The 551292-nt window shown below is 39.1% G+C and overlaps 2 protein-coding genes and 1 long non-coding RNA gene across 5 annotated transcripts in view; 1 reads left to right on the top strand and 2 right to left on the bottom strand.

Moving 5' to 3' along the window:
• The window catches only part of LOC104152844 (uncharacterized), a 47321-nt gene extending 32850 nt beyond the window's left edge, over positions 1-14471 (bottom strand). The window contains exon 1 of the long non-coding RNA XR_011141424.1: positions 14372-14471. This is a non-coding gene — a long non-coding RNA (uncharacterized lncRNA). The remainder of the gene's footprint in view (positions 1-14371) is intronic.
• A 37083-nt stretch (positions 14472-51554) lies between these two features.
• DBX1 (developing brain homeobox 1) lies at positions 51555-57649 on the top strand. The gene is made up of 4 exons (XM_068944063.1): positions 51555-52040; positions 52603-52704; positions 54609-54811; positions 55158-57649. Exons 1-4 carry the CDS (start codon positions 51680-51682, stop codon positions 55527-55529), a joined length of 1038 nt encoding a protein of 345 aa, XP_068800164.1. The 5' UTR covers positions 51555-51679; the 3' UTR covers positions 55530-57649.
• Positions 57650-67857: 10208 nt separating this feature from the next.
• NAV2 (neuron navigator 2) lies at positions 67858-313281 on the bottom strand. 3 transcript variants are annotated; one of them, XM_068945364.1, is made up of 39 exons: positions 312921-313281; positions 242055-242172; positions 237440-237492; positions 221424-221496; positions 213139-213406; positions 211491-211559; positions 207766-207923; positions 184375-185467; positions 181336-181448; positions 177419-177527; positions 175368-175757; positions 159743-159865; positions 125266-125404; positions 120111-120402; positions 118502-119204; positions 114111-114578; positions 113002-113067; positions 111682-111726; positions 109330-109490; positions 106514-106702; positions 101313-101365; positions 99238-99261; positions 99044-99118; positions 93804-93887; positions 92845-92956; positions 92022-92167; positions 89320-89492; positions 86416-86569; positions 85735-85894; positions 85131-85231; positions 83294-83389; positions 82704-82872; positions 80449-80684; positions 79087-79241; positions 78528-78599; positions 77846-78042; positions 77307-77425; positions 71977-72180; positions 67858-70850 (listed from the first exon to the last, which is right to left on the bottom strand). In XM_068945364.1, the coding sequence occupies exons 1-39, from the start codon at positions 313176-313178 to the stop codon at positions 70725-70727; spliced, it is 7344 nt and encodes a 2447-aa protein (XP_068801465.1). In that variant the 5' UTR covers positions 313179-313281; the 3' UTR covers positions 67858-70724. The 3 variants fall into 3 exon arrangements, with proteins under 3 accessions (XP_068801465.1, XP_068801466.1, XP_068801467.1); XM_068945365.1 differs by lacking the exon at positions 211491-211559; XM_068945366.1 differs by lacking the exons at positions 111682-111726; positions 113002-113067; positions 211491-211559.
• Between the last annotated feature and the right edge of the window lie 238011 nt (positions 313282-551292).

Genomic DNA, 551292 nt, shown 5'->3' on the forward strand with positions numbered 1-551292 from the left:
AAAATTGTTGACAGAAAAATTTCACCAGTCTCTGCAAGACAGCAGCAAACTAGATACCATTAACAGCTGGTTACCCATGGGCAGTGTTGGAATGAGCCAGTGCGAAATGCCTAACATGATAGATGACATGATACTTGGAGTTACAGATGTACGGTCTTAAGTGAAATGAAATATGGCCTCCTCTTGATTCAACACCACTTTAATGCCCTACTTCTTCACTGCAGCACTGTCTGCAGCATTTACACTATACTGATATTTGTATTGTCAAATACTTTTACTTCTCAGCTCCCTGCCTTGTCATAAGAGTGCATGACTGGCTGTATTATCTCAGCCTATCCAACCCAGTATCTGGTCTCTAACAGCAGCAAAGAGTGGATGCCTTCAGAAGAATGAAAAAAACAAAAGAGAAAAAAAATCCAGCATTCCTCTATTTTTAACCCCTATACTTTTCAAAATAATTGCACTTCTTGCAGAATCATGTCCTTGGAGAGCAGATGACATGTTTCCTTTAAAATAGAGACTGAATGCACTGGCAGTCTTCAGTGCGAAACAAAGCAGCAGTCATCAAATATGCCACCATCTGCTAGAGACAAGACAATTCAAAAGAAATAGGCAAGAAATGCAGAAGGAGCTGAAACAGTTACTGACACGGGGTACTGGTTGTAATTTTGCTTCATAAAATTATGAACTTCTAAGAACTTTTTGAAATTTTAGATTTGGCTATCAAATCCATCAGTCTTACAATGATCCTAGTGAGGAAAGCACATAGGCTTCTGTTCTTGATTCTGTATGCTATTTAGACCCCAAAAAGAGTATTTATGGGAAAGACAATAAGAAATATTATTTTGGTCTAGCCATGTAGTACAACAACTTGAGTTTGCTGCTAAACTATCCCTTATATGATACATAACGACCAGTGAAGAAAGCACAGCTTATTTGTCTGAGGATCAGTAAGATCTATACCTGCGCTTTAACGTGGTTTCTGTGAGCGAGTCAGCGGCTGAGAATAAAGCTGGGATCAGCTGTCTCCCAGAGCTGAACTTTTTTTTTCACAAATACTTAGAGCTACAAGCAGAGATCGTACAAACAATGCATCCACTCCCATCAGCTTCTGGATTCCTGACATGAGTCTACAAACTCATCCGAAGAAGTGACATGCCAAGAAAGCTGATGCCAGACAAAAACTCTGTATGTGGAAAGGCCTTCACAATCAAAGTTTTAAACTGTGCAAGTTTTCTCATCCTTTGCTAGAAATTACTCTAGCCACTCTTTATTCACTACTACTTTCACAGCTCTTCTTTTTACCTGAGATGGAGGGAGCTGTAGAAACAGGTTATATTTCTGAATAGAAACTCACAGATTTTCAAGATACCTTCATTGCTGCATTTCTCTCCAGTTATATGGAAAGGATGAAAGAAAGGATGAGTGTGCGTGTCAGTGTCTGAGACAGACAGACAAATTTAACATGTAAAGCATTTTTCAGGTGCTTTTTCCAATCTAATGAAAGGTCTTGTTTCCCTCTCTCATGCCCACACCCACCTCTGTTCTCCACCCTAACTCCTGTGCCTCTCTGCGCTTGCTGCACAGGTGCTGGACAGGGCACCTGGCCCCTCACAGCTTCTCCTCACAGCAAATCTCAGTCCCGGCACGCTGACCCTTGAAATATGGCACCACTAGCAATCGGCTTCATCAAGCATGCTTTGAAAGCCAGCAATACTACTTAGAAACATTTCTTTAAATAAGTGTGGCCATTAGGAAATACACAGCTAAGTTAAAAAACATATCACTTTTCTGAGTCCAGCTACTCATATTTTAATTTTTGCAACAGAACAACTGGTCTGCTTTACACCGCCATGAAATATTTTAATTTTCAGTGCCATTATGCTGTTTGCAAGTCCTGCATACAGGATATCAGCAAAAGATTCTTAACTCTCCAAACCTGATATAGGCCCTTAGAAAGCATGACCTAGATTACACGTCTGCAGAAATGATATCACAGTACTGCCTCCCAACGTACCCTGTAACTCACTTGTCTTCAAACTATCCACCATCTATTGTGCTTTATTTGAAACCGCTACTCACTCTGGGTGGAGCTTATGCCTAAAATAGACCAGATAAACTCCAGTCATCGCCTCACAATACTTTTTTTTAATTTAATCTTTAAAAGGACAGGCTGCTAGTTAACTGAGAGTCCCCTGCTTGATTGACAGTATCTGTCAGAGGCAATGAACTCCACTTGAACATTGCCTTTATGTTCCTGTGTAAAGTTGTTCAACTGTGACCCTTCCATCTGTTCCAGCTAATCTGAAAGTCATTTAGGCCCGCTTCTCCATTCATCCTAAACACAGCGCATTCTCCTGTTAACACACATATGCAAAGTTGTCAGGCTGTCAGCTACGTAAGGGCTTTTTTTTCTCTCTCTCTTTTTTTTTTTGGAAACTCTCACGACATCTGTGTAAACATTCCCTCATAGCAATTATAATTAAAAAAAAGTTATCAGAAACTACTTCAGATCTTGCTAATTCCTTTTTATGAAGATGCAAGTAATTCTCGTACATCACTTCAGAAAAGATTCAAAATCATCCTTTAAGGACAGGCCAGGTAGCTAACTTCAGTATCCCAATGTGCATGTGCCAGCCTCCATATTTTAAAGATTGAGACAAATGATTGCCTAGACAACAGTATAAGAGCTTTACCAAAAAGCGTTCTGAAGACAGCTATTGAACTTTTAAGGCTTTGGAAGACTACTATTCAGAAATGACTGATCAGGATTCAAGCCAACTTCAAATATCTAAGACTATCGTCACTCATTTGCTATGTAACTTGAAAATTCATATTGACTTCCCCTAAAAATCTAAAAACTCCTAACAATTTGATACTCTTAATTAATTTGATCTTTTAAATTCATCTTGCACAACAGGTCAGAAACTATTCCGCTAACAAAGTCAGCACAGTTGGTATTTATCTTCAGAATGACAGGTAAATCATCTGTCCCTTGCACAAAAAGTTAATATTGACAATAACTTTAACAGCAGGGATCTGACTTTAAACTCAGAGAAATAAGTGTTCCTTATGGTCCTGGTCTACTCAGATACTGCTGCAAAACTATCTATTACATCTGACAAAACTGAGAGAAATCCACCAAATCATTTCTGAGGTATCCAAGGAAACAGAGTTTGCTACTCAAATAATTTGTTATTGTGACACAAGAAAATAATACTATTAATATACTTTTTGTCACTCATTTTTCATTTCTGGAACATCCACACGCACCAGAATCTTTACACAAGACTGATTCACTAAAAAAAATGAAAACTGTAATGTCATCTCTGCTAAATGATTTGTAAAATAATGAGAGAACACCTCAAAATTGTTTCATATCATAAAAACAAAACACCAATCATATATGAAAAAAACAGTGTTGATATTATTATGGAATTTGTCGTGCATCTAGAGGGAACCTGAGTGACATGCTGTACACATTCTCACTGTTTTTCAAACATTTATGTTTGTGTCTGTATTACATGTGATGTACGCACCTGGTAGAACCTTGACTTCTTGGTAAATGTTAGCACAAAATGAATGACACTTTTAGCAAATCTTTGTTTTCCAGAGTGATTTCTCTGACAGAAAAGTTATATAACAGAATATAATCCCCCCCCCAAAAAAAAACAGCAAAAAAGGAACAAAAATTCCCAAAACTCCCCAGCCTGGAATTGAATTCAGTAAGGAAACTAGACTTCCTATTCTTGTGTTACCCGCTCTGCTTGTCACGAAACCATTCTGGCCTTTCCTGCAGTACTTGTTCAAGTGTAAAGGCAATGGAATGAACTTCAGCATTGACCTTACTTAAATTTGAGAGAAGTAGCGGTCTTGACTCCTCTTATGTTCTGGGAGCTAATCAGCAAACCTAATAGCTCATGAGGCTCAGCAGTAAGCTCTCTCAGCTTCACAGTGAACACTCAACAGTACTGGTTGATACTTACAATTCATGTTACGAAGATTTTGTGGGTAATCTTTTAATAAATGAGTATTGATTTTACACAAATTGTCAACAATAACTAATAAAGTCAAATAACACTTACCATTTTCTATATGCTCTCCTACTATTTTCACAGGAAAACCATCTGTGAAAGCTGTATGCAACAAAATACACTGGGGTTTCACAGTTAATTGCAAAATGCTTAGAAATGCAAGCATGTCTTTTCATGCATACAGTCTCTGCATACAGTGCAGATTTTCTCTGTGTGCCTCCGCTGGCAAAAAACAGTTTAGGGTGAGATGCGTTTCACCTAAATTTAGAGGTGTGCAGCACAAACAGCTGTATCTGAACTAGCCATTTGAACATCCTGCCTAGTCAGTGGAAAGAAATATGTTCTTTTGGGGTATGACTCATCTGTTTTAAATGTTAATCTTGGGAAGATATGAGTCATATCTTAGTCATAAGTCATACCTTAGCTCTGTTTTTTTTTTTCCTACTATTATAAAGGCAGTTGAGACAACTAGCTCAGACATCTACCCTGTTGTTGCTTAGACTGATGAATCGTCTTTAATTTGCTATTACACTTAAAATCATGTTATATGCAAAGGGGAACGCTCCATATATATGGAGCTGAGAAAGTACTGTTAGTCTAACAGTCCAAATTATCTAATTAATACAAAAAGGCCTCATTAATAACACAGTTAAAATAGCTTCCTAGTATATACCCTTCTTCTTTGGCATTATGCTCACTCTGCCAGCATCCCTCCAGATGCTAAGATTTACACTTTAGTCTCCCTCAGGCAGAATGGGGGTGTGGGGAGGGCTTATCTCGACTCATCAGCATCCTCACTCCTTCGCTGAGAGAAGTGTGATGTGACGTTTAGGGGAGTGGGTGGGAAGGGTTTCTTCCTTTTCAATATTAGGTGTACTTGGAGTTATTTTGAAAAAAAATTTCACAAAACTTAAGTGAAAAAAGATTAGGCAATAGTCACTTGACAACCACACAACTGTTTAAGCAAGCTAAGTCCAGCTCTAGCCAAGGCAAACTCAGACTAAGTCTTGAGACCCCACACGGTCTTGTCAGTACAAACCCTACTATGCACTACTAATGGTGAAAATCATACTGGACTACAAGCACAGGCCTGGCAGAGTTAGTTAGGCTGGGTTCTGAGCCCTACCTGATGCCTACTGGGCTCGTACTTTATCAGCTGGGAAACACTGCTGCCAAGCTTTCCTTTCACATCTGCCATGTGACAATACTTGACTGATGAAGCCTTGTCACTCTTCCTGCTACCTTGCTTGACATGCCCATATCTGCTGATGCCCTACAGAGGTGCACAATTTGCCAAAAACCTGAATAAATATATAACTGCACATGTATGCAGTTCCCCACTCCAGAGTTTGAAAGTCAATAATCAACCAGCTTGCAGGTAAATACTACATATGTGGGAGATGTAATGGCTCCCTGTGGGAGAAATACAGCCTCTGCTCTCTTTACATCAGCTTTCTTTCTAGTGCTGCCCTCTAAGATAATCTGGTGCAACATCACTGACACAACAGAGTCATGAGACCAGCCTTAAGTTTCCATAGTCAGTGAGACTGAAGGTGAAAAGAGGCTGATGGCCTCATTTAAGCACAGAGGGGATGGGGCTAAGCAAGGTCTGGGACCCAGAAAACCAAATTGTTGGTCATACCCCTTGTGCCTAAACTGATAGAGAAACCCTCGCTATTGCCCTTTCTCTCAATTCCAATGTTTGGAGTAAGGACATTTTAACTCACCTGATTAAGCTGACTAGTTTGAAAAATTATTAATGAGTTATCCTGAATCCCAAGAGACAGCATGATGACTGTGTCTGTACTTTTGTCTGTCTCGGCTCCAGGAAAGGCAGCTGTGGGCAGTTCAGCATGACAGCACACATGTCCCAAGCACTGAGCAGAGCCCTAGGAATCATTATAAACTGTATGGAATAGCAGGGCAACTTATAGGAAATCTTTATTCCGTCTACCTCTGTCTGATAATTTATCAGATGAAACTGCTCTCCACTTATATTTCTAACAAACACCTAGCATTTGCTAAACTGATGTAATCTCCACAGCGCATGTTTTGCTTTCAGCCGGTAAAAAAGTTCTGTTACCAGCACTCCCACCCACTGCTCATTGATCACCTACATTCACTATTCCCACATCCCACAGGCTTTTTTTCATCACAGGAAAAACGGTTTCTGTTCTTTTCTAGGAAGGAAATACACTATAACTTCATTAAATTGCTTTTGCTAACTTTTATAAAAACAACTCTTTTAACAGCTATGAGTTATGCTGAATATCTCAAGGATCTTCTAATATTCAGTGATTTCTCCGCAGCGATAGATGAGCACTGAATGTGGTGTACCTCACAAGGTGCAACTCACTGTTTGACTTCCTTTCACTATTCACGTTTGAATCAAATCTTTGTCCAGCCCTCACTACAGAAGAAAATATTATTTTAATTCTTTTTAGTAACTAGGGAAGCTTGTAGAGAACCTGCCAAAACCCTTCTCCCATACTGTGCTGCCTTCATCTGAGAACAGAAATGATTAAATAGTGCAAAAAGCTATTTGCAAAAAGTAGCATGTCATCTAATTTGTACAATCAAAAAATATAAAAATATAGAGATTGGCCTAAAAATTGTGAGATTTTTAAAAATAATGCAGAAGTTCTTATTAGTTGCCTTTTGATCTTTACCCTTAAAGACGCCTTCAGTAAATCTTCTTCAGATTTATTTGACGTTCAAGAGGGCCAAAAGCATAAATTTAAAAGAAAAAAGAAAGAAGGCTGTGACTTCTTTGTAATTATATGACTCCAAGCGCTGGGGACTAGAAAAACACTAATAAAAATACAGGTTTCTGAGCTGGAGCAAGGGAGCTTGAAAGGTCAATTACTCCACTCCTTTGCCTCAAAGCTCAATACGGCAACTGATGGAAGGACGTAAAATCATGCAACCCTTTGCATGATACTGCAGTACATATAATGGGGAAGTTTTCTATTAACTTATGACTTATTTTAACAACTAATTCTACATGTCAGAAGTTTTAGAAATAGAAACACAAAAGCCTATCCACCTACGAAGACAAACCAGAAAGCACTTTCTTCACTTTTCATTATTAATCATGCTGTTTTAAAAACGGCAAACAGTGACAGTACAGAACATTATCTGTGATGCACACTTACAAAAATCTGCTGAGCATACTCAAATTTAGGCATCTAATCTCAGCGCTCTGAATTCCCCTTTACACTCTTTTTGCAATGACCATCAAGGTCACTTACATCTCATCTGCATGCCTGTAGCAAACACTGTGAATATCCCTAACAAGGGATATCTCTACATCTGCATTTGTCTGCATTAATGCCTCGTGTGTGTGTGTGTGTGTGTGTGTGTGTGTGTGTGTACGTATGTATATATAAATATATATATATATATAATTTTTTTTAGAAATTGGTTCAGTTAGTTCAATGCACAGTAATTTGCACATAAAAAAAAGTACATAAGCTGCCCAAATTTGCCTGGGAATTTACAAAATCAACAGATTCACCCACAGTGCTATTTTTGCTATGTATAAACTGAACTCCAGGGCACTTCCTGAATAGCTGAACATTAAGGCAAAATCATTTTTTTCCTTTCATTAGTCATATTCAGCTCAAAATTGGAAAACAAAACTGGTACTGTAAGAACGTTACACTCTGAATCTGATAGCTTCACACTAATAACTGCTCTGTATTTCTGACATAAAGAATTTTAAATGAAGACTTAATGTGCACGCACCACACACTTCAGAAATAATTATCCTATCAAAAAAAGTCTAATCTAAAGTCCTAAGTTAAGTTTATTAAAAAAATTATTAGTTGCTCTCAGACTGCTAAGCTACAAAACAAATATGGAGGCAAGTGCATAATCTATAGGTCAAGTGCTTTTTTGCAATGAGAGAGCTGAGGATCTCAAAGCAAATATTACCAAAAATCTAAGGAAGTGGAAACTGTGACTAAAATGGAATGTAGGAAAATTAGCTGCATTACTTACATCTACCACGATCTAGCAATACTATCTTCAAAGTCTTTCCTCTTTAAACCTTTACTTTTGCTACAGATGACAAGTTATTTACAATGATTTGTAAGACAACTTTGGGAACTTGGAAAAATATATGCTAGATATAAAACAAGCATACATTAATGGTATCACTAACTGCAAGCATTCAGGTATCATATGCCAAGCATTTCCTTAAAATCTGCTTTTAAATTTAAATTTGATTTCTTATTTGATGTTCATGTTTTAAATCTTTCTAGTGTATTTAAGCCATTCTTCATCTTTTTTCTTGGCTTCTACGGCAGACTGGTTTTCTTTTTTTTTTTTTTAAATGAAATCTGATATTTTTATGTAATGATAGGACCCCAGTAGCTGTGGGTCTGAAAAAAACCCCACCACTTAAAATAAATTGTTGAGTCCATGAGAATAGCTGGTTATACTGTGTAATAACTGCTAACACTATCTGTTGCTTTAAACACAAGTATTTGTAAGCTTCAAGGGACTGTTTTAAAAACTGGATACAAGGTACAGTTTACATCTGCAGAGACAGAAGTCAGGTAAATAGATTTTAGATAGAAGCTAACATTATTGAAATTTGGATCTTGTAGAACTGCTGCCAGATCCCTACTTTACCAAACTAATATGTAAGCGTTATATACTGAATTGCTACATCGATGAAGTAGGTCAGCACAACAGCCTATGTCACATGTTCGTATGCCATTTGCTATTTAGAAGTACTATGTCTGCATATGTAACACAAGGGATTCTTTCTAAACAGACTGTTCTGTTTTTGTAGGGTGACTTTTTCTCTTCTGCATAAAATACCTTTCTCCACAAATTTGGTGGGCAGAAAGAAATGACAGATAAATATGCAATTATTTTTTAAAAAAGCTGTGTTGTAATACCACAATGCTGCCTGTGAATTTATGAAAACATTCCCAGTTTGTGCAAATGTGTTGACATTATGGTCTGGTCTTGTATTTCTAGCTTTCCTTACTTGAGTTTGTGTTGCTGCTTGTTTAAGGAGCATTCCTCACAGTTACACATAACAAGTGGGCAAAAGTCTCCTGTTTCCTTTCCCTGAGCACGGTGCCGAAGCCCTCCAGGGAGCACTGTGTTAAGCCAGATACAACTTGTTCACCTCAGGTCATGGGAAACAGAATTGATTTCTGAAAATAAGGCAGAAACTGCCAGAGCAGTAGAGAAGTTTAGGAGGGAATTTGTATGTAGATGGTAAACGTGGTAGAAATCCCAAATTCCAATAAAGGAATAATTCTAGGAAAAGTGTGTTTATAGGTGTGTTTTGGAGCTCATGGAGAAAGCTGTTCCAGAGCAGCACGAGATCTTTGTGTGGCTGAAATGTCAAACCCTGCTCAGGCAGGTTTATAAGGGTGGCCTCATAACTCCCATCCACAGCACATAGCACGGTGCATGCTGCGCCCCACATGAGTAGCGTCTCACCGGCTGGAAGCCTCTCCATTAACGTTGCAGCTGCTTGCAGCCCTCTCTTAGTCTCCACGTGAGAATACTGCCTTTCATTTTTCCCTGACACACTTTAATGCCTCCTAAGTAATAATAAATACTAACAACGTGGCACCTATGTACTTTCACTGGGCCTGCACAGCAAGCAGGTAGGGCGTTAGACACTGCTTGTCATAAAACCGCTGCCTGTTCAGTTAGACAGGCTCAAACCAAGGTACAGAGGGAGCTATTGCTTTTCACAAACCCTGGAAAACTAGCACCAGCTTTGATTTGCTAGACAGGCTACAATCCAGATCTCTGCAAAGTATGTCACTGGACTCATTCAAAACGTTACCACCTCTTCCCAGGTGGAAGGAAAAAATAAAATGTTATCACTGCTACCTTTTGGGGAAAAGATACAGCAGATGTACAGCAGCTATACAACAGACTGCGGAATAGTTAGTAGTCCACTTCTTTGGTAGAACAAAAAGGACCAAGGAAAAGGATTAATATGTTCCTTCACTGCTGGACCTCCTCCATTCACTGCTCCTCAATGGGATCCCTACTGGAGTCTAATGGGAGTCCATTAAATGGGGTTTTGTTCACTTAAGCCCTAGGCTCCCCCAATACTCTTCATTCATGAGACCTTCATTTTCCAGGGCTTCCCCTGAAGACCCTCTATTCTTTCATGCAGGCTAAGCAATTAATTCTCATACTAATCCTCTGACATTATTACATACATTTATTGCTACCTTTTACCTGTGAGGTAGCTGAAGAGTCGTTAAGTGCCTAAGAGCGAGGCAAAGTCCCTGCGAGCGCCAGCGCCGTGCCTCGCTGGGGCTGGGATCGCGCGTTCCCCGACCACCACCCATAGGCAGAGCCTCACAGTTGAGCTCACCCACCGATACAATGCCCCTGCCCCTCCCCATGAACATGACCACAGGCTCACCAAACCAAACTAAGATAACCTAGTCTCATAGAAATATAGAGGAAACAATTTTAGAGTAATAGTAATGCAAAAATAATAATCTCATACACAGGAACATTCTATATAGCCCTTCCTTCAGCACTGAGACAAAAAAAAAGGCAGTAAATTTGATTTTATATTACCAGAAATTCTTAGGCTTTTTTTATCCATTCATTTTAGCTACCCTCAGATCTGATCCAACATTGATAGAGAGGTCAGCCTTCCATCAGTTTCAGTGCAAACCACAACTAATTTTTAACTTCCACCAAATCCTTCTACCCCATATATAGCTCACAGCCATCTGAATGCTGTTTTTCCTTTAACTGTAAGACTTTATTTTCTCCATCACTGCCTTCTCTACTTTCTGAAAATTCATTTTGGATAGCATCCCTCTTCCCTGAGGAAGAAACCAAATCCTTTTGGTACTTCCTTTATGTAAGTTCAATTATCATTACAGAATTGATTTCTGAGGCATACTGATCCAAGAATCTCAGTAGGTACAAAGAGTATAGCCGTATTAGAACCATTTTTTTTACCAGCTGAGTAGCTGACGTTATTCAAAAGCTACAGTTTTGGTGATTTTTGCATTACCTACCCAATTAATGCAATAAGAGAAGGTCTCACAGACTCTTAGTATAAACTACAGCTCAGAACAAAAAGCCTCAACAAAAAGGAAGATGGAACAGAACTATCTGGAAGAAAAATAGCACACATGTTTACATTTTTTCTTTTATTTTCAGCTCATGCGTGCAGCACTCAGAAGTAATGGGTGTGTAAACCGAAGGACACCTGTACAGTGACAGCAGGAGAGGCTCGCAGAATCACAGCATAGCCCCAGATTTGTTCAGCTTTTCTGGGCTACGCTTTCTCCTGTTTGACTTTTAATCAGGTTTCTCTATCTAAATAAACTGCAGCTTGCCTAACCTGATATCAGTTAGGAAAAAAAAATCTAATTTATAAAGCTCCATTTATCACATTTTCTTAGAACTACTCAGTTCAGTGCAGTGATTACCAGGACTTCTCCTTTTCCAGGCATAATTCAGCCTAAGGAAAGGAGCTGGTCAGGTCCTGTGACATCAGTTCTGGGTGGCGTGCAGAGCAGACATGCACCAGGGTGGGAAACATTGAACTTCATCCTTAAAAAGTATCAAAAGGCGACTTCATTAAACCTAAAGATTTTTTGCAGTGAGGTAACAGCTTATAGTGTATTGCAAGGAGATATGAGAAAGGGCAGATTTTTCTTATCTTTTGTTATTGGAATTGACCCTCAGGGTCCTTAGGCCTTGGTGAGAGCTTAAGCAAGCTTAGATCAAGGAAGGATTTTGAAATTGAATTTATTCAGATTAGCAAAACCTTCCCTGAGAGGATTTACTCTCAACAAGCTGTTGCCAGCTCGGAGCTTAGAAAGCCCAGCACATTTTGCTGATTTACAATCAACTTTTTTTTCTTTTAAAATAAGGCCGGCATCATTAAAATGTTTGCAACCAAAGTTCACACAGTATCAAACATTCTCTGCCAAATGCTTATTTATAAATACTTTCCTTGGTAGTCCAGACCATTTCCATTCAGATGACGTTTCAGGGTATTAGGCAAAAACCATTGCAAATAACGATAAAGGAGAAAATGCAAGAGGATGAATACAGTTGCAGCAATGCACAAGTGTGCTGTTAAAATGAAAGCCACCTCTCAGTACCTACTTTGAATTATAACAAATAACAAATCTAGACCTCATATAAATATACATTTCTACTCTGGCATTTCACACATTTATATCTTTGGAAAGAGTGAGAAATATGTTCTCATTTGTGTATTGCAAATTGTTAATGTATATACAGCTCCCAAACCAATCGTTCTAACTCAGCTGGGAGCAGAGAATAATTTTACCAGTGAAATCCAAACATCATTTCAGTCACTCAGCATTTTGCCATCCACTTCACTGGGTCAGGAATTTACCTTACAGCTCCAGAACAAAAATAATATGCTTGAAAATATTTATCTGCTTGCACTGGAAACCTTCTGCCTGGATCTAGGCAGTTGAAGGGAATGTGACTTGGGATGACCTTCTCAAAGACAATTTCTTTGTTGACTTCTGCCAACTCAGGTGCACAAGTACATCCGGTAGAAATGCTTATTTTAGCAGAAAAGGTATTTTGTGCAAATACCTAATGCCATCCCCAATCAGGCATCTGCCCTGGGGTTTTGGTGAGAGGAGCCAGGCCGCCTTGCCCTGTCCCCCACCGCAGCTCCCCTCGCACAGAGCGGCTGGCAGGACGCCCCTCTCCGTTCGGCCTGCCTCGCTCCAAGGAGCCGCGGGCCCTGCACAGACCCTGCGTTCGGGCCGCAAACTCCACCCACACTCTGTATGAATTCCTGTCTTCTTCACTGAGGTGAAAATGTAAACTACAACTACTGCCATCGCGAGCAATCAAAATGCAGAAACCTCCGGTCCTCTGAGGAGTTTCAAGGATGCACACCCTGGGAACCGGCCTCTCCAGGAGCTCTAGTAGCTATTTTGGGGCCTCAGACAATTAGTGAACTGTACCAGTCTATCTCTCCCAAAGTCCTCTCCTATTCTGTACAACTTGGGCTAAACAGTAAATGTCAATTTTTTAATTAAAGAGTAAAAAAACACACGAGATTAACTGCAGGTACTGAATCAGTTGTTCACTACTAACTCCCAGCTCCACAATCTTAGTTTCTTTCTCAGTCGAACCCTAAAAGTATATTTTGTACTTTCATTCTAGCAATGAAAATCTAACAATGAAAAGCCAGAAAAGAAATAAAACATCAAAATAGTATACTAATCTAAGATGAAGAGGTGGGAGCAACCAAACATTGCAGCACTCACTAAGGATTATTATATAGAGAGAATCAATGCAGTAACTATTTTACACAGTCTATTTCATTTCTCCAGCTAAACCTGTTTTCTTACTCAGACTTTTATGATTTATTGGCATAAAAGGAAAAATTAAACTGGGAGTCTGTACTTTTCTTACAGTGGAAGACTTTGCACAATATTTATCCTAAAGAATCTCACAATCAGTTTTAAAATTTAGTAAGTATTGCTTTACAAAACATCCTCAGAAAAGGCCTTTAATTTCATGCCATAAAACCTTATACCTTGGAGAGCTGTTTTAATTGAAACAATTTTCACTCTGGCAGAATCACCCTAACACTTTTCTTTTTCCTGAAAAAGGCACAATTCTCATGAAAAAAAATGTTATGGGAGAAATCTACTCATCAAGGAACCTTTAAACCTAAAAAGAGCCTCAGAAAATTTGCAGCAAATTTTAAATCTGTTTGATTTTCTTTAATGACACATTATTTCACGCATTTCTAATTTTGATTGAGTTTTGTGCCTTTAAAATGAAATAATTATCAAGTTTTCTCAAATAATTATTAAAGATCTAGATCAGGGTTTTTTTTTTAATGGAATATGCTAAGAGAAACTACTATGAAAGTCTCAGAAGGAAGATTTCCATGTAATTCCCATATAACCAGCCTGATAAAGACATCTCTGAACCACAAATTAGTAAGATGAGCTCTTAGCCACTACACTCTAGTGTCTGGCATACTCATGTTGCACAAGAACTTTCTTACTGTGAGTGAAAAGCAAGAGATATTTCAGTTAAAATTATATACAGCATTTTTGGCATTACAGAACTAACTGTATAAAAATGAATGCAATGAATTTTCCCCACAGACAAACAGGATTTTTTTATAGAGGCTATATATTTGGCACTAGTAGCAATTTCTGAAAAATCATCTTCACTGTTGCGTGATATGCGCCACATCTGCTTTAGGTACATGGGATTCCCCTTTATCCTCTTCCAAAGCATACACATGCATACATTATCACAACCAGGTTTGGTAACCAGTGCAAATTCTCATTTTGTATACTTGCCCAGCTGTAAGTCCATTGTATGTGGCATTAGGCTTGTTTCTTGTAAGAAAGATCACTGTTGTATGTATACTATCTTAAATGGTCTTTCTGTGACCTCGATCTGTAGCCTGAAACAAATGAAGCAGGTTTTTGGTTTTTTCTCCTGATGGGCATACAAAGAGTGGGGGGGGGGGGGAATCATCATTACACATGCGGTGCACCAAGGCACACAGACTTCCTTGTGACCGTATTTAAAGAAACGGGCACAAAGAAATAGTCATTGCAGCTACAATAGGGGAAATCTAGTATGCATTTCCAAGGAATCACATTTTGGGGAGAATTACAGAATAATTACACATATGCTTAGATCACGAGCATTCAATGAAGCGGACAATATTTTGAGGATTTAAGATGTTGGTGTTGTGGTCGTCTCTAAGAAACCAGGATAATTCAGACATTCAAATGCAAAAATGCACCATTTGGAGAGTGTAATGCGGTCTGTTCTGGTCAGTGTTACAAATTCGGAAAGGATTCCCTGGCTGCAGACATTAGCCACTTAATACTTAAATCTGTTTCCAAATGTAAAGCATGCAACAAAAGTGTTTTGCATTAATGAAATGTATCCTAACACTAGTGAAGTGACACATTTCATTAATGTGTCACATTACTGATGTAAAATATAATTACAACAGATATGCCTGTCTTCTAGCTTGATAAGACCCTTAGATGAAATACTGCTTAACTAATTATGCAATAAACCTCCATCTCAGTACTGTCATTTTCTAGCGGTAGCCAGAGTTAATTTCATGCCAGCGAATGCAATGAACTTTGGAGCCTCGCAGCTATGATTACAGATGGCTCACTCGTGTTCATCCGATTTCCGTGAGTACAACAAGCGTATCAGGCCACTGTCGTTCTCAGTTGCTACGAAATTGTTAGGAAACGCAAGATGATGAGTACAAATAGGTTTTGTTTTTCCCCAGCAAAGTATCACAGCATAAACCATTGCCATTCATGCTGGCTGTAGTTGTCAAGGCATAGGGATGCTATCACATATAAATTTAAGGAACTTTACACTGTTCTGTCTAACATCTTAGTGAAGTTAAACTACTATCATCTAGATAACTATGAGGTATATTTGGGATAAGGGAATTACAGAGGCACTATTTAGAGGACAGTAGAGAACAAGCATCTAGCTATATTTTCCACCCATCTTCTACTATCTTAGAGTATATTTCAATACCCTTTAAGAGATAAGCAGGGTTTTGCTTCTCTGCATTTGGTTTCATTATAACTGAGAGCAAAAAAATAGCATCATCAGTATGCATACTGATTATTATAGCATTACTCATGCAACCCAGAGTATTCTGTAGTGATCAAAGGAAAAATGAATGTATTATCATAGCATCTACAGTATGCTACAGCTTTTACAAATAAGCCTTATCCTGAAAACTTCTACTCAGATGATCATGCTATAGTAATTACTGGGACTATATAACTGTTGATTCTGCAAATATCTATTTCTAGAAAGCCTTGGTCCAATGCTCATCTATGTCAAGAACAGCATTTAGACCAAGACACAGCATGCTCACTACCAGAAAACAGAGCAACAATTTGCAGCAGCACATGCTATATTTACTGTTACAGAGACAGCAGTCAGTTGGCTCAAAGTTTGAAGGCTCAGGTGCCACAAATTGCCATGCAAGCAGAACAGTCACCACGAGTTCAGAGCCCTCTACCCTGTCTATACAATGAACTGGAGACAATTCCTCCTGTCCTCCTCCCTTTCCCCAAATCACAAGACTGACATAAAATAACAACATCTTTTTAAAACAATTAAATGGAGTTCCCTTAGCTTATATTATGGTTTGATGAATCTCTTTGGTGCCTTTTAACAGTGGGCTTTAGCCCTTCACTGTAGCCCTGAGTTTTAGATTTTCTGTTTTAAATGAATCTAACTAAATTAATGTATCTAAATGAAATAAAATTTATTTAAAACTACACACACATTGTCAGAACTGTTTGTCTCATACTAAGTAAGTCACAGGATTTAAGAATCTGAAGAGTCTGATAAAAATCTACTATTCTGATAACTTTTAGTTTGAGTTTTGTAGTACCTTTATGTGGATTTTTTACATCTAAGTGCTTCTTGAGAGAAGAGAAAAAAAGAATAGACTTCATGTAGCTATTTTCAATGAAAAACTTAATGTTTCTCAAACACTGCTGCTGTAATGCTGCCTATCAGGAGGTAAAGGACTGATCATGAAACTTTACAGCAATGAGCGGTCTTCTTCGTAGCTTTCATGTAGTACAGGCATTATACACAAAATGAAAGGAAAAAGAAACAAGGAAGACAAAGAGGAAGCCAATAATCAAAACCAAAGTCTCTAAATCTATGCAACAGAATTTGGAATGGTCAACATTTAAAGTTTATTTTAAATCCAGTTCGTATTTTAAAACATCATAAATGCTGAAATAAATAAGGAATAAAATAAGTTTATTGCCGAATAACAATTGCTGAAGTAAAATAAGGAATAATTATAAACAGAGATTAAAAATTTAGCACTCTAGGTTCCAAATAAGGTATGAAATTCAAGTGGAGCTCACAAAATATAAGCACATCAACAACCTATGGAAAGGTAACGAGATCATCTGATGATTTAGCTGCAGAAATTGTAAACATCCTTTAAAAATAATAAACCAGCATCTCTCCATAACAGAACATACAGAAAAACAAAGTATAGTATGTCTTCAGCCCTTACAACAGAAAGAGAGAGAGAGAGAGAGAGAGAGAGAGAGAGAGAGAAAGTTACTAAGTAAAACATAAAACTCTGACAGAGTAAGCTTCACAATTAAATGGAAAGAAATTTCTAAACACACAGTTATGTCTTTAAAGTTCTAGTACATTATAATATAAATTAAATAGAATTCACCCCACATAAATATTTGAATTAAAAAGATATCTATATTGAATATGGGAAGTGGGATAGACAGTTCCTCTAGTAAAGCAGCAACTTGCTAGCACTGTGATTCCCCGCTGATCAGAATATGCCAAGATTTCACTCATACAGCTTCCTAATGGATGGAACTTGGTTTCCCATAAAGTTTCCATTTTTATATCTGAAATAAAAATTCACTGATTTCCTGGTGGATACATTTTTGGTTTTGTTGCTTTTTGCTGGCAGCTTTTCTTCGCATATGTGAAACTTCGGAATGTGATTTTGTTGCTTAAATCCCTCTATGTCTCAACTTTCCTATCTACAACAAGTGTACAGTAATTGCTAACCATAACTCACAAGAGTATTATGAGCCAATTACTTTCCGAAAGTACTTTGATATCCTTGTATTTCTTTGGCACTGTCATCCAAAATACTCAAACTGTATGTTTTTCTGTACTTTATACTACATTACAATGACATTTGTGCAGCACTTTGTAGGCTTTCACAGGTGCTACTAGAGAGGTAAGAAAGATTAATAAAACCTTAATTACTGGGAGACAGTTTTTTAGGGAGCTATAAGGATTTTTTTTAGCTTATGTCTTATCAATTCAAGTCTACCCCGTTATAGAAGTTTTCAGGTTAGACTGAAACTTTTGTTACCTTCTGTTCATTGCCTTTGTGAAATGAGTTGTATCATTTTAGCCTAGTTTCATATCACCTGGTTTCTACAGCTTAAAACCTGGGGAGTTCGGCATGCCTCCTGCCTCGCTGCCTTCCTTGGAGTGGCAGGGATTAGTAGGGGTGGGTCATGGGTCCCACTCCATTCATACCACAAAGATCTTGCTGGTGGTGCTACAACTCTTGCACGTATATAAGCCTACTTCATTCCCAGAAGCCACAAATACCAGTTTTCCCAAGTACTGAGAATACCTCAAACTCATATCAAGCCCGATTGATGATAAAATGTCATGGTTATATAGCAAACAAAGCAGTTACATGAATGTTCCCACTTACTGACCTTAGACACCTTCCTTTGGATCCATTAAGTCCAATAGGCAAACAGAAGCAATCACAAGCAATTATACAAACCAAAGATAAGCCTGGTTATATTACCCTAAGTGGACATTACATACATACAGACATACATTACCCTAAGTGGAAACAGCAGTCATTTAAATTGAAAGACATAGCACTAAATCCTTCCTGTAGTACCTCCATACCTTGGAAGTGAAAGATGGAAACAGCAAATGGAGGTCTACACAATCATCTGTAACAGTTTATTCTTCAGAGCTTACGTAATAGCATTTTGGTGACATTATTATTAGCAAAGCACAAGCATAGTTTTCTGGGCAGTTTATGCTTTTCATTAGCATTTTTGCAGTGTATGAAAGGATATTGAAAGGGAGGAAGTAGTATATGAATCAAAGCCTGACTGTCAAGCCAGAGGAATGAATATGGGAGTCTGATTTAACTTCATTTTCATGGAGAGTAAAACTGCTATGTAATTTGCTAGCTCAAGCCTTCCTTTAGGAGACATCTGTTAGGTCCCGTGCTGCTTTTGCTTATGCCAGCTTTATGCTTTAGTAACTGCTGACTTGAGTGAAGTTACTCCTGATGTACACCATACATAGAAATGCCATAGAAATCCCAGATGCCATTCCTTCTTCTCTTATTCAGAAATGTCCATCCTTACAATTAACAGCTAAAAGAATTATACAGATCAACCTCAAACTCATTAACTAAGTAAAACTACTGCTAGGAACACCTGATGTTCTGATGGGTCGTTCAGCCCGTTAAGTGGAAGGGACAGAACAAGTGAGGACACTTGTGCAGCAATTGCAGTATCAACCGGCACTTGATCTCACAGACTTTGAGTCACATCTACAGACTCCCCAGCTTACAGCTGTTCATATTATTTTGACTGACATTTCTCATAGCCAAAAAACATAAAATATGAAACTTGAAGAACAAAACAGTGTTCAGCAAAGAAAAACTGCAACTTTTTCTAAAAAGGATTTATTGAGATCTTAATTTGGCTAGGCCATCATTTGGTATAAAAGAGCTGGTAGCTTCAGAAAGTGACATTGCATCTACGCTGGCAAATTAGGTACAAGCAGGCTCTACTTTGACTTCCATGTTCTCCATAAAAATAGACAGGAAAGGGCTCCAGGCTTGGCCCTGCTCATTAAGTGTGTTAGGTACAAATGAAATGTAATTTACTCCCTTCACAGAGCCATAGGGAAATGCAGTGACAACTGTGTCTGAATCATCACAGAATCACAGAATGGTTGAGGTTGGAAGGGACCTCTGGAGATCATCTAGTCCAACCCTCGTGCTCAAGCAGGGTCACCTAGAGCATATTTCCCAGGACCACGTCCAGACAGGTTTTGAATATCTCCAGCGAAGGAGACTCCACAGCCTCTCTGGGCAACCTGTTCCAATGCTCCGTCACCCTCACAGGAAAGAAGTTTGTCCTCATGTTCAGATGGAACTGCCTGTGGTTCAATTTGTGCCCATTGTCTCTAGTCCTGTCGCTAGGCACCACAGAGAAGAGTCTGGCTCCATCCTCTCCACAGCCCCCCTTCAGATACTTGTACACATTGATCAGATCGCCTCTCAGTCTTCTCTTCTCCAGGCTAAAGAGGCCCAGTTCTCTCAGCCTTTCTTCATAGTAGAGATCATCACTTCTTCTATGTCATAAATCAGCAAAGAAGAAAACTATAGGCTTTTTATTTGGTTACAAGTTTTCTAAGGCCTCTCAAAAACATCCTGCTACTTATCCTGGGCTTCAGTCATGACAACATCTACCTGGAGTAAGAAATCAACATTTTGAAGGAAAGGATGTCAAAATTGTTCTAGCTTGCAAGCCTGCTTGTTAGGATTACATTTGCAAACAGTCCCAGGACTATACTGGAAAAGACTGTAACCCAGAAATACTTGGAGTTAAATCTCTACCTAGTACAAACCAACAGAACTGAACACTCATTCAAAATGGCTGAAGATCTAGCCCTGCAAATATTTATATGCCTTCCAAATACTCAAAGGCTCAAAGACTGCATTCAATTTACACTTCATTCCATTAATACCCTGCAATCTAATAAACTGCCACTTAGATGCATACCAGTGCACAGTTAAAATAGAAGAAAGCTGCAAAAGTTCAAATGTTATAAACATATAATTAATAAACAAACCAAAACATACAATGTAGATTTCTCCACAAGAAAATCTTGCTGTTCAACAAAGGAAACTGTAACACTCTGTATTTTGGCAGGCTTTTCACGCTTTCTCTATTCTTCTAGTGAAAACTTAAGCCATGAAATTTCTTTTTTGTTAACGCAAAGACATGGTAATGTCAAGCATTCATGACCATAAGCATGGAAAATTGATGAAATTACAGTGTGTTCAGGAAAATAATACGGTGATGAGAGAAAGAATCTTTGCTTGTATCTTCGTCCTGGTGGCAGCTTTTTGAACAGGTGAACATTTTTTCCTCCCTCTGTGCCAAACATCTCTGTGCATGAATACATCAAATAGATGCCCATGGAGAAAGGTCAACGGGAAAGTCACACAAATAATTAAGATATGAAAAGACCGTTTATTAAGTTCATTAATGTTTTTCACTCTCTTGTTTGGCTGAGGTACATCTTTAAACTTGATGCAAGATAGTGTATTCAAGGCTTTACGAAAACAGAGGATGATTGTCCTTGCTCTCCTCTCTGAATCAAATGCAAAGCCCTGAAATGTGCAATACATAGATTAAAGGCAAGTCTTGGAGTTGCGTGCATTTAAGGAAGACATTAATTTCAGCATGGAAGGGTGGCCTAGCTGGCACTGCTTAAGGCCAGCTGTGAAGGTTCATGCAGGGCAGCAGTCATGCACAGGACTGGTACTAACTGGAACTACATCTATGCTACCAAATAATACACATCAGACAGGGGTTGTACTCCAGTGAGGAGTGCCAAGTTTGAAGCTGGGCTTCTTATTGCCAAAAAAAAGAGGAAAGGCAGAATACGGCTAACACGTTTTGTCATGTTATGGTCTTCCAGAGCTTGCTCTCCCATGACCCAGTAGGGGTCATCTGGAAGCCTCCAAACCCATGTTCCTTATATCCTGGGTGCTCCTGTCAGGTTCCAGCTTTGGTCCTGCAGCTACAACTGGGACTTTATACACATTGCTCCCACCTAGTGGTCACGTGAATAAATAAATACACAAAGTCCAGAGGTCGTATGTAATGTGACCTTTCCCAATTCCCAAAGGAATTTGTATGCAAAATGCAGCCAGCGTTTTCCTCAGGAGAGGAAATTATTTTATGGATTTCATCTGGAAAATGGTAAGCTAAAATTAAAACAGTAAAATTAGGCAAAAAATCAAGGTTAAATGAAACAGGAAAGCCAGCTGGAGAGAATGAATGCAGGTGAACAGCCTAGAAATCTGCAAACGCTTTCTCTCTCCCTTTAAATAATTCTGTGGAATTTATCAACTGATCTAGTAAAATCCAGATACTTCACACCAACTAGAATGAAAGAGCAGGGCTGAGCTCAAAGCCTGCCAGAAAGTCCTAGTTTGTTAGCATAGGTACACTTCCCCTTGGGCGGCAACCTTCTAGCACTAAAGCCAACGCTGTAGTAATTATAACAAGCCTCTCAGTAGCTTCATGGATCAGGGAGAGCACTTGGTTAAGTCCCTCAAACCCAGTCCTCCTGTCAACAAGAGCTCTCCCCTAAGAATGAGCGAGTGAATAAAGAGTGCACATTTCATTTATGTATGAGTATATATGTATTAGTCCCTTGCAGTGTACTCTCACTATAAACTAGAGATCCTCTGATGAAGAGTAAGTTCCACTATTGTTTCAAGGTCTGGCCTTCACTGAGCTTTCAGTACAGAATAAACACAGGCCGGTACTGCCACCCCGGCATTTTTAACGGGGGGAAAAAAAAAGAGTGTAAGATTTAGCCCAAAACGCACAGCAATTTTTGGAAAACAGAGCTGTTGGTCTTTGGTTTGTCCATCCTTTATGTTTATGCAGTAGCCACAGCACCACTAATGCTTGCCAGTGTGTCAGGAGATGTGAGGACTGCAGTCCCCAGAAAGGATCTCGCACTCGACAGCCCAGCTGAGACCAGCTCACTGCAGCACTCCATAAGAACTCTGCAGCAGCACAGCAGGAAGCAAGCTGAACACCAGAACTGAAGCCTGGTGCAGAGGATAATGGTAAATTCACACATACATAGGAGCTGATTGACATTTAATCTCTGTTAAACCAAGCCAGGTACAAACTGATGGTCTATGGCACTCAGTCATAAATACAATAAATATTACCCTTCGAGAATGAGGTTTATTTTTGGAAAGGTATCTTTGTCAAACTAATTTCTGATGCGCTTACATAGACAGAATGGTCAGGAAAAAATCTGCTCTCTTTATTTTCTTTCTTAAATATTCTTTCTGCTAAAGTTGCACCATGTTTTTAAAGAAATAGCTCCAAAGAATCAAATTGGCTGTTCTGTAAATGTAAAAGCAATTAGATACTAAGGCAATTTCCAAACTGTCTTCTAAACCAAACTTACCATGATAGAAAATGTTCCCAACTATTACTTTGAAACCCTAATAATAATCTGTAGTTGCTTAAATAATTTTTCAAGCTTACATGAATTTTACGCTTTCAGATCTTCTACAAACATCTCTTTTGTTACAGGTACACAGAATGTACTGTTATCTTTTATGTGTCCTGTACATGTAGTAGGTGTACAAGTATTTAGAAAGGAGCAGCACAGTAATAGACCTCTCTCCCAGATCCTAGACAGTTCACCTACAGCTACTGAAAACAGTGAAATGTAAACCTGACACTGTCTGGCTTGTATGGGATTTTACAGTAGGTCTTTCTATCACTGGAGACCTCAAGACCTCATTTACTAACATGAAAGTAAATGCATGATTACAAACTACTGTAGCTGCAGTTCAGCTACTGTAGCCTGACACAAGCTTAATATTCACCCTGCTTTAAGGAAGCACCTAGTTTGCTACACTCCTTTTCATAAGTTTTATAGCCCAGGAGGGAGACCAGCACAAACAGAACCTGTGATTCTGTGCAAAACACTCTGTCAGGTATCAATACTTTTTCCTCATCTCTGCAAGTTCAGTCCTGACAGCGGCAACCCAAGACATAGGCACGTAACAAAATCATCAGCCAACAGAAAAAGCCAAGAGTTGGAGGCAGCTCAGGATGCCTTCACTTAGCCTAGGGCATGGTATACAGAAGTCTATCATTGGTTTTGTGTCTCCAAACTTATTACTACAACAACTTCTCACATATTCCCAGACTTCCTGTATCATTATCAAAAATGGCATCAGAGACCCACAACACTGCTAACCGGTGATGCTGAAAATAAGTCTTTGATGAATGCAGAATGGAACGGCATCTTTGGACTTCTCTTTTCTTCCCACACCTAGCCCCTCTCATTCTCCTTTCTCTTTAACAGCTCCAGACAATGGCCAGACAATTTGGGGGGAAGGAAAAGAAAAGAGATAACAAGATATTTGAATTCTCACTCTGGCTGGTTCCTTCTGCTAGCTGAGTTGGTCTGTGGCACAATCTGCTCCTAAACGTATCCTAAAATAACGGAAATGCTAAGACTGCATCTAGCTCCTCTTCCTTCACACAGTGTTCAGTCCGCATGCATTGTTCTTGCATCAGAAGCTCCTTTTTCCTGGCCTGGCTTTTATCAGCTCTCCAGACGCAGGCACCCATGTCACATACATCACTCAGGGTTCCTCACTGGAGATAATTTCCTGAACTCTCTTGCTGAGCAAACATGTGCCTAAAGGGCTCATTTTCTAGCAGCTGTTGTCATAGCACCTTCTGAGCTGCTTCCCTTCAATCACCAGTGTACACTATAGTATTAAACTTAAATGGATTTGCACTTAAATCATTCATCAGCTTAGGGCCAGACACTGAACAAAATGCTCTTTTAAAATCATAAAACTTTTTTATTTACTTTTTAGTTTCTGCGATTCTTTCTTTTACTACTTTTCTCCACAGGTCTAAGGACAGGAGTCTTTTCTTTAAAAGCTGAGATTGATATATATTTACATTGCTGCAGAAGCTGACGCATCTCATATCTCAAGAGCTGCAATAAAACCGGTAGCAACACCATTCCAGATCCCCAAGACCGGTGCAGTCTATACACTTGCACAAAGTAGATGTAAAACATACCCCCACCAGCATTCATACTACCTAACTCCACACAGCGCAAGGCAAAGGCCAAACAGGAAGAAGTCATGTTCTAACGTCCCAATAGGCAAGTTAAAGCTGAGCTGATTCACACAAATACTGCAGGAATCACAAGTTCTGTTTTCCATCACTGACTTTCTTAACACCGCTTCTTTGTTGTGCTCATGCTCATGTTGCCCTCTTGTGGTTATTCTGATGAAAAATGCAGGACCCACTACAAGCAAGTTAGGACTGCTCAGTTTAGCCTATGTGATTAAAAACGTATTTTTTGGAAGTCTGAGACCAGTGTTTTATCCTTAACAGTGAAACATGATAAAGAGAGTATGCCAGCATCTTTATACATTTAACCTTAAAGTCCTAATCACAATAAAATCCCATGACACAGAAGGAGGTGCTAACAAGCTCCCAATCTAAACCAGCAAAGTCCAACTTGCACCCTGCAGGCTCCTCTGTGAGGTTTGAACCTTGGTCTGCTGCCTCCCCCTCTTTCCAGATGGGGATAGGGGGATGGGAGGAGGAGGAGGAGAAGCTGAAGGCCAGATTAATTGTTCAGGCTGTCATTATCCACTCTAGGATCCGTCTCTCCGCTACCCAACAAGCACCACTAAAGCAACGCATCCAGCAGCAAGTCTTGCCCATTCCATTCACAGCAAGGAAGGGTTTCCCTCGCTTCGCCTTTATCCAGTATACCTCACCAGTCAATGTGTTTTCTTAGCACCTCTCCCCATACCAGCCCTCCTCTTCTTGCACTTGAATATGCATATGCACATACACAGACAGCTGTCATTCTTAAATATATAGCATATTAAACACACTTGTATATATTTTGCTGTTTTAGTCCACTGCTATATTTCAGGAGGAGAAGTTAACGGCTTCTCTTACTGATGTTAACAGGTTTTTGGATCAAGTCCAAACACTAAAAGACCAACAAATTATTAAATAAAATTCCTCTTTGTTGTAGAAGTGCGAAGTCATTTAAGATACAGTCAGATTTAAGACACTGTCAGTGATGTCTACTGAAGTCAGAAGAATTACTTCTGATCTGTAATGGTACAAAGAGTAAATGACTGTTCCTAGCAATCAGGGTACACAGGACGTAGACTTAGGCAGTGAGTGCCACTCTCACACGTGCCCGCATGACTTGGAGACAAGCCATTTAAGCCTAGACCCTCTAAGCCTATAGCTATCCCTAGTGCCTGCTGATTTCACTGGAAGTCCGACTACCAAATACTGCTGAGATGAGCCTTATCCTCTTGGTGATTCACTGATTAAGCTATAAAATGTGGGTAAGCTTTTATAACCAGAAGGTGTTGTAAGAAGGAGCACTTAAATATACATGAGACACAGACACTGTATTCAAGAAGAAAAGCCAGTAAAATAAATAAAATAAACTTCATTTCACCAATAAAAAGCAAAGTAGGATATGGTGCTACATGTATCATAAAAAGATGGAATTTCATTTGTGAGGGTTTTACTTATTATCAAAAGCTACATCTATGAGCTTTATGTTAATACAGGAAGACTGAGAATTGCTGTAAACTGATGGAGTGCAAGAAAAGTGGAGAAGAAAAAGAAATACAACATTATTCAAACTAGACAGAAACACTCTCCATCTGTCCTGTAATCTCAGAATGGACTGAAACTATTTTCACCCCACTGTTTCTAGAGCAGATGTTGTTAAATTTCTCTCTGACCATACACACAAGCAAAGGAACAAAATAAGTAAAGATAAACACTGTTCACAAATAAGCATCCAATCCCCCTGTACCATGTGACACAAGCAAGAAAAAAAGCACACAGAAAACAGGCACTGATTTATTCCCATGCAAAGCTTACACATAACATGGAGAACCTTCAGGTAGTTGCTAAGGCAATATAACAGCTTCTACATATTAGGCCATTAGGTAAAGGTCATTTCCATTTTGATTCCACCATTACTTAAGTTAGCCACCATCCACTTAAGTTTCCACAGAAGAGTTCCACTTCAAGATGCCCTTTTAAATTCTTTGCTCCGTAGAGTTTGTCGTATCTCAGAGTTCCCACTTTTGCAAAGGCATGAGAAAACATATAATAAATGTCGGGGGCCAGAAAACTTCATGAAGTCTCCTTGGCCTAGCAACATGCAAGAATTTAAAATTGGAAGTGTCTAAATTCCTCCCAGTCTGTTTCAAAAGCAGTTTGTAAATTTTCGTGGGGGAAGTGAATCTCACTAATTTGTAGGCCATAGCATTGTCAAATGGTTCGGATTAAAACTCCACGGCTACATCAACTTCATCCAAATTCATTGGGAGGTGAAATAGAATCCGTAACAACAAAACTGTTCTCTGGAAAATAAGCTTTCCGTTTTGATCCTGTGTTGTTATTCTGTGAGCCGATGGATGTTTTCCCTCGTGTATTACCAAATAAAACCTGAATTAAGTTTACTAAGAGCAACAAGGTAATTCAGCTGGAGGAGGACCAGACTGAAGAAACGAGGGTCAACAGCAGCATTAAAGCAATCATAAGCATGGAGCACTTTGGTGAGCTATTGTTGGCTGAAGATGACAATGCTACCAATAATAAATCACACAAAGTAGAGATGTGGTCTTTCTGCTCCTCTTAAGCATGAGGAGAAAATTGGTGAGCTGAGAGTGAACATGTGGATGTCTTTCATATCATATATCATCATCATCACAGTAGAATTATTTTCTCCACCACCGCCAAAACATATGAAATGTGATATCATAATCTGAAGCAGTCATTAGTGGAGAAGCACTGGAGTGTTCACAAAATATATAGGCCAGTTCCTAAACAATGGATTTTATTGATAGACACTGGAAATGGGATCTTGTTTCAGAAGCCAAATCCTCCCCCCAGAAGGAAACATTCCTTTCTTATGTGCTTTGGCAAAAGTTACTGTGCCTAGTAACACTGCTGAGAAACTGGGCAGATTTTGAAGATTCATGAGGACTGAGAACCACCGTGCACCTTTTTGTCCCTCTAGTGGTAGCTCTCTCTACCTAAGTCATTTGTGGTTAAGAGCACCTTGTATCTTGCTTTGATTTTGATTTAAAGCTGTCCTCAAAAAACAATTTCAAATACAATATGAACAACCTCCAGAATGCAGTAGTCAGTCCTAGTAACTCTGTAGCACTTCAGCTGAACTACAGCAAAGACAATTTGTCACAGCAACAGCTGAAACAAAATGTGTCAGCAAGATGAATGTCTTGTTCATCCACGCTGCAATGCTGATCAGGACTGGAGAAAAAAAAATCAGTCACTTTCCAGCATGTGTTAGGTGACAAGCAATACTAGTAATTTAACTTCAGTGAAGATGGATAAATGTCTGCATCTCATCAGGTTCCTTAGAATAATCCCTCGCTAAGTAGAGCATGAAACCCCTGACTCAAGACAAGACTACTCATTCATAGTCTCAGGGCGATTAAGTAATATTTAGGCATGCATTATCCAAATATCCAAGTGGCTCCATTAGGGGTGGCTCCTTCTTGCTAACATAAACGATTAGAGGAACTTAACTCTCCAGAGGGTCTGCATTGTGAATTTATTCTCAGGTTCCTTATTTATTGCCTTGTAGCTTTTTCATATCTATTTTACTTGCTAACTAATAGCCCTACGTAGTTCTGCAAGCTGATCCTGGGTCTCAACAGTCAAATTAGGCTGTTTTCATCTTTTGTATCACCCTAAGTAACAGGCTTTTAAGTTAAAACTTTACCCATCATCCTTAAAGTAACTAGAGTTCTATAAAAGCAGAAGACATGGCATATCTTCCACTTCATGGAAATAAATGTGTTCCTGTATTTGCCTCCAAGTATTAGATAAAATCAGAACCAGCTCCCACAGCTTTTGACTCTGTTCACTCAAAACACACTCACTGAATTCCAGCAAAAGGTTTTGGACTAGCACCAAACATCTTGCAGCCAAATGTGAGTGCAAGTAAGTTTTGCTTGGTTTAAAGTTTTGTTTTGAAACATTTGGTCTGGTTTTCTGCAATCCTTAAATTTGCTATACAGATCTCCTGTTTTCTACCCCCGACCCTTCGCACCAATATTTAGACTGGATATCTGATAAATTTACAATTTATGTATATTCAACTTCATAACTTTACTCTTTTCTTTGCTCCATCTATGTTCCTATCCAGCCACAAACCTAAGACTGGTCCAGGCTGCTGCTTTCAAAACAGAGGAAATTTAGACTTGTCTTACCTAGAAAAGTGGGTAAGGCATACTTCTAGTTTGAAGAGATAATAGATAAGGCAGATATGCCGCAGCCGACCTTTGCCATGACAAGGAGAAGAAACTATTGCCATTTCTTGTCCTTGACCCTGAGTTTGTTGCAGAAGAAATTTGGGGGTTGCCTGGGACAAACATAGGAATATAGGAGAGACACCTGCCACTCCAATTAGGTTTGTTATTACTTCTAGATTAATTTGTTCACTGGGATTCTTTTCACCCTCCTTTTTCATGTTCTTTCTGCCTTTTTTTTCTCTTTCCTTCAACAACCAGTTTTTTTCCCTTACAAATCTGAAACATACGAAACAGAAAAAAGCAAATTAAAATTGTCTTAAGCAAGTCAGTCATGTTCCAGTGCTAGTCCTTACACCTAATCCATCCATCCATTTCTTACTAAATGTCTGTACAAAGTTGTGTACAATGAAGCTTTAATCCTATTCTTCATTTAGCACCACTATGATATAAATTTACCATTGAATGTCTTTCCATTAGCTTACCCCAACCCACATATATCACAACCCTAAGATTTTTTTCTAGCGTCTTAATCCTCCACCTTGTGTGTCAGATTCAGCAGGAGACTAGATGATAAGGGTGCTTCATGTGCTTCTGTGTCATATGATCTGCAATATTGTAAAGAGTGTAAACACACACAGGCAGGTTTGCTCCCATGTTTTGCCTGTTTAAAACTTAGGCAGTATGTTTTGCAAGCCTTACGCAGCATACAAAATATCACCCTTCTAGTCCAGTCTTTTTGCATTATTACTATTTTCTTAATAAGTTTTTTCAGTTGCATACATGTGGTAAGGATGCTGTAGCTGGTTACCTAGTTAGGACTCTGCTGCTCCCACTCCCCAGAGCTGCAGAGGACAGGGTGAGGGGGGTGCCCTCTCAGACTATCTCAATGTTACAGATTTGAAGGAAGTTTTTTGGGATCAAAAGACATCTGACTAAACTAGCATTATTATTATTTTTATATAAAGTCTAAGAACTCTTCCAAAACAAGGAAAATTTTCCTTGAAATTTTGAGTTTTAGGAATATTCAGGCCCTAAAATTTCCAAAATCCTTCTCAGAGACATAATTGCTTCAATCATATATACGACATTAAAAACCACCATTAGCGCATCCGACTGAAACAAGAGATAGAAAATTCCAACTTTTTGCCCTTTTTGACAAAAATCATTCCATTTTGACCACCTGATGGGCCCTTGGGGTTAATTAGAAAATCCCCATCAAGAGCTCAGAGGCTAATATCAGCTGTCAAAATCCCACATTCCCCTCTTTCACCTCTTTCAAGTGCAAAACAACCTGTGTCTGAAGATGTGCCAGAGAATAAAAGGGCACACCACAACCACTGTGGGCTCTGACTTAGACCTATTCATGGCCTCACTACTATGAATACAGCAAAATCTCAAATGAAAGTTTTAATCTCCCCATTGCATTCAATCCAAAGAGAAAAGGGCTTCCCTTTTAACAATTTCCCCCCTTAAATCTTTTGTGTTGCTGTGCTCCTGAAAAAGCTGAGATTTTGCTCAGACCCAGCAAGGGCTTTTTGCCATAGAAAGCACTGCACCTAAACCCTTTGTGCCGACATAAGAGTAAAGGTCTGCCCAGACCAAAAGTAACTAATGCAAAAGGGCTTCTGAAGGTCTAAATACAAACTGAACAAGATCAGAGTTAAAAGTGCAGGCATCTGATCTCAACCAACTTCTCTTGCTTGCTCTCACTTTATGTTCCTGAAGGTAAATATTAAATACTGAGATGAGTGGTGCAAAGCAAACCTTTATAAAAGGAGAGGCCAAATGTAATAATGCTAGAAGCTGAAGATGGAAAAGCCCTATTACACCATCTCATGTGTGCGTGTGTGTGTGTGTGTGTGTGTGTGTGTGTGTGTGTGTGTGCACGCATGTGATTTTCTCTCTCTCCACCAGGTCAAATGAGACCTCTGTCATACAGACAGGTACACACACACACACACACACACACACACACACACACACACACACACACACATATGCTCTTGAAAATCATGGAAGCTTTGCTGTCTCTCTAACCACTAGTTGTTTTTTCTGTCTGTATAAACAAAAGTCACTTACAGGAAAGTCTCTAACAACTGAATTCTTCATTCAACTTTTTGAATGAAGGAAAATGGCAAAGCCTATGATTTCACTAACGAATTGCAAGGCCATGTGTAGAGATGCTAATGGCGTAGGTTGGTGCAGAGAGCCAGAGGAAGAAACTGGTTATTAAAATGTGCGTAGAACAGTATGTATCTTCAGATGTGCTACTCCACTGTTTTAATGGTTATTCCAATGCAAAACATGGCTTTTATCCCCACTCATTTAGAACAGAATGTTTCTTTCCAAGTGCCCCAAACCTCTGAAAGTACCGTTCTGTGCCACCTTTTGTGCCTGGTCCCTCTTACCGACACGAGAAGGCATGATTTTATGACTGAGTGAGAGTGCTTTTCTCCCCTCCCCAGGACTGTGCTCTCTCCTCTTCAAGTGATTATTGTTTTGTTTTTTTTCCCTGTGAGCAGTAACACCTACATTGTATGGGGAGAGACAGAGAGCATTCATACCCCTCAGAAAGCCATTCACTTAAAGGCAGCTGGAGGGGCTAAGTGTTCGGCTTGCCCTCTTCACTCTTGGATGAGTTTTGTGCAAAGCTCAGGCTTGAAGTCCTTTCCCTCACAGATCCAAGCAATTAATGAGAGTGTGATGAAAAAGGAAAGAAAATGTTTCAGTGTTTCATCTCTCTTCACAGTTTGTTCATTTTTGTTTGTAATTAAATTATACTAGCTGGTTCCCTGTAAGAATAGAAAAACTCCCATCTTCCTTGCATAAGAAAAAGGGAACAATATTTATTTAATTAATTTGTACTTGTGCTTTTTCTTTTATATGAGAGTGCAACTAAGTGTCTGGAAATAGCACCTACTATTCGTCCAGCAGCAACTGGAATTAATACTAGAAGAGAGAATCTTAGCCAAACAAGACTCTGAGTGTTTTAATTTAGTATTGCCCTACTTCTGACAGGCCAGGGGCTCGCATCTTTTCAGAGGATGTTTTTGCAGAGCAGACAGAGTTCAAAAGGTCCTAACGGGCTGCTAACGACCTTTTTGCCCTGAGATTTGTGCGATACTGACCAGGATCAAATTCCAAAGCAGCAGTATGGCCCTCTACGCCTTAAAGACTAGGGGGGGGAAAAAAAAAAAGATTAACTAAACCCCCTTAGGGCTTCACTCATCTTCCTGTCTCCTGCTTTATTTGCTCTTACTGCAAAGCCATTAGATTTTCAATACCATTTTATCACTAGGTTTTTATTTATAATAGATATGCATCAGACATTTCCCCCTCATTTTACATGGGCCACCTTTCACTAGAAAATTCTAATGTTAATGTTTCTTTCAGTGAGCAGGGTCGTTTTAACAATGTGAATTGTATATTTTGGTTGTTTCTAGCAAGCCAAGCACTGAGATCACTGCATCGGTTTTATTGCATTGTTGATGATGTTATATCATTTGTTTTTAAGAAAATGCAAATGTAATGTAAAGAATACTGTTGAAAGTGAAAAATGAAAATAAACACTGGGGATGATTTCATTCTTTGATTTAGCTTAAGAAATGCTGATTGTGTCAAGACACTGAAATAGCATGGCTATAATCATATTGTAAATACTCCAGTTAGGATAATTTAATGCAAGTATCTGTTAATGCAAGTTGCTGTCATATTCTGCTGGTGAGCAAGGCAATGTACTTTATACTAGAAATAATCACTGCAAATGCAGTTGTGTTCTATGTAATACTAATTGAAGTGATTTTCTTCTTTCCTTTTCATATAATAAAGAATATTTTATTGACATAAAAAAGAATTACTACTATGATCACTTTGTCATGTTATTTTGCGCAGTTACAACAATGCAACGTTTTAGTATTTCATCCTCAAAACCAGGTAACCAAGGGCACTTGCTTCTAGCTGATTTAGCAACCTAAGCAGCATTGGACTGGTTAGCATCGGATGGATCCTAAGTATCAGTACCAGTCAAAAGTAACTGTCAAATTTCTAGTAAACACCAGATGACAGAAATCAAATGAGTTAGAAAACTCTATTCACTCCCGCTGCCGACTCAAATGGGGGGAAAAAGAAAAAAAGAAAAGAAAGAGGAGTCTGGAGGCCTCAATTAGATAATGGTTCACTGTGTCGTGTGCTGTGTAAATATATTCTAAATGGGAGTTGCAGGAGTTTTTAAAAGACGAATTAATTGCACATGTGAGTCTAGACTTCCACCACATGTTAAAGGAATAGCCACACAGAAACAAGACCTACAGTCAATTAACTTGTGTTTAACAATGAACTATAGCAGACAGATAAATCAGAAAGTATCAGCCTGTTTTCAAGCCAGGCAGGTAAGTGTATTTTGGTAAATAATAGATTTCAGCACAGAATGAAACAGACCAATCTCCAAGCTTGTGTTAAACATGGATTCCTTTCTCCTTGCAGTTATTCCTATTGACTCAAATTCACAGCTCTATTCACCTGAGCTAGAGTTGCCCAGTTAACATAATGCACCAAATTCTGTTTTGAAATTTACCCTGTGAATGGCAGCTCTGATTAGTGGGATTCGATGTGGCAGAAACCAGTGCAGAACTTAGCCTCAAGCATTTAGTTCTGTGACTAGTTCTTGCTCTTGCAAGTAATCACAATTGACTTCAGCGCAATACTATCCAAGAAAGGCTTTAATGGACCGTTTGCTCACAGGAGAAACTGGAGCACAGGGATAAGTTAAAATTGTTTTATGCATATTGCTAGATGGGGACCCTCATTCATTTTTGTTTGAGCATTTGCACTTGGTCAAGGCTGTTCTCTACTGTTCTATAGAGGGTTTTCTTACAATGTCCTTGTTAATCGTGGCCAAGTACTCCTATTGAAATGGGAGTACTGTAACAACATCTAAAGCCCGCAGTTGAGTGCTGCACTGTGTACTGCATGGGCCGTCACATACTCCTTGCATAGCAGAGCAGATGGTCATACTAAGATATTTGAGCTGAGGAAGGATAAAATCATGTCAGTCTAGAACAAGCATACGCACTGCATTTGCCTTGGTAGTCAGCCAAGGCTGGTGGCCTGCAGAGGTCATGGACAGAATACCACTTTACCATTTGTATGGCAAAGAGCAATCAAGAGGGAGAACGCTTCTTTTGTTTCCTCTTTCTTCATATCTTTTATAACTTTATAAGAATCAAATAGAAACTTTTGTGTTCAGTTTGGAGATATGATTTTAGCTGCTCTTTCCACCTCATCTCTTTTCTAGAACCTCCTGAATTTCTCAGGCATCATTAAAAAATCAACAATTATTTTTCACAGCATCAACCTATAAGCAGTCACAGGGAATGAAGCTGTGTATTGTGTCCCTGTTTTCACTTGCTGTCCTATATCAGCAAGTTTCTAATTGTATAACATAGATGGACTAACCAACCCGAGAATAAAAAAAGATCCTGAAGCCTATGTTTATTCACAAGGTTTTTTCAGATCTTGGTTTGACAAGGAAGTTGCTAACTAATGGCTTTGAAGGTTCCAGTGGAGATAGGACAGTTGTAATGCATCACTACAGCTAAGTCAAAACCTAGACCTCCAAATAGGTCATGGCTACTCTAGGAGGAAAAGCATAGTTTCAACACGTTGGGATTAGTTGAGAGAAGCCCTAGCAAAGGAACTGCCACTGATTGGCATGTCTTAAATTACAGCTCACCTGTCCTGTAATAGGATTTTAACAGGAGCTCTCTTATGTTAAAACACAGCTTTCATCCTGCCAAGAAAAAAAAAAATCCATAGGCCCTCTCCACATGAACTCATTTTTACCCAATATAAATAGATGATTTTGATCTCAGCATAAAAATCACACACCTACATAATTTTACTATCAACTTTCTCCAAATGATTTTGACCCATAGAAAACTGGAATTAGCTAACTAACATGCTATGAAGATCAGATTCTGCAGTAGTTTTCTAAGTATTGCTTCTGTAAGGTTTTTTTCTGAAGCTTTCGAGTGCCTCTCTCCATAAGATAAGAAGTTTCTCATGTGGGACCAAACCCAGAAGCTTCATAAGTCTGTGCCTAGAGAGCCATACACTGGCATTGATTAAGGCAAACAGAAAGGGAGCGCTGAGCTGACAGGAATCCCTAGCAACCAACATAAAATCTATGAGATAGCATTACATTCTGAATATATATTAACACCACAGGAGAAATGTCCTCTTCTCTTTAAAACATGTCTTCTCAGGCTATCAAGGAAACCCTGAGAAAACTTGAAAAAGCTTGGAAGTTAACAGATTGGGCAGATGATCCCACGTAGTAGCAAATCCAGATATCCATTCACATTTCTGGTGGTACAAGTGTGTACACACGTTCTGTATGTGTAAGGAGAAGAGTCTAGCTCCACAACACAACACAAAAATACAGCAGGGCATCAGAGAGGGGCACTGCAGCCCTGTTTCCCCTCGTATACTATCTCAGAGCTTCTTATTGCTGGACCTATCCAGCTCACAAGCCATGAATATACCATACATTAAGTTTAGGCATATATCCAACTGTTGACCTTTCAACTATCAGAGGAAACAACAAAGTATCTGTTCAACTACACTGGTGCACAATGCCTGTGTGCTACACAGATGCAAACTGTGAGTTGCATTTACCCCGTCTCAAAAATGCACCTTCAAAATGGATTCAAATAATTGCCAGCAGATGTTTATCAGGATGGTAACACAGAATATGTTAGCAACATAACTATGCCCCTTGGGTAGAAGGTAGAGCAGGGAAGATACCTAGAAAACAATGATTACGGATAATCTTCTTTCTGTCAATTGGAAAAAAAACACACTGAAAAACAATCAAAATGAGTTACTATCCACTGAATAGAAAAGTTTGCATGCTGTTTCTTGAAACACTGCACAGTCGTCTGTGATAAGTGAGTTTCATCAGCTGTGGCTGTTTTACTGAAGGAAGGCAGAGAAACAAGAGAATCTTTGATTTCATCAGAGCTACATAAGAGTCTGAAAGTAGTGTCATGGAATAGTTGTCAATCTGCCATAGAAGGGAGAAAGAAAAGATGGAAAGTATTAGTACTGTGTGTTTATACAAGATGGTTCAACAGAGAAACTTATAATCCACATAGAACTCAGATAATTACCTGTAACTAAGTGAATAATTAGTAATCAGGCTATGACTTTACATTCCCCTTCAGGAACAATTTAAAAAAAAAAAACAACACACTTTCAAAACTCCCTCTTTGGCTCTGACAAGTACAACTCTTACATTTGTTTTTCTAGTTTCCACATCCTTAAGTGGTGAATGGCTCTTTTCTCTTCTGTGCATGCAAAATAGTTCAGATAAGATTCTACTCCCTTCCAAAAAGATCCTCTGTTAAATAAAGGCATTCTGCAAAAACCCTAAAACTCTCTTTGTCAGCCATGGGGATAAGTGCAGTATAAAAATGATAGATAAAGACAAATAGTGAAACACGCCTGATCTCAAAGGCAGTACTGGGATATCTGCCTATTTGCAAAATGTCTCATGTTTCCATGTGAACATTGCTGAGTGAGCTGATGCCCTTGCTTAGGAATGACTTAATTTATATGCCCTGAGATTGAGGTCATACCAATATCATGCATGATCTCTATCAGCTTTACAGATGCCTTAACCTGAGAACGTTCAAGCTCATTGAGAGCTATTCATACTTGGCAGATTGATATAGTAACTGACAATTCACTGCCATCCAAGTGTATCTGAGAACACAAAGCTCACATAAATATTGTTGAGCATATCCCATTGTTAGTTATTTACTTCTGCCATTCAACTTTCTACAGCTCTGTGTGGAAGATCATTTCTCCCAGTGTCATATATCTGACTTACTAGCAGACACGAAAAGCTCCTTGTTTCCTTTTTACCAGTAATGAACTGTGCTAGAAATGTCAAACACAGGTTTGTTCAACCCTGACCAACAAACAATGTGAAACATAAAAGTACGGGTGGACAGAGACCAGAGGAAGCCTGGCTACAAGCCTGACTTTGTAATTGGCACTGAAACAGCTTGTAATGATGTTTCTACATTTAGAAAGCTCCAGAAGGAACTATGATAACCTACCTAATTCCTTTTCTTCTATTGTTTCATAAGCTGACCTGCCTGCTTACCTAGCCTAAGTCCTTCCTGAAGGCAACCATGAGCAAACAGCGTCTACAGAATATAAACAGGATTTTCACCCAAACTGTACTCATGGCTTTCCATTCCAGAAATGCCCAGTTAGCCCTCAGCTTTGGATTTACTACATTTATCTTAGCCTAATTCTCTCTCTGTGACATCTCTGGGATAGAAAGACATGAACAGAAGAAAAAAGGATGAGAGAAGTAGAAAAAGCATGTGCAAAACTCATCACTCTCAAACTTATCCTGGACAAAACATTTCTGATTGGTAAATCTAGTTGAAGAAGGTCAGAAGCATCCATTCTCACTTTGGAGAGGGGTTCTTTCTTTTCAGTAGGCAGGGTCAAAAGGGGAGAGCTGGGAAGGATCCTGTCCACCTTGCAATGATCCTACTCACCCAGCAATGTACACTAATCTGAGAAAAACCCGTCCACTACTGAGGTGTTGTTTATTAGACATCAGGCATGTGTTTTGCTAGTGAATAGACATAACCAACCTTGCAGAATGTATCTCAGACCAATTATGAGCTGATGTAGTACCCTTGAGAAAGAAACTTACTTTCCTGACGTTCATCTCTCTGACAGCATAGTTTAAACGGAAACGACGAATCAAATTAGATATATACATCTCTTGCTGGACTAATTTATTTGGACCAACTCTAAAACCCAACAAAAAAGTATTTTTTTTCCTGATGAATTTCCTATGTTAGTGAAGTAACTAGCTCCCAAAGAGGCCAAATGAGTGCCAGAGCTGGCACAAGCAAAACCATAGGCTCATATGCTCAAAACAGAGCAGAGCAGATCCTCCTTTGAGCACCTGCAAGCTGCTAGGCAGAGCTCGGCCTCTTTGTCTAACTGCACCCTCAAGCCTCAATTTCACCATCAGTCACCCAACCTGGGCAGCTAGCTTTATTGTAAACCTATGAAACAAGTTTGACAAATCAGCAATGCCCATCCAACAGCTTTTCTTATGGACTTATTATTTTCAAATGTAATCTTATTTCACCGTTTTGACATGGCAGTAGGGAAAGAAAGAAAAGATGCCTTTTTTCTTTTCTGCTACTCTTCCTTACCACAATGATACTTACTTGAAGTAAAGTCAGGTAATATCTAAACTGCAAAAATGATAAAGCAAGCACCAAGGATAGAATGGATAAATAAGAAATATTCAAAGATAAATGTTTCCTTTAAGCAGCAAAACACAAGTAATTTAGTGCTTATTTTTGCTAAAGTATGGAGAAAACAAGTTGATCAACATCTTATTCCAGCCTCAAAACAACTTCATGAAGTAAAAACTATGAATATTACTGCTGGATCTGATGGCTGAGATAAGAGAGGATCAAGAAGTTAAATCATTTACATTACTTTACTCAGCAGATAGGACCAAACTGAACCCAGAAGCCTCGGTGCCTTGTACTGTCTTCTTCCTTCTACTGAGTCAAGGTAGAAAGAAGTATCGTATTTTAATTGTCTTATTGTCTTTATTTGTATACTTTAATACACAAAGTATTGTCTTTGTGTTTGTATTAGCACAGCTAACACAAACGGGTATGTAGTTTGGGTCAGTGAGAGAAGCAGAGGCTCCATTTCATTTAACTTCCATCAGACTAAACGATCACCCTTACATCAAACGTTTGGTGTAAAAGACATGGAGTAATTGGACTAGAAGGTTGTCCACAAATTGAGGGCTTCTGTTTAGAAAGCAGATGCCTTGGCTTTTTCTTAGTCTTGTTTATTCTTCATAAATACCAAAGCAAGACAGCAGAATCACTATTATCTTGTAACAACATTCTGTTAATCAGGCATGTCATTTGCTTGTATGGTCCAACCTTCTGCAGATCCCAGACATTCCCCTTCCACAAGAATTAACCACAAAAATACTGCAACGTAGCTGCTTTATGACCATGGCTTAGATCAATTTGTTTCGTGCTTTCAGACACTGATCTTGCAACAGTGAACATAAAGACCCTATGGCATTTTTTTACATAAATAAGTTTTTTTTTTTAAACCAACATCTTCCCTTTTTCAATGGCTGTTTGTCAGGTTCTTTTGCCTAATTCCCAGCTCCAAAAAAGGCAGCATTCAACTAAGGAGCAGTGCACCCTTTCCAAATTTCTCTGAAAAAAATGAAAATATTATATGAACATAATCAACAGGGTGAATGGCAGGTCAAAATAATAATTACACCAGAAGTGTGCTCTTGGTGGGCCTAAACTCCCAGGTGTGGGCTACAGTTCCCAGGTGTGGATATATAACTTATATGTGACCTACAAATTACTTGGACTTAGGATGTGGATAGTTTTTACAGTGTCATTTCTTTAGCTTCATTAAAATCTGCAACATAGATCTGACTCTTCCTGAATATCCGGATATGAAGATTTCATCACGGATCTTGAGTAAATCTACTATGAGCTTTCTCAGCCCTTAGCTGAAGAGGGTAGGTGGCACATCTTCTCTCTCCACTTCTGTGTTTGAGGTCAGTAGATATTAGCAGAAACAATAAAACTCAGAGTGCAATACTTGTAGTCTGCAGTAGGTGCATATTCATTATAGAGTCTGTTTTCATTCACTAAGCATCCCCTCTTCCCAGACACTCGTACTATTCACTAACAAAACCCAGATGTCTTTAATCGGAGTGGATAGTTTAAAACTCAAGTGATTCCAAGTAACTGCCCAGCTTTTCAGTAAGTATTCAACTAACTCTCTATTCCAGAGAATAAGGAGCTGGAGGTCCCCAGGACATATGCACACTTACCCCACTATTACTGTATCCTAAAATTCTTCCTAGAAGGTTTACACTTGCTTAATTAGAGCATTGGTTTTTTCTCATTGGCAAAACATCTACAGGCTTCAATGTGAGCAGGATTTGGATCATTTTTCAGACTTCTCATTGCTGTGTTTTGTGAATTTTACGTGATTCTGTCCAGTTAATGGATCCAAATATGCTTTACAAAATGGTCTAATATGTGTGCACACATGCAATTACTTTGCCAATTAGTGAAATACTGCAGCCATGTGGCTAGTGAAAAGAAACATAATATTTTATACACAAAATAGAAAAACACAGTATTTCACCTGAAATTTTAGGCAAAAATGGGATATGACAGAATAATACTCTACCCCCACAAGATGTCTGTGTGACATGTTAGTGCATGTTAGTGCATACATCTGCATATTGATCTCGGTGACAAGGGTGCGCTTTAGATGTCATCTAAAAAAGTGAAAGAAGTATACATGCTGGAGAAGCTTGTTAGGGGAAAAAAACCCACCATATTTCCTCTTAAGAGTTTCTGTTCAGCAACAGCACCAAGTTCCACTCGCTCTTCTTCCCCTTGTTGCTACTGTAAAACGTGTGCTGTCTGGTCAGCAGAACCATGATCTATCTTTTATTCCTCTATTGCAAATTATAACTAGCCTTAGATACAAATAGCATTTACATTTCAAGGGAACTTGGCTCTCCTAGTTCATTATCTCACCATATAGCTTTACTGGAATTCACTATTTACTCCACATACACATAGTGTCTTTTTCTTTAGTCCTCACTTTTCTTAAATATCAAAATGGATAAAGTATACCATGGTTCTAACTAGTGAAAGCAACACTGTTTATATCAAGTACAAGGAAATAAATGTAAATAGATATTAGAACATAATTGTCTTTCAGGAGAGTGTAAGACTTCTGTGTGAACAAATTTAGCCTTGAGTTTTGCACATCAGGGTCTGGAAAAAATGGCTTCAGGATCCCTATAGAGGTGCTTTTGCTTCCCTGACTTCTCACACACTATTCTTTCAAATGAATTTAAGGCTTTTCTTGTCCAAATCCCCGCAAAAGTAACCACACTGCAGTTTTTCTACTATTATGCAAATAGATTAATCAGCCAACGGTCCAGTGAGAATTAATTTATATTTGAATCAAATGAGGCCTAGATTCTTTATAACTGAACCCCCAGGCCAAGGCCTAGGCTAGGTAGCAACCTCATATTATTCATTTGACGAAATGTGAACTGACATAAATACCATGGCTAACTTTCAATCCGATTACCCCGTTACCTCACATCAATGCTATCCCAGCCATCAGACTCTAGCGTCCCTCCTTTCACCAGCACAGCTAACAACTGACAACTCCTCCCTGATAAACAAGCACCCACGCTGCCACCTCGTACCCCCACTCTTAACCCATCATCCCTGCTCAATGGCCCTTATTCGACAAGGTACTTTATTTTGTTTGTAGGAATCAAGGACTAAACAGTTCAAAAATACTGTTTGCTGGGGCTGCAATTCAAAGCTGCCCTTTCAGCGCTGCAGAATCACTAACAATAAACATCAAAAATATGTGAGTGTTATGTCTGTACAGATACATGCACGCACACATTTAATTTAATACCGTCACTGACATCTGTTATCTTTCATACTCTCCTTAACTCTTGGAAAAAAAAAAAAAAAAGTGAAACAATGTTTTGGGCTACTATGACCAAAGGTCAATGTAAAGTGAACCCACATTTTACACAGCACCCTTATACTAAACTCATGTTGACAACCACTAAATTCTTTCTATTGCACAGCACAGGAACTTGTTTTTTAAAAAGATTTTTTTTTCTTTAAAACTGTAAGCATTTAAAAAGCTTGGCTAAACAATCCACCAGGTGTGAGAAAAGCCTTTTCTATACAGGCAGCTCTGTGTCAGGAGACCTACACTTTGTAATTAGATTAGCAAGCAAGAACTGAATAGCTCAAATCAAAACATCTCCCCCCGCATATTGTTTATAGTGCATAACTGATAACTAAGCTTCTCTAGTCATGGTTAAAATCTACTTAAAAATGTGAGTCCTGTGCACTCTGGAATTTAAATGAAGAGGAAAATAAAACAAAGTGCACATTCTTAAAAAGCTCTAAGTAATTACTTGTCTCTCTCACTTAAAAAAAAGCATTTGAAAATATAAGTCATAAAACAAACCCTATGATTTAATGGCAGCTCTTCAGGTAAGCAATTCTTAAAACATATCTAACCTGGAGAGTTATATATTTAACTTATATGCTTAAGGACGACATACCTCACTATGAACTGGCAGGACCCTTCCAAGAAAAATGTCTTCTTACTGTGACTGAAAAGGACAGCGTGTATTAGAGAGTAAGAAATTAATACAGTCAAAGGCCCCCCTCCTACTGACAACGTTCAAAATGTAGATTCAAAAGCACAGGCAGTTCTTGATTTCACCTGTTTCTCATGGCATGCAGTAATTCTGCTTCACTGAGGGCTTTGCAGGCAGCCACTAGACACCGTGTGTGCTGCACATACAGACAGCTTAAGCTGCATAGCTGATGTTTCTCTCACGGGTGCATAGTTTGCCAAGGGAGGTATTACCCACCTGCAGATCAATGGTAATAAGTGTTTTCACTGTGCCCTTCATCCTTTGTTCTCCTGGCCCCCAAAAAGGCAAGTAGGGCTAGTGAGTTAGTTTTCTGATGACTTATTCTGAGACTCAGAACAAGGCAGTTGCCATACCTTCTCCACAGTAGATCCATGGCCTTGAACATGATCTGGGGAGTGATTTAGGCCAGACATACAGAAGGAAACACTGCTCAGACATTCAGAAGAGGCAGCCACAATACTGTTTCTTCTCTGCTATAGCAGAGCTGTAACAAATGTCTCCTGGTGCTGCTCAGTGAGCAGGGAGGGGGTAGGACAGTCCTGGTGAGCACCCAGTGCCCAGCTCCAGGTGAGACTCTGGATCCCTGGCATGGCTGCTTCTCAGCTGAAAAGTCCCCAGAGGATGACTGAAGTTTTTTTTCTTCATGGCTTTTTCCACACGGCCAAATAGTCTAGCTGTGTACTGGGGTTTTCCAACATAAGTAAATTTGAAATTACTAGCCGCATGGAAACACTAAAAATTGGGCAAAAAGGAGCTACAGTATGTGAGTGCACCTCATCCCTATATGCTCATTTTAAAGAAATGCGTACTTTCATGTAGGCATGATGACAGATGTAAAATAAGCCAAGGTAAGGTTCTTCCCAAAGTTTTCATATGAAGCCCATACATTTTTCTTGGAAACACTGAGACTGTTTCATAGTCTGATCCATCTGCTAGGAATGCAAATACCCCAGTTTTGAATTTTGATCCCAAACCAGTCCAGTCCAGAGTTAGTCTCTTTTAGTACTCTTGCAACTGAGACCAGATGCAAACCCTTGTGTGAAACAGTTTATACAAAGAAAGATACTGGATCCAATTACTAGATCATCTTGCTCATATCAGTACATCTTCCAAAGCCTTGGGCTATTTTATCGTATTTCAAAGGTCTTTTAAATAGCAAGGCTGGAGCATCAGAACTGAGATCAAAAAGCCTTCTATTTGGCTGAGGGATACCGTAGCAACTGCAGAAGATAGCAAGAGGACATCCTTCTGTTCTTCCTTTCACAAATCACAGGACACTTGCAGTCTCAGTCTGCATCCTGGTCAGACTTTCACTCCCAACCCTGAGAAGAGCCTAGGTAGCATTGCTGGCCACAGCACCGGGAACACAGAGCTTTCACAGGCAGTAGCAGTTGAAAACATTGCCTTTCTTCAGTGCCTGTACTAGCCCTCTCCTGCTTCTGCTATGAACTCTTCTGCTATGAACTCTGCAGGAGACAAGGCCTACCTTAACTGCTCCAGGGCAAGAGCTCACTCTTTTTGCTTAAACTGTCAGTCAAAAGAGGATTTGACCCAAGAAAGCAGTTTAACTCTGCCTATATACACTCCCCTGTGCTGTTTTTTCAGTAGAAGCAATAAGCTTTCAGCAAAAAAGGAGGATAGGCAATTTTTTGGTATGATACCATTAAGGAAAACTTGATAAAGGTTGGCAGTTGAGGTCACAGATTTTTATTTAAAACCTAAGCTAGGACTACCTAAAATACATGAGAGCTACTACTTCTCCCAAAACATCCCAGAATCAGGAGGATGCAAATATAACTTAAAGCTATATTAACATCTTCTCTCCTGACCTTTCTATGCCTGATGAGTAGCAGCCCAGAATACGGCTGCTTAAAAAGAGCATATTTCATCCCTTGTTCACAGCCAAATTGAAGCTAAATTGTTATGTTTGACTAACCAAGATGCACCATGTTTAAGTAACATTGCTATTTGAAAAATAAACCAGTACAATCTATTTTCAAAGACATTTGCAGCTGAATAAATTGAATTGTAATATAGTGCTCCATCAGCACCAGGGGCGCAACACTTCTACTTTCTAGCACTGTGACGATTTAGTCAGTAGCCTGTAGTTCAGGCCTGTGCAGTTCACAGTCGTGACGTCCTTGCACCCTGCCATAACAGCGATGCTTTACACTGCCAGAACAATCTGACCTTACCAGATTTCCTCAAGTCAAATTTAAAATCTCCTAAATCCCATCCAGCATCCCTAAAGACCTTACTAGAAACAAAAGCTTGGATGCTCTCTAGCCTCTTCCATTTTTTAAGGCAAAAGGAAAAGCAAAGAGAAAAAAGACACAAAAGTCACGATGAAAGCTCAAAATGTGGAAGTAACCATCAAGATATGATTTTCCTACAGTTATTCTCATTTCTACAGGCATGACCAGAAATTTGAGAAAGTGTGTTTCAGACCGTGAAGATCCAATTTAGACATCTTGGCTGTCTAACTAAACTAAATCTAAATTTCAGTGTCCTTTGATTATTTCCCCTGCAGTATCAAAACACTCCTGACAAAGTACCGAAAAGAGATAAGTACATTAATGCTCTTTTAGAGCTTAACCCTACTGCACTGAAATTAGCATGAGTTTTGCTCCGACTTCAGCTCTGACAGAACGAGTTTTTTACACACCTACATGCCACTTATTCCTAGAGATTCCCATTTGCTTTTAAAAAACTGAAGGTACAAGCAAGAAATTCAGACACACTCCACCACCTATCTATCCATTCTCATGGCTGGTTGAAAACAAGTAAGCCTTTTTTTCTGCTTGTCAGAAAGAAACAGAATCCTTTAAGAAGGAAAGTACTTCCTGCAGGTTGGTTAAACTCCCATCAGAAAGATGCTGGTCTTTGTTACTTCAAGGAATTTTGGCAACCATAAGTGAAATCAGAACCTCATCAGCTTTTCCTGGCGACAAAATGAAAGAGACCTTCAGCTCTGAACACAGTGAAATTACCCTGCATGCAAAGCAAAGGCTCAGCCGAATGTGTGCCTGGTTCTAGCCTCTGTAGTGAGGCAAATACTTTCGAAGGAGAACAACTCTTTCTTAAGAGTTGAGCTCCAGGGCAAAAGCTATTAGCTCTGCTAGGAATTAACGGTCCTGAATCCAGAGACTTAAACCCGAGAAACTTGGAGTGATGTCCATGGTACAGAGGACTATGACGCTATCCATTCCTCTGTTATTATTACTCCATTCACCTCAGTTTTCTCTCCCTGAAGCATCTCTCTTGGGAAAAAGTACCCTAGAAAGACAAACAGAAATGCAGTTGCCTTCTTTCATTTTACCTTCTAATTTTCACAAAGTAACCAGGAGCAGAACACACGGACCACTGTTTGCTCTCTCCTTTCTCACTGGCTTTATAAAGGCAGACCTTGAGGAACAAAGTTTGTCAGCCCTCTCCTTCAGTCAGAGCTCCAGAAATCAAGTACATTCCACCTCCTTGTTCATATCAACACCCATAAAAATAGCTCCCTCTTTCTGGAAATATCAAGTGTTGCATCTTCTCTGAAGAGGCCTGTATGGCTAGTCTCTTCTATGGATGCGCTTCAGTTCGCCAGCTACATACACATTTGGGGCTTAAGCCTCAAGGAAGCACAAGATCAGTTGTCTGGCACGGTAAAAGTCAAGAAATTTTAAGGGGTCATGGTCTGGCCTTTTTCAAAACAGGGTAGAAGTAAAACAAGGTCCTGGTTTAATCCTACAAGGTGCTTAAAAGCAGCAGCTTCAGCCCTCCTCCTTCCCTGTGAGGCAGAGCTCTACATTCTCCTGCAGCAGGCCAAGGGATGGGGTGCAGCCTCTGAAAGATTGTGCCCAATCTTGCTGCAGGCATCAAAGGGGTGTGTGGGCTCAGGGCCCTACGCCTGTCACTCTGCTGAAAGGGCGGGGCCTTTTCTCTGAAAGGAAGGTGATCGCTTCCCTTCTCACACGGCAGCCCACTGCTGCCCTTTCTCCATCACACACCACTTCACCATACACAAACAAGGTCAGGAAACCAATTTAAACCATCAGTTTAAGGTGACAGCAACCTGAACGTTTGCTGTCGCCAATCCCCAGAATCCCCCCAGGACACATTCATTCTCCTGCTGAATTATTCCTCAGGCAAGATCCTGACAGAGTCGTTTTTGTTTTTCATGTCATAACCTGGAAAATGGAGAGTAGAACTGAGGCTGAAAGAGTGAAAAAATAATGGGATCCTAAACTCCTAGCACTCACCAGATAAAATTGCCCAGCAACTAGAGATGTCAGTAAGTCCATTTGAGCTAATAAGTTTGCCAATGAGCTAAGCAAAGGGTTACTTTGGCTTAGACTAATTAAGTAAGAGTAGATTTAGGACCTGATTAAAAAAACAGGGGGAGGGAGCTTTTAATTAGTCATAACGTCTTTAGGAGAACATTAAAAATAGGCAGTGGAAAAACTGGATAGTAGTCTGTTCTCTAATCCTCCATGCTTCATATGTAGTCTTGGAAACTCTTGAGGCAGAGACCATAATTCAAACAAGCACGACTGCTCCCTCTAGGATCTGAGACTCTCAGTAATCACTGCCCAATCCCCAGCTCATTTCTGCCATGATAAATGCTCATGAAATTAAGCCAAAGAGTAAAACACCATATTGCGTTTTGCAAATCCTACCTCTCCACAATGTGCAAATCTTAGCTCATGAAAGGAGTTGTTTTTTGGGAAGCTGTGTGTTTGTTTGTTGATATTAGACAGATCAGTGGAGAAGAAAGAAGAGGGATTGTTTGACCCCAGATTATTTTTTTTAAACAAAGGTAGAGGTTGAGGAAAAGATAAAAGGACCAAGTGGACAAAAATAATCAAATTGGGAAGAAAGGATGCAAATTAAACAGGCTTGGAAGGAGTTAGTAAAGCGCAAGCAAGACACAGAGACTAAACTAAAGTTAATTACTTCTGACATGATCAGATCATCTGGTTGCATTTCAGACTGTGTGCACTCTGGGCTGGCCAGAATGAATGGCGAGGGAAAAGAAAGTAACTCTCCCCTCCAGGTCCCTTTGCCAAGTCTGGGCTGTGCTCTCTGTCCAAGATCCCTCTTTCTTTGCGCAGAGAGAGAGAGAGGGGGAGAGGAGAGAGAAACACAGTTAACCACCTGTCAGGGCTGAGGACACAATAAGGCAGCCCCCAAAAGAGCTTTTCATGCATGCGTAATATATTTGTTCAGCTATTCACTTAATGAAGCTGATAAATGTGATGCGAAACAATAGTCAAGTTAATCTATTTAGTAAAATGTTTTGAGACTCTCAGGCGATGTTAAGGAGGGTAGTGTGTTCGGGGACATTTTCATTTCAATACGCTCATCTCTCCCCTCTTAGGGGGGTTCAAGCAACCTATGTGAATATAATTTCTTATAAATGTGTCTTTAATGGGTTTAATTCACCCTTGCCAGCTGTTTTTTTAGCTATTTTGTAAGAGCAAAACAAACGTGCCAGGCTTGGAAAGCTAGTTAAAATTAGTTTCGGTCACTGGGGCCAAGCTATATTTCCTGCAAACCATCTGCTTGATTGGCACAATAGAAGGATTTTCAAGAAAAGGGGGGATCTAGAAAAGCTTTGAACGAACCAACAGTTACTGTTCCTTGTGCTGAATTCTAAAGGTGAAGCCTTAGGTGTCTTAATATAGCTTTGCCCCTGCAGCCTCCATTCAAGCTCTCAACGAGGTCGAGAAGCATCATTAGGGAGCCTGGTAACGCAGCCGCCCCCGGGGACGGAGCTCCCCTCTGGGCCACCGCTCCCCTCCCCAGCCGACAGGCAGGCGCCCGCACCCGCTCGCCCCGCGGGCCGCCAGCGAGAAGCCGCGGCGCCCCGGGGGGCCCTGCCGGCCCCGGGGGGCCCCGGGCGGGGCCCGGCCCGGCGCTCCGGCCGCGCCGCGGCGGCGGAGCGCGGGGACCGCGGGAGGCGGAGCGGCCGCGGGCGCGGGGCAGCGCCGCGGGCACACGGCATGGGCCGCGCCTCGCCCTGCGACCGCTGGCGGAGGAGCAGCGCTTCCTGGCGAAGAGGGACCGCGTCTTCGGGGCTAGTTTTGCTTTTTCCCGGCTAAAATGCAGCAGAAGAGCCCGCGTCACCCCGCTTCAGCCGGTCCCTCAAAGCCCCGCAGGGCCGTAAGAGCTTCCCGGGAAAGGCTCGTGTCCGCTGGGCTTGCTCTTTGCGGGAGCCGGCCTTCGTCCGCGAGCCGGGTGGCTCCGCAGCCCCGCAGAGCATCGGCCTTGCCCTGCCTGCGCCCCCGCGGAGCCATGCGCGCCCCGGCGCTGCCTGCGCGCAGCCCGGCGGCGCCCGGAGGCGACTCCGCCCGGGCGGCCGGGCCGGGGGCCCCGGCGGTGATTGAGACGTCCGGGCCCCGGCCCGGGCCCCGGCTGACAGGAGCCGCGGGCCGGCGGCGACGCGGGGCTACGGGCCCGCGCTCGCAACCACCGTCCTGGCTATTCGGGAAGCGCTCTTAGAGCCGCGGCGCACTGCTTGGTCGCCGGATTTAAAGCGCTGGCTCTCCCAATTTCATGCAGATTACCCTCCTTGGACTGGGACACACGCAGGCTTCAAACCTTACCCCCCTCCCCGCTCCCAACGTTTTTCTTTTTTTAGCCTAAGTGGGGCCGACAAAGAAAGTGAGTGACTTTTAAGAAATAAATTTGAAGATAACGACATTAAAATGAATGGCAGGAAGCACAAAAACACGTGAGCATAGGTCAAACGGCATTAGTCACAGGTTTTATCTGCAGACATTAGCATTCCCTTCTCTTAAATGATCACTGCCTTTGAAAAGAAACTTCCAAAGGAGATCACTTAAAATAAGATCCTTTCGTCTGATTTCTTGGTTTCTTATGCTCTATCCTCCCTTTCAATAGATGTCTAGTCCCTTTTGCCTTGGTGCTTAAAGAATTCTTTATGAGTGTGCTAAGACGTATCACAAGGAACTGGGTCCACGTGTGCCCCAGCATGCGTTTGACCCAACCTTCCAGAAAATGTCAGACCCTTTTTTTTTAACCAGAGAAATTAGCAGCAGTTGGTCTATAGTGAGGCAAAATGCCCCCAATGTATATGTAAAGAAAGGAGTAAATCATCTCAAAGGAACGTATAATGACTGTAAAAACTAAGTGTTCTCAGATCCGCCTGGGCTGCTCCGAGACGCCGGGGTTGTGTTGGGAAACGCAGAGCCGGGGGGAGCGCAGGAGCGTGGCTGTGCGTGTGTGTGTGCGAGACGGGGAACGGGGGAGAAAGAGAGACGGGGCAGAGATGGTGCGTGTGTGAGTGCGTACACGTAGGGGGGTGTCAGCCTATTATTTTTATTGAGAAAGCCCTGTTTGTTTTCTTTTTCATTTGCCGCTGTTCCACTCGCTTGATAAATAACACCTTGAGAGCAGCTATGCATATAAATGGGCTTGAGATAACCCCAGAGAAGGGGGGGGGGGAGGAGAAAAAGCTAAATCGGGACAGGATGGGGCAGCCCCCCCGAGAGCCGCAGCGGTGCCCAGGCGGCGCCGCCGGGGAGGGCAGGTGCCGGGGGCCGCCCCCGCCTCCCTTCCCTTTTCCCTTACCTGCTAAACGTCAAGAGTAATAAAACTCTTAGAGGAATAGAGGAAAGTCCGGCAAGGTGTTTTTTTTTTTTAAGTGATGCTTTCGCACAGCAGATCTGCCAAATTAGCCTTCTGCGGACGCTAGCGTGTAAAACTGGGAAAACTTGTCAACATCGTGTAATTTCGAGGGCTGATTCCGTCCTCTCTAATAAATAACTTTTTGATTTGAATCAAGGGAGAGGTTTAACAGACTTTCTTTCTTCCCTAATGTGATATAAATCGCAGATGCACTTTTATTGAATGGTTAAAGCATCGACATGGAGATAATCAACACAAAACGTCCAGACAAAAACCATCGAGAGAAATAAAGCTGGTTAATAAGATTTTTGAGAAAGCTTTGTGTTAAAAAGTAAAAAGGGAAAACAGCTGAAGGTGACAGTTAGTTCATGGTTAATAGGATAAAGGCTGCATGGTTGAGCTGCACACTTCTGCTTGCAAAGGTTCAGCCACACCAAAGAACTGAATAGGGTGCTTTTAAAACATAGGACATTTAACACATCTGTTATATTCTTTAACAGAGAAATCAGGTAAAACCAGTCTCAGTAGTTGCTTTCATCACCCAGCTCCAAAGGAAATTAACTCCACTTTCACGTATTTTGATATTTGCCACCAAAACCAAAAACTATCTGCCAGAAAATCCTTGTTTTCTACTTTTCCGTTAGACAACGTTACTTGTCTCTCGTAGCAATGTAATGGACTCCCAGCTCTGAGGCACCAAATTGAATACACTTCCAGGAATTCTGCACACACACTTCTACAGAAAGTCACTTCAGGTGAATTTCTCGGAGTTGAGAAGACTTCGAGCTGTATTTTTAAGAACTGATATTGAGAAAACAGTACTAGGTCAGAATAATTTTACTGTAGCCATACGGATCAAAATGTCACAAAGTTACCTTCATTTTCATGGCCAAAGAGTAGTTATTTCCACTATTTTTTAACGTAGATGAAGTTAAGTGGATCAACAGATTGAGAACCTGAGGGGGTTGGTCTGTTACTAAAAAGCTGTTTCGGTCGTTTATATTTCAACGTTCAGATTTTTCTGAGTGAGTACTTATCAGCTACACCAAGGCTTACATTTCAGTTTGATATTTGCAAGTCTCTTGCCTGAGCACAAGTACCTAAAACTCTTACGATTCTCGAATCCTGAAAGTAGAGGTGGATGCTTCACACTCCCTTTACACCAGACGCTTGGTGTGTGGATAGAAAAAAAAAATAACGCCTACTGTACATACAGAGTCTTTGCAAATTGTGCTGCACGCTAACAGTACGGAACAGAATTCGCTCAAACCACAATCGGATCCGATCTCAGATTCTTTTTTAATTCATCAGCAGAGTTTAATTCCATGTTTTCTAATTTGTATTTTCCATTATACAAAAAATGGTGCTTTTTTGACAGCCCGTAGATAAGTTTATATGAATATTTATTGATTTATTTCCTAAACTCAGCAGGGGAGCAGCAAATAAATTTAGTGCTTTCTTTAAATAATTCCCTTTCTATGAGGCAAGATGTCATTTGAAACTTTTAAATAGGCATTTAATTAGCCTGTGTGTGTTGCTTCTGAACAAAACCCTGCTGGGAGCCTTTGGAGCAATGTATTCCAAAGAGGCGGTCAATATGCAAAATTGATGACTACACTGTCTTTGTTGCGGGGCCATTGTGCATTGCTTGCTTATGAAGTCTAATCCAATCATAAATTGCACCCCTGCACCAATCAGCGAGGCCGGAGCTCGCGATGAATGAAGCTCAAGTGGAGAACTTTGTTGAACCCCATTGTTCGGGCTGTCACTTTTGAAAGAGCTTTAGCGGGGCTGACCACTATAAAACCCATCATCCAGGAGGAAGGGCAGAGAGAGCCCTACCAGACTTGCTAGTTGGATCTTTACTAACGAGGTTTGCAAAGCAGAAAAACAAACAAACAAACAAACCAACCAACCAGCGGCCCCAGCCCGGTTTCGCGGACAGCCTCTGCGATGATGTTCCCAAGCCTCATAGCTCCTCCGGCTGTCTACCCCAACCTGCTGCGGCCGACTCCTACCCTGACCTTGCCTCAGTCGCTGCAGTCAGCTTTTTCCAGCCACTCCAGCTTCCTGGTGGAAGATCTGATCCGGATCAGCAGGCCCGCCAGCTACCTGCCCAGGACTGCCCCTCCGCCTAGCATGTCCCCGCCGAGCTCGGCGGCCCGGACAGACGGGGGGACGCCGGAGCTCGCCAGCTCCAGCCCCGCGGGCGCCAGGAGGATCTGTTCGCCGCAGACTTCCGTCTCTTCCAGCAGCGACTCCACTTTTCTCAAGTTTGGGGTCAACGCCATCCTGTCCTCCACCCCCCGAGCCGGTAAGAGCCCGCTCCCCGCTGCCCGGCGCCGCCGGCCGAGCCCGCGTGTGCCGCTGCCGGCGCCGCAGCAACGAGAGTGCCGGTGGGAGGCGGACGGGGAGGGAGGAGAGGAGGGAGACGCTTTAGCAGGGGGAGGGAGCACCCAGGACCGCGCTGCAGAGCCCCTCTGCGGCGCTCGTATTTAAGGGTGAGGGGGGAATCACCGGCGGGCTGCTAGTGCCGCTACGGCGCCCCCGGAGAGGCTGCGAGAAGGACGAGAGGAGCAGGCACCTGGCCGGCGGCGTGAGCGGCAGCGTCGGCGGGCTGCTCCCGCAGACCAGCTCACTGGACAGTTCTGGCCTCCCGGGTACCGGTTTGCCAGTAAAATCCATCCCAGCAAAAGTACTGCTCTTCCAAGCAGGTTCCGAGCTCCGTCTGCCTCTCTTTTGGGAAAGAAGCTCTCTATTGCCCGGCAGACCAATTGAAATACCAAACTTTGTTGTTTCTACCGCTTCCGCCTTGCCATTGGTCGGATCCAATCGATAGTAACTCTCTCCTTAATTTAATCTTATTTATTTACTAGAAACATCCCCTGCGTTGCTTCAGAGCGTCCCTCCAAAGAATTTCTCCTTTCCCTACTTTGAAGGATCCTTCCAGCCTTTTATCAGATCTTCCTATTTTCCAGGTAGGTCTTTAAAAGTCTCTCTCTCCCTCCCTCTCTTGCATTCTAGCGGATGTCTCTCCTCCCACCCCCTCCTGCCCTGCTCCAAGCATACCCCAGTGCTACTTCTCCGTCCACCCCGGGGGTTATGCTCTAGTTCAGAGGTTGGACAGAGTACAACATTAAAGAATCAGTCGCGCCAATTTGATGCCCTATTTAGCACAAGCAGTGACTGCTTGACATCTCGTGCCCGTTCCCCCCCGACCGGCAAATTAGCCGGAACTGTCACGGTGCGGAGGCGAAGCGGCTCCCCCTCGCAGCGCAGCGCGGGCAGCCCCGCCGCCGCCCGCGCGCCTTTCAGCACCACCACCCGGGTGGCCAGCTCCCTCCGCCGCGCCGCGCCTCGCCCGCGGGCCCGGAGGCAACGAGCGGCGGGAGCGGGGGAACCACCTCAAACCCCGCGCTCCAGCCCCCCCCCCCCCCCGCCCAAATCCGCCCCCGCCCGGAGCTCTGCGCAGCTACACGGAGCAAATCCACTGCGCGCCTTCACTTCGAACTTGGGGTCCGCCACATATCCGCCCCCAATAAAGTTAGTCGCTTTTATATGCAAATCGAAAGCGCCCAAGGAATGGACAGCTGACAAGTCCGGGACCTGGACCTTCCTCCTCCACCTTCGACACGTATTATTAACTCCTTCTCTGTCCACCTTGGGTCTCTAACTTCATCTCTTGACACTGACCGCAAACGGTGATCCGGATGGCAGATTTGTCCCTATTGACAGAGTTAAAGCAAATAGGCGGGTGGGGGAGGGGGGGTGAAGCTATCAAGATGCGATTCTTGTAGCAGTAAAGCGTTATGATGTGGAGACAACAATTAAAAAAATCTAATTACACAAACAAGCTATTAATTTAAAAAGAAAACAGGGAAGGAAAGAGAGGAAAAAATAACCCAAGCTCTTCCATTCATGCTGCTGATAATGGAATTTGCTTCTTTTCTCCAGCATGTGAATAGCCTAACAAAAACAACTTGAGCTTTATAAATAGCTTTTCATGTCCATTTAATGAAAATGATTTGGGGAAAGAGACGATTGTGCTATCAGTATTCTCCCGAGGAGCCTGGCATGCCGTTGTGTTTAGTTTAAAAGTGTAAATCTCTTTTGTTCCAGTAATATATGGCGTTAGCTGCTTGTCCTCAGTCTTTTTCTGTTAGTTCATTACTACACAATTACCATTCACGCTTCATTAGCATCTCTGTCTCTCTTGGGGAGGTTCCCCCCCCCCCTTTTTTTTTTTTTAAGGCGAAACTCTGCCCTTTTTATCATACCAATGCCATTGGGAACCAGGCAATGTGCTAATTAGCTGTTACTTTTCATGTCTTTGGATTGAATTCTCCAAGTTTGGGGGGAGGAAGATTAATATAAAAACATGAATACTGATTGATCAAAACTGCATCTGTAGAGGACTGGTTTTGTTCAAATCAGAAAAGTCCTCATTTTCATCTCAAGCATAATAAAGTGTCTGAAATGATAAAAGCTTCTGAAAAAAATCAAATACTTTTGAGCGGGAGAGAAGGCTTTTTTATTATATCTCTATCTTAGTCGGTACCCCTCGCTTTGCCTTTTCAGACTGCCGACCTTTGAATCTCCTAACAAAACAGGCCACTATTGATACATTTTACACGTTTCAGTTGATATATCTAATCCCTGCTATCACTTGCTGAAAAGGGACAGTTATTTAAGCGTCAAGCTCTTTTCAGTGCTGCAGGTTGATAGGTGCTGGCTCATTCACTGGGAGGCACAGAGGGAGTGTAAGGCCAGATGAGATGGGAGTGGGGGAAGAAAACATAGCATGAAGGAGGAATTAGGCACCAAGAGCAAGGGTGTGTGGGTGTGTGTGGGCCTGGCTCACTGCTGTCCTGCTCTCTCCCAGCTGCCTCCTCCGTGGTGCCCATCCCAGGCACCTTCTCGTGGCCACTGGCGGCCCGTGGCAAGCCCCGCCGTGGCATGCTGCGCCGCGCTGTCTTCTCCGACGTGCAGCGCAAGGCGCTGGAGAAGATGTTCCAGAAGCAGAAGTACATCAGCAAGCCTGACAGGAAAAAGCTGGCAGCCAAACTGGGCCTCAAAGACTCGCAGGTGAGCAGGGCCAGGCTGGGCCAGGGCAGGGGGAGAGGGAGCAGCTCAACAGCAGGAGGGGAAAGGCAGATGGTAGTGCAGAGAGTTGCCCATCACCAGGAGAAAGTCCAGAGTGAGCTGCAGGGCTGTGAATATCAGGCAACAGAGCGGTGTGACTCCTGGCTGGGTAGGCAGGCCAGGTCAGACCACTTGCCGTGTCCCCTCTCTGAGGGACCCCAGGGGTCAGGGTTGTGTTTCCTGTCAGCCTCAGTAAGGACATGAGCAGGGCTCAAGGGTGCTGCCAAAAAGCAGTTCCTGACTCCTTGTTTTACTGAACCATATCATTTATGGGTTGCTTCCCATCCAGGTGAAGATCTGGTTCCAGAACAGAAGGATGAAGTGGAGGAACTCCAAAGAAAGAGAGCTCCTCTCTTCCGGTGGCTGCAGAGAACAAACCTTACCCACCAAATTCAACCCACACCCAGATCTCAGTGACGTGGGCAAGAAGTGTTCAGGAGAGGAAGAGGAGGAAGTTCCCATCATATGCCCACCCAGCCCCCAGCATCCCTTAACCTACCACCAGTCCCCAGAGCACCTACACTTGAGGGACAGACTGGAGTCTCAGCGGTCTCCTTCTCCATCCCATTCTAGCAGCCCCAGCAAACCTTCAGACTTCTCAGACTCAGAGGAAGATGATGATGAGGGGGAAGAGGAAGAGGAGGAGATAACAGTCTCTTAGATCACCTGCCGGCCCCTACCATCCTATGGGGACATTGCAAAGATGTAAATAACACAAGTGCTATAAATTGAAGAGGCACTGTCCCTCCTGAATGTCCACATGGTTCTCCAGAGCAGGTTATTTGTCACATAGCCACAAGCCTTCCTCCTCTTAGGTATTCTGTATTTCCCCATGTGGTGGTTTTTGTACTCACAGTGTCTGTTAACCTTGTCATAACTATCTTTGCTTAGCAACTAACATTTGCTCAATTAGCTACACACTCCTGAAAGCAAGCAATAGACAGTCCGTGCTTTGCAGCAAGGAGGAGAGTACTCTACTGAGAGTGAAATGCTTTTTCCAGACCAAAAAAAAAGTGCCCATTTTTCCTACATTTCAAGTAAACTTTGAGCTACTATTAAGACTTCAAAAACCTGAAGACCAGTCTGATCTAGCAAGCCTTTCCTCCAAAATTAAATGATGTTAGTGAGGCACCGAGACCAAGTACTGCCTCCTCCTTTACTCAAAACAGGATAGCATGATACTTCAGGAACAGACCCACTGAAATTATTGACATGACTTTTCAAGTAACAGTATGCCCTGCGTAATGGAGACCTTATATGTTTATATATTTTTCATTTTAATTTATGCATCAATATTGTATATCAAGCACTGTCTAAGTCACATTTTTGCTCACAGGCCTGTACTCATTTTCCGCTTTGCTTCTGCTACCGGTTATGTGGACAGAGGAAAGTGGATATGCCTCTTTGATTTTGACTGAACTTTGCTGTCTTTGCACAGCTTATATGAACTGTACGCTATTTTGTACACTTACTCGGTATGGATGTTTTATACCAAGGTTATTGTGAATAAGTATAAAGATGGCTCAACAAGTTTTCTCCCTTTTTTGATTTTTTTAATTAAATGATGGCTAAACTAAAAAACAAATGTAGCTGTTTAATTGCATAACTTATAAAAAACACTTTTATTTTGTATTTTACTGTGTACAGACTCTAAATATGTGTATATATAATAAATTGAATGAATACCAAATAAAAATGTAGATTTCCAAGTTTGGTCATTCAGTAGTTCTTGCCTCCTCTTTATGGGTTGTTGTCAGTCATGTCTGAGGCCAAGCCCTCTTTGACAACTGTCAAAGAGGAAAGGAAAACACCACCCTTTATCAACATTAATGTAATTCAACAAGAAATTATCATCTTCAAATAAATAACCTTAACAGAATATGGACCTATCTTTTAACTAGGGAGCGACCTGACTAAAGGACTAAAGCTTCTGCACAGCTAGAAAGAACACAATTCATGTCTCCCTCTGCAACCAATCACCCCTAAACCTTTAACTGCAACTTAATTTCTGCTGATGCTATACTATGATCCTCCTCAGAGCTCTCCTGACTCTCCTCTCTCCTTCTTGCTTGCAGTAACTGACTGGTTAGGTCAGGGGAGACACCAGAGCCTGAATCACAGTGCTAAGAAACCACAGTCTGTAGAATGGGAGCATTTAGTTAGAAATTATTATGGGGCAGAGAGAAACTGAGAAACAACGGCAGTTCAGAAGGGCTGGATTTACTGCAGATTATCAGATCTGTTACCTCACTACCACCAGCAGGTCAAGGGAGTGGAGGGCAGGAAAGAACAAAATTTTTTAATCTAATCTGTTGCAGAGCTATTATTTGTTGGTCTTCTGCTACTGAAAGAAAACATTGGGCTGTCTGATAATCTTTCATAAGTACTTAAACACAAAGAGCAGATTGAAACTGACGGCAAAAAATCTCTTAGGTAGAATGGAACAGAACTGCATTCTTAAAAAAAAAAAATCTTATTTTGGTAAGATTTAAAGGTAAAAGAAACGAAATAAGTCTGAATATTTCTTTGCTTAATTTTATCAGACACTGTAGTAAAATCTATACCACTTGAAGAATTTATGAGAACTCCTGTACTTGGGATTCAAATTAAGTAAGAGATTGTACTACAAAAAGTAGTGCAGGAATGGATCCAGCTATCTACTAGGGCTCTGTCATTTCTAACTTTTCTGACTCTGTGGGTACCTGTAAAGTTTCAAAAGAAAAGGGTATTCATGTTTATAGAAGCACTTTTTTCCACATCTGGAGAGGTTGTAAACTCTTTAATAAAAAAAAAAAAAAGTACTTAACCACACATCCCAGGATTTTTTTTTTTTTAAATGAACTAACATACTTGAATCAGGATGAGTTTATGCTCTTCAAAAGTTAAGAATGAAAGAGTCCATTGGGGTCTTTTCTCTCGGTATTCTAACACTCCCTGGCACTTTATTTAAACTGTAAAAAGCTATAGCTAAAGAGGAAAGACTCCAGAGACTGTTGTCAGCTCACAGGAATTTTTGGTGTCCAGTCTGTGATGCCTCCCAGGTTCTAGTTTACAGAAAATACTCCCTCTTCTCTTTGGCCATCTATCATCTGTACATTATCTTTAAAGTTGGATACCCTCCCCTCAAAAAATACAGTTAACAATTATTTATTCTGGTTCTTTCTGAATATGCAGGAGAAAAAATGACCATTGTAACTTCAACAACAGAAGCTGTGTGTGTTTTTTTTTTTTTTAAAACCATTTCAGGAAAAAAAATTACTCCTTTTTTAGAAGCTTTTAAAAGAGAAAGATTACAGTCCAGTGTCAGTATCTGATAGCACCTCTGAACATGTTACATCATATCTACAATCCGTGCTTGAAAACAAATTATGGAATGGAAATTAGTCTTTCTTCAGAAGGCTGTCATATAACTTCTGCAACATTATCCAGGGTGGAGACTTTTTTTGCCCAATACTTAAAACTGGGCTTGAAATAACTCTTGAAATCAAGATATTAGTAAGGCTTCAAAAACAGTACAGTATGTGAAAAACTGGTACAGCAAAAGTTGACGGTAGAACTCCAGAGATTTTTCTCTCAAGGTTATTGATATAACAGTCACACCAACTATAACAAGAACACGCACACACACAGGCAAAAGGGGGGATCAAGAAGGGCAAGCAAAAGACAGATACTACACGGTAGAAGTTAGAGAAACCACCTGCAGGAGAGGTTTTGTCCTGTTAAGTGTTCATTAAGATGCTTGTCTTAGTCAGAGAGAGCATATCAAGCTGATTAGTCTGTTCTGGTTTTACAGCTGACAGATCTTCATTTCAGCATTGCAAAATCCAGACTTGCAGCCAGGAATACGCTATTAAGTCAGGTCTTATATTCAGAAGCAATAATTCGATTCATCTAAGGAGCTAACATTTACATAGATTCTTGGCAAGTTGCTTATCCTGAATGCTAGTCGTATTTGAGTTTGAAGTAAGTTATCAGCACTTTGAGGTTCTCTTAGCCAGAACTTTTTGTCTATAAATATGAAGTGAGAGTGCTTTTTTTTTTTTGGTTAAAATAAGCAAAAATCAAAAATACCCCCTTGCCCCAAAAAACCCAATCCGACTTTTGCGGGGGACCACATACGCTAAGATCATGGTCAGTTTCAGCCATCTAGGTAAAAACCCAAACACATTTTCATGAATAGCAGAAGTTACAATCTTTCTTTGTCTTTTCCTGGGGTGAGGGAGAAGGCACGTCAAGCTTTTCCTTCATAACATTATTTTCTCAACTACAATTTTGGAAGAGCCTTATAACTACTGCACTTGGGAAGTTTTCTCTGCCTGTAAGAGACACACAAATTGATTCTGCAACACCTTGCAACCTTTTCTGTAAGATTTTAAAACACACTAACTTTCTATAGGACTTCTAATCAAAGATTTTGATTTTTAGCAATAACAAGGCACTGCAAAAAAAATTGTTCCAAAGGATATAATTTTAAATGAGAGGCAAGACCGCTAGCAACTAGATTTTTTTAAAACATTTGTTGAAAATGGAACTAAAGGCAAAAAAGGGTTACTTTTGGACTGCTTTTGTAGTAGGTTGATGAAACCAGTACATTAAGAACAGAACACATACTAAAATTCAAGAATCATAGCAAGGTCTTAGTTGTATCCAGTGCTAACTTAATGGGTTCATGACTGGCTTGAGTAACTGTAGTTCTTGTTTGCCACCGATAGCTAGCCCTGGTCTCTGTCCTCCCTGAACGTGCGTTTCCCAACTGCTCTCTCATGCTAGCACTAGGGATCATGTTCCCATATGCCAGCCTGGTGGAAAGTCTGTTCATTTTTTCCTCGCAAACTAATTCACCTCATCTCTTGGCAGACAATATAAGAAAGGAAAAGCACAAAGCTAACAGTCACTATCTTCACCACCCACGTAGTCTATGGTTGTCTTAATATTTTACTAAATGACAGCCTGAAGGGGAATTTCACAAGTATGTCAGAGATGCTCTGATCCTTTCTTTCCACTATTTCCTCCATCTCCACCTGTAAATTCCCATATACCAGCAGTGATGTCTCTTCTGTAGCTGTTAACGCCCACGTGTCCAGTTTTTCGTTCTCAGAAAAGCACTAAATATTTTCCATTGAGCTATAGCAAAACAATTTTTCTGGTCCAGCTATCTACGTAAGAATGTCACCATCTTCTCCAAAACTACAAGTATCTGTATTTGTATTCCATAGGTTACTGCTCTTACTGGGTAGAAGCAAAGCAACAACTGATGTCTTCTGCCATTTGAAATCCAGGTAATGATTTTCACCTATGATACAGTGGCTGTGAGATCATATATTTATATTTGGACAAATGGTGCATGCCTCCAGCTCAATTATCAGACTCCCTTTCTTAAGATACAGATCAAGAAATGCTGTTAAGTTTTGGATTCCATAATTTTACTCTGTATTCTTCTGTCACATTCAGTACCTGGAAGTGACCTTTCTTTTTTCAGACTCTGAACATACAGTATTAAAATAGCAATGGTTGGAGAAAGGATAGAGTGCCAGATAAAAGGAGGAATTTTAAGACCTGTAAGATCAAACTTGCTACAAAATACGCTACATGTATCTTCTAACAGTACTGTTCAAATTAGGAAAAGTTGCCTCAAATAGGACCTGTTGTATGGGCATTATATTGCTGCAAAATGATGAGATTTAATAAAAACTTGTACCTTATGCCACTGAAATAGGTCAACACCTAATAGACATCTTCTATAGAAAGCTGCAGATTATTTTTTATTTTTTTTATTTTTTAAACAAGGGGGACTGCACCTTACACTCTGCCAGACTAGCCAAGTTCAAACCGGCCACCTACAGGGAAGCGGCTCCAGAAGTATCAGACCATTCATCCTCCCTAAAAACTAAAGTCACGAGCTCAGGAACACTTTCCGGAATGACAAGCTTGTCGGGAACTGTCATTATTGACTGAAAGGAGGTATACGAGTCCCAGATGGAAAGTAAGGCAGACCTCTCCCATCCTTGCTTTGGATTTCAGAGTCTTTAACACCACCAGTCCATTCTTTTCCTAAAGGGACAGGTCATTTACCAAAACAAATCCATAAAATGATAGGAGCACAAACACCATTTCATTGAATTCCACATTAATGTATTTTACAGTATAAAACTCTAACAATTTCTACAATTTTCCTTCTAACTTTGATTACTGTATTTTTTTTGGCCGTAGAGTGTATTGGTTTTTTTGACCAAAAACAGGCTTTGAAACTCCAGCTGTCAAATCTTCAACACAGATCTTTTTGGTTATCGGACAAGAGGAAAGGAAAGTACCATAGTATTCTCCAAAAGCAGTAGCTCATAAATGGAGGCCCAAACTCATATTTAGTGAATGAAATACACAATTTGTGATACCTCTCTGATAAATGCAGTATTGGGTTTTGCACTAACCTTTATGGAACCTTCTCTTTTTATAGGTATAGGATTGCATTGCTAGGCGGCTAGACTCCATCTTCATTGCCTCCTCTACTAGAAGCTTATATGGCTAGGACCAATACCTGCTTGCTTGCAATATTTCAGCAAAAGTAACACATTTCCCTTTGTAGGTAAAGGAACTTAAAGAGCCAGAAGAAGCTGCAGCCAAGAAAAAAGATTTGCTTTGTGGTCTAATATTACAAGTTTGGAATTGCCAATAGTCAAAAAATACAGTCTCATCTGGTAAACACAAAGTTAATTTCAGTTCATTTTTTCTTCTCCCTTTTCACAGCTCCTCAATAAGAAAAGACCACAATCACATTTGTTATGAACCAACACAAAGGAAGGAGCAGGACGCTGTAAGAGATAAGGGAGTAAGGTAGAGAACGTTTTCTGGAGAAAATGAAGAAGAGGTTGAAAAGAAGTCATTCAAAGCAAGCCATATTCAGTATTGGAGTCCTACTGACAGGAACATGTATTCAGACTCAGCGCATAGGAATACTACCCTTACGAGTGAAGTGAGAAAGACACTAGTATGATACTACACACAAAAGGAGGAACAGAAAGTCCACTTCACATGGACTCACTGGAAAAGACAAGACTTAAAATGACTTCTCAGCCTAAGTTTGGTCAGGGAAAACACTTACAAGGCAAAGAAAAATCCATGATAACTACCTGCATATTTTTAGACACAAACACACGCTAACAGATAATTCAGTCTTTCCCCCTTACATACAGGTAGCAGAACTCTGCTAAGACAAAAAATTCACTAAGAAATTAGCTTATTTTCCTTCTGGTTGACTCTGAATTTTGCCCAGTATTCCTCACACACCAAAGCAAAAGAAATAAATGCAACCAACATCATCTGAACGCAACTATCACTGTATGTTTCACATCACTGTGGTACAACAGCCTGTTTCAGGAGGCTTTTTCACTCTAATCATCTTCTACCGCTCCAGTACCTTACAGCCATTAGTAAGTGATAACATACACTTAACTTAGAGCAGATTGCTACAGAGAAAATGAATGAAATACATACAGAACTTATCCTACAAAAAGTAAAAGACAGTGAAACACCATAAGTTTTTTTGCTTATCCAAAAAAAGTGTACCTCCCAACCATACCTGAAAGGTCACACAGACATACATTAAACAGCAACTGGCAGGATGTATGTCAGCACTCATCAAGGTTCAAATAAAAAAGCTGTTATTCATCTTATCAGTAACACAGTCACTGAAGAATGTATTGTCATCCATGCAGCAACTCTGTAAAAGACACAGTACCCTATGATAGTTTTTTTTATGTCTACTAATCGCCTAAGCAAATCTGCTAAGCATAAAACTTAACTCAAAGCACTTTTTTTTGTTTTAAAATTCACCCCAGAGACTACAGGTGCTATCATACATATCATAATACTCAAGAAAAGAGCATGCCATTTATGTGAAAATACAAAACAGTACTATTTACACATAGTTCATTTTGATTTGGTGTTCTACAGAAGTTACCAGTCCTCTTACGCCATCTGCTCTTTACAGCATGTCTTCATTTGCAACATAACCAATAATATTCCAGACTATTTGCAGAGTAAACGTTGCTAAATCTTACTCTGCCACACAAATCAATTTACGGGGGGCTAGATATCCTGGAATTGCCATTTAACATGGAAAACCCAATCACTGAAAGGTGAAATTTAAGGACCTTACTCTTTTTCCCTTATCGGGATTTTTTTTTTTCCATGGTGAAAGGAACACTGTATGATCACTAAGCATAACCACCTGAGATTCAGGCATACCTTAACGTGGAACGAGAGAGCTGGTGTTTTTTTTACTTACCAATAGCTGCCAGACTACTTCTGCAGGCTGCAGAAAGGCAGTAATGCCCTCCAAGACTTCCGCTCCACATTCTTGACTGTTGAGAACTGCTTTCCTCAGGAAGCCACAGTTCACAGGTGCAAGGCGGTGACTGACGCAGCACACCTGTGCCCTGGGAGCCCTGCCGTGGTACAGCTGTGCTTCTGTCTCCTGTTGCAGACATCAACTTAACTCAGTTACCGCGAGCGCGGAGAGAGTCTAGCTGCTTCGGAAGGGCCTGCTGACAACCCGACCAGTTCCTGGTGCCCGTGGCATTGGGGATTTGGCTTGGGTGTTATTTCTGGGAGGAAAAGGCACTGTTAACACAAGGAGTGCCATCTTCCCCCATCCCCTAGCCCCCAGAGCTAGGAAATTGCAGGGAGGCTAACGCAAAACAGCTGGCCCTGCAAAAAAAATGCTTGTTGTTTTTCCCTTTTCCTTTTTTTTTTTTTTTTTTCCTTCCCCTTCCTTAAATCCAACTCTCTGTACAGGCGAGGGAAGGGAAGGCGGGCGATAAGAGGCCCTTCCTGCCTCAGCGGAGAGGAAACGATTTCCTGTATTGACCAGCAGGGATCAGCAGCTTTCGACGCCAGGCACCGCCCGAGCAACGGCCGCCTGACGCCGCTGGGGGCCGCGAGACGGGCGGGGCGGGGCGGGGCGGGGCGGGGCCGGCAGGGCGCGGCCGTTAGGCTCAGCGAGGGCGGGCTGCGGGCAGCGCCTCCTCTTCAGTTATTTCCACCCCCTCAGAAACCAGCTGCGTCAACATCTGCGCTTGCTCTAACTCCTCCTCCCCCCCCCCCCCGCAGCCTGTGGGAGTGGCCGCGGGGGGGGGGGGGAGGCTCTTTTTCGGGGAGCGCCCGGCCTCGCCGCCGTTACCTGCCACGGTCTCGCGGCGGCCGGGCGGGGGGTCGCGGCCTCACGGCCCTGCCCCCGCCGCCGTTTCGACGGTTGCAACAGCGCGCGGGGAGGGGGGCGGGCGGGGCGGTGCTGCCCCCTGGCGGCCGGGGGCGGGGGGACAGTGCTGCCAGTGTCATTTTTGTCATAAAGCAAAATCCAAGCTGACTTTGGAGCCCAGGGGAGCGGCGGCCCCAGCAGCTCCTCTAGGGCTGAGTCCTTCAGACCGAAGGAGGGAGGCTGCCTGCCGGCACGGGGCTGGGCTGGGAGCATAATGCAAGGTTAAACTCGGGGTTAGTGCTAAACGTCCAGCATCCGTTCCAGCCTGCGCTCCCGCCATCCTGCGTTTCAGTACCAGGGAGTCTGAAAATGCCACAGTTAAGCAGGAAACAAAAAAAATTTTCTTTAATCGTCTCTCAGTGCACCCTTGTCCTTCAGTACTGGTTTACAGTGACAATCATCTTAAAGAAAAAGAGCCCCTGCGGCAAGGCCGTAGTTCGCAGAAGCAGTCCGTGAGGTCTGCGGCCCATGAGAGGCAAGCAGCTTTCCCAAGGAAAGAGGTATGGAAGATGGTCCCTTCCAACAACCCTTGATATCAAAATGCTCTTGGTTGTACCCTGCTGGGATTGAAACCGATCTAAACAAATAAAATCCCTCAAAGCTCCCCAAAAATGTGTCAGCATCACTGTCCCACCCCAACCGATGGGGGTGTTATTGCTGACGAAGCCCAGCAGAGTAGCCAGGCCCCCACAGGAGCACGTTTTTCTGCATTTGCGTGTGTGCTCTGTGTGATGTTTTAGCTCCCTTATAATTGACAGAGGGTTAAAATACTTCAGAAATAGACTGACTGAAAATCAGCTGAGGGGACACCGTGAAGCAGAAAGCAATGGGATAGCTTTGGCAGAAATACTGATGTGGGTGCGAGTCAGTGGCTCGCACAGTGCTGAGCTGATGGGACTGTTTCTCCCTAAGCCCATCAACTGCGCTTGCACCTTCCAGCCTACGACCTCACTGGAAGCATGATCGGCTCTCCTCTGCCTGTGACCCCCTTCCTAAGTTTAGGTCCTACTGAGCTCCTAACCACACAACTCCACCTATGTGAATGTTTTACAGGAGTAATAGGAGGAACTGGATATGCACGGTCGCCATCCCTTGTAGGTGGCTCAGCCTCCTTTGCTCTTCAGCAAAGGAGCAAATGAAAAGTGCATGATCTGTGCATCAAGGAAGGAGAAAGGGAACAGAATACTAATTCCTTTCTGTGGCTAAGGAAACTGAGATGCAAAGGGGACGTAACTTGCCTGCTGTCAGTTCCCTCACCATTGGCAGAGATAGGTGTAGTCCTCAGCTGCTGTTCTTGGTCTAACCCTCAAAAATCTTCCTGCTGAACAGGGAGGAAAGCGTGGGCTTATAGGGTCCATCGGCAGCTCCTCCTCTCCTGCCGACATACTGGAAAAGCGCGTTGTGAACAGGAATCTCCTATGGCTCTTCCCTCTGCTAAGTGGGGGGACTAAGAGCTCCAGGACAAAAACAAACAGCCTGATTGTCCACATTAAAAACTAGTAGTTGGTAAGGAGAGCTAGATGTCTCTCCACCACTAACACCTGAACATCACACTTAGTACAGAGGTTAATGTGGGGATCAACAGCATCAGGAAAGTGGTAAAATGAGGCCATATGCAGAAAGTACGGAAGAGAGGATAGAAGCCTTAAGAGTACCAGGATATATTTCTGCTCTGTTCTTGAAGTGACGACTTCAAGAAGCCAGTGGGAAAGATCAGAGGAAAGAGAAGGATGCAACTGTGTGCCCCAGGCTGCAGACTTATTTCATAAAAATGACTCCAGGGAAATTCCCCTTTGATTGCAAGAAGGAAGTCAGCACTGATCCTATGGCACTGAGAAATTACGAGGTGGATCCAGGAAAGATATAAAATAAGAATAACATGAGATGTTGGAAACACAACAGCAGGGCAATAAAGATTAAAGAGAAGGTGAGGTAAAGGAAAAATCATGTGAAGATGAGTATACAAGATAGTGCGTACAGAACAAATAGAGAAGGACAAGAAAATGGGGCCAAAAAAATAGAAGAAAGGAAAAAAAAAAGAGTTCCTGAAAGGTATTAAGCATTTTGGTGCCAGTCCACTATTGATTCAAGTGCTTTTCGAGATCAGGGCTACAGCATCTTTCAGAGCCAATTCTAAAATATGCACTTCTGTGAATCAAAAGAAGTATACAGAACATGGAAAAATTGGCTAAAGCACATTCAAAATCTGCCTAAGCATGTCCAAAACTCTGGAAAATTGCTCCTAAGGGATAGATGAAACACACATTACTGAAGATGAACTTACACTGCTGCATTATTGAAGAAAAGTGAAGAGGATGTTTGTAACTCAGAAGGAATAAGTGTAAGAAAATGAAAAAAAGAAGAACAAGGCAACCTACAAAAGATATTTCCTCAGAAAGACTGCAAAGACTACCAATTAGCACCAAAGAAATTTTCTTCTATGTGATGTAGGTAATGCCTAGCCAACATCATTCCCTAGCTTGTCATAGGCTGCAAAGACAAACCCTAATATTTAGTAGATGAATCATCCTGTTGAGTATCCCTGCAGCAACCGCAGCCCTGGTGATCAACAGGGACGTCTCTTGCAAAGGAAGCTGGCACCAGCTGATATCAGGATCTGCGTCCAACCTGACGGCCATGTGTGACTTACCCTCAGCGTTGTGCAGTGGTTCTCCAAACGGGTAGACGGTCCTGAGCTGATCGCAATGGACGCTGTGTGCAAACTTTAGCTATATGAGAGAATCATAGTGGTACAGTTCCCCTGCTAAATTTCCTCATACAGAGAAGGCCTATATACAGATCATGGTGTCTGTATACCCTCATTGCCTTAGAATGATTTTCCTCCCATTTCTCCTAGCTGAATTCTGAGGGTACACAGCCTTCAGGGTTGCTGCCATCTTTTCACAAGTACCTATGAGAAACCAACAAAAATAAGAGCTCAAACCCACAAACTTCAAATACGAAATAGAAAATTTTGACTGAGAAGGGACAAAACGTGCAGGGAAGCCACAAATCTGAATAAATAAGCATCAATTTTATTGAATCATGAATAATTTAAGACTGGTACAATCATCAGCTTTATTCTCCATGACACAGGGGCGGGGAAGGGGGAGAAACAGGGAGGGTGAGAAAGGGGAGCATGATCTCAAACAGACCATTCACAAATTCCAATCCTAAATGAGAACTGAAAATTAAATAGGGAGAAGAGCAAATGGAAAACATCATAAACGTACACAAAATACTCAATTCCTAGTTTTTCTCTTTAAAAATGGCTAGAAAAAATTCATCAAAATGCAGCACTTTTAATCAAATATTTACATTTCTATGTTACAATGAAAAAATGTACATCTTATAGAACATATTTCATAAACTGTTCCACTGGAAACGACTAGATCAAAACAGCAACCTTCCATTTAATATCCACAAAGAGATTTTTTTTGTTTTGTTTTTGTATTTTTTCTTGAAAGAAAATTGCCACATTTAGACAAGATTTAATACACATAATACCGAAGTTAAGCATCAACAATGAAATATCAGCTTGCTTTTTCCAAAATGTACAAAAAGGCTAACCAACCCCCTCCCTCCCCTTCCCCAAATAAACCACATCTCATTTATGGCCTGTATAATTCTTGGCAGTTCTGACAGAAAGAAAACTGTTCATACTTTCAATTTATAACTCAACATGAATGTTGCATAGAATTTTGCTTTTTTCGTTTTTTTTTGTTTTTTTTTAACAAGCCAACTTTGTAGGAAAAAAAGGCAAAAAAGGAAGCATTTTGAAAAAGCCTTAAATGAGAACAAAGCCACTTAAAGAAAGACTTAAGTTATGAAAAGTCTTGATTTAAAAAAAAAAGTAAGAAACGTGCACAACAGGTAACCCTGCTTCCCGAAGTTTCAGAAAAGACACTGAATATTGTGATGCTTAAAATGACTAGCCTACTCAAAATTGCTTCTCCTACTTACTGTAATCCAAACTAGTGTCAATACAAAAGTAATAGATCAACAGTTTTTTTTTCCTGAGCTTAAGCACAGGATTAAAAATGAGAAAAAAAAAAAAAAACCATTCGCCACAAATAAAACACCATTTTAGACATGTCTTATAGGACTCAGTTAAAGGTTAGCTTAGAAATTTTCTAGGATATTAAGTCCATTTAAAGCCCTAGCCCTGCAACTGGATTTTTTACAGGCACATGCTCTGTCTGCATGGATTCAGTTGGAGGATTAGGTACCCAGATTCACAGTAGTAGCAGGTAAAGTCAGTGCTGGGAAGCAGAATTGTCAAGACTGCTGAAAAAAATTAACCTCTCTTTAAATCATCATCAGCATGCTGTGTATTTGATTCCATACAGATTTATCCCATTTTTTACAGTACCAAGAACTGGAACTGGACTAGGAACATCGGCTGAGTAATCCTCGGTATTTCATTCAATGAAATAATTGAATAGTGTTCATAAGCTTATAACAGTAACTACACCAAGCTCTTCCCCCCCACCCCCATCATTAAAATACTTTAATTTTTCTTTTACAATATTTTTCTTTAAAAAAAAAGTAATCAGCACTTAAAAGTTGTAACAGGAGCAGATTCAAGACCAGCTCAGTAAGACAAAATAAGTACAGTCATGTCACCGAAAGCCATGAGGTATAATAAAACTATCCTCTCACTGAGTCACAGAAGCATGAACTTGTCTGTTACATTACTTTAAACCCACAAGGATTAACAAGCTCTTAAAAAAAGTGTTTGTAGTAAGTTTTCTTTCTGTACATTGAAAAAACCTAGCATATTCCTGTAATTTGTTAATGTCGGCATTTATTGTTGTTGAAAAGCTTTTTCTCCCCTGCATGGATAAAATAGCTCTTCAGTGATCTATTAGCTGCGGATTGATATGAACCTGAAAAGTTTTCTCATTTCCCTCCTTTTTTTGTCACATTTAAACAAATTCTAGTATCTCATATAAACAATATTCACAGCAACTTACGATATTCCAAGAGATGACTTTAGCCCTGTTTGTTTATTTAAATAAAATCCCATAATATACAGCACTAATTTAATCAACACAATTAGTACAAAATAAGGCATCGCTTTAAAATTCAGCACCAAAAGATAGCTGGAAAGGCTAGTACAAATTAATATTGAGGACTGAAATTCTTGCTGAGGTACAGCCTGAGACAGCTGACTTTGTGGTGATGGGGTTGTGAGTATCTGCTTCCATAAAAAAGGAAAGTGCAAATTTTGTGAGGTGTTCTTGTTCCTCAACAGAAGTACAAGCCTTAACACTGATAGTGTAGGTGTGTGCGTTCAGAGAGGAGGAGAAACAAAAGCAGGTTCACAGCTCTGCCAAAACTCAAGAGCATGGCCCAGCTAAGACTTTTACAGACACAGTACCTTCCCTCCTTTTTTTCAGACCTAGATACTGTTAAAATACTATTTTCTGCAGTTAAGAAGAAGAGTCATGGAAGTAAGTGTTGTCACCAGTGTAGCACTGGAACTGTCACAGAGCTGAGTTATAATTAACCCATTTATAGTTGTGCTGATCAGAACAAAAACTCTGACCTCCAAAAAAAAGTTTTCTGAAAACAGCTGTAACATTTCATGGCAAGAATTTAAAAACTGAAAGTCTGACTAATCCCTCCGTGAGCAGGGCCTATCGTGCCTGCACGCTGCCTCAGCTCCATCTCAGCTGTAGGACTGCAGGGCCACGGCCCTTCCACTGACTCCGGCGGAGGTGTCAAAGTCACTCTCATCACTGCAAATCACGCATTAACACCACTGAAGTCAATTGAGTTACATGGATGCAAATGGGAGGAGAATTAGGCCCAGAATATCAAAGGGCTACCTGATCTTTAACGTTTAGAAGGATTGTTTGTTACACAGTGTTTGAAAAAACCTGATTTGTTCAGACTGTAAATATATTTATATATATTCCTATTTATATATATGTATATCTTTATAAACACATAATGAAAGCAAGCCAAGGTCTCAGACTGGCAAGGAGAGCAGCGCTTTTTCTTTTCACCTCTTTTTTATATTTTTTCAAACTTCCCTGTTTTGCAGCTTTGCCTTTCATGGAATATTATTACCAAGGCAAGTAATATTGTTATAGCACCAGAACTATAAAAAGCTGAGTTTAATCTACAAAGCTGATCGGTAAAAGTCCAGCCCTCACCTAAATGCGTTTGGTCAGAAGCAGCATAGGCAAAAACTTCCTCTCCCTTCTCTGCCTGAACAGTACATGGCACAAAGCTATTTGCTTCATAGCTGTGAAGTTCCCCCCTCCTTTTACTTTTTTTCTTTTAAAATGATGATTATTTTTACTGTCTTCAGTATCTTAGGCATGAGAGCTTACAGCAACTAAACAGAAAAAAACCAAAGGAATAGTGCAGTTCTTATTGTAAAAAGAAAAACAATACAAAGGTTGTTTGGGTTGCCTGCACCCAGGTTCAAGACTGACTCAAAAAAGTGTCTTGTTGTTCTTGCAGCTCTAATACTGAGATACCAGCCCAGCCCAGCCCAGGAACATGTTCTTTTCATGAGTTTGTTATTAGGATTCTTGCAAAGTGGGACAGCAATAATAGAAACAACTTATTTCTATCTGATGAAGATCACAATGTTGACTCCAGAGATGAATCAAGGATGTCATCATGATGGCTGTTGCTGTTAGAGTCACTGTCGTAACTCTGGGGACTTGAGTAGTTGGCTGCTTCTTGCAGTCTCATTAGCATGTTCATCTACAAAAGCACAGAAGTTCAGGATTATTTGTATTCTGAGGCGGAAGGGATATCCACTCCATATAAAAGTCACAGTGGCACTCACATTGCCACTGTGTAACCAAGGTAAGGGAGAAGATAGCTGGGGTAATTACTACTGATTATATGAAATGAGGTATTACATGTAAAACATGTCACAGCAGCATGCAAGTTAGCCATCAATTGTTTGTTATTCCAGTGAAGGTGAAAGTGAGAAGATCGATGCTGTCCACAGCTGTACTCCACAGGACCCTGCAAGCATCTTTCCACTATCTTGCTCTGACTTACGGAAATAGGTACACAACAGTTAAAGGAGGCCTATGTGAATGTGCTATCACATAGCTTGATATTTGTGTATATATACATGAGCTAGTGAAACCTGTAACACACTTATACAGTACTCCCAATTGTCCAGAAAAATGTACACCTCAAAATAACAGTTTCAGGGCATTCATTCATAGCTTGCACAACAGTTTCAGTAACTGCCTCCCATTCAGAAGTGCTACCTTCTAGCTCCAAGTATATATTCTATACAAATACCTGTTAATATTTCTTTATACATACTTTCTGATTTATAAATTAGACCCCAGTCACGGAGAGCACTACTTCATCTATGCAATGGAAATCTAATTTTCATTTGAGAAGAACGAAAACAGTTCAAAGAATCATTTGAAGCAATATGTCTATTTTGCAACTGTGGCAAAACAAGCTAAATCAAATGGGTCCACTATGTTATTCAAGTATGTGTAGTTAAATCATCCATTTCGCAAACTGCATTATGCACACATACAGCAGAGAGGTGCAGATGTACCTATCGAATTCCACAATGTAGAAATTAAGTTTATTATACACTTTGCCAGTCACTCAGCTCATATCCTTAAAAATGAATCTGTAAAGCTTCTGCCACTGTTTCTTACAAAACTTTATGGGCTTTCTGTGCCAACACACATTCCATGGGCTGACTTTATGACTTCCTGAGAAAGGTTTCCTTCTCATTCTAAAACTCTGAAATGCTTCTCAGCTTGTACTTTACTATTTTATTCCTGTTTTTAATCCCTACTAACAAGGAAAACTAATCAGTTCTACTGTTTAAAAAATGAGAACTTACCAAAGGATCTCCCTCAGCATCACTCACTGGAACTTGTTTGCTGGTTGAGCCTTCCCTTGACATTGAGTAGCCATCAAACCCCACATCTTCAGGCCTCAGCTGTAGTAGAGGAGGCCACTCATGGTGCTGTGGGGTGGCTGCCCAGGGATAAGTGTCCATTACCCATTTGGCAGGATCCTCCCAGGGAGCTCTCCTCCCATACAGCTAGAAAAGTACAAAGGCATCTTTTAAATCATTGCTGTTAGTCTACCATTTCATTCAGTGTTTATGTAACCAAATGAAGGTGCCATGATTCTTCCATTGCAGAAAAAGCTTTCAAGCAGGCTTGAAGAAAAGTGAATGAGATTTTCACTATCCAAATGACACACAGAGTTCCAGCTATTTTTAACGGCAAGTGACTTGGAAGAGGCTGACCACCTCCTTCGCAAATACAGTGCCCTTGACAACACTTAAAGAAAAAGAAACCTGAAAATAACCTCACTTCAGAAAGTTTTGGGCTTTTTTCCTAATTAAACAAGGTAAACACACACTAGAGGCCATTAACATTCCTATCTGCTTTGCAACAGCAGCTGGCTTACCTAATTTTGCTATCACTGTGAAATTACATAGGAGGAAAGGTGATACCTGTCATCAAGCAATAATGATGAATGTCATAGCAAAGGTTTTTCAACACAGGGGAATTTCTTCGTACTCAACCAAGAAAAGTGCCAGAAGAATTTGGCTATGTTCATGTTCCTATTTTAAGTAGGTATGCCCTACTTCAAAGACATTTTCTGTTTTGAAGACTGAGTTGCTGAGTCCCGACTCATTCTACTCCTTGGTCTATTCAGATAGGTTTGCCATAATTAGGTAAAAAAAATTCCTTTTAATGCCCCATGACGTTCAAAAGTAGAAGCACAACTTCAAGCAATTTTCAAGTTTTCACTTCTGCTTTGCGAATTTCTGAGCCAAACAACTTTCAGGAATTGGACTTCCTCACTGGCATTTTATCACCTGCATTCAGAGAACTCTCACTTTCCTGCACAACGCACAGTGGGAAAAAGCAGGGGTACAACAAGGAAACTTTCAGCTCTTTGAAGGATCTAAGACTACCTCACCTTCTTCATCATTTTTTCCTTTTTTCTTTTGGCACCCATTTTATTATCCTCCCCGCTGCCAAACAGGGAAAGCTAGCGCAAACTTTTGAGCTTACCAGTGCTGTTCTTTACATTGGCATATATCATTGGAACATTCTTGCACCTCAGAGGCTAACTACTTTTTCCAGTCCAAACAAGCCCCCAGAACGCTGCATCTGAACAGCATGCAAAGGACTGACTTCAGTGAGATGCGTGGTTCAAGAATCCAAAGCTGATTTTTCCGCACAGCAGCAGAGAGTTTCCACAGATATGCATCTGGCAAGTGCTGTCAGAACGGCACTGTGACAAAGATTCCTAAGCAGTATTACACAATAGTAATACCTTTCACTATGAATTTTTTCATGCAGTTCACAGCCTAACCCTTTGAAAACTAATGATTGTGTTAAAATACACAGGCTAAATGCAGTCTTTTATTTATGCTCTGCTAGAGCTTTTCTGTAAGAGTTGCATGAAACTTAAGTTTAAGTAAAAATTGGATAGTGGATGTGAATGCAAACTCTGTAGTCAAATGCCACGCAGAAATCACGAAGCATTACATTTCCCTAAATACCAGCATCTGCTTTATTCTGAAACAGAACCCCAGCAGTCATAGCACAGAGCACGTTTGTCCAGCAGGTGGTGCTAGGCAACCTGAAACAGCTTCTCTCACAAAGGAAATATTCTTCATAACCCTTGAGCTGCAGTGTATTATTTCCCCAACATAATGTCTTCTGGCAGTGGTAATCCGGATCTTCTTAATCTTCTTAATCTTGTTCCCGAATTTATGAACAATACATGACAGTTGTTAACCAGAGATAATTTTATATTTTTCACACAGTCCTTGCTACCTAGAAGGTCCATGTGTTCCTACCTCACTTCTGAAAATTAGCTAATCAGTAGAATTCCCACTTCAATATACGAAAGAATCACGTAACTTCAGCAGCTGAAAAACTGAATTACTAACTTACTATTCCCTTCCGCAGCAACCACTTCTGTGTATCCCTTTCACAGGCATGTTTTCTAGAGCAAAAAGGCGTATAATACTAGGAGGTAAGAATCCCCCAGGTTGGTTCTCCAAGCACCAAAGAAAAAGCATGAGAGTGTGAGTGAAGGTGGCAGGAAGCCACAGGGACCCTGGGTCCCCTTTTTGCTGGTGCTGCATTCTCGATCCATACAAGTGCGAAGAACAAGGGTTTTATATAACCTTGTAATTTTTACATCCCTGTTTTGAAGAACAGAAAACTCAGCAGCTCCAACGGGAGCAATTATTGTAAGGATCCATTTGGCTCACTTGTCTTTGACCCAAAATCATTCTCTGAATGAGAAACAGAAATATAAAAATAGTACAGTTTAGATCCACAGAGATCAGAGTGAAATCAGCAGTCCACCCTTCCTTTCTGGCAGGCAGTTTCATATGGGAAGATACATTCTCAAAGGGGCCTTTGTGGGTGTGGGGGACAGGAAAAACCCAAAATGAAACACACATTTCTAGCACAGCTTGTTAATTAGCAGAACCCTGGCTACTCTTTGAGGACTGAAGACATATTCTTATCCACAGACTCAGCAAAAGAAGAGTTCTGGAGTAAACTGAGGAATTATTTAAATGCAACTTATTAGTGATATTTGGGGAAACAGGATCAGAGTAGAAAGAGAATCAAAAGCAAAAATTGAGAAGCTGAAATCCTTAGACTTAGAATGCACACCATTCAAGTAATCAAAAGAAAGATGCAGATAGTAGGCAAAATACGGAAGCAAGCAGATGGTTTTAATAATTGCTATTCTTTCTCTTCATTTTTAATGTTTCAGTGCTTTCTACACCTACTGATGTGAGAGCCTCAAAGCACAATGTCAAGAGCTCCAGCATCACTGTGAATATCAGCTTTCTTCGTTTCAGAAGGAAACAAAGTCACAATCTGTCTGTTCCCTCGTTTTAGGGCAAAGAGATTACTGGCTCCCATTACCTTCCTTTAAAGGTGCCCCATAAAGAAGTTTTAAGTAAAGTGGTTCTACTTTGCATTTTCCCTCTTCTGGATGTTAAAAAAAAGGTCCAAGCAGTTTTCTGTTCTATTTTAGTGAAGTTCTTTTATCCGTGTTCTACTTTAGGACCTATCACGTTCTTTATGTCTAAGTGCCTACCACAATCATCTCAAAGAAAATGAGGCCTCAAGGCACTGATGAAATTCAAATGGTTAATATGGTTTCCAGAAAATTGGGTCAAAACTTGAAGAATTCACCTATTCAGTAGAGTTCTGAGGAGCCACTAGTAAAAGCTCAGTTTGCTGTGAAAGGGCTGTCCTCTCTCACTCTCTGTTAAATTGTATAAATTCCCGCTGTAGAATTAGCAAGCAAAACATAAGGTTCTTCTTAACCAGACAACATAAAATCCTTCCCTTTTCAAGTACGCAGACTGCTGTGTCTTCATTCCTTCTCCATTTTCTGCCAACTACTCTGATGCAGACAAGAGCAGAATCTCTAATACAGAGCGAGTACTGCACAGAAAGAAACACAACAAAAAAGGCAAAGCCAACCAAAATCCCAGTATTTTTTAACAGAAAAGGATACTTTAATACTTTTTCACATATCATAACGGTAAGTTATTCTGAAGAATACTGTAACGCTGAGTTCCTAAGAAGTATCAAAACAGAAAGGACTATTCTTCATAAAGATGAAGGAACTATTCTATCCAATAATCTTTCCATATAGCCCATAACTTCTTTGACTTATTTCTGTTTCAGAAAGACCTCAGACAGAAATGTATTTGAGGGAAAACAGTTAATTATTCTTACTAATAAAAACTCCAACACTACAGCAGAATCTCCTGTAAGACCAAGTCACATTTTAGTTTCCTTTTGAATAAACTGAATAGTTTGATCTTCTCATCTTTCTCAAACAATGTTTTCTGTATCTTAGACAATACTTATTGCTTTTTTCTGAACACTTTTCACTTTTTCAACAACCTTTCTGAAATGCTGACATTATAAGTTTTAATTCCACTCTCTAGTGAGTCTTTTCACATACAGAAGTACTATCCTCTTCCTATCTTTATGAGATATAATCATAGATTATGCCCTCAGAATGGAATTTGTCCCTTACCAAAACACAAGCTTCCAATGCATTGCCAAAATTAACTATTTATTCTCCATTCGTTTTTTAGCCCTTTTCCAGACTTTTTTTTTTTTTCCAGACTCTCAGCTGTGATTTACCTTTTGTTTCTGTGTGTGTGACCTTGCATTCAGCTCTACTAAAAAAAATAACTTTAAAATGAGCCCATCTTACTAACAGATGCTGCAAGGGGAAAGCTTCAGATTGCCCTCTGTCCTGGCTGTCCATGTTATGAAAATAGAGGGAGTTGAGTTTTTTCGCAGAAAAAGCTTTATTAAAAATAATTTCATGTATACAATTCCCAGAATTTACTGATTTTTGATTGTGCTGTCTCCAAACTACCTTTAAAATATGTGCTGCCATGCTTATTCTGCGAACAGAGAACTGAAGCATGAGTGACCTTTGGTCATTTTTTCCACAGTTGCCTAGCAAGTCAGTAACAGTCTCATGTTGAACCCTCGTCCTAATTCCAACATGTATTTTTTATAGTCACACAGACACACTAAGTACAGGCAATTAATGATGTCGTCACTACAGGCTCCGAAAGAATTATGAAGGAATCCAATCAAAAATTCATCCTATAAATTGAGAAATAATCAAAGCGTCACTGATATTGATCCTATCACTCATTAATATGTTTCCTTTCATAAACGGCTTTGTTCTCCCTCTGTTGGAAGACCTGATCTATGTTGAAAAATCATACATAACGCAAGTTAATGACTGCAAGCGTTTTTCAGATGCTCAGCACAATTTTCAGGTGTACTTCTGGAACAGATTATTGCAAGATATTCATATGCCTACCTCCCACTAAAAACATCAATAGTTTGGCATCTAAGCACATTTCAGAAATCTAACCTGGACATTTTGTGCTTCCAGTCCATATTTCAAAATGGCTTACATATTGAAGAGAATAATTCCCCCTGAAATTTTTGACTCTTTAGGCTAAATTTCAACCGATATTTAAGTATTTAGTGGGCCAAGTTATATCCACAGAAAAAGTTGTCATTGTTCAGTTTTATCCAGTGCTATGTTGCCTTTTGGATAGATACCAGTCAAGATGCCTTTTGGATAGATACCAGATAGATCTATGATTTTTCATGTTTGTCTGCTCACCTGTAGCCCTTCTCTAACTGCCTCCAGGAGATATGGGATGATGGAGTAGTTCCACAAGTCGGTAAACCAAACTCTAGAACCATCAACATCTATTGGACAAGAGAGGAAGAGCCGTGGACCTAGAAAGGGGAATTCACACATTACATTCAAATCATGATCATGATATGCATCAAAATAGGCTCAAACAACAACTTCCAAATCTCTAGAGAAAGGAGCCCACAATGAGAGAATAAACGTTGCTATCTGGTGCATTGCTCTTCCTGAGTGTTTAAAAATTTTTTCAATCAACTTGTAAAAGTATAGCTTTTCAGAAGAAAACAGTTAATCAGATCTCATAACGCGGTGTGTATCAAGGACTTAACGCGGTCTATTAAAAAGAGTTTAGAAACTTCTCATACAATTTTCTTGAGAGGACATTGCAACCTAAATGTAGGGTTTTAAAGAAACCATTTTTACCTGATGCAGTACAAGGAAAGAGAATATACCCGTTTATATTGGTCCAGAAATGTATTTGTTGTCAAAACGGGCAAAACACTTACCAATAGTAACATCAGAGGAGCTGTGAGCCTCCAGGAACTTGTTCAGATGTTGCCAGACCTTGGGAATCCAATCAATGATTTTAACCAGCTCTGCATTTCTCATCCTGCCACTGATTTCTGTTTCAATTAGCTTTCTTCTCAGGAAACGACCAAGAAAGCCCTTGACTGGCTCAGTGTGGTTAGCACATAGCACCCATCTACAGTAGGACAGCGGGAATGTCTGTCATTTATCTTTCATACTAGAGAACATAACCATTCTGGCTAAATTATGCTTATTATTTCTAGCTGATTATCACGATCAAAATGGGTTATCCCAGGTATATAGTTTTCCTAGCAAAAAATATTCTGAGTTCACAAGATTAAACATTTCATGTTTTGATTTGCTTCTTTTTATTTTTCATCCAATATCTGCTTCACCTATTATCATATTATCATATTTTAAATTTGTTTGAGGATATAGTATCTTGAACAACCTCTGAAAAGTAAAAGTTTTATGAACTCTAGTTATTTTAATAACAGAATCATAATGTAAAGCTGCACATGTTAGGGCAACAACTAGTACAGAATGGTATTTCTCCTTCAGCTTGCCATTTCAGCTGATAAGAACAACTTCAGACGACTCAGTAGCCCTTACACTCTTGCCACTTCAAAAACATAAATGAGAAACATGAATAAACAGTACCTGAAATTATGGTGAAGTTGAAGATTAGGTGTTGAGGAGGTGGCTTGGTTCATTGTGCCAATAATATATGGACTGTTAAAGAAAAGAAAACAGGCAAATCAAACCTGGAAACTTTGCAGAAAACCCCCCACATTTTAATAAGATTATAACATTAAATAAGGACTATTCAACCCTCTTTTACCTAAGTAGGTGTTTACAGTTATACTAAACCAGATTTTCTGAGAATCCAAATTACAAGAACATTAAATTATGAAAGCAGAATGAAAGTCTCAAAACAGAATCTTTCATTAAAAACAGGCTTTTAGTACGGAAGATCTCTTGCATGAAAAGAATGCAGTTTACCCATACCCTCTACTACTTTTTTATTATAGAAGAATTGACAGTTTGATGAAGTAAAAGCTCTGAGGCGTTTATGAAGTGCTGTCCATAACATTTTTTCTGGCCATCTCAGTTCACTTTATCAAATTAATCCAGAGTTCATTTTGTGATTATATTTTGGACTGTGGTTGTCTGACTGCAGTGTACAGGGATTAGGAATGTGGTTCTAATATTTCTTTACCATTTGTGGTACTTGCAGTTTAGAAGCCCATTAAAGATCTCTCCTAGGGAGCTAACATGATGCAAATTATCCAAAATGATTACAAGAGGCATATCCACAGCATTATTTTCACTATTACACTGGTCTGCTAGGTTCGACAGGTATTGACGGAGTTCCTGCAAAGCATACACAAAAAAGAGTTTTCATCATATTCTTTGTAAAGCCAGTTAAGACAGAGGAAGATGAACTACTGTATTTGTCATGAAATCTAAAGCAAGAGAACCTGCCATCTTACCAGTGTCCGCATTCTCCTCATAGAAATACAAAAATATGGTTCTCCTTCTCTTCTGTATATTAAAGATTGGAAGACTACATTAGAAATCCTGCATGGGATAAGGCCCTCGAGGAGGTAAGATTTTGTGTTTTGGTTTATGTTTTTTCATTTGTGCTGTTCTAATCTGAAGCTTAGAGGTCTGAAACATATTTTTCCTTCTTTTCAGGAACTTGTTCAAATCTCTATATCCTAAACCAGACAGTTGCTTTATATTCCAGCTAGGTTTGTTATAGGTTCTTGCAACTGTATTTCTATCTAAGTAAAGCACACAGAATTAATCTAGAATAAAACACTCCTCAACAGAAGCCAAATTTAGATGCCTTCAGTAACAACATAAAAGAATGATGAGCTCACAGTGCTACTGCTGGGTGACTGGGTGTGGTTGAAATGCTCTCACCATCTTTAAAGCATTTATTACATAGCATGTCTCAAATTATACCAGTGGGCTACAACCACACTTTTAACCAGCTCTTTTCTCCAGAGCAAAATTTGCCTAAGGCCATCAAATATACCTTTTTTTTTTTTTTTAACCTAGAAATTCACTGGAGGTATATTCAGCAAAACCAGAAGTACATAAAAAGCAGAGACATGCCTTACCAGCTCAGGAATGTGTCTGGACAACAGTAACTACAGAAACCGCATATGCAGATTACTATTACTGACACTTGCAGCTGCAGAAACTCTGACAGCCTAGGATGCATTTGATGGTTTTTGGAAAAAAGCCCACATGCAACAGGGATCACTGAGGTTGCTGGGAATTTTATGCAGGTGTTAAGTTCCTCAGGAATTCTCAGGCTCCTAGCCACTTGAAAATCATGACACCTTTAGGTGCTTAAATACACACCTGGAAGCCTACTATTTCAGGCCAATAAGTAGGTGAAACTGCAGATTTGAAAACCTTATTCCCTTCAAGACCCATACACTGCTTGTAAAAGGAAGGTAAATTTAAAATAACATTAGCCTATTTTTGATGAACTAAAACAGAAGTAGGCTCTCATCTCTTATATACAGTAACATTCATTGGGCAAGGATGATTTCTGTTTCCTCACCTTACTAGATTTATGGTCCACATTGAACGTTGCAATAATTCCATCCGCCAACTCCCTGCCCTCTCTGAGGACCATATACTCAGAAAGACGATTTGCCAGGTACGTTTTACCAGTGCCGCTAGGGCCAGACAAGATAATCCGCCTATGCTCCATCAACAGAGAGACGTAGCGCTGCAGTATAGGCTTTGGGATCAGCGATTCAAACACCAGGCAGTCCAAACTGTTCTCACAGATACCTGCAAAAGTAAAAGATTCCTCACTTACGGGGATTCCTAACTTTTTCTAAATTACTTACATTTTAAAAAGTTTTTTTTACTATGTAGTTGTAATGCTGAAAAGTATCCTATTACTGAAGTCTGAACAAAATCAAAGTTAGCTGAAACAACTGATCAGGCACCACAGAGAAGTGAAAAATGTGATTTTTCTGCATGTACCTGGACCCAGTAATAGCACGAGAAACCCTCAAAATGTAACTCTGAAACAGTGGATTTAGACCTAATGTAACCAAGCTGTTTCTTATTCTAGACATAAATCCTCTCCCTGCCTCTGGCACCTCTCACGATGGAGCGGGGCAGATACATAAAGCAATTACAAGGAGAGCAGAAGTGGCTGTGAGCTTAGTGTGCAACTTGTAGTATTTCAGCTTTCCCAGTTTCCAAACTACTCAACTACAATCTGTTGTGTCCAAGCCCTTTTCTGGCTAAAAGTTATCACAAAAATGATTCAATTATCCACACACGAACCATCTGTTTCACTGTTATTTTGTCATGTGCAGTACGTTTATCCAGAATTTACCTGTTTACTTTTGATTCTGTAGATGAAAAAACAGCTGTCATCAACTCCCCCTACTTTCCCAAACACTTGTAATTAAACTCCTCCTCTGTATGCTGATAGTTATCTCTCCTAACATAAAACTCCTACTGATAAGCATTTACGCAATATCAGCAGTCACTTTAGGCAGAATCGGCTTGGGGAAACGCACAACGCTTGAAAATAAACAAAAGAAAAGGAAGTTGGCAGATCACACACAGACAGAAAGATTTGCACCCAATGGTTGGAATATTAAATATTTATATAGGCAGCTTTATATCTCAAAGGTATAAGTGAATAACTGATTCCCATAAATTGATTCAATACATTTATTTTTTATTGAAAAATGTTATCGCATATGAACCTTCAAAGTACAAGTCAAGCCACTGCAAGTTAAATATAAGGTGAGATTGCAGCTTTATAGATACGGCTAGGCCTTAAGTAATATTCTGATTGAGATTATACTATTAAATAATGTATTCTGATTAAGCAGAAAGCTCTGGGTTTGCATCAAGCCTCAGTAAACTGAGGTACTTCCTGGCTTATTTTGTCTTTCTCCTTGCTGCACAAGGTAATTGATTTCTTACACTAATACTCAGAAATCAAAATACTTTCAGTTAAATGCCACAGCCACACTCTGACCTTGAGCTGCAGAGTCTGGCATAGCTCACAAGTATTGTGCTACTCTATAGCTCTGTGTGGGTCTATGCTAGGTACGTCACTGGCATAACTTGGGGCAAGCTGATGTACATTCAAAATACAGTGGCTGAGGATTTGCCCTCAAACCTAGTTTCATTACGGTCCCGTAAAAATGGTTCCCTGAGAAACCAAATGGGCTTAATGGAGAAATATAAACATTACATTCTCATCAGCATCACATAATGAAACTGATGCAAATTTTGAAAACCATACATTTCGAAAAAGCTTATTTCAAAGAAGATCCAGATCTTAAGACATCATGGATTCTGGATCCTTCCTTACCTAAGGAGAGACTCTTAAGTAAGTTAAATCAAGCCTAATCTTTTTTATTCTGCATAAAGGAAAGAGCAAATATAGCTGTTACATAGAGGTGAATGAGATTCTGAGGATTTTATTTATTTGGAATAGTACTGTCCCAATTCTACGGTGTCGCTTGCAGTGTGAGGCGTTTCCAGCATGATTCGAGGCATCAGTTTAAGACCTCTGGAGAAAACTGCTATGTATATAATTATTTCTAGTGCTACAGGTTGAAAATTTGCTGAATTTATAAACAGACACTAAATCTCCGCAGTGCCTAGCGCTGTCTTTATCAAACGGCAGACAAGGGCTACAATGCCAGTAAATTCAACAGAGGCAGCAAAAAGAAACACAATAAAAAGGTGTCACTCCTCTGAGTTTCTTGGTGCAGGAGATTTTGATAAAATTGTAACTACTGAGAACTGTGACAGAGGGATCAAGTATATTACCTTTGATAGTAACTGAAATGGTGTTGTTTTCTCCAACTAGGTAGCCGCAGGGCAGGAGCTCAGGTGTCTCTGCACTATTTGTGCGTTTGATTTCTCCAATGCTATAGCCCAGAACGCTGTCTGAATTCAGTCCCAGCTGACTCACTGGATCCACATGAATGATATACTCCTATGGTGAAAAAGGGGTAGGAAAATTTAGGCAACATTGTAATCTTTGTGCCTGTTCTATGCTATAACAGCAATAAAACCTTCCAAGCTAAGTATTGCTTGGTACTGTCAAAATCCTGTACAAATGCTACCAAGTTAATCCTCACAAAGACCATATGGAGTAGGCAAGTAACTGCTATGTACAGATGGGGAACCTAAGGAAAGCAGAGTTAGCTGACTTGTCCAAAGTTACGCACTGAGTTTTTGTCAGAGACAAGGCTGTCAGAGAGGAACAACATTCAGTTCTTCTTGGATGTAAACCCAAATTCCAATCAGGATGCATATGATGTATATCTGAGCCCCTGTATAGGCCTCCTGTTGTCAAATATGTTGTGAACACTGAATGGGAGAGTTCAAATTCACAGCACATTGTACTCACTTACCTTAAACAACCGCCTAACAACACCATCTAGAACATCCCATTTGGTCTTGCCACTGACTCCGATGCAGCCAATGAGGAAGGTGCGGGGCCTGGAATCCTGAATGCACACAAGCATCAATTTAAGTTAATAAATCCTAATAATGTCAGACAAGCCTGCATAAGGTAATTAAAATACTGTTTGTTTTTTTTTAAATTGTCGTGTGTCTTTACCACTTTATGTGGTGAGCTCTGAATGCTATATAAAATTGTATTTGCTACTAAACATGTTCTACAGTGCTGGAGTAACAAATTGAAAGGATACTTTAGCGGCACCTAAATGTTAAATAAAATGTATTTAATAGTCAATCTATGAAGAATTCAAAAGCTTCTAGGAGAATTACAGCTTATCGAAAAGGAAGAAATACTCTTAACAAGATTCTAGTGAGAAATGTTCATGGCACATTCAGTTTTCTGTGACTTCTCAGTCAAATGTGTTACACTACAGAGTTTTGTCCTATTTATTTCTAGAAATGCTGCTGCAGACAGAATCCAATGAAATTATTAAAAAGTCTATAATTTATGCATTATATCTGGTATATTACAGCATTTTAGTTGAACATTTTGTTTCTGATTTCTCAGGCAGAGAAATAAAACTGGAATCCAACTCATTCTTCTATAGTTGCACTTGCTACGAAACAGTCACTGAAGAAAAATTGATTTCCATCGTAAGACTTCACATGCAATGCCACATCAGGAATCATTTTCACATGGTAACTTTACTGACTGTGAACATACAGTGGAGTCCAACAGAATTAGCAAAATAGTCATACTGTTAATTTACTTATTCCAGGCTGTAATTTATTAATGCAAAACTGGTATGTAATGGAAAGAAGATCTATTGAAACAATTTTATTTCTGATTTTCAAGTTTTTGACACCCCTTTACTACACGCATATACAAGGGATATCAAATTATTTCTTAAATGCACCTTTACTTTGGAAGAGGTACTCACAATGCGAGATAGCAAGGTCAGTGCTTGGCAAAGACTGTGTAGTAGACAGATGCATGCATTACACATATGGAGTGGGCTGCAGTATACAATACTTGAAATGTATTCGAGTGTCTAGGATTCTTTAAATTACTGGGTAATGGAAAACATCTGAAAGAAGACCGATTCAGAACATGATGCTTGTACCTCTGAGGACAACCTGAACTACAATGATAAGGTACAGATCTCCCAGTTTGGATCCATCAGTTCCTGCGGAAGACAGGTGCTCCTAACGTTTCCAGTGCACCTTATCTACATTTCGGATTATTTCCATTATTAGTTAAAATCGTATTAAAGCTTCAATAACAGAAGGGTCCAAGGGCTTTCTGCAACATTTAACATACCAATCCTAAGCATACACTATTCTGAGGTGAAGGTTAGTTTGTTAATTTCCTTGAAGCTGAAGAGGGGGCCTGGCTTTCAGAGATACCAAAATGCTTAAACTGCAACGTATCACCTACACCACTGACACATGGTTTAGACTAGCAATCCTACGTTACTGACACTGGTTAGTGCCAGTGCTGAGGGCACCAGTGAGAAATTGTAAAACACAAAACAAAACAAAACAAAAAAACCCCTATTGCAGACTAGTCCCATAAGGCAACCTGAGGCAGAGTTGCTGGCATTCAGCAGTTCTAAGGGACTGAGAGCTTAGTGAGCGCTTTGTCTATCAGTAGTGGTACACTGGCGAATTATTTTGCTGAGAAAATTTTAAAAACGTTTTGCAAATAAAAGTCTGCAAAATAGATTGGAACATGGCAGAGAATTCAAATCCAAAGTCACTTATATTTCAAAGCTCAGGACAACTCACCTCCTTCCATTTCATTTCATCCTGGAAGTTGACAACTATTTTAACATGCCTGCCTCCTTCTTTTCGAGCAGAGCCATCACCAGTGTCATCTAACAGCATGTCTGTGAACACAAAACATTAACAGCTGCACAGCTGTATCTTGACAACAAGGTTTGGTTTACACTCATGCTTCTAACTGTAGTCAAACAAAACACATCTGGGCGTCCTATGCCCAGAGGTAAAATGTGAGAACCAGGTTTACTGACTTCCCTACCAAAAATGAAGATCACTCTTAAAAAGGGAAGGTCACTGAAAATTATTAGTCAGTTACTCTGTATCTTCCTTCCTACAATGTTGCACATTTCCCCCAGGGAAATGTACACCATTAAATGGCTCTGAACACAGCTCTCTGTAGCTGAGCTCATAATTGGACAAACCATGCTCTGGGGTGTAGCAGACCTACGATGACATTCGAAGAGAAGGCTTTTTGCCAGCTTCTGACATATTTCCACACCTTAGCTGTTAATAATTCTCATGCTTTCATTTTCATGCTTTCATGGCTAACCAAACCGAATCTTCCAAGTACAGGATAAAACCTGCCCACCGCCTTTCTCATTAAACTCACCGAGACTGGTTGACTCCGTGAGGTTCAAACTGTGTTGAGAGAGACCGACCGAATGTCTTGGGGAGGATGAAATGGAAACCTGAGACTGAGCCCTGCTACAGCTGCCGTGGTTTTCAGATTTCAGCCGATCATTTTCTGCTTTTAATTTTTCAATCTCACTCTTCAAAAGACAAGTCAGTAGTTAGGAGGCAAGTGAAAACATACACTTAAAAAAGAGTAACAAAAGTAACTGAAAATTAAACATTAGTTTAGTAGAAATGCAATTTTCATAATATTTTAATTTATTTTAATAAAGTCATGATCTTAAAATATTTTAACATCCCTTCCATAAAAGTTTTCAAAGTATCCTACAAAACATGAATACATGGGAATTTACTAAACACTGAAATGCAGCCACTTTAAGGTAGAGCACGGCAACTGTTTAAGAGACTGCTGTTAGTCAATGAAACGGTCTCCCCACAGGTATCTAAGGTTGAAATTATTACAGTTGCAGAGTTCAGGAAGGCAAAATTCATTCAGTTTGATTTTTAACTAAGCACTGGGCATAACACTGTTAGAAAGCAAAATGGGACTTCTAACAAGCAAGACTTCAGATTTACTTTAAAATCTGTACAGGGTGCGGGATGACCAGTCTTCAACACATGAACACACACTGTAATATTTGGGGTGGTTATTTCCTACCTGCATTCTGTTCATCGCCTCCCGAAGCTGGTCAAGCTGATGAGCAGAGCTAAGGGCTTCCAGACGAATATCAGTCAACTTCATCTCCTTGTCTCTTAGCTCATTGCGTAGCTGCATGACTGTTTCAGCTTCACTGTCAGTGCATTCAGAAATACTGCAGAAGATTGAAAAACAGGGGTTAAACTAGACCACTTGTTAATTTTCATATAGTATTTCACTGGCATTTATTGGTAAAAGGAAAAAAAATTATCTTATTCTGCAGAAGAAGGCAACAGTTTTGGTTTATTGCATCAGTGATAAGATAAATCAGGTGTCCAAGAAGTCATGGAAAAATTAGAGACTAGTCAAACAGATAAGTCTGAAGGTAATTTTTCTTTAATTAGTATATCAAATAGAATTCTGGAAATCACCCACTATTGGATTGTGTTCATTTTTTTTCATGGTAGTTGCCATAAAGGAGATATTTTAAAGCCAAAATCTAAGTAAGTTAAGGGTGTGCAGGCAGTAGCAGCAGTCAGTTGGAGATTGATGAGTTTACAGAAAGATTTAAAGCTCACCAGGTGTGCACAGCTGGGTTTCCCTGAAATGTTCTGGAGGGCTTTGGAACTCTACACCTACTCAAGCATGATAAATTCCTGTTCACTTTAAGGCACTCATGCTTAAAAAATTTTTCGTGGCGTTCTTCTTCCCTCCTCCCCCGGAAAGATTCTGGATGAGTAACATTTCAACACACATGTAAGTGTATCTACATAAAGATCAACTACACAGCTGCATGCTTTGAGGGAGACTTCATTTAAAATGTCTCTGCCTAAGACAGGTTAGTGAGAGATGTTTTCCCCACCAAAAAGCCCATAAGCCAAAATACACACACAGTCTTTCCCTCAGTTCATGTTTTTGCTCTTTTCTTAGTCTATGTTTAGCCTTTTGGCTTTCAAGAGTCTTGTCAAGATGAGATGTATGCACATAATATTTTGACTGACGATAGACGGGACCATCATTTGACAATTTCCTGGCACTAGAGCTCTAAAATATGATTTGCTGCAGTCACCAGAAATTCATCAAGTTAGGGTCGAGAGACTAGAGAACCTTTATAAAATTCACAGGAGATTATCCTCTGATACTAGCATTTCACCACCATTATTTGGCTGAAAACTATTGCTATTGTTTTCACCTCTTCACAGGAAAACAAGTGATGGACAAAAATTCAGGTTTGGATACTTATTCAAATACATTTGATTTGAAATCAGGCTAGAAGTTTTTTATGACATCTACAAGCTCGTAAGGCCGTCTGATAATTACATGTTTGACAGTGCGATCTCTGACAACTTTCTGCATTTATCCTACTCAAGTGAAGAAGCAACTGACAAAACTGACAGAAAATCTGTTTTACAAAGTTTTCCAAGCATGCTGTAAATGTGAATTTAGACTCAATAGTGCTCTAAGGCAATTGTTTAACTTCATTTCATAGGTGGCCAAAATGAAACATCACAATTGTGTGCGACTTTCCCATGAATGGAAAGGGAGTTAAGCAACAAACCAAGAGTCCTGACTTTAAAGCCTATATTTCATTCTCATACAAACACAAGCAGACGGGTATGGTTTGGTCATACAGATAAGCCCATCTAATAACTTGCTACTACATAAAGCAGCAATTTTTTTTGTTCTCATTCCTCATCCCCTAGCCTGCTCCTGGCTGTGCTGTCATGCTGCCACGTCAACTCTGGAACTCATCAGATTCTTCACTGAGCCAATTCAATTCACTAACCCAGGAGAAAAATATTCACATTTTTGTCATATTATTTTTCATATAATTTATCATGTTCAACTGGCTCAGTGGAACTGCTTGATAAGTAGCAGAACCAGTGCAAGGGAAGCATCAGGCACAGGTGTGGGGAGCTACAGAAGGAAGGAGGAATAGATCATCTCCATTTATCAGATGCAAGATGTTAGATCAGTTCAGCTGTGTCACTGAACTGTGATGTTTGATTCCCAGTAAATTCTTACCTTTATCTGAATCTGTCTACTTAATTAGGAACTCATCACTGCAGATTAGTACAGTATGTGCTGTCTTTAGCCAACCCAGAAAACGAAATCCCAGACTTAACCTGGTTTGACCCATTAACCGCATGAGATCCAATTAGTACTGCACTCCAAGGTATAAATATTACTGCACCCTGGTTATAAATATTCTTCATACACAAAATGTTCTGCTGAGAGAATACCTTAATAATATATTAAGTTATACTATGGTAAAGGCACAGTGATTTTTGGCTTCCTAGCAATGCTAAGGCACTGGGTTGGGGATCAACTTACCTTTAAATTCAACTTTCCTATCTGCTGCGTGTAATCTACGCAGACTACAGAAAAGTCAAAGTAGAGAGTAGTATCTTTGCTCATTGTTATGCCACCAAGACAAGGTTAAGGATTTTACCAGATACAATGCACTTGGCAAAACAGGGCTTCTGTCTGGGAGATAATAAAAACATCCCTTGGGAGCAGGAGCAAGCCATTGGCAATAGACCAGCTCTGATCTGCAGGACAATCTTTTCTGGGCCACTGTGTCGTCGACTGTGGCCTCATGGGTGAGAAACTGCTTTTAGTAATGTGTGTAATTCAACAGTTGTCAAACTCTTGTAGTGCTTATACAGATTTTCAGATTTTTAGACAGAGGAACCAACTGGGACGGGATGGAGTAGCGTACATTCTGCCACTGCTTGATTCTGGAAAGTGGCCTAGAGGTGTCCTGGAAAACTAGGAACTTTCCTAAACATGGTATTTCTCTACTGCTCTGCCACTGCAGTGAGATTCCTTTCACTCCGTTTTCCAAATTTGGCATTTCCAAATCACTTACTACAAAAGCAAAAAAACAAAACAAAAAAAACACAAAAAAACAAACCCACTTACAGAGAATTGGAATGAGAAGCTCTCAGCAATGGTGTTGAAACAGTTGAGTTTTGGTGTGGCAGCTTTGGTGATGAAGGTAACGAAGAATCGGTCATCTCCTCAATATCTGAATGAGAAGATGCTGACTTGGGAGATTTTTTTTTACCAAAAGCTTGCTTGAAGGAGCTGCGTAACTGAAAAAACACCACCACAACAGTAGAGACATCATTAACAAGGAAACCAGACAGCAAAGCCACAGAGTAAAAACTTCAACATGCAAATATTCCAAACAATACAGCCATACTCGCATGTATTTTTAATAGAGGTAAAAGAAAATCAAAACAAAAGCTTTTTTCCTAAACTATTTTATGAGATTAATCAGGTAAATTCTTGATAGGACTGGATATCAATGCCTCCTATCTTATCTTTAAGATAACTATTGTATAACAAACACAAAATTCTGTTCAGTGCAGTGTGTTTTATAGCAATGTTGCAACTTGCAGCTATAACATAACATGGCTCAGACAAGGTTAATGATGCTGAAATGGTTAGTTATGTAAATGGGTGGGTTAGCTTTGTATTTCATAATTTAAAGTAGGTCTTCCTTACCTCATTGACCTGCCAGAAGAAGCGCAAACAAAAGGGGGGTGGGGAAGGGAAGGAAAAAAGACATGTTTTAACAGATAAAGCCAGTGACAAGGCAAGCTTTGGATTTCTAAGACAAACGTGACCTGTAATCAACAAAGACCAACAGATACTCCAGATAAAACTGGAGCCCTACATTTTCTAGAAATGGATGCTTCAAACAACCACTCATTTTTGCACTACTGGAGAAAGACAAGATCCAGATGTCTTAACTATTTAAATTATATTTTCTCCATGGTTCAGAAGGAATCTTTGGCTAACAATCAAGTTAATATTTTGTTCTTTGCAGCAACAGGCATTCCACCAGTGGAAGACATTGAATCTTCTCCACCTACCTGCAACTAAAAAGTCCTTTTTAATGGGACTGCCCTTTACCAAACAAGCAGAAAACTGAATATCAATGTGACTAAATTGATGTTATCCTAAAGCTGCAGTTAAACACTGCTTAACGGTATCACAAACTACATATTGCAGAGAGTCTGGTTTAATTATGAGCTGAAATTCATTTTTAACTAGACTAAGGTTTCTATGGTTGAAAATCTTTGGTTTTAACCCTGAATGGACAGCTGCATTTTTTCTATATATATAATAAAAAGATCTTGGCTGAGGATATCACCAGTGCTTGTGAAATAAACAATGTGCAAGTCAAACTCAACTTATATATTTTCTCAATAAAATTCTGATTTAACTTCTTCATTTTACAACAATGTGCTTGTTTTCAAAAACCAACAAACTACTATCCAGTTTCATCCACTTTTTATCTATTCGTCTTCATAACTTATTTGTTCCGCTTTATAATAAAGAGATGTTTCCTTAACCTTCCTTAAAGATAGTCATATGTTGAATGAGAAATACAGACTGATGTAGGACGAGATCTGCTAGATTACAATAACAAAGAACATAAGCTAGAGTAAAAAATAAAAAAAAGCATATTTATCTTAACTAAGGCTTAATGATCACAAAAAATTTATCTCATGGAAATTGAGTGAGTCACTATCAATTTACAAGTTACAGCAATTTACCTTGTCTATAAATAACATATCAATCAACATGACGAGGACTTGGGGATGACATCGTTTCCATTTAACCAATTATTTTAGGGGCAGAGAAGAAATACTACTGATATGAAGGAGCTAGCAAGATATTAAAATGGAACCACTGGGATAAGAATGACATTAAAACAAGATTCTACTCAGACTGTTTCTTATTGTACAGGAGTTTCATAAAACCTAAGAGGATCACGTACAAATACAGATCAAACTTCTCCCAGTTCAAATAACATTTTGTAGCAATACAGATTTATCTGTATACCCAAAAGATCTAGGAAGATTTAAATTCAGTGGGAAGGAAGGGGTAGATTGCTTTGCTGGCTACATTATAGGAACTAGGGACTTTAGTCCAAACTACAATCAGACTAAGGTCACTAAGGCAGTTATGGTCTAATTCAAAATGGAGTTTTAATAGGATGTACCTTTCCTCCAGTACAGGGTACCTTGTACACAGTAAATGATGAGCAAAGAAGGAAAAATTGGAAATAAAAGGTAAGTATTGCAAAACCTTGTGAAATAAATGTCTATCACAATAAACTCTTAAAAAAAATTTTTTTTCTTTTCTTGTAGAACTCCATGGTTAACTTTCAAAACAGAGAGCTCAAAGTGTAACATGTTCACTTGAAAGATGAAAGCGCTATAAGCCAAAAAGGGGGAAAAAAAAAAAGTAAAAATGTTCTTATTATGGATTTGTTTTACTTTAATGACAGATGTGGAGTTTTCCCTCAGGGGTTGGACACCGTATTACTTTTAGCCAAAATTGATATTTAACAGCTATTTCTGCTTTAAGACTGGCCTTTTGGCTGCTAAGGTAAAATTCATTCCTACATAGAGTCAGCACAAGCATATACATCACTTACGACTCAATTAAGTCTTCAAAAGAGAGTTTACACAAGATTTAAACAGTGCACAGTCCTTGTGCTGACCTGTTGCATGAAGGGAGGAAGGAGGAGTTGATCTGCTAGATTTCACTGTGCGTGTTCTGACAATTTCATATAAACCTAAAGCAATCTGTTAAAATACACTCACCCAGTTCTTCCTCTTCTTTTTCTTTGAATCACTTTCTATGTTGCTTCCCACGCTGGAGTGACTGGTAGCACTGTTAATACTAGAGACACTATCCGAAGAGTGCTGCCTTCGGATTCGCAGGTCTGTGGGTTGAGCAGCTCCAGTACCTGAACATTAATGGGAGGCAGTGCCAAAATTATTTAAGAAAGTTGATATTCTGTGTTAATCATTCAATCCCAAAGAAATGCTTAGGGAAATAAACACGCGTACAATCATTTGCACCACGTAGTTCAAACCAGTGCTACTAATCCTTGTTTCTCATGATGAGACTAAAATTTTAGACACAGCTCCTTCCAACCTTTTCTTCAGCAATCTTTCTTAGCATAAATCTGGGAGTAATAAAAATGAGATATTACAAGACTGCATTCAGTCAAATTCAGGACAATTACATTCATGAAATTATAGAAAACGCTGAAGAAAATAAGGCCATTACACAGCGTGCCATAGCACGGAGAAGGGCTTCTTTGCTCCCTTTTCATGTAGAATCTAGAGGGGTGAATTACTAAATGCTGACAATAAATTCAGAGAGATCATACTGAGTGTAGGAAAACCTTTGTTAAAATGCGTTCTCAGTCATTTAACACATTCATTTACTTCTGTAGAATTTACTATCCTTTTACATAGACACCCATTTAAAAATCCCACATTATACCAAAACAAGTAACTAGAGCGTGGTCACAAGACAAAATAGATGTCTGACAGGTACAGTTACATCAGATACTACCAAGAGGACTCATGTCTCATGAGCACTGCATAGTTGCTAAATGTAGTGCTTGCTTCTCACCTTTACAGTTGAGCTCAGGTGTGTTGATGACTCCATTAATGGCAGCCTGGGCAGCAGCATTTTGCTTCTTCAGTAGTTCGATAGTCTTCCGTAATTCATTCAGTTCTGAATCCTTGAACATGAAACAAAACTGGTGATATGTCTGAAAATCTAGCGTCTCCCAAGAAGCCACCTTTCAAGCTGAGCCCTGGTACCTTCGTAGGGCATTTATGGAGTGTGTGTGTATATACATACATACATACATACATGTACATACATGTACATGAAAAGACAAGAAAATGAGGTTTGACCTACCTGGGTCACACCCTCAACAGACTAAAAAAGAGCTTGGTTATTGCAACACCCAGTTGCAAAAATGCACATGCTCTCTAATACAAAAATAATGTGTATTCAGGTATACTGTTTAAAAATCCAGTGTTGTTTGTTCTGTAATGACTTGTACAGATATTATTTGTACAGGTATTTCTTTTGGACATGCATATGTGTGGAAGCACCAGGAAGAAATATATTATAAAAAGACATAATACTGAAGGCTAGAATCCAAAGCAACTATTTGTTGGAATAACCTGATTGGCTGTCATAACTTATCAGTGAAGCAAACAAGTATTTTCTGCCAAGTTTTAATTACATTTTTCTACTTCACTACAATTGAGAAAAATAAGGCAAACAGCGTACGTGATCTTTTCCACAGCTACTGAAGGAGCAAGAGCAACAAAGCTGGAAACAGAACTTCAGATTTGCATACTGACAGCGCCCTTCCCCTCACCTTAAAGACTTCACCAATAAATTGGTGCAAATCACATACACATTTTACTTCAAATGTGAAAGAAAAGTTCAGCCTCCCTCTAAATCTGTCAAAGCACCATGGCTGTGACAATCCTTAGAAGTCCTCTTGGATCTGGCCATCTAGGATACTTATCGTTATAACTATATCTTCCACAAATACTTCTCAGACTTGCCTTTTGTTCAGCTGTCATTGTCAGGCTCTGCAGTCTAATGGTCATGTTTCCTAGACTCTGCTCAAATGCTGCCACAAGGTGAGCCTGAAAGTTAAAGGGCACAGAAGAGTGAGTATTCTGCTCTCTCCTGCAAACAAGAATATTTATGCAAGTGTTTAAATGTACTACTTAGTGTATTTCAGTTCCTTGTTGTGTAAATGATACAGAGAAAATAGGAGAGATGAGAAAAGGTCACACAAGTTGAGCATACATTGCCAAAATGTTTATAAACAAATTACCAGGAACAATTTAACTGTAGAAAATTAGGAGTGGCAAAGGTAACAGAGCAATTGCAAAACTGTAGAATATGACAGCCCACTCCTGTAAAATGACTGCCAGCAGCACGCTGAAAGCATGAAACCATGCCTGGCTGGGCTGCAGCTGACACCAAGCACTTTGGAAAACAGATCTCCTATCATGAAACGTAGGAAGGAAAAAGAGACAAAACAAACCATGCCCAAACATTTCCTGTGATTAAGTTTTTGAACTGAGACTTAATCTCTGACTTTTTGTATGGGCCTTTATTAGCACCTGCAGAGTCGCTTCATGATAGTCTTCAAGTACTCTCTTGCACTGTTAAGGTAACTGCTGCCACACAGCTTTTTGCCAAAATTTTAAAGCTCTTCCAGATAGTTTAAAAACAAACAAACAAAAAAAAAACAAAGGTAGCTGCACATAAGTTTTAAGCGGATGTTCTGAAAAGTAAAATAAAATAGAAAGAAAGTCTAGAAAAACAGAAACAAACATACAAAAACAGACTTTTAGAGATAGAAAAAAAACTATAAACAAATAGAAAACAAACTTTTAGAGATAGAAGATGACCAAGAAACTTTGCTCCAACTAGATAAATACTTCCTTTACGAATATTTCCCCCTGAACTCCAGACTTCTATAGTGGCCTTGATACAGTGGAAAACTGAATAGAAACTTAACACAGAAAAAGAAAGGCAAGCGTACACGCTTGCATCAGAGAATTTTCAAGATTCTCTCAATGATACCTCTAATTTTTTAATTAAAAAGCCAAGATTTACATAATCTGTACTAAACTAGATGATGAGAATTCAAAAACATACCTAAGAAGTTGCTACGAGAAGGTCTATACACCAAGGACATTTCTGTAACACTGTTCATATTCAATTGTTTTGTGTCAAGTAAAGAAAGGAGAAGTAGCTTTGTTTCTTAACAGTACTGTCATTCAAATCAATTGAAAAATCACATAACAATCAAGTAAAAGAGTATAAAATACCCTATAAAACCTTAAAAGTGTTTCAATTTAAAGATATTGCAAGGCAATTTAAGCGTGCATTTTAGATGAATAGAGAGAGCTTGAAAATGCACCATCTTCATTTTCTCATAAGCAATGATTAGGTATGAGATGATCAAAGAGAGAATTAAATGCTGCTAAAGGCAAAGAAAAATGGTTGTTTTCATCGTCAAATGCTAGAGACTACATAGGAAACTTCTGTTCTCTGGAACCACAATTAGGTTTAAAAGTTTGTTAAAATGTTTGAGGATCTGGTATTTAGAAGAAGTTTTAATTGCAAATATTTTTAAATGAAGTCATAAAAATGTTATCACACACTCATATGTTGACTTTCCATTAAAAGAAACACAGACTAGAGATAGCTGTCATACTGCTTATAGACTAAGAATTTAGAGATCTGGAAAAACTGGCAACCCAGACAGCCAGTAGACTTTGCACGAGACAGCCTCAACACTGGAATTTTGCAAGCAAAGGGAAGAGTGAAGGAGACTAATACATCCCTACCAAGGTTTTTTTCCCTCTACTTACTAAGCTATGATCCTAAATACGTACCATCTTCAAATCACGACATGAAGATTAATATTTTTAGATTTTTAAGTTGTATGTTTACTAGGAAACATAGAAAGTTAACTTAAAAATTCATACTAAGTAATTTAACTGATTTAACAAATCATGCTTAGTAACCCATGCCCAGCCCAAGTTAGTCAATCATCCTTTCCCTGTAATGGACAGCAGATAAATACGTCAGCAAAATTAGTAATATCAAGGTCAGTTTCTTAAGATAAAGATTTGTTTTAAGGTAGACAGACCATGGGAGTCACAGAGGTAGAGTTCACATCGTGCTATCCAACAGGTGAACTCGGGAAGCCAGAGAAGTCGGCAGAGTCCTAAGATGCCTCCTCTGCAGGGAGGGATAATGAGGGAGACTGGACTACTGCAATTCTGCAGCCAGCCTGCTGGATGCCTGCTCAGCAGATATACTTGCATTCAGCTAAAAGGCCTCTCCAAAATTTGAGTGCATCCCACTCACAGTGAAAGTCCATTTGCCAAATATCATCTAGAACTTCCTGGTGCTTGGGCTAGTTATCCTTTTTTGTTTTCCCCCAAAATACTGAGAACCCAATGCTGATTATATTAAGAATATTAGCTAAGAATTGAAATGAATGAAAAGTAAAGAAGAGAAAAGGCAGAACGAGAAGATGGAGGAACCTGACAAAAAAGAACTATGTTTCTAGTGCCATGACATAGATGTACATGAATATATATATGCATATGAATAAATAACATAGGCTTAATTCAATATAAAATTTGCTTAATTACACATGATGATCTACAATAACCATATCAAATAATAACATTTTATTTTTTCATATATCACTACAAGTAAAATTGTGTAAAAACTCTCCAAGCAGAAAAGGACATTCGCTCAACCTAAGTGTTTACAGAATGGCAAAACCTTTCACAGAGCCATTCCAGACTTATTCATCAGCAGCACACAGATGACTTATCCTAAACAACTGTTCTCACATTCGCAATGAAAACAAACATGAGCAGTACAATAACACGGGGACATGCATCTCGTGTTCCCACCAGCCCCTGCAAAAACAAGCAGAGCTGAGACTGTGAGAAAAATAGCAAAAAATAAGTTAAACCCTCACTACATGTGTTTGAAAATGTAAATATTTATTTAAAGAACAGACTGAAAAGTTTCTGTTGGACGGGCAGGGAACAAAAAAACCAATATTCAGTAATACTCAAGAATCTCAATTCCCACTTTTACAAAAGTAAAAAAAAAAAAAAAAGAGAGAGACACAAATGGATAAGTGAGCTATAGAATAAAGGTAATTTTACTTTCTAGTTTGCAGGAACTCTTTTCACAAATTCTTGCCCTAGATAGCCCCAGAATAACATCAAAGCTGCAGAGTGCATAGAGGAAAACTCAGAAAAGATTTGATACATCAAATAAAGATAGGAATTCAAACTGCTTATGTTAAAAGCATTAACAAAATATATTCTGTAAAGGAAATGTCATAAAGTATTTTTTTTTACAAACAGAATTGATTTGCCTAAAATGTGCTGGGTACAGACCTGGCCTTTTACACGGAAAAAAAGTACATTCTCCAAAGAGAGATGCCTATCCCAGAATGAGACTGAAACGTGTTAGTAGGACAGTTTCAGAGACATCTCTGCAGCAACCTGTAGCTGATTCATGAGCAAATGAGGGATAGGTTCAGATCTAGGAAGCTTAAAAAGAATGAACAAAAATTTTAGCCAAGTAAATGAAGCAAGAGTGAAGCAAAAATGAAGCAGAAAAATAGAACATTAGCAAAGCAATAAATGATGCTAACTTAAAAAAAAAGTACAGTAGCAGTATGCATAAAAAAATGATTCCTCCAACAACAGCACTAGCAACCATGCACAAACTTATTGAGCAAATTAATGGAACCTGGGGTAGGCAAACAAAGGCAGAATCACTATACATGCCCTCATCCTTCTACTCTTTCCCTAAGCATGTGCTACTTACTGCTCTTTAAGACTGGCTACTAATTCCTGTGTTGAATAACAGCTTACTGAATCCAAACACTGCATAAAGAAGGATTCAGCAAAACTGAGCCAGAGTTACATGAGCTGCACAGCTGACAAAGTTCTTTATTTTTTCTCATATTGTTAATTAACCCTAGCTCTTGCCCTTCACACAAATGCAGGAGAATTTGGTCTGTATTTAAAAGAGAATAAAGCTCACACGTGAAAGAAGCATCTGGATAGAAAGCAACTAATGCACCCAATCCTCACACAGTTGCAGTGCAAACAAGAATTTAATTTTTGAAAGATTTCTTCCTCCTCTTAGGAAAACCACAGAACAGCTACACGGAGCCGCAACACTTTTATTTGGCTTATACATTTACTCTGCTGTTGGTTTTCCTCGTCTGTTTTGCAAGCTGGATGAAGCACTGTGATGCCTGCAGCAAACATTACAGTACATTTCCCCCTTGAATCCATGCTGTGGTAGGTGTCACTGCTCAGATGAAACCTGTCCTTTACTGTGCCAAGTTTAGTATTCCACTTATTTGAAGAGCTGAGGGACAGAAATGTCCTCTTCAGTAAGCATGTGTTCTCATGTTTACCCTTTCCCATAGGCTTAGGATACAAGGACGACTGGATTTGATGACTATTCAAGTGTAGCTTATCTATTCTAGGATTGCTTATTTTTCTAGAAAGCTTCTGTTTTTCAGATTTCTGCTATCTGCGACTACAGGACGAAAATACAAATACACTTGTTCAGGGTCATACATAGTGTTGCCTCAACACCTCCTGGCTTCAAAATCTTTTTCTCCAAGTGTCACCTAAAATATTCAGCATCTTACATTACTCCTTCATCAAATTCAAATTCCTCAGAGGAAACAAGTAAGACTACTGACCATGCTAGCAAAAATCAGATATGTTCATTCATCAAACACAACTGTAAATCAGTTCTCAGTGCCCCTTGTGCCACTGTTACCTAACCATTCCATTAGCCCACTTTTTAAGCAATGAGAAAATGTAAGTTCCTATAAATACATTTCAATGCAAGTTCCTATACAATTTTATTCTCACCAGTTATAACCCTCATCTGTATCTCATCCCACCTAAAAAATCAAAACAAGACATACATTTTTAAAAATAGATTGACTATTTCAAGATCCTAAGATGGTTTATAAAGCCAATTAAATATTACAATTCAGTATTTAAATACATGCATAAGACAATTCAGTAGGACAGAGGATCTCATTTTTGGAAAGGTCCCAAATGTATATAATTTTTTTTTTTTTTTAGACACATAGGCAATACGAACCGAATGTTAAACACTTTGAATCTTTTTGTCACTCAGAAAAACTGGGGTGGTAATTGGTACATCAAATTCATTCCCTGTTAGTGTTTGTTCTCTGAATTGTACTCACATTGGCAGTTAACTGAGTTGTCAGAGCTGACACTTTTTCTTGGGATGCATCCAACTCTCTTCGTAGCTTGCGAATCTGTATATTTAAAAAAATCACTTTACTGCACCTTAATATGGAGAATTAAAATAGCAAGACACAAAATGCAGAGTGTCTTGACAGAACATTTATGCCTGTCAAACACAATGTGCTCTTACCTCTGACTGGCACTTCTCTTCAGGCTGTAAAATGAAAACAGGAAAATATATGAGGACATTGCAACAATTCATAACCCGCATGTCAAGTTTCCTGTATGTAAAACTCAAATAAGAACTTAATTTTTTAGGATTTCAACATCCATATTCAATCGAGAATTTATTAACTCCTCAGGAGGAAGCAAGCAGCCTGCTTGCACAATAATTTTTCCTGCAGGAAGAATGCAGAATTTTGGTTTCACTTCCCAGCCTGCCAAACAGTGAGTCTCCGAGTTTGAACTGTGGATGGGTCAAGTCCTGGCTCAGTGCATAAGGGACTGCACGAGGCTCAGGAGAGCCAGTAGCGACACACAGCATGTGTGGTCCTGGGCAAATCCCTTATTCCCAGCCTCAGCTGGCTGAGGATGGAGACCACACTTTTGCATTCCACAATGACACCACGAAAAAACTGACTACCAATTGGGTGCTGCCTAGGCACTGTGGTGACGAAAAACTGAGGACACAGCTAGTTAACTGAGCATGCAAAGTGAAATGCACTGACTTCCCGTTGTGGCCTGCGTGATGAAACTCTGGTTACCATGGCTAGCTTCTAACCAAAGTTATCAGCGAAGCAGAAGTACATGGCAGGAAGCTACATGCACCACTATCCTTATGTAAACATGTCCAGTACCAGCCACCATGAAAATTTGAAAATTATACCCATCAAATCACACTATTAAGAGCCACTCCAGCTGGGCAGCAAGCACATAAGGCAGGAACTTAGTCACTGTAGACCGCTCCATGCGGCTCTCGTGACTGTAAACGATAGCCCAGAGGAAAGGTCCATCTTCCATCCTTCAATACGATATCGGTTTTGGCTTCCTAGATACCTTGCTTGAGGCAAGGTTAATGAAAGGTGGTATTCTCAATCATTTATTATCACAGTCTTAAGGCTGTGTTACACATACAGCCTGCTTATAGTTAAATAAGTAGGTGAAATAATATACTATGTTGGCCTGACAGACCTTTCTTCATAAGCAGTTACGCATGCTCTTCCAAGAGCAAGCCCTTCAATGTACTATTGTATGATGCAGGCTTGTTTCAGCTGTGAATGTGTGGTAAGCTTGAGGTTGCATCATACTTGCATAACAATTTGAAATTAAAGACTCTCTTCAATTAACACATAGTTCAGAAGTTAATTATTACCCACTGTTTGCTTTTTAAAAAGGCTGTGCTTTAAGAACACCCCAAAAGCGTGATTGCAACTTGCCAGAAATACATGATTCAGCTTTATTTGAGCAGCGAAGCCATAGAGTTGAAACATCTGCTGATGTTAAACAACAGCTGCTGAATACTTCTGTACAGTCCTGTGTGCACTAGAACCTGGTCTGGTGCCAGGTCACTGCAGCTAACACCCTAACAAGCTAGATAAAAGCTACACAAGGTATGGTTTACATGTCGCAGTTTCACTTCCCCATTACAGCGTAAGTGTAGTCTTAATTTAGTAAGTCTTTGGTATTACATGTTCTAAATGGGAAATCCTTCATGAGACTATTAAAAGAAAATAAGCAAATGCAATACATATTTTAAAAAATTGTATTTTCAAACTCTAGTAAATCTTATTTCAGGATCAGATAACCTAACATATTACTGAAATATTTTCTGAGAAAATATTACTGCCATAATGAACAGCAATGGCTTCTTTACAATTATTAAGATCTATGCTATTAAAAAAATCTATTTAAACTATGCAAATCATTAACATAAGGCTGGAATGACTTTACTCAGAAAATTTGGGGTACTGTAATTATTAAAGTTCAAATCTCCTCAGATCCACTGAGGTCCTTCGCAGCAAAACATATTTAGAGTAGCTATAAAACACCGATCCAAAAAATGAATTGCTGTCTAATGAGGGTACTGCTAAACCTCCACAACTTTGTAAAGAACATAAATATTTCTCTAAGAGCTAGTATACAAAACACAATGAAATGAAAAGCACATTTTTCTCCTTTTTGGATGACAAAGGTACTTGCACAACAAGACCAGTCAGTTCAATAATTTGATTGACAAACCCAGACTGCTCATTTCATTATACTCACTGTTGAATAAATAGAAGATGTACTGGACACCAAAGAGAGAGAAGAACCGTGCACTAAAGGAAAGGAAATAAACAAACTGGATATAAATACAATAATCACATAGCAGAATCATCACAGATCATCTATTGCCAACTAACAGCCTACTGAGGAAATATTTTCATAAATGTCATCATCCATCATAAAGTTAATTATATTATTGTTCTAATAACACTCAATTTGCAGAAAATATGGCCAGCTAACACAATCCACAAACTTTGATTTGGTAGAGCTGTTTTAACAATGCAATACGAATAGTTTTGGGGGGGAATGGAGGGTCGTCAACAAGGTTAAAAAGAAAAGCTTTTGATGAAAAAAATTTTCAGAAATACTTATTTCCCTGGACTGTTTATCTTAAGATTGGTGCAAAAGGGCATATTCAGGGCAAGAAGAAGCAAATTCATTGAAACGAAGGAGTGATAACAGAAGTAAATCTACCTACTTCAGCTTTGTTTGGTCTCTTTTAAAGTAATAACATTTCTTTAGCAAGACAAAGTTCTTTTTCTTCTACAAAACCAATCTGAGTGAAAACATGGCTATAAAAGCTTTTCTGGAAAAGAATTAGCTTCAAACAGTTTTTGCATTTAAATATACGTTCGGTAAAAACCATACATATACATGGATTCTTCAGGTTATTACCGTCACCCTGATGTTAGGATTTACATACAACAACATTTTCTTTTCGATTATGCTGTTAAAAAGACAACTACCTGAAGCTATTATTTCTGCTAATGAAACATGCAAAATTACCTTTCTTTTTTATTTTTAGAAACAAAATACTTCTACTGCAGCTTTCATTCAAAGTAGATGAATTTCATACAAATCATACGAAATCATAAGTGTTAATCACTTTTACTTTCATCTACATTCTGCGGCCAAAAAAAATTTAGAAAAGCTGCCATTTTGCTCTAATTACCTACTGAAATTCTTCTACATTCATAATAAATGGGTTCTGCTTTCCCATTGACATTATATCCTAAGGCAAGGCTGGAAAGAGAAGTAAATAAAGTCTAAGTTGGCTTCTGGAACAATTTAAGACAATTTAAAAACCCACAATAAAGCAAGAAACTCACATTCATTAGCTTTTGTGGTTTGGTAACATTTTCAATTGAAGTGATGCTTACAGTTAGATGCTAAGGCCTGGACTGCATTAAGAACATAAAAATAACTAGAATGAGTCAGACCTAAGGTCTGCCCAATCGCATAGTCCATCTCTAGCTGAACCACAGCAAACGCGTAGGGAAAGGAATGTAAGAATAAGGTAGATACTCAGAGATTTTTCCCCAAGTACACCTTTGCATCTTCTGGGAAGCGGCAGAGATGGAAATTCCTGAGACGGAAATTGTGTTCAGATTACTATTTTTCATAGTCACTGTGACCTACCTGCCATTAATTTGCTTAATAAGTTTTGAATTCGTTGATACTTTTTGTCTGTAACAAAAAGGTTGTCTTTGGCTAAAAAGAATAGTTCTTTGCAGTTGTTTTAGACCTACTGCCAAATCAGTTCCTTGAGTGCCTCCTCATACTTGTGACATGAGGTGTAATGAATAACTGTCCTCTTTAGGATGCACTGAATTATATATTATCACCTCCTTCAATCATCATTTTTCCAAGCTAAAGATTCCTAATCTATTCAGACTCAAACTCTTATGCACTTAAGGCCACCTTGTCACTTTTCTTTGCACTTGTATTTTATCCTTACGATAACCTTTTCTTTTTTTTTTTTTTTAAAGCTGGAATGACCCAAGTGTGGGCAATATTCCACAAGACAAACAATAGACTCTTATAAAGAATATATTGTTATTTTCTGGTTTGCTTCTCTGTATCATTCCTCTGTGCAGTTTTCACCAACAGAATAGCAGTGAATTCAATAAAGCAACCACATCAAATGCCCAGGCAAGAAACAGATCTTCTCACACGGGAAGAGGACACAGGCATTTTTAACTTAGCATCATCAACTGGAATACTTAAAGGAGAAAAGAAGAATCAAAGTGAAAAGGGGAAAGAAATGTAACTCTGCTTGGGAACCAGACTCCTGCCTTGCAAAACACCACCACTGCATCACTTGAACGTGTATACAATTTGAAAATTTATAGTTTCAAGGACAACCAAGGAGTTAAAATTCTTCTGCAATTTCTTTTTAAAGTATCTGCAGATGGCTACTTTAAGGCCATTTAACTAGGAGCCTGAAGGCAGCTATGCTCTTGACATGATTCCTGCCTTCTGCAGTTAACATGCATCTGCACGCAGCCTACAAACCCAAATTGTTTTGGAGCTATTATTCTAAAGCACTATACCTGCACATGCAACCATGTATTGTTTGTAACGTTAGGAAAAAACAGTGCAGCCATGATCAGCCAAACAGCAGAAAGAAGAACAGGTATGTTGGTCAGTAACATGGAAGGGAATGAAAATCAACAAATTATATCCCCAAAACAATTTCTTTCATTCCTCTTTCTCAAGCAGGTTAAAACATCAGGCTGGAGGCAGTAGCAGCACAGGTCGTGGGGAAGACTTACTTCCCTGGAAGCAGGGAAACTGGGTAGCCAAGATATTGATTAAGTATTAGGTTGTGCTTTTTCCTTGAAGTTCTGGAGGCTGTTCCTGCTGGCATCTCCCCAGTCCTGAAACCCTTCATGTTGAAAGAATCAGAAAGACTAACATTTCCACCTAAATGCTGTCTTGTAAGAAAATATGACAGTACTGCACACTACGGAGACAAAAGTTTAAAAAAAAGGCTTTTAAGAATAAAATCCCGGCTCTCCTGAAGCTAACGAGAATCAAATGTCTTGTAATTCTATGTGTCAATAAATAATTCAGAGGTAGGTTGGTAAGCATTATTTAAGATGTCAATTTACCCTCCACTGATGCTAGCTGGTTGTTTTCACAGCCATATATGTATAAAATGAATTCAGCCATTAATCGCAAACTGAATTTCTGTAATATTTTTTTACCTGTTCTCTCAAGGGGTGCTTGCTCTTTGAAGGTGAATTAGATTCACAGGTTTGAAAGCAAAGGAGAACATACACACCATATTCAACACCACGTGCTCACTTGGAACTTTTCATTAGCTTAGAAACAAGTGGGAGCTACAGGGCTACCTCTGCTTTCAGTAAGGCTATAGGCTATAGAAGTGACAGAAGGCCTTTAATCTGAAGGTGAAAAACGAGACTGCACAAAAACTTTCGTCCCATCTGATAAAATATTATTATCCTTTTAGGTGCCAAAAATTTAGGGACATCTGAATTTGACTACTTCATCAGCATGTTCACTGCAGGGTCAAATTATTTCCTCATATAAAAGTAGTATTTTTCCACTGGCTTCAGGTCCATGACTTGGTAGGGTGTTCTTAGACTTAACTTTCTGGTTTAAAAAGGTGAATGAAAAGTGCTTGGCAGCACATTTGGCCTGGATAACTCTACTCTTTTTCTTTTATTTTTTTAAATGATTCCTCCCACAAACATGTAATATTTTTTAAATTTTTCTTCTAAACTAGTCTCTCTCCTGTACAAGAATTTCTGAATTATAAAATATAGTTTATCCTTCCATATGCCAAAATGGATTAGCTGCAATCTTATCCATATTTAAAATAATAAAAGAACAAGGTTACAATTTTTTGGAGGATGTCTTGGATAACAGTTGAATAAGTTTTGCTATGGCAGCTCTTTCAAATCATCTAAACGTAATAAAGAAGCAGTGATTTAAATTCATTCACCGATAATATTAAAGGACACTTTAGTAAGAGAGGGACTACTCCTCACAGAATGGAATTCAACTGACCTCCTCTTCGAAGTATCAGCTAATCTTTGACTATTTATGATCATCGGGCTTCCTGTGAGCACGGCACAAAAATGGGTCAGTTCCTGCAAGGACATAGTTTTCAGTCCTGCAGGGTTATTCTAATCATTTTCAGCTCCTAATGAAGATCCTCAGCTGTGAGCCTCTAAAACACAATTATATCTAATGGAGTTAGACTGGCAGAATTCAATAAAGAATTAGCCCTGAATCTTCATGAAGCTATATCCAATATACACGGTTCCCCATCCCCAATGGCTTTTGCTCAATAGAAAACTGATGGGGTAACTGGTATCTTCAGGAAGACACCCTGTGGCTCTCTTACAGACCTCTGTAAGCATTTCAGGAGTGGTTCCCAAGCACAGCCAACTCTACACGAGTGGCAACAGTGGTGTGCTGGTTTTGACATGCTAAGTAAACGCAAACCTTTCATGGTGGTGGAAGCAAAGACTTCTGTGACCCATATCAGTAAAGCACCTGAGTCTCAGCCAAACTCCCCATCCTTGCCAAAACAGAGATTGGAGAGCCAATGACATCACCTTCCCATGAACCACTCCCAGAGCTTGCCTTGTCCTTGACTTCCCACAAGTACGTGTCACGTATTTTGTGACATGTAAGCATATGGGGTTTTAACAGGTACTCATAGTTCAGGCAGGTTGGACGCTCCTGCTACAGCTATAATGTTGCTAGCTCAGTAGCAATCAAACTAAATAATCATATACAGGTAAATGACCGTTTCTTCTTATATTTACTTGGGCCTCTCTTTTTAGGTATGACTACATAACTGAAAAGAAGACAAAAGAGAAAAAAGAAGAGTCTATATGTTTTGAAGAACTACTTAGGTCCCCTCTGTGAAAACAACGTGGATATAAATGCATAACATTCAGCAGAAAGAGCAAGCAAAGCCATTTTGAATTCAGATTAAATACTTAAAAATTAGCTGGGATAAAAACAACTGTCTGGCTGATGTCAATTATTTATGCTACAAACAGAAGTGTGGAGGCCCAGGTTCAGGAGAATATTCCTATTCAAGAAAACACCTTAACTTGCTAACTGTAAACATGCACTTGAGTCCTGAGATCGCTAAAAATTAAACATAGGATGTCTTCAATTCATTTCTTCAGTAGTGATGGATGAGGTACAATACTTATACGCTTGCTTAAGTCCGTCCAGAAGGATCACCGAACACAGCGAATATCACCAGAACAAAGATGACTAAGGCTAAAGATCTATATAACACTGAGAACGCTACACAGAGACCTTCGCGCTAAAATGACTCCTCTACTGAATTAAAAAGCACTACATTAACAGTTGGTTTAACTGAGAATGCTCTTTTGCTCATTCCAAGCACTTTCACACACTTTACTGACCTTCTTCAAAGCCATCACGGAATGAGCCAGAGCGGCTCATTGTCCTGCTTTTCTCATCCAGGGACATTGAGCTGTTCCTGAAGCGCGTGTCACTGTAGGGGTCGTACGGACTGTCTGCATTGGAAAGGCTGTGAGTCCGCAGCATGGTTGGGTTTGACAAGCTCATCTGGGCAGCAGTGGTTGGGCTAGCTACAAGGTCAAGAATAAAGACCAATTTAATTGTGAGATTACAAATTCTCAAGCCTGTTTTTTGTGCAACTACCAAAAAAGTTCTTTTTTCTTTATTGTAAGATACAAATTTTTGATGTCTTCCTCTCCAGATTTCATGATCTTTCTAAAATCAACAGATTTATGTCAAGAGGTATGTAAAGCAAGCTAATGAATATGAAAACACAAGTAAATAAGGTCAGTTTAAACACTGGGTGATAAGTCTATGCTTCTACAGACAAGCTCAATGAACTATATAACACCTTGTAGGCACGAGTTAATTAATCCTCATTTAATTTGGAATAGTCCTTCCTCAAAAAGGAGTCAAATGCCCAAAGGAATATAAAGTAATCTTATGCCTACATAGAACAAGCCCTGTGAAATATCTGCTTTAAAGCTTTCAAGCTCTAAGAAAGTGACATCTTATGTGTATTTAAGAGAAGTCACAAATTTTAAGAGGTTCAGTCTCCTAATGATTTGTATTTCAGAAGTACATCTCAGAATTTTCTTTACACGATGAGGTCCTAAGGATTATTAGAAGTACACAGGTTAAAAGACACTCTACAAACATTAATATTGCCTCAAAAGCCAGCACTCTTCAATTCAATGTGGTTTAGAATACAAAACTTCCACTTCAGTTCCATATTTTTTAAAGAATTTTTGTGCTAAATTATATCCAATGTTTACTAAGAACCGTTTTTATGGAAACAACTTTGTTTCTTTTTATGTTTTTGTTGAAAAAATTTGAACAAAGAATTGCCATTGAACAGGTTCCTTTATCCGTATTGTCACTGCCTGCTTCTATACACTCCATCAACTGATACAGAATTCTGTCAATTGCCTCCTGATCTCCTGATTCATGACATACTTTCCTCCTCCAGGCACTAGTTACATGACTATTTGAGGCACTGATTACATGATTAATCTGCTCTTTTAAAGATTTACTTCTTTTTATGTAGAAAATACAGTAATTCTGTCTGAAGGTGCTCAACTTTTGTATCAACATTTGCTATTAAAGTAAATGCAGTGGTATCTCTTGACTTCAGTATCTCCAAACTCTTTTATTAAGACTACAGTTAAATATCTTTTTTTTTCCTGTTAATTGCTTGAGGCCAAACAGCTTTCGAAACATATTAATGTCACTGATCTTCAATTTTCTCCATAAAGAGTTAACTTTCCGAGCCTAAAGAGACTACAGCTTTTTGTTTGACCACTAATGTACTTTCATGAGCTTGACAGTTTGTTAGCTGTTGGCAACGTAATGACACTGTCTGTATATTTAGCTGAAATTTTGCTAAGTGTTAGTTTATTTAGAGCTGTTTATTTAATCTTTTTTTTTTTCTTCTCAGTACACTCAAAGAGATGCTTTAAAATGTCACTGCTACTACTCAAAACTACACTAGAAAGAGGTAACCATGTTGCAAATTCATATAATATGAGAAGTTTACAAATATAAGCTCAACTGTTTTGCATATAATTTTTTCTCTTTTTAGAATAGATGGAGAGGCTTTTGAGAGTCAGAAAGAAACAGAAGAAAACTGTTCAACATAATGCTTTACAAATTTCACTTGAAGACAATATATGCTGTTAGGATTGATTTTCATATCTAAGCACATTGCAAAGGCACCAAAATAATACTAAATTGCCATACCAGAGACAAGCATGTATTTTTGATAACTGGATCTTTCTAAACAGGTGCCCATAGTGTGCTGACTGCTGAACTTACCAGAAAAGGAAATATACACTGTTTAAAAAGGTTTTGTGTGAGATTTCAGGTGGCCTTCAGCGTCTGCAAGGCTCAATATCTGAGCAGACTTTTATCTTGCAAATAGTCGTTGCACATTTCACAATAAAATAAATACTTGTTTCTTATACAAAATATTTTGACTGTTTCAACTTGAATGCCAAATTACAGATCAATGAAGAATGAGACTTCTGTCTTTCAAGATGAAAGCACGCAAAGTATTTCCAGATATATTCTCTAGCCTATGAACACTGTAAATCAGTTTATTTTACCTGCTGATATCATCAACTAATATCTGCAAAGCATTATGGATCCTGTTAAGCAACTTTTATTGTTTCCTTCATTTAAAAAAGTCTTACATGTATCTACGTCATTAAGTGAAGAAATGGCAAATTTTCTAGCTTAGAATTCTCCTGATTTTTATATGATTATTTCAGATTGAGCTTTGTTTGATTTTTGAACAAGCCAACTGAAAAACATATACAAAGATTAAAATATCTTAGAACGATTAGACTGACACATATGCTAAGAAACGTGCTTGGATTTTAAAGCAATATTACTAAGCAGGCAGGCAACTTTTTAATTCCTTTAAAAACAGCAATGTGTGATATTAACACATAGCTCTATGGAATAGCTCACAATTTATATAAAGGCATCTGATTACTCATAGAAAAGAGGTACTGCATGAATGCGACCTTTGGGCACCCGAGATAACAATGCTGATTAGTTGCAGTCATTTCAAAGAAAAGTGCTTCCTGATGGCCAGGGTGGTACTTGGAGCTACTCACAGAGTACTGTATTGGGTAATACTCTGTTTTCAAGGCACAACCTACTGCTATGATTACCAAAACAGATAATTATTCACCAAGCTGGGAGAAGTTAAATCTAGTTCCAGAAGGTGATGTTATGCTGGATCCAGATGAAAATGGAGAATTGCCAGCAGTTTCCTGAAGGCCTCCTGCTGAATGTGACCGTAGCCACTCTTTTGCATCTTCTTGATTACGAACTTGGGATGAAGGAGTATACCTGTAAAAACATTTTTTTCAAAATGAACTTTGACTCTTATTAGGGGGAAAAAAAAACAAAAGAGACATGTCACAAGACTTGGGGAGGGGAAGAGAAGGAGAAAGACAGAAAAATTTCCATATATAATTTAAGTGTTAAAATGATACATACAACACAATTCTGAGTAAAGGAGCTGTTCCAAGCTTAAACCATTTCCTTTGGGTTTGGAAAAAACAACCCCTTTCTTATGGCTTCAATAGTAAACCAACCAGTAGTAAACAAGAAGTTACAGATAGAAGTAGTGCAGTGTGGAAGTGTAGCGTGTGTGTATATGCATGTGTGACTGAAAAATAAAACCACAATTTGGAAATCCTTTCCTTTCCTTAGGTTATGCCAAAATTGTATCATTATTTTAATATCTTGGTCTGTCTCAAAGTTTAGCTGGTTTTTTTGACACTATAATCAAATTCAAGTCAACAAAGCCATTATCAGATTTTTAAACAAGCTGTGTCACAGTAATTCATATTATGGAGATGTTCGTATAAAAGTCTTTGGAAGAATATCCCATTTAGTTCAAAACTAACAGTATTAGATCACCATAAAGGGTCCCATGCTTAGCTTTTCTGAAGCCAAAGAAAATAGTGGAAATCCCAACTATGCTGACACGAATGGCAAAACACCAACTAGCCTCACCTTAGCCAGAGTTTTAATCATGCTTTTGTATCTGCCTGAAAAGTAAGCAGGTTATCACAGGAGTTATGTGAAATATGCGGTAGGATATAGGTATCAACAGAAAGAGCGTAACAAAAGTGCCTGCTTTGAAACAGCGAGACGATGAGCACATGCTAAGTGACACAGCACCTCTCTGCTGACGGATGTCAGCATCAGTGGTGTTACACTGCACCGTCTGGTTTTGAGAAATATTTATGAACTACTAAGCTCTTCTTTCAAAAATTAAACAACTGGAGCCTATTATTTAAAAGGCAGTCAGTTATCTATTTAATTAATTAGATTCCATTTGATTGGATACTCTATAGAAAGACACAACTAACACTGCAAAAACTCAAACTATTTTCAAAACATATATTCATTCTTCTTTCTCACCACTCAAGCAACAGTCCCTGACTGAAGTCTATCTGCATCTCTTAAGTTTTGCACATATATATCAGTTTTATTAAGAAAAGGGCTTTAAACAGTCATTTTATGTTAACACACTAAGGGTTTTTTTACAGCATCAATACCCACCTCTTCAGCACTCGAATGTTTCAGTCTTAAAGGAGAGTCTTTATTTATTAGAGACACACTTGACAACCACAGAAACATCTTAAACAAAAATTCCATTTTAAGAAATGCTTTTAGCACTCAGCTTCATGTGATAAAGCTGCTGTGAAGAATAACGTGTAGAGCACAGAATAAACTGCAGCTGCAATTTCAAGGCATCAGCTTAGTGATCCTAAAAGCAGCACACAGCAATTCTGAAGTTGCAATTTTATAAATAGTCCAAGGCATTTTCTGTAAATTCCATAGCACTTAAAGCATTTAATTAATAGACCTCAGGTTGAAAATCTTGCTAGAATTGCTTGTATCAATAGAAAAATCTTTTTTGGTGCAATTTTTTAATGTTAAAAAAATCACAACCTTACAGATGCATAAAACGTATTAGAAGACATTTGCCAAATATCTGTCAGCTTGGAGTTTTTTTTTTTTTTTCTTTTACTTTCTTCTAGAAGGGTAGAAATTATCTCTACAGACCTATATATACGTATCCCGAAGCATATAGCATTTTAAGTCCAATATTTCCAATCTCATCCTAAAGGATGGATTTTACATCAACATCAAGATTCCCGGGGCTGCATTGTGAAAATGATTTCATGTCATTTCACATAATAGCCATAAAAGCTGCTAAATTATTGTTTTCAAATCAAGCCCAGTGATGGATTATGAGATGCTTTTCAGCAATTCAGCCAGCAAAAGCCACAGTTCTTGCTCAAGCGGAGAAGCCACTGGATGGAAAAAAGCACAGTGGTAAATGGCCTTCTTTAAGGATTAGGGAAAGGAACAAAGAAAGAAAGGAACAAAGAAAGAAAGGAACAAAGAAAGAAAGGAACAGAGACTGTTGCAACCTCTTGCTTTCACCAACAGTCACAACAGAAACACAAAGCAAACTCCAAAGCCACGACAAAGCTGTTATACTGTGTGGAAACACCAATACCTGAGTCCCTTCTTAGGCAAAGTGTTCCTATCAAGATGGGGGTCGCTGCAGAAAAGTTAAAAGAAAAGAACTTCAGAGAAGAACAAAAGGGAAGGATTAAGATCAGGCTGCAGAAGGAAGTACAAACATCTGCATCCCCTTTTCAGAGGAAAAAGCGCAGTGCTCTTCCTAAAGGAACATGCAGAAACCTCCTTACCCATGTGCGGATTTTCATGAACATGCATCTGACGATACCATGCGAATGAATCTAATCTGCTCACAGGGTGGTTTTGCCATTTCTCCTATCCACAGTGAATAAAAATGGCTCTTTAAACATAAAAACACTGTGCATCAAATGAATGCTTAAAAATATGTATTTCGGCAGGCATGAAGTTTATTTGTGAAAACTGATGAGAATCTCCACGTGAACAATGCCTTCCCGTTGAGTTTTTTTCAGTAGCCACCAGTTAGGGAGTGCAGCTAGTTAGTGTTAGGTAGCTGCAATATATTGCAGTACAAGTACTAAGCACAGGCTGTTTAAACTTCCAAATTTTAGCTTAAATTCCATTACCAAAGTAAAGTGAATCTATTAGCCTTCCAAACCCCAAATACTTAATAGCGCGTGTTTTTATAGTTGATGAACTTGTAACTGAACAGAGTCTGTTAATTTGTTTTTAAAGGAAATATGCACATGCTTAAACATATTCATTTAACGACAATCCTGACAGCTAAACTATAGCGGACACCCAGCGTGGGAGTCACTAAATTGCAACAGAGAGCAAAGGCGAGCTGGAATGGTTAGATTCAGGTCATCTTTTCCCGACTTTTGCATTCATTTTAACAAGGATGGATATACACAAGTCCCCGCAAAACACTCACGAACCAAACTGGAATAAAGGACTGACAACATTGAATGACACTGGGACTTCATGACAAAAGTGACAGGCCTGCAACGCAGTGGAAGGAAAGCAGCATGCCAGAGGAATGCTGAAATGCTAGTGAGAGTTTAGACTGGTAGAAAAAAAAATTGCAAGATTTTCAAATGCCTTTGGCAAAGAAACGAACAAACAAAAAACCCCACAAACCAAAAAATGCTCCCCGTAACAACAGCAACAACAAAAACATGCCAACTCTGCCATATGCCATTCTCCAGATTGAAGTAGATAAATGAGGTATTTGAGTGGACTCTCACTGGCATGTCTCTGTGTCAGCTCACACCTGAACAACACACACAGCAAAGGACTCAACTGAGCACAGTTTTTCACAAAACAATTTGCTTCACTGAGATGGGCAACAAAACCTACAGCCTTTGTGCATTCTCCTGTCCTGAGACAGCGTTACCTGTCCTGTCTCCTGGGCAAAGTATTTCTGCAGAATTTGGGACTAGCAGCAGGGGAAGAAAGAGGGCTGGAAGAATCAGTCCAATAAGATAGAAAACAAGAGAAGGAATATTAGAACGAAAAGAGCAGAGAACAGAAAGGAGTTGTTATTAAAAAACAAAAAACAAAAAAAACCCAAACTGTCAGAACACCACTTTCAGCAGTAATTTTCTTTCATAAAGATGCAATTACAAAACTGTTGCGACCTGACTAAATAATCAGGATAGAGCTGATTTCCAACACTTCCAGGGGTACTGCTTTCTACAAAAGGTCAGTCACGGAACGTGTGTTGCAAATTAATGTCTGTTTTATCGAGATGGTAGCCTAATGTGCTTTTAATACAGCTCTGATGCTGAAAAAGCAGTTCCGCTCCTGCCTCCCTGGTCAGTCTGAAAAATAATTCAGATGATCCTTTTTCAGTTGGCTCAATCTCCCAATCCAGTTCAGTATGCATTCACACAAATGCTTGTACAAAAACACTAGGGAGCAGCTAGGGTGGAGGAGGCAGCCAGGAGAGGCAAAGGAGGGATCAAGTGCCTAGGGAGGCAGGGACTTCTCTTTTCAGCATGACCTCCACTTTAAAATTTTGCCAAATGGTAGTCTTCTGTTCAGAAACCATTCCCATCATGACAGCACTCACACACCTGTAGTCCAGATTCTAACCTTATGAAACGTTACAAACATGAAGTTTAATAAGAAATAGTTGACTTCACAAATTAACATTATAACAACGAGGGAGATTTTTTTTTGGAATACCACTATCGGTCAACTAACAGTTGATCTTTGGAAGGATAATGTACAATTGTACCAGAAATTAGGTATAATAGGGTAGCAAAAAAAGTTATTGCACAGGCTACGGCAGCAAATGAAAAATCTCACCTGAACCAATCCTCTTGCTCTGAACTGGGCTCCTTGCCTAAAACGGTTTCTTTGTATATTTTAGTAATATCATTCAATATTATCTTGTAGGAATGATAACTTGAACTGCAATTGCAGTGTCAGTTACTGCCAAGCCTTCACTCCTATTGAGATAAATACAAGCTTACAGAAACAAGAGAAAAACCTACTAACCTTTCAGACAATGTAGTCTTAACACTGTTGGTTCGGACAAAGGGAGTCAAGGAATCATCTTTGGAGGATGGAATCAAGCCACTGGAGGAGTTATGGCTCAGCCCACCTCCACTGCTCAGAGAGATATCAATGGATTCACAGCTAGTATGAAGACTGCTGACAGACTGATATCCAATGCCATCCTTGCTAACAGCAGAAGAGCTACTTGCGTTGGTACCCCACGTTAAACTGTTGGAGGGAGCTGAATGTGCTGAACTGGGACTAGAAGCTAGCGGAGATTGGTTCATGTCTGTGTTTTTACTGTACAGAGGACTGCTGCCCCCGCTGCTCAGCACACCACTGCCAGATGGTGAATCGAGATTACCCTGTTGGTTCATAGTAGCATGAGGATTGGAGATGACCACTGAATTTTTCATATTTTCCGCTGTTGTGATGGGAACTTGTTTACTAGGCTTTCCACCAAAAAGTCTGTAGAAAAAGACAACATGAAAAATATATAAAATGGAATATTAAATGACTAATGCAAAGATATTTTATACCTAGATCATTTATCTTCTTAGCCTCAGAAAACCACCACTAAGAAAACGATCTTAGATCGGACATAGACACAGACAACTATAAATTTATGAATCTTCTTGTGTTCGCTTGTGCTTTCAGTCAAGTCCAGAGACAACTACTATAACTGCAAATCTATCTTAGGTGTTTTCTTCTCTGAACCATCAGGCAATACCTTCACAAAGCTAAAACATAGCTTCACGGAACTAAAATATAGCCATATTATCTTCTGCTCCTTAATGAAAAAGTGTATCAGAGAAATATTGCACTGATTAATCTGAAGCACAGAATACTAGAGGCGACAAGTTTGTTGTCTGGGTAAATTCTATACAAATCACTGAACACTGCACAGCTAGGGGGATGCAAAAGTATTTACTGACATCGAGTGTAGGCTTGTCTCATTTCAGAAGCTAAACTGGCTGAAAACTAACTTTTTGGGTGTAGGATTAGATTTTATCTGGTTTAGCACCTTGAACTGGCTCAATAAAGATGAGATGAGGGCCAGAACCTCCCTGCTGGCGACTGTCACGCCACCGCACCCGCAGTGAGGACAGCACACTTCAGGTCCCTCATAACAGCCCCAGGGAAAAGTTCTCAAAAGTGTGAGTGTCCTAGATGTACATGTGTTTAACATTAGAGTCTCAAATATTTCATAGGTGACCCTCAAAACTGAGAGATGTGTCGCTTTTGACTCTAGCTTCAAACATCCTACAGGAAAAAAAGTGCTTCCGTTTCTGCCTTTTCACCCCTTTAACTCCATACAGAACCTTAGTTTTCCTCAAACATATCTACATGGATTTGCTATTTTCATATCAATAGTATGCAACATTAGGAGTGAAATCTTTCAAAGCTGGTATCTGTGTGACTGTAGCGCTCAGCACAGAAGACTAGGGCACTCCTAGCCAAGAGCTCCCACAGACACACAGGTGGCTTTGCAGTGAGTGGAATTTTCTCTTCTTTGAGTATGCACAAGTTGTCTGCACAACACATGCACACAAAGCCTGTCCAACACTTCCCAGAAACACAGGCTGTATAATATAGCTAGGCCCTTCAGAACACATGTGCAGTAAGTCCAGCGATGTCCAAAAGCACATGTGCCATCTGCAGCTTCAATGTGTAAGTGCAACGTCTGGGACATTTCCACTGGATTATCGCTGTTGTATTCTCACCACAAAGCCCTAGAACAACACTGCGGGCTCAGGCTGAGATGCCCAACTGCATATATCTGATACCCAGCATTGCTCTAGTAGCTGTGCCCTGATCCCCACAGCACCTGATTTAGAGCGCGCCATGCGGAAATTCACAAACCAGCACAGATCTGGCCAACCTGATTCACCTAGGCTCAACATGGCACCTCACTGCTGAGGAGACTCCGACTTCGACAAGCAAAAGGCTTTAAATGGTAAGACCCGTTCTTACAGGGATTTAGAGACATTTAGAGTCTAAGTTTTATTTGAGATAATGCTACTTGAGCAAACATGAAGAAAAATATCAAACTATACTGCTATGATATATGGTCTTCAGTAACAACGGCAATTTGCAGTATTCCTAACTCCTGTGCCACAGCATGCCCCCTCTTCAGCTGTACTGCAGGACTAAGACTCAGAAATAGGTGGGGGGAGAAAAAAAATCAAACACAACATTATTGAAAGCTTTTTTTAAGCTCTCCAGTCTTCCCCAATCTGTTTTACAGCACCTCTGAGACAACCGGAAGTATGATACACTGTGGCACAGGCAGAAACACTTTGCTGCCAAAGGCAGTGGATTGCTCAACCACAGCCTTATAACAAATGCAGTCAAAAGAGGATGCGGTCTGAAGAGCATTCCTTTCAGTTCAGAGAAAATCCAACCCAGCAAGTCAGTCACATCAACCCAGAGATTAACCCTGGAAGGAAAAATTCTGCAGGGAACGACACTCTCTACTCCTGCTCCTCTCTACCAGTACTGACAAGAAGCAGACATATTTGAGCTGATTCTTGGACCACGCTTATCTCCCATTGAGAGAAAAGAGGTATGTTACGTACCGCAAAACATTAAGCCAATTTAATAATAAAACATATCAAGATAGACAGTGGTTCCATTTAAGGGAAATGCCAGGTACATAATACTAGTGTTACTGAGAGAACAGAGATAGTGATGACTCTCACAGCATAATGGCAGAATTTCACTGTTTATGACAACATGGAAAGTATGTATGTTTGCAGACTTACAGGTTAAGTTATACCATTTCTCCTAATTTGCTCTTTAATATTCAATAATTACATGGCAAATAGGTAATAAACACAATGTGTACAACTCAACTGAGTATGAAAATTAAGCTCAAAATCTTAATTGACGTTCTAGATATCAGTAAAAAACTGGAAAAGCCCAGATTCAACCCTGATGCATTTCCATACATGACTATTCATTTAGACAGTACGGAGAAAATTCAGGAATGAAACTGGAAATCAAAAGAGGAACAGTTAAATTAAGTCTCACAAATCCCTTGTAATAAGAAGCCTATATTGCCTGCTATTCTCCCAGTATCTTCTCTTAAAAGCTGCATGTATTTTTAGTGTAATATTTCAATTCCATGGCTAGCAACATGGTTTTCTAGTAATTAAAAGAAATCTGCAATCAGATTTCAATATGTATGTGCTTGAGGCATGCAGCACTGAAAATCTGCATGTGTCATGGGATATGCTACAGATGTGAAAGGCCTATTTGAGTTTTTCATTTTAAGTAGTCATGGTTGAAAATTAAATGTTCTGAAAGACATGCCTTATCTAATAACAACTAGTAATAAAATAAATGAAGTATCTTGAATTATCCACGCAAAGGCTCTTCCAAACAAAACCACCCATTCAAAAAGGAACAGTCTTCAACCCTTTACAACTTTAGCCTAAGCTGCCATCACAGTCGTTACGCTTGCAGTGGTGCCTCAGATGGAATGGGGCTTTATCACATCACTGGAAGCAGGATGAGGTAGCGTAATTGTATGGGTATTATGGTGTCAAGACAAAATGAAATGCAACACACTGCACTTTGAAACAGACAAGTTACTCATAATGCCAAATTAAAATGAGAAATAATATTAACGGAACTTTTCACCAATATCAAGATTTTGATGCACATTGCATCAACAAATTAATTCCTGCATAACTCAGTATTAGTGTTAAAATCACATGTGGGCCAGAAGTGGAGAAACAGAAGTCAAATATGCTTTTTGTTTAAAAAATTGTTAAAATAAGAACATTCAACCAAACTGAGATAGAAACTTTACTTAGGGTTCCTCTACATGTTGAATAATCTGATGTTATGAGTCTCTCAAACACTAAGCTAATCCACACAACTGAAATATCTGTTTGGGTCAGGCATATGAGTCTAAGTATGTTAGGTCAAATTATGCTGTCATTATGATGAAAATCTGAAATTACTCTACGGCTGTCAACTTGTAATTCGATTCAGCGCTGGAGTATTTCCAGACTTGTTATATATACTTTGGTGCAAGAATTCTTCAGTAATATTAATGTAAGAAAATCCTTATTTCTGAGATATCTGTATGGATAATGCTTTTACATATGATTTTTGTAATAAACGAACTTGTATCATGAATTACAAACTTTCTGCCCAACTGCTTTTTTCAAAGGTTAAATTTTTGCCTCTGTCTCATAACATACTGAGTATTTACAACACTGGCCGACCTGTTTATGTGAAATTAAATTTAAATACAAAGACCTTGATGGAGGACACTAAATGGTAAGTGTTCCACAAAACACAGCCAGGCCTGGCTGGAAGAGTCCTGATCATTCAGCTCCAGCTAACATCATTTCACAATCAATGAATTTATTGCCTACCTGCGCAAAGTGGGAGAGGCCACATCAGGGTACTTGGCTCCTTGCTGGTGAGTACTTTGAGCTCCACTAGAAGCAGTCTGTGATGCAGGGTTCACTTTAACAGAATTACATGAGGCCACGCTTTCGTTGTCGGACGAAATCCCTTTCTCTTTATCAGTCTGATTGACTAATCCTGGCAGAGAGTTTCCAAGAATTACCTTGGCCGGCTCTCTCATTTTAGGGACAGGCAACCCGGCTGACTTGCTGCTTATGTTGGAGTCTATGCTACTTGTACTAGATCTATTCCCAGCTCCACTTCTGCTACTGGATTTACTGGGTCGGGGTAAACTACGATACTGAAGATTAGTTCGGGCACTAAGTGCTAAGTAGCCATCATCCTGGTTCTGTGAGCCATCAACACTAGTCTTCCGACCAGTGGTCCTACCCATGAGTCCAGATGACTTTGGGATTTTTCCCAGGGTAGCCGATCTACTGGTGATAGTTGCCCCACTGGCAGTAATTATAGTCATGCCTACAGCTGACCCACTCTGTTTCTTAAATCCAAATGTATTAGCATTAGCAGCAGTTGTTCTAGAGTTACTTGTGGGAAGCTTTTTGGATTCATCACCACTGCTGCGTCCTGCATCTGATGGGGAACGTTTAACATGTCCAGCTTTAGGAGATAGTCTACCCTTTTCTGATACCTTGGCGTCATCAGTTTTCCCTACAAAAATAGAAAAAGAATTCTAATATTTAATGACTTGAAAACATCAAGCAAATGATGAAACTCAAAGCAGCATGAAAAGCCAAAGCATGTTTAGCCACAAGAGTGCAGTTAAAAATTATGATCTAGTCTGCACTGAACTTAAATGCCACTCTAATGAGTTATACATGCAGACTAGCCAGAGAAAGTATGTGGTGTGTTTGCCCTTGAGAATATGAAAAACAAAGTCTTATGTAATAGTGATAGCTAAGAAAAAAAATGTTTCCCTTTGTAGTTACCATAGATTGATCCCTTTCTATCATCAGAAAGAAGCTGTGTTAGGACATTAGTATAGTTTTTCTAAAATGCATTTTTACAGAAAGTAAGTGTTTGACTTCAACTTTTTCCACACACAATTGTGTACGCAATCAAGAGAAGAGAAGAGATATTAACTTACATTGTTTCATTATACAAATTCAATCAATTTTCATCCACACATCTGAAACTGCTACACTAATACAGTCACAAGAAAACGGGGAACCGCAGTGTGTTTAGGTATAAATTAGCATGCTGTTTTAGTACTGAGAAAAATGTCCTCAACCACATACAATCTATGTTCTCAAACTTAATCACAAATTCAGAAGCTAAAATTGTTATTATTGTTCTTCAAATGGCAATACTATGCCCAACAGGTAGCTTGGCTTAAGATTAGGGTTGTCATGAAAACAACTTCCAAGGTGTTCTAATATATATTTTAAAATGAGCAGAGATAGAAATGTGGAGATACAAGATGCTGTACACCTTTAAAACTATGCCTAAAAATAAAGACAGCATTACTTGAAGTTCAGGTTCTGCCTCTGGAAAGTATTTAAACAGTTTTCCTACTGAACACACTCTTGGCCGCTTATGTCTTATACTTTTTCTCACCTGTTCCAGGTGTCTTTAACGTGCCTGAGGTGGTTGAAGGTTTAGTCCTTGGTGTGGTAATGCCAACCTGAGCTGACATGCCCCGTCGCCAGGAACCCGTCTGGGAAATAACAGTGTTCTTCCTACCAGAAGTGCTCTTATCAGATTCATCAGACACATCAGAGGGATTCCGCCTCCATTTAGATCCTGACTCCATTTTTATGCCACTATCTGATCCTCCGTCTGATTTCTTGACTTCATCACCAGACCATAAGGAATTCCGCTCAACCTGGGAATGTTTTTCTGCATCAGTCTAGGATAGATAATAAATTATAATAGAACCTTCATAACAAATCCTTCTTTTATTAAGCTTCACAAATAAGAACCATCAAATTGATAACTAAACTCAGGAGTCAGCTCCAATTACCAACAGATATCATATGCCTTTGATAAAGAAATGTCACAGTAGGAAACAAACCCTAGCAATGACATTTATTTTCTAATGTACTACAGAAAATAACAAAAAACATGCAAGCACCTCCCTCAGTAAAACAGAACATAACCCCCAGTAAAGCAGTAAATAAAGAAAAATAAATACTTGATGTATAAAGGATATGCTCAGCGCCATGACATTTATAATCCTCCATCTCAAATTTCATGCGAACCCTTTCACTGCAACGCCTAAAAATGATTTCAAGCTTGTGCAGCCAGCTTTTCTTTGTTCTTGCTGTTTCCTATCTCTTGTCTGGCGATCTGATCTCCAGAGCATGATCAGGCAGCTTTTTGCACAGACTTCAAGAAATGGAATGCTGTTAATTCTAATCTAACATAAAAGGAAGACACCCAGGAACTGAAGAAAAATGAAACCCCAACAACTTTCTAACAGTATTGATTTCAGACTTAAATACATAAATTGAGTCAGTTGTTAATTTATATTCAGCTCTTACAAACTGTTTTTCCCTATCCTTCGCCCAGACTGATTGTGCTGCCAGTCTCTTCCACAGAATACTGCGAAAATCAATACCAAATACAGAATTTTCTCATTACCAAGACTTTGCCAAACTCTGAGCAACTCTATCCGAATCTGTTATCCTAAATATATCCCTCATGCATTTTTCTTTGTAGCTGCTAATGATTACTATTAAAATTTTCTTGCAGAATTTTATGGCTCCTCTCAAATGCTGTTGATTAATTGGGCAAATTTTATAACACCACAACCAACTATTACATGACCATGCATGTCCAACGTCCATGTTTGATCTAGATCTGGATAAAAATTTCTTCATCCACAGAGAGCAACTCAGCATAGTCTTGAATAAAACACTGCTTTCTAACCTCCTTCTTTTCCTACGGTTGCAAGATTTTGGGTTTGCTACCCATTTATTTATGAACATGAGCAGGTTTGTAATAAATTCATAATGTGATGATTTCTCCCTCGTCTGTTTCTCTAAAATTATCATTTCATGGAAACATCTCCCACGTTCATGCATCTTGGAAGACAGCTCAAGCCAAAAAGAACAAATAACCAACGAACAAAATCACACTATCATCATCCTTCATGTGATTTCATTAGTATCTTGCCTCAAGTCCCTTGTCTGGAATTCTCTATTTGCACTGCAAGTGTTCCAGAGCAGCAAATACGCCTACCTAGTGCTTATTCCCGTTTTCGTTGCTTATAAAATGTTCCCGTACTTTCTATTTTTCTCCTTTACGTCTGTAAGAACAGTAAAACCTCAACAAAGAACTGCATTATAACAAGGCCTCTATCTCTGGTTTCTTCAGTTTTATTTCATTCAGCTACTACACCCATGGCTAAATACTTTACCCAAGACTTTAAAACGTTGCGCAGCCACCCTTGAAGCACTTGGCCCAGAGATGCTTCTGTTTAATGGTAAACAACGAGAACAGCCTAGAAACATGACTAAGGAATCAAAATCAAAACATAGTGAAACTTGGCTTTGCCATTTCAGCTGAAACTCCACCCACCTGAAAGACCTGGATTAGGTGAAAGTGGAAATACTGTTTGCTGGAAGTCATTGCAAGACAAATACAATATAAAATGTGAAAAAAGGCTGCCATTGGATTGAGGTGGGAATAAAGGTAACTAGTAGGATTCTGCAACCTACTCATACAGCTTTCAAAGTTTATTCATGAAGATGTGAACAGGCTGGGTCCCAGTCTGCTCCAGTGGTATTGAGAAGTCATCTTGATCGAACAGGTTGAAGATGCTGCTATTTTCCTCTTAAAGGAATTGTTTTTCTTCTTCTGGTCCTTTTAGGAGTATGCAAACAAGTTTATTACATTGTATCTTCCATTCCTATTTCAGTTATATAAGTTGTTTTCAAACGCCCCCTTGGTCTTAGCCTCCTAATACAATCTGTGTACAATACGACCTTAAAAGCATCCCATATGCAGTACTATGTTAAAATCTAACTTAGCTAACCTTAAGTGTGTGCGATACAACAGAAAAACATTAGGGTCCCAAAAGCAGTAGAGCTACATTAAGTGGTTTGATACTTGGCATAACAAGGCAAGACACAGTGCCATGGTAAGGCAAATTCTGGTTCCCACACTAGCTTACTCAGAACCAACTTGGGGACATCTTCACAGTATTGCTACAGAAAAGGCATGTCTATGAGGATGTAGTCATTATCATATTTTTGGTATGCTTTTCAGAGATGTAGAACCTGCATCTTTTTCTGGAGTTGTGGGTACTCAGCTGCTCTGAAAATCAATTTCTTAGTCTTCTACTTAGCACAGGCTCTTTTTCTCTTCTGTAACTATGCCTTCTTTGTAGAGATGATTCTGAGTCAGTCTTACTGATTGTATCAACAGACACTAACATGTCAGGGCCCTCTCCCTTTGATGTGCTACATTATTTGTCTGGACTCTCAGTTGCACATGCATTAGCTTCAAGCTTTAATTATCTGAAGCCCCAATTCTGTACCACCTCAAAAAGATGTGGTACAATCATAGCAGCTTGAAAGTTAAATGCCTGCTATGAAGGAACAACCAAAGCAGTGGATACCCTGAGAAGAAAAATCCACATCCCTGTGCAGATCTCTGCCCGTCTTTTGTGGCTCAGTGCACAGGCTAGCATACAACAGTCCAGGCAGGACAGAAAAGGTATACATGCAGTGCTATGTCATGAGCTGGGAGGGCTACTTTGGGATGCTAAAAATCAACACTCCATACTAAACACGGCTCCATCACTCCTAGCCACTCTTCATTTCCTTGAGTGACAGGATTAGGATTTGATGTTTAAAGGAAAACAAAATATTTTATGAAAATTGATTTGCAGTTAATAGTAATACCTGGAATAAATATTGTCAGCCGTGAAAACTAAAGGGAGAAGCAGGTCACAGACAAAAATGGAACAACTGTAAATATCAGTTGCATGTCTTGGCTCCCAGCTCCCTCTTCTAATACATATGCTCTACTGTCTGTACAAGCTTTAGGTCCTTTTCTTCTACTGTATGTCTGCACTCTCTTGGATGCTATAATAATTGTGGAGGAGGAAGAGGAGTTCATCAACACAGATTTTGATCTCTTAAAGGTGTTTCCAAGAATATGATCCATCAGAAGATAGAAGTCAAATGAGTTTCTATTTTTTTTCCTTAGGTTAATATTTAGTCATGTATCCTTTTTCTTCTTTTCTTTTTTTTCCAACAGTATTACAATGTTCAGATACTAGCAATTGTCAAAAAATCTTCTAGTTGTCTATGTCACTCTTTCTGTTACATACTGTAGAACATACTCGATTGATCTTAACTCCACTCAGTTTGTAAGGGACATGTATGAGCAGTTTCAAGCACACATGAAATCACTGATACACAACCGGAGGCTAACTCTGGAAATCTTTAATGTAGGCTCAAATATGCACTTCACAGCAAGGGAACAGAGAGTAATACATGCTTACATCACCGACCTGTAGGCATATTAACACTTCACAGCAACCACACTTCTACATTAGAATTGATATTAAAAATAGATTTAGGGTCCAGTCATGAAAAGAAAAAATAAAAAGAATAAAGGAGAGGAAAGAAATAGAAGAGAAAGTCAAATATACATCTCCTTCCTTTCTTTGCTGCAATGCCAAGTTTTACTCTGCATTTGCTTTGACACAGGACACTTGACTCCCCTAGAACAGGTGGGTATATAAAGAACAAAACTAGACTGCTTAGACCAGCACTTTGCCAAACAAAATTCCATACTATTAGGGAAAAGAAAATGTTACACATCTCTATACAGCACAATCTAATTGATGAATAAAAAAACTGCTTGATATCTTCACTGGTTTACACTACTTGGATGTATAGTATCTGAGCACAAAAAAACTACACATAGGCTGCCGATGGACATAAAATTTATCTTCATATGAAATGCAGCCAAAAATAGAAAGCCTACAGTAACATGCAGCCCTGGAAGTTTAAGATAATATGTTTCACTTGCTTAGTACATTTACATTTACGATTAAAGTGTAAATAATTAAATAATCTTTAAACTTTTATGTTGACTTAAATACATTCTGGTCTTTAACAAAAAACATAACAGCTTTTCTAGAACTAAAAAACAATCCCATCTATTAATGCATGTTTTCTATATAGCAGTCCTATTAAGAAGTCAAACTCATTTGTTGCCATACCACTGCAGCAGAGATTCCATGGATTCCACACATAGAAGAAATATCCCTGTACGCCACATATGATAAGGTGGTTACGACTGCTTAATATTGCCTTTTCAGTGATATCCACTGTATTGAAGGTTAAATGTGCACACACATGTTCAAGTGTATAAGAAAAGGGGAGCTAGCAAAGGTGCATATAAAATATTAGTGTCAACTAACTCAGGAACCTGTAGCCTAGTTTTGATAGTCTGGAAAGTAATATGCTATTAAACATTAGTCAAGGCAATAACAATCATTCTTTGCACTCTTACTTTTTTTCTGGACCAGTTTCCAAGTTTTTCAGCCTGAGTTGCTGAAAGCTGTAAAGATAGCTGCAAACTAGAGCAAGGTTACTGTTTAAAATACTCATGCATGTAATTATTATTACGGCAAGAAACACTATCTGTCCAAAGATGAATAAGCAGATTCATCCAACTTAAAACAATTATGCCCATTGCACAAAGAAAATAATAAATATCCAAGTTACTGTAACTGAAGTAGAAATCTTACCTGTGCATCTAAGTTTTTGCGAGAAGAGGCAGGTGTGTTGGCATAAGAGCTGATAGAGGAACTAGTGTTAATGTCGTCAGTACTGAGATTATCTATGGTGTCACTGATCCCACTGCTGACAGAGCTGCTGTCATCCCAGCTGGAGGAGGAAAAGCACACCAAAGGAAGACAACAAGGGTCAAAAGACAAAACATAATTGAAAACAAAAATTATTATTTCTACAAGCCTTATCCTATTTGCGGTTACCAAACAAAAAAGGTCTGCTTTTTTTCATGACTTATCTTCATTGGACATCAAGGGTGAATCCATACAGCTCATCAACCTGCATGACTGCCATAAAGCCCTCTCTATATCACCGCTAGGCTTGTAGCACCAATGGTGTAATTCTTTTTACTGGCTCAACAGAAAGCTTATATCAATAAACAAACATTAAAGCGACCCTTAACCTTTGTGCCTCCGTCCTGGAACAGGCTAAGGAGGCGTTGGAAAGAAAGCATATCTTGCTAGATGTAGCACTAACTTGCTAAGCCATAAAGCAGAGGTGGAATTTAAATGCAAGGAATTTAAATCAAGTTAATCTTGATGGCAAACTTTTGTACTTTCTATCTTGTTTAGGTATTCCTAGTCAACAACATGGATCTGCCATTAGCAGCATCACCATCAGGCATTTTTAGAAAACAGACAGCTGTTCGTAGTACTTGCAAGTTTAGTCCAAGAATGCCCCTGTTTAGATGGCACGTAACCCTCCTGCTCTGCACAATACATCCTTTTCAAGTAGATAAAATAATGGTTTACTAGTTAGGAGTACCTTCTTCCAGTGTGTGACAGCTTCAACGTTTTCTAGTGCATAGGAAACACATACCTGGAAGTTTAGGACACAAAAACCACCAACAAAAAATACCCATGTCTGAAGTGATTTAAATGTTATAACAGACAAAATCAAAATAACCTAAAAGTCAAGGTGGGGGCTCCAAACATGCCCTTAAAAATAAGCTGCTTACAACCATCCAGCAATTGATACACTGGATATTTAATATATGCATTCAAAACTGAATTTTCTAAGTATGTAAACAAAGGCAATGGTTACCAATGATCAGAGCTTGAGGAATCTAAGTTTGGTTTCTTGAATTCTCTTCTCAGCTCTGCCATGGACTTAATATACAACCTTTGGCAACCCACAAACGAAAAACATTTCATTTTTCTCATTCGCATTTACAAAACAGCTACCTGTATGGGTTTTAATGAAGCTTCAGTAATGTTTAATTCCTTTATGCTTACTTGTGAATATTTTATTCATCCACATCTACACAAGGCCATTCAGGACATTTTGCACAGATTAACTAGCAGCAGGACTGGTTAAAGCACCCGACCGCTGGTGGCAACGGACACATGCTCCGTTCCGCATCCGCAGGAAGGGTTATTGCTTGCAGCTGCTCTTGCCTACTACTGTTTCAGGTTATGGCCCCATCAATCTGCCAGCACAGTAATTTGTGCGCATTCTCTCTCCCCTTATTGTTGCAGATGAGAGCGGCTGGGTAGCTCCGATGGACAACAGTCTCAGCTGTCAGCTGGCTTTGCCTCGCGGAGGTGAGGGAGTCCTCCCCCAAGGCGCTTCGCTTGTCCACGCAGGAGGCCGCCATGCACTGCCGGCGGTGGGCAGAAGGAGGCTGCGCGGGACCGGCACCAGGACCCATCAGCTCACCTCGGCCACAGCCACCCTGCCAGCTCTGCTGGGAGGCCAAGCAGTGCTGCGTGTGCTGCACTTCTACTAACCTAGACACATGCTGGCCATTTGGGATTGACATGCACCACTGTGCAAGTTACGGGGAGGCCCTAGGTTTGCAGGAGGATTGTCCAAACACTATTTGCGCAGAAGCTCCAGCTCTCCTGATCTGAAAGAACAGTTGTAGTCTACATTATTAGCAGTGTTATAATTTAAAGGAAGGTTACCATTTTTTCTTTATCTGAATATTTTTTACGAGAAACCACTGGAACACAAAATAAAGTTATATGTTAAAATAAAACTCCAAGTGCAATTTGAGACTCCTTGTATCCGACAAAGCCAGCCAGAAAGATTCTACAACAACTTTTACTGTTTTTTCCAGTATCTTTTTCAGCATAACTCACTGCATGATGTGCCGACTATACAAAGAAATCCAGGAAACTGAAGGGAAAAAAATCCTAATTTTTCCTCCAGTATGGAAAAATTGAAAACTTGGAAAAGAACAGAAACTCTTTTTTTGAGGTACCTTTCTTTAGAACAGGCAATTAAATACTCGTATTATAATATATTGAAAGTTATATTACCTCTGCATTTCAAATTTTAAAAACAGGTCCTATAACCAATGCTTATTTTTATTTGAAGACCTATAACAAAAAGCAATTACACTTCCTAGATGTTATAAGCCTATAAATAAGTTTATAAAACTGATATTAAAATAACTATATATGTAAACATACTAGTCATTTTCCAAGTTTCCTGTAGCAATCAACAGTTTATTTTTTATTTCTGAACCTACAAAAAAATCTTCCTCCTGTTGCAAAATGAGCAATGATGATGATTTCCACATTCCACAGCTTAATCTCCTTCCTATAGAGATATGGCACTGGGGAAAAAAAATACAATACTGTTCTTTTGTGTGGATCATAGTTCCATCTTTAACAAACATCAGTTCTTTGAACAGTAATTTTTTTCTGATAAAATGAATAAACTTACTAGTGTCCTCTTATCTGCTGACAAGACATAATTCACTTCTCATTCCCAGAAAATGACTTTTCATTTCAACGACCAAATATGCATTTCAGGTGTAGTGAACTAAGTCTTCCAATGGGGGAAAAACATTTTTCTTAATCTTCAAAATTTACAGCAACATTACATTTCTAACCATTCACCATTCTTAAACTGCCACAGGCCCCAGTTTAACAATATCTAAAGAATGTTTCTAATTGTAATTCCAAGTAGTTTTACTGGTATCAGTCAGTCCTATTGACTTTCGTGCGGCAACTTAAGGCATTATGGAAATATTTAAGTGCCCTTCTGAACTGGGACATGTGCCTCTGGGCAAAGGTAGAAACATGCATCTGAATACATTGACTGTTGTGGCCTCCTCTTAAATATATCCTGCTCATTAAACCTGTTATGTTCTGCTGGAAACTATGAACAACTCAAACTTAGTATTTTCAAGTTTACTAATCTGCTACCAAACTAAAAATAAAAATCATTAGTCATTCTATGAGGTCCAAAGATAGATATCTAGCATTTTGTTTGCCAGGAGTTAAGCAATGCAGTTCCTGTAGGCATACTGATGACACCAAAAAAAGATACTGATGAACAAAGCTGTTTTGACAAGACAAGATGCTGTGTCAGCAAAAACCAACTATGTCCTTATGAAAAATCACTTCAGCATAGGGGAGGGAGGGCTCAGAGAAGAACAATAAAGGTGAGAGAAGAAGGGGAAAAAATAAGCTCTTAAGAAATTTGAAATAGTTTTAAAGCCTATATAAACTAACTAACTATCTATATATGTGCATATAACACTAGAGAAGTTATTTTAATGTAACAGTAAGATGCATGTAGAATTCATTGAACCTGGTAAATAAGATCACAGTGAAAGCAGCTTTATGAGCAACTCTGCTCTTTCAGAAGCAAATTCTACAAAATGCATACTGATAAAAAAAATTTAATTAAAGCGCATAAATAGTTTAACCTGTTATTAATGATGCCTTATATTAAAAGCTGTTCACACCAAGAAGCCCATCGCACCATAAGGGAATACCACGTTTGGTTGATATGCTACAGTACAGAACAGGCAGAGCGTTGTGGGCACCTGCGTGCAGTTGAAGACTACAGCTTCCTGAAAGGACAGCGTCTGTTAACACACTGATATATCTCTATCGCACATTGCTCTTGAAACAATCCCAAGCCCTCCACATAAATTAGTTCACTTTTACCTTGGTTCAGTGTCTTTATAGTTAAAGTCAAAAGAAAGGCAGCAGAATGGGGAATCTAAAACAGCCCTGGTAATTACAGCATTCTTGGCTCCCAGAGCCATGATAACATCTTTGTAATTTAGCTGCTGCAATTAATAATTTCTGATGTCAGCAAAAGTCTACTCAGCCATAACCTGGAGCTGGGATGTTTGGGCTTTCCTTCCTCTATTTGATCAATCAACTGAAGCTTTACTTTGATTACTGAAAATTACATAAATTCTTGAAAGTCTATTTCACACTCTCGTCTAATATATAGGGAAATTGTACAGCCACCCACTTGAAAAACATCAGCACTACTGAAACTATGCCAGGTTGTAAACGGGGTCAAACAGCTTAGCTAATGTTAGATTTTCTCAGTTGAGATGCATCTAAGGGTGTAGCAAAGCTTTAAACAGTACTAAATACTGGGGGGCTGGAGTATCTGCTACTCTCATCATGTCTTAAGTACAAAGTACCTGCCCCCATCCACTATGAAATCAGCCATGTCCACCTAGGAGCAGTCTGCAGGGTATGCCTCTAGGTCATCTTTGGTCAGCCGTAACTTTTAAAAAATCTTCTCTAAGGACCTCAGTCACTCTCTGATAGCTCAAATTTTAAAAGTGAAGAAGAGTATTTGGTGAGCAGTACTTAGGGTTTTTTGAAATCCTGACAGTTACAGCCTAATATCAACTTGAAGGTTTTCCAACACTGCCTAACACAGTAACTTCTACTTTCCTATGGAAGATGGAGCCTCATCCTTCTCATGCAGTTCTCTATTTTGTGGCAGAAGTGGTTTTTCATTAAATCAGAGTTAGTTACTCAAAATACACCACTTCTTACCCAAGTGCTCTCTATTGAGCAATGCACACTCGCAGCAGGCCACCCTTCCAGAAGACTGAGAGGCGATTTCATCAATGTGTACCAGTATCTGAAGGGGGGCTGTCGAGAGGATGGAGCCAGACTCTTCTCTGTGGTGCCTAGCGACAGGACTAGAGACAATGGGCACAAATTGAACCACAGGCAGTTCCATCTGAACATGAGGACAAACTTCTTTCCTGTGAGGGTGATGGAGCATTGGAACAGGTTGCCCAGAGAGGCTGTGGAGTCTCCTTCGCTGGAGATATTCAAAACCTGTCTGGACGTGGTCCTGGGAAATATGCTCTAGGTGACCCTGCTTGAGCACGAGGGTTGGACTAGATGATCTCCAGAGGTCCCTTCCAACCTCAACCATTCTGTGATTCTGTGATTCCAGAGTTGCCATCTCTCCAGAGGGAGAGGGGTGCCTCAGGTACTGCGAATGCAACCTCCCCCTTCCCCTTCTCTCATCCCAGCCTTCTCATCCTAATGTGACTATGAACACTGCTGATAAAGCAATACATACATCTCCCACGCACAGCACCAGGTCAGCTTCTCAAAGCTGCTTTTTGAAACTGGTTTACAAAGTAGTTATGCTCAGACTTGTATTTTTCTACAGTCTCTCAGCATTTTGCCATCTGGCACAATAATCATCCCCAGAGTTGGCTCTTCTTTGTCAACTTGGATGGCACATGAAACCATCTCACAATCCTCAGGACACCCCCTCACTGCAGAAATCTCCCACATTTGCAAGTCTAAAGCAGAAGTGTCATTAAAATATCACTAAATAACGCTATTGTTGAGGGCTGAAAATGCACCTTTCTCTACTAATGGGTGTGTATTTTAACTTTGCTGGATCTTCAGTCAAAACCAAAATTACAATGAGCTGCTGAAAAATATATTCGTGAAAGACAGGGCCTTGGGGCTCTACAATATTTCAACTGGAAACATGGTAATTATCCTCTTCTACCTAAAAATTTAACTATTTATTAGTTGATAGGAGAACACAAAAAGGTCAAGGTGTAAAATGACTGAAAATTTAACAACATATTCAAAGGATTAAAAGGAAAAATAAAAAAGCCAGAAAAATGTAATTGTGCTATAAAGCAAATACCAAATACTGCAGTTTCCACTGCTTTCATCTGAGATTTCCTATAATACTGACACCACTGTATCAGGATTTCAAAAATCATATACAGTTCCTTGCATGGTTTTCCTTTCAAATTGTTATGAAAGGTGATAAATAACTGTTTGCAAAAAAATAGATGAAGAACCTACTTTCAAGAGAATTGATTTAATTAATGCATCTTAAATGGATATTAACCATCCACCTTCTCCATATGTTCAGTAAATCTCTTCTACTACAACTGGTTATAGGTACTTTAAGGTAAAACATTTTGTTTTTAAGAGAGTGGAGCTCAGAGACATCCCTTTGAAACACTTTGAAAAGTGCAACTGTCAAAAGTGAAAAGCAAAACAAGTTCAATGGATATAGTCCATTTCCAGCTATTCTTGCTGAGGCAGAATCTAACTCTTCTAACGACATTTCTGGTGCACAGTTTACGTTCTGTAAACATGCTGAGAGCTATTCAGATCATTTTAATTTTTAGCGACTACAAGCCAAAATGCAGTTCTCTGTCAAATTCTGTTTAGAATTCATCTAAGATAACATTTCAGGATTTGCATTTAAGAAACACTTGTAAAAGAGAATAATCATCAGAACAAAACTATCCATTAATCTCAAAAGAGTTGGGAAAGAAAAGATTTGTACAAGCTGGAGAATGCACATGCTCTTTTTCACTTTCACTTTTAATGCTTTTATATCAGCACTAATAACCTTATAAAAATAACAGTGGATTCTATTTTGGCTCTTAAAATTTGATCAGGAATTTGCCCAAGCCATTGTCAAACTCCCAGTGAACACAGCCAAGCGCGCGCGCACACACAGGAGCTGCTGAAACCATCTAATCTCAGGAAGTTTACCATATGAAACACTCTAAAGCATCATGAAAACAATCTGACTTTCTACTGAAAGCAATCATCTCATGCTATAAAGCAGAAAACTCCAGTGGCAACTTCCTTGTTTACCTGCACAGATTTTGCTCAAAGACTCTTCTCCTATTCACTGTCTAAAATCAGCAGCCACACAACCGCATTAAGTTGCAACTGTGTTAAGGTGACTGGTGGAACTTGTTTTTTGGCCATTGTTCAAAACAACTGTTCCTCTGGCGTTACATAGCCTCCGGGGTTAGGTGACAAATCAATGCAAAGTCCTGCCTTTGACCCCAAGGCTGGAGGAACACTAAGGCATAGCCAAGTGAAAAGGATCTTGCACAAATACTTCAACCAGCTACTAACCCTTGTCTCCTGGACTCATGGTCCACAAACCATAATTTCTGTATTTTTCCTCTTTCACTGCTGATGTCCCCCACTTACTGTCCTCTCTGAAGACCTCTTGGATGTATACACCAATGACTAATCCTACAGCGAGCGCACAGAGGATCCTTGCACTGCTACGAAATTCACCTTGCAGTCAGCGACAGGGTCGCTTCCCTAATTTGAAGGCCTAGGGATTGGTTCTTATCCCTGGTAGTTTCTGTGCAACTCCATTGACTCCAGCTGATTTACACCACTGCAAGCTGGAATGAGAATCAGGGACTCCATATCACAACAAGATCAATGTTAAGTCTTACTAGTTATTATGTAAAAATTATCCTAGCAGCCTTTGTTTCCAAGACAGTAAAAAGTCTCGAGAGAAGTCTTCTGATGAAAGTCTCAAATCCTTGTTTATGCACTACATTCTCCAGCAAATAAATCCCCGTACTGTATGCAGCTGGTATGCAAGAGTGAGGAATGCAGCAAATCCCTGGCAGTAAAGTGTCCGTGCTCCTGAGGCCCTGCAGTCGCCCCTGCCGGCTCCCTCTATCCTGCCCCTCCAGCAGGGAGCAAGGAGGAACTCAAGGGTGGGTATCCGAGACAACTCCAGCTGCCGATCGATCGCAGCTGGAACATGCCTTTTGGGCCCAGCCCAACACTCCCCCTTGGCGGGGCAAAGGCACTGGCTGGGCACGCGGCCCTGCCTCGGGTAGGTGGGGTCACAGCCACGCTGGGAGACCAGCGAGCACAGCGATTCCCACAGCTCTGAGAGCTGTGATAACAAAACACCAGCTTGTGAACGTTGCTCTCTCTTGCCTTACTTAACAGTTCATACATTCTTCTCACCCAAAAGCAGATACCTTTGGGTCACATCCCCTCCTAATATGAAAGCGCTACTTAAGTTACGACTTAAAGAAGAGTGGCACTCACTGAAAACACAAGCATACTGACACAAATCTCCCATCATGAATACTCCTGCTGAACTTTATTTAGCTGGGGAGAGCGAAGCAGCTCACGAGCAGTCACTGCTTCCGGGCAGGCTGCTTTGTGAAACAAAGGAAAGATCGTGGCTCCTTAACAAAAAAACTGGCTTAAGTGCAAAGACCAAAAAAAAAAAAGATTAGCTAAATTCTTAGAGTACTGACGTAACTAAAAAGTGGAAGGAAAGGAATGAAGGATAGTATGGAAACAAAAATATGCAAGAGGCATTTAAATTCCACTGTGCCGAGTGGGCGTTTGCAGGACTCCCCTGGGCAGACCCCAGTGCTCAGGGGAACCATCACGAACCCCCTGGCTGGCCGGGGCTGTTCACTGCCCCAGCACCCAGCACTGGTGCCCGTGCAGCAACCCAAAGAAAGGGGGCTCCTAAACACACCCACAGGACCAAAGCCTCCAGCAGTGGCCAGGCATGATACAGCTCCATCGCTGCCAGTCTTGTTCTGCTTCCTCCTGACTTTGTACTCCAGTAGCAACAGTAAGGCAAAAGTTTTAAGGTGTGCACGTGCTATCCTGAGCAAGAAATTTCAAGGCATAAAATGAAGAATCGGTATGTATGAAGAGTAATTCACAATCACTGTTGAAGTTCTTTATTATTCATAATAGAGTCTAAATACTCCACAGGAATTGAACACGGCAACAGATTTTGCACCTGAGAACTGCTCCTCTCTCACAGAGTAACCATCAGCTGCGGCTGAGCACATGGGTACGGAGACTACGCCTTCACTTGTTCACTATTCTCCCATCAGCAAAAGGAGAGACACACAACACTTGGCTTTCCTCAAGGATTACAGTCTGCTGACATATGTTCTAAGTAAAGCTGAACTTGGCAATAAAAGGTGTTAATTTGATCACTGGGCACAGCATCGTCCCGCAGGAAGCTGAACCACTAAAAAATGACTAGTGTTATCATGCCAGTGATTTAAAGAACAAACACATGCACATAATCAAGTGAAATATGTTATTCTTAGTAATACGGAGATGTGTGCGCTGAAGACATCAGCTACTAATTCTGGAAGCAGTTTTGTTTTCTCACAGCACTGCAACATCCTAACCAGCACCGATAAATCCGGGTTCATGTCAGACTTTAAAATTAGGCTTACTTGAAAGAAGTTGCAGAAGGAAAAATATCCAATAATCTTACCCAGACAAAGGGTTTATCAGGAAGCCAATGGAAATTTGCACAGGAGCGAGAGTAAGAACTGCATATCATGCCCTAAACTGCAAGTGCACCCTGCGCCGAGGCAGCCTCTCACCGCCTTTGTTGCAGTGACGGGTGAGCTCATGGCTCATAAAAGACTCTTCTTTTGCACACAAAGCAAACAAACTACCCAACTATAACAAAGCCCCAGAATTTTCTGAGACTTAAAGTCTATAACACTAGTGGGAAAGACACCTAGTTAGACTGCAACCTATTAAACACTTATAATGAGTCAATAAACCTTACAGAAGAGACTGAAGCAAAGCCAGAAAAACAAATACAGTAATAGCTATCATTTCTGGTATATGTAGTCTCCTATTATTTTATTCAAAGACACATAACCTAACAAAAATATATTGATTTGATGTAGCAGTCAACAATTCAAATGAAATATGTAAGGCAGGGAGAAAACTTCTATTCACTGCATAATCTATCTGTTCCCACTGCTGCTAGAATTTGAAAAGCTAAATCTGTTTGCACAAAGGTGTAGCACAACATACAGACCATGCTTTCAAAAGTGTAGAAGACTTCTTACCTTGCAATATTCCTAGGCCAAAGCATTTCTCCACCTTGCTGCCCATGAAGAACTCCAGAGAAAGGGCTTAGATTTATTTTACAGGTTGATACCTTCATTAGGCTACCATCCAACACTCCACCAAATAAAATAGCTTGGAACTTAACTGTCTAGAAAGAGACTTTAAAAAGTTGGAGCAAGGTTGTTTTTCAACAGAGCACTGAACATTCAGCAGCCCCGAAAGACACTGGAAAGTGAAGCCTAGCTCGAAGGTGATCATCAGAAACTTCCCCTGGAAAGAAATCTGATCCCTCAACAAAATTAACCTCTGAAGTGCTGAAGAAGGGCGAGGTCAAGACTTTCTGCTGCTACTAGGTCATCTGTGAAAAGCTGTAACCTGATGGCAGTAAAACAGGCAGACTGGGGGCCTCCGGATCACATACCGTAACATATGAAGTAAAAGCTCGTGTCAGCCACCCTGTACTTTAAGGTACTAAATGACAATATTTGATCTCAACTAAAAGCCTACAGTCCTAAAAAGCGCATTTCCTGCTCTGTTTTTATACAGTCTCACAGACAGATTATACAATTTGACTGCTGAAATAACTATAATTCATATAGTTTCCTGAGAATATAGCAGCATAAAAAGAGAAGCAATACCCTAACTGTTTTACCATAAAATATTTGGAATATTGGTAAAATACTGAATTTCCTTTTTGTCATAAAAACATTTTCAATACAAATCCACTGGTGTCTCCATAAAGACCTTCTGATACTGGGAAAAGATATGTTCAATGTCTCTGAGCAGGTATTAAATATACTAATCCTTATTTACAGCTGTAAAATAAAGGGCTCATTACTTTCCTTCACTTCAAGTAAAACAGAGAGAGGAACTTATACATTATTTGGTTGATAAAAATTTACAGTTATTTAAATTCAAAACTCTTATTTTAGCCTAATGAATTCCTGACAGAAATCTTGCCAAGTGTCTGCTATCTGCCGCACCTGTGGGATTTTTTATTCTAATAAAGATATAGAGGCACTAATTAGTTTCATGCTAGATGGTGCAAAAACAAACTGTAAACCTCAGATATCCCATAAAACAGTGAGAACTGTTTTATAAGGCTCCTCACTTCCAGTCCATGTAGGCACATCATTCACAGAGCCCATGCTGATGGGCTCAGTGCAGGTGTTGGGATCTTCAGGCACAAAACAAAATATGATACATGTACCTCAATAAAGAGAAATACTAGAAACACAAGAGGAATGGTACTAGCAACCTAGATTATGTAAAACGTAAGAGGCATGGCACTAGTGGTGACTAGCTGGGCACTGAAGCTGGCACTGGGACTCAAAACTAGAAGAATACCGTAAGAGATCAAGGAACCGAAGGGTAGACTAAGAGCCAAGGGGCTGATTCAAGATCACTGGGAGCAGAGGAAAAGCTGCTCTAGACTGAAGAACAAGGCTGGAAGGTGAAACGCTGGAAGAAGACTTGTGACAAGACCGGGGACAGAGCTGGAATGGGGAAATGGAGCTTAGATGTGAGGTCTGGGAAGGCAGTTCGGAGACGAAAAGAGATCAATCAGACACAAAGCCAGGGAGAGGTAGTAAGACTAACTGGACAGTGAGTTGAAGGACAGGGAATCAGAGTGCAAAATAGAGAGAAGAGAGTAGAGAAAAAAAAGGTTTGCGCTCATGAAATTAGGGAGTGTGTCACAATACACATGCACAAGGAGAAGGGATTAAATTCCGGTTAGAACCTACAGTTTTTATCATATTTGGTTATTTAAACTGGGAACACACAAACATTGCTGCAGTCTTGCTGCAGTTTATACAGCTACTAACATCAACCACCACACTGACTTCTAGCCATACAGAAAAAGACAGGTCTATTTACATTATTAGAGGAAGACTTGTTCACTAAGCAAGAAACTACATTACTAATATAACCAGGCTAGATCTCCGTTGTTCAGGTTACTGATGAGCAATTGTGCCATGAAAAGGAGATGGGCAGCCTTTCAGATGGAGGAAGTGGAGAAGACAATGCTGTCCTTATATTCTTATTTCTTACCTCAAGAAAACCATCAATCGTTCAGCCAGGAGCCAAAGAGACCAGAAGGAAAGAGTAGTCAGAAGACAACCATACCAGTGTGTTAATTCTGTACAGCTCTGGTACCCTATCTTAAACAAAACACATCTTTTAGCATAATGCCATATTTTTGATTGAAAGAGTTAAAATACAACTATTCAAAGGTTATAAAATAAGGACTTTGTGGAGAAATTCTTCTGCCAAAACCTTCAAATAAATGATTGAAGTCTAAGCTTGCCTTTCTATTCTGGAGTCTATATTTTAGTGGCCACTGTGTTGCTATAGCAACAAAGACGACTGGCAATTTAGAAACCGGTGGATGCGACAACTTGCTATTTAGAACAATACGACTAATAAAAGTGACTTGGGAAAAGCATCATTTAACACAAATGTTTGTGTTTTCAAGTGAAAAAGGCTGTTCATTTATTTCTGTTTTGCAGCTGGACAATTATCTGTATTAAGTTAGTCTAGTGATGAATAAAAGATAGAAACATGACTCCCCTGCTTTTTGGGTTGTCTGTATCCTGGAGTGCAGTCGTCCCACCCCCTTCGCAATGCATATGTGTATAAATACAAAAGCTTCAGATCTTCTAAGCTTTGCTGAAGATTAGATAAGGGTGATGTAGCCTTTTAAAACAACAGCATGTCTTAGCCATAATACAAGTGAGAATAAAGATACTGATGGACTACTATTAATCCATTCTTCAACTCTTCATCCATTCAAACCCTCTGCTGAGTTTAACTGGACATGAAGGTACCCTGTATGAACAAATCCCATAAACTGCTCCTCATTCATTAATTTAATCACATAATAGCTACTAGAGAAAACTTTTAAATATTACAGATACATAAAAGAATCAGCAAATAAAACAGTAAAGCTTTCTTCTCATCTGCAAAACTTTTCCTGCCTTCGTCCAAAAGCCCCCACAAACATGATGTTTCTTAATTAGCTGCTGGGAGTTGTATAGGAAATTGTAAATTTGGTTTAGTTTTCCAGATATAGCAACAAAAATTAGCAACTGGTCTGTGCTACTTGTAAATAAGAGCAGCAAGAAATATTCCAATTCCAGAAATGATCACATCTGAAATTGTAATCTAGGGAAAAAAGAATCAGAACATCCCATCTGTTAAATCACCAGCTCCAAATAAAAGCAAAATCACAATATGAAGGTACAATGCTACCCTCTGTACACTAATCTACAGCCTCATTGTCCTTCGTTTTCCTGGCAGCCCTTACACTGCGAAGGAGGAGGAGGGATTTTGCAACATAATATCCGTAACACTAAATACAGAGGGATATTTCCAGATGAATTTTACATGTAGTAATAATCATAGTTTTATGGGTCAGGAAGTTCAGAAGATTAGTGTGTTATGGCTGCAGTTTATAAAAGCGTTTGTGTTAGAACTTTCACATAGCAATCCGGTGAGATAAGCTGCAAACAGCTTTACATTAAGGTCTTTTATGGCAGTTAAAGTTTGAGAGAAGTAAAGAGACCCCAGGTATTAATTTACCTAGAAAGCAGCTGCTTAGAAAAGGTTGCAAAGTGTCCTAATACTCAAAGTAATAAAACCACTGCACCTCCAATTGCTAGCTCTTTCTCACCACGCTTCTGTGCTGTTGCCATTAACATTAACAAGAACTGTGTCCACGGTCTGAATTTAGCTAAAAATGATGCAGCAAAAAAGCATATCAAAGAAAATCTGTGTTTTGATTCTCTTTTGAAAAGGCCTAAAGTCGTGATTAAATGTTCACTTTCTAGATGAAAGCAGCATTTCACACTCTCCCTTACGGAACGCTATAACGCCTGAAAATTCGTTTTTATTGCAATATGTTAATTTCCTTTAAATTTTTTTTCTTGTTGGCTGAGATATAGCAGTTAGGTGCTTAAAAAATGCCTGCTCTTGATGACTGCAATGATTATAAAAGTAATGTGAGCAGTGTAGACTGTAAAGACATTACACTTCACAGCTTTTGTAAGCTGTTTTAAAATGCGCGGTATCGAGTGTCTGCTACGTTCTACCTTGGAAGTGACTGCATTACAATACTCAGTAAGCGGATGTCTTAAAATAATCTGGAAAGTAACTTGTTAAGACTTCTTTTTCTTTCTTCCTTTCTAAAGAACACTGAGATGCTTAGAATGAGGAAAAAATACATTTGTAAAGCCAAAACATATTCTGAAGAGACATACTTTTGAACACTCTTCTGTTCTGTTAATTTTAGCACATTACACAAAAATATACATTTTAAAAGCATTTTTATTGATTAAAGATATCCATGAGACAATAGAAGCAAGAACACAGCAACACTGCTGCACTCACAACTATCATGCATCAGATATTAGGGCTAAAATTCTGCATATCAACAGAAACAACCTATGTACTCTATTAAAGTAAAATTTAAAACCAAATCTGTTGTACTCATACAAAATGAGCAATCATGGGGAAGGTATTTCTAATTAAATCCAGAGGAACAATGGAATCACATAATTCCACAATAAAAAAAAAAGGTAGCAAATATACCCTAACTGCTACAGTCCTGTGAAGCTGTGGTTTTTCACTGCAGTTTTAAAGGGAGCTTGGGAGCCTGGAGAAGTGGATCTGGAAAAATGAAGATCCGTTTCTGAATTCCTCTCATTCTGCTGAATGGAAGAGGAACTAAATTTGCAGACTGATGAAGGGCATACACTATGCAATACTCTTTTTTTGCATTCGTAAGCCTCAAGGGTCAGATTCCTCTCTTGCCTTAGAGAAATCCTCGAAAGTAGACAATTATACTACGGAGGGTACTGTCTGAATTTCATTTTTATAAGGAAAAATATGAAGTCTGGAATCATTTAGAAATTAGTTAAGACTATTTGTATAGGTTGTATTGTACAGAACAAAGACAAGGAACCATCAGGGTGCACTGTGGTATGCATAGGAACTGGTCAATCATACATTTAGGGAAAGATGGTGAGAGTTTTCTAGTCTACATCCAGATTTCCTAGTAACTGATCTAGCACTAAATTTACCAGTTAAATTTTTTACAGGTGAGGTTTCATGCTGCACAACCAACCTAACAGTAAATTACTTTGTCTTTTCTTAATAAGACCTGCTAGACACGGTGCCACTTTTTTCTCTAAAAATGCTGCTCATACAGACTCTTCCATTGGTGTTGGTGCCCTTAAATAGAGGATTATCTAATGGAAGAACAGCAGAATTTCAGGTGTACGCTGCCAGTGATTGCTGGTATTTTTACAGTTATGGATTCCTGAAATTAAATGATGTTTCTGTTTAAGTCAATGACAAAATTTCCATAGACTTGAAGAGTCAGGATTTCAGCCCTGAAGAGAATGTGCACACAGGAAGGCTGAACATGTCTGAAATAAAATTAATCATTATTGTATCAGTAATGTGTTACGAAGATAGCATAAGACAGGCTTAGGATCTGTTTCCTAAGAATTTCCTTCCACTGACCAACAGTTCAAGAAAATTACAACTTCACCCAACAAGGTGGCATGCATGCCTGATGGAAAAAAGACTATTTGCATAAAATACAGGATAAAAATGGTTTTATAACATTTTATATTTACTTAAAAGACTGTCTAAAAAATTCTAGTAGCCCACACTGAGCACTTGTGTTGACAGAAGTGTTAGGTATACTTTTCACTGTACCTTTTTCAAATAAATCAGCACAATAGAGTAAATAAGCATAAATAGCTACTTTCTAGTGGCAGCAGAGATAAAGGCAGACAACTGGAGATAATCCAATAAAAACCGAAGATGTTGAGCAGTGATGCAGCTTGCATGCTATTATCTGAGAGGAATTCCAAGTGAACTCCAGCGGTTATGGTCATTTGATCCAGGGACAAGCATTTGTTTCTAAATTTAAACCACACCATCAAGTCAAACTTCTTGAGTGAGAAATTTTATCAGTGTTCTTACTATATATACATGTATACGCATTTATATGTAAAATTTTTTGCAAGTATGGCAAATAAATTACATGAAAAATCAATTAAATATAACAATAAAATTAATAGATATGTTCTATAGTGTTTTATATATAAAACATGGTTCTACGATACGAGTAAAAAGAGTATATATAAAATGACAAGAAATTTCATCTTAAAATGCAAAGTCAACATAAAAAAGCAAAAGAGTGAAATTTCATTAACTTTGTTTTAAATGCAGTTTTCTATGCTTCCTTCTCCAAGCCATAAAAATTAGTCCTCTAATACAACATTGCAAATCACAGATTTTAACATACATGTCATTGACTAAGGAGAAGAACTCTATTCCTCCAGTCTAAACTACTGAATAGAATATAATTTTACTTTTACAATTTTACAAGACTTCCTTGTCTTCTGCAGCCATTAAGATTTTAAGCTTGATCCCTAACATAGAAGAGTTCTGAAAATAGCGTAGCTGTAAAGGCTGTTCTCTTCTCAGAAACCTGAAACAAGACTTTGGGATGGATATATGACATGTATGTCCATATATATTTACAGTTTGTTTTCTGAGCTCACTAACATAATGCCTTCATCAACAAGGAACACAGCACAGAACAGAAACGCCAGATATGAAAGAAGTTATACAAATCTATACTCCAGGAGCAATATTCTTTGTGGCCAATGAGGTGAAAAACAGCCCAGAAAGAGATACAATTTGAGTTACAGCTTCTTTTCTGTTTCAGCCAGCAGAACCTGGCAACTGTATAAGATGATGTGTTCAGGAACAAGACAGATACGCCATGAATGACACTTAGAGGCTGCAATTTGCATAAGCAGCCCTCAAAGTAGCTGCAGCATGGCATTAATTTCCCCCCACCCCAGCAAAATACTGCAACCCTTAATCAATAGCAGTCATTAAACTTCTCATGGCATCCACTGTAAAAGTACTGTTGTCAACTATATACATCTTAGTCAAATCCAATTCAGTTATGATCAATACAGTTCTCCTTCTGTCTTAATTGCTTTGTCCTCCCTCATTAGATATATCTCTACATTTACACTTGTTTATTGTTGCTGTGGCTCTTAAAAGCTAATACATCCTGTCAGAAAAGTAAACTCATTTATCCTAATTAAATAAAGCATAACTATTATATCAAGCTAACACCATTATAGCTTGATCTTTAGTGTTTGCAAGTCCTCTGTATTACTCAGTCTATAAACAGCCAAGCTGTATAATCACTTTAACTGAGTAATGAGCAAAGAACAAGATACAAACTCTCAACTTCAGCAAAAAGTGATTATGCTTTATTTTGAAGTCTATCTGCATTTTTCTAATAAAACAAAGGGATTTATCTCACCTGCACAATAGAAGGATGTCCCGAAATCTGCACCTAAGCCAAAAGACATGCCTCTTGTTCAGATTATCTTGTAAAATCTTTCTACTCTGAGTTGTGAGCATGCTTTCTCATGTGAATTTTATTACTTTTTTATTTATTCTTGCTACTACTGCCTGTATTAACCTGCTATTTCCAAATTCACAACAGAACATTAATGCAAGAGAGAATTTCAGATATTTCCTATCCCTGGCACTGTTGTCTATTTCTGCACATGAAAAACACTGAGTTTTCTTTCAATTTAATCTCCCTAACATAAAAGGTGACTTAATCAAACCACCTAGCTACAAGATAGTAGCTCTAACTAGTGAGTACTTTAAATGAAAGCCTTGCCTAGCTTTGCATTTTGTGAATAAGGCAGATAGCTCTATGGACTCAGTATTTTTGCTCATTTGAAGATAGAAATTCTTAATGAAGCAGTAAGAGAACTCCAGATAAAGCACTGAATTTGAAATGATACTTGATCAGAAATATGCCCTACATGAAACTCCTTTATTATCTCTGAAACATCTGTTGCAATCAGAACTTTCACACATGAACTTCTGACCCTTACTAAACCCTAATAAAATCGTAACTATAGATCACTTGAGCTATATTATAGGTCCTACAGTCTTGCAGGATAAGTTTCAGGTAGCAAATATATCAGCTTTATGGGAGCTTGTTTGGAAGAAATTTCAGCCTGTAGAACTACTCTCATCAAAAGGTCAACATTTTAGCTGCAGTGTCAGTAAACTGAAAACTTATTTTCCAGTGCTCAAAATTATTCCTGCAGAGGGCAAACACTCTTCCCCTTGGGAACACAGAAAGCCTCCATGGGTGACATATTCTGCTTTTATCTATTAGGAGGACAGGAAAATGGTCAACGTTTTGTTTCGACTCTGCAGTGTGCCAGTCAGCTTTGCCGAGGTTGCCTGTGCTCCCAACAATGACGACTCAGACAGCACACTGCTACATTCATCTCTGCCCTTTCACAGAGGCTCAGCAGAAACTACCTCAAGAGAGAGGTAGTGACCATGATCTTGGCGAGGGATGCAAGATTCCCTTCGCATGGCGAGCTACTCAGATTACAACCCAGTACACGACTGGGCAAATTCAGTTCATGGTTTTCATTCCAGGGATGAAGGTCAATGTAGACACAAACGGGCTACTGCAGTTACAGCGCAGCAGAGTACAGGATTTGGGAAGGAGACGATTTGCAGAAGGACCTGCAAAGTTTAGGGGACATATAATTGGGCTGGTACAGCAACAGTTCCAGTAAGGGTGTGAGCAACCACATGCCCCCTGCACTTAAGCTTGATGAAACTTTTTGCAGGGCATAGTGAACTGTGGCTAGGTACACCATCCCCTAGCTATTCCAGCGCACTGGTGAGAAAATCAGAAGCTGCAAAATATCTCCAGGTGTGCTGCCAGGTTTTTGAAAGGGAGCATTTCTTCACCTACTTCACCTGTTCTTCTCAAGCACACGCTGGCTAGGCTGAGAGAACTTGAGCAAGCCCTCCTCCTTCAAAATTACTAAAATCATAACTTTTTCCCTGGAAGAATAAAACATTTTAATTGCTACAGGTACTACAATAGCTATAAAACATGCAGAATGAGCTGCAACAGGACTTGAGAACATCAACAGCAATAATGACAAAATATGGATATGGTAAGCTATTGCATTGAACAATAATTTTCTCTTAAAACTGAGCTACTTAACATCTGTACCTTACAGGGCACAGATTATCTGACATCTGATATTGTTATCTGATACCTGAATAACTCATCTGATAATAAGATGTAAACTATATTCTTTCAGTTGCTTAACAGTAAATATTTCTATCATATACCTTATGAACTATGTTAAGTATTCAGCCTGGATTGATAGATGACAATTCTTGACAAATCTTTTCCCAAAATACCTTTTACATTTATTTCATTGTAAGTAATAAGCTGAAAGCAGAGCTCAGTGGCATCAAAGTAATATCAGAAAAATCTGTACAGCTATAAACACAGGAGGCACAGCTACATTTTGTTAGGAAGCATGGTTCTGAGATCCCTGAAATGGTGCTGCTTTACGCTTTGCAGATGAATACCTGAAGATACTGAAGTGGGTCTGGATGCAGTACAGATTCAGCGTGACAGTCAACTTCAGCTGTTGCATTACTACATATTATAGGGCATCTTTTGTTTCTAAGCTTTTTTTTTTTTTTTTTTTTGGTAAAAATGAGTTTTTACCACTTGGGCCTCTCAATCCATGGGCCAATTTCTACTTGTCTTAATCATGTAAGTTAGTCAGTTAGTCAGTCAGGAAGACAAATGGCAACTGCCTTTCAATTAGACATGATAAAATGAGAAATGCTAGGCATCCAGATGTGTGGGAAAGGAAGGAAGAGTAGACAGACATGCAGAGCTGCCCTTAAGCCACAAGACAAAAGTCCAGTGTTCCTAATGGATCAGAAATGCCATAGTCACAAAATGCAAAGCACTGATCTAATATAAACACAGCTCTGATTCAAACATGCTCAAAAACTTCTGAGGGGGTAACTTTTTTCTGGAAGACTTTACACTCGTTCAGGTATAGTCCGTCCACACTATTCTACCTTTATGCAGAGCTGGGTATCATCTGTCATCCCACAGCTGGCATAAAGTCAGTATAAAATCACTGAACTTTGTGCTCCAGTAAAAAACGCAATCATAAACCTATTCTTGACTTGGATGAAATTTGTTCAGCTGACACTATCCAGCTCTGGCTGCAGAAGCATGCACCAAGTAATTACCTAACACTGGGTTAATTATTATCATGCATCATTGCATTATCATGCATTCATGCACTCTTTTGTTTCATTTTATTTTCATTACAATCAGGTGCAACAACAGATGCTGTCAGTGCCAGAGGTGACACTCATCCTGGGCTTCTTCCATAAACATTTCTGGTGTGTGTGTTTATCTTCAGTGTGTATCTAGCTTAGTACACCATTATTCATTGTATTATCCATGTATTTGCACTCAAACTTTGCAATATTCTTTAATACTATGAATCATTGTATAAATGAAAAAGCTAAGAACAAAAACTAAAATCTGCATTATTGGCTATGTGCACCCTGTAATTAACATGCATATAATCTGTATGCAAATCATGTTATTGAAAATAGTGACCATTAGCATAACAAGTCCTTATTATTTACTGAGATGCAGCTCAAGCAGGCATCCCGCTGGGGTCTAACATCCTTCCTTTAAACAGCATCATCTTTTGTTTCTTCTTTTACTCATTCTTTTCTCCTCTTGATGATTAACAGCACAGAAAACAGGGAAACTCCCCTCTGTGCCTTTGTTTAAAGTTGAAAATCTTGTGTGTTTAATTGCCCTCAAGCATCTGATCCTGCCCAAAGCTCAGTGGAGTCTCTCTCAGGGTGCTACCGTCACCACCACTGAATTGCAGGCTGCTTAAATGATTGGTTAATATATGAAACATCATCTAAACTATTTCTCCCTAATTCCCAACTGATACCAAGTTATAAGCAGCTTGGCTTCTTTCTCTTTCTTCTCTTTTTTTCAGAGGAGGGACAAAGTGGGAAGGTGGGTGAAAACAGAATTCAGCTGTGTAAGGTTATAAACCTTTTTAAGTTGTGCCACCCTCTCATGCTGTACTTCTGATGAATTTATTTTAATCACTCCAGCAATGAAAAGTAACAGAGAGGCACAATTTTATTTTTTTCACTAGGTCTGAACAAAGCTTTCTTGCTCAATCAGTTTTGTTAGCCATCTGTCTGCTGAAAGCTCCTGTATCACTGATGCTGACACTGTTTCCCTGCTCCACTCCCTATCCTGTAAAAGTCCTGAGTTTCCAGGATCTCTGCATGATCCCGTAATCTTTAATAGCATTTCTGTAAGAGCAGAAATTTGCAAAACTGTTCCTCGCCCAGCAATTCCTTCCCCAGCCCCAGCCCTTTTGAGTTTTGCGCTGTGCGTTTGTTCTGTGAGGCTACACCCTCGGCTTCAGAGATGGCTGTGTTACAGTAATGAAATAATTATCAGGGGGAATGATTTCAATTATTTATCATTTTGCCAAAATTGGCCTGACGTTTTCCAAGCTGTATGCCCACCAAAGGATGGACTTTGGTTTCAGTAAAAATAACACAACTATTCCTGAGTATTATTAGGAAAAAAACCAGATGATTTTACTATTAAATTATATAGATCTTCCCCAAGAAACCCTGCATTGCAATATACATTTGACATTTGGTTCAGGAGGGTCCTGGAGAACGGGGCAGTAAGACAAGAAGTGGAGCTGAGACAGCATGTGAAAAGTGAGTGGAAACCAGAAAAGGAAAGGGAGAACAGATTTAGATGGAAACGCTAAAGCAGAAGGCTGGGACCAGCTGCACAAAAGCAACAGAACGGTGACAAGAAGCCTCAGCTACGACTGCAGAACCTAGGATCATTTCTTAGACGGAAAAAAATAGGACTGGGACAAACCGGAAGGAAAATATCAGAACTGAAATTGCCTGTGAATACATACTTTGATATCTCCTTTCATTATAGGATTTTTTTTTTTTTGGTTAATGATTTCTGTTTCACTAGCAGGAAACATCTGCTGATGAGGTGGATCACAGCTTCGCACTGAAGGTAGCTGTTACTTGGGGAGCCCCTGCCACTTGGTTGTGGGAGATGGACTCTGCACAGTCAAAATTTTGTGTTAATGCAATTTTTCATATGTAATACCTACACAGGCTCAAACCGTTCCCTACAATATACTTTTTCTTTTGGACCCCGAGAACTTTGTGAGCCTACGTTCTAACCAACAAAGCACCTTTACACCACTGAAGCAACATAGAAGGAATTTAAAGCAGTACTTGTAACCCACTCAGGAATTTATTCTGTTAAAATGAAACTTTCTCTCCCTATACTTCAGCTTAGATACTACAACTCTCAGAAAACAGGAGCTCTACTAAAGTTTTTTTTTTTAATTTTTTGATTAAATGTATTTTCTTAGAAATGTTCGGTTTATAAAAACGTAACTCTTTAAAAAATTAGGATGACTCCCTTGGACGCTTCGTTAATTTTAGTAGTTAAATAATCCAGTGGGATATGGAAGTCCAAGGACTTCAGTCTCATTTCTTTCCATCCTGCTTTTGTGACCTGATAGCTCCACAATAGCCAAGAGTTCAACATAAATCTTTCAGTCTCTTGTGCTGAAACTGTTCCATTTCCAGCAAATAATTTGGTGGGACATAGAGAAAATTAAATATTTTTAAAGAATCCACTCAAATGCAGGAGGCCAAAATTGAGATTCCTGCTCCAATCGAGCATGGCAGAGACCTCGACTTGACTTTTCACATTGGAACCTTAAGCACTGTATTACTACTCTGTAATACTCTTGGCAATTTTCTAAGGGAAAAAAAGAAAAACAAAAAGTCTTGAATATTTTCTGTTGATCCCAGTGCAATAATAAAACAAAATTAATTTTACACAAGCCCCTCATGTCTATCCTATTTAGTATTAGCAGAATGAGGCTGTCTTGTTACAGCTGAGCTGCAAAATGGTGTTTCACATTGCTATTAGCATGTTAACATAACCTAATATTGATAAAGACAGTTTTTCTCAGTGAATTCCTCTAGAATTAAAGGGCGGCCATTGGATATTTTTGTTGAGCGATTTCAATGAGGTGAACCGCACAAAGGATGGTGAAAGGATAAAAATCATGACATGAAACCAAAAAATGAAAAAAAAAATTGAAGAAATGTCCTTTTGTCGATTTTACTAGTTGGATTACTGCAAACATTTGTATTTTGCATAACATGCACACCAGCACACAGCTAACAAACGACAAGGAAAATCCTTGCCTTCAATATTAATAATTAAATATCTGAAGATGTATTTGGAAAACTCTGGTTAATCATACCACTTTCCCATTACTGTGTGATTGTGCTTGGGTTCATATAGATTTAAAAGACCCAAAGGAGAGACTTCCCAGAGACTAGTTCACAGGTCAGTAAGTGCCAGAGAGTTTTTCCTTACAATCAATCTATATTTTCCCTGTGTCAATTGAATCCATTGTACTTAGTTATACCTACAACATACTACTATTCCTGAAAATATCTGAAGAAAATTTTATTTTCCTCCCATAATTGCACCCAGCCGTGCTTATACCAGTCATAAGCCACCATAGGCTCCCATTTATTTCTTTCTACAATAAACCTTTGTTCCTAAATCATTTTGATAACATACATATTGCCATAATAAACTTAACTGTATCACCATATATTGCAAGTTCACTCATTTCAACAGTTGTAAAATATAAAAGTGGAATCAGAGACTGATATTATTTAATTAGAGAAGAATCTATCCAAAGTGGGGAGCAACTTCAAGATTCCAGTGCTTCGTGGACAAAGTTGGATTTCAGTAATTCACTGAGGACAAAGGCAGACACTTATCACGAAAGCCATGTGTTGAAAGCGCTGTGCATTGCTTGGAAAGAGATAAACGACTGTAAGAGAAAGCAATTTGGTGGTATAGAGGGGATAATGTAGGAAAGGTAAAATAATTCATTCAAATACAACTGGAATTATGCTGGTAGGGAGAGATGAAAACATATGGTATGACTCACAGGAAAGAATGATCAGTTTATCAGTCACATGTTTAGTTCATTATTACCAATGTAGGGTCCGTTCACAAAACACAGTAAGAGAGAGAAGCAGACTGTTGCTAAATTGGGAAATGGTCAGAAGCTATTGCAGAAATAGAACCAACTTCTAAGCCCCAACACAGAAGACATCTCTGCTTCTACCCTCTGGATATTGGTGTTAGAGACAAAAAACACCCTAGCATTCTTTGACCAAAGAGAATGACAAGCAATTTCAGGTTGCATATATAAATACATAAAAATACAAATATGGCATATTTGTTTTTAATCTGTATTTAATAAAGAAGTGGCTCAGAAGACACCATTAGAAGTCAGGTTGCACAAAATAACTTTAACAGAAATTAGAGTACCATATTTCATTTCCTGACTCCAATTTGAAATCACAGTCTTCTTATATCAGAAAAATATGTCTTTTTCCATGCATATTTGAGATACTAGATATGTATAAATGCAGATTTCTTGCCACTTCTAATGCATCTCATGAGTCCTTCTGTTCAGAAATACTCTCACTGCACAAACAGACGCACACTCTCTAGATAAATTTTCTGTCTAGGATATCCATATAGTCCCAAAATATGGATCAAGTGGAGTATAAGGCTTTCCTGGATGACTATAACCTCTGTGAACTTCAGTTGACACTAAATACTCCTATATTTCTCCTAGAGGCTCATGTTGGTCATTTTTCCTAATCTTCTCTCTATTTTCTCTCCATAGAGATACATATTTGTCTATGGATACGTTTCTAGCTATTTTGTGATAATGTTCTATTCATTCCTTCGGCTTTCAAATGCTCAGTTCCAATTCTGCAAATGCAACATTGTGGTTCAGTCATCTCTGAAAATAAAAATGAAACTTTTGCATAAAAAGAAGAAACTTAAAACTACGCATGTGCATATCAGATAGCATCAAATAGCACCAATAGTTTCAAAGAGCTGTTTAAGGCATTAAGTCATGTTATGAAGAGTATGCCTAGATGAAAGTTCCATAATAAGAGTAAATCAATCTTAACAATGAACATGAAAGGGGGAATAAAGCCTTTTTGAACACTCAAGGTGGTTTGCTCACTTCCACTAAACCAAAACGAATGAATTAGTTGATATATATGAAAATGAACTTAAACTAACAACATAATCAGAGGAGATAAACTTAAAAGTTAAAATTAGATTAAAAGATAACAATATTACTTGGGGTTGATGACAGCACACGGCAACTCCATACTAACTGCTGAGCTGAGCCCTTGTCAGTTAAGAAACAGAGCTAAAAAGAGCTGATCTCAACCCTTGGACTTTGCTCAGGCACTAGGTTGACTTCTAATGTTCAGCACCGATCCTCTGGCTACTTATTGACCATTTATAACTGGACACACATAAACCTAGCGTCTAGCAATTCAGTAGTTCCTTAAGGCTCCCTGTGCTAACTCTGCACATAGGTTTTGCACTGTTCCAATGCCACTTACATCAAATCAGTCAGTCTCAAATTGCAGAATTCAGTGAAATTAAAATTGGATGTTGCATTTTTAGTGAGAATAGCAAAAGCTTTTACTAATAAAAAACAAGTTACACACATACTTACAATATCGCTGTAATAGGGCAACAAAGCTCAAAGAGTTTCCAGTGTAGAGCATGTAAGTATTTATCTTGGCCTAATGTATATTTAACTGTACATTTAAGCAACATAAGACTGTTGTGTGAAAACATTAATGTCTGTTTTTACGATAGCGGAGAGCATTTAAGCCCCATGCAGCTGCCTTAATACCTATGCCTCAGGATGCTGGGGCTCAGCTCAGAGCAGGAGCAAAGTTACTACTTGTTCTGTGGAGTTTCAACTTCACTGTGAATCCTATAGCTGTAATAAAAAGGTCACAAAGTCAGCTTATCACACGGCTGGAAAATCCCTAAACTATGAGGAAGCTGAGGAATGGAGAAGAGGAGAATAGGACTCAGTGGCAAAAACAGTGGAGACCCCAAGACAGATAAGTTTGCCACCACAGACAGTTATCATGACACCAAAGGAGGGCCTGATTTAAATGCAGTAGCTCCCAGAATCCCAGGGCAGCAAAAATAAAATTATGCCATTTTGTCCCTGCCACTCCCACTGCATTCCTACTGCAAAACGCAGTACAGCTGCTCTCCAGAACTGAAATGTCATTCACATGAGGATGGATTTTCATTTTGCATGGTCTGCACTTCTGGATTTCTGCACTTTTGTCTGCTCTTTTTTTCCTTCTGGCTTCCAGGAGTCACTCTATAGCAGAGGAAAAACAAATGCTGTGTAGGGACATACATGAGACACAAGAATCTCTGCTCGTTGTGAAAATGCAGTTATAATTGGGGGATAAGATTTGTGCAGGGATGGAAGAACGTGGACCTCTTTCTTAAGTGACACAAAAATTTTCTGCCTCAATGAGTGCTAGGTCAGGAACACTTCAGTTTCTCTTGACATCAGTCAGATAGACTAAAAGTATCACGTTTACTTCATTACTTCATTAGTGGAGCAGTTCCCCAGACAGGACAGTTGAAAGAAATGGTTGCTTATAAAATATGTAGCATTTCGAGTATGAGTTCAAAGTTGTGGACACCTTATAGCTTCTCCTGCTAGGCTGCAGATGCGGATGTGTACTGAATACACAAGGGTATTACTACCATCCAACTGTAACCATTTTAGTTAGACGCCCAGATCTTATTTTCTCTATATAGGCTATGGATCTTTCAAAGCATCTGGACATACTGAATTCCTTGGAGGCTTCTTACTGACTACACAGAGGGCCTCCCCCCACAACGCCACTCCCAATATCACGTTTTAGAGCTCTTCACTGGAGGACAAAAGATCTGACATAAATGACTGAATATTCAATAAACCTAACGAATGAGAAGTAAAGACAAAGAAACAAAAAGGCCAAGGAAAGCTAAGAAGCGCATGCAGGAAGACACGCTCATCATAGATTTGGACTGAAGGCTGATTTCATTTTCCCAACAATGCAATTAAAGTAAACATTCAGCCATTAAACAGAGCAACTATATCCTGGCTATTTACATTAATATTTTTATTAACATGTAAGTTAATAGTAATAGAATATGATAATAATCACAAAAGAACTTATACAGAAATACAGCTGTAGAATAGAGGTAAAAAAAATAATCTTCCCATTCTAAGAAAACGCAGTAATGACAACTGCAAAGCCCAAACAAAGAATGGCAAAGACCAAACAGAGACTCTTCAGCAGATATTCATGCAATGAGATGTTTAATAACGCATGTAACATTTTTTAAAAGATCTTCTTTCTTGAAATTTGCTTTACAACCACAACGACGTTCCACACTGGTCAAATAGTCCAAAACTAGGAATGTCCCTTTGGAGTCTGACAGCTGCCTGTTATTAGTTTTATCCATTCAATCTTTAAATCCCAAACTCAGAGGTTACTGGTGTAGGTCAGCTGTGAGACTATGTTGACTCTCTTGCCATTCGACATGGAAAACTAAATAACAAAGTCTGCACTATGTCAGCAAGCATTTCACATTCTTCGGTTTGTCATGCAAAACACAAAGACCCTGATACAGTTCAAAATGGTCTTTGTATCTACAATCTTGTTTACCCTTGGAATACAAGCTTAATTTCCCACATGCCTAGAGTATTTTAAAAGCCACTTCATACAACAGAAAAGACGGTGCTAATCTCTGGCAATGGAACAAGAAGTATCAAGGGTTTCAGCAGAGACTCTAAATCAGCAGACAGATCAACTTTACACTTGCACACAGAATGTGGGTGTGCATGAAAGGAAATGTAACTGCAGGAATAACTATTTCCAGTGATACAGGATCATGATTTTACCATCCCCAGGTGCAAACTATTGAGTAGCTTAAATTATGCAGCTTTTCTATTTCTATAGAATCAGTATCTGTAATTCTGAAAAAGATAAGGTTCTTTCACCTGTATACAGGTAGCAGTGCAAATTTCTAGAAGGGACAAACTGTCCACAGTGGAATATATGGAACATATGGGCAAAAGGAGGGTCCCAACTCAGACTTTTTGAGTTGTTCTTTTGAGGCACTAGCCATCTTCCACTAGAGTTGTAGTGAACTTCAGCTCCTGACTTAAGCATTTTAATTAGAAGCAGAGATAGAAATAGCCCCTAAAATATAAAGTAATGCAGAATCAGAACCACAGTAACTAAAGCAGGAAACTACACATAGGGAAGGAAGTTACAACATTAAATGCACTTCCTAAAGCCTAGATCCTGCCTGTCTTTGGCATTTATACCTAAACACAAAACAATTTCAAAGATGGGTTTTAAAACTGCTGTGGCAGGCTAGCAAGTAAAAATTGTCTAATTGTCTAGTCTGCTAACTCTGGAGGAAGTAGGTTGCAGTTGCAGGTTTGTGGGTTTTTTTTTTTTTTTTTTTTTTTAAACAGAGCTGAGTGGCAGAACTGCACCTCCTCAATGGAAGAAAGTTCTTGAGAAAGGTGAGGAACTGCTCTCAATTGTTTTGTCAGTCTGTGAGGCTCCTAAACCAGGTATTAACTAAAAGAGAACAGAATAATTCTTTGCTTACTCTGCTGGCACAGGGATGCACATAGGTCCTATATGCAGTAAAATTTGCTTTTGTTTGGCCATGTATAAATGGAAAGCGGACTTTTCCATAGGAAATCAAACTGCATTTTTATGAAAAGTTAGTTAAATACAGTGCACAAAACTGCTCCAATAACAAAACCCCTCGAATCAATTATGCAGCCATTATTGTTACATGACATGATAATCTAGAGCCAGGACAGAAGAAACAAATACAACCTCTGCTAAAAAATGACCTCCCCCCTTAACTCCTCCCCTCCTCAAAACTCCTTCTAGCCTTCAAACAGCCCCAGACCTCCCTAAGATCACTGTTAGAAGCAAACTCTTTGCAGACATCACCTAATGAGCAAAATCAGACCAAGCCCAAGAAACAAATGTAAAACTTCCCAACATATCTCCATAGCCTCATACCTCTCATAACAGAATTGACATACTCACCGAAACCTATTTATGTACTTCCCATGAATTAGCTTACGTCATCCAACGTACCATATATGTCCCAAAAAGTATGAGAGTGAAAAAAAAATCATCATTACCGTGCCCACTAAATGAATTCACATGCAGGCCACAAAGCTGAAAAGAGCCTAATTACCAGAGAGCACATTTCTCACACAGCAACCTCCTCTCTGACCTCTAAAGTTCTCTTCTTCAAGGGAGGACTATGAGCATTTTCAAAGAATAAGCCAGAGAAATAAAATAACAACTTTGGCGGATATTAAAAGCATGGATTCAATAGAGAGACACACTTTCCAGCCTGTAATAATTTGCTCTCTCTCCCCAGTAAACCCCTCCAATGTTACACAGACGATAAATTATCCATCTCTTTCTCTTTTCTACAGCACATAAACATGATATCGTTTCTTTCCTTCCCAACTCCTTCTCCTCTGCTTCTTAGGTATTGAGTGCCTTTCTTTCACAGCTACCCTAAACTACTAACCCAGGCAAATTTAGAGCAACTGTTCTCTTACTTCTATTTCAGACCTGAAGGAGAGCTTGTGTGCCCAAAAGCTTGTCTAGTTTCACCCACTAAAACTTATCCAACAAAAGACATACTTTCCTTGACTAACTTTGCCTTGTTTTAAATAAAATGTCGTCTTTCCTTTTGGTGCTGCTAATTTGAGCCTTCAGGTATAGCTAACTCTGCCTTTGCTTTCAACTATTATTTGTTGCTTAACTTTGGAATTACTTTATGTAACCCAAAACCGCTTTGGACTGCAGCTTGTAAAAAGATCTTTTGCAAAATAAAAGTATATGGTATTGTGATTCTAATCAGCAGATCCTAAGGCCATAAACTTCAAAGAAACTTTGCAATGCAAATTTCCTTGCTTCTGCTAGCCAGTTTTCAAGATAAATGTGTGATCTTTCAAAGACAGAGAGAGAGAGGTATCTGAAGGTACCAAGGTACAACTTGCATATTTAGGCAGAGTAGTACTTTTTAAACTCACTGACAAAATCCAAACAGATCATCCAGCACAGCAGATCTGTTAGGCATGAATAATCTTATCGCTCCTATGACTTTGCTGTTAAGTAACTATATAAGAACTTACATTTACAATGACTCACGGCACAAACATAGTGAGCAATGAATGATGAGACATTGGCACTTATTTATTTTAACTTACAAAATTTAGAGACTTTTAAGTCATGCTCATTTAGTATCTAGGATTCTTATGTTGGGGTGTTCCACTATCCTACTGAAGGAAAAATGGGAAAAGTAGAACTTATAAATGATCTCAGTTATAGCAGCTATATGCAAGTGCAACCATTAGGGCTTTCGGGAAATGAAGGAACTGTGGATTGATGGTATGAAATGTGCCTGGTAAAGTTGTAACAGCTTAGCAGCATCTTTCCTAGCTGAGACCTCCTGAAGTCTGTAGATGACTCCAAGGGGTACAGGTATCCCTCTTCCTGACAGGGAGGACATCCTCCCTCCATGCTCCGATTCACATAATACACTACATAAATTCCTCCACAAGTTCATTTACTGTGAAACTCCACAAACACTGATGTCAGCACTCCTGAGGGAGCCTCAGAGGAGTAGGTGATGCTTTGGGGGAAAGAGATGATGGGAATACCACTGTCACTGAGAAAAAATTTACAATGCAGAAATATCTATTTATTTTTACAACAGTGCTGTCCATCTGAAGATCAAAATTTAACCCAGGTATGTTTTAACATTTTAGGATAAGGACTAGATTAAACTCCAGGCACCTTTTCTGCTTTTCTTATGCATCATGCTGCCCTTGCTACAGTAATAAAACTACAGTCATCACGTATGACTGATGGGAAGTAATGAGATACTATTCTTGATGGATATACTCCCTGAATGGAGGACTTTACTCCTCACCTGCAAAGCCAGGAACTACACAGACACCTTCATTTAGCTATAGCTGCATTTTGTCAGTTAAGACGTAAAACTGCAAACACACACATGAGGACTTAAAGGTTGTCTTACCTTACTATACAAGTACTTAGCATAATAAAGATCTTAACAAAATTATGTTTTCTCTTACATGGTAATATTTTTCCATTGTCTACTATAAAATAGTGCCTAAAAAGAAGAAAATTTAATGCATCTTCTAATGCTATACCCATCAGCACCGTGTCTGTAATAGTATTCTCTTTTCAGTGGAATTTGCCTCCTTCCACAAGCAATGACATCTCCATCTCTCCCCCCTTTCAGAATACGACAATGTTATCTCCAACTTGATGACATGCTTCGACTTGCTTTTCAGCTCTTCTCAAGTGTAATCCTGCTTCCCATGGTTATCAAGGTAGTCCAACAAACTCCCTCCAGCATCGAACGCTAATGCATTTTTTTAATAATCTCATCACTTTAACAGGAGTCAGTAAGTTAACTTGCAGTTAGTGAATCTAAATGTACTGCAGTCTAAGGATTTTCTGCCATGAACTTGAAGCGTTGTCTATTACCAAGAGTCAAGAAACGTATAAATATTCTTCACATGTTTTTATAAAATGGAAAATAAGAGTAAAATATTACTCTTACCTATTTTTGAAAGTCATAATTTTTACCATTTTTATAAATTACTATAAATAATAGCATTTGAAAACAAATCTTTATTCAGTGGCGCTCTAACTAATAGTGATAGGTTTGTGCTTTGAATGTCCTCTGCCTTTTTGCTCTGCTACTGTTTCACTTTCAGTTTTTCCTTCCTGTTTCCTTTCCTGTTCCTCCCCTGATACCACATGCTGATCTGAGATTATCCAAGCCTCTTGCCAAAAGCACAAAATGCTTCTGACTACCAGGAGCCAGTTTCAGTTGTGAGTTCCTCTGACAGCTAAACTCAATGCAGTCTTGTTTTAACTGCAGAGTAACAAGAGTATGCTCCTAATTGGTAAAGATCTGAACTATGGTACAGAAACACTCTGAAAAAACAGTTCAATCCTATCAGTGCTTGACATGCGAGCCGTGTTTTACCTACAGTCCACAAATGCTGTAGCTGTTCAAAGTACAAAGACAATGTAATCTGATATCTGATGAGACGGCGCCTTGTTACAGTCAGAAGAATGCTTTCCAAAGGACAAGCTGGAAATAACTTTTTATGCCTTATACTCTTCCGCAAAGAGTTGTAATTTACATAGCCTCAAATTAAATTATAAATGTGCAAGAACTCACACAATAACCAATTAAATTCTAACACTGAAACAATTCAAGTTAATCAAGTATGAAGTAGTTATTTAAGCGCTCCATCACTGAGCCTTTAAGAGAGAGTCATACAGACATTTCCTTAACAGCAGCCTTAAAGTTACTCTTGACAAACTCACATTCATTAACAATCTCCTGACCTATTCAGGTAGATATAAGTCAACACAGGTCTGAGTTACCTTATCTAAACAAAAGGTTATATAAATAAGCAACTATAGAAAGATTTATTCAAATCTGTATTTCAAATTTTGACCCTCTATGGATTCATAAATGTGCATACAGGAATGTAAGGGCAAAAATAAGTCTCAGAATCAAGCAGCTGTGCCTCATGATGTAAAATGAATGTAAATAACCAGATGGCGAACACCAGGCTCATACACATAGAAGAGACAAAACCATAGGTGGCTAATTTACAACCTTTCAAAAAAATCACAAACTAAATAAAAAGGCATTAAAAATGCTCTTTGTTCCATACAAACACAAATTGTCTTGAAGTGAATAAATAAGCTCAGCTGTGTTGTGCAATGATTCCATTAACCTTGCAATCAAGCATTAAATTAAACTGCCTAGTTGGATTTCCCTGCTGCAGGGGAAAACGTACCTTGTAAGGTCTGCGCTCTGTGTTAATAGAGCTAACGTGTAAAAGCATCACAACTAGACTTCTACAATTAATAACACAAGAAACTAAACAAGTGAGCAAATTGCAAAAATTCCCCTGATAACTTTTTAATGATTAACCTAATGCTTACAGGTTCACAGCCTTTCATACTAGTTCTCCCATGCATCCCTTAACATCTGCTCTGAACAAGCTAAATTTGAACTTCATACATGTTTTCTAGGTATACCTATAAAGCAGCTCAGAACTCCTGCTTGTCTCTGTTCACAGAAGCAAGCAATTCATTACTGCACCATGTGATTAAACTCCTTTTCCGTATGCCAATTTTAATCTGGCAAAAATGCAGCTGAAACCAAGATTAATTTTTTATTTAAACTGTGTATTTTGAGCAGCAGCAACCAAAGAAGAGATATTTTTAAACTGCTGCCACTATTATCAGAAAGTTTTGACCGTCTAAGGTAAAAAGGGCTGCATTCTAAACAGAAAAGACTGAGTCGAAACAACGCATAACAACATCACCAAACCTGGGACCAGGTTAATTTATCCATGATACTGTGTCGCAGCTAAATTACCAGCCATACATAATCTTTATCATGTGTAAAGTCACCCCCTCTCATCTGAACTAAAAGAATTAGTTTCAAAGCTATCTCCATTCTCTCTTTATTTTTTCTTCTTTCATGCTCTTTAATGTTTTTCTTCCAGTGAGTATATTCTTTGATTTCGCTGAAATAATTGGTATAAACTAGGGCTGCATTTTCTCTTCAGTGTGTCACAAACCTATTCTAAATGGAATCTATTTACACAGCAATAATATCTTTTGTGGAACATAAGAAATCGCCCCTCTTGTGTTGTGTTTTCAGTAAAGCAGCTTAGCAAATATTACGTGAGATTAATTTACATATCAAGAGAAAATGTTACAAGTACAGATAATATTATAGGGGAAAGAATCAATAACTCATATATCACTAGCTCTCCAGAAGGCTGACTGTTAATTAAATATCATTTATATTAGAAGAATTCTGCATTGTAAACATATTGCTACAGTTAACGTGGCACTGTTCAGATGCCACAGTAACAGACGAGGATGATAGTTTGCTTACGATCACTCACTACCTCAGCATAACGTTCCTCAGGCATTCAGTTTGGAAGGAGAAGCAGCAGCAACAGGTTGATGCCATTAAAATCAAAAGTACTCTTTTAACCCTTTTATCTCAACTCTAGCAGAATATAGGTCTCATTATTATCCATCTCCTTGTCTTCCTGTATGATCACACTCCCATAAATTATGGGATTTTAGTCACCTGACTAACACCTGATCTTTGGACTTGACTGTTCACACTGAAATCGCTGGACTCAGAAGAATCAGCGCAAGTGAGAAGAGAATTAGGCCTTTTATAGTCCAAATACTATTAAAATAGAATTTTACAGTTTTCTTGTGTTATGCCCTGTGCACAAAAGCCCAGATGAGAAGTCAATAAAACAAGCATAAGACAAAGTCAGTGTTTATTCTGGCACCTCTGTGAATGTATAACCTGATATACCCTGGAGAAGCTTACAGGCTTGTATGCAGTATCTGAAATCCCAAAGCTATTGAATTGAGTTCCAGTGTACATTAGATATAACTGAAACCAAATGCAAAATCATATCCAAGCATTTGCTGGATTAGAGCTTACCTATCAGCATCTCCCAGGCCCAGTGAAGTATTACGCTGCATCGTCTCCCGCACTGCAGCCATCCCATCAGGCAGCCGGTTTAATCTTCGAGTATAAAGGCCCAGACCACCATCAGTCATATACCTTTAAAACAAAAACCCAAAATGTCATGGTTAGTAAATCAGTAAACCTTTTAGATATTCCTGTACCTTGTACCTTCGCCGTGATTTTAATCATATATTGCATTTTTCCTACTTTGGGTTGAGGATATTACGCAGATAATGAAGCAAGGAAAGCTTTACTCTTGATTGCACAGGAGTTCTTTGTGGAGTCTGGACTTAAACATTGCCTTTCTCTCATTGTTCTCAACTGTATTTTGCAGCCTCTCCCATCAGTAAGAACTGCATTTGAACATACTGGTGACAAAGAAAGAATTAAGGATGCCTAGATGCAAGTAATTTAATATTTATGAATGATGCTATTAGTCACTCCTTACTGTCCAACAAACGTGCAAGATGTATCATCCTGAACCATTTTGCATGGACTAAAACAACATCACGGAAATCTCAAACCTGTTGAAGTTAACTGCAAAAATCCCATTGACTTCACCCTAGATTTTGTCCATGGTCCATGAACAATGAATATCCTAAGACATATCATCAGAAATCTAACTTGCCACATGAAGCAAAAATTTTTTTCAACCTTGTTTTGGTCTCTACATTGTGCTCTGTCTTCAGCCGTGATCTGTATTCCTAGAGATAGCTGCAATTAAATAGCGTTGTTATCCTCAGATATCAAGAAGCACCAGGTGAATATATGGTACTTCACAAATTGCTATGATGGCACATTTCTCACATTCTGGTTTAGACAAATAAAAACTGAATTTTAAAGAGAACAGAGATTGCACTTCTTGGACAAGAATTAATAAGTGTTGTGATCACAACACAATATCCTCATAATAATGCAGGCTGTGTGTTATGTATCTAGCATTTTTGCTGAAGTCCGTACCTATGCAGACAGCAATAATCATAACGCAATGTGACCTGAGGATCTCAAAAGCCTTCTAAAATCTAGTAGACAAACACCTAATATATTTCCACATGGAAGACAAAAGCTCACATTTATACACGAAGAAACAAAATCATATAGGTTAGCTGCTCAGCTTAACACAGTTAAGTCAATATGATAAAATTAATAAAAGACTGATATTTGGACAAACCACAGAAGGCCTCGTTTAACAGCAATTGTGACACGCTTAAGAAGAGATTTCCAGACTCACAACTTGAGTGGTAATCAAGAAAAAGACAGTTTAAAAGACGCAGAACCACACAGCACTTTGGTGTAGTACGTTAATAAAACACTGTGGTATATTAATAAAACACTGAACTGAAGAAGTTACTCCAGCCTTTTCTTCCTGAATAGCTTTGCAACAAGCTGCACTACATCAATCTCTCAACGATATTTTCAACGTTTTTCTGGCCTTTCATGAAAGTAAAATGCAAACAAGTTCAAAGCGTCAAAATAAAACAAGAGGATTTTGCTCTTGTTTTAGTTTCATTCCTAAAAGTATTTCTGATCACAACACATACAGATATACTGAAGCTAGCTTTAAACTTGAGAAGCAAGTCCCGCTCGGCTCGAGATGTTTGTATGCACCGAGCTCCCTGCTACCGCAACCAGCCTGCCAGCCCAGCTACTTTTACATGAGCAGTACAGGTAGTTGTGTACACGCACCATAAAATTTTTCGCACAACCGTTTGAGAGTTAGGTACATGCAACAGCTCTAGCAGTACAGTGCTATCTCTGGCATACAGCTGCACCTGTGACCTACCTCGCTGAGTACGGCGTGGCAAAGCTTGTCCCCTTTGCATTCTTTAGCCGCTCTTAGTGCAACAACAGCAGCTCACAGAACGGCAGCCAGACACACAAGACATCTTCCTCTTCCTTAAAAAGGCACATAGCTTTTTCCCTTGCAGCAAGACTTCCTCATTCACAGCAAGAAGGGAAAGACACTCCTGGCTTCAGGCAACAACCCCTCTACCCTTGAGAGGGAACGCAGTAAAGCAGATAGCACACGCTTTGTTCCCGCATTTTTTCCACTACTTTCTTCACAGATGTTACTGCAACAGATGTGGTTGACCGCGAAGTCAAATTCAATCACTACACTTATAAAAATGGGATGGTAAACAGGCAATAAACCTTGCACAATCTGCTGTTTAGCATTTGAGTTAGCTGTATGACTCTGTAGAGGGCCTTCCCAGGAACAACCGAGGAGTTTCTCCAGGGAGTTTAACAAAGAGGTTGCTAAGCTAGTGAAGTCGGACGCAAGACTATTCTGCGCTCAGCAACGTCTGTGGGGACAAGATTCTCTAAACTCATAAACAAAGGCTGTAAAAAGCAAGGCGAGCGGCTCCACTGTAACTTGTGTGGAATTTGCCTTAGGTGTTGTATTCTAACGTTTGTTTGACGCAGTTTATAAAAATTTTATCATGGAAGAACATTCCTTTCCTTAAGCTACTAAAAGAAAAGTGGAACTTAAGACCATACTGTTCTACAAACACGCAAAAAGCATTTTGCAAAAACACCTAATGTACATAGGCTAATTGGTTTATTGCAGTTACTTGTCTGCACACGCAACGTGCTTCTGTATGAATGCCTATTATATACATTTGAAAACGCAGCTTTTAGCTCTGCTGTCAGACTTTACCATTCTCTGGCATACGACTAGTCCTGTGATTAAAAAAAAAAAAAAATCAACTAAAGTTAAAAGAGACTGTTCTCCATATTTATTATACAGAATGTGTTACATGAAACATATTACTCTTAAGAGTTAGTCATACTGAAGGCATTGGAAAACCTCTTTACTAATATAAGATTTCATCCTCTACATAAAAGCTCAGCCATCTGATGGATTAGAATAATTCTGCAGTTGCATCAAATGAAAAAAATAAGTCAGATTTTCCGTGCTGCTAAGCATTCATGAATCCTACATAGGCCAACGGAAGCTACATGACTTTTGCATCTTTGACAATTATATTATGAGTTTTTTGAAGTAAGACACAGTAAAAAAAGCAGATAATAAAATAGGACTTTTACCAGCTATACCAATAGGACAGGTTTCTTACATGTAGGAACAACAAGATATAAATTTTTGTATTTTGAAAGAGATTTGTGGAATCACAGATTTAAAGCTTTATGTCTGTATTTCTACTACACACAATGTCTTATGCCCAGAAACGTTTAATTCCAAAAAGATGCCCAAAGCAACGATGCCTTAAGTCCTATATGAAACGGTGATGTTTCATCATGGTAGCATGGGGAAATATTATCTTCTGAACGCTATATAGAGAAATGCATTCAAAATACAGGATTCTCTACTATCCACAGGCTAATCAGGAGAAAAGACAGTAAAAGATATTGGTATCACCAACCTCCAGTCATTGCTCTCTCCTCCTTCCCCTACCTCCCTTCAAACTTAAAATCACTTCGGCTCTCAGAAGTCATCTTGCCTTTATGAATACAACATTATTATTGCTGCAGAATTTCGTCTTATGACAAAGGAGATATTAACAAAGGAGATATATAACAAAGAGATATTTTTCTAAAGACCGTCTTAAAAGGTTTTAGTCAGGGAGCAACAAAACCAAGAAACATTATCCTACATATACACATAAACACCTTTATCATTTCCTATCTAATTCTCTGCCTCTATATACTGAGAAAAATAGTCAGTGATGTAAAACTATATTTTAAATACATTTGAACTTTTGAAGGTTCCAGTTACTCAATGTGGTTTGCCATCAAATTGTATCTGTAGCAGAAGAGTACAATGGTCAATGAGTTTATTTTAAACACACTTTTAACTGTCACTAAGAAAAAGATGGAGGGAAATTAAAGAGGAAGGCATAACTGATCTTATGAAGTATAAATATGTTGATGGGCCTAATTCTAAAGGTACTTAATGCTATCTAAATTTATTGCCCCACTGTACACCTATATGATAAGTAATGCTACTACATTGTTTGTTCAGCAGTGTTAGTTGGTACCTGTTCACTTCTGTAGAGAAGTCGAAACTACCCTTGGTGACCTGGCACATGTCGCTTCATTTAGCTCTCAAATGGAAGCTTCTAAATCAACCTCATATATTCTGAATAAAGATGAAAAGGAAGACCTTCTTCACTGTCTTGCCTTCACAAAGTTCAAAGCTTGTAAAAAGTTACATTCTAATCCAACTTAGACTGATGTATCACACGCATAGCTTCCACATCCAATTACACAAATATGATCCTTCCTACAAGTGCAGCAGTAGTCAGTGCTATGGCTGTGTCAGAACATATCCGTGCACTGTGAGCTGTAGCGAGGCAGAGGGTAATTCTAATAATTTTTTTTTTCCAACACCTGCCACAACCTCTCCAGCTCCTGAATACAGGCAAAATTTTCTTTGATATAACTTTGTCTCCTGTACAGTGGCCCACTGCAGTCTAACCACTGTTATTAAGCCAATTATTTATTAGTTTTATTTCTTTAACTTTTCTTATTAAAAAATATGACAAATTTGTACTAAATTGCTAGATTTGTGAATTATCAGAACACTGCAAGCACATTCAGTGCTAAAACAAGTACTTTGAAATATTTTTCTACCTGCACCAACATAAGGAAAAGTTTAAATACATGATATGGGAAAATGTGTAGTATCCAGACTCTGTAACTTTTATACAGATGGGTAAATTCTAGACGCTCAAAAAATCTAATAGCTCAGGTTCTTTTAGGGATGGTACCAATGGACAATGGGGATGACTACCTTTACTGAAGTCAAATATAGTAATACATATGGATTAGGCAGTGATGACATCAGTTAAAAAGTGCTTCTAATTTCTAATCTTCTCAGAGATTAGTGAATGATTAATACCCATCTCCAAAGCTTTACTCTTAATCAATATGAAAATAAAATTAACTAACCCTCTTTCTTTTAATGTAAAAAGACTTTGGTTAAACAAGAGCGGTATTATGCACTTCTAACACACAACTGGAACTTCCACAACACTTTCTAGGTGATACTTTTTTCTAAAAAAATTGGCCTCCTGCCCTGTTTTACAGGCATAAAAGAATCTGCTGTGGAGTTCCCAGGACAACCCGGACCTTTAAACTTCTCTTTTTTTTTCCCAATACACCCTTTCTGTGCCTCTGAAATTTTGAGTGGCATAATAAGTCCTTCCAAGTGCAATATTTTTAGGCTATTTCTGATGCTGAAGTGATTTATTTCCCTTTCATGAAAAGCACACACAGGAAACAGGACCAGGTTATGCCAGGGATCAGTAAAATCTAGCAGGTTGAGCCACTTGACTTCTGCCTGCGCTCTGTGCTTGCCCTTGCACCTAGACAGCCAACAGATGTCTATAGGTCAACAGCCAACAGCTTGTTTTCACGGTCTAACAACTCTACCACTTTGTATACATTCATTCCACCATTTAATCTAGGAATGGGATTTTTCCAGTTTGCAAAACAGATAGCCAAGGGATAGGAATTCTTCACTTAAGCATCAGGGAGAGGAGGAGCAGCGGGCACACCCACGCCAGTGACGCGCTGGGCAAGCCTTCCCTCGGCAGCCCAGCTTCGCCAAGCTGTGCAGCGCCGGGCCCGTGAGCAGGAGAGCAGCCACACGCAGCCACCAAACATGGCTGGCTCTGGCCGCCCCAGGCACCTGCCTCCCGTCTGGCACCGCTCCTGGTGCGAGGGGAGCTGGGGCAGAGCTGGCCCGGGTGCCTCCGCAGCCGCACCAGAGAATCGCCCCGCAGCACAGCTACGTGGAACCCAACGCTTTGGGGAATTACAGCTTTTGGATTATTGTAGGCAACCACATATGCTTTAACACTCAAAAATATTCTCGTTCAGCCTCAGTAATAGCACCGTTACGCTGAATGTTTTCCTGCAAACGTTTATCTTGATTAGGCTTCAGTTGCTGCGTCCTAGCGATCACTAACCGCTGGAAACACTGGTCATTACAGTCAGTTAAATAAGATCAAGAGGTTCAACAAGCTTTGAATATTAGAGAAGGAGTCCAACTTTGCCAGTCACATCCCCAAAAAAGTCTCCATTGCTCTTTCTGAAGTATGATAAATGTGATCAAAACATTCCTGTTAGTGTAACCAGGCATTTGTTTTAAGTACGGCTTTAAAAGAACCTATGCTGTGCTCTTAGCCTAACTGAAGAATCATGACAACCCCAAAGGTCTCCAATTAGTATAAATTTGGTATGCCTTTTTTGTTATGGCTTTGATATTGGAGCAGATGCTCTTCCCCTACTTTTCCCCCCCGAGTTCTTCCAAACATGATTCTTGCCTGACCAGTCTCCACTCCAATGACCACCATCAGCACAGTAGTCATCTTTCTAACCAAAGAGTTGAACATATATCCTGTCCACAAACCTGCCTTAAATTAAAAAAAAATAACACAAGGAACAACCAGCCTGGGATTCGGTGTTGTGTTGAAATATCAGTTTTTGATCCAATGAATTTCAACGTTTCAAAGGCATTCAGGAATAGGATCATGTCCTGAACTTTCAGCTTGGTACTGCTAACACAATGTCCAAATCTTTATTGTTCAATCCAAATACTACCTTTCAGGTTCACAGAAACCCAAATCTAGTGCTCTTTCCATTCAAATTTTCATTTTATATTTAAGGTAGCTGGATTTTATGGAGATGGTGTGAGTCTAAATTATAAATTAATAGACTTTTATTAATAATCAGTAACTATTTCTAATTAATGATCCATCATTAAGAATATAAATTAATAAGCTAACTAATAAAACATGCTTTGAACATGCTCAAACACAAATCTGGAATAAGCCAGAAAAAACAATCTATGACTGTCACTCTCAAAAACGATAGTCATTGCGGGGAAGGAGGAGAGCCCTGTTCCACTAACAGGTAAGAAAGAAGAAATGAGTTTATGCAAAACTTCAATAAATTACGTTTTAATTTCACAGTTTACTTGGAGAAACCTCCCAACTATAAAGAACAAATAATAGTCGCTTTTTTCACACTGTCCAAAAGTAGTCTAGAAGCAAAAAAAAATTCACCTCCCTAACTTTGTCCTCAGACCTTTTTCTGGGAAAAATCAAGTGTCAGAAAGAAGTAGTTTCTGTGAAATCAATACTTTTCTACCTGGAGATGAAGTAAGACTGCCTGGCACATAAGCCATTCAACAGCCATCAGATGGTAACAATTTTTGGTCACTGATGCCCAGGGCTACACTTATTTCTACATGTCTCCTCACCTGGATCTGACTTTTTAAAAGTCTACAGGTCAGTTGCTATAAAACTTCCATTTGCTGAAGGAAGGAATACGAAGAGATGTCAGTGATTGCTGCCACTGTAGGTGAAATCTTAGATTTGCCCTATCACCTATTTGCCTCAGGACACTGGCTTCTTATTAAGCTTCTGAAGAAACTGGTTTCCTGTGGAGTGAGCAGTCCTATTAGATGTAGTTTCAGAAAAGCTGGTAGAATATGAGAAAAAAATATTACATTGCAAGAAAGCATCTCTCAAACTACTGGGTCCATTCCTGTTTTAGAGCAAAGGTCTCTTCTAGTGTATAATCCTCCTTCCAGCACTGACTCAATCTTTCTTTGTCAAATTCAACTTAAGCTATACGCTCCTCAGGGAAGAGGCTTGCCCCATCAGCATTTTTGAAACTCTTTACAAATGTAAATCAGCACATCCAAAAAAAAGACACAGATTAGGCACTGAAAAGCCTCCATTTAAGATAACTAGACATTCAAAAGTTAGAGTTCGTAGAGTAAGATATTACATTATAATGTATTTTTATATTATATTAAGTACAATATAAATACTGTATTCACTGGATTTTATGTTCTCTATGTGCGCCTCAATTCCTCCACCTTTCTGCAGGCTGTTTATGAAAAGAAAGAATGGGTTAAAACTTTACTTATTCCTCTTGTCTATCTTGGAGTTGAACGCACCCTCAGAAATGAATGGAGCACTGTATCTTGAAGAAAACCTCTTGGCTATGGCAGTGAGAAATTTCAAATGCCAATATTAACTATTAACAGCCCCTTGAAGGGCTTCAAAGAAACCAGGTGTTTAAAATGTGTTTAAGAACATAGCAAGACCTGAGAAAACTCATGGGAAGAGAGTGGGACAGACCCTCCTCAGACTTTACAGAGGATTTGGGGCAGCTCTCTACTCTTTGACTACTTTGCTAAGATACATTAGGATTGAAGAATTTCTGCTGTTGTAACCACATGACCAATACAAGCATAATTATTTATAAGAAGCAATCCTGCTTACTTATATTTATTGCAGTTTCCCACATTTTTCCTAAAAGATTGTGTCTTTAATTCTGAGCAGGTTCAGTTCACTCTGATGAGGCACTGAGTTAATCCTAAGTTACCTTGTCTCAGAGTTGGGAAGGCTGCCATGCCCGCAGAAGTTAGGCCATGGGAGATGGTAAGTCTGAGGTCTACAGCAAAGCCTCTCTAGCACAAATCTATGTCCAGGATACACAGATTAAAGGTGAGCAGCTCCAAAGGGTAATTCAAAAAACTTCCTATAGAGTGAACACAGAGTGGCTTCGAGTGTCTGGAGTCCCACTTCTCTCCAGAGCTTAAGAGCCTGAATCAAGATAACCAAAGGCTGGTAGCTCCAGCTATTGAGGGCCCAGGCAGGAACCTAGTCCTAATGGAAAGCACATAAGCACTGCTTGAAGGAAAACAGCAGTGCTCTCTTGCTTACCGCAATGGTTGTGACGTCCCTTTCTTTTACATAATACTTTAGTTCTTGATGGATGCTGGACTTAGTTTCCTTCTCTGCCTGAAGAGATTAAAAAGCACATTTCTCAGCTCACAGAAGAATTTATCTAACAGCCAGACAACCTAACGCTACCACCAGACTAAAAGCTTTTCAGAGGATGGGAAAGTTGCCATCAGTCATCCACCTTATCAAAGCTGGGCCAGTCGGCATGAAACCCAAAAGATTCAGTAAGCTGGAAGGTTTACCCATACGAAGGAGAGTAAATCACAGCCCAGGTGTTATAGCACTTGGAAGGAGGAAGTACTGAGTCCTGGGGTTCTGTTCTCCAGATGCTCTCTGAAATTTATCCAGAGATTTATTAACATAAAGTGAATGACCCACTCTGGAAAAGGAGGCCAGAAACTGTAGCATTTTGCTTCCACTTGAGTGCCTCGTGCAGCAGTGACTGCTTCCTCCTGCAGCCCCCTTTTAAAAAGAAAGCAGTCTTAATTGCATGATGTGAGGGCCCAAACCCTGAGTTTGCCCTGAGTTTGAATGAGGCTGCCGAGACCGGAAAACACGCAAGAGGTCAGACCCTTCACGTGCATAACTATCACTGTGGATCCTAGTGAAACATGGGTGGAAAATCATTACTTCAGGTGTGGCAATGATCACACACACAGCGCACAGATTGCCGCAAGTTGAAGTTACACCTCAATTGGGCAGCTGTTGAATAGGGTTTTGCATATGCCAGTTTTGATTTAGATGCCTAAATCCTTCTCATGATCTATTTCAATGAAAATCATAGAAATAAATCAAGTGATCCATTTCCTATCATCCCCTTTAATTTTGTTAGCTAGAGGAGCTCCTTTTGACCAAAGGAAAACAATGCAGGAATGCTGCTTCTTAATAGATTCTTAGAAGGGAATCGGGAGTGCCGACAGCTACTCCACACTGCAGTTCGACTCAATCGAGCCGAATCCTTCTGCGCAGATAATTCACACTGGCAGAGTGCATATGATTGCATCTCCCTCTACTGGCTAGCCCCAGAGTCGGACCACATTTTGTCCTTTAGAAATAGTCCTTCTGCTCAAATTTTAAAAACCTGTTGGCACTAAAGCAGCAGTTCAAACACTACTGTGGTGTTTATTATAGAAGCAAACACATAAAGCGAGATAATCACTGTAGCTGGATACTTTGGTAGCCATTAATGTTAAGCCTGCATGTACAAGGAAACATCAAACACCACATGAAACAAATGGTGAGTTAGACTTATTGATGGATAGCCTATATGACCTTACACGACCCAAGCACTGTACAGTTGACTGTACAGCAATTTGGGGGAAGAATATAAGGGAATATCTGAATGTCACCAGTTAAACGTTCCCACTCCTAATTGCTGTAAATACTGGGTTTGGCTTTCCAACCAAGTTACTAAATTGTATGAGGTGAAATGATTAAAATGCACAGTCCCAACCGATCTCTAAGGATATGTTTATGACTTACAGATCTATGACGCCTTACTGTTTTGAACTCTAAATAGCAAGAAAAGTTTTATAATAGCGCATTATCTGAGATACTGTTTATGACAAACAATTAAACGCTGTTATAGGCAAGAGATGGAGCTGAAACTGGAACAATTCTTGAATTGAGTGCAATATTTAAGATTATTTAAAAAATATTATACAACATTAATAATATTGAAAATGCCAGTATAATATTCTAGTCATGTCCCTTATAAAGATTTTTTTAAAGTACAGTTCTTGGGATATGGTTTACTGTATATTTAAACACTGCCCTAATTTTTTCTTTTCTTTCTCACAATACTAGGACGTCAGCTCTCTAAATCCAAAAGCTCGTTCTGAACTAGCTTCAGCATAGTTTACTAAAAAGTCGGAAATCAAGGTATCCTAATACCATCTCATGAAGGTCAACATTTTGAGTTTGCTTGGCTACCTTCTTTATTATTATTTGTGCTAACTGTCTATTTACCGCTTAGAGCTACCACTCTACAATGGCAAAAGGATCAAAATGCAAGAAGCCAGTTCCAGCCCAGACATAGCACAGTTCAAATAAACACTACAGCTCACAGGGAGAAAAAGTTAAAATAAACAGCCCCTAATGATTCTTAGTCATGTTGATGTGGTTATATATATAACTTATATGGTTATAGCCATATAAGGAATGCATATGCAGCTTCACCCATTATTTGTACTTGGATGAAATCTTATCACTCACCAAAGGCACACCACTTAAAATGCAATGCCCAATAAAATGACTAACGCACTGTAACTCAAAGCATACTGAAAAAATATTGAGGTAGTCACCATGACAAAAAATAATTCAGTAAAGACTATAGCTAACATTCAGTCAATGTACAGGCTGAAAAGGTTCTTATTCATACCATGATTATCACTCTTGACTTCTAGTTAGCCACACATTACCTGGAGCAGCAACCATTTCTGTTGCAGAGCGCTTAGAGGGAAACAGCGACTCTTAACTACTGTTATCAAGAACAATTTTTCATTAGCAGCAAGATGCATAGTCCTTTTCTTTCTATAAAACCTTAACCCAAATGAAGGCCTGATATGCCACACATGAGCATGACTTCTGTAAAAGATGTATCGCTGTCTGACCGATAAATAGTGCAAACTCAAGCAACTGAAGCACAGGAATCCTATAAATATTGATTATATTATTCAACATTCAGTGAAATCAATCCTCAACTTCAGCTCTTCATATTGTACTCTTATTTGCTTTCTAATACGCATAACCATTAAAATTCAGCCTACAACAGAACTCCGCTTCAACAATGGTTTTGCGCGACGTAGCTGCAGGGTACACAGACCTCTGAATCCCAAAGGTGATTTCTCACTAGAGCACAATTCCCTTATGTGGTGGTTTGACCAGAGCAGCAGCAGGTCATAAAGCCTGATTTCCCATCCCAGAGTGGCCTGCTCTTCCCTCTAATTTCCCTTCATCTAAGTTCAGAATTCACAGCGCTTGAGAAAAAATCCCCATGGAGCATAAAGGCTTGAATAAGCAAGAAGAAATCAGAATCCCATGATGATTATGCACACACACGCATTAAGAGGTTGTGGCAATAGGGATATGGAATGGGAATGTATCAGCCCTACAGCATCAAGCAAATTGGGAGACTAACCAAATGGTACAAAGCGTGGGCCAAAATGTTCTCTCACCCCTAACAGCAGCTTCACCTGTAGGAGGTCAGTGCTGGAAGAGTTTTATTACAGTTTGTTGGAAGGTGGCTGGAACAGATACATTTCTGCAAGAAATTGTTTTGACTAATGGTGTTTGCAGACCAAAAACCATTTCCTGAGAAAATCTGTGACCAACACTAATCAACATACCCACTCTGTTAACTCTGCATAGAAAGTTGCACAAGGGTAACGAAAACAGGGTCAGAGGGTTAATCAAATCAAAGGAAAAGAATTTTAAAGGGCCTTTTTGACCAACAGCTCTGTTTTTCCATTCCAAGGAAAGACAAAAGGGAAATTAACTCTACATCTCATTAGAGAGAAAAGAAGGGGCAAAAGAAGAGTACGGAAAGAACATGAAAGTTAGAAGCTAAAGGGAGACTTAAGTAGACAAAACCTTCTGAACAAATCCAAAAAAGTAATGAGCTAACCTCCTCATCTGGAATGACTGCTTAACTCTTTGAAGTGGACAGGTGAAATGATTCTAGATTTTGAGTTGTCACTTTCTGACAAGGCCTATAAAGCCCCAAGGTCACCCAGCTGTGGGACGAGGTAAATGGCAGAACACAACATCCTGGGATCTTCCTTGCATACTTCCCTCCTTGGACAAATCCTAGTGCTGTTGCTTTGTCATTCTGTCGACATTTGAGCTTCCGTATTAAGAGCAGTTCTTCCCTTTGATCCACACCTGAAGACTTTCTTAGTTTAACAGATATTTTCTGCTTGTTTGGAAAAGATATTCTTTCTAACCCTATGAAATCAATCCTAATTTCTGCCGGAGCTATGCTTGAGCAGACTTAGAAAGGGAGGCCAAATGATACTTCCCATGACCCAGTACATTTCAGAGAAAGCATCAGAAACATAGGGCTAAAATAGCTTATCTTGGCTATTGGATTTATTTTAGCTGTAACAAACATTTTGGCTTCCTTCCCTATCAGTTTGCCAATAAAAACACAGATCCACAGTTTGCAGACTACAGCATTGTAGCCATTTTGAAAATGAAAAAGTGAAACATACACCAGCTAATAAGGAACTATTCATGTTATAAATGCCCTCTTGTGCTGTTTTCCGCATTCAGCTTATGAAAATATTGGGCCTGTTCATCCTAAAGCTGATCTTAGAGATTCATTCTGCAGCAAGTTAACGCTGACACTTTCTTTACAAGCAACCTCTCTAATTTCCAAGTAGTATATTATCCCTCTCCCACAGGGAGGCAATGCTATTCTACTTTCTACTACTGAGCATGAACTGACATTGGGGAAGATAACTCAGGATATGGAGGCTACCAAACCAAAACATCTGGCTATACTGAAGATGACAATTCAGCATTATTAGGTGTCTGTGAGATTCACCAAAGGTAACACCCTCATTTCTTAGACAGAAGGTTTAAATCTCTCAATTCATAGTGGGATTATAGCCAGTGTTGTTATTTCAGCTCAGTACTAAGGACTCCCTTCCAATGGAATCTGCACTTACGGTTAGTCTCCATAGACTATTTAGACCCAGCATTGTGAGGCTGCTTTTAGGAAAGTTCCCTTCAAATGTACACAAATACAGAAGGATAAGCCCTCCAAACTACCAAAATTCGAACTCCGTTAATAATCTGAGAATTAAACTGGGTCTTTCTGACTATGGATTGACCTGTAATACAGATTCTGCCCTTGAAACCTGGCCAATGGTTAAAATAATGATATATAAATCAATAAAACAACCCACGTTAGCTACAAAAGCCTATTTTGCTAAATAAAGGCAACAGACACGGAAGAGAACAACATTTATACACACAACAACTGTTCTTGTCATAACAATTTTAAACTGATACCTCTCTTACCAATCCATTGATACCACTTTTACCAATCTATGGCTGACTACATGAGTAAAAACTGAAAATTATCTCTCCTGTTTAAAGACTAATGGGAAATAAGAGCCAAGTACTCTGTCTCATACTCTACCTCTCGTTAAAAATGTTGTAATGATCAAGATTAGGGGTGAGCTGTAGTGGAGCATATGACTGTTCTGCTAAATGTTATATTCACCAACTGTTGGTTTTTAACTCACTGCTTTGATACACTTTTAGTGACAGAGGTATCAACCAGCAAAAACATGTGTTACTTTATGAGTCCCTTAGATCTAGAATCTAAAGACCAGACTTGTATTTTTGGACTCTGGAGACTTCCGTTTTATACTCTACAGGATGACAGTCACAGAATAGGAAATGATACATGGAGATGAAGCCACAGATTTCTCTGGAAACATCATTCATGAACTTAACAGCTTTATTATTATTTCCTTTTTCTCAATGTGGAAGCTGAATGTTATCCACTGACTAAAGTTCAGTCTTCACTGAATCTGCAAGGCCTGGGGCTCCTCTAGGGTACGAACAACAGAAGCTGGAAATGACAGTTCTGCCAGGGACACTGCTTAGTTTTTACTACAGGCACTCTACGGAAACCATGGCACTACTCAGAATTTATTTTTCCTCACTTCTAGACCAATATTACACATGCAAGTTTGAGTGAAGGCCATAGTCCTGAGGAAAAGCAATAACTGTTACTACAACAAACATGACAAGACTCAGATATAAGCTGATTTATTTTGCAAAAGCACAGGCAATTTTAGTGATATGATGCATTACTAATGTAGTAAAAGCTAAAGGTGCTTTCATGTGAAGTAGAATTTTACTTTTTTTTTTTGCATTGGTTTCTTTACTATATGCTCCCCAAAGAAGGAAATCTAAATAAAGTCCAACTTTTCAAGAGAGAGTGAAAACATCCATCTACTGAGAAAGGACAGCATGAACAGTGGTTTCCAGATTGCTTCCCGGTTAAATTACTGGCAAAGCAGCAGCTGGATTCCAGCTTTCTGCTTCAAGAACAGACACTAAATATCCCAGCTAAGCCAATGGTACAACAAACACTACTATAAACATTGTGGAAAAGTAAAGGATGTAAGGTAGTCAAATAGGCTAAAAGGCTGTTATAAAAATAAATAAGTAAAGAGATAAATATGTCATTTTCAGCTCAGTAATCATTTTTAATATCAGTCTAAGACTGATATATTTGAGCAAAGAAAAATGACTATGCTTTCTGGAAGGAAATGAGCACTGACATACTGGAGCAAAGAACAAATGCTTTTTCCAGTCAAGGCAAAAGCAAAATGTTGATGTAAAACCTTCTTAATAATTGTCTATCAGTTCGTATTTTTGCACATTAACTTGTTCTTTAGACTATATTTTGCATGTGCAACTATTTCACCCTATACACTGCAGTGCAAACTCATTTCCTTTCAGTGAACTTTCTCCTAAAAGTTCAGATAGTAAGAGGGTTCAGTAACAGTACAGAAAATGCCTCACTCTCTCCATCTTGTGGGAATAAATGAATGCTGCAGTACGTGCTTGACTTTCCACCATGACCCTGAATCAAGAAAACTTTTAATCATATGCATGAGTAGTGTTCCTATCTAGGAACATTTTTTTAACCTATCCGTAAGCTTAAACCACAGGCTTAAATTCCATTGAGTAAGTTAACCATGAGCTGTCCCTCCAAGTTCTTATTAAAATGGATTTAATAACTTTATTTTTTTTAACAGTCAAGATGAATGCTGCCTCATTTAAAGCAATGCAAAAATTATAGAATTCCAGGAAGTGTGGTACTTAAGAACAAAACTAAAGGTGCTTACCCGCTCGTGATATCATCAGTTCTGATATTCTTGCCCAGCACATCTCCATCACTCATGTAGCCGGTGGCATCCAGGGTGATGCCTTCCATATCTATTTCATCACTTCCCTTGTCAGAGATGTCCACGTGGCAGACATTACTACTGCGGGATGCTAGTTGTCTCCGCAAAGGTGCTGAATACATATAACGTCCTGACTCAGCATTAATGAAGCGGCTGGCATTCCCTCTTGGGGGATACCCGTTTCCCATTGATGGAGCATCACCTGCTTGAAGGCGGGGGCTGGACTGTCCCAGTCTCCACGATAAAGGTGTTGGCCTTCCCGTCAAGCTGAGAATGCTGCGACCGCTTATTTCGGTAGTGACATTGGTGTCAAATGTAGTTTCCAGTGTGCTAAAATAAATAAATGCTCTTTACTAAATGTATACTGATATCATACAGAACACCATCAGATTTCAGGTGATGTCACTTCATGAGTTCTAATACCCTTACGTTCTGAACACTCAGGTTACAAAATGTAAGTAACAACACTGACAGAATTTACCTGCTACAAAGCTCTGACAGTTAGATTCATTCTTCCAACACTGTTCTTAAATAATGATACTCTTGCACCCAGGCCATCAAGTGTTTAACATATACGAGAGCAGATTCAAGCAGAGACTTTTTAATGGATTATCCACAGTAAAAAAGTGTAATTTTTTTGCCTTCAATCACATATAATCCTATTGTAAAATGTTCTTGCCCTTCTAGGCAAGTGAGTAGCATATTAAGCTCACTAAAAGGACATCAACCCAAGTGCTATTTTTCTGACACCTTTTCTTCTTTTTTTGGCTGCATTCATGAAACAGTCCTAATAATCTGGAGATGCGTGCAGCATCAAGATGGTAGCTATATCTACACTAAGGAAAGGATAAAATCAAGAGTAAGAAAGGTAAAACTGTTTCTCACAATATATTTTACATATCCATGAAATAAAAGTATATTTCAAAATATTTGGTAATATTTATATAGAGCTCTGGTTACAAAAGCATTTCAGGTCATAGCCTCTAAATACAGCTTCGGACAAGCATCAAGCATATTAAATCTTCCACTATCCATGTCTGAGTGACTGGACTCTCTTCCTTTCTTAGTTAACTAACATACTCTTACCTTTGTTTACAGTGAATAATCATTAATATAAGCAGCACTGCACTATTTGCAGTATAATGTAAGTATACACTGTAAAAAAAAAAAGGTATCCTGTGATTGTAGTAATTAAATCATAATGAGTTGTCACATTAATTGAAATTTCAAAGAAAAATAGATCCACTGTGTGTTCATCTTTGCAAGCTCTTGCTCAGTTCTGGATACAAAGCGAAGGCACAAAAAGTTTATCCAATGAACTCATTTAGGACCAGAGTCCACTAGGAATTGATGTAGGACCACAACCTCATTAGGGGCCACACATCATATTCTCCCAAGCTTCCTGTTGAACATTGAAAAGATCTGAGTCACCAAATGTTTAAATGTAGTGACAGCCTGTGTTTATTTAGAGCATTTTTTAAATATTGCTAGAGATTTCCAGATAGTGCTTTACTAAAAAAATTACATACATGGGTAACCAATAGTATTAGAAAAATTTGTTTGTCCAAAGACTGGTCAGGAATTCAAGTTATGCACTTTATCAAGTGGGTCAAGCACAGTTCACCTGCTTGTTTAAACAAAAAATTACACATTGGGGGAGACAGGCATAATGCACTGAAGTTGTTCAAGAATAAAATGAAGTAACATTTTAAACGGTAACCTATATTCAAACATCACCTAATGCATTTAACAAGCACTGCTTACTCTCCAACTTTATTTCTATATACAATCTGCCACCTTCAGTTACTCATCATAAATCTTGATACACACCAAACACAGTTCAAAATCTGTGCTTTAAAGAGAAAACAGAAGATCAGTTTCTTCCACTGTGAGTGTTAATCATTTTTCAAGGATGCAACCCAGCCAGATCGAAGAGATGTGAAGTAAGAACAGTTATTTCAATGGTTTCATAAAGTCAGTCATGCTATTACCTGTGAGTGACCTGGGTTCCCCGTAAACTGGACATGGTTTCCTCCAAGTTCTGTCGAAGATCGGCAATGTTCTTCACAGTTCGTAATCGCCGAGTTTCTGGATCCTCTCCTAGAGGAAAAATAAATCATTAGAAAGAATAAGCAGGAAATAGCACAGAATTGAGCTGTTATCTCTGCCTGGATCTGTTTCAAACACAGTTTTCTGACTTTCCATTATTTGACACTCTAATGGATAATGATGCAGATACCATTCCCCTAGAACAGGCACCTGTCATTGCCCCAGTCAGACTGGGGAACAGCTCCGTATTGTTAACTTTATTTAACAGGTTTCCTTTGTAGCAGGAGATGTTTCTGTATTGTCATTTCCCCACATAACCCAGTTTAAATCGTAGTTAACTTTCAATCTCATTAGAACATATACTCTGTCAATACCATCGTTTCCATCTCCTATTGACACAATAAACATTGACGTGGCACGGTCAGTCTCTCCAATACTATGTTCTAACCAAACCTCCTTTTCCCATTTTAAATAGACCTCATTCTACAACAATAGCTTTCTAATAAAGTAAATTCTGTTGACTGGGTACTCCATGCTGAGTGATATTTTAGGTAAAATAGCAAAAGTTTTTGCTTGTCCACATCACAACACAGGTATCATTACTTGAGTGGGCTATTACAGAAAGTTAAGGGGCTTCTTTTACTTTCCTTGGCATTACAGAATTACAGAATCACAGAATCGTTTAGGTTGGAAGGGACCTCTGGAGATCATCTCGTCCAACCTCCCTGCCCAAGCAAGGTCACCTAGAGCATATTGCCCAGGATCACATCCAGACGGCTTTTGAATATCTCCAGCGAAGGAGACTCCACCACCTCTCTGGGCAACCTGTTCCAATGCTCTGTCACCCTCACAGTGAAGAAGTTTTTTCTCAGGTTCAGAAAGAGACCTTGTTCTTTAAATAGTCCGTTCTAAAACAAATCTTCCTCCTGTTCTTTACCTCCAGAAGAAGAGTTTTTTCTATACCTTAAAAAAGTCCTCTTAGTGCCTCAGCAAAATTTATTTTGTTTACTTGCTCTCAGCAATCAATTACGAAATGCTTTAGTTGATAACTCAGCTGAACTTTACCTATAGTCAAACCTTCTCAGCAGTTGAAAAGAAATGACTTCTCATATCTAGTGGTGCCAAGATATTCTTTGTAAGCTGAATGCTGAAATGGACAACCTCCAAAAAGCCACCCTAAACCCTCTGTCAGACACAGGAGGGAATGGTTTCATCCTAAAGGCTTTGCAACTTATGACTGAAGAAAATACTTACTACACCAAATCTAAAACTTTTCAAACTTTGTAACAGCCTTCTCTGCACAAGTGATGCATTCTTAAGCTGCAAGGATACTGGTGATCCATACAACTGGGAGTTTAGATCGGTCTACAGATTACATAAATCATAAGTGTTAAGGAATAGATAAATTAATCTTTAATTTTCCATTGTTGTTGGACTTCCTACATTCTTTGCTTTAGTCTTCATGTTTCTGAAAGACGCTAGATTAACGGCACAGAAAAACCAAGTCACATACTCCTACTTGCAAAGCAGCATTAGCATAGACTTCCTACTCTACTGGTGCTCACCAAAGCGATGGAGCCCTGACCACAAAGAACTATCTGGGGAATGGAAGATAGATTTGTATGCTTATACAATCATTGGCCTTACTGAGACAAACATCAATGGTTCAGTTAGTATCCATGACAACATTTTTTTCATACAGGCCTCTACTCCCTGGGATATAAACTAACGACGACACATTTCACTTAGGCTAAATGATCAAATAATTATGATCTGGTTGTATCGGAAAGAGCAGCCTAACAAGCTTGATTGCTTTAGCCACTGGGTCTCTGGGACAGAAAACATTTTTCTACACTCATGGATCTACAAATTATTGCAGCAAAGATCATAAAATATTTATATGCCGTTAGCCAAACAAAGGTCAGAGTGCTCTTTCACAGATCATTTCTCTCAAAGATAAGAAGGCAAGTACTAGATAAGTTCTTAAAAGAACATACAAGAGACTTAGCTGAGGTAAAACTGAAGTTATTTCTAGTGAGATCACTCTCAAACCCATATTGATACAAATTTTTTACTTAAATGACATTCAGATATGAATTACAAAGGTTTTTAAAAGACAGATATTGAATAGTGTTACTAAAAATTAATTATTAAATCATTTAGCTTGTCATCAATATGCAGTATCATTATACTACCCAGCTTCCAATTTTCCCTGTCTAGACTCTCCCTCTTTTTTCACATGTGCTTTTAAATTAAAAGCATCAATAGCTGCTATGTCCATATATGGAAAGAAGAAATCTGTTACTTATTTCTTCTTATTTATTTGGGTTGAGGAATTGTTTTGTTTTGTTTGTTCATCTTCCCCTAAGACTCCTTTATTGACTACTGCCGACTGTGGAGTTTGGCTATGCACAGCTGGTTCTTGCCTCTTCATTGTCTGAGGTTGTCATGCTCTCTTGCATTTTTGGATCCCAAACTTACATATTCCACTTAAATAACAGTTTGTATTTACACAACATCTGTCATTAAAGACTAAAGACTTTGTGTGATCTATAAACACTTCCCAGTTCACAGCCTGAAGTACATCTAGGCTAAGCAATCAAATGATTAAGAGGTCATACTGAAAAAGCATAAGAAGCTGGACGCTCTGTGTCTCTTACGTTGAACTGGCTCTCATATTTGAGTATGAACCCAAAATTGTATTCAAGGATTTTATTCCTTGTGCATTTTATTCCCATTTTTAATATTTAATCCAGTTGTATGTAAATCATATGTGCAGGTATACACATTTATGCATTCCTGCAGCCCTTTTCCTCACCAACGACTCTGCTGCTTGCCTTTGCCATCAGCATATGCATATACAGGTGTAAATGTGGCACTGACAGAATATGTAATGAAATATGAAATTAATCCAATTGTGAAACCTCTAGCCGTGTGACTTTCCAAGCAGGATAATCAGTTTCAAAACTCACATTAAACTGGAGGATGCCAGGACTAACTAGATGGAAAAAAATTGAGGCAATCTATTGATGGCATATACTGTAATATAATATAATACTGTCCAATAAGCATAAACACAGACATTGCTAAAATCAGAAGGGAAGGCGGAAGAGATACTTGATTGTGACTTAAAAACACTTTTTATACCTTTACTAGAATACTCTTGCTAAAAATTGCTTTGTTATCATGGGTAAGCTTAAAACTTATTGTTAATTATCAAACATTTCTTATAGTAGCAGGAAGTCTAGATAAACATGCAAAGTACTTCGTAATTTAGACTACATATATCCTAATCCCAATCAATTTAGGCTTGTGTATGCTGGACACAGCAAACTGAAGTTGGATTTTGGTCTCTTATTGCTGCAAAACTGCTTCTCAAATTGATCAGATTAATGAGAGCGAACGCGGAGATTCCTCCAAACATGCAAACTAATCAAAACATCAAGGATATTAATTTAATCTCTTCTATAACCTACGAAGTCTTAAGCAAAGTTTAAAAGTAAAAAATTAATATCATGTGTTTGCGGCTAATTAGGACCTTCATAATATCTTAATCTTAAAAGTTGTTGTACATCTCCCAGAAGACACTACACACCCACAACTTCTAATGATTTTCAGAAATTTGAGGGGCATAGGGTTTTGTAGAACTTGAGCCTCCAGTATTCAAAATATTAATAGCCAGTTTCCATTGCTGAACAGCCAAAAGAAATATCTTAACTAACAGAAAGCAAAGCACTCCAAATAAATACAAATTAGATTCCCCACAAAGATGGAGCTCCTGATTTGCAACCTGTTTCAGACTTTTAGCCTATTCTTATTTAACCAGATTCCATTTAGGAAGTTATGCTGCCAGACATACCTGAGAGGTCTTCAAGGCCAGGCTGTCCAGTTTTGACGTAAAGCGCAGAATCCATGCTGACCCCTCCCGTGCTGGCCTCAGCTGTTACATTCCCTTCGTTGTCTGTCTGTGATCTAAAAGGCAAAACAAAACAGAGATGCACAGTCACTCACCATCAAAAGTATCTCAACTAGAGCAACTAGACAACTGTGCCAGCCATCAGCCACTCTGTCTTTTTCTCCAGAACAGACCAGACCGGCAGACTGACTTTACATAATTCATTAGTCCCATGTTGGACTATGTCCTAGAAATGGAAACAAGCACTCAGCTGTAAAAAATAAAAAATTCATAGCCAAATGTAGGCTTCACAGCTCTTCAGAAGACCCCTAAGAAGCTTGGATTTTCAGCTAAATTTTCATTCTCAGTAACGTGACATGTCTGATTCTCTCTAATAAAGCCTGTATTACACAAACACAAAGCAGGTAATGTATGATGCTGTGCTACGCTTCTCCAGATTTTCCTTCCTTAACTAGCACTGTCACTCATTTTTATCTTAAAACAAATGAATGGATAAAATTAACTTCAAACTCCAATTTGTGGTCTGACATTGTGGCTGTCATGAAGTAAAGGTCCATAAGAATCTTTTCTCGGATCTAAGATATCTGGACTCATTTCATCTTACAAGTTGCTGCATGTTTTGCTCTTAGAGTCACATCAACAAACAGCCGGATGTTTTCCTGTCAAAAGCAGGAGCTCTCCATAAAAGAGAGGATACAGCAGACAAGCACTTGACTAATCTTGCTTTCAGGTGACACTATATGAAATAGAAAAATTTCTCTCTTTTTTTACATAACCCCCTCCACGAAAAGTAAGTCTACAGGCAGCAGAGATGTTTAGTCTAAAGTAACCTTAATTCATATCAGAGAAAACCTGAGATTGCTGCTGCAACCCATTAACTTTGGCACTCTGCAGTCACTTCCCTTCCCTGCAAATAGTGCTTGAGCCCTAGATCCACACTGGGAAATTTACCATACCTGCGAATAACAGGGGGAGGAGGTAGCTGAGACAGCAAAGACCTGATCACAGAGCAGAATCTCAGAGAACCCAAGAATATGCAGCTATCCCCTACAAGTGCATTTTGCAGATAAGAAAAAGCACCTGAAGAGTAAATTTACAATACTACTACACATTTGCCTTGTGAATTAACATAATTTGAGTTTCCTCTTTCTTTTCAAGTCAGCAAGATTATGCCAATTGGCCTTTTTCTTCCACTTCTTCCAAAGTAAAGACTTTTCAAGTTCTCAGCTTTTTCCTCCAGTTGCCAACAGGTAGCTATATAACTGTTCTTCATAGAGGGTCGAAAAAAATACTACCTAGAGTTTATCAGTGTGTTTGGATTACAGAAAATATATGGTTTGCACCTGCTTTTACACTCCAGATGTTATTTATATTCAAACTACTTGAGATCAACATCAAATAGAGTGCTTTTTACTTTAGCTATTGACAGGACACTGGTAGTCATAAACATATAACAATCCAACACGTCATGAACACGTTTGCACGTTGTGAGGGATAAACAAAGCAATTGGAAATTTCTATTTGACTTATGGATTAAAACAGTACAAACTACATTGGTGATTTCCACCTTAAAACAAACTTTTAAAAACGAGTACTGGTAGAACCCACCATTAGCCAAAGATGTGACAATAACGCTGATATAAATGGACATGAGAACAACAGATATCCAGAACGTGTAATATTAATACAGATTTTTGCCAATTTGATTTTTCCCGACTGGCACATTTTCATGTCATTCACTGTATACCAGAAGGAAACCTAACATTTTATTCCATACATACAAGGAGAAATAATCTCCCTTTGCCTGCAGCTCAGCACTGAAAGGCTCAGAGGACAAAAGGTTACCCTTCCCATTTCGCATTCCTACACAGGCCTGAGCAATCCTTCCGCATCCTCCTGCATCAGGTTCATCACATTTACATTCATTTTTATTTTAAAAAATGGACTGTGGCCAGCCATCTCTTACACTACACCTTCTAACAGGTCAAAGGCAAAAAAGCATATAGTAAAACTGAAAAATGATAGAAAAGGGTGACAAAGATGACCAAAGCATATGAACACCAGCTATACAAGAAGTAACTAAATAGGCTAGGACACTTTAGCCTATATAAAGTACACTCCTTTAGGGAAGGAGGGGTATGATAATGGTCTATAAAATCATGAGCAATGCGAAGATGATGAAGAGAGAACAACTGTTTGCAGTCTCTCCCTATGTCAGAATTAAGGGTCATCAAAGGAAATTGGCAGGTGGCTGTGAAAAACAAAAACCCCACCACCTGACTCAAGAATTTATTGAGCCATGGTCAAGCTCAGGAGTATGTCCTCAGGAAACACATTACTGTTTTCCCTCTTCTTCTACTCTTCCCTAGGTATCCTCCGCTGCTATTGTCAAACAGAAGATGCTGGACTAGATGGAGGTGAGGTGTGACCCCATATGCATTTTCCTCTGCTTACCTCATTCAGAGTAAATGATGCAAGCACAGAAGAACAGACATGCTCTTGTGTTCTGTCTTACCTATAGTTTTTTTAATTTATTTATTTTTAAAAGATTTCCCATCACTGCTTATCCTGAGGCAGCTTCACCACTGTTAGCCACGCTTAGGAGAATGAGTGTGTGCACGTCATAAACTGGTACTGCTATAACTTTTAAGACCATGATGTATAAAACACACCTAAACCACACAGTATGAGAAAAAAGGCAAAGAAGGCAGTAGACACCAAGGAGGCAGCATTCTGATGTGGGCTGTTAGTAGTGTCAGATACAATTATTCACCTTTCTGTCTACCAGAACTTCTTACACGTCTCAGTCTGATTGCCTTTAACAAGAATTCTTATGTGAATGTATAAATTGTCCTTTCTCAAGGCACAAAACCTTTCAATGATGCGGCATCCATATTACTTTCTTCCTTCACCCTCAACAAATAATCCTCACCCTATACAAATATCACTTTCAAAACAGTGTGCTTGAAGATGTATCCATACCTGTACATAAATGGAGCTACTGTGGCAGTGTTCGGGTGGTTATATTGCTGTTGGGGATGAGGTAGCTGAACACTCACAGTATTGCTTCCTGTATTGTGTGTCGTAGTCACTGGTCCGTTGACAGCTTGGCTGCTGTTGCTACTGTTGAGACCTATACTTTTTCCTTCTGAAGAGGCTAAACTTGAAGAGGAACTGGAATTCCTGCTGTCTAGCTGCGTCTTCTGATGAGAGAGCCCTGAGCCAGGTTTCCCACTGCGGTTTCTCTCACTTTCTTTTGCAGAAACTGGGGCACTTGAGGATTTCCCTGTGGTGTTTTTCATTCCTGGTTTTGGTATTCCACTGTGCGAAGGGGCAGAGGCCTCCTTCTTGGCACTATTCAGCTTTCCTCCTTTAGGGATAAAGCTTGCAATCTTTGAGGACTTTTTTGGCATCTCTGTTGTTGCTAGTGCTGTCTGTTCTTCTTTTGGCTCCTCTTTTATGTCCAGCTTTTCCGTGATGGATGTTCTTTTTGCAATGTCTTTACTTTTATCCTTTTCCTTCTCTTTCTGTTTCTCTTTATCCTTCTCATTACCCTTTGGAGAACTTTTCTTATTAGTCAGTGCCCGGCTAAAAGTTCTTTGTGCAATTCCCTTGAGCGCAATTTTGGGACTGCTGGACATTGGTCCGGAACTGTTCACATTCTGATTTGTGGCATCAATTTCTTCACTTTCCTCGAAGCTGGGAAGCGTCTCTAGCTTTTCACAACTATTGTCCCGAGACCCCGAACACTCAAGCATCCCTCCTGCTTTGGAGCCTCCTTTACTATTGAAGAGTTTTAATTTTTCAAGCATGGATTTTTGACCATTTGGAGCTGTTTTGACCATTTCTGAAGGTGGCTTTGGAGGCTCTGATACTGGCTGCTTTATAGATAACATGGAAGACGTAGCTGTGTGCTTAGCACTAAGGGATTTGCTTCGCCAAGGTTTAACAGCAGAGCTGGGCTGAGGGATGGCTGATGAGTTATTGCAACCAACAGTACTGCTGCAGCTTTGAACTGAAGATGATACATTTTCATTCATTCCTGTGGGCTGGGAAGCTGCACTGTCTGCAGGCTCTGGAAAAAAAAAGAAATAGAAAATACAGTAGTATCTGGTATTAAAGCTAGTCTAACATTTCTTTCTGTAATGAAAGGTCAGGAACTTTACACTAAAAACATTAAAAAAGACACACATATCACTACTTTAAACATCAGTATTACTTAAACAAAATAAAACCCAGCTATTTTTCTCCTACCTAGCAGAACAAACAGCAGCAAGCTCCCACTATGTAATTTTAATTTACTTACTTGCTGTTTAAAAAAAAAAAAAGGGAAAAAAAAATCTTTCTCCAATTCAAACTAAAAATGTGTTTTGCAGTCTTTCCCTTATTAAGTCCACAATATGCTTTCATTAGTGAAAACACAGCACTATTTTCTAAGGCTTCCTTCTGCTTTGGCAAAATTTTGTCCAAGTTCAATTCTTAGAAAAACCTCAAACATATAAAAAATGCAGGAGTAAGGAAGAAAAATAAAACTGAAGTTGCTTCACTTGGGGGTGGAGGGCGTTCAGATCTTCATATGTACAAAGATAGAAGCAAAATCCATATACAAACAAAACCAATTGTGCCCCTATGCAATGAACCTAAATGATATATTAGCACATAACTTAATCCAGCTGTAAGAGAAACTAGTGGCAGTAACTGTAAGCCCTCCCCCTCAATGAGAGCAAATCCGTCGTTTATTTTGTCCTTTGAACATTATTTGTTCTTCCTAAGAAATTAGTTCAGAGCCTAAAGAGAGCTTGAAAAATCGCACTCACCTACCAGTGGCCACTTCTCCTCTGAAGTTTCTCTTTGCAAAGTTTCCTTTCTGGAGACGTTGCTCTCTCAATTGTCACAAATATGTTTTCTGTTAAACTGCTCATGTTTCCAATTAACTTTTGTCATCTACGTCTGTTCGCCTGCCCAGCAGCCTGCTGGGGATTAACGGCTCTTACCTATATTTCCCTGCCCTCTAGTAATAAAGTAAACTGTGTATAAAGCTGCTTTTTTTTAATTTAAAAATCAACAGCAGTTGAGAGCGTACATTTTCAGCAGTGTGAGCAGCCCTGTGAATTCAGTCCTGTAAATCATGAACCACTGCAACCACACAGGGACTGTTTTACCTCACTTTCAGCTGCTCACTGAAGATACAGCTCTGTTAACCTCTCATCTCTGATCCAAACCAGATCTACCAAAGATTTAAAGCACATACATCTTCATGACTTAGCAGAGAATCGGATTTCTAAGAATATTAGAGATTCTTTAATAATAAACTCAGTCATTTTACATGGTTACGTACTAAGTAGGATAGCAGGAATTAATGATACTTTCAAAAAACATTACTGAAATTGGAAGACTTCCAGGACTCTGGTATTAACCAGTAACTGTATTGGCTTGTCTTGCTAGTCCTTTTCCTACGGAAAACTATGCACGTGGAGATGGAAGGAAGCAATCGCCAGTTTACAGGCGCATAAGGGAGGTGTATTTCTTTCACGTTAGCAATAGTCTGCTGACTTCAAGGGCCTTACTACTCCTGTTTTACTCTAGTACAGAAGGAAAATCAAGCCACCGAATGTCCCAAACAGTAATGCCACCTGGTCCTCTAGTTGCTCTGCTGCAGCCTGTTAACCTGATGCATTAAGAAGGGCTGAAGAAGTGGTGGTGTAGGAGGTGCACCAACTCCAGCGGGAAGGAAAGCAATGACCCCCTCCTATCACAGTGACCTGCCTGCTGGCAGGAGAAAGGAAGGAAGGAAGGTCAGAAGCACTTTACAAGCCTTTGAAAATGTTACTCCCTCTGCTTTCAAAAGCTGTGCACCATTGCTTTTTCCTGCATGCTTCTTACAGTACACTGCTATTTTTAAAATTATTTTGATCTCCAGAAGTCCTTCTACCTAACAAAATCTACTCCCAATTGCAACATTGCCCCGTTGTCCTTTTGTAAACTCTGAACAAGCAAGCCTTTGTCTCATTCTGTATTCAACAAAAGACACCCAGCAAGGTAATGAAAGCTACTTGAAACTCCCCAAAATACGTCCCTTAGGATTAATTTGTTTAGCTACACTTGAAAAACAACAAGTAACTGCCCATCTGAGGGTCTTGATCCTTCTAGAGATACTGAAAAGTCTAAGTCCAAATGTATTCTGGTCTTATAGTATAAACAAATCTTAACACAAAGCGTACCCATTCCCATAAATCAGCAGAGCTGCCTTTGATTCATGAACATACATGAGATGAGTTTAGAGTTGGGTCTAGGGATGAAGTGTAACGTATTAATCATATGCTATCATCATATTAAACACATTAATCATAATACATTAATTATACCAACATAAGGAGTAACTGGGAAACGGACTGGGAAAATATAAGGGTGACAGACTGAAATCTAATGGTAAGGAGGCCATTTGCAAAGTAGTGCTTATTGTTCTACATATACAAGGCAGCAAGAAGTGGAGGAAGACCTGTTTGCAGAGTCAGGTAGCACAACATATGCATCATCTGCCTACAGCGTAAATCCAGTTTGGGGTGAGATGGCATTCAGCCTGAGAACACAGCCAATTGAACATATTTGTAAGAGATCTGTGTACTTTTCAAAAAGCTTCTTAAACAAAAGTTTGAAAAAAATACAGGCAAAGTAAGTTGTATTTGTGTAAATAAAACCATTCTGCATTCAGTGGATCTCAGAGCTCACTTCAAGAGCCCCAACTTGAGCGGCAACCTGCAGGCTAAGGTCCACGCCTGAGAAAAGAGTTACCTGAGTATCAGATTCTGCTCCAAAACCTAGCTATGAGGTCTTCCTCTACTTGAAACACCTGCAGCTTGACTATAGAAGCAGAAACTGAAGGCAGTCCACACCAAAACAGCCTTTCATATGACCATTAAAATGTTTTCTTGAAAGTGAGTGGAAGATGTCGGTTTACTTGGGAAGTGAACTTCATCCTAATAGCCTAGGCGAATGCTTTAATCCTTGGACTTTTGGGGAAAAGGTTTTCTTTGGATCAAAGGAAACAGTGCACTTTTTTTTTCCCTCAATCCAAAAGCATTTCTCAAAATTTCTTTCTAAGAGAAAAAAAAATCAAGAATTTCTCCATTTCTCCCTTCTCAGAATGTTTTCAGATTTTTTTTTTTAATTTCGTTTGGTCACTGAACAAAACGCATCTTTTTTTCTTAATAGCATTCACCAACCTCTACACAGACACGCCAGTGGTGTAGAATGAGTATAATGCAATTCCTTTTAGCGAGTTACTCCTGATTTACACACACCAGAGAAATCAGAGTACGGACTACAGTATTATGACTGCAACAAACGGAAAAAATGAACATCAGTGTTTGTAAGTAACATTTTTCAGAAATGATCTCCATAAATGTTGGATTCTACATGTCTGATATCAATGAAAAATATTTAGGAACTCTTAATTATAAATATATGTCAAGTGGCTACACTTCAGGAAAGAAAAGAAGATATTTTCTTACATAAATATGGTGGATTTTGATTTATACTAAGGTCAACTACAGTGAAACTGGAAATTCAAAGTCCTCGAGTCCTTGTTACTTTGTAACATACAAAGTTCATACAAAAAAAGAGGTTGACAGTAAAACACTCATGAAAAATGACTTCAACTTGAGCAAACTTTTATCTTTTAAGATTCTCTATTTATTTCTCACAAAAAAAAGTCTGCTCGCTCTTTTACTCCTAAGACCAATGTCTTCCCTTGGTAAACGAAAGGGGTTCTGCTGCCAGAACGTAGATTCAAATGCTAGGTTTCCTAATGAAGCAGTAACACCAATGTGTGTATAATACATCAGCATGCAAAGGAAAAAGTTTTATTCAGCATAGTATAGGCTCTTCTTTCATGAAAAGGAGAGCAGGTTTCATGCATTCTATTAATAAGCTTATTATTTCCCATGTGTTCCTTTGTGAGGGAGATATTTTCTTTCTTCAGCAATCTGCATTAACTAAAACTGGCTATAAAAGAAATGTTTTCAAAACCAAGCTACAGCCTACAATAAATAATGATCTCTTTCCTCTTTTCAAAGTCAAATGTTGGCCTGAAATCTATTTTGTTCCCAGTGTTCCTGTTAAAAAGATGTTGGTGGTCTACTTCCAATGCCAATACACACTGTAGCATGGGTAAATCTGATTTCAGCTGCTCCTGTAAAGCCTTAACTGCATCTGCAAACCTAGCCATTTGTGATGAAAAAAGAGAGTCTAAAAGCTTATGATTTAAATCTTCCACTGAAGTCTTTGAGAGCTTACATTATAATAAGGTCTGGAGAAAATATATGCAATTTCCCATCATTTGTCAAGTTAAGTCTAAGCAAGTATACTCTGATTTGCTATAAATGAAAACTTTCAAAAACAATCATTATAAGCATGAAAGGCAGCACGAAGATAAAGGATGTTTTCACAGTTACTTCTCCTTAGAAAGGTCAAGAACTTAACAGTATTTTTATTCATTTTAAAACAAATAAGCTGTCATTTTTTATTTCACAGCTATGGGAAAAATAAAAAGTTCTCATGAAAAGATACATCTTTAGTCCAGCCCCCAGATTAGATAACTAATTTAAAAACAAATCCACAATCAAATTCTAGTTTAGGAAGTAAAAGCAGATCTGTTTTATGACATTATAGTGTCAGAACTGTAGAAACCACTGTGCCAGTTTCATCATTTCCCATGTTGAGAATAATTGGTGAGTCTTGACCCTTCCCATCCACTCACCAGAAAACTCTCCTTTAAAGTACTAAGAATAAGCAGTCCTACAAAGAAAAGCTTTTTAGCTGAGCTATATCTTTGTCAGTGGTGATTTATCATGCTTAGCAACCCCCTGAAGTATGGAAATGTCTGTATTTCTGCCAGGAGCCTACTAAAAAAAAAAAACAAAAAACAGAATTTTTCCATAATCCAAAACAAGAGCAGGTTGAGCAGAGCATTCCTAACAAGAATAAAGGGCATATAGCCCTTTATCAAAATAAGCAAAACTTTTCTGATTCACAGAAGTTTCTATTTCAGTTGTAGCACCATTGACTTTAACGAGCTATAGGTGTGCTGAATAGACTGGCTAACTTTACTGGTTCAGGAATGGGAAGAGGTATAGTCTTCACTGGCAAGGTGGCTAAACCCTTGTGTTGTTTTTTTCTACTCTGGGCCACAGCAAAAAGCCACAAAACACATTTTCATAAAAGAGTTCACCAGACAGGGAAATTCTACATAATCAAAGAGAAGACTGGATAGGAAACATTTTGTTTTGCTGAGGACTTCACCCAGCTGAGTAGGTAGAACTGCTTCCTTCAACTTCTATCCACTGGCTTTGCCTCTCGAGATGATTCAATTTATTTTAAAATGAGACAAAAGTTACCTTTACTGCTTGACATCTTAAGTTGTACTTCCTTCCATCTTATCTGTTTCTTCAACCCCCATGACGTAAGCTGTCTTTGTAACTTCAGTAACAGTTCTGCATACTCAGGACTTCTGAAAGCCAGTACCAAAGTCTGTGGAAATGTCAGTCACTAAACTTGCACATTTCTGTACAGCCTCCAGTGTTCACACAGAGCTTCAGTATGTGAAACAACAGTTCTGTTGTTTACTGGTTCGTATCACCAAGACTCATCATTTTTGCTGAGCTGAAGGGAAGCAGAACTGGAGCTGAGGCAATCCTTTTCTCCTATTGTCTTCACATAACCGAGTAAGACACTTCAATTCATTGTTGTTTTTGTTTAGTTACTGTAAAATTCAAAATGCTATCCACATGACTGCCTAAGAACAAGGTTGGAGGGACCTCTATCGACCACATACCAGTTACACAATTACAAAATAACGAAAACAAGTTAACTTTGCCCCTCAAAATAAGCAGCGCTCTCAATTACAGCCTAGATGAATACTATTATTGTTTGTTTATTAACTTTTTTCCTCCTTATTTATACAAACACATTCCCCAAGATTTCTTATAACAGTTACTGAAAAGCATTAGAGAACTCCAGGCAAGGAGCTTTTACCAAGTCTTTCACCTTGCACCAAATGGAGTGGGCAATATGCACTTAGTAGTCCCAGCCTACCCTAACAGCAGGTTATATGAAATATGCCATATACATATTGGTGGTCTGAAAAGTGCTCTTAGGAAAGATTGGTCTGTTTCAATATTAGCAGTGGCTCCAGTTTGGGCTTGGAATGACCACAAAGGTAGAAATGTAGTCAGATTTTTAATGGAAAACATCTCTAATAAAACACCCACTGACTAGTCTATCAGGAACATCAAGCTAAACTACTTTTTAACTAAGATGTGTCTTGCTCTGCTCATTGAGAAGTCATACAACTGTCCAGTCATAAAGCGGCAAATATCAATGCATTCTTGAACAGGCATATTATATATTTAAACAGATGAGTCAAACCAAATATCTGTCTGTAGAACTACCAATACTTTACCAATATATAAATGTACAAAAATACACACATATTTATTAAATTAGTATATCAAAAACAGCTGATAGTCACTTATCACTTTATACACAACAGGATCTTTTTCATCTCATCTCTTTGGTCAATGAAACTACTCTGTGCTCCCTCATCCAGCTGTGTTACCACAGAGAGGCTGAAATAGAGAGAAGAGGATTCTACTGGTGTAGTAAAATCATACTGGCACTTACAGGAGAAATCTGGGACATAGTACTACTTCTGTTTTCTTTCCTATGATTTAATAGTGAACTTTAGTTTCCATGGCTGTTCCTCTGGCACAACTCACCCAGCAATAAATTTACAAGTAATTGTAAATATTTATTTTAAAAGGAGACATCTAGGAACTGTAAAGGCCATGAAATGGTGGGCCAGCCCTTCAGCTGGTATAAATTAGTGTAGTTCACCATTTTCAATGGAGCTGTGCAGATGCACACTGGATGAGAAGCTGACTCTCAAGGTTACGTTTCACTTCTCAGCTCAGGGCTTTTATCCTCTTGAATCGTACAGCTAAGAACATGTATTTGCTAACTTTCTTAGTTTTTTTCAAATATTTTTTTAAATACAATTTTGTCTTATTTTAAATATTCCTAAAGCCTATACCACCTATGGCAAAGTTTTGTGATCTTGTACAGCTCCATTTCAGTTGCAATTAAACCTTCGGCCACTCTTTGTTTAGGTAAAAGAGGACATACTTTGAAATGCCATATCCACCCAGTTAAACAACTGTACGATTAAACATGGATATGATTTACTGCATACTTGTATCCTGCCTTATAAACGTGCTGTACGGCTTCTTTTACTCTGAAAGTCTGTTGTACAGGTGAACACTCAGCATAAATATATTGTTAAAGGTTAACCAAGATGAGCCCTTTTTTTCAAAATTGTATTTGATTAGAAAAGTTAAAGGGTGCAATACCCCAGGATATACTTGTCAATTGCCTGAAGACAAGTATTTTGTTTGACACTAATGACTCTTGTGAGGTGCACCTTCTTGACCTTCTGTTTGGGGAATACAGAGGGCACTAATACATTGGTAAACTGGAAATTTAGTCATAGTCAACAAGACTACATTCTTTAAAATCTACTGAAAGTTCTAGACTTAGCAGAAATTAAACACATAGATATAAAAGGTCAAATAATCAGCTATGCAGCAATACAGCAGAAAAGAGTCAAAGTAGATCACAGTTGCACACATATATAATATGACACTAAGGAAAAAACAAATGTCATTCAGGAACACATTAGGAGTATCATATGTAAGACACAGAATGTAATTATTCCATCCTAGCCAGCATTAGGATAAGACCTCAGGTGGAGTACTGTGTCCAGCTCCAGCACCTCAGTAACAGAGGCTGATAGACTGGAATGAGGCCAGAAGAGATCATCTAGACATACAAGAGATTTATCACAAATAACTGATGAGAAGAACACTGATATAGTAGAGTTTGTTTAGTCTAGCAAAGAGAAGACTGAAGGGAGACATTGCAAGTCTTCAAATATGTGAGGACTATTATAAAGAGGACAGAGATCAATTTTTCTCCAAGTTCATCAACAACAGGAGGAACAACGATGTGCTTAAATTTAACCTAGCAGGATTGATTGGTTTTTTTTTTTTTTTTAAATAGTTACCTATAAGACTAAACAGACCCTGGAAGAGATATACTAAGGTGATTGCTAAGTATCTGTCATGAGACGTTTCAGAGCAGATTAGCAAACACCTCTCAGGTATATGTACAGTTCATTTAGCTTCAGAGTTAGAGCATAGATTAAATGACATCTGCTGGTTATTCACAGACATACTTCTATAAATATAACATACTGCAAAGCTGTCATAATTTCAAACATAGTTCTTAAAACAGTTTAAAACAGAAGGCTTATCTGCATTGCAAAGTTATGACTTGAATTTGTGAAATGACACTGGAACTAGTTTTAGACTAACAGTTATAGCGTTATCCTGGACAACTGTTGCCTTTGCAGAGATCTGGATTGCCATCACCAGTTTAAAAAGTGTTTACATCAGTCAAACATTCAAACTCAATGCAGATAGCCCCACAGGGAAAGTCAATAACTAGCGTCATTAAGGGAAATCCTGGATACTTCACCTATACAACTGTAATCATAATCTGCAGGAATCAAACTATTAACTGAAAACCTACAACTACTACATTTCCCATAATACTAGAAAATCTGTTTCTAAAATTAAGAGTACAAATTATACTCAAGAAATAAACACTGTAACATCCGTTGTGAATTCTTTTACATATAAGCTAAACATAAATATATGAGCTAAGGTTTGTAGACCTTGGAATTCAAGCCCTGTTCAGGCAAACACGAGGTTTGCAATGTAAGTTTTCTCTCTCAAATAACACACACAAACCAAAATCAGGTGTTTTCTAGCTCTTTTCTGTGCCTGACCTACCCAAACCTTTAAGTGATGCATAAGGGGAGGAAGAGCAAGGACTTGTGGAAGAAGCAATGCTGATGAAATCACTATCTCCTCTCCCCTCCACCTTTTCATTTCCTGATCAATGAAGGCAATTAATGATAAGTACAGTTGTTGTAAATGAAAAATTATATACATAACCTATTCTTTTCTTTGTGGGGGAAAAGGGCACTCTCAAGAACCCGTGATTCAGAAAGGTAACCAACACAAAACTTCTTTAGAGTTTCTCTGCTGGGATACTTTGGGAGCTCAGTGCCCCATAGTGAGAGCAGTACCCAAATACTTTATTCTCAAATGAGTTATCAGAGGATCTGACTGCTCATTTTTGTGTGAATCCCAATGGTGATATAAATCAAAACAAATCTGATAATGTAATTATAAAGGACCAGAAATATCTTTCATGGATTTCCATCAAATTATAAGAGGGAGGACTCACAATCACTGTGCTGTATTTAAGAATAAAAAGATCCTACTGAACTTTTGATAAATACTTTCAATGGAAGGTATATTTAGAAAACAGGATAGGGTTATTCCAACATCTGCTTTTTGGTAGTGCACATAGCAGAACTATCAAACATGTCAACTATTCTGCATCTGTTCCTCTGAGATTCTGGATTTGTAAACAAATTCTATCATCAGACTGATTTATAGCGAAAATCATCAGTCAGAAACTACTTTCAAAGCAAATATGCCAAGATACAAAGAGTTCCAAAAGACATTTTCTCAAAAAGGAAAAAGGTAAGTCTTCTTCCTCTTTCCTCCTGAAAAGCAGTTATTATTTAAACATATATGATTTTTCATTAAATACTCCATGTGGTCTCAGATTTTTAGATTTAGTCAATTAAAAATGCCACTAAAAACATTATTTTTAACATAAAATCATCTCCACTGTTGTTTAAATTAAAGCATTTACTTTATTATTATACTAAAGCACATGCTTCATTATTAATTGCCCTCAAATAGTTAGCACTTCTCAACTGTCAGTATACGTGAGCATAGACAAAGCACTCTAACCACTATTCACTTCACTCCTGACCTACATGAAACACTTTTGCACTTTCAGAGCGGAAAGACTAAAATCTGTGACATTATCATAGTCCCATTTTGTTGAGCAAATCACACTCACTCCACAGTAAAAATATGACAGGGTGGATAACTAAATTAGCTTCAAAATTTACACACATCCCTCTTAAAAAAAAAAAAAAGTCCCCTTTTGCAGTCTTTTTAATCTTAGTGACTTTTGCACTTTTGTCTTATAAAGTCAACACATCAAAAGTAAACATTACATTCATACAAATTCTACCAAGAAAGAGAAAACGAAAAAGAAAACTGAAAACAAGCTCTATACAGAATGGGAAAGAAAGTCACTGCAAAAAGTTAAACTACAGGATTTTTTTTTCTAACTCTATACAGACAATTTGCAGTCATGAAGGAACTGACAATTCTCAAAAAAAAAAAAAAACCCACCACTTTAACTTACTGCTCCCTGTTGCATAAGCCAACTGTTTCATTCTATAAAATCATTTTCCAGCTTTCTGACATCCATATACTGTTCACTGACACGGAGAATAATCTTTCCATCTCAAAACCTCCATTTAATTTTGTCTCTGATGAACTGTTTATCTTTCTGCTAGTCCTGGTTAAAAAAGCTTCCTCCCTTCACTGTCCCCAATCCTCTCTCAACAGCCTCGCAGAGCTGGGCTCAATGCTAGCACATTTGGCACAGTTGAAATCAATTTCAGTGATGATCTGTCAGTTTGCACAAAAAAGGGTCAATGCCTTTTCAAGATCAATCAAAGTATATCAGAGTTCTCAGCTGGAAATCACAGTAACGCACTGCAAATAAGGGACATTGGTTGAGATACCAAGCTTAATTTCACATTTCTCTCTTACTTGGCAACACGTGTATTTGCCGCCATATGTTGCTGTGACTGACTTCACAGAGAGCAGTGTGAAGACAGCGAATGCTAACAGTTGCAAATTACTTTTGTGGACTTGTATTAACTCTCTCTTCTATAAGATACCACACTCTTGAATACTTCAAGACTATTCAGTCTTTGGTTAGTAAAAGATACTATTGAGAATGCTAAGACTCATCAAAACAACTGCTGTTTAATAACTTGTATTAGCTACCAGCATTACAGTGACCTTTCCAACAGATCCAGAGGGCATCACAGGAGCTTGTTAGATTGCTTTAAAGAGAGATCACACTGCGCTCTGTGAAAAGCTTTCCTCTGACTTCAAGATGGTTTCCAAACTAATCGAGAGCATATCCTGATGAATTCCTAAAACTGTAGTTACTCAGTACAACACTGATAACAGAACTTTCCTCATTGCTTAAAAACCAGCAAGCTGAAAGCACAGGCTGTACAGTATGCCACCCAAAAGATCAAATCTGGAGGTCCTACTTCCATTTTAACTCTTCATATTCAGCCAAACAATGATGGCTAATAAATCCTCTTTCTGATCGCTAAAATTGACAAATCCACTGCATACAGCTGCTAGACTATGTGCAGATTAATTTACCAACAGTGGAATGTTATTTTTTCTCCTACTGTTGAATGACAATTTCGTAATACGGTTATGTCTCTAGGTACACATCAAGTTAATATGAATCGGGGACTATATAATTAGTTTATTTAAACTTTTAGTCTGGAGGAAGATAGCGATTTGAAATTCATTCACATCACACCAGGTTAGTCATTAACAGATCCAGTACTGAAATGCCCACGCTGCAATTGACAACCTGAACTTCACCTGACAGAAGGATTTAGCGGTTGTTTTGTTTGCTTTGAAGCAAACTGTAACAAAGTAATCTAACATTTCATTCTCATCAATATCACGCGATCGTCTCAACCACTAAATCCTGAAAGGACTCATTTTTCCTTTGGCCAGGAAACGGGGTAGAGGAGGAGGTGCTGAGAACTGAATTAGGCTGACCATGCATCTTCCAGGTGTAACGGACCAAATTTTCAGCCACCCAGGTAGCCTTTTGCCAGCTGCGTCAAGCTGGCTCATTGCCACTGGAGTCAAATCCGACTTCTTCACTCTCTTGATGACAAAGGCTGCTATCCCTTCAGCCAGAAGACTCCTTCAGGTTCACATTCAGCATCCTACACAGAATGCTACTATAAATGGGTAAAAAAATCGTTACCTTCCTAAAAGGAATCTCCATCAGGGCTTTACAACTCTCAGTGCTGTCTTTTCACCACATTTTTTTTTTACTCTTATACTATTATTTGGCACAGAGGGGATATTCTGCTTTTTGTCTCTATTTATTATTGTTAATTTATTGAGAGTAGAAAAACTGCACGAGCTAAAGCAGAACATAAGGGTTCAAGTGCAGAAGATTTTGCAACCTCAGAAGACAGAACCACTGCCATCCTGCACTTGATATGTCAGCCAAACACAGCCATTTAGAACATGAAATATTTCATCTGATTTTATGTGCAGCAACAGAAGAGGACTTGTCCTCCATTTTCACATATTTAAATGAGACAACTTTAAATCAGGAGAACCGCTGGGATCATCTGAGTTGACATTCAGCATAATGTAGTTCACAGAATTTCACTCAGTAATTTCTGAGCCAAATCTGTAATCTGTGTCTTAACATCAGCTCTGTGCAGACATCAAATTTTGACTCATTTTGTCTAACTGAATCTGTTTCAATGGTTAATCACCCTCATTCTTAAAATTTGCATCTAGTTTGTGCTCTGAAATGATTTATTTTCAAATCCTAAATAAATGGATACTTGCATGCTATCTAGTGAGGCAATAAGGAATCTTTATTGCTATAAATCTCATTTCCATACAGGTACCTTGTACATAAAAGGAAGTAACCATTCTTTTAAATAAAGGACATAAATTAACCCTTTAAATACCTAACTGCAAAGGAATTTTGCCAAACCTCTAGTTATGCAGTGCTCTTTTCTATCTCTTACCAGCATTCCTCTTTTTCAAAGCCTATGTGAATGCTGCTGTAGCACTTTCGGAAAATTTTAGCCTTCAAAACATTACCCACAAGAACTCCCAATTGATTTATAAGTATTTCAGCTGTGTTAGCAGGGTACATATGCCCATACCAAGTATAACATGGACTGGTCTGAGTAGCTCTGCATCACACCACAAATCTACACAACTGTGTGCAACAACAGACCAGAACTGAACTAATATATGAGGGAAAAACCGGAGCGTTTGAACAAAAAAGGCATTAGGAGATGGACACGATATTAGAGATCAGAACTATCAATCCTGAAGTAGACTTCAATTTTGCATTGCCCTTCTCCCCCTCCTTCCCCCCAGAGTCCCTTAAATACATCACTGATAACTGTTTAGTCAATGTCCACTACATATTTTTTATAATAAGAAACTAACTATATATTTAAATTGTAGAACACACTAAAAGGTCTAGGTCTGGAGGGACCTCTAGATCACGCAGTCCAACCTTCTGTTGAAAGCAGGGCCTTAGACAGACTAGCTCCAGTGAGGGAGATTCCTCCACTTCTTTGAACAAACTTTTCCAATGTTCGATTGTTCTCACAGTGAAGAATTTTTTTCTTATTTCCAGATGGAATTGCTACTGAAGCAACTTTTGCCTCTTGTCCTGTCACCATACATCCTTGCGAACAGAGTGACTACCCTTCGTGTACTTAAAGGCTGTGATTAAATGCAAATTGCGCTCCAAGTTAAAAGGGATTACCCACAATTTAGAAGAAAGGAAAGAAAAGCAGTATCAGCCAGAAGAGCATATGCTTCTCCTAGTCTCCACACACAAGGCCTAGCCATACCTGGGAAACTGGGGCACACAAAGCTAAGATTATAGCTGAGTCAGCAGGGTCCAAATTCAGAACTCTCTCATGAGACTTGTATTGAGTAAGTTTGCAGCAATACTGCTATTCAAGCAGCCTTTTATTTCATTTGGACATACATTCTTTCATTCTCTAATACTATCTATTTTTGAGAAACTTGCTGTTATTAGCACCGCCTTCTTCATAATCTGAAAAACTAACACTTCATTTGACCTCATGCGGAAATAGTCAAATTTGACAGAACTTTTTTCTGCTAACATTTACTTAATTTTTCCTTTGACTCCAAAGGAGAAGTGTTATTTTTCCCACAGACTTCTACTGCCCTCTGTAGGATTATTTTAAATAAATTATTAGGAACAAATAAGTAAAAACATAAAAAGAAAAGATGTAAGCCCATCAGTGACATTACTGTAAAATAGGAATAACTTCCCATAACTCAGATGGAAGGTGTGAGCCTGCTTCGTTTTCAGATAAAATATTATAGAGCCTGAAGTCAGGATAGGCTGCCTTGTTGCTGTCCAGAATCTTGATTTAAGGGATGATCATGTCTTCTTTTGCTTTCTCAGACTAGGCATGCTCATTGATGCCAGTTTCGATATGCATACTTCTCTGATACTGTAAAGACAACTTAGGCACCTAATTCAGTCCTATGGATTCCTTCTTTAAGGCTAGGATGCAACAAGTTTAACTCGCTTTTTGGAGTTAGCCTCAGCGTATTAAAATCAAAGAGACTTATTAGAAGAAAGCAAAGAAAGGATTACTTCTCTAAGCTTTATATGCAAACTTTTATATGCAAAATTTCCTTCAAATTTCCTTCCTTTCTTATAGGAATTTCAGTGCTTACAATCCTAATATCATAAAATTGTAACACACGATGGTAAATTTTTTACTTATTTTCACAGTGATTAGCCATTTATAACCCCAGACAGGGTGTTTCAATGTGTATAATTGCTCTTGCAGGCTTTTTTTTTCCCTAACAAAAAGAAAAATGAAAATAAAGTCTAATTACATTTTTAGGATGTGGGGAAATAATGAACCACTTAGGCTTGTGATTTTTTATGTCATCATAATCCCTTCATGCAATTAGAGCCTTTTAATTTGCATCTGAATTGTCAAGGTCATTTAGTTCATGCATATTTAAATACACTTTTGGTTTACTTTTTTGTCCCATACCACTGCAAATAATCTACAGCCTGAAAAACCTTTGCCACCACCCAAGGCCACCATTGAACTCATCTTAATTATTAACAAAATTTCTAAGGAATTTAAACAGATGCATGAACTTCGCATTGCTATGTCTGTATGTGAATTGCAGGTCACTAGTTTTCCTGCGGCTCTATTTTACCTTATCCTTCCAATCATCTAATATGATCCCCAAGTAAAAAAAAGGGGGAAAAGTGTATGTATCTGTCCAATTTAGAATAGAGAAATTTATAATATATATATAACATAATAAATATATACACACACTTTTCTATATCCAATTAAGTGTCCATGCATACTTCACTTTCTCAAAAATCCTACTTCACATCTTTCTATTTTAGTTTTCCTACATGTACAAGCCATGGTAGTGATATTTATTCATGTCACAGAATTTGTCTCTGAATTACTTAATCACTGCTTGTAAGAGACAATTCACCTGAACTGCGTTTGTAGAGACAACCCACAACAGAGTTTAGTTTGTGTGCAAAATCCCCAAATCAGTCTACTGGACATTGCCTCTTTCCCAATTTCTTTTTTATTCTAAAAAGAAAGAAGCCAAAGAAGTGCTTTTTAAATGCTTGCATTAGCTACGCTGGCCTGTACAATCTCGGGCAAAGGGCAGAGACGTGGTTCTCATCAACCTCGTATTTACATTCTTCCAGCTAAGAAGTAGCCTGAGTTCATTAATTGCTTTTTTCTTTGTGCTCAAACCGAGTCAGATTTGACTTCAGAAGAGCACTGGGGGTCATGGTCAGCTTTATTTTTTGACCTAGACTTTGCACCTCAATTTCCTTCAATTTTTGCAAAGCTCACCTGGCAAAATCAATTCAAGTCCTAAAGTATGGGGTATGCAAAGCCCTGCATCATTCAGGCAATCAGACCAGGCAATCACAAAGGTCCCTTCTGCCTTTATAATCTATGAAAGACTATGCCAGTACAGTATTTCTACACTTCTATGCCAGTACAGTATTTCTACACTTATGAGCAAATATAACAGAGCATCTTATTTGTGTGTACTCCTTTACTTGTACGTATGTATCTCACAGTATCCACAAACACACAGACATTCAGGAATCTCTTATTTTTATATACTGGTATAATAGTTTTAGACATTACATGAATCCTTTCCCAAAAAATTCTACAAAACCAGTTATCTCAGTTTTAATTGTCTAATGGAAGCTTTCAGAAATTCTGTGTTATTTATCTTCCGGTAGCTAGCTTCTCCTCCATGCTCCATTTATTGTCCTTTTCATTTCTGATGTATTCTGTTTTAATTAATTCATTTTCATTGCCACAAGACACAGACAACGACTAACAAGGCAATTTACATTTGGGGGGGGGAGGGAAGACCACGCATTAGTAGCAGCTGCAAACTGCAACCTACTTTGCAAGAAATGATGTAATACTCTGAAGGCTACTTCAGTCACAATATCAGTCACCGAAAACAGTCTGCCAAAACAGGCAGATTTCTCTTTCTTAATTTCCTTCTCCAAAAACATGCAAGGAAGCTAGTAGTGGGTAAAAATTAACAAACAAACAAATAAATAAATAAAAAATAATATCAAAATTTTAAGCAAACAAACCCCCTTCCCAATCACATAGAGAGAACACATGAGATGACTGTACTGAGGGAGACCAAACACTGACCTCTCCCAGTCTCTAGCCCCCATCATCAGCCCATAGGAGATGCGCAGAGAAAAGGGCAAGCACAGGGCAGGCTACTGGGATTGAGGAATTTTCCAGCTATGTTTCATTAGTCCAGATTGTAGTGATTTAGTCCAGTAAGTGTTAAGAAGGAAAAAAATAAAAAAGCTTAAAATTTTTAGTGTTACAAGAACCAAGACTAAGCAAAGTGAAGTACCAGTTTAAACCTTAAAAAAAAAAAGTCTTTGCACTGCTGTTCTGCCTAATTCCTGTAACTACTTTTTATATAGAGAGAAATAATAATTTGCCAATTGAATAACTTAACTATCAACCGCTTTTAGGCAGATATGCTATGAACACTTGTTTCTCATCATAACCCAGCTCTTTAAACTGGTTGCTGAAGAAGCATACAAGATAATCTGCCTCATATGAAATATTAGAAATACCTGGGGAAAAAAAGCTGGGTTTTTAGGTTGACAACCTAAAATTGTTGCATTAAATACTCAGAATCTTGGTTCTGATAAGAATTTCAAGTCATAAATTGTCATCTTCAAAAATGAGGGCTTATGTAAGTAGACCTTGGACTTTACTTCTAAAATATAATCATGACACAAAGTTGGGTCCCATCCATTAGACACAAAACCAGTTGGTCTGAAAAATTCTTAGCCTAATTTAAATTAATTGTAACATTGCCAGACAAATTTATTGTCCAACTGCTAAGATAATTCAACTTTTCTGACCCCTATCCCATATTTTGCCTAAGGAAATGAGAGTTGCATGACCACTTCTGTCAGTTAGCTTTCTCCTCATAAGTTTGATCTCTTTGGCCAAATTTGACATTGTGTTCCTATCAGTTTCCTGAAAAATTTGCACTTGGGAAAAAGACCCAGATTACCACTGAGAAAAAGCTGCAGAGTTCAGGTTCCCTCCTCCATCTATCGTAGCAGCTTACCAACCGTGCACACGCACTGATCATCTAGCCAAGCAGTAATGCCTCAAGACTAGTCACATCACACACTGTATCTCACCAATACAGTAGTTAGGGGACACTAGCCGAAGGGGAGAGTACTGACAAGGAGGAAATAGAAAAAGGTTGGGGACACACTACACAGGAAAATAAGGTTTGATTAATTCCACCACTCATGCCGTAACTTGCTCTGTGTCTTTTTGGTTTTTTTTTTTTTAATTAAAGTGAAATACAATTCAGATTTAGAGATGAACATTGCACACTGAAGAGACAGTTAAGCTATTACTCTTTACATAATATACTTTTTAAAATTTATTTTTTACTCTTTTAGAACTAGATTTACCAAGGTAGAATGTTGCTACCCTATTACCCTATACTATTTTCTACTGTAATTTTTTTCTTCCCTATGATCTCCGATTATGAGATGGGATTTAGGCTGTAGTTGTGAGTTCCAAAACCTAATGAAATTCAGTCATAGTACATGACCGTTTAGGGAAGGAAAAATACAATTTCCTGAACAGAAACAAGCATGAGAACCACAGGCAAGCTGGACGAGACTTGTGTTTTTTGCTAATGCAAAATACTCATTACTGCACTTACAGCAAGGAGAGTTAATCCCAAAGGGCAGGACTGCCTAATCCCTGCAAGAAGATAGTAACAGCACTGAAATTCAACACTGATCTGTCTTTTCAAGTGCAGTGACTTTGTTAAGAATACTGAATTAGCTGCCAGGCTAAGCCAACAATTTGACTGTATCAGACTAGAATGAATTGCTCAGTTCTGACCAGTTATATGCACCTTTAAAACTCCACTCATAAAAGCTGCATAATAAAGCTCAGAAATACAAACTCAAGCTAATGAATGCTGTCAAATTACTAACTTAGTGAACGGACACAAAGTCAGTAAATGTAATTCAAAGCAGCAGCTCCTCAGAGAGAACGCTGTACTTAGCATTTCTGATGCACTGCCCTACAAACCACCAGTCTCTCCAAAACATTCATAAAACTATAGCATGTTCCTACTTACAAACCCTAAGTGATTAAGTGATCGTTAAGTGATCCCTGAAATTAAATTTAAATCACATATTTTTGCAATTTAAAGCATCATTGACAACAGAGGAAGAAAGGAAAGCAATGCAGCTATTTGTCAAGCAAAAACACTGACGAAACCTTCAGTGGTCATTTTCCATTCCCATCAAACTACTCATCAAAATGTCTTCTTTTTGGATTCATTTTCTACTCCCCCTTGTCTGGGTTTGACGCAAAATGAAAAAAGTTTCAAGAAAAACTGGCACTTGTGAAACGTATTTTTGTGTGTGTCTTCAGGACATCAAGTCACAACTACTTTTTCTCAGCCAAAGCCAACTGTTTTTCAGATTGTGAATGTCATCTATTTACACCATTTAAGGACTAATTATCTTACTCTTGAAAGGATTCTTCCTAGAACAGAGCGAGCCTTTTAGAAATCCCAACATCAATGCCATTTAGACCCCACCACATGGTGTCCTCTCCTACTGCTTGATTGCCGTACACCACACTGTTCAGAGAAAGAGCCTTAGAGTACTCCTAAGGAGTTATATACGAAATTAAATCTCTATTTATAATTTATATTGTTTCTTTACTTTTTCAATCTTGAATGAAAACAATTGATGTTAAGAGTTACAACAGAACCCAGGTCAGCTATAGGTCCAGTGCTATTTAAAGAACAGACTTTGCCAGAGATGTACTCCCCCACTAGCTGAGAGGGAGTGTGCATCGCTCATGCCAACAGAGAGGGTGGGCTGCTTCAAGAGCATCTTAAAACAGAAAAACAAATCAGGTAAAGATATCACCTAAGTCCCTCCTTAGCTATAAAAGTATCTAGGATTCTTCCTGCCATGTCTCTTCTGAAACAGAGGGACCTTCAAGGCTCAAATCCTTCTCTTATATTTTTGTAACCCGGTTAGGGTTTCACATATGTGCCCTCAGCTGAACTAGCTGAGCCACAATCCAGATTTTATGCTACCCATGATATGAGAAAAGTCAGACTGTGACAAATCTTTTTTATTTAAACAAACAAAAAATTATGAAAAAAACAGGAATAGTCAAGTTTTAAAATATACACAAGCAAGGATCGTTGATGCTCCTATAGAGACTTGAACTGGATCAGAAAATCAAATCTATATATGAAATGGCCAAAACTTGCTTTGACTGGTGAATTTAAATGGAACAGAATGGATGTTCCAATACTTCTTGCCTATTTGTAACCACGTAGCACGGTACGGGATAACAGAAAAAACCTGGCTGGCAGGAAAAACTTACAATGACATCTGTAACTCTGAGAAACTATAATCTGTGAGTCTTCTGCTTTTTCAGAATCCTAAAACTGGGAAGTAAGTATAGTCAGACGAAACAAGAGTGGAAACCGGCTGACACTGTGCTTCAGTCAGAGCCTCAGCTGTTACCCAGGGCCGCCTTCCTGCTGCTTCTCCCTTTCTCTTGCAGTATTTTTTACTGTCAGCTTCTCATTTTGCCTTCCTATAGTTTTTCTCCTGCTGCTTTTAATCTAGTGAGACTAACTCAGCTGGCCCCAGTAGCTTCACTTAAGAGAGTTACTCTCAAGCTGAAGCCAGACAGCAGATAAAAGTGACTTCATAAATAGCTCTGCACTAGTATAAGTTTGCCAGACTTCAAAGTAGCTGATAAGACCATGTGCTCAGTCTCTCTTTCTGCAGCAACTATGCTGCAAATAAAAATTAGTACTGCTACTATCAATATCTCTTTCTAGGCCAGAGAAACTGGTATTCTCTATACAAAACATCCCAAAACAGAGGCAGCCAAACCAGTGGACATTTGAAATATGTCTTCTGTGTCTTGCCCAAAGTCACAGAGGCACCTCTTTTTGCCCTGATTATACTTAGCTGTAACTTGAACATAAGAAAGAAGAATGACTGGTTAACCAACAAGCTGAGGTCTACTGCAATTAATGCTGTCACCTGCTGATGGCCGATGACATAAAGGAGCTTTCACAACACCGCTGAAGCAGTTTAAGAGCTCAGTTGCTGAATGGGGCAGTTATGCTCCAGTGTTGTCTTCTGTAGCTTCCTGGCTTTGGCCTTGTGTTTTTCTCTGACCTTTTGGTGAGCTGACTGAGTTCAGTAATATAGCAGAAAACTAATCAAAAAAATTAAAAAGTGAATGTATTTCTGCTGCTTTAGGGAGCTGAGGTTAGTGAGGGCCAGAAGAATGCTGGCAGAAAGGAAAGAGAGGGATCAGGCAGAGAGGAAGAAAACCCCCAGGGAGAGGGAGCAGAACTGTCCTTTTTAGTAGCAAGCCATTATAATATTGCCTGAGCCACCTTGTAAAAGCTCATTGTGAGCACGGAGCATCTTGGAAGACAGTTTGATAAAATTAGAAGCAACAATAAAAAGATCTCTTGATAGTACTAATACTGCAGAATTCTGTAAGGATACAGTTACAAATTATCATTTGCATCTCATGGCTGAAAAATGACTATGTTTAACTGAAATCAGACAAAAGAGTAAATCTTAAAAGAAAAGTCACAACAAAATATAACCATTTCGAAGTTGTGAACGCTGTGAAGCAATCGGGCTCACATAGTTGATTTTACCATGGAAAAGTTATTTGGGGGAAGAAGAAGGGAAGCAGCCTGTACTGCTGTTGACATTAGTAGCTTTCTCTTTTCAGAGGGAGGATAGAGAGAGAGCAAAAATATTAAAGAATCAACAAGAAAGGAGGAACTACAAAATGAGGAGAAAAAGAAAGACTGCTCATGTTGAAGCAATTACTTTTTTAATGCGTGTACAATCTGAATTACTATAAATTGTCAAATTTAATTCTACCAAGGAGCTAACTTTGGCTTATAACAACAGTAAATACAAGCAGTGACTTTGTTTCTTCTGTGTCATAAAGAGCGAGAGTTAAATCTGAACAGCAATATGAAGGATATTCAGGCAAACATTCTCTCAGCTATCTGCTTTTCAGATTTCCGGTGTACTAAACTTCACAGAATAAAGAACTATTGGGTGGAACTATTGTGTATGATAAGTTGTCTAGAAAAAATACAGTGGGTTCTGTAAGTTTAAAAATATTTTGAATATCTCTGCTGGAGTCAAATAAAATGATAACACAAATTTTCACCTATGAAATACTAAGTCATTGAAGAGTGCCCTGTTCCTAATTATAATTCAACAAGAGGCTGATCAAGAATACATGAAATTAGTAAGAGTGACTCCTATTAACTTCACCTGGTTTTAGATAGAAATCCAAGAAAGACTTTTACCAGATTGTCATAGGGCCAGCTCTAGCAGAGACTGAGTTCTTGTTTTACTTTATGATTAAACCAAGTATGTTTTGGGGAGAGCTCAGATGAACTCGCACACTGAAACTTCGTGACTGCTGGCATTTAACCTGTTTTTAACCACCTTTTCATCCTTTTTAAAAAAGACTTGTGTGTGTGAGAAATGATCATTCATCTATCCTTTAATATAACTGGCAAATATGCTTTTATACTAACTCTTTGCTTACTACCTACCATGGAGATAGTATCTTTTTCCACTGTAGTCATGGCAAAAACTTACCAACTTTGGTCAGAATGAAACAGTTATTAAAAATTTACTTGGAGAACGTGACATTTACTTTAGAATAAGCATGTAAGAATAAAGAACAAACGAAAGCTCAACAAAGATTTCTTTGCAAAGGGACACTTACCAGGCTGAGATGGTCTCACAGCTTCTGGAGCTCTATGGAAAATTCAGTTTTCCCTGAAGAAAACCACATCTAAGAGAATTTGGGGAAATACCAAAATTTCAAGCACTCACCTTTTTCGCTGCTACTTGTTGGTGTTGAAGGGGGAATTCCAGGCTTAGATTTGTCATAATTGTTAAAGCTCTGGCTGCGTCGATTGTTGGCACTAATAGAACCACGAGTTTTGGCCTCACTGCCTGCAGCGGACACCCTCATGGTAGGGCCTGGAAGTCTGATGAAATAAATCACAGTCAGATGAAATACATTTAAACAAAAAGGCACCCTGGGAAAGGAAAGAAACTACAGAATATCATGCATAATCTGAAAATAAAAGGATAAACACCACAAATATTTGCATACAAGGTTTTATAAGGAACTTTGAACAGCCGCAATACATCATCCTAGGTAAAAAATATACAGTGAACAAGCTACAGTATGAACTGTTCTACATCAAGGGAAAGAAAAAAATACTCTCAAGTTGGATACTTCAGTAGCTTTCATGTGATTTTTCAGCTCAAAAAAAAATTCAGGATCCAGTTCTGAAACTTCTGCTTAAGTTGACTAATAGTGGACTTGGCAAACAGGCTAATTGTTTCTAATGGACTAAACACATAATACTCTAGACGGCCTAAACTGAGTAAAAGTGATACAACAGACCCTCCCTCCAAACATTTTTCTTTTCCAGTGATCATTAATGGTCTCCTACCATAAATCTTGTAAATCAGAAACAGTTGCAGTAAATTCAGAGTAACACCACTTGCAAAACTGGTGCAAGGTTACAACTAAATGAGACTACTGTTCTCAGACCAGGATGCTGAACAGAGCTCTGCTTAATTTGGAAACAAAAGTGAGAAAGAATATGGCCGCCAGCTTAATAACCTGGCTTTTCCTTGTAGGGAAGCACATTACATCTGCGCTCGGAAAGCTGCAAAGCCTAGCAGCCAATCCCTGGGAAAGATTGACTCGGGCCTATAAAACCATACGGGGCTCAAGTTTCCTCTCCTACTCTCTTAGCACAACCACTTTATCAACGAGCAGGTAGTAAGCCTCAGGGTCAACTGAAAGAGGATGGCAGCAAGCTGTTTCAGGGAGGGATTTTCAAACATTGATTGCCTTTCCTTATTGTAGTCTATATTTACTAGTTATATCTGTTTACTTACAGAAAACATAGTTAGGGTTCTGGCATAAGTAAACAGGAAGGCATGCTTCTCTTGTGCTTGGCAGGCAAAAGGAGAGGGGGAAGAATTTTCTAAAAAGCCTGACAGAATTAGGGAAGCAGCCGGCATCACATTTCAGAGCAAGAGGTGTGCTTAAGTCTGTCAAAGTCAACGCTTATACGTAGAGTTTTAATGTTTGCACTGTATTTTCTGCGCTAAGGAGCGCAGAGATTTCTATATTCCAAATACATGAAACACAAAAAATTTAAACAGTTGTTAGTTCTTCAAAACACACACTGAAGATAGAGAAACAGCTCACAGTTTTAAAAAGCGTTGACATTGCATTAAAGACTAGAAGAATCAGTTCACATCATATTCCGTAACACTGAAAGGGAAAACTCTTTGCTGTCTCTGTATTTTCAGTATGGTAGAAGCACTTTAAAACATTTTTTCATACAAAATATAAAATCAGTGTGTCTTAAACAGCCTCTGCCAAGAGTGGCTAACATGAAGACATCCCTGTTGTCAGAAAACCAGGGGATGCAATAGACCAAATCACTTCAATGCCTGGGGGAAGGAAGAGCAGCCGGGAAGGCCGTCCAGCAACGCTTCCCAAATCAACTGACTTCTCAAAAACTAGTGAAGGAACAGGAAATATGAAAAGAAACATGAAGGAAAACAGCAAGAACGTCAGCAGCTGCATGCACATGCTTTCAGAGCTCAAAGTAGGATAAATTGTATAGGCATCATTCAAAGCAGAACAAAAAATTCATTTGTAAATGCAAATCACCGCAGATTTGGCACAGCACGCCATGGTTCTGAGGTTTATTTTGCGGAACCCTTTTAGACAAACCCCTCAATTTATCCAACATTTTTGAGGATGAACAACCTTTCCCGACACTGGGGGGTGCTAGAAAATTGTACGTAATGATCATTGCAGGAAAGTGAAAAATGAGAATTCCCCAGAGATACTTTACCGCTGTAAAGGAGACTACGGAGGAAGAAGCAGGACTAAAGTAGGGAAAAAAATCAAACGCTCTTCGTAACAACTGTCGTGCTGTTCTTGAGAACTTGGAAGTCGTCAAGACAAGAAAGCTCATGAAGCGTTTATTTTGCTTAACAGGCAATGAACTAGGTTTATTTAGACGTAGGAAGAAAGCACAAGACATCCAGTTGAAAGTCTCCATAGAAGGATAAAAATTGTTCTGAATATGGGCCGGCCGCTGCAGCACGGCTACGAGAGCACCTAGTACTGGGAGGGCAATTTTCTCATAGGGCTTGGCATCAGGCGAGGGATGGGGATCTTGCGCTCATAGGTGAGAACAGGCTCCCCACACATGCACACACAGGTTTGGCAAATCTCGTACACTTTCAGGTAAATAAAGCTACTCAGACCATGTGACCAGCTCAGAAAGTGACAAGTTTTAAATTCAGTCAGTATTGCCACTGCTGATAAAAACGTACCCGGAATAAAAATATACATACTGGCAAACACTCCTGAAGAAGATACCATTCCTCTTACATTTTTTTACTCTAATTTGACTGCCTGATTCTGTTTTAAGCCCACGCTTTTGGTAGTCGGCCAAGATATTTCACAGCAGTGTCTGTGAAATCCAAGAAAAATCGGGGAGTTCAGGGAGAAGCTTCTAGCTCCTTGCTATTAGAGCCACCCTACTGAACTTCGAGGATACTCTCCATTACTACTCTTCAGCACCATTTCTAGGAGAATATGAACTGTCAGGCCATAAGCGTGATTAAGAGAGAACATGAAAAGGAAACATGGAGCATTAAAAGAGAGGTTACAATGCAGACCTTCCCTGTTGTCATATAAGAAATAAGATGGGGGAAACAAATCCAAATTATAAAGCCGTACTAACATTCTATGCAAAGGGGGACAGCTGGCCAAGTAGTTCACAAGTTGGATAAAAACGGCAAATAATACTTCACAAGCTTAGTAAAATGGCAAATAACAGCTTAGTAACTGATGTAGAACTATACAAAAACCCTAGTGAAATATTTTTACATATAGTAGTAAATAAGTAGTAAAAGGAAACTTACGATCAATAACTGCATTAATAACGCTTATAGCAACCCCTGTAAGTGCTGAGATGAGATGGTCATAGAGGTTGGCATGCAAATAAGGCTGGATTTCAGGAAAAATAGACTGAAATATAATTTTCAGGGAGTTCAGATGTTCTCAGCTCCATAAAACTGGGGAGGGCAGGAGCTTTGATGAGACATACCCATAGGGTGCTGTTTTGCCTCACATGGTGCATGTCCCACTTGCCAGCCCAGAAAGCACTAGCCTGACGCTAGCACTTACAATTATGCACATCTAAATATGACAAATACACATATGTATAGCGGAGAGAGAACTCCCAGAACCATGTTTTGTTCTCAAAAGGGAATGCTCATATGGACACCGAAATCAAATATCTTCTTGCTAGCAGAAAACGCATTCCACGCCTTGAAAAAAGAAAACAAGTTAAAATGGGTCTGACACTTCCATATTTTAGCTGTTTGTAAAATTCCGAGTTACAAACAAGGAGGTAAATATTTTTAAGGTGAACCCTAAACATGCATCTGGAAATATTGCAAAAAAAGGGTTATTCATGCTTTGCAGAGGATGAAGAAATGCTAACCTAGAAGACTTTTTCTGACCAAGAGTGAATCTGATGATTTTGCTTTGAGATGAGTCCCTGGGAGATGCACTGTATGACAGGAAAGAAAAAGCGGAAGATAACAGTGAGCAAAGAAGAAATTTGTTTTTTTTAAACCACTGAACTTAATTACTAGTTTAGGGAGGAGAAGGTTTTTTTCTTTTTTTCTTTTTTTTCCTCTTAACATATTTTACAAGAAGAAAAGCTTCTTCCCTAAGTATAACTTCCAGTCAAAACTGTATAAAATCTGAAATGAATTAATTTTTATAAAATAATGTAGGTGCAATTCTACATCCAAAATCAAATTTGGATGTAAAATCAAATTTATTACTCGGTTTCTTATCTATCTTTTATTGCATATGACTCAGCAGATTTTGAGCAATTTCAGAATTCAGTATATTCTATGAAAACATTATGACATTTCTTCAGCATCTTCAAATATTTGTAAGTTATTTGAAACCCAGTCCAATCCATACAATAGACTGCAAGTACGAAAGTAATATTCAAATGAATCAATGCACTTCTGTTACACAAAGAAGTCCCAGAAATTTGTTCTTAAAGTTCATCTTTGTTTTACAGTAATTAGTCCCTGCAGAAGTCATTACATAGTAGCAACACTAGCTATCTTCAATCATACAAAAACATGTGTTCCACTGAAAATGAACATAATCTACGAAGAAACACATAAGGAAAAACCAAACAAGCTTTGAGAAACGTCTCAATTGGAGGGCCTCACTTTAAGAGTTCATACTCCAAGTAAAGCAGTGTTTCAAGTAGTGTTCACCTTAATCTGTACTCTTTTAACACAAATAAGCCGTAACTTAATTTGTGTTATGTAAACAAATAAGCCTTCATACCTTAGCAAACGTGCATATATGATTTCAGCATTGAATCCTGCCTACTTATTCCCACTGAAATCCCCATCTCTTACCAGTAAAACAGTCCGATAAGCAGAACGCTATAAGAATAAATGCATGCACAGTGGTACGGCCTTCACAAATTGCTTTAATCCCCAACTTGGAAAGAGCACCTTCAGGATTAAAGGCATTCAAGGCACGTATCTCTCCTCCATTACCTATATTATGTTCCAGGAGTGTCAGCAAATGCCAGCTGCAAAATTATTTTTCATGTAAGCCAGCAGCTTATTATTTTTGACCAACAAAGCTAAATTTGATTTTGACTGTCGCCAACAGCGATAAACTCTATTTCTTTTAGCAGTCCCAGACCCTTCCATTCCTCAGTGAGGACTGACTGTCCTTGTAAACGGAAAAGTTATTTTTTCACATGTCCAAGGTACATATACATCATACTAGCAAGGATGTATGTGCTTTGCTAGTATAAAGAAGCAAAAGGGATTCTGAAAAAAATTTCCTTAGAATAAACTGTGGTTATTCTGTCTAGCAGGCATTTTATGCCCATAGAACTGAATATTTCTAGCACTGGGAACATATTTCAGTACATCTGTTTTGCTTTCCAAAGGTATGAAGTCAGTTGCTACCCAGCATTCAACATGTGACACATCTTCTATTGTCAAGCAGAACAAAAGAAAGAAGCCTCTTTGGCTTCTGAAGACATTTAACAAGAAGAAAGAAAAATGGTGAAAAAAACAACTTCAAAGAAATTTCCCCACCTTGACTGCATTTCTGGTTGTGCTTTTAAGTGATGCTGTGCAGCTTGCTGGGGCTGTTGGCACTGTGCTGGGAGCGAAGCTGGCACCTGCTGCTGCTGTAGCCCGACCTGGCACTGAGCTGGAGGCCCTGCTTGCTGGGATACTGTGGGAGGTTGCTGGGATGGATGGTGTTGTGCTTGCTGTTTCTGTGGCTGCTGCTGCTGTTGCTTGTATCGAGACAAACTGAAGAAAAGGCCCAAGATGGCCTTCAGATTGCCATTCCTGATTTCTGTAAGGCAATTTTCAGAAGTCACTCATCAACCACTAGTTGTTGTCTCTTTCTGACAGTACAGTGGGTCGGCCACTGTGCTGTTCGTAGTAGTGTCTGAACTCAATTCCTTTAGGCTATGACAGGCTTTCTGCAAATCTAATCAGTATTAGAGCTGATCAGCAGTGAGCACCAACCACAAACAAATAATTTCTCCACTGCAGTGACTGCAGAGGATGTCTTCCATTTCTGCTGTGTTCTGTCTGCTAATGCTAGTGTGCTTAAATAGACAGTTCCTTTAAATAGTTCCTTTAATTTAAAGTAACCAAAAAACCCCCACAACAACAAATATATTAACATCACAGTGTAAATGATTTCACGGTCCTAAATTTGCATGAGGAGGAGAAATTGCTTGGTTATCACAACCATCGTATCATTTCCCGTATATCAGACTAATTGTTTCCATTATGAAAATCTGATGCAAGTTTTGCAAATAGAAAAGCTGAGTACTGTGTGAAATTCCTGTATTAAAGCAGATAATTACCGGTGTAAATCATCACAAGGTAATAAAGAATGGATATACCCAATGTACCTAAAGGTAACTTGACAGTGAATGTATATATTTTTTAATTCTTAAAAGTCTTCCTGTTTGCAATATCAAAAACAAAAACTTAAGAACAAATGAAAACACAGCAATACAAAACAAGTACGAGAGCATGCAGTTAACAACTGTATCAAAATGCATAAACATGAGGGCCAGTTCAGCGTTTCAGATAATTTTAATAATATGGTGTGATAAATCATTTATCATGTTTAATTTCCTAAATTTAAGTAGTAAGTTGCATAAATCACTGATATTAAACAGCTTAATTTTTGCACAAGTTCTATACAGCATTTGAGCTAATAAAACTTACTGTTGCTCCATGCTTTCCAATATCTCTACATGGATCAGTGCAAGAGGGGGATGAGGAGCAAACATGGCAAGACAGTGGCCAAGCACAAGGGTGAAAATCAGAATCTGATTTACTTCTGTTCCCAATTCTGGATGAAGGCTTGCTTTGACTTTGCAAGAGCCCTGTTGTATCCTTTATTCCCTCTCTCGGTCACCTTTCTCCTCGTATTGGTCACCTTTGTTGCCTTATACATTTTTGATCTTAACCCCAAGCCAGCAAATCCTAGGCTCACATCTTAAAATTTTGCTCCCCTTTCTATACTAACTTCCAGCTTTGATCTCCTTGTCTAACTACCCCTCGATCCACCTTTCCTTCCTAGCCACTAATCTAATTTACTGTCCTCCTTAATTTCGTTTCAGCCTATGCTCCACTTCTCAGTGACTTATACACTATATCTCAGTGGTCCAGGTAATTACCCAAGCCCAGGATATTCCTTTCCTCTGCTGCTCCTTGGCTTAATCTCCTTTCTCTTGTCTTCTTTCCTGCAATTTGACCCCTTCACCAGTGCTTTTTCTCACCACTGTCCTCATGCCCTCATTTGAATGGTTCTCAGTCCCAGGGCCCTTGATCAGTCACTCTCTCTTCCTTTGTTTTCTTAGCCAATTTCAGTCTCTTCCTGGCCAGTGAAACCTGTCTGTTCTCCTTTTCCCAGTCTGCCCCTGCTCCCACGCATGTCATGCCACAAACCCAGTCTCCTGCTGCTTCCATGACCATCTAAATTAGGCAGTTTCCTTGTCTGATCTACCTGTGTTTAGTTAGGGAGGACAGGTGATGGAAGTAGACAGTAAAATAAAATAGGCAATGGAGACAGTAAAAAGGATCTCCCTATCTTCAGTAGAGAACCATAATTATTCATAGCAATTGTAAGGAAAGTACCACTTAGTCACAAGCTGGAGCATAACTAAACATTCCCAGGGGCACTGGGAAGCTTTACTGCAAAATACAGGCCAGAAAGAAAAAAGAAAAAAAAATCCATGAATCTACACACTTAAACTTTACATGCAATTGGAAACAAGGACTTGCTTTCAATGTGAAGTGAGAGGCAATCGTAAAAATAGCCCCACCTAAAACTCGTTGCTTTCTATAACTGTGTGTGTCCTGCTGTATTTATCACAAGAGAAGCCTGCTTTCGACATTTTTCTAGGGTGACAAAAAATAACGATTAAAAGAAAAATTCCTTTAATGAGTTTCAAAAGTAGCATCTTTCCCTGTAGGTTTTAAGTGAAATATGTCAAACCGTACTTTTAGAAACGGTTCTGTTTCTCTTATCTTAAAGATAGACTGAGGTAATTCACCTGGCAGTTTGCCCCTGCACTTTGTACAAAGAGAGTACTTCAACCTCATTACACTCTACTAATTAGTATAGTCTGAATTGCTTCCTGCTTTAGGTCCCCTCTTGTCCACGTGTCAGCCTAAACATGCATATTAACTTAGATAATGATGGACATGTAACCCACTCATTTTAAACTTGGAGCCCCAAAAGACTGATTTTTGTACATTTGAAACAAACACTCCAGATGTTTCAGAGGAAACTGGAATTTAGTTTTAAGAGAACACATCCAAATCCACCGACTGGAAATCTCCATACTAGAACATCTTGCCTGCTACTTGTTTATGCCCACAGCTGCAACTCTACCTTTACAGGTTGCCTGTTATCCTTTTCTTTAGCCACAAAAATACACTAGACTCGGTGGAAATTGGGTGGGGAGGGAGGAAGAAAAGGCAAAGAAAAGAAAGGTCTTTTAGATAGATTACTGCAGAAATGTCATTATCTGATTTTTCTAACACTAACAAATGAAGTATCTTGACTTGCAAAATACGCAAATCACGAACTATTTATTGAATATGAAATACAGAACAAAGCAAATCAACAAGAAGAAAAAGCATCTATTACTGCTGTTCAGTCAAGAGCTTATTTTATGTCTGATTCTGTGAAGCTCGTGGCACTAAGAACGGAACAAGTTTACAATGACTGGAGTTAGCCAAATTGTCTAGCAGGAGTACAAATTGGGAATCACTGCATACTCATTAACTTGCATCTATCCTGACAGAAAAGGGGGCTCTCATCTATACGTATTATTTGTCCCTGGAAATAGTGGATATCTGCTTCTGTTGCTTTGCACAAGCCTTTTCCGGTTGACCACAGAGGGACTGTGCAGGCAGCACCAACCAACCCTTCCTTGTTCATGTAACAGGGGAGAGAAGATGGTCTGCTAGAGAAAACAAAATGAAAAAGCTGAAAATTCTGTCCACAGGGAATGATGGTAGGGGAGAGAAAGGACCAAATTCAGACATATAGGTCTAAATTTGAAACAAAATTTTGAGAAGCAGGTTTCCTAGCTAATCCAGGATATACTATGAAGCGTGAAGAGAGTCAGCTTCAGTCAGCCCATGCTCTATGCTGATCGACTTTAAGCTGACTTCAGGGATCAAAAACTACCAAAACAGCCCTGGGACAAACTTTGTAGACTCTACTGTGGAATCTGATCTGAATTCCAACAATACCTGGAGTTTTGTAACAACTGAGGTAAGGAAACGCATGGAAGAATTTATTATTTTTCCCTAGATCTGCATGTGTCTTTCAATAGTTTAAAGACTAATTTTTTTGAAAAGTGTACATAAATGTGTGCTTTTGCTGTGAGGGGCTCTTGAGGAGGGGGCAGATTGCACCTCAGAGTGCTCACAAAGTGGAATTCTGGAAAAAGAAATTCCAGTAAAAGCTTGACAGTAGAAGGTGGCAGATCAGGGACTATCCAGATCCTATTTCCATAACAGCCCAAACCCAGAAAGCCTGTACAGAATGCCGGCAGAGAGGCCAACAAAACAGAAAACTAACCAGACCAAAGGCATCTTAGCAATACACAGGCTCAGCACGGTAGAACCAAAATTTGGCAACATGGTAAGCGTCCTACTCCGGTTATGTTTAAAGTAGCATTGTGGGATATTTGTGCTGCAGAAAAAAAAATCTGCCTTGACAATGCTAAGGAAAAGAACTAAAATGGATTACTTGCTCTACCTGCAGAGTACGTACACTGAAATTCATTTATCTGTAAAACCATGAGTTTCATTTCAGAGGAAAAGTCTAAGTTCAGTGGTGGTTGTTCCAAAGTCTAGCAAGATGTTTCCTTTCATCACTTCATGGTTTCATGATTTGCTCAGCTGATCGCTATCCAGCTAATCTGTTACATGGAGGAGGTGCAGCTGCTATCGTGAAGACAATTTGAGTTTCTATTGCACATTTTGTTCTCCATAATCTTCAAAATCTTGGCAGAGAGGCAATGCTGTGTGAAGGATGGAAAGATAACTGGAGAGCCGCAATTGCAAGAGTCTAAGACATGGCTCTATATGGGAACAAAGAAGAACGTGGGTACAGGCATTCAGCTCAGAGGGATGGACAACAAAAACAACTGCAGCAAAAAGAGGAGAAAAGAGTTCTCCAGCATCTCCACCAATTTTTCTTCAGTAATTACAAACGGAGACTTTAGGATTTAAAGTCTTTGAGCTGGGAGTGCCTTTTTGGCTCCATGTTGCTGTGATAGAAGGGCCTGTCTGTAGCATAGTATGGTCATCATCAGCGATTGCAGTTTCTTAGCATTTTCACCATATTAATTCAGAAAAAATACTCTTGTCTATGTGGCACCCATATAATTGAAACAATTTTTTAACACTTGCAGGATATTAAACATGTAGTCTAAAATTATTTCCATATTCAGGAGTCATCCAAATTCCTGTTTTGAATCATTATCAACATTCCTCCCTACTAAAGCTGCACTACTGTAAAATACACATTCTCAAGCAACTCAGGAAAGGCTTCACAATTTATTTCTATTTGGAAGCAATCAGAATCTTCTGCTTCCTCCTAGATGAAGATCTGCCTGTGGGGTAAACAAAATTACTTGCAGTTGACGCAGCAGGTCTTGGCAGCTTGTGTAGAAACACTGGCTTCTTTGGTTATGGCACTGTTTATTTTAAGTGCCTCTGTGTTCTCTCTTGCTCAGTTTTGCCTCCTTCCTCAACACAGTTAAGGACTGTCTCTCAGAACAGAAATTTAATTTATTGTTGAAATCAAGTGTTATAACTTCATTTTATAAAAAATGTTCCTTCACTCTCCCCTCCTTACTTGTCACTCTTTTCCTTTAATGTTAGTGATTGGGCCAAAAAATGTTCTTCATTTATCGACTGGCAGCAAACATTACTGGTTTCTTTTTACCTTCCATATAACTTAACATGTTAGTTCCTACAAAGAGCAAAATGTGATAGTGTAAAAGAAAGAAATAAATAAAAAATTAGCAGAAGCCATTGGATAGCCTATGACCTGCTGAGATGGACTTGTGATTTGGCAGGAGAGCAATGACCATTAAACATGTTGTCTCTTCCCCAGTGTGAACACTACTCTGCCAGCTTAGCACACTGAGAGTTTTTTCTTCCGAACTAATTTGCTGCTTGACTTAGATTTTGCATTGTATTCAGATAGGTACATAAGGGGAAATGTATTTCATTTCAACAGTACTTACCTATCATATCAAGCCTTTTACTATAAACTACGATTTGCATTTTCTGTTTACTCATTTCCTGGTAAAACCTTCCATGGTCAGAAGCTTTAATTCATACTCTTTTTCCTTGACATAGGAGCCTTTCCAATTACAATAGAGCTATCTAGGTAGGTAACGTAGGCAGTACTTGGGCCGACTACATTAAAGCTTCTCTTTGGAAGAAAAGAAAAAAATCTGTTACTGGCGTTCTAACCCAGCTCAAGGATATACCACGGAAAAGGTCTGTTAACATTCAACCAGCTGTTCTCCTATCAGCTGTGGTAACATCAAGTTATAACAATATATATTAAATATCTGCTGCTTTGCATTCCACACTTATAAACTGTCACAAACTTAGTAAAAATACATTTAAAGTAGACATGTTAAAGCAGCACGTAAATCCTCACAGACCTCGTAAGACAAAGTAGGGGGCATTCTTTAGAGGACAACAAGGAATTCTTTAAGGTGCTTTCCAAGATGCAAAAATGTAATTTTTAGTTGCAGTTTTAAACAAGTTTTAAATTTTTAACAATAGATTTACTTTTACAGTAATTTTATAAATATTAAATTTGCAGGTTTTGTAATAATTTTTAAACATAATGTAATGCATAAAATTTGTGTGCACAATGGTTTCTCCAGACAGTTCATCCACTGTGGAGTATCTAGAGCACATTTCATATATACCATTCACTGCCAATATGGGAAACTGTTTCAGCTAAGACTTGAAATCATAATTAGAAAGCATATACCTCACAAACCAGCTTAATAAAGAAGAAAGGAAGAGAACATAAAATGCAATCAAGAGAAAATAATAAACTGAATAGAATAATATTACATTTAAATTTAACTCTAGTGCAATTGTTTTCAACCTCTTGAAAATCCATTCTGTCAAACAAATGTGGAAGTATCAATGTGTGAGCAGCAAACTGACTATAAAAACGGTTCAATGTAAACAGGATTTTTGTTAAAGATAATGCAGCGTTACTACCTTTTATTTACAATTTCGGGGTGCAAAAAAGCATTATTGAATAAAAAACTTTATACCATAAGGGGAATTCCTTCCTTCAGCATCCAGCAAATGCAAAGTACTTGCCATATGCATAACACAGGTATGTGTGGCAACATCAAGTAACTAAAATAGGAGACTGAACACTCAGGCTCCTGACTCCTACGCACCGTTCTCGGGAATGCTCACAGTCATGCAGGGGAGGTGCAGTCGAGGCCAAGAGAAAAAGTTTTCCTTCTCACGAGAGAAGACTCACTGATCTTTCTGAAACTCTGTAGATTTACATGATCTGTAAGACCCCCACCTACATCCTTCTTTCTTTTTCTTTTTTTTTTTTTTAAAGGGGCAAGGCTGCTATAGCTATGACTGAATAAGAATATAGGCAGGGCAAGATAGGGAGAAGATCAGACTACTCAGAAAAATTAAAGAAAACAAATTCTTGCCTACACAAAACAATGAGGACACAGAAGTCCTCACTGGCCTCTGAATATAGAATTTTGTTTATTTTTTCCATGTATACTAGCTATTCCAATATAATGTATTACCCCCCTTTCACATCTTTTCTTGCCTTCTTTATTTAGGTAACAGAATTCTTTCAGAGGAAGGAACCATGGCTTTAAATATACTGGCAAGTAAGTTATTCACACACAAGTAAAAGCCATGTGCATGACTTGACAACATAACCTACTCTGCAAAACTGAGTTTGCAAAGAGATTTAGCCACCACATCTAACAAAGTCCCACCTTATGTCGCACATCCAATTCTTTGTTCTGTGAAATACAGAAAAAAAGGAGGTATAATATAATATACTCAAAGTTTGCTTTAAGAGCTACTGAACACAATTGCTTTTCCAGCATACTTAAATGAAAGTATAGGTGAAAGCCGATGCTGAGAATTACAGACCTCAGTTTGATCGTTTTACAGGACAGTAGATGAAAAGCTTCTCAACCAATGGATACTACACATTCTGATATATGCCACTCACTGGCATAAAGGAATATAGTACGCTGAGTCACGATTGGGTCCTTAAGAAACTGTGATGGTCTTCGTAAGCAGTGTTTAACTGGAGCTCAGAAATTCGTTTTTCCTTTTTTGGTTTGGTATGAAACATTTGGATTTTATTGTTTCATGCACTTGGAGGAAAAAAAAAATTTTTTAAACCCAGAAAAAAATGAAGAAGTAAACAATTTCTCTCTCAAAAGACAGACAACTTCCAACAGTTCACTTTCAGTATCTGCAAAGTCTACACTCTAATCAATGTATCAATTATATGACTTAGATGAGAAATTTGTCTGATTTAACAAAAATAAAAAAGTGGCTGAATTCTAATTCAGCTTCATTGATTATTTTTACAAGTCTCCGCGTGTAGAGATTTGCTATTACCTACCTTTCACATGAGATGAGGAAAAAAGGAGTAAAGAATGTCAAAAGTTTAAATTATTCATAAGAATTAAATCTTCCATTACACTCCATATTCTGGTTAAAATCACAAGCAGTAATCCAAGCTTCTCATTTAAAATGAAAGTTTAAACAAGAGATTGACTCACCTTCTGCTGACAGCCCCTGTATATTAACTCCTTTAGCAGCCAAGAAACTCAGGCATGCATCTATGTTTTCAATCTATTCAGGAACAACAAAAAAAGAGACAAAAAAAGAATATGCATTGTAATAAATGTTTGCTTTAATCTCCCACCATATTTTATTGGACTCAGCCTTTGTATCACATAAAAAGTCCCTTTGCGTATAACACAGAAATCATAACAATATGAAAACACCTAAGTTGCTGAGATCTTTAAATGGTCAAATATTATGTTGATCAAGACTCTGTTACTTGTACTTGCATGAAATAAGTTATTTAATACTCTAACCATGAAAGATGATCACTACATATCTTACTAAAGGGTCAACAATATTATGCCAGGATTTTTAACCTACAGTAAGTATAACAAGTATGAAACTGAAAATAAACGTGGAGGCCACATTTGCTTGAGAAGGCAGACTACCACTTGTTCTTAAGCTGACAGCTGGCAAAATTTCCAGCCACAAAAGCAGTCAAATATAAGAACTGTAACTGGAAACCCCAGTTGGAATCCAAAAAATGTTTACTCACAAAATTCTCCGGATGTCAGAAATGACAGACAACTGTGGTTTCTCGCTATGGGGCAAATCTTGCCCTTCAGAGAGCGGGTACAACTGTGCTAAAGTGCATGGGATAAAATGGATTTTGGCCAGACAGGGCCTGCACAACATTTCTGAATGATAATGACAACAACTGCTATATACAGGCTGGATTCAAATCCTACTTCACAAAGTCAACTCCAAGAATGGTGGAGGAGTTAGGCATTTTATCCCTGTGTCTCAATATACCAACAGAGATTTAGTGGTAGCTTCATGCCTAGTTTCCCACTAACCTACTACCAAAGCTTTGCTTTCGTACTCAGTAGAAACAGAGCTGTCAGCCTCCCCAGACCAAAGCACTTTCCTGCAGGAGTCGAAGCACAGGAACCCCGGGAACTTGCAAGCCACAGAACTCTAGGAAACATCATGTGTTACGCAGCTGCACAGAAACCCTCTGGATAATAAATACCCCGGAGCACTTTTTGCTTTTGCCACGATAATCAGTAAGTGATTAAAAAAAAAAAAAAGACTATTCATGTTTGAACAACTTGCAAACGTTAACTCCCTAAACACCCCAATCAAACACTACTTCCATTTTATAGAGGTAGACCAATCTCCACACCTGCTACCATGTAATACTTTTCCTTCTTCTAAGCTTGGAGAGATCAAAAAGGAACATGAAAGATACATTTTCTACGTCTGCTTCAGCTCCTGCCTACTCCCAAAAATATAACAATGAGGGATGCATGGAGTTCTGGAGGCTGAGCTCCCACCTCCCAGCACCTGGTCCACATTTCCTGCCCTTCTCAGTCTGAGAAAAATGTATGAGTGAGAGCTGTTAGAAAATCTCCAGCATGGATTTCTCTCAAGTTAGCTTCATTTATTGTCAATAAAAATTGTTGATAATAATGAAAAAATATTCTCTTCTATTAAGCCAAAAAGTAATTAGGATTATATAACTGGGATTTCAATTATAAACATTGTGATATATTTCAAAATTCCTACCAATCTAACTACACCTTGAGAATAATTCCCAAAAATAGATATATGCCAAAGAATAGACTCTCTATAATGTTCAGATCTTAACATTTGCAACAGGGTGCAGTCCAAGGGTTCATTCATCCACAGCACATGGTACCGCAAGCCAACTTACATCACTCACTTTCCTCAGTGTTCAATAACCCTTTCAAGTTTTCAACAAAGCCCTTTTATTGAGGTGATTAGTGACTTTGCTGGAAAGTCAAAGGTCACCTTTTCAAGAATAAACACCAAATAAAAGCACTATTCCCCTATCTGTTTCTACCACCTGTACTTACAGGTGGTAAGTCTTTACTGTTCCAGGTAAACTTCCAGTATTCCACAAATCTGGGTAATTTTCTTCTTTCATTAATATTTATGTAGTACCATCTGTGATACTAAGAGTTATATGGCAGAATGATAGGAAAATGAGTAATTAGTTCATTTTGAAGGAAAAATAGAGCTCAGTAAGGAGAAAAGAAAGAAACAAGGGGAAATTAAGAAAGAAAGTGAGATGCAGACTGCAGGTCTATAACTGAACTTATTAAAATCTAGAGCTGGTAGAAATTCAAAGTGCTTCTCATATGATACCTAGCTGGTGTCCTGCATAGAAAATGATTTGCGATTGCCCTCCAGTGCCGGCGGAAAAGGGCTTACACTCCACTTGGCACTCTGTAGTCTCAAAGAAGAAAAGGTACTGAATACTCTAACAAGGAGCTATCTTCCACCTGCCAGAGATGCTAAGAATAAAAACAAGGATGCTTGAGGGAAGCAATCACTGATTTTTCATATTGTAAAAACTCAAGGTAAGAAAGCTATTAAAATTTTGTTAGGTCAAATAGCTTATTGAGTGAACAACACTTTCTGGCTTGAATGAAAAACCCTGACTTTGGTTTACCACCTTATCTTAAGGATTTGTCCAATGCATCAGAAATTATGTTGATTATTTAAATAGAAGAGACTCCAACAGTGCAACATTTAATGAATTTTGCCTATCAAAGCTCCAAGGAAGGAGCCTGTCTCTAGCTCCTGCTGTATCAATACTAACCTAACAACTGTCAATAATCACCAAATACTATTTTACGCAGAAAGATGCGCATAAAGTGATGGAGATGGTTAGCTGTCTTTAAGTAAAAGCACGTAATAAGAGCACTTAGATATATAAACATCTAGGATAAAAGCAAAATTCCTGGCTAGATCTTAGCTTAGCAAAGATCTAATGACCCTGCATTGTGCTGACTTCTGACACGAAGTACAGCTGCCTCCTTGAAATTACATTATTCAGCAGCAAGCTTTCACTGAGACTCAGAGTGCCCTTTCTGGGCCAAGTCCACACATTGTTTAAGCCCTTTAAGCAGACGTGAAGAGACTGCAGATTTGCCAAAGGGGAGCATATATTTTATTTTTCACTGTGAGCTACGACTGTTTTTTGGCTGACAATTCTGATTTCTCATTTGCTCTGCCAGCAACGCTTAACACAGTAGAAGCGAAGCAGGAAAGATGGCAGTCTCATGTCTCTTATTTCCTTCCTGCCCAAAATAGGGGGAAGTTGCATAAAGGGAGAAAAATGTAGAGACAGGTATTTGCAGTGATTGTCTTACTCAAGCACGTTACAGAGTGTCCAAAACTGAGCAATTCCTTGTTACATTCCCTCCCCAAAAGCATCAAAAACAATAATTGCAACTGTGAAACACTGCATACAAAGTGTTTGCGGTACAGTTAACTATTAAAGTGCATATCAGTTTTATTCCATATAAGACAGTTATTTGTTCTGAAATATCCCTAAACTAAACACCAGTTTGAGGGCTGCTGACTCCAAATCCCACAGCGCCTGCCCACCTACAGGAACTCTTCCTCCTCTATCTCGGCCGTCGCCAGAGGAAACACTCCCACTAGAAAGGGTTACAAATAGGAAACTGGGAAACTCAGGAAACCTACCCACAGTTTGGGACAATCCTCCCTCAGTGTTTTTAACTGACACTTTAAAACAAAAAAAAAAAAGGTTAGATTTGGGTGCCCCCCTCCCCCCCACACTGTTTAAGCTCTGCTGTTCCATTTGCTACATACAACGGTTTAAGGAAAAAGGTAGTTCAGACTGATAAAATGAAGTAGTTTCACCTTAGCTCCTCAGTGACTATCTTTTCCTAAATTCAGTCAAGGCTGGTGCTGTCACTTAAGAAAAGGAAGCATTCTTTATCCAGATTTGTCATTTCTCTATGATATGTCAACAAGAGAGCCTTCTTTTAATTAGAACCGGGTATGGCAAAATAAAAAATCCATAGAATTAAATTTCTGGTCAGACATAAAAGGTTTACTTTCATGACTGCCTTTCTCATATGCACAGATGCAAAATGAACAGTCAGCTACCAGAAAGCTTCCCGTTGATGCGCATCTCTAGGTGGCATTTGCTACCTGGCAAGGTGGGAGCATCACGGCTAGAGATGTTGCATATGCACAAATTTCAAGTACCAGAACAGTCTGTGGAAGCAGTACTTGCTTTGCTATATGAGTCTGACCACCTGTCTCCTGCTGGAAAAGCAGGATTAAGAGCTAGTGATCCTGTATATCGCTTTTTATTCACTGATTTCCATGTGCCTTATAAAGGTGGATAAACAGCAGGATTCCTGTCAGACCTAGACACTCCTCAGTCCTTCCTCCCTTCTACACATATGGAACTCACGTACATACAAATTTAACAGCTTTAGTGAATTCCTCCTATATACTGATCAAAATACATTTATTTCATTCTCATTTCACTAATACCTTCCCAGGTACATCACTTAGCTATTCCTCTGCTCTCAAATGTACCTTGCAGTAATTACGTATTTCTGGCAACACTGGCGCAATGACCACAGACGATTCAGTTTCTATTCTCGTCCTGGCTAGAAGGAAAAGGAGCTTGGAAACATGCACTGGCCTGTATAAGCAGAGTAAGGCATATCAGAAACAAACAAATAAAAAATCCCCCAAAAATAAAACAAACATCCCCCCTCCTCAACATGCAAATAGAAACCCATACATGCGCACCGATATACGTTGAACCTTGGCTATATCTGACAAAGACTTGACCATGGAACTATCTACAGCCAAAGCCCTACGTTCAGCTCTGCCAAGACAAACAGAGCAGGGTAAATTATAAACAGTGCTCTCCCTGTGACAGATCCAGATGTTGTTCTCAAAGAAAAATCCAAATTAAACTTATCACTGTAGGTGCCTTCTCTTAGAAACCATGGGAAGTTTCTGATCATTCTCATAACTATGAAAAGCATCGTTATTATGGTGCAAGATCTCTACTCCCAACTTTTACAGTAACTTTACAGCTGAGTTTTTATGAGCTTACCCAGAAAAATTACTACCTATACTGAAACCAGTACCTTCCTTTTGACTTAAGAGTCCATGTTCTGTCCAGTAGATTAGTTTCCAAACAAGAAAAGTATTGATTTCATGTGATTTCTTTTCTAAGTTGTACAAACTCTTATAGAACATTACAGTGGATTTCACATACAATCCAGAAATCAGGAAAGAGCCTAACACATGCTGTTCTCAGCGAGCTGTTTCTTAAGACAAACTGTATTCTTTGTTTGTATTTTCAGATCAGCGAGATTCTATGGTCAACATTTTTACTTCATCAGGTTTAGGAAGGCCTTAAAATTTTGAACCATTACATTGATAATCCTTATAATCCTGGGGTTTGGGGTTTTTTAAATTTTTTTTTCTCAAATCAGGTTTGTTACTCATTTGCACTATTTCCTAAATGTATTTATATCACACGTAAGAAAAATCAAGGCAATGGTACAAATTCTGCTTTCTTCAGAAGGATATAAATACTAATTTAATTCCTTTGTTTAAAATATACTTTCATTAATACTTATCCTGATCAAAATATACTTTTTTGGAATAAATGATATGTTGCTCCCAAGGTTCACATGCCACCCCTGACTATTTAGATAAAAACGTCTCATAAAGTTAACTTCAGGATAGTGAAAGAACTTGGTGGGTATTTCAGAACTCAAGTAATGGTCATATCTCAGGAACATATAAAGTCTGGTCTTAACAGATAATTCCACAGAAAGCGAAATATATTTTCACAGGTGCATTGTTTTCACTTAAATGTGAAAATTAGACCCTCTATGCTACAGATGCATCGCTCGGACACAATTTAACCTCTGTTTGGTTTTCAAGGGAAAGGGCAGTTTGGGCACTAACCTATGGCTGGAGAACTAGCCTCAGCGCTCTCTCTAGCATCCCCTTCTCTCTGTTCCTGGGTAAAACCTCCGCTTCTCTGTGCCTCAGCTGCTCCTCTAGAAAGGGTGGGACTAACAGTATTTCTCCACTTTACAATATGCTGTTAAAAGTCAAGATTTTAAAGAACTTTGATGCTATGGTTGCGGGGGGCCTCATATTAGCATTCCTGTCATAAATATCAAAACAAGCGCAGAACCCAGAGACCTATTACATGCAATGCCCACCTGGCTCTTATTGTACATACACGGTATTAAATCCCTGTAAATATTTAATTTTCTTTTTCCAAAAACATATCCGCAGCTGCACTCACAACATGCCAAATACAAACAGAAATGCATGCAGTAAGCACCACTGAGAAAGCTCCAATTCATGGTGTCCAAATTTCTAATCACATCAAAGAGCATGTAAAGGGCATTCTTGTATTCAGAATGGTTTCAGGCAACCCCGTGCGACTCAGAAGTCCTGCCAAGCTAATCTGTGCTTTCTGCTTTAACCACCAGCACGGACCCCCTTCTTGAAGGGCGGCTGCGTCAAGAGCCGCCAGCGCGGGCTGCAGGCCGAGCAGGGGGGCAACAGCCCCTCCACTCGCAGCTTTGGCTCCCGCCAGTTCGGTGAGGGAAGAGGCTGCACAACACAACAACTCATCAGCATTTTCTACCAAATGTATTTTTATACAAACAAGTAGCCACTGTTTAAGGAGGAGGATGTGGATGTACAGTCTCCACAAATTGTCCTTCTCTATTTTGAAATTCAGCTTTTCAAATTTTTTTGGTGTTTCCATTCAAAAGAGAAACTTTACTATGGGAAAAAACGTAAAGGTTCATTTCTTTGAAAAATACTCATGGAAATATTCATTGTTTTCTGATCAGCTTTTCAGGATCAGGCCTGAGAGAAAGATATTTGAAAAGCTGAAATGGATAGGTTGTGTGCCATTTGAAATCTTGAGACCGGTCCCTGAATTACAACTTGTTAAAGAACAACAACATGTTCAACTTTGCATAACATACATCAATAGAGTATCCTGCCTCTGGAGAATCATTAATTTGGGATATAAATGAAACTATTTGCTGGTCTCAACCGACACTTAACTAGATGTTAGCACATAACACACTAACTGTACATTACTGGCACTAAATCTCTGCTTAAGTATAACTAAAGACAGGAACAGATGGACAAAAACCATGGCTGTGCTCAGCGAGTAAGTAACAGGGGGTGAAGCAAGTCCCATGAATGCTTCATTTCCACACTCCCTGGCTGCTCATGAGACACCCTTTTCTATTTCGGGCTTCCAGACTGAAAGTTATGTTGCCAGGGTACTGCCGTGATTAAGTGTAAAATATGATCAACGCCTAGTCAATCCAGTGAACATAGCCCTTCCCAAAACATCCTCGAATTGTATATAAAATGGTATTTTTAGAAGAGTATAGACGTCTAAAAGGAGGGACTGACACTAAAACTACTCATTACAGTAAGCAGCAGCTCTTATGGAGTGTTATATCTCCTCACATACCAGCTCTAGCGTTGAAAACCCTGTATATCAAATTTAACTTGAATTTGCAGCAGTAATTCAGAATTTAATTAAATTCACATAGCAGAGAAACTACACACAGTATTTTATCACAAGTTTTACCTCAGAAGAAAGTTTGGTACCAAATATTGCTATGCTCTATTTTCTTATTAAATGATTCATTATAAAAATAAAGCAATCAAGTAATCAAAGATTTATTTTAAATGATACAAATAAGCTACAGTTTCTCAGTTTTTAAAAGTGGGATCTTGGTAGACCAGCAGATAATCTGGTGGCATTTTTCAAATATGTATGATCATAAAAAAGTAACGGTCATTTTGAAGCGTCATCATTTGAAGCAGCTCTTGAGGTGCAGCCGTACACAGTTGTTCTTTTCTAAGAAAATCCATGGGAAGGGAGCTACTGCAACAGCCTGTTACCAGACCCAGCATATTGTCTCCTTGGTTATGTGTGTCCTTATGTCTCGAAGGCCTGAAGGTCACAGCTTCACCTCATCCTAACTGATGTATTTTGGTGGCTGGAAAGATAACATCACATATGTGCTCCCTCCTTCCTTGCACCTGGATCCTGGATAATATTTCACAATTTAGCTCAAATAGGAAATACATCAAAATAATTCTACTTAAAAAGCAAAAGAATAAAACATTCTGGATATATTAGCTTCATAGACTAATCAATTAAAATAAGCATGCCCACAAATTTATAGCACATCACCAACGGCTTGAAATTAAAGATTCACATGGAAGCACATGGACAAAAAGTTTTTCTCGGGCCCATACCATCCTTTGTAAAAGCTATGCTCTGCTTCAGATATATGAGAGTCTAGTGCTTAGTACTACGGGTTCTGCATAAAGAAACACAGGCCTAGGCACCAGAACAAACTGCTCTAGAAACAGGTTCAATTCTTACATCGCAAACCTGATAGAGAAATTTGTCATGTTCTAGCCTACTAGGAAGTTTCACGATATATTTCACTGTATTGCTTTAAAACACGTAGAGACAGAGGGGTTTCTGTTGAGAAAGTAAAGGCGATAGTGTGCAGCTCTCAAATCAGAATTAAACTATGTAAACATGATCAGATAACTTTCGCTATGAACCCATGCTTTAAACTTGGGTTACTTTGATCCTCCTATTTTGGAAGTCTACAAAGTTGTCTTTGTAGCTGGGGTTCAGGAAAAAAAAAAAAAAAGAATTTCCCCAAAAGGGGAAGAATAATTAGTGTTTAATTTTTACTTCCACATGTCTTCAATTTTACTTCTTAACTTTTTTTCCTTGCTACTGGGGGTTTGAGAAGGTTCAGATAACGTTAAAGATGCATCTTGACTAAACATCACAGTCTACCCATGACAGATTTCGTGCAAAATTTAACTTAAGCACCACTTTTGCTCATGGCACCAAATTTAACAACAGCACAGGCAATCTCAATAAAGTTCATACAATCTGCTGTGCCTGGTATGGCCTGGCAGAGAATTCAGGTTTATATATTATAAATATATCCCAATATGCAGGCACCATAAAGGAAGTTAAAGACACTGTCATGCATAATTTCACATTTTTCCCCATTTAAGCAGTACATAGCAGTACATTGTATATTTTTAGTGTATTACATAAAAGGTAAATTTACGTAAAAATTTACATAAATAATATCGATGGCAAAAGAAAGTTATTCATCCACTCTTTGGTAAATATCTGAATATGTAAGTGAAAGATATCTGCAAATATAGACAGAAATCTCTACATACTTTTGTGGAATGACTGTCTCCTTTACACAATAGCTCTGTTTCAGGTATTTTGTTCACACTGGAGCTAGAAACTTAGGTATTCAAAAAGTGACACTGCAGCTTAAATTAACAGTGAAATAAATGAGTGAATATAATCTAATTATGTCTTTATAGCAAAGCTCACATGTCCTAGTTTTTCCTTAATAATTACTTTTTAAGTTAGTTCCCTGTTGCTCTTTACTGAACCTCATTCTTTCAGAGTCAGATGACGTTTAAGTTCCAGCACTGCGGCATAGGGCAAAGAAACAGCATACACCATGAGGATGACAGACTGTCATCGAAATGTCTCAGAAGGCACAATGGACACCCACCAAACGGGCAGAACGTACGTGCATACTGCCTCATCTCCATCCCCACAGGCAGCAGTGTTGGAACTCTTTCCCTCCTGAAAGTAGACAAATGTCTGTTAGCTTTAGGGATACTTTATCGTGCCGTATGGCAGAGGGATGTACATATTGGCCTCTCCCAGTTCTGTCTAGCTCTATTTATCATGTTACCTCCTACGCAGGAGGATGGGGGCCAGGGGAGGGTTCTGTATGCTTTGTTTAGAATGCAAACTCTGCAAAACAGAAGTTCATTACCCTACAGTGCCTATCTCAGTGATGATAATCTATAAACCGTAACTATAATAGCCTAATAACAACAGTTTGGGTCCCTGGAAAAAGTAGAGACAGTAAAATGAATCTTAGCTAACAGCAATATTCATAATGAGACATGGAAAGAAAGACATCTAAGTACACACAGCCTGACAGATCACTCTGCAGTAAATCATTCTTTTCTATATGACAACATGCAGAAGCTGGGCTGTGATTTTTATAATGGAGCAGAGGAAGGAAAGAGCATCTTATGAGATTTCCAGTAGAGGGCCGAGGCCTCAATTACATGGGAAAATTTGTATTTTAGGTAATATATGCTCTACAGAAACATAGAAAATTTTAAAGCAAATGCAGTTCTAGACATTCCTAAACTCGCTATTTGGCCAAGTGTCTTCGCATGCAGTCCAAGGAGTTAAGCTGGTGTCTGCCATTGTACAGTCTGGCATGGCTCCAAGTAATGTCTTCCCTTCAAACTAACATTCAGCTGTGAGGAAACATACCACAGGTCAGAGCCAAAAGGTGCCCATTTGTTACTACAATACCATTAAACAGATTAAAACGCTAAACCTACGCTGACAGTAAAATACAGACTCCTTAAGTAAAGCAGGCAGGGGAAGGCTTAACAGAAGACATAAAAGTTCCCTTTACTATATTTCTCAGAACAACCTTGGAGAAGTTTTATTTGAAAACACATGACTATTTTTAACCACCGGGATATGTTTCCAAAAATCCTGCACCAGGAATTCACAGAGGAAAAAAATGCTTGTGATGCTTTTGATCTTTTCTGCAAAGCTATTTCCCTGAATTAGCAGTACATTCCCGGGCAACAGAATCCTTGACTTTGAGAAACGGGTGGCCTGACGGCCAGACTTCAGCCCCCGTCAATCTGGGGGGGGGCTTGGAGGAACAGCCTCCGCAAATTTATTGCAGCCAGCCATGGCAACGTTTAGACAACACTGGATGTATAAAAAAGACCATGTTTAGAGGAGCAGGTTTAAGCCGATGCCAATTCTCCAAGAACAAGGATAGAACAGGGACTAAGCAGAAGGCCTGGTGATACTGCTGGAGCCCAACTGCTATTTTTAGCTCCCAAAACCAATTCATTCTCACATAAAGAAATGTAGCAGCTCCTAAGACAAATGGGTTATAGCAGGGATAAATGTGACTGGGAGTAATACGGGGCGATATGTTTAGCAGTAACCAGGAAACATCTAAAAACATGTCATAGTGATCCTTAGAGTTAACTGAAGAACTCCACAGTGCACCCATGACAATCTTCCTGTGTTGGATGAACAGCAGTTCTGGTGCAGCTGGTGGGAACTGAGAACACAGAAATGGTAGTTTCTAAAACTGACAATAGTAACTTCCATGAGAAAAATACAAGAGGCTATGAATATTTAGACTCTATCTTTTTACAACAGGTATTTTTAGTTATTTGTACAAAAAGTAGTAGCTCACTCTCCTAGCAGATATTACACATACAGAGTCAGCTCCTCAGCTGATATAGACAGTTGCCTCTCACATCATTCCTAACAACCCTCATTTATGCCTATTCATCTACACTCTTTAAGTATGGGCCATATCACACCAGCATTCATATTTATCTCAATTCACGGAAGTGTGCTTTTAGTGATTTTTAACTGCATGTGAAAAAGAACACGGTAATACATATAAGTATATACGATATATACAAACAATAATAAAGACTTCAACGTCTGTCATAAGAAGGGTGAAGCCTTTTTAATGTGCTCTTTTCTCCAAAAAACAGATTCATGTAGCAGGGAGTGGAGCTGGCAAGGGTCACACTGAGGATGATAGTGAACAACTAGCTTTAACAATTAAAACTTCCTGTGCTGCTCACTTTAAAAACAGTGGTTCTGCCAGGCTGAATAATTTTTACACAAACCATTCTTTGACTTTGGGTGCCCAGAATACACTATAGAACATTTTCAGAATACAAGAAATCAGTCAAATAATAAAATTAAAAAGTCAAGTTGCCATCACTGCAATAAGGTTTCCTTGCAAATGAAGTGAACATATAGAAAACAAAGTCCTTTGTCTTGACTTTTATAAAGTTCTTGGGAAGAAATGTAGGCTCTGGTCCATGCTGCTGTAAAAGATCCTTTGCATTTGCAAGACAGATGAACGCTAATAGAAAAGTCTGAACAGAATTATTTTATCATTGCAACTTGATATCTGCATCAGAAAGGGAAAACTTTTGAAAAACTTTCAGGTGAACCCACCAAAAAGATAAGTATCTCCTCTTTGTTCCATGATAGTTTCATCACACATAGATACTTACATACATAAAGTGATCCCTCTTAAAAATAATAAAAAATAACCACAAATACCACATGAGAACCACAGTTATTTCCTACCCTATTTACAGGAGGGAATTGTGGTCTTGGGTTCAGCCTACATTCCTTCCTGTTTCTCCAATTTCTTGTCTCGGATATCCCACAGCTTCCCCAGGCTTAGCCTGGAAAGATGAGAGAGTCTGCTTTATCCACCTACAGATTTCCCCATCTTTTTCCCTTTATCATTGACAGGTTTGCTATCACTCCACTCCACTTCCCCAACTTTGACACTTAACATTTTAGTTCTCTCTAGAGTACTGCAAAACCTCAACTTTTTTATTTTCAACCATGAAAAAAATCAACTTTTTTTTCTCATTACTCTTTTCTCATGCTACTTCTTAAATATTTCCAGATGTTCCTTATCTCTTTCCACTGCCACATTCAATATTTCTTGGCTTTGTGCTCAAAGTGGAAGAAAAACTCTACCCTTCCTACATGACACTGCTTTCTGCTGCTTTTACCCCCCCTCTTCCAGCGGTGTATCAGCTGTCCTCTGTGTCTGCCAATACATCCTTTCACTACCAAGCATCTCCCTTCTTCTTTGTCTTCAAGTCTATGCTTTAAAAACTGATACAAACCCCTTTGCAATAGGTTATATTCAGCACTCACTCAATACTCACATTAACAAGAACAATCTACACGCGCTACAAGACAACGTACTGAACTGTACCTCCTGTACAGTCCACCTTCTGAAGGATGATGAATGTAGAGCTCTAATACCATCCCCAGAAAAGAAGGCAAACTGACTGTTAGAAAGAAAAAAATCCCTGGGTTTTTTTCAGTCAAAATCAGTATTAACACAAAAATATCCCTACTTATGCTTATTTACATCTGTCTTTTTCCAAAACGGGTAGAAGAGGAAAGTGGTTTTGTTTTAACTTCCTTCTCCCAGTTCTCCAGAAGTGAGCCAATATTTTCTTATGTTTCATTCTACAAAGCAAAATGCAATTGTGGTGACAAGTCTCCAAATTTTCTTGGCCATAGAACCTGTACTCCATACTACTACATCCTCAGTTAACCACAACATTTTTCTGTGTGCCAGCTGAAATTAATCATCACGATGATGGGCTTTTGTTTAGAGAAATATCTACAGTATAAAAATATACAGGACTGAAAAAAATCTCTATAGTTCTTATGCTGAGGGAAGAAGATATAGAGCAGTCTATAACAGGTCATATAAAACCCAGCTAACACTGTTATCTGAAGCAAAAGAAAATCAAGATACTCCCAACAGCAGAGAAACCCAGACAACATGAGCACAAGGCACAGGTTCTCACTGAAGTGACTTTTCATGAATCCAGTGTGGGACTTTGTGGTGTCACTTCTGGCACTGAGACTAGGTTGATAAGCCCCAACGGTCCCAAATGGTTCTGCAGCACTAGACTTGATTTGACAAGGCTTATTAGCACTGGCTCTGAGCCCGCTGGACCCAAGCTCTCTTCAATGCTCAATTTGGGCAAATTCGCAACATGCTGCTCTCCAACACTGCAGCAATGGGCACAACAATGTACAGAGATCTGATCCGGCTCTGCATTCAGCTCTCTAAGATTTGGTGGGCTTTATTGGCTTATGACCGTACCACATGGAAGAAACTATAGTTGCTTCCACAAAGCCATAAGGGCCCTGGAAGATATACAGATTCACTCTGGGTTTCCAAGACGATACATCTGGCGGGACCTGAGCTGCCTCTACAAAGGTCAGCTCACATGTCTCTCTATCCACAGCATGGTGAATCTACCAACTAGAAAAACTGCCCAAACTGCCCAGACAGGAGAGCTGAGAGTAGAAGACTTCCCACTAAGCTGTGTTGTATTTCTGTTTAATGAGCAAAGTTAAATCTTTGTTTATGGTAGCTTTTTCCTTTTTTTTTTTTTTTAAATCTACTACTCAGCTGTAACATCCAATTTGTAGAGACTACAATATTCACATCTGTAACTGAATGATTAATTTGAAAAAAATAAGGCTACACAAGTTCGAACACACGTGTTCAAGCTGACTGGATCAAAGACCCTTGCCTCCTGCCACACCTCTGCAGTATAAGCACTAGACACAAACACCAGCTCCCACGCCCTGTGGAGTGCTATTTCAGACATGTAAGTTACGTCAAGAGGAAAGTGCACCAAAATGCAACGGATGGAGACTGCCAAACGTAAATGAACAGTGGGTAAAACTTGCATCCTTTTCCTGAAATGCAGGAAACGTGGAGAAGAGTTGCCTCCTCAAAGGCTGCAGGCACCCGAGCGAAGGCTACCTTTATGAAGGTTCCTAAGTGCTTGTCTTCGCGTCCTTTACTGCGAGGTGACAGAAAGCTCTGAGAGCCTGTGCACTTGAGCAAAGCAAGCTGTAAGCCTAACCCTTGTGTTGCTCGTGGCAAGAACACCACTGGGGATGGCCTAGCTTTGACTGATGCGCTACGTCTCATGAGTAGGGTGACACAGAACAGCCAGTTTTAGTCACCCCACCCTCCCGAGCGAGTAACCTGAATAAACTTTAAATCTTGGAGGAGGGAGAGCAAAGCAAATACTTCTTCACAACTTCTGATGTACCACATGCCCTCTGATGCTTTTATAACCAGATCTGACTTCTATAAACAACCTACAGTGTGGCATCTGACTGTGTAACACAGAACAGCTCTGTTCCTTCCTGGAGAATAACGTCTTACACTGAACTTTTAGTTACATTATTAGGGATTTTGTCCAGTCCTGAATGAAATTCAGTTCCTATGATATGTTTGTGGAACATTAAATTATAGTAATTGGCAACATTTCCTAAATTATTTGTATTCTAGACAGCTGCTGTGGCTACAGCAAGAATAGCAACCAATCTCTTCAAAGCAGTAAAAAGTAGCAACGATAAATCTGTTTAGATGGCTTCCTTTTTAAGGGAGTCCTTGCTCCATGGGTCCAAGGGAGAATGATAACTTCCAAGAAAAAACAAAAAGCCAGAACAGAATAACGGAACGCAGTGCTGTTTCTGACTTAAGATGGCAAAATCTTATGAAATTTGTAATCCTTCATGAAACTACATGAGTAGCCACATCCAAGTTATAGACCTGGAGGTGGGGGCAGCTGTGTAAAGGTGTAAAAATGAAAAACACCAGAATAGCTTCACATGCAGAAAAGATATTAAAATATCCCAAATTGAGCATTTTGAGTGCAAAGGAGAGATTCTAGAATTTATACTGTAAAATTAGTTTTGTCTCAAGATAAAAAAGGAAATAGTATTCATTTAAAACGCCATAAATTTTAAAAACTCCTCAGTTTCTTACTACTTACATTCTCAGCGAAGTTCTGTCTATAGCTTTATCTTCACCCATACTCAAAGCAGACATACTTTTGATGTACAGTATGCTTTTATTTTTATAACATTAATTTTTGGTTCTTCAATTTCAAATTTTACACACAGGAAAGAAAAATAACTTCTTTTCAACTTAAATCGGTCAAAAAGAAGATACACATTTAAAATGGATCTTGAAGTCTGCAATTTGGAATTTTATTCTTTATTTAGTGAGTTTTGACCATTTATTTTCTTTCTTTTCCAAAAGACAAAGGAATCTTAATACACTTTAAAAATAGATATCTAATTCTGCTTTTGTGAAACTATTGTCTGGAAAAAAGAACATTTTAGTTTTATATAGTCTTGCTTAACTATGCAATATTTCAGAAACAGAAAATACCAAAGTAAGAATACTTGCCATTTTAAAAGCATGATTACATGATAAGGCCTAATTCAACTCCTGTGGAGTACAATGGGCAAGAACAGTAGTGTTAATGTTCTCCCTCAAATTATACTTTTGTCCTCACTAGTGTGAGAAACTAACTGAAAATTGTTTTTAACAGTCTCCCTTAGAGATTTAAATCATACATGCTAAACATTCAACCACACGCACACACACTAACAATAGACCACTTTGCTACTTACCATTTGAGATCTATTTTTTGGGCACCCATTGATGTCTTCAATCTTTTCATTTGCTGAAAAGCAAATATAAAAAGTAAAGCAAAAAGTATACCAAGGAAATTTATGCCAATTATTTCCAGAGCACTTGCTGCTAGCTAAATAAAGAGGTTTAAGATTGTGGTTGTCCAGTGAAAGTGAATGTGTGAAACACTGAGACCCATCAAGAAAAGCAGCTGGACTTTTCTAGTGGGTCATGCCTCCAGAGACAGCTGGAGTCAGAAAACAACTGGTCCGACAACATTTAGGACAGGGACGGGTAACTCCTTTAAACTACAAAAAAAAGATTTAAACTCCAGAAAGTGCATCACTGCTGGGCAGGAAAGCATACATTACATATGCATAGACATTTGCATGTCAGGTTGATTTGTCTGCAGAGTGAATACAGATTTCATAGTGAGGCAGGAATACTGCGAACAATTCTAATTTCAGCACAAACTGTGAGACTTCTCTTCAAGCTTCACATCCATGGCTCACCTGTAACACAACTTGCAGAAAAATACACTTTCGATCTTTAAAGTCTCAAGTGAAATTAGTAAGTTGTTGAGGCGGTTAAATGCCTGCCTTGGAGTCTGAATTTGCTTAGTTTCACCTTTCAGTACTGGACCCTGAAATAACTTTTGTGTGCTATACTGAACAACCAGTTAAAATCAAACTTGTTTTCCATAGTTTTTTCATTGTAATAAAGGTATCCTCTTTGATCAGTTGAATAGATTTGCATCCTGTTGATTCTTTCATTATAAAGACATGTTTACTACCTGTCACACACTCTCCAGGCAACAATCAGAGCTCCATCTAATTTTCTGTCATTCTTCAGTTAGGAATGTCAAATTTGGCACAGTATTCCAGTAGCAGTCATAATGTCAAACACAGAAATAATATAACTTCTTTACTCCTGCCTGCTATTCCCCTCTTTATATATCAAGGTGTCACATTACTTCCTTATGCCACAGTAACGCATTAAGAATTTATGTTAATGTGAAAAAGCCATTGCAGATCAGTCAGCTGCAGTGCTCCTCAGAATAAACTATCAGACTCCATCCACAAAAAAGCATGCATAGGTTCCTAGAAGTGTGACCTCAGATTTGGTCATACAGAAAACTAAATGATTTCCTCTATCCTGTTTTCAATCCTGTGCCTCCAGATTTTTTTGGTTACCGTCTCTCAGCTTTGCATCATGCAATATCTTTATTTACATATTAATTCTGTAGTAATTTCAAAAGCTGATATCATAGTAGTTTGATAAGATCTTATTGCCATAAATTTGCACTAGTCATAACTAATACTTGAAAGGAGGCTAATGCAGTTCTGAATGAGCTCTTCTCTCATTTGTGCCAGATGTGTAGAGAGATATCCCTATTAAGCCAGGTCATTTTGTTTATCCTTCTTTAAAATTAGTAGCTTTTCTTTCCCTAGTCCTCTAGGGCTTCCAAAATGTTATACAGTGTATTTAAAATAATGTTAGCAAACCATAAAGCTTCTTACCCAGCTCTTCTTAAGCTCTCACACACAAACTAGCTGGAGTTGTCTATTTAAAGACGTTTACACTGCTTAACTTCTTTCCAAATTTCTGCTGCAGTATGGCATTTGACTTTTTCCTTATTTTTAGCATGTAAATACAAAAAAGAAATATTTACTCAACTCTTCTACACATTTTGGGTATTGCTATGCATTCACAAGCTGGGAATACAAGCTTGGTTCCAGAGCTGTACCAAAGCTTAAGACTGAGTGGTGTTCTGAGAGTTTCTCTCATCTTCTTTACTGAGCCAGGCAAGTCGAACTCTGTAATAAAGGTAATAAGGAGTAGACATGTGCTTTCATTGACAGGATCTGAATCAAAGCATGGAAAGTGGTACCCAAAATATTTGGGTTTTATTTCAGTAGAAGGCATATTGTGAAACCACAAGCCAAAAATATATGAAAGCACAAGTGAAAAGAAAAATCCAGCGTTAAAAGTTGCAGAGTTCTTTCAATCCACTTGCCCGGCGATAACAGAACAATAAAAGAATACAATACTAGGGAGTACTACTAGGCTTGATCTCAAAAACCATCAATAGAAAAAATCCTACTGGACTGGGCTAGTTTAATTTAGCATCAATTCTGAGTTTTGGAAACTGAAGAATCTCACAGGGAACTGAGTGACAATTTGATATTACAAATTTAAAATGATGGACAGACCCAGTATATATGTATTTAAATACAACTACTACTACTTCTATGGCATTACTAAAGCATATACTTCTTATGTATTCTTTTATATCCTCATAAATTTTGACCTGAAGTAAACCAGAATGCTATGAATACATTTTAATTGACTTGCAAAGAGAATAAACTGTCATCACATAACACTTCTATATTATATTCAAGAGTTTTAAAGTCTGAAAGGTAGATTCTCTGAAGTCAAATGCAGTGATATTTGGTTTCACACCTTTTTAGATTTGCTCCTTGTTTGGATGCTAGGGTATAAGAACTACCTAGTTATTACTAATTATTTCCTTTCCCTAAATACATATCTGCTTCACTTAATACAAGTAACCAGAAAGGACTATAATCATTATAGCTGTATCATTATTAACCATGCTGAGTCTTCATTAAAAATCATATCTTTATTTTTCATTTTACCAATCAGTTTTGGAACCAAAATAGCAAGATTTCACGTCTGCAATATGAATTTCAGATGAATACACATAAAATTGTATCACTAATAATTAAATCAGATTTTGATGATTCTGCATAATCTCTAAACACTCCACTCATGACAAAAAGGAGGAAGTGTCTTTACAGCTACTTTTACACACAACAGAAAGCACAGCACAAGAAAGAAAAAATCTCTTGCACTGCATTTAGAAGCTTCTTTAGTATGCAGTATCGTTCATCAGAAAAATGTTGATATTTTGAAGGCTACAGTTAAAGCGGCTTCTATGTGTGAAAGTTATCACCACTTCTCTGTTAATGAGATGCAGCATGCCTAAGGCACATCAGATACAAAGGACTTTCTTTCTCTGCTAATTTAGAGAATTAGAATGAGTGTGATTAAATATGAACCTTATTTCACATGGAAAACATCATCTGAAAAGGAAATCCTTCACCTTATACTTTAACTTTTGAAAGCTGTGCCTTGCAGACCTAATTTGAAATATCATCAATAAGGCAGCTCTGAGCTGGCTATGAGAATACAGCAAATAATAACTTTTTTGAGTATTTTGGAAGGAGTATTTTGAATTTTGTCAGTGTTTTCACAAGTCAATACTCAAAACAACTATATTTAAACACTTGAGAGAACCAGATTCACATATTTTGATGGTGGGATTCTTACACCTTCTTCTATACAACACTTAACACAGGGTAGCTGGGTATATGTATGAAAGGAAGAAGCACTTAACTGTTTTTGGGTTTTGAAAAATTTTCCCTACTAAACATGCATTAGTAAATAGATACAGGATGAAGTGTTGTTCACAGTGAATATCTGTCAATGCACAATTCATGACCTATTTTTATACACCTGTAGCTACACCACTAGTCCATAGAAAGCTACGAGGATATCTTGTTGCTCGACAACATGCCAAGATGAAAACTTGTTTGATGTATGCCAGTAAAGCTCTAGTGGAATCAACAGAACTATGTCTCTTGATTTCATCTGAGTATGTGGCTTACAGATTTGTCTCTCAAATCAAGGAACAAGCCTTTTTACAGCATCTCAAACACATAAATATGCATGCACTGATGTCTTGTTACTTCACTGCTGTCTTCTTAATTTGCATCTCAAATCTGTCAGTCTTGCTTCTAACAATAGTAATCCTAATTCCTATTAGCAGGCTTTCTGCTTCCATCAATCTCCACTGGCCCATGCATGTGTTTTGTGGCATCCCAAGGAACCAGATGGATGAGCCTCTGAAGGAACTAATGAAGGATTCAGGCCCAAGGGGAGAGGGAGAATATGCAGCTTTGCATGGGGCCAATGCTGCAAATTGGTTAGAACCTTCATTATCTCCCAATATTAGTGCAAACTGAGGGAACTCAAGACTTGCAGGAATGAGCCTGACTTAGCCTTAGCCTGAATCTGAGAGACTTATCCTTAATGATAAATGATCTTCCTCATTTGAAAACTCATTATGAAAGATTTCATTTCTTTCATGTAAAAATCATATCTCTTACCCTCTCCAAGCTATATATAGGGATTTTTCAAATCCAGCTGGAAGTAGGAGGTCATAGCAGGAACATAGCAGGCCACTGTTACTGTGAATTATGTCCAGACCAGTCCCAAAAAGGGGTAAGAAATAGAGATAGTGAAGGCTAAAAGCAGCCTAGCAGTAAAAAACCTCATCAGCTGCTTTTTAACATTCAGCTTGCAGAATGATATTGCTGTTTCAGGAGATCTTATTAGCAACATCAAATATTTTTCCGCCATCGTTTAAGGTAAGGCCTTATCAAATTAATTAGCAAAGTCTCTGAGGGAAAATTATCTACGTACTTCCACGCAGTTTATTGTGTTTTTTCTCAATGCTTATGTAGAAGATAAAGAAGGTGCGTCTCTAAGTGAGTTGGTGGATACGTGGTACAAAAAGAGAAAGTCACTCACCTACAACCTGGATTATTTCAGCTAATAAGACGCCATCAGTCACATCTTGCTGTAGATCCTTTATCAATCTCTTGTGGCCAGATTTTGCTAGGTAGTGATTAGCCCAATCGGTATAAATCTATTAGGGGGAAGATAAATAAACAAAAAGAAATTGTTAGTAATGACATCAACGTTAAAAATTAGAGTTCTAATCTTTGCTTACATCAGCCTCTCAGACGCTGAGAGAAGAGGACTGCTTTTGAGCTGCTTGAAACAAGTCAGCACCATTAAAATTCAAGGCATTGTGCAGATCAAGTATTCAGCCTACTATAGAATGGGTTTTCCTATTCAAAAATCTGACATCAAAGCTCACAGAAGACTATAGTAAACTAAAAATGTTACAGCTTGAATGGATCATCAGACATTGAACCGAATGTTCTGCATCAGTAACGTGTTTGTGGAATAGACTTCAATTTTTATCTAAGTACTTTTTTGCATTTTCCCTTTGACATGCCTTTCTTATGTCTCTTACTGAGAAACTTTAGAGATGCTTTTCTCAGAATCGTTTCTGATACATATTAGCCATACAGCAATTTCATTTTAAGGAAACTCCACTGTAATATTATCTAACAGGCCCTCAAAGGTCTGGAAATCTACCAGTTCTAGTAAGTTCTATTCCATAGGTTCCAGTAGGTCTATTAAACTGGGTTTTAGTCCATTATGCAAACTTTAATTGTTGGCATTTACTTTAAAATGTATGCTCTGAAAACAAAGCCAGCAGGGCAGCCAAGTTGAAATATCGCTTCAATTTGCATTAGTAAATGCTGCTCATAATGTGTTAGCACAAGACTTACCCAAGATCACTAGACAACTTACAAAATATTCCTCTCATGCTAGGTTATCAAAAAGAAGAAAGGGAAAAAGGCTTAGTTAGGAATTTCTGATTATGAATTAAAGAATGCTTTTTGTTCTTTGTGTAGGACAAAAATTAAGGGAAGATTTTTTTTCAATGATCTACTTACACTCCAAAGAAATATAGTAAACAACAACTAAATATCTGGGTTTTTTTTTTTTTTTACCTTTTACACTCAGAGAAAATATTAAGGTTCAGCCCTACTCTCTCTGTCCTATTAGAAACACAGCCGTGGCAGTACGGCGGAGTACATACATGAGCTTTTCGGAGCGTGGGCCACTGCCGACCCTCCATGGGCCTTACAAACCACCACACACTGTTTTTATCAAACTTTTAATTTAAAACACTCTTCTGGTGACAAAGGCCTCACACAAGTTTGTGAATCCCTCATCTAGAAGCCAAGGTCTTCACAACAGTTTTCAACATATATGCCACACACAGCTGAGGCCTGCCGTCTTGTCGCTAACACGGCTCGCACATGCTTCTCAAACGCTGTCTAAGCATGCTTTCGAGGGCCCCCGAAGCCCACGGAAAGCTCCCCTGCTAAGGAGAGGCTGCATTGGTCCAGCAACTACATTTTCATTCACAGCTACTGACAGTTAGCAAGAGAGGGCTAGGCAGCTGGCCTGGGAACATCGGGCCATCAAGTTTCCTATCCAGTCTTAAGGAATATAGATATACATATATACACATATAGATTACAGCTACTAAAATAGGATTCTGCCTGCTGCCACTGCAGGCAAAACACTCTTGAAGCAAACAGGGGTTTAGAGCCATTCCCCCCGCTCCTGAGCTAAGCAACCCCAGCAGCCCCTTGTGCCGCAACACCAACCCCTTAAACTACTGACTGCAAGCACTGAGCACAGCCATGGCTACTAACTTCAGAAGCACCTTCGGTAGCGTATTGAAAACACAAGGCTTACGGTCCTCTCATTCAGGAGAGTCAAAAGCCAACTCCCATGTCTGAGAGACAAGTATTTGCCACAGTGGCCTGAGGAACCTGAAAATAATACAAGGCGCGCCTGTAACTTCGTGCTCCTCTTGCACCTGCTAAATCAGTGCTAATGCAAAAAAAATATATATATATTTACCAGACCTATTTTGATTACAAAGTCCTTTCTTTTAATTGCAAACGCTGCAATTGCAAAAAAAAAAAAAAAAAATGTTAACAGCATTGAACAAATCATTCAAAATCTGAAACGTATGTCCTTATTTTGCCCCATTTATCCTTTACTTCCACTTTTACATGAGTAGGATGTGCCTTTCCCATGCCAACAGTGTCACAGACTAGAAAAGGAAAAAAGGCGGGATCACCTCAGTAAAACAGCAGCTCAGTGAAAAACAGCTCAATGAAACAAACACCGGTTTGTCTCACTGGTTTGAAAAAAAGCTTCACACAAACCAGACATTGTGTTCCTTAGCTCCTTTAACAAGAAAACATTTTCCATAACAGGAAGATATTTTTCAAAGTCTAACAGCTTTAAAAAGCTAGGATTGGCTTTACCTGTTTTTCTGCCACACAATTCTGGCTTGCTTATTTGCAAGCAGAAATGGACCCAGAAACAAGTTTAAAAGTCCTGAGCTTTACTTCCCCAACGCAATGGTCCACACACACACCTCCACTGCTACTGCAATTCAGCCCACGAGCAACTTAGCAGAGCACAATAACTGAGTTTCCTATAACGGGAAGGCTGTGATGAACGTCACAGTTTCACAGGAGGACTTTAAACCGGCATAAAATTACATTTGGATGCACCAGATCAAGCCGGGATCATTTCCATGATCCAGTTTATCATCCAAACTTTGGGTCAGCTCAAGAGCTAGGATAAGGCAGGAACGGGAAAGAGCAGCAGGGGCAAAAGCAGTTCTCTCCTGGCAGACCCTGAAACCACAGCAGGACCTTGAGAACCAGTCCAGAGAAACTTTTAAACCAAATACTACAGCAGAACACAAGTTTGGAATCGCAAAACTGCTATTTCACATTCATCTTCCCCCTGCATTAATTCCTGCTGCACTCAGGACCGCTAGACTTCCTATTCATGCCCTGTTAATAAACCGATCTGCATCAAAGAAAAGCCTAACTCCAGTAACTCCTGCTAAAGGAGACAGCTTGAAACATCCCAGATACTGGCTGGCTGAGTCAAAGTCTCTAAATACAATGCAGAAATTTCGGCTGTTGGCAAATTATTCTGTAATCGCAGTTCTGTATGTTGAACTCTTTATGCTCATCATATAATATTTCATTAAATGACAATAATATATACCGCTATGTATGAAGATGATGTTTGTTTAAGAGGTATTTAAAGGAATGGAATATTCTTTCATTTAGCTAGTTGATTAATCAAGTCCTTTGCAGGAAAATACAGATCTACTTAATAAATTCATCTTTCTCTTTTAAAGGTTATCACATCACATTGCAATATGCAGAACACGTGCAAATGAGATTGATTTTTTAATTGACTGGACTACACATTGGCAAGCTTGGAAACATTCTTATGGGTGCAGTATTACCAAGGCCACTGCTCATTTTTAGGAACTCTTCATAGTCACTGCTCATTTTTTTGGCATATATTAAGGTAATTATGGAAACCTTCCAGGATGCTTTCAAAAACTGTTTGTTGCAAGTCTTTGTAACGTATTATTCAAATACGATTCCTAAGGTTTCTTTTCCTTTTCCATACAAACAAGCGAAAAAAGTACAATGGTTGCTATTTCTAGACACATGAAAAATGAAACTCATAATGTTTTCAAATGCTCAAAAACAGGCAAATAATTGGGAAAACAATAACAAAAACTAGGAAAACACTGCTGAGAAACTTTCCATTCATATAGGCCTACCTCTGCACATCAGTTTTTTCAGATATGTTCCCTTCTTGAGTGTTCCTGGATATTTTCATCAAGCAGACGACAAAATCACTGGTTTTAATACTCACATGAAAATAACCTGAACAGTCACCTAATTAAAGAACACAAAATCTTGCAATATGAAGTATCCGACCAACCAGTGAAATGCACAGAGCAAATACAAAATAAAAGGGACTGGATATAAGCAATACACATAACAATTTGTTACAAGTTCTAAAAACTTGGATTGCCTAAATCTGAGAAGATCATAATTTTTCTAATGTCCTTCTAGAAAGAAAACAGTCTAAATTTATGAGACAGCTGATGTGTGGTAAATTATGCTTTCAGTCCTGAGTGGTAATCTCAGAATATTGATGCAAAAGATGCACAACTTGAAAGAAACAACACAGCGTAAACTTTCAGGAATTGAGGTACTGTTCTATTATATGCACTTGCACAGATTTTTAAAACTTTCCAGTAATTGTACACAGTATAAAAATCACTGAAGGCAGCTTCATTATTTTAGTTAACAAAAGCAAGAAAAAAAACAGTATTTGGGCATTATCACCAGGGCAGGTGAGATCACTCAGTTTAACTGAGATCAATCAGTTTAATGTTTAACTGGGGTCTAAGTTCTGGCTTTTGTTAGAGGCAGACTCAGCTTTTCAGTAGCTTGTTTACCACATAATCTTTGATCTTAGGAATCCAATTATCTGGAAACAAATTAAAAACAAATGTGAAAGATATTTTTTCTTCTCTCCTTTTTTCTTTCAGTCCATCAGGTCTGAATTAAGAGTGTTACAGGTAAACACTGATTCTATCAGGTTTGAATTAAGAGCATTACAGGTAAATATTGATTTTGGAAATATTCTGTGCAATATGAGTCATAGCTAAAACACTACTGCAGGAATTGAGCAAGGTTTTGAGGAGAAAAAAATCTAAAGCTTTTAAAAAATTTTCTGCAAACAAAAAGGACTGAAGACCAGTACATCTTCAATGAGTAAGACTACAGCATTTTAAAATTCAATGGGTTTTTATTTTTCCTTTCCTTAACGTTAAATTCACATATTTCAACAAGTTTCAGATGAGAGAGAGAGGCCTCAGAGGAAGAGAAATCTTGATTTCCAGCTGGGAGACCTTTGGACTTTGTTGTCACTTCAAACCTCAAGTAACTTTTCTACCTGTACTAAGAGACCATGCCTATCACATCTAGAATATATCTCAGAAAATTTACGTCATATTTGAATATTGAAGCAGTAGAAAGGTGCCGTTCACAGAACAGGTTGTTTCTTCATAGTACCTCAGCTCCGCTGCCCTCCATGACAGCTCTGAGACCAGCCATGAAATTATGGCTGAAATTCTGCACCTTGAGAACGTCATGTGCTGCCTCAGCTAGCAAATGGGACCTCATGGTTTCATCCTGAGGCTACCTGCTGCGTTTGCTCATAGACTTTATCCTGATAATGGTCTACGTATGGTTTTACTAAGTAAAATCATTTTCCAACATAGATGATGATCATCCTTTACATTGCCACTGTAGTGGTGCAGTGTCTGAAGTTAGACTTTATTGGACTCACTTGGAATTTCCTGTCTTAAGGAAAGGATTCCTATTGCTCCTCTTTTTTTTTTTTTTTTCATTCCTTCTGAATATGATAGCAATGACAGCAGAAAGGCAGCAACAAATCACTCCTGAAGGGATCACGCAGTTACCACAAAGCACTTGTAGAGTGCTTGGGAACGTACTGGCCAGTAAAAAGCAAATATCCTGGAGATTCTGACCACTTAAAGTAATACGCATGGTCTTTTCAAGTTTCGAAGAATCAGTCAAAAAGCAAAGGGAGAAAAAGTATTCTGAAGCTGGTTTCGCAAACCACAGTTTTCTGTTCTACAGATACCATTTGGAGGCCATAGGCTGATACCTGCGTGTTCAGACACACTGACAGGCAAGTCCTGCTTGATCTGCTCATGAAAAGGGTCAAATATAGCAATCTAGAGGACTTTCCTGTTTCCATAACTGGTCAAAACCAGGAAACAGAAAGCCTATGAATAAAGTCATGTGAATAGCGAATCTAAGACGACACCTTAGAGATCATGATGGAGACAAATTATATCCATGCAGCTGCAATTAGATTTAGGTACTAGATATTAACATTTATTCCAGGGTCTCCTTTAAATGGGATTTAGGCCCAAATGGGAGTGCAAAAAATTGCCCATTGGTTTCTGCCTTCCCCTTGGTATTTTAAAATGTGTTCATTATGAAAAGCAAAAGGTTCACACAAAGGAATTTATCTCCTCTAAATAAGTCAGCCAAAAAAAAAAAAACCCCACCCTACGCATGTGTGAACACCTTCCTTTTCACCAGTTTTCACTGACAACTTCTAATTAAAGAGAGACGCCCAAGTGCATTTTCAAACCTTTCTTTCCCTTCCCCAACCATGCCAGCTCCTAACTGATCAGCCATTTGCTGCCTCTCCTTGTTTTCTTCCAACAATTGCCATGAGTCAGGAGGTGGCTAACAGCTGAACGCCATCTTTCCGAGGCCACGTACCACAATTAGAACAGAGGAAGGCTTAGTCACACCAAGGAACGCCACAGGAACACGCGGTACAAGGCGATGCCTACGCTACTGCTGACCAAACCACGCTGCCTACTCAAGTTCACAAAAAAATACTAAAAATAGACACAACGCATCAAGATGATCCTAAAGGCAGCGCTTGCACTTGTTACAACGCCACAGGGGAGAAACAAACAAACAAAAAAGTGCCCATCAAACGCTCAGGCAATATGCTGCACAGTGTCATGGGGTTTACCACACACACGCGCGCACACAGTCATGAAATCGCTGTTTCTGACTGATAACATCAACTGGAGTCTCACGCTGATCCTTGCTAGGCCCCGGTAGAGTGATGCCACAGAGCGAAGCCCCGAGGTCAGTCAGTGAAAGCCAGCGGTGTGGCTGAGCTCCGAGTCCCTTGGAAGCGCTGCCGGTTTCGGGAGAGCACCCCGACCGTCACAGCCTGTTCTGAAGCTGCGTAGAGCTTACGGCCCTGCCAAAACTGTGGCTGATACTTTGCTGAGGTCTTGACAAAATGACAAACAAAAAGCACATGGCAGAAAACCAAGCAAGTTTAATAGCATTCGTTACAGCCTTCTCATCAGATAGTGCTTACAACTTGTGGCCGTTCTTTCCCCCCAGTTCTCCTTAAATCCTGTAGGAAAGCTGTATCCATATATCTGTACCATGACACAGATGCCACTCACTGCAAGGCCAGCACTGGCTCTCCTAGAACAAGCAGAGCTTTGCACATCCAAAGGACTGCGGCTTTTTTTGTTTTCTTTTGTTTTCCGTCGGCCCTGGGCTAGACCTGTCTCCGCTCAGCGCCACAGATGCTGGAAGCCGGGTGGGAGTGAAAATTGGAGCCTGGGGACTTGTTTGCTCCACCCTGAGAGCACCTTGTCACCAACAGCTAGCAAGAGGGACAAAACAGCCAGAAACTCCAAATCTGAGGAGATGGCCGGCCAAACACCAGCGGTGCATCCCTTCCGGTAAGCACATGCAAAGGGAAAATAACCTTCCTGAAAGGAAGGCATACATCTCTGATCCCCTAGAAATATCTGGAACAACTTGATATGAGCGTATATGTAACTTAATAGTAGTAAAATATCATCCTTTACTTTAAGTGATCTAACTTTCCAGTTATCATCAGCTTTTGGGATGAAGCTACTGTAACAAACGGAGGTCTCCCTTGCTGCCTCACTGGGGAGACGGGCAACTCTACTTCTGTTATTCAGCAGAACTAATTCAGGTGATTTATTTTACTCACATGCGGAAGTGTTTGTTGGGACAGCTTTAAATTATTAATCGTTTGGTGGGAGGTATTCCAATGAATATTATATCTCATTGGACACTTACATGTATTAACTACCCTTTGAAAGTTAAATACAGAAGTGGGTAATTTAAACAAACACCACCGGGGCTATTAATTTCTCTCTCTTTAAAGCCTTATTCCCAACTGGGGAGAGCTATTCTCATGCATATGACTACTACTCAAAAGCAACGGGCTGACTCACAGCACACACAGTCAAGCATGTGTGTAAAACTGAGCATGCTTGCAAGTCCTTCCAGTAATACAGCCTTAGACTGTCAACGCTTCAGGGCACGCACTGCTTTATCTTTGAGTTTGTGTAAAGTAAATCTTTTGTGAAACCTAAACAAGGAATATATTTTCAATTGCCTTACCGGCACGTTATTTACTCTTTTCCTACTGAGTATTTTACTACACTCGATATGAAAAAAGGAGAAAACAGACATTTACTTTTCTGCCACGATCACTGAGTTTCTGAACCCCGTTACTGAGAGACACTGCCTATACAGAAGTTTAAACGTTTCATAACAAAGCAAGGTTTTCCTCGGCAGCAGCCTCGCTAGAATGCGAAGTAAGGCTGACAATTGTGTTGCTAACTGCAGAGCTCTGTTCTCAATGCTCCCATTATGCACGCTTTCCATATACAAATCCCTTTCAAGCTGAAACCACACACTAAGCCAAGCAGGTGGCCACTCGCTTATTCCCCTCGCAAAACATTTTCAATCAGGAATAGAAATGAAATTGCATTAACACCTGCAAGAATTCCTTTGCACAACCAAGAGTGAGACAGATTTAGATTACTGAGCTGATCAGCAGAACCCTTTCCAAATCGTATTTGGCGACAGTGAAGAAACCAGTCTGATCTCACGTCAACAAAATATAATTGACCTTAAGCAGTAAGAAAAACAAATTTACTAGTTTTTCAGCTTTTGCTAACAAGTCATCTACAGTGCGCACCAAATTATTTTCACAGTTTTCATACATGAAATAAACCCACTTACATCTACAATTATACACAAACAGCAACAGAAAAGGGCTTATCTGAAAAGGTGATACATTTGTACTCCAAAGAAAAACCACAGACAATCTTAAGAAGCTGCAAGCTGCAGAAGGGAAAAATCACTTCTGAGGCTAAAGTTAGATTACTGCTCAACAGCACCGCTGCCATTATTAAGGAGCCACGATCTGCTTACTGTTTTATAATGATCACAGGAAAATTTACTTCTCCCACGAGCAGGGACCCGACAGTTCATACTACTTATTGGCATATTTAACATGAGCGTATATTGCTAGAGTCCAGCTTGCTCTTCCTTCTCAAGGGGTCTACCGTTCAATGGGGATATATACACGGGCTAGTGAAGCCCACACGGTTAATTTTAGCTGAAGTCACGCATGCACTGTGGTCAGATTTCTTACGCAGTAACATTTCACTGGGTTGGCAACTCCCACCCCTCCTGCCGCTCTTCCTTTACACCCCCACTGCTTCCTTCTGTTACTAGTTTCTCTAACTCAGTTTGAAATAAATTTCAAACAGGATCAGCATGCTTTCATATGCACTGGACGTCTCTAATACCAAAGCTATTTGCAGCAAGTCCAAGTTCGGCTGCTCTTTTGAATTAGATGCCGTAGGGATTGAGACGATTATTAAAAGTATTATATGGAGTTATTGCACAATCATAGGAGACTTTCTACTCACTGTAGAAACAAATGCCTCAGTCTAAATGCTCCCACTGTATATGGGGATTTACACTCTGACTGGAAATTCAAAATTTTGCATGCCATCCCTCTACTTATTAACAGGTCAAACAAAAATCCAGATATGAACTTCAGAGCATTCACAATATGGATCAAAGTTTTGGAAGTTATATCTATCACAAATACCGGCTAAAAAAATATAAGGCTGGCTTAGACCTAAAGTGGATACCTGCAAAACCTATCTTCCTGAGTAGGACCTGGTGGAGAGAGCAAAGACTGCCCTTCTGGCAGGATCCCACAGCATGCAGACCGCCCCCAATGCCATGATCAGACCACATTGCTGGCACCCTTTAAAAAAGTAGAGAATTGTCCTTTGTAAACTGCTTTGCTTTAATTTTATATTAAAAAAATAATGTTGCAAATGTTGACAAGGTGAGAAGCAATGACAGCTTCACCTCCCCTCTTGCCAAGGTGAGGGACAGACGTCTGACAGTTTTAACTGTTTACTTTTTCAAAAGAACACTTCTGCCAGAATAAAATCTATACCCGTCTTTTATGCTTCAGGAAAAGCAAATAACTTTGTAGCCACACTGTCTCCAAATCAGCTCCCCCTTCCAGCAAAGCCCACTCACTGCCAGCAGAGGTTTTTGTTTGGTTTTGGGAGGTGGGGGAAGAACAGTGCTTTCATGCAGTCTGAAGGGAACATAATATACTGTAACTATCAAAGAAAAGAAGTAGCTGCTTTACTTACATAGCACTAGGTACGGTGCCTCTGATGTGCCTGGGCAGCACTCGACTAAGCTATGGGCAGTAATTCCACTATTCCAAAAACAGACACCAGGTTGTACGTGAGAATGGCAAAGGTTAGCCACGTTCCCCCAGAAAGCTTGTCCAGCGAAGAAGGAAGAGCTCTAACTTCAGGAAGCTGCAGTCTTAAATACAAATTTCTGCTTTAAGCATCCAGTGCTTAAAGCATCGAACAGCACTCAACAGGATCAGGACTCAAGCCCAATGTAATTTGGTATGCTTGTTCTATGAGAGCAAATAATCTTTTAAACTTTTCTAATTATGACAGCTTTCAGTTTCTCAATGTGGAAAAGGTGCAAAATAAGAGAGACTGTTCCAAACAGCTGCAATTACTCCAAGGGTCTTTTTTTTACCTGTGCTCACAACTCCTTACATCTGTGTCATCTCCTCTGGGCAGGCAGCCACAGCCGCAAGCAGGTTCAAAAAAGACAAACTAAACATAATTTCCAAGGAATGATGGAGGAGCAAGTTCCTCCCAAAGGAAGACCTTCTACCCTCCCCTGAATTCACACACAAGAGCAGCAAGCATCAGAACTGAGGTAAAATTCAGGTGCCTCACATAAGAAGAGCTGTCGTGCCCTTCCCCACACGCTGTGAGAGCCCATTGCTGCCCGACTGGTCTCTGAGAAAAAACAGAGGAAGGAACCTACTCCAAGACACAATAAAAGTCAAGAGGGTCAGAAACTAAACCTGACTTGCAGTGTAGCATCTTAAGCATAAATTCATTCCTCTATCCCATTTTCTCTTGATAGCCTTCTAAAAAACGGAGGGTTACTCCACTAAAACAGTGTTGACAGCTATGAAGCAACAACAAAAGAGAAAGCATATGAAATTTGTCTCAAAAGCACATTACTCCAAACCATTTTGACTACTCTAACCTGTGAAGATGCAGGTTATCTGATCCAAATAGAGAGAACAGAAATATTACCAAGGCTTTTCTTAATTATCAGCAATAGCAGTTTGCTGCGAGGAATAGGTATTTACAGATTTTGGCCTTTGTCTCACTCTAGAGACCCAACCCTAAGCCTTTTTTGGCCAAGAAGGACAAGACTGCATTCCCTTCTGGTTCTGGCTGGTGCTTCCCAAGACAGACAGACAAAGTAGTGACTTTGCAGCTGGTTTGGCCAGGCTCTGTCTGTACCCACACGCTGAAGTCACCAGCAAGCTGTCTTGCATTCCTGTCAACAGGATGTCTAATTCCACTCAGAAAACAATGAATCATCTGCACTGCCCTTCTCATTCTGCAAAATGTAATCTAGCTCAGTGTCCCAACTTTCCCATAGGAGAGGCAAGCAGAAGTTGGTAAAAAGGTAATGCTCTCTAAAGTTTGGAATGACATAAAGCAAGATACTACCAGGAGATGGATGAAAAATCAGTGCAGCCGAACTGAGCTTAGACCCTGTGAGAAGCGCAGGGTGGCTGATGGTATCACTGTTTAAAACATAAGACTTTCTCCTTTTCCTTTCCTGTCTCTATGGCTATGGATTCACTCTTACGTTTCTGCCTCAGAAACAGAGGGAGAAAAAAAGAACAGCGTTACATTCCTGCCTGATGGTTACAACAGGAAAAAAAGGAAGAGCAAAGTTGTAAGAAGACAAAAAAAAAAAATACAGCATAAGGCAATTCTCCAGCTTTCACTCCAGCACTACCACTTCCTGATGCAGTGCAATAACAGCATTCATCCTCTCCCTGTCTATAGGGGGAAGAGCAAGCAAGGTCACAAGTATGAAAATGGGAAACATCCTAAGAGAAATGTAAATTAAGTGTTAAAAGAAAACAACTCAGGTTTTAAACTCGCTCCCTGTAATTAAAGCTTCAAAAATTTATGACAGTCAAAGCTGAAATCTGTGTGTTTCTAGACCCACATGTATTGCACTGCGTTGAATTATAGCAAGGCGCGATTTTGCTTCGTTTCCTCCCTTCTCCCCAAAGCCCCAAAAGTTATGAAGGCCAGCAACCTATTAATTGCTGGAATTACCAAGCAAGATGAGTGCAAAATCTGGAGAAGGAGAAAACAGGATTCAAACTTGAGGAAGCCCTTAACCACATGCTTACTTCAAGCACATACTCAAGTCTCAACTACTTTGATAAAATGTAGCAGATATTTAGCTCTCCTGAACAGGAATGCTGTACTGACATTGATTAGAAAAAATCAGCTATTAATTCCAGTGTTTCTAAAGATTATTAACAGTAACAAGAAGAATGAGAAAAGATCAATCATCCTTCTAAAAAGTTTTTGTATACTCTACTAATGCTTCTATTTCTCATGCTCCTGCTAATGTTCCTGCTCTTGGGCACAGTCAGAAGAGGGACAGTTGGCTAGCCAAACCTGAGGTGTGACCTAGTTTGGAAAACCTGTTTTCATTTTAACCTGCATTTTTAAGATAGTGAAAAATACTTTGTGACAGCAAAGCATCCATTTGCATGGCAAAGACTGGCTCCCAAAGATGTACAAAAAGACTGAGAATCTCAGAAGGGTTCAGCATCCCAATTAGCGCCAGATTATCACAAGAGCTCATCTCCTGTTTAGCCATCAAAATCAATAGCCAAATTTTCAGGAAACTTTAGACACTTTAAAAAAACCTTACACTAATGGTAGATTTCCAGCATTTTAAAATCTGATCTTCACTTTTTCAAGAGGGAAGAGGGAGAGACGAATATACCTACACTCCACACAGATAACTGGCCCTAAATGTTTTGCTAATAAGAACTTCTAGAAACAAAACTCTCATATTTTAAAATACTAACAACCACTTATCCATAGGTGGCAGCATTTCTATTTTATATCATTTACTACATTGCTACGTGTAGTAGAAATGAGGCTATGAAAAAAGCTTTCACATCCAGTGATTGCTAGGGTTTTGCCATATTTCACATTAAAGAATAAGGTGGTCTTCATAAATTGTTCCTGCTAAGCAGCTACCAGATTATATAAGTTTTTTTCAAAACTAAAAAATAAAGTGCTGAATTAATTTCCACAAACATAATAAACGTAATCTAATCGTCTTGCAGCTGGCCATCTGTTTCACAAATGTAAATCTAACTGAATCCTCTACTGACTGATAACTTTCTAAATTAAATTGTCTATTATGACCCTGCTTTCAGCTTAGTTCCTCCTGCCTCCAGTTAAAGCACTTGAAGTGTTTTCTGTAGAGTGATCTATATGTCAATTATATAGTTAGAATGCAACTGGTAAGTGTTAAAACTGCACATTTGGCACCAGATCAAAAACAAAACGTGCAAAGAAGTACAATGACCGTATCTATGGTAGAGACAATGTGAAAATAGGAAAAAAGTTCTAAGGTACAGCGGTTGTAGTTAAAACTGATTAGTTCTTTTTCCACCACAGTCTGTATCGCAAAAACAGAGATCTGCTCAGTGATGACAAATGTATTTGCCTATTCATGAAGAGTTTAAGAAATTCCACTACTAACAGGGCACAGCTAACCTCTGTAAGTATTCAGAGTTTAAGGCTATGTAAAAGGATCAGTATTTTATATCCCTAAATGGCATTTATAGACATACAAGCCAAAATCCCAGTTATCAATTCACTATCTTTAAGATGAAGAATGATGCTCTGCATGACGTAAGTGAAAAATTCTGCTTCTTCATTGCACACTCATGCACCACGAAGGGAAGAGGGTGAGATGAGGCTTCCTGTCATCAAAGACAGCCAGCACTGGGCGCTGCTGGAGGCAGCACGTTGGGCTCAGTAGACCACTGGCCTAATCTGCTATGGTAAGTCCTATGCTGCTAATTAGAAGGTTCACTAAAGTGGCACCACAGCCCATACGTTCATTGATCTGGTCATTAAAATCAATGCTGTAGGGTTTTAATAAAATATCTTACATAGGACCTCTAACCTAGCCTCCTACAAAAGAAAAAAAAAATCCAGTAAAGTGAAATTTATAGCAGGCCAGTGATTAATAATTACAGACAAAATATTAGGGCTGATCACGAAATGAAAAGTACAGGCACAATCCCCACAAGCATGAGAGGTTCAGGAGAGGTTCCTTTAGAGAGCTTCCTTGCTCTTAGCTAGGGGCCACTTACAGGCTTTTTGCACCTGCCTGAAAAATCATTCAAGCAGAGGAAGTCATTTTTGCATTGAAACTTTATTCAGAAATATATATAGAACAGAGTCCTTTAATAGTACTGTCATGAGGCAGATCAGTCGCAGGTTTCAGCTGTTTTCAGCACAAAGGATTTCAACAATTCCCATTAAATAGCTTTATGTAAGTCTTAAACAGTATGACTTACTAGGCTAAGACTTCATTATCTTAGTTCCTTATGATCTCTGCTGATAGATTTCCTTTTAAGATGTGGATAACGAAAATATTTATATTATTATTATTATTACTCTTTTAACAATTATATGGTAGCAAGGAGGTCGACCAGAAGACCTATAAGCTCTGGAAAATTCAGGAAGCACAGGCAATCAGCGCAGTGACAGTAGACTGTGCTCAAAGGGGCCTCCCTCATTCAAATTCCTGTGTAATTTTATGCACACCTACATTACCTCCTTCTCAATTTTAGATCCTGCATTTAGTTTCCCACATCAAGTCCTGCTTCTGCCTAAACACCTACACCTAATAAGGTATTACTCCAATAATCTTTGGTTAGTATTACTACATGTCAGGTTTAATGCAAAGAAAAACAATTTGCAATTTACAGGAGCTAAATAAATCTCTTTAACCTTAGTACACTTTGGTCATTTTACTGTGGTCCCTTGATCATATGCATCTGAAATTTTTAACTTTGTTAACTCTCTTAGCTTTTATTCAGACAGGAACGTTAATTTTGGTCCATGCTACAAACGTGGTCAAACGTTTACACAGGATGTTGGTGAAAGCACATCTATGCATGAACTGTTTAAAGTAACATCAGATAAGAATACTGGCTAAGCTGTAGATAAAATCAGAGCAATTTACTAGTAATCACTCAGGAGGACAGAGGCTACAGGCATAGAAACAAGCCTTATGGACATCAGCAAAATCATTTTTTCTTTTCTGCCTGGAGCAAGGGTTGGAGGAATGCAGAACAAAGAGCGTGCTGCTAGTTTAAAAAAGAAAGAAAGAAAGAAAGAAAGAAAGAAAGAAAGAAAGAAAGAAAGAAAGAAAGAAAGAAAGAAAGAAAGAAAGAAAGAAAGAAAGAAAGAAAGAAAGAAAGAAAGAAAGAAAGAAAGAAAGAAAAATTATATACACACACACACACGCACATATGCATACATATACCCTACAATCTTAATTTAGAAATTAACAGAGACACAAATAGTAGAAAAAAAAATAAAGAACTATCAAGACTACTTGTCTATTTCCCTGCTTACATAGGACTAATATCTCTAGCATTACTTTCTCCAGGTCTTTGTCAAGTACTTTGATCCGCACAGTTTTAAGGCCTTAGACGCAGGCCAAAAAGAAAAAAGTTGCAAAGGATGGTGCAGCAGAATTATTAGATTTTAGGTTAGAGGCCATTTTTTTCAAAAGAAGGCTAGGAACAATGTCCAAAACTTGGAATTGCATCAAATGAATTAATCACAGGCAGATGGCCGAGTCATGAATGAAATCTAAAATTGGCATTAAAACTTTCTGAAAGAAACAGGCATCTCATTTTTGTAAACAAAACAATTCTGTGATTTCTATCACAGAATTTCCCAGCACTGCTGCTTTTGTAGTGCTGTTTTTAACACCGTTAGCAACACCTTTGTTCCAAGTTTCTTTTGTGCAATCTCTTAATCACTAGGCTGCTATAGATATGCCATTTTTTCTCTCTACAAATAACTTCCCAGATATCGCTCGCAATTTATCCTGTGAGCTATCAGTGTTGGATTCTTGAAGAACAGGAAGGCTTGGCATTAAACTTTTATAGCGATTGCATTTACTACTATACATCAGCAGCCTCAGCAAAATGACAAATGCATTTCAAAGAACAAAAGCTGGTTACACCTTGTGAGCACCAGAAGGACAGATCCAGGCAACTGAAATTAGAGTGCCGTCTTGGGCCAGTTCCATTGCAACTCACACCATAGACATCATTTTAAAGACCTCATCAAGGTGAATGACAGCTATAGGCATGCATTAAAAGAGCACATGCTTGTCCCATTGGAGTTATTCTGACACCAAGACCAATAAAAAAAAATCCTTACTGAACAGTATAAGAGATGACAGCAGCTCTTCTGCTCAACAGGGCAAATTTATATTTAGAGTAGGAGTTGGGAAAAAATGAAGCCTTACAGAAATTAGTGTCAGTTCACCCACTCTTGCCCCACAGCTAGCTAGGAGACTGAAAGACTCTTTAAGAAACTGTAAGTAATCAGAGCCCAATCTCATTTTTAAAATGCAGGGTTACAGAATTGGAAGAGAAGCACCAAAATTCAGTAACATTCTCATTGATTTCTTTTACCTGATGTCCTCAAAAATAGACTGGCCAAACTTAAACTTATTATTTTAACTGCGTATAGTAGTGCCAAAGAAGCATTTCTCTTCACTGCTGAGATATGGGCACTATTTCGAAACTCCTAGAAGTTCTGAAGGATGGATGCATGGGTTGGCAGATGGCCTAACTCTTCAAGCCTCATTTTCTCATTGTACAAGGCAGAAATTTACTACTACTATAACACGGCTGCCTAAGAGGTAACTATTGAAGATGAACTATCATAGGCAATAATTGGTAAGAATTGAGATTACTTTAAAGTCAATCTTAGATGCGAAGACTGTAGCCAGAGAACGTGAAAGAGAACAGTGTACGTGGCATAAAACATAACATGGAATAACGTTGACTCTTGGTACCCTAAACCAGGCTTAAATCAGTTTGCATGTCACCAGCTCATCAGCTAGTCCAGCTAAGCCACAGAATCATAGAACAGTGGAGGCTGGAAGGGACCTCTGGAGATCCTCTAGTCCAATCCTCCTGCTCAAGCAGGGTCACCTAGAGCACATTGCCCAGGACCGTGTCCAGACGGCTTCTGAATATCTCCAAGGAAGGAGCCTCCACAGCCTCTCTGGGCAACCTGTGCCAGTGCTCAGTCACCCTCACAGGAAAGAAGTTTTTCCTTATGTTGAGGCACAGGTAGAAGGAAAATTGCTGGCACTTGCCTGTTCTATTAACCTGCAAGGTCTGGGCAGATTAATATGCTGGCGTTTGACAAGTGTTTTGCAAACCAATAATGGAGAAAATAAGCTGTTATCAATATGATTCTGAATGAAATATTTATGCATGATATAATTTCATTCAGCACATCTGTTGTTTCTGTACTTCTACATTATGTCTTTTCCTATTTTAATATAATTAGTAGTAAATTGTACATTAAAGTATTTCGACAATTTAAATGAGTTAGTCTTCAGAGTGTTTTCAACACTTGTATTTATTCAGTATGATCCTTTAAATTTTCTCTTTATAAACTTTGATGCGATTATGCTGGGGTATGAGTAAGAGATAAGAATAAGTAAGGCCTTTGCAAATGCTTCAGGGGCACCCGCTTCATGCTTTTGATATTTTATTTTCCCAACTCATTGCAGATGCTTGTCTCAAAAAGCAAATAAACCAAAGATCAGATTAGCAGACTCTGATATCTCTGTGCACCCAGCTAAGACTGACAGACCTAATAAAAGTACTTACTGGCACTGCGACCAGCCCCCACCCCCACAGGAGGATTAAACACAATTAGCATCAGTTCTGTCTAACCAGTAAAGCAGCCGCCTAACAAAATAATAAACCTATAATTTTTACATAGGGTTAAAAATAACTACTCTTTCCTTTCTAACATCTAGTAAATGATCCACAGGGCCTCAAAAGTGTTGCTTATTGCTTTGTATTATCTTCAGACTCGCTTATTCTTGTATCAGTCAACTCATCAGCAATCACTTGCTGAAAAAAGAGTCAAAAAAAAAAAAAGCTTGCTGAGCAAATGTCAGGGAACATTAAATTAACTAGTTGAAGATCAGCAATGAACAGCTGACACCAAATTGAACCCAACACATGGCCTCATTCACATTATTTTTAAACACATGCAGCCAGTCTCCCAATCACTCTACCTTCAAAATGACATTAAAGGGTCTTTATTTTATAAAGCATAAAAAATTTGCTTTGAGAATAGAAAACACGCCTAATATTAGGTAGCGTCATAAAAAATAAGCTATTGGTTTTATGCAATTTAGATGCAAGGTACTGTTTTATCTCTGATTCCAAACTAAGTTTATTAAGCAATTTCTCTTTAGCTCAGAGTGACCTTGAATATATTTCTACATCCTTTTATCCATGTTCAAAACATATAATCTTACAGTAAGGTCTCCCCAGCACCCACTAAAGTCTATATTAAGTTTCCTGTGTGCTTCACAGATTCAGATTGGTTCCTCCGATTAGGAAATAAATTCTATTTACAGTCCAAGCTTCTGCAGTAGAGTATTATCCTCTCATTACCTCCCTTCTTCAAGTCCTCAGAATAATTAATTCATACGTCTAAGAAAAATTAATTGAAGATAAACACCTTAAACAGATCTTCTTATGCTGAAGTGGTGAACATTCCTCACCCTAAGAGCTCCAGCTCAAAATCACTGCGCTGAGAGCCACAACACACGTTGTACACCTTGGACAGCCAGAGGGAGGATACAATCACAGATGCCAGATAACAGTAGCTCTCCAAAGGTCCCACCACTGTCATGTGAGAATCAGCTGGGCTAGTCCTGCAGATGGGTCCCAAGATGACCCAGTGATGTCAGGATTAACAGTGCCTTTAAGCTTACTTCTCCTAACAATCAATATTTCTGATTGTCCCATTGACACCCATGTCAACATGCTTCTCCCAAGAGCAGATGCATTTCTCAGCCTTGCTGTGGAGACCTTGACAAACAAATCTGGACACAGACCTCAGTTGAAACAAGATCAGGCCCAGCAACTGAGCCCAAAATAAGCATATCACACAACACAAACGCTTTTAAGAATGCAAGAAGTCTGATGGCTTTCTCTTCAACCAAAGGCCCTTCCTGCAGCAGCTGTTAAGCAGTTAACTACAGGTTAGCTGGGGACAGAGAGAGATAGTTGCATGTTGACGTGGGGGCTGGGTACTTAATTACATACGTTCCCTCTCAACTCTCTATCAAGAAAAAGCAAACCAGGTAATATTTTCAGTATTTCTCAAGATAGGTCCTCCATACGACACCGTTAGGAAAAAAACTTATCTGTACGTGATAGTAAGTTGCCCAGAATGCCAGGTGTATTTCCTCTTCTTATTCCTTGAGAATAAGTGTTTTCAGCCCTGAGTAAATCTCTACTTCTCTACGCCTCTGTCACCCCTCCCACCCTTTGTCTGCCTTATTTAGATAATACTTATTAGACATGTATAGACCACAAGCCTCCAAGGCAAGAACTGCCACTTCAGATTTCAGGAATACCTCACGCAACACAGCTGTGATCTCAGTAAATGAGCCCAGACAATCTCAAGGTTTAAGCAATGTTTTTCAGAAGGCCAAAAATCTGCCTTCTTAATCCACACTTAGTCATGAAAATGAAAGGTTTTACAGAAGTTAAGACCAGAATAGACTACATCATCCCTGACATCCCATCCTTAGCAATCCTGATATCCTACATTGTGGATCCGCTCGTAATACATATTTTCCACTAGAATATCCTAAACCAAACCTAAACAACAAATATTTCTACCTTCAAAACCCTAGAATATATATATATCCCAGGCAAAGCTCAGGAGAACAAGGTAGCATCTGGATGATTTTGGAAGCTCCTGCCTGCCAAGGTGAGGCTGGAATTCAGATAATTCTTCACACATCCCTCTATTGAATGCAATGGTAATCTAATTCTAAGCCCAGATTATTTACATGTGTTTTAGTCTTCAAAAAAAGAAAAGCTTTTTAAAGATTAAAAAAGAAGAAAATTCAAAACATTTTTGCAAATCTCAGAATGGCTGCATAGAAGCATAGAGGAGAAACCTAACTTACTTCATAAAGCCCTATTTCCCAGCTGCCTGCTGAACACGCTACAATGCAGGCAGAACAGCAGTACGCACTCAGCTTCCAGAAACCAGATACTCAGTGGTACTCTGCAATTCCCTGGTACTTCATGTATAAGATATTGGTGAAAAAAATGATACATAACCTCCTAGCTCAGAAGCCTATTTGTAGTACCATGCTCTCCCCCACCAAAATCATCTTCCCTGCTCCACTTTCACAGGAATTACCCTGAATAAATAGTTAATAAAGGTTATGAAGGGTTGCTATCCTTTCATTAGGATAATTACAATAAAATCTAATAACTGTCCAGATAATCTATAAGGAATTTATGTTTTCCAATTAAAACTGTACATATTTCAAAATGAAAAAGTAGATCCCTTATGGCAATAAACAGGCTGGAAAGCATATCAAAAGGGAACGGTGGATGTTTGAAGTATGACTTTTCCAACAGAAAGAGAGAACAGAAAACACTTCAGCAGTCAGAGCCTCACCATAACGACCCTAATCAGGAATACTGGTAAAAGCCCTCTGCTGGTTTGCAAAGAAACTGAATGACTGTTGATACATTAAATCTCTATGAATGCTGAGAGGTATTAAAGGCCTTGTACAAAGTACAGGCAAGACCTCACCTGAAGAACCTCATATAATTCTAGTCATCTGTGTTCAAGGAGGAATTCAAACTAGCTATGGTACAGAAAAGGATTTGGGAAATTACGACCTTGTCTTACTAAAGAAGACTCTATGAATGTGATTTCTTTACACTTCACACAGCAAGATATTCTTTGCCTAGGAACATCATGGAAGAAGAGCAGAACAGCTAGCAGATATGCTGGCAAACACCTCCCAAATGCACATGTATAGGCTTTGCATACATCAAAGCAGACAACGACGGAGGAAAACTCTGAGGCAGCCTTCCACAAAGAGTAACAGAGAATGTAAGCCAACCAGTTCTAAGATATTAAACCTGTGAACATGATGGTAACAGTACATTAATCAGTATATAGTAACAGCAGATGTCTGACATACTGATAAAAAATACTTCCCGATTTTACGTCCTACTAAACACCCAACATCTGCATCTATCCCTCTGGTCTCCACAATGCAGAAGAGTTAACATGAAACCACATGCCACTGGGAGTAAAAGAAATAAGTTTTTTAGAATAGCGTATATAATTTTCAGTCCTCCCTCCGTGTCCTAAGTGAGAGACAGTAAATAAATTAAAATCAGGCTGCCTTCCTAAAAGGCATCCTGTAACACAATGGGAATAGATTTTGCAGGATGACCTACCCTCATTTCTCAGTCTCCGTTTACTGTCATAAGTGCCGAACAGAATTAAACGACACTCAAATTTCTACATTTGAATTCTAAATTAAAAGCAGCCCAACGTATTAATTTGATATATTTCAAGAAGCTCAAAATAAGTAGTGCATAGCACCTATATACATTTTAGATGTGTACTTTTAAAGGTCCTATATAAGCAATCTTTTTTAAGATACCTGAACTGACATGGGACACCCAGATATTGTAGCAAAACAGTTACAACGTGGTGCTTATTTACACTGAGACATATACAAGCCAGCAAACACATAAAAGAATCAAGCAAACAGACTGCTCTTTCTCTTGGTCAATCCAACAGAACTTCTGTTTCCTTTGAACTGATCCCTCTTTCAGGGATGAGGGTTAGCATAGTTGCATATAATATTCTGTATATGGTTTCTTCTGCCTCCTAGTAGTTGCAATTCACTACATGAATACTTCCTTATCTCTACTGCAAGTACCTTTCCTGATACCTCCTAGGAACAAATTCACCTTTTTTGTTCTTCTTATGACATTGCAGTTCACAGTTGTCATCTTTTAGCTGATCCTCTTCTACAATTTCTGGCTGATAACCTCCAAGCTTTATAACAAAAATTGCTATTGGTCATTAAGTTCATCTCTTTAACACATTGCATACTCACAGGCTCGTGTGTCAAAAGCACATTTCCTTAATTGTGAATAAACAGATAGGGAGAAATATACGATTACATGCAATAGCATATGAAACACAGAATTTTATTTCATTATTTATTTTAATCCTTAACAGAGTACCGGACAGAAATCCTTCAATCTAGACATCTACCAACCGGCTCAGGTTCCAAACTTTTTCAGCTTGGAAAGGCACAGTAATTTGCTGCGGTCTAATTTCAACATCCAGTCGGTTATCAACTGCAAGATAATACTATGACATGATTTAAATACACTGCTTTCAAGTCACTAATACAGATGGCAAAAGCTCAGGAAACTGCAATGATTCTTCCCCTTTAATGAAAAGTATAGCTAAGTCAGCTAGCAAAATTAGGTCTATCAAACCGTAACTTTCCAAACTGCATAGCCTCTTATCATCCGAGTCAATTCTTCTGTGGCAGTTTTAAGTTAAGCACTTCAAAATCTCTTCCAGAATGAAACGTTACTTCCAAATAAGTATGTTTTATTTGCTGTATGTGCCACTTTACTCCAGAAGGCACACTGAGATAAGAGCATTAAAGGGAAACATTTAATAGAAGGGGAAACCAGATGTAAACCAGGACAAAAATTTTATACATAATGATAAACATTTTTGTACTCTCTTCATAGGAAAAATTCTAAATTAACTCATATTTTTACAAGAACAACTTAATTTTTTTTTTTAATTCAGCATTTTACCCAGCTTACGGCCCATTAAGTTCTGCAAAACTCAGATGTTGGTTCAGATGGTACCATGCACCTTTTGGCACTCATCCAGAGTGATGCACAGTTACACTGTATGAGCAGAAGCATCATTCCCTCCTACCTAGCCAGTATGGAGTAGCGTTTTCCCATTGCATTTTCCATCAGCCTAGTGAGATGGAGACCTGGCCCAAATTCTTGCTGCACCTCCTGATCCTCAGCAGTGATCCCAGCAGAAGGAGCAAGCGTCCCTCTCCCTACAGCTTGGGGTCCCTTATTGTACATTGCCCTTGCACAGGAAGAGCAAGGATGGGGAAAAGACTTTCTTGAAACCTCCCTCCCTCTCACCCCTAACGCTAAAACAAATGCAGATGTAAATAATCCTCCCATCATTATCATTCTGATAAGGATGAGAATCTCATTTACTGTACACTAATGTGCTTCCCTGCCAATAGTCTGTTCACTGCTACTAAAATCAGAATCCGGGGTCTGTTTTCAACATCGAAAACCTAAACATAGAAGGATTACAGGGAGAAAAAAAAAAATCTAAACAGAAATCTATATCCTACTAATAAGTATCACTGAAGTATTATATGAAAGTGGAAAGAACAGAGGCAAACAGAGAAAGCTGAGCAGGGACAGCCGAACAGCCTTCCGTCCAGTTTCTCCTGCCATGCATAACCCATAACCTCAATCCCACCTGAAAAAGGAGAAAAGCTACTCCCTTTCTAAGAGGAAAGAAAGGTTAAAAATAAGCTGCATAGCACAAAAACCTAAATACAAGCTCAGATGTTAGTATATCTGACTACTGTTTTCGAGAACACTATTGTTTATGATAAATTTCACAATAAAACTTTAACTGCTGCGAACGTGACTCTTCAATCAAGTTTATTTTATGCCTTCTCAAGAAGCAAAATTTTTAATACAGGCTTATCCCAGGGTAAGTATTATTCCATGCCAGACCCAGAGTTTATCCGCTCACTTGATAAGATACGCGCACCATTTTAATTCATTAGTTGCTTAGCTCGTTAGTTTGCTTGCAGGCAAAAAACAAACCCAAAAACACAACACAAACCTGGAAAGGTTATCAACTGAGGTTATATAAAGGTTATATCCAGATACATTAGTTACCATGTTTCTACTGTTGTGATAGTAAAGAAAATCTTGTAAAGGGGCAGGAACTTTCTCAGATTTCACAGTTGCCACAAGGCTGGTGGCTACTCAAAAACAGGACAATTAAACCTCGCATAAAGAAAAAGGATCACACGCTTTTTGCAGTAACCTTCAATTACCATGAAAACAATAATATATCATCTTTTGCAAATTCACAAAGCCAAACAGCAGAGTGGGAAAGATCCTTGTTCTGGTTACATTAAAAAGGTGTTTGCATAAGGTGTGTAGCTGACTCATAACAGTTAAACAAAAAAAAAAAAAGAGAGAGGAAAGTTTTACACTATTCTGTTCTACAGTACACTGTTCTGCTGTTCTCAAATGAAAACAGAAAGAAAATCAGAATGAAGCGTTTGTGTTTTCAGTGGCTCAGGAATGGGAAACCCCCAGTGTCAAACCAGGCAGAGGAACAGTCTTGCTCAAATAAGTCTCCATGAAAAGAAAATGAGTGAACTACCCAAATTCAATCCTTTTCTCCTGAGATTAGAAGGAGCTGAGAAAGGGGGCACAGTCTATTCAGCAAAAAGATATCTTGGTAGCATCTGGCCACACCTCTGAACGCTCAGCAATAACCTCAATACGCTCTAGAAAGACTGGCATGAAACCTGTCACGCTTGCCTGGGAAATATATCCAGCAATAAAAGCAAGCCTGTACTACACAGGTAACTTAAGATGACAAACTGACAAGATGACAAACACTATTTGGGTTCTTTTCCTCTCTCCCAGACCGATGATTTCTTACCCTGAAAACTAAGATTTTAAACTTTTCCACAATCAAGTCTGGAACTTTTAAAGAACTGGATGTCAATTCTAGGTCAGCTACCGACAGATGCAAGCAAGGCAAAATTGCTAGGAGGAAAGGGAGCTGTGTTTGTTGAGCCTAGAAAACAAAAAAGTCTAAAGGGGAGAGGAAGGGGGCTCTAATTGCTCTCTTCAAATACCAAGGAAGGGTGGTTAGGGAAGACTTGTACAGCACAGAGACAAACAGGAATCACAGGCTGTTTCAGGGGAACTTCTGAGCAGATTTAGGCAAGAAAATCTCCTGATGGAAGTGGCGAAGCCCTGGAAGGGAGGCTGCGCCCCTCTTGGAGCTGGTCAAAATCAATTGGACTCTCAGAAAATGGCATCTACTTGGTTCCCAAGCTAAATTAACAGCTACAATGTCTAAAATGAAATGTTTGCTGTCAGGACGACATGATTCACATAGGGCCTTATTTCTAGTTAGTTTACCCTCAACTAAGTAGTGCACATCACTATACCTAATATAGCAAGGATTTTCAAATATTTCAGAAAGAAATTGTTTCCAAATATTTAAAATTGTTTCAAGTGTCAAAACCAAATCCTAAACATCCTAAATATCTAACAGAAGAGCAGTGAAATGGTAGAAAGTTCTAACACAAGCTAAACAGGAATGCTCTCAACTCTCAAGATGAGGGTACTAAAACTGTCACTCCAGTATAAGGCTGAAAAATTTGCTACAACACAATGCTGTTATTATGCAAATAAAACCAAAAATCCCCCAAAGTTCAAAGAGTTATGTCAGGAGCTCAAAAAGGTCTCTGCCATAAGCATTTTGCAGAAGCCACCCCTACCACCTTCTCTCTCTACTGTAGAATTCTACTTGCTAGTCCTCTCAAATTGTATTCCAAAGTACTGTTTATGGTACGCTCTCTTGGCTTTAAGTAACATGTACCCGGCACGTCAGAATCCCTTGGCTTCATTTTCATAAAACCAAAGCACACACACAGAATAAGCATAGTGCTAAATGCATTGTAAGGTTGTACGTAATAGAAATTAGGCTAGTACCCCAAAAATTACTCAAGGGCAGTATTTTGGAGAAGTAGTTAGCAACACTGAGTTTCATGGAGAGTTTTGCTTTGTGCTCCTGTGGCAACATCCAAATCTTTACGAACTCAACTAATACCTGCAGTATCCCATATTTGGGGCTCTACGGCAACAATAGGCAAAGGGGTTTGCCCACGGCTGCCTAAGAAGCCCTATATTACAACTAAGAAAAAAATTAAGCTTCAGGATCCTGAAACCTACACTTTCAGCCACAAAGGGATTCTTTCCCATTGCCACTGCCCAAACTCTCAACGGTCCTTTGGCTCGAAGCAGAAAATACTACAATAGCTCTGTGAGATCTTTTTAAATTCTAGGGAAGGCTCAAAATGAATTTCACAAATCTCAAACAGATTTGACGTTTATTCAACACAGTTCAACTGAGAAGCAACAAAGTCTAGTGTAAAAATCTCCCTTGACAGTAGTTATCAGCACGGTATTTCTAACAGTTGAAAAGAAATTACTTTTTTTCCAGTTCCCGAAATGTCACCTGCGCAACACCATCGGTTTCCAAACTCCCAAAAAGTAATTTGTGGCAGCGTTGGACAAGCCGATTCAAGACTTGAAACAAGAGTTGGTGAATTTATTTGTGTGCCAATATCAAAACCTTTTCCTAGTTCCCAGCTGTCAGAGAGTCCAAGCAACATGCAAACATTTGGATGCGCGTGTGTGGGCATCCGGTTCTATACTGAAGCACAGTTTGCATACAAACATAGTGGCTGGGCTCCTGCACATAACATTGCAATTCACTTATCTATATATTATATTATGAAAAATCCTGCAATGCATAGCCACATAACGACGGAAACAGTAATCCCATTTCATAGAAAACAAACTGCTGCCACAGGAAAAAAAAAAAAAACAAGCCCATACTTTTTATTATTCATAAAGAAACATGGGTCTCGGTACTTCTAATCTAAATTTTCACCGAGTCACAACAAAGAAAGAAATCTTTATCTGCCAGCATGTAAGACAGCTGCTAACATCAGCTGCTAACAGGTACATGCTATCAATCAGATTTCAAAAGAATAGTGATGTTTCCTGGCATGAATCAAATTAATACTACTTTCTTTTCCTGGTAATTACTTTAAGCACTATTTTCTACAACTGTGGGTAGTAATTGATTACCTGCATATTAAGACTTTGAAACTATAAAGTCTTCTCAATATCTCTATCACTATACTTTATCAGCTAATGAAGCTAGGAAAAATAACAAAAAACATTTTGTAGTAATTTCTGCCGATAACAGAAATTTCTGCTTTCCATCTGAAAAGTCTGTAACATGCACTCATGGTAGGACACAATACAGGATCCACTTGCATGTACTGTGAGGTTTTGGGGCAGGGGAGAGGTTGACCATGTTTTCAGAGAAAGTAATAAAATGGACTATTAGCAAGAGGGGCAGTGACAGGAAACAAGAAAACTTACAGCCCCAGTAAAAGTCAGGACAATGCAAGCAGTTAAGAAAAACAGTCCCTAAAAAGGCCAGATGAGGCACCACATTTTTACATGGTATCTTAAAGACACCAATCAAAAGCAAGTGAAAAAAATACAATCCGTAAGCCAATTCACAAAATGACAATCCAAGTCCCTGTCAGGGCAATGCTGCTGGTTGTCAATTTGCTTGTTATTAAGAAACACGATTAGGTGCATCCTCCCTTTCAGCAGCTGCACAAGCTAGCCAAAGCTGAGGGTTCGTTCTGGGAAACGCAAGCTACCCCAAACCACGAAAGACAGTTGAGCACAGCCCTGGACAAAACGTGCGTCTTCAGTTCCTATGCCTTTCCCATTTGGGAATCCCTCCCACAACCGTGAAATCATGGGGAACTTATGCTTAGGCATTTGAGGGGAGCAAGAGCAGAGTGACTGTAACCTGAATCCTTCAGAGGACTTACCACGGGCATGAACTGTACTCACCTGAGAGACGCATTGACTTCTGCCAACGCCTTTCAAGGAAACAATGTTTTGTTTTTTTTTTAACAGCCACCATCACTTGCACTGCTTATTGTAGACCTATTAAAAATGCTTATTATTAAAGAATCATACTTCTCCTTAGTTACATGCCTTGCTACTACATATTGGTTACTTTTTATATATTAACTACGGTCAGCTCACGCCAAGCAGAAGTTGAGAAGTGTTTTCTTTCTCTCACGGAAACGTCACTGGGCAAAAGGGAGAGATGCTAAATAGGCCATAGTATTCCACTCAGCTCCTTCAGGCCCTTTAAGTCCTCACCAGCTACCCTTGATACCATCAGCTGAGATCAACACACTATCTCTGACTCAACCCAACTGTAATGTTGATTCAGTTCCTGCCCTGACCTATTGCACAAGCCCTGCTGTGTGCTGCTGGCTGTTGACACAGTCTGTGACTGCATGTTAGTAGTAAGGTAAGAAATCATCGTGTCTTTCTCACTTACAGGGATCCAACAGAAATATTTCAAGACTTGGTAAACTGCTTGTGAAGTACTTTGAAATCCTTTGAAGAATGATGCCAAAGAAACAGAGATAACTCTAAGAAACCCTGTATCCAATAAATTAATGTCTCATTTGTCACTGTGCAAAACTTTGTGGCCAGAGAAAGAAAAGTACAGTCTTACTGATTGTTATAAAAGGAAAACTTTCATTTGCAACCAAGTACTATGATGAACAGTCAAGCATTTCTCATTCCACCTTATTTCCTGAAAGATGTGCGTGTAAGCTTTTATTCTGGTCTTCAGTTTCATTTTTTAGTTTCTGCCAATTAAAAACTTTTTTTGTGTTTTGAGACACCTCACACATTTCCACTGCACATTGTTTGGTCTACTTACCCTGACAGTCACTTAGCTGAGCTTTTTTTTTTTTTTTTCATTACAAGGCTGACTTTCTTTGATCCACTTTATCACTCAAGACCAGCCAAGGCCTATTAAAAAGAGCTCTGCAGAGGGAGTTATGCACAAAGCCCAGGGTGCCGCACGCCTTTGGCTGCGGCTGCCAGAGCTCCCCGAGAGCCGGGGGACTAACGGGCATGAGAGCCCCTGGCCAAAGCCCCGCAGCCCCCTGCCACGCAGGGTATCAGCCCCGCACGCGCTAAGCTGGGGCAATGTCTGCAGCTCCCTGCCCATGGGACAAGCGTCCCATGCTTTAGAAGGAGGAGGAGTTGGGGGTAAAGCACAAGACAAAGTTTTTTCTACTTTCCTCCTCCTGCCGCAGGAACTGGTACAATCAAGCACTTTTTCACGCATTTATTTAGATCCTATTGTGTCTCACCTACCTGCTGTGTGCTGTTTGCCTTGAATACTAGCAGCTCGGTTTTGTAACGTTTCCCTACTTACCTCAATCCTGTTTTATTTCTCAGTTTACATCTCATTTTCTCTGCTTGATTTAATGTGCTCAGTTCTTCACAGGTGCTTATTCTGTTTGCAAAGTCTATTCACATGCGGTTTAAAAGCCAATGTGTATGCAAGAGCTGACTTTTTAATACACCTGTGTACATAGCTCCTTCTGTTTCCTGAAGAGACCTTTCTCTGCATATGAAAAGGAAGATAGGGCTTGTGGTAACCTCCCTTCCCAAAATACTTGGCTGTAGCCGGAACAGGGCTTGGGCAACCCCCACGTTAAGCTGCACGTTTTCATTGCCAGCTCCCAAATTCATTATTCCAGTAGGTACTCATGCGGGAAATAGCTGAAACTATCTGATCCCATATGAAGACCTGCTGTTCTACTGAGAGCAGAATACTCCTCAAATAGCATCTCTTTATCACACCATTCCTTGCAAGGAAAATATTTGAAAACAGAGATTGTTAAATTACAAGACACGCTATAAATTTCTATGATCACAAAGCCTGATACTAAGAGATGCTGGGCACCTTCAACTCCCACATGGATTTCAACATAGTTTTGATGTATAAAGGCTAAAGGATTAGACTGTATCAAATCCTTGGTTTCGATTATAAACTTCTCGGGAAAATAAATCTTTCAAATAAAAATTGCATAGAACTGTAATTTTCATTGTTTAAGTAATCTGCCAGATAGACAGAGAAAACACATTAAAGCTATCTCAGACAGTCACTGCCTTGATACTCTTTACATCAAATAGCTTTTAAAGAAGCTGCTCACGTGAAGTCTAAGTTTTGACCAGAGTTTAAATCTTGGTATGGACAGTAATTCAAAAAGACAGGCAGATACATGGGTTTCCTGATCTCATTTATGCTAGTCGAATGAAGAAGCCACACACTTTCTGGTTACAAGGAGCAGCGGGTTTTTTACTCGACTGGGAAGAAAAATTGAGAATTTAAAAACAAACTGATCAACGAACAAAAATGCAAAATATCCCCTGCTGACACACGATAAAACTATTCTAGCAAAGTTGAAAGAGAGAGAAAATTGTTTTCAAGAAGAAAAAGTGAAAGGGACAATAAAGGAAGGTGAGGGCAGAACTATACGCATAGTCTATGTTTCTGTTCTTACTTTTAAGTGAGCTTAACTACAGAGATCAAACAACATGCAAAACAATCTAAAGCAGTCCAAAAAGATGAACTAATGAGTAACAGATCCAGCTAGAACTCCATTGTAAAACAGCATTCTCCTCGGAGGAAACATCATTTCAGCGTTAAGCATCCCAGCCCACCTCTTTCACTATATCTTAAGAGAGCTACCCCATTTGGGCCAAAACTCCTCTTTGCTACTGAGAAAGATGTAGAAACAAGTGCCAAACAAATGCCTGACAGATCTCCTTAGAAACTGAGAAATTTTCACCAGTCTGTACGACAGGGCTTTTAAAAGCTTTGCGTTGAAATTCTTACCAGCTTCATGGTCATGTTATTCTGTTCCCACCGCCACAGCATCACACTCATTTTCCTTGCACACCACTAGCCAAGCACCTGCCGGAGGAGCCGCAACTGGCAGCGCTACAAATCCATCTCATGCACCTCTCGCGCTCCTTATAATCCAGGTGTTGCCACGAGCTGGTCCCTGCTCTTGCTGGTAGCAGGTCATCCTCAGCTGGATTGCTGGGGGGGGTGGGGGGGGCTGTCACATTTCTGGCAGGTAGAGAAAACCTGGGAAAACTGTGTGCAAGCACCCGCGTGTATGTCTGCGTCTTCCTGTCTGTCTGTGCTCGTCCGCAGCCAAATCAAACACCTCCTGGCAGGAGCTGGGCGGCAGCGAGCGGAGCGAGGCAGGACGGGGCAGTCTCTCCTCCCCCGGCAGACAGCCGCGCTGCCCAGATTGGGCGCTCCGGCTCCCACTGGCCGCCGGGCTCAGCGCAGAGCAGGATCGCCCTTAACCCCTTCGAGGGCGCGGGGTGCCTCTGGCCTGGCCACAGCAGGCAAAGTGGGAGGTCTGAAAAAGGGGGAATGGGAAAGTAAACGTGGAGCGAACATGCAAGTGAGTACTTCTCAAAGAAGCATTTTAAAATAGAAATGAACGGAGCTCCGAGTGAGCCATGCTTTTGGAAGATACGTAAGCACAAGGGAAGGGTACCAGTCATATCTTGGGGCAAAACAAGTAAATTACAAGGTGCTTTGCCGAAGCCCAATACGGTTAAGAGTCCAGCCTCTAAAGCTGCCTTGTTTTATTAGCAGCTAGAGCAATCTAGGCTGCTTCCACTTGCGTTTTCATTTACACCTGGTCTGCTGGACTGGAAAGGACTAGACCTTCCCTGAGTAAAAGCCAAATGGAAAAATGAAAAAGAAAATACTATTTCAAAATGATCCAACACGTGGAATGTCACAGATCAAGCTCAGGAACAAAGATTTTGCATTTCAAAAGATCAGAAACTCACGAGAGTATTTAGAATACCTAGAAAGCCTGTAACTGATGGCAGTAAATATCACAGTATGCCACATTTTCTGTGCTTAAGATACAGCTCGTAAAGATCCACGTAAAGGCTTGAGTATTCCACATCTTTTCTCTCTTATAGTCCTCTGAAATTTCTTGTCCCCACCGCTGAAGCATCTTCCCCTGAGTAACAGCCCAGACAAGATACTGAGCTATGGCAACTTTCATGCCTGACCTTGCCTGACGTCCTATGAAATCACCACTGGGAAAGGAGCCTCAGGCCACGGGCTTGGCTTTGCCACCCCAGCTGAGAAGGTGGCATAGCTGGCAGCTGGGCATGAAAGCTCCCCAAGGAGGGTCGGGAGGCCACAGGCCCCCCAGCAGCAGCTTCCCGTACCGCACCAGCGCCAGCCGCAGGTGCAGCCCCATCCAGCCCTCTAACAGCCCGCGCTTGGGGCTGCTTGGTTTGTTGGCGTCAGTTTTGCCAGGTCACAGATGAACGATAGGGAACTAAAGGGAAAAGCAGAGACGTTTGGAGCAATTCCACAGGCCAGCCAATTCCCCCCCCCTCTCCAAACATCAAATTGTGACTCGCGTAGAGATAGGAGAGGAGGCAAGAAACAACCACAGAAGCAACCAATGGCTAACGGAGAGGGAGGCCGGGAGCAGCACGCCTCCCACAAACTGCTGGCCTGCTTGCGGTCCAGAGGCAGTAACCACTTCAACTCAACTTCAACTTAGGCGCTCCCTAAGTGACTACCCAGGGAAAGGGTATAATCTTTGGACAAAAGCCCTCAGCACTCCCTGTGCAACTCCAACGCTGTACGTTTCGCTCTTAAACCGGCAATTTCTTGGCCGAAGCTCTAGCATCTGGTTTTCAGGACGCAACTCACACCTGCAAAACTTGTGCTTTTGTACTTGTAAACTGAAACGCAGACGCGAATGGGTTGCTTGCGCTTCTAATGGCCCCACAGCTCTCCTTAGGGGCCAAAAGCAGTAAATACTCCAAATTTTTTCTACAGTACAATTAAGACCTACAAATACAGAAGCGAACTGTACCCTAAGAAATTACTTTCCTAGGCAGAAAATTCCCTGATGTATGATTTTATTGCTGGGTTGTTTCATACACCCATTAATATGTTGCTGCTGAAATACTACCAAAAAAAAAAAATCAATAAATAAGCATTTGAATTTCTGGATGTGCGCAATATTTTTATAGGAAAAAAAAAAAAAAAAGCAAGCATTTCCTTACTTTTCCCTAGCAGGTATGCTTCTATGTCTTGGGTTTTAGTCCTTAAGCCTGGAACTGTTACCCTGTTCTGATCTGGGTTTTTTTGTAAGTGTTAAGGGTGCACAGATAGTTGTGTGAAATAAACAGCAATCATTTTCCTTCACTGTAAAGAGAATTCCCCTACCAATTTTGGTAGCCTTAATAGCAACAAGGCTATGAAATGTTGAAAGCATTTAAGACTTTATAGATATACAGGTTATATTTGAACCATACAAGTAAAATCTGAATCCCTTCCTGAGAATAAAGAACTCTTGTTCCTTCATTTCATGACAACATAGACCAAAGCACTAGCACAGCCAAATCTTCCCCATCAGCCCTCTACACAAGCAAGTACCCTGCTGAAAGGTCATTCATACAACATCCAAAATAGAAGGAGGTCATAGCCGATTTGAGGGTTTGAACATAAGATGTATGGTCTTCAGGAGCGTCACAGGCAGACACAATAACCTGCTGACAGAACCATGAATGAATGAATGAATGAATACACTAAGAGAGAAGCCTGGACGTGAAGCCAAAAGGATTTTCGAAAGACTTATGCAAGAGCATCTCCCCAGCACTCGCAGCGCCTGCCAGCGCCCTCGGCGCACTGCCCTTGCTGCAGCGAGGTCCGTCCCCTCCCCGCTGCTGACACAGCGGCAACCTCGCGGGGCTTCCCAGCAATGTGCTGGCACCTGGCTACACGGCACGATTCAGAGATGGGGCTCTGCTTCCAAAACGCACACAAACTTCAGACAAGAAAAAGGGAGCTGAGGCACAAGGAACTTTACGCTTCCAGGATTAGGGCCCTACCAAAGGGCCAGAGCAGCCCCCAGCATAAGTCAGCGTAGCCCCAGACACGGCCTAAGCCTCTTAGGGGTTGTTTACGAGCTGCGCTGCTGTTTTGAGCAGCCAAATGTTTTCATCCAACCCTCAGGCTGGCGTCTAAGCTAGGGATCATGAGAAGCAAAGGACATGTCTCAGAAAATGACACTCTCTCCTTTACCGCTATAGGGGAAGATTCATCTTTGGGAGCATTTTATGCTGCATTAGTGCACAGGGAACAGGGTAGAACCAAAAGCTGCCCTCAAACAGGGGTCCACTAGAAACAAGCATATTGAAAGACCAGCTATGGATGGCAGGACATAGACTTTGATGGCTTTTCAGTTGACCAGTCACCTTTCTCCGAATACAGTTCGCTCTCTGTTTTTATGCTTTGAACGGAACTGTGGCTCAGATTTAGAGTATTTTCTCATTTTATCCCCAGCAGGCCAACCCAGCATGCTCAAGGGGGGCAGAGATGCTCTCACTCAGAGCAATATTTCAGTATTGAAGCTCCTGACGTTAGAGTGCAAGTTCCTTGCCTCCCCATCACTTTTTAAATTACTGAATATCCTTCATTACAAACTGTGGTGCTTTTATATGCTTTAATTTAACAGATATTTCTAACTCAGCCTTGATTTGGGATGAAGATCCCCAGAATCCTGATAGGGTTGCCAGGTGTAACTGGAATTTATTTCTTCTATTAAAAAGATGACTTTGGAGCTGCCTTTCATCCTCCTATCTCTCATTTAGGCTCCCTTGACAGAGTGAAAGAGATAAGGTTTGAACTGCAGTTGGTAAAATCCATGTATGACCTCTTGCCCCCCAGAGCATCACCGCGGGGGATCTTCCCCATTGCTGTGCCCGGGCTTTGCTGACAGACCTCAGAGGTGCCTTTCACATGCAGTGCTTAATCTCCAAAGAGAGCAAGGGCAAGATATTTGCTTGTATTTGAAGCCTTTAACTGTAAAGCACAAGAGTTCTCCAGAAAGCTTTATTATGAACTTTGACAACATGCAAATGACGACAAGGAGAAAATATTAGTTACTTAAGACCTAAATTAAATCTTCGTAAAAGGACATTATTTATAGCTCTAATGGGCATCTAAACATCCCCATTGATGTGCTAAACAATACGCTTGTTATTCACTGGTGAGTCTTCAGTGACAGAGAAACATGTGCCTCTCCAGCATACTCAGCACTCTAATGAGACACAGTTCCAGTTCCCAATACTTTCCAAAGAAAACTGTAGGAAAAACAGGAGGAAACAGATGTTGGAGACATTATGAATGAATTCAGTGCATACAGTCATTGTCTGTGCAACATTTACTATAAAGAAAGCTTAGGGAAATCCGTTAACTAATAATCCATTGTTTGTCTATAAAAAATATGCATGCCAACAGCTTGCTCCACAATCATTAAACAATGTCACACTCGTATTTACTGTTACTTTTGCTTTTTAATCACACAACACTTGGTTATGTTTATTACCTCAAACAAGGAACGTACTATTAGGACATTTTATTACTGGTCTGCACTGCATTTTGTTCAAAAACGCAAACGTTTTCTATTCACTAAAAGCTTCTTTTTTTTTTTTTTTTGCTAAATGTCAATAACTGCTTAGGTTTTTCTTTTATGCATTACAAAATGGAAATATCAGTAAAATTACAGTACTGGTTTAAAATGTTATAATTGTTCATAACAACAATATTTCAGCTATGTTTGTGGAACAGAGGAGGAGACTAGGTCATGGAATCATAACAGATGATAAACGGTAATTTTCATCCGAAAAAGAGCTCAAAATAGTGTTGAACAGCAGCCTCTAAATTAGGTATTTTCTAAATCAGTAGATTAGATACTTTGTATCATGCAATGTAATGACAGCCAACTAAAGAACTATACAAAGGGTTAGTGCTGATTCCCAGTAATGGTTGGAAGGTTCTAGAGGACAGAAAGAAAGTTTATGTGGTGCCAATATTTTAGAAGTGTAAATAAGATGGCCTTGATCACCACAGGCTTATCAGCCTCACATCAAAACTACAGAATGATTGGTAGAGACTCCATCAACAACTAAAGCAGATAACATTATTACCGACAAATCAACATCTATCTGTGGAAAATACGTCTTGCTAAATTGGTATTTCTGCTGAGTTTTGAAAAACTCTTGAAAACGATAACACAGATAATGAGTTCTGTGAAGCACTTGACTTCATATCTCATGACACTTTGAAAAACAAAATAATAACAAGCCATCCTGGCATACACCAGCCAGGCTGGAAACTAGCCTACTTGGTTTCAAAATGCAACACTAAATGGGAAATTATCGTTAAGAAAATAAGTAGCTTGACTACGTTTCACGGAAATGTTACTACTTAGTAACATTACTAAGAAAAGCCCTAGAAGGGAATGTAAAAGGGTTATGAAATTTGCAGGTGGCACAAAAATAATGGGAGAAATCAACAGTAAAAAGGAATAAGATCAACATTAAAGAAACTTGCACATGCTGACTAGAGCCACGAAGAGGTGTTTCAACACAACAGACATAATCTTGTAACAATGAGAAACTAAGAATTTCATAGAACCAAGCACTATCCATGAATTCAGTGAATCTGAAAATGTTTTAGGGGTCTTGAAAGAGTATCATTGACATGGTGTGTCATCATGATGCTGTGGTTATTGCCGTGGTTATAGAGGCAGTGCACTCCTTGTGCATAAAAACTGGCAATTATCAAAATAAACATAGGGTATGTTGCCCCCTGCATTTAACATTAGTATGTGTGCAATAATTCAACAAGATTATTAACCTTTGGAGATGCTTCAGAGAAAAGCCACGAGAACGACTGAAGGACTGGAAAATGTACATCACAGTACAACATTCAAAAGGCTCAGTCTCTCTCTTTTGTCTAGAGAGGATTAAGAGCAATTACGAGATCATAACATGAACTAATTCAAAAATGAAATTAATTCAGGTGAAGCCACGTGGACTGTTTTCTAGAGGAGGTCAGACTGAATTATGACATTGACTTCTGACTTTATAATCAAAAAAAGCTATTTTCAAACTCCACGTGAAAGTTCGAGCTTTCTAGCTGGTACTAGTCTGCTAGCTATAGAGCTGTTCCTGCCAACCTTTACACGTATTTGTAGTTCACTGCTTTCAAAACGGTACATAGAGGAGTAAGCCATAAAGGCTGTACAGCAGTAGGTCTTACTGACAGAAGAGACCACTGCCACGTAATGAGTTAAGACTGAGATTGCTTCCGAGACAGAACAAACAATGCTACAATCTACCCTGTGGCCCATATGAGAATATGTTTCAATATAAATTATAAGCCTCTTGAAGAACAGGAGGCCTATGAGGAAAGCGCTGCTACAACTGTAAATCTCGGAGAGAAGGAAAGCCTGGAAAAAGGACACACTTCGCTGTGTTCCTGTAACAAACACCAGAACTAAACAGAACCCCCGTACAATGAAAAAATACTACAAAACAAGGCATCACTAATTTAAGTTAGCTTCTGATGTTTGCTTGATGATTCTACACTGTTAGGGCCAGATAACTAAACCTTTGTAGTGCACTGGGGCCTCTTTTCCTCCCGTGCATCTCTGAACACAAGCTAAAGCAGTATAAGGGCTCCTAAATCTCTGTTACTGTCTCGCTTGCGCCAGGAACCAAACATAGCATCCAGCAGTTTGCAAGGATTAAAAGGAAAATAAGAGCAGTACAAAGCTACTTAGGCTCCATCCCAACTTCTATCCTGATCTACCCAACAAGCCACCAGCACACCAAGAAATAGGCACTTTTTTTACATTAGTTGTTTGATCCTGTACACAAAGTGATGGAAAAAGCTGCTAAAAGAAAGTAACAAAAACAATAGTACGCTGAACACCCACTGCTTAGGCAATGCTGACATCATTAAGTAGGCTACCAGTTGATGGAGAGAGTAAACTGCCACTGCAGTCTGAGGAGCTGAGCCTAACAGGAACCATAAATGAGTTCTGAAAGGAGGAGAAGGGACTGAAAGGAGCCTTTTCAAAGTATCCTCGCCTCACGGCCCTTTCTCCCCACATTCCACTCTTTTCTATTCACTACCCAAGAGCACAAGTGAAGACCTGGTTTACAACAGCATTTGTCTACTTGGAGGAGTTTCCAGACAGGATATTTCATTCACAGGATATACTCTTTGTCTGCAACATCACTCATGCGATTAAGCCTCAGTGAACATCCAGTGGGGCCCACCCCTGGAGCTGGTAAGAGGAGTATGCAACTCCGTTTTACCCACTGCGATCACGTTTATTAAAACAGATGAGAAAACCTCTTGCTTGTAGTACTAAAGCTACACCTTGCTCATCACCAGAAACACTGTGCTGTTCCACGACTTTAAAGAAATTCCCAAGGCCATGCACTTTTCACTGCCTACAGGTTATTCCTTCAATCAAGGCAAGAAATTCTTTCCTTATTACAGCCAAAAAAAAGGGAGAGAGAAATTAAAAAAAAAAAAAAATTCTTCCCAGCTTTCTTCCTAGCTTTCGCCAATACTGCTAGAGTATCATAGCAAGCAAAAAATAAAATAACTAGAAACTGCTCCAATGATAAAACAATCAACACATAGTTGATTATAAACAAAACAATAGTGTGAATGGAACAAAAATCTAGGGGTCAAGGCTTGCCGAGGAAACCTCCTAAGGCTCCTACTCCAAACATCTATCAGGGCAGCATCATCTTTGGATTATGACTTTCTCAGCGTAATCCCAGCTCATGCTCTCAGCTCCACCGCTATTACTCTGTGTGACCTGATATGCCCTGTAGCCAGTTCCCTAACACATAAAATACGGAATAATTGCCCATCTTTTAGAGATTTGGTGAGGTTTAAAAAATTGAAGGAAGAGGATACTGAGGAAGAGTGTGGACAGCCAGCTCCTCCCAAAGACATCATTCTCAAAGTAACACACTATAGAAAAGATGTTTTGGTCTCACAGTTCTTCTGTGCCTTTCCATGAGCCATGTGCACCACACTTCCACGTGCGCACAATCCTCTTCTGCTGGCCAAAAGAAAGGAAAGGAGGCCAACGCAACCTCCTTCCCCTTTGGGAACTCTCTCTGATCATCTCCAAAGGCCAGAGACCTGGTTAAGAAAGACTGGGTTAATCAAACAGGGTTAAAAAACTTACAATATTTTGTGCAGTCAATTGAACTAACAGGGATACAGAAGTATAAATTATTAACAAATGTGTGTTTATTAAAGAAGATAAAAAGAAACAAGCACTGTCTGCTCTGAAATAGGTAGGTGGGAAATCTGAGTGCTGGTGAAGCACAACGTCGTTCAAGCTTTTGGCCATTTTAAAGAGAGCAATGATACCTCTGCTTTCCTTTCTCAGATCAGTGAGGACAGAGGAAGAGAATAAGAGGCTATTCTTAAAGATACTGATAGCATTTGTCCCTTGTCCAGCTGCATAAACAGAGCTACCATCTGTTTTATGGATAGTCACATCCATAAGAGATCATACTACATACAGTCAAAAGTTATACATATCATGAGGTGCTATGGTACACAGAATGTCATTTAGTAGCTAAGCACTTTCTTGCAACCCAGCTTTATTTCCAGGAGATAAAACTCAGTAAAATTTGCTTCAGTATGGCATCCTCTTTTAAAGTCTAAAAACTATGGTTGGCATTGGTAAACATTTCTGTAGAAAATCCTTATGAATTAAATCTAACAAAAATTCTTACTATATTTGAGGGCAATTCTTGATTCAGATTATTTTAACCAATAGATTAAAACATAGCCAGATCAGGGTTCTGTGCTATGTCTCTGGTGATTTTCCGCCAAGTGCTCATAACATTAACAGTAATCTAAAGTTAACTAAACAAAGTTTCTTAAGCAGATGCACAGCAGTTTTTAAAAAGTGGTTAAATTACAACCTGTCCATTAAGCTTCTAGTATTAACAAAGGATGCCTCAGCAAAAAGTCTGAAACCTGTTGCACAAAAGAATGAATCCTATACTTTAATTCAAAAAATAGCTGCTATTCCAAATCTTGACTAGTTACCAGAAACACTTGATAGTAACTGGCTTCTACCAGGGCAGAAAGGTTTCTCTTGCCAAAAGCTTTCCCTTTACACTCTCCATTAACTTAAATGAAGCAGTTAATGGTTTAAGAGCATAAATTCTGTGAACGAAATGGACAACCTATATGGTAGGCTCAAGAAGAAATGTACATTCTGAATTATGTACATATACAAATGTACATACGTATAATGACTTATGACCCTGGAACTAACTACAAAGCCATAGTTAGAGTTAAATCCAGTGAGCATTTTGCCTGTAAGTGTTGTAGCCGATTCACTAGCGATGGAGAGTGTCACAATCAGTCCTCCAAACTAATTTGATCCAAAAGAAGTAATTGTAGTGTTCACAAAAGTTGCTTGGTGGGGCTGCACTCCTCACAGCATAAGTTTCCATCAGCGCTTTCTGAACCTGCATCGTCAATATTAAACAAAAAAGTTCTTCTACAATGCCTAGGCATGTTCCTAGCTCAGCAATGACTGCACTATCTGTTGCCTTAATGAATTTACAAGTCTGTCCATTTAGTCTGGGCTGTTTAGCAGAGCCGTATCTCTGAAAGCTTTCAGCGTTGCCCTACTCTCCTCCTCAGGGAGCTGCGAGACCCCTGCTTTGCTGGGGCTCGGCTGGGTGCGGAGTCGGTGGCCGATGGCAGCAGGAGCCGGGCTGGACAGCTCCCCGCTCCCCCGCGCACCCGGCCCTGCGTGGGCTGCCGCCCGGCGGCCACACCAGCCTCCACGGCATGAGCAGCCTCACCTCAGAGATGCCCACTCTGGCACTGTCCATAACCAGTCTACCTAAGAGCAATTTGGAGATCTCAGTATAGACTGTCGATAGCAGTCACTAACGTATCTTTATGAAAATGCTTTTTCTGCTAACTCCGGATGTTTTTTCTTGTGTCTAGCTAGCTAGTCTAGCAATATAGCCATGAGCAACAGAGTTGGGGTAGACTCTCCTTTCCCACTCAAAATTTCAAGTCACTTGATGAAGCAAAGCTCATGGCACAGGTTCGTAACCAGAGAAAGGCACACATTCCCAGCTGCAGCATGACAACACATCATGCTGGGAGCTCGCACATCATAAATTACTGGTCACATGGAATCAGTGATAAACCCTGGCTCTGTGCTTAAACTGGCCACAAGGATATCATGGCCCCCCTCCCTCTCTCTCCTCCATAAATTCACCCTTCATTCGGTAGCCAAACCAAAAAGGATTTTAAAAAGCTCACCGTAGCATTCTGCACCCTAAGTGAACCTTTTACCCAAGCAAAGAAAATAGATTATAGTCAGAAACTGAGAAACACTTACTTCTAATATAATAAAGGGAACACTTGTGAAAAACATAATTACTTGATATGCTCATCTACAGTAAAAATCCTTTTTTTTTTTCTACTCTACATACCTACAGTATTCAGTGATAAATGTGCTGCTTCTTCCTCTTTACACATAAAAACATTAGTTGAGCATGTCATAGTGCTACGGCAGGCTTCACTCACAAAAGCACTAATTTGACATACAAAACAAAGATACCAGGAATTAAATAATTAGAGTCTTAATGACAGAGCACAATGCATGTCTTCTTTAACAGTCTCCTGAATTCAAAGGTAAAAGCAGTGCTGAAATCTGCATACACAGAAACGTTCAGTAACTGAAAGTTTCAAAGCTTAGTGAAACATGTTATATTTTCATAGCTACATTCATCATGTAAACCACATTTAAAGCTTCCAGATGCAGTTTTCAGTCATTTAGCTAATGACATGTGATGTGACACCACTTATTAATATTAATAACTAGTCTCTACAAAATTTGCATTCCTTGCCTGGGAAAACTCAATATTGCCTGTGCTGCCAACCCAAAGGATTCAAAACTCTCAAATGAATCTCTGCAAAGATGTAAGTTTTTCTTCAAAAAAATTAAGATTTGAGAAGTCCTATCAACTTGCATTCTTCTTGCCATTTGCACAGCATAAAGCCTTGTGACATGATTTCAAGGACACCATAAGGACAACATAAGATCTAGTTTTTACTGTAAAATTCAGATTGTCATTGATTCACTTGACTTCAGGAGCTGAAGCTATAATAGAACAGCTAAGTATTGCAATATTTAAGGTAACGTAAGAGAACCGGCAATTCAAATTCTCAACAGAGTAGAAATTCATTGAGAAACATACCAACATATCTATGCCAAACTCTATGCAGTCATTAGTGGAAATCTTAATAAAAATACAAAATAAATCTAAGCTGCTTGTCAAATGAGCTCCCATTCTAACAAGAAAGTAACTTCACCAACCTCCGCTCTGGCCTCAGTGTAAACATTTTCTTTTTGGAGGCAGTGACCCGTACCTACACACAGTCCTTTAGAGGGCACACATCTGCAGACTCCAAGTTTTGTTTCTAAGCCTTCTGCAGCCCAACAGTAACATGCGTAGTGCATGTTCTTCCAGAAGGCAGTCTCATCTAACAGAAAGACAACAGCTAGAACTAGGCATAGCATTTCCAATAGGCTCTTGCTTTTTCTCCCCCGGTCTTCTACTAGTTTGCGCTCTTTCACATTCGCAAAACTGTCAAAAATGCATGAAACTTTAGTGGCCTAAACTATATTTTACACCAGCCAATTAAACTAAAACACAGAATATTTTCACATTTGCTATCAGCAAATTGAATAATCAAGTACCATGTAAATAATAAAAGGTCACAGAATTTCTTATAGGTAAAAAGCTAGGAATGTACCTATCTGTAAAACCTTAAGAACCGGAAACATAAGCTGAGCACAAACTTCGACTAAGCAGAAAGGTGAACATGCCAGGCAGCCTGGAATAAAAATGAGAGGTGCACAGCAAACAGATAAGCCAGCAGAAGGATCAGCCTGAAGAATACAACCCAAAAAAGATTGTTAGATGGCGTACACACCTTAAAAAACAACTTCACATAATATATGTCATAAAACCGTGTAAAGTCAAGGATGAAAAATTGAGATAAAGAGTTTGCAGAACATTTGTCTCAGGGCAGACACTTTGGTATTGCTTAAGTTTCAGAGAAAATGGGGGGGGGGGGGGGGAGACGCCAAGGAGCAATTTTTCCATCACTGCTAGAGTGACTGAATGAGCTTGTCTTTTGCGTGGCTTGGGAAAGACTGAACGATGCAGAAATGGCATAAGGCATTATGTGGAACACTCAGATTGTTGTTACTGAATCTGTTTAATCACAAAATAGAATCAATTTCCATTCAGTATTTCAACATTTTAAACAGATAAGCCTGTTAAGCAAAACCTTCTCCCTTTTTAGCTATTTGTGCTACTTTTGCTCTTTCATTTCTTCCTTCCAGCTCTTTTCTCTTACCTCCTCTGACAGCCTCCCCTTGGTTCACTGTACTGCTCTGTAGCTAGAAATTTTTCTCACTGCGTTAGCGCTTGCGTAGAGGGGTAATTTGACACTAAGTACTAAGGAATTAGTACTTTCCACACATTTTCCTTTACTCCTCAAGTTCATTTTTAAAGATTTTTTTCCTTTTTTTGTTCTTTGGTTCCTCTTCGAGAGGAGAAGCTAGTTTTGCTTTGCCTTTTAAACTTCTACTGGGGTTTATCTGGATTGTAGAAAAAAAAAGCGGGGGGCGGGGGGGTTATTTCCCTGGGTGTTTGTGTATGGAATATGGACTACGTTTACTGACCGGAAAACAGTTTTGCTTGCTGATTTCCACATTTATCTCTCTTTTTTTGAGACTACTATTTGAAATTCACCAATGCCACTTGCTTTAAACTTTTGTCTCTATTTTTGTCCCATATACACACTGCCATATCCTCAATCATGTCAAATAAGAAAACATCAAGATGGACGCAAGCTCAAGAGAGTTTGCAGCAGACTATAAATCAACTGAAGACGTTGCCTGTCTGCTCTCTCTTCATGGGATGAAACGTGCACATGCAGGGAACGATACTGAGCACAGAGGCAGAAATGCTAACGGCAAACAAAGAAATGAACCTAATGATGAGTGCTTTGGACTATATTGAGTAGAAATGCAAATTCTGCTTCATGATGATAAACACATCCAAATCTCAATATATTCTTACTACTCTTTTAGAGTAGTAAGCACCCTCAAAAGGGTAAACAAATGATCAGCTGCCTATGAAGGGTTTCTGAAAACACATTTTATCCAAGCAGAGCTCTTCGAGACACTACAGTTGAGGCTGAATCAGTCCTTCTGGTCTTTTAATAGGATATTTACTTGGTAGAAAACACATTCAGAATACAGTAAAAGTTAATCGATTTGGCCTATGCTTTTGATGGATTGTTAAAATAACACAGAACCATGAATAAAGGTTTTACATTTAATCTAATTTTCCTATATATTATCATCTTTAAGAATTACTCCCATGCTGGCACTGTTTTTTTTTCCTGTATCTCAAAATATGATAACGTGAATAAAGACGAAGAAGCTACAGGATGTCCCATTGTAAACAACCAAATGCATGTTGCTGAGTTCACCTACACTGCACTAGTGAACATAGCAAATCCTGACCCAGGGAACGTCAACAAGAGTTTTATCACTTTTTTTGGTCTACTTCCAAACGCTCCCAAAAGGAGCTTGTCTATATTTACATGACAGTGGCAAGCAAAGTACTAACTAACTACTCCATTCCCCACATTGGGTGAGCTCTCCACACTGGCTGAATCTAGACTATGATGTCCAGCATAGTCTGATTTCAGTGAAGGAATTGCCCTTTCCTAAGGTAACTGTTATTTAAAAATACTAATTTGAGATGTTTCTCCAAAAACATAATAGTAGTGGTTTATCTGGGGTTCCCCTAACACAAAGTTACCACATTTCCATCGATAAAGTAACATCAGAAAACAAGGCAAATCTCCTCCTCCGTAATTGCACCTTTTCACATTTCTTGGGTGTCTAATTAGCTATATACCTTAGTAATGATATGGTTTGTGGTCTGTTCTGAATGTACCTTAAGATAACGATTAAAAAAAGGAAAAAAATCAAATTAAAATACATTGGATCTGACTTTTCCTTGCCTTAAGTCTGTACCATGTAAATTACCATTTGAAATTCAAATTAAATTTGTGGAATTACCAACCACATAAGCTGCAAGGCAGAAAAGAATCAGAGCTGTTTCATTACATACAATTAAGTGTTTGACAAAACTATACTTTATTTCTGTTAAAGTAAATGTTCTTTCACTGATGTCAGACCATGTCCTGAGGAGGCAATTCCAATACTACTTTCTAAGCTATTTAACAGATTTTTAAACAGTGTCAGACTATGCTTTCGATACGCTAAAATGTGCTGGTTGCAACCACAATGTTATTTTTTAAAGTTATTTTAAAAGTTCGATAAATAATAAAACTTTAGGCTCATTCCCTGGTAAGCCTTGTATGCTGCAGCAGTAACTGTTTTGAGAGGAAGCAAAGAACGAGATCTCCGAAAGTCTACACTGAGCAAATCCATTCGAAATAGGTCTTACTATGCCAGCGCAAGATCTGGCAAACCAAAGGCCATGCCCATAGATCCAACCACCAAGGCAGACCTAATTTTTGTAGTGGTTGCTTCCTCAAGAAGAGGATGTCTCTCTGACTCACTGAGTTTTTCCAAAATCTGCTAGCCAGCCAAGATTCCTTTTCCTTTTGACTTCAATCTTTCACCTTCTACAAGACTAAACAGAGACACGCATAAACTCTCTGCAGAAACCACATGAAGGTAGGCTCAGGTTCCTCGCTCCTCAAGCCCTTTTTTACCGCCTAGCGCTCTTGAATAAACAATAACAAAGATGAAATTGTAAGCAGTGAACCCACTAAGCAGAATACAAATCACTGAATGAAATCTGTTCCTCAGAAGACTAAAATCTAATTTCTCTTCAACAGTGTTTTATATTTCCAACAGGGGCTGGCTTCACGTGATTGATGAATTAATCTTTTAATAGGCTAGCCTGGCGTTTTGATGTGAAAAATAAATAAAAAGCTTTAGCTCCAAAGCTGAAGGCAACACATAATCCTTTGAAAGTAGTCTCAACATTAGCTTTGTGCTCCAATTTTTTTTTCCTATGACATTATATCCCAGAATTTTTGAGGAATCTCAATAAAATTATCTAAATGAAAAAAATAACACCAATGAAATATGACTGCCTTACATGAATACTCCTCCTGAAGTCAGTGGCCTGGGTCTGACTTTATTAAGATAGAGTTTACATGGATTTTAGTGTTGCCACTCATCGTTTACTCAATGCTGCTGATCAAAATAAAGCTTCATAAAGCACTCAGCCCCGTTCTTCTTCTCTCTTATGCTTCTTGTCAAGAAACTCATTATAAGTGGTTGTACAGAATCAAGCCACAAATGAGGCATCAGATAGATCCATTATTTGTCTGGGTTACTTGCTTTTATTTTTAAATTCCCTAATCCCTCCATAATGCCCAAGTCAGCGTTTATATTTTGTATCTACCTATTTAGGATTGTCATCTGCAGAAATAAAACAAAGCAAATATTTTACACAGTCCTGTGGGATATGGCCTGAATTGTACATTCGTCATTCTGTAAATATATGACTGCAGCAGTTTATGCTGAAAGCTATCTTTATTACCAGAAGGGCTGGACACATATTTTCATGCTAGGTTCGATTCAGAGGGGACTATGATCATGTTTAGAAAAGGAACATCACAAAGCACTGTATATTTGTGACCTGGACGCTGCAAATCGCAGTGGCTAGATTTTCATAAATGATCATGTAGCAGGCAGCAATAAAATGTAGCTGACCAGTGCTGTATATCAGTACCTAAAATACTAAAAAAATAATAAGCCAATCATAAGTTTGTTTTTTAGAAAGTGAGATTTAAAATACATATACTTGGACATTCATTTGTGCTTTTGTTTCTGAGATAATAGCTATATTCTAACCAGGTGTTTGAGCTCTCATCTGCTAGCAACCTTTTCATTATTACTGTGAAACCTTACTTGATGACATGTACCAGATGCATGATATTTAAGAGGAATAAAGTCTGAGAAGTAGCAACTCTGGAATTGCTTTCTTCCAATGTTTCCCTTCACCTACGGCAGATTTATGCATGTATATTACATATCTATTTATATGCAGTATATGCTATGTATAATATATAGCGCAAAGAACAAAATTGCTCTTTGTGTTTTTTAACCAAATAAAATAACAAAATACTATGAATTCTATAGGAAACAGAACTAATGAGGCTCTGTTGTATGAAAACAGCAATAACCTGAAGCTGTACATGAATCCTCTAGCATACACTGAACACCACAGTTCACGAGTCCACTCATATGCGGACATTTCACATGCATAGAGGAGGAAGGAGGCCAGGACAAAAGCAGCAGCTTTGTAAAAACTCTCCATATACAAGAACGCAGATCTAGTCAGCAAGGGATATACACAGGACTCAGGGCTGTGTAAAAACAGAAAGGGTATGCAAAGCCTTGTCTGCCCAGAGAAGGGATTTCTTCCTTTCTCAAACCTCCCCAAGCACTTCATTAGTATGTAAAACAAGGCAGAATTTGAACCCAAAATTACGGGTTCTGATGGAAGTAAGAAAACTCTTCTCTACTCTAGCAGCTTGAACAAAATCCACCTAAATCTCCAAATTTTGTTAAGGTTTGGGGTTTTTTTGTCTCTTTTTTTAAACAGGAATTTCATACATCAGGAATCTCTGTCTCCCAAAACATTGTGTTCTACCACTGTGTCGGACTGCTTTTCTTGTTTGTAGTCAGGTTTCCTCAGTTTGCCAAGTAGTTTTGTTCATAGGGAAACAACGTTCACTCTCCAGGCGTTGACTATCAAGATATCTACATTCAAAATCACTGTGCAGTCTAAAAAGACTAATAAATGCAAGATATATGCCCGTTCAAACACCAAGACCACGGACAAGGGAAGCACTGGGTTCAGTTTCCAGTGTCAGAACAAGAAACTAAAATGCATCTAATTCACCACCAGACTGTATTTCCACCATCTTTAACACTGGCTCTGTGCACTATGGCACACATTTAATCAGGAACCAGTTGAGTTACACAATCACATTGCTGCTGAAACAGTCAGAGCTCACTATAGAGAGTTTACAGCAGGACACTGCTGTTTTTACAGTGACTCCGCTGGCCACAGGAGGACACACTGCCCTTGGAGTAGCATGAACAGATTATACCTAGCCTGGCATGAAGCACGGCAGGACAAAACCAACCAAGTAAAAAACTTGAATAAATTTGAACCAAAAGCATGAATTTATGTTAGGTCACGCTGGGTCACCATGGCATTTTTGGCCTGATACCAGAAATCCAAATGCTGGCATCAGTGACTCACAGCCACATAGGTCAGTTTGAGCCATGTTTCAAAGTCCAGTCCCTGTTCCATGTTTTCACTTCCCTGTATGTTTTCCTTTTTACATTAAGTTGCTCTCTAAGCCACGTTTTATGCTCCATGCCGGTAAATGTTAGCGATTGAGCAATAATATATTATCATTTAACTCTTTCAAAGAATTCATATACAAAACCTTTTGAAGGCTAGGAGTTACAAATGGGAAAAGCAGAGGAAGCAGTTTCAAAAAAGAAGAAAGGATGACGGTGTAAAACATATGTTTTGTTTCAGAAAACTACATGCTTTCTATAAGAAAAAATTGATAATTTGTGTCAAATATGGAAGTAGCTATCACATCGCTTTGTGTGTGACACAACAGCCTGCAAACTGAGAAGGCCGCACACTACATGCAGCCACTGAAGAGAAGGCAGCTAAGCTGCAAGCCTTTCAGAAAAGAAATGAAGAGGGGGTGGCACAAAGAGTTTACAGCGTACGAACAGAAGTCTTTATTCCTTTTTTTTTTCCGTCTGCACTTCTTACCATGAAAGCAAGAGGAATGTCTTCTATGCTTGGGACAAAGGCTAACAGAGGTTGGCGAGAAAACACCAACCTCTGATCGAAAGTTTTGGTGAAAAGACGCCAGGCAGCCCGATCGTAACGACTCAGTGAGTTAAAGTTGCTCACCTGAGCAAACACAACTCCCATTTATGCTTTAACATCTCTCAGAAGTGAGATCAACCACATTAGCATTTACCTTTCACTGAGGGGTAAGATAACATGCTTTACCTGCTCAAGCTAGGAGCAGGCGGCAGCAGGTTGCTTGGCTCACCTGACGCACTCATTAAGTTGCCGTAACTCAAACATGCGTCTTGAGGTATTCAACACTGCTTGATACTCTCACACCACTGCTGCATTTTGCTAGAGCAAAGAGTATAGATTGTGTTAATATGCCTCTAATTTGGATTGCCAACTTTTGGAATTCGCTGTAGGGAACTACGTTGATCTAACATAACCCTATGCTAGAATAAAGCATACCTGCATAACTTGTTATAACTGCCCCAAAGACTTTCCAGGACACTCTTACACGAAAGAGAAAGGATATATCAAAACTGGAAAGAGTAAAACCTTGGATTAATTATTTCATAGCTAAATGAGAAATCCTTTGTGCATGCCTATTTAGAAAAGCATTCCAACAATACATACAGAAAATTGAACTGCAAGTCACATATCAGTATCCTGCCCTCACTTCTAGTCTCTGAAAAAAGATTAGTCTCCAACATTTAGCCTAGCTACACAGAGTTCAAATTAGAGATCAATTAAGAATAGGAAGGCCCACTGTTGTTACTATCATAGTGCTTTGCTAAAGTAAATAGCAAAAATAAAAACAAATAAACCGGAGACCAAAACATTATTAGTTTCCCCTGAAGATAAATATGATTGATGTTATTTGGTTTACTTTCCAAGTACTTAGCCCAAAAGAAAGAGCTTACCACAGACACTCATTGTGAGATATGAACCACCAACAGAGAACTGTTCTGACAGGATACAGCACAGTTCACCCAAACCCACAGCTATGCGGGAGACATTCTTGCAAACTGCATCACATCACTAAATAGGTTTTGTGAACCTTGAGTTTCGAATCATTCAAAAAAAAAAAAAGAATAAAAAAATCAAAGAACTGGAAGGAGGGGAGGAAGGAAGAGAGCTAGAAAAAGAATAACATCTGCCACAGGACACCTTCCAAAATTGTAATCTACTCTCATGGTTTGAAAATGTGTTAATACTTTTCTCCTAGATAATAGGACAGGACAATAATAGCACAGGACAATACGAAGGTAGGGCCCTCTTCGGTTAAGCTGAAACATACAGATAAGATTACATAGCCCAGGGAATCAAAGCCATCACATTAACCCCACCTTACATTTGAAACATTTAGGTCAGATATTGTTCCCTTAAGAAGATTACATCAAGTGCTTGAAATCTTCAGGGCAAGTCCAACAAAACATGCTTATGTAAGTTCATTCCAGTCTACCTGTCTACCTAAGACTGCTACCTGCGACAGACAAGAGCGCTCAACTAAAGACTTCACCCTGGGCTTTCAGCATCCCCAGCCCTAAGAATGAGCACTGGGACACTCTAATTGCACTAACAGCTCCCATGTGCCAATGCTCACCGTAACTGGTAAGCTCCACATTATTACTGCATGCTACAATCCCAGCCCACTGCAAGCAGCATGTGTTGTACCACTGTTATCCAAACCATTTTTAAGGCACTGTAGAGATTAGGCAGACATGAACTAGAAGAAAAGAGATGCAAGAAATAAGGTTTGGCTTCCATTTCAGAGAATATGAATAATTTAAATAGTAAAAACTCACATGGACAAAAAGACTGTTCTGCTTCCTGCTGGTTTAATTGTTTCTAGGTGAAACTGCCACTACTACCTGTAAGTCTAGAAATTAAATAAGAGTTAGCAACAACATAGAACAGCAAGTTGCAAAATAACTATATTGTCTACTCAGAATGGTCGCCTGCAGCAGAAGATACACCAGGAACTCTATGAAGAACAGAGTGAAACTAGCATTTGACGTTTGTGAGGAAAATGAATTTGTATATGAAATGATCCATTCAGATGTATCTCAGATCCTGTAAAAACAGCGCTCTCTGCCTTATTAGTTGCATTAGTAAAAACAAAAAGGAAAAGGGCATTGCTAGTAGGAGAAGAAAAGTCACAATTACCACAAGTGGCCCATGCAACTGTCAAAGAGTCCATATATTAAGTCTTATCCCTTATAACTGGTCTGCTGCCAATGCAGATTTGCTCAGTCACTATAAAATAGTATTCTGCTGATACATAAAAAGGGTCTCATAGATTATATGGTTGTATTCTTGATTCTGATACTGCAGTAGGTCCTGGAACCTCTTAGACACGAAGAATCCTGGGATACTTCTTGGAAGATCAGAGATAACACAGTAGCAATATAGCTACCTAAAATACATTTTTTCTACTAAAATGATTCTCTTGCATTCTAAAAGATCCAACAGTCCATTGAATTTCTGTTCAAAAATCCTGAGGAAATGCCTGTGACTTCAGTGGATCTGTATTTTCTCTGAAACACAGATTTTGTAGGATAGTGCATGGCAGCTACAACAGAGAGAAGGAAACATTTAGGTCAGACCACTACCATAGGTCAGACCAGATTTCCATACACAACAAAGGTGACCTCAGCTCTTAAGGGCTGCCTGAAAGATTTGTAGAAAATAACCTATGTAAGTACTTAACTGGAAACTATTATGAAGCTCTGAGCTGTTCTTGCAGATGCATTTGCAGAGGCAGAGAAGCTACAGACTAAGCTACAGAACGTGGCTCCGTCACAGAACAGAGGCTGGGCGGGGGGGTCATTTTTTTCTTCGTAACTACTATTTATCTGTCTTCCCCTACTAAAAGGATGGCAATAAAATTCTATATAATGAAAGGACAATTAAGTCACTTATGTTAAGAGCAAAAAGTCATAATTTGATAATGATCCACTAATTCCACTAAGATAAGATACTAATCACTTACGGAAATCAAATTTGCACTGGAAATGTAGTGACTGGACTATTCTGAAGCAATTCAGAGATATTCATTAACTCTGCTTCCATATGCCCGCAGATTACAGCGTGTTTCAACCTGAAATGCTATCAGGCACGGATGACGTAATGTTACCTCCTGCTAGATTTCTGTGAGGCACTACACTAGAAAGTGCACATTCTGCATTCACAGACCAGATGCTTACTTTACGGTTTTCTAGACGGACAGCAAGTACTTGTATCTAACAAATTAATGGCAATTCAAAGGAAATCAGATATTTGTCGAAGCTAACCACCACTATTAAAACCACTACAATTAAGCCTGATGATCAATTAAGAGAAGTCAAAAGAACTAGCCATTGGCCTAACTACATCAGAACTACTATATCAGCTACTACATTGGCCTCAGCTACATCAAAATCAAGGCAAAGCTCTCAACAGCCTCTATGAAAGTGAAGTTAGGCCAGCTCCGTGTGTTTTGAAAAGCCCATTCTAGGTGTAAAACAGGCAGGCACAGCCTGCACTGCAACATCTGAATTAGGAGTTGCTGATGAGTGATATATATCAGTCCTCAGCTGACTCTGCGGTCCAAACATCACACGCTTGAGTCCCATGGTGATGATGTTCTCTTTTCATTGCAAAGAAAATATGGGTAGCTAGGAAAGAGCTTTGGGGCTGCCTGCACACTACTGTCTCACAACAGGGCTCCAAAGGGTTGCTCTCGACCCTTGTTTTCAGGGAGACTCCTGTATCCCCTACAAGAATATACCATCTCCACTAAAACTTACATCTCCGGCTATGAAACTAGAATAAATGCTTTCTAAAACGAAGCACTTAATCTGCAGTTTTCCTGAGTGACAGTAAGAAAAGTGAGGTTGTAATCCAGAAAACTGCAGTTTTGATCAAACTAGGACAGCCAGAGAAGACTAGAGTTGACAGGGGTTGAGCTTGGCAATTCAGAAGAAAGACTATCTGGTCATATCTTGTTCCCTCATTAAAATAAAGGCACATTTCATGAGCAGAGAAACTGCTGTAATTTATACCAAGACAGCAAGACTACTCACACGCACACTCCACTTCTAATCCGGACTGTAAATTTTAACTAGGCCTGGCCAGCTTTCTGGTATGTATCACACATCACGTTGCTTTGGAAGATCTCTTCCTCTCAAAGGAAAAAAAAAAAATTTCCCTCCTTACTCTCTCAGGAAGCAGCTACAGCCATAAAGATAGCGGGCACAGCAGGAGATGGCGGCAACGCGCTGCCTCCGCGGGCGCCGCAGCCGCCAGGTGGCGGCAGGAGCCCGGTAACCGCGGGCGCCGCCGCCGCCGCCTCCCCGCCCGCGCTGCAGCTCTGCTGGGCGCTCAGCGTCGGACATCGAGCTGCAATAAAAGGTGTCCGCACAAATATCCCTACTTAGCGCGAGCTTCCGAAGATTTGCTCAGACCGAGGCAGAACACCACTTCCAATCGGGCAAACACTATCCTGCCCAGACACCTCATGTAGCCTTACTAGCTTCACTTACTCCTGACCCAAAATAGGCTGACGAGGGAGTTGGCAGAGCGGGAACGATGCGGCCCTGAATCTCCCTTACACCTTTAGGCCACTAAATACCCCTCTGCTATCGCAGGACACTGCTACCTGAGTTTTACCACCCTTCATGGAACTGTCCTACACGCTCCTAGAAAGCAACCACCACGTTCTAGTCATTCACTACCCAAACACTTCACATGCACACAAAACCTCCCTGCGCCTGGGAAAGCAGAAAAGGACCATGCCTCGGGATACTCTGAGACCAGTGGAAGCGTGCCTGGCCCGTATCTGGACAGAAGGCTAGATCAAAAGCGGTGTGTACATTTCACAGTTTTCCATGAGTTTTCTATATTACTGAGGTCGGATCTGATGGCCTTATTTTCCCAGTTATTCTGGTTCTTGCAGCCTAAGCCCACGCGCTCTGTGGACCTTCCCTAGAGCTGAGCTGCACTGGGAAAGAGAGGGAGGCACACAGCTCACGTGGGCAGCTCCCGAGGCTGATCAGAAACAGCCGTGAGCCCAGAGCAGCTTCACCACGCAGAGCTGAGCTAGCTACCTGCCGGGGAACGGGCCCAAGCTGGCTGCAAAACCGTAAGACGTGTTCACTAACAGGGGGAGAGGCTGAAGCATTAAGGCTTTATCAACAGTCTTATTTCAAGAATAGGGAAGGAAACACAACTGAAGACAATAGAAGGTGGTGGAAGAAAAGGAGAAAAGGGAATTATATTTTCTTGGTTCCCATTCATCACCTTAGACTTCTAAAATTGAGCTCATTCATCCTTACGATGTGAAGGATTAATCTATGCAGGTGTAAAACCACTGGAAATATTATCTCCTGGTAGGCAGAACCTATTGTGGTCTTCAGGCACGAGAGCAGCTGCTCTAGCGCATGTTATACACCATGACCACTTGTCCTACGTTGCTTTAGTCTTTAAAAACAGTTCTACTATTGTCTGCAATTTTGTTCATAAAGCTACATTATGGCTTTAACTACACGATATGTTCTAGCTCCTTCAGAATTTAAAATCAGAAATCAGGATAAAAACTTACCCACCGACTCCAGTTGTGATACGCCCGTTATTTCACACTTTCACCCACACTCATAGGAAATTCAGTTCAAATATGACAACTTGAAAATTGGTTTTGATCACAATACATACATGGGTTTTTTTTTCCTCCTGTTGATCTCTACACCCCATAAGTGCTGAAAATGACATGTATAGTGGCAGAAGGCAAGTCAAATACCTCCTGAAGCTACTCTAAAGCACTACATGTCTGAGTGACAAGAGTCCAGCTCTGCAGAACAAAATCTGACACTAAGAAACCAAAAACACAATTGTAATCTGAACCACTTTTGGGGGCATTCAAGCTTAAACATAACACTGCAGCTATTCACAGAACCCACTAATACCTCCATGCCATTTCTAAGCCACAGGGCTAACGTATTTCTTTCAGTCTCTTGAATGGAAATGATGCAATGCAGAATAACTGACTGGACCTTCATGTATAAAAGAGAACATAAGTAGGGTTTCACTCTGTGCTCAATCTGCGAAAATCTGCAAAGCTAAACACAAAGTCATCCTGCTGCACATAGCAATACAGTAGCACTAGTTTTCTAGAAACGAGGCTATTTTTAAACTGCTGTAGCAATGTGAACTGCATAAATTAGCATAATTTCAGCCTTCACAGATACTTCCCAGTTTACAGTGTTACATGCTACAAATTAACTCTCTGCAGATTCCTTGCTTCTCCTAATGCGGTCAAGTCAAGCAACTCATGTGACAATATTTAAAATCCCCTTTTTCAGTCCCCCAAAATTTCAAAGGCCTGTCTTTTTATACTACTCTTTCTTTCCTTTTCAGACCAGTACTATCAAAGGCTTGGATTTCATTACAAATTTCACAAGGTCTTTATGTTTAACTGGTGGTTATGTGGCTTGATAATTGCAGGACATCCTACTATTTTCTCTGCTGGTGATTTTCTCCTTGTGGGCAGATGGCATCGAAGTGGAGCGCAGATGGCAACCCACAGCCCACAAACTCCTCATTATAATTTGAAATAGTGCATGCAGGTCTTTGATTCTTATCTTCTCTGTAAATGATTTTCAGCATTAAAGAATAAAAGGTTGTCTTTGGAAGACAAAGCCAAAAATAATGGGATCCTATTCCGTTTACAGTTGAGAACCTTCTCCTAACAGAGAAGTAACGATGTGCCTTGTACCTCCACACATTTTATTAAAATCCATAAATCAGTAGTGAAAAGGATTTTAAAACAAGCATCTCTTGCTTTGATTCAAGTATTACCTTAAGGGAAAAAAAATCAATGATAAGGAAAAAATAGATCACACTGAAGCATGAAGACTTAACAGTCACATATTTAGCTGTTTAAGGTAATTTCATGGCATTATCATGGATTTATCTCCACAGAACACCTGTGAGCTAAGGAAGTCAACGATAACAAAGTGCAGCGTTGAGATGACTTCTCCGAAGCCACGCTGATGGTGTGGAATTCGTTGCGGATCTGCAAGGCCCGTGCACTGTATCACCGCGTCCTCTCTGCCCTCGAAGGACTGAAATGCTTCTTGGCAAAAATGCACCCCCCAGAACGGAGGTGTCATAAAAACTATTCTTATCAAACCCTTTCATAGCATGTCCCAGTCTGGTGAAATTGGCTTTCCTAACCTTTCGACCAATTAAGGAAGTCCTAAAAACAGTGAGTTAAAATATCTCGTTTGGAGAACAGAAAGGAATAAAATACTGCGCTTTACAGGTCAAGCCTGAATCCCTAAGAAGCTTGTATTAACAGGGGGCATTACCAGAACTAAACTTATCCCTTAGTTATAAAAAACAAAGAAAACAAACCACACTTAAGAGTTTTTAAGTTACATGGTTGGTTAGGATTTACTAACTAGTCCCCTCTCACACAGCAAAAATGACAAAGGACCCATAAAGTTAGCTAATTTTCTTCCATTCCAGAAGCCTAGAGTAGGACCTCATAATCATATAAATAAAATGAGTTGTCGAAAACTTCAGCCTGACGCATGAGAACCCGTTACTCAAGTACACTATTCTACCTCATCTGTAACAGTACCTTCGATAATATTTCATAAGATGGCTTCTGCCTATATAAGGGCTGAATAAATGTGGCTCAAATAAGCTTTCTGTCTTTAAGAGTAATCATTAGCAAGCCTTTTCTCAAATGTCCAAAATTATTTGCCTACATCAAAAACTTTCACGTATTCAAGTAAGTTATGGTATAAATACGCTATCACATAAATACTTTGACTGTACAGTACAGGGCTATAATCTTCCACAGCATGCAGGCATGCTAATGATCTTATACATGGGCAACATAAGATGAAATAATAAAACAGTTCATCATGAAGGGCATTTATCTTGTCTACATTCATGGAAGAAGATTATAGGAAGTCATCATCTTAGTGGTTTCACTTTCAGGACAAAAAAAGACAATAATCAGTTTTCATTAGGGGAGACTTGTCCTTTCTGTTATACAGACATGACTTTCATATCTGTACACTAAATACAGCACTGATGTCAACTGAATAATTATGCAGTTATCTTCTAACACAAAGGTTTAAAAAGGGTAATACAAATGCTTAAACTTCGGATACAAAATTGAAGGACTTATACATGTAAAAAGGACCAAAGGGATGATGTTTCTTCTCTAGCTTCATGACTATTGAGACTAATAAGGGTCTTCAGAACTGAATATTGAAAACACTGTCCCTTGAGAAACCTCGGCTGAATTCACGGCTCAACAGAATAAAACATTCCCAGAGGAAGAAAAAGCTCCTTTGTAACTGCCTTAAGAAAGCTTTGACTTAGTGAGGTCCATCTTCATTGGGCAGTATCTCACAGTTCATTCAAAAGCATATCCAGAGCTCTTTGGCATGAGAGGCCCATTGCTTACGGAAAGGTAAAAGAATTTTGAAAGACAGTGAAAAGTGCTCCCAGCGTTTCTGACCGCAGTAAGAACAGCACTATCACACATCTGCTCGCCTGGGAGAAGCAGAATCTGCCTGCGACAAGGTCAATTTTGAGAAGGGTTGGTATTAAAAGATTACGCTCCCTCCATCCTCTCACTGAGTCTGCGCTAATTATTTCAGGATAGTGCAGGAATTCTTTGATCCTCCAACTCTTCATTCTGTCACAAGATGACACTGGCTGGCTGCATGGCACCCACAGCAATGACACCTCCTAATTCCATAATCATGGAATTATCCATTTGCAACCTTGAAATTTAACCCTAAGAAATTGAGTATGCAGTAATCCACGTAATCCAGGCCTCTACACCTGTCCCTCTTTCAACTAATCTCACCATCCTTCATCATGTCACATCTTAAGAGTCCTATCTGTTAAGGTCAGTGCAAGTGGAAGGATGCTCACGAAGCTGAAGAGGTGTCTGTTCCTGTGGCAGAACTAATTATTTCGTGAGCTCTGCGAGATACAGAAATATCAACAAAAAGCAAAACCTCTTCCCCACAGATCTCTGCAAATGCTCTGGGAAGCAATGGAACAAGAGACAGCAAAATAAATAAATAAACGTAGTATAGCCCTGGATAATGCGATCTGCTGGTATTAAGTTTTCTCCTGAAGGAGTTAAGTATATACCAGCTGCTCTACATTAAACCGAGCTGGCATTTTAAATCATGCAAATTAGCCTAGCTACATCCACTTCAGTCCAGCATTTAACAGTGTTGCTACAAATGATGCACAGTAGTGGCCAAACCAAGCCCTGCCATTTCAGCAGCTCTCAGAAGAGAGAGCAGGAGGGAGGGTAAATGCACTTTGTGATTCTGCAGCTACTTATAAGATGATTTAAGAGAGACCCCTTTTCACCACAGGTATTGTTCATATGTCCAAAATGTGCATGGAAAGCCCAAGGCTTTTTATTTGTTGAAAATGCATTTGCATAAGATGATAATAACCACTGCAAAATTGTCTACAAATCAAATGATTTGCCAGCGGACCACTGAACTTTTAAAGCTTGTTTCGCTTAACGCTGCCTAAGAACCAGCGAGTGGACCTGACACGCCAGCAGCTCCCCAGGGCTGACGCAGCAGCCCAGGAGCCAGGCACCGCGCTGGCGGCTCGCACCAACGGACGCTTCTCGGACTACGAAGATAACTGATAACAACTTGTGCTCGTTCAATGCAAACCCCTTCCTTGTTGAACCCCAAGCAGCTCAGGGGGCAGCAAAGTGGACTAAATCTTGTCTAGTTCATGTTGTTCTGGCAAAGATAGTAAGCTTCAGTACAAACCTGAAACCCCATAGGGGAGCAAAGGATTTGCTATTGAGCATTTCCAGAATTTGGTAGGCTGCCTTTTTGGTTTCAGTGGGTTTTTGGTTTTTTTTTTTTTTTTTAAAGTATGCCTATGGCTGAGAATGAGTCTTTTGTTAACGTAAGATAGAGCCGTCTGGCTGGCCGACCCAACAAACCGAACCGCTGGCGGGGCTGGCCCACGGGTGTTAGAGCACCCAGGACAGGGCACGGCGCGGCGCAGCTTACCTCGCCTCCCGCGGGGCTGCTCCTCCAAGCCTCACCGCCACAATGCGTTTAGGCTGAAACGCCGAGGAACGCCTTCTCCGGCACCAGAGAGGTACCCCTGGCAGAGGCGGCTGAGGGCCCGCCACGAGGTCCGTGGCCCCTTCGCTGTTCCCACCCGGGCCCCGGCGAGCTCCCGGCACCCGCGGCTTGGGGAGCCGGCGGCGAGGCCAGGCTGCAGCAGGTTTCCTGGCCCTCGGCACCTGCTCGCCTGGCCTGGGGCCTCCCGCAGGGCCCAGCGCTGCCCCGTCCGTCCTCCGCCACAGCCCCTGACCCCGGCCTGGCCCACGCGGACCCCAAAGGCGAAGAGGGCCCGGTGAGGCGCCGCAGGCCCAGGCCCGTCCCCGTGGCCACGGCGCTCCCCCGTGCTGGGCGCCGCGGCGGAAAGCACCCGCAGCGAAAGGAGGAAAGCCCAGGTTAGCCTCACTTGCAGAACAGGTCTCTATCGTAAAATTTTAAGTACGCATTTTCAGTCATTAACGGATCGTCTGTCAAATATTTCTCCTCTTCATGACAAACAGGTTTACTTTCACTGGTTTGGAATCAAAGTATTCAATCCTATAAAATAAATCACCCCAAGTGGTCAAAAGCGTACCAGGTGTAAGGCCAAAAGGCTGCCTTTCTTCTACAGGCAACGGAAAGTAAAACCCTCATTGCTGCAGAGGGGGAAGTTTGTATCCTCCGACTGCCTGGAAATGGGATCCTAGGCAACGGCTCCTCTTCCCTCTTGAAAAGCAGAAAGTGTTTTTGTTTTGTAAATTGCAGCAACTTCTTCAGAGGTGCCCTGGCGCCCGCCCGTCGCCTAGCAATGGGGCGCTGCCTCCCGCCCTCCGGAGGGCGAGCACCTTCGTGCCAGCTTTCCCTCCCGGCGGGCCCTGCCTTGGCGGCCTCATCCTGCAGCTCAGGCCGCAGACCCGATCCCGGGGCGCTCCACTGGGCACCACAGAGGAGTAAGATGTGGCGATGCTGAAAATACTCTTTCCCAACGTAATCCATCCCAATAAAGCCACAGACAAGCCTGGAGTACGTATGCCCACTCTGGAAAGCAGGCTGGCTCATAAGTAGGGAACAAATAAAGACAAACCCACTTCTGAGCTATTGCTTCAAAGGGCCAACGCGTATTTGATCTTCTAATACACATGGCATTTTAGAATTAGTCTTGAAGACCTATATGTCAGCAAGATTCTTTAAAATGACAAATAATTTACGGCTGAATCAAATTTGTCTTACCAGACTGATCCAGTAATTATTAGCTCCATCAGCTATAATCAAAGTTGTGTACTGATCTTTGCAAATGTACGCCGCCTTCATCTGTTTCAAGCCTTTTAACCTCAGACACACCATACAAATACTGTTCTCAAATGATTTCTAAGAAAATACAAATTTATCCTATCTAAAGCTAGATTTCTGACTCCAAAAGACATGACGTGAAACTTTCTATCTGCTTTAACTTTAATAAGATGCCTGATAGTTTCATCTACCAGAGGAAGTAAAATTGCTAGACCACCTGACAATTAAAATTGTACAATTGTACAAGTAGATGGGAAATGACTTACTGATAATTAATGTCATAACTTCAGAAACAGCCCAAATAAATGAGACATAGAAAGATATCTGTTACAGTCTTTTAAAAATTCTCTTACAAATACAGTATTTAGCTTATGAGTACTAACATTACCCCTAATTTAAGTCCTGTGCTAAAAAAAAATCTAAATATTTATTTCAAAATATAAAAGTGTAATTAAGTTTCAGTATCCACGTTCACCCTAAAATGTTGTCATAGACCAATAACATAAAACCCCATCAGGGGTTTTTTGTCCTACCAAGGGTAAGTACATAGAAGTAACAGATAGCAGAAAAGCACAATATAAAAATAATCTCTGGTCATTGCTTTCTCTCAGTAGAAAACTAGGTGATCGTAGTGGGGAAGACTCCTATCATCATAAGAAACCAAAAAATATTACTACAGCAAACTTTACATCAGGGCTCCGATTGAGAACATTGCTCAGTTGTCCAAAAGGTGGAGCCATCAAATGGTTTTACATGGAGTCTGAGAGGCAAGGAAAGACAATAATTGTCACACGTTGCAGCAATGAGCTTGCTACAGTCAAATCCCTTCAGTCCAAGGAATGGCCTCTAAAGAGCTCCAAGACAGACAACATATGCAACTGAGTGCTGGATACAGAATGAATCAAAATTCCAGCCTGTCATATACCTCTTCCTCTTCTCCTCAAAACAAAGTATAGGTGTCTTCAGCCAGCCATCCTATAAGATTTTCTTCAAATACAAATCTGAAAAATGTAGTCATCTACTAGCAAAAAGGCTCCTACAGCATTATTAGGGAGAGGAAGATGAACATGGAAATGATCAAGAAAGTTATGCCCTTCCCTTTGTAAAAAAAACCCACAACAACAACAACAACATCAGCGAGATCCCAGCAACAAGAACTACTTCTGCAACCATATAAGTCAGCCTGCCAAGACTGTTAGATAAGATGGATAGATATAGATACAGATATATATTCCATGAGAAAGTCTGAATGTGTACAACTAGACAAATTTCTTGTTAGGAAGGTGCAACAAACAGCTCTGGATTTCTCAGGATCTACTTCATGGCCTAGTCCCCATGTGCCTCTGGGACCATCACAACTAAGAACCCGTCCTTCCCCCACCCAGGGCACAGATGGAGCAGCAAGTCAAATACTACCATTTGGTAGTCTTAGCAATAGGCAGACTTCCACTTTCAAAGAAAGCACTAAGGAACCCATTAACTTATTGACCCAAAATTCACATTTCACAGACCTGACCATGCTTTCTGCTAACCACTGCTCCAAAACAATACCTGAAAGTCCCCAGTCACTTGAGTCTTAATCTGTACAGTCTGCAAGCTTTCCTTCTTGTTTATATAAAGAAATAAAACCTCAATATCTACTGCTGGGAAGTAGTTTATGGATTCTCTTTACAGTTGATAGCTCTTCCAGGATGGCCTTGCTACTGTTTGCTACTTACAGACAACCCAGAAGCTTAACCGTGAACTCCCCACTACAGACTTTCTGTATTATACAATGATGGCTGTTACATAAAGGCAAGACAGAGGAAGTGGGCCAACACTAGCGACGGCACAGGTAAAATAAGGAGATTTATGGATTCTTCTGAACTAGGCAAGAAAGAATATGAAAACTGCTTCAGCAACGGATGTAGAGGAAAAAACATCATGAGGTGAGAAAAGGAGGAGTTAAGGAAATACCCAAGGCAAGGGATGGACAGAGGATAAAATTTAAAAAGGAGTCATGGGAGTAAACAAGATGTTGTCAGAAAATGATGATAATACAGTCCAAAACTGAACAACCGTAGGTGCAAAAGTACTTGTAAAAGCATATTTTGAAATCCAGATGTGAGATATTTTTCCCTTTCGTTTATTGTTTTCCCACACATTGCTTCCAATTCTAAAATAACCCAAAAGTAAAATGAAAAATAATCCAAGGATAACACACCTAAAAATACTTTCAAATGGAGGGGAAAAAAAAAAAAAAGGTGGGATCAGAGTAAAACTTAGGATCTCAGCCTGATTTAAAATAGTGACCTGTTTTCTCAATTATTTATTTTAATAAATGGTTTATTTATTATAAGTTTTAGCAATTATTTCCATGCCCATGCTTTGAAAAACTGAAGAAACTCAGAATGTTTCCACAAACCATTTCAGAAAGAACAATTTACAGATAAAATTAGAGGCATACAAGTAAGTGCCAAGTGTTTGACTGAATTCCAGTTCTTGGTGAATGGAAAACCAGCAGCTTCCTGTTACAAAATGTACCAACAGTTCACATCTAATAATACACATAAAATCTGACGATTTATATATTTCAAATATAAATGTTTCTAAAAATAATATTCGACCAGTGTATTTTTAGCCAGGTACCCTTCTCAGGGGAATGAATCTGAGTTTGGTTGAGATTCCGCAGTCTGCCATGAGGAAAAAATAAACGAAGTCAGTGGCTTAAATTTTAAGAGCATCTCTTGATTTACACCAGAATAAAAGTATAACATTTAGCTTCAAAGCTTAAATAACCAGAAAGCAAATGAAAAATATGAAAGAATAGAAAATATATTTTTCCATTAAAGACCCAGCTGTCACTTTATTCAAAACTGTATCTTCTTAAACAGCACTTATACTATTCATTTCATATTGCAAGTTTAGGAAGTTCAGCCAGAATTAATTAATATAATTCCCTCCTCATTTTTTTTCAGGTCAGTAGGAGAAGGAGATCTGTACATTAAAAGCGTTAAAATTCTCTACAAACTAAATTGAGACATAAATCCAGAGGCGAGATAATCTGGAAACTGAAATTATAGAGTAGACAATGTTTCTCAAAGGACTCTTCAACAGAAAGTAAAAATAGACAAAATCAGCTACGATTTTGCAAAACCAAAAACAGAATCTACCCTTCACATCTTAATAAAACAAGGGCTTTCTTTTCTGATTCTCTCTGGATAGAAAAAAAAAAACCATGTATTTTGAATACTTCGCCTCTTGGTCAGAATTTTTTAAGAGCACAGCTGGTGTTGGTCTCGTGGCTTTCTTTCTTTTGGTCCTTCTCAGGTACCAATCAGAAATGGTTCACATTTTATTTCCCAGATACCTTCTTGACGATTTGATTTTGGTTTTACTTATCTTGTTCTAGAGAGATACAGCAGAAATGAAGTTCAGCTTCACTGTCAGGAATTTTAAAAAGCAGTATCAATTGTTCTGTTCTACTAGGATCCTTAATATCTCTCTGCATCCCCAGTTGATGCCGTTAGGATAGACTTTATACTGCATACAGCCTTATTTTTGTTGAGAACATGCTGTAGAAGACTAGAGAACGTTCCTTTCTGATGAGCTCCATCAAATACATCAGCTTGGTTTTGGGCTGTCAAGAACGCTTGCACAGCTAAACAGCTATCTATGCTAGGTCTACGATACACAATGCTTTTGTCTTTCAGTTTCCTCAACTTTACACTTGCTTATCAAATTTAAAGGATTTTTAGCCATAGGTGAGTATTAACAAATTAGATCAGCTAACAGTGGGATAGATAGAAAGAGTTAATGCATTTATATTGAAACAAATTTCAGTTCAAGCAAGCCTCCAGCAGAAATTCAGCATCTGAAAGAATTAAAATACAAAACATACCAAGAAAGAGAAATTTGGTGGAACTACACAGTGAATAAACAATGTACAAAAAGTAAGAGGCAAAACTCTAAAAGCTGTCAGGGAAATTTAACGCTGCAGCCAGAAAGGCAAAGACAGGGCAAAGAGCAAGAAGAAAAAGGAACCCATTGTTGGTTAGAAGACAGCAGGGCCCAAGTGTCCTGCTCTGGCGCTGCCATACACAAAGTGTCAGAGCAGGATGTAATAAAAATTACGGACTAAAACAGGGACAAAAAAAAAGTGACAGTACTTATGGAAGAAGCACAATTTTATAGAAGAAACTGAAAGTTTCAAGGACATAGAAAAACATGTGGACACCACATGCATAGGCATTTTGAACTGATTAACAAGTAGCAGCAAAGGAGAAAGATAATCTATAGTCAGGGGACTAGCTAGTAATTTTCTGTAGTATCACAGACTTCATGACCTTGGGTAAGTCTCTCTGCGCTTTAGCCATCCATTGATAAAATAAGAACAGCATCCTCATCTCTAAGGGGCGCCCTTAGGATAAGTATATTAAAAATTTGGAAGCCCCTTCATTACTGCTCATTAGCAGAGATCAGAGAAGTAGCATAAAAATAGAAAGGGGAGGGGGAAAAGGTCATATTAAATGAGTATTTCAAAAACTCTCCAGGGACAATAAAAACTGCACTGAATTAAACAGCAGAACTAGCTCAACAATAAATACTTTTGGAAAACCCATCTTGGGCAATTCCATAGTGAAGATATTGAACTGAGGAAGAAGCATTACATGATGAACAAACACCGATTTACTGAAAAACTGCCACAGTTAAGCTGAAATCAAAGCAAAAACCATTTTCACTCATTATCTGATGAAAATTAAAAATCTAAATGGAACTCTGAATCCAAGTGACCCTTTGCACACTCAAAACTAAAAATCAGTGAAAAAAGAACCTCTCAAGTTTACAACGCAATCTTACATCCCCCATTCCAGTGCCTCCAGAACAGAGCAGCTCTTTACACCACGACAGATCTCTAAAAACACCGTTTTAGTAATCACAGTAAAAACAAATTATGAATTGTTTTCTTGGGTTATACCTGGTAACATTTCATTTGGAATAAGCCCATTAAAATTTAGTATTTAATAGTATGTATATCTATAAAAATACCATCAAAACCATTATAATCATAACTGGGGGAAAGATTCAGATTAGGTTACTTAATAGCCCCAGATTGTTCACTGTCTGTCAAAAAATCCTTCAGAAAGCAAGATACGGCAATTTTTTTTTTAGGACTATATGTAAGTACATAACTACAATCACAAAAGCAAACTTACTGAAGCCAACACTCATTTAAAAATCAATTTTGTGGTTATATATTTTGCTAGCCTGAATCTATAGTTTTCCTTAGATTTTTCTAACCCTCCTCCTTTGTAGACATCCTAAAAAGTGACTTGACTTAGTTTCTTCGCACAATGCAAAAACTGTTTTTTATGCTTGTTGTCAGTATTACTGCCTAGGTCTCACCATTTCTTTTATAACTGGCACAGCAGTGGCGATGAGACCCACTTCTATCACTGAGGGAGCTTACATAACGGCACCGAGATTACAAGACTACTCTATGTACATATGACTTTAAATTGGATCGAGAATAAGAACTGCTTGATTTCTATCCCTTCTGCAAGATGGCTCTATAGTGAAGCATAAGACCATAAATAAGAATGGCTATTGCATGTGAGAAATGAAGGTGTAATTTCTCAGCAATATGATTTTTAATCTCTCTCCCTATGAAGTTTCACATTAGCAAGAAAGTGATTTGGAGGTATAAACGGCTTTTGATAAAATTAATTAAAATATAGAAAAGTAATTACTAATATCTGAACTATAAGAACTCATCTGGATTGCTAGTGGCATGGGAATGGGGATAGCGAGGCAGAGAAGGCTAACTAATAGCCAATAAATTACAAGTCACATGCAGCTCATGAAGTGGTTGATGTTTGCCTACATTTGAAGTATGGAAAAACACTGGAACAACTTCTGAAGTAATTCACTTGTGAGCAGCTAGAGTACTTGAAGGTAGCACATAAATGACTGAAAAATTCCTTGAATTTTTTTCAGTTGTCTGTTTTCAACCTGAACATACCTATCAAGTAGATTTGCACAGATCTGCAATGGAGCTTCTCTACCATTATGTATTGTCATTAACTTGGACAACAGAACGGCCAATAGCAAAAATTTAAGGACGTTACTAACCTGGAGGGGTATTACAAGCACTGGGGAGATATATCTGGAATCAAAGTGATCTACACAAATTGGAAAAGTAGTTTGAAAAGAACTAAATCACTAAGGAAAGAATATTCTAATGTACAAACACAAAACGGAGGTTATCTGGGCAATGCAGTTTTATTACAATTTGTGAATCACAAACAGAATATATGAGTCAACAGGGTGGACCTGTTACCAAAAAGCTAAAACTTCTTTTTTAAAAGATCCATCAACTGAAAACTCCTGTATAGGACAGAAGAGACGACTGCTGTACTCAGCTCTAATGAGTTAGAAGATTGTCCAGTTTTGAACAGAACTCTTAACAAAAGATCTTGACAAACTGAGGAGAGTTAAGTAGATAGCATGAAGAGTTATAAGAGTTATATTTCTAAATATATACAGAAAAAAAGAGAGGAAAGGTTGAAAGTGGGTTCGTCTAGGATAGAGAAAGAGAAAAGCGAGGGAGAACATGATAACCACTCAGTGATCATTTGCCTTCTGAGTCTGACACGGGAGGGACAAGTAGTAAATCAGTTTGATTTGCAGCAAGGGAGGTTTAAGTTTGCTATTTGCAAACACACAAAACCCCCAAAATACTAAGGGCAGCTAAACATTCAAACAAGTTGGTTAAGGTAGTAATTGAATCCCTATTTACACTTTCTTTAATACTAGGTTAAACAGATGCTTATCATTAGTGACTCAGAGTAACTTAGGAGGAGGACAGGTTCAATAACCTCCTAAGGTCCCTGTTCTTCCCTGTGGGGCTACTACAGCTACTTAGATACAAGCAGTAATTATTTTTTAGGTTCTCCAGAGAAGGAAAATGAAGCAGCTACAGAATATAATGTAACATCAAAGAACACGTTAACTGAATCCATGATGTCCTTTAGCGGCTTCCACAATAACGTGGCAACAGACTGTATTCCTGAAACAGTACCTTCTCTCTTGCATCCTGCCCACACTTTCACCCTGCCCAAAGACTTCTGCTCAGCCATGAGTTAGTTCTGTCTTAAATAATTAATGCAAAGTTAATAGTCAAATACAAATGACTTTTTAAAATAACTAATAAATACCATTTTGTACATGAGAGATCACTATCTTGCTATCTATTCGATGGAAGTTTCTCTGGTAACAAAGTTAAATATTTCCAAAACAATGCTCTGTAAACATGGGCATAATTTACTGGCGGTGTTTTCAAATTGGATGAATTAAGTACCAGTGCAACAGTAGGATACTGTTGTGCAAAACACAGGGAATTTAGTATAGAAAAATGAATGAAACGGGTAAATCGATGACAATAAAATAGGAATAACACTGCTATGATTCATCAGCCTAAGATTTCAGACTAGCACTCGCAATGGGCTTAATGCTAAAATCCTCAGACCTTTCTTTGGAAAGTGGCTCTGAAAGGCACTGAAGAATGCCTTTTATAAATTGTAGAGCATTTAAAATAACATATCGCCCTTATATGGCATTAAGGCACAACACTTCCAGTTGTCATAAACTCCAATTTACTCCTGTAAAATCATATCCAAAGAAAACAAATTGAGAAGCTGTCACTGATACCACATTTCCCAAGTGTGATGCCTTGATTTTCAGTATTTTTTCAAGTTACTACTCAAATTAATATCAGTTGCAGCGGCCAGGATCTCCGAAAAATCAGGCTCAAAATACGTACAATCTGAGAGACATGGCTTCTTCTCTAGAATGAATCAGTAAACTAAGTGCAGAGAAAAAGGAATATAAAAATTCAGAATGAGAGTATATATACCATGATGGGGGAGGAAAATTCATAGGCACACAAAGGTAAATGAATACTTCCTATCTTTTGCATGTCCCACGTTATCTCTTTCCTTGCACACAAGTGTCCTAAACATTAGGTCAAATTACTTGTTCCCTGTCCTTATTCTGTACATGCAAATTAATTTTCAATTATACAGTGCAAAGAGAAACAACTTCAGCAGGATTGAGAGCAAGTCCCCCAAATAGTCCCAGAATAGCCTGTGTCCAGGTGATTTAAGAAAGTTTCTGGAGATATGAGAGAAGTTTGAATTCTCTTATGTTGAAATAGAAACTGAATTCAGATTTCCCACCCTCTGGGCGCTCTAACTACCAACCAGTTCTATAAAAGTAATGCTGCTCTTCTGGTTGTATTGAAAGTAGTCTGGTATCACCTCATTTTTTTGATAAAAATAGCTTAGGCCTCTAACTCTGGAAGAGAATTTGGGGCTGCAAACTCCAGGTTCATCCCTGGCAATGAATACAGCACGAGATACATTGATTTTGCTCATTTTTATTTGTTCTCTTAGGCTTTTGCTCTGAGTATCAGAACTTCGTTCTGCCTCTCGCTCCACCCATGCAGAAGGATATATGTCCTTCCTGTGGGCTGCAAATTCCACTTGGGGATCCAGATCTCCAGAAGAGAGGTGCCAAAACATTCAGTGTTAGTCTGATTTATGGATCTAAACTCTCTTGCAAGGGCACAGAGGATGCTAGGTGCCTGCATAGTAAAATGGTGGCAGTAATATTGATACTTCAGATAAAACATCCAGAGAAGCACATGATCACCATACGATGCGCATATGGTTCTTGAGATATTTAGTCCTAGGGATTCAACCTCAGGAGATTTATTATCAGCAAGCACCTCTATACCTGAACGTAGGCTGAAGGTTTCCTAGGGGAAAAACGTTCCTGTTGCTGACATACCATCTGGCAGGTGTCCATCCATCCCACTCCTCCTCCTCCTTAATGGAGGAAGAGAGAAAAAGGAAAGAACAGTGTCCCTGAGGCAACTGATCTGGAAAAAACCTCCCTTGAGATATAGACGAATGTCCCAAATTAGTACCTTGAATGGCAACACCATGCATGCTCACGTGGGCAGAGGGATCAAAGCTGCATCAATAAGAACCACGTGAAAGGACTGTTTATCCAAGACAATGGAGAGTAAAACAAATCTCACTGGTTCACACCTTAAAAGGTGCTGGTCATCTGCTAAGACTACTGCTTGAATAAGGTTACTGAGAATGACAAACTTAGGATTTCTCCCACTGCTTTTAGTAAGAAGTTGTTCAAAATCCAAAATTACCTAAAATTCCTTTAGTCAAAATTGCTTCTTGTTTAACTATAATAAATTAGCATGAAGACTCTTTTAACATCAGTATATACAAAATGTGCTTTGTTCCACATGTGTGTAAGTGTTAAAAAAAACCACTATTCCCCTTTCTGTTGTAAGCTGCTACCACTCTAGCAGGATCTCTCTGATTAAAATCTATTATAAGATGAGAGAGTATTTATGAATAACAATCACTTATGCAGGAATGTAAATTTCTATGCAGAAACCAAGGCGTGTCTGAGAGAAAGAGCACTATACAATGGGATTTTGCTGACATTTCATAATGATGAGGACAGACTCCAGCACAAGCGAAAAATAGTACTCGTTTCTCTCTTAAGAACATGTGATGCGATGCACAGGTCGGTCAGCCTGCTGCCATCACCCCGACACCAATGCTTGCCTGTCTCCTTTTTCTGCTTTCAATCCCTCAGGAACTGCTACAGTCATATCAGTCTGGCCTGAGACGTCACCCTGTCTACCAGCAAAGAAAGTGCAGCATATCCTAAAATTCAGGGCACAGGGCCAGATACACCCAATCAGCAGTCACGCTTTTCTTAAGAGAATGGGTTGTGAGGCCACAGATTTAAACATTTACATGGCAGGGATGACCCATTATTCTTTGAGGAAGGAAAAGAAAAAAAGATTAAGATCAGACATCACTTCCCTATCCCAGTATAGCAGTACCACCTTCTACCAGGCTCAGATGTCTGCAGAAGCAGCTTGTAATGTACATGGCTGTTTCCAAAATACATCACGCTACTATACAGCAACCTTTATATAACGTTAATCAATTCTGCTTGCTGCAGCAGACCATCTGCTTTGCTCACATCGTAGTATGCTAACACATACTATCTGCTTACACTGCTGTTGAGCACACTGGGGCATCAGCAGTACAAGGCAATCTGAGCCATGCTGAAAAGGTTACTATGCTGATAAAAATAAAACAAGCTGAAGAATGTACATTTCTTCTCTCAGTGCAGGAAGCAGCATATGTAAAAAACAAAACAAAACAAAAAACAAAACTATTACACATCGAAGTAAAATCTAAAAAATGCATATTCATAATGTGCTGCATCTGTGATGCCATGCACTTATAGCACAAAAACCAGATAATTCCACGTGCATATTAATTTCTACATAATCTAATCTAGCTGTACTGAGAATGATACTGTAATCTGATCTAACATAGAGCATACTGCCTCCCTCTCGCTCCCCACACAACCTCAAATATAAAATGCTCATACTCCAATACAGCACACTACCAAATACAAAATGAATTCACTACAACCAGTGATCTTTCCACACCACAGATAGAGAAACCAGCCATTACCATCAGCACCTACAGAAAGAGCACAAAGAGCACACCCCATAAACAGTCTCTCTCCCTTCTCCCTCAAATAAACCTCGCAAGTTCAAGCACAGCCAGTATACAAGGCAGCACAGAGAAAGAGCACACACAGCACCATCCTTCACAACCCTACTGTCAGCTCCACCACAGTAACAAAATTAAAATATCACCCCCTGGTAACACATGCCACTATGTGCAACATGAAGCATCCCACCACCCTAGACAGATGTTATTACATGCATACACACCTTGCTCTTACCTCTACTCGCACCACTGCTACCTACCTCAGAAAACACATACAATACATAAATTCCCCCATACACCTCCCCAAAATTTTGGTGTTTTCTAACCTGTGTGTCAAATCCATTTTCTACCGAGCTACTCTTCCTTGGTAGGAGTCCATCTCCTGCATTTTCTTGTCCATTAGGAGATTTGAGAGGAATCTGGCTGGAATACGAGGGCTTGGTCACCTCCACCTTGTTCCCAAACTTCAGGTAGCAGGGTTGTGGGATGGTCCTTGTCGTTGGGACATGCAGGATTGGAGCAGCACTGTGTACGGGTTTAGGTAGTCCCGATTTCATTTTGGAGGCTACCAGGATGGCTGGCATTTTCTCTTTCTGCTTTCCTAACACGTTTCTGTCAGCAGCAGCAATAGTAGAAACAGCAGGCAGGGAGAGAGAAAAGGACACGTCTGGGAAGCTGCTGTACTGAAACAGCCTGGTTTATGGCAGGGATCTTCAATATCAGCTTAGAATAAAAAAAAAAAAAAGAAAAGAAAAGGAAAAAAAAAGACAGTTGTAGCCTAAGATATCTCCCAGCTTTGTGTCAGCCTTCCACCTGTTTCCTCTAATTTTATTTTCAGTTCTTCACCACTGTCCTCCTTCCTTTACTCTCCTATTCCTGCTGCTATTTAACTTGCTCCTTCCTTTCACTGGCTGACTCCTGTAATTTTCTTCCCTGGAAATGGGAGACTTTTACTCCATTATCTTGTCACTGCATCTCCAAAGTGAGGCAGCCTTTTGGAATAAAAAAAAAGAACCTGCTGCTGCATATGCCTCCTGTTCTGTATGCACTAGAGAGCGAGCGAGTGAGCAAGCACCAGGATTTCCAGCTTAAGATGTCTTTCTTCAGTCTTAGCCAAGAAGCAGATGTAGCTCAGTGTGTTAATGACTGATGCCCTTGGATATGAGCCTTAGAGAATCAAGCTTCTTAAGTCTTAATATCTGTGAACAGGACAACAATGATGCTGCAGCAGAAGGAGAAACGTCCACTGACGACAGTTTAAATAAAAATACGCCAGTGGTGACAAAATTTCCTGGATCCCCCAGTGCTGATCATGAAAACCTGGAGAAAAAATTCAGCTGTCAAACAGAAGGGAAAGCAGCCACCACCTCATTTTAAACACCCGCACTGAAACAGGTTTCAGCACTGAACGGCTAGCACATTGTGCGTGTTAAAGGCAGCCTGCTGTGCCAACACCAAAGAAGGCTAGGGAGATTAGCCGGAGCAGGAGAAGGTTGCAATCTGACAGCACCGTAAAAACAGGGCGGCCCCCGGATTGGTCCTCCCGACTCAAATCAGAAACAAAATCTCTCCGCAAGAGAGGAGTGGCTTCAACTCCTCTGACTGGCAGGAAACTCCATGACGGTGCCAAAGTACAAAGCCCGGTCTGTGCAAGCTGTGCTGCAGTGCTCACGGCGGAGCTGCTCCAACGGGGAAGATGCTTTAGAGGCTGCACACAGGGAGTTTCTTACCAGTTTCGAAAAAAGCATTTTCAAATCAAAACACCTGGAGATGACTCATTGTTCAGCTTTTATTCAGGAAAACTCCCACTGCCAGTATCAACAGGAATTTGAATAAGCACTGAGCAATCTAACCCAATTATAACAGCACTTGGCACTTTGCATTTAGGAATCCTTCAGCGCAACCCAGCGATGCGAGTCACAGGTTCCTCCCCATGTTGCTCTGCTGATAGCATGATTCATTACAGCCCCCAGATCCCTCGTTCTAGCTAAATATTGCACATTTTTTAGCTCTACATATCCCTGTTTCTGCCCACAGTACACCGTCCTAGACAGGGAAGGATTATAAGCATGGAAATTCAAGGCACTGAGAGATAGTTTAGGACTCATCAGGAATTTTAGCACCATGATATACAGTGTCACAGTGCCTCATTTTCAGACAGCCTGTAACGACAGCCAAAGGCCCTGAGTTACCCTGTAGGCTTCTTGCATTGCATACACAGTCAGGTGCCTCAGAACAAGATTCACAAAGCCAACACAAGACATTGAAAAGAAAGGTTTCTTTTAAATCCTCATCACAACCCTGCATGTTGCATTACCTTTGACTAGTGGCACTTCCTTCACTTTTATGTTCGTACCTGCCCCTTTGCCTAAGATTGGACCGAATCAGTACAAAACCAGCAGGAGGGTAGCGATAGGAGGGATCCCAGCAAGCAGAGAGAAGCAGTGAACCTATCCTTGAAGTACATCCTGGACGAGTGTTAAGCCACTGAGCTACTTGGCAGGACAGAGGAAGCACAAGCCCACTACTGCACACAGCCAAGGCCATCAGCATTGCTCCCAGCAAACATACCAAATTAAACTTCTCAGATCATGTTGACTGAACCATGCTTAGCAACCCTTTTCATGGGGGAGCTGGGTCCTGGCTATCCGACACCCTCATGTGTTTTGGTAGTTTTTAATATGAAAAAATAGGGAGGTTTTTACACCTGAGACCTTTTCAGATAGAAAACTGAGGCATTTCTGGACTGTAGGTATCTCCAGGATTAGGCAGCAGGATTAGGATAGCATTTTAGGATTTAGGCAGCTAAATTGGAAATCACATGAGACCTGCATGCTGAATCTTTCTGTGGATGTCATCTTAAATGACTTATCCAGGGTTACACAGTGAGGCAGCAGCAGTACTGCAAATTAAAGTGAGAGTGCGTGCTCTGTTGATTGCAAAGCACTGTTCTTCCTCAACGTTTCAATGTAAAAGAAGTTCCCTCTCCACAAACAGAAACCTCCGTTTCAGAACACATTAGCTGTACTATGGGTTGGTTTTTTTTTTTGGGGGGGGGGGAGGGGGTGTTTATGAGTTTTTTTGGATGTCTCCCATTAACTAGATTATTCAAAACAAAAAATAAAGCCTGGACATACTATCCTCACTGCAGTCTGCCACGTCTCCTGCTTAGCACTGCCCACTGATTCCATAATTAAAGTTCCTCCACTTTATGTGAAGTCCACACGTTAACTAGGGGTTTTGTTGTCATTGCTGGAGGATTTTTTGGCACTCCTGCTTTCACATATACCAACTCTGCAGACTGCTTTGCATTAACTCTGAGAAGTTTTTTTTTTTTTTTTATGAGTAACTGTATTTTCACTCTAGTCTCTTTTATCCACTAATCTCAGATTACAAACTGCTCATCCTCCATCCATCCATCTCATTGAGATAGATACTCCAATGTTTATTCCATTGGCATAGCATGATGCACAGTCTGTTTATAAACTACTATGAAGAAAATTTCAAAGCCAAACAACCTGACAAAGTCACATTTACCATATAAAAGGACTGGTAGTTAGGGGAGCAGAAATGTGTAAAATGCTATGATACTATTTCTATTGTTCAGTGCTGAAAAACTTAGCCTTGATAGCTAAAAAAAGGTTGGACTGAAAGAAAACCTTGAAAAAGATCCAAGTCCGAAAACAAGGCTAATCTTAGATCTGTAATAAAATATAACAATATTTAAAAGCTATTAGAAGATCTAACTGACAGCTTTATTTTCTGTTCTTCACTTACATCTTTTATTAGGTTCAGGCCACCAATACCAGATACACAGAACTTGCCAGGTTTTGTTACTCTGTTTGTATCTTGGAAAACTGGCTAGGTGACAGGATACCAAAACAAATACAAAGTTAATTTGAGTAAGTGACAATTATTCCTTTCATTGTTACTTTAATAATTATTGAAGCTCATCCTTTTAAGATGGTCAATTGAATATCCTAGCTGGAGGAGACTGCTTTCTCTATTTCTTGGTATGTGGTCCTGTTTTCTAAAATGAGAGAGTTGTTTTCTGAATACCCGCAGACTATGCTCCTGCCAGCTGTTTTGCTGAATCAGCAATGTGGACCCAAGATTTACTGTGAATTCTTGATACACTGCTGAAGAGTGGCCTAGAATTACTGTGCCTTTCCCTTATGGGGTCAATAAAAAGTCATTATCTAGGGGCAAAATTTTATATTAATAATCCATTGCCACCTAGTACTTTTTTTTTTTCTTCATGTTATCCATGCTTTGTTCTATCTCTCCAAACACTACAGTATAATGCCACTAAAATGCAGTGGGAGTACAGCCATAACATGAGGTCATAAATTATTAATACGTCAAGATACAAGCTATATTTGCAAAGATGGACAACATGAATTTTGGTCCATCTTTAGAAATTATTAGTTATTATTTATAATTGGATTTATGAACTATACCTGTTTCTAAAGCTCAGATTTTCAAAAGAAATTACTTTTCTTTGACAGTCAATGACATCTGCGAACCTAACTTCCTTATCCTCTTCAAGAAGTCCAACGAGTTTTCTCCTTTTTGAATCAAATATCTATACCTCAGTTAGCTTTAAGATGAGAAAATAATATTAACTATCTAAACAGAAAGCAAGAGCATCATCATTCCTGCCACAAGTATCAGATGAGCCTCACTAGGGGAACATCCCCTTGCAGCTTTATGTTTGACTAGATCTTGGCTTGAATAATTATATCTTCCCTCTTTCCCCCTTACACACCTGTGGTCCAGCAAGCATCCACCTACTCCCTGGCTGAGGGGATGTGGAGGAGAAAAATGCTATAAAACAGGCATTTTACTTTGCAGGGTGCAGGGGAGTAGTGATATGGATATTTCTAAAATCAGGAGATGCCACTGCTCAGGATTCAGATTGTGCCTACTTAGTACCCCATAGCATCACCTGAAGTGCCAAGACTCTGGTCTTGAGAACTAGCTTAATATCCTTGAAGTTTTAGTGAGCAGACTCAAACGAGCTAGAGGCCTTAACACATTGTGGAAACTATTTGAGTACTTTGTAGTTCAAGAGCTTACAGGCAAGCCAGCACATTTTCCAAAACACGACCAGTAAACAGAATGAAAAACAACAAACTAGATGAAATATATACTGTTTCCAGAACTCAAACCATTGAAGCTGCTTTCATTGCTGAGACACTATCACATAACAATAGAACAGGATCTCCAAATCCAAGTAGAAAGAAAATGCCTACATGGATTGCACATGGATGTTTCAAGTAAAACAAAAAGCATTATGAAATGCATACGGAGGATCAGAGAATCAGACCTTTCTTTCAAACCTTATTTAATATCCATCCACAATGAAGCCAAATGTTACACTAGTGCAAGTGAAAAAATACATACAATTCTTATTGTAAATTAAAACCTTGCTAACCGGCCTGATAACTCAGAACTGCTGATGGAACTAAACTCATTCCATGCTTGAAGACACCTTTATTAATGCTTTCTTTGTCTTTCAGGCATGATAGATATATCTGAAAGCTCCAAGATAATAATTTCAAGTCCAGTTAAATGTTCCTAAAACGTCACTAGGTACTGCCAATATCAGAAGGTTTAATTGTTCCTACAAAAGCAGTCTTGTCAAGCTTCCCTCCTGCCAGAAGGCTAGCTGTCCTATATAGGCTGTGGGCATAGTCGGCCTTGGCACAACTCCATTAACCTAAGTGGAGCTACGACAGGGATAAATATGGACCTATTTTTGGTACTGCTGGCATTTTACACATTCAAATCCATCTTTTGTCGCTGATCACACTATCAAAGAAGTAAACGTCTGATCCTGTGTGCAAATTTTTGTAAAAGCCTAATCCTGCCTGCAGACCTATGTCACTGTTTTTCATGAAAGAACTTTATAAACATGTAAATGGGATCAAGTGCCTAATATTTTGTTGTCTTCCCAAATGAGGAACTCTAGCAGTTAGAAAACAGGAACATTGGTAGAGACATTATATAATTCAGCATCCTTTCGCCACAGCAATTACAATCTGCACATGTGAGGTCTTTATATAGAGCAATGAGAAAAGAAAAAAAACTGGGAACAGAACCAAGTTTTCCTCACAGAAATCTTGTCTGTATTACACTAACTCTGATCTAAAATGCCTTCTGTAATCCTCCAACATATTTCTAATTCACACTGGGTTGACTCCACCTCATTTTATAACTCTGTTTACGTTAACAAATAAACAAGGTAAGGTCCATCTGGGTAGGAAATACCTATTACGCTCATTTTCCGGAGGCAGACAGAATATGTGAGACGCACTAGTGATGCAGGCAGAAACTTCTGCATGGTGACACAAAATGACACTGTTTTAAGTGAGCATCTTCTGAACAATGTACTTATCTAATACTGCTGCTGTGCTAGAACATTTTGTGTAGTTGTGATGTGAACATGAACGGCAGAGGCTGGCATCACAACTGCACTGACATAATTTGCCCATCTGATTCCAGACTGGCATTTTTTACATTCATGTTGCATTTATCATTTGACTGCATGAACACCTAAGTCCGGTAGGACTTCCTTCAAAGGCTACATAAATTTATATTGCCTAGCAAATGCATTTTGATCAACATCTGTTTCTCCGATTTTGTAATGTTTCAGGTGCTTTTGGATCTATAGCCTTGGCATTTGCTCAGAATCTAATAAAAAGGAAGAATTAGAGGTCCGTGTGCTCTTAGCTGGCCGGAGACAGATTTATTAATGCAGATTCTGTGACAGGCCTTGAAAAGATACATGCCCCTCTTTCTGACTCAGTTTGCACGTAAATAAATTCCTCACGCTTAAACTCATCAGGAACAGGAGTGGAAGAGGAGAGGAATGCAAGAGCTTGTTCCATTAATACTTTCTGCAATGCTCTAAGATTTAAATACATGATATATATGTCTATACTGTAGTCACAGCAGTGGCCACTATGTAGCATGCATATGCCTGAATTAGCTTTACGTTCCTAACAGACTAGCTGTGTCCTGCCAACTCACAGGTCACCTTGATTTACTGATTTACTTTTGTGATTGTAAGAAAAGACAGAACCTTTTCATGCTACTGACAGCACCTGGAGTAAATATTTCAATACCATTTTAGAAGGATCCTTGAAAATCAAATCTCCGCAAGAGAGATGTGCATCTGGGTTTTCTTAATCCATTCACGTGCCCTTTGTTTCCTCAAGGTTGACAGTACTAGCTCCTGTATTATTTTATGCCTGGTGTGACACTGCCTTTGGCTTCTTGTATTAGGAAAGGCTAAGAAAACACCTGTGACTAGAATCACATCAATGAGCATATCACAGAAGGAAGGTGGCGGTGATTGAAATACCACAAACTACTCTTAACTTTAATAACCGTCAAGTTAAGGCGAAATATGAAGAGGAGCTAAGAAGTACTCTCTCCTCCCCGTGCAGCTTTTCTCCCTGCTTTCACTAGAAGCAGTAGGGAAAGAAATTCACTGCTTACAAGCTTAGTCTTGCATGACCAGGCAGTGTCCCTCTGTAACGCTGAAATATGCCACTGAGAGAGAGAGCAAACACACTGGCTCCATCATTTGGAAGTGTGGTCAGAGCCTAATGGCAGAAAACATCTGAACAGCAACCAAAAAAAGTCTATAATCTTAGCCAATGAATGGCTGCTATACTACATTTCAACTGCATCTGCTTAAGCATGCCAGCCCAGCCTTCGCTGCCATATATCTCCTGCATATTAGCAGTTCTGAACAAAGATAAATCGGAAAAATTATCATTAAGCAACTTAGGCTATTTCCTAAAAACCAAAGTATCACTATTCAAAGGAAATGCTGAAGGTCAGATTTTCATCTGTTCTAAATCAATGTCATTTCACTACAGCCAACATCAGAATTTGACTTCCAAAACAGAAGTATTTATCAAAATCATATTTAGATGACTATTCCAATCCTATTCTCTACTCACATTATCTCATTTCCCATCAGTACACATTACCAATACATTTGTATAAAAAACCCTCTTGCATACTGAGCCTACCCCTCCAGTTCAGTTGATACATCAGCTAATGATCACAGTGCAGGTCTGGAGCCACGGAAGTGCTTCTTGTGGTGCTCACCAGCTGCCAGCTAGATACCAGAGTACAACAAATACAGTCCCACACTTACAGACTTGGCCAAGTACGCCTCACAACCAAATTCAACCCCTAGGCCCTTTTAATCTGTAGGCAGCAGTACTTCCCTAGAAGTCAGAATGAGAGCATTCCCTGGGGTGGCCGCTCAGAAGCGGCTCACTGCTGGAGGTCACCTGCTGTGCATCACACAATGCCATAATGATTAATTGCAATGTTATAAACACTAGCTAGTTCTGAATGTGTTAGCAGAAAATAATACATAAATTTGAATTGCCAATAATAATTTAAAAGGAAACACAGAAGGTATTTAACACAATGCCCTGGTATGAGTGTTACTCATCTCCATAGCTCCTTTAAAGAAAGCTTTGTCCTAATTTAATGTTTAAAGAACATAAAAGCACATCCTTAGAAGCCAAAAAATCTGGGGTATACTAATGGCCCTATTAAAATTCTTAAGTTAAAATGAAACTTCGAAAATACAGAGATATAACTGAGGTCAATCTTCAGCCCAGCAGCCATGGCTATTCTTGAAGGCCAACCTGAAAAAAAAAAAAATTGCCGTCTTCATGTCCAATGTAACAATCCATCATAGGGGAATTTGAGGAGGGCTACCACATCAACTACAGAAAACAACAAAAAGTACTCTTTCCTTTTCTATTAAAAAAAAAAAACAGTACATTTGAGAGGGATGTTTACTTGTATACACCAAGCATCACGCTCAGTTTAAAACCATAAAATCTCAAAGATCGCTTTGCAAGGAAACATACAGATAACATTTGTTTTTTTAATCTTCTCACTAGTCTAGCAGAGAATGCTAAAACCTGAGGTGTTGCAGGGCCGCTAAGCAGCCTCATGCATGAAGCAAGACCAAGCTTCCATGCTAGAACTTCCTGACATTTCCTTTGCTCTCCCATCAGCACATTGATTACTGACCCTCCTACTGTTTTAATATTGCATTTTTTAAACTTTTGTAGTATCAGACACCCAAAAACATGAAATTCACTAAATGTTGTCTCTACTAATATTTTGTTTCATACCAAAACAAAGGAGGTTCCCAGTGTAATGATGAACAACGTGTTTATTTCCTTTAACAGCTTTGATTTCTCAACTTTTAATCAACTTTTTTAAAATGCTTTTTTTTAAGGTGATAGCATAGTACTCTGACCTGGGGCTTTCTGTTGCCCTGTGTTTTACCCATGATGCTGTAACGAACTCACGTTGTTTAATGCCACAGTGTAAAGACCTGACAGCATTATATTTACCTCACACATTCTATTATATGATTTTTAATAACACCAAGATGCTACTTTCAATGTTTGGAATATTTTGGGAAGGTGTCAATGTCAAAGCACCACACACTCCTAACATGCTGTATGACCCCCAAAGAAGATCCCGCTGAAGCTTATCATTGGCAAACAAACTGAAGATGTGTCACTAAGAGGTCAATTTTCTGTATTTCATATTTCCTCTTGCTGCTTTAGTAATATGATCATTGTAATACGCAGCCGTTTTGCCAGATAGATAGGTCTTCAAATGACAGAATGATTTTCTGCATTCTAGAGGCACAATCAACCCCTATGTTAGAATTAGCAGGAGCTTTTTTCATTCCAGTAGTGAAACAACCTGGATTTGAGCTAACAAAACCAAAACAAACAAACGAACAAAAAACCCCACACAACTAGCTGGAAATTCAAATCACTCTGCTATAAAAGCAAATAGTCAATCATTTCTATCACAACATTACCTATTATTGGTTGTTGACAAACGAGTCAGTTTGTCATAGGAAAAGTACTTATCAGATGCTCTGTTCCCTTGTATCCTGGCTGGCAAATGAAACAGCATTACAGCTGCTGAAGGAGATGCTACTGAATTTCAAAATGCATCCATCTGTTTAACTTCCTAAAATGATGCTAAAGAATTGGCTACAACAAGCACACCTGCTACCTCAGCACTTTAAAAAATAATTTGGAAAATAACAGGCAGAGTATAAACCTTTTCAGATAGTGATCCACAATGAAGCTTCAATACACATTTAAAACCTACTCTAATTTCAATTATACCTCGACACTTTGCATCTCTGGCTTCCTGAAGAATTGATGGAAGACGCGACCTTAGTCATAACCAGGTCCACATCTCCTTATCTCACTGATAGTTTGTTTAGAAAAACATCACCGGGCATCCATCTAGTCAACCTTGTTGTGACCCCAAAAAAGAGCACATGTTATGGCTGCTCTCAAACAAGAGCCAATATGGAGTCATAAACAGTTTTCCCCCGTTTGTGTCAAGTACACTTGTTAATAGAAACACTTCACACTGAAGCACAAACACCAAAAGCAGGGTGGCAAAAAGCTTTTAATTAGATAGTCAAGTATAGGAGGGAACAGCTGCATCAGCAAGGAAGTGAAACAGTGCTCATTTTAATGAAGAGAAGAGACCACTTTACTCCACTACTTGTACTACAAATTGGAGCAAGTTCAGCAGATAGTTGCCAGGATGGTCGTCAGGGCTGGAGCACTCACCCTGTGAGCAAAGGCTGAGGGACTGGGGCTGTGTGAGCCTGGAATACAGACGGCTCTGGGGGGACCTAACATCAGCCCCCCACTACCTATGGGAAGTCATCAAGACAACAGAGCCCGGCTCTTCACAGCAATGCCCAATGGGAGGAAAAAGGGACAATGAGCATAAGTTGCAACAAGAGGTTCAGACTGGAAATTAGAGGAGAAACTTTTTCACTGCGAGGACAATCAAGCAGTGGCACAAGTTGCCCAGAGAGGCTGTGCAGCCTCTGTCCTTGGAGGTTTTCAAGACACAACTGCATAAAGTCCTGGTCTGATCTCACAGCTGGCCCTGCTCTGAGCACGAGGTTGGACTATAGACCTCCTGAAGGCCTTCCAACCTGAATTACGTCTATGATCCTTGAATAAGGAGAAAATAAAATAGAAATATTAAAACTGTCTGGATCCGTTGGAAGACCTCAACTTGGAGATCAGCTATAAAAGCTGATCTGGTCTACCACAAGAAAATGCTTAGGCAGGAGGCCCATAGAGAAATTACCAATAGACAAAATTTTGACAGGTGTGTCAGGAAAAAAAATCTTAGCACAAGCTGTTTAAGTGTCAGTTTTTCTCTCATGTTCCTTACAAACATAAATGTGTCATTATTTTGAATGATGTGAACAGATTCTTGTATTTGCTGTTTACATTAACCTGGCCAGCATTAACAGTGATTTGAACATAAAATGAAAGCCACAGTGCATCTTTTCACCCTAGGGTATAGCATATGTGGAAAATGGGGCACCAGGACATCTCAGGAAGCACCATTGTTACCCACTGCATTCTCAGAGGTACCCTGATTTCACCTGCGTTGACTAGGTGAAGAGCTGGCATAACATAAGACAGGAAACACAGAAGTATTTTCCAGAGATCAGTGGCAACCAGAAGGGCTTGCCATAATGCAGCAAGATACTAGAGAGCACTCCTCAACCCTGAGGGGCCCAAGGAGTTTGCCATGTTCACTTTAGAAGCAAGGAGAACATACAAGGACACGCAGGGAAGATGGTCACTAGGAATAATTAATAATAGGCTCAGAAATCAGAGAGAGGCTCTGGCTAAATACACATGAAGTATACGCTAAGAAAGACTTTTAAGGAAGAGAAAGTAAGATTTGATACAGGATGTTGGAAGCAAATCTTTCAAGCATATCACCTTGTAGCAACAGTAGCAGTGCTGTATTTAAATGAGAAAATTTTCTTTGCAGTAACTTGTGCAATTAATAGCACTTAGGTGTTCCTGTCTTTTCCCAATTACAGACCCAGGATAGTAAGACTCAGACATATTAAGTGACCTCATACAATATGGGATACCTAATGTTTTTAGAGGAGCAATTTAAGGATGAATTGCTACGCTAAGAACCATCAAAATTAAAAACTGAAATAGCAATATTCACTTTTAAAAGTGAGATATTTTCCTATCTCAGATAAAACTTCCCCGTCGCTCTCCCCAGCCAACAATTCTGAACTTTGTCTTAGGATCCCTGCACTGAAACTTTGAATGTGTAAACGCCATCACACAGAGAACCATTCAAAACACTGCAGGTCACCAGAAAAATCTTTCCTCCAACGAACTAATCTACTCATCCTTGTCTAATTATTGTTCAGGTGCTCTCTCTGCAGATGCTAAATATTTATGTTTCTATTTTGTCTTTCTTTTTAATTTTCAGACAGCTGCATCCACTTCCAAATTCTCCTTCATTCCAACAAGATGTTAGAAGAAAACTATTCTGGACAGTATCACTGCTAGCACAACAATAAAATAATTACAGCTGTGTATGCACATGCATGCATGCGCACGCGCATGTATTGTGAGCAGAATAAAAATGCGGTGATGTTTAGTTTGGCCTAGGAAAACTAGAACAGCATTTCTAGATAAACAGGAAAAGGTTAGACACTATTTGCAACACACCATCACAAAGTCAATTCTGATTTCTCTTACACTGGGCTGAATAAGCGTTTCCAATTCAAAAGAGTAATTAGCATACTGTATAAAAATTATAGCACTAGCAAATACCAAAGCTTTAATCTTGCATTAGCAAAGATCAATGAGAATTCCTCACTATAAGCCCACCACTAGCTGTTGCTACTCACACTTACTGGGAGCTCTGGCAAGCTGGGCAGTGCAGTGCCCACAGCACTGGTGCTGCTCATAGGGAAAAACTTCAAGCCTCACTGGGGTTAATTAAATATTAGGGATTATTTGTATAAACACCATCATCATTTATGATTAAAATTGGCTACAATTTTGCACTATAATACCTCATTGTCAACTACTGATAATTTCGCCAGACTTTAATGATCTGGTCTGAAACATTCAAAGCCACAGCCTACCTGGGGCTGTTTTGGAACATTTTAACCAAAACGCCAAGAACAAAGCTAGAACAATACATTGCTTAACCACTTAAAAGAAGAAAAAAAAAAAAGAAAAAGAAAAACACCAGTGACCTTTGCTTTAACAAGCTCTCGCACTCCAGAGCTTTGATCAAGGAATTTGCAATTAGACCAGGTTGTGACTTTTGTGCCAGAGTTAAATTTTTGAACATTATTAATCTGCAAATGCACAGTACAACCCACTTAAAAGTTATTCTACTTTGCACATGCTCCAGAAGGACACTGCAGTTCAGCAGCTAAAATGAGCCAAGTCTGTCCTCTCCAACATCACCCCTTCCCGCTCCCACTAATCCCTGTCCTGGAAGCCCCAGCTCTGCCAGCCTCAATGCCACCGTGTGCCAGGCCACACGGCCCACATGCCACATCCCCATGCCACATGCAAACGTCCCTGCAATCTAACCTAACTCTTTCAAAAACCCCACAGCACAAATGGGTTGCAGAGTCCTCCAGAGACCACTGCTGCTTTTGAAGATGCCCTCGAGCAGCCACAGTTATGAAGAGAGGGAGGACGTTATCAGCTCGACTGGGCTCAGCACCCAGGGGTGCAAGGACACCAGCCCAAAGAGGCATGCTACAGGAACCATCACACCCTTTGCTGTAATTTCCCTGCATCGACCGACAGCCGAGTCTTTTCCACACATCCACAGAATGTCACCTGCAAGCGGTCACTGAGCCGCGGCGCCAGGCTGAGCAGCGGCCAAGCCTCCTCCACATGACAGCTCAGCATCACGGCAGCCAGCCTTGGCAGCAGACTCTGTCGCAGGCTTTCTCAATAGCAAGCAGGCAGGGGGAACAAATAGCAGATGGCTTTTCATATCTCCACAATAATTTAATCATAGTGGTCTTGACGACACCGACATGCTCTGAGCCATCTAGGCGAGCTGCGCCAGCAGCACTACAAGGTGAGCGAGCTGCTCTTTTCCGGAGGCAACACTCAGAAGGGCACAGGCAGAAGCCCACAGGAGAGATGCAAGCTACCCTGTGCTTACTGCTTTGGGCTTTAAAACTGGAACAGAGCAAGCCAGATCTGGTGCCAGTTTTGTTCCTCAGAGAAAATGAAAAGCCCTTTATATTGGAGAAGACTTGTGACAGTGGAAGTCAAAAGCATGGGATCAGCTCCCACGCAGACCTCCGCCATGAACCCTAACAGCTTGGCAAACACTGCTTGAGGACCAATGATCAGGCTTCCCAAAACAGAAACAAGCAAAGTTAGTTGCTGCTTTGGAAATATATTTCTTGATTCTCTTTTTATTAATGATAAAAATCAAATAATAATACCTTCACATCATCCAAGGAAATGTGATGACCAGGTTAACATGAGGTTTTCAGATACTGAGATGTTACCAGATAGAGATCTCATTTAAATGTGGAAGTAATCTCCACTGTTGTAGTTAATGTTGATTTGTGTGACATTTGTGTACCACAAAACAAATGTTTTATCGTACCCAAAGCCCAGCTTCTCTGTACTGAAGCGAAGTGCACATACTTTTACTATTAACGTGTGGGCAAGTCCAAAGGAAAAGAGAGCTGGTATTCCAGGGCAGAGGTGGAGGTGGTTGTTCTAATCAGAAGGAGAAGCTATTAAACCTAGCATCTTTTACTAGCCCCAACTCACTTTGAACTAAAAAGTAAATAAATAAATGAATAAAAATTGAACTGGTCAGGTCTTACTCTCCACAGAGAGAGATAAAAAAAAAAAAAAAAAAGGCACCAGAGTACATTTCCTGAAAGCTAACATTAGGTCAGGTTAGCCGATAAACAAGAGTGCTTTGACATCTCAAGGGAACCACACACACTGAATTCAGTAGCAGTTAAAAAACAAAAGCTATGATTATTTCCAAATCTCTATTTCCAAATCACAATAGGGGAGCAGGCAGAAGTGGGTGGTGTAGTTTGACCAATGGAAAAGATCAAACCATTAGGAAAGAACCTTGTGATGTGCATGCAAGAGTAAATAAATAAATAATGTTTAATAAATAAAAACATAAATAATATAGAAATATATCTATGGAAAATAACAGCTTTCTCTTTAGATGTGAACATCTGTTTTGATTTCATGTTTACGGCACTACCACATCCCAAACAAATCAGGTGAAAAGCAGAGAGAGTTATGGAGGTTATGTTGTTGAGGGAAGGAAGCAGCACAGGAAGTTGTTTTTTATCTTTCCTTTCCCTCTCAGTATTTTGATTCCCTGCCCCATAATCAGGAGGATGAGAGAACTCTAATGATATTTGAAACTTTGAAAATTTTCCTGATTCCCTGATCCAAAAAACACAAAATGTTTATTTTCCTTTCCCTTTTGACACTTTACCACCTACAAATCAGATCACAAACAGCAGCAGTTTCAAATGTATGTGTGTATATATGTATGCATTACATACACACGAATCTTTCCATGCAGCAGAGCTGTGCTAGAAGCAGATAATTAAAGCAAATAAAAGGAACAGCGTGGAAGGAAAATTCAGTTTGCTAAGAAATTTGGCTGAGAATAGTCTTCCAAAGCAAAAAACCAGCATATTAGAACAATCTTTCATACTTTTATAAAATATGCAATTCAGTCATGGACAGGGTAAAGCCTGAGAATCCAAAGAAATATCACAAGTCAAAGCTGGAAGCTGTCCCAAAGGTGCTCTATTTCAGCTCCCTCTTTGCTTGCTGTTCTTCCCACTCAAGGCTTGAGCATGGCACCAAACCTCATTAATAAGTCTGTAATCAAGGCCATTAGAGCTCTTGAATTCAACCTGAAGATGTTCTCAGAAAAACCTGGCAAGGCAGCAATAATGATCCCCTTCGAGCAGTCAGAGTATTGCTTTGCAAGATGCTGATATGAAATGGTCCCTTTGTGCCAAGGGGCCGGCAAGAGGGCTCACTTGAGGGAAAATGTTATCTTACGCACTATAAATACATGAAAATAAGATTAGAGGCAACTGTTGTGACAGCAATTAGCTTACCCTGTCAATATACCCCCCTCACACTCTGCCCAGATTTTTAGCTCACTATTGACTCAGGACAAATGACATTGCCAAATGTTCTGTTTCTGTGCGTTTCCTATGTACTTCTCCTACCCAAGTATTGCCCTCATCCTCACCTGACTTTGCTTTTGCTATCAGATATGCCATCAAGCATCTCTCCAGAACTTGTGGACTGAGGCAGAACAATACAGCTTATTTACTGTCCCATCTTAACTGTACTTCACAGCAAATGTTTATCAGTGGCAAAGTTGACACACAGCTGGATGCTGGAAGCATTTCCACTGAAAAGGAAATGTACTGGTCAATGTTAACTCCTTCCCTACCACATATCATTACTAATTTTAAGCATTCTGTAAGATAATCGTCTGCACTCACTATTTCCAGTAAATAAGCCACAGCGTGAGAAAGAACTGACCATTTTTTAATGTTAGTGAGAAAGAACTGACCATTTTTTAATGCTACTTCAGTTTTAGCTTTTTGACATGGTTTACTTCCCAGATAACCCGACGGTTATTGTTATACTGCGCGTACTTGCCTCAGTGGTGAATGAAGATTCAAAACTGTTGCCAACTATAAAGTAGCAATTAAAAGTGCAAGAGATGCATAAGGACACGTGTAAAATGTGACTACTAGCCATAGACCTAGTTATAGGCAAAAACTCTCTTTTTAAAGAAAAATGTCAGCCTGTTGGCTTATCTCACAGTCAAAACTAAAATGAGCACTCTCAAGATCTAGGGATAACACGTATCCCCTCAGGATAAGATACTTTAAAATGTAGGAAACAAGAGACAAAATCTTTGGTAAGTAACGCCCAGATTTGAATGAGGGTGTACAGAAAACCTAAATCAATAGATTTGTACTTCCACTAGTTCTTTTAGCTCAGTCTCAGGAAATCCTTTGCAGAGATGATTCAGTATCTGCAAAGTAGTTGTTCTTCTCAGAGATCTCTTCAATGAGATATAGCAAGTATTAAATGAGGTAACAGATGGGGTAAGAAAAGCCTTACGTTCTTTGTACCTCTTTTGAAAGGGTTGACCTCCACTGAAATTCCTAAATTGTGGAAACTACAGAGGTCTAGCTGCTCCAACCCTTAAGCAGCACAAAGTAGCCCAAGGTTACGGAAGGAGCAATGGAAAGAGCAGGGAAAGCCATGACCAGATTGCCTTTCTAATTCACAGCCACCTGCCCAGAGCAGGGTTGCAAGTACCGTTCTAGAGGACGTCCTTGGCAGCCTGCAATGTACTCCCCCCACACACTCCCACTCCTTGATGGCCTCCAGGGGTCCCTTCCTACATAAATTATTCTATTATTTCAATTGGTAAGCCCCAGAACTCAATCTTTGTCTCCCAGTTAGGAATATAATTCCCTATCTTCTGGCAAAAGGAAGAAAAAAAAAGAAAACGTGTGCCTCCCCAAGCAAGGAGAATCGTAGGGAAATATTCCTGTTCCTACAGTAAGTCACCTAACCATTCAAGATACCACCCCTGAACTTGTTCTGCTGACAGCTATGCGCTTACACCTGCTGCTTTTCCTCGCTCTATGAGTTTGGCAGGCAACACAAACAGAAACGGAAATAACCTGTGACTAGACGAGCAGCTGAAATTAACAGGAACAAGGGAAGCGACGGTGCAGCGAAAGGCACAGGCAATGTCACAGGCAAACTAGGAGCTAACATTTACAGCTGATAGGGCGACTGGCTCCGATGCTGGGATTTTCAAGATGTTTTTAGCAGCCCTGGAACTCTAGTAATTCACAAGAGATGAAAAGACAGTCGCACAGTTTCAAACTAGTGTAATGGTGAGTTCAATTAAGCTTCGTGACGCTTTCTTTGTAAGATATTAGTACATCATAGTATCTGCCCTGCAAACCTATGCAATGAGGAACTATTTTTTTCCCCCTTAATCCTATTAAAATGAAGGAAGAAACAAAGTGACTCACAGCAGAGAACTCTCTCCATTTGTACACTTCCTGGAAAGTGAAGATTGGGCTAAGAGATTAATCAGATAAATTGAACTGTTACAGACAGGGACCAAGCCTTAGTGAGCCCTCAGGTAACCACTTGCATTTAAATGTTTATAGCAACTCAGTAAGCTCCCAGCAACATGGACATTAAACACAGCCATTTCAGGATCCTAACAGAGGTCTGGAAACAACATGCGCTTTTTTGCTTGCTTACTTGTTTTTAATAATGGCTTTATAATCCTAATATTCAGTAATTTACAGTTGTCTTATCAAGACCTTTGACAAGGAAATTCAATAACAAAGTAACAAACTGTGCATCTCTGGCCCGTCTCATGAGGCTGACTCACAGGCAGGAATGACACACTGGAAAGACTGACAAAGTCACTAGCACCAGCTGTGTGCCCCATTCCTAATGCACACAGGACTTGAGTTGCCCAGGAAGCAGGCCCTGAGCTGCTGCAGTTCACAGCATGCCGCTTTCAAGTAAAGCAAAAATGAGTGCTGCTTTAAACCAAAACACCCTGCTCCAAACTGTCATGATCAAGGGCTGCCTCTCCATCTCAGCAGCCCAACCCCAGTGCAAGTCATCCCTCCAGGCACAACCCTCTGCTCTCCTCAGCACATGTCACTCCATGAGTCACCGCCCTCTCTTAGTTGGGACTGCCCCAAATCAGCCCAAGTGTGACCCGCTGTTTTTTGAGGCTGTCAGGTCACTGTGACAAGTTACCGGAGTAGCTGAATCACTAATTGTCCAGAATACTTGCTATTGCCATTGTCACAGGTCTGAAACTGTCCTTGCCCCAACGGGTCACCATTTCAGCCTGTGAAGAGCTGCTGCTGAAGTTTGCAACGCTCCCTCGGCAAGGCTACCGTCCCGAGGGCACACGTTCAAGGAAAGGGTTCTAAGCAGAGCCTTAAGGGCACGGGGGATCATCTGCAAAACAAGTTTACCAGACTCCAAAGAAAAGTCAAAAGAAACCCAAACTTTACTGTCAGCACAGATACTTCTGCCAGTCTGTTAAAAGCATATCATTACTAATGGCTCTGTTAAATTTAATTATCAAATAACTAGGATGGGCTTTTTGGAAGGAGGCAGATCCCTGTTATCAAAGGGAATGAAGTGTAAGAGCAGCTATGGTTTCAGGCCTTTCTCCAAAACCGTGATAGCTAGGTTTTATATAAAATGTAAACTGAGATCCTCACCTAATCACAGATTCCAGAAGATGAATTTCGAGATCTGGCAACACCACGCTCAGCTGAAGAGGAGGAAAGGCGACTGTCCATTCTTTGGGATGACAGAGTCCCTCCCAATTGCCATTGCGCTTTGAGGGGCTGGTCTCCAGCAGTAGCTTTGCTCCTCCCGACATGCAACAAACTCGATCCATCTCAGCAATCTCAAGGTTCTGTGAGATGATGAGTAAAAATAAAACTGATTCTGAATGACAAGCCTCTGACTCATATCTGAGGCTGACATCTAGCTATAACATCAGGTAAGTGCAGGTATCAAAGGAGATGAGATAATGTTCAGTACTAACTCTTCTCTCCCTCACAAAGGCAAAAAATATTTTTAAAAGGCTCAGGAATGAAACAACAGAAGAATTCAAAACATACATTTTTAAGTGTATGCTTTTTAACCTAATTGTTTTGGTGCTTAAGAATTGTCTCATGACACTGAAATAAATGGAAATGGCAAAACTGAAAGACGTGTCATAGGCAGATCTGCTTCCACATATTTGGATCGAACTTGCCATTCTACAAGAGACCACGCAGGTCTATGCCTACCTCTTAGTCCCTTTGCCATTACTACTTAATCCACAGATAAATCTCTGATCCTCATACCATTCTGTCAGAGAAGACATTAATGAATAGCACGAGGCTGGGTTAAAATTTCATTTCTTTTCTGGCCTGCAATATAAATTACACCTTTACAGAACACCATTTGTCCACTTATTTTTTAAAGCATTTTACCCAGGGTGGCTTAAAGGAAATAGACTTCCAAGTTTCACTTCCTGGCTGACTTGCAATAGTGAAATGATTCAATCATCAGGCTGCAAATACTGGAAGAAAACGTTTCAGTTTGCACCAAAGCTAAAGGAAATAGTATAAAAAATGTTCATTGCTAGAGTTTTGTAAAAAAAAAAAATATATATATATATATATAAAATATATATACATACATACATATACATATATATATATATATACACTACTTTCTCTCTCCCATCCTCACTGCAAATCATGTATTTTGGGCCTTGCCAGCTACTTACATTGTTCCAAGAAGGTATCTTCTACAGAGTAGTTCAGCCTGTACTGAGAAGTTAGCTGATCTTATGTCCAGTATACAGCAGCCACTATTTTCATTTGGTTGGTAAAAGCAGCATGGCATAGCAGAATTACTGTGATCACTTTTTGCAAGACTTCTGCTCACTGTGTCACAGCAATGCAAGCAGAATCACAGCTTACTGCCAGAGCGCTCACCTGAACCAGCGCTCAGAGCGCAGCTCTTTGGGGATAAGTGCAGTGAGGTGGTCTGCAGCAACTTAGCAAAGAATTAGCAAACATAATTTTAAAAATTACTATGGCACTATAAATAGCCATTTTGGGGCAAAAGCTGGAGTTTGGCACATCTTATCTTCATAAGCAAAATCTATATTCTAGAGAAAATCCATAAAAAAAATACAGGTCTGGCTGAAAGCATGGAGGACCTTTGCTAAGATGACAGGATGAGGCGCTTAAGCGTATATATTTGAAGATGAGAAGGCTACAGGGGGGATCTTCTTGCACTGTATAAGTACCTTAAGGGGGATCACAAGGATCTGGGGGATGGATAAATCTGAACTAAGCAGCAACAGAAAAACATGTGGACAATCCTAGACTTTAAAATAGAAGTGATTTAGATTAAACAAAGTTGGGGTGATTTATCGCATAGCGGGTTGCTATTTAGCCATACAGATTTTTTTTTGTCCAGGAGTCCTCTGCTGCATATAAATAATGCAAGAGCCAAGAAAATAAAAATAGATTGCTTGGATACCAGTGATAACTCGGGATATGTATGGGATTAGATGCTTAAACATGGTAATTTTGCTTATGGACAGAGCTGAAGCAATCATTAGTTTCAGAATCAGTAAGGAATGTTTTTTCTCTTCTCAGCGTATTTTCAAGGAAGTTGGGGAAATGGCAACTGCATGGAGACTGCCTATTAGAAAAAAAACAAAAAAGATATATTCCGAGTGTTCCATTTATCAATTGATTTGTGCCTTGGGTTACTAAAGCAAAAAATCATTTTGGTCTCCCAGTGACCAAAGAAATATTTTCTTGAGAAATATTTAAAAGACAACAACATGAAGTTTTAAACTCAACTTCTATATTTCTTTCTAGGGACAGATACAATCCTGTCATAAGCAAGAGAGACACGAGCTGCCTCTGTACACAGGTTAAATGGCAGGAGCAGGAGATACTCCCCGAAGTACCAATTTTGCAGAGGCAGCAGGACCGTGAATCCACATTCTGTGCTGCAGCCTGCTGGGATGGCCTATCCATGCCACGCTGACCCATCCCCAGCACAAAGAGCCTGCAAGCAGGTCTGCCCTGGAGACATGCCTCGCAGCGAGGCGCTCTCCCTGCGGGCTGCCCAGCCACCAGAGCCACAGGGGAGACTCTTCCGCCAGTCCCAGCTCCTGATGCCCTCTAGGAGCACAACTGGTACCAGCTCTCTCAGACGGAAGCAGGACAGAGGTTCTGGAGTCCTCTACTTATTTCACAGTACAGAAAATGTTAAGCAGCAGTTAGGCCATAGTCTAAGGCAGAGAGGGCTCACAGCTGAATGGAACATTTTAATGCGACTGTTCAAGTATTTCAGCATTTTCAATGCTCTGCAACCAGAATCATTTCTGAAACACATAAAAAAAAAAAAATCAAAGACATACTTACTGTGCCACCGCAGCCCATTCCTAACTGACACAACAGGAGAGCAGGCAGCTTAGTTTTCTCTTGCTGCGTTTCAGAGTCTAACTCAACGTCAGCTCAACACAACAAGAGCGTGTAGGCAGGACTGTTAAATGGGAGGTAAGAAGAAACTTACTGGATACCTTTATTAAGGGAAACTTGCCAGCGGCCAGAAGCTGGGTTTTATTTTTTTCTTGGACCAGGAATTTTATATCAGCCCCTTACATCCATTGATGTGAAATCTGAATCTGCTACTGTGGTTTAATCTCTGCCATCTAACTCTTTCCGTACAAAACAGGAAGTCCTTGTCAATACAATATTATTTGAGCACTAGCCTAGCTAGCCTGTACTGTGTCTAGATAACTTGGCCTAATGAAGGATTATTTCCTGTGCTCATGGCTGACAGCACCCAAAGACGTTCTAAGGCAGAAGGAGCTGTGCCTGAGCAGAAAACTCAGCTATATTAAACCAATAGCAAGTAGCTATTAACTTTAAATAAAGAGCAGACGAGAGAACGGACTCCCCACCCCTGCCTCCCCAACAAAGTTAGTGAGTTTTGTATCTGAGCCATGAAAAGATGCAGGTCGTCTGAGTTTTGGATTGACATCTTCACGACACCCGCTGATCCCCATTACCTTACACAACATATGCAGAGGGGCATCTGACGGAATAAACTAGCATTTAAGTCTGTTTGATTACAGGCTAATGGGAGTTTTACTTTTGTCTTCAATGGAAGCAGTCAGACTAAAACTAATCCAATTCACAATATGCAACAGCCAGGGTCAGTGGAAACAAATGAGCTGATAAATATCAAATCTCAGGTCAAATTAACAGTACCTCCCTGGTAACTTCACCTCTAGGGAGCTGCTGGTCTCTAGAAGGAGCAGGTGTGTCATGCGGAGCGATGTGCACTCTCTCAGCCACCCTTACCCCTCAGATGACCATATGACATGAGACAGTTTTTCTTTGCCCCACCTAAGGGAGCTGAGCTGAGAACTGAGCCAGTGGATGAGCATCACAGTTTGAATTCTTTTCCAGTTTCAGAATATGGGCCCTAGGCTCACACCTTCAGCTATCCAGTGTCTTATATGAACATTACAGATGACTTACTTGATCCATCAGCAACTAAATCAAGGCCTAAGCCAATACTCTGTGGGTCTCTTCAATAATTATAGCATTAGGGATCTAACAAAGAACTATCCTTCTGCAGAGAAAAGGCACCGATTTCCACTGTGATTGAAGAAAAAAAGATCTTCCTGTATAAACAAGCCTGTATGTTCCAGACGAAGAAAGTGAAGAATGGCAATACAGCAGCACATGAAATAATTCTCAAACAGCTGTCAGTCTATTTGGGAAGACAACAGACCAAAATTAAAAAAAAAAAAAATTTCACAGTGCACTAATGCACAGAGAACATTTTCTTATTATCATTCTTTCCACTTTATGGCATCATCGTTTGCATGTGCAGATTATTAAAGCCAGAAAAAATATTTTCGTTATTCTCAGACCACATATCCTCTTCACTAATCTTTGCTGGGCACAGTTAGTAGTCTGCAAGTGTGCTATTTCTAGCTGTACTGTTACTCACTTCTACAAAGAAAGAAGTGTAGAGCTGTATCAGGCATGGGTGAAAAATCTAAGCCTTGCAATACAGACTAAATGACATTACCAGGCCACCTCTTTGGACCAATTACAGCGTTTTTCAAACTTCTGTGAGAGTAATGACATCTTCAGATCTACACAGAAGAGAATTGAAGTTTAATGGCACAGCTTAGCAGCCACCAATCCAGCAGCCCTATTTAAAAGAACATTAATTTATCTCAAGAGAACCTAACAGCTTAGTTGAGCTAGAACAAATACAACCACCTAAGCACAAACATGGATTTATCAGAGTTACAATCAGCTGTCACTAGCCAAATTTGACACTAAAAATTAAGAAGTGCCATGCAAGCTTAATTTCTTCCCACATTTCTGAAAGATATGATTACTTCTTCCAATTATGCATGACATTTTCTCTTACATTTTTCTGCAGTTTCTACAAAGCATCCTCTATTTGCTATTTCCAAGGCAACCCCAGACTAGAATTTCAATGTTTTGAAGGAACTTGCAGGGTACAATCAGACAAAGCAGACTAGGCTGATCTATAAGCTGCTGTTGCTGAAGGACTGTAACTGTGAAAATAGAAAAACATAAAAGAGGGAAAACAGTACTAGTCTTTTGTGCTTGCAAGCAAAAGAATTACTGCCCAAGATGTTTGAAGATCACATTAGTTGAGAAGTTCGTTCTTTTGATGATTCAGAAGAGGTCACCTCACAAGTTACAAAAAACCATACAGGACACAGAATACACAGAGAAACAGTGATTTATGACTGTGTATGCTGGAAGCCAGTACCGGCTTAAACTCCCTTTGGCATCGAAGGGGGAAATAGCACTGCTAGAGCACACTCGAGCTCATCCCGGAATATGTATCTAAAATAGTTCAGGTGAATCACATCCTAAAAATGCATATTTCAGTTCTTTAACTATAAAAGGAGCAGAAGGCAATCAGTGTGGCTCTCTACACTGCAAAGGTCTAGAGTTAAGATTAATGAATTTTTCATTAAAAGAGATGCTATGCAGAATCACAGAAAACCCCTTAATTTTATGCAGTGGTGAGATATCTGAGCAAATTGTTTCACTGAGACTGGAAATGGGGTCCAATTTTGTGATAATGCAAATAACTACCCAACCCCTCCTCCATGTTTAAAAATTTTAATTATTATAATATTACTGTGCAAAGTGGGCAACGCCCCATATGTGAGGAATTAGATGTCTTAAATACACTAAAGGGAACTTTCTCACAATGAGGATACCCTTTCCAATCCTTCCAAATTAATAATAATCAGGAGTCTAGAAAATAAAACAAAACGACATGCTAAAAACAGTTATTGAATGTTCCTTCAAAATAAAGGTACACATTCAGTTCCTAATGAAAAAGTGTCCACCTCACAAAGACAATAAATACAGACTCACAAAAGGGTAAGAACTGAACAGCCCTCAATTTTAAGCACTTAGCTCTATAGTGAAGCTAATGCATGTGAACAAAACATTGCTGCTGTCTGTGCTGCACATTTCAATCCAATTTCCAAGCCTGGTAACTTTTACAAGCACTAAATTTCATAAGCATTAACATAATAAAAAAAATATATTATGAAGAAACAAAATACCCTAAACTGACTGCATGTGCTTGGTTAATTTCCAGCAACTCTGCCACCGTCTATTACTTTTTGGATGCTGAAGCATGTTCCTGTAATTCAAAGGTAAACAATTATTCAGGAAGGCTACTCAGACAGCAATGTACTGGAAACAGCTGAACCCCACGCACTCTGTTAGTCAGTTAAACAGCAAATCCTCTGACTCATCAGCGGAGTCACTGCACTCATGGGCAGACTGTTCTTTCATTTTCATAAAACGCAACGGACTTGTAACGCTGCATTGTGGACAGGCCTACGAAGAGCAAAGGCATTAACGTTTAAATGATTAACAGCCACCACGAGCCTTCTGACAAGTAAATCTAGCGATGTAATGTCAGGCTTACTAAATAAGCACTATTCTGGGATCTCATCAAATCTCTATTGTAAGCAAGGGCCTTTCCCCTCTAACGATCTTTCTCATCTTCAGCAGCATTTTTTTCATTCTTTTCCTGACTTGGGGGAAGAAGAAAAGGGTGGAAGAGGGTTTCACTCCCTCAGAAAAACAGACTATGAAACAAACAGAATATTTTCTATTTTACCAGAATCAATGATTAAAAATTATTTAACACGAAGACAAATGGAAAATGTAACTTTTTTTTTTTTATTATTATTTTAAACAAACACTCTGACAGGGCCCCTGCTGGTAACAGAATTGGTGACGTTTCACTGTACCGCACAGTCAGGATTTGGGGACTCTCTGCCAAGTTCAGTCACGTACTGTGAAGGCCCTGTTCCCAGAGACTCTGCGTGTGTGCCTGCACTGCACTGTCTGGGAGGAGAGCACAATGAGGCTAGGCAAGGAAATTGAGGTGAGATTTCCCTGCATTGTTTCCCATAAAGCCTAAGCTAAGAAGTAATACACACCTATTTCTATTTTGAGCTCTCTTCTGCCAAACCCAGCTGTTAAGGACTGCTGCAGAAAATACTGTTAACTGGCAAAAAACGTGTTAATCTTTATCATAACGGAACGTGAGTTGGGAGAAGTAGTGACCACCACTGCTCAGGAAAGGGCCCCATGGAAGCAGGGCCTAAAATGCAGGAATTAAGGGACAGTGCTCAGCATTAAGGACACTGCAGTACTCTATAACAGAGTATTTTTACTACTGCTAAACTTGCATCTTGACTGGGTTGCTCTGAGGTCCTCTATAAACCAGAATTTGCTCATTCACTTAAAGCTGTTTTCTGTTTCCTTAGGGACTAGGGAAAAACAAAACAAAACAAACAAACAAAAACCCCAGACTCTACCACCTTTATCTCCACTTACGAATCAAGGCTCAAGCTTTCTAGTCTCTATGACTACAGCTAAATAAAACAGGACCAGAAATCATTTGCTGGCTTTAAGGGCCTGAAATACTGCGACAACTGCATTGCAGCCAGTAAGGTTTTATGGCAGGGAACTACAGGATGTGTGTTTCATGCCCCAGGGGGAGGCATAAGGGCATCAAGCGGTGTTTGACAATTCATATACATCGAGATGGTGTGAGAGGACGGCGTAAGACGAAGGGAGTCCCCTCCATACTAGAAATAGTCCCTGGTATACGTTGCCCCTGAGCAGTGACAGGCTAAATTGCCACAGAACTGGCTAACAAGCAGTATGGGCAATCAGCGGTACCGCGGTCGAGTTCACTCCCTGCCCCTGATTTATTTAGGGGTATAAACCTAGCCTGTATGAGCACAAAACAAACAGATCATCTCTCCCAAGTAATAAATCTGAAGGTACGAGACAACAGCTGATGTACAAGGGAAAACACAGTTCTACAAATGAGACAGAGCTATAGTCAGCAACGAAAGGCTGGCTTCTGAATCAACGCCTCACCCTCCAAACCCCAAAATTATTTTACTTATTGTGTTGGGTAGTTGCCATTGTAGAGATAAACTAATCTGATGCCTCAAGCTTCTTTGCTTTCAGTCACAGAGTTTCATCAGCTTCTTCAAGACACACGAAGAACAGCCATAAGAGAACTTGAGGTGGAAACCTCCCTGCGCCTGCAAGAAATACTCATCTGAGTCAGGTTTTGGATCATAAAAGGGGAAAATATTGACTATATTTCTTCCTGTTCGGAAGCAAAGTGGTTTACTCCCACTTCAATTAAGTCAAGAAAGGTGGGCAAACTGCGTTTTTGCGCCTAACTCCTGGGTTTCAGTGAAAATGAGCTGAAAGAGACAGAAAAACACTCCTGATGCATTCTCTCAACCCACCCTAGTTAGTAAGCATTTTTATGCACACTAAATGGAATATGTAACCCCTTAGAGCATGAAAAAAAATACACACACACATATATATACATATATATATATACACACACACACACACACATATATATATATATATATGTGATTTTGGAGGAAACTGAATTCCTGACAATAACTCTTACACAATGTTCCTGCATAGCCCTTGCCTAATTAATTCTGCATCTGTAGAAAACTAGTACTGTATGAATGAAGCAATCTCCTGAGAAACAACTTCATGAGAACTAACAAAATAGGACATGTTAAAATTATTGCCAGGAAATCTCTAAATCTTTGCCATGCATTTTTATTTTACAATGTGCTTGCCTACATTTGACCTCAGTACAATATTTCTAAAATACAACTGTCAGAGCACTTCCTTTCAACAGTCACAAGGTGGTATGCAAATTGTTTTTTCAGCTCAGCATTCAGTCTTAGGACTTCATCATCAAACAGAGAAAGGAGCTGACCCACAATGAAAGGCGAGGGGAAAGGCGAGGGGAAAGGCGAGGGGAAAGGCGAGGGGAAAGGCGAGGGGAAAGGCGAGGGGAAAGGCGAGGGGAAAGGCGAGGGGAAAGGCGAGGGGAAAGGCGAGGGGAAAGGCGAGGGGAAAGGCGAGGGGAAAGGCGAGGGGAAAGGCGAGGGGAAAGGCGAGGGGAAAGGCGAGGGGAAAGGCGAGGGGAAAGGCGATAAAGCCTTTAGCAATAATGACTTCCTCTCAGGGAACACTGGCAAGGTTTTATACTTAGACCTAAGACTGTCAAGGCTGTACTTTTATCAGCCACCACTCTACCTCAAAAGAAGCTGACACACTAATTTCAAATATTAATTGATTTCCTACAACTTTTGAAGCATGAATTTAAATTCATCCGCTCTAGTAGCTATAGATCACCTGATAGTGTATTGAATTATTTGTTCTCAGCCAAGCACCCAACTACAAAGGGCAACATCCTGTTTAAATGTCGCGGGCATCTGTTTGTGCCTTGCACTTACTGCAAATACCCAGATTCCTGGAAGTTAACTCATTCCTGAAAATCTCCCAGAACGCAGGGAGGCTAACAGCCCTGTTTGGCATCCTAGAAACTCCTCAGGAATGCACTGTCTACAAAAACCAAACGTTGCCTTTGGAACGCAGTGCTTTACAAATAGAAGCTGTACATATTCAGCAATATGAGCTCACTGTTATATTTGCTGTGAACTCAATTAATGATATTTTCTCACATAAACATGGCCTCCATCAAATAAAATGCTCCAAAACCTTTGCAGTACAAATATGCTCCACAATGAGAGAAGTGAGAAAGTCTTTCCTTGCAGCACTGAAAGATAACATGTTCTGGGAAGTCATCCAGAGATGCATGTGCTGAGATTATATCAATTTAAATAACGACTCTCCATTTCAAAAAACTGACAATGATCCAAAAGTAGTAACAATTTCATTAGGCCTGAGTTTCCACATTCCTGCAAGAAAACTTGAAAAATAGATCTTGCCTCAGTCACATAATTCTTGCATATCTTAAGTATAGCATCCCATTTTTACAGATGGATCAATTTTTATAGAGGAGGAGCAAGGATAATTTTGCCAACTGTAAAACACCAGCCACAAAATCCAATGCATGAATCTCTGCACTGGACAAAAAGCTCTGCAGTCAGGCACCTTGTATCACAGAATCACAGAATCATTTAGGTTGGAAGGGACCTCTGGAGATCATCTAGTCCAACCTCCCTGCTCAAGCAGAGTCACCTAGAGCATATTGCCCAGGATCACATCCAGACGGCTTTTGAATATCTCCAGCCAAGGAGACTCCACCACCTCTCTGGGCAACCTGTTCCAGTGCTCTGTCACCCTCACAGTGAAGAAGTTTTTCCTCAGGTTCAGATGGAACTTCCTGTGGTTCAGTTTCTGCCCATTGCCTCTTGTCCTCTTGCTGGGCACCACGGAGAAGAGGCTGGCCTCATCCTCTTGACACTCCCCCTTCAGATACTTGTACACGTTGATGAGATCCCCTCTCAATCTTCTCTTCTCCAGGCTGAACAGGCCCAGCTCTCGCAGTCTTTATTCAGAGGAGAGATGCTCCAGCCCTCTAATCATCTTGGTAGCCCTCCGCTGGACTCTCTCCAGGAGTGCCATGTCTCTCTTGTACTGGGGAGCCCAGAACTGGACACAGTACTCCAGGTGAGGCCTCACCAGGGCTGAATAGAGGGGCAGGATCACCTCCCTCCACCTGCTGGCAACACTCTGCCTAATGCACCCCAGGAGACCATTGGCCTTCTTGGCCACAAGGGCACAGTGCTGGCTCATGCTTAACTTGTTGTCCACCAGCACTCCCAGGTCCTTTTCGGCAGAGCTGCTTTCCAGCAGGTCAACCCCCAGCCTGTACTGCTGCATGGGGTTATTCCTGCCTAGGTGCAGGACCTTGCACTTGCCTTTGTTGAACTTCAGGAGGTTCCTCTCCGCCCAGCTCTCCAGCCTGTCCAGGTCCCCCTGAATGGCAGCACAGTCTTCTGGTGTGTTAGCCTCTCCCCCCAGTTTAGTATCCTCAGCAAACTTGCTGAGGGTGCACTCTGTCCCTTCCTCCAGGTCATGGATGAATACATTGAACAAGACTGGACCCAGGACTGACCCCTGGGGGACACCACTAGCCACAGGCCTCCAACTTGACTCTGCGCCATTCACCACAACCCTCTGAGCTCGGCCATCCAGCCAGTTCTCAATCCACCTCACCGTCCACTCGTCTAGCCCACACTTCCTGAGCTTACCTAGGAGGATGTGATGGGAGACAGTGTCAAAAGCCTTGCTGAAGTCCAGGGAGACAACATCCACTGCTCTGCCCTCATCTACCCAGCCAGTCATTCTGTCATAGAAGGCTATCAGATTGGTCAAGCATGATTTCCCTTTGGTGAATCCATGCTGACTACTCCTGATCACGTTCCTGTCCTCCACACGCTTAGTGATGACCTACAGGAAGAGCTGTTCCATCACCTTTCCAGGGATGGAGGTGAGGCTGACAGGCCTGTAGTTTCCTGGCTCCTCCTTCTTGCCCTTTTTGAAGACTGGCATGACATTGGCTTTCTTCCAGTCCTCAGGCACCTCTCCTGCTCTCCAGGACCTTTCAAAGATGATGGAGAGTGGCCTAGCGATAACATCCGCCAGCTCCCTCAGCACTCGTGGGTGCATCCCATCGGGGCCCATGGATTTGTGGATGTCAAGTTTGGACAAAAGATCTCTAACCTGATCCTCCTCAACCAAGGGAGAGTCTTCCTTTCTCCAGCCTTCCTCTCTAAAAATATTGGTGGCCCGTACGGGGAAAATATTGGTGGCCCGTATCTCGCTCTTCAACTATTCTTCAGCACCATGACAATAAGAGCGTCTTACACAATATTATTTCCAATATGTCTTTTCTTGTTGGTTCATTTCTTATCAGGCCAGTAACTATGAACGTTGCAACGAGCCACCCACTGCCAACACCTTACCTGGAAAGTCTATCTTTTTAACAGTCCAGCTCCAAATGCCCAGTCTGTTATTCAATTGATATTTTCCAATATTCACTTCATCTTATAAACTAATTTTCCACAGTGTACTTTATCTGTTTCTGCTGTTTGTTAGGAGGGCTTAATCATAATGACTATCAGAGTTGGTTAAGCAAATTCAGTCTGAAGGGCTCCATTCTCTCAAGAGTAGGCTTGCACAGTGCACGTTACCTAAATTGTTACTGGCAAAAAAAATTCAGTCATCAGACTGTCTCTTTCTTCTTGTATACTTGATTGCTATTTTTCAGAGAAGGTAAGAAAATCACTATTCATTGTGTAAGTGAGAAAAATATCAGGTAAACACACTAATCCAGGCCATATTAGGTATCAGTCCTCTCTGCTGGGGGGTTGTAATTCCGCCCTCTCCTTTTTTCTCTGCAGTTGACACATTGAGGCTGAGGTCTACTACTAGAAGGCTGCACCTTTACAAAGGCTGAATTAAATAGCTGCATAAAGTCCTTAAGATTGTCTGAATGGCCTTAATTGTATTAGGCTCAGTCTGTTTTGATCAGTACCAAGTGTAAAATTTTGTCACCTAATTAATGCCTCACTTTGCCACAGGCGTGAACAGCAGAGCAATTGAAAATGTTTCCTAGAGACCAGGCATGTTGCCTCAGCTGCATATTTAGCTCTTTCTATCCACAGAGTCAGAAACTGGAAGTGTTTTCTAATGGAGCAACAGGGACCTCTAAACACATGGTAAGCTGGGTCATCCGAGGGCAAGTCTGTTTCAATTACTTTTTACTTTAAAACCCCAAAGCCCTTTGCTGTAGAGTGCTGTACTTTCTGACTTTGTCAAAGGATAGTCACTAAAATTTCTAGGTCACTAGGTCTCCAGTATTGCCCTTTGGGTATATTTTTGCAGGACTCGATAAAATTGATGTCAGACATCCCCATCGTAAATCTCTCCTATTGTCTGTTGCTTTTAAGAAGCACAAAGATACATATGTACATGGTATTTCCATTAAAAGACATTGATAAACGAACAAGGCGAAAATCCCAGTTCTTCAGCACTGCCTTTAAAATGAACTACATGAATCCCTAATGCTCAATTGACAACATAACACAGATGTGAAAAACACTGCATTCACGATATTGACATAAGCCCTAATTTTTGTCTTCCCTTCTCTTAAAGTGGATTAAACCGATGGACAAAAAGCCCTCATTACAGGTGTCATGCCTAATAATACAACTCCCACAGTTTCATCCAACTCTCCTTCTTTAAAGCCAAAAAAACCCACATTGTGCAGGATTTAGAGATGATCCCTTTGTTCACTGTCAGCACATTTTTAAATTGGACTTTCCTTTTAGCTACCTCATTAATTTGTCATAATCAATGCATGGAACCAGACTCCAGGCAGTTCAGATTATCTTTCACGTTCTCCACAAAGCACAGATTACCAAAACCAAAGAAGAAAATTAATTTTCACGTCTACTGCTCAGACACTCGGAAATACCAGGAAATTGTCTATCAGTAGCACATTTCTCAAATGTTTCTCTTATTTCTTTCTGTCTGTTATCGCATCTCACCCGTATAAACCCAAAGATTTGAAAATATTTAAAAAAAAAAATGTAAACTTCTCCCTCTAGTGGTATCTAATATGACACAATCTTGACAATCTATTTAGAGATTAGGATCATTTATGGCCATCCCACTCACCCAAAGACCACATGAGACAACCTTGTCAAAGCTTAATCTTTTAGAGACTTTCTCTCACCTCATAGCTTCAAGGGAAGCTAATCTCTTGCTATGGAGAGCCCAGAGAGTAATTCATGTCAGCGTTGGTTGGGTTTCAGTCACAGCAGCTGGTTTGAAAACCATCACAATTACTTACCTCATATCCAAATATATCTAACACATGAGCTCTTAAAGAGAAAAAATGAAAGCTTTAAAAGATAAAAATCAAAACTTTCAGTAGGAGGCTAAGCCAGTCATATTCTTGGAAATCTCTTACCTAGCAAGGAAATACTGATTTTTCTACTTTCTGATTTCCTAAAGGGTAGCCAAAATGCCTTCTTAGTATCTTAGTTTTAATAACTGCCACATGAGTATCTAGTGAGGAAACTCTAAAAATTGCTTGGTTCCCATTCTCTCTTCTTAGCTTTCTATTCGCTTCTGGAAACTCCATAAAGTGATACAGGACGATTTTCAGAACAAAATTAAGCAACCGTGCAACAATCTACATCTTTAGGGTTCAATGATTTGGAACACTAAGAAAAGAAAAATACCATACCTGGTCAAAACTGATACTTTAGGAAGGCAAAATGTCATTATCATTGCAACTGAAATTTAGGAAAGAGATCATTAGCACTCCATCCTTATCTAATGCATAATTGGGCTTTAATAATCATTAGACAACAGCAGCTTAGTTTCATCTGCACGATGACATCTCTGAAAGGGAGATATTTATTACTAATCTATTATATTGGTTCCATTCATATCTTAGGAAAGCCGACCATGGGTAACAATCTGCTCCACTTCTAGCAGCAGCTGAAAGGTCCGATCCTGCTCAGCTTGCAAAATACAACCCACTATAAAAGCCAGAGTGAAATGTTTGTAGATATGAAGTTGAGCTATTAAAGAGCTAAATTTTCTTAGCAGATCTTTTATAGGAACTTATTTTTACTTTGCAACTGAGGAACACTATGTGTTGTCTTATTCAGCAAATTATCACTGGTTCAGATGTACTATGATCTCCGTTTTATAAAATAATAGTTTCAAATGATCACAGAATCGCAGGTTCATTGGGGTTGGAAGGGGCTTCTGAAGGTCAGCTGGTCCAACCCCCCACAAACCCCTAGAGCAGGGTCAGCTAGTGCAGGTTGCCCAGGACTGTGACCAGTCGGGTTTTGAATACCTCCAGGGATGAAGACTCCACACCCTCTCTGGGTAACCTGCTGCAGTGTTCAACTACCCCTCAGTGATCACTCACTGATTCTGCAAACTGATGATCGTTAATGTCCAGGTCAGGTATTAGTGGGAAGATATACCACAGGCAGAAATTCCAAGTTCCCAGTCTTTTACACATATTTACATATACATATACATATTTACACATTCCTGATGATAACTGAATCAAATATGTTTGTGTGTTTTACTAGAAAAGAAACAGAGTTGATAGAGATGAAAAATAAGCAATAAGGAATCACAATCAAGTCCAAGCCATTATCCCTGGTCTGTGCATTAGGCCAAGAGCAGACTGAGTCTCATGATTCTGACCTAAAGATGTTTCCACCTGCACTTCAAGGAAATTTCAACTGATTGAAAAATAAAAGACTTGGTGAAGAAATAATTTTCTGGTCTGTTGCAACAACTAATTCAAAGTGTCAGATCATTTGAGCATTCACTTGCATGTGCATAACACACACACTCCCCCTCCCCTCATGTTCTATGACATATATATATATATATATCTAGATTATCATATATGTAATACAAGGGGAAAAATGCGCCTTGTATGCAGCCTCAGATTACTTCAGCTAAAGCTTCTGAGGACTGCTGTCCCCATTTAATGGCTGCGAGAGATTTGCATAGCCCAGTCTTTGGATGAGGAAGCAATGGTATTTATGAGACTAAAAGAAATATTTGGATTCATCTGGCTTTAAAATGACTATAATAGGACAAAAAAGAGGAGTCCAATGGGCAAAGACAGCAACAACACACACAAGAGAACAGAGAGCTTGCTGTCTTTTTATTACGCCTTTCACAATTCAAGCTCTAATTATTTGGAATTCACTACTGGTTAGAAAGAAGGACCTATCATTTTACTAAATATTCTAACGTATATCGTTCTTTCTGTTCCATGTCAACACGGTCATTTCTGCTCCTCAGCATACAGGAGCCCATTTTCTGATTACTTCAAGAAACAAGTTTACTGAATATAATATTCAGCTTTTCAAGATGTTTCTTTTTATTTTACTTATTCATTACTAGTTTCTTTATACACTGACTAGCATATAAACAATAAACAGAGATTAAATACAACTGCAGAAGAGTTATATCTTTAAATCAAATCCAATCCCTGCTGCAGAAGCAACTCTTCAAAATTTGTGTTAAGCAGAGCATGTACATTTTCTGTCCAACTTCCACTTAAAGTGGATGACAAGTTTAGCAAGGATAATACCCTTCAAATACTGGCTGATTGGGCAGGCAAGGACATTTGCTCAATTTACCGATAGCATTATCCTTCTGGCTTGCTGGGAGTTTATCCCCTGCTGCGAGCTAACAATAGGAGTTTTGCTTCTGATGTTCATGTTGTGGGGGCGTTTTTCTTTAAGATCATGGGAAAGTTTTTGTTTTTTTTTAAAAAAAAAGAACACTGCAGCAAAGAGTGAAAGTAAAGAAGATTCATTATTTTTGCTGTGGAACTAATCTCATGGGTTTGGCCAATTCACAGTGAGCATACCCTAGATCAGAGCTTTAAAATTGTGGATTTTTCTTTAATTCATAAATTATGATAAAAGTCATGCATTTTAGGATGCTGAGAAAAAGAGACATAGTATTTCAACCTATATATGCAAAAAAAAAAAACCGTTCTGGAAGCCTAATGTTAATCTATCTGCAATTCTGTACCCAAAGATAAACATTAAATACCCTGGTATTTTTTCTTCTGCTTCCTAACTACTGAATTACAGAGATACAGCAGCGGGCTGATGAACTACCATTTCAAGTGTAAACTTCCACTCGTAGCAGAAGCTTTCAAGCAGATGGTGCTCAGATACAGCCAACTGATATACAAGTAAGCTGGGACATCCTGACAACTGGCCAATAGGCTGCATTACAGCCTTGAGGAGAGCTTACAGGCCAGAACACTTGGTCTTACAGAAAGGCTAACACTTTCCAAGGCACTTGTTAGGACTGATATATTTGTGGTATTAAAAGCCCACTTGCACTATAATTGGCAAACCACAAAAGGTATTTTTGAATGTGATCTGTCAAAAACTCTCCTGCAACTAATAATTATCTGTCTCATTACTTGACAGAGATTAGATGCTTAATTTTCCTAACTGGTCACAGAAGAGGTTTGTAATTTTTAAAAATTCCTTACGCTACACAGGAATACTTTTTCTTTTTTTAAACTATTGCTTTTTCTATTTGTAGTATCTACTATTTTATTGTTCTGCATCTTACATTAGTAAGATTTTCTTCTTAAATTAAAAAAATTGCATGTTGGTTTTCAGTGGAACACAATTCTTCACTGTGAAAGCCGATGGCAAGAGAAAGCCAGGGGCAGACCTTGAGGCGCAGCACGAGCACCTGCAGCACACTGACATAGCCGGCCATCCCCTGGGAAAGCTGCATTAACCCGCTGGTCTAGGTCAGGCCATCGCCTCCTCCCACATGTCACCCCTCTCTCCTCAGCCGCCCTGCAGACGCATGGACACGAGCTCAGCAGGGGCTGGGCCGCACAGGGATGCCCATGAGATTACTATGCCCAGCTGCTCTTTCTGCTGGGGAAAAGGAGAAGAGCATTCCTGCATCACAGCAGGGAGCAGGGAGGCTCCTCACAGGTGGGCACAGAGGAGGCAGGAGGAGATGGCTCAGCACCAAACCCCAGCTTCTCCCCACCAGGGGCTGAGGCAGGACTAGCCTGGCACGGAGGGCCTCCTCACGTCCACAGCAGGCTAGGGAAACCAAAAAGCTGTAAACACATTTATCGCATTCATCTGAACAATACATACTCTGCAGCACCCTTCTGTTGCATTTCATGACTACTGATTAATCAAGGGATTTGTAGGGTTTTTTCTAGAATATTCACATATAATTCTTGGCAAGAAAAACACAGGACTCGTGGCTTACTCTCTGTAAGTGCTGTACCTATTTCTCCTTATGATCAAAGACCATCACTTTCCAAATCCCAGGCAGATCATCTTTGATTGAAATATTTCATTGTACTTGGCATACTTGCAGCACAACTCATCCAAGATTTCCAGGTCTGTTACAAATACTAAAGAATGGGTACAACACGTATTACATACTGAAGTCTGAGGTTGTTTCAGTCCAGAACGGGGAACATTAAGATACAGAAATGCCGCTTGTGTATCCTTGGACTGCACAACAGTAAAACCCCTCTCAATCCCCAGTCTCATATCAGTTTAAAGTACCCTGGGAATAACTGTTTTCATTTGTTCATACAGGCAAATAGGAACCTAATTTTTTTAAAACTAAGTGGTAGATGGGATTCAGCTTCCTCCTGTTCACTACCTTATTCTGTCCCAGAAGGGCTGAAAGAATTAATTGAGTCTACAGTTTGGGGGAACAGGAGTTGGCTGTTGTTCCATAAGCATATATATATTGTGACAGCTTTTGGGAACTCTCCACAGGGTCTGCTGAAAAGAAATTAGAATTGATAAATTGCAGCATTTACTTTTTGGGGCAACATTTTTTGCAGAGATTTTGTTTGTTTGTTTTGACTAAGGCAGTCAAGTTTCTTTATAGAAAAGAGATCCTCAAAAGAAAATTCAGTTGGTCAAAGCCTCAACTTCAAATCTAGAAACAGTCTTGATCAGCCCTTTCATTAGCATTTAGTAGCACCTCCAAGCCTCAGCCAAACCTGGAGATCCAGGTAGGTTTTGTACATACTCGTAAGACATGCTGTCTGCCACAAGGAGCGTACAGTGTAAATGGACCTAACAGGAAAGGGACGGAAATGCAAAGTATACCTCCATTATACAGACAGAGAATAGAGAAATTGAGAAATATAGTAACTCAGGACTTACTTAAAGAAAAGCCATCTGAAAACCATTTACCTTGGAACAATCGTATCAATAAAAGAATCATTCATACCAATGTTTGCCAGAAAGCAAGTAAGACCCAAAGTATCAAAAAAAGCTTGCAGTTTATGTTTACGTTATTGTAACTTTCAGATGTCCACACAAGTTTTTTCAGGATGCTTTTACTACATTGTTAGTGAGAGGAGACCCAGAGAGACGCTCCCATTGCAGCAGTTTGCACCAACCCACATTGCGTGCCAAGCAAAAGCATTCCTGCACAGCACTCTCTCATACAGTCATGAATACCCAGACCAATTTAAAGAGGGCTCCCTGGGTTGCAGACACACTATCTATACTAGATGAATAGAGAAATAGCCTATGAATGATAAACTAAAGCTGACAGTCAGTCAGACTCCTCCTGTAGTCAGCTGCAGAAGCTTTCAGATTCAATACTACTTCAAATGCAGAAATTTAACTACAGGGCTCTTCAATTTCATTTGGAAAATAAAGCCGCAGCTCTGTATCTGTATTTTTTTTTGATGTTAGGTTTGTAAGAGCGGAGTGCTTGTTGTTGCTGTTTGGAGTTTTTTTTTGTTGGTTGCAGTGTGTTGTTGATTTTGTTTTTTGTTGTTTTTTTAAGTTGGTACATGGGGCCTTAGTAGTGTACTCTGATTAACTGTTTAAGATACAACCGTATAGACTTCACAGGAGATTCACTTACAGCAGAACACACTCATATGATGGAGATCAGGGCTATCTTTGATTTTATAGTGGCAACATTATGGAAGCAATTTGTCATGTCCCTAAGGGTGTATGAAAATGATTCATTTTGCTGAAGTACCACTATCTCACTACTACTGGCATCATCCTATTTCACTACTAATTGATGCTTGAAGCAATGCTAATGAACTCTGGAATGAGTTGTGTTTGCCTATCTTTTGGCCAGAAAAGCTGGAAGAAGGTCAGAAAGCAGAAAGACATTTGAGAGGCACAAGAACTGCTAATAGGAGGACACAGCCAAGCAAAGAGCATCTGTATCTCTGTGGTTTTCTTACCTGATATGGAAACACTCACATATTCTAAAGAGTACTCACACTGAGAAATCTGTGAACAGCTAAGAAGTTTCCTTCAAGTAATATAATGACCCCTTGGACAAGCTACCTTGCTGAGATACCAGTGACACACACCCAGCTGCTAGGAAACAAGTTAGGCCTGCTCTACGCTCAAAAGGAGGTAGGAAGCAAAAACATATGCTTCATCAAAAACAGATTCACAGCAGGGTTCAGAAGTAACCATCTGGTAATTAATTTTAAATACAAAGTGAAAGGCATTCTATTAATACTAATGCAATGCTGTAATCTCTAGTTTACACCCTTATTGATCTTGGATGCTTGCAAAAATAATTCAGGTAACACTGAATATAATTCCAGTTTTGTTGCTTATTCAGTTCGGGTTCGTGGTTCTTTGTAAACAGGGTACAATTTCTGTTCACAGATTATTAATCAGATGTTTGCTTTTCCCATTTGTTCATCAGCTACGTGCATTAACTGCTTAATGACTTGCACCTTGAAATCTGAAAACTCTTTGCTCTATTTTTAGTTTTGACTGACACAATGATAGAAGCTGAAATAATAATATTTAGCAAATTTGTAAGATTAAACTATTTAAGTCATCACCAAATGATCTTTTTTTACTGGACTATGAACCATGCATAAGTCAGCACATTCTACAAACACATACTGCAGCATGGTTATTCTGTAAAGGTAAATCGACTGAGCACAGCCATCTTCACATAACACATTTAAATTCAATTTTACTTAATTTTTTGCATACGGAAGATTCACTGGCAGCCCATTTTGATCTCAAAATGCTTTACTCAATACTTAGCACTAAAAGCAGACATGGCCATGAAAACAGGTAAAAATCTATGAGAATGATACTATGCCTCAAATAATTCCATATAATATTATATTTTTAGATACCTTCCCTCCAAAAAACAGCTCTGTCCCCTTTTTTCAGAGCAGAAAACAACTTAGAGACAGACAAATTACTTTTCCTTAATGGTAAATTCTTACTTATCTGGATTTGATTCCCTTCTTACTTACTACATGAATACTGTTCGAATCTACAAAGTAACATCTTGTTCATCGGCCACCTCTATTTGCTGACATAATGCTTTTGTGGGAATGAAGCTGCAGGCTGACCCGCAGTGAAAAATCAGCACAAGTTCACTTGCCACCCTTTGAAAGGGAGACCTACTCACACAGCAAAGTTGTCAGTTTGAATACACAAACGGCAGCCAGACACATGCTAACGCAGCACTCTTATGAGTTAGGAATATGTTAACATTTATCAAAGAAAATCACAATGAATTCGGTGCTCCCAGCAACAACTATTCTGCCCACAGCGGAATAAGCAAGTCTCACCTCCTGTGGCTTTGTGCCACGCATTCCCTACACACCTCCATCCAGCACAACAGTCCTTGCTCTTTCCCGTCTCAACCACGTATGCCCAGGAACCAGTTGCAACACAATATCCCTCACATCTTACCCCTTTTCTTACCACTACCTTGCTACTCCTACTGCCATCCCTCTCTCTGGCAGTATCTTCACTTCCTCTAAAGCGTCCACAGATTCTTCCACCTGTTCTTTAGCAACCTACAGCATCCTCACCACCCTCCCATTGCTAACTACTGCTGCAGTCAGAGGAACCACGTACTGCCGGCCAGTGAGGGTGCGTGGGCTGGCTGGCCAGCCAGCACCCCAACCACAATGGCTAACTCTTGACGTTACACTTTATTCTTCCTGCAGGGAGCACACTAGACTGCATGTCTTCCCTCAGCACAGCTAGTGATTCTCATTACCCTCTGAGAGCCATTCATATAGACTCGAAGAAGACTCAGTTATATGACTCTCTGTTCTTTCAGATTTGTTTGAGATTGATAAATGGGTTCAAATGTTATTGGAAGCAGGTACAGGAAAAGGGAGAGACTAACTGACAAAAGGACCAGCAGAATTATCAAATAAATTTCACTTTTTTAGAAAACCAGCTAAAAATTCAAGGGGAGGCAAAGGAATAGTGAACCATAAACAATAAACATTCCCATATAACAAAAACACATTCCTTATTTCACAGCCATCACTGGGATTTTGCAATATGCTACTTCACTTCCAAACAAGCAGAAGATAGAAATGTTTCACCTGAGAGTCTGACAATGACTAACTTATCTAACAATTTTTGCTAAATAACTCTTAGAAACATTCATCTCGTTGTGTCAGTTCTTTGCCATTCTACTCCCAACAAGTTTATCTGTTCTAAAATCGTGGACTGTATTTATCTTGCGTCTTAGTAAAATCTTCACAATTATGCCTATTAATCAAGGAAAGGATTTTACCTAGGAGATGGTTTGTGACATCTCTCACCTCTGTGATCCCATATATCTTGTCAAGGTGCAGTAATAGCAGAGAGTCCAGCTCTTGAATCTGTTTCATGTCATAAAAGTAATTGCTGATAAGAAAAGCACTAAAGAACTATTTACATTCTTTGCTTACTGGCAAGTAAAATACATAGGCTTAGCTGCTACTGAGCAAATGGCTTCCTTTGTCAGCCTATAGGATTCTGTGTGCTAGCAGATATCTATATCGTGGGATTCAAACGCAGGACTAGAGTCACCTTAGGAAACAATTCAGCCTTTGTTACCAATTCCACTGTCGTTGAAATTGAAAATCATGAAACCAACGGCAACTCTTTGGGTGTACGCAGCACAAGAAAGGGAAAGGAAATCCAAAAATTAAGTAAAGTTTGTGCTGGAGCTACGGCTGGTTACTCAATCTGTCTGTTTTAAGAACGAAAACATTTGAGCTTTGAATTCCAAAAACAAAAACCGCAACCATAATTCTTCCCTATTAATGCCAGAAAGCAGTAACTGATGCTGTCTGGGACTAAGGCTGTGAGCCTGCACACCTTTCTTAAAAGTGGCCCTCTGTATGTTAGACCTATCTCTAACAGTTTTCAGCAGCAAAACTTCCTAAGAAGTTCACAGTCCAAAATGACACATTAAAACACCAAAATCTTATATTATTAAATACATCCCCAAATGGAATCACCCGTTTACCTCTCCCCGTCTTTGACTCCTAGCACAGCCTCTTAAATTAGGAGTGACTGGAACAGGTAAAAACGATCCCACCATGCAGAGTTATATAATGCAGGCAGTTATGTGACACAATTGCATTTGGGGTACACTGAACTTGGTTGTCAGTTTGTGTTCCACATACATCCCTTATACAGCACCTCGTTCTGCTAGATGGACTATATCAAGCTATTTTTCTCAGATCATTGAAGCTCAACAGCCATCAGCTAGAATAGATGGGAGACTTCTGTGAGCACAGACACATCACAGGAGGCGAGACTGCTGGCTTAATCTGTGAGGTATCACCAATTTAATATGCTAATCAAAAGAAAGGAATATGTTCTCTCCCCTGGATGAGTTTCTAATATGACATCTTCTGAAAAGCAAGAAGGCTATTTCTGCGGTCAGGTTGCTGTGGGAGAGAGGCATGCCAAAAACTTGAGTCAAAGCTATAACTTCATTCGATTTGGATGGGCTCTGCAGATGCTATCCTGCTAGGTGGCTTTCTTCTTTGCTGTATTAGCAGCTGCTAAATACAACCTTGGAAACAGCTATGTTCTGGCAACAGATGAAAACACTGTTTCTTCACAATAGATTCTTCCAAACCTTCTACTCAGCCTCTGCAGAAGTATAATGTATTACTATGGTAGCACAGTTAAATTGATTCTTAGCATTATTATCTCAGTACATCCACAGGGTTATATAATGAGAAGGGAAAAAAGCAAGATAGGAATTATGGAGAAAAATGTTCTTCTTCATTGACTGGACTGTTAGCTTACTGTGAAGATAAAATATGCACATTCTATATTAGGCCTTTGTTGGCCACTCATAGAGCACAAAGAACTAAATTAGCACTAATTACCAGGAGCTAAGATGCGCTTCTCCTGGCCTGTGGAAAATATAAAAGTGAGTTAATAGTGGAGCAAGGAGATGAAGCAAGGTGAATTCTGACAAGAGCCATAGGAAAAGGTCAAGCAAATTATCCCTCAGTGATCTAAAAGTATAAAATGAAGATAAACCAGAATTTATTATTACCTTCCTTGAAAGAGCCACTGCTCTTTTGTTCATAAAAATTCAGCATAGGGCAAAGCGATGTACTATCACGTATATTCTACCGTTCTAAAGAAAATACACACAGACCTCCAAAATACCTGAGACATAGTTGCTTGTCATCAGGAAGGGCATTTGTTAAGTATTAACACTGCTGCCTAAGTCAATACCCTCCAGAGTTTATAATGTGTATTTTCTTTAAATACCTCAGTTCCACTGACACAGGATGCTGTATAACTGAACAAAAATGCCATACAAGAGGAAGCATGCAGCCCACTTCGGAACATTTTCTTTCCAAACATTTCTTGTTTAAACTGAAAGAACCCAGTCATACAATCTAAATATAGCTAAGAACAACCATAAATATGCAGGGGTCTCAGCAGAGAAAAAGGCATGTTATGTGTCTACCCAACAGTTCTGGTATAAGAAATATATACAGAAATATACGTATAATATTTTAGACTCACAAGAATGCCTTGCTTATACAAATTACCATGCATGTCTTAAAGTTCAGCAGTTTCGGAGAGTTTGAATTATGCTAACGTCACCAAAAACCAGATGGAAGCAGACTCAGCAGAGTGGAAGAGAAGAGAAGCAATGAAGTACAAAGGCAGGTTCCATAAGGGGAAAAATCTCATTTTCCAGTAGCAGAAACACTTTTCAATATCTTCACAGATGTTGGCCAATTTAAACAGCTCATGAGAAATAAAGGCTACATAGTAATCTGGAGCATTTGGAACAGCATTCAACTGTTGTGTATAGTGCTCATTTGCCTTTGCGTCTGTTAAGCAAAGCTAATGAAGCACTGATGATGCCTGGTTTCCTATGGCTTTTTATCTAGTGGTTGGAATCGCTGGAGTTTAATAAAACATGAGCTTCCTTTGACGTTCTTTATTGGGTAATGCACTGACAGCATTTCTCCCTTTGCAGGTTTTCTTAGGTCTAATAGTCAGCTCCCGCTGCACCTTTTTTGGGTCAGTGAGAGAACTAATCAGAGTTATCTATTCTATTTGGGTGGCAATATTCATACAACTTGCAAGAACTTTGGGACTGTCAAACACTGAGATAATGGCTGAAATACGTCAGAAGATTCTAAAGCCATAAGGAGGACTGGGACAACGGGGCTGGGAAGGGCAGGCAAGCAGGGAAAAGACCAAGAGGCCAGTGAAATCATGCAAGTCCATTTTCTTGGGATGCTGGGTTAAAATGCACCACTTCAAAACACAAAATAGGCTATCCTGGGGAAAGTTAAAGGCGACTCAGGGAACATTGATATGAGGTTGCTCTAAAGGAGCACACAACAGCAGAATGCATCTACTCAAGAAAGAATATTAGGAAGTAACATAAGACCTCAGCCTGAACTTGACTTTATATGTTAACAAGGGCATAAACATTTAAGTGCAATGCAAAAAAAAAAAAAAAAAAAAGGAAAGAAAGAAAGAAAAAAAAATCAAGAAATATACTTAAGAAATAGCAAAGAATCCAAAATACAAGTCAGCTTAACATAGCCAGCAGGCCAGATGACAGTCAGCATCCAGAAAAAAACTGATGCAAATCAATTTTTGATGAAGTTGGAACTTTTCTCATGGAAAAAAACAAGTCTTCATTTTCTCAAATACGGTCTAGTAAGACTTTTCTATATTCTCCCTCCTTAAACAGAGTGTCCTTTGTCTTTTGTGTGCACTCACAGCACCAATTCCCTGCAAAACATCTCCTTCCTATAGTACATTCCTGCTTTCACTTCTCTCATCCTCCTGAAATAAATAAAAAAATAATTAAATGTATTCTACGAATGGTTTTGTACATCCCCGCACAACACAGTTCCACACTTCAGGGAAGAGTGAAACAGACTGAATGAGAGAAACAAACAGAAAATCGCATGCTGAGAGAAACCTCAGGACATAAGTTTAGTACCAATGTAACTGATAATTTTTCAAATAGTTTCCCAAGAACTGCAAGGTACTGAAAAAACAATGGTCAATGTTCGATAACCTTGCCATGAAACTTGGTGCTTTGCAGCCAATTCAAGGAGTTTTCCTGAGACCACAGAGAGAAAAACAATAGCTCTTGTAAAGCATTCAAAAGCAAATGATAGGATTGAAACATCTTTTATGTAGTCCTACACGGTCATTTATTGCATGTGGTGACAACAGCACGCTTTCAAAAACAAGTAGTCATAAAGCTCATGTTGAACCATATGGGCTTGCTAGGAATTACCAGTCTTCTATGATTATTTTTGTTTGCGGAATGAAGATGATGCAAACTTGGGACAAAACTTCCTATGCAGTTTTCTACTGTACCAACCAGAGAAGATCTGAATAAAGTATTTGCCAGGCACACTCATTTCTTCTGTACATTTCTATCAGCTGAAAGTAGCTGCTTGAAGTTACTTCAAATCAGAATGAAATATTTGGAACAAAGCTGCATATAACTTACTTTCTTGATTCACTAAGATGTTTTTGACCTTCACACATTACTGTGCAAATTGATTTTACTTCTGAACCTCTTTCTAGTCCTAAATTTTCCAAGCATTCATGCACTGAAGTGGACTCATTCCCATACATTGAACAGTGTCCTCAAGCACTTCCAGGACAGTACTCTACTCCCATGAAATGGATTTACAAAAACCTACTATCAGCATTTTAGTAGGAGATACACGCATTTGTGGCACTAACAGAAGCAAATAACAGCAGAGTAATCCCACCTTTGTTGTAACTTTCAAAAAATTACAGGATTCATCACGCAACGGATGTATCTTTCCGGTAATAACACATTCTTGATACATATGCACATTTATCAAGACTCTATTTCACTGTTCCCACATGCAAATTGTAATATATAGAGCAAGATAATTTCAATAACCGTACTCATAGGTTGGTTAAATGAAACATATACACAAAAAGAAAAACTGTAGTCCAAGTCACCTGGACCAGACTGACAGCAACAAAGAATTCAAGTTCCTACCCAAAATATAGACACCAACAACCAAAAATCTCCAACCCATTTTTATGGCCTCATCCATAGGGTTTCACTTCTAGTACTAACTCTGATACCACTCCTGTGCACGCAGCATCAACACGCAACCCCTACAAGTGGGACCGAAACGGTCAGTAGTTAAAGAAGAGACATTATGCAGTTCCAGAAAGAAAAAGAGACGCAACAAATTCTTCTGAGCATAAGTGACTTGCAACAGCCTTGAACTAGTGACCTGGAAGGAAGAGCTAGCTTCCTGTAAACTTAGTTCATTCAGGCACTACAGCACATGGGCCAGTCTTTCTCTCTCTCCTGGGTGCAGATCTCAAGGACCACAAAATCAACTCAGCAGAACAAGGCTGTGATACGACACAGCCAAGCTTCAAAGTTACAGTGCTGTAAGTTTCATGATGAAAGTCATTTAGCTTCTCTAGCTTCCCTAAGGTATCTAGGGCTTGAAATTAAAAAAATAATACGAATATATCTTTGTATCAGAATGTAAGTGTTTATACAAATCAAGCTAGATCACTTTATTTCTCTACAATTGACTAGATGCAGAAGGTCTGAAACCACACAATGGAAAAACTCAAACCACGTTCTCATAAGACATCATTTGAAGACATAGAGCAAGTATCTACAGGTCCAATACATATAATTGGAAGGTGATACTGTCATTACAAAGTAAAATAAGGTCTCCTCGCTGCTGAAAAATCCCACTGTAAATGTAAACTGGAAGGAAGTGACACAGTAAAAACCCAGTACTTTGAGAAAAATTCAAATTATGGTAAGCAGTTACTTTTTCTTATACGTCACCCTCATGCAGGAGGTCACACGTTCACTGTGGTAAGCGTGGTCCACCTTACAAAACACTAGCAATGGTTGTTTAAATATGTACTCTTATAGTATTTGTAATATGTCAATTTAAGCTCAGCGAATTTGAGCAATTTATGATTCAATTTTGAATGTCATTCTAGAGCACTGAAGAGCTTCAGTCCTCATCCTTCCAAAGAAATTTGCAATTTGATGCATAAATGAATATTCACACAATGAAAGTCCTTTGAGTGAACAAAAGCATCTTGGAGAAACACAAGGCTGTAAATCCTGCTCCTTTCTATGAACCAGAGAGTCGATGATAAAGACTGCCTTTTTCAGTTTGTTAGCGCTGGAGAGCGCGGAAAAGGCTAGAGATGACAGAACGCCCACACCAGCGGCTACCCCAATGCAAAAAGAATGGCTGACAGTTCAAAATGACTTTCCATTAAATACCATCTGCAGCAGCCACACGTGACAGTGCTAATTACATACAAAGCAAAGAAATGCATTTAACTCAGGACTTCCGATGCTGATTTTCAGATAATATCATAGTGACTTGACAAAAGTAGTGGCCAGAGGTTTGCTTGTTTGTTTGTTTGTTTGTTTGTTTTTGGGGGGGGGTTCTTGTTTTTTGTTTTTTTTAACTGATATTATCCCCTACAAGGTAGAAAACACTAATAACTAGTTTATACACGCTGAGAGCAAAATAATCATTTTAAGCAGGAACTCCTATACAAGTATTTCCAAACACAACTTCATATATTCTTTTCAATTCATCCTCAACTGCACAGAAGTGTTTTTTTAAACAAAAGACTGAATATAGACATTGAAATTCTTCATAATGTTTAGTTATACACAATATTTACATCTGGGAACTGAGTACACTGCAAACATACAGCGTAGGTGAGAAAAAGTAGAAAGCGATCTTTTACTAATAGGCTTAAGGCAAAATGGCTCCAGCTGCTGAAATGGGTTTTAATTTTGTATCTGTCATGCTGCACTGGATCGAACGGCTTGGAGTTCTGTGGACACTTCAGCTGGAAGTGTTGTTCACATGGCACAAGGTTAAAAACACAAAAAGCTTACCCACGACAGCTTAACTTGGATTCTTTGAAGGAGTCAACTACAAAACTGAGATCAATCCCGCCCTGTCAGCTTTGCTCGGTGTTGTGCCCTTTGTCCTAAGGAATCCCTGACAACAACACGCACTGATAAGCAAAGCATTTATAAGGATTACTTCATTTTATGTTGAAAATCAACAACCTATAGAACTAAAAGAGTGTTCATATAGTACACAATATAGTGAGGGGGTTTTCATTGCTTTAATTTTAATTTCTCAGCTTGAAATACCTTGAAAATTCAGTTATAGGCCCTGTATAGAGCACAGTCTTCATCATGAAGACTTTTAAGAGCATCTCACATCAGACACTCAAAAATGAAGAAATCCAAAATCATTAGCCATTGACAGAATAATATTTTATATATAGAGAGAGAGGTATTATTTACATATGTACTGCACACTTACAGTGCTAAAACTGAGTTCCGGATTGATAGAATATGATTAAATATTAACTGGTCCTATACATCAGGACTAGTAAATATAGCCTGTAGCAGTGCAATGAGGACTTTTTAACAGTTATAAAGTGACCATGTAATTATTTTGAATAATGTTCTCTTAAGGGCCTAAAATTCTATTTTTTAAAAGTGCAAAGGTGCAGATTTTTACATTATTTAGTCTTGTTTTTTTAATTCACTACTGCTATACCCTTATTCTTTCACCAAAAATGAATGAACCTGTGATTCCTCTAAGTGATGAGTTGATGAGAAAATCAGACTTTGCTCTAGATTTAGTCTAGAAGTTATTTAGCTGCTTAACTCCCAATGAAAAGCTTAAACGGCTTAATTGTCATTGACCTTCCCTGACCTTTAGGCTCTTAAAAGTCCAGAGAAAGTCAGAGTCAGTAAGGTGCCAGCAACCTCGACTGAAGCACATTGGTCAGGGCCAGTTCAGTACTTGCTTAGTTTAGCAGATAAAACGCGCAGGTGAGCATTTCTATGCAAGTTATATGATTTATAGATAGTAATATCTGATTTTGATAAACAAGATGACTCATCATCTGAGGGAGAGGAAGACGACAGCCTCTCTGGAGTTTTAAAAGAGGCCAAAGCAAAAGTCAGTCTCTGCTTTTAGCACAATAAGAATCCCTAAAGAATGGGGTAAATACTCCTTGGAACAGCGCTACTGCTGATACTTTTTAGGTACCTAGGGAAAATTTACTGCCAAAGGTCACATCCGGCAGCCAAGCCAAAGGACGGTCTGATGGACAATCCTTCTGCAAAGTTCCAGGATCATTACATCAAATTACCACAGCTGAATCTGTCCCACCAAAAGCTCCTGGACATTCCAGTTCCTCCATTATTACAAACCTGCTACTACACATTTTCTAAAGGCTGCTATCACCCTTAATACGGAAGGTCTTCCTCATCTTCTCAATTCTTTTCCCTACCAGATGTTCGGATTCCAATCCCTTACTTGAAATGGAAAGAAAATTAAGGAGGAGAAATTTAAAATTAATGTGTAGAGTACAGACTGTCATCATATTTCCGGTGCTCTACAATCATATTTATCTTCACTACACAAGGTATAAAAGCTCTACCAGTAGCCAGAGACTTACAAGAAACACTACATTTTGATTCCTTAATGATTTTTTAGGCCAGCTCTCAGCTAAAAGACATATTGCTCTTAAGGAGAACGTGTCACCCCTTTGCTGCACTTGGAAGCTAAGGCTCCTGAGTGACATGTCCAGCAGTGCTTACTTTTGCTCTAAAATTGCACAACAAACCACGAGCCCCCTCCATTTCTCAAGTTTCCCTTTCTGTAAGACGGGAATTTCACACTATGCACATAAGAGCTGAAATACTGAGTCAGACCGCAGGTCTATTTACTCCCATCTCCTGCGCCAAAAGCAGTTGCTCAGAGATGACTCAGCAAACAGTCATATTCCCCCACCTTACAAGTATTTGTAGCTCACAGACTTCTCCAGCTAGGAGCAGTTTCTACGCATTTAGTAACTCTTAACAAATTTCTCTTGTATTAAAATGTTGCCATGATGTAGCAAGGAGTTTCACAGTTTAACACACTGTGATTAAAAATCATCTCCTCTTTTTCTTGAAACTGCCATTCACTGACTTCATTTCATGTCCCCCTAGATTTTTTCCGTTATCCCTTTTTTACAGGAATAATATGACTTAATATATTAGCCTTTTTATTTGCACTTAGAAATATTTGAAACTGTATAAAACTATACCAAGTTCTGAGCTATTCATATATATAATATTATGGCAAATTTTTCCTTTTTAAACTCTGACCTTCAAGTTCCGGTAAACCTTTGCACCCTGATATCCGTTTGTTGGTACTAACGTACACAGGAGTCTTCCAAAGACACAATACCTGAAATACAGTTTACATGACTTGCTAATGCTCAAGACTGTGGCTGCAGTTTATCTGCAATGTCTGCAATACAACATGATCCCAATCTTTGACAATAGACTTGAAAAAATGGGATAATTTAATATTATCTGAACCAAATGACCAGTCAGAAGCATAGTCAGTAAATAAAAAGTATTATTATTAGTAACACGTTCTGTGCAGACCAAAGACACAAACAAGTTGTGCAAAAGCAAAGGAGATTAAAGTTTTCAACACAGGCTATGAGAATACAAGAACTCTGCTCAAGTATTTGACTTGATGCTGTGTTTTAGAAGCTATTTATTAAATGGTGAGGGTTTGATAAAGGCATTTTAAGACTCACTTTTATATAAAGTACAACGTTCAGTTGTCGTGGTGGCCTCACCTGTTACTTTCTCAGCCCTTTAGCATTTCAGCTGTATAAATCATAGGCTAGTAATTATATTCTTGTCACCGAACAATGCTAACTAGTTTCTTGGGAAACAATTCAATATCCTAGCCAATTTACCCCAGGAACAAGTCAGGCCACCAGTCCCCTCTATAATAAGGCTGTAGCTTAACAACTTTTGACTACCTTTGTGTGGAATACCAAATTATCTCTTTGTGTCTTGTAGTGGAAGCTGTAGCTCATTTCTCACTTTCTTAGTTTCTCCTCAAAGACTCCGGATCCCATGCCTGTGGCTGCAGAATATATGTGAACCAGAAATTATTTACAAGTGGTGATATGCCCTTTTTTTTTTTTTTTTTGAACAGATTGAGTTTCAGAATCACATGAATTATCAGAAAAGATTATGGTTTCTGTTTTTACTTTATTAGGCATATTTTTGTTAGCATTTCCAGTAGGCGTATCTTCTGTTATCTGTCACTGTCAGATAGTGGGCTCTGCTATTTGTTATGATAGTCTGACCCCAAGTGATCTCTGTATCTAAAATTCAGCAAACATTTGCCAGTGTAATAAAAACAAAACTTGCTATAGCTTTTGAGAGCAGTGTTAGTGCTGGTAGCCATTAATGACTGGTGCCAGTCTTCCCTAATTTAGGTAGCAGCTCACAGCTCCTCAGTTTTTGCCGAATTCTTTGGAGGAAAAAAGACTCCTCTTACCACTTACTCTGTGTCTTTGTTTCTTCGCTAATAACTTTGAATGCCATCAATTAGCTTTAGCTATGCTATTAGCAAAGTCTCAAACATACCAAGTTCCAGTAGGTTTCATAAAAATACAGAGCAAGGTAGAAGACCACAGTAAGGCTCCCACTGAAGGCAGGACTGCAGCTTAAGCCAGTGACGTTATATATCAGAACACAGTCAACAGAGACATCATGAATGCTTCAAAAATAGCAAAGCTAAAACATCAGTCTTATTTGATAGCAGAAAATACAAATATGCAACAAATCCAGAGGTGATCCGGCTTTCATTGTTCTGCTGCTCACAGAACTTTTTGTTTTAAATGAATATTTTAGCTACTTAGATCCCATACTCTTTTTGACCATCCTAACTCACTATAAACAAATCGGAGAACAGATGGCCTCAGAAACACGAAGTCTCAGCATCCCTTTGTCGATGGAGGGGCATGTTATTGGAACGGGGAGGGCTATGCGAGACAGCAGAGCACACTAATAAGGCTTTATTGATTTGACAATTACTAGCAGCAATTCTAAACTTAGGCAGTTCAGCCATTTAAGAGGACCAGAAATCAGCTAAGAAAAAAGATTTCATGGACAGCTCAACCTGGTAAAAGCCAAAATATTTTACTCCTTTGAATAAAACTTACAGAAGAGAAATGTTAAATTTAAGAACATGGTACCTTCATGCTCTTTACCATGACTGTATTATTATTATTATTGCAGAGATGAATTTGATGCAACTTATTTCTTGCTTGCTCCTCTAAACCCTAGCATCCTCTTATTTCTGTGGCAGCTACAGTATTTTCACTGTGCAAAACCCAGTACTTTTCTGCTTTGTTTTACTTGTGGAGATGAAACAAATTGCAACATTTTATACTTGGGAAAAGGGACAGTAATTCAGAGAGAGAAATTAAATTATTAACAATGTTTTATACTGAATCTTGGAGACTGACTTGTTTCTTCTAACGTAATGACTTATTTTCTATCCACCTGCAAATAATTTACTGAATTTTCCAAAACTCTCTACAGTATCAAGCAGTTCAAATGGCAACTACTTAGGGAAGCTGATGCTGAAATAGCTGGACTGGTTGGGTTACCAGACTGCTGTTCTTCCTACATAGACTTCTCTTTGAGATAAAATCCACTGGCTTTTATTTACGATGACCTGATCTGTTCCTCCACATTTGTAGTTTCTGCATCATATCCTTCTAATCATGTCCTCCATTAATTGTACTTGCGGCAAGAGTTATTACATGTTCAATAATGACATGTAATTTTAGGAGAATAGTAAGACAAAAAGCATGGCTTGCTTACAGATAGATATTGTGTAAGTTACATAAATATTTTGCAACACAGTTGTGTATCAGGAAGGAGCTGTCTAACTGGATGTCCTGCAAAACATATGGACTTCTATCTCTGGGTAATCCCATTGTAACTTTGTCCTCTGAAACCTACACATATTGAGAAAATGAAAAAATGTAACAGCAGTCCTAATTAAAAGTATATTGCTTTTAGTCTAAATATTTGGTATTTTAAGAATTTTTTTTGCAGGTTTCACTAATCAAAATGCCAACATGAGTATTTACTTGGACCTTGTACAGGCCATCTGGATCGCCTGTAAAACCTGTAGATTACTTAAAAATGGGCTTACATTTTTGTTTTTTCTTCATAATAAATACTTTCAAGACTCACCTTTCTGTCAGCCAGGAAAGCTGAATATTGTTTTTACGGAGTTAACTGTAGCACTTCCTTCCTTGATGGTTAGAAAGGGCGATAGGCAGGAAAAGAACACCTTCTTTCCGAGGCCGACATGAGGTCACAATTCAAGAATGTATTTGAACGCAGCTTGCTTTTTAAGTATATACTTAAATATCAATTCAGTCAAGAGGATTTTCAAGCAGAGCGCATAAACATGTGCTTAATCAGGCACGGGTAACATTTCCTTCCCAAGCTCAGTTGACCTGACAATTAAAGGTCAGGTTTGGACTTCTTCATGCTTTTATGCTACACTGATACTAAATGGTTTTTCAGGCAATTGCATTTAATAATTTCATATAGTGAAGAGCTAGAATACAAACTTCGCATAGCTGGAAACTTTTCCAATGTGTCACTGCTATTGTACTGATACAGTAATCTGAAAAATCGTATTACTATTCGTGTGTACATGTACAATGTTTCATGTCATTTGCACACTGGTAGCACCAAGGAGTGTAATTGAAGCTGTACTAAGACAGGCATTGTATTACCCCAGAACAAGGAAAGAATCCTTGTCTCAAGGAGTTTTAAACTCAGTGGTTCTCAGGTTTCACAAGCATTTTAAGTCGATGTCAGTGCAGACTGTCATGAAAAGACAAATCCTGTAATCCCGGTCTCACGTTCTCCAGCCTCTTCAGGGCTGCTACCAGCAACTGTGCATCTCATGCAGTGAGCTACATAAGGGCACTAATCCAGCCAAAATGCAGCCTAGCAAGGGGAGATTATTCTTCAGCTTGCTGCCTTTCTTCCCCATTTGGTTTGCCATGCAGGCACACTATTATCAGAGATAGCAAAAAACATCTCACTAGCGACCAGAAGGCTTTTTTCAAAGGTAGGCTGTGCATTTAGACTGGCTTACCCCCAACTGTGAAACCGCAGCGTTAATGGTTGACTTCAGGCAGACACATTTTCTTTCCTTCAGGAATCTTTAGAAGTAGACAACTTGTGGTTTCCAACCATCAGAAACCCTCAAATATTTTACAGTATGCTTGAAATTCATTAAGCAAAATAAAAACTGTTCTTGGAGATATAAAAAAGAAATTGAGAAAAAAAATGTTATTGCAAACATGCCAAGCATTGTTAATACAACTAATTCTTTCAAAGTTTATCTTATTTTGAATTTACTGTAATGTTAAAACATAGGCTTAGCAGAACAGAACTCTTCAAGACCTCAAGCAGAAAAGCAAGCAAATATAAGTTAGTGGTTTCTAACAGTAAGACAGATTTATCGATGTGCTGCTAAATTTACTGCTTTAATACTGATGGTTTTAAATCATTGGAAATTAAAAGAGAAAAAGCACTAAACTAACACATCTTCTTCAAAGCCTGTATTTCTGTACCTACCCTCATTTGATGGGATGTGAATAATCAGTCATAGTTCTCAAAAGGATCATATTCCCTGGTAGATGATGAAAAATTTACAAAGTTGGGAAATCTTAGTCACAGTATTTGAGGGAGAGGTTAGCTTTTATAAAAATTGACTTAATCCAAACCTACATGCAGATCATTAATGCTAGTCTCTCAAAGTTTGGATTGTCTTCAGATACAGTTTTTGACTGACCATTGTCTTTGATTAGTCATAGAATTCACATAACGGAAGACAACATTTTTGAAGGCAATCTGACGACCTACCAACCATAAGTGGATTCTGCATTCAAGTCAATACCTTAATTGCAATTTAGAAAATAAATAGTCCAACCATAGCAAGTAAAAACTAAATTTTAAACTATTAAAATTTCTCTAACCTCATAAAAAAAGAAAAGAAAACAGTATCATTTTTCCCTTGTGGAGGACAAAGCATTACTTTTTATAGTAATGACTGCCACTCCCCTTTCTGGCATTAGGTCTCTCCATCTCCTGTTCCGAAGGATTTAGAAGAGTGAAAGCTTTCCATCCAACAAACGCTAGACTTCAGGACCTCATCTCTTCAACAAAAGTTGTCATTTACCAAAGCAATAGGAAATAATTTCATTAAGAGATAAAAAAGGCCCAATGCCCAAGCCAGCACCTTAAACCTGGAGCAACCCATCACTTCAAACAAATTATTAAGCATTAAGCACTAGTCAGCAATGCAAAGGAGGTCACAGTGCCAGGTCTCTCCTTGTCAACGTACAAGGAGGATTCTGAATAAGCCTTGGGGAATATCAGGATATGAAAGTGACTTGAGTTTTTTCCCCCTGCGAAACCTAAAGTCATTTGGACAACAAAAAAGTTTTCTCTGCAGACATGTGAAAAGAAACCTTTAACAAGTTAGCAAACTGAAATCCTAACAAACAGATCTGAATATTTACATTTGGATATATACACATAGCATATATGTATCTTGGAACAGATTTGTAAATGTTTCCACTGTGTATTGCTTGTAAAATCTCAGAGTCTGGAAAGGTGCCCTGAGTGCTACGTCATTGCATTTGCTGCCAGAGTAAGAAGGGGGCTAATAAAATAAGTATTAGCAAGAGAACACAATGTGAAAAGCAATTTTTTTTTTTTTTTTTTTTTTTTTAGAAGGGAGGCCTCTTCAGGTTTATGTTTTTCAGTTTTAGCCTCAAAAGGGTGGGTAAGGGAAGACAAAAGGAATGGCAGATAGCTCTCCAAATAATACATTCAGACTGATGACTTTTCACAAATGTCATTGAGGAAAAGTCGACAAAAAGAAAACCAGCATCACAATTAGAACTGTAGATGTTGAAAGTCCAGCTTATATTTTAGAGAACAACTGCTGTGAGAGAAAATGCTTTCATTGCAATTCAGATCTATTTTTAAAAGTTAATTCTTCTTAATTAAATGGATACATAACACAAAAGGTCTAAAACCTCCATGTTTCTGAAGTCATAGACCAAGGCTCATTTCATCAGTCATTCTGTGATTTAATTTTTTGTTTATCCTCACAACTATTTTGAAAATTTACTGAGGATACAGACAGTTCTGCAGATGCAGGTATTGAAAGTGACCCCATTCTAGCCAGGATGATGGCTGGAGAGAACTCATCACAATCTAATTAGCCCCTAAAAGCCCAACGTGGCCTTCTCTTCCTAATAACATTATAAACCGAAGTTCCCAAACTGTAACACTCGCACAACTAAGAGTGCACGGAGCGCTGCAAAGTGCTCTGTCTGTGCTGGACGGAAGTCGCAGCAGCCCCAGACTCTTACCTGAGCAGCAAGGGTTAAAACAGGCAGTAAGAACTGACTACCAGTGACTTATTCCCCTAAGCAACAAGAGTTTTCAGCCCCAAGGCTGCCTCGGTGTTTCCCAAAGTATCTCTGTTTGGTGTTCCCCAAAATTAGCCAATAGCTGGACTGACACCGCCAACACTGGTCAGAGAAACAAAGAGAAGTCCCTTTGAAATAGAGATCAAAGCTGGTAACACAACAAATGCTGGATGTGCCAAGGAGTGAGGCTGCAATCCCTGTTTGTGAGTTTTTATTTTTCTATTAAGAAACTCCTCCTCCCACATTTCACAAAACAGCCCTCAATGCAACTCCACAGCTTCCTGTTGCCTCCTTCCACTGCAAGGAGCTCATGCAGAGCAGAGGGTAGCAACAGGCAGCAACTAGTGACCGCTTTTCCTGGGCTTCAGTGAGGCAAGGGGAGTGCAGGTGCGGGGAGCACGGGACAAGGGGGAGCTGCTTCTGAGATGCCAGAGAGGCCCCACGTTCGCATCAGAGCTGTCACAAGAGGACCTACCTCTCTATGGCCCCCCCCCCAAGGCTTTCCCCAGGGCAGAAAAGGGAGTTGCAGTGGCCATTTGAAGGAGGCTGTCCCCGTGAAGTGGGAAGACGAAGCAAAAAAGATGGAGACAGGCCGTCTTCTGCACATGGGATGCCCAGCATTTTATGACAAATTCACTTCATGATCAAAAATACTGGATGAGAGTCACTGGCGTTATACAAGGAAGAAGTGAACATTGTTCAACACATATACACAGGCTTACCAGAAAATCTTCCAAAGTTTCTTCAGACCCGCTTGCATGAGGTTCACTTTGTTTGTTTTGTTTTTAACCAAGGGAAAGAAAAAACAGCCTCAGAGCGAAATGTTCTTCTGTCTCCACTGGTCAAGATCTTTACATGGCTTCTGTATTTCCTTACAGCTGAAACTAGCATGTAAACTATATTAAAAAAATACTAAATATAAAATATTTATTCAGAGAATTACATCAAAATGAAAACAAAGGAAATTATTGAAAAACAAACACTATAAAACATAAAAGCTTCGCTGTACTCACAGTGTAATAGGATTCCATGTACACCATCTACCCACAGGGTCAGAAAGGGGATATTAAAGGCTGTTTCATAGCATGATAATTTGCAGGACTTTAACAAAGCATTATCCATAAAATCATTGAGAATTGCTGATTCAAATACAGAAACATGTAAGCTTCACACCCTTGCACTATGCTAGTTTACACATTAGTTGCTACTATCTTTCACTGTCCTGCAAAACACGAAAAAGGGAAAATTACAAATCAGGAGCCTCACCTCTGAGGCCTTTATTCTCCTCCCACTCATGCTAGCACAACTCTGCACAGATGCTACACTTTTATGGCACTGTCACCCAATGACTAGACTTTGCTCTTCTGCCACTCTTGGTTGGTCCTGTGGTCCTACCCTGTTCCTTCCAGTGCACTGACACAAGCATTCACACAGCCAAGCTGCAAGCCAGAGCAGCAAACTAATTTGAAATGAAATAAACGCCATCTTTCACTTTCTATTGGATTAGTTTTACCCCGCATCAGTTCCTCAGTCCAATTCATGCACAGTTGCACATACCCTTGTGCTGGCACACTGGTAGAGGCAGCAACGGAGGAAGGTGAACATACTGCCAGGGGAAGGTGGGACTATTTCTCTTAGCAGCAACACCATTATGCCAGTTAAAAACAATTATTATTTATAGCCATAATAATTGCTAGTTGAAGGGGGTTTTTTGTTATCTAAGACATTTTTGTTTGGCTTTCTACTTTTATTTTAGCCAAAAGAACACAAAAGCCAAAGTAAAAAATCCACTGGAGTCCTTCCCTTGAGTCAATAAAGTCAGACAAGCTCTTTCAGCCATCACCCTTCATCTATGTCCCCTACCACTTCTTTGGGAGGAGGCCTTGTGGATGAACAGCAAATCTTCCCAGCTACTTTTCAAATTGCAGGCATTATTTCCACTACCCTAAGGGGACCCTTAATATCATATTAAGAGTGAAAGCACAAGTCTCATAACTGCTAATCATAACTGTTTAAAAGGATTGATCTCAGATAGGAGTAGTGGAAGAAACTGATTCCAGCTTGATCCTGCACAGGACAAGAAGAGTTTAGCAGGCTTCTTTGTATCCTCTCTCATCGACATGTTGTTCTGTGTGTTGACATACTTTTGCTTATCACTGGTAGCTCCCTAGACCTGGCTGGAACAGCTGCATTTCAGAAGCAAGCAATTCATGTATTTTACAGGCCAAAATTTATGAAATTCTTGATCAGTGTTTTTGTAATTGCAAAGTTGTCTAGGAGATTAAGCTTAGGGATAAGATCCAGGTCTCCAGATTTTGCCCTTATCTTGCATAGGGTTGGGAAATTTTTGCAGTAAAAAGTGATAAACAAACAGTTATGTTCTAATTATTAAGTATGCTTTTAAACTGTCAAGACTTCTTTTACCTGTCCTTTGGAGAACTGGTAAATTAATATAATTATGACTGATCAGTTGTAATGGCAGCTGTTAGTCCAACATATTCTTAATAAAAAAGGGTGCATTTACTCATATAATTTTCCTATTTGCAATGTGAAAGTCAGATGAATTATTTCCTACTCTGGATGAAGTCTAGGACTACAGAAAAAAGATTAATGTGATTGAATGCTGCGAAGTAGCACGACACTAGCAAAACAAAGCAGTTTAGTTTGTACTACTTACAGTGGTGCTCTGGCAAGTCAAAGATTAGCAGCAAGGCATGCAAAATAGTCTTTCAGGCTGGATTATCTGTTACTTCTCATCAACCATGTTAGTTGTTATCCCTCATGGACGTACCTCCCTCTCCCCTACAACAAAATAATTCTTACAATTTTCCTCACAGATGTAACATTCTAGAGTCATTTTAAAAGCTATATATCAGTTTGACTAAAGATTTACTCAACTTTCTGGCATTAATTTCCTGTGCAGACGTGTATGCAGGAATCATCCCCCTCCTGCAGTACAGACAGTGACATAAACTTGTCATGATTTAACTAGATGCCATCAGAAAAAGGTACATGGTACAAGGTACATTTGCCAAATTACTATAGCAGTGAACATCAACCTTGTGTTGCAAGAGCAAAGATATATATTTTGTTTTCTCAGATCAGTGTAGGCTTTTAGAGAAGGCAATAGCAGGGATGACTACTCTCAATCAGAGTCAGGAATGACATGACTGACTCTAATAAAAATCCGCTGAATTCCAGCAGACATGAATAAAAACAGGACCTGTGCAACCTTTTTGCCTTTTAATTCCCGTTCTTACTGAAGTTTGCAAAGGATTCAAGTTCTTAGAGGTTAGAAGTTATTTGTAGAGAACAATGAGGGTTCCTCATGAACAAAGAGGTAGCTATTAGTCTCCTGCCGTGATAATAGAGCATACTGGTGAGCCAGGTAGGACTATGCAAGAACACAGTACAGGCTCAGTAGCCAAAGTGTCAGAGAAGAAAGAGGAAGGGCTGTGAGGGATCTCGTCTGATACAAAAGTCCTAGAGATCTCAGAGTGATCTCTACCCTTTCTTTATCTGTGGCCCAAGCTGTTCTCGTAAGTCAGATCTTTTGATATCAACTTTTACAAGACTTGAACTCTACAGGCAGTAAACCCTTGTGAAGAATACCAATTTGACGCAAGCATACAAAGTAATATCAACAGTTGCAGCTTGTCCTGATCCAAAATGAACATTCAGTGGGCATTTAGCCCTCCTCCAAACAATAAAGCCCTTATATATGACAATACATCAGGCTCTCACATGAAATACATGCCCTAATCCCTGCCACAAAGACGATACCACAAAACTGAAAATAGAAACACTACAGAAATTAAGAAAAAATTTCACTAAATTCTGCAGAAATTCTTCAAGATACTGTTCCCAGACACCATTACTCAGAAACTGCCCAGATATTAAGATAAGAATGAGAGCCACGGGCTCAGCCACATCAAGCTGAAATGAAGGAATAAGGAGCAATCTGCTGCCTTTACACTACATTTCGGCATCAAGGCAAAACAGAAAGGAAAAGAGGAAGGCAAAGCATACACTGCAAAATTGCTAGTGCTCGGAAACCTCTGGCTGTATGGCCATGAACATATGAGCAGCAACAGTGTGAATGTGTAATCAAAGCAGCCAGTTAAAGGACTGCTGGTCTCCTAAATCCCAGGATATCCTTTCAAGTAGGTTCACACCCTTACCTGCTCTGCAAAACTGTTTCCTGATTTTTCACTCAACTAGTCCTTCACAGTTCAAACTGTCTCCACAAATTCTACCACCTGAGAAGCAACAGGCTTTCTGTGCCAGTGCTACGCGTTGTTTTTTTAGGATCTCAGCACCTCGCCCAAAACATTTTCCAGCTAATAGGAATCTGGAAAATCAGGCCCTACCTATCCACAGTGTATAGATACGCCAGCAGATGGAAAGGTCAGATGACTGCAGTGACTCTACTGTTTATGTTTTGTTTTGTTTTAAAAAAACTTTTCAGTCTTCCCTTAGATAATTACAGGTTTCATATTCTCACCTTCGAGGTTTATTTTCAAAACACTTTTGTCACTAAAGCTGTTTCTTTCCAAATTATCTGCTTGCCAACAGCAATTGAGCGACAACAGCAGTTACATGATGGAGAAGAAATATACAAAACATTCTCTTCTGGCATACAAAATGTTAATTTTTAACTACTTTTTTCTCTTAAAATTATAAAAATAAACATGTAAGTTAACCTGCCTCGACATTATCATGACATTTACCTAACATAAGCTTAAAACAAGACATTTGGCATATTCAACAAAAGAAAAATAAGAGCTTTCTTATACACGAAAACGTGCATGAGGCCGGCAAAAGCAGATAATCACATGCAAAGCAGTTAAAGGAAATATTTAGATTAAAAAAAAATCTGAGGCACAGACAAATGATGCAATTTTATTCTTCTCCTCGTGTTGTTTAAGGAGGGTTGCTTACATACCAGGTTAGTCTTTTTCCTCCCTGATTCTTCACCACATACATATCAAAACCAGTAAGTCTAGCAAATCTACTTTTTCCCCTAGACACCCTCCACCAGAAACCTTTCTTAAAAAAATATTGAGAGAAGCTGTCAAAGACGGACTGAATTCCCCCAATATTCATCCAACATTTAGCAAAATGTTTTTTGGATGCTAGTATTAGACTACAATTAAAACAGCTATCACAATAAAGATTCCATCACCTCTTGGATAATTGAATTGCTATCATTTTTAGAAAAAAATTTGGGACTGACTCTTATCAAATATATCCCATTAAGTTTGGCCATGCTGCACATATTCAATCGAACCTGGAAATCAATCAACATTAAAATGGTATTAAGAGAAAATTCAGTAGTTGTATACTTGGTATTTGCCTGTACAATTCTAATCAAAGCTGTGTAAAACAACATAGCGAAAATATAGCTTTTGATAACTGCGTGAGTGCTCATGACTTTGATGGTGTTTTCAGAACAAGGGGTTATGTATGAATGCTAAAGAGCCTGCCTCAAGAAGATCAGGTTAGACAGGCAAAAAGCAGAAAGTTCATCGAGTATCAGCTGAACAGGATGGCTTTACCTGAGAAACATTACATTGGAAGAATTGCTCCTTTTGCCCCCCTTTTATATTTCTAATCTGGAATACAATTCTCTTAACAAGTTTTAGATATTGCTGGCCTGTTGTGTGGGATGAAGACCAAGCGTTCAGGAAAAAGAAAAGTTTTATCTGACAGACAACTGAGAAGGCATCTGCTGTTCCACTTGCAATTCTGCGTGGAAGTGTTTGATTCAGCTGATTTTGGGGAGGGAGGAACAGCGTGAGCAGCTGCAGCAGGGGAGGACCAGCTCATCCCCCTGAGCTCAGGCAGCTCCCACTCAGGGCTTTCTACACCCCAGCCCCAGGGCAGCTGGGCCTCCCTAGTAAGGAGGGGGAAACGGGCAAACTGCTTTAATTTGCATTAGCTGACACCAATGCCCAAGCAGCCACCCAAAAACCATGCTCTAAATAGAAACAGAAACTGTACAAGCGCTACATAAGAGCTTTGCTCGGAAACCTGAGCATGAGCCTGACAGGTAACTGGTGTTCACTTTGTGCGTTGCCTGAAGAGCACACACAGCCATCTCAACAGGACGCGTGCTGATGCCTCCTCTTCACTGAATAAGGCTGTGAGGACTGAACACTACAGGCATAGGTGAACCCTTTTCCCCCTAACCTCGCTTGCTGCTATTCCCACTGAAATCAAGAGGTAACGACTGGAACAACAGCAGGAGATCAGGGCTCAATCTTGAACAAACATGTCTAGCTGAATGGAAACGGTGAATCACATTTTCTGTATTTTTAGGTGAATACTTGTTTCTTTTTATAAAGTGATTTATTTAAAGCTGTTCTTCAGACTAAGCTTTTCCACATATCACAGTGAAAAAATAAATAAAAAATGATCATTCTTTTCAATGCATGTCGGACTCATTTTCACTATCTTGTTTTTAAAAAGCATGAAACTATTAGTTTTTGAGATGATGCAAAACTAAACCTGCTGCTCTGAAAAGCCTGTAATTAAGAAGGCTGTAATCATTTTTCGCTATCTGGCTTCTTTTCAAAACGCACGTCATTCTTTTGTTCCCCCTGCAGTATATTCTCATGGCAGCAGCAACCATGCTGATCCTAACCATTAATTATTGTTTAGGAGAACAGAAAGGAGAAGGGCAAATGGAAGGAAGAGAGCAAAAGAAACAGCATACAATTCCACAAAACACCTCCCTGGGATATCCGAAAAAGCAGCATACAAATACCTAACCACACAACACTGATCAGAGGATTTATCTCTTCCTTTTAAAGGACCAAATACTCTAACTGGAATTTTTAATCCCTCAGTCTGAGGAAGATATTGACATCAAAATCTACTTTTAGCTAAGCAATAAAACTACAACAAAATCACAGCTACAAGCGAAAAAAGAAAAATAGGAACCTTTTAGCAGGCTATTCTGCAAGTGTCTCAGAGAGGTGGCCCAGTCTTTACCAACTCTGACATTTACTTCTACGCAATTAAAAACTATCCTGCATATCAGTGAAGTTCTGGTGTCACCTCTTTAGGTTCTAGTGAAGGCTTTTAGTCATCTAATGACTAGACAGATGCCTAATGTTGGGAACAAGCAGAGCCACTAACTTGTACCGTGACCTTCTAAGCATTAGTTACTTGCTAGAGATTTTCACGTGAAAAAGTTGGCATCTATAGAGCTGTCTTCCCTTAAAAGTCTTAGTAATTCAGAATTGTTTCAAAAAACTTCTAGAGCAATCAGGTTTGTCTGTACTATTTGACACTTAGCCTTACTATTTAACTTGCATTTAATAACATTCTGTCTGGCTGAAGTGAAAGTTAAAATCAGGACTGGTCAGAAGAACAATTTTTTTTTTTTTTGAAGTCTATAAAAATCGTACATGTTTGGCACTTAATACAGAATGATCTGAGGCACCACAGGGTGAGATTTGTGCTATCAGATCTTGTTTGTATTCCCTATCCAACTTGTGTCCAGAGCCATGTCTCTGCAAGCCAGCTCCAGTTTAAAAGACAGGCAGCTGTCTTAGAGCAGTGCAATGAGAAGCTGAGAGCCTTGGCTTACTAGCTCAGGTACAATAACATGCTAATGCAGCTGTGTACGTTTTGCATTGGTGCTGACTCAGGCCCAATTAGCTCAAGGCAGGGGCAACACAAGCCACAGGTTATCTGTAAAAAATAAAAAATAAAAAGAAAATCATGCAATGCATCCGAAGTGTCATAAAGATTATTCACACGTATGGTTAACATTAAAGCACTTACAGGCCAAAGATGCCAAACATGCAAGCTGATAACAGTTTAAACTGATCTAGTTATGCTCTGCCATATATTACAGTAGGAATAGGTTTAAGTTAAGGGATAAAAGTGTCTGATGGAAAGATACTCAAATTCAAAACAATTCATACCTGCTCTAGACATCTAAATCACTTCCATCTGGTAAATACTATAACAGCAAAGAGATACTGCAAGGCTTTATTACAAGAAAACTATAATTGTGCAAGAAGAAACGATAAAGTTCTGCAAAGAATATGGACTTCAAAAGAAAAGAAAAAGCACTCACAAAAATAAAAAGTCAGTATTTCCCTTCATGAGGAATAAAATCCTAGAAAATAGATGATGCCTAGTATGGTGCAGCAGGACAAATGTTTTAACGGTTGGGGATTGCTCCTCAGTCTTCCTCTATGAAGAATGCAATATGTATACCACCTTACATGTTGTACTTTTGTACATCCTTGATTCAGCTGGAAAATTCTCTTTTACTGCAGTAAAACTCAAGGCTAGGCTAGTCCATCTCATTCTCTTACAAACTTTGAGCAGTTTTCAGGATGCACTCTAATCTTCCCCCAGTTCTGAAAACACTTTTTTCCCCGACCATTTATTGTGTCCAGGCTCTCATAAAGTCTGAGTATGGATTAACATTTTATAGAAGGCACAGAAGCAGCCACATGAAGCCCATTTTAACTACTTAGTGAAAATATAGACCTTTTCACAGAGACAATGAAACGTGGGAAAAAGTCTATTCTTGTAACACCTCTGAAGTCATTACTCTTGAGAAAAGTTTGCTATTCCAGCTAAAAAAGTGGAATCATTTTAGTCATCAACCTAGGGACAGAACGAAGAGGCCAAACAAAGCATGATCCACTGCCGTCAGGTTAAAGGCTGATCTGAACCACCTCCCTGTCAAGATTTTGCCCCATGAGTCAAAATGATTTCTTGAAATGTGAGACACTACCATAGCAACAGCTTATCATAAACCTGTTAATTACTTTTTTCCAAACCTCTAAGAGAACACCCAAGGGCTCAGTATGATGGATTTTCAGATTTAGGCCTTCAGGAATCAGCATTGAAAGAAGGGTGAGACTGCTATACTGGGGCAACTACAAACAAGAACTGACTGACATGAAAAACGTCAAGAAGCTTTTGCGGGGTGAGGGTTTCCTTGCTGGTGGGGAGCTGTAAGTATTTACTTTAGGTACAAATACAGTTAAAAGTAAGATTGGAAAGTTGGGAAAACACCGTTAAGGTATCTAATTCTTTTGTTGGTTCTATTCTTCTGCATTCCTTTTTTTTTTTTAAATATGCGGTATATAATAATTTAATATGCTGTCTCATAATATTTTAGCCACAAGCTTAGTTAAGACAGAAAGATAAACAGCAACAGCATGATCTTGATTCTCTCCTATGTGATCTGCTTCCTTGTTGTAATAAGCCGAAGTCAGAGAGGTCTCTAAAAGGTCGAAAAACCTTTACAGAAACTATAAATGAATAAAGGATTAGTACTTTTCTTGGCTACAAACAAGCAGAAAAGAGACTGAAGGCCTCCTCGATATTGCTACTCTAGATAAGTTTTATTAGGGCACCGCAGATAAAAAAATAAATCATACACCATTTTGCTCTGCAGCTCACCAAAGCTTTTAATACAAAAAGGGAAGAACAACTTCCATGGGACTGCGAGCTGGATTCGCTCATAAGAGCTCATCAGCACCAGACTGCAGTAACAGACTTAAAGCCTTTATCAACACAGCTGCCTCTTTATTTCAGAGAAATTGAATCAAAAGAATGGGCATGCATTAGAAGTAGATGCTGAATCAGAGCATTAGGAAAACAATTTCTCCGTTAGGAAACTCAATGTGGTGATTTAATAAAAATGAGATACACGATCAGTCAGTATTTTTGGAAAAGATTTCAAACTGTTGGGATAGTGGAAACAAAAAAGGCCTCTTGGCATTTTGATTAAAACATTTCCCAGGTTTGGCTGCATGCATGCTTAATATTAAAGAGTGTCACAAAGGAAATGGAAGCTTTGTTTTTATAGCTCAGGTCATTATAATGGCAATTGAATGATATATCCTTCAGGTTTGTTCCATCATAATTTGATTTTTAAAATGAAGCAACTGAGTATTGCTTCTGGATAGAAATACTGCTATCACAATATAACGTGTTCTCTAAATGTATTAGGTACGTGCCTCGTGTACCTGACACACTGTTTGTTCCTCAATTACTCTATGTCATCTCCAATCAGTCACCTAGTTTTCTCATAAGAAAAATCAAAAAAGAAGTTTTTATATCCTTTATTTTCAGATAGTAAAATGAAACTTGAAGCTTGACTTCATAATCTCTAGAAGACTCTTTCTGCATATATTGTCGCATGAAAACAAAAGCTAAAGGAAATGGGACCAGCTTTGCAAATTGTTTGAGGATGATTTAAACTGAAAGAATCATACCTCAACTATTATTTTATAAATTTAAGCATTAAAAATACCCTTGCTTTACTTTGAGTTTTTTGCAGCAATAGCCACATTTGCCAAATTAAATGGGAATATGGAAACCCAGGATGTGTATCCTGGCAATGAAACACAATTACAGGCCACGTAGGCATGCCCAAGGTGGCTTTAAACCAGTATAATAATGATCAGTAGCACAGAGCTAAGCACAGGCCACAATATTCACTCCAGAAAGAGCATAAAAGCTCAGGCAGGTAGCCTATGCCATGAGCTTTGCACTGATGTTGATGTTCTTTAATCAGTAGGAAAGCTGCATGGTACAAAATCAGGCTGGGGTATGTTTGCAAGAATCTACACATCTGCATTCATGCTCTTCCGCAAGGAACATGCAGTCTATGTACACTTCACATTTGAATTCATAAAGAAAAAGGAGTGATGGATATTCAGTCACTGCTATGCCACTTGCAGTGCTTAGTCATTCTAAGTCTTTCTGTCATTTCCTATATCTAATCAGAGATAACAGAGGAATCTCTATAAAATCCTTTATAAATTAACACAAGACACAGAAAATATAGCAATATGTAGACATCTGGAAGCTAAGAAATCCATACATTTGCAGACCCGATAAATAAACAAGAAGAAAATGCACTAAGGAATCAAAACTTATTCACCTGGTCAATTGCATTTATTCATAACATTTTACAGCAAAAGAAATGAATCAAATTAGCTCATTTAAATGGAAAACAGTCATTTTTAAAATAAAAAAAAATCTATACTTGCTATACCTGTTTATTAGGAAATGATACAATGAAAAGATTTGGTCTATACCTGTAGAGTGATATCCCTCCCCAAGAAAAAATATTATATATTGAAACTCAGGAAAAAAAAGTTCTCAGTACACATACAATTTGTTTTCTAGATCCCATACTTTTCTGAATAAAGAAACTCATAGCCTCAGATAATTAGAAAAATATATATACACATCCCTTATCACGAGGTTTATTACATGATTGAAATACTACTTCATAAAACAAAACACTGTTAGGTATAAACAGAAAAACAGGGACCCATCTGAATGCTGCAGTAACTACTGCAAAAAAATGATACATTCCCTGTCTGAGCACTGATTCATTTTTTGTTTGTGCACTCAGACTCCTGTTTGCTAGCCCACAGCTAGCCACGGGCCACGTTCACTTCTGCTGTAACAACGTTCAGCACCACTGAGGTGCAAAAACTGACTATGAATTAAGCTAAGGAAACTGCATGGATGCTCTGTAGGAAATGCCAGTTTATGAATCATGGCTAAAGGAAATAGGCCAAACTGAGGCAATGAAATTGTAATTTAACTTTACATACAGATCCTCTAATCTCAAGGACATCAAATTAGTTACTTCTAAATGTGCACCTCGCTGCTGTCAAGTAAAAGCTGTAGCGCCCATCAATTCAAATCAAATCTAAGGGAATGTCTTGCAAAGAAGCTAGAAGAAAATTATGAGACTAGAAAAATAAGTAGGAGTAGCCAAGATAGAGCAAATAGGCATTTCTCTCTTCATAGGTTGGATCCTCTCCCACACCTACTCTGTCATGGCACAACCTCATTGACTTTGATGGAATTATGCCTAGGCACAAAGTGACAGGTTAAACAGGTCATCACTCAGAGCTGTCAACATGCGAGGTACCAGTTCACAGTCTCTGCTCTTTAAGATGTCCTCAGATCCATAAATTACACATTTTAACTTATCTCCCATAATAGCCAGACCTCTATATGGTCACCCCCTAACCTTAATGCAGTAACAGGGATACTCGGGTATGGAAAACTGCGTAACCAGGACAGTAGGAACTCTGCACAATTTGATATCCCCAAGTCGGCTGAGTTCACAGCAGTAAGTGTCACAAGCCTGCTGGCCTCCACCTGCCAAGTCGGGCATACCAGACCACATGTGGGATATATAGTTTACTCATATTCATGTTCCTTCAGCCCACCTTAAGAGCAGAACAGTAGTGTAATCGTTATTTGTCTCCATCCATCGCCCCTTTCCCCCCATGAAGAAAGCAAACTAAAGCAGTGGGTCATACGCAATGGCAAGCGCCTTGCAATGCAGCTGCTGTCAAGCAGGTGCCTATGGCAAACACCAAAACCTTTTAACAGTGAGCTGCATGCCAAAATAATACAAGTAATACACAACCATGCTGGACCCTCATGCTGAACTTCTTAGCTAGTTGAGATAGTCTGAAAAGCTAAAAGACAGATCAAGTGAAAATATGACAGGTAAGGTTCTCAGCCATGAACATCATTTATAGACAGGCATTTCTTGGTCACTGCGCATCTTGGCCTTATACCAAGAATACGTTCACGTAAAAGGCAGGTGCTTAGTACCAATATCAGCTGCTCAAATGCCTCTTTATGCTTAAATCACAGTCAGGTAAATACTGTAAAACCTTCTGCTGCTCAGTGAAAAGTAGAAATCGCTATTTAAACTAGTAGGTATTGCAGAACACCTACAGGTAGAAAGCACTGAAAACATGACTTTGGTATGTTATAATCATAATTTTAAAAAACCTCAAGAAAAAGGAGGGATGTTTCTTAAATTACTCTTTTCTCTTCCTTCCACCCCCACGTATTTCAGGCAGCGTCCTGTTTCCACTTCCATTATCTGGTGAAGTACAAAGAAAACAAGCTATACATTCTGCATCCCCCTGATCTGCCTTTGTACCTCAAAAAGCAACCATATAAAACTAACGGAAGTGTCCGCGATGTTATCAAACAGCAAATACCCCACGGTGATTCCTCATGTTGTACGCTGCCTTTACACGCACAGTTCTAACCTTCTTGCACACCCATTACTTCCATTAATAGCAAAAGCATTTGTTATTTGGTGTTGATTGATTAACTTTAATGGAAACACTTGTATGTATCAGGGGAAGATCACATACAAAAGCTTTTAAAAAACTAGAGCAAGGTCTTCTCAGGACATTGTGAAGGGAAACAGACTAAGATTTAGTTTGCAAGATAAATACACTAACAGCAACCAGGAAATTTAACTTTTTGATCGTCTCATCTCCCTGGGTTTCATCTGTCTTGTTAAATTGTATCTGGGTTCAACACCTCTAAATATATTGCCAAATTAAATGAGCTGTCAGTTAAAAGTGCTGCAAAGATGTACTGGAGGATCACCATTTACATTTCACAAATTACACTACATTCATTCAAGTCCTCTCTTACTCCCTTTGGTTTGGGGTAAGGAACCTTAGGAAACTCAAGGATTTTCATAACATAGCATCCAGTATATTCAGCAGGAATACAAATCTCCCTCTCTCAAACCACCCATTGTTGTACTCTGACCAGAAAATATTACCATGTAAGGCACTCTGAATACAGATGCCACTAATGCGGTTGTGTTCAGAGGTCCTCCTTACTTCCCAGATGTTTCGGAAGCTGGTGAAGACTTGTTCAGACCACAAATCCCCTATCAGGTACAGAAACAAAGGAGACGCAGGGCCTGGAGGCCTGAGCTGTACACAGGAGGATGCAGACACCACAGCTCAGGTTCTGGTTATCAATATCTCCCTCCCTATTACTACAACATTTCCTTTACAAAGTATTTTCCTTCACAAAGTTTGGGAGATCGAGATCACTCATAATGTTTGGCTTACACTACTATTTTTTATTCAGATTTAGCTTAATAACTAATTTCTTACCCTGAATCAGAATAGTTGCGCTAATTTGATTTTCCTTTACAACTTACTGGCCAATAAGCAAAGGCAAAAACACTCAGTGCTGATGTAATATCTTAATAACCATATCACTCATTTTACTAAAAATAGTAGATACAACAGAATGTACCAATAATCTTTGCTTACAAATTAGAAGCTGGGTCTAGAAATATAAAACATTGGCTCTTACTAATGTTAAATAGTAAATACCAACTCAGCTACTTGCTGACATTTTCCATTAAATACTGACTTTATTTTGTGTAGTGATAAGAAACTAAGAACATCTTGATCCATTTACACGCTCCACTCGTGATAAGGTTTTCTACTATTTATACAATTTCTCTACAATTTTTAATAGAAACTGATGGACTAGACTTGCAAATCACATACAGAGAAGCAGTCCCCTTAGTGCAGAGCACAACTCCTAGGAGCGACCGCACCTACGCTGCCTAAAGATGCTCTTTTTGAAAAAACGATTATGGTACATTCTGAACTCCTAACAGTTACATGGTCTTAGACAATTCTGTAAAGCAATGTATTAAAGTGCTGCTCTTCCACATCTCAGCATACAAGTCAGCTGTGATATATCTATATTGTCTGATAAGGGAGAAAACATTTGCAAATAGTAGTACCAAAAAGACAAGCTGGATCATCCAGTCATTTTATAGGCCTGCTCACTGACACAAATAGGTTACCTAATGATCACTGGAAAATTCAGAGAATCAGAGCTGCAGGAATTTTTTGGCAAATAATTTATTTGTTAAAACATAATTTTGGCAAAACCATCCCTAGTCATAAGTTTGAACTGAATGTACCAAACAGTATAAATTAAAAAATGACTCTCATGGGCAAAATCAGAAATTTGAAAGTAAGGAGGCAGTGGTGGTTTTGAACTACACAGCAACATCTCTCACCAGGATGCGAGACCTGGGTTCAAATTCTTGGTTGGCCTCATTCCAAGCTGTTACTCGAACTTAAGCTTCGCACAAACCTGCTAAATGTTGTAATCACAAGTTCATGTAGTATTTCAAGGTGGCTCCTCGGCTATCATCCCTGCTGACAGTATTTCACTTTGTACAAAATTCCTCATGTTCTTTGAACAAAAGGTAGTGAGACAGTGACTTTACTGTCTGCTGTCTAGGGCATTCATCTGGAGGTGAGACAGTAAGTCCTTGCTCTAATCATCACTTCATCACATTAGGAGATGTGGGTTCACATCTCATGACTTGAAGATGGGGAGCTGAACCAGATTCTCCCACGTGCTAGGTAAACACCTTCATCATTAGGCTAGCAAGCTCCTCCTGCTCCAGCTCGCTCATTCTATGAACAGTGGTTGTACCATCATTTGTTTAGATTCCTGAAATGGAACTAAAACAACGCACATAAAACAAAGTAAAAGCTGAATTTTGTTCTCTCATCTCTTTATCCTGCCTCATCCCCATTTGACAAAGCAAATTTAAAAGTGCCAGTTTTAATTGATACTCCATGGAATAAATAATGCCAGCATTCTTCTGGACAAGTGTCTTTTGCATTTCGTGCTCTAGATAACAGGCATGTGCTAGTGCAAAACAGAAATAAAGCCTGTAATTGTTAGTCCACTCCATTAGTTACAAGCACTGCAATAACTGGAGTTTTAGAGTGGGATTAATGCTCAAGTTCAAAGAAAAATGAATATGCAGATTCACTGTAGTTGAAGTTGCTAATTAATTGCATTCTTTCTTTATCTTGGAGTGTTTCATCATGTGAAAACGTGAGTGACCACTGCTAAATATAGAATGCCTTTGAGAAGTAGATTTAACAACTCCACTTAGTAACATTTTAAGCTCAAATATCAGATACAAGAATGCTTCCTGGTGTGTGTACGAAATACACACTAGCCTACGCGATGAAGCACCCAGGTATCAGAGACTAGTAGAAAAGGTAAAAGCTTTGTTTGCAGTTTTAGCCATCTGAAGGAAGAAATACCACTAATATTTAAAGGTTAGTAAAACTGAACAAGGGGCAGGTCTTCATAACGCAGCTTATATAAGGGCATTTCAAAATCATCTTTGAATTCTCCCAGGGCTAAGGTGTAGATGGCAATTTTGCTCCTCAGTGTAATGAGAAATTTTGTAATACCTAGAATTCCTGCTACAGATTGAACCTACCTCTGAATGAACTTCAAATGTGTTTAAAATTGACCTGCCCTGCTTAAAAGATGAGGGGGAAAGTATTAATATAGTATTGTAGCTAGTGCAGAGCACTTTTCTCTCTCCATTTTCTGCTCTAAAGTATGTGCCATCTTTCCACAGCACACTCAAGACTGATTCACTGACCCTATGATGAAATCTGCTTACATAGTCTCTTAAATAGCCTTTTTACCCTTTTCTGTTATCATCACCATGATTGCAGCCCTAGGTCTTTTGATCTGAAGGTCATAATAGTTTCAAGCCTTGAAAAAAATGTCAAGTAGTATCTAAAAGGCCTCGCTTTATTTGCTTCCAACCACTTCAGGAGGGCTAAACCTTCATTTACTGATATAGTTAGGAATGTTCCTTCATTCAGTTCTTACCATAGCAACTGAGTGAGTGAAATGCTAATGGAGAAGGAAAAAAAAAAAAAAAAAAAAAGATTTTTTCTATCATTCATGTTAATCTAAGGTTTAAGAAGTTAGGAACAATTGGAAGCAGACTACAGATTGAGAAGTAAGCCATACATTAATATCTTAATATTTAAGTAGCTTGCAGTCCTGGGGAGGCTGTTGCTCATAGTGCTCTCACATCTGAAAAGAATGCCAGGACCAGTCAGTCACTGATGTTTCATCATGAATTTCTGATGCAGGCCATATCCTGAAAGCCTAATTTCCTGAAGTTTTCTTTTAAGTACAGAAAACACATCCAGCTTCCCATCACACTTGAACTTTTTATACTTTTAGTCCCTGCCACCTCCAAGGTCCACTCTGCCTTGCGACCTGCCTTCCCACTCGGGCCTGTGTGAAAGCCCATCATGGGCCCTTCAGGCTGGCACAGCCGGAGCACATGCTGGACAAGACTTGATACAGATAGAAGAACTGGACCACAACAGTTGTTCCCTTCCAAATCCTTCACTATAAGGACACAAAACTCTCTATAAAGCACAGTGCCGACTCCAAAAATCCCTGCTGAAAGAAAGTAACTGAACCTAGCCATAACTGAGTAGGAGAACACCACTCAGTACTGGTCCCGCCACAGCTTCTCAGGAACTTCAGGACAATAATCACTTTTTCCAGAAAAAGCTTCCTTGGCTTAGAGAACTTACAATTCTAGAGATGTCTAGAGACACTGTGCAACTCCTTCCTCCACATCATGGGACTTATAAATTCAGTAAATCTCAATAAGAGAGCAGAAATGCTCCCAAGGACTCTCAAATAAAGTGATGAGGGGAAACGATTATTTTCCTTATGTAGGAAAACTCTCAAAATAATTGAACAGAAGAGATCAAATCAAAACATAGGCATTATAACAAACATCACAAAGTGGCATGTATAGGATCACAGGCTTCTAAGACCTTAAACTACCAGTACTGTGACGTACATACTCCTGCTCTGCAGAGTGCAGATTTTTGGTCCTGGTTTGTTTACGCTAATTTTGTTAAACAAAATATCAGAACCCCTCAGGACAACAATCAAAGGTTCATGCTAAGGCTTCTACCCATACCCTCCAATCTCCCCCCTCCACGTACTTTGGTAAGAGACATCATCTCTAAATTTACTGCAGGGAAAAACAGTCTAAAAAACCAGCAAAGAGTAAGAAGCTGATTGCATAGGTAGACAGAAACGGGCAAAATTAGCTTTTCTGCCTTTTTGACTCCATGAATATATTTCATCTTCATAAAGATTAGTAACTTTGGGGGGTTGGGTTTTGTTTTTGTTTTTTTAAGCAGCCAGCACCATCCTGCTGACGCAGGAGCTGCTTAATTTGAAGCACCAAAGAGAAAAGCATTGCTACAGCAGTGCCTCTCACCTCCCACACACCCAGTACCTACTGTACCGCACTGTGCATTCCAGCTCCCAGCAGCATTCTCCAGCAGCAGCGCCAGGAAACTATTTACCCAAGGAAATAACTATGATAAGAGGATAAAAATAGCCTGAAATGATGGAAAGCATTTTGTTGATAGACATGTTGAAAAGAAAGGAAATGAAGCTGTTAAAAAGATAGAACATGGAGCAAGGCACAGAAGGGGGGGGAAATATTCCTTTCATTACAGCAGGAGATCTGGCAAGGGCCATGCATTTTTTACTCTGCTGCACTTGTGTACTGCAGTTTACACTGATGGTTGGTCAAGCTCCAAAGCAAGCTAATTCCCCTTGACAGAAGGCCTATTGCTAAGACTTTGCCTTAAATAGTTTGCCCATTCACTTCTCTCCCAGAACTAGTAGGTCAATAAACCATGCATATACCTTGCTTTGAGATGCATGGTAAACAAACCCATGTGTACACTCTAGTCTCTCTTACTGCTCATGGACTTTGTTTTCATTAAATCTTACGCATTTCAAATAAAACACATTCACAGATTTGACAGCTTATGGAGGAGTACATTAATACCCTTACAGACTATTTTTGTTGGCAGCTTTTATTTATACAAAGTTGTTCTCCATGCAGGGGAAAAAAACAAACAGCAAAAAAATGACAGCAGTACAGGAACAGAGAAACAGGTGCATACTTCATCTGAAATTATGTCACTTACTTTGATGACTAAATAATTTACATGACCAAAGTAGGTAAATACAGCAGATTATTTTTGCCTTTCCTTTTCAAATACTGATGATGTAGAAGAGAAATGACAAGGTGCCTTCATATTGCAAGGTAAATTGAAGTGCATAAAATATACCACCTACTGACTGCCAAGGAACTCTAGGAGGACACACATGAGAGCACAATACTCTAAGGTTTGCCTTCTTGAATTGTTTCATAGATCTACATATTAAGGCCAGAATCAGTCTGAGTATTTGTTTGGACCTTCTGTGAAAACAGATTCTATGAGCGTCACCTACATCTGCATCAATAAATAGTGGTGGAAATGAAACATAGTTTTAGAATAGCACAGCACTGTGATATAACACACACCATGTGCTGTGCTAAGTTGCAAAACTGACCTTCCCTGAATTTCCATTCCAGATGGACGTAGTTACTTCTCTCTTGAAAGGACTGTACCTATTAATCAGCCCCTGAATGAGGCTCTAGAAATACTCCTCCTTCAGTTTGTGAAGTAAGCCCACAGATTGAGGTCAACCCTAGTAAGTTATTCCTAAGTCCAAACACATTTTCTGATAAAAATCCAGGTGAAGATAGTCACATCTTCCAGCATACTTCTTAGATCTTTTTCTAGTAGTAACTACTAAAATAGCATGCAAGGCACCAGGAATTTAAAAAAAAAAATTGTTTAACTTACGAGTATATTGCTGGAAATCAGTAAATAGAATGCTCAGATTGAATTTCACAAAAAATTTCAGAGCGACAGAATCAATTTTTTGTGGTTATCCATAGGAACAATCCTGGGGTGGGGTGGGGGGTTGCTTTTATTTTTAAGATGCACTGGAAGACGATCATTTCAGTTCACCCAGATCACGTGCAGAATGGTCACTCTAAGAACATGATGCAATAGTGCCATCTTGCTTGCTTGTTTTCAAGTCAGAATTACCCAGATTAGGCTGCAGCCTCACAAGATGAGCCAATAGCAAATTTCAAACAAGGCCCAGAGGAGTTTTACTGGTTTACCAGCCATGCAGAAGCAACAGTGTAGCTACTAGTGGATTCAGTGAAAGCTCAGACACATTATCAGTTCCTATCCAAATAGTGGGTGATGGAGTTATGAAGGTGAAGTCAATTAGCACTTTTTTGTTGTTGTTGTTGAATTATCCCAACATGAGGTAATGGACTAGGTAACTAAATCTGTAATTATTAAGAGATCAACAGCAGAAACAGAAGTTATTGTCACACTGTTAAGAATTTCTGCCTCTACTTAAACTTTGAGAACTTTGCTAATATTTCTCAGAAGGAAGCTTGTGAGAAGAAGCACTATGCATCTAAAAATAAAATAACCCATTTCCTCTAGTGGCATTTGGCATTCCCATTTTAAAAGCAAAAACATACATTGCATTTTGAAACTGTTTGGAATGGCATACATTCAAGATTCACAGCTACGCCAGCTAATATGTACTGACAAATTAACGCTTGTAAAAAACCTTCTCCTGTAGTATTGTTGTTGAATTAAAAAGGAATAGCTGATCATACAATAATCAAAGGTACAAGTGAGCGACCATGGCTCTGTAGAACCAATCCTAACAACTTACATTTACAGTATATATCCTTAAGCCACATTTAATTTGAATTTTCAATGTGTCAGTGTATCAATAAAACATAAAATTGGAAAGCAGTTCCTGGACAAAATTAATATTTGAGTGAAAGCTGAATGAGAAATGTGTAACAAGTAGCTCTTACATATGCATTAGATACCCACTGTGGCTTTGCTCATCTACAATCATTTCAACTGTAGAATAGATACTGCTGTCCCTCAAGTGATGGACATTTGGTCTACTTTAGGAAAGCGTTCCTACTCAGGAACGTAAGCGCATACGAATTCATGCCAACAAAGTCAGTGATACTTAGGTATATATTTATTTCAAATACTTGCTTTAGTGGGTTTTGTTTTGTTTTTATATCTGAGCTGTGAGAGCTGGATCAACTGCTCAAGTTGATGTAATCACACTGATTCAACAGAAGGTTCATGTGGCATATTTAAAGCACCTGTGTACATTAGAGACATGAGCCACTAAAAGGCAGCCATTTCATAATATGGGAAATAGGTTGCTGGACAGCTGAATGTTAAATAAAAAGCATCCACATTTGGACAGTGCATGGGGGGGGGGGGGTGAGGGGAATAGGCTGTTTCCATTTTTACTTTAAAGGGAGAAGAAAATATTGGAATATAATCTAGACTAAAATATTTACATCACAATTACAAATATTACAGAAAGAACATTCTATTGCACTGTCTTCAGCCTTCCTCTCATCCCTAAAAGCACCACAGAATGAATAGTTTCAGAATAGATTTTGTAATCACACATCTGCAAGAACAAATAACAAACATGTTTGCCATTTTATTTGCAGTTATTTGAAACACTGAAAACTTATTTTAGGAAGCTCTATTTTGCTACATCTACACAGACCATGCAAGATTGTATGCACCAGATGAATATTGTCTTCAGAAGCTTATTAGTAGCAGCAGTAATATTTTAAACAGCTACTACACATGCTATCACCATGCCAAAGTGATTACCCAGTATCTCTTGGTAAAGTAGCAAAACCTATGAATTTTAATTACAACTTTTAAGGAGCGGATTGGTCCATTCATGGCATGCAAATAGTTTTTTCCCCTCCCATTTCAGAAATGAGCTCTCTGGCATTCAAATGCAAAAGCTAAATATGCTACTGGTGGTAGCTACGTGATAGAAGCTCCCCTTAAAAGAGGGGAATGAAAGGACATTTCACATATATATACTCCTTACCACTGTTAAAACACTTCATCTATTGTCTGGCACAATGCATTGTATGAAGAGACTGTCCAGATGAAAAAGTTGCTTTACTAAGCGAAAGTTTATATTGTATAAACATTTCCATATAAAGAGCATATATATGCTTTCCAGTGCCTTATTCTAAATGAAGAATGCCCTTAGCCATTGGCTTAACAATGCCACTAATAATGCAGCTTGGGTCAGTTAAAATAAGTCTATGCTCTGACTATAAATTAGATCTTTTGGAAAACCCAAGTCCTCGTTTAAAAGGGCCAAAAATTCAAGCCTGTGTACTTAGGTGGTTTAGCGGAGCTAACTCTGAGCTGTTATTCACAGCTCTAATGGAATCTGCTGATATTTTCCCTAGGTGCTAGTTCTCATACATATTAATAAGAATCTCAGGTCAGTAGGATTGAATCCACAGTAAATAATCTTAGAAAAAGATTTTAAAATATCAAGGTAGGATGCTGTCCTGTTCCAGAAGGAATGTCTAGGTAGTCAGATAACTATATTTGAAAAACATTACAATTGTACCCTTAAAGGTATGCTTTATTTCCTTAAATAAAGTAAAGCAATACTTGCAGGGAGAGTTTAGGATACTTTTGTGCCTGTAAGTGCAATAGAAGTCAGGTTGCCGTTTCTTCAGCATCAGAATCAAAATTAGATCAAGGCTTGTGGAGGTAACAATGGAAGGAACATATTCCCTTCCTACTCCTTTCATGGTTAAGTAAAGTTTGTTCCTTTTTTATTTTCTAAGTATGGTTAGGCGCCTCAAGCATGCTTGTTAGGATGGAAAAAGCGTGCAAATCCCAGACCTAGGACCCTGCCAAAAGTCTCTTTAGACAGTCAAGGCAGCCAGAAGTATGCTGAGAGCTTGCCAGAGCCATATTGGGTGGCTAAAATTAAATAAACAGTTAATAAAAAGAGTTTGAATCAACTTAAATAAATACAAACTTATAGATTAACTGCCTTATCTGCTTTATAAAAGAGGATCTGAGACAGCAACTGAGCCCCTGAAATGCTTAGAGCTCCACAAGTTCCACACAGCAGCTTTAAACAGAGAAGTACTTGGTATTATCTCTTTCAACAAGATGAGGCTTACATTTGAAAAAAAAAATCATCGACTCCCCTCTGACAGCGATCTTTCTTCCTTTAAAAGATAAACTCACTCTGCCCCCTGTTGTCAGCAAATTACAAATTATACCCTGAAGCAACAGGCAAATAGCAGCACTTGAATAACTCAAATATCAACAATTATTTAAAACAAAAGGCAGCGTGCCACAGAGGTATTTTAAGAATATACTGCCACACAGTGGAAAATGTTCCTGAATTATCATCAGCCGCAGGGAGATGGACATGCTTAAAGCAGTTTATTTTCTCTGCTCAATTTATTATTTTGGAAAAATACTGCCATGAATACGAAACCAAATGTATATAAGCAGCCAGTGTTTTGGCCATTGAAAAAGACTAAGCGCTCCAGGAAAAAAAAAAAAAAAAGTCATATATGTGAAGGAATAGAAAACCAAGTTTCATCAAGGTTTAGAAGTCTCTGTTCATTCACCTCTTGCTGCTTATACCGCAACAAGACAACGACCAGTGCCATGAGTTCAGCCATTAAGCTTCTTAACTATGAAGTGAGTTTACATGCCAGTTTTGATCAGACAAGTGAAATGAATGTAACAAATCTGGCCTTACTCGTCACTGACATTTTTCCCCATCACAAAAATCATGTAAATTGGCAGTAGCCACCCTCTGTTGAGATTAAAAACAGATCAGCACTGATAAGTATAACTCGGGAAGCTTCTGAGATTTTTCTTGCCTTTCTCATGGTGGCACCCTCAGCAAAAGTGTCTCCTAAAGGGACAGTTACCATCAACTTCAATGGGACTCAGAAGTTACAGTTTCTTCTCCGAGGCCTCACTAGAGAGGAGAAGGCCATTGCCAGGAGGGGTTTAGGCAGGGGCCCAGGCCCGCAGGCTCCCCCCACCACCACCACGCATGCGCTCCACAGCTTCCTGCAGCTGCTCCAAGCCCTCGCTGAAGGGAGCGAGACGCAAGCACAAACGCAGGGATGACTCAGAACGGCCACGTGTTGCTCAAAGCCCTGTACAGAGAAGTGGGCAATACAGAAATATCGACGCCTCAAAACTGCTGGAACAGTTAAAGCAACAGGAGCAACATGTTCTGTGGTTTTATAGGGAAAAGCCCAGAAGCATCAGATTGCTGCAGTATTATTTTACATTCATACTTTAAAAGCCTGTAATTTAGTAGTTTGGTTTGTCGGGTCTCAAATCACAAGGTGAGCAATTCAGTCTTTACAGTCTGCAGTGCATTGTTACCTTACATTTTAACAAATGTGCTTTGCTGAATATGCTCTCTCAATCCAAAAGTTTTATTTACCAGCTGAAACACTTCAGATTTGCCAGGATACTTACTACTCACTAGTAGCAAACACAACTACACCCAGGCACAGAATATTAACAAGTGCTGGATCTCTACAGCCCCATTCAGCTGAACAGATAGGACTCCAGCTGCCTAGAATCTCTATGGCAATTTCTAACTGAGTGCTTACAGACATTGATATAGTGAAATTTAATTGACATCTGTACTAAATTATCATTTTGCATGTAATTAGTATTTATTTCTTGAATCCAGTTTGAATCCACCTTGCATTTAAAGTGACTATGATAAATGCATGAACTTTCCGTTTCCAAAATGATGCCATAACACACACAGGTTTACCCCACAGAGAAACAAACTTTAGCAGGCTTTATAGAAACATGTCTTTCTGAAGATAGTTTCAAGAAGGAAATCCATGAAAGGTCTGTGCTGCACTGCTTGCTTGTCTTGTGGCCACAACTAAGGAAGTCCATGTTTGCTCTCCATACTTTTTTTTTCTTTTTCTTTTTTCTTTTTTTTTTCTTTTAAGTAAAACAACTAAGTTAATTGGCAATAACTATCGAAACAAGGGCCAGGACTGTATGAGAAATGAGGGTGATTTACCATTTTAGCTGAAGCACAACCAATTAAAAGCAGCTTATCCAATGGATAATTAAACTCACAGTTTGGAAAGCCACCAGATTCACGTAATTCAGTTTTGATGGAGATGAAATTTAATAAAAGGATGGACATTGGCCTTTTCCACACAGAAGGTCATCGTCCCCAGTACAAAGTGCCATATTTTGTCATCTTAAAAGATCTGCTCTAAAATGGTTAATCTGGGGAGAAGCAAATAAAGTGACACAAACAGGACTATAAAAGATTGTGCTTACACACAGCTATGTTCAGTTTACTGCTGATAACACCACCAAGCACTATGATTTCCTCAATAATCTATGAGGAAACATAGATTTCTGTTTTAGAGAGTTAACACAAGTTAAGCCAATGAATCCAAAACATCCATTTCATTGCATCAGGATCCACACTGCTGTAATGGCTAAGCTTTAGATACAAAGAAACCTGCATCAGGTCCTTCAGAGGACTTCAGAGTTCTCATATCTTCAATATTTTAATTCATAACCATTCAAGAGCTTCTGATCTACTCACAGCTTTCACCACCGTATGTAGGAGAGCACAGGCTTCCAACCGTGTTAAGACAACTGAGGAAGAAAGAAGCCTTTTTGGTCATCAGAAATGATTCAGAAAGGAAATAAATAGTCAAAATGTTAGTTTGTAACAATTGCTAGACACTGCCAGCCAACACGTTGCTATCCCTTTGGGAGTAAAGTGGCTAATAAAACAAACTGAGCTGTGATTAAAATACACAGTTCCTACATCCAAGTACAGTTAACAATAATATTTGCCCTCACACGTCCTTCTTAGAATGAAATTTGTTAAATAGCCAGAAGGAACGGCTTAGTGGTCTAATCTAGAGTAAAATACTCCTTGAATCCACAGGTTTAAATGCTCATGGGGTCAATTTGCTCTTCTCCTTTCCAGGACAGAGAAGATGAATTCCAAGCAGCTTACTACATGTTTCATGGATAACTGTGGCTTTCAGACAGTGTAAAATGAAAAAGGGGTTTTTGGTATTCTGCTTGAGCATGAGAAATCAGTTATATTTATCATAAAAAGGAAGGGTTTTTTGCTGTCCAAAAGTCTATTTACAGTTCTTTTCTCAGCTACTGCTCCTTCACCTCAGAAGTAGTTGCATGTCATTGTTTCTTCAGTACTCCACCCCCACTCTCTGCTAACACTTCTAAATTTCTCTAATATGATAATAATAATCGTAATATATATAATGATATTAAAGCCACCAGAATTGCTTGCTGTAAGAATCATACTTGTGCTCAAGTTCTTAGTAGAACTGGTATCTCCATATATTTATTTCTACACGTCTCTGCTAGGAGCCCTTTGGTCACTGCCTTTTGTTCAGTCATATTCTGTTTGCGAAATCGTACCTGCAAAGAACTAACAACAAAAAACAACACAATCCTGGAAAATAAATCAAAATGCAATCACATTGGAGAAGTTATCAATATCTACTTTCTATTAATCGGTGAATGTTTGCTTTTAAACAGCTTATTCTAGTGTTTCATGTCTTCTGTTCTCACATGCGAATAGAAGGAATCTAAAGTATCATGACGAAACCTGCTTTGCTTTTGCCCTTGCGTTAACTCAGATATTCATAAACACGAAATATGTTGCTTTAAGTCTTGCATATCATTTTTCTCTTCTGAACGTCTACAAATCAATAGCAGTTACTCTTTATTTTCCTACTCTTGACAAATTCTGACAAGGAGAGGCCTAGCACCTTCCAGTTCGTTGATCAGAAAACACGGTAGAGATGGATACATGGAAAATCTAACAGAGCTTTAGTCCAGCATTTGAATAAGAACCAATGATTTTTCTCATCTGAGCATTAACTACTTTCCTTTTTGCAAGCACACATTTACAAAGCATGCACAACAAAACAGGCAAGCGCTTCCTATAAGCTTGCCCTCTTGTTCATTTGCCTCTTATAAAATAAGCACATCACAAAGTGTGCCTGATACCCTTAATAAACATTAGTCTTTCCATATAAGCTGACTTTAGGAAGCTGCTTCAGAGCAGAAGCTGAGCAGAAAGAGGGTTTACAAAGGAGGGGGATTTAGCAGAGATCCCAGATTACACACAATCCTTACCTTTAATTGCAAAACATCTGAATTGCTACCAGATTTGTAGTGCCATAAAATCTGCATTATGAACCTGGTTCTCATGGGAATCGTATCTAGCAATAAAGCATTCACAGAAGTTCCTGTCTGAATTATCATTTTTCAAACGTTTGGATAGAAAACAAATAACAATATTAAAAAGAAAATAGAAGAGACACCTCATTTTGTTACATTGCTATAATCCAAGGAGCTGATTATATTCATTTGCATATTTTAGAGGAAAAATTAAGTTTTTCAATTGTTAGGCTGGTTGCAGAGTTGTGTCACAGTCCTACGGTGCTTCTCATATGTTGTTTAACACAATACAGCACAAACACTGTTGTTATCACTACCATTCCTGTAACTTAGTTTAGCATGCTATTGCTAAACACACAAAACAGAACTATAACAAGAAATACATATGTTGCCACATTAGTTAAAGCCAAAATAGTGACCTTTTAACAGTTCAGGAGAAGTTTTACAACACAACTAGAGCTAAGCCAACTGTTTGCAAAGGTAGGGTTGGTACAACTGATGTCTCTGTTCCAACCTCACACTCCTGTTCCCTCTCATATCGTGGCATTTTTTCAGTTTCTGCCACTGGTTTCTGCCAGTTTCACTTGCTAACCTGGCTCTTCACTGTTGGACAAGCACAAGTGCCAGCACAAGGAGTGTGCAGAGTAGGGAAAGGGAAGTACAACTTTTTGTTCAACCTTAGCTATTAGGTTGGCTTAGCTACAAAAGAAACGTATCCCTTTCTCCGAAAGGAAAGGCTACAGGGCTGTAAATGGATGCTTATACTCAATTTTATTAGCAGTTACATTGACTCACCGTAAGTTTCATTCAGATTCACGGTAAAAAAAAGGTAAGCACACCTAACAGTTGCAGGACAAGGACCACACAGGAACCAACATTTGAAATATAAAAATGGATCTTATGAAAAAACCCAGATGTTCATGCAGGTTCCAAACCAGCTGTTATTAAGCGTCTTGTAACCTATGGGTTTCTCAGAAGTTACCACTCCAATAAATCTGTGATTCCAGAACGAATTATAACCATTTCAAGCTCAAAATTCAGGTATTTCCAGCTGAAAGTGATTTTTTTTAATATCAGAAGTGTTTTAACACAATATTTATTGATTTACTTTTAAAAAAGTTTTCCTCAACACTTTCATCCACATTTTTAATACTCTTTCACAGAATGACAGAGTGTCTGAGGTTGGAAGGGACCTCTGGAGATCCTCTAAGTCCAACCTCCCCTGCTCAAGCAGGGTCCTCTAGAGCATATTGCCCAGGATCACGTCCAGGCGGGTTTTGAATATCTCCAGCGAAGGAGACTCCACCACCTCTCTGGGCAACCTGTGCCAGTGCTCAGTCTCCCTCACAGGAAAGAAGTTTTCCCTCATGTTCAGACAGACCTTCCTGTGTTTCAGTTTGTGCCCGTTGCCTCTTGTACTGTCACGGGGCACCACGGAGAAGAGACTGGCCCCATCCTCTCGACACCCTCCCTTCAGATACTTGTACACATTGATGAGATCACCTCTCAGTCTTCTCCAGGCTCTACAGGCCCAGCTCTCGCAGTCTTTATTCAGAGGAGAGATGCTCCAGTCCCCTCCTCATCTTTGTAGCCCTCCGCTGGACTCTCTCCAATAGCTCCATGTCTCTCTCATACTGGGGAGCCCAGAATTGGACACTACTCCAGATGTGGCCTCACCAGGGCTGAGTAGAGGGGCAGGATCACCTCCCTCCACCTGCTGGCAACTCTCTGCCTAATGCACCCCAGGAGACCATTGGCCCTCCTGGCCACAAGGGCACATTGCTGGCTCATGGTCAGCTTGTTGCCCACCAGCACTCCCAGGTCCTGCTCGGCAGAGCTGCTTTCCAGTAGGCCAACCCCCAGCCTGTACTGCTGCCTGGGGTTATTCTTCCCTAGGTGCAGGACCCTGCACTTGCCTTTGTTGAACTTCAGGAGGTTCCTCTCCGCCCAGCTCTCCGGCCTGTCCAGGTCCCTCTGAATGGCAGCACAGTCTTCTGGTGTGTCAGCCACTCCTCCCTGGCGGACACCGCTAGCTACAGGCCTCTTAACTAGACTTCCCACCCTTTTGAGCTCTGCCATTCAGCCTGTTCTCAATCCACCTCACTGTCCCCTCATCTAGCCCGCACGTCCTGAGTTTGCCTATGAGGATGTTATGGGAGACAGTGTCAAAAGCTTTAGCTTTTAAATAATAATTTTGGACAAAAATGAATATGAGTGCGAGTAAAGAACAATGCCAAAACCTATATTTTGAAAAAGAAAGTGAATAACACACTATAGCAATAACATTCAGCAATAACAAAAAATACTTATGAATTACCCTTTCAGAGAAAATGGTTCTCTCTGAAACACTGACAGAAAGAATACAGATCATTGCGTAAAACATTTTACATTTTCCAAAAGTAAATCCCTGAGTATGCTGTAGTTGTACATTAACAGTTCAGGGTTTCAGAGGAGAATGTGCCATCCAGACTTTTGTCTGGATACTATGGGAAAAGTATCTTTTAAGGCTTATGCTTTAATTGCCATGAAGGAAGGCGGGGTGGGGGGATGCAGTTAACATCACCTGAAAAAAAGGCTGTGTGTTTGCCTGTGTCTTTTATCAAAAACTCTCTAAACAGTAGGAGAAATTACAAAAGCCAAATTAAAGAAATAAAGATCAGAAAAAGTGCTCATCTTCCAGTTGCATCAACACATATATGTAAATAAATAAGGAAACCGCAAAAAAGTGATCAAGCAGTGATGAACACAACCTTGCGAAAATTGGGAGTGATGCTCAGCTGTGATCACAACAGGCAATAAGAGTGCCAAGGTTGCCTGCATTTTTCTCCAGGAAAAGCCAGGCAAACATAGCAGTAAGGCAGTTTGCATGTTGCAGCTTGAACATCTAAAATCTTAGAAGCTACAGAATACAGAAATCTCTTTCACCTTTACATGAGGTGGTTATGGCTGTAGAACCCATCAGACAGACTTCAATGACAGTCTGCAAAATTATATTACCCTAAATTAATGAACATTACCTAAAATTAAACATGTTTGAAGCCCAGGAAAGACACAGAAATGCCGCATTAAAATAAAAGCCATTAATCTAACATGTTATTTTTCAGATAAAAAGGACTGCCAGGACTGTGTAGAATTTCATGTGTCAAATCATCACCTGGGGCGGGGGGAGATAAAATGAAAGAAAACATCAACTTGAACAACCACATCAGGATGGAGCTGTAGAAGGGATGATGCATCTCTTAGTTCACCAGTCAGCTGCAATCACCTGCAAACCATGACCAGAAGAAAAATAAGACCTTTTCAAAATAGCTGCTGATAGTCATCGTGCTGCCAAGTTCCCTCCAGGAGCTTCTCAGATCTGTCCACAAATCCAGTACAACCCAATTTATTTTGTCAAAGGTGTAAAGCAGCTGTAAACTAACTGTGAAAAGTAGCTTTGGTTCCCCATGCGGTATGAAATGGCTTGGGACTACATCTTGAACTTGAATCAAAAGTTTTATTTTTTCTGAAAAGCAGGGCAACAAACCAAGAAAGGCACAGTACTGTCCTCAGCGGGCTATTTAGGCACACAGTCTGCCACAGTTACAGGTCAATTGCACTTCTCTTCCCCCATGCTACAACATACAACAGGAAAGACATCAAGAGGCATTTGAAAATCCTAAAATTAAGATCCCAGCTTCGGCTCTTCAGATATAAGCCGGGAGGGGGAACAGGACACTGTTCACCTAGCAAAGGCAGACCTTTTGACTCAGTAGAAGTAATTTGATTAGTGAACATCATATCAGAAGTTTTCTGACTACGAATATACACTCTTATTTTTCAGCTAACTACCCTACCCACCCCCAGGATCAGCTTTGTTTCCGTGGTGATGCTGGAGAACACAAAGGATCACCTTTCCACCCACAGTGATAGTCCCTTTACGACCTAGCATAATAGCATATCCGAGCTTTACTTAAAGATGCATAAACCTCTTTTTCCTTAAGCACCCAGTGTGATTTGGCTCACTGCCACATGCCAGCCTGCGCCCAGCGGGACGCTAAGCTTTTAAAACTACAGTTTTGTGTCGCCGGCAGCGAATAGCAGGAGAGAGCACGCCGCCAGCCGGGCCGAGAGGCCGAAGAAGCGAGTTGCGCTGCGGCCGCCACCGCCGCAGCCGGGGGCAGAGCCAGGGCCAGGGCCGAGCCCGAGCCCGAGCCCGAGCCCGGCCCCGGCCGGCGGCGCCCCCTGCCGGCTGCGGCGCGTCTCCGCCTGCGCGCCCGCGGCCCCCGGGCGGGGAAGAAGAGCCTGCACTTAAGTCGAGCTTGTTTGGCAGGCCCCTTCAAACTCATTTCTGAGCGATTTGAATACATGGAAAGAAAAACTGGATTGAGCATACATCTTTCCCCTACAGCCATCCAAAAAAGTCGAAAATAGGTTTTTTTGTGTTGCTTAAAGGCATTAAGCAGTCTAATTTCTGTTTTCTCGTTTTCTGAAGTACTTCTCAAATTAACTCAATACGATGGCTTTATAAAGGATTCCCAGTAGATATATAGTGAGTAGGAATTCTACATTCACTTTCCCTTCTGATGTTATTTGCTAGTCATTATCTTTTATCCTAGGAATAACATATAACTAAGAGAGGAAATCACTGCATTAGTATTATCCCTGCTTTCAGTTATATAGAAGAAACATTTGTGCTTCTACTCTCAAACTCTGTATCAGTCCTGCATGGACAAGAATCCATCCTACAAAGGTATGACCAGCCTTACATTCCCAGTGCCCCATTGCAAAGATGCAGGCATCCAGCCATATGGATGCAATGTCAAAAGCACATAAACAGCTCATGTAAATTTAAAGTAATAGTAATGGTGCTGTAAAGAAACTTAGCTAAAAGATCTCTTCCAAACTAAAACTAAATTCGAACAGTGCTGTTCAGGGTGGAGGAAGAGGTATGACTCGTTCCATAAAGCCCTTATTTCTTCCCATCTTCTGTGTAAAGCCAAGTCCTAATACGTAACAACATAAATCAGACAGCTAGCTATAAACATTAAGTTGATTGTATTGTTTTTCTCTAAAGGAGTAATACAGGAAACAGAAAAATGAAAGGAAAACGTTCAGCATCTAGCACCACTGGCATTGCATGTCATTGTAAAGATCTATATGGTTAAATATGAACAATTGTAATTCACCTCAGATGTAATGTAACTAACGACATACTACATACATACAATCACTAAGGAAAGCTGCTACATTCAGGCATCACTGATTAGTCATTTGCCTTTCACCACAACCCTTAGGCCATTCATAACCTCCATGATTCCTCAGCAGCTTAAGTTTACCACATTTCACAATCGAAGCTTTCTTCTGCAAGGTGCCACGTCTTCCATGCACACTGTCAAGGAGCTCGCACAAGGACATGCTTAACCTGCACCATATGGAAGGCCTTGGGTTTGGCTAGACTGCAGTCAGAATATGCCTTTCACAGGATGGAGGCCCGGGTTCCTTCCTAGGATTTTTGTTGAACAAACATTATCAAGATCATTTGCAAAAGGCCAAGGAGGACAATATTTTGCATGATGTTTTAGGAGGCATTTAAACATAACTTTATGGACTGAAGTTAAATGGGGAACTAACACAACTCTTCAGCTACTATTGTTGCTACTGCTGCCTCCTCAAACATATTTGACAGGTGCTTCTCTCTGCTGCGGAACGATAGAAGCAGACTGAAAATCAAAAAGGCTAGGCTACCTTGTGTGGGTCTAGGTTTTATTAAATTTCATTTCTTTTGTTATTAGGTTGTATCTAATGAGCATAGCAGAAAGCTATTACCCTCACGGCAAATTATCTTGGCAGCTGGGACTCGACTTAAATTTTCATTTAAAATGTAGCAGAGGAGAAACGCTCAAACGTTACGTCATTCTGCCAAGTATTGTGCCTTGAGAGCCATAAAATACTAATTAGCATCCCCCAACTTGTCCCCTGCCCATTACAAGTCATAAATACTCTCCTGAGAGCATCATTTTTTCTTTCATACTGAGGGCCAATGGAGGCCACACAGTTCTCCCTAGTTTTAGCGGATGATAAAGGAACAAAGTTTTTGTATGACAATAACACCTTTCATTGCTGAATCAAAAGTTCAGTAAGGTTCCTTAAATATCAATCAAGGCTGTATTTAGCTGCATGGATCTATTTTTTAGTTTTGATGCAAAAGTTGTATTCTAGATAGAAATAAAGCAACTGATATGAATGGTTCAACCAGAAAAGAATGGTTATACTTCTTTCAAGAAGTCCTGACGCTGAGAGAACTAAAGCCACAGGCGTGGAGCAGTTCAGTCCTGCTAGCCCAGAGGTTAGTTCTATAGGTTAAAACAACCCTGGAAAAGGAACGCCTCAGACAGCAGCAGTGCAATCAACACCAGGTCCTTCCCTGAAAAAAGAACCTTCTCCACATGAAGAATATTTGCTATTCAAACCTTAGACCAGTTGTCCTCTTTTAACCACTCCTTTTGGTTTTCTGCTGCCTCTATTGTTCTCAGGAAGTATCTAACCAAGCTTCCCATATAACAAACACAAGCTTGCTTACATAAACAACTTAGCAGACAGAAAATATCATAAGACTGGACAATGACCAGCCCAGATCTATTTCTAACTGGTTCTTTGTTCCTAATGCTTCCTTTTCACGTTAAGGAATACACACCCACTCCTTCAGGTCAAGAACATAAACAACTGATTGTTTTTAGCCTGTGTAAATTTGTAAAACACTCTTACCTTCAACATTATACAGCACCTTTCACTGTAAAAGGCCAAAAACACTTTAAAAAGCCACTCCTCACTGTTGTCTCAAATTGTCATCAATATATTTAATTAAAACTCAGAAACATCCAGATTTCCTCTTAGATTTACGAGGAAAACTATTAGAAACCACATTCGAGGCAGAGTGCTTTGTTTTTTCCGTTCATTTTCAATTAGTTAGTTGTATTGATTTTTAGAAAGAGTCAACAGGATGAAAAATACAGAAAACAACTTGGTAGCTCTGGGGCAGATTAGCAAAAGTGGATTAAGGCTAAATATATAATTTACCAGCATTATGTGAATCTCTATATTATCATTTTCCTAATACTTGCAAAACCCAGCAGAGGGCAGTTTATGCTCTTCAAATAATGACCAAAGACTGTATGTTCTGTGATTCAGACAGAAAATGCCCTTGCCAAATAGATCATAATATACACACACATAAACAGTAATTTGAAAAAAAAAAAAAAAACCACACACCCCTAACAATTTAAAATCTCCTTTTATGGCTCAATACCTACCTGGAATCACATTCTAGTACACTTACATGACAAACTTGATCTAAGACCATTTCATACGCTTGTGAGTAAAGCCAAACAAGAGCTACAAAAGCAGTTAACCATATGATTCAGTGCTCTGATATGCAGACAAATTATACATACAAATTTAATACTCAGTCACCAGGTATTCCTTTTCATCAAAAACACTGGAGGGGAGAGGAAGAAAAAAAGATATACACACTTACTTCCCTGCCCTACCGCCTGAAGCAGGAGATCACATCATTGACACATACAATCAGCGCAGTTAAAACATTTTTTAATTAGGGAAGTGATATATTTTATAGGAAAAGAAAATTTCCATTAGATACCTGCAGAAAATGTATTTGGTAACGGTAAGGACAATCATTACCTTAAAGGGCTCTCTTCCTTCCACAGCTGCCTTTGAGGAGTCTATCTAAGGAGGTATTTACAAATTTCAGCAATGCTTTTAATGCTACAACATGAGGAAAGCAAACATGCCAAGAGGGGTAAATTTCATCCAGTTTATTAAAGTCACCTGTCTCATGTCTTCCCTCTAGTACAAACCGTTCCCTGGGTTTTGCCTGTAATTAATCCCTCTGTGCATGTTTATAGCATCAAACATCCTGATGACAATACTACTGAAAAAGATCACGATACAGAAAATACAAAGATATTTTACAGATCCACTAGGTTAAAATTCCCAAGCTAGATCTCCTTTTTTTTTGAGGGGGGAGGGAGGCATTCTCCCTGAATGAGTACTATAGACAACTACTCTCTTGAGTTAATATTTCTTCTGCAATTTCAAATCCAATCATCTTATCTTTAGTCAGACAAAAAGTCTTGTACAAATGCTCAAATAAATATTTGAATAAAAACACCTAAAAGAACCAACCTGTTTAAAAAAGGTACCAAGGTATCTGCAAATACCTGCAGCACTACTGAAACGTACCCTCTACCAGGCTTGGGGGAGAAAATTTGTTAGCGTACACCCCAACAGACAAGTTGGGACACTTCCGACTACAGGCTCCGGACAACTTGGGAAGCATGCTAACAGTCTCATTGCTCACACTGAGCAAAGAGAATCTTAGCTTCAATACTGAGAGGAGAGAGATTCACATTCCTGTTGTGGTAGAACACCCTCCTGGAAGGACGGAGAGCTGAGTCAACCTTCCTAGACGTGTTTCCTCCTGAGTCAGCACATTTAGGAAACAAACAGCTCTAACCTGAGATTACGCCTTTTAGCTACGACTTACTGCTGACTTCTTTATTCTTTCCCTCGCATGCTAGCGAAAACAACTAGAGATTCAACATTAGCTCCTACAAGAGTGGTGAGGGGAAAAAAGCCCCTCCGCTTTATATTATTGTTCCTAGTGAATCAGATGATAAAACTACAACACTTCAGGACTAAAAAAGTCTGGAAACACATATCAAATTTTATCAACTTACGAACAAGTCTATAAATTTATAAGGCCCCTATAGCATTAAATAATTCAGTAAACACTATCACCTCTTCTTTCTGAAAAGAGGTAGTGACTATTTCTGTTTGTTGCAGCTGTGTCTCATATACACGAGAGATTTCTCAAGGGTTTTAAGGCAAATAGGCAAGCTGAGGATTCTGCCAAAGGTTGTATTTATCACTTTTGGGTGGGTGGAAAGAGACTCATCTCTAGATTACCTCATCATTACTCATGAATCACATAGAGAAGGCTATATGTCAATAAAATTCATTAACACTACACAGCTTCTATAATAATATTTAAGTATTATTTAATGAGTTTCCCCACTGCCTTTCTATTCATTTTCTTATTATGGAGAGACTCTAAATAAACATTTTATCAATTTTTCTGAAGCTTGAATAAGAATTAAAAGATTTAAAAGGCTAAACTATTAATATCTATAAAGTATGAATTCTCACTGTCATATACTCTCCTCAGATAGTCTATCCATCTGCTTTATTTCTTTCATTGTTGTTGGAAAATACCCTTTTGTCCTGCCCTCAGGCAGAAAAATCAACTTGGGGAAATCCCGAGGTCACTTGAGTGTGTATTCCTACCATCTGTACTCTGTGTCAACCGCCTAAGGCTTCCCAAACTTCCCGCGTGTCCATCTTCTTCTAACAGTAACTCTACCCATTCTGTCCGACCATGTGGCTTCCCTTTAGTAGCTTCATTAATAATTTATCAGCTGCAAGAGACAAGCCCCTTCCTCAGACAAAGAAAACAGTCTGGTAAGACTACACTGGGACTGATGAGATTCTGCCAGGATTTTGAAGCTGAGAGGAAAAAAGATTAGGAATTCAGTGCATAGCAAACGGTAAAACTACAAAATTAGGAGTAGATGCAATTATTTAATTGGTACTATAGACCAGGAGAACAGAGACTAGCAATCAGACCTGAAGCAGACATACATTTACAAGTGCAGCTTGTCACAGCTGTCAGTATAAAATAAATCTACAGTGCATATTTTTGTGAAGCAAATTACTGCAGTATAATTTACTACTCTGAACGCCTTAATGCAGGGAATTTGAAAGATTCTCAAGGAACAGATTGCTTTGTGGTTATTATTTTGACAGTAAGTCTGTTATATTATTATTTATAACCAATTAGAGAGTACTAACTACTGTTTTTACTGCTTTGTAAGTTCTGGAAAAGAGTGGACAAAGGAACAAGAATAAATGCACCAAAACAAGCTATGGAGGGGGAAGCAGTAGTTGTGATTATTTAATTAGGTTAGCTAAGAGGTTCTTACAAATTGCCAGAGATGACAGACCAGGGAAAGGGAAAGCGTGACACCTCAGTTCTGGCTAGACGCTATAGAAAATACAAACGTTTCGTTCTTAATTACATGGGTCTGGAAGATTGCTACGGGCTATGACCTGCAGATCCCATCAGATCCGCTATGCTAAGTAGAGTTGGACTGGGTTATGATGTGCATGAGACACCATCAGGAAAACCTGGAGGAACTGTTTTTGCTTCAGCAGATGCATGTTTCCCTCAGAGCAGTGACCAAATGTCCTAGCATGGTGTTAACGTGTTGCATCCTCGAGTGAAACACCTTTTTAAGATGCACAAATTATAAAGAGCTATAAAAAAAATCTTTATAGTAGTACATCCATTTAGAAATAAAAGCAAATCCTCCAAGAGAAAATATCCTTAACCTCTACAGAAGATAGATTATAGACTACACATTTTTCATCTCTTGGAGAGAGAGCTCGTTTGCTCAAGACGCACTTCCCATAGGAAATGGTTTGCTGCAAAAAAGCAGCGTTGCATAAAACTGACAGAATACAAAATCACACGCTCAGTTTGATTTTATTTGATAAAGCCAGAACCTATCCCCAGCAAGTAGGAATATAATATCCTCTAGAATGTCTCTTTATTGATAGCACGGATGGAAACATTTTTTCTGACTCTTTACTATTTAGGACTTTAAAGAGATTAACCAGCTTTCTGAAATAGCCCAAGTTCAGAGACAGACAACAGATATGGTTAGCATAGTAGCACAGTAAGATGTTCCTCACAATATCCTCCGATTAACCAAATAGTCAATACCTACTGACTTAGACCAGACTTTAGGATTTAAGACTGTACTGCAATAATCCATACTCAATGCATAAACTGCCTTTGGTAGCTATATCAGATGGCATGCATTACTTTTACCAGGTAAGTGATTCATGCCAGACACATCCGCTGTCACTGTTGGGTCACACAGCTCCTTATAAGGAGCCCAGTACACCTCGGCCCTCCAGCATTCATAATTATTCATTCCGCTGTGGATAGCAAAACACAGTCTGTGGCCAAGGATGAAGAGCTATAGGAAGGTCCCCTGCCACACTGTGGTGAACATGCCAATCAGAAACAACTACGTTTGCCCAGAGCACAGCAGACAGGATAGCATTTAGGGAGGACAGGGATGAGCACCCACTGCTGGTGCCACCTCATCCTTCCCCTTGAAAGGGGCAACAACTAGTTAGGAATTTCTGTTTGCAAATAAAACGCAAAACCTTGGGGTGGGAACTGGTGCCTTCGCTACCATATCAGCATTGACCTACCTCAAAAGCCGTACTCTGGAGTTGGCCAATGTCTCAGACAGTCTGTCTCAGTTAGTACTGTTACTGTTAGTACTGTTGTACTAACAGTCTCTGGACCTTCAGTCTGCCTGCAAAACGGTCAGTTCGGCTTGTCCTGGAGGGCCTCTCTAGGGTAAAATAGTTTCTGGAAGGTTTTAATTAGGTTAGTCCTCACGTTGGCTAAGCGTTAGGCCAAGAGAATGATTTTGGTCTTGAGGCCATTAAATTTAAGACAAACAGTGCTTTTAGTTAAGTCAGTCTTCACCACTTTCCAGGTATCTTGTAAAATTAACACTGACAACATAAATTAATCTGGCAGCATCAAGTGGGTATGGTATGCCTGTTCATTTCTGTTCTTTGTAAATAATGGTACTGTGTATATTGTTAAATAATTGCATACTATCAGAATGGTAAATAACAGACAGATAAACACTACAAATTAGTCAGTGATTGTTTCTTTCCATGCCTCTTCTTCATAAGATACATTGTTTTTGCATTATCTCAGGAAAACTAAAATTGAATGGAAACTGCATAGGGAACTCTCCTTGGCAGTAGCTAAGCATGCAAGCTAATATCGATTGCATTGGTTTCCAAAGCCCATTAACATCAAGTGAATGCAAATGACCTTGCAAGCCTGCAAGAGCCACAGGAATAAGTCACCAAGTATAACATTAGGTAAGTGCTATGTCTCAGCTTAACAAAGTGTCTAGATAATTTAACATTTAGATTTCTTCTTTACTTGGTAGGACACCATAAGTGCCAAAGCTTTTGCTCTGTGTTATAGAAATCAAATAATTTCTTGTATTCTTGCACACAATGGCTTCTGTTTCATTGACCAAATACTCTTTCATACTATACACATTAAAAACAAACAGAATAGCTGTAGAAGGAATACATCTGGTTTGTTTGGTTGATTTTTTTTTTTTAACCTTTTAAAGATTTACTTGGATTTTCTCAGATTATTGCAAGAGAGAACAAAAAAAGAGATTCCTCTAATATGTGCATGAGTTCAGGCTGTCTACTCTTGTCTCCATCTTTTAAATTCATAAAAAAAGGATTTATAACACAAAGAAGTGGTTTGGCATGGACTTAAGACACAAACTCTGGCTTAGCTCATTTCTGGAAGTTCATTTCACAGCTGAATTCCTTATTATTAAGTTTTCATCTGGCCATATCTGAAATTGTTTAGATCCACATAAATCTGCAGACTTGATTGGTACTACAGCTCTCTAGCCACTCAACTGTGAGAGAGAGATGTGTGGCTCCTCACTGCTCAAGCCTGCACATTTTAATCCTAGCTTTCATCAAAAAAAAAAGTTTTAAAAGGACATGTATCATGTTGTTTTTCATAAGCAACATGAAACCAACACTTTGGCGACTTACTGAGTTTTTCTGTGATTAATAAGTATGATGACTTGTTAATTAGACTGCTAATCACTTTCTTCATCTATCATCATAGTTTCAAAAAGCAAGTTATTGGACTACAGATGAAATCAAGTCAATGTCCATTCCATTCCCCAACTACTACTACCGTCTTCAGTGAATTTTGACTAAAGCCCTTTATTTCCATCCCCCTACCCCTTCCCCCCTCCCCACCCCCCAAGAAAAAGGGCACTTTACAAGAACACAAAGAAGCCACATGTCAATGGAGAAACTGATCAACCAAGGCAAGATACATAATTTCACAAGGAGTTTCAAGATACAGATTTTTTTTTCTTAGCATTATGTTCAAGCAAGAATAGTACGTGTGTTGTGGGAAGCATTCTGAGAAAGATTAAGGCTATGCAATTTATGTAAATGGCTAAGGCACCTTTCCTGGAAGAATGCCAAGTTGCATAGACATTTTACGTAAGTAGTGCTTTCTCATAAAAGTCAATCAGCTGACTGCCAGGAGACTGCTCAAAAAAGGTGGTGTGCTCTGAGACCGTAAATATGGTATTTAAGCAAGATACCAGGTGGCCTGCAGCTCAAATCAATGATAGGTGTCCAATGGTTACAAAATAAAATGACCCACTGAAGAAAATGGTTCCCATGGGGACCACAATTCAGAGAAACATCTTTTCTTCTGGCATGTTCTGCATTTTAAATCCTTACAATTGCTACCACAAACCTGTCAACCTATTCCTACACAAGAAGGGATGATACTTTTCTGTTGAAAGCACCTACAAACTCCTGAGTAAGCACATTCTGCATACTTGCTACAATTTCTTTTCACTACATCAAAACAAATAACCAAATTATAGGCTTAAAAATCTACTTTCATTAGCACAGTATGACTGCTTTACATTATCATTCATCATATCTATGAATATCTATGAAGGAAACAAAACTCTCCTGCATTTTTCTGTTCCAGTTGATATTTTCAGAGATACAACATATAAAGCAGGTGCTTAAATTCCTAGTATACTTAGACACTTTAACGGTAAGGGCACATTTACCATTTTTCCCTCTACTTCTCAGGAAAGCAGATGACCCTTCAGTAACGCGTCTGAATCAAAACAATGGTCCTCACTTGCCTTCTATGCCTTGAAGCCTCTCTTTATTGCAGCAACATAATATGAAATAACTCAAGGTTTTATGTGTATATGCTTTAAAAGGAGTACAGATTGGCAGTTGCTCAACTTGTTTGAAAAATTTCATGCTTATCTTCAAATTGAGGAATTAGTGTCAATGTACAACTTGACTAGATTAAATGAAAGGTACCTTAAGAAAGTTCTTTGGTGGAAGTTGACTGTAAATCAGAAGAGAAAAGCAATTTCCCAAAGGCCACAATTTCCCTTCATCCCTGTGTTCAGCACTACAGATCAGGGTAGCACACCCATACCTCTAGGTCAACTTGGTTCATCACAGAAGCGTTCTTCCCCTGTAGGTGTACCTATGGACTACTGACAATAATAAGATTTGCCCCCATAGGATGGAAAGAACAGATTTAGAATTCAATATAAAGAGGAAAGAAAAGCAGTTTTGGTCCTTAAGTTAAAGCAATTATTAAATCAGTTTAGAAAAAGGGGTTCCTTTTGCTACAGGAGAAGGCAGCAAGGGTGCTTTGTAGCCAGTTTCAGTACCTCAGTTTATAAGACCCACATTCAGATACTATCCCTGAATGGCAATTTTTTTTTTTACCACTATAGCCCAATCATTTGATTCCTCAAGTAGTCCCACTGAAGTTAGACTGAAAAAAAGTCTGAACTGACTGCTATAAAAATCACTATTCAGAGATTACACATATTTGTTGTTGGTTGATAAAAAAAATTAAGTACTACCAAACAGATCATTTAAATAACTAATAAAAGTTCTATGAAGTAGTTCTTGTTTAGAAAAGAGTATTTCTATTAGACTGAACTTTCGCAACGTGTAGAGTTAAGCTAATCTTTATTCAGAAACACAGCAGCTCTTACTGCATGTTATGGCAATGAACACCAACAGTTCAATGATACAAACAAGTCTCATCTCAGAACCATTGCCACTGCCGCTGGGAATGAGTTAATTGAGAGAACAAATTAAACATTAATCATTTAAGTGATTTAAATTTAAGTTGTGCCTACTGCTCCATTGCCCATTTTAGCATTAATATATATAGCTGTTCAAAGTCATTTAAAAAACACATGCAGCAACGAGGCAATCAGATTAAGACTAAGCTGCAGTATTTATTTTCTCCCTGCTTAGCTACAGATATTATAAAATGCCTCTTCCTTGTACAGAGCACACTATTTAATGATTTGAAATGTCTATTCGATGAACATTAGAAATAGCATTACCAGTTTGCATGCTGATTTGAGCCCTATACGCCCTTCCCTATTCACCTTGTCTTCCCCATGTTCTCTAACAGGCAGTGTATCTTCGGCAGGCAGATACACACATCGCTATCTGTAAGGCCTGGCTTTTGGTTTCTGGTCAACCAGAAGAAACAAAATGACCATCACCTGAACTCTCCCTGCCTTACCTCATTGGAGGGACTGATAGACTTTGAGTCTACTCCTATCAATTTGCTGATTTTCAAAACTTGCATAAAATTAACTTTGAAATTTCTACTACCCTTCCAGTTACGCCTCTAACTGCCTAAGGTATTAGGTAGAGAGACGGTCAGCACAGTTGTCTGACTTCTGCAAAGAAACATAAGCAATAGTGCCTTGCAATAACTGTATGGGAGACATTTTACAGATAACTGTCTTGGCTTTCAGGTTGCCTAATTTGCACAAAAATCAGACAATAGCAGAGACGGAGAGTAAGGAAAAGACTCTTGCTATGCTCCATCATTGCTTACTCCCCTAATTCCGTGATAAACCTTTTTCTAACTATCTGTCACACTAAGAATGTGACATCTAAAACATGGAGTGCATGTTGAAAATTTGTATTGAGAGTTTTTAGGCACCTGGATACAGTTACAGCACTTGTAAACTTGTTTGTGGAAAATAAGGTTTACAGAAAACATTTAGGAAGAAAAGCATCTCCTTTGCAGGCACACATACAAACCATTCTTCATTTGTTTACAGTTTTTTCTTTGATCCGTGTATCTTCAGACATACTTCAGGATTTCTGTTCCCGAATCTCTCAGAAGAATGTGTACTTCCAACCTTGTTTGGTACCACTGAACCATGATGAGCCAATACATGTTTGCTCAGCTACTCAGAGTGAGTACGCTAGATAAGAATGTTCTAACACAACATACACGTAATTTTCCTTCTCCCTCAAATACGCAATAGAAGTGAAGAGCAGCTCACAGTTCTACTGTCTTCCCCCCAGGGATCTGAAAATGTTTTTACAATGGGGAATTTAACCTCAAAGTGCTTCTCTGAATGAGATGCAGCCCTCAGTACTTTTCTCCATCCCATATGCAGTGAATCTACAGCAAAGAAAGATCAAATCAAAGGTCAGACAGAAGTTCACTGATGTAGCTGAAAGAGTCCTATATCTTGCCCTTGTGCTTAGAGCAGTAAGTATTATGAAGCAATTTTTATCAAGTATTCAGGCAAACAAGTTTTATTCCTAAAGGATTTCCAGGTCTTCAACTATTTCAAGCTTACAGAAGCCTTTTGACAGGAATTATTTCTTTCAATAGAAGCAGTAGCATTTGAATCTAAAAAAAAAAAAAAAATTTGTACTTCCATTATTGAAGAATACCTACTAAGAAAAGGTGTCCAAATCTGTCTACAGGAAAATCAATGGAATGTTTCAACCAAGCTCATCCTTATGGGATCAGAAAGGATTACAACCTGAATTCAGTCACTAGCAACAGCCCTTCCAGCAACATAAGCTATCCAATTCCCACTGCAGCCAGTTTCCTTCAGAGGAGGTTCCAGTCCTACATACTGCAGGCAATGAGAAGCACCGCAGATCAACTAAACCTGAAGAAAGGAGATAAGTCCAGTATAGAAGAGGCCAGAATTTCAGAGCCCAAATAAATACCTATCCAGAAGTAGTCCAAGCATAATTCAAGCTACTCAGCAATGATTAGTGTTTCTTGTAAATAGTGCTTTGATTCCCAAGAATTTTCTCTATTTGCCATTTTTCTCTTCATCTCTCTTCTCCTTCATTAGGAGGGTATTTAGCAAATTACTGTTTCCCAGAGACAAACTTTTGAAGCGTTTTTTTTCCCCTCCTTCCTTCTTGATTGAGATCTCTTTTTTTGAGTTAAAAAAGTCAACAGTAACAGATGCCATAAAGCATTGATACCCAGTCCCAAAGTTCCCCCATAAGGTCAGGTCACAAGGGACTCCTGAACTAATGACCTCACCTCACACAATCAATGCACGAGGATGAATCTCCAGCTATGAACAAGAGTGTCATGCATTATTATTTCACTATCAGCAGAACTGCTAATCCTTCAAGCTGCACTAATGTGTACTTGTTTGCATTGCCACAACACTGCATTTTAAATGTCAATAGCGAACGAAATTCAGTTTGTGAATTGCCAGGCAGCCAGGCACTATGATCAAAGAAGCCAGCTGAAGCTGCTGAACCATGATTTATTAATAAGGGATAATGAGAATGCAAATAAACTAATTATAAAATGGAACTTGTAAGAACCAAATTCCCAAAGTAAAATTTTAAGCAATGTTCAAATGATTATCCATACAATTAGGAACATATAGCCAAATACAAATGGCCTGATAGCCAACTTCAGTACAGTTAACATTTTAAGTACAGACTGCCCACATGCTTGATTTACCAGCATCAAAGGAGTTAAGGCATATGTGCCCTAAAAATATAAGTATCTAGAGCAATTGAGATTTTTCTGAAGGTTCAATTCTGTATTATGCATGAAGAATACTAACAGAGACAATCTGAAACATTCCCCTGGTGGGCACACACAAACTGTTTTCTCCAATGGGCTCCTCACAGATCCCACGTGTTGGTGCATAAAGTCCATTTCTCACACACACTCCTTTTCTTCTATCCTTTTTAATACATGGGACAACAGAATACTCTGCACTTGCACGTTCAAAAATTGTTGCATACAGTATTCAGAACTTATGAAAAAAATTTGTTTTCAGAAGCAAAAAAAGAATATTTAAAAAATAGATCATAAATCTCTGAGATTTTAGCCATTTTATATAATTATAAAGCCATACACTTAGGAGAGCCAAGCAGTGCTGTATGGCTGCAAGACTACGTAGCTATATGGCCTATTTCAAAGAAAAGGGTTCTCATCTACAACAAGGGCAATGCAGAAGTGATGTACACCAGCCTTTTAAAGATGCAAAAACTAGGGCTGTTGAAGTAGTAACATTCACAGAGGCTGTTCTTTAATTGCCACAAGTCAGTTAAAACCCACTAAAGTCTTAAGAAAGGAGCTACATGAACTTAGAGCAGTAGAGAACTTCCCCAATATTCACTGAAGCGTAGTACTTTGAGGAAAAATAAATTCAAGTAGGTATACTGCATAATTCTCATTTAGGGGAAAAAAATAAATAAATATACATATATATATGGATCCAACAACTAGGCCTTGATTGGATAAGATATTAAGACCTGCATCTAATTAAGTACTATACTATTTCATAATGCCAGTGGCTCATCCACTCAGACTTTGCACACCTTCACAGAAACAAAGGCAAACATCTCATCCATTTCTCTCATTTTAAGGAATTATCATGGACAGAGTGGGTCTCAGTAATCCAGAACAAAGACAGACAATCATCATATGCAACAAAAACCAAACCCCAACCAATTCCCTGACAATTGAAGGAAGCTCTCTAACAGCCCAGAACTGTTTATAAAAACACAAGGCTATCCAGAGGAGGCGTGGAACACTTCCACAGTGTAACCAAGTAATCCAAAAGAATATATGTGGACTAACTTCACTAAATTAAATTTCTTTTCCCTTCAGAAGTGTCTGATATCATGCCTTGCAGATGGTGAGCAATATCTGCCATTTTGAGAAGTAACAATATCAAGAACACAGCCACTAAGACCAATTTTATTCATTATGGAAGAAAGTTTAAAGTAGTATCCCATATGTCTTGTATGAAATGCTGACCTACTGAAGTCGAGTATCAGCTACAAAAAAAAGTCATGATTTCACTCAGCAGGTCTTTGGGAAAACAAAAAAAAAAACACCACACACCAAAAAATGAAAAACATTAGTTTAAACCAAAGACTCTAAAATATTCTTAAGAACTTTTACTACTTAAAAACTTACAGAGCTATACTTTGCTTCTGCCTTGCATCCTGCAGTTTCCCTTTAAAGGTTACTATAGGATGAAGACAAGCATTTAAATGCAGTCAAACTCCCTGCTCCAAGAAGAATTCTGAAGTAGAATGTGCTCTTAGCAAAACACCACTAGCTCCCCATGCAACACACCTTTTCCTGAATTAGAGATTAACAGCTAGACTACCACTACCGCATATCTTTTAGCACACACTGGGAAAAGCTAGAATTTATATGCAAGATGCTGTTTCTTAGTGACGGGACACAGGATCATTTGCCAGATTAGAAATAGTAGACCATATATAAAGAACAGATGTAAACCTTCAAATGTGTTCAGTTTAGTGGAAGCAGGAACTTATCAGCTTTTATGCTTTTAAACATATTTATTAATTCTTACTTACAGAAAAATGATAGGAATCTTCAGGGTTACAATACACAACTGTAGAATGCCAGTCCTGATGTTAACAGGATGATATTTGACTGATTCACATCTAAGTAGTATTGAAATTGCAGTGAATTATACCAAGATTCAGATTTACAGTTTTCATTAGATATCTTACTGCTCAGCAAAGCGATGAGGGGAGGAGCGGGGAAAGCCTCCTGTACTTTAGTAACAGGGGAGAAATTCTCTAGTGTAGAAACATGTAATGTTACAATTACATTTCACCGACTACATACTCAAATTAATACTAATAGCATGCATAGACTTTAATTTCAAGAAACCCATAACTCATTTTTTTCAATTTGGCTGATCTGGGAACAGCTGCACAGCCCACTTGAAAAGAGTCCTCCTGCACAGCCTGATAGCCAAAAGTAGGACAGAACTGGCAGATAAAGGCCAGCCCAACAGCACTGTCCAGGGGAGCCTGGGCATTGCACACTTTACCCTACTAAGGGGCAAAATAAAGGTAGCCCTACAGGTGATGGATGGGAAACATTCCATTCTGTTGGAGCACGATCCAACAGGCTAATGGAAGATGTGGCTATGCCTGCAGGGTAGCTGCAGAAGGTAAAGGAGTTTGATTCCACACAGCTAGGAATAAAAGAGAACTGCACTGCCACCAGCACGGAGAAGACCCCAGGGACGGTGTAAGATTCAGAAATAACGGAAATCAGAACATTTTTCAAGTAAGAAGAGAAAGCTGAGACTGGCAATACAGTACCCAATTTCTACATACAGCTGCAATACCGATGACACATCATGTCCCCGTCTAGAAGCTTTTCCTCGGGGAGAAAAGTTACTTTAACACAGTACAGCATGCTCAAAGACGTTGACGCGGTATGTAAATTTATACTTATTTTCACAGGTATTAACATCCCACTGGATTCAACTAGGACTGCAGATGCTTAAAACATCAGACTTAGAGTCACCATTACATAACATGAAAAAAGGTCTGCTCTACTAAATGTCCATTCCATCATAATCTTTAATTAAACAATTTTTACCATAATTTATTTTATTTCTCTAAATTTCTTGTAATTGGATTATTTTACAGATAGGTCAAAAATTCCTCTCAGATCTCAATTTAATGAACTCCAGTGAGTCAGGAGGAAAGACATTATATACAGTCCAAATCCATACCCAATCTAACTTTTGTAGCAAGATGACATTATACAGCAGGTCACATTATTGTCCCTGGGAGCGGGTGCACAGATTTAGGGCTGACAAATCTGGCTTATTTCTATAGAATACTTAATGAAAAATCTGAAAGTGAGCTTCCCCCCATATCTAAGAGAAGTGGAAGATTAGACTGTGACTAAGAGGCAAGCCATAATTGCGGGGACAAAAGAAGAGGTTCCCTTTTCACAGTCTTCACTGCCTTTGAAAGGATGCCTATGTTTATTTCTCTTGCATTCACTCCGTGGTAACCGCTGTATGTATAACCAGAACGTCTGAGCAACTGGGGAGGTGTAGTGTTTTGTGCAAATCCAAGTACAGCAAATACTCATGAATCCCTGGCAAACCCTTTATCCCCGCTCTACCTATGCAAAAATCTTGTCTTCATGGAAAATAGCTGTGCTTTTTCAACGTTTCAAAGTGATCAATTTGAAAATGACCTATTTTATTCATACTGGACAAATTATATGAAGATAACATTTATTTTTCACTGTAAAAATGCCTGAAACATTGTAGATGTAATTGTCATTACATTTGCTATTTATAATTGACGAGTCACCTCGTCACCTATTTTGCAGTGAAGGTACATGGTAAGATTTTGTATGCAACTATTTCTTAATGCTTCAATGACATAGAAATAAGGGTTCCAACATGCAAATTATAAAAAACAGAGCTCTATTCCAGTCCTGTATCTACCTCCTTTAAACGTTATTTTTGAAATTTCAGATGAAATTAGAAAAATAGAACTTTACATCTATTTAGTCATATAATTGTTTAGTCTTAAAGGGAAACGGCAGACAACTTTCATGAAGCCATTTACTGAATTTATTCCATATAGCATGAAACTTAACTGTTGTCCTAATACAGACAAATTTAGGTTGTAATTAGGCAAAATCATGTGCATGTATCAGAAAAGTTAAGACTGTAAGTGTTGTATTAACGATAAAATTGTCCAGCTGCCCTATTTTTAACTGAAGTACAATAACAGTTAATTTCAGTGGAATAGTATCTATCCTCTACAATTGTCAGTCTTGCATACTTTACTAACAAAAAATTCCCACTATTTAAAGCAATTTGGCTCTAATAAATCCACCCTAAATAATGTAATGGCATTAGACTCCTTTTACAGCACCTTCTTCCTGAGAGAGTTCTTTGTCTTTTTTCTAAAAAGACAGTGCTTATAAATGTATTAGACCAAATAATAAGACAAAGCACGTAGGTTGAAATCCACCAAAATATACTGGAATATAAGAATTTTTTGTGCACTGGAATTCACTTGCCTCGTCTCAAACTGTACAGTTCTAGCTATCATTTTCATTTCTGATTAGGTATACAGTTGTCCTCTACAACGTTAAATGCCAGTTCTCTTGCCATCCACATAACACACCTAAAGCACAAACAGCTACTCTTAGGTTCCAAAGCCTGACGAGCGTCTTCAGCCTTGCAGAGTAATGACAGAATGAACACATTTGCATAAGCTTGTAACTTAACCAAGCATAATATGGGTGAAGTGGAGGAATACAAAGCAGTTGTTTTCACTGAGAGACAGTACTTCTAACACAGAATTACATCATAATATTCAAAAGATAATACATGCCCTGGGAAGTCATTTGTGCTGATATAGTTTAATACATATGTGCCTGCTACATGCTTTAAAATAATTATCCTTACCTTCTAAAAGCAACACCAGCACAAGGAAATTCTAGTGCAGTGGAAGTGGTGAGAACGGCATGCTAATCCTGTGAGCACAGAGCCTGCATACGAATGAGCCCCGCTTTCAGTCCTGAACATTTAACAATCTTTCATAAATGTGATGAGCAAGAGCATTTTATCCAACAGTGCTGAAATCTTAACTATGTTTCCTCAAACGCCTATAGTTTATACACCAGAATTTCCTTCGAAGACAACAGTAAAAATGTGTTGATTTTTCTCATCACAGGGTACAAATCTGAAAGTACATTTTAAGCTAACAATGGGTCTTTCAATATCTTCCATATTAAAAAAATAATCATTTTGCAGCTGCACACATCACCAATTTATGTAAGACTAAGGTTGGATCTGTCTTGCCATAAAGTAAAATCCATCGTTAATACACTGAAATTGGTCTCCGTATATTCCAGCACAAACAAAAAACCTGCTACACTGCAGCATCCTCCTCCTACTTTCCACTGCAATAAACTCCATCCAGGCCGTTCGCACATAGTGATCTGTTCTTTAGAACTGTAATTGCACAGTGGGAAACTCAATAAACCTATATCTTATCTGAAAGAGAAGCCGGTAATTGCCTGAAAGAAATGGATCTTGCTGCGGAAGGATATAAGACAGTGTCAGATATATTGTTAACTACTCTGATAACTTATGCATTCTTCCTTTCTTCTTTTTCTTTTCTTTATAAGAAAAAAAAAATCACACATTCAAGAAAAACAGGTCTTAGTGACAAAAGGGAAAGCGAGTCTTCTCTTTTCAATCAGAGAGTTCTTACATAGCCTGTTTCCCCATGTTGTCACCAGGCCAGCCTTGAGGCCTCACTGATGTCTTTTTGTTCCGAGAGAAGTTGAACTTTTTTTTTTTTTTGGTCAAGTACCCCTCCAAAAAGAAAAGCAGTGTGCAACTGTCCAGACCTGTGTGCGGTACAGCATGCAAAAACATTAATAGCAGAAAGGTGAAAAGGAAAAAAATGGAATATGTCATTATCTTGTTTGTGCAAGCAAGTAAGCAAGCAATCTCCTAGCAAACATGCTATGAGGTAGAATCACTGGCAGAAGCATAAACAATGCTCAAAGTATTAGGTAACCGAAGATAATACACACAGATTTTATGTTTTCTTAGCTAAAGGGTTAGCATCAAGCAGAGATTTACAAAAAAAAAATTGCAGTTTATCTGAAAGAAAAAAAAAAGGCAGCCAGCAACACCTACACGCAAAATGTTTCTTTTCGGTCCATTAAAAGCCTAGTTTAAAAGTTATTTAATATTTTGGAAGATCAACACTGCAAAAAGCATACTGGCAGATCAATACATACTCTCACTATCAAACTAATCTTCACTGGCTTCTGAATAATTCAGGCTCATTAGATTTCCAAGCCGTCTGGCCTAAAGGTTACATGAGACGTGCATCAATCTGTCAAAAAGGCGGCAAACATTTTTTCGTTCATTTTCTATCCACACATTCAGTATTTATACCATAATAATAAGCATTTCAAAGGCTATAGGTATATCATAATTAATCTGCAACCTTCTGTCGTAAATATTGAATATATTTTTAAAAACACTAAAGACAACCTGCACAAAACACATGCAGGGAAAGAAGTGGGGGGAAGTACAAGCAAAAATACTAAATATCATTTTGTACTATGCTATTTCGTAAACACAAATCAGGTGAAATAAGGATATATATTGAGAGAAATATTAAAAGAGTATAGAAACACTGATGAAATCGTATTTGATTTATCAACTGTTTATTACTTAAGTCTTGATTTACCAGGAGGCTTCTGCTATTTTTTTTTTTTTTTTAAATTGTGATCTTGCCAGTGCCAGCAAATAGTCAATTGTTGCATAATAACCACAGAACATTTTGTAGATTCCTTAAACTAATGACAGCAATACTACTGTCAGGTACAGACACTGCTTTTTCTACGGTTAGACGATTTTAAAGCCATACAACAAGTAATCTTTTCTACTGCAATATCACTGAAAAAAGTTACTAATAGAATTGGTCAAAATATCTTTGTTTTTCAGAAATGTCACCGCAAAGCCCAAAATGTTTCACAGAATACATGGAGACTATGGCAGAGATATCTGTAATTCAGGGCAGTGGAAATTTTAGTGCTGATCACTCTGAAACCCTGATCATACCTCATACTCAGGTGTCCACTCCTGTTAAGATGTTTTCTGTAACTTATTTTAGCTTGGTATCTCAAATGGTCAATTTAAAAAAATATATTTCTTAAAGACTGAACTGGTCTATGCTAAAGAAAAAACAAAGAAGGGAACAGTGAGAACTTATACAACAGCTTGTGTACAGAAGGTAGTACTGGTACCATTGTTCACCTTCTCTTAAAATACAATAGCAAAGAGACATTTATTAAAATTCAAAGACAGAAAACTGAAAAATGATCTAAGATTTTAAACAAGACACATTCTACCAAGGTACTCATTTCTACAGTGAGTCACTGAGAAAAAACCTAAAGTTCAAAATGGACTGTTTTTACAGACAATATGCGTATGGAAAGCAGACCCCTTGTCTTCAGTGGCTAAATTGCACCTGGTTTCAAGCTACGAATCTATATGAACACAATAAGTGACTTGAAAAATTGAACCTTGTATCCCTGATTGCCAGAAGAAAACTGACAGTGACAGCTCCCTTCAAAAATATCTAGGCATCTCCCTGAATGAGGTAAAACTATAAATAATATTTTACTGCCTCCTAAACTCACACTATGGACCAACAATGTTACTCACTAGTTACAAACTCAATCCATATAAGACCAACAGTGGTTGGAAGAAGAAAGTATAAGAGAATAAGCAAGGTTACAACTGTTGACAGAAGTGAACGCATATGCCCACTTATCTGAAAAGTGGTTTATATTTTCAGCAGACTGAGGCCTGAACAGTCAAAATATTCAAAAATATTTTAACTCCTACTAGCCATAAAATTCACCATTCCACCAGAGTGCAGGATATACCAGCATAAGCAGCACAACTTCTTCTCTTTCCAGGATCCTTACAAAGTGCAGTTGCCTGTCATTTTGATGGGTAATGATATAACATCTCACACGTTTTATCAGGTGTCTGACATTGTTCAGCTCTGGGCAAAATTAAAGGCATCTATCCCAACAGTCATCAAAAAGTCTGCCACTTCTTTCAAGTCCCACCATTCAAACTGTGTGTTCAGAAACTTTTTATTCCATTATGTTGCTTGAGAACCTCCACCATTTTCTCATTTTCCCCTAAAATTTAATCCAGTCAAAAACGCATTTGAGATTAGTGTATGTACAGGTTAAGACTAACACAACATTCTACCTCTACCTTTCAAGGACATCTTTGCTCCAGAAAGAAAGAGTGTGTTTAGTACATGCATTTTATTGTTCAAATGTTTCTCTGCTATGCTATGGCATAGGTGTACAGGGATGAAGAGTGAGTGAGTGTGTGTTATTACCAATGTTTATAAAGAAAAATATAGACAAAACCAGGATAGTATATTACGATAAACATTCTCCAACATGCTGCTGTGCAAAGTTTAATGTTCTCAACCTTGCTTAGAAAACAAAGCTTCATAGAACAGGCTTACTTTTCTTGGAGTTCATATGAAAATGTTTCTGTTACAGTCTATGTAAAACTCTGAATTAAGTATTCAGATACTGATTTCCCCTGTACTCTACCTCACAGGCCTTAAAAGTTCTGAGCTTTCTGCCGGACAGAGCCTGGCCTCCATACAGCTAACTTTTTAAAGATACAGCTATGAGCACAAGGCTGAACTACCTCAACCCTATAAACCTCCCTTTCAAAATCCTCTACAGCTGTCTTCTCATTCAAGAAGTATCTTCCTATCCCATTACTACTTAATCCCTTTATAATCCAATCAACCTCTGCAACATTATATCAGCTCTCTCTGTCAACACTGTAACCCTATAATATTTCATTCTAGTAAAGAGCAGCACTACTTCCCATTTCCAGAAAAGCTGTAATTCCTACCTTTGACCTAGCTTTGCTCAGGATTCATCTTTAGTTGGCATAATCACATTAGAAAGACTGAATGTATTTTCTATATATCTTCAGTAAACATAGGGTTTAAAAAAAACTGATCCAACTACTTCCCAAGGAATAAAATATATGACATAATTCAGACTGTAATTCAGTTTGGTTTACACCTCTACTTCGGCTGAAAAAACAAATATCAGTTGGGTTACCTGTGGTATCAACTTGTAAAGACACTCACCCGAAGTCCGTTATGCAATGAGGTTTCTTCTCACAGAAGAAGAAAAAATATTAACTATTTTCCATGCAAAAAGTCAACTCCCTACAAAGCAAATAAGTAGTTGCACCTTTCCTGGATTACACAGTTGATTACATATTACTGTTTCTATATATTCTCAGCAGCATTCAGTGTCTTACTGATAACTGTGTCCACTGGTATAAGGAAATGATAGAAGTGCTTCAAGTGAGGCATTTTATAACTTTATGCTGATGATGCATTCTCTTCCTTGATCTGAAACACGCTCGACTGCATTAGAAATATTTTTAAGCAGACTCAAAACCAGATTCTTTGTGCTTCTGTGATCCGGACAGAGCAGCTACCCAAATCCTCCAGAACTAGGTTACATCATTAGCATTTTCATCTGAACAATAGCTGCCATCTGAACAACCTTCCATTAGAGCGTTACAGGACTGGGTACCCACACAAAGCGGTGCACAATTTGAGGGTCTATCCTATGACATGTAAACATCCCAACTCTAATCTTGTTGTTTCAAGCCAAACAGAAAAACAATATATTCAAGCAGTGAATTCTGTCACTTGCAAGCTTTTAATAACTGGAAGCTTAACAAACAGCATTTGAATTTCAGGCATGAAAAATTAACACACTGCTATTATGCAGAGCCAATTGATAAACTGTACCTTATTGTAACACCCAAACAGTGTATTTCCAAGCCCTGAAATATTTCTGTCACTGAACAGAAATCAAAAAAAGCTTTAATTGCCAACTGCTTCTGCCACTATTATACTAAGAAGAAAGAGAGGTCATTAACTAGGCTGTAACCAATGCATCAGTCTTTGGAGGGCTAAGAAACCACTATGAACAACAGGAAGGAGGCAATCTTCAGTTTTCCAAGGCTCTTCATAGTTTTTATAGTGATTTTTCTTCATTTCACATAAGTTAATAAAAAGCACAGTAACTTCAACTTTTTTTTTTCCCCCACTTAGAATGGGAATTTCCCCTTCTCTGCCCATTTTAATTTACTTAAAATATGCCACTCTTCTTCACAATGGAAGAATATGTTTATTAGGTTTTTGCTTTTATGTGCAATTTTTCTGGTCCTTAATACTCTTTATAAAAAGCTTTTACGATAACATAGTTCAGGAACAAGAGGGAGTGCTAAAACACTCTCCCTAGGAGGCAAGACACGAAGGATTTCTTAAGCACACAAAATGTTCTTGCTTTCTATATGGCATTTTAGGTGTAGTCCAGGATCATCATATCTATTTATCATCAGCCTTACTGTCCACCCAAGGATACAATCCTGTAACCATGGAAACATGGATGTTTCCATGGATGTTTTCTGCCTCTATTAAAAAAGAATTGGGCAGTGTGTGGTCTCTCCACAATATTATGTTTCAACACTGCTTGGAAAAAAAATGTCTTTTTTTTATTTATTTTTAACCAGTTCTGTACCTTGCAGTCCTTTGCCCTCTCTCTTTTCATAGATGGAGAGAAATACAGTACAGTTTTGCCCTGCATTTGAACCCCCTCATTGTGCTATTTGCCACCCATCCAGTGAAAGAGTAGGCAGTTACCATTGCTTGCAGAGCACAACACTGAAAGTCACTCTCAACAGAATTTGAGAATCAAAGAAAGAAGGAAGGGTTTTTTCCCCAAAAAGTTGAGGTGTACCCATTTTTCTCTCTCCTCCAACACACAAGATATTTCTTAATATCTTTTATTTTTCCCTCCAAGTGCCAGCACTTCATAGACTAGACACCGGAGGAGCTATACAAATGCAATGAAACGAGAGAGAGAGAGACTACACCCACTGGCCTTCTGCAGCAAACCACCACCATGAGCCAATTGCCAGATGTAGCCCATTACCGACCCAAGCTCCGCCAGGAGCCCTTTACCATTTTTTGGTCTACTGGCGGCTTTTTTTTTTTTTTTAAAATAAAGAACTACTTAATTAAAGCAGACTGCAACTGAATAGCAGTACCACTTAATTCAGCACATATTAACAGACATAGTAGGTAGATATGACTGCTATTTATCACAATGCTCACATAATCAAGCTGTTATTCACTACTGAAAAAAATATTTATACACATTTCATTCTGGAAAATGTCTCATTTTTAAAAGCTATTTTTGAGACTATCCATGGCCCATCACTAAGCCAGCCAAAATATTTTGAGAGAATTTTCAGTTAAGACTAATGGGGGAAGATGCTTAACTATTATTAAAATCCTCCATCAAATTAGAGCTGAGAATATTAGTAGTAATAGTTACTTTATGTATTTCCAAAAAATTCTTTTAATCACTGAATGCAGTCTGAAACATTCGCAGTATCCTAAACACTCTGTGGCCCCTTTGAGTCTGAAAAGTCAAGGTATTCCCTGGGCAAAGGACAAAGTGCTCAGCTGAATTTACTGAATTCAGATGGTAGGAAGAGTTCAAATCTTTTTTCTCCCCTTGGCAATACAATTTTAATAATTTTCAAAAATATGTATAATGCTTTTTGTTGGTTTAAAAGACAGGGTTTACTGAATATATTATTTCAAGATAATTACAGATATTGACATATACTCACCTCTAGTGACAGATATTTATGAAAAAAGTAGATTAACACAACATTACTGTCAAGAAATTAGGCAAAGAGAAGTCAAAGCATTAGAAATGTGAAACTACTAGAGGAACTTGAAGTCAGTCATATCACACGTTTTGTATTTCATGTGATACATCATATAACTGAACATTCCTACAAATTTCTGAATGCACATGCAACATAGCCAATGATAAAGTTGCTAGAGGAATCTTATGACCTTTGCAGTTCTTCATATTGTAGTGTTAGTATTTCACTAGTGTACATTATTGAGGTTAATTTCTTTGTTTACATATAAAACATACAAAAAAGCTCTCTGGCACTGAGGAACTATTTAGTTCTTAAATCAAAAGCTATTCACTGTAAAGCATAATTTTTAAACTATTTAGACTTTTATTCCATCTTAAAATAGTTTTTTCCGCTTTGCACATAGTCAGTCCCACAGCATCTAGTCATTTTAAGAACATCAGAGACTTTTTCATTCAAATATGAATTAATTATGCTTCCTCAATGAAGGAAAATGACTCACGTTTCCGTTGATTGACTCCAGACATTTGAGATTCCAGGGGTGAAATTTTATTTTAGATATTATATTTTAGCTCTGCCCCTTAGACACAAACTACCAAGTGCTAAAACAACAAAATACCAAGAAGGTCATTTAAATTCCCCAGTATAGTTGAATTGTAATAGAGCACAGAACGCTTACTTATAAAGCTGTCACCTACAGATTTTCAGGATATTTACTCTCAGGCAATTGCTTGCACAACAGAAAAATTGCACATGTTTAGGAAGTTTTTGGCTGCCCATCTCTTGATTAATGAAACAGGTGCTCCAGTTAACTGAAAACAAACTGAGGCAATATCTAGTTAAGATAATGGTGGAAAGGTGAATGGCACAAAGCTACGAAGATTCTCAGAGATCAAACAGTTAGATATATCTAACCAAACCTTAGAACAAACGCACACTACAAAGCAAAAGTATTTCTGCTTGGGAAGTATAACGTCTAATATTTATTGCATCTAAAACGCCAAGCACATAACCTTTAAAAAGTTAGGCTGTGGATCTAAGACTCTTGGAATGAATTTTAATATTTTACATGCACTCCAACTGAACATTTATGCATAGCCAAGCATCACAAGTTTGCATCTAAGTTTCCTGTCTCACAGCTGGAGGACAGCAGAAGCCATTTATGGCCTATGTTAAACACCTTACCTCACAGGTGTGTGTTCTCTGTCAACTTAATACCCTTCTAAACATTTGAGAACACTCTACAGTGGATTTCCACTGGACTGGATTCATTAGGTATTGCATTAGGCAACATCTAGAATTTTAAGTTACTAGCATGCTGATCTGGTTCAACATGATTCATGACATGAAAAAACATGAGCAAAGTGCTTGACTGAGGTGCTGGTAAGTAGCTGAACGGTTACATTTGTCACTGCCTTATCAACTTGTACTGAAATTAAAGTTGCTGAGAACGCCACATAAAGAGAACGTGCACCTGACCTCTGCCTGTGATCAAACAGTACTGTTCATCAGCTACAAAGAATCCTCATTTTCTTCAGTGAGCTCTGGCTTATGCTCAAAGAGAAGGCTCAATGACAGTCTCGTCAATCATCTCCGTCACAAATATGTAAGACAATCTTAGACAGAGCACTGATGAAACTACTTAAATCTAGGGACTTAACAGCTGATTATGAGTATTTTTTTGAAACACTCCATTTGCAAGTCTGAAGACATTCAACACTACAAAACTTGTTGAGTGGTCTCAACAAAATTAATCAGAGTAGTGAAAAATCAGTAATTCTTGCTGTTCAGCTACCTCTCCAAAATAAGGTTAGAGTAGAGCTCTGCATTACAGCCTGCGTCTCAAACATATGCTTCAAGAATGGTAGCGAATGTTATCTCAAAATTCCTTTAAGGTCCATAACAGATACCAAGAAGTTTCCCCAACTGCAAGCAGTTACATCCCATGAAAAGACAGTAACTTCTCTTATCACATTCTGACCTAAATGTTTGCAGGATAATTATTTTGCTTGTTTTCACAGGTTTAGTTGAGGGGTTTTCAAAGTACTTCTCATCTTCTCCTTTCACGAACACATAGTGAATGCTGTCTTTACTATGCTGTCTTTACTAAGCTGAGCAACAGCTTATCGTGAATGGTTGCTCCCCACTCTGAACAGAACTAAAGTCAACATACAAAGTTTCTCTTGATCTTTTAGAAACAAGAAACCCTTAGGAATAGGAAAAAGGCAAACAAAGAGTGTTAATCTCCAAAAGAAAGTCTCTATATAGAGTAGTGAGCGAATACCTAAAGTTCAAACTAAAACACTGGCAGATGAGTACGAGGCATAAAACCAAACCAAAGAGACAGGGCTTCATGCAGTGATGAATGAATGGAAGGGATCCCTGGACCATCTGTTTCCCTCTCTGATGTTGGCCATAAGTTTCCAGCTGAGATCAGTAACCTGAAATTGATTAAAGATATCCCTCATAAAACCATCCAAGTCTTGAATTAAAAGCACCAAGATAGAGATGCTGCAAATTTTGATAGGCTTCTGAGATGTTTAATACTTTCACCTTTGAAAACATTTACTTTCCATTTAGACTGCCTGACTTCAGCTTGCAGCTGTTCAATTATGCTATAGCTTTCCTGCTAACTGAAAGAAGCTTTTACTATTCAATATTTTCTCACAGTGAAGTTATTAATACACTGTAATCAAGCTACCTTTATCTACTCCTTTTGACAGGCAGAACATAAAAACTAGAGGAGAAACAAATAAAATCCATGACCAACACTTCATTTCCAGCATTGCCTGAGAACCTGATGGACTAGATACAGAAAGGAATAGAAGTTTTCCTTTCTCATCTCACACAACATAGATGACCACTGATTCAGCTAAAAGAGAATTTAAACTGACTGGTAACCTTCATAAGCTAACAACATGCTGGTGAGTGTTCCTGTCCCATCCAGCTGAATGAACTGGTGCACGCACGCACACACAGAGTAGCTAGGTTACTGCTAGTATTGGAATACTTGATGACAGTCCTGAGATGCCTGCTCCATGGGATCTCTCAAGTTCAGCCCAATAGTTATGATCACAATAATGATTTTGACAACCCCACTGAAAGAGCTTATTCAGTAATTGGTAGATTATCAGATAAGGAAAATGAGCTAAACCACAGTACTGCTGTCAGGATCTTAACATTAAAAATTCATAGTACTCTGCTATTTAAAAGTGGGCATTCAAAAAAAGAAAGAGCTGAGGGCAAAGGTTAAAACAAACAATTTAGTGATTTTAGACCTATCTTAAGAATGGAAGTGATGCATTTCACTTCACCCAGAAACTAGTAGTTTGCACTGCATTGACAATTCTCAGTACTACTTCCTTGCTAAAGGAGCCACCACACACTTGCATACCCCAAGTCAAAGTTTTAATATTTTCGTCTAAATTATGTACTTTTTTTGTTATGACCATGAACCTTTGGAGTACTAATTCCTCTGCAAACCAGTACCCTTTGATATTGCTATTTACATAGAATATCTAAAAATACTCACAATTATAATGGGTAAACTGGTTATGATCATATCACCATTCATTCACTCATTGAACTGAATGTGAACACAAACTGCAGAGGACAGAAATCTCTACAGGGAATAATTTATAGTACTTTCACACAGCTCTAAACTCCCTGGCTCACATTACCATAATGTTAATATACAAAGACATATTTGTCTTGTTACTGCCCATTTACATAAGGTAAAAAGGCAGAGTGGCATAACAAGTTCTAGTCCCAGTTCTTTGAGGAGTCGATGGAGCCATAAAGACCTCCATAGGAACGCTTTTTGTTCCCCGACACAGGTGGAACACACCTGGGAGAGCAATAGAAATGCTGAAGGCAGGATCGCAGCACTACAACAATTGCAAGCAATTCTTCCACTTGCTGAACAGTGTAGCAGACACTAAATTATACCAAGTCACCTAAAGTCAGGATAACGCGCAGTCAGAGCTCCCTTTAATCTCCCCTCCTATTCAGCAGCTTCATGAACACAGGCTAGAGTTGCACATAAAACCTTCAATTATCTTGGTGAACTCCTTACTCAAGGAGACCCAGAGGAGAACCTATTGCCTTTTCTCCTCTTATTAGTCACAAAAAAAGTAGCCAATCTACTTTTTGTGGTAATGGTTCTGATTGCCTCTTAACACACCAAACAACATACTCAACCTTCATCTTTAAACTGAATCAGTTATAGGGTCTAGCTCCTACTTGGCTAAGAAGTCACCTGGGATTTCCAAGGACTGTAAGCAGTAGTCAAGAAGCCATGTTAGAATACTTAAGCATTAGAAAACAGCAGCTAAATAGCTAGAAAGAAATATTACTGAGATTACAAGCAGATATGAAAATAATCTTGTTATTGCTTCAGCCTGTCAGATGAGAGGCTCCTCTCACTGTTCAATGATGCTGTCCATAAGTTTCACAAGCAAGATAGGAGCAGGAATCCGATTTTTCTGCTGACAGTACATCAGTGACCAGAACGTAGCACTGAACACCACTGCAGCTCTCTGGTTTATACCACTTGAGACATCAGATCCCAGTGCCTCACTCTGCAGAGGTATCTGTTGTACGTTCTCAATCTGTAATACAAGCACAGGTTTTTACACTAAAGAGATATCCTCATAGCAACCTCTGCATCCAAAAATGATGAAGCAACAGCTACCGCAACATTATTGTTGCTTATATACCTGATAGGAAACTAGCCTACTTCCATAAAATAGTATTGTATCTAAGCAGATATTCACAGCATGAAATAAATTAAGTCATTCAACAGTCTGAACACTATGAAGATTAAGAATTACCTTAGCATCTAGCAGATTCTTAAAGTCTGACTGAAATCATTAATGGAATAACATAAATGACGCTTAGATTACGTTCAGGTAAACTGAGCACAGTCTAACAGGGACAGACCTTTCCCCAGATACCAACCAGAGCCGTGACAAGGCACAGCACTCCAGAATGCCCAAGTGTGGTCATGTGCTGTCTGCACTACAGCCAGAATACTTTTATTATGGTCACTTTTTATAGCAAAGATTCAAGAACTGTTGATATGTTAATACAAGTGTGTTGACTATTCATTTAAGATTGAACTGAACCTTAATTTGGTGTATAGGACATTAGTTTACTTCTTACAAGGTAAAGGCATTATTCCTCTATTTACTTTCCTTCCAGAGGATCTCTTTGGTTTTGTTTAGCTGTAACATTTTTGTTAAGTTTGCACCTACCTACAGCAGTTCCCAGGTGGTTTCAAATGTTTCCTCAAAGCTTTGGTTGCAAGCTTTCAACAGGTAATTAGACCATAGTGACATTTGCATGACAGCTTTGTAAAATAAGCAAATTCACAGTGCAACCTTGAGTTACAGATAAAGGTTCCCTGCTGCAGCAGAAAACAAACAAAAAAGGCTTGGAATAGAAATGTTCCAAAACATAAGGAAAATTGAAACAATGCATTCATTAGTTACCTAAAACTCCATCAAGAAAAAAAATCCAAGAGAATAGTTATGATGAACTAAATCACATTGTAGAAGCGCAACAGAACAGTTGCGCTAGTTCATTAATTCTCACAATACTAATGAGTCATGGCATCCTAACTCACTATACTGCTTTGGACAAGTAGAACTTCACCACAGTCACCAAGAAACAGTCTCCAAGTTTCCTTCAGCTTCTTCAGTGACAAAATAAGCCTGAGACAAGAAGACAGGTCCTACAACTGTCTGCCTGCTTATCTGAAGTTACATCCTTCCCCTACATAATTTACTCTTCTACAAGTATCAGTAAGAAGGGAAAAAAATTTTAATTTTATTTACGTTTCATTCCCATGTTTAACAGTGACTGGCACGGAAGCGAGAAGAACGTTAGGTTAGCCAGTTCGGCCTGTTGGCAGCATGACTTCATTCTGCCAACAGAAAAAAAAGAAAGGACAATCCCATTACAGAGATCACATATGCAGGGAAAAAGCTTAAAGCCTGTGGAGCTGGAGCTTAACATAGCTGCAGAAGAAAGGCAGAGCCTACGAACCACATACTTTTGTCTGAAACCATGCTGAAGTGCATTCAGGCTAACCAGGGGATGCAACTGTAATACAAGACAGGACAGTCCACAAGTGAGTTGTGTGGAAGGACTGTCTGCACAGTCATTAAGACAGCAGCACAGTCACGCAACAGAATTTTTGAAATTTCAACTACTTGTAGTATCAAATATTTCTTTGCTAGCAGCCCTAGTAAGAAGTTCTTATTGACACGAAGTTCACAAATGTTTAATGAAAGGCAGCAAGAACTAGAATCAATGAACAGGAATTTCTTCTCTTCAGGAAAAGGGCATCAGGCACCTAAAGGTCACAAGGATGTGTAGCAGTGCAATCTCTCAGTCTTGTGATATTTGGGAATTTTTACACTTGAATTTCAGTTTGTGTTGTCTCAGAAGCAGAGAACAAATTTAAGTTAAATTTCGTTCTTGTTGTTCATCATCTGCTTTGAGCCAAGATCATCTGAACAATACTCTTTCTGAATGCCTCAGATTCAGTCCAAATAGAAACATTCCTTCACCGGGCACTCAAAGTTTGAGCAGAAAATGACCATAACAAAAAATGAAGATTTTGGCATTCTCCCTATAACAAATACAACGTGGATTTAAATTCAGTGAGTACAAGGCATATATTCAAGTTGGCCATTTCCCATTAGAATCCTATAGGACCCGGTTAATTACTGCTAATGAGAATGGATTTTTTTTTTTTTTTTTTTTTTTTTTTTACACACTACCTGTTCATTTATTTTCAGAGATTTTAATGCCAATCAATTCCCCTTGCACAAATGACTATCATTATCATGCATTCCTCTGGGAAGCACACAATAACAGCTGTCACTTTTGGTCACCATAGTAACACAACTGTAACTACATCGAATTTGGTTCAACAGGAGAATACATATATATATACGTACACACATACACAGAGGTGATGATAATAAATCACTTGTAACATAGTTTAGGGAATTCCCATTTCAGCTGTGATATGCTTCCCCTTTCCTTTTGCCAAACTGAGTTAAGCTTAGCACATTTTGGTGCAGTCATAAATAACGTTGCTATGGGAAAGTCAGACAGTTTCCTCTGTATCCCATATCACAGAGCAACGCTCTAAATTGGTATCGTGACAGTCAGCAGCATGGAAATACTACATTCTCTGTTATGGTATCAACAAAAGCAAGTTTCGGGGCTTCCGCTCCCCTCCCCCCAGCTTCGTATGTGCCACCCGAAAGCTCCTGCTGGCACATAAGAGCACCACTGCTCATGCTGGGCAGCACAGCCCTTGTCAACCCATGCTGCTAAGCCACTAAGGGCCAGCACAGGTCTTGTCTGTTTCTTCTCGCCCACACACGAGGCACCTTGTCAGAGAAGGATACATTCATTGTTTGGTGTGCTAATTCAGAGAGACTGCCAGATACTGTCAGAAAACCCATCATATCACAGCCTAACAAATGGGTGATTTAGTCACGCTCTGTAGCTGCACTGATTCCTAAGGGATTTGCCCATTTAAGTCCCATTAACTTTAATGGGAATTACGTACAGAGCACAAAGACATTTGAATGAAACAACCTTGTACGAGTGCATCTGCTGTCAGAGGCAAAAATTAGAAGTTTGCCATTATTTTCTGTGGGAGAAAGGTTGGATCCCAAAGCAGTTAAATCAATAAACCCATTTTTATAGAAACAAAAAGCTCAAAAGCGAAATTCTGAGAACTGAATTTCTGGCTTCTCAGTCTCCCCCCCACCCCCCAACAGAAAAAACAGTTTGCTTTTTTGTATTGTTTCTCCTATGAGATGCTTTTTATCCGAGATGCCAAAGCATTTTATGAATACTAGTTCATTAATTCTCACAATACTAATGAGTCATGGCATCCTAACCCACTATACTGCTTTGGACAAGTAGAACTTCACCACAGTCACCAAGAAACAGTCTCCAAGTTTCCTTCTCCAAGAGGACGACAACTATCCTAGAAAATTCTCTTCAGCAGTTTAATTTTCTTCTTCTGATTTAGGCTGTACACTTTATTTCAAATTCAATTTGAACAACAGAGAAGCCTGAACACATTAAATATAATTACAGAATCACTTACACCATAGTGACAGGTATGACAGAAGTGTGCACAAGATAGACATCTAACTACACAAATAGCAATTCCTGCTTCACAGAATTAAGAAGCAGCTAAATGTATTCCAGACCAGGAATATGTAAGAGAGGAAAACAGAACTCCTGATACACAATTGCTTAAACTTTAATGCTGGATACGAACAAGAATGGAAAAATGATCCTTCTCCATACAGTGCATTGCCTTGCAAATACACTTTCTCTACTTACTGCTTTTTGATGGGTTTTGATTCATCCCCTCCCCTTTTTTGGCTACTTTTAAACCTAGACATTGCAACTGCACTAGTTAAGATAAAACACCTTCCCCTTCCTCAGCATATTGACATGTTATATAACATTAACTCTGCATTCCAAAAATACACACACACACAAGCAAACTTCAACAGAAATCCGTTTTCCTTGCTCCCCCGAATCACCCTAATAGAGCGAAGGAAAACTAATATCTATGCATGATATTCCTGACAGACTAACAGTCTGCAACACATAGTACATTTAAATTCAAATTTCATGATAATGCCTTTGGAAAATTTAAGCCCTATTTCGTTTTTTTATTTTCATTTTATTTGTATTTATTATTACTTTTTTTGTATTTGTGAAGTCACATTTTCTGGCTTTATTTGCACTAAGTAGAGTTTTCAGCCTCTTTCTAAACTGTCAAAAAAGTTTATAGAGTACAATATTCTTAAGACAGCAACCAATAAGCAATTTGTAGTTTGATAATTTTCTGTTGTAGTCACCTCAAAATTTGCTACCTCCACCAGTGGTTTAACATAAACAGAAAATAGCATGCTCAAATAAAGGTAATGAAAATCATTCTAACTTAAGAACAAAGAAAGTGCTATGGTAGAAAGCCTTATATTATCCTCACGAGAAAAACATGAGAGTATATTGTGATATTTTATATCCATCTTATACATTATAGTTTTCCTCACCATTCTAGATGGAAAAACAGAATGAAGTCCCTGCATCTGGGCCACGATACAAGAAACTTAGTTGTATTTTATTGTCTGAACTGGAACTGGATGGCCCTTCAGCATTGCCTAAGGTAATGTGCCTGATGGAAGAACCTGCCAGGACACATGACCTCTTACAGTATCAGTCTGAGCTTAACAGTGAATTCCCCAGACCGCATAACTGGCTGCAAAGAACCACCTGCTCCCTTTCTTTGAAGATCCTACCATTCCACTTGGTTGTTTGTTCCTTTGCTCCTTACTGAGAAAGAAAAAATAAGCGTTCCCAAATTCACTTTCTCTATAGGATTAGGTACCTCATATCTTTAACCAGACCCCCTCTTGCTTCCTTCTTTGCAAACACAAGCATCCTAGTCTTCCCAGGCTTTTCACAGGACAGATTTTGTGTCTTTGATTATTCTCTTCAGCTTTTCTTTACTCTCCCTAGCTCCTTTTTGAGCAATAATGCTCAAAGTGTTGAGCATTACTATAACGTTGAGCAACATTTTGTGCAATAATGCATGTCCAACTCCAGATGAGGCGTCACCTCCGATTCACACAATAGCCTATAAAGTGTTACCTGCACTATTTTACCTTCTGCCACTTATGCAACCTGAGATCGTATTTACCTTTTGATCATGGGCATCCCTAAACAAAAGGCTTTATTGAACAAGGTAAAATTATGCTAGTGCTTTTCTTTGAAAAGAAATGGGATTGTGGGTTTATAATCATCTTGCTCATACAAAGTTTGCAATAGCAATATTTATTTTGAAATCAATTACATCAAAACTACACCCCACACATCAGCAATACCACCAGTGTAAAACACTTCCGGCCTCTGCTTTCACTCCCCCTTGTTCCTGCACCAAATCACACAGTTCATCACTCCCTCAGGCGTGCAAGTGTGAAGAGTTTGCAAGGCCATGCTCTGAGTCCAACCTTTAACAGGTTCCCAGATACTACCCACAGCCCCATTCCTTAAGGAGGTGTGTGGACACAGCTGAGAGAATACTCTTGCATGATCTGGTACTGGGATTACTTTAAACTGCAGCTGAACATTTTTATATGTAGAGACTACAGGTTTTTGTGGCAGTGGCTTTTAAGACACTTATCTGCTCTTTAGATGCAATATAGCATTTTTACACCACATAATTCTTGCAGCAAGGTAAATTACTTGCATGCATTCTAATCGCACTTCTTTTCAGCTTCTTTAAGGCTCCTTTTTATTTCTTCAGTAACGTAAAGAGTCATACAGGCAAGAGAGGGCTTAACAATAAATAGTTTTGCACCAATTTAACTAAATAGGCTTAAAAGAATCAATTTAGTTAAGTGAGAACAACTCCCTGGTGTAGATACAGATTACACTACACTGGTGCAAAAATAATAAAAACATGTCTTGCTCTTCTTATTTGTAGACTGGTGGTGTTACTGCTATTTACATAACGAATGACAACTCTGAATCTTCTTTTATTGTATTTCTTTATGCCTGTCTCTAGTACAGTGCCTTGCCTTTGTTTAAAAAAGCACGTACTATAGCTTAGGGAAGCAAAGTCTCTGCAGAGGTGAACTTGGCTAAGAAAAGCTGACTTTTCTGAAACCTAAGCTGACTGAACATGAGGCCAGTCACTCTGAATGCTGCAGTATGCACTGGCAGCTCCAAGGACCAAAGAGAAATCAGAAAAATTCAATTATACTTCCCTCCTTCACTCATATCTTATATTCAAGAATGCCCTCACATCACTAATGGTGGAAGCCTGGTCTAGATTTTTATATTCTGAAGCCTTCCCCTTGGGCCACAGGTTCTGAGTCCTGTTGCAACGTGTACATATAAAAGATACACCTTAACTGCCTAGAAAAAACTGCTAGCAGTTTACTTTAGGAGAAGGGCAACGTATCAGACTGACCGGACTGGATTTGGTCTTCGGGCTGCAAAGTGGGCCACACTTCCTTATACGATAAGCTTGGGGCCACGACACCTAAGACACCACTGTATTTATTTCCCGTAGGCAGCCATAAATGTTTTCACATTAGAGTTTATAAGCCAAACCACATAACATAGCCAAGAACTCAGCCTTATATGTATATTTTTAGACATTTTATGACAAAAGGTGTAAGGGTAAACATTCAGCCATAAACAGATACATTGGTTGTAGTCTCTCTGCACTCACTGATGTGTAATAATTATGGTTCATTGTTGCTAAAAGGTTTCTAACAAATCTCCTGAAGTAATTAATCACAATTAACATAACCTTAGATATGTTTAAAGCTTTGGGTCCTCAGCTTGTTATATACTGGCCTTTCAAAACTGTTCCAGCACATTAATTTTTCTTTATTTAAGCAAATCTATAAGCAGAACCTAGAAAGTGCTAGAAGAGTTGCACTTACCAGTTTATAAGTGTAGCTAATGTGTATGCACATTAATAACCTAGACTTTTTGTTGAAGGCAGTATTGTGTCATTAATTCGCGATTTACTGACGTGATTAGAATCAGGCAGGTCCTGCTTTGCAAGTACGAAATTGTGGATACCTTAAAAGAAGTGGGATTTACGAACAGAGTAGAATCCATATTTTGCGGACATGTTTGCCTTAATAGAACTTTCGCATTGTTGCGGATCAACATTTCTTCTGAATACTCTTCAAACATCTACATTCCACCTGTAGTTGAACAAGGGGGTACAATAACAAACTTAGAAAAACACATCTAAAACTAGTTAAATTTGGTATGGAAATACAGAAAGAAGTTTAAGGATGTTCACGTCACAATTAGCAAAATACAAGCATGTCAGATTCAGAGAACTGAGTGTATGAAGCTCCCCTCCCCCTTCTGGCATGCCTATAAAACTGCAGAGCTTTGTGAAGATACCCAGACATGAAGTGAACAGATAGCTGCAACCACATAAGACAGTGCAGGGTGCTGCAGAGGTACTAGGTGGGTTTCTAGACATAACATAGGTATGTTAGCAGGGAACTATATCTAGGCTAGTTCTGAAGATCACATGCACTATGAACATACACGTTTTTATGAAGGCTTTATAGGGACTTAAGCTCGACACAACAGAAACCAGCCCACCAAGTATCTAGAACGTAAGACTATCAAACCAACTAACAATTCATCTGAACAAATATGCTACGGAAAAAACATTCCAACCAATCAGATTAGCTACAGAACTAAGCAAAGCATGGATTGTGTTGAAAAGTGTAAAGGGAGATAAAAAATGAAATTAAGCTTTTTCCTCCCTCTAGCGCACTGCTGACACAGCTGTGTACACACAGGACATTAGGATCCTTTAGCTCAGTATTCTACCCCTTGTACCCTATAAAATTTGGAGGAGAGATGTCAGCAGCAGGTTAATGGCAGTAGAAGAGCCTGTAAAAACAGATCTTCAGACACAAGTGATTTCATGCCACTTCCTACAGTTTTAACTAGACTTCTACCAAGTATTAATCGACTATTTCCATCATATTCTCTTCATACAAACTGTTTTCTATACTTGCATTATCCTCAGACCAGCTTCATTAAGATCACTTCATATCATCTGAAATATGTTATCCACCTGACAGTAGAAAGAAATAATTCATGGTCAGTGCCTCAGAACTAATGATGTAACAAGAAGAATCTGATCCTGGTCCGTATAGCGAAACTCTATGCAGTTTAGATCGAGAAAGTTCTCCTCTGCCTCTCCCCTCGCACCCTTATATAAAATAGATGTACCCTGACCACCACGTCTCTTCAGGAGTAGACACTGGCCAAAATATTTAGCTGGTTGTAAAGACTTGCCTACTGAAATATCATGATAATGGCATCTCTAAGCAAAGATTGCGTTCCAGTGGGACTAAGCACCTTTACACACCTATTTACTCTTAGATAATCTTGATTAGTGTAAGCTACAACTGGAACTTGGAATTATTTAAATAGCACAAAGCATGTGTAAGGCAATGCACATACAGAGTCATCAACCAAGTGAGTTTGTTCACTCAGTACAGTGAATTCACCATAAAAAGGTGACGAAGTTATCAGAAAACTGTTCCCCAGAACCACGGTGTCACCAAAGCAGGGCACAAATGCTTGTCTGAGTCAGTCCAGACCATAAAGGATCCACTTCCCCAAGGCCATTCTGGAGAATGACGCTTTAGCCATAAGGGGGAAGTCAGCAAAACAAGGAGGAGACTCCTTTCTTCTAGCTAGTCAATACAGAGCATCTTAGCATCACAGGTAAGATCGTGGGTATATCTATCCAAGCAAAATTACTTTAGAAGTTATCAGAGCCTCACGAACTGAGAAATAAGTGATCTTTCCAGTCAATAAAGCCCACAGTTAAGGTGAATCTTGAGTTCCTTTTTCAATTTAAAATCTAGAATAAAAATCTAAAAATGTAGAATTTCAAGTCTAGAAATACTTCGAATATTAGGAAATTGAGATTATTGACCAAAAAAGAAGAGCTGTCAACCATAACTTTTCTTAATGAGACTTTAAGTAGTGGTCCAGACACAGCAAGACCTCTTATAACTGCTATTCAAGCAGCCAATGGCTCCTCAAGGCATATGAAGAACAGGGTGGTTAAATCACGCAATACAGTTTATCACTGAATAACAATATAGAATTAAACTCTTTGTCTTTCCATGGTTACAAAGAACAGTATGGTTCTCAGAATGAAAGGGCTTAATATGCTTTGTAAAGCAGACATTTCATTAGAATCTGGCTATTAGCCAGCGTATGTGTCACTTTAAGATAATCTGGTGCAACAGCTACATCTTTCTTTATTACATTTTTTTCCCCCCTACTATACACATGAAAATTAGCTTAGAGACCGGGAAAGCTAATTTACATTTTTAGGGATATGTTTTATCATTGTGTGGAGATAGGATTTGCAGCCTTTGCTGAACGCATTATGTTTCCAACCCACTTTTCTCTGACCAGAAGAACAAGGACATTTGCATCCTGTAAGCAGGCAATATAATCCAGTTTTTCATCAAAAGAAGAAAAGCCTTAAATTATCAACCCTACCTAATAAAGCCTGGGAAAACTGGAGAGTAATATATCTAGGAAGCCCATTCTTCCTCATACTAATAAAACCGCAAGAGTACAAGCTTCTACCCACTCATTTTCAGGTTACAGTTTCTGTAACTGTGCTCTTGTGAGCCTGACATGAATCCAACATAAAAGACACACAGATGAACTTTTTACCACACAGGTAGGCATTTGTAGCTGTAAATAAGAGTGGATAATTTTTAGAAGTCTTCTTGCCAGCCATGTCTGTAGCAGGAGCAAGTGTTCAGCGTCTATGGAAATTGTAGTTGGTGCCTGCCTTTTGGCAAAGCTTTGAGAAGTGGGTCCCACAGCTAAGATAGCCAAGCGTCAGTATATGTTTTCTCTCTGAGAGAGGTAAATAAAGCTAGAGGGAGGAGATAAGACACAAGAACCCCTGTCTTTACATAAAGAGAAATAAATTCATGTCTCAGAATTCTTTCACTATCTACTTGAAGGCAGGACACAATTCTAGGATACTGACATCTCCATCTCCAATTCACAGCATTTAATAGCTGTAATCAGAGAAAGTAAAAGGTACTCAGAGATGACTAATGGAAGAATGTGTGAACAGAAACAGGATTTCAAAACCCTAATATCGTTTGCATTCCTGATAAAATAGAACTGCTTATCAAATTTGGTACTGTGTACTCTGTGGGAAAGGATCAAGCGTCATCTCAGCCTATGGAAATCCAACCACGATCATATCACCAGCGTACTGTCTTATTATATCTGGGTGTCAGTGCAATATCAGGGTGTCTATAAACACACACGACAAAGCAAGATGTCTATACATGTGCTCGCTTTAAGAATGGCATGGTCAGACTAAGTTGGTCTTCACTGAAGTTTCATGACAAAAACACAAGCATCAGGAAAGCTGCATCTCTTTTACAGAAAATAACCTGGAAGAGGACCAAGCAGTTTTCATCGTGATCACGTATGCAATGTTAAACTTGCAGAAAATAGTAATTCTATTCTACAGAAAGCTTGAAACAAGTTTGAATTTTTGTGTTACAGTTGGGAGCAAAAGGCTCAAACCTCAATATTTCTGTAAAAGTCAGTGGAGCAGTGGCTTCCATGCATTCCCCCTACGATGCTGTTTGAAAGGGCTCCGCACAGGCTAATGCATGACTACTTGCCTCTCTCTTGCATCTAAGAAGCTGAAACTCTGGAAGCTGCCAAGAGCCTTAGTGTCAGGCACCAGAGAAAACAACAAGCACAGGCGCTGGCAGGAAGCCAGGCCATTTCAAATTTATCTCTGGCTTTCGTGAGATTTTTTACTGCAATCAGACTGCTTCAACAGAACACTGCAATTCTGACAAATCAACGAATTCTGTCTTTCTTTTTTTGTAATCCACTCCAAATATTTGTCACAAAACCCAGTCTGTTTTCTTCTACAGACTTTCATTTAGTGGAGCATCTCAGACTGGCATCTGTTAGCACCTCCAGATTCAAGATGCTGGGGCTACTTACAAAGTTTTGGCTCTCAGTAAGTCACACTTCATGCATCCTTACTGCAAGATTAATAATAATACTGAAAGGTAAAAGTACCAACATCATAATTGACTTTGTCTACATGCTGGAGACACACATATAAATAATTAAACCCAGCTGCCACAAAATGCAATTTCAAGTTAGTTCAACATCTAATAGTGAAAATACTGGCAACAGTAATATGAAAAATTTAGAAACAAATCACATTTATCACAATATTTAAAATAGAAGAAATATTATTCATTCATAGAATTTGATCTTACATGTCAAATGTTGTCATGTAAAATAGTACTGAGCTATCTCATGCTCAGTACAGTACTTTCCCACTACAGTACTTTTCCAGTTTCAGAGTGATATAAAAATAAACTTGCCAGAGAACCAGATAAGTAATAACCAATTCCCACACATAGTGTTTAATCACACAATTTTGTCTACTAGTCTTTCTACACAATCCATTTCCTAACTCCATCTGCTTTCCTGCTGTGATAATTCAAACAGACTAACAGGCTTCTCCGTTTCTTCTAACAAGAGAATTTTAAGATCTTATTTAAATACAATTCAGGTTCAGGATCAATGCTTTTCCCTGCATTATTGAACATGCTCTTTAAAAAAAGAGCAAGTTACATAGAAAACACATTTCAAACTTTAAAGGAATTTAGAAGAAGGTTGAGGCCAAAACAAGGAATTATTTAAAAAATTAAGGCATAATGAAATATTAACTGATGGTGGGGAAGTGGCTGTTTAGCTGATATGGGTTGTTCAACACTGAAACCTAGGATTTTGTTCATATTAAAGCCCAGAAAAGATATTACAATAAAAATAACTTCTCTAACAAGGATAGCTTATGTTTCTGTGATCGTTTTGCCAAATGTACTGGCAGCACAGCCTCAAAAGACAGTTAAGCTAACCTTTTCCTAAAAATATATAGGATACAAGGATGCACCAAAAAAGACGTTAGCTGACCTAATCCCAAAGGTATGATAACTGAAACACTCATCAACAAAAATTCAGTTACCTGAAAATACCAGCTATGATTCCTTTGACTGTAGGTCCAAGGGAGCATCCAGGACTTACAAATACACTGTGTATTTACATGAACACTACTTCCAGCTATTTGCGTCTTGCTTCTTGCAGTGCCAAAATGAATTTAAACCATACATTTTGGGTGACATCCAAAATATCAGATGTTTTCTAATCAGAAGAACGAACATTTAGCCTAGATGAATAAAATAAAGGATGTCCAGAAGAACAAAACAAAATGGATTGTGTACAACAGCAAAATGGGAAGAGGGAGGGTGGATGGGTCCTCAGAAGGGTGATGAATACTGGAACACAGCTACAATTTGTGATAACATTTAACCCTTTGCCCTCAATTTAGACTCTCCAAGACATTAAATGAATACCAATATGTCAATACACTAGGATAAACACAAGCCCAAACAGAGCAACAAAACCCCTCCCCTAACGACACCCCTTGTTGTCTTTCAGATTACAGGAGAAGCACACAGAATCACAAGTCTTTAACCCATGGACTAAAGCTGCCTGGGAAGAGTTAAAGCAGCCAGAGCGCTTGAGCACCTGCAGTGGCAGCCAGCTCATCTGCTCTCCCTGCACAGTGGCCCTGCAGGTCACTGCACTTAAAAATCTGTCTGCTAGCACCAAGCCAGTATCTTTCACTGCTGCAGCTGCATTACAGAGCAGTTGGCATGGAGAAAATAATTCCCTGTTAAGGAACGATTTATAAAATATGCAGGACATAAACTAGTAGCTGCATATGTTCAGTTAGAGATTAGAAATTTGTTTTTCAAGAAACCATTGCTAGGTAAAAGGCAGGCTAGAGAACCAGTCTAGCTTTCCATCGCTTTGCTAATAGGGACACAGCAGAATTTATACAATTCAGAACAAGTACCAATTCCACAAAATTGGAACAGGTTGATTGATGGGAATTACGATGGGAATTAAGGGTGAAACAACAGTACACAGAACAGAGTCCAAAATATTAAGTGCTGAATTCCCTTTAACATCCCCAAGAGTAAAATTGTTAACAACTCCAATATCCATTGCACTAACCATTTGGCTTGCAAAACCCCCTAAAGAAAGTACACTGCCAAATCTCTTCATCCAAAGACTACTATTACAAGCAGCTTAAACCCCTATCATCCCGTTGTTCAAAGGCTGCTGTGAGACGTGAAACTTCTCAAACTCCTCTTTCATGCTCCACACACAAGGTGGGTGCTTAAAACAAAACAAAAATTGTGCCCTGACATTAGACACCCCTGCATTTTGTTTGATCAGCAATGCAGGCCAGGTCTTCCTCATACCCCCTTCTGCACTAGTGGTTGAGAAGCAAGGGAGCACTGGAAGCACTGCTGAATTTGCAGTGTGGCAGAGTGAAGAGAAGTCAGTTGGCAACGTGTGTGGAGGGAAAAGACACCAGCAGTTCTCCACCCAAATCCTACACCAGTGGGAGGCTGCACAGAACAACCAAGGCAGAGGTCCAAGCTGTAAGGACAGACAGTTGGTTAGCAAAACAGGGCAGACAGTGAGGAAAGTCACTTCTATATGATGAGAGGATCAGCTGAGAACAGTCTAAATTGAAAGAATTCTTTCCCTTCTGATCCCCCCGAGGTAACTGTGCCATGACATGATGGCACACGCAGCAGGGCTGGTGAGCACCTCCCTTACCCTCCCTGACAACGTGCACTCTGCTGCACACCTGAAGCAGGCATCAGGCAACACAGCTACATTTTACCACTGCTAATTAGCAGCAACAATTTGCTCCTTATCATTCCCAATGCTTTTTTTTTTTTTTTTTTTTTTTTAAAAAAAAGCTGACTTGCCCTGACATTCAAGGACTACGTTTTATTTTCAGCTCAAATTAAAGGCTGCCAAAACCCATCGGGGTCTTGCCTCCCTGCATGAGGAGTTAGCTCTTATCTCTCAGTGGGGGGAAGTGAAAACGGGCTCTGTTGCCTAGAAACCTGAATGATCATCTTTAAGTGAAAAGCAACTTCTGGCCTGTTAATTCAGGAGCAGTGAGACCTGGCTACTAGGTGAGGGGATGGTGCCAATCACTTCGCCTCTGGGCGGGCAGACCCTTACATGAGGAAACCTGTAAGTAAGCAAAAATACTAGTGTAAGACAGACTAGATTTCAGGTTTTCAGACCAAGTAGGACATCAGTTCTCATGTCAAGAGAAGACTCCTTTCTACTGAGTCACAAGAATTTGTGCAGCCCACACCTATAAAGATTTATTCATTCATTCAGTTCCACGTGTGGCATCACGTATACCTATTTGCTGAAAGAGAATCCAAGAATGAGTCAAGAGACAGATCACTTATCTGAAAGAGGGTGTATAGTAATAACACATTACATAGTCTTATTTATCCTAAAGAAAGCATTGGTTGCCCCACCCTCAGGAAGAATGAGTTAAATTTGTATTTATGCATAGATCCAATCTATTCATTAAATTTAAAACTCTCCTCCTTCTAAATTACAGCATTAACCATGTACCTATAGAGTAGGGTTTCTTTTAATATACAAAGAAACCCATGATTAACAGTATTTTAAGAAGCCTTCTACGAAATTTAGCATTAGATCTCAAATCTGTTCCTACGTAAAGTGTATCAATAAGGAAAGCAAAACCTTCAAAGCATGCCTGTAATTAAAACTAATTGTATCCTTCATACTGGTTTTGCCGAGAGCTATGCCATAAGAGAAAAAATGAAGAAAATCAATGTTTTAAACATTAGCTGAATTCACTTTGAGACTACAAATATTATAGACTGAAACAAACAGTGCAAGATAGTGAAGTACCAAAGCAAAGATCCACACCAAAAAGAATTGTCAAGTTAAGATCCTAACTCCTTGAGTAGCTTTTTGAAAGGAATACTGGCCCAGCACTCAGGCTCCAAGTGAAGCTCACAGGGCTGAGCCAAGCTGTGGGCTGTCACCAACAGCAGAGCTCCTGCTCCTCTCCTCCTACCCAGCCATGCGGTCCTGGTACTTTTCCTCCACCATACCTGCCACTCATCTGATACACAGTACACCAGTTTAGGGAGTTAAACCAGCAGAAAAGCCTACATGAAGTGATCAGTTTTCTACGAGATGAGCTCTTTCAACTGGCTCATCACGGAGTCAAAATCACCAGGGTAAGTACAGGACCTTCCAGCAGCAGCCTGAAACTTGGCTCTGTCACATCATAACACTGCTCTGTTTTGGTTGATCTTACAGTATTCTATCAGACTTGAGTCAATACATTGCCACAAGTGAACAACGCACTGTCAGTTCACCTGGCAAGCAGTCAGGGAGCTACCACCAAAGCCACAGAAAGGCTGTTGTGAGTACTGTTATTTCCAGCTATTCTACTTGAAATATGTCCTGAACCAGTTACTTGAAGGAAGTGTCAGCAGTAGGGAGCAATTTGAGATGCAGATACAATTTTGTCTGCTGTTCTAGCCTTCAGATCTTATCAACTCATTTAGATTGTTCTTTCAATACCAGAAAACAAATTTTACTCAGAAATAACTGATTTGATTTTAATAACTTGCATTAAAGGCTACTGGATACAGGATATTATACTCAATTTATTAAGTTAATCAAAAACAACACTACAAGCAACTATGCTTCAAAGTACTAACCATTTGTGCTTTGTTTCCACCAGGATTTTTTTGTTTTAATGAAGATAAGTACATTTAATTCTAGAATCACCCCAGACCTACAGAATTTGTATTTATTTTTGGTAAAACAAAGAATTTGCCCCCATTCTTTCCATATCTTTCTGTCCCTCTGCAATGGAAAAAAGTGTTTATTTCCATAACTCACAGCAACACTATAAAGATAAACATATTACAGATTCTACAGCGCTCAGATGTTACTGTAACAGGGACCCCACACAGCTAAGATGGAAAGGAAGAACTCAGCACAACTAAAAAAGTTCTGTCCTGCTCTTTTTGTTCTCTGTCTACTCCTCCCCCCCCCTTTTTTTTCGGGGGGGGGGGGAATCTCCTCTCCCTCCTGCTCTGTTCCTCATGTTACTTTATTCTAACATTTCTCTTGATGCAACAGGCTCAAGAACAGAAACCTTACAAGAGGAACCCAACTAGTTGCCTCCCTCCCACAAACACTGGAACAATGTGCCACTTAACTTTGCCTTTATTTGCCAGTAAATTATTGGCCTCTGCTTTTCAGAGTTGATGAAAGGCTAGATCATGGTAAACGGTCTTTAGTAATTATGGCTGCTAGGCCAAATATTACACCTACCATCTACTCTGAACACCAGCAACCACTGGATGAGAAGAACATTCTGATATTAACACAGTCATCAGCACTCTGAAAAAGCGGTCAAAATACAGTAAGCTTCTGAGTAGTTCGGCCAAGGAGCCTGTCCTGATAGTTATTCTATATTTAGCTATCCCTGTCTTAATTTACACTTAATTGAAGATGACCTGCTTGACACGCCAGGTCATTTAGGGAAGAGAAAACACTGTTCCTGCAGTCCTCACCCTACCACCACAGATAGGGACAAAATAAACCCCACCACTACCTGACCAGCCTACCTTCCTGAATATCCTCTATATTCTACTGAAATATGAGTGAAGAACAATTTATACTTTCTGACCTCTCCTTCCCCAAGACTTTTCAGGGACAAGTACCATGAACTACTTAAAAAGAGCAATATATCCTAATGTACAGCCTGCAAGCAAGTATCAGCACAGGCAGCCACTGTGGCTTGTGTTCAAGCTTCAGCCACAGCTGCTCGCAAATGATTCCCTACAGCTTCCTGCCTTGCTCCCTAGAGACCACATTATCAGCACATTACCAGCCAAGAAGGTGAAAACAAGGGAATGGGACTGGTAAGTGAAGGAGGGAGAAATCAAATGAAAAATACACAGCAGCTGGTCAGTGAGACTTGATTTTCAAATCTAATCTCAGTTTGTGCAGTCAATGGGGGAGAAATGCCACAATTTGCATGACAACAGCCAAGTGAACTGAATAGTGGCAAATCAATTCTGCAAGAGAAGATAAAGCAGGGTATACCTAATATATTAGCAGCAAGATAGAATTCAATTCCCATAATGTCTGATGATATTGATTAAAACTGACACTTTTTTATTATTATTACTCCTCTTCCACTTAGGACTTGGAAACAACTGAGCCATATAAAGATGTCGTTGTCTTACACAAATGGAAATATACCTCAGTATTGGAGGAAATAATGAAAACTCCTCATCCATTAAAAGTACAATCCTAGAAAAGATTAAGGCTGGGCATTTTAGTGTGTTATAAAGAAGCGTGCTCACTTGGGCTCAGGCAGGGATTCAGTGACAAATTTATATCATCAGAAGAGAAGTGATGAAGAGTATAGATGAAAGGTAGTATTAGTTTTTGTCTTAGTTTAAAAAAACTCAGTAAACATGACAGCCAGTTTCCTTCTCACTTATTTAGATTTCACTGTCAATGTTGATTTGCTTTTGAATTTAACAACCTTCACAATCATTACTAAGTTTAATTTAAAAAATTCTGAAAATATGCACCTGTTCTATAATTAAAACCAATTCTTCTTATCTCTAGGAAAGTTCTCCTCTCCCTTCCTTGGTCAGCAACGTTATTATCTCATTAAGTAATCTCATTTTTAAAGACAACATTACAGATGAATTTTTGCTGATCTGACAAGGCAAGCACATTCAGCATGTGAAAGTACACATCAGCAATGCTGCTGCCTGCTTCTAAGGGTAACTGAGAAGAAAAAAACATCACAGTAGGTATATAGTGCATGTTACTTTTAACAAAGTAAATTGTTACAGGAAATAAAAATTTGTTTTCAAGTATTAAATATGATTCTTTTGTACAGTTCATGTCATCAAGTATTAGAGATAGAAAAAACCCTCAGGCAATATTGTTTATTCATGTCATTTAATCTCTTCTATGTAGCACTAGAAGAGGATAGTAAACAGATCTCAGTCCTGTCAAAGTCAAATCTTTTGACACAGTTACCAGGGAAGAAAAAAAAAAAAAAAAGAACACCCCCCCACCCCCCACACAGCATACACACACACTCAGTCCCACTTTCAACACTGCAGATTTCAACAGTGTTTCCCTAAAACACAGAGGCAGAAAAGAGGCAGAAGCTTTATCTAGTGCCTTCCTGAATACTAAACACTTTCACTGGTCTACGTGGCTATGTTGTCCTTGGACTCCAAAAAAAAACACCACACCTGTGACCTGCCGCAATAATATGCCAAGAAATTGAGACAGCGTATGCTCATGGTTTTGAAGGTGTCCTAACAGAAGCTGGAAGATGCCCATAATTCCCTTTGAAGCTGGAAAAGATGGTGAGTTCTCAGTTGCGTTTCTAAAGGGCAGGGTCCCTCTCTTGCCCTAAAGTAGTAGCAGGACCTGACAGGTCCCAGGTCCCACTCTGCCTTCGCACATACTCTGCAATCCGCCCTGAACAAAGCTCCTCTTTACTACATGCCAAACATATATTGCAGATTCCAGACACAGCCATGTCCAAACCTGACCTTAAATACAATTTCTTTCAAAAGGCATCAGACTGGTATTAATGAATATTAGTTTTTGCAACAAACTTGGGTATAAGTGGCATTTGATCCTTAAAGTCAAAATACAGAATCACAGAATCCTTTAGGTTGGAAGGGACCTCTGGAGATCATCTAGTCCAACCTCCCTGCTCAAGCAGAGTCACCTAGAGCATATTGCCCAGGATCACATCCAGACGGGTTTTGAATATCTCCAGCCAAGGAGACTCCACTACCTCTCTGGGCAACCTGTTCCAGTGCTCTGTCACCCTCACAGTGAAGAAGTTTTTTCTCAGGTTCAGATGGAACTTCCTGTGGTTCAGTTTGTGCCCACTGCCTCTTGTCCTCTTGCTGGGCACCACGGAGAAGAGGCTGGCCTCATCCTCTTGACACTCCCCCTTCAGATACTTGTATGCATTGATGAGATCGCCTCTCAATCTTCTCTTCTCCAGGCTCTACAGGCCCAGCTCTTGCAGTCTTTCTTCATAGGAGAGGTGCTCCAGCCCTCTAATCATCTTGGTAGCCCTCCGCTGGGCTCTCTCCAGGAGTGCCATGTCTCTCTTGTACTGGGCAGCCCAGAACTGGACACAGTACTCCAGGGGAGGCCTCCCCAGGGCTGAGGAGAGGGGCAGGATCACCTCCCTCCACCTGCTGGCAACACTCTGCCTAATGCACCCCAGGAGACCATTGGCCTTCTTGGCCACAAGGGCACACTGCTGGCTCATGGTTAACTTGTTGTCCACCAGCACTCCCAGGTCCTGCTCGGCAGAGCTGCTTTCCAGCAGGTCAACCCCCAGCCTGTACTGCTGCATGGGGTTATTCCTGCCTAGGTGCAGGACCCTGCACTTGCCTTTGTTGAACTTCAGGAGGTTCCTCTCCGTCCACCTCTCCAGCCTGTCCAGGTCCCTCTCAATGGCAGCACAGTCTTCTGGTGTGTCAGCCACTCCCCCCAGTTCTGTATCCTCAGCAAACTTGCTGAGGGTGCACTCTGTCCCTTCCTCCAGGTCATGGATGAATACATTGAACAAGACTGGACCCAGGACTGACCCCTGGGGGACACCACTAGCCACAGGCCTCCAACTTGACTCTGCCACTGACCACAACCCTCTGAGCTCGGCCATCCAGCCAGTTCTCAATCCACCTCACTGGCCACTCATCTAGCCCACACTTCCTGAGCTTACCTAGGAGGATGTGATGGGAGACAGTGTCAAAAGCCTTGCTGAAGTCCAGGTAAACAACATCCACTGCTCTGCCCTCATCTACCCAGCCAGTCATTCTGTCATAGAAGGCTATCAGGTTGGTCAAGCATGATTTCCCTTTGGTGAATCCATGCTGACTACTCCTGATCACCTTCCTGTCCTCCAGATGCTTAGTGATGACCTTCAGGAAGAGCTGTTCCATCACCTTTCCAGGGATGGAAGTGAGGCTGACAGGCCTGTAGTTTCCTGGCTCCTCCTTCTTGCCCTTTTTGAAGACTGGCGTGACATTGGCATACCTGTGTTTTATTGTATTTTGCCACCCAATCCTTGCAGCAGTTCAGCTGTCACAGTCTCCCTCACTCCAGCATGCAAGGAAACAAATCTTCTAGATTTAACAATGAAAAGTGGGGAAAAAACAGCAAGAACAAGCCTATGTCAAAGTAGCAGGGCACTGAGCCCACTGTATGCATCAAAAAGTCAACGTACAATGCAGTTTTGAAAAAAAGGTTTTTTTACTTTAAAAGTTTCTGAATGGAAGTTCCTAAGTCCCCCAAAATTTGGTAACAGGGAACTTAACTATGTGGCCCTGCCTTTAAACAGGTTCAAAAGCAGCTCAGAATATACGTTTCATGGATTCAGGTCTTTCCACTATAGCTACCTGCATCTCAACAATTATAACAGGAAAAAAAAAAATCGAATACTACCAATAATTTATTTTCATGCTATTTGTACTTACACTGGCTAAAATAAATGAAAAATATGGAGAAAAAAATCTAATTTCATTAAAATATGTTGATTGGTAAACCAGTCTGAATAAAAGAAATTAGGTATTGGAATGACTTTTTTGTCCACAGAAGCTGGCTGAATAATTGGGGATGAATAATTTATATGATAAATTCATAAATTACCAAGAATGGATTTTTTCCCCCCACAATTTGTAGATGAAAACACCATAGATCCTAAAGTAAAACTATCAAATATTATGAGTATCAAAAATGCAACTGAATTTTTTTAATTTAATTGGAACATCACATGGTATTTTTTTCCTGGATTGAATTACTGCAACTTTTAGAGTAACAATTTTTTGATTTAAGACAATACAATACTATGCTGCCACTGAAAAGAATAGTTCACCTCTTTCCCCCCAGATACATACTCCTGCCATTGCCTTTGCAGTGACTGAATTTAGTCAGGATTTAGGAACCAAGTTCCTAAATCAGATCAGCTTCCTCATCCAATTAAAAGACTGGAAATTAACTTTGGAAAAAAATTGTGTATAAGATCTGACTCATCTTAAAATTACTAATGACGAAAGAAAAAAGGGTAAAAAAAATTTGAGTTTGCAAAAGAGGCAAGACTGTCCCTGTAGACAGCAACCCAAGTTCTATTAACTCGTGCTGTTGAATAAATTGTACTGTTAGATATTAGCAAAGCTTTACTTTCCTTCAATAGTCATATGGGCTGTCTTTTTGTACAGCATATAGCATTACCTGAACACTAGCATGGATAGCCTCATGGAGTATAGATTCAAATATTTATTATGACATTTGTTCAAATCCGACTGTTCCTGAGACACGCTATTGCCCACCACATCCCTAGGTGGACAAGTCCATTCTTGCCAAGGCCATAAACATGTGACTGAGAAATGGTCTCATTTTAGTGTATGTATAATTAAGAATGCACATAAGCCTTCCAAAGACAAGAACACAGCAAAGGTCAAATAAAGGAATAACAAAAAAGAAAAATAACTTATAATATATTAACAAATCTAGATGATTACAATATTAAAATATTCCCTCTTCTGTTTGTGACATTTTAACAGACTATTCACACTAAACACAGTGGTTATTAAGATATGCCCCAGAATATTTCCCCAGGCACCCTACTTCCCTGTGAATTAAAGGAGTTGAGGAACTGCAATACAAACCACAAAGTTTGCAGGATGCTTAGCTTTCGTAGTTCTCATTTTACTGCTGGTCTGTTAGCAGGAAACTGTGCTCTTCCAGGGAATAATTTAAGATACAGATTTTCAATCTTACAATTTACTGCTATACAAAGATTTAGGAACTAAATTAAGTAATTCCCTTCTCTGACACAGCCAACTGAGATGCCAACATCAAGAATTATGGGAAATGAAGATTCCCTTCCTTCATATATAGTATAGCATTTAAAAATACAGATATATATATGTACACACACATATATATATACACACACACACCCCATCCTGCTGTGTAGTTTACTAAAAAGAATGCTACAGATTAACATAAAGCTAGAGCTTTAAATAGTGCTACTTTAAGGAGTTTGTGAGAATTTTCATCCAAAAATAAAGAACTCATAAGAATTTCAGCCAGCTTTGCTAATGGGTCTTATATTTAAGAACAGTAGTATTAATACATTGCCCATCATCCTGAAAGGAAAAATTACATTCTCACTTGATTAAATATAGTAGAATTAAATTTCTCACCAAGAGGAGAGAAAAAGTCAATTCTCTTAATGAATGAATGAAATTGAATGAAATTAAATTGGGGTAAATGCATGAGTAAAACAAGGACTGTTTGCTTGTAGCTCCAAATATTTTCTTTTTATTTTTAACAAAGTGTGTGTCACTCAACACTAACAGGAACCAAGCAAGTTCTTGTTCCTGGAAAAAATGAGGTTTGTTTTCAGGAAAGAAGCTAGTGAAATCTCTCTTCTAGAGCAGTCTCCAAAATAAAAAAGGAGAGCGCCATTAAATAAATGGGTAAATAACAGAAGTAAACTAACAGCAAGCAATTTCAGATTTCGATATTTAGTTTCATACTTTCGATCTGTTAAATGAAAAATATTTCCAGAAAACACATAAGAAGGTGGGGGGGGGGGGGAATCTTACTGAGGTTTGTTCTGGTTTGCCATGGTACCTGCTTGCCAGTTCAGCCTGGACTGGAAACTCTGCAGAGCTGTAGCTTGCTATAGCGAAGTCCCATCTCGAACAGAGGACGCGTAAGTAAGGCACAGCTCAGTAAATCTACAGCAGTTATAGGTTTTGCGACCCTCTTCCCGACCCCTGGCCAAGCACAGTCAGGAGAATGACACCTTTGTTGAACAACTCCACAACAATGCTCTTAGTAGTGTAATCAAACCTACAGAACGAGCGATGGCTGGAGTTTAAAGCAGATAAAGTTACAAACTCACTTCCTCCACTGCCTATGTGATTTCATCAGCTTATCAAACGCTGTAGATAAAAACTGATCCTGATTCCTGCCCTTCTAGGCCAGTGAAAACTCAGTATAACCTGGAGAAATAATTCCATCTGGGTGGAAATGCCCATCTACATTGCTTAGTTACAACATGAGGGGCTGACAAAGGGAGCCTGTTAGCTTTCAGAGACAGATTAGTGGAAGTTTTACTGGCAGCTGCACAGTAAGCACTAGGTATGCGGCTGGCTGCAGAAAAGGAAATACTGAGAAACAACATGACAAATCACAGCAATACACAGGAAGAAAAAAAAAATATTATCCTTCAGTATCAGTCAGGGACTTAGCTAGAAAAACTGCTACCAGATTAGTTTCTGCAATGCCCTTAGCCTCCAGCTTCCAAAATGATTGATCATATGTGTTCACAAAAAAACAAAACCAAAAAACGTCTCAGTCTCCTATGACTTTTCATTCCTTAATTGCATAACTGAATTCATCTACCAAATACACGTTTTCCTGTTAACATGGCTTAAAAATGATGATCATATGTAAACATGAAAAATACATATGTAAGAAATGATCCTGACAGTAGGTCTGAGAAAGTGACATATTAGCTATTCCATAAATTATACTACTGAGAAATGCAAAAGCATTTGCTACACTTAAAGGCTTCTAGCAGGTATTCTGAAATCTTTTGTCTTATCCAAAAATCATTTTTCCCATTGGTAATTTTCTAAGGGAAAACTGATCTTTTTTTATTAACACCACAATACAAGAAATTATATTTCTGAAGTCTTCCCTCCCTTCCCCCCAGTTCAGGTACATTGTACTAGTTTCTCTTTTAAATGGTAAACGTCTTTACAGTTCTGACTGAACAACGTTATTGAAGGTTCCTTGAGCAACACACCAGGCACAAATAAAAACCTTAAGTAATAAGAATCAAATATTTAAAAAAAAAAGTGAAAGAATGGTCACAACGAATCTGCAATCTTCTGGTGCATCATTTTGCATCAGATGATTAATCCATCACTTGAGACTATTTCCGAGAATGGACCATCTGCTCTCAGCATGACTGTGCTCATGGAATCTACACAGAATCTTTTACCTTGTCTTCAAGAGCTCTACAGAAAAGAATAAAAGTTTCTAAAAACAAAGCTATTAAGTTGTAAGCTACTAAGCCTGAAATACTCTCTCCACAGCTTCAATACATCTAAGCTTCATTAGCAGCCTTCTGCCACACACAAGTGGCATTTTACATGGAGAACACAAAAGATACTAATGGAAGAAAATGGATTTTTAGCCATCACTGCACTAAAATATTCCCCATCCATTAATAAAATCACAGAGAAGTGATTTGGAGAATCGGTGTACATACAATTTCTGAATTCTTTCAGATTTCATGCAAGTGCTCTATTACAAAATGCCTCAAAGAGCAGTAAGGCAACCTGCCTGCAAGGAAAACTACAGAGGAAAAAAAAGCCCCTAACATTACTGTTCCAGCAAGGTCATTCTATGAAAGATGCCAGACCTGAAAGGGAAAAAGCAGCAAACCAATTAGTTTTGAAGACAATGTCCTGCAAAGTCAAATTAAGATATCTATCTAACAGGATAGGAAATCAAATTCTCGTTTCACAAAGAAGCTACAGGAGACAGAACTGAAGGCAAGAACACCTCTGCTGATCCAGCACTGCCAGTGCTGATCGTGTACTGCCAGCAGAGGTGGTCCCATTCCTCTAACCCTCAGCATTAGCACTCATCTGATCCCTCGGGGAGCCAAGCTCAAGAAACCAAACCAGCACAATGACTCAGACTTCTACCCATGAGCAAAAAAAAAAAAAAAAGCACACACACCAAAAAAACCAAACAAAAAACCACCCACTCAGCATCAGGAGCCTTTAGCTAGGGGAGAAGATAAAAATCAGCATTTTTGACAGCCACCTGCCACTAGCTCAATTCAGATGTATTTAAAAAAAAAAAAACACAGCTAAGGGCTGATGAGATAGCCACAAAGGCAAGTGGGAAGGGAATTATGAGAAATGGTGTAGTTAAACCACTATGGAGTTCAAAAAAAAGTCAAACTATTTTCAAAAGCCTGTACAAATAGCTTTCAGTCTCAATTTGCAAGAGAAAGCACAAGACAGAGCACTCCATATACAGAAAGCAGGCCCCTACAGTAGGCACCAAAGGCAATGGCCAGACCATTGCTCAGATTTCAGAAGGTCAAAGCTTGTGTCTCGGGAACACAAGAACACTGCAACACAGCACAACAAGATGAAAGCCTGCAAGAAGCTCAGTTGCCTTTTTTTGCTTGTTTTAATTCCCAAAATAGCAGACAAAAGTTGTCTTTACTTATTTGGCTTATAATTCTAAAGACTGAGATTGAAAGGAACAATCACATCATTGCTCTGTTCTGGAATAAAGGAGCAGATCTCTTCCTGTAGGGCTGGATGAACTAAGTCAGGTGGTGAGACTTACCTCCCAGAGGAGACAGCCAGCCAGGACTAAATCCCATCCCCAGTCTGCTCCTTGCCATTGATACAACCCTTCTGCTGCAGTCATTCCAGGCAAAAGGATTGTTTCTTCCAAAGCAGACTGTGTCACTAGAAGTTTGTGCGTTCCCCCCTTCCAGACAACATTATAGTGAAGGAAAACTGCTCCAAGGAAGAGCCTTCTGAAATCTTTACCAAAACTACAAGGTAGAAGAGAGACCACTTCTGCCTAAGAGCAAAATAGGTGCAAGAGAGAGGCACCCCCTAGGTAGAAGTAAGGGGAAAGGACTATGTGCATGGGAGGAGTCATGACTGTAGGAGTCTCAGGTATAAGGATGAGAATGCAAGGGGAGTGAAGGATTAAGGTAGGATGTGGTCTAAGACAGACATCCCACTAGCACAGAAAGAGTGGGAAAGAAGAGAGAAAACAAAATTATTTTTGTATGATATCATGTGCTGAAGTAGAAGGAATATGTGCACAGCTGGGAAACAGAGCCTGAACTGGAGAGGTGATGGAGAAGAAAAACATTAACAGAATTTGATGTGGGGGATGGGAATTAACTTCCCCATGAGTTTCTCAGGGATGGTATTAAGCTAAATCTTACAGAACATTTCTCCTCCGGCTCTTATGCCGCAAATAGAAGAAAAGAAGTAGGTCCCCTTCAAGTCTACAAGGAGCTTCAGTCAGAGCAGCACTTTTCTTCCTTAGCAGCCTCACTAATACCACTCAGTCTCCAGCTAAAAGGATCCTAGAAGCCTGAGCCCTTACTATTTGTCCCAACTCCATATCATTTTGATCAGTTATTGTATATCTCTTAAATATAGCTCCAGTATTCTGCTTTTGCAAAATCTGAATATTTCAAGTGTTAAATGGAAATATTTCTGTAAAAAAAAGCATAAGGAACAATCTATCACAGACCTTTAGAAGAAACAAATCTGGCCCACTCATTACCTTCCTTTGCCCTCTTTCACAGACATTTCCAGCAGGCAGAACGTGAGCTGCCAGATTAATTGTTCAGATGGCAGGGAAGCAGGGTACCAGATTCCCTGAGGTCCCAGCTGCTCCTCTCTATTACTAAAAGGACTCGTATCAGAGGCAACATAACCTACCTCGATTAAAAGGTTTCCTACCCCAGTTTTACATCAGCTTATGCTGGTGAAATTGGCAAGTCTGCCAATTTCAAAAGACTTGCTCTTGATTTATACAAAAGTAAATAGGAGTAGAATCAAGCTGAAGGAGTTCAGCTTTTAAAACTGCCTTTAAATCATGTTTGCATAAGCTGGCAGTGTCAGAAATGCTTTATTTCCAAAAACCCTCTCCATTTGAGAGTAACGCAATGTAAAAATATAGGATCATTTTCTTTTCAAGATAACATCCTCTGAGGTCTATTTTCCTTTGTTTCCTGAAGAAATTTGTATCAATGCATATTACTGCTTTGCAACAATAATTGTATTATGAAATTCAGGCTATAATTTGATGATGGCTTTACTAGCAATGATGGCTTGAAAAACTCTTGTCCCTTGCTGTTTTTTTGTACTCCACATCACGCTTGAACACCCTCCCACTTTTGTGGATTCTGCTGTTTGAAGGACATACTGTGATCAGTATGAAGAGTGATCTGGATCACAACTCACGCAAAACTAGTTTTTCACCTGGAGCTCCTATATAGTCAAGAAAAAACAGTGTAACCCACACTGCAGGTTCACACTGCTTCTTAGAAAAATACAATGCAGAAATTAATATTTGCATCCAAAAGTCTAAGGAGCCATTTCAGACCCTCATTTATTTCCTCTCAAAAAATTCTTCATACATTCAACTGAGAGCAACAAAGTTTACACAATGGTAAAAAACATCCCCTATGTGAAAGTCTCAAATTACATTTTTGTGATGCTCTGTTAGGAAGCACTTGCTTATTGCTCAAAATTTTATGGCCAAGTTTTTTCATCCTCTAATGTGATATGTCTCAACTCTAGAGCATCATTTACAACATCCCAGGTTTTAGAAAGCACTCAGTATTCACTGGGGGGAGGCAGAGCAGGGGGCAGACTGCTATAAAACACTTCAGATTAGATATCTGAAAATAGCAGTGCTCACAGTCATTAATCACTTCTGAAAAATCTAAGCCACTGTAGTCATATCTGATGTGATACCTGAAATCATTCTGATTTCCCTCCTATCCTTCTCTAAAGTCTTTTAGGAATTTTCCAAGATAGCTACAAAATAAAGCATCTCCAAGTTTTCCAGTTTACATGCAACCAGATCTCAATACATTCCATTCTATCTTGATTCCTCATCATTCTTTGACATTAGCTAGACATGGGCAGTTGAATGTTGGCTCTATCTTGCTCAGCCTGCCAGCCAGAATGGTGGTACCAAGGTGGTCAGTCTTTGTTATTGTTTCATTGCGATACTGCAGACATTCATTTGCACCTACCTTATGATTAGAACCTAAATTCTTAAATTTAAGAATTTAATTCTTAAGTTCTTTAATAGTTAAATTCTTTCTAAAATACTTTATATTACGACAACTGTTAAGTCCTTGTGATGTGATATTAACATATGGCAACAACATCAAGGCTGAGAAAAAAGAGTAAAGGCCTACACTGTTTTTTCAATACAATACTAATCTTATCCTTTCCATATTGTTCCACACTGCTCAGACTTGACGGAAAGATAAAGGTGGATGATTAGTCACTAAACAAATATTTACAGGAATCAAATTTTACTGAAAGCATCTTGATCACAAACTGAAATGCTCCGATTTTAAATACAGAAGAGTCTAACAACTGCCTCCAGATAGAGGAGGAGAAAAAAACTACTTGGGAATGTTGCAGCTCCAAGGTCTATGTCATTCACACAGCTATTTTTGGTTGGCAACGAACAACCATCTCCTCCCAAGTAAGGGCTCAAAAAGAGATATTATCAGGATAATCATTTAAATACAATGCTATGGATTCTTAACCGGGGTGTCATAGGACATTAGTTAGAAATGCTTGGGGTTTTTTGTTTTGTTTTTTTTTGTTGTTGTTTTTAGGACTATAGCTAACTGCTTTCCCCTTGCTCTTTTCTCCTTAATAGATAAACTACCTGAAAGCAATAATAAGTTATATCTGAGAAGCATGACATCTAGTTTCAGAGGAATAAGTTCCCAATAGATATTAAGGGACGGTTGTGACCTTGAAGCCATGCTTGTATTGGAATAAACAGTGAGAAGTAGTTTTTTTTTTTTTTTTTTAATGAATAGAAAACACATTGTCTACACCCCTCAAGTGTTACAAAGCTATAGCCTCTACAGCACCCAAGGATATCCCTACTGTCCCTACTGTATGTAGCTCTTCCTAATCTTAATAGGATGAAAAGAAAATCAAGTCCTAATTGTCACAGAGCATGGAATAAATTAGCAAGAGGCAGGATTAGAACTCAAGTTTGTGTGATGTCTTATGTCATACTAGACTTAACATTTAACTATAAATCTGCTGCAACTTTAAAAACTCATACTTCCTTATTTATATAATCAGTAACATAAGTATGACCAAAGGAAACTAGGCCTATCTCCTTAACTAGCTCCACTCCCTTGCATAAAATATTTTTCCTATACTTCTTCCCCTTGCAGTTCAACTATGGCAGATGGTATATGTAGATACTGATACTGCACTCCAACAATACCACTGCTCCAGGGCCTGTAGTTGCCCTGAACTGGTAAGCCAGCTTTTGCCAGCCACATCACTGCTGCTCTCTTGGCATTGTTTTCCACGGCTATGGAGCAAATGTGTTCCTGTTCCATGTGTTCCCAAGTGAGGATGCCAAGCTTTGGGCACCAGCCTTCAAAATCAAGCCAGATGGATGATTTCTGCTGTTCCTCTATTTTATGAGCTTTAATGGCAAGAGAGCATGAACTGTAAAAGATCAATATTGTTATTAACTCAAGAAATTAGCATTAGTCTGTCACATAGCAGTAGAACAAGCACAAATTAGTAACCTACTAGAGATTTCAGAAAAGAGGAATGTGAAAGGAAGAGTAATCTACCAGGAAATCAAAATTAGAACTAATTTGGAATATTTTCAAAAACTCCAAAAATGGTCTGTGTAAGGAGTTGGCTTTTTCTGAACAGAAACATCTCCTCTTCTTCCAGCTACCCCATATTTACATGTACTTTCCAAATTTCAACTGTTTCCCCAGATCTACTTCATCTGTCAGATGAAAGGCTACTGTTTGCTACGTTACTTTAAGGAATATTAACTTAGGGCAGAACCAAATAATTCAAGTTGCATTAATTACACTTCATAGGATAGCTAGGCACAGAAACAAAGGCAACAGTAACCTTTTTTGGACAAGCAAGAGATCACCAGTCATACAGTCTGCTAGGCCTCTGATACTATCCTGTGTGCAAATAAGTCTGTGCTTGTCTGGCACATTTATCAAGAGAAATCTGGCATATGTTTTACTGTGAATAATTAGGACAAACACTCAAAGCTGTGTTATTTCAAGGTAGCTTTTACTATGGCTTCATGACTCCAGACATTTAAAACTAGACTAAGAAAACAAGCCATCAAAAGGAATATTTAAAAAATGCATATGTATATATACTATCCTGCACTACAATAAGGCACTAATAGTAGGATTTCAAACAAAGATCATCTCTAGATAAGCTAAAAGAGAAGATACCAAACTGTACTTTGAAAATGTGTTCATCTGTGAAAGCAAGACTATTCCATAGTTTTTTCTGCTTTCTTCCTAACATGATTTAAATATAGAACTCTTAAAATACAAGCCTGAATCCAATTTAAATATTATGTATGTGAATACTGACGTCTCAAAATGCGAGTATGTATGTTTCAAAATCAGTCGTGGGTTTGTTAGCTTGTTTTGGGTTTTTTTTGGACAACACTTTTTTATTGTAAAAGAAGTGTCAGTAGAAGAGTACAAGTGATATTCCAGAGAAAAATTAAGGGAACAGGCTTAGCTTCCTATTAAATTACTTTAACATTGATCCTCCTGATTTTAATTGCAAGTCCCATCATATTTAGAGGTTTTACAGAATCTCAGTTTTATAATTCAAACAACATAACAGAATTCAAAAAAAGAGAGATCTAGGAACCAGGCTTACAGGCCTCCTGGCACTGAGTCAGACCTTGAAGTCACCAGTAGCGCTCAAGTGATTCAGAATTCAGAGGTAAATCGAAAAAACAATTTTTCTTCTTTAAATAGCACTTCATGATTTTTGAGACTACCACATGGTATGGTAATATATCACATGCTATGAGCTGTCATCTTCAAAAACCTAGGATCAACAGCACCCTTCTTTGCAGTTCACAGAGGAGTCAACAGGCAAAGGGGGTCACAAAAGCCCTCAGCTGTTCATTCTCGCCCTTGAGTGGCCACCTCCCATCCCCAAACACCAATGTTCACATAGACAGGCAGAGAATCAGACTAGAGAACTTAAAAGTGCAGAGGTGTTCCTGCAGGCTTAGTTTTAACAAAGACCAATTTGGCCTATGTCCCCATAGCAAGGCTTGGGCCTGTACAAGGGAGATGGCAGCCAGCCCACGATCAGACATGAATGGCCTCACAGCAGGACAGAGCAGAGCTGCCTCCCTGCCGTACCCCTGTCAGAACAGCAGCGCGTGCTCTGGCATATCTTGGTGATTCCCATTTGGAAGCTCAGGGATCAGTCTGAGAGGGGTCTCACCTGGCCTTCCGCTGCACAAGCTTATATTGAAAAATACTTCTGTGCATAGGCTGGACGAACAAGTCCTGTTTGCCCAAGTGGGCTTGCAAGTATCATTCTTTTACAAATAGAGACTCAAAACCAACATAGTGCCGAAAACATCAAAAGCTGACCAGTACCAATCAGCGTAACCACTACCAAGCAGGAAAAAAAAGAGATGTAATTAAACTAGTTTGATAGTAAAAAGTAGCCAGATGAGAGGCATAACAGGTCTGAAAAAAATATACATGGGGCTTCTGCATGTTAAGATTTTTTTTTTTCTCCTTAAAAAAAAAAAAACACCAAAAGTTTACAATTCCAGGCAGTTTTCAACTCAAATCTTGCCACACTAGTCATTAGTACAATTCTTCCTGGTAAAATTTGGAACAGAATTAATCATCCTGTTCCAGACAACTATAATGGAAGTGATGAGTTAAATGAGTCAAGGTTGGTGTCTAATCTGCATGATTAATCTAATTCAATGATTAAACTGAGGAGGGAAGAGCTCCTTTAAGCACAAGCGAAATAGTGAATGAATCATTACTTGGCAATGACGGTGATTATTTTGAAAATGCAAGTTCTGTTTTGTTGGAAGGTTTAGACTTAGTCTAAAAAGAAAATACACAAACTACCATGTGCTAGAACACAAACTCTAGGTATTCTTTCTCCACCTACCATAAACAAAGACACTGTAGTCACTAAAACCATCTGCTAATTAGTCAGACCCTAAAAAAAACATACTGGGACAGTACTTACGTTACAACTTCACACTAAACATTGCTCTAACATAGATCAATTATTCTATTCTGAATATGAATGATGAGGGTTCTTTGCATGCTGTTTTATGTGTTATGCTACACATTTCAAGCTTTGTTTTTAATCGTTCTCCCTGCCGCAGACTTACCATAAAAACTCTCTCATTAATATCCATAAGAGACAGCTCCCACAGTACCAGGATACATTTTACAAGTATCTGATTCTAATGTCTTAAGTGTTTTTTCTACATAGCTTTAATATTACATAAAGGATTTCTAAAGTTCCCATACTTCATATAATATGGTCTGGTTTCTGCACAATACAAATTACAAGCTAAGTACTACTATACTTTCCTATCAATTTTAAGACAGTAAAAGCAAGCACAGCCAAAGGAAGCAGCCTACCCTTGCTTATTTGTGGCCCCTAACGCCACTCATTTTCTCGTGTCACACTAAGAATTCAAATGGCTGCACAGCAAATCGGACTGGCAAATTCACCCAGGGCGAAACACTGAGGGTAAAGAAGGCTACTTTTAAGTTTATGCAAGTTTAGAGAATACATGAAATTTCACTGTTCCTTTCAGGAGCATAGGAAACCAATGAGAGAAGAAATTAAGTAATGGCGCATCTGACAACTGAGAGTTGTCCAGTCCTGATTACAAGAGACTGTTTGCCAAGCAAGCCAATTGCTGTGGCGTTAGAAACGCACATTAGCTAGTGAAGGGTTCCTAACACTTCCTGGCAATGTGTCACTGTACACACAGAATTTACAGCCTGCCTATACACTTAACAGCCACAAGAATAACTGCTGTGGAAGAAGCAATTTATCCCCTTTGACCTGATCCAAAATCAACTAAAGCCAACAAAGATTCCTGAGGAAGTCAGTGAACTTTGAACAGGAGTCATTTATAGCTATCACAGGCTAATGTCTTATTGCCAATAGAAAAAATGATCTTCGCTTCCATATTTGGACAGCTAATCTGCAGCACATTTCATTTTTATTTCTTAGCTTCCATTAGAGAAGATGCAAATGTTGAAACTCTTAGATTATCTACCATCATATACGACAACTAAGGAGAAAACTATCCACATTTTATTTGGGCTAAAACCAGTTATTACTCCTGTTATGAAATAAATCATCGCTTACATTTTTAATCAATTATTAATTGAGGATTGTGCTTACCAAATTCTTACTATTTCTCTACTAAGGTAGAGAATCCCTATTGCTCACAGAAATACCAAGCTAGAAAGGAACAGAATGACAAATGTATCAGGCAAATAGTATTTTGCTCTGTGTAAATCCAGAATTTCCAGGTTAGCAAGCAGTGCTGAAGTCACTGAAGGTATACCTTGGCTATTACCGTAGGTCATGAAAGTTGCAGATACACCCATTACTTACACCCAATGTGTTTGTTTTATTGATGAATGCTGCACATAAGTGTCAATAGCAGTTTCAGATTTCCTCCGTAACTTCAGGCAAAAAAGCTCCAAAGTTATTCTTGCAAGTTCTAGAAGTGAAGTCCTACTCCTGAAATCATTTTTCATTGTTACAGGTTGCCCAGAAAGCTCGTGGAGTCTCCTTCCCTGGAGATATTCAAAAGCCATCTGGACACAATGCTGGGCATTGTGCTCTAGGTGACCTGCTTGAGCACAGGAGTTGGACTAGATGATCTCCAGAGACGCCTTTCAACCTCAACCATTCTGTGAACTGTTAAATACCTGTCTACAGCTTAATGAAATGTGTCATGTGAATAATCCCAGTTCAGCCAATAGTGGCACAAAAACATGAGCAACAGACAGTTAGAGAGAAAAGGTTTTGTATTAGCTAAAGACACTGTTCCAGCCCAAGTCACTAATACTATTATTCAATCAATCAACTAAATGATCTGAGTCAATTCAGATTTGGGTTTTCAAAGCCCAATAAATCAAAAGTTTTATTTGGTCTTCTGGTGGGCAGCCTCTCTATAGCTGACAAGGAATAAATGTTTATGGAAAATATATCACTTTTAACATGTGAAAGAAAATTCCTAGCAAGTCAAAAGGTACATCAACCATTATGCTAACATTAACAGGCTTTCACCATCACTGAAGAGCTAGGTACTGTAAAGATCCTACTCAAGGCTTGGCAATTCACTGCTATTCTTTCATCTTCCATGGTGTATCATTATCAAAAACAGATGCACATGGAAGCATACTTTCCCCTGACAAATATAGTTTAAGAAAGTCACATTTTCAGTATGATTTTTTATGCATCTAAAAATTTTCCTATGAGGTCATGTAATAGTTATTAGCACATCTTTAGGAACAAACTCATTCTAAAATCATAATAAAATCCACCTCTGAAGTAATTGCTGATGAAAACTGCACAGGGAATCATTACAGTGACCGGTCAAATAAAAGGCTGCACAGTAGTGTATTTTATTCAGAGGAATCCATATTAACTCTAAGAGGATCTACGCTTAAAATTGCGTTTTGGAATCATTCTTCTTTTAAACAACATATTTAACTACCAGAAGCTGCAGCCATCCAAATTCAGTAATTGAAAATTCTGTCTGCCCTCCCCATAAACAGTCATGTCCGCTTCTTTTCAAGGAGACAGCCTAAGCCAGACCAGAACTACAGTCTCTTAAGCATTCAGGAAGTTATACCCGGAATGACTTCTTTAATCAACAAAGACACAGGTATAAGAGATTGTAATCGGCTTTGTACTCATGCAAAAGAAGCAGGGAAATGCAAACAGGAGCACATGGCAGGCATGAGCACAGAATTAGAGTGTTAGAGCTGCCAATGGTTACAGAAAACCCAAAGGATACATGGCAAGCAAAGCTAGTGCTTTACCTTACTAGCTGCAATCAAGCTGCAGATTCAAGCCAGATTGGCAGAGATCACAGGATGCTCTCTGAAAGCTATGTAGTAGCTCTCTCTAAACATGATCCTTCATCCCCTTGAGATATGACTGACAAGCGGTTTCACTACAGTTGGTGCTGAAATTTCTAAATAAGGACAACCTAAACCTTCATTTTGGACAGATTCCCCCTTCCCCCACAACAGCTCCCCAGTGTTTCTTATCCTGGTATTAGAAGTGTTTTCATCTCTTCTAATGGAGGATTTTTTATTATGTTTCACATTTTCTTGTTTTATTGATGGGAGATGAGGAGAAAGGAGATGGCAGTAAAGGAAGTTTTAAAAATCCCCAGGCTGATACTAGAGAATCTAGGAAAATTAGTTCCTTTATGTTTTTTTCTTTTCAATCATAATTATACTCTCACTAGGTGTGAGAATTTGCTCTTCAACAAGGACTGAAAAAGAGATACAGCTCCCAACGCATCATACCAAGTCTTCAACCCTAAAGAGGATTTTTAAAACAGCCAGGGCATGGAAAAGCAAAGCAGCAGGACCAGCTGCAGGGGACAGGTGTGAAAGAAGATGATTATTCCAGCTTGAAGGAATAATGATGATTAACTGTCAAAGAGGAAAAAATAAAAATTCACTGATAATCCATGCAAGGCCATGTCAGAGTGTATAAAGTCCTTTAACACATTTCTACCTTCAATTGACTGCGCAGGAGGGAGTGGTGGATTCCAGCCAAATCAGGCTTCATGATCTTGCCAGCCTCAAAGGTTGAATAACTGATGATGGAGAAAGCCAGCTCAACAGCCTCAGTGTATTTCTTGTTCCTGTAAAGTGAGGCCTTCGATTACAGCACAAGACACAACCAAGCTCTGCTAACTGCAGACAGCTCTGACCTGACTGCTGCTTGGTGTTGCAATTGCATCCCCCCAAAAAAAAGTCATAGTACCAGTGAAGTCAGCTGATGATAATGTCCATGATGTCTGGATACACTGCCTAAAAGTCATGACAAGTTATTTTAAACTGGCTTGGATTTGAACACTAGCATTGGGATTATAAACAGGTGCCTCGCTACAAGCAAAGAGCGATAATAGCAACAGCAGTTATCATTTTGTGAGAGGGATGTAATGAATGTCAGAAAAATGCACTTTTTATTTGTCATAGCTAACATCTGTTCCAGGTGACAGCTGATTTACTTTTTGACTGCAAACTCCTGGAGTCCTAGGTTGAATCATTAAAGCCCCATTTGGCATCAAACCAATCTTAAAAGTGGTAGCAATCAACACATGAAAAGTAATTCCAAAATAAGAGAAAGGGATTCAAAGGTAGTGAAATAGTTGTTTTATGACACAAACATGGTACAGGGCTTTGTTCTTCCTCCATATAAGTTCTCTTACCAGCCTCTACAGTTACCAGAAAAAATGTCAAGACACTCTGCTTTTCTCGTAAGCAATTTCTCCAAGTCTCTGATAAAATTCAGCCACATACAACCAAGATACTATCAATACTGAATTGATTTTGCCTGCATAACATTTAGGTTGTAATTTATGCTGTTTCATCTCGCAAGCAATAGCTATTGTACTATTCTGTCAGCACAGCACAATTTTTATTAGGTTTGCAATTACTAAATTTATTTAGTCTTTGAACTGTGAATGTAGAGGGGCTAGTTATATTACTGTACCATGGTTGTATTGGTTAGGGTGTATTTCATCTCAATAAAATAACAGAAAGTAAGGGGGAAAAAACTATATAACAGAAATTGGTTAATATCATTAGGCTACCTCCCCTCCCCTCAACTTCTATGATTCCTACTAATTAGTCTTACCTTATGGGTTTGTGTAGAACATTAATTCTGAAGTCAGAACAATAACTAAATAGCTGGAGCAATAACAATAGCTTACATCCTTTATTATCAATTTTCCACTGCACTGGATTGGTTATCACAAGCCAGTGGCAGTGCTCTGAAACCAACAGGGTCATACAGGTGTGAAGCCATACTGAATACAACATATACAGAGGTCATACAAATTAACTGAATTCCTTTTCAACTAGACCACAAGCTGTTCTACTACTCACTTTCTGCATTTTAAAAATTGATGCACTGATTTTTTTTGCAGTCTTGAATAATTTCAATTCAAAGTACACCTAAGTAAATGCTTAACTTAAGTTAAAAACAAAGTTAAAAGTTAAAAAGCATGTATCTAGAAGCATTAAAACAGGAAGAGCATTATGGTTTGGAGACCATCATACACATCATGTACACTATTTATAAACACCAGCGGATGGCATGTACCATTACATCCAGTTCACAAGAAACTTAAGCATGCAGCACAGCTTCTAACATCAAACTTACCACAATTGCTATCACCACAAAAGTAAAACAAAGCAATAGGTATGGAAATTACTATTCACTTGTTTTTAAGCTGCATTCAGGTCATTACTTGAAACAGGTGTATGAGATTTAGGATGCTTCTCCCCCCCCCCCCCCCCCAGTATAATTAAATGACAACTTTTGTAAGTCTGTGAGATATACTTCTTCAGATATCTGCAGATTTTCTTAAAATCCATCTTAAAAAAAAAGTTGTAAAGTAGCCATTTCATAAAGAAATAACCCTACTCACACTTGTACTGCAAAAATGTCACAGGTTCAGCAGTTCAACTGGTTTCTTCAGCTTGTACTGGGTTTTAAGACTTTTAGACATGCACACCATACAATTGTATGTACAATACTTCCCCTTATTACTTAATCCCCTGAAGCTATAACTGAAAAATTCTAATATTACCTTGCATGCTTGAAGCAGCTTGTTATAAGAAAGGCAATTTTCTCATATGTCAAAGGATTCCAGTCCCATGACATCCTCTAGTTAATGTATAAATTAATTTAACCATAATTAAAGCAAAATTGCATCTTACCCAACCATCATGTTGTGCAAGACAGACATACCTAAAAAAATAAAAGTCTACATCGCCAACAGGAAGGGAGTAAAAATCACATTACAGGAGAGGGAGGAGGAGAGAATTAAAGGTTAGGGGCTGTCACTCTATACCAGAGGTAATAGAGAACTTCTGCAATGCCAGGTCCCTCCCTTGACTCCCTGTGCAGACATGGGTGAGTGAGCTACATTCTTATGTGCAAGACAGCTCTTTTCTGCATCTTAGCCAATTACAGCAATACAAAAACACAGCTTTTGCAGTTCCTCCACACAGTACTGCTGTTTCACAGAAATTACACAAGTATCAGAAAACAACGGGGACACTTGGTTTTCTGATGAGTTATATTCAGCCACAGAAGAAATCAAGTATCTTGATTTTAATATCATCATTAGATAACTGGAATGAGACCCTGCACTCAATGCTAGTGTCCTAGACAGGCTGAATTGACAAATACAGCATACAACAGAGCAAATACCCGCCTGTGAATTAGGGCCATGAAAAAAATCTGTGAATCTTAGGAAGGTTTTGTGCATGTGTGTGGTTTTGGGGTTTTTGTTTGTTTGTTTTTGTTTCTTGTTTTTTTATTTTTTTTAAAAACTGTTGATACTGGAAGAGATGCATGTGAAATATAGGAACTGGCTATATCTAGTTTATAGAGATTCTTAATAATCAGCAAAATCCTGTATGAAACATCATGTTACTCAGAATAATGACAGAGGAACGTCATACATCAAGACTACATCAGAGTCCAATGAAAGAAAGTTCAGACGGGGCACTTGGAAAATAAGGGTTAGATAGGAAAATTCTTCTCCCTGATTCTAACTAGCACACTGCAGGTGAGAAAATAAAAGGGGGGAGGGAGAGGAAAATATCTTACTGCAGGAGATTATGACGTGGCTGAAAAAAAATCTCTGTTGATGACTACTCTAATTGCATTTCATCCATAAACTTACCAGTTTGTGGGGGCATGAGAAGTGCCACAGCAGGCAAGCAGATGACTATCTATTACAATAGATAACAGAAAGGAACATAATGATAAATTTGGAGTACTTCATAGTTCTGAGTAAACCCCAGTAAGAAAGATAATCAGCTTCCATTTTAGACTTTCCAGCCCACCAAGAATATCTAAAGTAAATGTGTAACTAGAGACTGATACTACTTGTGAGAGGGCCTCTTATTACCCCAAATCACACAATATGCATTAATATATAACAGACATGAATATTTACAAAGATACATGCAAAGGAAAATGTGAGCACAGTAGGCCTCCAACCACAGAGATTAACATATGATTAATATTTTGTTTGAAAGTTTCAACATAAAACAGTGCTTACTTTTCAAAATTTGAGAAATAAAATACTTAAGCTAATTTCCCCCCTGAGAATTCCACCCTGAAAACAACTTCAGTAAAGTTTCTGCTATGGTTTATTCCAAAAGCAGAACTCGGAGACTTAAGTTTCTGCTTGGAGTCTTATATAGAATTAAAATAACTAGGGAAACTAATTTTTTTTATATCAAAAGTCTCACAGTCAGAATGGCATGTTCCCACAGCTCAGAAAAGAGAACCAAGTACATTGGTAATAATAGAAAGAAGATAAGAAAATTGTTCAATGGTATCTGTATTTTTACTGCATTAAATAGTAGAAGAAACAGCTATAGCAAATGCAGTGAAATATTATAATCAATGTACTGGAAGTACAAGAAAAATTGTATTATATTCCAGGGTTCAGCATACATTAAAGGTTTGGTTTTTTGTTTTGTTTTGTTTTGGGGGGGGGGGGGGGGGCGGCAACAACTCAAACCTCAACCCCCAAATCTCCTTCTAGGAAAAAAAAATCCAACACAAACTGTAGCACCCAAGGCTGCACCTGAGCTGGATGAATGCAGTCTAGCTGCTTACACTTGCAAAACTAGATTGATCATGTCTTCTGAAATGGAGTTGAACATGAAGCCCGTCAGCCTCTTGAGATAAAAGTCTCCTTACGGTCTTGTCTCTTTTATGTATTTTAATATTTCCAAATTATCCCAATAGAGGGCAGTGTTACCCATATCAGCTAATGCATCCTGCACTTCAGTTTAAAATCAAACTGAGTTTATGGACAACTTAAGTCTTGTTAAAGAACAAACAAAAAAGAACATCTTCTACAGTATCACCACAATAATTTTAATCCTCAAATAATTAACATTTATGCAGAACTCTGAATATCCATTTATTAGTCCACCTCCTCCTTTATTAGTTTGCTTTCTAGTGAGTGGGAATGAAGAGAGGTTTAAAAATAAATAAATAAATAAAGATAATCCCTTCTAAATAGGTGCTTTTCATGATAGCTTTCCAAGCCATTTTTCCATGGGAGGATCACCCATACTAGTTACCATGGCTTAAAACTGTAAGAAGGTCCTGCGGATATCAGGAAAAGTTTAAGACTTGGAGAACACGTTATAGCTTCTTCCAAGATAGGACCTACTTCTTGTCTTTCTTCTGAAACCCCACGTGGCATTCTATGAACTCCACAATCTTGGAAGGTTTAGTCAATTGAGACTTAACTATCAAGGTAGAGTAACAGCAGGACATGCTGTTCTGCTTATACACAGGCCACAGCAAAAACATCTTTCATGTTTTAGGTTGTTTCTTTAAGCAATAATAAAAGTATTCAAAAACAAAACAAGAAACCTGCTGTGCTTACAACTCAAGTGCTCTTACAGTCTGAATCAAGAGGTCTTCCCCTCGAAAACTTCATATAAATCATAACTTGAAACTACATGTGTGTATGCAGGTATATATGTATTTTATCTAAGTAGCATGCCCGTGACCTGAGTGCACTGTTTAGATTTTAAAATTATTCAAACTCTGCTTCATTTTTACTGCAAGCATTGGAGAGCATGCTTCACCATCCTTTAGCTCTCCAAGAAATGAACGAACTACAGTAGTTAACACCTATGCCATCTGCAGGACTATTTTCAATTTGACAGTAACAGTATTTACAAATAAATAGTTAAAATTATAATTATTCTCATACATAACAACACGATATAATATCTACAGTTACAGAATCACGGCAAACAAGGTCTCCAGTGCATCTGCTAATCCTTTTCCAGCCCATCGGCAACCATTCTAAGCAAGGATCAGGCTGCCACCTCCTCCCATGGGAGATGATTAGCAGTCTACTACACAGGAAGGTCTAATAAATCACTGTCCGGAGATTGATAGATATGCACCTTATTTTTGTTGATGTTTATTTCATGTACTATTTAATACTCTGGATTGATCTTAAATAACTGCTTTCATCAGTTGTTATGCTCTGCAAATACTAGCAGGTCTAATACTGCATTCATCTCAGTTCCTCCGATGTGTGCTGTTCACATCTGATCGCTACTGTTGGTAATACTAAATGCTAGCAGGATCTCAGATTGAGACTGAATGGATCAGGTACTGATAATCACACAGTGAGAGACTGTATCCCAACCAAATATCTTACAATAGGTCACAAGGCATATCAACAGAGGAAAACTAGTGTTACTGTACCTAGTTTACTTGTTGGGAACCAAAGTGCAGAAGGATAAAGCAATTTATTCAGTCACACAAGTACTTTGCAACAGATGCCAGAAATTAATCCAGGTATCTTGAATCCAAGTCCACTGACCTAACCATAAAACTGCAAAACAACTGCTAGGCTGTTGTGGAATTCTGATTGTTTTCAGTCAGATGCAAACAAGAAGTATAAAAGAATTAAAAAGGGAAAAAGTGATATTTTGATTTAAAACAAACATCTTTATAGTTTAGGCAATCTTTTCTCACATGAGGAATAGTAAATGAACAAATTGATTTGTCCAAATACCTAACTGATTTAAAGAACAAGTTCGTTTGATGTGCATATTTTATCTTTATGCAGTATCACTAATAGTTATTAAATGTTTAATCTGAAATTAAACACATTTTAGAAATTGCCTACTTTCAAATGTACTTTATACTCTGAGTTTTGGTCATGGTCTAGGAGCCTGAGAAAAATGCTTGGCATCAGACATGAAAACAGTCGGGTGCTTACAAAAGATTAGTACAGCTACATTAGTACAGCCTTCAAACTGAAGACTCAGAAGACAGTTAAAATATATACATATATGCCTCACCTCATGTTCTGTAACTTGTTCTAACATTACAGTACCAGTACAGTATCTCACAAAACCATGTCTTCAGAAACGTTAGAGAGGAAGGAGAATCCCTATCGCATCATAGCATTTTGTGGAGACTACGGAACATAAAAAATTCAGACTCCATTTAACAGACCCAGAAGTACCCAGTTCATTGGCTTTATGACTGTTAGGCAACTCGCTGTAACTCTAAGGAATTTTACTCATAACCAAGACTCTGCAGTTAAGTACAAGAAAGCATGAGAGACAAACACATCTTTCAAATGTACTATTATGACCAGCTACTCACTTTCAAAATGACTCTGCCATCTTGGGGAAGCAAGACGAACCAAGGCCTCTCACAAAGTTAATTTGTCATAGGTATTTAGAAGAGATATTGAGAATATCTTCATATTACTCAGGCTTCTCTGGATATAGATCTGGAGTAGTTACAAAAACATCTTGTTTCGATGAACTCTGAATCTAGACTACTGTCATCAAGACTGACTTGAAATCCTGGAAGGTTCAGCAAGTTCCTGGGGAAAGCAGGAGCCATATGGAATTGAGTATTCTGAAACAAACCTTGTGATGTTGGTCTTTGCACAGCAAGAGTAAGATCAATCTGTGTATTTACAGAGACAGCAGATAGATGACATCCGTATAATAGATTAGTATCTAACACTGACTTAGTGTTTCAGTTGCCAAAAGCACTCGACTAATAAACCATACAAGCAGGATCCTGTGGAACAACCAAGTGGCTGAATCTCCAATTTATAATTGGAGCAAACAAGACTGATATAGAGCGTAAGCCTGCAAAACGCCAAAAGTCATCATCATCTCCTTGTTAGGTAGCTTTAGGACACGGTTCCATGAGGTCCTGAAACCAATAAAATGCCCCTGCTACAAACAGAATCAATTTCAGAATCAGAAGCAAAAATCAAAAATATATCATTCAAAAATCATTCAGTCACATTCCTTCCTGTGCACAGTACTGCTATTGACACGTAATTCCAAAATCATTGATCATCTCTACAGAGACAGCTTCTTTCTCAGGAGATGCACCCACATTCCTGCAGGTAAAAAAAGAAAAAAAAGAAAAAAAACTTATTTCCCCAGGTTTCCATCCTGGGCTTAATTTTTTTTTTTTATTACATTGCAGTACATCTGTGTAACAACTCTTTTCTGATCCTCAATATTTCTGCTCAAAACAGAAGACAGTTATATCTCCATTAGCAGTTATTCAATCAAGCTGATAGGTTAGTAATAACTGTTATGATACCACCTGGTATTTCCTCTTGCAGAAAGGCATTTCTTTACTAATGAAGTAAAGCATTTCTGATCTCAACCTACCACTAAGAAAACCTGGGTTCTAGTAATAACTTAAAATAAAAACCCATTTAATGATCTTGTAATTTTATGATTTCACGGGGCCTCAACACTTGTGCAATGGCAGGCTTCACCTTTGTCATTACGTGTAAGGTCCACCCCCCAACTTTTGGGATCCCAAAGCCTGAGGAAGCCCACAGCCCAGCAGCAGCAGCCCAGCTGTCTTCTCTCATAGGTTGTTCATTATCGCTTCTTCCACCTGAATTTGACAGCTTGTCTATATAGTCACCTCTGTATGCAGATCTAGTACCATACAAAATATAAGGACATTATTATAATATCCCTTGTTTAACAATAAGGGCTGAGCCAAATAGAACAGCAAAGATGAGCAAGAGCTTCCAATTCTTTTCATTTCTTTGTGTGAGATTGCTGTTTTCCAGGGCTGATTCATATCCTAAAAATAACAACCCGATTCTTCACAGCAACACTTGGAGACTTTAAAGGCCTTTTCTTTATGGCTTGCAGTGTACTGTGAGGTATATATCCATTTTTAGAATAAAGTACTTGAAAGAAATGCTGCTGTACCAGTTGGGACTTTCAAATGATTCTATAGTCATCCCCGCACTGACTCTTGCAGAAATCTTATTTGCTATTAGTTGTTCTGTGCTAGTGCTGCTGATGACAACAGAAAAAAAACAGAATTTCAGAAGTGAAACAGAGAACCTAATTTAGCCCCAAAGACTTATTACTGGTTATGATGTGCAGAAATGAGAAAAGGCAGCTTGATTTTCAGAACATATTGCAGTTTTGCTTAATTGGCAGTATCTGAACCCCTCCCCCCCCCAAATCTACAACCACAGATGTCCTCTTTAGGAGAATTCCAGTGGAATATTTACTAAAATAAGTTCCAATTACTAAAATAATTGTCCTTTCCAAAGACTTTTCATCAAAAATGCTCTGCTCATCAGCCTTCTCCTAGCCTCTAAGTGGTATGACGACATAACATAAATGAGATAGAATGGAGGTTACTGAGACTAGTTCCAAATTTAGAATTATTTTAAGGTCTCCAGACGGCAAAAAGACGATGAAACATGCTAGAGTAAACAGAATGGTGGAAAGCAAAATAACCAATACTTTCTTCCTATCTTTTAATCATAACAGCTTTTTTTTTTTTAAATAAAAGATAGACTTTATAACATTTCTATAAAGCCAGACATATTCATCCAGGGTCACATACTGGGGCTTAGCTACATGCATTCATGTTCAGTGGTTTGAACCAGTTTAGAAAGCCCTCATCCTTCACAGCTGCTTATTTCTGGTCAGCATCACCCTGAGCTCCCCTGGGCACATGGTGAACTGGATCAGTTTCCTGATCCACATGTCAGGTGACAAAAAACACAAAAACACAAAAAACAAAAAACCCCACCCACAACACAAAACCACACCACACACACAAAACCAGGAGTGAACTCTTTCAGTTGGTATCTTCCAGCATCTCCCAATATATTCTCTAAACAGTTGCAAGAATGCATCTGCCGATCCGGAAGAAAGAGGCAGGGCAGGAACTGAAATGAGTGCTGCAGCCTGAACTCCAGCTTACATGGAACTGCTGTAAATGTCTAACCACAGTCTGAAACAGAATCCAGAGTTTATATTTTCTGCTCATATCCATGGACAACTGTTCTTACAAGAGCAATGAACTGTTCAGTTGATAGCTATGGATGCTCAGCTAGTATTTTAACCTTGAAACGTATTTACACAGACCTTTCTGTTTTGAAAGCTTTCCTTCATTCTTTAGATGAGATGAGTTTACAGGGAATAGGTGCTGAAATAATCCTTTTTAGTATGCGGCTGAGTATTTTGTTGTGGATGACACCATCTGTCTAAGCTAGTGTATGTAAATGAATCTATCAATTTTTAAAATATAAACTCCAAAGATATTCATGTGATATATTAAAAGTCCCATACTCACACCTTCCACTGTGCTATTATTTGAGCTCTACTACTAAAAAATGCAATTTTTTACATGCATGTTTTAAGTCCCTAAAAAAGATTCCAATTATTTATAGCTTTGCTGATCTTTGCATAAGAACAATGCTTCTGGCTTTATCATGTGAATATTAACAGATACAGTACAAAGTACTCTGTTGATATTAATGTGCTTACAGCTTATTACACAGAGTTAATTAAAATCTAAATTCAGTAAAATCTGGAAATGCTGCATGTCTAATTTGTTCACCAAAGCAGCTTACATAATAAATAGCTTTATAAGAGCATTATGCTATCACAATGCAGCATATGACTCCATTCCAGCACTATTCATTTCTAAGAGAAATAGGAAAAGCTGCATTGCTTTGTGGGCAAACCATTAGCTTGTCATCTCTAGGGAAATGGTTCAAAGTATTTAAGCTCCAGCCAGATTAGATCTCAGCCTACTCTTCCTTGAGCAGTATCTACTGGCATGTAACAAAACTACAGAAGGCATGTCACACTTGGGACAGCTGAAGCCACTCACAGCCTGAATTTGAACTTTTGAGGTACAAGTCAAAGCTGTTAGCAGTTTACTATAAGGAAAACCGTAGCAAGTAAAAAGTATGCACAGGGTGCTATCACAGGGTAGGCAGACATAGCAAGTCAATTCCTGTGGTACTTAGCCCAAAATTCAAACTTCAGGAAGTATAACAACATTACAGTGTCCTCCAGAGGTACAATGCTGCAACAGAAAAGAGCAGAGGGGCACCAGCCAGACTAAAGCTTATCGCTGCACATGCAGCATCCTTTCTGCTCTGCCCTGTCCTTGAAATACCCTTCCTTGACTGCACAATCACACAGAGTCAGGAACTACCTTGTCCATTATTTAATATCCTACCTATATATAAACATACACACAAAACATTGAACCATATTGCGCACTGAAGCTTTTAAAGCTATGAGGCAGGATCATCAGCTGGGTACAGCCTGCCATAGCTCACTTGCACTAATGAAGCTATGATAATTCACACCAGCTGAGGATTTATCCCCTGGGATTCTATACTGGCATAAGTTATGTCAGCTGCCTGCATCCTCTGATACACTGCTCTGTCATCCAGCATAAGCTCTAGCTACTTCCATAGCAGCCCTGTCACACCGCTTAGCCAGGAATTTTGCCAGCATATATAAATAATCCAAAAGGAGAGGTTCAAATTAACATCAAGATAGTATTCATTTGTAGTTACCTGAGAAAGAATCTTACGCTCTTGTGACTATGAGGGATTTTTGAAGTTTCACTTAAAGCACAACAAAACAATAAGGAAGGTTTTCATACTGATCATCATAGTAGGCAAAAAGAAATTTGAGGCAAAGCCTCAGAAAACCCAAAATTCAATAAATGTACATTTTAAAGCCTCAGGACTTTTAAGAAATTGAGTCACATTCTTGCTTTCTGAAAGTCTGGAGGAGAAAAGTACAAGTAATTAAAATAGAGAAGGCAGAAGTGACTGTGAAGCACACTTAATACATTTGCTCCTTTAGAAAGCTATTTCTGGATTTTTCACCACCAGCTATCTCACAGCCTCAGCAGAAAACATTGTCTTTGAATACATAACACGCTTTTTCTGTTCATGTCTTAATCACATATGCAATTATTTTGTCTTAATGTCTTTAATTGATTACTAGAGCGTTCTCTGACCTAGGGCCACAAAAAAAAAAATTGAATCCCTTCAGAACCACAATCAAGTAAGTAGACAGTATTTTTGTCTGCAAGGCTTTAAGAGTTCAAGATCAGCATCGGAAAAATTGCGGTGAGCTCCATAAAGGAGCATCCAATAGCAAGTGTTCAAACTTATTCCAGTGATGTATATAATTTGGGGGAATGACGACTGATATAGATATCCATAGCCACTTGACAGACTGAAATATTAAGAGGGCAACATGCGGCTTTTTTTTGGGTCATCTAAAAAAGCATATCCATGGGAAGTGCATCACAGAGATATGCACAGCAAAATGTAGTACACTTTCCCAGAAACTCTGTAATATATAGTAAAATTCCTCCAGGAGGAGATTATGTTACATATTATGTAAGATTCCATTTAACCAACAGTGGGCAAAAGAAAGAAAAAAACCACAAAGCATCTCTTCACAAAGAAAAGGACATCTTAAAACACTGAATATCTGGGATTCATTATTCCCTAGAGAGAGTCTTAAGTGAAAGATAAAGTCTTCTCAAATAAACAAAATAGCTAAATAGAAATGAAAGATCAGCTTGTTCATTCTATTTGTTCTCAGGGCAATGAGCTGCTAGCATCCAGATTTTCATCTCTATGCAGAGTGGCACAGAGCTTCAACAGGCTGATGATCGTAAACATCCTCTACAGCCACAGCTCTGTTCTTCAGTAGAGAAACTGGGAAAGTATCCAAAGAAAAAAATGAAGAGACCCCACACTGCAAGTTGCCAATGCTTGTCAGCCTTGTTGCCCACTCTTGTTGTTGGCAATTAAGGTTTTTAATGGTCCTTCAGATTCAAACCTTTAAAATGCTTTTGATGTAAATGGTGTACTGAAAGAGCAGTGAAATCTACAGGAGACTCTTACTGGTAGTTCATGTCTTTCTGTTGCCTTGTCCCACAGAGTCTCCAATTAAGGCTTTCTAGTTTTCTTTACACAACATGCTATTCAGCATTTACCAGCTTCAGATTAAGTTTATAAGAAGGTACATTTGGTCCTTAATTTCTCCTCTAATAACATCACCCAAGCTTTCACACAGTCTTACAGCTGTCACCACTCAGTAAAGCATCTTGCACACAGAGGTTCAAGCAGAAAGAGGACTTGAATCCTTGGGAAGTTATTCTTCAACAGTACTTAACAGCAGCCATTCTGACCAGTTAAGAGACCAGCGTTGACAGAGTTTGAATCTTCCACACACAAAAATATACTGATCACAGTATAAAGCCAGGAAAAGATGGGAGCCTGTAAATTAAAGAAAAGGAAGGTTTGGCAAAAATGTGGGGAATGCACTGAGATGAGTAAGTCAATAGCAAGGGTAAAGGAATTGGGAGAGAGTCACTCTATAGCTTAGTTCTTCTTAAAGCACGAAAATATCTAGAGTTTCTACAAAAAAATTGTTAAAGAAAATTGCTTGCTTCTTTTAAAACAGATAAACCTTTAGAGTAAACAGAATACTGAAAGGTTCCAAGGGCCTTAACAAATTGATAGTGGCTGAAATATTGATATCCAGCTGGAAAGTTATACTTATTGGACACAATACAAAACATTAGCTTGATGCACTATGAAACCTCTACAATCTTAAGCATATCCTGTTTGAGAATAAGGATTATAAAGCAAAATGGATCCCCCAACTCTACTCTTAAGATGGAAATAACTAAACTTGTAGGCTGAATATAGCATTTTCAGTCCTCTTAAGCTGCAATTAGAATCCATTTACATTATGGAACTGACTGCCAAGAAGTTTATTGCAATCTTATGGCAACTACCTAAATATAAAAGGATTACTTTTACTAACATTGAGAATATTACATATACAAGCTTCAAAGGTCTGGCAACATTAGGCTTTTATTACAAGTATTTGTAATTCAGCATTCAGACACATAATCAAGCATGGGAGAGCTAGGTACTGATTATACCTAGATTATGATTTTTACTTTTTATCATTATACCTATATTGCAATCAGTTTTTTCTAATCAACAGAGTATCATAAATATAATAACTCATACCATAGAGGAAAAAAAACTTGCAGTAAAAGGAATGAAAAAACCCCATTTCCTCAGTATACCTTTTGTCATGTCTTCCATGTTAATCTTGAATGCTGATCCCACATTACTTGCGAAACCAACTCTAAAGATCAGCTTTAACCAGTCTTGCAAGCCAGAATAAACTATAGGCTCATGGGGCAAGCTGAGAACCACCTCCTTTGGCACCCAGGAGACTACCGAGCCATGCAATAGGAACTTCCCTTCTCCAGCACAATAGGAACAGCAGCACAGCATTTCTAGACTACTACAAGATAAGACTCTACCAGTGATAAGCTGGCGCTCCACCTGCTTAGCTTGAATGCTCTATTTAAAACAATGAAAGCAAAAGTGTAGATGCCAAGTTTTGTTGGTTAATGTATATTGCTTAGTTCAAGCCATTCCAACCGGTGAATGGTGAGGAAGTTTTGCACTAACCCTGCACAGGTAGGAATTGATATGTACTGACAGCGATTTTCTCAGGAGAGAATTTCACAGAGACTATGACCAGGGCTGCACAAGCAGCTGCAGAAGCTGCCTGGGTGGAATGCAAAATTCCTGGGTGGAAAGCATTTCTGAAGCCATATCTAGTTAGCGCATGTATATGATGACCAGCTGCAAACTGTCTATTACAGCAAACATGAAGGCTGTTTTTCTCTTACAGCAAATATATTTCACAGGGACCATCAATCAAAGACACTCTGTCTCAGTTTGCTTCAGTACAATCAAGAGAAATCTGGGTCCCCTATCTCTGATTTGATGTTGGCAGGGGCGTCATATTATGGTCAGATTTCGGAACAGGTTTATTTCACAACCTAAGATATCCATGTCACCTCTCCGCTCCTCTTCTGCAGGTTACCTAAATAATAATAAGAAAAATAAGAAAGACTACAGAATTAAACAGTCTGTATTTTATGAATGCCTACAGATGCTTTCTGTATTTCCTTCTCTTTGAACCAAAATTAGCTTTTTCTCCATTACTGTAGCCAATTTATATTCTATATCTTCTCCATGCTTTCCAATTTAAACACTTCAATTTTGCTACCTTTTTCCATGGGGACTTCTTGTTTAAATTCTATTCACAACATAAATATTTCTGTAAATTATATTGATGTATAGGGATGTACTGATCCTATCAGTACCATTGGTCTAGTACCACTTAACACAAGGTTTAAACATTTTTCATTATTTTTACTGTGACATGACTTATATCAAGCTTAATTTATAAACACCAATACTTGTCTGAATGAGATTCTCATCAGCCAGATAAGTTAGCAGAAAGACTTGATAGCAAAGCAGAGATTCAAGCAATTTAACATATATCTGCATTAGAAAAATACAAGGAGAAAAAGAAGTGAAATATACAATGCTATTAAGAAAAGCTCAGGTGGGAGGAAAAATATACAAAGAAGGGAAAAATTAGGTATGCACAGTTACCTAGCTAAACTATAAGGTATTGTGAAATCTCCACAGTGAAAAAATAGTTAAAATAAAGAACCTAAGCCTTTGGAATAGGCTCTCCTAAAAGAAAACAAGAGGCCTTACAATCTCTTATTTCTGCTGGAAAAAATCCTCCACCAGGTGTTATTGAAATATCTCCTTACAATTACAGATAGACAGGCTGCCATGTAGCAGCATGAATAGCTAGGAAGGAAGAGATCCTATTTGACAACATAAAGCATGAAAACAAAGGGGTTTTATATTTACTAAATTAATTGAACTGAATACATTCTAAGTGCTTATTAAATTCAAAAAATTTGTTCTCTGCATCCCAGCTAGAGAAGAAGCTAATACGGAAGAAAGGAGATTTATTAGAGGCTTAAGTCACTTCACTTCTGTATCATACATACACAGGTTTTTCTTCTACACCCCCCCCCCTCAAAAGACCCTTATTTTATTGGAGAGAGACCTTCATCTTCCAAAGCAAAAGGAAAGCTAGATCTAAGGTAGATAAACAAAATATTCCCCTCAACCTCTGTCCTCCAGTATTTTATGGTTACAGTCATAACAGCATTCTGAATCTCAACAAGAGCTAGTATCTCACTGGTACTATTTGAAACCTCTCTAATAGCACTGCAAGCAGGAGGTAAATAAGACTCCTGGTGTTTACAATAGCGAGTACTAAGAGAAGCACTACTGCAGAGAGAATTTCAGCTTCCAGACTAATTACTTTGCTGTTTTATTAAGGGGTAGAAGTGCTGACAGAGAACAGATTAAAAATTGACTGGTTTCCTTAAAATTTCCTGGAATCAATTGTTCAGAAGCAACCTCACATAATTACTGCTGCATAATCAAGTACTAACATTATAAAATAGCAGGCTGCCATTAAAAATTGGCCACCTCGAAAGCATGGATGGGACAAGCTTTTAACTCCCCTATCCTGTTCTTCCCATCTGATTGCAACTCAATATGAATAATGCTATGCAATTACTTAGGCAAAAAAGTAAGCAAAGTTTAAAGGGTTTATTGGATTGTAGTACAAATCTGCCATTAGAAGATGATCTTGTATGCAGGTGACATTTGAGAAACAGGTACTCACTATATAGCCAAGTTAAAGCTCACTTCATTAAACTCCCATTTTTGACAGATACTGAGTGATTGCATTTGACTGTTTCTACGCTTAAACTCAAAAGATCCAGATCAGCAGTGCATTTTCATATCATATGCCCCAAGTAAAGGCCTTTCAATACTCCAGCAGTCAAACAGTGTTTGGTGGGAGCTGCATTTTTTCAAAATCAGTTCCACCTAGAAAGCAGTTGTATATCAAACAATGAAAAAAGATCACGATCACTTTCATTTATGTATAGAGCATTAAGATTGAGAAACTCATTAAATAAAAATGGCCAATGTGACCAAAATAGCTGTTGCAGTAATGCAGAAAGCTGACCACATGGAAACATCTTAGTTTTCTAATCAACAGCAATTTACCCTTGAGTGTTTTATGCATATACATGTTTTTCAAGATAAAAGACCCCTCTTTAAGATGTTTAGTCTCTAGTAGAGATAATAAAGACTGCTCTATTTCAGTAAGGGATGTGCAATCTAATTTACTCGACAAGGTATGCTAAAAGCGAATTTGAAAGTATTTGAGCTTACTGTAGCAAGATCTAAGTCGTCCAGTCACCTTGACTCCATAAGACAATTAGGTCAAGACTCCAACATGTTTCTTATAGCCTCGAGTCCTTAATTTCTCTTCCTCTCCTCCCCTACCCCCACAAAAATACACATGATAGGATTTTACTTACTCAAAACACATTCCTCATAGGCTCAAATCCTTAGCTTCTCAGTCTTTGGTTTCTCATTCCCCCTCCCCCCCCCCCCCCCCCCCGCCCACGCATGATGGGAACTACCTTTTCAAATGAAAACTAACAAGTAGAGCTCAACTTTAACACACACTAATTTACATTTTTGTTTCTAAAAGAGCCCCTTGCTAAGTTTTTTTTTTTTTTTTAACTGATTCTTCTGTAGTAATCCCAAGAGAAGTCTTACAGGTTTTCTTTTCCTACACATACAGAAGGTGCATGAGAACAATTTATTTCTCACTCAGTCAGACACTTGTACAGGCTTAATGATGAGTTACCACTAATTTTAAAAAAGCCATTATTAAAAGCCATTATGTTTATCGCAAATACCTTCGACACCAATAGCGTAAGGGTCCATCTGTTGTACAGCAAAACACATCAGCTGCACAATTTGGCAATGGTATGGATAGACTCAGTTAATCCAAGGCATGAATACAACAATAACTAGAGAGAATACAAGGAAAGACGGCAAACGCATGAAATCAGTAGTGCAAGAAAGAACCCTGTATCTCTCTTCCCAGAAGATTTAGCAAATACAATTCAACTTAAGCAGTTCCTAACAACTGATCTGACTCCTCAGATCTGAAACAAGGTATTGGGTGGACAAAGTCTCCATAGCTTATCTTTTCTATGAAAAAAACTATACTGGTGGGAGGAAAAAAAAAAAGCAAGGAGTTCACTGACTATTTTTATTGTGCTAAAAACTGTAATACTGTTACATCTTAACATGATTTCATAAATGTATTACTCTCCAAGGAAAAGACCAACAGAAGCATAAAAGCTGTTCTTTTGAAAAGAGTATTTTTTTATATTCTTTTTTAGTATTTAGGTCAACCCTATCTTGGGGAATCAGAGCCACGTATTTAAAATACAGGGTCTGATATTTCTAGGCCCAGAGCCTCTATTCTTACTGGGCTGTCCTTGCTTCTTTACAACCAAGGAGAGAATTTGGCCCAAGGCTAGTTATGGAAAACATTCTTCTAATTTTTACATAGTAATTTTCTGTCCTTCAGAAGAATCTTGACCAAAGTAGGAGGAAAAGAGACTACAAAACCACAGAACAAAACCACAGAATATAGCAACTGAAATGGGAACAGCAGATCATTACTATTTTTAATAGCCATAACTACGAATCTGTCTCTGCATCAAAGGCAGAATTTTGAAAGTTAGCTGCCTGTCAGAAGTAAGTTACTGCATGTGTGCCAAGGTTATGCAAAGTTTTTCTAGCACATAAGGGGCATGGAATCACAGAGTATGTACCACAGTCTTTCTATATTTCCCTTTCAAATTCCCATTTCTATTGAAATGCTTGACAGTTGCAACAAGTTATTAATTCAGAGCTGCTGTGGGACTTCAGAAACACACCTAATATCCGTCAACCTACATTCTACCCGCTCAGCTTGTAGTGCCATAGCAGCTCCCAAATGACATATGCCTTAGTCATGCCCCCAAATTAAATATAACTGAGCTGAACAGATATTATTCTGTAAGTACACCCAGTAAGTGTGCTAAAGAAATTTTTAGGTGAGAAAAATTATGTAGTTCCAAAAATAAAGACACTAGAAAAGTTACATTTTTAAAGGGTACACTTTTTCATTCTTTTGTAAAAGCTGAGCCTGTCAGCAAATCAAATTCTACATTGAACTGCAAAGTAATCATGTACTTCAGAATATAAATAGCATTTATTTACATCAATACATAAAACAACCATCTTGTGCTTGTTGCAAGCATCTTATCATTTACTAGAAGCACTTTGCAATGTGTTAACAATACTAAGTACATTCTTAAAAGACAAATATAAACCATTAATATTTTATGTGCCAAAATCTTCAGAAGTCTGAGCCTATCGATTACTTAAGTCCATTAAGTGCTATTTTGATCTTAAATAGCTAGAAATGGCTGCAAAGTAATTTCAGTACAGTGGTAAAAGTTATTTTGACAGCAAGCAATTTTAGTTTGTAACTTCTTTGTTAGTAATGACAGCATAAAGAACGTTGCATTTTAGATGCAACTAATCAGTAAACAGTAACTACTAGGAGAGTTGTCCAAAAGGCTTTCTGGTTAGTTTAATCTTGTATTCCCTTTTTTGTCTGATTTTAAAATCTTTGAAGGTTCAGTTCTTACTAGGACTAGGAACCAAATGAAGATCAGAAAATTTATGCCATATATTTTCTCACTGCCTCATTTCTGCTTTCTTGCTTTCCAAGATTGCTGAAGGTAGAAGATAGGCTTTAAATTTGTTTCCAGCAGCAGAAACAGGTCATAGCACATCTGTGATCAAGAAAGGAGGCAGTAGCTCACTTGCTTTTTTTTTAAAATAGATATATTTTCTCTCCTCATTCTCCAATATTTAATTTCAGTAGAAGGAAAAAACGGTTGCCATTACATCTAGTGAATAAAGAATTGTAAACATCATACTTCTTCCAAAAAAATTAAGATAGTGTTCTATAATTCAAAGAATATATAAGATAGGCATAACCTAAATTCTCCCCTTCACGCTCACTCCAATGTTCAATATAGAACGAAATACAGTGTATGTATAAAACTTGTTCTTCGAAATTACTGGACATGAAACCATCTTTTGTTGTTCCACATCTCAGCTAAAGTGAAGACAACAATTATTGTCCATGTTTTGACCTAGAAAGTGTTTAGTCCTACAGATCACTATTAAAAGGAATTCTTTCCATGGTCAAAGCTAACTGGCTTAGAGACTGGGAGAGGAGGTTCACAGTGAAGTTTTTTTTGGAGTTGTGTTGTTTTTGATAGCAGCAAAAACAACAAAAAACCAAACACCTACAGGTGCAAACGAAGGTCCACTGAAAAGAACAAAGTTTGCTGCCTGCCTTACTGGGAGCTGCATGAAGTTACTAGCATTTAGTTCCCTCTAGCCTTCAGTAAAGTTGGGCAGCCCAGCAGCTATAACGCCTTTGAAAGCCTTCCCTTATTTCTCCTTAGAGCACATTAAGGTAAGCTTATTTGATCTGAGGTGCTAGATTTTATCTAGATAGATTTTTTTTCTTACACAGAAAAGGCTATATATTGTACATTGCTTTAAATCAAGAGGATGTATTTTCCAAAATAATCTTTTGGGGGCAAAAACAAAATCTGAGAGTGTTAAAATAGAAGGATTTAAAAATCAAAGCTTTCTTCCAGAGAATAGCCATTATTCTGAAGATAAAGGACTACTGCAAAGTAATTGGGGGAAGAAAAAACCCACACTACTTTGCGCAGTACAGTCCGTATGCCCTTTTTGCCAAATACCTGACCTACAGCTAATTTATTCCTAGTTACTACCCAAGAAAACCTCCTATATCACACTTTTACCAACAGGGGAAACAGTAATAAATGATTTCCCTATGAAAAGGGAGCTTGAAAAGCCAATAATGACATCATAGTAGAACTGGAGAAAAAAAAGAGACTAGAAATACTTTTATCTGAAAAAAATCTCATCTACAGATGATATTTTTCACTTTACCTCCCTGGAAGGCAAGAAGAGCCCACCCCCATTTTTTTTTCTTTTTTTTTTTTTTTTTTTTAAATTAAGACCATGAAATTCAGGGAAATCATAGAAAAATGCAACAGGCAAGTCAATTTGCCTGCTCCAAATTACTGACATCTGGTATATCTAGAAGATTTATTTTATGCAGTATAATGCTCTAGGATAACAAACAGTATATATCTTGACAAAAATAGTATCCAAGAAATACTGACACAAAATGCTCTAAATTCATAATCACTCCTTATCACAAGGAGAGAAAGCTGTATGTTATTATCACAAAATAAGCATAACATGAGCAGTGTGTGTGTGTGCGCGCATGTGAGAGTGGATATTTCCAAACTGGTTATTTTGCCCAATTCCATTAAGATAGAAACTAGGTTACAAAATGCTCTGATCTGTCCCTCCAGAGTTGAGGATCATTTATCGCGGCATAATACATATTGCAAGCACATTTTGAAGGTGACTGATGATATGAATGTCAAAATCGGATATATCCAAGAAGCAAAGAACATGCTTACTATCCAAAAAGATTACAGGCCTAAAGATTGTCTTCATAAAGGAGTGCTTGTTTTTTTCTTTTCCTCATCCAGCTTAAAGCTGCCTCAGATTCTGAGGCGTATCAACACAAAACCGCTTACAGTTGTTGCATCTGTACACACAAAAGAACTCACTTTTTGCTTCAGGACTACCTTTCAGAACCACCATTGTCCTGGTCACAGCTGATTAACATCAATGATCATGCCTTGCTGTGACTGACAATGACTCAGTATCTCCTTTTGCTTATGTCTTACCATTAAAAACCAAGTTATCTAACATAAGACAATAACTACAAAGCCCCAAGAGAAATATAATTCATAAGTAAACAAGTCTTCTCACTCAGAAGTTTTTGCCAGCCTCAAGGTTGAACAAACATTGCCAGTTGACGCTAAACATATTTAATAAACTTTTAAGCATACAATCTGTTGATATGTTATCCACTACATCTTAACTGCAGCTGCTTAACAGTAGAATGTTGTATTTAGTGCTCTCCCATAATATACAATCATTTGTGTAAGTCTCTAGAAGGTATTTTGGCTTCAACTTCTAGTGCTTATCTTTTTCACGGTCCTGCCTAGTAAGATAATCTTCACCCCACTCCAGATAAACGGCGGTCCTGGAGTCCCAGCACTCCATTGGCATAGCTTCCCACTCAGAAAGCTTAAAGAGGACTGGCTGGTTCAGAAGAAATCTAAAGACAAGCCCATCAGTTCCAAGTCATCTGTTTCAATATAGTTCAGGTCTGAAGTCAACTAGAGACATTACTACTCCCATAACTGTTTGGTGATCTTTGTTTCTGCGCTGAACTTCATTCCTCTCACCAAGGGTCACCAACATAAAAAGCAAAAGAATCAGCTAACCATCACGCTGCCTCAGTGGAGGCCGGAGAGTCCGGGAGTAGAGATGAACAAGGCAGTTGCCTCTGTGAGAGACGCTCACAGAGGATGAAAGAAGCTTGTGCTGCCACTAAATACGCTGATGCGCTAAAGAACCCAAGCTGCACTCCTTAGAGGAGAGCTGTGAATCTTGCAGCCTTAATGAAGGTCATAATAGCAGGAAAACCAGATAGAACAAATTGAGGTACCAGCCCATATAAAAACATTATGAAAATGTCATCTTGAGAAATTACTTCATAATGGTCAAACAGTAATCCAAATTACATTTAATGCATTCAGAATTTCCAAAGATGGAATCATGCCTAGTATTGAGAAAGTTCAAAAACACTTTCTTAATCACTGCTAATAAGATGTTACCTAGGCTTTCATATTGTTGACATCATTCTTTGACTGCCAAAAGTCATTGTTGATCTTTATGGGAAGGAAAGAAATATTAATCAAAAAACTGAGTCTATTTACAAAAGCACAGAGGATGAGGCTTATGAAACAAAAAATTCACAAGTCTATTTCAAAGCGTCCCCTCTTGAGATCTCTAACCAGAAAAATAGTTTGCTCAGGAAGTTAAGTCCACACTTCACTTTAAGTAGGTGGTTATAGGTCATTAGAGTGACATATATAAGAAAAGCAATTTTGATTCAACACTGCAAATAATTGACAGCTACTCTGGAGATTTTCTTTACAATGTCTTTGATGACTACTGTAGATTGCTTTAACAGTAGATCTAAAAGCAGTAATGTGTTAGAAAGACTGAACACATCACACAGTCACATTACCAAGATTCATTGTCTGCCCGCTTTTTTTTTTTTTTAAATCAACTATAGACTTCCTGCATAGTTAGATTTTTTAATTTTGAAAGACTATAAACAAAGCACTGAGGCCACAGACTTTCAATTACACAAATTGCTTTATATGCACATTTTCAAACTTTTTATAAATTAGAATTACATTTATGTTGAGTTACAATGAAAAAATCTGCATCCAGGTGGAAAGCGTTGGTCTTTGATTCTGTTTCGTTTTTATCACACTGTTTAGGCATCCTGATGGACAGGTTTTTTCCCCAGCTTATGTACAGTTGAATTATTTGGCTCACTATTACATGTTCTCTTTTGACTGCCCTATAGAAAACACATATTGAACATACAATGTAGAAGCAAGCATTATGGTTCCTAAGAGAAGGAAATTTCCCCTCCCAGCAAGTCAAGTAAGCTACTACAACTACAACATGTTACAGATGATTTGCAGAACAACTCCTACTCTTCACCTGCAGTAGAGAAAAACCTTCCTAAGTGCACTGCTCCAAGAGCAACCTCTTCAACCTGTGGCAGAAAAACCTCCCTTCCTCCATTTCGTTCTCCTTCAGCTATGACATTCCTACACTGTTGTATTTCCAACTGCTGTTGAAGAAGGTCTCCCTTTCTGAGCAGCAGCTATCCATCATGTGCGATTAGGAAAACTTATGAAATTTTTCAACACCAGGCAGAAAATTCATATACTACCTTATATTTTGTATTGGAATTCTCCAGCTTACTACTGAGCATCATCTGATCTCTTCTTGTCGCTTCTCTCTTTATTTGCATCACTATAATCAGCTACCAGGAATGCGACTATGCAAAACTACTCACACATGAGGGCATCAATGGCAACACAAGGTGCAAACAAAAGGATTCTATCCTCAGGCAAGTGTACTAAGATACACTGAGGAAAGAAGGACTTCCAGAAAATAAAAGACAACATCTCTGTTAAAACTGGTAACATCTATATTGACAACATTTTCAATTTTCTGTGTCTAAGCAGCTTGGAATAGCACTATTAGCTCTCCTGTCAGAGTTCAGCTACCTAAGCTATAAAATATAAGCACTGTGTAAACCCTGTAATATCTCATTCTAAATCATATTACGGCTTTGTACTGCAAATCGGAGGTAGAGCCACACTGTAGAGACTCTATACATACACTCATCAATCGCACCACTGCGGTATAGAGAGTGAACGCATCCTGCATTTAGGCCAAAACAGGTTTTCACTAAACTACTCTTACTGAGTTCTGAATTCACATAATTTAACATAACACAAATCCATTGCTTCAAAGCTCAATTTCTTGTAAAATGTATTCTTTTACAATTTCTTGTATTCTTACCAAGACTTTGAGATTTCTCCTCAGAGACTGTGTCCTATTCTCATAAAACAAGGCAGAAAGACTGGATTTTAGCTTCAGCAGCGCCAGGGGTTAAAAGTTACAGGTCTGTTGTTGCAGCCTTTACAACTCACAACAAGAGGTTTCTCTGTATCCTCCTGAGGAGCATATGGAATTATCCAAGCTAGCAGTATAATGCAAAGACTAGAGAGTCAGTTGCTCCAATACAGGGCTGCACAAATTACAAGGCTGCTCAGACAGGGTTTTTCCTTCAGAGGGAATGCAGGGTTAAGAGAAAAGTTCGCATGCAATGCGGGGAACAGTCAGGTACAGAAAGTTCTGTCTCTTAAGGTAAGTATATTAAGGTAAGTAAGGTAAATCTATTAAGGTAAGTAGGCTTTAGACCCTCCTCCTTTACAGGGAAAGGAGTCAGAAAGAAGCATTTGAAAGAAAAAGGCAGGTTTAGGTTTTAAGTTTTTAAAGTATGCATATCCTTGTTAACTATAATTGAGAATAAAACAAATCTATAAACAGAGATTTAATTAAGCAATCAATGCCCACAAACTAGAGATTAGTTCATCCCTAGTCTAACCTCTACCCCAGGGTAACCTCTGATAGAATCAGTACATCTTCAATCCATTGGACTTAGCCAGCTGTTTATTCATTTCTTCTTCAAAAGGACAAAGTGCTGTTTGCTGCTAGTGCACGCCAGGAAAGGCCAAGATATGTGAAGTCTTAAGTAAAATACTGAAGGTGACAGTTTTAAGTGCCTGAAAGCACAAAGCACTATTTTTAAAAAGACAGCTAAAGAAAAAGTAGGAAATGTTTGTTTAAAAGATTTATTTGGAAGACCCACGCACTTTCCAGCGGATCAGGGAAGAGAAGGATTTTTGTACAGAGTCAGAATTAGTTGTTTTGCTTGACCCACAGGAAGCAGGCAGTGGAGAAAGTACTTATGAAGCCAACAGGAGAAAAATTTTATTTGAAGCCAGATAATCTTGCTATTTCCATTTCTATTATTAGAGATGTTAAGTTTGAGATGTTTAGTGAATCACTCTAAGCGTAAGGAAGGAGGCAGCCTACCGCTCCAAGCAGCGGTGCTTCCCCAGCTTGTGCCAAGCTATTAGAGAGCAGTCAATTTAAGTGCTTTACAAACATTCCTGCAGGACTGTAAATACCCAGTTCTGTAGGGAGTGTCTGCATACGCATCTGCAATACAGAAGCTAACACAGCAGTAAGTGGGAGAAAAAGCTACCCATGTCACCCATAAGTACCTCTGTGTCTCAAGTTCTAGCACAGGTGTCCAATATACATCCACTTTGGACAATTAACCTAGATACTATTAGGCAGTAGCACCAGCTTAACTCAAACAGAGCATCCCCAATACTAGATCCTGCTTCTGGTCCTATACCCCCATTAACAGTTTGTTTTTGTTTTAAGTTGAGATGTTCTAGCATTCTTTCTTTATAAGCTGTCAGTCAAGAATTAGGGGTCAAGAGAGGGAGGACTGCAGTGAAGGCCAAGGAACAGTACAAACATTTACAGAACCTATGCATACATTTGCATCACCACTGGCAAGACAGAACTATAAAGCATAAAATGGTCTGAAAAAAAATATGCCTCTCAAACCCATTTTTATTTACATTTAGACTAAAAAACACATGCTTTAAAATTGTATGCAGAGGGAATAAAGGTAAAGTTGGGGAAAAAGGAAAAGTTAGAAAAAAGATAGGGAGAAACCGTCCTAGGGTGGAAAGAGGTCTCTCCATTCGGACTTTTGAACTTTTGAGGCCATATCCCCTTGCACATTTTCCCATAGCAATAACTACCTAGGTTAGTTATAGACTCAGACTCCATGAAAAGGAAATCAAGAACAATGAGTTCATGAAAGATATTTGTGAGACAGAGATTGGGACTCCCAGTATCCTACCACATACAAAAGCAAAGAATAAGGTGGGAAATAGTCACACAAATACAGTAACAGAATGCAGCAGGATCCACGTTTCCAGGAGTATCGTCAGCTCCCTTATGTCCAGTTTCTTTTTATCTTAATCTTTAGCCCCAAATACCCTGATTAGTTATGGCCCTTACTTGACTATTACAGCATTCTGGTACAATATTTACAGTATTCTTTTACTCCTAAGCTATTGCTGGCATCTTCAATCTTATCGCCTGCTTAATCAGCCATTCCAGATTTCAGACGCAGTGTACTACATGGAAAAAGCCTTATGTAAGTGATAAAAAAAAATTATCTGTGTTTACACAAGAGATTATTCATTACATATTAAGGATATGACACACAGATAAGCATTACTGTGCAGGCATAACTGGGAAAGCTAGCTAAAGACCTCAGGGTGCCAAACCAATTATATTGCTCTTACTCATAGTTTTTCACCAGCAAAGAAATTTTAAAATAATTATTTCTCTTCCCAGGAGTTAATTTGACAGTTGAAGTGACTACTGTTACAAAGTTTAAGAGCTGTTGTAGAGGTTTCCTGATTTTATACATTTGATCTTCAAGTCCGCAGTTACACAAACAGAAGCACAATTTACAATAATAAGCATAAAAAGACAAGAGTAAGTAGGGCATTTACCCTACTTTAAGTCACTGCTGTGCATAGATAAGAATATTGCAAGTATTTCAGATTCATAATTCAGCCCACATTAAAAAAGGAAAAAAAAGGCACTAAAAACCCACCAGTCCACTTCTGGCTTAAAAGTTCTTCTCACAGAAGGAATATTGTAGCAGATAAAACTCAGATCCTTTACTTATTCTCAAGGCTAGTCCAGATTTCACAGTTAGGTTGATAGGGTTAATTAGAGTGAGTTTTGTCTAAAGAGACATCCAGGAAGGAATATACAAAGGTAAGCATTATTTCCTTAAGAACAAGAAATTCTTCACAGAAGGGGCAAAAGAAAAGCCTCGCTCCTTGTAGAGAGATGGCTGAAACAAATATAAACTATTATAGGTTCTTATGACATAACCCATACGAAAGAACTACAGCTCAATAAAGGCACATCAACAAAAACATCTACTATCACAGTATTGAATTGCTTTTATTTCTACTTGAGCTGACAGCATGGATGCACATTCAGTTATGCTTGATATAACACCTTATATGCAGGAAAAATTGTCTGACAATAATTAATTGCTTTAAATAGGACAGAACAACATACTATAGTTGGAGATATGTTTTCCCTGACAATTATTATGCCTATGCTCTGTACTGAGCCCTCTTACAGTGTCAAGTACCATAAGGCTTTAAGTTTCTAGTGAGCTTTCTAAAAGACACTATCTCAATACATTATTCTGTACACAACTATATAATACCACCACACACCTACACTGCACAAGGACAGCCTGCCCAGCCTGCAGATGCATGCTAGCTCTGCAACCAGAGGTATCACAGCTGGATCAGAATGACTCAGGCCTTAGGGAAGGGACTCCAGAGACACAGGCCTTATTAACTAATGACATTACCCATCTGCACCCACAGCTTCTGGAATAGACCTATCTTTTCTAGAGAGAGCTGCAATGAGCCAGAAAGATGAACCAGTACTACCTCACCTCTCTGCATATCACTGTTGAGCATGGAAAGCCTGGGTATGTCTACCTAATTAACTCTCCTTGTTAAAAAAATAAAAAAAATGGAATTTTGGGACAAGATGTGTTTAGTAAGTGGTGTCATATGATGATACAATGGTATGGATGTTGTGATAAAAGGGAGAGCTGTAGGAACAAACAGCTGGGAAGAGCATAGTTTGAGAAGGGCTCGACCACGCAGCAGTTCTCCGACTCTGTTCATCAGACATAGCTGTTCCTCTACCGTACTACACTGCAAACACATACAACTGGACAGCAGGCATCGTAAGAGCCCAATGAATAATTGATGCATGCTAGCAAAAATCCAAACGCCCTCTGGACCTCCTGGCAACGTCTTCAGACACACCCAGGTCTTAGGTCGCATGTAAACAATTAAAAAAATGCACAAGACACTACACAAGCAAGCCAAGAAAACGTGTGCATAGCCGGGGCGGGGGGGGGGGGGGGGGGAGTGGTGGAAGAATCATCCACATTGGTTTACTTTCTAGACTATTAACTACTGATTGTTGACATTATAATCCAGCTCTCCTATATCTTCAAATGCACATCTATGCGTTTTTCTAGTCACAGGAAAACATATGCACACCATTACTGAAACCTATATCAAACTCAATAAACCCACAGGTAAGATGCTTACAAATACACATTATGTAAAATTTGCTCCTGAAAACAGCTACAGCTAGATATACAATTGTTACGCATTACATGAGCGTCAGGAGTAAAGGAGAAATAGTTTTTGGCACTATTTGTTTCTGCAGCTATAACTGCAGCAGTTCACAGGCTAACATTGAAAACAGAAGACCAGCAGTCCAGCCAGCTTTACGCTTGTGTTAATTGAAGCAAAGGCAATACTAGGGAAAAGAACAACCCTGTAAACTCTGAATACTATCAACAAAAGACAGTATCAGCAGGAACAGAAAGACCTGATTGCCTGAAAATAAGATGACAGCCCTAATCTACAGAAACTTCTCCAAGTTAGAGGGCAAGTGTACTCAAAGTGCATTTACATTTAAAAATAAATAAATAATTTTAAAAATAAAAGTTTGATCATACCTCTAGGACCACTGTAATAATGAGATTTTAACCTTTTAAACTTTGGTTTACTCTTGATCACTGAGAACATAACTTGAGCTTAATCAGAAGCTTAGAAAAAGTGAGCATTAACACAGTTCTAAGCTTCTAATTAGGCTCAATCGTTCTCAGTGAACACGAACACAGCTGGCACTAATGTTTAGAATAAAGGGTTAATTTAGTATGAAAGGAAGTGTCAAGAAGAGACAAACTTTCAGGAAACCATGACCAAAACACCCCCAACATAGTCTCTAAATTATGAGTATAAATCAAGGAGAGATCATATCACACTATCACTGCATTCCATCACAAGAGCGATCTCTACTGCACTTGTTTTTAGGACTGATCCTTATACCTTAAATGAAATTAATGGAAACATATACACAGCCTCAAGAAATGGAATGGAGAACACGAACCTATGAACATTATCACTAAAGATACTAGATTTTCCAAATTTTTTTTTTTTTGGAGGGGGAGTGGATTAGAGCATTTTTCCCCCCCTAGTGTTAAGAAATAATATTTATCTCCCTAAAATACATACAGGGTTTTCATGCCTGGAGAAAGCAGTCTTTCCTCAAGAGAGAGGTGACAGATTTTGAAGTACAATCTTAATTACATAAATGCGTCATTTCCACTGCAACTATAACCTCTAAAATAAGACGACAACTAATTACAGGGCAACTGTCTAAATCTTCCAAATCTCGAGTGAGGAAATAACAAGCTATGTTTTTTTTGTTTTGTTTTGTTTTTAAACATTTAAGTCCCATAATTCTTCCTGTATTGGGAACAGCTGGTAAAAGCAGTCATTTAGCAAGGTCTGCCAAGGTCTAAAAAATGTGTTTGCTATGGTAGATTACCTAATTTAATCCAATGATAGGATGAAACATGAATTTTTATTAAAAAATAGAGTATTTCTCACTTCCAAATTGTGCACATAAATCACCTGTTTAGATGAAGTTATACTCATAGCTATGTAAATACAAACAGCCTTCAACACTCTTACAAATGCATATAAAGCAAGGGAAAACTCAGAATTTTTCTTCTGGAAAGCCACGATTTTAATGGTGCCTCCAAAAACAATTTATGTAGGCCAAACTTAAGGTACACAGGTCTAATACACTGCTATATAAGAGGAAAGAGATCAGACAAGTTTTCCCAGTAGTCATTACCCATTTTGGGAGATGCAGTTTAAACCACATACAGAAGAAATTGCTGCAAGCCCAGGAAGTGCTCACCGTTCCACTGCACTGGCAGACAGAAACGAAATGGGATCCTCGGAGGCAAGCATTATTTGTATTGTGATACAGCAATTCACTCAGTTTTCCTCAGCTTCCTCATACTTTCACTGAGCAGTAGAAAACCTTGCAGAACTCAACCTAAAAAGCACATCCAGTAAGCATAACAGTTGCTCAGTAAGACCCTCTGAGCATTCAGACAGGAAGAAACTTAATCACTGGGGCACCTCACCGTTTTACCTCAGGCCAAATCCATGACAGTCATCCTCTCCGGTTCTGAATCACACCTGGCAGCACAGCACACAGAAAGAGGCCTGGGAATCTTGAAGCCTTAAGTTAAGGCTACGCTGAAACAATTCTGCTAATTTCACTCACTTTCAACCGGGATGGAAAAGGAGCCAAATCACTGAGAATGAGAGGTTTCAGCTCAAAGGAAATTTTCTGTTTGGACATCTGCTAGTGAGTACTCTAAAACTGAGTACAATTAAAACCTTAATACCATATGCATTAGAATTAACTCAAGTATCCCTTCATCTTAATTCTTCAGAACAGACTAAATGAAACATCACACAAACTCTGAACTCTCTAGAACTCATGTCCAGCTACATGCTACTACTGTTCAGGATTGAACAACATTGCCACAGAAGACCTGAAATCTAAAATCTTGAAGCCTGCATCACATGCACACCAATTCTAGCTCTAGATTCACACCATTTTTAACATGGTATGTTTGAACAATGAACTCTTACTCAGTTCAGGAAGTTGATTCAGCCCTAGTTCTACTATGACATTTATATTTAGGCATTTCTTCTTTCCTGAGCTATTGCCAATTTATCCAACCTAACAAACAAACCTTTTTAGGCTTATTCTACTTAAATGAATAGCATTGGACAACCTTTGATTCAACTCATCCTTCAATGGAAGGTTACAAATTACAAAAAGCTTTTTCTCATCTTAAAAGTCTATTAAAAAAATGTCTTCAGCGATATTCTCTCCAGGAGAAATCTCTGTCACACTAGTCAAAGAAAATACAAATTTCTAATGACGCTTAATGTCCCAGTTTTGTCTCATCAATTCAGTTGGGTATTATGAAATCTGACTGATCTGGTTGCACTAGTGAACCAATTTTTTTAGCCCGTTCCTTATAAAAATAAGGCTTCTATAAGCATGTACTCTGCCTAGCTTGCCATCCTTCCTTCCCCTTCATAAGCTTCCAGCTCCTCGGTTCAATTTCGTTTGAAAAGTAGAATACAGGTCTCAAAAGGTACCCAAAAGAAAACACCACACACACACCCCACACCTGCAATGGTATGCCATAGATACCTGTGCTGTTTGGCCAATTAGCCCAAAGATTGTCCGAAATAGAGCACGTGTCATAGGGACCTGGAAAAGAGCTACCGAACTGTAGGATACAGAAGCAATAAAAAGCACGCAGCCTCTCTCAGTCCTGCTGCTCACAGGACAGGGAAACGTGTTTATCTTTAGACAAAGCTTAGTACTGGTGTTTCTGATGAAACCTGACAGGCTGACAGTTTAAAGTACATTCCCACTGGGTGAAAAGTGAACTGTTGCAATTTTTCCAATTTCCATTCTATTTGGTTCTATAACAAAAAATAAGATTTGGGGGCCGATTTTGGAATAGTTAGTTGGGTTCCTTCTTCTACCTCCCCCACTTCTCCACTCACTCTTTTTTCCTTCTGTCAGTGGAAGTGGAGAAAATGAAGAGATTAGCAACCTTAAAAACAAAAGGTACTGCTTTCGCCAAAGCCCAAGTAATTTTCACCTTTGGGCTTTAGAGGGGAGTAAGTACTTAAATACTTCCATATACTTCCATAAAAACAGTTTCGAAAGAAGCATTCTATGATAAAATTGGTAAGTGGGTTTTGAATTCTGTATTAAGTAATTTCCTCAAAACTTTGACCTAAAAATAACCAACTCTTCCAAACAACCCAGCTATTCTCATTTCAGCTGGAAGCATCAATTCCTCTCTGACAAAAACATAGTCGGAGTCCCGTTACAGACACTCCAAACAGCTTTATAGATCTTAAGACCAAAAATTTTCTTTAGGTTGTACTAAATTATGCAAAGGTGGGTTCAGTCCATGGTCAGACTGAAGGTCTGGGAAAAGTTAGATTGACACAAAAAGCTGATCAGAAGACCTGCTCCTAACCGTTCATTCACCAAAGTTTAGCCTTGAGTCACAAAGTTTCTACGAAAAAGTTTCACTGAAAATTTTTATTAAGAGCATCCACGAGCACTCCAGAACTCAGTTCCCACTCATTCATACGTTGTGGTTGACATTTCCAGGGTTTAACATGGTACACCTCTGACTGAAGCCCTTCGCATGGGTAAGGCGCTTAGTCTCTTTCTACCTGGAAGAAGTTTCCCTGTGAACACTTTCAAACTTTGCTGGAATTACCAATTCAAAAGTTAAGGGAATGCTGTCTGTCAGTCCATGAGTGCATAGATCTACTTATGTTGTGAAACCAAGCTGAACACACCCATGACTGATAGATCCTACTGACCCCACTGGACCCTGACACCATATAAAATATCCACCAGGCTCAAATGAAAAGACATAGAAAGAAAGGCTCTAATTAAGGTCTGACACAGTGCTTCCTTACCATTACCTAGGCAAGCCATAGAATGACAGGTATCAACTGACCCAAAAGTTTCAGAAGTACCTCAAAAAGCCGTATTTCACACTGTCTGTAGGCTCAAGTCTTGTAACAATGATCACACTGATAAGAACAAAACTGATGTAGCAACAATCACAGATGAGGTGGTCCTAGATATGGTCCTGTATCTTTATATACCTAATCCTATTGTTGGTATCCTCCCCCCGCCCCCACCACCACAGAACTTCATGATCACTACCAAAGGTCCCTTTATTTTGGAGAAATCATTAAAGAAAGGCTTCCATTAATCCTAGTCTAGCATGTTGCTGTTGAAAAACAGGGATTTATAGAATTAGAGTCTTCAAAAATATAAGTTCTTCATAAATAGTCCTGTCATCATTCAAAGGTTTGAATGGAGATCCAGTTACTACAATCAAGAAAGAGTATGAGGCACAAAGATTTTAACCTCCTCTCTCAATGTCTCAGATCATTGCATCAAGTGGTGTAACAGATGGCCCAGGAACCACTTTTTCTGGCCGTCTGCTAGCAGCTCGCAACCCCTTCCATTGCCCAGCCCTGTAACAGTACTAGACCTTGTCACTAAACAATGGAGGCGTGAGGCCTCCACATAAAAAACAGGAAAGAGCAGCCACAAGAATCAGGTGGGAAACCTGATGATAGTACATGATCAAAACATGCATTCATTAGTCAATTCAATTTTTAAGCTAAGTTCCAAAGTGTACATCCAAGGACAAGTCATACAGGTTGCCCTTGCCCAAGACTGGTATTTAAGCTATCAACCATACAGGTTAAGCAAGTAGAACACACTTCATAACTAAGACTTCTTCTCCATGGTACACTTGTTTTCATTACTCAGGGTATAATTAAATGAACTCATAGTACTGGAACAGATTACTTTACGTAGTGTAGTAATATGAACAAACAATAACACACAGATTTTTCTGCTAGGAAAAGTTACTTCTACAGCAACAATTTGAACGCTTAAATTGGCAACAGACAGGGCTCATTTCCAGTGAAATCAAACTTACTTCTTGAATTCGCTAAGAACACCAAAAAAAAAAAAATCATTTTTTGTTAAAAACTGCCAGAATCAACATCACAAATTAGCAATTCTCTATCAGATAGGGAATCTTTTCAGTTAAGTGTATTTCAGACAATGCTATTAATTTGAACAGGTCAAGAATAGCAAACCTCCTAGCATCATATTCAAAGCAACATGACAATAGAGCAATTTGCTTATACAGTATGACAGGCCTCCAGATCACTTTCACATTTGCTCCTGTGCACAGCAGCACTCATCTCTAAGCAATTTAATGAAAAATTGAACAAATTCCTGTTAGAAAAGCTGTGCATGATTTTGTGGCTGATAATCATAGCCATTTTCACGTTATTCTGTGCTTCAATCCTGCCTCTCTCAGCTCTAATTGCAAATAACTGCATACTGTAGCGGAAAGTATGTCTTTGGAAATCCAAGACAGGAAAAACACTTTCTAGAAAACAGTAGGGGTTTCCAATTATTTCCATAGTAGCAGGTGTTCAGCAAGCATGTGCAAAGACTACTGTGCATCATTTTTCTCAGCCTTAACTCTCTCTCTATATATACATAGATGTTTAAGCTATTACACTGGGTCTAAAGTGGCAAGGATACTTCAAGTACAAATTGAGAGGCCAAGCAGCAACTTCACATATAGTACTAAGTCCTAATACCTATTATCACTACAACTTCTCCACAGCAAGCAGTGCTACTGAAGTTTCTATTAACTTTGTAAACACATTTTGCTCATAACGCATATCAGAGAGTCATAGCTTTCACACTTTGTCATCATGCGTCTGTTACAGAACCAATAAGAGATACATAGCAACATTCTGGCAAGCAGTGAAACAGGAGATGGCCATTTCAGGAAGTAACGTAGCACAAGACAACAGACAAAATTAAGACAGAAAGAAAGGGCATTTCAAACACCACCAAAAGCTTTTAGGGAAGTATGTATGCATCACCAAATGCATTCTGCCAAGACAGTCTGTATTGGAAGCATCCTTTGCCAAATGAATCAATCTAAAATTGGATAAATAAATATTTAAGGTGAAAAATAAACACAAAGGTGGTCTATTTGTGACAGTACAAACCAGAAGGCATTTAAGTTATTTAGTTTACACCAGGACATTACAAACAGAAAATAAATGCATGATAGAATAGTCAAGTCCAAAATTTTACTTGGAGAAGAAGGTTCTTACAGCTAAAATCTGATCTACGGCTTCAGTTCCTGCAGTTGCCACCCCTTTCTCATAGCTTCTCAGGCAGGCTTCCTCTAAAAGTCCTCTGGAAAATAAATCTACTATTTCCTTACCTCACAGCTCATTTTTTACAACTATGCTAGCAAGATAGATTCTATAGAAGCAGAAGTCACAAGTAAATGGCTGTGTAATACAAACTGATATTTAGAACATGGCAAAGATGTACACAAAAATATTTCTAAACTACTCAACTAAATTTTACCCAAAACAGATGCTCTCTCATGTGTACAAGGACTATCTCTAAAGCATTCACAAATTTATCTTAGTCCTTCCTTATGCCTTAGTAAAATTTTCCTCTGTACTTAGAGCTATAAAAACTGAGCACGTTTCAGTCACTGTATCCATCTACTGCCTTTTGATATAACCATAGCTGCTCCTTGAGATTTTCACAGCCTACCTTATCGCTAGCTCTCATATAGCACAGAACACAATACGCTCCACTTCATGACTGTACTTCATGGTAAAACAAGCCACAACGAATTTCCCACATTTACCAGGGGGATTTTAAATGTCAGTCTATAGGGATCCAAAAGGATAAAGGAAGTACCACTTTTTTGAAAATTCTCCCCTTTGCCATAGTTCATCTATTCCCATTATAGACTTCAAGACCTTAACCTCAGCCTAGTTCAGAATTAATAATGCTAGCCTTGAAGCTTAAGTTAAGGTTTTGGTGTCATTCCCTATTCCCACCCTGCTTTAACTGGGAACAAAGGAAAAGGTTTTACATCTATAAGGAAGTGGGTGAGAAGAAAGTACATCTCAATTTTTAGTTTACTTGGCAGCTGTGCTAATAAGTTAGAAACAAGTAAACTAGACCCAGAAAAGATAGATTAGTGAATTAAATGCACATGTCCACAGTGCATGAAAAAGTTGATTATATGGGTATTACTCCATATGATATGTATCCAGACATACTGATGAATATCACATACAGTGCATATACACATTAACACACCAGCCTTCCTTTCCGTACAGCGATCTCACTTTTCCATAGTTTTTAACATAAGTTAATCCTCAAAATACTTCAGAGGTGGAGAAGCCATGCCAAATTAAATAACCTCCAGACACTGCAAAACAGTTTTAAGAAAGAATTAAGAAAAGTTCTTGATTGCTCCTGCAGAACCAAACATAGCCTTTGGGATCCCAAAAAGGAGCCAAAGCATAAAAGTCATATAAGCAGAATCATACTCACACGTAACTCATATGAATGGAAAGGGAATGAAAAGTATAAGTGAAGGAACTGCCATTCCTTGTGAATTATCACATTACAGATTCTTTTCTGTGCCTCACACGCACCAGATACAGCTATGTCATAGCCTCAGCTAGCGAGGGTTAGCTTGCGAGCAAAGTTGCAGTAGCTTGTTGTTTTAGCCCTGCAGGCCCAGGCTTAGCTCTCAGCAAGAGAGCCAGGCAGCTCTAATGTGACACTTGTAGTTGGGCAGAGTAGTTGAGGCTAAAACAGATCCCTCTCCACAGATCAGGTGCAGAGCAGTAGCTGTTATGTATACTTGTCCATTTGTTGCAGTCAAACAAGAAACCACCTTAAAACTGACTTCCAAAGAAAGCTATTGATGAGAGAGAATTAGAGTCCTAGAGAACCCGCAGGATTACTTTCATCTGTTTGTTCAGGCAAAAACAGCAGAACAGTGGAACATTATGGTCCTTCCAATACAATACACACAAATAATAATGAACCCACATGTAATTCACATGTTCCAAACTAATCAATGAACAGTTCTAATATATCTTAGAAGATGCAAAAGAACAGTAAACTCAATCATATGTAGAACAAAAGTAACGTTAGACAAAAATAATTGCTACATGGTAAAAAAATACTGAATTGAAAAGCAGTTGCAGGTACTTCTGCTACAACAGAAGAAAGACATGTGATAAAACAGTATTAATTTAATACTGAACAGTCTTTGCGTTAACAAGATTATTTTCCTCTTGATTTTACTTCACATTACTTTCCAGCTTCTCAAAGGAGATGGGATATGTTTGCCACATGTATACACATATTTCTGATTATAACTGACTGAAGAACTAGAGGGGTTTTTTTAATCCTATGCAGAATATCTCTGTAAATTGTGACTAGGATTGAACCAGCCACAGAACTGTTTGAAAAACTGTAGTTTTCAATATTAAAAACAGAATAAGTTTCTCCACGGAAGTCACATCCCATTTTTCAACCTGCTTTATGAATAACAAGCCAAGGAACAGAGTAAAGTTCCTCAAAGGCCTCAAATGAGAAATCCATTTTTCTTCATATCATATTAACATAATCACAAAGGCTTACTTTTGTTAGACACAAAGTCATTCTATAGCTCACATACCGAAACTCACTACAGAAAAGGAGTCTAATTCAGACATATGAATTCAAAGTGTTCAGAGAAATAACACAGGCCTTCATAGTACTGCTGACAGTCTCTAGTAAAATGCAAACTAGATAGTGAAAGAGACTATAGATCCTTTCTCTCCACCAAAAACCAAGTAAACAAAAATCATTTCCTCAGCTTTTTCCCATTTCTTCCAATAGTTACTGTGCTTCATCTCCCAGTCTTGACTGGGTCATTGCAGTAATGCAATATAACACAGCTGATCTATCTCAACCAAAAACATGGAAGAGTGTACCTAGAAAGAGAATAAACCATCCAGAAGCTGTTCCACACCAAGTTCCCTGCCTCAATCAGGAGGCGACGGGGAGGATCTCACTGAGACCATTACTGTCACAAAAACATTAGTGCATCTTGATGGTCAGAAAGACCCAGGCAAAAATCAGTGGCGATTGTGTATGGCATGAGTTTGCTACATACCCTTCCACAAAGGAGTAACGGAGTGTCTGTCCCCGAGGGTCTACAATCTGTTTAGACAAATGTAAGGACGAAGGTTGTGGGATATAAGAAAATGGAAAGAGACAAGTCATTAGGTTGACTAGGTTTTACTGTTCAACATTTTAAAGGCAGGTTTTCATTCTCCTTGTATGCATACGTTTGAAACACAGGTCAGAGCCCAACGGTCACTGGAGGATTAAACAACAATTTATTTCATTTTTAATGAGATCCTTATATTGTTTCTCTACTATTACTGTATATCTGCAAAATATATTTGTTCTGACTGCATTTTATATCCATGTAGCACAATATTTTTTATTTAACAGCTTTTCCTTTCTAAGGCTGCAGTAAGAGAAGGGAACAAGCTTGTATCATTCTTCCTTCCCTTCTGCATTTCTCTGCAAAGAAAGATTTTTATCGTGGTGGGAATTTTGTTTGAATGTGCTTCAAAAAAAAATCCTCTTATGTTTAACTTATTCCTATAGTTCTTCTACCTGAGCATACATCCTGAGCACACAGCACCTCTAGAGCAAACTCTTTTAGAATACATCAACTTCAGTACAATATTCATAATAGGCTCAAAACACTTAAGATGAAGGAGCAAGGAAAGGTTACAGCTGTCTTTTACTCACAGTCCTGTTTCATTGCGCTTACATGCCTCTCATCTCCATTCCATATTGTTTAGTTTTACTGAAAACATTCCTGCATTTTCTCAGCTGGTCCCTGCTTTCATCCAAAGGTTCTTCTGGATAAAAAAAACTCCACAGTTCCAATGTGAACACACATCCCTTGCCATGTAACCAGTTATGTCACTGAAGCAGTCATCTCCTTGATTGCCCTAAGAGTACATTAGTAGTTGCGTGTGTGTGTATATATATATATATATGCACACACACACATATATATATATATACAGAGAGAGAGAGAGAGAGAGAGAGAGAGAGTGTAGATACATAGATATGCAAGTCTTTCTACCATTTAAGTTTGCCTGCCTGAAATGCCAGATGATGCCCACTCTAGCAGCTTTTCTACACTTGGATCCCCTCTTAATTTCAACACAAATTCCCTACAGAGAAGGGCTACAAGGACCAGGCTCCTGAAACATTTATAGCATAATTCAATATGATTTAATGAAGCAGCCATGACACAAACCAGAAAGAATATCAGTTAAATGCCAGGCATTAGATATATGAATAGAAATTTATATATACACTCATAGATTTAAACCACAAAACGACTGCAGTTTCTGCATTAGTAAATGGTGCAGACGTAACACCACTAAGAACCTTTTCGATCCTAAAAGGTTAGAAGGATTAAGCAACAATTATACAAACAGCAGAAAAGCTAATGTTAACTTAATTTCAGGAAAAAGCTGCTATGAAAAACTATTAGGAGGTGGCTAACTCGAAGCTCAGCTCTTTTGCATCCTAGATATTGCACCTCAGGGTATCTCCTCAAGATAAGTAATGTTCTTCAATGCCTTGAGAGGGAGGGGGGTGGAGATTAAGCTTCAGGTTAAGGGCAGACTTTAATCAATGCAATAAAAACAAACAAAAAACCCCACAAAAACAAGTTATAGCCACTACAGAAAGTGTAATTATGAAAGGTAGCCAAATACAAGTGGCACATAGAAAATATAAAACTGATACTTAAGAAGTTAAGAGCTATGTGATGCCTAGAAGATAAGTGTCTACCATTGTCTGCTTATCATGGCACACACTGGCAATTTCAAGCAGTTTTGCCTACGAGGGCAAGATTTCTGAACTATGACCATCTCCTATATTTACAAGTATTTGCTATCTTTATTATTTTATGATTTAACATGAAAAAGGATGCATAAGGCAACAAGTTCAAGAAAATATTTTCTTCCTCAAAGCAAAAAGTTGTGTAAAAAAATATGCTTCTATTTCCATGGGACCATGTTTCAATCACTATACGCTTTGAAACAGATATCAGTGAAACTAACAATCTAATACTCTAATTAATGTTAAAAAACACACACACACTGTATGCTACTATTCATGTCATTGCTTTATCCAAAAGCAATATGCAAATTATCATGTGTGAAACAAATTACATTAGTTCTCTAATTAGACATTCTTTTCTCATTACCAAAGAAATGGTATTTGATGCAACTGGAAATGTGAACAACATATTAATCATCACAGCCAATAATGTTGGTTGCAAAGAATACTACTGAAAGGTTGCAAAGATAACTACTAATCTTTCTAGAATCTGGGTAGGTGGCTAGCAAGAAGAGCCATGGTTATTAAGTTATCATCAATGGTTATAAAGCAAGAAAAATCATGGATATCAAGTTATCATCAAGGGTTATGAATAGTTGATGGCTTCCAAAGTTCAACGCCCAAACATCAGACACACTGCCTAGGTTTGCCACATGAGAGCCTCTATTTCAAAAGTGTTCATAACTGTAAAAAATTCTCAGTTAACATAGCATATGTTGCAGTGGAGTACAACTGACCGTGTGCTTAGATCTTAGACACACAGCAGTTAAGATGGACATTAATTTTGAACAATTTTCTGAAGTTCACAATATGTTTTCCTCTCAATCGATAAGGATGAAACTAACCTATTAAATACAGTCACTAGGTTATTTTGTTATCTTTGATACTATCACCAAAGGAGAAGATGTGATATCACAAGCAAAAAAAGATAATCAGGCCTCATCTAATCATTAAAGAAAAAAACCAAAATTGATTGTTTTCATTATTTAGATGCCACAAGCTACCCCAAGTTGAAACTCGCATTCCTTTCAGTAAGAATGTGTATGATGATAGAATTTAGCCACAATAATAACGTAAAAAGCATTCTAGATCACTAATCTTAATTGGTAACAAAAAGTATCATTAAATTGTACTACAAAAATTGATCCACAATGGGCAATTTCAGTGTACTATTATCTTACAGAAGAAAATCAGTCATTCTAGACTCCCAAAAGAATACAGATACGATATCTGGGCATCCGTTACGTTTGCTAAAAACACATGCAAGCTTTTCAAGGAAACATAATTACATCCTGTTGTAGCCTCTAAGGACCACACTAACGGTCTCTGTACTACCTCCCTTCAGAGAGCACCTCCCCATCCCAACTGGTCAGCTAGAGCCGCAGCTACAATATGCTCTGGAGCACTTTACGAAGCATGAGGTCATTAGTAGTATATACTGAGGTTCATCAGAAAAGGGGGGAGGGGTTGTCTTCCTGAAGAAGGCATGCACTTTGGCATGGAAGAAGGGACTATATTTTCTTTGCCCTTCAAGAAAATTGTTGAATCTAGACAGATTTCCCAGAACTTTCCCAGAAACAGATGCAAGACTTACGAACTACTATGTAAATGAAGTAAAATAACCAGTGTTAACTGTAGAGTACACACTATTTGCAAGAGCTAAGACAGTCTCCTCCTTTAACCACACCCAGCTAGCTCAGACTCTCCCATCCAGACAAAGCTTAGCTGCAAAAAAGAAAAAAGTTCTCCCTACTTGGAATATTTGGAAAACACCTTCTAAAGGACTTTCTACAGAAGTTTCAATTTTAACTGCTACTGTAATTTATAGAAGCAGAACGCACAAGAACTTTACACTGTTTTTTCCCCATCCATAATAATGACATCTACAAAATAAATCAGATGTTTACATTGAAGGCACCTATTAGTACTACCATTTTTAATTGGTTTATGCATGCATCTCTTCAGAGATCTTCAAAACACCTAGAACCAAAGCCTAGATTATAAAGAAGACATTCTGCACTACACAGTCACTACTTTTTACTACAGAGCAAACACTAGCAGCCATGATAAGGCAGAAGAAATGAAAAGGTTGAAAAAAAGAGGGAGAGAGAGCAGTTAGCATTTCATCGTCTTTGACAATATGTACCACCAATGCAGATTAGAGAAGCTACCGGGCTGCCCTTACACCCTGTCACAAGAGCATCAAGGCGCAAAGCAACCTTCGAGTGAGGGCAGCACAGAAGCTAGCTCAGCTCTGTTTCTGCACACATATCTGATTCTGTGAGACGTTTCCCTAAACACATCCGTCTTTCAGTCACTATTTTCAGAACACCACATCAAAACTTTGTACCAAGAAGAGATGGAAACCAAACAGAGATAGGAATTGCCTGTACTTCAATCCACAAGCAAAAAGCTGTCTATGGAACAGTTGGTCATTTACAGAGAATTTTTGTTAGTTTGTTTAGAAATAAGGATAAGTATGCACTTTTTAATTTAAGCTGATCATTTCCTCATGTGGGATGAATGCTTAGGTTATTCTTGCCTTGGTGTTGCCAGGTATTTCTAATCATTCATAAAGATCGCCCACTCCCACCTCTGTTTTATTTGCAAGAACAGAAAGGGGAGGGGGGAGGGAGGGGGAAGAGGAAAAGCAAGAACACCACCTTCATGTTCTCCACCACTTTCCCGTTCCCTCCGATTCTGAGGCAAAAACCAAGGAACTTGGAGCCACATTGCTCAAAAGCCACAGCGGGCTATGCTACCAGCCAGACTCATGCAGACTCATGAAAATAATATCCTCTTCCGGGGGGGGGGGGGGGGGGGGAAGGGGGGGGACGACTCAATCCCAGGGGAAACCAATAGTAAGAATCTATACCTTGTGTATTCTTATCTAAGTGGGACAAGACCCAAGCAGTCATCCAAAGCATGTGTCAGCCTTTGAAATGCCAAACTGTAGTGCAGCAGAACCAGCAGTTCAACCCATGTTACACACATTCAGATTTGTTTAATATGTTAGTAACGCTCCAGAGATTGGACTATATGCTGGTTTGGCCAGCTACTACAACCCAACCACAGCACTTGCAACTCCAATCCTGCAATAATAGCGTGGCGAGTGAGGAGGCTAGGTTTTGCTTTTTAAAATCTCAGCACTTTTCATACCACTCCTGAACCAAAGTACATCTTTCCTCCTATTATTTCCAATTACCAAAAGAACTAATATTCTACCCTTTAACAGGCAGGCACATATGCACAGAAAAATACTATCAGTTGCAAATACATTTATCTTCAGCTTTGGGGTGGACAGACAGAACAGTTGTAGATGACTATCAACAAGCAGTGGTGTTTATACCGTTGCAGATTAAAACATACATGAAGAAACCTGTATCTTTCGCTAACATCACTCAACTCTCATTTGCTTCAGGAAGCAAAGGTCCAAAGTACTCCATGAGGTGAATAATATCCCATGTTATAGATGGCAAAAACTAACAGGCAGAAGTAAATCTTTTGCTTTATCTTACGATCTTTCCCACAAACCACATTGTAGGCTAGGAGAGCCAGGAAGACTCTGCAGAGTTGTCTTGGATACCTTATGCATCAGCAATAGTACCTGCCTAATCACATGATCAAGAGTCCTGACACTATCATTATGCAGTGTCCGTATTCTGGCTCAGTTTGATACTGTCAAAGCAAAGAGCCTCACTTCAGAATCAACCACTGTAAATACAGTGAAAGATGTCTGGCTACTCACCATCTAGATTTAAAGTTCCAAAGGCTCTTATCAAAGCAATCACATGTATACGTACATAGACTGAAGAATATAGAGACAAGGATCTACTCTAGCATTCAACATGCTGCACTGAACCCAAAATTTATATCTGGTCTATGCAAGCCGAAAAATATTTTTTCTCCTATACTCAATTTCCCTGCTCCACCAGCTGATGTATTATGTCACATCACTTGACTTTAAAGAAGGATGCATCTATGTATTTATTTTCCCTCCACTGATAAATATTTATGGAGATTCTATTCCAGTCCTAGCTCATACCTACTAAAACTAATCCTCCTCCCCCCTCCCCCCCAAAGCATTTAAAAGGAGCTTGAAGACAGGCTACTCCTACTGTTGAGCTGGAGCTCCAGAAGTCAGAACTTTAAACGAGATGATGCTTAGCAGGTTTGGAAGCCAAATTCCAAAAATACAAACATTTTAATCCCACAAACCAGAAATTTCAGGATCCAAGTGCCTAGGTCATGCCACAGTTTTGTGACAGTAAGACAGCACACACACAAGATAAGCGAGAGTTTTGCAATAAGGGAGCATAATAAACATTTAAAACCTGCAAAAATGAAATATTTTTGCAGCATATCATTAGAGATTGTTTTTAAAACAATCTCTTCTGATGTTCACCACTATTTTTCCTCCATTCACTGGCACGTGCGCTGGCAGCCAAAACAACATTAAAGCACCATTTTATGCAACTAACATGATTCCATGAAATTTTCACTCATTTTCAGTATTTTTAATTGATTTTGACTGAGTTTTCAACACTGGCTGACATGGGAAAGCAGCTTCTTTTGCTAACTAGACCAGCACTGTTCAGTCTTTCCAACGTTCATGTTGTGGACCAACGGAAGAAAAATGGAATTAAAGTCCTGTTTCTGCCAGTCTCACAGCAAATCTAACAACTTTCCTTATCCAAAAAGCTAGCAGTTCTGTGATGTCTCCAGTTTCTGAACTCTGATTTCTACTCACCGATTTGTTTAGAAATGATTATCATAGTACTAAATGAGAAGTTTGAAAAAATGTAATACTTTGTTTGACAGGATACACCAAAACCAACAAAGAAACAAGAGACTTGAACCGGAAATAAAAAAACAGATACACCCGAATAACAGAGGCAATTCCATCTGCCTAGTTATGTTTTTGGAGTAGTCACATCAGATGCATGTTGTTTATCCAAAACAAATCCTTCTAGTTACCGAAGATCTGATAGCCGCTGCTGTCATCACAACGAAGAACTGAAAGACTTTAGCTGATAAACAAATACAGTGCAAGATGAATGCTTGCAGCATTTAGATTTCTAATTTTCCACCTATAAATGAAGTCTTTCATAAAAAGTTTATCTTGTCTCTATTGATTTCTTCACTTACTGTATTGTCAAGTCTTGGAAACAGCTCCTCTACCCCTCAGCTCCCTTGAATGCAACTCCTTTCATTAGTGAAAAGCAATGGGAAAAAAAAATAGCTACACAAACCTGAGTACATATTTATTACCACTAACGCGTGATAACCTCAAGAGACATCGATGCACCACGTTCTGTTAGCAAGGAAAGGAATCACAAGCCTTAGTACCATCCTGTTTTTTCCTAATGCTGTAAGGATAGGCTAATTTGTAAGCCAGTACATTCCTTTCCAAGGAATGAATGACAGTCTTCTCTAAAGGAAGGAGAAGAGACTATTCTCTCACCAAGTTTTACTCCCATAGGAGCATTTTGAGTGCCTTATCCTGTCATAGTCAGCAGACTTCCAAAGTTAGGTCTAGTTGCTATCAGAAGCTCAGGTAAGCTCCTGAGGAAACGAAGAAAGGCCTAGATACCTACACTGGTTCAGCTTCTCATATAATGCTGTCCATATGCCCTTTCCGTCTAAGGCTGTAGTTCTCCGATGCCCCACCTTTGGGTTACTCTGGATGGCCAGAAAAAAGCAGAGGTATGGAATGAACTGTTGGAAAGGAAAAGTACTCTCCAGGGAAAGAAAAAAAGAAAAAGGCATATGTGCACTACCCCTCCTGAATAAGTTCTGATGAGAAAAGCTAAATGATGATCTGATCTAGAAAATAGGAAAAGTAATAAGAAACAATGCTCTGCAAGTGGATTTCAGGTTGAAAAAAATAAGTTAGGATTACTTAGTCTAACATCCCCTCTCAGTTACTTTAAACTAATGTAAACTTGAACATTGGAGAAGAAAAAGAAACATCAGCTTTCATTTGTAATACAGTCATTTTATTACTAGATTCTGTTACGTTCTATATATTCCTTTTGGCAATCTTTTGAAGGAATATATGAATTTGAATTCATATACAGATACGAGGCTTTTCAAAGAGAACCACACTTGCTAAAAGCTCCTTCATCTGCACTGAAACCCATTATAGTAGCACAAACTATATCAGTAAATATGTTCAAAGCTATCTGTAGTACTGGAGCTATATCTTAACATAGAATTCTAATTTCTTTATTAGATTTAAGAATGTACTATAGATTTACTGTTACTGGAAAACGTTGTTGAGCTTTACTTCTTAAAGTTGTTATAGATGTACTTGATTATAACAGTAGTTTATACCATATTTGCCAAACTAGAATATAAAAGGCCAGAAATAAAACCTAACTAGTCAGTTTCTAAAAATAAGTAAGTACTGACAAACATATGCATCCCTGATGCCTGCCTTTCTGAAAGGACCCTGAGGTAAGCTTAGCCTTGCAACATGCCCTAAAATTAAGTTAGTCAGTTTTATCAGAGAGACTTTCCTTTACACTCCTTCCACTTTCTTCACATTCCCTTCACCAGAAATTCCAAAACAGATAGTGGACCTTAAGGATACCAGTTTTGCTTGCAGGCACAGACATTACGACAGGCAACATCTGACTGTTGAATATTCCCAGCCATGAAACTTTTGAAGAATTTAATCATTGCCCCCGTGTTATTCCATATGACAATTACTTCAAAGCCAGAGGCTACCTATTTGCATAACAATGAACATTTTTCAAAGAAGTGTGCAGGTAACTGACAGGCTAATGAGTTCTAGTGTATTATCTGAAAGTTGCGCTTCCTGTATAAAAATAAATTAATAATCTTAATTAAAAACACAACCTCTAATGTTTACCTATTTGTACCCTTTAAGTAACAGGCTACCAAAGTCACCTGTTAAATGAACGATAATATAGGGCTCACTTTTGCAATACTGAGTTCCTTGAGGAAATCCATTAGTTTACATTATACATGTGAACAGTCCAAGAATTGCATGAATGGGCCGTGCATCAAGCTGTGCATCATGGGAAATAAATTCTATACCACAGAACACATTGTTCTGCTACATCTCAAACACAGCAAGAACCTGGGAAATATAGCCATTTCTGATAAACCTCAACAGCAGTTTAACCAGCACTGTAAGAAAAAGGAAGAATAGAGGCATTTTTCACTGATGGAGAAATACTTCCAAGAACAACTTGGAATCTGATAAGTCCGAAACAGATTTTGACAATCTTTTTTAGATAAAGATGAAGAAAGTTTATTAGGCAGACAGTTCATTCTACAGACCATCCTATAACCCATTTGATATAAGTGCAGTGGTCTTTTCCATTTCATTATTAGATTTAAAAAAAAGTAAATACAGATGGGAATAGCAGCATAAACAATGCTACCTTGGCCTTTTGTTTCCATTATCTTGGAAAGCAGACTAATGAAGCTGTTAAGGAACTTATCCAGCAAATCCTCATTTATATCACAGAACATGCAGAATCAGGGTAACAAGGTCACTCATGCTTCGCACCTCAGAGAGAAGCGAACTAGGATGTCACTCCAAAGGACTGTGAAGCAAGAGCTGCGTAGCAGGTATGAGCACCCAGTTACAGAGGAACTGAAGTTCTGTGTGTGCATGATGAGGATACCGTCCGCAGTCAGAGAGGCCATAAAGCGACTGAACAAGATAAGCAGCATCAGGCTTGGTTAGGCAACACATAGCTCTTGCAGAAAGTGGAATCGAGATTCGCAGCTTTAAACACATACAACTACATTAAAAAAAGTGTTTGGAAACACAGGCACTGTTCTAGAATGCTTTTTTAGCTTCATTGTAACAGGATGTCTGAGAGACTTCTAATGAAAAGGGAATCAAAAGAAACAAATAAACAAAAAATCAAAAACCTGGGGAGAGCTGCACTGAAAGACAACTGCATCACTGATTTCAGTCTCAGAGCTCTTGCCTTTCAGTTAACACTGACTTTCACCAAGCCCCAGTAAAGAACTCTGAAAACAAAGAGAGAAGACAGCACTCAACGCAGAATACTACCTATCCATACAATTCACTGCTGACCGGAGATTTCTGAGAGAGTCAAACTGCTCATCTAAGTTTTAAAATATCCTAGAGAATGTACGACTATTAGCAGTTGTAGCCACGCAGGATAAAAAGGGTAATTGTATCTAATGCCTTAGGGCTAAGCCCATTCTCAGCAGCAGCTTAAGGAAGGACTGAAATTCTTCCCTAACACACAAGGCACCCAGCTGATGCGTCCTATAGTTTGGTTTCTCTCCACTCTGAGACATCAGATGTGGATCAGTGCCACAGGCAGTATAATACACCAGACACTATTGCAGGATTTGTCCTAGTAGATCACACCAGTGTATTCTTAATCTATCAAGAGATAAGAGAAGCCAGTTTAAAACCAGAAGCTACATAGACACATACACATGTAAGCAAGAAGGTTCTCAGGCAAGAGAAGCATTAGAGGTGTAACACATAGCGCTCATTCACATTAACTCGTACTCCTTTGGGAATGAGAATGATCAACACTTTCCATACTGCTTAGCGCTGAGCTTCGCCATACAAAAATCATTTCTGCTTCATTTTATACTGTTCCATTTTAAATGGTATTTGCATTTATCTAATGTGTAAGCACTCTTCCATACAAATACATTTTCAGAGGCCTGCTTACCAGGATTCTGGAACAAAACCACAAGGGATTTGGCGGAGGGGGAGGTAGAAATCAAACTCCTTTGTGAACACACTGTAGTTTATCCCCTAAGCTCTACTTCAGTTAACACAAAGATCCAGAATTGGGCATTTTGCTAAAACTGTGCTGAGAGTAGGTTTGCAAGTAGTGAAAGGTTTCACACTTAACTCTTCCATTAATATTTAGCCACAACAGGTACCAGTTTAAGAATCCTCATCTCTTACTTTTTTGCATCTTCCATCAACTTTATTCTCTCCCTATAACCAAGACATACAGTTGCTGTTAATACGGAAAGCATCCAAATGATTTAGACATGTATGCTACATTGTCTTGCAATACAACTGGGCTTACACATGAATATTTTTCATTTTTCACATCATTAGAATTTTAGACAACTTTGCCTTGACTGAAGGGTTTATTTTAAGATAACAAGTCTCATTTGAGGTGAGGATCAGAAAGAGGGTCTCGGTAACTACAGGATTTTTTGTTCATTATTTTTTTTCTTGTTCAATGAGAAAAAGGTATAGTTCTGGATCAGCCAAAGTGATTTATAGAGTTGAATTTAGCATTCTCAGTCAAGAAGAGGGGAGAGCGTGCCAGTACTAGCACTCTAGAATATTCCAGCTTAAGAATGTTCAGCTTCATCTTTTTTTTTAAAGCTAGGTTTACTTTGATGTATATGATATCCCACAAATTCTATAACCTAACAATATGAACAACATAAAGACATGAGATAACCAAGTTCAAATCCTCACTCTGCTTGATTTGGAGTGGCTATCTACACTGAGGCCTCCCTGTCACATGATGTCATATAATTAACATCTTATAGAGCATCTTGCGATGGACCTCTTCAGAGGTAATTGTTTGGAAGACGCTTCCGAAATGCTAACAACCAAAAGTTATACCCAACAGGAAAGACTGAATATATTCTGATGTCAGAAGAACAGCCTCCCTCATTGAGAAAGACTAACTTGATATCAAGTATTTACAAACAGAAAAAAATATATAATTTAGAAGGTAAAAGAAGTTCACAAGTGAAATATATATTTAAGTACACACAGATCAACCTAGATACTCTGCTGTGAGAGGGGAGAACGCAAATCAAAACTTTATTTAAATCAAGGTTGTATCTCACATATCCCATGTAAATGTCTACATTAGTAAGGTACAAATGGAAATCTCTGATGTTCTCTCCAATTTTGCAGTGCTCTTGCAAACTTAGCTCTTCACTTCCAGACTTTGTATACCATCACTTACAATTCCTGAACACAAACACCTGTTTCCATTCAACTTGAAATAATGTTGTACTTTGATTTTTCACCTGAGTCACTGTGAGAAGCGTTCAGCTTCTCAAAAGGCCTTACCATTAAGCTGGCCACCAACAGAAACACACATGAATAACCCAGCACGCCCTCCTTGCAAAATCCAGCTATACATATTCTGTCTGTTTCTTTTGGGAACCATATATCCGCATAACAAGTTACAGCATATGTAAATATGTCGTATGGCTTGCTCACTTTCACACAACAAAAATAGAAGTAAGTAGCCAATAAGTTGTCCGAGTATGAATAAAAGCTGGAGAAGTCAAACACACAAGCTCTTTTTATTTTACAATAACTGAGAGAAATGAGGAAAAACAGGTCAGAGAGGACAGGGTAAGAAAAAATTAAAAACTGACAGTATTCCATTTTAACTCAATTCTAGATACTGCTGTACCTTGGAGATCTCACATGCATGAAGCTTATCACACCTAGCCTAACTCTGATCCAGTACACATCAGCACAGGCCCTTTGTATCACATATCCTATTAAATTTACACAAGTTGAAAAAGTCATCCCCTAATTTTAAAAAGCTTGCAAAAGTAGAATTCCTTCAACTGGTCAGATACAACAAAGAACATCAGCTCAACAAGGCAAGATGCAGTGTTTACCTTATGGTCATAGTTTTGACAATTGCAGCTAGCACCGTTTCTTCACCCAATAAACTTCTATAAGGGTCAAGCCTGATCAGCAAGAGGGTGGAAGTAATGAAATCACATTTTCGTATACAAGTTTTCTCATTAAAATTATTAGAATAAGGTCTTTTCATAGACAAGAAAAACATGAGTAGAGTATCTTGTAATCATCAGTAGGTTTCAATCTTACAACACTGCAGTGAACAAGTCAACCTGTTTCTTTCAGCCAGCCTGTTAACAAAGAGTGGTTTAAAATAATCACAGACAGCACACCTACAGAACATGTTTTATGAGCATCTTAAAAGCAGAAAACATATGATCCAAAAGCAGAAGCTGAGCATCAGACATATCACCAAGGCCCATCCATGTAAATCAAATCTGCCAAATCTAACTCTGAATATTAAGAAAAAAAAAAACTTCTACCACCACTCACATACACACATCATGTAACCAGCAAGCAAAAATCTCAGAGACACTCTTTAATTTGTTTTAAATATTTGTAAGATGAAGGAGTAGCTATGATGCTTATTTTTTCAATTCTCTTGCACAGTGGATTTTTATCACAGTTCTTCAGTAAAAGCCCAAATAGTTACATTATCAGAACATCACATAACAGCTGGCTGTCCTTTCTTGATTTAAGTATTGTTGCCAGCTAGAAGCAGTTATTGAGTGCTTTCACCCTGGCACAACAGCACAGCACCCATCAACTGCTTTAAGGTCTCAGCACAAAGATTCACTAATAAATACAGCACCCAGCCAACATTACCACACCCTAAACAATACAAGCTCTCAATAGGAGAGGATTAATACAAGTGGGCCACTTATGCTCTTTAAACCAACTTCAATAAAAAGGTAGTGGTCAAGTATCCTCAAGACAATCTAAGGTATATCAGTAATAACCTAGAGGAAGCATAACATAAACAAAACATAAACAAAAGAGAAAACCATAGCATGTGGCTTCAGTCATGTGCATCATGAAAAGGTCTACTAATCTGAATGACAAATCAAGGAAAGTGGGAAGAAGAGACAGAGAAATCAATTTATGAAGTCTTCTCCTTCACTCATCAACATAAAACATGCTTAATCAGAACAGAGGGAGAAGTAAGTCTTTCCTGACACAGGACTATTAAACTAAACTTTACTTACCTCACTAGATTATTTCAGCAAGAGTTTCTACCCACATACCTGCTTCACCCAACCAGAAATTTAAGAATTCTAACCTTCAGAAAGAACAGAGTTTGTGCTTTTTTCAACTCCATAATAACAAGTGCATTGTATCAACATTTTTATTTTAAACTAATTTTTCCTCAGTGAACTTACACCTAAGTAAAGTTCTCATCAACCACCTTTCCCCGGAAAATTCAATAGGAAATGAAATGTAATACTCTATTAAGACTTGTTTTGCAAACAGAAGTGAGAGCTCACCCAAGCATGAAGACTCATTAAAATGGATCTTACATATATCATTATAAATTTAATAATCTCCATGACGGCTAGAGTTCAAGTTAAAATGAATGTCAGCAAAGCATGACCAATTGATGTTATCCCAGCTGCCACTGAGCCTCACTTGGGGTTACATTATACTTTCAGAGGCCCCATACTACATGGGCACCAAACACCCAGAGCTAGGAACAGATGGGAGATGTAGGCTTCTATACCTATCAGCAAGGAGAGGCAGACATAATTGCATATTAATCTTGGTGCATCAAAACAATTAGAGTATACTTCAGTGTCACACATCCCAAATGTTTTCTTCATCACATCCTGTATATAGTACATTGTATTATACTTAAAGAAAAAAAAAAGTACTAGCAGACTCTAGAGATGAAGTCAATAGAAGGCTTTTATTTCAGCCATTATTGATTTACTTCAGCCCCAAAATGCCTCCTTGAAGAAGTAGAAGGAAGCACTTTTCAGCTTATCAGTTAACAGATCAAGCTGAGTGCAATTAAAATCATTTAGGGCTCCTATTTGGTTCCCTAAATGCCATTTCTCTAAGAAAACACCGCATTTTTATCTAATTTCTGAAAGGTTTCCAGGCTAGCAGTTTCTCTGCCACCCCACTAGAAATCAAACTTTTATTCTTTGGTAGACTCAAGGAAAATTGTGATACAAATCTCCTTCTCTCCAAAAATAGCTAGCATTGTTGAATGATAGTTGATCAATTTTTAACTTTCATATTTCAACTGAAATAAAAAACTCATATTTAAAAGAAACAGAGAAAGGGAGCTCTCCATACAAAGCAGAATATATATTTTCTATCACCAATCACATCTGTGTGGAAAACAATATAAATGATTCATACAGTAGAGGCATGTCAAGTTTTTACAGTTTGCTTGACTATTAGCAAGAAAACAACTTTAAAGCCCTGCTGTTCACAAGTTACAGTTTGTCAGAGATAACAACTTCAGTTAGGTGAACTTAATAATAATTGTTTGGCTAGGTGCGTTAAATAATACAATCCTACCTTGACACACAAAGCTTTCACAAAACACTCATGCAAAACAGTCTGTCAGCTGATATGAAGTATGTTCTGCTGCACATCTTGTTTTGTTTCAAGTCAGAATGACGTTTGAAAACTAAGTAAATGATAACATTCTCACAAGGACCGTCAGGAAACTGACAAGCGTACTACAAACATTTGCAGTGAATTCACTGGCCAAGTCCCAAGAAAACCTATCTAATAATATCAATAAAAGTTAAAATAAATCAGTAATCTAGCCTCACAGTATCTCATTTACACAGAGATCTTTGTCAACAACTATCCAGTATTTTGTTAATTTTTCCCCCCTTGTTTCACTCATATTCCAGTCTTCCCTTGCTCATTACATCTTTCTCCTTTAGCAACTTGCTCCCTATATTGCTGCAAGTCTGAAGAGACACATAAACATTTTTTTCAATATATAATCAGGAGAAGAGATTTACAGTTGGCTAAATAGTGAGTAGCAATTGCAGCCGATAGAAACAAATGCAATGACGCAGAAGCTCCCTATATCTCATTCAGCAAATTAAACAGAAAACGCTTACGTCTTTTGTCACTTACCCTTTTTTGATCTTCCAGTCCATGTGTCACAGGCTTTCTCTTCTGATGTTGGCTGGATTCAGAGCCAGGTTCCATTTCCCAGCTACAAATATTCCTTGTCTCTTTAAGCTTACCCTAAAAATCCATAGTATGGACAACAAAGCTTTAAAAAAAAAAAAAAAGCTAAAAAAAGTAAGAATTCCTTCACACCTTGTCCACGTTTTGATTCATTCTTCTAAATTCTTGTTTGCCATCACTGCTCATTATCTTAACAAGCAGCCATCCTGTGAGCCTCTATATCCTATTTTAGCTCAGATGTAGAATTCCATTTACATGCCTTACAGAAGGATGACAGAGCTGGATCCATACCCAGTAGTTTGTGCCACATCATTGCTCCATCAGCAGCCCTTTCAGTGCATTCCTGGCATGGATAATTTATATGTCAATAAAGGTGTAAATGTGCATTTAATCCACTGCATTGATATTATCAGCATCCCTCTCTTGGGCCACCTGCCTCCCATAAATCAATGTAAACACTTCACAGCAATAATTGCATTTTGCAAATCTAGCAGGTGCTAATTACGTAAAATCATCCATGCACGCTTGTCATCTTCTTCTATGTATTCAAACAAATACCTAAAAGGGGTGGAGGGGAAAAGAGAAAAAAAGGCATTTTACCAGCTTGAAAAACCACATAGCTACAGCTATACTTTGCCCACCACCAGTCAGAACTGATACAATGATTATGCGTTTTTGTACATATTGCATTCTTCATCCAAGTTTCTCAAAGTGCTTTGATGCCTATTTAATGTCTTACCTTGCCTTTAGGGTTTCTTGTATAAAGACACCTTAGATTCAACTATGATAGGGAAATCTGCCATTCTAAGCGCTGACTGAAGCCTGGAAGAATTAACTCAGAGCTCAGTCTTTTAGTTCTAGACCCATGGCCAAGTTCATATCGTTATGCAGTCTCTTACCCATGGCTCTTTCTGTACAGTTGGAAAGCCAGCTGCAGGCTCCCTCCCAAAACGCTTGGAACAAGGATACATGAATGAACATGTAATGCTGTTATTTGAGAAACAAGGTACTTCATATCTGAAATCACAGTTTAACAATTCAACCACCTTAAAATACTGTTCTTTCTGTACTGAGAAACACAAGTTTACGACCACACACACAGATCCTTTCCCAAGTTAATTTGTAAGGTAGGACAAAGATCAGCAGGCTTCCATATGCAGGCACTAAGAAAAAGCAATTTTTTTTTAAATAGACTATCTAAAAACACTAAGCATTTTATCAATTTTTAAACGGCTTTATCCGAGCATGGCATACAACCACATACTTAGCTACATGCTGTTGGTACAAGCCCTGGTCTTTGGGCAAGCACCAAAAAACGCAAACCTAAGTTCTCTAGGTTAACAGAGAACAATTAAAGTCACCCTAACAATCAGACATTCTTCTATCACTAAAGGATGAGCAGCATGAAAAACAGATTTTCCTCAAACATAGTAGAAGCTGGACATCCATATCTCCCATCTTCCTGCAAAGCTTCAGCACCAATTGGTCTGAATCATACATATCCCAATTTGGATAAAGGTTGGATTTTTGGTCAAGCATTCTCTCCAGTTCTCATTAGCACCCATAAAACTTGAGAAAGTTTGTTCTAAGCAGCAAGGCCCCTTGTTTTTCTGAAAAAAAAAAAAAAAAAAAACCCACAACACTACAGGTAGAAGTACTGCTTTCACCCATCACTCCAATGCTCCTTTACTGCTCATCAATGAAGCAGGAGGTCATTAATCCAGCTTTTTCTTCCACTCGGTACAGGAATGAATATTACTAGATTGCTGTGACGCTGCTGTGTTTTGCCATTTGAAAATAATCAAAAGTATACCTAACCTATGTTATTGAGAAACGAGAGGTTTCAACTTTCAGTGTGAACCACAATCTCCTTCTGATTAGTGGTTTCATACTGACTGGTATCAGTGGAAACCGTGCAAGTAGCTTGAGGGCAGTACATGGCCTTTAATTCTAGCAACAAATATCACACATGAAAATACTTTTATAAATATCCTTAAGTCCCATGATGAAAACTTTCCCCTCCAGTGATTTCGCTGTGATGTGACACATGAGACTGCATCAGTCACATCGTGTAATGCCACACTGCAACAGCATGACATAACCAGTGCAAATAAGGACAACATCTCTCTGCAGGAAAGATCCCCTGAACTTTGGGGGGGGTGGGGGGGGGGGAAGAGGAGGGAGAAAGGAAAAAAAAAGTGCAGTCCCTCTAAAAGTTCCTTTACATTCAATTTTAAAGTTGTAACCATCCTGGAACAAGAGAGACTCTCTACAGCCACATGTTAATCTCTATTCATACTTTCTCAAAGTACTTACTCAGTACATGCCTGCAACCTTTGAGCATGTATTATTGGACATTTCGTATCACTGGATAATATGGTTACGTTAGTCTTCACATCAACGACAATAAAAAATGATATGAGAGATGGGTCTTGATGCTTGAAGAATCATTTAATTAAAATCAGCCACTAAACAAAGCATTTTAAGCATCTAGTTTGTCTTTACTTTTTCTCCTGTCCAGTAAAAAGTTTCACTTTTTATCCTTACACATACCTAATTGTAGAGATTGACTTGTTAACAATAAATTGTTGTCAAAAACAAATCAGAAACTATTATTAACTATAGAAACTATTATAAACTATTAAATTAGGGTTTTCTGGAGAATCACCATAGAGTCAGAGTGGCTAAAACCAATAAAACACCAAGTGACCAATAATCTCCATCATCTCATCTTTGTATCACTACACCTACCGGAGGCCCCAGTCAGGTTCTGGGTACCAGTGTGTTACATACTGTACAACCACCACAGGAAAGGACATTTAAAAAAAAAAAAAAAAAGCTACCAAACCTTTAAGAGCTCAGAGCCTAAAACTGACCATGGTTTAAGCATATAAATAAGTGAACCTCAATCAAACCAAACATTTTACATCTAAGGCTCAAGTACTGTAACTGCACATGTCCTACCACACACAGCCCCATTAACTCGACAAGGATCCACACCTACCTAAAGTGTGATTCATAGATACCTTGCGACATAAGCAGAGCCCAACAACACCTGCTGGTAAGTCATTATCTCATTTAAAACAAAGCACATGAACACAACTTTTTCCTAAAGCACTGGCTAACCTTGCAGGGTCCAAAATTCCTCATTCTTACAACCGAACGTGCTTCACGTTATTATTAGCTAAACAAAATATACTCGCTGGTCTCCTTTCGGAAGTTGCTTACAAGGAAAATAGAAATAGCAGCAACTCTGTCCCGTCACCGATACACAAGGAGGGAAGAGACAAAACGCGGCGGTGCCCTCAAAAAAAGATACCAAAAAAAAAAAAAAAGGGGGGGGGGCAAAACGCACCGCTCACCCGAGGACAAACGCCGCTCTGGGGCAAAAGGAGGAGGCCCCCACGCCTGGCCGCCGGCTCAGGCTGCCCAAATCGGCCGGGGGCACCGCTGGGCGCCCCCGCGGCCGGGCAGTGCGGGGGGGGGGGGGGTGAAGAGCTCCGCACGCGCCCCGCGACCGTTAAGCGGCCGCGGCGCGCGCCGCCCGCACGAGAGCGCCCGGCACCCGCGCCCGCCCGCCCCCCGCAGAAGTTGCGGCTCCGCCGCGCCACCAACGGCCTCGCCCGCGCCCGCTGCCCGCCCCGCCCAGCCCAGCCCAGCCAGTGAGCGCCGGCCCCGCCGAGCCGAGGGCGCAGGCACAGCGCCGCCGCCCGCGCCGGGACACCGGGGCAGCTCCGCACACGCGGCGGAGCCGCGGCAGCGGGCAGCGCGCCCGGACGGCTTCCCCGGTCGGGCACGGCCGGTCGCCGCCGCTGGGCGGCCCCTGTACGGCGGAGCGGCGCAGCCGGCAAGGCGCGGGGCGCCCGCCGCCCCCGCCCCGCGGGACCCGGTGCCGCCGCTGCAGCAGTCCGCCGGGAGAAACTTTAGCATCCCTCCGCCGAGCCAGCGCGGCGGCGGCGCGGGTCCCCGCCGGTACCTGGTGCTCCGCAGAGGCGGCCAGCTCTGCGCGCTGCTGCTCGCGGAGACGGCGGGTCCATGCGCCCGGGGCAGGGCGAGGGGCCGCCCTGCGCGCCCGGCTCCGCGGCTCCTCGCTGCTGCTACCGCCGCTGCCGCCGCGGCTGCTCCTCGCTCCCCGCGTTGCCTGGACAACCGCCTCCCACCCCCTCGGCTCTCCTCCCTCCCTTTCCCTACCACCGCTCCGCCCGCCAACCAGAGCGGCTTCTGCCGCGCCCACGTGGGCTGCGATGGCCAATGGGAGGCGGCGGCTGCGGCCGCCCAAGTCAAGGAAAACGCCACTTCGGAGCGGGGACCGGGGCGCGAGGGGTGGGTGGCGGCGACGGCGGGTGGTGGGGCGAGGCGAGGCCGCTCCCCCCCTCCCCAGGCCGCCCCAGTACTCCCAGTTTGCTCGGGGGGAATAAACCCCCGAGGGAAGGCGGGTCTGGGGCAGCTGCCTGCGCGGCGGGCAGGGGAAGCCGATAGGCGACGAAAGCGGCGCGGCCCCTCCGGGGCGCCGGGCCGAGCCGCCGGCCCCGCCGCCTCCCAACGGCCCGGCCTGGCGGCGCCGGCGGAAAATGGCGCTGGGGGCCGGTTTTGTTTCTGGTTTCTTCTCGCCGTTTAAATCTTCGCCGCCGCTGCCTCGCCTGTGGCCGCAGCGACGGCGCTTCTGCATCTCGAAACAAGTTAGAAGTGTGAAGCTCGGAAGGGGCCGTCTGCACCCCAGCAGGGATCCTCCGGATAAAAGACAGGCGGACGGCCGGGCACACCTGCTGTACTTCCTTGCCCGAAGGTGCCCGGGCAGCTCCCCCTAGAAGCAGCGCGGGGGCAGGGGTGCCGGCGGCACCTTGCCGCAGGTGCTGCCCCCCATCTCAGGCTCAAAGGCGGTTGCTGAAGGCCCTCCGGAAGCAGGCGGACGCGGTGGCGCGTCGGGGTGAAAGGCCCCTCTAGTACTGACGAAGGTGGCGCGAAATAGTGGAGCAACGCCAGTTGGCTCTCTGGTGTTACTGACCCTAAGAAAAGCCTCCAAAACCACAAAATTACCAGTAGAGCAACGCTGGTAAACTTTTGGATGAAGTGTTTCGCTTACCCCCCTTTTTCCCTGCCGGTCTGATCAGAATTTGTCTTTGGGGACTTGTACCTGTCCCACCACGTTCATTTTCCTCTAGTAATACCCTCACCCCGAATGTCACAAGTCTCAGCTGATCCTACCTAAGTGGCAGCTTTCCTGTACTGTGGCTGAGGACTAATCGATAAAGAGGATGAGGAGCACAGCCTAGCAGAAATCTATCCCTTTTACGTCGTTGCTACTATATATGTAAAAAACATCATTCCAGCTCTAGGATCAGTGAAAGGAAATGGGTGCATAGGTCCAGGCTCTACGGCTCAGGAAATTACACAAGACAGCATTGCTAATATAGCAATGCTGTTGCAGTATCGTGGCCACCTGGCACGTTTTGGTATCGCTTATGTTTAGAAAAACAATGTAAATGTGGTATCAGTCTCTCGTTAGTGCAGCTGTTGAATAACTTGGAGGAGAGCCAGTCTACTCTGGAGTCTCACCAGCTTTAACGAGGCAGAGCTAATAAGCCGTACTGGGTGCAAGTTTGCTCCATGCAGCGCTACTTAAGCACCTCCAACACAGGTTCTGAGATTCAAGTGCAGATATGCTCGAGATGGCTTGAGAGACGCCAGCTCAGATCCAACATGACTTACTGGCCTATGTGCAATACTATCGTGCTTCTGGATCCAGGGCAGCCCCTAAAGAGCCATCTATTTCCTTGGTTACGCTACATCTGAGCTAGGATGCCCTGCCTGACTCACGCTAGCTCTGTGGAGAAAGACAAAGAACACTCTATCAGATATCATTGCAGCAGTCAACAGATGCAAAATATGTGGGGTTTACGTTGAATGATTTTGCCTCAAACTAAAATATACTTCTTAGAATGAGAGACAATACCATAACACACCGCTTTTAGAGAACATTACAGTTAGTCAAGGCTGGCTCAAGGCACAGACAGAGCAGGCAGTGCCACTAACTGTGGATTTCTGAAGGCAGCTTCTGAAGTTCGCGGCTTACTGCCCGTTTTATCTACAGCCCAAGAAACCCAGGATGGCTACTACTGCTGTGAGAGAGGCCAATATGAAGAGTAATGGTGTCTGTTGCTTGGGAGGGTGTGTCTTCTCAGGAAGCATCAGTCCACTGCCTTTACCCTTCCTATCCCAACAACAGCCCCAGATTTCAAGGCTCTTTCCTCATTTTCTATATCTGAGCTTTAACGAGTCCTGCAGCTGACTCTCTGTGGCACCTTGTTCCTAGCGAAAGAAAATTCAGTTTTGCCTCCCTCTCATTATTTAAGACTACGCTCTAACCTTGTTTTTAGCTTTATCTTCAAGATTCTTGGTTAAGTAGAATTATGGTTTCCAGCCCAATTTTCAGGAAGTTTGCTAACATGGAACACCAGTAAATAAAATTTAAATCTAATTTAGACCATTTCTATTATTTAAATATTAAAGTATCTAGCCTTTGTCAAAAGAAGTTTATGAACAGTATATAGGTTGCAGGGTGCTTGAGGTTTTGTTTAAACTTACCTGGAAAAAAAATGGCAAAAAAACCTGTGCTCCTATGACTCTTGGAACCTTTAAGAAAAATACGGCTTTCAGAAGGCTTCTCAACAACACGCAGTCCAATCTCTGCTGTGAAGCTGTATTTGAAGGCCTTAGCAAGCACTCAGTGGGCTTGCTGAATGCTGACTCCCAAGGGAAATGACATTTCTGTCACTTTGTAAATCAAATAAAAATTTCAATATGTAGTCAACGTTCAGAAAAGACAATAGGATTGAGAAATTAAGCTGAACTGGTTCCTGCTGAATTCAGGTACATTTTAATGCACAAAGAGATGTTTTCTAATACATTATTAAGAAACAACTTCACTGTAAGATTTTTATTTTTAGAAAATCTTCTTTTAAAATACACTGATAAGGGAAAGAGTGTAGATTATACCAGTCCGAACATGATAAAGAAAAATTTCAATTCAACAGGCCTGTTCTAAAGGCCCTTATTTATTTTTCTCAGCAGTTGCATTTTGCCTTTCACTTGCTTGCCTGGAGCTTTGGTTGCTGTGGAGGTTTTCTTCTGTAAATTCTTCAAAGTGATGGATTTTCACTTTGAAAGAATGCTTGACTGTAGAGAACTACAGAAGTGTAACCTTTTCATTTTCCTGTGCGTATATGTGATGTTTTGAGCTTTGAAAAGACAGGTGTACTGCCACCTCTTTTGCTAATTTGCATACCAGAAGCCTGAAAATGTGCATTACTGGATTCATCCTCCTCATTTAGGAATGTACGGTGATCTTTTACTCTTTCCAGTTAAAGGTCATCCACAAATATATGTTCCTCTCTAGCTCAGATAAGTGACACATGCAGTATTTTATGAATCAAAGAGGCATAAGGCAATTTTTTTTGATTAAATGTTACAGCTATATCAAGAAGCACTAAGATACAGGTGTTGCATGTATATACCCTCACAAAGCTTACTATCCAGATAGATAAAAGACAAGAGAAAAAAAGCATTTTAATCCTCTATTTCATGAACAGGAAGGTACGGCACAAAGCTGATGAAAAGAATCTGCCAAAATAGGTCTCCAAACTAACATCAGCATCTTAACCACAGGATATTCCTCTTCTTGTTGGTTCTTCTTTTGATGTGCCCCAGCCTGCTGCATAGGTAAAAGTAATCTGGTATTAAGTTATAGGCTTGGATTCCAAAAAAGATAATGATCAAAGGCCAGGTTCTCATCGCAGTGATGAGAACTGAAACCTGGAGCAATCTGATGACTTCATTGGACATTAACACGGTAATTTCCTTTTCTAAAGAATCATTACAGAACAACAAGTAACATTCATTGTTCTGCACAAATCAGGAACAAAACATTTTATACATACACCCTTAGTCTAGGCATAATGTCATTCAAATCCCAATGCAAATCATATGAAAAAGCCACTTGGTATGTTCTCAGAAACGAAAGGAGGACACCGGGGTAGGAGCACTTGCCTGGGACTCAGGGCGATTGATTCGGCTCCTGAATCTGTCAGATTTCTGTGATCTATACCCATACCAGCTACTGTGGAAGTACATTGGGTCCCCACAGGATAAAAGCTAAATGCCTGCCATGTGTATTTGGATTGCAAATGCTTAGAATCACAAATTATCTTTTATCACAAATTCCATATAAATTCTAGCAAAACGGGCCCTTGATCTTCGCTAGAACATCTAGGTACCAAGTCCACAGTCAAGCACGCACTAATACTGAACGTGTTTTGGAGTTATGCTGTTGGCAAAGACAGCAGGATCTGGCCCGATGTGTTTTAATTACCACTGCAGTACAACACTGTTTAAACACTATGAAAACTGCAATGCTGAAATTGCACTGTTCGCCATAAGCATTTGAAAGCACCGGGCTTCCTTTGCAAGTGTCCTATTTTCTGATACTACAAAATCTCACAGAACGTTCAGTTATAAAACAGTGAGAGATACCCCTGAAAAAAATCTGTATCTTACTCCTATTAATGAAGTACGAGCATTTTAAAGTGAAAAATAAGTTTCATAATTAGAAAAAAAATTCATAAACAGCTACATGTAATCCATCATCTGAAGAACATGGAATCATTTCCCTTTAGATAATTCAGCTTTGATCCTTAGACTGTAGGAGTCTGCATTTCCTGAGGTATTTCAGACTCTACAGGACAATCTTGAGTTAATTTGTCTGCGTGTCTGCTTCAGGGTCTGGTAAAACATTCCGTTATGAAACCAAGGGCTACAATGGTAGGGGTGTTAAGAGAGCAGAAAAACAGGGATAGTAAACTTTCACTAGTTTACTTTCACTAGTTTTTCAGGCTCCGTTACATACCTTTTAGCCTTTGTCTGTAACCAGTCAAGTTGAATGTTCGTATAAGGTCTTACTTAAGGCCATGAATTCTTTAAATTGTCTTATTTGTTTATTTTAATATAGTACTGTGTAACACGTACGCAATGAAAAGTTGTCTTTTGGGATAGAATGCAGCTTCAGAATCTTTCTACCTCTTTGAAATCAAATAATATTAGGATCAGTCTTTGCAAGATTAACTTGATAGGTTAACTCTGTAGCTGTCATACTTTGTCATATTCTTTGTGGGTGTAGGGGTGTTTTGTTTTTTAAAGATTTCATTAATTAAAATTTAGTCCTGGAAAATGAGATCAACTGCTCATTTGAAGAATGGGACAAGGCAGGTATCTCAAGTCTTAGAAGCTGTTTCACCAATGTATGTCTCCTGTGACCTGAAAACCAGTAGACTAAAGAAAAAGTTCAAATGCTAAATTTAAATGGCAGTTTTAAAAAAGACAAGACAGCTCTGATCCAAGAGTTTGGTTCACTCAGTACTCATTAAAAGGTGGCAACCTCTGTCTCTTTGGTGAGAAATACTTACATAGATTCCTCACTCAGGGTCCTCAGGATAGTTGCTTAGATGGAATACGACATCATAGAAATCTCTATAGCAGTTCACTGAACTGAGAATTTGCTTCATAGTGCCTTATGTTTACAGCATAAATACTCTTAAGGTAAACTTCTCAATCAACTACTGTCATTGCTAGCTAGCATTTCTTTCTTCCTCAGAGTTGTCAGTCTACATTTTCATAGCTAGAATGTGGGTCTCCTCAAAGCAGCTACCTTCATCCATGGCCTGTATCTGTGGATAGCCAGTGTTTTTCATTATTGCAATAAAAACAAGCTTGCGAGAGTTAACTGGTAATTACCTTTGCCTCAGGATTTTACTAAGATGCCCATGCTGCATCTCTCCTTTAAGCAGCATATATTTTCTCTCAGGATACCAGAATTTCTTAGTAAATAGCTTCTTGCTAGACTATAATTCCATCAGCATCAATGGCATTATTCCCATAACAAAATCTTGATATTAGCCTATGTGCTAATAGATAGGAGTGATACATAGGGGTAGATAGACAGAGGCGGGAAGAAGCCGTTTGATCACATTTGTTTAATCCTTCTCTGGTAGGTGAGGTTAAAATCAGACTTCAGTTGTCTGTCTGCATTCTCAAGGACTTCCCTGGACGCCTGTCAGGTGTAGTAGCATCCTGAAATTTCTGTCTGGCCTTAGTATCTCACCTCTGAAGGTGGCTCAGCTACGGAAGTAAAAGCAAACCTTTTCACAGGCTGTCAGAGGAAGGGGGAGCCTGAGCTGGTAACCAGAGGTTTTGCTCTTGGCAGTCAGGGCACCGTTACCCATGGATGACTTCCCACTGCAAAATGATTGTTATTGGGTATTCTGTGGAAAGGAAAACCAGGCAGTTTAAGTCTATCTGAGCCAGCCTGACCTATTGTACGCTTCATGGTTTTCATGATTCTGAAATCTTCATTTTGCTGAACAGGACACCCTGAGAGTGTCTAGAGAGACCTACATTCAAACAAGTTCTCCAAAACACATTTTACATTTTACATGTCTCCTTTTATCTGAACTAAATCTCTCTTGCAATCTCATCATTCGGTCTGTAACATTGTAAAAGGTTATAGACTGCATACAAACATGTTTAATGAAGCTGAATACTGCAAGCATAAGCAGCAGAAATATTTTGTTTATGGAACCTTTATATACACTCAAGTAAAAGCTTGTTTTCAAAAGAGACCTAGCAGGCTGAAAAAAATTAAATAAATCAACATATGCAATTATGCTTAACACCACAATCATTCATATTAACATTCTAGTTAAGTCAGTTATTAATTCTCCTTTGAGAAAGAAGAGGTGTTAAAATAACTTTAGTCTAACATCCAGTAGCAATATTACAATCAACTCAAATTCCAGATTATATCAACACATGCATATTTAATCTTGGAGAAACTTTCACAGCCTAAACTTTAATGAGAAATCTGAACAAACATATGCTTATTTGAGTATTTAAATATAGATTCAAATTAGCTACTTTCCACATTAGGTTTGTAGCTATCTGCTCTGTCTGCGTAATGAAGAGGTCATTAAAGTTTTCTACAGACTTTCAGTGGCTGATCTGGTAGAGCAGGATAATGGCACAACAACAGCAGCTAATTCTAAAATAAATTGGCTGTAGTCAGAGAGGTTCATATAAACCTCCAGTAGGATGAAGAGAGACACTACAATAATATCTTTTTAAAAGCATGACCAGCTGGTCTATCTTGGACAATCTGGAGTCCAGTCATCATGAATGCTTTACCCGAGCTTTGAATACATTTTTTCCCCACTGAGAGAGTTCTCCATCCTACCCATCAGTAAAAATTGCTGTAACACAAAGCATTACCCAACTGGCAGCCGAAAGAGGAGCAGTGGATGACTGTTTCAGCTGAAGGTCAGTCTTCATGCTGGCTCAAAAGACATGAAGCTGCTCCTTCCCTCCTTTGGACAGTGACAGCCAGTATGGGAACGTCCAGTGTGGGACAAGAGGGAAATCAGGAATGCCTGAGAAGGGCAACTCTCTACGGATCTTAATTAGCGGCTACAGGAGAGAGCGAAGCAGCTCAGGAGAGGGGGACTTTCAGTACCCCAAACAAGAAGCCCTTAATTTCCTAACTTTAATTCTGTCCTTATATACGCAATACTCTAATGGCTTGAACAAGACTGGTGGCTTATTTCCTGCAGGGTCATAAACAGTTCTTACCCTCTCCCCGATTTTCTTTAGAGGAAGAAAGAAGGTATTGGGAAGGTCCGAGGATGATCTTATGGCTACAAAGAGAAATTGATAAGATGAAAAAGATGATAATAAGAAGAATAAAATTCTTCTATCCTAACACTAACATCTGCATCAGCAGTAACAGATATTCTAGGATACTGGATAAAGTGAGCTATTAATTCCACTAATATTACTAAAGGCTTCTATAGGTTTTAGATTTTAATGGAAACAGAAGCAGTTGAGTTCATGGGTGATCTAGTGGCTCCAGATAGATAGAAATTAGTAGGATAAGAATATCTCTGACTGGATAAAGCCCTGAGAAACTTGATCTGATCTCATAGCTGACCTGGCTTTGAGCAGAAGGTTGGACTAGAGATCTCCTGAGGTCCCTTCCAACCTGAACTATCCTATGATTCTATGAAAATAGAGAATATGCTTTACGAAAGCCAATGTAGATATTAGTATTAGCATACAAAGGATGTTTCCCATCCAGAAAACAAATGAAATTTTGAAAAGATTGTGTTATGCCAGTTAGTTAATGTAAAAGCTTCTTAGCCCTGTTTTTAATCTTCTTTACACAGTCTCTCTGTTTCCCCAGTTAAAATGTGGCCCTGGTTAAATCCACCTGAATCTTCTAGGACTGCATCAGTGCTGAAAGATTCATACTACTCTCTTCACAGGCTTATATAAGGAAAAAAGCAGTTCCTCAACTAGCTTTATGTAATTCCAGACTGTAAACTAAGTTAATATGAAAAAGATTCTTTAAAAATGGGCCATTGCAACCTCTTGTTATCTGTACATCAAAGGGAAAAGTATTTGCTTCGATTCTAAGGTGAGTTTGTATCATTACAAAGATCTTTGTGGAACAGGTGAGCTAAGGGAGAGAAGGAGAGAGGTTGTGGGTTAACATTTTTGCTTTACTATTAATATTTTGCACTTCTATAATCCCTTTTATCTAAGGATTTCAAGGCACTCTGTGGACATTAATGAATTAAGCCTCACAGCAGTCTTGAGAGAAAAGGTAATGATTTAGAGACTGAAATTCAGAGAGATGAATGGATGACAGTGGAAAATAGCATTCCTAAAATTTCATATAGCACTTGGAACATATGGAAAATCTGCTATTCTCCTCTTCATTTATATCCTACATGCCTTTAATGCAACACACGGTACTGGAAAAATTGTTAAGCATTTACCGCTGCTTATACACAGACAGGATACAATGGCAACAATAGCAGAAATACACAGGAAATAGATCACATTGCAGAAAAACAGGGGTTGTTTTGAACACGGTTAAACCTAATTTCAGCTCATAGAGACAGGAGATTTTACAGCGAGCTTTTGTATTGAAATGGTTGTGCTTTACAAATTACAAGTTTAGAATTGTACCTTCATCTGAAATTCTGTTACCTGTTTTGATGCTATTAATACACATTTTCATTTGCAAACTGGAATGCTTGACATCCTCCTCAACCTAGCAATGAATTCAAACAGCTGAATGAAAAATGAAACGGCTCCTGACTTAAGAAGTTTCCCCCTATATTACGGTACCATAATAAAATGGCAAAATCACTGTTTGTTCTCGAGTCTTCTTCACAGTGACTGAAAGCTATTAACTACTTTGGCCCAACAAGCTCATAAGAGGTAGATGAGCGTGATCAGACTATCCTTTGAGGAGAGTCTGAAGTAACTGAGATGAATGGAATTAGAGAAATGCTCACCTACTCGGGATCAAAACCACAGGCTCTGAACAGAAAGGCCACAGCAAAAGGAAGGAGCTGTGGCACTCACCAGAATGCAGCTGGGTAGCAGTAGCAGACAAGGAAAACCCATAGTATACAGTACATTAATATGCACTTACATCTTTGATGACCAGTTGAATTCCCGTGACTTTGCTAACCTGATAGGTTTCATACATAAATAATTCTATTAATAACAAGCAGTATTTGTCCCAAAGGATGCAAAATCATGTGCAATGATAAAAACAGTATCTTTCAGAAAGCCTGTGAAGCTTTTGATACATGGGGAGATGGAATTTCAGGAGGTGAGCAGGTATTCTATGAAGTCATGCAACTTTTCTTCCCCTTTTATGTTTCCACTGGTCACAGATACACTTTCCTCTCAAGCATATTTGCACTTCTCCAAGCTGTAAAAATTCATAAGCAGCATCCACAGACAAAGTGCCTTGTATCTTCCAAGAAGATGATGTGCTATGATCAAGTAATGAGAGATCTCTCTTGATGTACAGCTTTCATTCAATGGAAGAGTCAACAGTCGTGTTAAGGGCATGCGATTTCCTGGCTCAGAAGTTCTTGCTGTCCTGGGGCATTAGGAAATGAACCTCTTTGCAATTTGATTTTTTTTTCAAGTTTTTGTAATTGATTATTCATACTTTGAACAGAGCTAGAAACTGAGAAGTATCTGCTTACAGAGAAAATAGGTTCACATCAATCACGAAAACCTTAACTTACAAGTGGAAGCTCATTTCACACTCTCTATAGAAAGCAAACAAGAACTGAATTATAATACATTCATTTTACTCCTTATTTACAATTATGATAATCAAGCTTCAAGATAAACATCTAGGAGCATTTTTTTTTCCTGTAGGAAGGCACTGTTCCAAGGATTCAACTATAAGAGCTCCTTAGCTCCTTTGGCCAGCAACTGTCCAGTTCAAGTGAAGGTCATCATTTAAAGGCCATCCTCCCCTTTGCTTATGCTGCTACTTATCTCCACCTCATCGGAGTATGGCAAGCTGAAAAAATATCCAACCCCTGAATTAATATCTTCTCTAGCTCAAACTCATATACTCTCTATGAATGACTGTCTGTTACCAGGCCAGAAAGAGTCACAGGTACTTGCTCACTCTCCGCAGCTTGATGCTTAAGACATTCCCTCACCATATAGATAAGACAATTACCCAGTACATTTATCTATAGCTGTCTTATATGAGCAAGCTCTCATATAAGTCAACAGCAGAAGTGGCATCAACTTTAAAATGAGGACTGTTCCAGCAAAAATATAATTCTTTTTTTTAAAGAGCACCTCACAGGTGCTTATGCACTAACAGATTATCATCAAGAGAATCCAAACTTTTCATCTCTAAAGTAAAAGTAAAAACTTGAGCTAACTCAGTTTTAACAAGCAGTAAAAAAATAAGATCGAAACAATACCTCTGGTGTAGCACTCTATAGATTATAAGCACGTATTTCACCAAAGGGTCATGCATGCCATAGAGAAGGAAACACATCTGAAGCATTTGAGAGGTCTACAAAATTCAAGCTCCCGGTCTGGGCATCACTTTAAAAATCTTAACACACATCATTAACAGACACAGAGCTTAAACCTTCAGTTTCTCAGCACTAGCTTCTTTCATTTCTGTTGAAGAATTTATTTTATCTATTAGGAGCAGCAACAGCTTTTATCTTCTGTATGGCTTACTCATTAATAGATAGCATTTATTTAAGCTACTATTAATGCATTTGGATGAACAGTGAACATTTTACTTCCTAAGCCAGAATTCGATAATGATGTGTATCATCAGGACACATTCATTTCTTCCACTTTGAAAGGCAGAGGCAATAGATTTGCAGATTCCTGTAGACGTTATCTTGTCATGACTCTCTCAATGTTATTTTATATGGTCTACGTGCAGCACTGCTTTTTACCTTTCAGTACCCAGAGTTTTTGGTCATGACACTGCTTACCCCAGGGTAACAGATGCAGCTAAGAAGACCTTGCAAATTAGCTCAGAGAGGATCTTTAACCCAGAGCTGAAAAACATGACCGGTAGAAGATTTTTGGATCTCCACTGTAGATTGCTAGTTCTGAAAAGTGGAAATGGCTTTGGAGCATTTAGGTGCCAAATTCTTATTTTCTGAGAAGCTGTGCACTTAGCTGTTTTTTTGACTTCTAAAATCTCTTCTTTAGAGCACTAAAGCAAGAGTATCTAAACTATACTCTCAAACTGAATAACCTCTATTCAAAAAGAAATGTGTAAGGAAGCCCAATATTTGCTGGTTCTGACTTTCTTGAGAGAAGCTACTGCCCAAGAAATCAGTGCTCCCTTTGATAGAGAATGACATGTTCTTGTTCTTACTGTATTCTTTGTTGTTTGTTAGAGAAGAGTTTAAACCAAGTTCCTAAATCCAAACATTCAGACACCAGGAAGATCAGATTTCAGCCTTGTCTCCAGATTAAAATCAGCAAAAACACCTTTCCTTATTTTGTGCCACACATTCAAAATCAAGCTCTAACTCCACAGTTTATTTTTCTGCTCATTTACTACTACGATTGGATTAGCTGCTATCCTGTGCTTTTAGGGACATGGTGAACATGCATTAGCTTTGCTTGTATTATTCACTCACAGAACTAATGTTCTGTCGTAACTTAATTATTTCCATAACATTGACACTACCAAGTACTAGCTCAAACACTAGTTCCAAAATGTTCCTAAACGTAATTTCTAAAAGACCAACTGTTCAATGAACAAATACCACCAACAGTCTGCATCCAAAGTTCCTTGTGTGTCTTGGGTCCCCCAGACTGGCCAGGCAAACTCAGCAAAGTACGAGCAAGACTAAGACTGGAATTCCGTTTTCAGTCCAAACCGATGCATTCGGAGGCCCAGAGAGGCCTGCAGCTTGGCTGCTGGCTGCCTGTGTGACCCCCAGGTAACACATACAAGTAATAGCCATGTCAGATGACAGGGAGCAGAGTTTTGACTAGATTTACAAAAACCTGCAAAATAAAGAAACAACGTTTAGTCCCAGGACAGGTTTTACACAATATTGAGTTGTCTCCTTGTCCATTTCTGCTGTTGACAAATCAACCTCTATGGTTCTTGCTGCATTTTGTACACTGTAAAACTACAGACGACAGTCACCATATATTGTTACGATATATTGTCCTACTTAAACACCAGACAAATGCATTCTCACTGCAGGTTAAGAGGAACTGCCTTCACTTTGTTTGCTAACCTCTGCACACGCGCTAATCTAATCAGGTCAAGCAGCTCCAGTAAATTGCAACTCATCCTAATATCACCCCAAATTTACTGGAGTGCAAAACAAACCTCATATATTTCTTTCATATTGGCATTTCTAATTTGACGCCCTTAAACACAGAAAATATCCTGAGCGAGCGGAAGGACGGCTGCTGCTGGAGTGCAGGCGTGAAGCCCACCCTGCTCCTTTTGCGACAAGACCCGTCACCGGGCGCCCAAGCGCCGGGGGAGCAGGCAAGAGCAAGCCCAGCCAGCCCCCGGCTGCTGCACAGCCCTGCCCGCCGCCGCCACCACCACCGCCGCCTCTTTTGCAGGCGAGCTGGGAAAGGCACCAGCTCAGCGGCAACACGCACCTCAACTGATCATCTTTCTGCCTCTCGGTAAACTGTTAAAATAAAGCTGAAGGAGAGCAGAAACTAGATCTGGAGCTTAAAGAGATATCTCAGTTAATCACCACTGGGTCTTGTTTATTTTAGCTACTTTCTTCTTTACATTTACTATTTCCTAGACTTTTTGAAGCAAGTAATTTTTCTGAAGACTGCAGTAAAATTAATATCAATTAAAAAATATATATATTATTCGGTAATTTCATCTGATACCTAACTACTACTCCTCATGTCTTGTTAAAGGAACTTCTGTACAGAAACTATGTTAAAAAAAAAAAGGTTTATTATCAAAAATACTCTGGATCAATCATCTAAATAAAAAACATTTTTCCCAATTCCCACTTACCCCCCTCCCTTTTTTTTTTTGGTCTGGGTGGGGGAAAGAGAGAATTGAGCAAAGAACGTAATGACTATTGACCTGAGACAGTCTCCTGGAAATAATCTAACAGCAGGGAACAGCAAGTCCTTTTCAAAACCAATGAAGCAAGAAAATGCTGTTGACCAAACTATTGTGAGAGATTTGAGGGAGGGGAGAGGGGGAAAAAAAAAAAAAAAGAGGGAGAAGAAGGAAGAGAAAGGTTGAAACTATGCTGTAAACTCACATCTAATATTTCCTCTAAAAGGAAAAGCCCGTATTTTAGGGGGCATCACTTTTATGCCATCTCTGCTGTAACTAAGCCTTGCTCCAAAGCAGACGTTTGTTTTTAGTGGCAGGCAGCCGGCGCTCTTTGGCTTATGACTACGGGCTTTAGGCTTACTGTGCATAGTGTGACACAGCCTTGGATTTTTCCCTGTGCTGTGTCTTTATAGTGCCCTATGGTAGCTTAGGAAAACTAAGCTGTAATTTCTGTGAACTTAGTTATCAGTGTATGTCCTCCACCTTATCAGTAAAAGGCCACTGTCCGAGTTGGAGGAATTCTAAAATCTTCACTTGTTATTTATTTAAAGAAATCTAGAAGAAAAACATATTCCCAGTCCTGATGTGATTATCGTGAGCCAGCATTTCTGGGACCGCTTTCACTGTAAAATTATGGCCTCATATAGACCCTGAGGGTGAGGAGGACTTGCCTTGGGTGCACGTTTCACATCCATCAAAATGCTGCTACCAGTACCATTCTGGTCAAGGACTGTAGCAAAGTTAGCCCTAGGAACACAGACAATGCACGTATAAACTATTTACTTTATACAGATGCTTTCTCTCTACAAAAGACCTTTTATTTCAGAATTACAATGGGCAGTGTTGGTATGTTGTTAGCTCTATACCCAATGGTGATTAACAACGCGGTAAAGTCCTTCTGTGATCTCTCAAATGAATGATGCTTAGTCATTCAAGTAACTTAAGAATGAGCATAGATCGCTCATGGTGGTATTAGAGAAATTTCCCACTCGAGGTTTGGGTGTTGCTTGTTTTTGATGATCTTTGGTTCTTTTGCTGATCTTCCATTCTTTTTGTGCATATGCACACACACACAGAGAAATACAAAAACCTCAGTGTTAATACAGCTTTTGAGTTAATCCATTTTAAACTGAAAGCCAAGAGATTGAAATTATTTTTATTATTGCAGAATGAGTTAGATGCTCTCTCAGGAAGCTGTAGCAGTGGATGTGCCTTGCCCAGTTCCTGATCGTTTTCCCACGTCAAATCCGCTAATCTAAACAGTACATAAACAAAGGAGATTTTATTGTATTTGTGTAGTAGGAAAGCCAAAACTGAAGCTGTGTGTGAACTCTGGCTTTTAATTATAGTATTTGTAGGTGAAACGGATGCTTTTCTTGCCTCACATCATAATGCAGAGGGAGTTAATTGACACATGTTCTAAAGCATCAAAAATCATCTATTTTTTACTGCTCAGATCTATATGACCAATATTCACACCAGGTAATTTCCTGAATAAATTAGGACATATTTGCATTTTTAGCCATGATGTCACACTATGGGATTCTTTTTTAAATGTGGTTTGTTTTTTGATTATTTCCAAAAGTAAAAACCAAAACAGAGCAAGCAAGTGTTAAGGATTTTGAATGGTTATCTACAAAAGAAGTTTCCTCTAGCATATCAAAGCCACATGTTCTGCAGAAGCACCAATATACCCGTACCAAAGTACTGAAAGCAAAATCTAAACTATCAGTGAAATAACAATGATACTTTTCCAAATATTCAGGTATCAAAGAAAGAGTCAAGAAAAATGTAATGAAAGAATAAAGAAAAAGCCTAAACAAAAAAGCCACACACTACCTTTGGGTTGAAAGCCAGCGTGTGTAATGGGAGCCCAAAGGGTAATATATTCAGAAAGCTGTAAGTGCCTGAAAATGAAGGCTTCGAGTGAAAGCGCCCCTTGAGTCATAACTCTGGTGTCACAAATGTAAAGCTCTCATCTTCTTCCTGTGTCCTCACTATTATCCAAGCACTAAGTGCCAGTTAAGATGTAAGAGAGCAGGAATTTTCAGTGGGCTGGAAATCTGCTTTTGTCACCTGTTTTCTTATATATAGGAATGTTAAGAACAAAATTACAACTTTGTCCTCGGTTTGAACTAATCCTCAGTTTACTGCGGCTGTGACAACCTTTTAGGGAGACACACTGTGAAATGAAATGATACCTCAGCACTCTAACACACCAGAAGTGTCCTTTTTTTCTACTAGAAATAGCAATTTCAATATTAATACAAGAAAGATACAAGAAAGGTTAAAGCCCAGATCTATGATAAAAGTGGGAAAGGAGAAGATTAGTGAACAAGCAGGAAGGAATACCCGTTCAAATTTCTGGTACTTTTTGTTGTATTTTGAGGGCTTGTAGATAAAACGTAACTGCCTGGAGCCAAAGAGTTCCTTTGCTTTACAAATTTTGTTACTAAAATTATAATACTTTTTATCTAACTATTTTACACAGGAGAAAATTAAAGTGTTGCAAAAGGAAATGATTTATGCAAAAACTCCTCCTCACCCAGAATTTGGCATTATGTAGTTCCTGTAAGAACATTCACATTGATGTTTTCAGTGCTCTTTCAAGAATAAGATACTAATCAGAGCAAGCAAAAGAGCAGACTGTATGCACTAGGTTAGCAGTCAGGCTAAAGCTACTGGTTGCATTGCTTCATAACTGGATGCCTACAAGGCTCCAGGCATAAGGGACAGTACAGATTTGAGCAGAATACCTGAATTTTGAACTGACTCAGTCTCCAGAGAAGGCGCATGAAGAAATTTGGATTTGGATCCACCCTACTCTAGACAGTGAATTCCTGAATTCAGTTCCTCTTTAAGTGAAAATACTCTTTTGTTGCAATTTCTGGTATGGGTACAACATCTTATTCTCTTAAAACAGTAACTGATGTAAGTGGTAAATATATATTTTGAGGTACTCATATTTAAATAACATTTGTTCACTGCTTCTACGAGGCATAAATGTAGCTGACTAGGCAGGACAAAAGAAATAGAAGAATACAAAACTGGGTTTACACAAAGATATGTAGATCAAAATACACTATAACCTACTTGTTCAAGTCAAGGTAAGCTAAAACATTAAGTTATGTTTTGGGGAAACTTCTTACCAAGTTGCTATATGTGGGGTCCCCTACAGCCTAGGATAACTGGAAGATCAGGTGCAACTCAGCTCCGCTATGCCTTCTCCTCATTGCCTCCCTCTTCCGACATGCTAACACAGGAATTACCAACCTGGTTTCCCTGGTCAGAAAGGACTCTGCACATTCAGCCATTTTCAGGAAATGTTTTTTTCCTTCACGCTACAGTATAAGTGCATTATTAGCTCAAGACAGCCCATTACCTTTTACCACATTACTCAACTTTCTATCCAGCATTTAAGAACCTGGTGTACAAGAAGTGATAGCTCATTTACAGACAAGTCTGTTTATCGAGCTAACTTGTTTACTGCCATTTCACATGGCTTTCAAAGGGACAAGTCACCCCACTCTCTCTTCTCTGTCCCTCTCACTGTAACTGTAGAGATGATTAATATGGGAGACAACTCTATTTTCAAGTACTCTATCAAAAAAGGAGTTCCTCTATGTGGGAAGAACTCTTCAGTCACTGTTTAGCATGAGCTGGAAAACAAAACAGCTCAGTCCTCATCTAGCCATGATCATTTTCTTAGGGAACAGTCTAGATCATTGTACTTAAATTTTTAATCCACATACACTATGTCTCTTCTAGAGAAAGTCATCTAAAAACATCATCAGAACGTTTCAACTATACTAAAGACAAGATCTAGCTACTTCTTAGACCAATTATCAGTCTTACATGGAGCTTTCTGGGTTTTTTGTTCACAGTAAAATAAAGAACTGAAGCTTAGCACCCAGTCTGTTCTTAACCCAAAATATTTCTGTATTCTCCACTCTGTGAATGAACTAGACAATAAAATCCTTCGGTCACCCCCAAGGAAAGCACTCAAACAGCAGTCATGCATCCATGCATTCGCGTACTGTCTTCTAGTTCCTCAATTTCACACTTTGATGGAAGCACACAGTAGCAGCAAGTTTCAATTACTCACTTCTAAATTACTTACCGGTATTGTTGAGCCTGGATCCCAGTTTCTGCTATAGAGACAATATCCTTTTGAATTTTCTACTGCTGTGTGGTTTTGCCTTGCTAACCACCTAAGCATCACCAAAATATACAGATGACATTATCACAGTTTTGAACATAGCTTTCCACATCCTAAAGAGACATATTACAGCAGGAATACAGCAACTGACACATTATTTATTACAAATCAAATAAATGGGGCAGCCTCTCCCAACGAATAAAAAAACCTCTTCCTTTAAACTTAGACGCAATGAAATGCATCCTCTGCTGCTATGAATAACGACATAAAGCAATCTTTTAAAATACTAAGTGGGTGCTATATATCTTCACACCCACTGAAATTGCAGTAACGCCGTGAAGTTTAGTGCAGTACAGTTAACTCACTTTTTGGCTCATTGGTTCTGTGAGCATCCTCCCCATCCCCTGAGAAGGAGAAGGGAAGGAGCACCTGAGGAAGCATGGTTTGTAAGGTGTTACTAGCGCAATCCCTCCGTTGTTACAGCGGCGGCTACCCAGGACGGCCTTTAGCCCCAGAGCCATTGCTATGGCAATACATGCAGACACAGTCAGAGTTAAACTGGCTCTCTTATTTCCCACAGAAATGGCTAGTGACCAAGAAGTCTAAGATCCAAGGCTGGCTTTTCTCTCATTTTATGTTCAGGGAGAAGAATAATTGTATTCGGTATGTAATGGTCATCTATTTTTCCATTTACCCTCTTAATCCAGGAAACAAAGAAATGTTGAAAAATGTCTGCCGCTGGAGTTCACTCAACGTTTTCTATAATTATCCCTGCTGAGAAACTCATTTTAGAGAGGTTTTTTTTCCACAGAGAAGGGAAAACAGATTAATTCCTTGGCAACAAAATTCTAATTAATCAAAAATATGGCTCTATTCATTCTTAGCTTCTTCATTACAATAAAATATCAGATGTTTACTGCTGAAATTATAGTCTTGATTCAATGTAAAATCTGATGGCTCTTAAGATCTAATTATAAAAATAAGAATTAGGTTTATTGACTCTGCACAAGTGTTTATCTTGATCTGTGATCACCGGTTACAAAGACAAATGGTCTAAGTAGAGGCAGGACTTTCTGCAAACAATTGCAGAAACGTGCTTATCTCTAACCCGATAGACTGCCAATCATCCCAGCAAATAGTCTCTACTTCAGCAGCAGAGAACTGGCTTTGTACCTCTGCAGCCTCACTGAAACAATTACGCAAAGGAAAACAAAACTTTCAAGAGCAATCTGACCTGTATATAAAGGCCATTTGGGGCACTACTCTTGCTGCCACTGAGGTCACCGCAGAGGCCCTACTTTTCGGTATGTTCAAGCTTTCATCATGTCTACTCCAATATAAACAGTAGCTTTCTGTGCTAATACACCAGCTACTATGTGACTCCATTTTCTCTGCAAGCCACATCTCTCTTCTATTAAAGACAATGCCAATATTCCCAGGACTGGGAGCTTTTTGTCTTTTTAAAACTCAAAGAATTTGGCCCTGTGTTCCTAGACTATCCAAATCTCCCATTCAAATCAAAACATAACTCTGGTTTTGATTAGTGTATTTCGTTTACTTAAAATGTGTCTGCAACAGTTAGTTTGTACATACTGCAATTCTTCAAGGAAAAATGTTGAGTCTTACTTACCTGATAGTGTCTCTCTCTGATCAAAGTTTGCATATAAAACCCATCTGTTGAGAAGTGAAATCAAGACCAGCAGTACTGCTTACCTTTTCACTTTTTCACTAGATTTTTTGAATCTGGTGGACTGGAAATGAGAGATTTGTCTGAACCTTGCCTTTTTTTAATCTAAAATAAAAACCACCCCAGGTTTTTCCTTTTCGTAATGTAAAGACAGTAACTTGAATAAACTAAGAAAGTGATGGATATGCTGACTAAACACATAAAGGGGACATATTCTTGTACCTAGGAGCTCAGGAAGCAGTGACAAGCTGAGCAATTAACATATTTCGAGTCATTTCATGCTCATGCAACTTTTGGAGCACTTAAACACCTATGGAGACAGGCTAGAGTTAAAAGGTTTGCTTCTAGCACCTTGTGGCATTGAGGGAGGCTGGATCTGGATCTTGATGTGATCTTTGCATGGGACCGCCTTGTTCCTGTAAGAAAGCCTATATCCCGCAACCAAAGGCTTACATAAATTCCTACCCTTAATTTTGGGATGCTTAGATTCAGGACTAAAACTTAAGTGATTTAAGATTATTTGGGTTAGGGCCCTGCTGATATGTCTAGTACCGAGGAGCCACAACTTGCATTGACATTGCAGGAAGTCAGAGTGGCCTGATACTTCCAGAACTCGTCAGTATTAAGGATCAGACCTAGATTAGACTTGGTTGACCCAAGTGCAATAACTTTTTTTTCAAATAAAAATGTCATTTTCCATTGAGAAACACATATGAAAACATTACCATGAAAGGAAAGCATAACTTAATACCCTTGTACAGACAGCTAGAAGAGCATCTTTTAAACAACTTAAAACTGACTCTTTTCCCAATTCTTTCACTCTCTCTAATATTAGCATATGAGAAATTCATTACAGTGACATTTACATTGTCAACAAAGACCAAAAGACTGTGGATATGATCATTTTGATTTACAGCACTACTAATCGCAAAAAAGACCAAATTATTTACTTGCAATAGCATGTATAGTCACGTAAGTATTTTTTTATTAGGATAGCTACTAAGTGCAATTGGTTTTCTTATATTAGGTGGTAGAAATCAAATGACTGTCTCTGTTTATTAGCTTGTGGCACTTTACCAGAATACGTAAGCTCATTTTTAACCTTTTTACTCTGTGAAAGCCTTGCTGATTTTTCTTCTCTTTTTATTTTTTAACATGCATTGTATTTGCCAGCAGAAAACAAACATTACTATTCGTGGATAATATCTTCATTAAATAAAATATTTAATGGCCATAAACTACTTTTAAATATGCACGTTCAAGTTTCTACACCATTTAGCGAGGTATGCCTTGAGATTAAAAATAACAATATGTATATTGTATAAAGGAAACTATAATGTTTATAGCTTTTTTCCCCTGTTATTTGAAAAGAAGCTGTTATATTTTCTGTCAGCATAAAATCTAATATTCATGTCCTACTGGCAAGCAACTGAAAGGGAGCCACTTCTGTACCAGCACTCTGCAGTGTACTTCTGTACATTGTACAGTTGCACCATGTTTCTAAAGGTAGATGCAGATTTAGGCTGTAATGAGGTTGGTTTAAGTTTTTTTTTTGGTTGTCCTATCTTCTTATCTCAGAGATAAGCTTGATGAAAAGCAATGAGGACATATACATTCAAACTTCTATTATTGCTAGCCTTGGGGTGAACAACAGTAGCATAAAATGGCTCTATTTCCAAATCTGATGTGCTACTTTTTACAGGTATGGACACAGAAAAGCGACGCAACCATTCCCCTTCTTTTTCTGCATTTACTTTTTCCATTTAAGTCATAAGTTCATCAGGTCAGACTTAAGAACATATGTGGCCCACACTACCATTGAAGCTGAGCAGCATGCAATCTTTAATGCATTAATTCTCATGATACACCTACAAATTGCTCTTATTCTCATCTTACACAGGGGGAATAGAGACACAGACTTATTAATAGTTAAGCTGACAAGAGGAGCAAGGCATACTAAGGCAACGCTCAACTTTTAGTCATCTCAAGCCTACTGAAATCCCAGATCCCAAGTTACGGGCCTCTTCAGTGCAGGGTCAGCCACAGGCAGCTGGTTCCACATCTAATATCAGTGAAGAAAAGGGGAAGTGAGAAGCTTAAGCCTCACCTCTCTCACACCTCTGTAATTTTAGGCTCATAAGCTGCACCCTCTCCTCCTCAGGATTTTTCAGTCTAAGCCATCTTCTAGAATTCAGCAACACCTGCTTTTCCCCACAAAATTCATCTAGAAATCCTTCCTAATAAGATGCTTGAAATTCTTCTCTACACAGAAGAGTTGAACTCCTCTCTCCGGAGGGCCTGGCCTTAACCACTTGGAGAATATTCACCACTCTTTCTGTTGAAGCGCTTTCACTTGAACAGCATAACTGAATTGTCATAAGGTCAGAGAAATAAAGATATCATAGTTGAAAAGTGAGGGCACACACCTGCCATCCATACCTACACTAATCAATATATAAGTATTTTGTGTTAAATATTCACTGGAGTTAGAATCAGAAACACCCTCTCACAGATGAAGGTGCTGGGATAGTCTTGTTCTCTCTCTTCTGGGAGGGATGTTTCGTTATCCTTAATATTCGGCATGCAGATTTAAAATAATCTTAGGCATAACCAGAAGCAGCTATTTGGGCATCTAGGGAAGCTGGGGTAGTGCTGAGAAGGGATTTAGCATCTAAAGTCCACGATCAATTGTGAGCTGGGCAAGGATTTTAAAAGCTCTAAACACAGCTTTCAAATAAGCACCCCAACTACTGGCCAGTCCTTCCTGGGGTATTTCGTGGCTGTGAACAGGGCATCAAAACAGAGTCTTTATTTCAGCTGAAGCTTCTGGGTGTTCCTGTAATTCAGAGAAGAAATAACAAAAGCAAATAGGTGCAAAAACAACAGGCGCCAATCCCTCCCCGCTGACGAGTCCTTGGCCACGGTGATTTCACCCAGACTGGCGCTGGGACCCATCAGGTGCGCACCGGCTGCCGAGCAGCGCTGTACATTACAGAGCTCCACGAGGAACGGTTTCCCTTTGGCGGGGAGCAATGAAAAGGCGCCTCTTGATTGAGAGGATGCACAGCGAGCTGCCTTCAGGATAAACAGCCCTTGAAAAAGGTGCTTACTTGACTGCTAGCCATCTATTATGTGCCACGTCAGGAGCAGGGCGTGCCGAGTGTCTCTCCAGGCCCCCCCGTCATCTTAATAAGCAACTCGGTATTGTGCTTAAATACCATACCTGGCCCTCCAGGGGCAAAAGGAGTAAACTCTGCAGAATCGAGGGTACCTGACTGACAGGCAGCATTTGGACTGCAGCCAGGAGGGAATTCACAGCAAAAACCTGAGTTAATCATAATCTTCACAGGATGCAACATTTTCCCGTATCAGATTATTTGGAAGAAAAAAGGCTTTGTTAAAACACCACCCATTCATTTGCCTGCATTCTCCGGGGCGGGGGGGGCAAAACAAAACCAGACAGTCGAGAAATGAATATTCAAATGCCTTTAAAGTTTCTTTTTTTTCTCCTCTGTGCCTTAGCAAGAAAATATCCTCAGGGAATTATTTTCTGTGAAGAATTGATGAGGCTGCCGAAGACAGCACATAGGATTTTATTTTGATGGGCATGCAGCAATGTGTGTATTTATCGTTCTCTGTGCCTTCTCGGAGCCTGAGCATTAGTGCATTATACTGTCTACGCCAAGGACCTCATCTGGAACATTATAATGCACAGAGGGCACCCAAAATGTATTTGTCTACTTATTGGCCTTAATTGCTGGGCTTTTAGCAGGAATACAGTGAAAAAGTAATAAATTCAATTTTTTTTTTCAATAATAGAGGACTAAATCATTTTCTCATACAGTTCTAGGTTTATTTCTATTTGACTAAATACTTTTTTCCAGTGAAAGAGTTCTGAAAAAGTGAAAATGACTTTAATCTTTTGAGAAAAAAAACCCTTAAATACTTGACGTTAGCAATATTGTTCATTTCTCCTGACTTCTGTGATATTTTAGTTAAAACCTTCTTTGCAAGGCTTTGGTAAATGACATTTTACAATTGTTGTAGTAAAAAAATAAAATGTTGATTAATAGCAACATGAAATTAAAATAACAATTAAAAACAAGTTTTGAAAAACAGTGCTTCAAACATTTTGTCTACAAAATAGTATTCAGTTATTTCACGAACTGAAACATTCAGGGGTGAGGAACCCATTGCTAGAGGTTGGTATAGCCTTTGAAAAAGCTATAAGACTTGAGAAGATTTAGTCATTCCTCTTCCTTGCTCTCTTTTCCCCTCACCTTCATCAATTGTGCTGGTTTAAAGTACAGTTTGACTTCCATTAGAGTTTAAAGCACTAAGTACTTTCCACTAATAACTCAAAACTCTGCAGAAAATCTCAGTCCATTCATAGGTTTGCATCACTTTCTAATAGCAGCCTAACAAGGCTCCAGACAGAATATGAGCTTAGTTGGGATTTCAACTAGAACAGCGTGGACAAGAATTTATGAATAAAACCCCCCTGACTACCTTCTGTTTGCAGGAGCGGATGCATTTGTCTGCATTTGCTATGCCAGCAAATGATACCTTGGTAGATTTATGCAGCAAGAGATGTAGTGAGAAAGTTAAAATGAACCTCTGAGCATATTTAAGGAAAATCAACTGTCAGAGAATAAGGCAAAGATAATTACTGTTGACACGTTTAATCCCTTTGTGGCAGAGGAAATAATTCAGCTTGCTTAAGATGCTGTATACAGAATACAGAAAGGTGCTCCAATAGAGATGGCATTTGGAAGAGAAGATGGCAGGTGCAAGTGAAGTTTATTTCAGATCTTGTGGGCTTTGTGTGGATTTACTACACTTGAGCAGTATTCTCTTAGGGGAAAAAGAAAAAGGTTATCTGTGCAGCATTGAATAGTTCCCACCACACACACAGGATACAGGAAGACTAGCTAATGGAAAGAAAAGTCTGGTTTCAGCTCATAACAGAATTTTGCTTTTAATTGTACACTGAAAAAAATCAAAATCCTCTGTTCCTTTTATGCCATTATAATGCATACCACCTCCAAGAAGTAAGCAATTTTTTTATAACCCTTTTTACAACGTGGAACACGCAGCATAGACAAACGAATAGCTAAAAGTCAAGCTCACTGGGAAAAAAATTGAGTGCAGGGCAAATGGTGCTGGATATCTCTGAAAAAGTCAGACTTCCTCAAAACGTACAAGGTCATTCAGTAAGTAATCCTTTAGACTAGAAAGATGGGAGAAGGAAGCAAAGAGGAATGCTGAGTCCCTCCCCGTTCAATACATTCATCAGTATAATCACAAACTTAAAGATAATTATAATCCACATTTGTGTTGTAGCCCAGGCAGCTATCATACACTTATTGCTGTGGTACACAAGAGCCTGCAAGAACACGCCTCGTGTGGATGGGATTATCTACGAGCAGGTTTAAGAGAGAATCAGGGCAAAACAAATGAGCTGTCCAAAGTTGGAGCAACAAAACCTTAATACGAAGCTGTAAGACGAAGAGATGGATGTAGTTAAAAATGCAGAGCTGACCAGAAGGTTTAAAGCAAGACGCGTGAAGAACAAATTCAAAGGAGCAGCCTTCAAATATAATATGGTAGGACAGTCCAGGGAAAGAAGAAGAAGGAATCTCAAAACAGACAAAAATTTCAAATAGAAAATAATACATTTTAACATTCTTGAACCAAATTTACTCCTTATGCAAATCCCCTGAAACTAGTTAGTTTACACCAGAGGAAAATATATTCTTTGGTGTGAATGCAGCAAAGCAACATTCTTCCAACTGAATAAATTAAGCCAAACCATTCTACACAAAAATATTGTGAATATATTCAGTTGAACCTGAGAAGTAAAGCGTGTCTGTACAACGTCAGCGTAGTTCGTTTTGTTAATCCTACAGTACAAAGTAGTCTGTGGTGCCATTTAATGTTCAATGTGTCATTTCTCAGCTAAAGCAGTGAAGGGAGATGGAATTTGTGAAATAATCTGCTTTTTTGAATGAAGATTAACTTTTGGGGTATGTTTGTGCAGTAGGCATCCTTTGGAAGGAAGGCTTTGATGCCACTTGTTGGCTTGCTGGTAAGAACCTAATAAAATCAGGTCCTAAGAAAAACTGATTCATAGACTTGCTTTTAGAATCCATGCAGATTCCACTACAAATCCATAGCAGAAAACATACAAAAATATGTAAGGTTTCAGTAGCACAGTCACTTGGGAAAATAAGATATTCCAGAGTCTCCTGCAAACAATATAATAGAAAGAACAGCTTTTACTACTCTGGCACATAAATCATTTTGTCAACTCCTTTTACTGCACAATCATTTCAAAATTTTTGGAAGGGGGAACAGTAATATAAGATACCATTTAATATCATATGTTGGCTTGACCAGGTGCAGTAACAGCTCTGTAGTGTCATAAAAGAGCTCATGATATCATCTATAATAACTCTGCCTGGTCACTCCAAGTAGCACTAGAAGACCACCTTTTTACGATAAACCACCAACGCCATCACAGCACCTCATAACTTCTCGGTCAATACACAAGCAGTATTGAGGCTTCTTGCCTCCGAAATATTTCTCCATCCCTCTTTTTTTATTGCTCCTTACTGTCTTCCCCTCTCTTTGAGCTTTCCTTTTTTTCCTGCCTTTCCAACATCAGCAGAAGGTAGTGCTAGGAGAATATATAATATGAAGCAGCTTGGGCTGATGGCTGCTGAAGCTTGCAGTATAGATCCCCGCACGACCAAGGTCCTCAGCATCCAACAAGTCCACAAGCTCTGCAGAAATGCTGCGGCATGGGCTGTGTCACAGTTAGAATAATCTCTTTTCAGGAAGAGCTGGCCCTTGAACTTCTAATTTCAGCTGGTTAGGTGTTCCCCTGAAGGTAATATAAATCTGATCCTAACCCTCTAGCTCAAGAACATGAGGGAAACAGGCCTTTGCTCCAAACTACACTTTAGATTTGGATCGGAAAAGTAATACCTACAAGAAAGACTTGTCTGTACGTTTCTCTTTGGCAAGCAGTATCCCTCTAATTTCTCAAATAGCTCACCCTTTAAACGGCCACAAGCCTTACCTCTCAGTAAAGAGATAGCTCATCTTTCAAATGCTGAAATAATTACATTAAATACACAGAAATAATTTAGATATCAGTCCCTGTAAAATGTTTAACTACAAGGAATAAAACGTCTGAAGTAAAAACACACTCGGTGCTCTGAGCACTAGATGCTGAGCAACAGTGCAAAGGAAGCGCCCTGCTGAAGCTCAAATGCATTTGATCCTGGATATATGCACATACATCTGTGCCATTATCTCCCTTTCCTACTAATTCAACTTAATAGAAAGAATATACCTGCAGAAGTGACAGAGCTAAACATTACATCTCTATTTCAACGTGCCATGTTATTAGTATTCTTCCAGTGTCATTTCTGGTACATGTATTAAGTTTTAATTAGTATTCCCTGAAAAAGGCATGGAATCTATTATTAAGCCATTGGAGGCATGTTTGCTTAGGAACACAGGGTTCCATAATGTTTTTTCCTTTCCAGCCTTCATCTCAGATTTTGACCCACTGATCTGAGTAGTTTCAGAAGATCATGTAACAACCGAAAGCAAATAAACTAAAGTAAAATTGAATCTGCTCTTTCAGTAATATGACTAAATATGATTTAATTTTACACCCAGACTAATGAATACAAAATTAGGTAAGGCTTGAGCAAAACATGTCACGGTTCCTTCTGGGTCAGGCACTGCCACCTACTGACCCCTGGGTGCTGCGACCTGCGCAGAGCTGCCTCGCACCACCGCTGCTGCCCTGAGGCACCGCTCCTGCACCCAAACTGGGACCCGCTGGTTATTAATCTCATTTCCACACCATAACCTCACTGGTTCCAGCGCAGGAAAGCGACAGCAGTGCCTCCTTTGGGGACCTACAGGCAAATGAAGTTGCACGCATCTCCTGCATAGCTGATCGTCTTCCACATACCCTGGGCAGGTCAGTAAACCACACGCTACTGCCGGCGGAGATACAGGGTGGCTAAAATATGAGAGCATTTTTGGACATTGTGGGTTTTTGTCTGTTGTAGTTTGTTGTGCTTTCCCTATTGCATACATTTCAGCTTAGTTTTTTTTAAAAAAACTTTAAAAGCCACTTGGTGCGATTATACACTACTCAAAACTATGCATGTCATTTTGCTGGGTAAATAATATGACATGGAATACAGCCTGCAAGCACATCTAACATGACCTAACAGCAAGTCTTTTTTTGTAGATACAAAGGAGTAAAGAAAACTGACCTCTAATGAACCCAAGCGTTTTAAACCACTTTTGAAAGAGTCAGAGTCCCAAGTTATATTCATGTTCTTGATAACTTTATTTGTAGTTCTGAAATTAAGGTATTTTTGTAACAACATTACACAGAGTAAAGATGAGAACAAAAGGATAAGTATTATAAATCTAATTACTATAGCATTTTGAAGTGACTGAAGAGATTAAGCATTCCAGAATAAGGAGAAAGCTGTGGTTTCTGACTTCAGAATACTGATTCTGAAGTATCAGAATCTACTCTGCTTTTTATTTTATTTTTAAAAACTTTTATTCAATAAAAGAATCTCACTATCTAGACTTAAAATATAAGGCTTTCAAACACTTCCTCCAATTCTGCTGGGAGATTTCTGAGATTTTTGAGGGTATGCTTATATTGTGAACTTCTTGACTGGAAGTACATAACTGCAGAAGACTGTAATTTCTCCTAGAAATCCACCAAACATCAGAATTAAATAAACCAAAATGAAGTGCTTAATATAAGACAGGTGTCTATTGCCTTTAAAATTCACTTGAACGAAAATGGAACATTACAAGAAAACATAACGATTAAGAGACATGTATTCAATAAATGGCAAGCACTTGTAAGGATTTCTACAAACAGCATTTCCACAAAGGAAGCAGATGCCCAGCTTCAAGCACTCTCCCGTAAAGCTTACACAGATGACTATTACAAATTCAAAACCCCAGTCCTGGAAAGAACAACAAAATAGTTCCTGGAGGAAAACAACCTGAAATTGAACAATCAGGCAGCAAGGAAGAAACCTACTGAAAGGTCAGTTTTCTACAAATCAGAGTCCTTTAGATTCATGTAAGTGATTCTTTTTTTTTTCTTTTTTTTTTTTTTTTTTTTTTTTACTTTTTTTACTTTTTTATTTACTTGTAAATTATATTTGCACCCCAAATCCAGTTCAGTTTCCGAGTAGACAGTCAAGTCAGTCACATTGCACAGCATAACTTGTTTTGTGATTCAGCACACAGCTATTCCCTACAGGACACAAACACATGAGCCCCCCGTCTAAGTTTGTCCCCTGAGATTAACAGTACGTGAAGATCTGTCCCTGTAGCCATTCCCAGAGCATAAAGAAAGCACAAACTTACAGTGTAAAATATATAGAGACATATAAGGGAGCACAAAAATGCTATGGAACAACCGCATTTTTTTCTTGCACTAGTTCAAATTCTGATCTTTTATTTTCCAATTCAGTTTGACAGACATACAGCATCACATCCATAGAGCATACAAGCACAAACTGTGCAAGTTTGATGCCTCGTAATCACATCAGGATTTTTCACAGAAGTACAGCTCTAAGCTGAGCATGCAAAGCAAAGCAGACTCATGCTTTCTGCAGTAAAGTACACAGCTAACACTGCTACAGGAAGAGGAGAACATCTGCGGACAAGATTAAGAAGGCATGCTTAACTTCATTCAATGCAGGCAAGAAAAGTATTTCAATTTACATATTCCTCACTTATTTACCGTGTTTCATACGATCCTCATTTACCATTCATTGAATTTGGCTAAACCATTAAGATATGTCATACATAATTCCTAATCCACATGACAGTGCTTTAAGTAACTTCAGTTCATCTAACACAGATAAAATTACACATTGCTCTTCAACACTGATTCCTGATTTCTTGATTCAGCACATTCTCTGAAACTAGCAAGTCTCCCACATGAGCATCATCACGCAAAAGTTTCAAATCTGTGCATTAAAAAACATATTCAGAAGTTGGCACTGTTGCCTCCAGTTTCTGTGTTGAGGGCCATACATCCTTTAATCCCACACATTTGCCTTTAAAAGGCATCTCGCAGAGAAAGTCAGCGCTGCTTCTTATACCTAGGGCTACAGAGATCAAGTCAAGCAAGAGCAGAAGGAAACACAAACAGTTTCAACTGACAGCTGCAACTGAGTAGACAGACAGACTGCTCACTTGCCTGCACCACGTGCTTATATATATAATCTCAAAAAGGCAAAAACAG

The sequence above is a fragment of the Struthio camelus genome, chromosome 5, assembly GCF_040807025.1.
Source record: "Struthio camelus isolate bStrCam1 chromosome 5, bStrCam1.hap1, whole genome shotgun sequence".
Classification (NCBI taxonomy): Eukaryota; Metazoa; Chordata; class Aves; order Struthioniformes; family Struthionidae; genus Struthio; species Struthio camelus.

Excerpts from the sequence above, each read along its gene's own strand:
- DBX1 (XM_068944063.1), top strand. The coding sequence starts at position 51,680 with ATGATGTTCCCAAGCCTCATAGCTCCTCCGGCTGTCTACCCCAACCTG. Across the intron at positions 52,705-54,608 it reads CAGATCTTCCTATTTTCCAG|CTGCCTCCTCCGTGGTGCCC; the intron begins GTAGGTCTTTAA and ends GCTCTCTCCCAG. Across the intron at positions 54,812-55,157 it reads TGGGCCTCAAAGACTCGCAG|GTGAAGATCTGGTTCCAGAA; the intron begins GTGAGCAGGGCC and ends CTTCCCATCCAG.
- NAV2 (XM_068945364.1), bottom strand. The coding sequence starts at position 313,178 with ATGCCAGCCATCCTGGTAGCCTCCAAAATGAAATCGGGACTACCTAAA. Across the intron at positions 175,758-177,418 it reads GGAACCCAGGTCACTCACAG|CACACTGGAAACTACATTTG; the intron begins GTAATAGCATGA and ends TATTTATTTTAG. Across the intron at positions 80,685-82,703 it reads CATTTCAGTTACTATCAAAG|GTATCTGTGAGAACAGTTTG; the intron begins GTAATATACTTG and ends TTACTTTTGCAG.